At 31.9% G+C, this 535,029-nt stretch overlaps 6 protein-coding genes across 10 annotated transcripts; all 6 read right to left on the reverse strand.

The window, feature by feature from the left end:
- Positions 1-16,499: 16,499 nt before the first annotated feature.
- Art4 (arginine methyltransferase 4) lies at positions 16,500-89,831 on the reverse strand. The gene is made up of 12 exons (XM_075362259.1): positions 89,635-89,831; positions 87,103-87,234; positions 76,996-77,099; positions 73,028-73,243; positions 70,978-71,155; positions 68,747-68,837; positions 57,269-57,441; positions 49,752-49,974; positions 45,045-45,235; positions 39,888-39,974; positions 29,629-29,759; positions 16,500-17,259 (listed from the first exon to the last, which is right to left on the reverse strand). The coding sequence occupies exons 1-12, from the start codon at positions 89,765-89,767 to the stop codon at positions 17,140-17,142; spliced, it is 1,779 nt and encodes a 592-aa protein (XP_075218374.1). The 5' UTR covers positions 89,768-89,831; the 3' UTR covers positions 16,500-17,139.
- A 25,177-nt stretch (positions 89,832-115,008) lies between these two features.
- On the reverse strand, positions 115,009-277,990 carry LOC142323088 (uncharacterized). Of its 3 annotated transcripts, none has more exons than XM_075362262.1 (25): positions 277,767-277,990; positions 268,195-268,306; positions 266,169-266,367; positions 256,023-256,098; positions 253,002-253,099; positions 232,569-239,677; positions 220,480-220,605; positions 217,917-218,080; positions 212,778-213,378; positions 210,770-210,927; positions 205,661-205,784; positions 202,870-203,003; positions 197,972-198,124; positions 196,746-197,466; positions 194,358-194,674; positions 179,229-179,537; positions 170,418-170,578; positions 140,237-140,359; positions 138,637-138,788; positions 137,805-138,013; positions 132,009-132,334; positions 130,242-130,376; positions 128,905-129,106; positions 121,992-122,155; positions 115,009-116,896 (listed from the first exon to the last, which is right to left on the reverse strand). In XM_075362262.1, exons 2-25 carry the CDS (start codon positions 268,235-268,237, stop codon positions 115,855-115,857), a joined length of 12,846 nt encoding a protein of 4,281 aa, XP_075218377.1. In that variant the 5' UTR covers positions 268,238-268,306; positions 277,767-277,990; the 3' UTR covers positions 115,009-115,854. The 3 variants fall into 3 exon arrangements, with proteins under 3 accessions (XP_075218377.1, XP_075218376.1, XP_075218375.1); XM_075362261.1 differs by having other exon boundaries at positions 277,763-277,990; XM_075362260.1 differs by having other exon boundaries at positions 277,378-277,990.
- A 31,026-nt stretch (positions 277,991-309,016) lies between these two features.
- LOC142323089 (ER degradation-enhancing alpha-mannosidase-like protein 1) lies at positions 309,017-361,754 on the reverse strand. Of its 2 annotated transcripts, XM_075362263.1 has the most exons (10): positions 361,260-361,754; positions 358,798-358,974; positions 357,842-358,013; positions 357,270-357,465; positions 344,503-344,677; positions 341,040-341,160; positions 334,977-335,147; positions 321,427-321,597; positions 311,174-311,338; positions 309,017-310,717 (listed from the first exon to the last, which is right to left on the reverse strand). In XM_075362263.1, the coding sequence occupies exons 1-10, from the start codon at positions 361,658-361,660 to the stop codon at positions 310,622-310,624; spliced, it is 1,845 nt and encodes a 614-aa protein (XP_075218378.1). In that variant the 5' UTR covers positions 361,661-361,754; the 3' UTR covers positions 309,017-310,621. The 2 variants fall into 2 exon arrangements, with proteins under 2 accessions (XP_075218378.1, XP_075218379.1); XM_075362264.1 differs by lacking the exon at positions 311,174-311,338.
- Positions 361,755-373,422: 11,668 nt separating this feature from the next.
- Positions 373,423-415,747, reverse strand: Sqor (Sulfide quinone oxidoreductase). The gene is made up of 7 exons (XM_075362265.1): positions 415,036-415,747; positions 408,181-408,511; positions 385,559-385,759; positions 384,525-384,734; positions 383,213-383,399; positions 376,296-376,542; positions 373,423-373,689 (listed from the first exon to the last, which is right to left on the reverse strand). Exons 1-7 carry the CDS (start codon positions 415,143-415,145, stop codon positions 373,629-373,631), a joined length of 1,347 nt encoding a protein of 448 aa, XP_075218380.1. The 5' UTR covers positions 415,146-415,747; the 3' UTR covers positions 373,423-373,628.
- A 9,111-nt stretch (positions 415,748-424,858) lies between these two features.
- Positions 424,859-448,742, reverse strand: LOC142323091 (DNA excision repair protein ERCC-8-like). Of its 2 annotated transcripts, XM_075362267.1 has the most exons (4): positions 448,457-448,579; positions 443,740-443,818; positions 433,726-434,036; positions 424,859-425,955 (listed from the first exon to the last, which is right to left on the reverse strand). In XM_075362267.1, the coding sequence occupies exons 3-4, from the start codon at positions 433,952-433,954 to the stop codon at positions 425,255-425,257; spliced, it is 930 nt and encodes a 309-aa protein (XP_075218382.1). In that variant the 5' UTR covers positions 433,955-434,036; positions 443,740-443,818; positions 448,457-448,579; the 3' UTR covers positions 424,859-425,254. The 2 variants fall into 2 exon arrangements, with proteins under 2 accessions (XP_075218382.1, XP_075218381.1); XM_075362266.1 differs by lacking the exon at positions 443,740-443,818 and having other exon boundaries at positions 448,457-448,742.
- Positions 448,743-460,871: 12,129 nt separating this feature from the next.
- On the reverse strand, positions 460,872-499,881 carry Rnf11 (Ring finger protein 11). The gene is made up of 3 exons (XM_075362268.1): positions 499,370-499,881; positions 481,358-481,506; positions 460,872-464,250 (listed from the first exon to the last, which is right to left on the reverse strand). Exons 1-3 carry the CDS (start codon positions 499,556-499,558, stop codon positions 464,079-464,081), a joined length of 510 nt encoding a protein of 169 aa, XP_075218383.1. The 5' UTR covers positions 499,559-499,881; the 3' UTR covers positions 460,872-464,078.
- Between the last annotated feature and the right edge of the window lie 35,148 nt (positions 499,882-535,029).

The raw sequence follows: 535,029 nt of genomic DNA on the forward strand, positions 1-535,029 counted from the left end.
GTTTAGACTGTCTGTGATATTTGTATTTCATAAAAAAAAAAAATATATATATATATATGTAAGTAATATTCTATAATTAAAATAATTTTAAACATTACAATTAGACAAACTATAAACTAAAATATTTTTAATAATTATTTCACAATCTGCCAGAAATGCTTACACACTTTTTTTTCCATTATCACCTCTTTTTATTAATTTTGATTATCTCTTTAATGAGTTACTTTATTCTATCGCTCAGTATAATTCTTTACTTTCTAGACTGGCAGTCCAAAGAATTACTTTACATTAATTATCAAATATTGTCAGTTTTGTCATTCTCAAAAAAGAATTTCACAATGAGTCGTATTTATTTTTTTTATTAAAACCTAATAATAAGAGAAGAGTATGTTTTAATTTACTGGTTAAGATCAGAGAAATTCCACATTATATGATAATAATATAATATAAAATAATATAATAATAATAATAATAACAACATAAATGTATGAGCAATATAATTTTTGCTAACGTACAGTAGCATTTAATAATGAAAATATATATTAATAATTCCAATATAAGAAGGCAAACAGTAGATACCAATTAAACTACCAGCATTTAACAGATATTATTTCATCCAATATAAATTATCTATGACGGAGTGTAAAAGGGCATGCTTACAACAATGATTATCATCATCGAAAGACAGTTCTTTACTTGCATTTAATACTTGTACTTTATGGTCGAATAGAACTTGAATGACCATACAATAGAGTAGTAATAAACTATGATGTCAAAGATGAAAAAATGAAGTGAATGAAACAAGTTATGAATCAAATCATTTTGCAACAAACTTCTAAGTAAAGGATTTGGAAGTGGTGGTAGCTTGCTACAAAGGATGTAAATGATACAGATTTGACTGCTTCTAAGTCACTATGGGAGACAGGAAAATAAATCGGCGAAATAAACTTCAGGGATAAAAATTTAATCAATATTAAGTACTTTAGTTTACATGTAATTCACATTTTATTCTGAATTTTTTTAAAAATATTTTACTCACATACATTCTCCTTCTTAATAACAAACATATATATAAAAAGTAATAATTTAGTGAAATGTTAATTAAAAACAAAATCTTATTAATAATAAACCTAGTTTTTTACTTTAATTTATTCATGTGATTGTAATCTCCACTTTACTTCTGCATATACAATACTCTCAAGGTCCAAAGGACTTTGATGATCAGGACTCTATTGCACTTAAGTGCTGCACTCATGTAAGTATTATTGATTTTTTCAAGATATTTTAACAAATGAATTCAACTAATACTCAGTACTAATTTAAAAAATTTTTAAATATGAATAACAGGGAATACTATTTCAGTTTTCAGTTAAAATGTTTAAGCATTTCAAATTTTTTTTTTGTATAAATACAAACATATAATTTAACATGTTTTTTTACAAAGTTAAAACATTTTTCACAATCAGTACTAAAGTGTGTAAAATTAAAATGGATAAAATAAAATATAATAATTAAAAACTACTTTTTTTATTACAACCTATAATCGACATAAAATGTTTAACCATATTAAAACAAGAATTTTATTTATTTTTTGAGAATAAATTATCAATTGCATTATTATTATTATTATTATTATTATTATTATTACAACAAATGAAAATTCATGCTTAAATCACCCTGATTGTAAAATTAAGGATGGAATTAACCACTAAAAAAACAATGTAATAATACATTATAAAATAATATCATAAAACATTATATACAAGATTTAAACTAAACAAACTAAAGAAAGTAAAATAAAAAAACATACAACACGTGACAAAAAAGAATAAAAAAAATTTATGAATAAAAAATTTAATGTTCAGTTTTAATAAAAATCTGATCTACAGATTTTCTTTAGAAAGTAACATCATGAAACAATTTCCATTACCATTTCCTTTACAGTATCAATAATTAATAGATTATTTGGGACTTATGAACCAAACTTTACCCAATGAAGTTGAGCGGCTGTTTTTTTTCTGCTGCATATGAAGGCTCATTCCTTATTAACAATCATACAATAATATTTGATAGTAAAAATTGTATATATTTCAGTTGCTGCTAATAAGTTACAATGACACTCAAACAGACCACAAAGTGTGTTCTAATAAGTTCATTTTTTTATTAAGTATAAAACCCTTTCACTTTTTCACTATCCAATTGAACTTTTAACGTTTAGTCAAAACACTCACTAGAAATTATAGTTAAAATAAAAAGTCAACATTATTCCTTTGCTATTTTGTGTGGTTTTTGAATAAGAAACTGTCAATAAAAAATCTTTCACAAATGCCCCCACTTCTTATACAAGACCCCTGTACTGTAATAAATAATCCTTTAATCATAACAAGTATAAATAAGTGGTTGCCTAACATCACACATTCACATAAACAATTATGCATATGATTCTTTTAAACTAATTGATGTTGGATTAACTAAAATTGTATGCATGTATATATATATGTGTGTGTGTGTGTGTGTGAACATGTAAAATAATTTGTTTCAATGTGTATATAAAAGAAACACATCATGTAACTTTTAATATCTACATCATAATTAATTTAAAAAAAAAAAATCAAACTGTAGACTAATTTTCAAATAAATGAATTATGAAATAAAATGATAAAAATTTAAAGAAACATTAAAAAACACTTGATTTTAATTACCTCATGACTGAAAAACAAGGGCAATGAATAAAAACAATGTTAGCTGCAATATACTGAATTAAATACAAACATCATGACCAATGGGTTAGCATGTATCTAAGGGCTATGCACTCGATTCATAAATTTTGTAGTACATTTTAAATTGGTTAAACCTTATCATCATTGATTCTATGAAACTATACAACATTGCATTTGACACTGAACATCAGAGCTCCACAGCCGACACATAAGTTTGTACTAATTTAGCTCTTCTGACGCTAGTTAATAATAATTTTATTCATCAAACTAACAGATAACAATGTTAATAAAATAAATAGTAAATTGTTACAATATAATTTAAAATCAGTTATGTCTATGTTCAGCACAAATCACTCAAAAGTATGAATAGTAGCAGTAAACCCATCATAAACTTTCCCACCTCTTCTTTAATAAGCAATTTCTGCTAAAATTTTCTTTTTGTAAAGTGCTAATTTGTATCATATTTAGAAACCTGATAGCATTTGAATACATTTGAACCATATGTATTTAAAAATAAAAAAGTAATTATAAAAAAGCCTACTACTCATGAGATCAATATCTACTTTATTTCCTTACATGTTAATTTTGTAAAATACTGTTTTATTTTTATTTTTCTTATAATGATACAACTTGTTGACACTTACTACACACAGTGTGAAATTGCACACAAACAAAACTACGCATTTAAAAAAGGTTATTGTATTTAATATAACTAAAATTTTGATTTTGGAAAACTGATACTCAAGCGATTTTTTGAAAAAATTCAATCTAATGATTAAAAATAAATTAAAATTGGGTTGTTACAGTTAAAGGCAAATTAAAAAAAACTGATTGATTTCTACAGTATTTTTTTCTTTCATCAGATACTTTAATTGTTATGTATCAGCTAACAATTAAAATTAGTGTTATAAATTATATGTAAAAATATAAATTATAATTCTCACAAATAACTAAATTCAAGTAAAAAAAATCCAACTGTTAAAATTATAATACAATTCATTATAACTAAAAAACATTTTATAAGTAAATCAGAAATGAAACTCGAACATTTATTTTTTTAAATAGTTCATCATCGAGCTAATGTAACATACTTGCAGTAAGCAAGCTTTGAAAAGAAGCAACAATCTGTTAATCTGAAAGACTCCATTAAGCCATTTCAATTATTTTGTAAGCTCAATACCTGAGTGTACTGGTGTTTCAGTTCCATAATCTGGAAGTTGAAAACACAATATAAAAAGCAAAATGTTTTTACGAAATTGAGTTTTAATCTAGGAATGCATTTACAAAAGCTTAAGGAGAGCATTATTTAATGCCACAAACGATCAGGCTGAGCAGTATTGACATTCAAATCAGACAGACTCATAGAATATCAATTGTCCTAAAATGAGATGGTCTTCCACATCAATACTCAATGAAACATTGAGAAAGTGTGTGATATTATTCAGAAAAACTATTTCCTAATTATCTATACACATTATTAAAAGATTAAATCATAGAATTTAGACTAAAAATGCACCATACGCTGCAAAATTTAATGATAAATATGTCAAACTCAATCAAGAGCTATCTGACAGAATACTGATAATGAAAAAATTCAGAAAATTTGATCATGTTTGATGAAACTTGGATCTAGAAGTATGATGACAAAACAATAGATACCATTATAATTAGGTGGGGGGAAAAAATCACGAAAAAAAAGTCGAGTCAATGTAAACAGAAAGTAACTTTTTTTTTTTAATTTGTATCTAACAAGGTCAGATTCAATTATAACTTTTACAAAGAGGTCCTGAAATATTTAAAAGAAAAAAGGTTATATGAATGAAGGTTATATAAACAGAAAAAAGCAAGTGAATGTTACAATATGACAACACTTTAACACATCAGGGCTAATTCTAACTCCATGAGTTTTTGAAGTAAGAGATGACTATCTTCCCTATATTATTGTCTTCGATTGGAGAACCGGGAGCTTCTTGTATAATGAAATTTAAAATTCTTCCCAACAAAATACTAATTGCAGAAAATTAGACTGATACAATTCATTATAGGTAACAAAATTGGTTCTATGACTAGGAAAAAAAATCAGCAGCATCAGAAAAATAACAAATCAAGTTGTATATACATGAATAAATAAAAAATAAAATCACTTTTCTTTTGAAAGACATACACTCTACGAGATTGGATCTGATAGATTAGAGTAGATTTATTCCACACTCCTTGACAACCAAATCTGAAAAACTCACTAACCTTTCATCTACTAAAAAAAATTATTATTAAAAATATAAATTAAACTTTGTTGAGCAATCAAGATCTAACAACCATTCCTACATTTTTCACAGAATTTATGTACAAAATTTAATTTTAACTATTTGAATAAATATATTGTAAATTGCACATTTACTTAAATATTTTTCTGAAACTGGTTAAAATAGACTGCAAAATTCTCAAGACTCATTCAAAACTTTAATAACAACACTTTCACTTCACATACATTTTTCCCTAGCAGGTAAGTCATTCGCACTGAATTAAACATAATTATTGCTAATCCTAAATTAACAACATATTTCAGCTGAAATATACTCTACATAAAATAAGTATGTACTTCGGAAGCTCAGAACTTAATTTATAACTAACAACAGAACAATTTCTGAACCTCCTCCAGTTTTATTTTTGATTTCTAAATAATGGTTGATTAGAGAGGATGGCACTGGACTTTTATTAAAGCGAAACAGCAAGGATAGAGATATAAAGGTGAGATTCATAATTAACCTTTTAACTACCAAAATTGAGTTAATTTAGCACACTGTTTTGTAGAAGTACTTGTTTTCCTTCTCTCTGCTGTCAATCGATTACTTTCTTTTTGTGGTATATTTATATTCTAACCAAATCTTGTAGTTATTTATTTGTTCCTTGTTTCAGTTATACTTTTACATAAATTATATAGTCATTACACATTCATTTATTAAACATAACTGGCATTCAATAGACACTCTTTGAATGTTAAATAGTATTGTGTTTTTTGACTTAAAAAAGCTGTCAGTGTTTTTCTTTTGAGTTTTGTAATTACGGTGAAAAAAATATTTTTGATATTGTGGTAATCTATTTATTTTTATACATTAATTTACTTTTGTAAGAAGTTTCATCCATCAAACCTAGCCGTTTAAGTAGCCATTTAGTTTCAAAATGACCATTCAAAATTATAAGATTTAGTAAATTGAAATTCTAGTTATAATTACCGCAACAATGAAATAATGCATCTGGTTTTGAAAGTAAGCTACAAAAACAACAGGATGAAAAACACAAACTAATGTTAAAAGTCGAAAGAAAACAAATACAAAGATACATAGATCGTGGACTTCCAAACCCTCACTTCTACAAAATATTTTAAATTTAATACTGTGTACATATAAATATTAACACAAAATTTCAACAAAGGACTGGTCAATAAAAAAAATACCAGATTAGCTGTTGGTTATGGCATTCATTGAAAAAAATTAAAAAAGTAAATCACTCTAATATTTGGAATGAGATCATCTCCAGATATGAAACACTTATGACTACTTTAAATAGTGGTAAAGATTATTATTACATTACTGATCTGAAAACAGATAGCTACTATTGTAATGTAAACTTTCCAATAATAAAACATCTTTCTGAAAAAGTGCCTGCTAAGTCCTCCTACAACCTTTAGAAATTTCTAACTGGTTTAGATTATATTCAAATACACTTTTTATCAAGTAAAGATCATATAAAATACAAACTGTGGTGTTTTTTTAATTTGAATGAAATTAAAATTATTAAAAAAAAAAACAAAACATTTCCTTTAAACAGTTTAAACACACACAAGATAACATTAGTAATGTATGTAACACAGGAAACAAATGACATTATTGAAGAATATATATAAATATATATGATAAAATAATAAATTAATTAGCGTTTCTGAATAAAATCAATTATAATTTTTATCGTATACAATATGTAAACAGATTAAATGTATAAGAAAATTCACTTTTAAACTAAATTGAATATTTTAACTTAAAAAAATTTCAAAACATCACCCTGATGAGCAAAGACAGATATTTATACAAAAACTCATTTATTGCTATATTTACATACATATATATCTTATTCAGTATATAACATATACACACATAAAAAAGAACACAACTAGAACAATTTAACATTTCACAAGGGTAATGCAGTATTGTTTAATAATCACATCCACAAACATCACTACACATTAATATCATATTTATGGAAAAAGCAATAATTACTTTCCTTATTCTCATTCATACAAATAAATAGTATAATGTACATATTCTAATTATAAAGAAGTGCATACGCACGAGTGCACACACAAGATATTCTTGTTTAGAGATAATGAAAACCTGATTTGTAATTCATATTTATACATTAATATTTATGAAACCTGACTGAGAAATTAATGAAAACTATTGCTGAGATAATTACTTCTAAATTCTCATTTCTGAAAAATATTTTAAATTTAATATTGTGTACATATAAACATTAACACAAAATTTCAACAAAGGATAGATCAATAAAAAAAACCAGATGAGTTGTTGGTTGTGGCATTCACTGAAAATATTATCTACCAAATTCTAATACACAGTAAAAATACAATTTAAAATGCATGTTTATAAAAACGAAAGAAAATGAATACACTTGTGGAAGTAAAGTGTCATTAAAAAATAAATTTTTACTTAACTCATTTTATTTTAACCTTAATGATGACTAAAGTAAACCTCAGGGATGCCATAAAAACTGACATTTTACTGGTTTATTTTGTAAATAAATGAAAGAATACTCACAATACATTACAAGAATAAAAAGTAATTAACATGAAAGAAGTCTGCCAAAGTAGATGGACTGCAATTCTGAACAATGAAAATATCTTACAGTCTACAGTTTCTAACTCCAGTATACCAAAAATTAGATGAAGATGAAGTTATTGGATTTTGAAGGTTGTGCAGATTTTTTAGATGATGAACAAAGGAGAGACAGAGACTTACAAACTCTAAAACGGAAATGATATAATTCTGATGCTTTTTTTAATATATCATGTTTATATATATATATATATTACTCTCAATAAATTTTAAAAGGATTTGGGTACGCACAGAACTTACACAAAACTCAACAGGAGTAAAACAAATTTTAAAACTCAATAACTAACAAAAACCTGAAGGTATTATCAATTTATCTTATTTTATCAGAATTTGTTTCACCCATTCCAATGGCTGATAACAATGGTCAATAATGATTTTGTTACATGGTCAATATTTGCTGAAACTAATGTATTTTTGATCACTGATTCTGAACAAAGTCAGAATTTCCCTATGAGCTTCAGATTTTTTATAATTGCTCGTCCAATTTTCCAGCAGTACGTGTATATGAACAATGCAAGTACAATATAATATTTATTATAGTTAAATTGCTAAATAAACTATATTTATTTGAGTCGATAACTGGCCATGAAAAATAAGTATTATTATTATTTACGCAGCAATTAAAACAATTCAAATGATACACATATGATTCATGTCATATTTTTTTTTCTAAATGTAATTATATCACCCATTAGTCACACATTGTGTAGAATATAAGAATTTTGTTTTGGTGACTTAATGCTGGATATAATTCTGTGAACAATAAACAAAGTATCATCCTGGCTAAGAAAAATCTCAACTGTATCAGTCAAGTGCGAGCTCTTGTTTGTGCAACATTTAGTGGTGCAGTTACGTTCCTACAAATTTCTGATTTTATTTTTCCCTGTAAAGTCAGTGTTTGTACTACATTAATGCGTGTATAAAGTGTTTAAATGTTTTTTAATATGTGTTTGTGAGTATACTGCAGTAAACTTTTTATTTTTAATAAGAATGCCATGCAGTTTGCATTAACTATTCAGACAGTTTCTGCTACATTTGTGATGAGGTAACAGTAAAGCCTCAGAGAAGAAATATATGAACTATATCTTGAATGTATAGTTGATGATAAGGACAGGTATTGGGCTCATCATATGCTGCAATTTGTGTAATGCTGTTGATCGGTTGGTTGAACAGATCTCCACACATGACAACTACAATTCAATGGTTTGGAAAGAACTAAAGGATCACTTCATCGAGTGCTACTTTAAGTAACAAAAATACCTCACAGCCTACAGTTCCTAATTCCAGAATACCAAAAACAAGGGAATTAAATGAAGATGAAATTGCTGATTTTGAAGGTTGTGTAGATTTATCAAATGATGAACAAAGGAGAGACCTAGATTTTTTACAAAATACAAATATAGAATCACACTTAATTAATTAGTCGCAATTAATAATCTCATTTGTGATCTAAATTTATTCAAGAATCAAGCAGAAATTCTTGCAGAAGTTTCGCAAGCAGAAACATCACAAGATGTTAAATCTTTACGAAGTTTTGGAATATGCACCATCCCGATGAATGGAGTTCTTTAGACTTCTCAAAGCAGTCTACAGTTTGAAAGTAGTCCTTCTTCATGTTGGAAATAATATCCCATCAATCACTTTAGTTCATGCAGCTCGCATGAAGGAATCATATGAAACTTGTATTGTGTATTTGATATGATTCAGTATGAGAAATATTTCTGGAGACCTGCAAAGTGATAGCACTGTTACTCAATTTACAACTTGGATATGCAATATTTTCTTGCTTCTTGTGAGTGGGACAGCAGACATAGGAAGAATCATTATGTTGCAAAAGAGTGGTGAAAGAAACATTCGACTGTAGGAGAGAAGAATGTTTTGAGTACAGTAACAGTAAAACCTGAAAAAGTTTACTTTCCACCACTACACATTAAGCTAGATTTAATGATTTAATAAAAAATTCTGTTAAAAGCAATGGATCGTGATGGGACTGGATTTCACCATCTAAAAAACAAGTTCCCTAATATAAGTGATGCTAAGATAGAGAAAGGTGTATTTGTTGGACCACAAATAAGAACAATAATGAATGATATTGAATTTGAAGACAGTCTGCACGACTGTGAGGTTACTGTGTGGAAATCTTTTAAAGTGGTTGTAAACAACTTCCTTGAACATCATAAGGCAAATAACTACAAAAAATACTTATAACTGAGCTTCTTCACTAAAGATCAACTTCTCAGATTATTATCTGGATTTTATTCCTACCTGTCTTGGAGCTGTGAGTGATGAACATGGAGAACACTTTCACTAGGAAATGTCCATCATGGAAACAAACTAGCAGAAAAAACAGAACCCAAGAATGCTGGATGACTACTGCTGGAATCTCAAGATTGATGTACCTACAGTAAATTACATCAGAAAATCCAAAAGAAGCTAGATTTTAGGCACGTAGAAATTGCATGTATAATATTGCTATATTACTGTCACAATGTTTTTTTCTTACAATAAATAATGGTAATTACAAAAAAATTACACCTGATAGAAAGAAACCAATTAGATATCTGAAATTGTTGTAAAAAAACTACTATAAACTACAGCTATTAACATTCTTGTAACAAATACCAAATTTTGTTGTCCAGTGTAATGAATAGTCAGTATTATAACATTTAAAAGTACTACAGGACAGATTAGAAAGCTGAACTTTTCCCAACACGCACTTCAACCGCTTAATTTATTCTGTAACCACTTGATAGGTACACACCTGTGTACCTATCAAGTGTATCAAGTAGGGACAGCTGCCTGCTGTCCCTACACCATATCAAAAATTCACCAGCTCTAGATGTACGTATTCTCTTCGGTATGGACTGAGCAGAACCCGAGTTATACCCACAGAATACAAAATTAGAAAGAGTGGAAAGGAGCAGGGGAGGTGAGCAAGAAATAATAGTATACACAAGGTGGAACCTCAGTTTCCCAATACTAAACTTTATAAATTACTGAACCCTCCCTTTCAGTAGCAGACATTTTTTCTGCTCACAAAGCTTTAAAAAAGCAGCAGATTACTGATCAATGATTCTGCATTGATCTGCATTAAAAGCATTTTGCTTTTCTTACATAAAGAGCTAGTTAAGGTTTTCTAAAGGTACAGACAAAATCAGTTGGCATATAGAAGCATCCCGACTTAATTACAAACTTTTCAGCTAGACTTCCAAAGGAGGAAATAAACTGTGTAATTTTGCTACATAAGCTTCTTCTATACATCAAACTTATTCAACCTAATCTGACAGTGTACTTTAGGAGAAAAAGAATCTATCCCCCTCATCTCTTAGTTTTCAATGTTTTATACCACTTCCTAAGCTTTCTGTAATAGCTGTCAGGGTGATGGTGAAGATCTGAAAGTAGTTTTAAATTAAATTCTTATATAAAGCTATTATGGTAAAATGCAGTTAGAAACATAGAAATATGAATAGTAAACCGAACTTTTAATTGGCTCTTAATATAAGCTAAACATTATTTTTATGATTCTATTTTTATTTAGGGTATAACTTTTTTTTCTAAATTCATTAATTCAATAATTTATATGCAGTATATCAGTTTTACAATTTCTTCTCTTGAACATCACCTTTTACCACTTTACTTTTGTTCCTCTATTATTTTTTTGTGTTTGTAAATAGATACTATTTGTTTCTTCTAACATCACTGCTTTAAAATGAATTCAAACATCACTGATTTAAACATAACTACCACTAAATCACTCTATAACTTCTAAATGATTACTTTTGATGTGAAGAGCCGATTTTATAATTAAAGATTTTAGTGAGCTAACATTAAAAAACATAAAAAATAATGATGCAAAATCCTTTTTATCATCTCATTTTAACTAGAACAATAAAAATACTCTTACTTCAAATCACAATACTGCATGTGGATTCAGGATCAAAAAATATAAAAGTACCATAGCAATAGTTTCTGAGTTTTTTATAATAAATACATTCATAATGTTAAATTTGCTCATAAATTATATCTTTCATTAGTGAAGTTATCACTCATTTTTTTATAAAATAATTATCACAAAAAACTGACTTTGTAAAATCAGTCATCACCATCATCTTTTAGTGTTGACTTACATATAAATAGCTATGGACCACTACTGCTTTAAGAGAGGATCACTACTGTCTTCAGTCCATCATTAACTTTTAACATGTCTCCATTAAACATTCAATTAATCAATATATTGTCCAGAGTATTAGAATGAACCATATGGCATTTTTAACTATTAAAAATGTAATATTACAGTTTGCATTAATAAAAATGAGTACTCTTCAAAAGCAAATAGAATAAATAACTAATTAAAAAAAAAAAAGCTTCAATATGCCACATAAAACCAAAGAAATTTACTAATACCAAAGTTAGAGACTTATGCAGGAAGACTGAAATATGATAACCGACAAGAATAAACAATGCATTTAGAAAACTCTTCCTAATTTCATTTTGGAAGAATTCTGTTATGTTCATTTACATTTACTGATGAAAATTATCATCCAAAAATATTCTTCTATCATTCAAAATAAGCATAAAACGGATAACTCTGCAGGGTAGTAAACTACATCTATTAAAAAATAATGGATCAGCAGCACCTGGATTGTCTGAAGAAGTATTGATCTGGAAATCGAAAGGAAAAATATAAAGTACGGCAAAATACCAAGAGCCAGGTATAAAAAATCAATTGCTGAAATCATTACATTGTAGTGAAGTATTATTGTAGCAAAACGATGAATTTTTATCTTGCTATTATGAGCAATAATATATTTATTTTTACAAAAACCTGTTTTAAGGCATTAACTGCTAACATATTAGAACAAAAAAAAATTCACCAGTACCAAGTTACTCCGCCCACATACATAATGCAGCCAGCATTACTTAACTTCAGTAATCTTTAAAAACCAATTAAATAAACATGACATAGACCTGCTGGCACTTATTCTTACATCACAGCTTTATTTTCATGATGCTGCTTCCAGGGTAATTCCAGGTTTTTGAAATCTCATACAATATAGTTTACTGATTAAACAATACAGTATACTTTTGCAAAACTCCAAAGGCTGGTTTTAATAACAACTATTTCTATCTTAACTACAGATATTGTAATCTATAATGTAAAACACACATACACTATATTCTTTCTTTTAATATAAAGAAAGGTCACATTAACCTGAAACTAAATAAAACTATTATAACTCACTCGCAGTACTATTTACATACAAAAACAGAATATTCAAAACTTTATTGATTGCCAAATTTATTACCTCCTTTAATATTAGATAGCCTTAAGTCCTACCACACACTAGAATCCTTTAACTTCCATAGTTTATATTCACATTTACATTAATGATAACCATCAACAACAATGTGCTAGCGAATTACTGCTCATATGCAAATATAATTATGTTTCAGTTCTACAGTATATCAATGCCACCATAATTTTACAATACCATAAATCTTAGGAATTTAATCAGACGATTTTAACAAATATAGCAATATATAACTTTTACGCCAATTACTTGCATTTTTGTTAGAAAAATTCCCTTTTTTTGTTTATATGAATGGGGTTTAGATTGGAATCACTTTGTCGTGTCTTTTAATGTAATGGAATCTTGTCATTAAAGAAATTATTAACCTTAGAAATAAGCTATTATTTTAATAGGGAATTTAAACCAAACTATTAAGTACTGACAATGATGACATGTTTCTTTGAGTAGTCATTAGTTAGGAAAGTTGGTCGATTACCCGGATGAGAGACAGTTCCTATGTGGGTTTTCACCTTCATCTACTTTCTTCTTCTGTATGTTTTCTTTCTCTAATAATTTTATGAAAATTGTGTCAGTTGTAATCTGACATCTTTCAGTAATCCAACAGATAACTGTTTCTTTATTAGGATTTTGAGGGGCAGGGAGTCTTCAGGAGTGATACAAAAGGCCAGACAAGTGGCTGAGATGCTTATCAGAATGAAGCTGTGCTGCCTAATTTTCATAAAATGTAAGAGCTATTATATTCATTTTAATATAAAACACTGAACAATGTTAACATCCCTTGAAAAATATATTTGCTTTTATTAAATATTATTAATATTGTTAATGGTAAGTTGTTATAAAACTTTAAGTAACTTTAAGTAAGGTAAGTTATTACAAACATTTATTTTGTGATATTACAAAATAAGATTACATTAGAATAAATCACAATATTCTGTATACATAAATTTAAAAAATGGCATAATATTTTTGCAAGGTGATTTGAATTTCTGTAGGGGTAGTTTACTTCCATGACGGATCTAATGGGCATGTCAGCAAAAGTATTAATTTCATTTCAGATAATTCATCATTAGGTATCTTCCCATCAATTTCATTTAAATAAAAAAATTGCTTCTAAATAAAACAATGTTATAACCTACCATTACCCTTGAGATTTAGACATTATTTATTAACGCCCTAAAACAAATTTTCCTAAGAAATATATATTTATATGATTCTTTGATAATAAAGTACACTTAAAAAAATAAATAAAATGAAAAAATTAGACTGATATATAAGAAAGTTTTCTCTATAGAAAATCCCTAAAATTGTTAAACTTCTAGCTAACTTGAAAATCCGCTTGATTAGGACTATTATTATTAATATTATTCTGATAATCTTAAAAACAATAAGCACTGATCTTATCAACAGTATGATGCTACCACTGATCTCAATACCTATGAACAAATAGCGAGCCAATTTATAAAATTTTATTAAAACTACAAGCTTTATACTTACCTATAGTACTATATATATATATATATATATATACATTGTGCGTTGTTTGGAATACACAGAAATGAAATCAAGTGCTTACTGACAGTAAGTAATAGTCACACAGTAATAAGTAAACTTAGTTTAGGTTCCAGTTGTTTTTTAAGTTATAATTTTAATTATTACATTTGAATCTGTTCTATCTAAACCATTTTACAATTTTTTCCATCTTAACTAATTTGACTTTGTAGTACTAATTATAAAATAAATTCCAATAATTACTAATATTGAATTATTTTAATACAGTTTACTGTATGGTAAGCGGTTTACAATTCCAACTGAAAGATCTTATTACTATTTAATGTTAAAAATACGTAAAGAGAAAAGGCCTCTTTCTACTTGGATTTCATCTACAGTTTTTATCCTTAATTAAAAATTTAGTTTTCATGTTTTTAAAAGCGACTTCACAAATATAACTACCCTACTTATCTCAGAATAACTGATTATTTTATAGTAACACTTATTACAAATGGAACCTAAATAACCCTGCTTTGATAACCAAACCTTAGAACATATACAAATGAGATTCTAATATTTGCCCAAGAGAAAATGTAGATTATTATTAATTATTTAATCAAGTCAATTAACCACTGATATTAACTGTACTTTATATATAGACAGAAGAGAATTAACTGTACTTTATATATAGACAGAAGAGAATTAACTGTACTTTATGTACTGATGAGAGCAAGTATTATCAATCTAAAAGCAAGCTGTCACAAACCATTGTGCTAAGTAAAAATGTATTAATTTTGATAATGTCAAAATATTCCTTTCTATGTAAGCAAGAAACAGGGATGAAATACTATTATAACAAAATTTCATATATAAATGAAATTATTTTATCAACTGAGAAGTGCTATGAATAAAAAATATGCAAAGTCATGCTGATATATATAATCAACCATTTTCAACTGTTCAAAATGTTATCAACATATAATTTGTAAGGTATACAGTCATACCTAATAATTGGAGATTAATTTTTCATAAAAGAAATCAGCTTCGCTGTTTATAATAATCAACAGTGCTGAGTCACCAAAACATAGAAACCTTAGAAAATTCATAGAGAATAAACGAATAGTGATGTAGTTATGCACTATACTGACAGTATTCCTAGGTTTAATTTGCAACAAGTAGCAACAAAAATTATGCTTTAATATTAAATGTTTTAAACACACAAATTAGTAATAAAATAACTGAAACATTACACGTACTAATCGCTTTTAATTATATCTGAAACATGAAATGCTCTTCAACTTTGTAATTATACTGAAGTTTTTACTAAAAGTATTGTTTATTATGTTTAACGTATGCTAATGTTGTATGTTATGTATTGTATGCTAATGTTTCATCATTTGTTGTTTTACATAAGCAATCTTCTGCAAAACACATTGCCTATGTTTGGAGGTATAACTGTATCTACAAGTTCACAAGTGCTTCCAAATGTATATGAATGTATACGTAATCAATCTTACTCTATACTAAGTTGATCCTAAAAAATTAATCATACATTTACACATTATTTCAAAAACATAACATAAATTTTAAAAACAAAAAGAAATGTTTAAAATCTGACAAATATTCTTTTTTCTTTTTAACAGTAATAATTATTGAAAGCACTAAGAATACATAGTCAAACTTGGAGAGTTGAATTTAAAAGTACATTACATTGATGATAAAGTACACGACTTACATTATTGGGCAAAATTAATTATATTACATAAACTCCACTAAAACAAATTACAAAACTGGATTAGCATAGCTTTATGCATAAACATCTTGTAATGTATTTCCGATCCTGCAATAAAGTATTATACACAATACTCAGAAAAAAACACAAATGAATAAAAACTAAGGAAAAATCAATAAAAAATAAGACATTAATTAATGCACATACATTAAAAATGTATAAAAATGTCTAGTCAATGGATAAATTTATCAATTCACTTGAGACAGTAAATAGTTTAATCACAAGATAAATTGAATTACACAATGATAATTAAAAATAACAACAATAACAACAACAATAATAATAATAATAATAATATATTTCCATGCTTTTTCATATTTTATTTCAATTTCACGGTTATCAATTTATTTTTTCTTATTTATGCTTTATCATATTACTACTACTTATATGAATAATAGTAATAATAACAATTAGATTTTATGCATGTATGCTAAATGTTTCTTAATCACAAATGAAATAAAATTACTGATAATAGTGACTAATTTTTACAAGCACTTATTAAGATACTGTTGACCGATTAAAAAACAGAATGTATATACATGTACACACATTAATTGTATTCAAAAACTTATAAGAAAATTTATGAATTATATAACATACACACTTACTTAATTAAAAATACATTCTCAGAAGCAAGAATCCCTCAGTTAAATTAAGATGTCTATATTAGTTTTTTTTTATTGCATATAAAATTATACATCTAAAACAATCTTAAACTGAATCAAATAAATAATTCTCTGCTGTAATGATCTGATCTCATAATTATGAGTTACATCTGTCAGAGGTTGATTAAACCTAGACAGTATTAAGACTAGATTTGAAATCATCAAGGATAATTTAAATATTTTCATGCTATAATGTCTGATGATTATAAATATAAGGGACTGGAAGTATCAATATTATATTATACATCGACCAGTTTATTGTCGATAAGCCTGGACACTAAGCATACCACTATTTGGTGTAACATAATCACCAATCATTAAACTGTTATTGACTGGAAAGTGGGCCGTGTTGCCAAGAACCAACTGATGTGTTTGCTGAAACCAAATCAATGAATTAATATATATGAAAATCAATTATAAATGAAGAAATATTAAAAAAAGGTGATTTTGAAACCACTGGATTAGTATGAAAAGGACAACACAGGAAGAAAAATAAGTAATTTATGTGAAAAAGATGTATGCAATTAATGTACATATATTTAATATTTTATGAAATATAAACTACCAAAACACAGTAATTAGATAAGTTAAACTTACCATGTTAATTTCCAAGAATCAATTTTCATGACATCCCACATCTTCAGTTGGTATTGAATTTTATAATTACATTATAATTATTTTAAAAAGCTTGTTATTTTAATTTTACTTTAGATTGTTCTTTGTTTTGAAATTTTGAAGTATTATGTATGCAATGTAAATTTTGCTGTCCAGTACTGGAATGATGTAATCTTAAAAATTAGTATTTTCCTTTGGTTTATTCGTCATTATTGCCAACTATTAGATTGGAATATTATTATGTTTTTAATTAAATCATTATCTTCAAATGTGATCTGATGTTTTGTGATCTAAGTTTTCTATTCAAGTTAACCAAAACACAAAAATTGTAAGTTATGATACCACTAACATGGACCCTAATCTACCAATTAACAAAACAATAGAAAAAAAAAAAAAAAAAAATTAAATCCCAGAATACACCTACGCATTGATATAAGAAATATTTGTCTTCAAAATTATTTTGAATATGAGAATAACTGTTAATTACAAACAGAAGGCTTACCAAAGGGATGCAGTAGTACGACATCATATTGCATTTTACATTTATAACTCATTATAAATTTTTAGTTCTAACTTTAGGGGGTACGGCGACTTTCCAGCCATCCTGTACATTTAAATTCTAACCAGCTATTCTATTCTAACCACCATCACAAAAGATTAATACATATAAAAACATGATATTTAGAGCTATTCATTATATAAAAACTAATAAAAATAAACTCAAAAAAGAGATATATGAAATAAAACAAATGGAAATAATTAAATGTTTTGAAGATGAAATTGTAGAAAAATTTTTATATAAAGCAGAATAAAAGATACCAAGATAATTTTATTAACATACAATTTATATAAATAAAAATGTAAATGTTTATGTGTTCAAAATCTTAAATCTCAGAAAGTTCTTCACTGATTGCTTTGAAATTTTGGCACAACGTTGCATTCGAATACGCGTATGTTTTATATACCTACTATTTATATACCTAAGATGTCATACCTGTGACAGGTAAAAACATCTGTTGGACATAAAAGCAACACACGCTATACTAAATATTTTATGATTCCATTTCAATGTTTCTGATATGTGTGTCCACTATAGACTAAAAAAGTAATGGACCAATTTATGTGCAGGGAAAAAGGTAAAAGGGAAAAAGGGGGGAAAAGAAAAAAGGGGGAAAAATGGGAAAATGAAGTGGAAAGGGGAAAGGAGAAAAAATAATGAGGAAGGAGAAAGAGGATTATTCCATATCCATCCCAAAAACCCAGATGCCATAACTTTGATAAAGGACAAAGTCGTTTTTGCATTTTTTGGAGCAGATTAACCTTTTCAATCCATTGTTTTGACTGCAGCTTTTCTTGAAGTGTAGAACTCAGGTCATATCAACTGTCACAATCAATGTAAAAATTCGTCTGGACAGTGCCGAAAGAACTTGAAAAAATCGCTTGAAAATGTTTTTTCAGCAGTGTTTTTTTTGGTTGGGCATAAGGAAATGCGGCACCCATCTAGTACAAAGCTTGTTCATGCTCAAACATTCAAGCAAACTATTGCACAAGCATTCTGTTGACATGCCAACAGACTCTGCTAATTCGTTCACTGTCACTTGTCGATCTGCCAAAACAATTTTATGCACTTTTTCTGTCATTTCTGGCATAGTCACTACAAAAGGGCGTCCACTACATGGTTCATCACTAGTGCATGTTCAACCCATTTTAAACTCTGCAACCCTGAGTTTAACTGTTGTACTTGTTAGAGAAAATCTCCTAATGTCATATCAAGAACTTCCTTAATTTCCTTTGCATTCAAGCCCTTCCAAAAACTGTATTTAATTGCTGGATGAATTTCCAATTTTTCAATTTTCCAAAAAACACCATCATTCTCCACTTTGGTGGACTGTAAATACTACACTAAGTGAAACAGTGGCTTGAAACTCTTGCAGTAAACTAATGAAGAATGAAATCATGCTATGCTGTCTAAAATCATACTAATCCCATCTCTGTGTGAAGCCTAGAACTTTTCATCCCACTCTCACAACTAATGTAGCTGACGATTTATTAGAATACAAACATAGTATTACTGATTACATGAATAATTTAGGGATTTTAGAAGTAAGTTATCATGATAAAAAAGTGAATATACTCAAAAAATATTACACTTATACACAAAAATATAAAATGATGAACCAACAATCACATTCAAAGGTGATGATTTAATTAAAAACATAATAAAATTACAATCTAATAGTTGGCAATAATGGCAATAGAACAAAGGAAAATACTACATTTTAAAAATTACATCATTCCATTATTGGACAGAAAAATTTGCACATGCATTCATATTTCAAAACAAAAAAAAAAAATCTAAAATAAAATTAAAATAACAAATTTTTAAAAGTTTTATATTATAATGTAATTACACAATTCAATATTATACATGAAATTTATAAATCTAACAATTGACAGATTTAAAATTCACAAATTATAAAACAATTTATTTTAAGGTAATTATAGAATTAAATACCAGTTGAAGAAGCCACCAGATCCCATGAAAAAAAACAATTCTTCAAATTAATGTGGTAAGTTAAACTATCTATTTGCTGTGTGTTTTGGTGGTTTAAATTTCATGTAATATTAAATTTTATTAGCACAGTGGTCAATATGTTAATGAATTATTTGAATTTAAAAAAAAAAATATATATATACACACAAAATTCTTTACTTTAGGACACAAAAAAAAGCAAGAACAAATGTTTCAGGAGCAACACAGGATTTTGGGGTGGATTAACGCAGAATTGCAGAATAACATTCAGACATAACAGCACTATCAAACATAAAATTACATAAAGAAACAGGTATGGAAATGAGTCAAACCAGAATAAGAATACACAAAAGCAAAACTAACAAACTTATTATTTCACTAAAACTATAATCAAATATTAAAATAAATTACAAGAAAAATATTTCAACAAAACATAAAAGAAGGTACGTTATATAAAAAACAAATGCTAAAATCATATATAGCAGAACCTTTTAACTAGCTAGGTACCTGTATCATGAGATTATGTTGATGATCCGGAAAGCATAGAGTTGTTGTTTTGTGCTCCTGATTTTTTGGTGTTTTTTAGTGGTTTTTTCTAGTTTTTCAGTAGTTTTATTGTTCTAGTGGTGTGCAATAGCTTGAACTATAATTGTGTGAGTGGTTTCTGAGTGTACTTTCGGTGTATGCGATCTTTTTTGTATTTTTCATGTGCCTTGTAATGATCAGGTGGTATCAAGTAGATTAGTGAACTTTCAAGGTAATACTGTTATATATACTTATACTTAGTGATATTAATTAATTGTGTTCTAAACTAAATTCTGTACTATAGAGTATTTAGTTAGTTATACATTATATAATTTAAGTTATTATAGTTTTATTTATTGTAGGTTAACCTATAAACTAGGTTAAGTATGTGAAAAAACTGTTTTCACACTAGTTTTAGTTTTCCAAACTACTTTTGGTGATCCAAACCAATTTTGGCTTCCCAAAACATTTTGGCTAATACAGGCGGCAACCATCTTGGTTACAGTTTTGTTTTCTTAGTCTTAGACTTTTTTTTTGTGCACCTTCAACATTATTTCTTTGGCAATATGCAACAGGACAAGACACAGGTCTTAAGGTCAAGAAAGAGTCTCCCGAGATCACCTGTTTAAGGCGAAGGAACTGGCAATTCAGGTGAACAACAGAGGAAGGGTGATTAAGATATGTTTGGGTCGTCGCTGCTTGAGCTGGGTGAGCAAATCAAGCAGATCAATAGGCTCAATGTCTCCACCAAAACAGAGATAAAAGAATGTGCCAGGAAGCTGGGTGACCTAATGAGGGTTGATGACCTTCATTGCTCCCAGTGTATTTCTCCAGAGGCCAGTGGCTCAAGATAGATGGTAGCCTGCCACCCAGACTCCCTCCATTAACTCGTCAAGAGATACAGACGGCGCTCAAGGAGGGGACTGACGAGGAGAGTTTAGCTAAACTTGTACACAAGTGCTGTCTCAGAGAGTTTTATTAGATATACTGAGCTGGTCGCTGAACCTGTTCTAGATGATGAAGTGGAAACAGTGATGGTTATTGATCTGGCCACAAAGATGGACCAAGACCTGTAGAAGAATACAGCAGCAGGAGTTCCTTGGATTAAGAGTTTAATACAAAAGAAAAAACTAATAGCGGGTCCGGTCCTGGCCAAAAAACCGAGTGCTGGGGTCCTAACTGGAAAGGAAATTGATTGCAACAGTAAGACAAATTACATGGTAATAGTCAACACGGGCAAGAGGAAAGATAAGGCCAGCAGTGACCTTTCTAGAACAGTAAACATGGTTCTCGAGAAAGACAAGGTCAGCTTCAGCAGGGTTGCCGACAAAATAGGGCAAACCATGAGAAGAGTCATGGAATATCATGGCTAGAGGTCTAAAATGAAATTCATGGTATACCTCGAGAGAATCCAGGACCAGAGAAACAAGCTCAGGGCTAAGAAAGACAAAAGACAACCAGAGTCCCAATCACAATGGTTGTAGTGAAAGCAGAAGGAAGATCTTATGCAGACCTGAGACAAGTGAAATCCTGTGTGGCGGAGGATGCAGAAAGGATCCTCTCAACAAGAAAGGGCCCCAAAGAAGACCTTTAGATAAGAATTAACTCCAAGGGTGATGCTACAGAAAGACTCAAAAAGGCCATTTCTATCAAAATGGAGGGAGTGGACGTGTCAATGGATGGCAGGCAAGTCAGGTTTGTCCACCTACTCATCAGATATAAATGAGGATCACTACCAGTGAAATCAAAGAAGGTATGCGGGTGGCTCTACGAACTAGTGGACCTACTAAGGTCATTTCGACCAAGCCAGCCTTTGGTTCTACCAAAGTTGCTGCCGTGATTGTGCCTGCTGGTAATGTGGCATCCTATTAAAGCCCATCAGGGCTAGAAATAGGAGGGGTGGTGTGGCGACTGGAAGCGTCACAAGACGGGTGTCTTCTCGTACGGGGTTGGGATGGTAATGTAGCAGTCATTCTTACAAAAGGATGAGTCCGCATTGGTTGGGTCTCCTGCAGAGTACCTCTCCAGTCCACGGAAGAGATTCTTCAAGTGTTGGTCAGCAGGACGTAGGACAACCAACTGCAAGGGGCCAGACTGTCCAAATTTTGCTTCAATTGCGGCGCAGAAGGACACTGCAAGGGTCAGTGCACAGCAGGGACGAAGTGCATCGACTATGGAATGGAGGGACACAACTTTGGTAGCAAGAAGTGTGACAAAACCCAGAAATGAAGATTCTCCAAATAGAAGTAGGAGTGCTCATGACTTGTTGTGGGCAGCTACCAAGAAAAGAAAGGGTGTCCTGATTGTTTTCGGCGAACCTAATCTTGCTGTCATTGAAAATTGGAAATGGGACAAGGATAATTTCCGTGATGCCACCATTCTCCACATGGGGCAGAGTGTAGCAATCTCAAACACTGGCTAGGGTCATGGGTTTACATGAGTCGATGCTACCAAGTTAAGGATATTCAGCTGCTACTATTCACCAAATCTAGTTATCGATGAATTTGAACAAAGAGTGGAAGAGCTCATTGAAGTTGTCCTCGGCAGCGAGTATCCATGCATAGTGGCTGGTAACTTCAATGTCCAATGCCAAGAATGGGGTTGCAGTACCACTAACCATTCAGGAGCCATCCTATCAAAAGCCATGGCTCTGGCTGTCTAACATGTACCAACAAAATAGGGGTGGCCACTTTCAGTAAAGGGGATATGTTGAGTATCCTTGATTATACCTTTGTCCACAAGAGGGTGTACAACAGACTTCGAGGGGGGAAAGTACTGGATGAGGAAACTCTGAGTGACCACCTTTACATTGAGTTCAAGATAATACAGGCCAAGTGTGGAATGGAGGCGTCCCCCAGGGCTTAGAGGCTGAAACACAAGGACATAGTACCATACAAGGAAATATTGAAAGAGAAGCTTTCCAAGGGTTCTGTGGATGCAGACGGACTCGCAGAGGTCCTAAAAGAGGTGCTTGAAGATGTTCGTGCACAGAGTGGACACTCCACCAAGCATGAAACTTATTGGTGGAATGCAGAAATGGCCAGTCTCCAGAAGGAATGTAAAAAGGCCAGGAGGACCCTCCAAAGGAAGAAAAGGGCTGACATCAACAGTACTCAGGCTAGATGCTGGCTCTCCGAATGCAGAGCAGATATGAGATTGGTGATTGAACAGTTCAAAAAGAAGTGAGTGGAACTATGCGAGGAGGTCAAAGAGGATCTCTGGAGAAACAGGTATAAAATCGTTATGGGACGATTTGGCAGGAAGTTGCCCATTTTGCCCAGGGAGTTACTGCAAGAGATAATTAGGACGCTGTTCCCCAAGGGTGAAGTACAGCTTTGGAATGAAACAGTGGCAATGCATATCCTTATATTCAGAATTATAGAGCTACATGAAGCTAGTCACAAGTGACAAGCCGGTAAAAGCCCTGTACCAGATGGGATTCTGGAAGAAGTAGTGACGGGCCTATTGGAATTTGACCCAATGACAGTGTTGCAAGCAGTCAACCAAGTCATCAGAAGCGGGTTTATCCCAGCTGAGTGGAAGTATGCCAGGCTAGTTTTGCTGAAGAAACCTGGTAGAATTGATGTGGACCCAGCAGGTTGTAGACTGCTGCATCTATTGAACACATTGGGGAAACTTTTCAAGGCGCTCCTATTGAATAGACTTAAGAAGGAAGTTGAGGCGGCTGGTGGTCTCTCAGATCAACCGTTTGGCTTTTGGGAGGGGACATCAGCAATCGATGCACTTAAATGAGTCAACTCTATTGTTGACACAGCTGCACACGGTTCCAGGCATACCAGGAAGATATCACTATTAGTTTTCCTTGATGTCTGGAACACATTCAACAACATTAAATGGAAAGCCAAACAAAAGAACTAGATAGAAGAAACACCTTCCCTTACTTGAAGAGGCTGATACATGACTATCTGTCGGAAAGAAAGATCCTTAGTTCTTCCTCCGAAAGTAGAATGGAATTTCATATGGAGTGTCAGGTGCCTCAGGGGTCATTGTTGGGACTGCTGCTATGGAACCTTGTATACAACGGCATACTTGACTTGATTGGCAAGATGGAGTAGAGGCGGTGGCTTTCGCTGACATTGTCCTAGTCGCTGTTGATAAGGAGCCAGAGAGACTAGTTTATAAAGTGAATGCGACCAGAGGGTAAGGGGTTGGCACTTGTGGACAAGAAGACAGATGTGTTAGTTAGTCCCAGTGGAAGGAGGAAACTCCCGCCAATACAGGTCACTGTAGATAATGCACTGGTGGAGCCGACCCATCAGGTGAAATATCTGGATTTCTGGTTGGACCACATGCGCAAGTTCACCAGACACATAGACGAAGTGGTCACCTAGGCATATAGGGTGATCAGTGGCTGATGAGGCTGATGGCCAATGTAGGGGTCCTAGATCATGAAAGAGAAAACTGCTGGCCATGACAGTCTCGTCAATTGTTTTATGTGCAACTCTGATATGGCAATGTGCTCTGAAGTTTGAGAAGTGCAAACTAGCACTCAATATAGTCACGAGGAAAATGACCCTCCGGATTACATCAGCCTACAGGACAGTGTCAGCAGACGCTGCATTCATCACATAGCAGGTTCGCTGCCTGCAGAAATCAGGGTAGAGGAACTGACGTAGAGAAGCAATGGAGTCTTGAAGCATGATGCTCACATCAATTTAATAACAAAGTGACAGGAAAGGTGGGAAAGGTTAAGGCTAGGCAGGTGGACCTTCCATATCATTCCAAACATCAGAAGGTGGACTTGTTGGGAGTTGGGGAGACAAACAGTTAGCTTAACCAGCTCCTGACAGACCATGGTGCGTTCAACATTTACCTACACCAATGGAAGAGAAGGGACGCACCTAAATGTGCCTATTGTGACGACGAAGACACAGTTGAGCAAGCAATCTTCATATGTTGAAGGTGGGTGGAAGAAAGGCAGCTTTGTCATGAGGCTGTAGACCAGTTAAGCTTGGCCAACCTAATGGAACGTTGTTGTCCACCAAAGCTGCCTGGAAAGCAATAGTCATTTTGTTGGAGTATCCTACGAAAGAAAACAGAGGAAGAAAGGACGTGAGTATCATAGCCAACATGGGTGGATGATGAGGAGACAACCTGGGCAAGGAGGAAGTTGGGGGGCTCCTCGGGGTCATCTACTGCCATGAGATACCCAGGACTCCCCAACCCATCAAATGCAGACCCACAGGTAGAACAGCAGTCTGAGAATTAGGGCCGCAAGGCAGGTATCCGGGCTGCTGTATAAGGGGGAGATTTTTTAATGTGTCACTGCATTATACAGGAAACCCCACACACCCAGTAGGGCAGGTGCTGGGCATCTGGCTGCAGATTTTCCCTCCAACCGAAAAAAAAAGAAGGTATCTGTACCATCCACCTAAAGTGATCACTTTTTTCAGTCACTGCCTCAAAAGTAAGGAATTTCAAAAACCCATTTTTCATAGATTGTAAAGCCATATAATAAGAACACATTGGCAAAGCACATCAAACAATGGGAATATTTTTTAAATCTGTAATGTGACTGGTTACTTATGAACTTAATTTATATTATAGCTCACTTGTAAAAGGTGTTCCTAATGCCAAATACAGGACACCATATTTCACTTCCTTATTTATATGTGGTTAATGAACAACATTTTTTTGAGTAATTGTACTAAGCTCAGCCATGCACATTAAGCGCTGTATAATTTTCTGGTCGTATTTTAAGGAATTACAAACAATTTGTTTATTATTCTTTACAACCCCTCTCACAAAAACAAATAATCCATTGCTTTTATGATTGAATTTACTGAATTAAATTTATTGTTTTTTATCCAATATCTGAGGACCCTCCACACTATTTTACACAGACAAGATCTAATATAATCTTTATCTAAAGAAAGTGTCAATAATATATAACTGATAATAATTAAAGTATTTTATAGCCCTGTACAAGCTTTCTTTTTCAATAGTTATTAAAATATTCATTCTATTTGTTAAAAATATACAAAACAGTAAAAGTACGCATGATTTTATTAATAAAAAAAAAACTCTGTCACCTTATTCTCGTAACTATAGGTTTTTTGTAGTTTCTTTCAAAACATAATATAATTGTAAATTAAATAAATGAATACAATTCATTTAATTTCATCAAACATGGCACCTTGGGATATTATGAATACTTTTTATCATATAAATAAAAATTAGAAAAATACATTATACTGGATGAACAACTTAGAAACCAAACTGGCTTGAACTGCATTATTTAAGTGTCACTTTAATGTTGCTATCACCACTTTTGGTCTTGTGTATTACTACTCCAATCTATTTTGTTTGTCAGTTATAAAAACTACTTGTGTTTCAGGGTAGTATATCATTCCTTGCAATTGTGTTTTTCTAAAAGTGGAAGCTTATATATGTTCTGGATCCTTCCAAGAAACATGGAAAAATTTCTGAATCAAAGTATCCCGCAAAGAATAGCATACGCCAGTGTTTCCCAACCTTTAGTTTGTGATGATGGGATGGATGGTCCAGAGGCATACTTAAATTAAATTGAAAATTATCCAAACAAAGCAAATAATAATTAAATAAGTAAGTAAAACGTGAAATAAAATAAATACATTGTATGGAAAGAATTAAATTCTCTACAAATTTTGTTGCAAAATCGATTTGATTACTGGCAATTTAGCAAAGTTATTTATGTAAGCCCTAAAAAATTGAGATTTGCAACAATTTTTTTTGTTTTACAATTATTAAAAAAAAAAAAAAAACATTACTACTCATACTGTTATGGAAATTATTTTATTCAAATTTTCAGGTCAAAAACCATAGGAAACTGTCAAATTTACCCCTTAATTTAGATTCAAAGAATTTAGTATGGCTTCATTTTATCCTTAGAGCAGAACTCAGGGTGAAATTTTCTGCAAGGTATAATTTGAAACCGAAGCATTTTCTGACTGATGATTATATAATGTTTTCTTTATTTTCATTTGTAGAACATGACCTGTTATTCTTTCAATTTATTTCCAAAACACCTACATATAAAGGGTAATATAAATATTAATCATGTATAAATAACAGGAAAATATATAAATAATAAATTACAAGTATTTATAAATAATAAATATGAAAATAAAGTATGTTTAATAAATTATAATTTACATTGAAAACAAAAAAATCATACAACAGATATGTTCTATACAAAAATAGTAAAAAACAAAGAAACTGAAGCAGATGTGTACAGGAAATAAATAAATAACATTAATATACATAAGATTCTAAGTCAGTGAGTATCCAAAAAATAATATTTATTACAATAAAATAAACAGAGGTTATAAATACTAGTGATGATAAAATAATATTAAAAAAAAAATTATATAAATATAAGGTGGATGTACTATAAAATGCATAAATAAAATAAGCAATAACTTAATTTGCATCTGAAAAACTACTTAAAAAAATAATCAAACACAATAAAAAAGAATGTATTACAATTATCTAATGATACAATAAATACAGCATTGCTTGAAATTAAAAATAAATTTAAAAATTGTTAAAAATTAAAAAAAAAGAATTTATTTTATGTATATAAATATATATATATCAAACGACACAATTCTAATATGATATACATGTATTATATAGCATCATTAAAAAAAGAAAAGATTTTTAGAACATTACAGGACTGAGAAATGTTCAAACACAACTTAAAATACTATTAGTGAAAATTCCAAAATAACAAGTATAAAGTTGTTACACGGAGATTATAGAAATATAAATAATTAATAGAGAAATTTATTGATTAGAAAAGTACTACATACATAAATTTAAAGATAAATGTGGAAACCAATAAATTCCTGAACAGAAATCAATTGATGTATAATTAGCAAAAGTATAAGTTAGGTAAAAAACAAAGAGAACATTTGAAAATCATTCAATTTATGAATTTATTCCTGATAACCAAACCAAACTGCACTATTATTATAAAACTAATAATGTTTTTTTAAACACAGAATCACTGATTAATTGCTATGAAAAAGCAAAAATGTTCTGTTTTACATAGAAGAATAGTAGAATAACATGCACACTATTACTGTTTTGGTGATCAACCCAAAAATAAAGTTCATCTAAAAAAAAACCTGTTGAAAATAATATATAAAATATTATCTCTTACGAATTAATAACATTTTTATTTAATAATTTCCATTAAACAAGTTTATGACATAATTACTTTTCTGTATACTGTAGCTTCTAAAAAAAATTAATTTTCATCATTTACATACATTTTTATGTTAAGATCTTAAAGATACCTTATCTGTAATTGTAAAATGAAAATTAAAAGAGACTAAGAGGTTAAGACAGAAAGCTACTAGACTATAGTTCCACTAGTTTTACATAACGGATAGACTGTTGTACATATATATACCTATATGTCTTATGTCTTACTTATATCTTTGCATTTTATAAATTTGAAAAACCTCTATCAAAATATCTGTTAAAAAATATTTTACTAATAATTTAAAAAAGGAAAATAGACGTGGTACAAAATTATAAGCAAATACAAGTTTCCTACTAAAATGAGCTTTAAACTGTACATATGAGAACAAAACCCAAGACAAATCAACAATAGAAAGAAAGCATACTCTGTACGATCTAAACAGAATGATTTTGAAAGGACCTTAATTTACACAGTGATATTAACAATTAACATGCTCAATGAAAAAACAGATGAAATTAATGAGAATGACTTACCCAAAATACATAAATAGATTAACAAAGATGTTATTTCTAACAATCCACAATTAAGCAGTTCATTTAACAAAGTGTTTGCTTCGATAACCAATTCAAAAGTTTATAGATAAAAATAAATAAGCTAATAAAAGAAAACCACCTTATATTTTACAAAAAGCCACAGTTTAAAAGCTTTTTAATAGTACACAATTAAGTGTACAAAACTCATGAAATTAGAAATTTTTTTTATTACATTACATTAAATATGAAATTAAAACAGATGTGCAAGAATGCATAACAGTTTTCAGTAAACATAAAAAGAAACATAATATGTAATACAAGCTTACCGGTGATGTAAAAAGTGTGGGTGAAATTCCACCACCGGTGGAAGTTGCTGCACCAGGAGCCAAACCTGGCATGCTACCACGCTGACGACCTGTACTGCTTATTGACCCAGGATGGATGTTTGGTTGTGACACTACTCATAAAAATAAAATATTATTCTAGAAAACACATTAACTAGATTTACATAACAATTTTAGCATTTAGACACCTTTAAAAGCATTAGGAGGAAAATAAAAAAAGATTAAAAAACCATTAACAAGTAGCTTGCACCCATGATTTTTATTTACATATTGTCTTATCTATTGGAACGCCACGGTATGTACTTTGTTCGGTGACAAACTTGATAAGATTAAAACACAAACTTGAGAAAAAAGAGGTTTGAAGCAGAATCTGATAGAAAGAACTGGATTTCATATAAGTGGAATGATGAATAAATTAGCTTATGCAGGTAAATATCCCCATGACTGACATTTTTTGACATTTCTAATGAATAAGTTTGATATATAACATTCAAATAATACTATCATTTCTAGATAAATAAGATAGTTTCACCTTTCTGAAGAAAAACTTCTGTAATTTTCAATTTTTAAGACTAAATTAGTGGACATACGAGGTCTGTTCAGAAAATAACCAAACTTTATTTTTTTAATCTTTATTAATTTTACAGATTATTGGTCCTTGTCCCCCTTCAACGTACTCTCCTCCCATATTCACACACTTTTCCCCCAACGGTGTTTCTGCTTGCGAAGCAGTCCTGGATAGCTTCAAGTGAAATGGCCTTTAAGGTCTCTGATGAATTTGATTTAATGTCATCAGTAGTCTCAAAACGGCGTTCTGTCATCACAGATTTTAATTTTGGAAATAAGAAAAAAATCACAAGGAGCCAGGTCTGGCAAGTAGGGACACTGAGGGAGAACAATCATCTGATGTTTGACACAAAACTGACAAACTGACAAAGCCGAGTGTGTAGGCGCATTGTCGTGGTAAAGGACCCATGAGTTATCTTACCACAAGTCTGGTCTCTTTTTGCAAATTTTTTCACCTAACCATTGTAAAAAGCCTTGGTAGTTCTCATGGTTCACTGTTTCACCTTGAAGCAAGAATTCAAAATGCACAATTTCATTAAAATCGAAAAAAATAGAGAGGATCAATTTGACATTAGATCAAGACTGACATGCTTTCTTGGGGCAAGGAGATCATTTGCCAATCCATTGTGATGACTGAAATTTTGTTACACTAACCTCTGCTGCAAGTTCTCTGAGAGTAAATCAACAATTTGCACGCATCAGATTTTTTATTTTCTGAACATGTGTGTCATCAGTTTAAGTCGAAGGCCTTCCTGGTCGAGGGTCATCTTCAGTTGACTGTGACCACTTTTAAACCATGAAAACCATTTGTAACATTGTGTACAGCCCAGAGCATCATCTCCATAAGCTTGTTTCAAAAGTTGAAACATTTCTGTGAAAGTTTTCCCCAGTTTCACACAAAATTTTACACTGTATCATTGCTCCCGAACATCACACATTATAAAAATCGCTGCTAACATTTAAACACAATGCACTCAAACAACAATAACACAAAAACTAAATGAGATTGGTTTGCTTGTTGTTTCTCCCGCCACCACTCCATTTGGTCGCCCTAAAGCATAAGACCGAATGTCTGTGCCACAAACGGCTACTGAGCCTCGAAACAGTTTAGCAACCAGTGTCCTAAATAGCTCCTAGAGCTTACCTAACAGCGTGAGTGGACTAAGCGCAGTGCCATACACCACCAGCTTACATGTCCCAACCGCTCACTTGTCATATATTTACTAAAATGGGTAGGCGCACCCCGTTAACCACTAAAAATATATATAACACTATAAATATACCCACTAAAAATATATATGACATCCATAAATTAAAATTTACTTTGTAAAGACAGCAATTCGCTGCCACGCCTAGGTCACTGAATGCCAGCAAGTACCTGTCACCATACTAAAGCGCTTGAGCCGTAACTGGCTGGTGGTCAGCCATATATCTCAAGGTTAGCTTCCCGCAGCAGTGCATTAGCAGTCTTTCCCTTAAGTAAACTACTGATGTCAGTTAAACATAACAACCGCATCAAGGAACTCCCACATGGTCTGACAATGCAGCTCTCACCACATTGACTCATCACTTGTGAATGGCCAATTTTCCCCATGACCTCTAAGTTCCAGGGTGGCCCGGTCTCTGGGCCCCACAAGAGCAGGGCAGTCAAACATCAGGTGTTCATTCGACTGGACCTCTCCGCAGACACACAGCTCATCTGCTGCCAGGCAGAACCAAAACAGATATTGGTTCAAATTAATATGGTTAGTGAGCACCTGGGCACCTGTTCCCCTTAAAAACAAACTCGAGGCATACCATCCCCCCCAGATCCCGTATAAACTTGTACAGGGGTCTTCCCTTAGTCATATTATCCCATTCCAGCTGCCATGCATCCATTGCAAGGCTCTGCAGCCTTTTCCACAGGCGGAAGATGGGCAACTGAATGAAATTTTGTTCCAGTGCATTGTGATCATCGTTCCGTTCTGGTGCTGGCCCGGCCCAAAACCACATCCTAAATAACTCGGCCTCCCGGCCTCTTCGCAATCTCCACATGGCTGCCCGTACATTCACCACTAAATCGATTGGGATAGCCTTTCCCATTACAGTGGTAGCCTCTTAGGAGGTTGTTTTAAAAACACCAGTGCATACAGTTAAGGCTCTGCACTGGGCACTCCCACGTGCTCTATTCATATCCAACTTATGCGCCCAAACAGGCAACACGTAAGAAATCATGCTTTCGAAGACACCTCTGCACACCATGTAGATTTGACGGCCAAACAACCCACAGTCCTTCCAAGCAATCCTCCTAAGTTTGTGCATCACTGAGACGGCGTCCACTGCTACTTGCCTAATGTGGTTGCTAAACAGCAACTTCTCATCAAACAAACACCTAGATACTTATGAATTCTCACTCAGCTGATTACAAAGCCTTTAAACTTAATGTGGGGGTTTCGACTGCATGATAATTTGTCTGCACCCTTGAGAAGTATAAACTTCGTCTTGGGCACAGAAGTCTTTAAATTTTGAATGTCCATCCAACACTCTGCGGTCGACAAGGCCAGTTGCGCTTGATCTTCAGCTGCAGTCGTGAATTACCACGAACTAAAAGAAGACAGTCATTAGCAAAAGCTTGGGCCATGACCTCTTCTGGAAATGTCAATCCCAGAAACCCGTCAAATACCAGGTTCCACAGCAGGGAACCAAGAACGAAACCCTGCGGGCTTCCCCTGGTGACGGATTTTTTCCACAGCTAGGTGTGCATTTTTAAACAGCCGTAAAATTAGACAAATAGGGCTACGGCGTTCCAACTCATGGAGGACAGAGCTTCAACACAAGGAAGGAAATGCTGCCTCTATGTCTAAAAATTGCCAAAATATATTTACAGTCGGCGCTTTCCACCTCGGCAAGAGCATGTAAGATGCAATCTACAGTGCCAACCCCTTTCGTGGAGCCATACTTGCCTGGATTTAGAAAACAGTTCACCTCAATGCTTTCCCACAGCTGTTCCACAACCAGCCATTCAAACAACTTGCTGATTATTGGCAAAAGGCTGATGGGCCGATAACTGCCGACCTCACTAGGATCCTTTCCTGGTTTTAAGAGCACCCTCACCAAAGCCACTTTTCAACAAATCGGGAAGCAGCCTGCCACCTCATGACAGGTTGTTCACCTCATTAACAGCCTGCCAAGCGACTCTCTTACGACAGGCAGCAGATGGTAGAATATATCCTGATCAAGTTGGTCAATCCTCGGTGCTTTTTACAGTGCCAATCGAGAAACCACTCAAGTCTATATCTAAGGGATCCACAGCCCTGTAGCCACCACCCTAATGCTGACCTCTGCTTCACCCTCCAGAACATCTGGAAACAGAGTATCCAGGAACGCCTGGTAAGTCGCCACAGTTGTTAAAGCGTGGTCACAACCACCAAACCTGCATCAAACACTGGACAGCACGTGCAATGGCTTTGGCCAGTAACATGATTTTGCAAGCTGCCAGAGACTACGCTGCAACTCGCTTATCGAGTCTTGCGATAACTTGAATCTGGTTTCCTTGAGTGCATGAACATACTCATTACAGGCGTAATGAGATCCGCAGATGCTCAGCGTGCATGTCATCAATGATAATGCCTGTTAGGGGGCGACGCTGGTATCTTCTCCTAGCAGACCTAACTCTTGTGCGCAGGATGGCGCTAGGCATTCCCCGATCAGTGAACTGGCCACTACCTAAGGGTCTGTCCATTGGCTGAGGCTGCTGTAAGACCCTATCACAGCCAGTCTTGATAACCCAGTCGAATTGTTCAGCCATCAATTCCACCTCCTCTCTGTGCTCCATGCGCCATTCCAACCCCCTGCAAGGCAGCCGCGCGCGAACTTGTGCCGCAGCCTGTGCTGATTCAGGCCTTTTCGGTTATAGCATCCTGAATCTGGAACTCTTAGAACGCCTCCGTAAATGATCTCATAGGTTATAAGCCTATGATCGCTCACACTGGCCTCAGGTGTGACAGTCCAACTACTTGTACTTCGCAGCAAGTTACCCATCACCAAAGTGACGTCAATGTAACTTTTCCCCAGTTTGGAAGAGAAATTTGACAGTTGTTCTGCATCATTAATCAAATAGAGGTTCGTGACTTCCACGAACTGTTCGAGACCAGTGCCTCTGGGGTCAGTGAGTGGTGAACCCCAGGCTTGGTATTAGCATCCAGAGCAACCAGCACTCTGGTGCCTGGGAGACCATCAAGAATCCTACCCAACTTCACCAGCAATTCATCAATACTCCATCCAAACTGGAAGTATCCTGACACTAGTATGACATTGAGTGTACTCCTCGTGACTCATACGACAGTGAATTGCTCATTTGACCATTGGGGAATCCAAAAGACACCCCAATGAATCTGAGCCAACCACGACCACAAAGATCGGCCGCCCCCCACAAGAATGAATAACATCCACCCCGTGAACCACTCTACCCCCGACCGCATATGGCTCCTGGACCAAGAGGACCTCAAGGTTGTACTCCTCAAGGAGCCTCATGGCTGCCCGGGCATGATGCAGATTCAACTGCCCCAGGCACAAACATTGGAGTCCAAACATGGTGGAGTCTGTCCTCAAAGGCTTCCCCCAATTCATGTATTGCCATAAGCTGTTTTTTACAGCTCTTGCCCTTGTAATATCATACACCCTGCACTGCCTACCCACGACCCGCTGTCCAGCATCATTGCCTTTCACCAAGGTACAGGCAGCGCACTTGGCAGACGCAGACTTGCCAGGCAATTGGTTGCCCTGTGCCCTGGAAGAGCATGACCACACGATCTTCAACTGCACCCTGCAGTGGAGAGAGGTGTGACCAAAGCCCTGACACCTGTAGCACCAGGCAACCTCTATATGGTTGACGACCCTACATGAGGTCCACCCGAAAAACGAACATCCACCAGCCATTCACGTGCCAGATCTTTGGCGAGGTCTCCAACATCCAGTAACTCTTTGGGGCTTCTTTCCTCCCAAGCTGTCTGACCACCTTGGTTTCCCAAAGGAAATCCTCGACAGACATATCCAATGTAGGATTTTGCCTACGCATGGCCCTGAGGATTTTGGGCTCCTCCACCCTTGGCATATTGTATACCAATATCTGCGGCCTCCACTCAGCCAGCAACTGAGCCTTCCGCCCACTAATCGGACTAATCCGCTTAGGCACTGGCGCAGGCAGTCACTGTGGCAAAGGAGACAGGCTTTTTAACCTTCTCCTCCACCCGTTTCATAGACTTGTGAAGTTCACCCAGAGCTTCAACCGTTACCGACTTGAAGCCCCTGACTCCCTCCACAACCTGGTCCACCTTGTCGGACAGTCGTGAGACAACAGAATCCAAGGCAAGGTTGGCACCTTGGAGTCCCTCACATTTTAATGTCAGACCCGAAACCAACAACGCATACTGACTCAAATAGGAGTCAACAAGCTGCCAAACATCCAAGGACACTCTCGACTCCTTTTTTGAGGAGATTTGGCTCCACTCTGACCGCATCTCCTCAGTCCACCCTAAACCTTCAGAACTGGAGGTCACCTGCTTCTCAAAACCTGCTCGAAACTTCAAAAGCTAAAAGCTCCTAAGTCAGACCACCGGCAAGGTCAGAGCAAAATCCCTTCCCGAACCTGCCAGAGGATCCAGAAAGTTTATTGGCCTCACGAACTACAAATTGGGGGCACCAACACACAAATAAAATGTCCTTATTAAGCTGACAGTGGCCCTCCTGCAACACACTACGCCGCTGTTCTGTGAAAAATTTCGCAGCAACACAGGTTGACTAACTGCCACCAATCATTGTACAGCCCCAATGGCGTGTACATAGAACACTGTCCTTGCAGAAAATCACTAACAATAATACAAATTGCAAGTTTACAGTACGAGGCCAGAGGCCGAGAAGTGATAAATAGAAAACTAAATGAGATATCAACAATCCAAGAACATGTAGTTACAGAGGAGGTTATATGGAACACAACACTGCCAACTGCATGTCACTAAATATCTCCTCTGGCACACAAATAAAAATGTTCAGTTATTTTCTGTACAGACCTCATTCACTATAATCGGAAATATGAAAAGTGCTGTGAACTGTCAATTTTTTTAAGGATATCATTAAAGTATTATTTCCCACTGTCAGTAATTAAATGGAACTGTATGTAGTATTGCATATTATGCCAGAGCACAACATTAAGCATAGGAACTTGAGTTCAGCTCAAACACAGTTCCTGGATGCCTGCATTCAGGCATCCACGGTTAATTTGATATTAAACGAGAATAGCATAGTACAGTAGAAAATGCAATAAAATCATATAGACTAGACTAGTAACAATATAATTCACGTTAAAAAAAATCTATACCTTAAATATTGCACTGTTAGAGAATACTATTTTTCATAAAAATAAGATATAATCCTTTTGGCATTGAATGTACAATCTATCCTAGCCTAATCTCAGCAGGCAGGATCATGGCTAAACTACAAAATTGTGCATTAAAATTAATTTAAAAAAGAAATATTGAGATCTGACATAATAAAATTTTTATGTCTCATTTTTTCCAGGTACTCACCAAAGGTTACCCAGATACTGCTGAACAAAACATTGTGTGAATATTTAACCAACAAACTTACGTTAAAAGATATATAGGATATGTTCAGAACTGTAATCCTTGAGAAGATTTGAAGGATGAGTTTGAGTTCTTTTGGACTAATTTTTGTGAAAACTTAAATATTGGTTTTGTTAATCCGTTCAGTGACAGATACTTAACATAAAAAATGATTGAATGTCAAATAAGTAATCAGGATAAAAAAATAAATGTTAAAAGTACAGTTGAAAGTACAAAACGTTCTTAGCACACATTTAAGGAAGGAATCACAACCTGTTGCCTACTTCCTGAAGTAGATTACCAAATAACCTTTCATGAAATAATTGAAAAAAAAAATTTAATGAACTGATTTGAATTATGACCGCCAGAACTCCCAAAAGTACTGACTCAACTGGTTATTATAAAAGTCATCTCTACAACTTTAAATTTATGAAGCTGTATCAATATCTTTCCAAAACATGATGAACAGATTAGCATATCTCTGAAGTTAAAATTAAATTCTACCAAAAGATCAAAACAAATATCCTATGCTATTTATCACAAGCCCATTAGGTGAGTGTTGGATATGATCACCACAGTCAAACTGTTCCCTGACAGCTGTGGCAGTCAAAATAAAAACAAAACTACACTGAGATGTTATTAAGATGGTATTACTGGAAGTTTAAAGAACATAAGCTTTTGTCCAATTGCTGGTCATTCATGTACTCCTCCTGAAAGGGTATTTGGAAATCTGAAATGAAAGTTTAAAGCAAAGTTTATGATGAACAACCTTGATGAATATATCTAGGTAATAGAGTAACATTTCATAGTATCACATATCAAACAAGATTGCCCCATTCAAGATTGGAAATTGTAGATGATGTACTGCAATGACCAGATCATGGCATTTTCAGTCTCTACAAGTGAAAAATATACTTTTCTCAAGGTTAAAAAGAAGAAAAGAAGGTTCTTGTTAACAGAGAACTAATTTATGTGTTTGTGGGTGCCGACCAAAAATCACTGATCAAGAAAGTAAATCACCAACAAATCCAAGAATAACATCTGATAGTAGAGGTGTAGTAATCAAAAGATGCAAAATGAATGATACACACTCTTACAAACCCTTCACTATGGAAATCAGTGGCATGGGTGAAGCAAAACTTGACTTTTATAGTAAAATTGAAGATGAAAGCTTAGAAGTTAACTCTGAAGATGAATCTGAATTAGTATAGAATATTTCTAATCATGTTTTTTTTCTGACACATTTATCATAATAGTTATTTTCTTATTAAGCTGCTATCTATGTTTTTTAGTTTATTCATTCTGTCACAACAATCACAGATATTGTAATTTTGCTATGAAGTCTTGTGTTGACTAACACTATAACTTTTATGTTTTACATTTATTCACAATTTTTCAAATGGCTATTTAATATTTTTTATTTATTTTTTTGGAGTTTGATTCTTTAGATAAGGAAGGAAGACATTATCTTTTTTCAGTATTATTAAATAGATTACTATTTTATTAAGCATAATACTTTTCTCACAAGTGAAACCATAGATTTTAATTTTTTTGAAACAAAAATCATACCAAAGCTTCAATGTGAACAAGCTCATATGTTTTGCTTAAACAAAAAAGTGTACAAACACCTTCAAATGAATTTAACACCATTTTCATATCAGCTACTCAAATCTTATTGTTATTTTTTTTTTTTTTTTACAAAAATTTCTTACAATATTTACAGTACTTCAACAAAACCTAAATGTTAAAAAAGAGTACCATGTGAGGCAAATATGCAATAAAGCTAAGGTAGAAGCTAAATAACCAGTAAAATATGCTAAAAACCCTCTAATCTGTGAAAAATATATACTTCAAGCTCAAAAATACAAAGAAAATATTATAATACACAAAGTAAATAACTGGGAAAACATGATGTTCCCAGTTAACATGAAATAAATATTTTCAAGTTAAAAAATATGTACAACACAAAATGGATAAGATCGTCAAATCAGTAAAAAAAAACATATATAAACACAAGAAGTATAAAGCTCAAAAGGAAGCTTTTATACTCTGCATATTACAGATAACATGGCTCTTTACAAAGAAACAAAAGATGTCAGATGGGGACTGCAAAAGGTGTCAAGATACATAAGTAGAATATAAACACACACTATTACAATTCAGTATAGTGTATGTATTATCAAATTTGATAGAGCAACTACTCTTAAGACAGAATTTTCTCAGCACTGAGTGATTCTAACAGTTTTTCTGGCAGGACTGTCCTCTTTGTAAAAATATTAACAGTATGTTTTCAATTTTCAGTCATGGTGTTCTTGTTCAGTCAAGAACAAGTCTCCATAACTAAACTTCAGCTAGACACCAACTGAAATATAATTATGAGGTATCCTCATAATATAAACATAATATTAACAAAATATCACAAAGCACACAAAAAATTATATATATTTCTTCAATCACAATAAGCATTTTTATATAAAAATAAACAGATTTACCCATCCATTGCCACAGAAACACAACAAAAAATAATCCAACATGCCATGAATGTGTTACATGTATTACCACAAGAGGACCAATTAACATGACAATTTGTTTGTCAAATAACAAGTTGTTTAGACTAAAACACAGAAATTTATTTACCCTGATTTCAACATGTACTATGAACAGCACTGATTTCATTTCATCTAAACCACTAAACAAAGTAAATGAATAATTAACCTTACTGTGCATTTTAATAGATGTGTTCTTAGTTATAGTAATTGTCTTGTTTTTCAAATAATTCATGAAAAATGCAAACTGCAAATCTAAATGAAAATTGAAGTGGAAAAAATTAAATCTTTAAATATTTCTGCTCACTTACCAAGATTACAAAGAACAAAGTTTACTGTAGTTAACAAATTGATATATTTTAAAATTCTTCTATGATTAAATTTGTAGTGAAATGAGTCACGGACTCTAATAATAATTATTACATAAAAATAATTTCTTTTTTAATTCTCAGCTGGAATGAAATAAAAATGTGTTACTGTTCATTGGCAGTAAATAAGTAAATCACTGTCAGGAAAGTAAATTACTTACCAAGACTTATGATATTTGCATTTTGTGGCGCATCCATTGACACTTCACCAAGGCCATTTACAGAAATTCCATTCACCATATTAACAGCTGAAATAAATTTAAATAAAGAATTAACTGTAATATTCCTTAATCTGATATCACTTAAGATTAATCCTACAGCACTGATCTATTCAACAAAACATGTCATTTACTTTCCTGCAGGTTTTCAGAATAGATTAAATAGTATCAGATAAGTGCGGGAAAAATATGTCTTTCCTGCAAACAGTATAGAACCTGAGGTACTACATGATATAACAGGGGTGACCTGCAGGGAGACCCTGGCAGAACGGTGTGCGAAAAAGGGACAGAGACCAGTGTACTGGTGATCCCCAGAAATTGAAGCAATTAGGAAGAACTGTATTAAATACCAGCAGCAGGCCACAAGAGGAAGGAGAGGAGGAGACCCAGCAACCTATGAGAATGATGCAGAACTATGAAAACAAGCCCAGAACTAACTCAAACAGAAGATAATCAGAGCTAAGCAGAAAAGATGAAAAGAAATATGTAACAGGCTAGACGATAACCCTGTCAGAGATGCAAATCGCAAAAGCGATACCGAGGTTGCCGACTGCACAACTGGTTGAGGTCGTGCACAAACTCTTTCCTAAGGATTTGGAAAAGGAGAAATTATGGCTGGAGAGATTCCTTGGTTCACAACACAACTGAAGAATTAAGATTTGCAGCCGCAAACTAAAACCCTGAAAGGGACTGGATGGGGTGTCAGCAGAGATTATGAAGGTGCTCCTTGAGGCATTACCATTGACGTTCTTAGAGATGTTTGATAGAGTTATCCGCCAAGAGAAGATACACAGGAGTTGGAAACTGGCCAGGCTGGTCCTGGTAACCCATCGGGTTGGTCTAGTGGTGAACGCGTCTTCCCAAATCAGCTGATTTGGAAGCCAAGAGTTCCAGCATTCAAGTCCTTGTAAAGCCAGTTATTTCTACACGGATTTGAATACTAGATCATGGATACCGGTGTTCTTTGGTGGTTGGGTTTCAATTAACCACACATCTCAGGAATGGTCGAACTGAGAATGTACAAGACTACACTTCATTTACACTCATACATATCATCCTCATTCATCCTCTGACGTATTATCTAAACGGTAGTTACCGGAGGGTAAACAGAAAAAAAAGAGAAAGGCTGGTCCTGGTATCAAAGGAAAAGAAAAGGTTTAGACCCATAAAATTAATCAATACATTAGGGAAAATCTTTGAAGCCCTATTGACTCGTAGTTTGGAGATTAATCTAGAAAGACACTAGAAAGTCTAGAAAGACAAAGGGTGGCCTCTCAGACAACTAATTTGGATTTAGAAAAGAAAGGTCAACCATCAGGACTATCAGTAGAGTAATGCAGTCGGTGAATGTGGCAGCAACAGGTAACAGATATAGGAGGAAACCATTAATAATACTGGTAGATACCAAGAACACATTTATTAGTGTCTACTGGGATGCAATCCTGAAACTCCTGATGGAGAGGAGGGTAGCTCCCTACCTGGTCAGGATGGTCCAAGACTATCTGCCAGGTAGGGAAATGGTGGCTGTTTCAAGGAGAGGGGAGGAAGTAGTCATGGCCATGGAACAAGGGGTACCCTAAGGGTCAATAGTGAGCCCTCTGCTCTGGAAGGTGAGGCTATTAGCCAAAAAAACTAGAATGGGTAGTGGGATGGATGGCTGAAAGGGGCTTAACAGTTTCAGCCAATAAATCAGAGATGGTTCTCATGACAGTGAGGAGGCAGGTGCCAACCTTGTTAGACTGGAAGGAGCTGAGATGATCCCCTCTATGAGAGCCAGGTACCTCAGTGTCTGGCTCAACAACTTGAGGGGGTTCACAACACACATGGCAGAGGTACCTAAGAAGGCTGAAAGGGTCACCTCTGCATTAACCAGATTGATGGCAAACATCGGGAGCCCTAGAACCTCTAAGAGAAAAGTTATAGCAACTATGGTGACCTCTGTTATGATGTATGCAGCATCGGTAGGGTGCAAAACTCAACACAAGAGGCAAAAAGTGCACAGTGTCTACCAAAGACTGGTACTGAGAGTGGCGCAGGCGTACAGGTCGGTTTCCATCAAGGTGGTCCTTGGGATTATGGAAATGCCACCTGTGGGCCTCTTAGCAAAAAAGCATTCAGACAAGACACACAGGCAGGGATCCCACGGACACCAGAAGGACTTATTAGATAAATGACAAGAGAGGTGGGACAATGCAAAGACTGGACGATGGATGCATCATCTAACACCATTCATAAGCACCTGTATCACCAAAGGGTATGGGGAGATGGATTTCTGGATGGTCCAGTGCCTCTCGAGAAATGGATCGTTTGGGATCTACCTCCATGCAAGAAGACACAGATCAATGATATGCCAGTATTGTGAGGGTATGGACAATGTTGAGCATACCTTTCTGGGATGTCCAAGATGGGAGGCAGAAAGGGCACTTGACAAGGACATCTCACCTGAGGAGGTGATGGCAACTTTGATGGGTTCAAAGAATGATTGGAACAGATGTTCGAATTGGTTTTACAGAGTACTCTCGACAAAGTTTGAGAAAGAAACCTGAACGTAGGGTAATTCTGGTCTCAAAATGGGGGCAAAAGGCAAGCTTCCGAGGGTGGGCAGCGGAAGTCCAACAGGATCATGTCGCCGGGTGTCCCTGGGGGACACTGGATGCCTTCACAGAAGAGCAGCATGGGAAGTGCCCATTGACACTCATGGTGACAATGTCATACATTAGGGTGGTTCTGTAACCAAACCTTGGGAGGGGGAGGGTTTTTAGTAGGTCCCTGCTGCGGCAGGAAACCCCACACACCAAGCAGCGCCTTGATGTTTGGTTGCAAATTTTCCCAACTCCTACATAAAAAAAAAAGATTGGAGACACTGTTAAAGCAGCACAAGGAAGTATTTTAAAGTACTCCCTTGCAACAAACTAGTTCAGCAGTACATGAGATCTGACATCGGAAAGGAAACCAGCCATTTCGCATACAGAAGTACTGGTACAGTAAAGAAAAGAAAAGGATTATAAGAGAACAAGTGGAAAATATGCTGAGGCAGGAGGTGATAGAGCCATTGACATCGCCCTACAAAACTCACCAGTAGTCATTGTTAAGAAGGACTCTTCACCACGATTTTGTGTAGACTTCCGGTGCCTGAACAACATCACAGAAGATGTGGACTACAACTGATTTATGAGACTATTAAAGACCTGGGAAGCACCTGTGTGTTCTCTACAATCGACCTTAAAAAAGGCTAGTGGCAGATACCCGTTGAGGAATCAGCCAAACATTTTACACCCTTTTCAGTTCAGTTTACACCCAGTAGATAGCCGATATTAGTTCCAAGTCAAGCCATTCTGCTTAAAGAATGCACCTAGCACATTCCAGCACCTAATGCACAACGTTCTCACTGGCCTTCTACGCCAGTGCTGCCTCATCTTCCTGGACGATATCATTGTTTACAGTAGCTGGGAAGAAACTTACACCACCTAGACTTGGTTCTGGAATGCCTACAACTTCACCACCTGACGTGCACTTTGGAGAAATGCCAATTTGGCCAAGATGAGGTGTCATTTTTGGGTCATGAAATCACACCCACGGGCAATATTCCACAGGAGGAACACTTAGGTGCCATCATCGAACACATGACTACCAGATCAAGAAAAGAGCTGCAGAAATTTCTCGGCATCTGTCACTGGCTGCAAGAATATATCCCTAGATTTCAGAGCTTTCCGCAATGCTGACTGTCCTGTTGCAGTGAAAACACTGGAAATAACAGACACCACAAAGCAAGTCTTCAAATCTGTTCGGCAGGCCTTCAACAGACCGTTGAAGTTATCTCGGCCAGATCCAGAGCATCCTACAGTTTTGCAAACTGACACCAGCCAGTGAGGACTGGGAGCCATGCTTTACCAGCAAGCCAAAAACCCAGAGTGAAGAGTCATCTCATACACCAGCACGAAGCTTTCAGAGGCAGAGAAGAAATATCACTCCAATGTGCTCAAATGCCTCGCCCTGGTGTGGATGATCAAAGGACATTCAACACTACATCTGGGAGTACCGCACATGCACCTGCTACAAGCAAGGGCCAAACCCTCCACCAAACAATCAGCAACCTCAAAGGCTTACAGTTTGTTGGAAGCATGTGGCAATTAAGTTACTGAATCCATATCCAGAAACGAAACAAGGAAACAGGTTCCTAGTGGTGGCAATTGACCAGTCTTCCCGTTGGGTAGAGGCTAGGCACACGGGCACAAACACAATTTTCCACTATTTGGAGAAGGTAGTATTTTGCCACTGGGGAATCCTGTGGCCATCCTGGCAGATAACAGGACTGCACTCACAAGCCGGAAGTGAAAAAAGTTATGCCACCAACAACACATTGCACACTGGACTAGAGCCATATACCACCCACGGGTAAATCCCACACAGCGTCATAATGAAGAGGTGAAGAAGACACTGAGAACAGTCCTCGAGCAAGATGTCCAACATCTAACCTAGGATAAGAATTTTTTTTCATTCTATATATGTATATATCCCTCTATCTCTCTATATCTGTCCGCCCGTCCATCCATCTGCGTGCGTGCGTGCGTGCATGGGTTAATGTGTGTGCGCCCCCGTCTGAAAATGCACTAATTAACAACAAAAAAAAAGACTCAAAATAAGAATAACTTCCTCATATTTTTCTGTTGTTTGTAGACTGAGTGATATCCATACTATTAAATAATACAGCAAAAAGTTCATTATAGGTATGTTGAACAAAACTGTATGTTACTTCATTTTATTTACACTACTTTATAATATTATGTATTAAAAATCCAAGAATAAAAATCATCTAACAACAAATTGGGAGTAGGTTGATAATTCTTACCTCATGCATATAAAATTATTTATATAAATAAGGTATTTTTTGACTTGCCTATATTTTCATTTTATTCTGTAACACTCTTTTTATATATTTCTGTAGAATTATTAATTGACATATATTACTTCTACAAAATATTTATTACTGATATTTTTACAAAATATTTCATAACTGAAGATGCAGATACCTTCAAAATGGTTAATAAAAGAAATGAACCTACAATAGAATATTTTATTTTTAAATATTACACACAATACCTTGTCTTGCTCCTTGTGCATCTAACTGACTCCAGTATGCTTCACTAGGTGACGTGTTATTGACACCAGGTGGTGGAGCTACCGGCTGCCCTGTGTATCGGAAGTATGGATTTTTCAAATCCAATACATTTGTTGACCTAGTGTTTTCTGCACCCTCAATACATAAATCCATTGTAACATCATAACTCTGCCTAATAACAACAAATAAAGTTAAATAATTGTAAATTTTTATATAATTAAAATACTATGGAATCATTGGAAAGCAGTAAACACTAGTTACTAATAAAATTATTAAATAAATAAATAATAGCAGTTATAAATAAAGAAGGTAAATAAGGTTTAAAAAACGGTTTGTTTTATAAATTTACGAGGGATATCTCTAAAGTAAAGACCGCTGGGAAATTTCTCTCCTTAAGGTCGGCGAACCTGTTTTGTTTATGGCCACACTAGTAACGTACACACTCAATTGTTGTCTGTAAGTTGTCGCGTTGTAGTATCTTTGATTACGTGTGAGTTATTACATTATAAAATGAATAGGAAAATCAAAGTTGAAGCCGCTGACTGTGAAATATGTTGTAATACGTTTTTTAAACCATCAAAATATTACGCCAGATGAAATTCATTGCAATTGGTTGCTGTGTACAGTGATAATGTAATGAATGAAAAAAACATCCGAAAATGGTGAAAGATTTAGAAATAACAGAATTAATGTGCATGATGAAGAATGTTCAGGTAGGCATAAACACCAAGGACATCTTGAAACGCATCGATGATGAAATCAGAAGAGATCAACGTTCAACAATTTCCAACCTAGCCCTTATTTTTCCTGATGTTTCAAGAGTTGTTATTGGTCGCATAGTTCATGACCATTTAGGCTTCAGGAAAGACTGTGACGGTGGGTGCCACATGTCTTAACAGAACATCACAAAAAGATTCGAAAGGGATCTGCTTTGTAATTTTTGATGCAGTACACAGAAGAAGTGATGAGTTCCTTATTTTAATTGTTGCCGGCGATGAAACATGGATTTCCTATTACACACCAGAGAGAAAATGGCAGTCAAGTGAATACTGTCATCCTCAATCCCCAACCAGACCAACAAAGGTCAAGCCACAGCTATTTGGATGCAAACTGATGGCCAGTCTTTTGCAATCGGTTTGGCATACTGCTGATTTGATTTCATGTCACATGGAATGACTATAAATGTAGAAGCCTACTCCAAAACTTTATGTAAGTTATGGCTCGCCATTCAAAATCAGCAACATGGGCGGCTGACTGACAGCGTCGTTCTGCTGCACAATAATGCACGTCCACATGCTGCAGGTCCGACACGTGATTTACTGAGAACATTTGGATGGGAAATTTACGATCATCCACCATACGAGTATAGTCCAGACTTAGCACCTTCTGATTAATGTTTCTTTAAGTGTGATACGATTTCTTGAATTGTTTTGTTGTGTACATTACACATCTGTAAATACAATTTTTCTACCTTCCTTAGTTTTAAATAGATTGCGCTTCAAAAAAATGTAAGGGAAAATATAGTTAAAATTTATAATTTTGCATGGGCATACCTGTGTTAGAATGACTTTGCTGATGCGTTTCTTTTATAAGTAGCCCAAGGTATATCCCGAATTAATATCCAACAGTAATCGGCTAGCATGTTAGTATTACATTTCTCTTTATAGTGGCTTTCCATCATTAAAATGTCTTGGTGGAAACATTCACCATGTTCATCACTTACGTTTCCAAAGGTGACCGGGAAAAAACTCAGATGTGAGTGGAGGAAATGTATTTTGAAAGCTATGTGACATCCCACAGCTCTGTATGAAGTAAGAAGTTGATTAACAATATCGTGGTAATTATTGGATTTTTGTTTGCCGAGAAAAGTTTTGCAAGTGTCTGTAAATGAAGCCCAAGCTGCACTTCCTACATTATTTAACATCGAGTTAAATACATCATCTCTGACCAACTCTCTTATTTGAGGACCAACAAATTTCCTTCTTTAATTTTTCCTTCACTTACATTCAGAAATTTCTGCCTGATGTACAAAAATCCAGGACTATCCTTCTTCATTGCTTTTGAAGAATTTTTCATTAGTCCTAGCTTGATATGGAGGAGGTAAAAATATTTTTTGGGTTCAACTAAGGGCTCATGAATAATATTTTTCCCACTTGGAGTTAAGTTGTCTCGTTTCTTCCAATCTTTGGTAACATAATGTTTATCCCTAGCTCGGCTGTGCCATTTGCAAAGAAAACACATGTACTTAGTATAGCCTAGCTGCATGCCTAACAAAATAGCTATAACTTTCAAATCATCACATATGTTCCAGCTATGTTTTTTATAATTTATTTTTTCAAGAACGTCTTTCATCACATCGTATGTCTCTTTCAAATTAATACCATAAACTACTGGTATCAAAGGACATTTGTTACCGTTGAGCAGTAGAACAACTTTTAAATTGTACTTGGACGAATCTATGAAAAGGCACCAATCCTCAGGTTTATGAACTTCTACGTGCAACATAAGCTCATCAATATTTGTGCAATAAAACAAATTATTTTCATCAATAAAGTATTGAGCAAGTTCTTTTTGTCGGCTTCGAAAGCCCAAAATTTTTGTATTTTTTTGAAGTAAATTCCAACCTTGCAGTCTTGATCCTAACAGTTCAGCTTGATTTTTTGATAAATTTAAATCCCTAACCAAGTAATATAAGGTTTGTAGTTTAAGAGAAATAAAAAATATTTATAAAGTTTTCAGAATAAATTTTTTTACAATGAAACGGTCTTTACTTTAGAGATAACCTCTCATATTTCACCAATTTAATTGCTATGGAATTTATTAAATTTTTCTTGCTTGAATGTGATACTAAGATATGATCCTACCATTTCTCCTTGTAAAAGAAGATACAGCATCACATAACTTTTCTTTTTCTATGTCCAGAAAGTTTACAGGTATGAAGCTACAAGTAATTAATGCGACATAACGAAGACTACTAGACTACCTTTTACCATATGACTTTGAACCCAAGAGTAAAACTACTCCTTCAGAAAATATAAGCCTAGAGCGTTTTAATTCTTTTGATGACATGTTTAAAACAAATTACAACTTTTGTTGGAGTAGACATTTTTAAGAAAAATTATAATTGTTCACTTACCTTTGATGATCTACTCTTACTCTGCTGACTGTTGTTTTTTTTTATATTTTTATATACTATTAAGCAACCTTTAAATAATTTTTCAAATAAATAAAACTAACAAATTATTTTTCGAATCATACAATCCTGCACAGTTTGCTCAATAAAACAAACTTTTCCATTTGCAAAATTACTACAGTTACAACTACTTTGATCTGAATTAACTATATATGCCAACTAAAAATAAAATAATTTAACTAACACTTCAAACTATATACACAGTTCATAAATTCTTCTAAATATGTGTTAGTAGCAGCTGCACAAAAAGAGCGGTATGTCTCAAAACAAGGTACCACACAAGGCCTAAATTACATTTTTTTTATACATATATCTGTACTTTTTGTATTTTTTTTTCTAGTTGTGTTTGTGACCATACACAATGCAAACTCTAATAGTAATTTTCTTCTTCAGTGTTGACAGTACATCTGAAGGAAAATGCTGTTTCTAAGACACAGTAACAGCATCATGTGTTAAGGTAGCCCACCTTTAGATTTGATTTTACAATATTAAATCTAGCTGTAATCTAATTAATTTATCAAAATCTCAGATCATATTCCAGGATTTATAATGCATATTTAGATAAAAAAATAAAAAATAAATGAATAACTGAAAGTATACATGCTTTTCATATGATCCTTTATTAAGGTTACAACTAATTTTTAATATGTGATCAGTCATTATTCCACAGGTAGTGGATTATGATGTTCCAATACATTTTTAAAAGCAAAAACTCTGGATGTGAACAACAAAATCACAATCAATGTTCTGAGAACTTGGAAATAACAGAAAAGAAAAGAATACTCCGCTAAACATTTAAATCAGCTAGAGGCAATTCTTTCCTTCACAAAATAAAAACATGTAAATAGTCTCACGTTCAACATACTTCCTATAACTTGTGTTCTGTTTATTAATTGCATTTCACCATTTTAGTTATCAATAAAATAATCTGTATTTTAGATTTAACCAATAATAAAACCAGGAACCAAAATCAGGTCTGTGCCAAAAATATAATAAAATGTAAGAGAATAACAATACAAGAAAGATGCTGCTATTTAATAAAAACAATAAAGAGCAATAAAATCAACTACTCATAAAGAACTCTAAAAGATATTTTGGGTTACAAGAAAGATAGAGAACTATTATTTAGTAAATGGTTTGTTGACACCTCAGTTATCAATGAAGTAGTACTGGGACAGATAAACGACAGATTGGGACAGATAAAAAGTATATAAGGACAGATAAACTATCCACTTACAGATACAAATACAAACAATGTCTGTCTGTTGCAGATGTTAGTGTTAGTTAGACATTAGTTAATATTGTTAAAACACTAACAATTTTTATTTTTACGGCACGTTTAATAGATTGGTTCTCAAATGACACCAAAGTTTATCAATTGGTGCATTTTCACCACAGACTAGCAACTGCAAACAGATAGCAGCATACACTGGCTATAAAAAAAATATATATATAAAATGAAAAAAATAAATAAATATACATGAATAAAACAAACCTTTGGTTAGCTTGCAAAACAACATGTCCAGTTAAAAGCTGTCCGGCCTTAGCAAATATTGGCCTTTCCAGGAGACAACGAACTTGATACCAGTGAGTTAGTGGCTCAGTTGGTGAAGTAGACAACCAAACTGTTTGGCAACTGCCAGAAAAGGCCACATCAAACCAAAACGCTAAACCGTGAACTAACCCAGACTCCAGTACATAGAATTCAAGAGGGATTTCTGTAATAACAAAAAAAAATAGCATAAAGATTTTAACTTATATTTCGTTAATACTATGAGAAGTAGACATTTTACTACATGCAATGTAAATTAAAAATTTAGTATGAAGTGAAAACATTTTAACAGAAAATCATTAAATGAAACTATAATTATAATAAGAAACAACAGTTAAATATAAGTGAATTGTAGATATTACACTGTGGTAATAGAAGAGTTCTGAAACAATCATCTAAAACAAGTTCTCTCTGTAATCATTAATCACAGAAAAAATAACTCTCTAGACAACAAGAAACTTTAAATTCTTAATATAAAAGTTTTGATACAATAACAGAAGTGGACAAAGATTTTTCAGGAGGAATGGTGGGATGAAAGTAAAATAACAAGTGAAGGAAAATGATCTGAAATCTGACCTGACCACAAATCAGAAAAAGCGAAATGATATGTTGGTTATAAACATTGTACTAACCCACTTAACGTAACTCTATCAGACATCAATATATGGGCTGGCCTCTTACAGTTGAACAATTCAGTACTCTTCAGGGTGATACAGTATTTAGTAGTCTTCTGTTCATTTTTTAATCGTTATTTAATTAGTGTTCAATCTATGAATAATTGCAATCTAAATTTTAAACTACACAGCTTTAAATATGCAGCTTTTTTCAGCCTTTTCATTAAGATAAATAAATTAACTAGTATAAATGTTGGGTTAGGTGAATTGGAGAAGATATTGATGCGTTTCTGCACACAATACATGAAACATGAACATTTCATGTTTAATTTGATTCTGATTTTCTCATACCAAAACTTTTATAATACAGCACATCAAGTTTCTTCTTGTTTTCTAAAGATTTCTTCTTTCTGTTATGTTTTAGTCTATTCTTTCAGTACTCTTCTATTACCACAGAGTAAAGATTACAACTTCATTTAATGTTTTCTATTACACATTATAATAAACATATTAACTGACATAGATCACTTTTCAGTGTTCACTAACTTTGCATGCTGAATAATTAATCTGTCTCCAGTTACTGAGGTAAACCTAGATGTAGGTGTACTTGGGCCTATGATTACTGTTCATTTTCCACTTTCAATATTCCAACTGTATTCCTAAAAGTAGAATTTCCTAAACTTCTAAAAGAAACCAACTAATCCTCTTGTCTATAAGTGGTAATTCATTCATGTTGAAGAGTTATGAGCTCTTTTGCTTTGGATAATAAACTATGATGTAACTACGAACTGTGGACATTTGATTGTGCACGTCAGCTTATAAGATGGTTCACTTGTTTTATTCAGTCAGTACAACTAGCTGCTCCCCATGGATTAATGGGATAGTCATACCATTAATCAGGTAATTTATCTTATTCTCAAACAGTCGAAGTTCCTGCAACTCTCATTTATTTCTATAACGTAAATCTATGATATGTTTTCGATATAATGCAAAAACCCAAGTACAACGTGTTGATCAGCTACCATCTTCCAGAATTATTCCTTCCCGACCATTTTCTACTTGCGCAGTTGACTACAGCGGTCCAATTATGATTCGTCTTGACATAGTACCCATTTTCTTTATACAAGGGATGATCAGGACAAAATAATCTTCAGCTGCAAAACCCAATATAAATTAACATTTAGTATAGTTCAACGGTATCACCAATTTCACTCCCAATTAATCTAACTGGTTTCAGGAAAATGGTCATTCTACTATAAAAAAAGGATTAATATGTTGTTATACACTGGTAATATATTAATTATTTTTCATGTTTCATTAGATGTGGTACTCATTTCAATTAAAACAACCTTTCTTTTTTTCTAATAAATGAAAGCTATGATGGCTTAAAAGAAAATATGAGTCTTTACATAAAAAGTATATACCATCGCCGTTTTAGAAAGTTTACGAAAAATTAGAAATATCACAGGAATTTTAATTCATCTATTCAACAAATAACCAGAGATACAATTTAGAGTCATTTGAAAAAGCAGAAAAATTAAAGGAGATATGAACAAAGTGATATGAATATATAATTAAAAGCAATATTTATAAGTGTGTTCACAGACATTTTATAAAGATACAATCAAATGAAATTAAAGAAAACAAGTGTATGAAATATTTAAACCGATCAAAAATATTACAAAAATAAAGAATACATATTATTTGTATTAATCATCTGTGCTTGGTAATAGGCATAATTTATGAATAGGTCTTCTTAATGGAATGTTTGCTGTTTGCAAATCAACAACTCTTACAAGATTGTCAGAGCCCATATAAACCTGGGTGACAATTCCATGTTTCCAATGCACGAGTGGAGAATTTCCATTAGTAACTAATAATAAGTCTCCAACACAAAGATTACATGATGGAAAACACTTACGCAATAAATGGTGTTGCTGTAAATGAACGACTGTGAATTCAGATCAAAAACTAACTCTAAATGAATAACTTTAGTGGTGGTGTGACATATTAAAAGTGCTATATAAGATTTGCTTAATGTTTTAAACCTCTGCTTGCCAAGACCAATCATAATTGGACTGCCTTAGTCAACTGTGCAAGTAGAAAATGGTCGGGAAGGAATAATTTTGGAAGATGTTAGCTGACCAAGCAGTAGTACTTGGGTTTTTACAATATATTGAAAGCATATCATACATTTACAAATGATGGAGGAAATAACTTTCTTGCCATTTATTATCCTATATTTCTGTCGTAACAAATGATGAATAAGTTGAACACCAGCAAGCAACAGTTGCAAGTGTTCAACATTAATGATTACTATTGTAATGTTAGCATTACGATGTAAAACAATAGGATGTTTCGTTTAGTAATGTAACAGAGAGTGTTGCAGTCTGCCACCTACATGTAGTAAGCCTAAATTATCCAGAATGGATCAAGTGAAAAAATTTGCTTTGTTTAGAAATAGTTAGACTGTTTTTAAGGTTATTTAATTCATCATTACAATGCATGCGTTGTGATCATTGAATAAAAATGGTAAGAGGGTGGTTTAGTTCCTGAGTAGCTTAAGGACCAGAAATTCACTCTGATAGTCTTGATTTGGCAGTAGATACAAATGATGTTATAATATGCATTTTTCTATTAAACATCCAGTGCTTATATTACAGTTATTAAAGGTAATATTAATATCTTTCGGCCAATGGGCAGCAGTTTGTAAAAGCCAATGATGGCCATGCCGCCAAAGTGACATGTCAATTTACTTGGTGAACAACCTCTAGATAACATGTCTGCTGGATTATCAGAGGATTTGACATAATGCCAATTAGCATCTGTGGTAATTTTTTGAATCTCAGAAATTGGAAAGTATGCTGACATACTTTCCAATCAGGTGGTTGTCCATGAATCCAATGTAGTACTATTGTAGAATCTGTGGGTAAATGTATTTGGTCAAACTGTTTAATTGAGGTACTAATTAATTACCTTTAATAATAAACAACTAAGTAGTAAACCACCACAAATTTCAAGTCTTGGAACTGTAATTTGTTTTAAGGGTGCCAATTTTGTCTTGGAACAAAGTATATTAGGGGAAATTGTATTATTAGCGTATACAATTCTTATGTAAATACAACAGCTATAGCCTTTTACGGAGGCATCGGAGAATCCATGTATTTGAATACAATTAATATTACTATCAATGTTGGGTTTAATGGAACGATCTATTTTAATGGATTCAATCAAATGCAACTGGTTGTATAAATTGAGCCATTGTGTTAGTAACGTATAGGTTGTAAATTGGAATCACTAGATTTAACTAATATTTGACGATAGATTTTAGCTATATCAGAAGTACTGATGTAATTATGAATTCTGAATCCAAGTAATATGGAAATTAGATCTTGTTGAACTACAGGTCCAACTAAAAGAGTATCATTGAGGGATAAACAGTTAGTAGTTTTCACTGAACATCAAAGGCAACTCAAATTTTAGTAGTTAAACTTCATAGTTTAAATTCTGGATGGTGAGGTAAATAACACACATTTGATTTGTTAATTAACAAATCATCGGAGTTGAGTATTGACATATGACCTAAATATAAATAAATATTCCTGACCTAAATATTCCTGTATGAAAGCGGAATAGTCTTTTTAAGGTTGGAATTATTGTTTAGCTTTCTTTCCAAAAATAAAAATCTATTTTTAGCATTGACAAAAGTATCACCTAGTTGAATGTTATTAGCCTTGTGTGGTAACGGCACAACAAATTTGCCCAGATTATTTCAAGTAATATTGGTTTGAAAATGTGTTCCACATGTTGAGGTTTCATTGCCTGAAGCATCAGTATTAATTTCTAAGTTTCCAGAAATTCTTGAGTATAGTAAATAGATTTTTATGAGTGTTACATACAAGAAAAGATGTGACATTATTGTAGCCCTCAATGTTATTAGGAAGGTGACCGCTATTTATATATCCTAATTTAGTTTCCTGTATAACAGGAAATCTGAAATTACAAATGAATATTCCAGGAAGGATAAGACACAAGTAGAACTGAGCTCCAATTAGTACGTCAATATTATTTGGTATATTGAAACTGGGACCAGCCAGAAATATATTATGAGGTAATTTGAAATGAGAAATGTCAAATGCGGAAGAAAGGAGGCTGTTAGTAATATTTGGTAAAACATTTTACCTTGAACGAATAGTTTTTATAACATTGAGTGCAATATAACTGTAATACTGGATTGAACTAATGAGTTATTTATGCCACAAATGGGTAAATTATTTTAATTAAGTTTAAGACCTAATTTGCAAGCAAAACTAAAAGTACAAAAATTTGTTTGTGGACCAGAATCTAATAGTAATCTACATGAATATGTATTACCATGTAAACAGTATTACATGAATATGAGTATGGTAATACATGAATATGTATTACCATGTATCACTAGTATTACATACAGCTGTTGACAGAATTATACTTTCATTCGACTAATTCTTAAATGAACAATAGGTTATACTTTCAGGCTTATTGCCTTCTACCTTAGAATGATTAATTTTGTCCATATGAATGAGTGTATTGTTTTTTACCACAAATCTTACAGACTTTTTGAATAACAATGATTAGTAGAATAGCCCTTACATAAGTAATTAAAACAATTATTATTTGCCAAAAAGGTTTTACAACTATCTATAGACAAATTTAAAAATTCCTTACACTGATATAAGTAATGATTTGAATTACAAAATGAACATCGATAAAAATTGGATTTTGTATAACTAACATTGTCTTTTATATTGTTTATTAGGATTTAAATTAAAACGTTTGGTTAAAAATCTGGTTGTATTTTTATGATGTTGTTCCTTGGTTTCGTTATCAGTATTCACTTGTGTGTTTCAGGTGGATGTATTAATATTTTCTAAACGTTATCATCTAGAATTAAGCAATTCAATGATAAGATGGGAAACCACTCATTTGACAACCTTTCCTTCCATAATCTTGAGGTGTTATAATCCAATTTAGATGTTAGAAATTGAACTAGGATAAATTCATATGTATTAAAAGGAAGTTGCATTGCTTTGCGCAAATTCACATATGAGGAAATTTCATTAATAAAATTTGGACAAGTATCGACAGATTTTTTTTTTATAGAATTTTATTTTAAAATACATTCAACATCGTGAAAAGCAATTATATATTTACTGTCAAACCGCACCTTTAGTAATTCTACAGCAATAATAAAATTTTAATTTGTTATTGGGAGATCTAACTGAAGCTCTAACTAAGCTTTATTCTTTAAAGAAGAATGTAGATACAAGTAATTTTTGAATTTTAGTTAAATCATCTCTATTATCTATTAAATCAATAAATATATTAAAATAATGCTACCATTCTAAGACATTACCTTTAAATATGGGTATATTTACAGGTTGTAATTGAGTTTTTTTTAAATGATGTATGTACTAACTTCTTGATTAGATGATTTTCAATTAGTACTATTTATTAAATGTTGCAATTTGCATTCTATATTACACAAGTTTTCCTCGAATTGTTCACGATTCAATGATAAAACATCATCGTCAAAATCTAATTCAAGTTTTGATTGAATGATGTCATATTTAAATCAAGATTCCTTAACTTAATTTGCAAGGTCACCTTGAGAAGGATCAAATTTGTCAGTAAATGTGGCACTTCTAGTTACAGAGGCCTTTATTGACCCTCTTTGTTTAATTAATTGTTCCTTTTCCATAACAGTAATTTAAATTAATGTAAATTATTGATAACATAAATTAAATGTTATTATAATAATAATGATATAACGTAAGGTAAATTAAGAAAGATGTTATGTAAATGATGTTGTAGAATTAGACACTGTGAGTCCCTTTATGCAGTAGATTATAAAATATGAAGATTATTGAATAATATTTCTTCAAATTGTAGATTAATATATATCCACGGTCGGAGGATCGATAAAAACTTTATGTCGAAATTGGTGCTGATTCTTTAAATAAATTAAGTCTTTATGTACTTGCAATTATAATTATTTTTATTATGAACTGTAAATATCATTCATATATATAACATTATTAACTTATGAAACTTTATGTAACTTTATTGTATTAATATATGTAATATCATGTAATGAGTGGAAAAAGGCTTGTTGAGTCCTTGGAGAGTTGTAGTAGACTAGTAGAAGACTGGAAGAGGACTGATTGAGTGAAGTGAGAAGCTTGCTTATATACTGTGTATGGAGCCGCTGAATCATCAGGAGCCAAGTGCATTAGAAAGGAGCCGAGTACATCCATGAGCTGTGTGAACTGTATGGAGCCAAAGATCTTTCAATTTTAACAGTCCTAATTTAAATGAAAATTGATGTCTCTCATCAATAGTGAATTTTAAATAACATGAATGAAACCTAAGTCTATACATGAATATATCATTTCTGAAGCGGATCAGAAAGTAAAAAACAAAATGTTCATAGGAATTAAAATATTAAAGTGAAATGAGAAAAGTAATGGATCTGGATTAAAATGGGTCAATTTCTACAAATCATTAGATTTTTTGCTATAAGAGACAGATTTAATATAATTCTACTTGGAAATAATGTAAATATTATTTTTGGTTCCTTCAATAATGTAAACCCCAACCGTAACATTAATATCTAAAACATTCAAATTTCATTAACAAAACATAAGAATTATTTATTATATATGATAACAATAACATAATTAAGAACATTAGCAAAGATTAAAAAAGAAAACTGTAAAACTTAATAACTCATCTTCACTAAAAAAATTATAATCTTACTAACGATCATCAACACACTATGTACAGTTTAGAAAAAATTTCACATACCTATTCTATGGAGATCTGATTCTTGAGCCTGACTGAAGTCAACACTGTGACGGACTGACTTAGCTATACATATTCTCATATCAAATGTATCAACTATGGGTTGTCGGAAATACTCTTTCATTGCTGCCTGCCTCATACTGCTCAGATCTACACCATGAAAGCAGGTTTGAATCCTGAACACAGAAAAAAATCTCTCAAAAAAAATTAAATATAAAACTAAAAGAATAGGCTAGAAAACAACAATCGAAAGAAAAGTTCCTAAATTACTGTAAGCATAGAAAAAAACTATTACTTTCACAAAATAACTTTTGTGGTTGGGTCATTTTTTGAACGATATAATTAAGTACAAAATTATTTTGTAAAGATTTAATTTAATGACATGCACAAATCCTTAGCATATAATATTTTCTTCACAATTAGATGGAAAAACCCCACAATCTATTTGTTATATGTACTTCAAAAACAAGGATGTGTAATTCAGAACTAAAAGATGGATATTTATTTTAAATAATTTTAGTAGTCATCTGAACAATAAATGATTTATAAAAAACAAATTGACACATGCTGACCCAAACTGTGGTCAGAGATGCCTTGTCCCTCTAAGAATGCACAGATTATATTTTACTTTCCCACTCTTGTTGCTTTTTTGCCTTTCCTTCATTTAGTACATTCTCCTTTTTCCTTACTTTCATTATGCCATTAGATAGTATAGCTAACGCACAGTACTATGTTTGACTGACTTTTAAATATATTGACTTATATCCCTATACATCATGGCTCTTAGATCTAATAGGTTGCTCTGATTCGACTGGTACAGAATAAAGTAATTGCAACAAAGTAGCCTTCAATACATCTAAAGACAATCTGGTTAATACATTTTTTTCTCAGTTTTTTTTAATTTAGAATGTACAGTATAACTTAAATTACATAATTTAACTTTAAATTACTTTAAATTAATAGCATTTATATTTCACCTGTGTGAAGCAGATTGCAAACCACCAGATATGTTTGTAAATTCCTGACTTTTGTAAAATTATACCATTTCAGTATTCTATTTCACCTCTGTTTCACTTGAATTTTTTGCTGTAATGTAGGCTGAAGCAATGACAATGATCAGATTAGTTTTTTATGCAGTGAATAGACACATTTGTAACTGTTTATTTTATCTAGGCTTAACTTAAACAATGTGGATTATTGGCACTTCATAATTTACTTTGTTTAACATCTTTAATTGCATTTTTTGGAAGCTTTGTTGATAGTTCACTGCAAATCTTATTTTAGTTAAAATAAGTAACAATTACTCAGACGAATTGTTGTACTTCAAAGTATTTCATAATGAACAGAATGTCCTACCTAAATCTTTTTTAATGCACGCCTCAAGTTTTTTTTTTTTTTTACTTATTAAAAGTTTAAAAGAAGGATCTTAAAATTATATCTGTTTAACAGTTTTATTATTTTTTCTTATAGCCACTACATTTTAGTATCACATAAGTTTCTTTATATAAAGAGATTCACTAAAGAATGTCATGTATATTAACAAAAAGAGAAAAAGAAAAACTGCAGACATTTAAAATGTGAGCTTGAATGAGACCGGAAAAGATTAAATGGACAAAAAGAAAAATTAAGAAGTATGGAGTGGAGTGATCGAGAATATAACATTAATCAGAATAGGAAAGCTAAATAGCTGGGAGTACCATGAAAGAAGGATTGTTAAGACAATGCAAAAAAGATCAGTAGAAAGTGTAAAAAAAGAGTAAGGATTATACATGATCTAAAAAATGAAATCAAAGCTATCAAGATCTTAAAAGTTTAGTTGGAAACAGGGGAGGAAAATGGTGATGAGCTTGATATAACAGACCTACCTCATGGAAAGTGTGTGATGTGGTGTGGCAGTGTGTGTGTGTGTGTGTGTGTGTGTTTTGTATATTATATATATATATTTTTTTTTTAACATTAAATGAAATATAAACCTTCAAAACAGAGTAAATAGTTAAGTAGACTTTCCATATTAATTCCAAAAATCAATTTTTGCACGACACTACATCTTCAGTAGTTGTTAAATTCTATAATTATATTAAAACATATTTATTTATGATTTGTTAAATTGTCAAAATTGTTTTTTGAAAATTTGCATTTTGTCCATAATAAATTTCAAATTTTTCAAAAAACAATTTTGAGAAATTAACAAATTATAAATAAATGTGTTTAATGTAATTATAGAATTTAATAAAGAGTGAAGATGTGGGATCCTGCAAAAATCGATTCTTGGAATTAATATGGTAAGTTTAACTTATATATTTATGATGTTTTGATGGTTTATATTTCATTTAATATTAAATTTTATTAGCACAATGGTCAATACATTAATAAATTATTTGAATTCTCAGTAAAAAAAAATATATATATACACACAAATAAAAAAAGTATTTAGAGAACACACTAAAGTAGCAAACTTAATTCAGAACTTACCAACTTATATTTTAAGTTACTTGAAACTACGGATGCATCATCAGTTATAAAATACTATAGTCTCAGGTAATCCATTATTGTTACATGTAAAATTTGACAATTTTCGTGACCAACTGAATTTAAAAGTGGAAACAGTAACGCAAGCTAATAAAACAAGAGTTCCAAAAGTTTGGTTCAAACCAATTTGGGTTTAGGAGTTCACTAAAATATTCTTTCCATCTACAAAGTATTTCTTCCTACCTTACTATCACATGTCCTAGATTTTTTTAAAAACTTTACATCTCTCCCTTTTTCTTTTACTTATAATGACATCAAACATTTCCTTAATCCCTTATGAGTCCCTTCCCAGCTCTTCTGTGAACTCTTTCCAAGATTTGTTCTTCTCTCTGATTACAACTTTCTTACATTTTCTTTTTGCTTCCCTATATTTATCCCTGTCTTCATTCTTATGGCTTTGTCTCCATATCTTCCATGCTACCTTCTTCTTTTCAACTTCCGTCCTTACATAATCATTCCACCACTTTGTTTCCTTTCCTTTTCTTTTCTCACTAACTCTACTACATACCCACTCTGCTATACCCAACATGACCTTCTTGAGCACTCCCATTCTTCCTCCCTCTTTTATTTCTCTTTTAGGTAAACATTTCTATATCCCTTCTTCAAACTCTACCCTTAGTTTGTTTTCTTTCAACTGCCATACTTCAATTATTCTTTCCCTCATAACCTACACACTGGGAATTTTCCAAAATACAAACTAAGTCATTACCAACCTATAATCTCCTCTAACCACTATTTCTTCACTCACTACCTTACATCCATCGGTTCCCTCCTTATCTCTCTCTCCACTTACACGTAGTCAATTACCAATTTTGTTCTTCTATCTTCCCATCCATACATCATAACCTTCTTTCTATTCTTCCTACCAAACCACAAGTTACCTGATATGAAGTTATTCCATTCAAAAACTATATCTTATTTAACCTTCTCCCCCATTTCTTCCTTCATATCCATGTGGTCCCAGTAACTCCTTTATTTCATTTCTCTCTTTTCCCACCTGCACATTCATGTCTCCTATCATTACCGTCTCCTTATCCTCTATGCAGCTTTCCAGTCCTATATTTTCTTCCAACTGTCCTATATTTTCTTCAACACATCCCACCTGTGGTACATACACTCGTATGATATCCCAAGTCTTATCTCCAATCCTTAGCCTTAATCTTATGACTCTTATACTCCTTTATCTCCTTACCCACAATAAAGCCAACTCCATTTTTTGCCTTTTGCCACCACTACAACACAGAACATTCCTTCCCTAAGATCCTTTCTACCTTTTCCCTTCTATTTAGTTTCACTTAAACCGAAAACCCTCATTCTTTTTTCTTTCATACAATCTACCAGTTAGTCCTTACACCCAGTAAGACATAATATTCCTGTCCCTATCCATACATCATTTTTCCCTCTTTTCTTACCCAGTAGCCCACTTTTCACACTCTTCCCATACATCCAAGATCATGCATTGCTTGTGGGGAATGCCCTAGCTTTTCCTATCTACTTTACCAACCTTCATATTAGGTTCATATACAATGAGGTCACCACACTTAATGCATTTCAAACCTACTGCCAGGTCCTTTAACACACTCCTCCTGATTTACTATCCTTTTCATTGCACTTGAGGGTGAGTTGACTTATTTACTGGCAACTGACATCATGTCGCAAAACCCTTTTTTGCTTGGTGATATTTTTTAGGTGCATTGTCCCTCCCTCTTGGTGGTACTCCACCACACCTCAGGTCCTGCTGCTGCCTGTCCATGACAGTTTTTTTTTTTTGTCAGAGGAAGAGAAACATATTATATAGGCACCATGCATTCTTATATCCCATAATAGTTTGCAACTCTCCCTTGCAGGCCTACCCACTAAAACCCCTCCCCCTCTATAACATGGGACGCTGGACCCACCTTAAAATATTATCACAGCACCCCATGTGACTTGATTCGATTCGTGCCTCCATTGCTGGCCACAAGCCTCAAACTTATTGGCATCCTTCATTTTTTTTTTTTTTTTAACTATGCTGGTAGGATTGCCTGAGATGGTCCTGTACCCTCAGCATACCAAAAGGGAGACAGCCCTGTGCACCCTGCTAAGAATTGTACTGGCTCTCCCCCTCTGCAGCAAGATGAACCGGACTAGGACTCAATGTAGTACTTTCAAGAGCACCATCTGAGACAAGACCCTCTGTTTTGATGTTTGGGGACCCCTGATGTTGGTCATTATCTGACCAATTGGGGCAGCTGTTTTTTTACCTTTGACCAACACTTCTACTACATGCTTCGGGAACATGACGTTGTCTGCCCACCCCTAGGTATTTCACTGCAGGGGTAGGGTGGACTACCATGGTACCACCCTAAATTAAATCAAGTTCAGCTTACTCCTACCCAAGACTGTGACCACTTGAGTCTTTTCTGGCAAAAGCTGGAGCCCGATCTCCAGTAGACACAAAACAATATTTACTGCCTCATTCCCAGCGTCCATAATTGCCCATTTCGACTTTGCCATCACGAGTGCCAAGTTATCAGTGAACCTGTCCTGTCCATTCACGAACAGAACTTCATCACACGTGATATTCCATAGTGTTGGCCCCAACACTGAACCCTGTGGAACACCACAACTCATCCTGATCCATACTTCTCCCTCGGCAGAAATACCCGTTCCCAATCTTTTGGAGAGGTAACACTGAATTATCCTCCTTAGGTATGGGCTGACATCACGACTCTTCAGTGTCCAAAATATTGTGCCCCACAGTACACTGTTGAACGCGTTTTTTATATAAAAAGGATCACCGCCAGAATCAAACGCGTATGCCTTGAGCCCGATCTGGACTCCCAGACGTTGGTCATGACTCTAGATATGGCAACTGTAGTTCATCTGCCTTTACAGAAGCCAAGTTGGAGGTTGCTAAGACCACCAGTTGCCTTCAGCTCTTGGTTGCGAGTGTTAACCAGCACACTTTCAAAAAGCTTACTCACATAATTGAGCAAGCAGATAGACCTAAAGGATGATTTGCTGCCTTGCCATCCTTTCTCCCTGAGAAGCACAAGCGGGCCAGACTTCCAGGAGTCTGGGAACCATTGCCCAGGTAACAGCATAGTTGAATGCATCAACCATACACTATGGAAATAGTTTTACAACAAGCTCAACTGCCTCCCCAGGGCATGCCATGCCAGCCAGGGCTCTTACCATGCCTGAAATTACAACTGACTACCACAGCTCTTATGTGGTGACAAATGGGATGTCAACAGCAACTATTTCCTCGTGGTTCATCTCACCACATCTAGGAAAGAGAGCCTCTACGCAACTTAATAAAGTAGCCCTGTCGAGTGTAGGAAGATGCCTAACAAATTTTTTGGTAACAATTTTGTAACAACCATCTTCCCAGATATCCTTGTTGAGGGTATCGCAGAGTTCCGTAAAAATTCTGCCATTAGATTCTGGAGATCTCATACCTAATATCTTGCTTAGTCCTTTTGAGCTTGTCCCACCATTAAATATGGAGTTCGATATCATCACTCCTATTACAGTCATTACATTACTCCTCCACAGTCATCGCCTGGTGTTCATGCAAGATCGTCTTAGCCTATCAACCTCAACATCATGGCCTGCCTGGCTGCTCAGTTGAGTCTACTTGAAGGTATCAGCTACGATAGCATCCAACAAACTATCAGGGTCCGTGAGTTCAATATCACCGAAACAAGCCAGAAATTTGTCATGGAAGGAAACCAAAACTTCCTGACTGACTACAGGACAAGGGGCCTTCTGCTACCCCCTATCGAAAGGACTAATGGCACACAAAATCGCGTTGTGATATGACAGCATCTCATCCTCCAGGACTTCCCACTTGTGGTTAACACTTGGTCCCCTGGGTCTAAAGAATGTTACATCAATGTAAGAGATGAACTCACCTCTTTTGAAAGTAAGGGTGTCACCTTGATTAAGGCAGTGAAACCCACACTGAGCATCACTTCATAGAGAGCACAACCACCACACACTGATTCACCATTACACCCCAGAGCAGGTTTCTAATTTTGAAATCAGCTCTTACCAAGATGATTTTTGCTGACTGTCTACCTACCACCACATTGAACCATCCAGGTAACATTCAAAAGCAATGAATGAACAGTTTGGCGAGCTACAGCCACTAAACAGGGCCGTTGAATTCTATCCAGACACCCTGGACCACTGCCGGAGCAAATTACCAGCAAGACACCAGTGATGCTGATAATGGCAGTGCTGCTGTCAGCACCCGAGACCCACTGACTCTCAGCGAACAATGCAATATTTGGCTTGTTGCATAGCATGAAGCCAATTTTTCCCATCTTGTAACCTTTGAGATAAAGTTGTAGACCCTCCAGCTCCTGTTTGTATTGATTTGAAGGACTTTCATTTCCTATTTTTATGAAACTCTTTACTACCAATCCTGTAACAGGTAGCTTTGCAGGCTGCACATCTTTGTGCTTCTCTGCACTCAAACCTTTTGTGGCTGGCCTTGCCACAGTTGAAACAAACTTTGTCATTCCTGCCCTTTATCATTCCTACCCTTTTCTGGACAGGATATCTTTTACCTATTTATAGGAGATCTCCAGCTTAACTGACCTCAGGAGGTCAGCAAAGGACTTCCCACTAGACTTGACAAAAACAGTCTTAGAAGCATCTTGCACGATGGGCACTACGGATTTGTTGAGTCTGTCTGTACCCAGCCTGACAAAAAACCACAACTTTCCTGTCCAAACGTCTTGCCAGGTATTCTATGAGGTGATGAACAAAGCCCGATCTTGTCGGATGGGACTCTGACACAAAGCCTGGTCGTATCCAACATCTCCATGATTTTGGAGAGCTGCATCTGCACCTCCCTAACAACCAGTTCCTCGCCCCCCCTTGGATTCTATAAAGAACACAAAAGCCTGACAGTGTAACCTCCACTACACAGCCTGCAAGGAACCTGGTGGCAAGCCTGTCTACAAAAATCTGACCCAGTTTGACCAGACAACCCTCAACGAGTGGCCAAAGCCAGGGGATCCTGGTGAAGATCTTCTGCACATAGATATCCTTTGTAATGGTCACCAGGTCAGTGACAACAAATAACTGTGTCTGCTTCATGATAGTTACAAACAGATTACTTCACAAGCTCAGACTTCTTGAAGCAATCTGTCGGCCAGCTCCTACAGTCAAGGTTCACAACCTCAATATCTGGCACCCCCTGCAAAATAAGGGAATGAAGCTCATGGCTCCCTTGCTTCCTTGTTGTCTGGGTGGCAGCTTCTGTAATTTTTTTTGTCGACATATTCTGATTCCTTGTGTGTGGTTCCTTGTGAGTGGGAGGAGCTTGTCAGCCGCTTTGAGCAGGTGGGTGCTACTTTTCTTAATCTCCTGCTTGATTTGGTATTCACCTGCATCAAGTCATGAAGGGCCTTGATCTTCAATACCAAGCTAGAGATAACAGTATCGAGTCCTAATCAGAGTATTGCCCTGGTCTGGTCTCATCTGGAGGCCATTTTATTTATATGATTAATATATGTTAATTACACTAAATAGCTTATTTAGTTAGTTATTTTTATTAGATTATTTTATTTTATTAAATTATTTAATTTAAATAGCTTAGTAACTGAAATAATTTTTAATAAATTTAGTTATTTTTATATAGTTTTAATTACTGTGTTTATTTTATTTGTTACATTTAGAAAAGGTTATTATTTAGTAAACAAGATTAGGCAGTGAGAGGAGATAAGAATGTGGGAGAAAGGGGAAAAATAGCAGTAACAGTAATCACATAATATTATGTATATAACTAAAAACGTTTGACAGTTCCCCACTTATATATGCTGGAGGGATTTGAAGTAGGCTTAACCTAATGAACTCCCACTGCAGTGTATTACTGATAAAAACAAAAAATCATTGCCAGAAACGTAAGATAGCTGAACGTTAGGGCTTTTTTGCTGGACTATGCCACTGGCTAACACACTGAGACCAAAACAGCAAATCCTGAATCACAACACATTATAATTATTATTCTACTAACAAGGTTAGCAAACGACACCAGAAAGCATCCTCTAAACTATATCACCAAGAAACGAGCCAACCGACCATTGCAACTAACGTAAAAACTACATGCGTAACCTTAAAGAGAGGTTATGAAAGAAATAAGAAGTAATTAGAGAAAAAGAGTAGAAATAAAAATATTTGTAAAAAGAGGACTACAAAGAAAAAACAGAACAGGAGAAGAAACAAAATAGTTAAATAGTAAGAGTAGATGATGGAAAGCAGGGATACTGTTAGAGAGCAGTCCAACAAAGAGAGCAGATAGTGATGGGTAGCCTAACCTATAACCACCACATGGCAGATTAATAGGTTAGACTGCCTGAAGAGAAAGAAACCACTGAAAAGTATTAAACGGGTGTGAAAAAAAGGAAAAAATAGGAAAGCAAAATTAAAAGAATATAGGTAGGAATAAATAATATGTATACGTAAAAAGAGGTTATAGGAAAATAAGAACGACAGAAAATCATGTCACATAACCCACAGGACTACGCACAAAAATAGCACTAAAAACTTAGAAAAAACATTCACAAGCGGTACTAAAAGTACACAAGAAGAACAAGCACACACTGCTACACATACAAACATAGAAATTGTAAGAAAACACGAAAAAACCAACAAAAACTGTAAAAATTCCGGGAGCTTCAAAAAAATACTTCTGCCTATATCGGTATCAACATAACCTCTTTACGACTACTTATTTGGGACACCCCTTATTTGCAGCTACCCATCTGCAACCCAGGAGACACGCAGCAGCGGCTGCATGTCTCCGGCTGCGTGGCTGGGACACGGGAGCCTAGCAGCAGGCCTGTTGCCTGCTGCTAGGCTCCCAATCCTTAGGGCAGGGCAAACAAATATATACTAGTAAAACTAATCTATCATTTACACAAAACATTTTACAACATTTAAGAATATACCAAAAATAAAATAAAGGGTTTATCAAATGTTTGCTATCACTAACAACACGGATATAGAAATAAAAACAACACGCAATAAAAAATGTTAATAACAATAATAAACTTGAACATTTAGAAATATACACAATGGTATAGAGAAACAGGAAATTTTGTGAACTCTTTTAGCAGCCCCAAGGAAATGGCAGGTTTTGAGACAACAAATATGAACTTGTTTAAATATTGTGTCATTTAGTAGTCATGGAGAAGCAAATTGGGGCTGAATATGTCTTTGCTGTAAATATTTTTATAAGAGAGGTGAAGATTTGATAGCCACACAAAGAGAATTTCACCATCAGTAGCAGTTAAAACACAGCAGTTGTGCCCCATTACTTCATCATGCAATTAAAACATGGGTTTGTAAGTTTGAAGAAGCTTTAGCTACGAAGAAGAAGCCAGGTGATATACAAAATACTTATACACCAGAATCTCAAGACAGTTCAACAACCTATCATCACAAACCCTCGCCGTTCAGTCTGTCAATGAAAGCATGCATTGTTACTATAGTAAAATCCTACAAGTTTATAAAGAATACTGAACGAGTTGAACTTCCATTCCTCCCAGTTACAGATAGTTCAACTTAAACCCAGACACCACTTGCTCCATAGACAATGATGTTTTAGCATCACTTGCAACATCACTGCATTTCTTCAACAACATATGGATGTCAGATGAAGTCTATTTCCATCACAAGAAATACATGAAAATAGAAAACTTCCATTAACTTATTGGTTACAGAAAAATACTAGTTAGCAACACCATCATCAAAATTGCAGTATGGTGTGATGTCATTGGATGATGCCATAGATCCTTAATTTTGTTGAAAATGAAGAAAGTATTGCAACCACTGTAACACCTGATCGATATGTTAACATAGTGAAAAAGTTTTTAGCATGTGACCTCAAAATTTCTCACAGAATGAAATTGAAAACAACTGATTTCAACAGAATGGAACTACATCACATACAGCTTGACAATCAATGCCAGTTTTAAGATTTCTTGGAAATCGAATAATTTCAAAACATGATGACGTTGGCCTCTAACATCCTCTGAACTGACAGTTTGCAATTTTTTGAAGGTACATAGAGCCTTATGTACTGCACTCATCCTGCAAGATTAATTTCAAACAGGAAATCATTAACATCCTTGTTGATGTGTTATGCCTTGTGAAGTAGAATTTCCAAGAGACTGGTGGAACGTGTAATGGGAAATGGCATAAATCCTAACGTCATTATTAACAAATAATCAGTAGTTCATTAATGGCATATAATGCATAATATTTTTCATTAAACATTTTTTCAACTTTTAAACATTTTAAAACTATTTAATTTGTAAACTTTTTTTACAAATTTCCCATATATTTATGAATATAAAAATTTGACATAACTGTTTTAAAAGCTTAACTACAACCACTAATTATTTAGTATAATTAATGATAATAAACCATTACCTGATACAGTATTTTATAAATATGATTGAATCATGGATTCAAAAAAGTGATTGTATAAATTGATAAATTTTGTATTAATCTTGCTAATTTGGTGTATTCATAGATGGTTTTTATAATTATTTACAGCACAACAGAGAACATACTCAAGAGCAAAAAGGGGAAAAACACACCTACGCGCGCGTGTGCATAATTAAACTAATGAAATGAGCATATAGTTACAGAATTTTAATTTTCTGGAAATGATTTTACAAGTCACATGCTAACAGCACCATGTTATGACACTGATGTATGTTGTTATGACACTGATGTGGAACTACTGATAAGAGATTAGCACTTCCAGAGCAAAATGTAAACATTACATCTCATAAACACTTTCAATTAACATTTTTGGCAGCAGCAGATTTAAAATGCAGAACAATTGCAACTAAAACTGATGACAGAACTTCATGAAGTACCTCCTAAAAATTTCTGTTTAATATAATTTTTAATGGATTAAGGCAAGAAATAAATAAAACTTACCAAAAGTTTGCTTTATTAGTTTGCTCCATATATAATGAGTCATCTGTAAAAGGTGCAATGTGAAGGTCACCTCTGTTCGGAAACATAATCCCTGAAAAAGAAAAAAATATATTTATATAAACAGAATAGCTAATGGTATGAAAATGAAATTTATACATATAAAAAGAAATACTCGTCATATCATCCAAAAAATTACCAATTTACTAATAAAATTATAATATTAAGAAACATTAGAATATTTGTTGAGGAAATAATTTTCTTACTCATATAAAAGAAAAACATTATATAAAATCAAATATGTACTCAAATTACAGTAATACAGAGTTAAAATTAACAAATTACAGTAACACAAAGAGAAAATTTCTACAATGGGAATCTGGCTGAACAGTTTAATACATCTATATGTCACACAACTCTGGGAATGAATAAGAACTTTCCTTAAGGAAACTAGAGCCTATTCTCAAGCAGTTCTTTATTATCTAGAAGAGAAACTTTAGTTAGTAAACCAAAACTTATTGAACCAATAACTCAGTTACACATTCTTCTTAATCTGGGTAGAGATCTAACCCAAAGAGGAACTGTGCACAGAAAAATACTCCACCTGCTTAGAAGAATTTGAAGAGCTCTTTCAGGTAGGGTGTTTGGCTGTTTCATAATCCTTCTGTGGTTAGATTATCCCTTATGCACCATCTATCTCCTTTACTTATGCTGATTTCTTGGTAGTGTCCTGTCAGTTGTAATCAGATACTCAATGTATCCCAATTAAGTTTTAAAAAATGCATTGTATTAAACTATCCTTAATATTTATTCAGCAACTTCAAGAAGTGCATCTGCCCATAGAATTATCTAAGGTACTACCTTCCTCACTCCTTTTGCTTCCTATCCTAGACAATACAAAAAGCCCAAACTAAAACTAAAGAACTTAATGAGTAGAAATGGACCTCCTTTCTTTCTTTTTCCTGTTTAGCCTCCGGTAATTACCTTTCAGATAATACTTCAGAGGATGAATGAAGATGATATGTATGAGTGTAAATGAAATACAGTCTTGTACAGCCCCAGTTCAACCATTCCTGAGATGTGTGGTTAATTGAAACCCAACCACCAAAGAACACCAGTATCCACGATCTAGTATTCAAATCCATGTAAAAATAACTAACTTTACTAGGACTTGAATGCTGGAACGCTCGACTTCTAAATCATCTGATTTGAGAAGACACGTTCACCACTAGTCTAGACTAACAAATATGGACCTCCTACTCCTCCTAATACATCACCTCTATTATTTATCAACCGCTGCTTAATTCTTCTAAATATTACGTTTAATTTTCAAAATAATAAGATATAACAAATCCTGATTCACCTTGATATGTATCTTACAATCAATAAAGATCAAAACAAATATTCGAGAAAACAATAAAATATGGTTTTGATACTGCAGATAGCAAGGATGTACATAGTCACCATACAGGTGTTAGTCTACCCACCATACTCAGTGATGTACTTGATCTTGTTGCAATAAATACTTAGGTTATGCTTAGATATACAATAAATAACCACATCTCATGAAGGGATTCCAAGTGAAACTTGACTTATGAACTTAACGAACCACTTGGTTTCCAAGTCACAAAGTAATTAAACAAGCAAGTTCTACAAAATGAGAAAAAACCAAATTGAATAAACTACAGGGGGTAAACACAGAAATTGAATATATGTTAATGGCAAAATGTGAAAACTGTAATTACATTTATACTTGGAAATGATGATTAGATAAAATTAGAAAAATTCCAGGCGTATAAAGAAAAGGACAAGGAATACGTAAGTAGCAGATATCACCCCAATGACAAATCAGGTTGTAAAAAGTGCACAATGAAAATATTCAAACATGTTATGCAATCTGATTTTTACCTTAAATCTGAGAAGGAGAGCAGCAGCAGCGCTCATGCTGTAAGGTAGATAGAAAAATTAATATTACCTACCCAGCCAGTCAGGGATAGCTCACTAGCTTCTAGCCTACATGCAGGTAAATAAATAAACCACTGTCATTCTAATTTAATACTCCTTAGAATTCCTACTTTTAATGACCTGATTAGCACCCAAAGAAAACTGGAATGCGTTCATTTTATTTATGTTACTTTTTATTTTAAGACTGTTAATACAAGTAAACAAATGTAACTTTTTTAATTTGTCTATCAGCCATAGTTTAGAAATTACAAAAACATATATTAACTTGCCTCCAGGTTTCAGCCATTTTTTTGCATGAAGATATGTTTCTAACATTCTTTCATTATACAACATATAACCCATAGGTTCTGAAATAATTATGTCTACCATTTCTGGTAAGTCTATCTCCTCAATTTTTCCAGCAATAACGTGAATCTTATCTCTCAAATTATTAGCATTCACCAAAGTCTGTAAACAAAAGATACAAATTAAATCTGCATATAGATTTTACAGTTATTACTTACACAGCCATACAAATATATATGCATAAACACACACAGTTATTGTTATGCATAAACAAAGATATATAATATTCAATCTTTAATTACACAATTCAAAACCCAACTAATTATCAATAGTACAATTAAATTAAAATAAATTTAATCATAATCATTACACTGCAATTGTCAATTAATTGCCAATTTAATTAATTAATTATAATATAAACACTTAAATTATACCAAATTTTAAAGAAAAATTTTTTATATTAATATCAGACATTTGAATAGCAACTATATAAAAGTTAAAAGAAGAAAAAAAACAGTTATTATATAAAAAATACACTTTTAACTATAACATAAAAACTGAATAAACTATGACTACTATAATGGATTAGTTTAAATAATTCACAGTAACTGCAAATTACAATGAACTCATGTCTGATTTTGATGAAGAGATCATCCTCACCATTTTTTTTCCTCTTTTTAAGCTCCTTAATCAATGTATTGAATGAAATGTGATTGTTGAGTTTTTGTATCTCTTTTTATAAGGTAACCTTGAGCTAAGCTCTTCTTATTGTGAAAAATCAAGTTTACATCCTCAACTGAACTAAATAATAATTTTAAAGGACAGGTTTTGCCTTGAATAAAACTTTTACCTAATCTGAAAATGCTTATGACATATATATTAAAAGGAAGAGCAAGGTTGGAAATATTGAAGAAAATTACAACTTTAGCTAGATATTTTTTGCAGCATACTTCGAATCCTCAAAGTTTAATACAACAAAAATCTTTTCATAATTCAATCTATCCATAACTTCATTTATTACAGATTCATTGTTTCAATTAAAGCTTTCTTTGATAACACTTACATGCTCTTCAACAGTATCAAATGGACAGTAGGTCAATTTTTTCATCCAATTTCAAACAAATGAGATTCCATAAGGTCTCTGAGCTTGGGTCCAATTTGCTAAAGCACAGTTTGCAGCTTTCATATTGTTTAAGTCATTTTTATTTTTGCCCGATCGGTTCTATTCTGTTTTGCAGATACATCAGCTTCAGCATGGCATGGTTATGAGGCACCTTGTTTATTTAAAGAAACCCTTTCAGCACATGAATTATGACAAAATGCCTAACACATTCATTGCACTGCATTACATATTTAAACATAAGAAAACCATACAGCATATGAAACATTTTTATTTATTACAATTTATTTAAACCTGCACAGTTGATTTAAGGCTAGAAAAACAAATTGTATAAAAATTATGTTAATACACACTAACACAAAAAAATAATTACTTAGAAATAAACTGCATGTATTAATAAAATACAACAATGCACACAGTATTTAACAAAGTTGATTTCAAATATCTTTATACTTAATAAAGCCAATAAACAAAAACAAAGGCACAATCAATCAAGCAGAAGCTGTCTATATATTTTTTTTTAATTACTGTTTTTCCTGTTCATTTTATTTTTATAGAATAAAGCAGTTCCCAGTCAACAAAATGCACTCAATTCCTAAATACTTATTTCTTTCACAGTTAACGATACATTTTGATTTTTACAAATTATTGTTATGTACGATGAGCAAAAACCTAAAAGTCGCACATACCGACTGAAAAAGATTGAAACGGTTGTAATTTTGAATGAGGGTTTTAATTTCATACACCTAAAAAAAGAACAAAATTAATAATAATAGGATCAGAAAAAAGTGTTATTAAAATTCTTTACATACCAATTCAAAAAACATGATAAATGACACTGATTTTTCAACAATTGAAGGCTCACTTAATAAAGTTTATTATAGCTATCAGAAAATAATCAACACTGTACTCACTTCAGCATGTAATGCCATAGAACTCGCTTCAACAGCATATACTCTCTTAGCTCCAGCTTGTACAGAGAAAAAGGATAGGATGCCCGAGCCAGCTCCAACATCTAATACTACTTTATCTCTAAAATCTTCTGAGTTAGTTAAAACAGCTCTTTGATATGTGCTTGTTCTTACGTAATCTTGTAACATATTTTGTTGTTGCGATAAATAACCATAAAACTGTAACACAAAGAAACAACTATTAAAAAAAATGAAAATTAATTATTGTTAAAAATATTCTAACAAAGAAAATAAATATTGAAAGGACCAACTAAATTACTTCTTTTGCCTGACTGTCTTTTTCAGAATAACAGTCAAAATCAGGTGTAAACTACATCTGCTACATTAATTGTTAAGGAAGTACTAACACTAGTTTTGGGAAAAAGATGTCTATGATTAAAAAATACATAAATAATAACATGAATTATAAATTATTTAATTAAAAAGAGATAAGAGAATACTTGCCAAGAGAGGTAAGAGAATGCATAGTTCCTGTTTCAAAAATATTTTCACAGTATGAGTAATCATAAATACAGACTCAAATTAACAACATTTGTAAGAAGCATTAAATTTTATTGAGTGTTCTTACCTCTTTTTACCTGCCCTCACGTTTAAATATTTATTAAAACACACATTCTTACACTGAGTACAGCAGTATATACTGTTAATGAAATATTTACATATTTTGATGCTTACAAAGTTTAGTACTGTATATATTAACTCGCACCATCTGTTGTGAAGCAGACAGTCTCAAAAACACATAAAAAAAATATTTGTATCATCATTGTTGATTATTTTAAATTATACACAGATTAACCAAATTGGCTGTGTCAATGTTTATAACTTCCAAACCATTGCAGACATGTAATACAGATAACTTATACTGCCACAGTTTACAATGATTATTCTAAATTTCTCAATTGCATGTGACCCAGAAAACTAACCACTGAGAACTTTTCATTGGACTAGAATGGAAAAGTGATGAATTAATGAATGAAATCGTATAGATTAAATAAGAACCAATTTCTAGCTTCTTCTGTATCCTTCAAGTACTGAAAAGCCAAGAAGGAATCCTGCTGCAAAACCAAGTCTAAAAGATTACTGATCACCCGCGTCTTCTAACAGGTGCACCAATGAAAACAGAGATTTACAATTTCCAACAATCTGAGACCTTATCTGTGAGCAGAATTTGAGTTACTAAGCTGAAAAAAAATTTATACAGATAAGCCATCAAAATATACAATTTGAAGACGGCAGTGAGCATAGAATATAATGTATGATAATGACAACACTAAAAGAAAATAATTGTTTCTGTAAATACACCTCAGATGGAATGAGAATATATAACAGTGTGCAAAAATTAAAATATGAAACAGTTTATTTTATTATCAATTTGGCTACTGAAATGTGACAAATATGAATTTTCTGGCACTAATACTTAATGTTGTAACTAGCTGGTTAGCAGTTTTCTTATCCATAGACTTTTCCTGCTTTAGCTTCATTACTACTGAATTCCTGCTTAATAACTGCTAGTAATTATTTAAAATTCTTTTAAATCACTTTCTTCGAAAACAAATTAAATGCTATGATAAATTAACTGACTATATCTATGTACTTAAATTAATTCAGTCTACATTATTATATCTACAGATAAAATTAGACAAAACAAATTTAAAAATAAATGAATAGCTAAACACTGTTTTGTTATGTAAATAAACATAGAACACATTACAAAACACAAAAATACTGTATTCAATATAAGAACGATTATTTGTCCAAAAAACATAATAAAAAATGAAAAAAAAAATTAAAATAAACCTCAGTAAACCCAGTATGTTTTTATTAATCTGAAATTTCTTTGATAAAAAATTATGATCAAATGTAAAAATAATAAAATCACAGACTACGAAAACTTGTAGACTAGGTTTGTTTTTATCAATAAAACAGTATTTAGAAAAATATTTGTACAAAAACAAAACAAGCTGAAAGAAAAAAATATAACTACTTAAAAATACACAAAAACAATTAAGTTTAAAATTGATAACAAAAGACCCAGTTACAAGCTCAACGCTCACTACACAGACACTAAACAAAAGAGATAAGTTTGTAATGCTCCTTGTACTGCTCCTGGAAAAGAAATATTGATGATTCATGTTTCATCAAATAAAATGAGCACAGTACTTTCTAGTCAGAAATTGTTAAGAAAGTAAGATAGGATAGGAAATCATTAAATTAACAAAGCACATTTCCAAAAATGGACATAAGACAAGTTTCTACCAACCAAAATAAAAACACTCAGAAAATTTCAAAATAAAGACACAAAAAAAATGGAGAACATAGAATCCAGACCTAACAATTTCTATAGTAGCTACTTAACCATAATTATTCATAGTAAAAGATGAGTGAAGAGCTTTATAAAGCATCATACACCCATAAAAATAGAATCCTTCTGGAAGAACTATGAACTCATCTACATATAGAATAGAAAACAGTGTAATCAATGTGGTTTGATTAAGTTTATTTTGTATAAAGGTGACTGCATAAAGAAAACTTTATTACTGCAATTACAAAGCATTTTTTAAATTTCATTTCACAATTACTTTTTAAAGATTCAAATTACACACACTAATCTGAAAATAGACATTTTGTAGCAGTACGCGCAGAAAAATACTCTTGATTATCAATAAGTGATTTCCCATACTACACCTTAACTATAATCCCTTTCAGAATATTGATGGAAGAAAAAAAATTTTATTCATAATAAAATATGATAAATTGTTTTATTACTTATACTTTATCAAGTTTCTCATTTGAATATAGTTTATCACAGTTTTTGAGCTCTAATTTTGTATGTTTGTAATTTCATATTTACATTCAGTTAGTGCAATTCTGAGTTAAATTACCAGCAACAAATAACAAACAAAAGTGTGCTGTTACATCTCTTTCTGAGAATTTTATACTTCATTAACATTATGCAATATATATAAAATATTGTAATTAGTTAATAATTTGCGATATGATGAAATGTATAAAAGCATAGTAAGACTGATTAATGTTACTGTTAATAATTTATGAACTCAAGATTTCCCTTTTATTAGTTATTAGCTTCTTCCTTTAATTAAATCCTGCACAAGGCATAGAACTCCACCCCTCACAGCTTGATGGTTTCACAACCCCTGGAATGTCTCAGTGATTACCATCCTGAAAATAAGAGAATGTGAAATAAAGATAAATGCTAACCACTAAGGCAATCTTTATTAAACCAGTTCCTAGAGACCAGTTTAGTTTTAACAATGTGTAACAAAGATGCATGAAGTTGATATGTAGCAGATGCTCATGATATTGGCCAATGATACTTAAAATAAATAAAAAATAATGTTAATGCATCTTTCATTGTATGTATATAACTTTTCACAAAAAAATGTCCTTTTTAATTCACATAAATGTTTTCTAAACTTCAGTTTATCTATAATCTCCTTCCCTACAATTATCACTAAAAATCAAGAGTTGACTGTAATCATATAGTAATAAATTGATCAAGGGCAGAATTCCGGCAAGAAGAATTAACCATACCTTACTGGTAAAGAAACTTTGAAATACAATTTCATAAATTATAAATTTAATTTACTGTTATGTAAAATGTAGATAGTCTGTAAAAATAAACTCAGAACCTAAGAACATACATTAAACGCCACTCATACTCATAGTTATCAGTCAAGCAGTTCTTTTGATAGCAATGCTATGTACAAACTGACTTAAAATCTACAAAAATAAACATATATTGCAGCATTAACAAAAAATTACATGACCTCTAATCTATAGAAAAACAAGACAACTTACAATTATGATCATCCTCAAGAAGCAGAAATATCTTTGCCTTTAAATATTCAAAAGGACAAAATTATATATCAGCAAAGAAGTAAAATACTCACCTGAAAATACTGGACGGCAGAGGAATCATCTGTCCTTTCTGAAAATACAGACATACCTTTACCAACTTTAACCTCATTCATAAGTAAGTGGAATCTTTTCATCTCTGTAACATAAGATTACATGAAACAAGATATGTTGCTTCCAGAATACAATCATATTAGCTAAAAACAGAATTAAAACAAGTAAATAAATAGAAAGATAGGTTTCTAACATGTAAATAGAAGAAATGATTTGCAGTGCCTTCAAATGAATACATATGCACATATATAATAGTTAACATGTTGACTCATGCTTATGTAACATCAAACAATCTGATTGGCTGAAGTGGCTGACAACTTAAAATCATTGACTAAAATTGAATAAAAGACTACTAGTGAATCTTAGCTTTATGTTGCAGCAATATTATTTCATTTTAGTCGTTCTAGATACCCTGCTTTTTATGCCTGTATTGTGTACTCTATTCATTCCTAGTTTATCTCTAACAGAATACTCAGCGCCTCTCATTCACGTTATTGTGTTGTTTTTTTTTTTATGTTATTAAGTCAAAAATTATTTTTTTTAAATAATTATTTAAAATATTCTACATTCAAAAATGACTAAACATTTTTGAAATCATAAAATAATAATAAAATTAATTTTTGATGTCAAAATTCACACAAGAAAACAGTATACAAAAATCCAGGTGGCACGCATAGGTACCAGACAGTCCCAAGTTTGTAAAAGTAAAGGTGTTAGGAAGGACACATACATTATTATCCTTTGCGTATTCATCAACCTCCTATATTTTTTTTTTATTAACTGATAATTATGCGTATTATAGAATTATATTATAAATTATTATTTATTATTTGTTTTATCACATTTTTATTTTATTACAGTTTTTTTTGTTTAGTAAAAAATATACTTATTACTTCATTCCAATTTTTTTTACACTTCAGAACATTTTCGGTTTTAGAATTAAAATTTTAGTCATATCTTTTATTTTATAGAACCAACAAACAAATACGCATTTTCAATGCAAGACCAACATTCTCAATGTTAAAGACAATCTAAAAGTTAATGTGGTGTTCTGTAACAACTGGTTGAGAAGTCAACCCATGTTTCTTTCTAGTACTAACTGTAAACAGCAACCTTGATAGGTTGAAAAATGTTGCCTACCATCAACTACTACATTTATTATCTCACATCATCTTCCAGTAAGATGGCATCCTGTCACACAGGGCTATATCCAGTTATGAATTTCTGAAAAAAATGTCTTACTGTTGGATTGGTTGTGATGGTCCAACAGCCTGGTCACAGTGGTTGCCTTGGTAAAACTGTTTACAATTTCTTTATATCAGGTTTTGTCAAGGATTGTGTCTAACTCTTGGGTTGCTGATATACAAGAATTGAAGTCACGAATTATCACCACACTTACTAACTTGATGTTGACATGCAGCATCAAACTTGGCAAGAGTTGGATAACCAAGACACTGTATTGTTACCACAAAGCATATGTTGATAGATTGCTTGTGAATTTCATACAAAGAAAAAAATTTTAAGTTTAAGCTTTCTTTCTGTGAAAGAATCAAAATTGTATGTAATATAATAATTTTTTTTATAATCATTCAAACTTGATAAAATCTTTTACAGAGACCATGTATGTATATCATTTGAGAAAGCTCAAAGATACACTATCTTTCTCAAATAAATAAATTAACTAAAAAAAAAAAAAGCATATAAAACTGTAGGATTCGTAATTATTTTCATGAAAAATCAATAAAATAACAGTTATTAATCATCCTTAGTTTATTAATTATGGCTGGTGTACAAAGGGAAGCAACAGTTTTTTGGAAATGTTAAATTTTTACATAGACCAAACAACAATAATGAATTTTGATAAAAATTAAAAGTTTTATCTAATTGCTTATGAAAGCACCCTTTATAACCTGGCAGAAGATGGAAAGAGCAGCTGATAGTGAAGGTACACTTCACTTTCTTGTCCTGGTAAATTAATTTAAAAGCATAATAAAAAGTAACATCTTTCTTACAAATTTTAGATCAACATGTGGATTAAGGTTTGTGTGCATTGTCACGATATTAATTTGTGACGTTAATAATTTATTTTTATTTTAAAAAAATGGCATTCTTTTCCTCACCTATTCAAAATGAATAAAAAATTCATATATTTTTCTTAACTTTTACCTGAATATGCCCTTATCTTATCTGACTAAATTATTGTTTACATAAATATAACTTACAAATTAATAATAACTGAATTATTCAGTACAAGTTAAAATTTATCATTATCTTAAATACAGATGGTTTCAACATTTTAAGGCAAATTTAATTAAATTCCTTTTCCTATGATCCTTATCATATCTGTGTTATTAGCTTCTTTATTAATCCTAAACCCTCAACTGTTTTCTAGGTGCTCAATAAATAACCTGTGATTTTTACTCCTCTTGAAAAATAACATACATCCTTTTTATGTAATGTAAAAAATTAAAACTGAGTGACTGATAAGTTGAAATATTTCTTTCATTTACTTATCAATGTCACTATTAATTACTTATCAAATATTACTAATCAATATAACTATTAAAGACCATTGTCCTTGGTTAGCAATAACTGAAAAAACTGAAAAAAAAAAAACAAATTTGTCATTATAGTGTCTCACTTCACAGGAGCAATAAAAAGAATATTTATAGAAAATGCTCTATTATTCACTTTTACAAAGAGAATTAACTTAAACTGGTAGCTTCCTAAAAGGAATAGCTGTATATTTAATAAAACTTTAATGAAAACAAAGAAGTTATTCAGTCAGAGACAATTTCTACTCCCAAGCATCAATTCCTGGTTTCAAATCTTAACTGACACCCAGTGCCTCTGTAAAAAAATAACCTCTCTGGTTAAAAATTATGTAGAAATGAAAAACAATCTCACAAAAACTGACTTTATATATAAGTAGAAAATATAAAACCGTTAAATTTTGGGGAAAATATCTTACGTTCTAGAAAATGGTTTCATCTTTTAATTAAAGTTTTTAGGTTTAGATCTTTTACTGTTGAGCAGATATCTTGCACCATAAAAATTCTAAGGTATAGTAAATGAATAAATGTAAATGGGTTAAGCCAGCTTAACAATGAGTTTAGCGAGGGTTTAACAATAATGTTAATAAACATATTGAGCAGGGTACTTTTTACTAGTTTTATAAAAATTAAGGTAGTGCAGTGCCTGATTCAAAAATTATAAGGATTCTTGGGAAAACTGCAAGCTTATCTCAATTAGACTGACAGAGTCAAAGGTTTTTTAATTTTTAACCTACGATCAGATTCTCTTATTTTGAGGATAATAGATTTTTTGCAAGTATATTAACAGACTGGGTTTTGTATGATGTTGCTGTAACATCATTGATTAGATATAATTAAAAATAATGAAGCGATATTAATATGTTTTAGATTTTTTAACATTTCTAAGGGTTTTGATGTCATTGCACATGATGTATTAATAAATAAATCACAGTACTACATGCCTGATAGTGCTGTCCTTAAACTTATCAAACCCCATCTTGAAAATAGCTTACAGTTTGTACATTTCCAGGGGCAATCTTGAAATAGTAGAACTGTTACAAATGGAGTTACACAAAGATTCTCACTGGGATTACTGCTTTTTAGCATTTATATTAAGACCTGCCTTAGTCTCTGAAATGAAAGTTTGCATAGTTGTTTGTTAAGTAGATGATCTTGGATTAAAAATTGATAATTCCACTAGTCAGTTGATTGATTCACATAATACTGTCCTAATTTGTTCAACAATGGTGCGTAACCAGTTGTTTAACAATGGTGTGTAGCCAATAAACTAGGCTTACACACTGAAAAAGTACAAGTTTTAGAAATAAGTTTTACTAATAAACTGTTCTTACACAAACAAATTAAGCCAACAAAATTTTTGGGTAAGATCTTAGATCCAAAGCTTGACTGGAAGGATCATATCAATCAAGTAGCAAATAAATCAGTAAAAGGTTTGTATATAAATAAATGAGACACAACACAAAAGATGTCTTAAGACAGCACCTGTTGTGCTCATACCATTAGCTTTTCGAGCTATATTATGCTGCAATGGGGTCAAAACACCTGTGAAGTGTGATTCAAATATCAGAAAAGATCTATCAGATTAATGTACAGCATGCTTAAGAGAGCTCATTGTAGGCCCCTATTTGGTAGATTAAAAATGTTCACACTCCCTCTATTTATATACTCAAAATTTTTATATGAAGAAAATATTTATCTCATCAAAACAATTAAAACATGATGATTTTAGAACAAACAGGATTAACCTTAAAACACATTATTATAAATATGCTAAAAGTCAAACAAGTTATCCATATATGGCAGCTGCCTGTAACAGTATAAAATTTCCCAGTTAAATAGTTTAAGAACAGGTAAAACAATACTTTAATGTGGACTGTCCATATGTAGTAGTAACATTTTTTTCAACATTTATTATAAAAAGGTATATAAAATATAGTATTATATATTCCAAATTAATCATGATTATTTTCAGCTTGGTCTATACTTAGATGCATAATATATATATATATATATATATATATATATATGTGTGTGTGTGTGTGTGTGTGTGTATATACATATATATATATATGTGTGTGTGTATATGTGTGTGCGTGTGTTAATTGTTATATATTCTTGTCATGTATTATCATGACATGATATTCTACTCTATGACTGAATTCTACTCTATTCTTCATTAAGTGTTTTTTTAAATGGTCCAAAGCATTTTTTTTATAATTTATATTTATTTCAGGTAATATTGTATATTTTATAGAATGAGAAGTACTGTTTTAATTTATAACATTTACTTGATTATAGGATTTTAAAAATAAACTAAAATGTTGAAAGTATATAATGGAATAACAAGGAACAATTACATTTAAAAAGACAACTGATTCACTACTGATATACATTCTCTAGTAGAATGTACTATTGGGCAATGTCAATTACATATAATCCAAAATGTAATACAACAATAAAGAACTCCCCGACTCCCCAGCTACTTAAGGATGTTTTAAGGAGTCAAGAGTGCCTCAGACTCCTTAAACATTTGATAATCTTTTAATGAAGTTAAAATAAAAATGATTATTCATTTCTTCTACTATAGTAGAAATAAGAAAAAGGAGGCAGATAATGTACAGAGCTAATATTACTCATTTATCTTTTAATGATTATGAAATTATTTTACATTAACCACTAAAAAATAACTAGACAATAATAACAGAAATAAACAATAACTAAAGAACACACTAAACAATAACAGAAAAAATACTAACTGCTACAAATTTTTTCAAACATCATTAATACCTTAAATTGGCTATTATATAAAACAGACAACCAGATTAAAAATAAAAGCACATTTTCAACAAAATCAGATTAAAAACATATAAATTTTAGATTTACTAAGCTAAATGTTATTCTTTACTGCATAAATATCTAAAACTCATTGAATAAATAACTATAAATTCTGAGTCTGAAGGAAAAAATTACCAAATACTATAAACCAATTTTACTTACTTATTGTATTTTTCTGTAGACATATTTTTTCAAGTCATTTAATTGAAAACTAACCTTAATAGCTGATTTGTTTATAACATATAATGAACATCTGACATAATTGTACATGAATTCAACGAAATCAATAAATATTTTTAGTCATTATGAATTACTAATTTTTATTGACAGTACATTAAATAATTAATAATAATCTTTATTCCACAAAATAAACAGATTACAAATGAAAATAAAATTATTTAGTTATAAATTCTTAATACATAAACATACAACCAAACAATATAAAATAATAAAAGTAAACAATTATTACATAATCTTGTGGAACTAGGTACCCCCTATAGTAATAACTGTACTGGAGGTTACCATCCATTATTTTTCAATGAACAAAATAATAAACTAACCATTTATTGAATAATGGTGAAGTGCGGATTTCCAAGTGGATATGAAAAATAATTTAACGATAAGTCTTGCAGTGCTAAAATTTCAGCTAGTTACAAGATTATATACACATACACACAGATAATAAATCAGAATCATAAATACAATACAAGAATACAGTGATGAAATTGAAAATGAAATTAATCCTAGATAAAAAACTGAAAGAAAAATAATGATAAAGATAAAAATTAATAAAAACATGAAAATGTTAGTCATCGATTTCACCCACAATCACAGGGCAATCAATTAAAAAAACTCTCTACATCTTCAATTGATAACAACCAATCATAAATTGATAGTGAAAACTTTTTATAGTCTTCTATGGATTTAAATATTTTTGGACCTAAGTATGAATAAAAATGATTAAATAATTCAATTCTTGGCCTGGGAGGAACTACTCTATCCACTTGCCGCAAAGGCCTCATAACCAAAGTACCAAGGATCCTATCCTGTTTTACAGCCTTCATAATACGTCGTTAGTAATCTATAGAAATACATATGACACAGTGGCAAGATCTTAAGGCCTCTGAATAATGGGAAGGATTCATGTCGTCTACTTTTACCCTATATTATACGTACTACATGCTTCTGAGCAATATAAGCAAATCTAAAAACACTGTAGTAAGCTCCACCCCAACATATCACCCTATACTTTAACCTTGACTCTACAAAAGCATAATAAAGCGATTCCAGAACTCTAACAGGGCAATATTTTTTTTTTTAAATAAGAGAATTTATTTATACAAACAAGTAACTGATTTTTGAGATTAGTAATACGAACATTCCAGGATAGTCTACTGTCCTACTTAACTAACTACACCACTGGATATGCCATAAACACCAACGTGTAATCTCTGAGACTAGTTTCTATTTTTATGCTAACATCTATATTTTAATTCAAAACTTATAGAAACTTGTTGCTAAATAAAATTAATTATACATTTTTACATTGAAATCAATCATATTTAGAAAATTAATTAAATAGGCCTACTTAATTTCAATTAGCATAAAATTTATTTCAATTAAATATTTTATTCAAGATAAATTATAATTAAGAATGTGAATTTTTATTTTTTTTTTAAAGATTAGTAATATAATATACAATAAATTTAAAATAATAAAAAACTTACAAAGAATATTTTGGTTTATTCTTTCAATTCAATCATTTCTTTTGTTATTAATATAGCACAGGCTTCACAAGCATTCACATTTTATTCAAGATAACAAATTCAGAAAAGTCTATTTTGTCAGCCGATTCAAACAAATAAAATATATAACAAACTTTATAAACAAAATTTTTCAGTTCATTTATTCTGCTCTATCAGCACAGTTTTTACACACTTTCGTACTACATTCAATACATATAGAGTTACCATTCATAACATCCATATGAAGTCATGTGGTATTCATTAGATGGACAATTTCTGCACATTTTTCGCTTAGATAATTTTTCATTATGTTTTTCACCAGTTTTCACTTCTTTTATTTGTAGGATTCTTCGGATACCCATTTTTATTTCCCTTGAAAAAAAACTTGCTGTATAAATGCCTTTTCATTTCTTCCATAATCAAAGATCTTGCTAAAACTTTCAGAAAATGTCCTCTGTCACTGATTACTTTGTTATTTTTTTAAAAATTACAGATGAATTTACTTCACTTATGTCTAAGAGGTGAAAAATCATCACCATAGGCCACCTTCTTGTTCTACATGAACAAAAATGAGCACATTTTTGGTCCAACAAATTGACACCACTTTTTGTGGAGTTCTAACTCAATCATTTCTGGTTTTTCATTTTCTTTTGCCTCATTATTATGCACTGACAACACTAAACGCATACATTTATTCTTTTTTAGGACAAATGACAAAAGAGTTATGTTTTTAGTAACACCATATATAGAAGATCCTGTTGGTCGTTTTATTTGGAAGAAATGATTTAAGTACTTCTTGCTTGTTTTGCTTCAAAGTGCCGACATACGTTAGAAATTTTTTTAAAAAATTCAGTACCTGTAATTGACAAAAACCAATTATCAGTGGTAATATTACAGTTTGAATGAACTATTGGTTTTGATAATCTAATCAGAACTTGTGTCGGTACATCAAATTTCTGTTCTTCGGCGGGCAGAGAGGCACACCATTTGATCCTTTACCATCATAAAAATAGCTAGTTTTTGAATTGCATAAATACATGAATTTTATCCCATATTTAGCTGGCTTTAGTGGCACGTACATTTTGAACTGACACCTACCCCGGAAACTGACCAACATACATTTCATCTATGGTGACCACTCACCAATTGTGTACATCATTTGACAATTTTTGATAAATTTTTTAAATAAATCTTCAACTGTAGCTAAAGAAGTTTTCTTTCTCTCTTCCCGATCATAAGGGTTATAAAAACGCAAACATGCTAACAAAATTACAAACCTGTTTTTACTAGAGATGCAATAAAAATGTCTCTGTCTATTCCATCCGTAGCAAAAATTGATGTAATATTTTCGTAGTTAGAGTGGAACACAGCCATAAAAAAAAGCCCTAAAATCGCAGTGATTTCAATTTTATCACAAGGATGCAAATCAAAACTTATGTTTTTATATACAGTTTTACTTTCTTCTAATTTTACATTTGTCCATTTTGTAACTATCATTTCATTAGTAAATAGTCTTTTCCAGATTGTCAATGGATCATCTAAATCCCAAATATTAACACTCTTTTTTACCCACGATAGGTGAAAAAGAATGTAATGTTTGGAAGTTCTTGTTGACTTAGCATAAAATGAATTTTTATACCGCTTATAATTGTTACAGTTATGAAAATCTAAACCAGTACCTGAATTTAAATTTCACATATTTCCCCATCTTGGTCACATGAAAAATCAGAAGCTGTATCACGTTCACTCTCCTCAAATTCATTTTCATCAGAGTCCTCTTCAGACACAGATTCATTTTCTTGATGCCAGTCCTCATGCATATCATCAAAATTATTTTGATCATCATCTTGGGATGTACCAGGAAGACAATCCATTTTAAAACCGGTTTTATTATAAAAAAAAGAAAAAGGTTTGAAAATGTAATATAAAGGTTATATACTGTAAAAAAAAGAACTTTTATAAAAATATGAGTGCATCTACAATTTAGAAATATAATTACACTAACACCAACCACTTGTCACTAAGATGAAAGACCAACGGCTTACTGTTATTATAGTAGACAAGTAAAACTACCTCTTGCAGACATACACTATCTATTGTCATTCGAAAAACCAAGCTTCATGAAATTATTCAACAGTGCACAGGCATCTTGAAAAACAATGTTTGTCTCACAGACGAGTGGTCAGCAGTTAAGGGTTACACCTAAAAAAAAACTTGTTGGCTTTGAAATTAAACAGTATGCCAATATTTAGAGGTTGTACAGATTGGACAAATGCTAGATTATACAATACAGTTACTCGCTACAACATTAAATTTGCAACGCATAAACTTAGTTCAAAATTTACCAAACAAACTTGTTTGAACAAATCTTTAGTTGAATGGACAGTAGTTACAGCAAAAAAAGAAAAAGATACCAACATATTTAAATGTTGGCATTTACTCAAAATCACAAGCCATAAATTTTCACACTAACACTTTATTTGAACCTGATGAAACCATATTACCTTAAAATAAAACTAAGGATACTGAATGCATCTACATAAACTGGGACAGAGAAAATCAACAAATCTATATAATGACATAAAAATTATATCTACAGGGAAAAATTTTAATTTTCAAAAAAAAGAAAATAAAACCACATTTATCATCATCCTCTAAATTAGCAGTTGAAATTTTTTTCCATTTCTATTTCAATAAACTGAATATTTCAAAAAATAAATAATCTTACGACTTCATTCAAAAAGGAGATATGTGTCATTACAATATCTTACCCCACCAAACAATAAATTCCTGCAATAAATAGGTAAAATTATGGTGATCTGCCATAACATCTGTAACTCTATAATAAGAAATAGATTATTTTTACCAACCCACAAAAAGCACATAAATTTAAAGAAACATTATAATCATAAATAAATTTCAACCACCACAGAAACATATACATCAACTGTACCTGATTCACTAGGAAATTTGAGGCAAAGGCTTTCCCCATCAATTGTAAATATGTAGGAAACTGAACCAACTCTGGCACATTCTGAAAACCTGTGGACAGGGAACTCACACAGTTCATCAGATCTGTTTTCATCTGAAAATAGAATTATAGAACAACGCTTTAATAAATAAACTCTCTTATTTTTACAGATAGTAATGAAACATGCAATAAATAAATAAATATATATATACATATTACATAACAAAAATGTGATTACTTCCATAGTACATGTTGTCTTAACAATGAATACTGTATGAACATGTTAATAGATTAAAAATCTATTTTAGAATAATCATTAACTTTTTATTAATAACTGAACGAAATTAATGATTACTAATTTTTGTTTTTTAAAACATGGGAACAATCAGGCTTCGACGCAGGTAAATATGTGATGCCTAAAATGCTTACCACTAGGATCTCATAATAAATGGATACGAATGGAACAGTTTTCTTATTTACTCTCAGTCAAACTCAAAACATTTAACTGTCAACAGGTTCTACCGCCCCCACTCCCAGCAAAGCCATGCAACTCAGGATAGTTGGGTATCCAATCTATCCTGGAAACTGAGTCACTGAACAGATCTATGTTGAAGACATATCAACTCTAACAACTTAATAATCTTATCACTTCAGATGATTCACGAAAAGAAGGCAACTCCTTCATCTAATTGGATTTACCATAATGCTGATAACCCACATAAATTAATTACTCAAAGTATTAAACAATAAACCATAATTGTTTTATAAATAAAACAAAATAGTTTTTTTGGAACAATGAAAACAATACTCAAAAAATCTAATACTTTAATTAAATATAACCCATACAAATTCTATATATTTTTTTTCTAAATAATTGAGGATTATGTTAACCTCAATTATTTACTGGGTCTAAAAAATTCAATCAGAAAAAATGCTTATTAATGTGGATATAACATTAGATTTTGACTGTCAATCATTACACATGATTGGACTAATTTTTATTGATATACAAGTATATACACTGTAAAAGTTGACAATGTAAACTGAATACAGTGAAGAGGTAGGTTTCAACTTTTCCATGCTATATTAATCATCATCTGTACTATTCAGTTTAATGAAAAGTAAATAAATTTATTTTATAACCATCTACACTAATATCATTCAAGTTTTAGTACTATTCCCCAATATACTTTGCTTTACGATTCATCTTAATATACAAATTTAAATAAGAATTTTCAGTTACACACTTAATAAAATTTTAAATGGCTAAATTTGTAAAAGGTGCTTTTGCATTATTATCAATTATAAAACATACATCTCATATACTTGTTCCTTTTTTGTGCATGATACTAAACAAAAGATTTCCTTAATCTATTTTTTGTTTAATTTTTTAAGCTGTTTACAGTTCAAAATAGTTTTGAAGTACATTTTCAAATTATTTAAACCAAAATGCATTTTAAATTAAATCAATATCTATTAAGATAATCACAAAAAAATCAAAATTTGTAAGCATTATAAAAGGTTTTGTGAACAAACATATGGGAACCATTTCTAAGTAATTGATAAAAATAATAATCCAAATAACTAGAACACTTTATAAATTATTTTTCAACAAAAAAATCAGCTTTCCACACAAGAAATAGGATACCCTTAGAAACAACAGAAAGGATGGCTTAACAACTAGTAGACAATATTCTATAAAATAAAAACATTCAAATAAACATAAGTTTTTTTTTGTCTTCATCACAGTATTTTATAAAATACAAGCAGCATAGGCACACTCTCCAACAAATGCATTAACAAGTACTATTCTCAAAACTAAACTTTAACATTAATATAAATACTAAATGAAGTGAAACAAATTCACTCAATTATTTATACTGTATACTAAGAAAACTGATCACTGAAAATGCTTAAATCACTTTCCAAACACAATCTTAAATTAAATGCGACTTTAAACACAATAAATCATTAAAATGCAATAAAACATAAAAATAGTTTGAAAAACCTTGCACTACACTAATGAACATAATAAACTTGAGAAATTAATACGAATTTAATAACTGAATTTTATATCAGCAATCCCTCGATTTTTCACGTAAAACTTCCTTTCCGTACCTATTTAACTGCCTAAAGTTAATTTTACAGCTAAGTGACAGTTTATAAAATTTACAAAAAATTCTCGATCTAAACTGTTGAGATTATAAAACGTTAACTAAAACTGAAGCAAATCAGCTGAATACTAATCGGTTATCACAAAAATAAGTTAATAAAAATCATTAAATAGAAATGTTGGCCTACCCTAACCTGCAATATAAAGTAAACCACTACTTAATTCACAAAACACACAAAAACCCACTAATACTTTATAACATCACAACAAATATGTTGACAAAAAAAAGAAAATGCTGACACTGACTTCAAAAATTTACAATAACAACACTATTTAATGTAGCAGCAAGCTTAGATAGCTCTTTAGTACATACATTAAATGAGAAATTATGTTAATTTTACCTCTTCTAATTTTAATGCTGAGTCCTTGGGGATCATATTCTACAAACACAACAACAGTAAAGTCAAATTTTGGTATTAAATCTCCGGAATTAGAAACACGTGAAACGTACACAGAACGGAATAATTTCGCCATTTTTCTACACCCTTACCCAGAGTATTATTTTTCATTTCATTCTATTGTGGATATGTAATTTCGGTTTACAACTGAAGAGGTCGCGTCGATCATTACCAAAGAATTAAAAATAAGGTAATAATATAAAAATATCGAATGTTATGTAGAAAAAAAATATCCTAAATTGTTATCATTTAAAAAAAAGCAAGATACTGATAATCCTCAAAATACTAGCTCACCCGTCTTCTTTCCATAACAGTGTATGTAATTGTAAACAAAATTCTTGATGCTAGATTAAGTTCAAAATTTTCAGTAAGCGTTCATTACTATTTTGCTGTTGAATAAAAAATATTCCAGAAAAGTCATAAAGGAACAATATTGTTTTTTTTCACACCATGACTTGTTTTTCCACTATAATAAATTGACGATACATCAATAAGAAAAGATCCTTACTAACTATTCTTTAGATTACACAATAAACTCAGAAATCCCCTCGCAGTAGTTCGGCTAAAAATTAAAATGGATAGATTCACTGACGGAAATTTTATTTCGTGATGTGTACAAATTTTTTTTAACTTGAATCACGAATGGTAACGCTGTTAAGCCGCGTGCAGGAGAATTTACTCGACTGCGGATGTTCTCATATTTGTAATGAAAATATTTGAGTTATAAAGTGTAATGCAGCAATTCTTGGAAACCAGTTCAAAATTTTCGAGGACAAAACTAATCGATCATATGAACGCTAATAAAAACTTCACATAAAAAATTAAGGCCTTAGCTGTACTAGTTGTAATTTAAGAAAAGGTTTTTATTATTTTAGTTTCAGCATCTTTTTTGGTGAATTAAAAAAAGGACTAAAACAAACAGGAAATCATTTATAACAATACAGAAGGTCTATCCCGTTAGAAACTGCTGAAAACGGTTTAGAAAATTCAAAATGAAGCCTGTTATTAATTATCCTATTACATGAATGACCTATCCTTAGCAATTATTCTAACAATACCCAAAGATGATTCTACAACCATTTTTAAAGAAAAAAAATTACAATTCCCTTTAATGGACTATACCCCTTAATTCCCTTTAAATATTAGAGCACTCAAAATTGTTTAATGCATAATATTACAGTGCTAATCTAAAATACTCTAGGAAAAAAAAAATTTTCTTTCAAAATGCACATTAATTACTCTAATATTACTGATGTACTTTAGAAATACATTAAGTCTGTATGTCTGAACACAATTTGTTAGACTAAGTTCAATAGACATATATAACAAAATCGCATTAAACTGTTTTAAAAAATTACATTTTCCTTAACCCTTTCACTACTGACGGGACATATATGTCCCGAAGATGTTTAATACTGTACTAGTGGGGTATAGCATTACATTAATCATATCTAAACATGTCCCATTGTTATTTTATACACTATAACACCTGTGAAGTTCATTTTAGTTGACTAGTTGAGTACCAAATTACAGCACCAGCTGAAAACTTATAGCAGTGAACTATATGTCCCAATATTTTCCTCCAATTCTGTAGTGTATTGCAGATATTCATGGTGTTCAGAGGTTAAAAAGTCTTCAGAAGCATTTTCACTAGCAAACTGTAGCTACTACATAATTTGGTAAGTGCAATTTATTCTATTTATTTGTTTTTTATTATAGTTGGGAAATATATGTCTCACTGGTATTTTTCAGTGGGATTATATGTCCCAGTGATACTGAAATATAATCACTAGTACATATTGTAACATGAATTCCATAATCTTTTCTGCAAAATATAATTGCAGTTTGTTTTATATAACATGAAATAAGCAATAAGAAATTCAAATCGATAATGAAATAATAATTTTTACTAAAATTATATTATTTTGTTTCAAATTTATATAAATTCATATTTTGTTTTCACAAGTGAAATGTATATCAACAATACAAATATATAATAATAAAACCTATAACACACTCATTTTATATTTATATACTTATTTAGCATAAGTAAGCCTATTGTATTATTTTTTACCAATAAATTTTTATGTTGTTGCAGGTAAAATTTGAATAGAAAGTTCATTACAATTGAACAAATTTGTAAACAATTAGAAAGTGAAGACGACTCTGATATAGATGGATTACTATCTGAAACAGAATCAGAACAAGATAATAAACCACAATCATCAGTAACTGTAATGAACCAGAAATTAGTAAAGTAAGCTGAAAACAAAAGGATCCTCAAAGAATTGATGTTGACTGTTCAGAAGCAATTGCCTTCTACAGTAAAAAAAAAAAAATGGGAGGAGTAGATCTATTGGACCTAAACATTTCATTGTATGATCTCAATAGAAAATCCAGAAAATGGTGGAAGAAAGTTTTTTTACAAACTATTAATGCTAAGGGTTGTAAATTTCTAGATTTTATATAATGAACTGAAACATAAAAAAAATCCCATTTGGTAGACTGGAAGGCGGAGGTAGATTTCACCAGTGCTAAATAGGGAATAAAAAAGATTTTCACCTTAAAGTTAAGAAAAACTTCAAATTTACCCAATACAACAATGGTTGCATGTGAAAAAAGTTTCTCATGCTTAGCATACGACGAGCCCCATCTTCTTGCAATTCCAGCAACATTTTGGTCATCCCTTTCTGTAAGAGTTGGTCATATCAAAAATTGTTTCAGACAAAGTTTTAGGTAATGTTTAAAAGACTAACAGCCACTTCAAACCGATTCGATACTGTGCCTATTAAGGGAGGTATGATTTTTTTCTCTTTGAAATCCCATTTTTTCCACCCTCTTGGCCAATGGTTGGTGATATAAAAAAACTTTATTTAGATAAGTTTTAGGCCCTTATCCAAAGAATAGTAGAAACTTTAAACAAATTCGATATTTTACTTAATAAGAAACTTATAGCGATATTTTGTTTTTTTGAAAAAATCCCCCCCATTTCCACCCCAATGATCTGATTTTGCCTATTAACAAACTTGACCAAGATTTTGGGTTGTTATATTTATATATCAATTTAAAAGTGACTGGCACAAAATTACAGCAGTTATCGTGTCCACAAGAAGTATATATATATATTTAAATGTATGTATAAACTTTTGAACTGATGGTGGTTTTGGGGTTTGGGAGATGTGAAGCATGAAGATATGTTGAAATTTTCCGGAAGTCAAATCATGGTACCCATTACAATAGGTAGCTTTCTTATGAAATCTATCTAAGAGATACCATTATTGAAGTTTCTGATTTCTTTAGCTGAGCAACTAATGACCATAGGAAAACAACATTCTAAAGTAAAGCGTAAGCTTGGAACTGGTTGTCCTTCAAAAGTAGTTAAGTTACTGGCTAATGTGGGTGATCACCTACCATATTAGTGACATACAAGAAGATGAAGATGTGCTAGGTGCTTGATAAGAAAGATTGAAACTCGCACAAAAAGTATATGTGTCACATGCCAAATTCCATTACGCAAGAATTGTTTTACACCTTACTATACCTAAATTTTGTTTTTATACATTCAAATAATTATTTAGTACATATGATTTCATGTTAAATTAGTTCATTTGTTTATTTTATTATAATTACTTTTTAGGAATTGCAATTCTATTATAAAGAGTGCTTTGAATTATTATGATAATGGTAAAAAATTTAATTTTCTTGTTTATTTTTTAATTTTTGTGTTCTAACAATTTGTTTTTTTAATATTATATATTATATGAAAAATAAAATTTTTCTGTTATAACAAAGAATATAAAGTAATATTTTCTTGTATTAGCAGTTTTTATTGTTGTAGTAGGTTTAGAGTTCTATTAGAGGTATTAGTTGAGAGATTGCTATATTAGATTAGAGTAATTTCTATACAAATGTTCTTTATTTTGTAATTTTTTATGTAAGTTAGTTTTCTGCAGTGTATATTGCATTATGCAATAAAATAATTGTGTAAAAAGCATAGTGTTGCAATATTACTAAAATGTTTTCTTCCCGTTCAGTACCATTGGGACATATATGTCCCAGCCCCCTTTGTAGTGTCCCACGAACATTAACAAAAAAATTATGACTACATCCTAGTAGGAGTTGTTTACTTCATAAATAACCCAAAAATGGGATTTTAGTGAAAAAAAGAAAAACTGGTAGTGAAAGGTTTAAAAGACACATGGTGGGTTCTTTTCAATTAAATTCTTTAGGAGAAGTATTTATATAGCTTAAAGGGTATTTCAAATACAAAACAAAAGAGAGAGTAATGTCACATACTTTATCTACAGCTTCTTGGTAGCCCACAATAAAATATATAACAATTTTACTACGGCAAGCAATTTTTCCCTTTAGTTATTAACCTGCAATGAATCCTTGCCTACTGAAAAGAAAGCTGTGATTAAGGTTAAAGAGTAGTACTGCCCAAGAACAGCTGTTAATTACTCAACAAAAGAGACAGTAACTACTACGTAATATTATTGTTTTATTGACAGTGATCTGAGTTATATTCAATGTTTTGAGCAGGTGCTACTCCCCTTCTATTAACCTACTGGATGATATGGTCTTATGTTAGTTGTAGCTTTAAGTGAAACTCTCCAATGGGGATCTGACTGAATATTTATTACTCAGTTAGTTGTTTTCACATTTGGCTTTTTATTACTATTTGGAAAAAAAGCAATTATCAGCAGTTCATAATTGAATTGGTCACAACAAAATCAATGATCAATAATGTATTACTCCCATTTTGAGTAAAGATTCTTCAATCTCCTGCAGAAATGAGGATGTAATATAAGTCCAATATTTGTAGACAGACTTTCATTCATTCATTCACAGTGTTCTGACATTTGGGCAGGTCTTATCACGGCTACTCCTCTCCACCCTGTTAAAATCTCTTCCTTTCCTTCCATCACATCCACTAATAAACACCTTCTTCTCATTCAAGTCCTAGCCAGTTCCTTTCCTCATTTTCAATTACATTTTTCATTTTTCTGTTCTCTCTGATTCTCCTTAACACTTCATTTGTTACATGGTTTGCCATCTGACATTTATTATTCTGCGCCACACCCACATCTCAAAAGCCTCATTTGTTTTCTGTATGCCTTTCTCATCATCCATGTTTCAGCTCTGTAGATCATCATCATACTACAAACAGAACATATCATTAATCTCCTCCTTAATGCTAGTTTAACTTTTTACACAGCAGTCTTTCCTTCTTATTAAATGTATGCTTACTTCTTGATATTCTTGTTTTAATTTCTACTGTGCAAGTCAGGTCATCAGTTATAAAGCTCCCTAAGTACTAAAATTTCTTCCCAAGCTCTGAACTTCATTTCCTTTTTTAATCTCAATCCTCTCCTCTTTTTCACCTAATACTATACATTTAGTCTTCCTTTTTTTTATCCTCACATCCTGACTTTTGCAACCTTCAAGTCATCAAGCATTTCATTTAGTTTACTTGGACTCTCTGCCAGTACTGCCATGTCATCAGCAAAACGTATACATTCTATTCTTCTTCCCTAATCTTTATTCCTCTTTTCCCATTCAGTCAGCATTTAATTATTTCTTCCAGATATATACTAAACAATGTTGGTAACATGCAGCATCCCTGCCTCACTCCCCCTGCAATCACTATTTTTCCTGTCATTTCAACTCCTATTCTCATTTTTATTCACTGGTTATAATACAGCTCTTTTATGAGGTGCCTCTCTTTCCAGTCAACTCCCTTCTTTTCCAAAATTAGCAGTAATTTATCCCATCCAACTCTGTCAAATGCCTTTTCTAGGTCAACAAATCCAACATATACTCTCCTGACTGCAGAGAGAGTCAGGAGACTCGTAAGAGTGATTAAAGACTGACTTTAAGCACTCTTTTTGATGGGGTTGCTTGTCTTGTTTCACAGGCCCTCTGTGAAACCTGGAATCCTTGATCTCTTCAACCTGGAAGTACTTTGCAGTTTTTACCTAGATGCCAAAGAAATAAGTGCAACAATTGCAGAAAGCTAACTTTGTGTTTCAGTCATGTGATGGGGGATCGTCTATGGATTTATCCAAGGACTTTTGTTTCCTATCTAGTAGCTGTACTTAATACTACTTAGTATGAAGTACTTATCAGGCAGTTCCAGATCTCTTCATCAATCATAATACTAATATGCGCATACATGCACACGCACACGCACACACAATGAGTAAAGAAGAATATGAATTTACACAGGAATGAAAATGTAATGCATAATTACAACACTAATAGCTGTTTGAATAATTTTTTTCAGTCTCGAGTTAAAAGAGGACATAGATGTCATATTTAACATCACAACAGCAAGTTTCGCAAAGAGCAACCTTTTTAGCATCTAGCAATAATTAAGCATCTAATTTCTAATAAGATGAATAATTTACCAATTATAAAAACATTTTTACTATTCCACTTTTCATTCTTTGAATACTACTCTTATTGTCAGATATATATTTCTTTTTTATTGAACCACATAAAATCCTGTTATTTGAAAAAAAAAATGACAAAAAGTGTCTATAAATTTTTTAATTCAATTTTGTAAGTTTCCTGATTTCTTTTTAATTCTACAATGAAAAAATCAGGTATGTGATTCCCTGTAAGATTCTGCCTTTTCATCATAAAAGTTGTAAAATTATGCTACACAATATGACAAAAATGTACAAAAAAAGATGTAGTTGTCAAAAAGTCCTTATAAAAGAGAAAGCAAATCTATATTTATATCCACACCTCAAAAATATATTCATTAACATTAAGCATATTCATTCATTATATAATGCACATAAAATTTCTTCCTTGTTGCAGTATAATAAAGATGTGTTCTATTAGAAAGCATGTGATAGTATGAGTTAAAAAACCTAGTGAAGCTATAGTGAACTGCATCATTATTTCTTCAAGATTTCTATAATTCCAAATTTAGAGAAAAAATTTTTTGTTACAATTTTGGTTCTTGGTTTTTATATACTTTTGTGTTCAATCTATTTTTTTCAAGTATTTTCAATCGCTTATCCACACCTATTTTTAAGACAGGTAAATTGACCAGAAAAAACAAAAGAAATTTAAGTCTCCATAAAATTATAAAATAAGTTCACCTTACTTTCTTATGAATATTATATAATTATGCATACAAAGATCCCTTACTCTCTGCTTTTCAGTCATAGCTTAATCAATTAAATAGAAAAAAGTATCATTCTTACATTTTTCACAATTATCTCATTTTCAAATCAAACCCCAGGGAAAAAATTCTGACTAACTTTTAGTCAACAAAGATTTGAACAAAAAAGGAGTTTGTAAGTAAAATTTTGCCTGTATTCTTTCTTTATATTTTTTGAGAGTAACTTAAGAATTAATTACACTGGTTTAAAAAAAAAAATGTTTGTTACATACATTCAATGAGGTGCGTCCTATAGTATATTTTGAGCTGATTTCAAATCACAAACCAAAAATGAATGGAGGGAGGGCAGGGTATTTTACTTACACAGATTTAAAGTAAGTTTGATTTTTTAAGGAATTATATAGCCTTTTCTTTTTCTGTTTAGACTCCAAAACCACCATAAGGTATTACTTCAGAGGATGAATAAGGATGATATTTATGAATGTAAATGAATGGTAGTCTTGTACAGTCTCAGGTCGACCACTCCTGGGATTGTTGTTAATTGAAACCCAACCACCAAAGAACACTGGTATCCATGATCTAGTATTCAAATTCGTATAAAGTAACTGCCTTTACTAGGATTTGAACCTTAGAACTCTCAACTTCAAAATCAGCTGATTTGCAATGATGAGTTCACCACTAGACCAACCCGGTAGGTTAATTATATAACCTGTAGTAGATATCTTATTTTCTTTAATTTTCTCCTGTATTAGCCTCAGGAATGTCCCTTTCAGTTTTGAGCAGTAATTGGGCAAGCACATTCTGGCTCCATTTTCCCTGGTAGTATATTTCCATTATTGATATATCCTAATGAAAGCATTCACTGTGCTCATCAATTGCATCACTAAGATTAGGTGAAGATAATTTTAAATGTGAATACAACATCTGTATTTTTAGACAATGAAATCTATAGACTTGAAATTTTGTACAAATAACTTTTAAATCCCACCCAGTCTTTTGAAATTAGTTAATCCTCTTCTTTTTTAGTTTTATCTAAGCGGGAAAGGACAATGGTTTAGAAACTAACAAATTTTCAAAATATGCGTATATTATTCTGAGTGTACACATTACAAGTAATATATTGTTTCTTGGCAAAAGGGAACATAAGTTTGTTGGTTTAACAATCTGTCCTAGTCTTTAGTAAGGGAGTGATACATGTAAATCACCTGAATTACAACAGACTCCTGCCTGAGTTGACTTCTGTGATGTTTGGAGTTCAATAATGTTTACTTTTAATCCAGATCCTGTAGTTGACAGTACGAAGGTGACAATTGTAGGTTTGAACATCAACCGTATTTTAGTAGGCATGCCAATATGTAAATGTATATTTGGTGCAGTGAAGAAGGCAATAGAAAACACTTCATCCCCACTTTTCTTCATAATTCCAATGCGGGTCACTTACTATCTTTGGAATGGGTATGCCAATTTTTGGAGTGATTTGTATTTCCTTCAGGTCACCCACTACTATTCTGGTTACGAGTGACCTGATATATATAACACACGTTCAATGAAGAATCTAATTCTTAAAATACAAAGTGATTACAAGTGAAATATACACTTTTGATAGCTTATAAAAAATTAAACTGGTGTATGTGAATCAGTAAATGATATGATTTTAAAAGTAATTTTTTGGAAGTTTATGTTGGTATATCTGCTCTGCTGCTTACGTCACTGACTGATGTGTCATGTTATCAGTCTGGCAAGATGGCTGCTATTGCAGTAGAGAAATTTTTTTGTATGTTCGAATTAGCCAAAACAAACTTGGTTACTGTCATGCAACATTTCAGAACAAAATATGGTAAATCACAAGATCAATTTATGACCGGAATAAACAGTTTCAAAATACAGAGTGTCTGTGTAAAAAGAAAATGGCTGGAAGACCACCTGCTTCAGAAGAACAAATTGATCGAGTTCGTGAGTTGTATCAATGTAGATCAGCAAGTTTAGAACTGCAAATTCCTCAACCAGCTGTGTGAAAATGCGTTATAAATTACAGTTAGTACAAAGTTTAAATGTCGACAACAAAGTCTTACATAAACATTTTTGTATGGAGTTGCAGGAATGTGTTGAAAATGACAATGAATTTTTTCATCGCCTAATTTTCTGTGGTAAATGTACCTTTCAAATTAGTGGGCAAGTTAATAGACATAATGTAAGAATATGAGATATTGAAAACCCAAGAGAAATTTTACAACATATACGTGATTCCCCTAAAGTGAACGTGTTTCGCGTTGTATCTCGTGAAAGGGTGTATTGGCCGCGCAAGTGAGGAAAACAGGTGTTTAATTATTGACCACCATGTAGTCCAGACTTAATGCCTTGCGACTACTTTTTACAGGGTTATATAAAAGACAAAGCTTTTGTACTGCCCCTTTCTGTTCATATCGACAACTTAAACCAACACATCACAAATTCTGTTACTACCATTGACTGGCATATACTTGCACATGTATGAATTTGACTACCATCTTGATATCTGTCGTGTTACAAACGAAACACACATTCAACATTTATAAATAAAAACTTAAAGAATTGTCAATATAATCATGGAAGTAATCATCTCAACTCTTAAAACAAATTTTAATAAGCTATCAAAAATGTATATTTTATTTGCAATCACTCTGTATTTTTTAACTATTGATTATAATAGACACTGGATATTTTTGTAAAATTTCACTGCAATATTAAAAGAATGTAGTACTAAATCTTTTTTAAATAATTTTGGATGTAGCATAAAATTGTAAAATATTTTATAATTTCAGTAAACCAAAACAGGATATTTTGAAAATGTTTATTGCAGTGAAATAATGTGTCTTAAAAAATGTTTTAATCCATTTTAAAAACATACGAATGCAGATTTTTTCCTATTGTGCTTTTACTTTTACAAGATGCAGAAAAAAGAATAGTAAATAAGTGATGGCGTAATAATATTGCACCATATTGGATATATTTGACAAATATTAAAAATAATCTATCCCCAACTTTCACTTCAACAAAAATTTGTTCATCCAAAATATCATCTAGAACTTTTAATACTGCTACTTTGTCAAAGGAATACTGGTGACACTGTTGTTAACAATGGCCATCTTAAAGTGAAATAAATAAATACTAAGTTATATGGTAGATAATACACGAGAATGATTTTCTTGATTAAGAAACCAAAGTACCTTGCATACTGGATAAACCTTTTTAATGTAAAGACTACTTTATGCAAGCCACATTAACAATCAGCATAGAACTTCACATGAAGAAGCAGCATAATTACCTCCAAAATGATGTTTTGAAAGAACTATTTCCATATATTCTGGAAACGAGTTAATATTTTTAAGTGTTATATTTCAGCATGCTATTCAATGAAAAAAATTATCATCAACATTAATGTCATCCTCACACTACAGTATCACAAGAACTGAACTAATCACTGACTACAAGAGAATTTAAAAATGTTTTGAGTTAAGAAAAAACTATCAAATTTTCAGTTTGATTTAATCAAATATAAAGAAAAATGTTTTGATTTTTACTATTTCTTGGTTAAACAATAGAAACAGTACTCTTTCCCAGAGAATTTTTTTTCATAAAACAGGATAACTGAGCCACAATAGTCCTATCACACAATGACATTTCCAGAAAAAAAATAGTTTCAAATATTATTACCAAGCAAAAAAAAGATCTGATAACTTTTCAATACAAAACTTTTATTCAGTTATTTTCCTTTAATATACAACTAAATACATTCATTTGTACTACTGATTTGGTGTAAAACTTACAAAACAAACATTGCTTTAAATTAAAATAAAAAAATAAACAATATTCAGTGACCTCATTTTTATAAAATAATTTACAATACAATCAAATCATAACTAATTAATTATTTGATGTTATGCAACTAAGTTTTTTCATGATTATGTTTGGTTTTTTTTTACATATTACAAATCTTCATAAAACTTTTGAACAAGCTCAGTTGCAACATAAAGAAAGCTACAGTACTTTCTGAAGAAAAAAAATGAATTGGCTTTACTACAAATTCATATACAAATACCATGAACAAATTCAGAGAAAATAAAAGCCCATTTTCATACTGGTTAATACAGATTATGATGAAGCACATGATTGAAGCTGTTATGAAATTGTTTACAAATTTATTAGTGCATTTTTAATAATGCATAGTTTTATTGTTGGTATTAAAATAATATCTTACAATTGTATTTCATTTTCATTTAGTAACATAAACAATAATTTTAAAATTTAAATAACAGTATAAAAGAACAGTTGTGCCATATTATTATCTCATCAGTTTAAAGAAAAAATTAATTTGTCAATTAAACAGCGATTTTTAAAACACAAAATCTACAACAAAAAAATTTGCTATGAAATCAGAAGGTAAGAAATCAATTTCAAAAAAAATTAATTCATTATAAATTTTATAATCATAAGAATTTCTAAAACTCAAAAATAAATCTCATTAGATAATAATTTTAGTCTTTGTGAGATAGTACAACACAAGTTAATGGTTTTTCATACACACATACATAAAATGATAAGTAGGGAAGAACATCTCTCAAGATAATATATGCAGGAAATTATAAAAATCTCTGGAGTTGTTTCTACACATAAGCATGTAAACAAACAAACTTCCTTTACCAAGAAGTGTCCAGTACTTTAGAGGAGGTTGATTGAGGAGATTTTGTAAGAAGTGACCAGAAAAGAACTCTGTAACAACTTGTTGCTAGGAATAAGTGGCCAAATTAAGGACTGTATATTAAGATCTGAAGAGTTGGTTAATTTTTACTAAAATATAAGTAACAAGGTAAAAACTATTATTACAGACAAAAAAAATGGAATACATAAAAAATTTCTTTTAAATAATTAATGTTTTATTTAAAAATTAACTTTTAAATAAAATAAATTAACTGCTTATTATGAGTTTTGAAGTAGAAAAGGATAGAACTATTAAGTTCTAGTTCTATGAGATATAAGATAAATATAGCCTTATTTAAAAAAAAAAATTATTTAACTTCTGCAAATACTGATTATCAGCTTTAAGCTATTTTCAGGCTTGACAAACAGCATATACACAAAAGTTGCCTCCTTACCTCATTTTATTCTCAAAAAAAGAAAACAAATACCCAAAATAAGTTAAAAGAATTAGGGTGCATATCATATACAACTGAAAATGTATTTTAGGGGCAGATTAGACTGAATTTTAAAAATAATCCTGGGAAAATCACACTGCAAGAGATAACTACTGACACTTTTCTATAATTCAGGGATAAGATTTTTTTACCACAGATAACCAATATCAATTAATTTTTCACAAAATTATAATTCATCAAGAATAAATTAATCTCCAAGAAGCTGATGGTGAAAAAAGCCTTTGCATTGAAGAGTTAATCAATAAAATATAGAAATCGACTACTATTTACATAAATTTCATTAAGGTTAATGACTTGAGATCAGTATTTGAAAAATCAGATAAACAATAATGCAACACTTAAATCTACTACTTTCCTGCCAGTTTAATAGTTTTTATTGGCACTGAAATTATCTTCTTATTAAGAGAAAAAATACCATTTAAAAACTTGAAATATTTTACTTCAGATTTCTGATGTACTACCTATCCAGACAGAAATCTGAAATGGATAGTCCTTTTTAATACAATATATACAAGTGAAATTGTAAAACATCTATATATTAAAAAGAATTTGGAAAACAAACAAAAAAAATTTGTTTTTCTGCAATTATAGCATAACTAATTTAGTTATAGACTTTGTTGGAGTCTTAAAACATGCCACACATAACCTGCATGCATCGAATATGCTTACTCAATTATGAAAGGAGTTTCTGCTAACCAATGATTACTGGTAATGTAGATCAATTCCAAATGAAAAAAGATTTTGTCAATTTTGTGAAATAACTTGTAAGTACTAAAAATATGTTAAAAATTTAATTTATATTTATATTTTGTTTTAAATTCTATTAAATAAACCATCTAGTACAGAATATTGAGAATATATATATTATTTTCAATCATGAGAGGTTGCAGTATCCCACAAAAGTACTTCCATGAAAAATTAAGGTAAGATATGTCTTATCTCAATATTCTGTACTAGGTGGTTTATTTAATAGAATTTAAATGTAATTTACAGTACAGAATAAAAATATGAATCTTAAAGATTAATTTCAGTAAAATAAATAAATATATATACATATATTTTATAAATACTAGAGGACCTGTGCTGCACTGTAGGATCAGTAAATAAAATAATTAAGTAATAATTTTAATATATAGATTCGTAACTTACTGTGTGGTTCATAAGACTTCCAGAAAACATTAGCTGTGCATTGACCCTTTGGTTTAATTTCCACTTCCACATTTTAAAATGATTTTGAGGCTGATAAGGCAATGTAAAATTTTCCATGGCTAAAAACTGGTTCACGTAAGTAGATTCCTACTTGATCCAGTTTGTCCTTGCAAAATATAAAGGAAATTGTCTTTGTTTAAAAGAAAGACAAGTATTGTTAAATGGCATCAAATCAATTCGAAGCAGAAGTACCTGTTGTCCGACATTCATATCTGTTATAATTTCCACATACAAATTGTTTTCATACATTTTTCAGACTAACAGTCTCGTTCCATTCAACAATCCCTTCACTGGATTTAAATTTTGCAGCAATATTACAAATCCTTCTTTTAATGTCAACATGTGAAGCAGCAAACCACTAATTTTGTGTATTTAAAAATCTGATAGGAAACTGCCACATTTCAATCTCTTCCTCTATTATCAATATATTCACACTCATATAAGTTCTCGATTCTCCTGGCATAAGATCTGATACCTTTCTGTTAATTTTGTCACAATGTTGATTTTTAGGTGCTAGAATTGCAATATTTGAATTATCTAGAACGGAGTTAATACTTCTACTGTATATTTCACTAACATGTTTGAAATCACGGAGGTAGGCAAGTCAAACAGGTTTTAATTGTTGGACAGGACATTCATAATTTCTGATTGTAATAAAAAATTTGCAAATTCACATTCAACTGCCTTGGCTCTCATATATTTATTAAGTTTGAATATTATTAAAAGTGGCCACAAAGATGAAAATTTAATCAATTTCTGCACTGTAGCAGTTCTTGATGTACGAGGCACAAGTAACACTTCTTGAAAATCTCTTCCTAAATGATAATCTTCCCACCAAACAGCACTTATATCTTTCAATAAGCAATTTATGCACATCAAAGAATGCTTATTTGCTTGATCCCAGATGATCAACTTAGCAGAACAAATAACATCAGCTTCTTTACTGTTTTACGTTTAAACTTGTCGGAGAATTTTCATGTAGATTTAATGATATTTTGAAGTCGCTATGAATTGTACAACCATGAGAAAGCAACATTGCAGCAATTCCAGTCCATGCTACAGAAATAACTTATTGTCCTAACTGACTGCAACTGTGGATTAAACTGATAAATAAATGTTTTACCTGTACCACCAGAACCATCTAAGAAATACACATTGCTAACACTTGTATCATTTTTGTGACTAAAGTTGAGAATATTATCAATTATGGCACATTATTCTGAATTTGCATTCGATCCATAATTTGAATTTTTTTTATATCTGTAATTTGTGGTAATGATCCATCTATGGTAGGCAAATCAAAAGATGAAAAAGAAACCATGAAGTTTCAGCGTTTCTGAAATACCTTGAAGTTAATTGATAGATTTTTCAATGGTATGAGTTCGGTAAAAGTCTTCAGATATTGAATCTTTATGTAAATTCCATAAATTCAGACCATCAAATGGCGACTGAAATATAAATGCGCATAGCTGTTGAAGTTGAGATGGCCTCTTTCAAATAATGTTGCCATTCAACATCATTAATACAAACTCTCTTGCCATTGCTGCTTTGAAGATAGGATATGTAACATTTTTGTAAGTCCTCAAAACTAGTTGCACCTACTACATCAAGTAAATGATACCACTCTTGATCAGGTGACATTGTACATTCGACCTATGGTTTTTGAATAATACTTCCATATATGCTACTGATCTCCACTCCGTATAATGAACAGGCTCTTCTGGATAAGTATGACTCTATGCAGTCGATTTGATGTTCAACTTCAACCATACAACTAATTGTGTATTATGTAAATCAGCTTTCATTATTGCCTCAGGTGAATCACTCTTGAAGTACACATTTTGATATTCTGGCAAGCAAACTACATTACGTGAATGTGTTTGTTAATGTATAGAGTATGCAATTGTGCTCCATACAGCTTCAGTTGACCATTCAGGAAAAAATTTATTTCATCATACTGTAATATCCACAGTGCAGCAGTCATGACCTTGTACACATATTCATGAATGTACTTGATAGAACATACACTTGAACAGATTTCCACATTTATATGAGCACAAAAGTAAATTAGAAGGAAAAGTGAATTTATTGCTTATTTCAACGCACTCTCCCTGAATACATTTAGTTATAGTTCTTCCATTGATATAGTGGATATTCATTAACATTTTAAGTTCCTCAGTGAATGGTTCTGGGAAATCTTATTTATATTGGCCATTTTCCATACAAATGCAAGAAGGATTCTGTTGACTGCATGGTCCATGTTCCTGTGAGCTTCAACCAGTTCATAAAGTATTTCATTAGAAGGATCAGGGATTTCAGTTGATAAAACTTTAAAAATAATTTTAGCGCCAAATTATTTAAAAATGTGAAAGTGGAGATTAAACCAAACGGTCAAAGCACAGCTAATGTTGTCTAAAAGGAAGTTTTACGAACTACACAGTAATTATCTATATATTAAAATTATAACTTAGTTTAATTTATTTACTGATGTGGCAGAGCAGCACAGGTACTCTAGTATATAGAAAAAAAAACATATATATATATAAAATAAATTACATTTTTAACATATTTTTTAATACTTACAACTTATTTCACAAAATTATGGACAATAAATGATTTTTTCAATTGGAATTGATTTACATTATCAGTTAGCAGAACTTTACTCTGATCAAAATTTTTCTAAAGCAATTGCTACAAAAGTGGCAATATTGTGGATGTCACAATTTTTTTTTATAAATAATTTTCAATATAGTTCCATTTTTTTTAATTGCAGAGTTATAAAGCTCTTCTCTTATCCATACATAACAGCTATGCCTAAAAAGTAATTCAGAAGTTAGAAGTCAATAGTATAACATTACTAACTTTGTTGAACATTTTCACAAAATAGGGCTCCACTTATGGGATTACTAAATAACATTTAATGTAAATAATTGTTTTATTTAAATTTTGTAACATTTTTTTAGCAGTTTACGACTGTTACGGTCATTAGCCAGTTATAAATACCAATAGCATTCACCGTTGTAAAACTTCAACAATCTATGGGAACTAGTTTAGCTCTAGTCATTTACTTCACATCCAACTATTTCTAGGATTCTAATACCCTGAGATGTTGTAGGTGTTGTGTAGCTATCAGAACAGTTTACCATCTTATCCAGGATGTATTATTACTAGGGTCATGATAATATGTGGGGTCCTAATAACTGATTCATAGTTAAAAATTGAGAGTAAATTATAAATCTTTCTACAGCAACATAAAACTATGACAAAATATTAAACAAATAAAACTTCGTTACAATTTCATTAAAGTTCTTTGAATATAAAATTCTGAAGTAGTTGAATATTTACACAATCAACACAATGATCAGCAATAGCTGAGCAAGATGAAAATTAATAGGTAACATAAAGGATATTTATCCTATCATTGATTATATATATCATAGCTAAATTTATCAAAAAAATCTTGTATTTACTTTAAAAATGCTGTAAAACTATTTAAATGATCACTAATATATAGTAACTTGTCATATGACAGTTCAGTTACTGGCATGTATTATATAACTTGGATAATTTATATTTTTTTTGTAATTGCAATAATTTATAAAATACTTCAAGGTAATTTGTCATCTTTTACCTTCTGACAAATATTTATGATAGTGTCTTCAATTTAGAGAAAAAATTGTAATTAATGTATGTTCTTTTAAAAGCATTTATGAGAATGATTTATATATAAAAGCCTAACTAACGATGGACTGTAACATCCTCTGTATGATACAATTGAAGGCTGCCAGTTCCAATACTCATCCTGATGTGCTCTTTTGAAATGTTTTTTAACATTATCTTCCCATATACTTCTTGTTATACAAAGGAGTTTTGCAACAATGTTTTCACCCTTCTTTTAAAGTGGGTCAAATTGAGGAATCCATATCTATACAGAAAAAAAAATACTCTATATCTATCTTGGAAGACCCAAGCTTTACTGTCGCCAGTTTATAAGACAAATTTTGTACTCTCTTCTTTCCATTTTGTGTTTTTAATTGTAATCTATCCTAGACCAACATCTTAAGTCTATTATACAGTCCTTCCATTCAACTACTGGTTTTGCCCTACTTCATCTTTTCTTAGTGTTTCTTCTATAACCACTCTTAGCTTTCTTTTTACAATCATGGCAAAAACTAGTTAATTATGATTCATAACAAAAAATCTTTAATTGTACTTTTAATGCTAATTTATAACACTTTTTATGTGATTATTGATTTTTTTTTTTTTGGACAGACTCATATAATAACAAAAATCTTGGTAATATAAAATCAGTTAAATATGTTTTTTTTAATTTCTATTTTTTATTGTATGGAAATTTAATTTTTTCTTATTTTTAACAGATTTTATCTTAAGAAATGGTACATAAACAATAAAAAAAAAAAAAAAATGCTACCAAATCTAATGTGTCGTTGTGAGTCTAATTCTTTACTATTAACTGGCTGTTGTTAAAATAAAATTTGTCCTAAAGTGCAAAGGGGATTTGACAGACATCCACCAGTGCTTGCATCAAAGCTAAGTTTGAAGCAGATGGATCTGTTCACAATGTCCAAAAGCAACATTCTGGAAGTCGTACAAGAGAACAACTGTTGGAAACCCTCCTCCTAGGCCCAGAGAACTTTTTACAATTGGCTCATGAGATAAGAATCCCAAAGTAAAAAAGGGATTCCCTTCAAAAGCCATTGAATTCTGAGGCGAGTCCATTGGGAAAGTGACATCCCAACACTAACTCACAGTCTCATGAAGATGATCTTGACAAGATTTGAATTTTCAAACAAAATTATCTAGAAAAATAAGACCACCTTTAAACTAACTGGCATAATTAATTGACACAATTATACCTTCTGGGTTCCTCAAAATCCCCATGTTACTGTGGGAACACCATTTGAACTTACCTGAGATTGCACTATGATGTGGGATATCAGCACTGGATATTCTAAGACCATTTCTTTTTTTGACTGGCTGACACTGTTGAGAAAGAGATTTACTTCTGGAAAGATAGAGCACTTCCCTACTACCACTGTGATGTAATTCATCTGAACACAGGAAATGGGAAAGCGATAGCACTGTGTTTCCCCAACCTCATGCTGGTAGACATTTTTTATGGAAATACCTAAAAGGATAATGCCACAAAACCAACAGCTGATGAGCTAAAAGGGAGTATCTCGCAATTCCAAATGAAATGATTCATAATGTTTGTGAACCCACTGTTCCAGGTTATGTTCTGGAAAATGATGGTAGTCAGTTTGAACATATATGAATATTCATGGGGAACTAGACTTATTCTCCAAAATTAAAAACAACTGAACTTGAATATATGTTAATAATCATAGCATGTTACAATCAAGTAAAGTGTGAATATTTTAGAATACCTGTGTAATTATAGATTATATAATTTTTTTTTTTCACCACATAAATCAGTCTTAAAATTCTGCTACTAATAGTTTAACATCTGTTTTGAGAATAATTATAAAATAAGCTGGCTGAACTTACATGTAGAAAACTACCAAAAAATTATGTGTGCTAGCGTCGATTGAACATTCACAATCTCCCTCATTTCACATTTGTATCATCCCATTTAATGAAATCAACACCCTGCATGAACTAAAAAGGTTGTACGTACAACTAGCCTCGCAATTTAAAAATGTAATTTTTAATGAAATATCAAAAATACGACAAGATTTATGCAATTATAACAATTTTCTCACAAAACAAAATAAATTATTATGGATTTTGTTGATTTTTAAGAAAAAAATTGTCATGATCAGAGTGCAGTATTACACTTTGGAACTATTACAATGAGAAATAAAAGAAAACTTACAAATAGTACTACTTAAGGAAAAAAAGGTTTTTTTTTTTTTTCTTTTATTATGTCCAAACATAAATATGTAGTAGCAGGACTTGTTCCTTATTCCAACTGAATCAATCTGTAGACCAGTTATAAAAAAAAAGTTACATCATGTAATTGTGTACATAAACTTCAATTAGATGCAATTGATTTAACTCTTTAATTTCAACGGTATTTATTTACACCCATTACTGTGTATATCTGTTACCTACAGCACTATTTCCACAATAGATAACACGGGAACAAAATTATAATGATAAAAGAAAGTAGTGGAACAGTAAATTATAAGATAAAAGTAATCATTATTAACTTACATTTGTTCAGAATAAAAATCTTTGTTAGCCATCTAATGTGATAAAAACACCAAATGACCGTCATCTATCATTCTTGCATATGAAGATATTACCTGTGTACAGCATTTAATGCCACTTGCACAGACCAAGGGATTGTTTTTAGGACAATCTACTACACACAGATTCAATCTGCAAGATTAAATTACAATGATAAAACATACAGGATCTAAATAACACAGAACAACTTCTTTTTTAATGTTAACACCAATATTTCCTATTTCCTAGTTTTTAGGGTTTTGACAGGTGTAACATTTTATTCTAAATTATTTAATTTCATTTCACTGAAACTGTTTGTAGTTGTTTAACAAGCTGTACCTTTTAATTAAATTCAAGGTATATTGCAAATCTACAGAAATGCAAAAAAATTTAATAATGTTTTTTATCTTTATGACAGTCAGTGAATATACTATTCTCAAACAAAATAAATCCTTTAACCTGAAAATTACTACACGCTAATTTCTTTCGGCTAAAATTGCTTCTCTGAATGATATCACAAGATTATTAAGAAGTTTGTAATAAAATATATGTTAATAGCAAATTTTTTTCCTTCTTTAATTACAATAAATTTGTCTTCTTATTTTTTAAAATGATTTTGTTAATGTATTCTAGGTTATTATAATATTGTATATAATCATCTTCATATTTCTTGATTATTGTAATACCTTTTTGTTTGAGTTATTATCAAATGAGACAAAGAAGTATAATTCACAATAACAAAAAATCGCTGAGGACATACATCATTATGGATGATGTATGTCCTCAGCGACATACTTTTTGTTATTTACACACTTTTGAAAATATGATTCAAAGGGAATGGTTTAGTAACATAACCGAGTATGAGCAAGGTATAAATATATTAAAAAAAAACTAAAAAAACTAAAAATTTCAATTATAAAAAATATATGTATACAGCTTAGAACAGAAAATTTATACATATATAAACAAAGATCTAGTACAAATTAACTGAAAAAAAAAAACTGTTATCTTTAAACTAATACACTCCTGTTCTCATGAAAATTATGAAAAAAATAATTGATACTTATATCAAATACATTGTCAAAATTTATCATTTAATTTACCTTAAAAACACCCTCACACACACACACACACACACACAAATCTTATCTTATTTTATACATAAATCTTATCATAAATGAAGCAAATAATATTTAATAATGATAATGAATACAAAAGTGAATGAGGTACTTAATAATTTTACAAAAAAACTAATTTAACAATGATTATAAAACATAACAATATCTACAAAAAAATGGTAATTTTAATGGTATGCTGACTACAAAATACCACTAAAATAATATAATAATCACTTACTAATAATAGATATCACAAGAGTAATTGTTACAAAAACATAAATAAGTATTTAATTACAATTATTTACAGAAAAAGTAACCAATAGATTTAAAGTGCTATTGACTGATAAATAAGATGATATTTTAAACATTAAGAATTATTTATATAAACTTCAATAACCTTATTGTTTAATGTAGGTTTAGAATACTCACAATTTTTCAAATTACTTTTAACCTTGTACAAAACCTTTTTCATTGAGTTGATATCTTTCTTTATAATTTTAAGTTATCAAAAATATGCAAGGAACTCTCTAATAAAAAAAAAAAAAAACTGTTATAAAACATTCTATGTACAGAAAAATCTGAATCATTAATCCAATTTATTCCATTTAACCAAAGAGTACAACTACAATAGCTATCTCTACACAGAATAATACTATAAAAAATGCCAACTGTGAGAAATATTATATGGAATGGAATAAAAAATTTTACACGTCAAATAATGTTTGGAACAATGAACATTGAATCTTGTTTGTGGCACCTAAAATAAAATTATTTTACATCATAAAAATTAATTTTTTCATTTTTATAATCTTGATGTCCTCTTTGCTAAAAGGTACAAGATTATCAAAAACAATAAACCAAAAATGCTTTTTGTTTTAAAATTAAAAAATTAAACAAAATAAGCAACGTCACATTACCTTTTAAAAATTAATAACTATTTAATTCATTGACATTTAACAGATAAACATCTAAAGATATCAGAGAAAGTAAAATTAATGGATATAATAGTATTTTTTAAGAACACATTCTATGCATAAACAAAATACTGTTACTTATCATAAGTACATTTAATTAAATATATAATTACACATTTTTAAGGTGAAATAAAAAATAAACTAACCAAAACACCATAAAACAATGTCAAATAATAGTATAAAGCAACTGTCTAATTTGTATAAAAAAATTAACCCTTTTAAGAGTATTACTTCATAAGATGTTCTGCATGTGTTCTAAGGAATTGGAAAATATTCTTTTGATCAAAATTTTATCTTTATAATATATAAATTAGAAATGTGTTTAAATTTAGCTAACGTTAACAAAACTTTTTCAAGTATATTTATTAAAAATAAATACCAAAACCAAAATAAAAACAGAACTTCTGTTAACAACAAAAGGATGTATATGTAAACTTTCCAAGCAAAAATTTGCACTAATTCTGAGCAACATAAAATGTAAAAATGTCATATTATCTGATGCTGACACAATTTCAAAGCAAGATCACACAATGGTTTTCTACAAAAGATAACAGATTATTTTTTACAGGATTGATTATTTTATTAGTAAACTATTATGCATGAATTTACAAATAAATTCAAGCAACAAATTCTCTACAAAAGTAAATATACATTGAAGTTATCAGAGAAGGTAAAATTAATATAAATAAAAGTAAACTGATAAAAACAATTAAGAGAATTCAGCAAGGAAAGTCTCATGCTTAACAGACAGAAAACTGTTTACATATATAATGGTCACAAATAATTAATAATTATTTAGTCCAATGTCATTAATATTTTAGATAAAAGAAAATCGATCCAAACATCACATCAATAAAAAGTAGCAATTTTAGGTATACAACATTTTGTTAACAAAAATAATTAATTTTGTTAATAATTATTAACAAAATAAATCCTTTATCAAAATTACATAGAATATATGGATAAAATTAAAATTAATTACAGAAGCAGTTAAACAAAAAAACTGTACATCACAAAGGCTATTGAAATTTATAATTTGTTATCACAAGACATTTTAATGCAATATTTTTTTTTAAAATTCATCAACTTATTGAAACATAAAAAAACATATAAAAAAAAATTAAAAATACGCAAAATCAAACTCAAATATATTATAAATTAATAATGAAAATATCAGAAAATTAATAAAGATGACAACATAATAAGAAAGGTTCACAGGAAACATTTAATGCTGCATTGGTTTATTCATAATTTAGAGAACAAAATACATATAAACAATATGAACATAATGATGAAAAATTTGATTAACATATTTATATACACATCATGCACTCTTTCTCACTATAATAATATACTGATCATTCGTTGTATCTTCATAATAATAAACTGATAGTTGTTAACAGTATATTACACTTGCATAAAGTTCTATTTAACAAAATATACATAACATGACAAATTTATACATACTTACGAACAATTTTATTATAAAAAATTATTATACCTTTAGTCATGTACACTACAATCTGTGTTGCTCATTTTAGGCTTTTTAATACAGTTTAAAATATGGAATAACCTCACTATAAATTCAGTTGTTTCTTAAAAAACTGAACATTTAAGTTGCACTGACTGAATATCTGTTTTGATTAATGTCATTTCCAATTAATTTTAAGAAATAAATCAACATTTTTAAAGACATAACTGGATAGACTACTAATGTAACAAAATCATTCTTCTTGAATATATACAAATCGTATTACAATGCGATCACTGCAATAATTTAAAGAATACAAATTAAAACAAACTTACACAAAAACCAAATAATTATTTGGAATCAGTCAAGTTACCTTTTTTAATTCAAATAAAAAAAAAAACTACTTTGGATTGAGAACAGAGGTTAATAAACAGGCATTAGATGTACAATTATTAATCATTGGATAATACTTACTATCTCTTTGATTCTTATGACTACAATCCGAATGCGAGTGGTGACTTTTAAATAAAGGTGTCAAGACTTTAAGAAAATCATACAAGGAATATTTTTCTTCATGAATTTTATGTAATCCTTAATGCATTTTTAACCACTAAAGAGTCAATATCAATTAGAACTTTATTCACTGCAGATAACCATTAATAAAAATTATAAATATGGCACAGAAATTACACTATAAAACTTTTTTTTATCAAGTTACTTATACGGATGGAATACTAATCTGGCCTGGACATTAGCACTACAGTAAAATCTCTCTATAGCAGATATACTTGCTACACCTTTCACATTACTACATAAATGCCAATTTTAATCGTTCTATTATGGCAGACAATTCCAAGTATTTATTAACTTTTTTAATAATAGTGTATTTAAACTCTGTAATCCTACATAAACTGATATTTACAGTAATATCTAGTTAAACCCTTTGCTCCCATCACACTGTTTTAAGATTTATATGCTGAAAAAAGTTTGTTAGTTTTTTATCCTTCAAGAAACGAGCATCAACTTAATAACACTTTCTTGACATGATACTTGTCACATCAAGAAACTGAGATGTTATAAAAAGTTATTAGGGAAACAAAGCAGTTTGGTTAAACTTTGAACTTTTTGATGAACCTCACTTACAGAATAAAAATTTAATACAGACAGATTAAATATCTTATCTTATCATAAGCAGAAAATTGTATGGTGCAGATTGATGTTACTGGATGAAAGGACATTAAAATATTTATGCTATCAAATATAGGGAAAATCTTTCAGCAGAAAAACCAAAATGTAATGAAACGACTGAAGAAAAATAAATTTATACATATTGTTAAAAAAATTAATGAAAAAATGCAATGTGTACACTGCAAAAGTGGAGAAAAATGATAAATTTGCAATAAACAAAAAGCCCATTTTTACACCTTGAATGAATGAAACTTAATGTGATTTAGACAATGATTACCCATTCAATGATCGGAACAAATTAACATTTTGTCATCGCTCAAGAAAATAAACTTTTACTTTTTTTTTGTAGGTGTCAAAGAAGACGTAGCGCAACTACAGTGAATTTAAATGATGATGTGGTCTTGGAAAGCATCACTTGACTCAGATTAATAGAAAACAGAAATGAAACTGGACAATACTTAGTACCACACATACATAAGCAATCATTAAATTAACCATCTCTACCTGTTTTCCTTTACTCTGTAAAGGAAAACTTGTCTGTTAAATTTTTAGATTGCACATAAATTTCAATATAAAATTGACAAGTACCGAATTTGAAAAAATAAACAATGAGGAATTTAAAAATATCATTGTAAAGAATATAATTTTTTTCCTAAAGTAAATAATAAGTTAACTATTTACTTAAATTTTTGAAGTGACCATGTCGGCTATACTGCTTTATTTTATAATTTTGACTCAATGTTTTATAATAAAATGATGTGATTGTGTATATATATATATATATATATATATATATATATATATATACAGAGTGACTTATGGGAAATGGATGTTTTTTGAACAGCCAGTGCATTTTTGTTACAGGTGGTAGGGAGATTGAGGTTAGGTAATTCACTTGAGTACAGCCTACCATTTTAGTCACAATGGAGCAGTGGACGATACAGCATCGTGTTTTCGCATGTGATAATTTTATTTGAAATAATGCATCTATTGTCATAACACAGCGGATCTTTTGTCACCACTTCAACATTGGTCGGAATGGCACAGTTCCAAGCCAAAACACGTTAAGATGGGTTGAGGTGTTTAGAACAACGGGAACAATAATAAAGAAAAAGCCACCAGGCCCTACAAGAACCGTAAGGATGCCCGGAAACATGGCCAGAGTGAAAGTGGCATTAATCGGGAGTCCAATTCAATCTGCACGAGAACTAAACATGAGTTATGATTATGCGAGGAAGATTTTACAACTTGATTTGAAATTCCATCCGTGTAAAATGCAGGTGGTCCAGCAACTCAAAATGGGGGACTATGAACAAAGAAAAGACTTTGCAGTGTGTATTCAAGTGTTTACCACCACATGAGTGACATAATTTTCAAAAAATGACTATTTTTAATTAAATAGTATGTTTTGACCTTTATTTGTGTAACAATAAAATAATATTATTTTGAAAATTAACTGTACTGCTCAGCTGAAAACCATCCGTTTCCCATAAGTCACCCCTATATAAATATGAAACATCCTGTTACAGTAGGGGAAAAATTTTGGCCACTTCAAAGCTGTTACAGAGAGATTTCACTATAATTTATAATGCATTCAACAATAATCATGGTCAAAAAGCAGTTGTTCATACATATATAAATTTTGTGAATCTATCTTAGGTCATGAATTAAAACCCTTATATTTTAAATCTGTAATTAGAAGCTTGGGATTGATATCAAATATTTTTGAAAACTGTGTCACAGTGAGATTCATGTTTTGATTTCCGAGTACTAAGCTGGTTTTTAAAGAAGCATAATTTTCAACTGTTCGAGGTTTACCATAATAACTGAACTCCTGGGCGGTTAAAGAATCTGTATCGAGATAATTCTGTAACTTTAAATTTCTCTTCCATGTGTCAGGTAAATGTGTGGTAGATTTCCTTGCAGTCTGTCGTTTTACAATGTTTCTTGGTCCCATTGCGGTTGATTTTCGAGCTGTATAGATCACCTTAACCGGAGGTGAACACTCTGTAATCAAATCACTTGACATAATAGGTTTTAAATGTCCAGAAGCAGTCACTTTATGCACATCTTTTAAATGTACCCTGCCGGTGGCAGGGCTACTAAAAACTGTATCGCAAAGTATACATTTATACAACAAATGGATCTTTAAATGGGAAATAGCTTCAGTTTGTTCATCACAGGCAAAATCACAGGTCGGGCAGTGATAGAGTCTATTTTTCTGAACTTGAGGCATTGAATCTTCTGGTGAAAGATCATCAGCGATCTGAGGTTTCATCACAACTTTCATTTTGTAATGTACTCTTTTATTAACATGTTGCAATTTAAAATGTTCTCGAAGGGAAATAAGAGACTGTGTCACAAAATCACAAGATACTTCACCACACTCAAACCTCCTTCCTTCTTTAAATCGAACTTGAACCTGCTTATTATGTGGATGAGCATTGTAGTTATGGACATACAGTTCTTTCATGGTACCCATTAAACCGCATAATCTACATTCAAAAATATCGCTACTTTCATCTTCACTACTATCATTAATCCCTCCACAAGCGGTCATCGCTCCAGGACTCACTGGTTGCAAAGTTTTAGAATCTACAAGTCTATGCATTAAAGGTAAGAAGGTGCTGTGCTTTTTTGCAAGGTGGGCTTTCATACTTCTTTCTTGAACAGTTGTTACAGTGCAATAACCACAAATCCACCTGCAACATAATACTGGCAGTTAAATTAAAGATAACAGAATAAATTATAAAGTATCAGGACATTTGTTATTTACAATAAATTTCTCATATATATATTATATATATATACGTATATATAATATTGTCCTACAAATTTTAAAATTTACACAAAAAACTATGTAGAATTATAAATTCAATAAATTTCAATAGAATGTTTAAAATTAATACTGAAATAAGTAAAAATAAATATAAAAGTGTTTCAATATAATAATATTGTATGTAAAACTAAATTATGTGCAGAAAATTTCAGAGTAAAACAGGAGATAAGATATGCTTACTATAGGAGAAACTGTACAAATATTGAATTATACAATATGCATTTAAATTTATTAAAAGTTTTGGGTAACACTATATTTAATTGTATCTATAATTTTATAAAAATTAACATTAATATTAAAAGAAAAATAATAAAAACAAAATACAAAAAAATAAATGGTTTGATAAATAAAAAACAGTGGTAATAATATAATAAATAAGAATGATAACATTTATAATAAAAATTATCAAACAATAAATAAAGAAAGTATAACTTAACCAGATATTGATAATACACAGGAAAAATCAGATAAAATGAAAATTTAGTACATTTAACTTGCCAATTAATAATATAGATAAAATTATTAGAAGTGCAATAATAGATTCAGAATATAATATCAGTAATAAAATTAAAAATGTAAGCAATAACAAAAACTTAATTCATAATGAAAACTCAATAATAAATAAAAATAAAATACATAAACTAAAAAATAAATTAAAAAGAAATAATTGTATAACAGTAAAATCTGATAAAACAACTCCTGTCATTTCAACTGATGAAAATAATGAAAACGGTTTTAAAAAAATTAATGACCCAACCAAAAATTTTTTTAAAATTCTAAAAGACTTCATAGTAGACTATACCTATAAGCCTTGTGCCGCAAAACTCACTGGTCTGCCAAAGTTGCATAAGAAAGGTATCCCTATGAGACCATTACTTAATTTCAAAACCTCTCCCAGTTATATAATTACCAAAATTATTGATAAAATAATCAGAACAAAAATTAATTTAGAATATAAGTACCATGTAAAAAATAGGTATGAATTGATTGGTAAATTAAATATTAGTAATAAAACCAAAATAAGTTTCGACATAACTAATATGTACCCCAGCATTCCCATTGATTATACAATTTAAATAACAAAAAACAAGTTAAAAAATATATAAGACCCAAAATTTATAAATAATATTATAATAATAATTAGAAATATATGTAAACAAAATTATTTTTTTTTTAATGGAACCTGTATACACAGGAAGAGACTTTACCTATGGGTTTTCCCTTATCTGCTATAATGGCAGAAATTTATCTGCAATATTTTGAAAGTAAAGTAGTTCATGATTTAAATCAAGTACATAAGATTTTATTATGGGTGAGATATGTGGATGATCTTTTAGTTATATATGAACCGATTATAAATAATGAATATGAAATAATTTTAAATAAATTAAATTAAAATTTACATATGAAACAGAACATAATAGAAAAATAATTTTTTTGGTTGTAAATATTTAAATAAATAAAAACGATCAGATAATATCTACAGTATATAAAAAAACCTACCTCAAATGAAATAATTATAAACAAAAATTCTATCAACTATCCTTGATCTCAAAAAATTACTATTTTTAAAAATATGATAAATAGAGCAATAAAATACACAAATGATAACAAGGAACTGCATAACAAAATAAACAGTATAAAGAATATTGCTATAAAAAATGGGTATGATACCTCATTGATAGATAATATATATAAAAAATATAATTCAAAATACTTAATACAAACATCACTACATTAAAACCCATAAATGAAAACAAATGTAAGAAAAATATTTGTATAAATTACTCCTATGCTAAAAAAAATATAGAAAAATTAATTAATGCATATAATGATAAAAAATAAATATGATTTTTCTGGTATTTATAAAATAAAATGCAATAATTGTGAAAAAATATATATTTGAAAAATAGGATTTTAAAGATAGATTTAATGAACATTTTAGATTGTTTAAAAATAAAAAAATAGGGTTTTCAAATGTAGCTGATCATTTAATAACAAATAAACATAATATAACTAGTTTGGAAAATAATTTATAAATAATTGAAAAAGTAAATATTGAACACGAAAATAATAATAAAAAATTTTATATATACAAATACAAATGTGAATTTAGCCTCATGTATCTGCAGACAGAATTTGTTGGGGCATTCTTAACAAATTGTTTAAGTTGGTAATACGTTTGACAAGATTTTAATAAAATTAAATAATTGATTACAGTACTATATTAAAATTAAATAAAAAACCAAAAGAAATTTTAAATAATTTTGGTAAATTTTAGTAAAAAAATTTTTAACTTTAATTGTAGTTTTAGTAATGTTTTTAAATTTTAAAACTTTTTTGACTGAACAAATGTATGTCCTGTAAATGTTTAAAATTTCTTATAATTGCTCAATACCAAAGTAACCAAGTGTAAAGATGTTGAATAGTAGTTATATGTGTAAATGTAAATGAAGATAAATCAGAAAACATTACTAAGGATGGGCTTATGCCTGAAAGCGCTCTACTGTAAAGGAAATAAAGGTAAGATGGTTTTTTTAATTCTATAATTGGCGGATTGGCTGAAATACAATATATATCGTTAAAAAAAAAATATATATATTTTTAAAGTCAGTTTTAAGACTCATATTCCTCTGTACTATTATACAAATATAAATAAATAACTTGATCCACCAAGTACAGCCAAAATTAATTTAGGTAGGATGACACTTACCTTATATCATTATATACAACACACAAGAGTACTTTCACGGTTTTCTTGCATCTTCAGTTGATCCAATATTTTAATTGTTCATGTAAAATTACATATAAATACACAACATTAACAAAATAAAATCTTAATAAATACAATAAAACAAAATAGAATTAAAATTAAAAAGTTTTCTCCTTTTAAATTTAAGATTTAAAATCAAAATTAAAAGTTAAAATTAAAAATTCCATACATAAAAATATGTCGTCAAATAATAAAAATATTAATTGACAGTTAAGATGATAAATATGTTAAAAAAGAATAAATATGTGTGTGTGGTTTCTATTGAAATATGTGTTCAGACATTAGACAGTAATATATTGGCTAGCCAAACTACACACACATATTTATTCTTTTTTAACAAATTTATCATTTTAACTTTTAATTAATATTTTTATTATTTGATAACAGACTTTTACGTGTGGAATTTTTAACTTTTAATTTTTATTTTAAATCTTAAATTTAAAAGGAAAAAACATTTTAATTTTAATTCCATTTTGATATGAATTGAATTTAAAGTTTATATCCAAAGTTTTAACAAATTTTGTTTTATTGTATTTATCAAGATTTTATTTTGTTAATGTTGTGTATTTATAATATATAATTTTATGTGAACAATTCAAAAATTGGATTAACTGAAGATGCGAGAAAATTGTGAAAGTACTCTTGTGTGTATATAATGACTGATATAAGGTAAGAACATATATAGTTCAGCATCTTGTCCTCTTAAGAGTAGGCCTCTTCTAATGTAACACCAATCTCAGCGATGTTTGTACTGTTGGAAGCATTTTTCAGTCATCTTAAAATAATCAATGGATGAAGCTGTTACTTGATGAAAATTCATAATAACAAAAGAAAATAAACAAATACATTATCCGAGTTATCTTTGTGCATTTTACCTCTTTTGGTTTTTGTATTTACCTTTTTCGTTGTATGTACTTTTAACTTTAGTATTCTGTTTATAACACCTGAGGAAAGTAACATGTACCAAAAAAACTGTTGTGTTTTTTAAAAATAGTTTTGTGTAAATCAAATAACGTATTTGTTTATTTTCTTTTGTTAAAGTCAATTTTTGTGAGCACCGTAAGTCCTCTTGTCACATTTCTTTTGGTCTCTTCCCTGTCTTCAAAAACTCTTTCCTTTAAGCGGAATTTTATGCTTAGGAAAGAGCCATAAAATCAGGATCAGTATTAGCACATTCAGGCATGTCTTGTGCAATTTGCAGTAAGTTTTCCTTTTTTTCATGAGCGAGAGGTTTTGGGACAAATATTGCTGCTACACAACACAACCTGAGATCTTTTGTTAAAGTCGATTCCACTCAAATGAAATTCTTACTTCACTTTCAAGCTCTTTATTATTATCTGTTGATCATTCACCACCATCTGTCAAACTTGCTTGATTTTTTTTCAGGATTTTTGCTGGTAGAAGTTCCACCAGGATGTCACAAATATTATGGTAGTGTGTACCAACAGAGAAATCTTGAATGCATGAATGATTGCAGGACTAGACAATTAAGTCAGATAATTTGTTTTTATCTTATATTTCTTGTTAGATTTTTGTGGTGTGGTAAAGTATTACGCTGTTAACTCTTACAGACTATTTAACATATAATTAATAAAATATTTCTTTTATTAAATATCATTATTCTCATAATTTTACAGCTGGAATACAGCTATCGCATACTACAGTTTAAAAATTTTTTAATCTCGTAACAGAATCAAATTTAGTTGCCAAAACTGTAGCTTTAATTAAAATAAGTAATTATGGTGCTATTGGCAAGATGGTCATTTGTGTTCTCTACCTGATGAATTGTGATGGTTCCAAAACATATGATTATCTCATGGCTAAAAATAATTTTAACAAGTTAGAAAAATAAGTGTATGATATAAAAAACATTATTGTCAGTTAAACTGATGGCATATGCAGAGTACTCTTATTGTGTAGAATGTTTTGTAACAAATGATAAAAAGATATATCCATAACAGTGAATGGTTCCCTCAAGTCACAGTTAAATAAATAACACTGGGTGAAGATTCAATCTGGCTATTACCATTAAAAAAGTATGTAATTAAGCAATTTATGACTAAAAAATTAAATACACGAAAATGCATTGTTATATAAATGTAACAGATTGGAAATGAATTGTTGCAAGCTTTGATTTTTATGATACAAGCTATACACAAGAGAAAAAATTGATAAATGCATGTACCTTTTAGCTAACATCTGTTTCTTTGCTTTTGGCTGCTTCAGGGAACCAGAATCTTCATCAGTAGATTCAGTATTAAGTTTATCTGTTTCCACTCTTCTAAATACCTGTTTATTATTAGGTGGCCCAGAGGGCAGGAATTTTGCTGGAGAACTTGGAATACTCATCTATTTAAAAAAAATAAACAAATAATAAAAATTAATAAATATAAATTTGTGATTATCATTTAACAATAATATAAAATTCTTATGTGACTTCACTTTATTTAGACAATGAAAAATGTTATTTTTGAATACATTTCTTCAAACTTACCCTAACATCATAAAATTGGTTAATTATATTGTAATTAAAACTTTAACTAAAAATAAGTATTTAAAATTTATCCTTTTTATTATTTTAGGGATATTTTTTATCCTTTTTTTATTTTTTATTTTTTAGGGATACAGAGTAGCTGGACCGAAGGTGCAACCATATCGGAGAGGTATCTGTTGAGAGCCAGACTAAGGAATGATTCCTGAAAGAGGGCAGCAGCTCTTTCAGTAGTTGTTAGGGGCGTAAGTCACAGTGACTTTAACGGCCATATCAACATCACTCAGTCCTCTGAGTACTGCGCAGCTGAAAGCAATGGAAAACTACAGCTGTTTTTTTTTCCAAGAAAATGTGGCTCTGCATTTTCAAAAGCAATAATGGAGGCGCCTTCCTTGGTAAAATATTCCGGAGGTAAAATAGTCCCCCGTTCGGATCTCCGGGTGGGGACTACTAAGGAAGGGGTCACCAGAAAAGTAAAAAATAACATTCTACGAGTCGGAGCGTGGAATGTTAGAAGCTTAAAAAAGGTTGGTAGGCTAGAAAATTTAAAAAGGGAAATGGATAGGGTAAACGTGGATATAGTAGGAATTAGTGAGGTTCGATGGGAAGAGGAAGGCGACTTTTGGTCGGGTGACTTTAGAGTAATTAACTCAGCGTCAAATAATGAATTGATGAAGCAATTAAACACGTAAAAGGAAATGAAAATTTAATAATAGTTGAGATTGGAATGCAAGCATTGGAAAAGGCAAGGAAGGAAATATAGTGGGTGAATACGGGCTGGGCAAAAGGAATGAAAGAGGGGACCGACTTATAGAGTTTTGCACGAAGTATAATTTAGTAATTGCCAACACCCAATTTAAAAATCATAATAGAAGAATATACATTTGGAAAAAGCCAGGCGATACTGCAAGGTATCAGATAGATTATATCATGGTTAAGCAAAGATTTAGAAATAAACTCGTGGACAGCAAAACTTACCCTGGAGCAGACATTGATAGCGACCATTCAGGTTTAAAAACCTGAAGAAAAGGTGTCAGATGAATCGGTGGAATTTAGAGAAGCTTGAGGAAGAGGAGGTAAAGAAGATTTTTGAGGAGGACATCGCAAGAGGTCTGAGTAAAACAGATAAGATAGAAAATGTAGAAGAAGAATGGGAGAATGTTAAAAAGGAAATTCTTAAATCAGCAGAAGCAAACTTAGGCGGAATAAAGAGAACTGGTAGAAAACCTTGGGTTTCAGACGATATATTGCAGCTGATGGATGAACGTAGAAAATATAAGAATGCTAGTGATGAAGAAAGTAAAAGGAACTATCGGCAATTAAGAAATGCTATAAACAGGAAGTGCAAACTGGCGAAAGAAGAGTGGATTAAAGAAAAGTGTTCAGAAGTGGAAAGAGAAATGAACATTGGTAAAATAGACGGAGCATACAGGAAAGTTAAGGAAAATTTTGGGGAACATAAATTAAAATCTAATAATGTGTTAAACAAAGATGGTACACCTATATATAATACGAAAGGTAAAGTCGATAGATGGGTGGAATATATTGAAGAGTTATACGGAGGAAATGAATTAGAAATTGGTTTTATAGAGGAAGAAGAGGAAGTTGAGGAGGATGAAATGGGAGAAACAATACTGAGATCTGAATTTAAGAGAGCATTAAAAGATTTAAATGGCAGAAAGGCTCCTGGAATAGACGGAATACCTGTAGAATTACTGCGCAGTGCAGGGGAGGAGGCGATTGATAGATTATACAAACTGGTGTGTAATATTTATGAAAAAGGGGAATTTCCGTCAGACTTCAAAAAAAGTGTTATAGTAATGATACCAAAGAAATCAGGGGCAGATAAATGTGAAGAATACAGAACAATTAGTTTAACTAGTCATGCATCAAAAATCTTAACTAGAATTCTATACAGAAGAATTGAGAGGAGAGTGGAGGAAGTGTTAGGAGAAGACCAATTTGGTTTCAGGAAAAGTATAGGGACAAGGGAAGCAATTTTAGGCCTCAGATTAATAGTAGAAGGAAGATTAAAGAAAAACAAACCAACATACTTGGCGTTTATAGACCTAGAAAAGGCATTCGATAACGTAGACTGGAATAAAATGTTCAGCATTTTAAAAAAATTAGGGTTCAAATACAGAGATAGAAGAACAATTGCTAACATGTACAGGAACCAAACAGCAACAGTAGCAATTGAAGAACATAAGAAAGAAGCCATAATAAGAAAGGGAGTCCGACAAGGATGTTCCCTATCTCCGTTACTTTTTAATCTTTACATGGAACTAGCAGTTAATGATGTTAAAGAACAATTTAGATTCGGAGTAACAGTACAAGGTGAAAAGATAAAGATGCTACGATTTGCTGATGATATAGTAATTCTAGCCGAGAATAAAAAGGATTTAGAAGAAACAATGAACGGCATAGATGAAGTCCTACGCAAGAACTATCGCATGAAAATAAACAAGAACAAAACAAAAGTAATGAAATGTAGTAGAAATAACAAAGATGGACCACTGAATGTGAAAATAGGAGGAGAAAAGATTATGGAAGTAGAAGAATTTTGTTATTTGGGAAGTAGAATTACTAAAGAGGGACGAAGCAGGAGCGATATAAAATGCCGAATAGCACAAGCTAAACGAGCCTTCAGTAAGAAATATAAGTTGTTTACATCAAAAATTAATTTAAATGTCAGGAAAAGATTTTTGAAAGTGTATGTTTGGAGTGTCGCTTTATATGGAAGTGAAACTTGGACAATCGGAGTATCTGAGAAGAAAAGGTTAGAAGCTTTTGAAATGTGGTGCTATAGGAGAATGTTAAAAATCAGATGGGTGGATAAAGTGACAAATGAGGAGGTATTGCGGCAAATAGATGAAGAAAGAAGCATTTGGAAAAATATAGTTAAAAGAAGAGACAGACTTATAGGCCACATACTAAGGCATCCTGGAATAGTCGCTTTAATTTTGGAAGGACAGGTAGAAGGGAAAAATTGTGTAGGCAGGCCACGTTTGGAATATGTAAAACAAATTGTTAGGGATGTAGGATGTAGAGGGTATACTGAAATGAAACGACTAGCACTAGATAGGGAATCTTGGAGAGCTGCATCAAACCAGTCAAATGACTGAAGACAAAAAAAAAAAGAAATCCTTTTTATTACATAGTTGTTTTACAATCTTTTGGAAGGTGTTTAAACTTCAACATCTTATGTAAAGGCTTAAATTCCATTTTGTGTCTTGAGGTACTTAATAAGAAAGGAAAAAGATAATAAAAAAATGTTTTGTAAGGAACAAAACAAATATTCTGATAACCAGATAATTATGAGAAGCACTGATCATATCTTAAACAATATTATAATCAAATAATATAATAAAAAGTTGGAATATGGTTGTGAAACTATCCAGCTGTATTTAACCCCTCCTCCATCTTGTCTGATTTTCATAAAATTTAATGCCCACATATAAAAGTAACCATACTAAGTTTCATGATTATTTATATATTTAATTATTTAGGATATATTAAGCAAAATAGACGCCAACATGCAACACAAATATCTTTCCACATTGAAGTTCAAAATTATTTTTTTTCTGTAGTTTTGGGCTAGAGACCGCATAATTTTGAGCAGTAAAAAGAAAGGCCTAAACTGTGACCCTTATACTGTTTTCCTTATGAAAAGAAAGGCCTAAACTGTGACCCTTATACTGTTTTCCTTACTGTAATAGATGGGAAAGCAACATTTCCATCTGAACAAAAGTATCAGGTCCCCATATAAAATAAAAATTTATTCAAATGTAAAAACTGAATGGGAATTATTTTTATCCACAGTTCATTTCTTTGTATTATTATTGAATAAATGGTCAAAATACATCTGCTCTTCAGAGGTGGGAACAAATGATGTTAATGTTTTAAGTTAAGATGTATTAAAAAAACTGCTAAGAAATTAATCAAGCTTAAGAGATGTTCCCTTTCCAATTTTCATAAAAATTTAACAGCATCATCAATGCTCCTGTTTAGTAGTCACTATGATGATCTGATAAGCCAAATTATAAACCTTCACCTGTTCTGGAGATAAAAAGCAAAACAGACACAAAAAAACAGATATATATATATATATATATATATATATATATATATATATATATATAAATTAATTTATATTTAATAGATCAACCCTAAGTACAGAACAATTCAAATAGGATGACTTACCTTGTTTCATTACATAACAGAAGTTCTTTTGTGTGAATTTGATTCACATCATCAGCTGCATAATTATATAAATATATATTACAAAACCATCAAACACTTGCAATCCATAACAAAACTGCCCAATCACTTATAATTTTATGTTAAAAATATTTTTAAACTAATGAAATTTAACTTATCACTTAAATCTTAACTTAACTATATCATTTTTTAAATAAGTTAAATTTAATTAGTTTAAAAATATTTTTAACATAAAATTGAATGGGTGGTATTTTGTCATGGATTGCAAGTTTTTGATTGTTTTGTAATATATACACACACACACACATATATATAGTCACCGAATGGCTTTGACAGCATGTGGCAATTAATAACCTTGTAGTAGCCCTGAGGAGGGCTGTTGTCATTGTCGATCGGCTTTGACGGCTCATTGTAACTAATAACCTTGTGGTAGCCCTGAAAAGAGCCATTTTTGTCATTAGCTCTGAGAAGAGCTGTTGGGTTCGAAAGCTGGTCTCTAGCGAAGTCGGGGAGTTGCGGCTTGTCCATTAAAATCAGACTGGGCTTCCCCTCAGTGGCAGTTGGGTTCCCACTACAGTGTGGCAGTGGTGGCCTCCAGAGCTGGAGCAGGAAGGTAGTTTCCATGTTTAGCAGATCCCTCAGTGGGCTGGCCAACCCTGCTGCTCTGGTGGGGATGTTGGCATCCACTGGGAGGTCCCACGATGAGGTGGTCAGAGAACTTCTTCTGTCTTCTTCCATCTTCTTCTTGGTCTTCTACAGGTGGTGGTCAACAATGAATTAATTATTCACTCTCATGCATGCTCTTTTATTGGAGTCTGAGAGTGGTGGGGTTGCAGCACCAATTTAGTGGGAGAACTGCGTGGCGCGAGTGACGCTTGTACCAGTGCGTACGTATACTGTGCTCCTGCTCACATCTGAGCTGATACTGATGTTGTCCGCCGATATTAAATTAGACATATATGTGGTAACAATATACATAATGTACGCAGCTGATGATGCGAATCAAATTTGCAAAAGTGCTTCTGTTATGTAATGAAATAAGGTAAGTCATCCTATTTCAATTGTTCTGTACTTAGGGTTGATATATTAAATATAAATTAATTTGTATTGGTATAGAGTATGGTTATTAAAAGAATTACTTTTAAATATATATATATATATATATATATATATATATATATATATATATATATATATTACCTTACTGAAATTAATCTTTTTAGATGATTCACATTATTCCTCTGTACTGTTAAATTAGAGATTAGTACAGAATATTGAAATAAGACATATCTTACCTTAATTTCAATCATGACTGAGAAGCAGGATCCCATGAGAGTACTTTCATGAAAAAGTAAGATACGTCTTATCTCAATATTATATACTAGGTGGTTTATTAATTGAATTTATTTATACACACACACACACACACACACACACAATCTGCTCAATTTAATCAAACTTTTTGAATTGAACAGCTGCAGGGAATTGAATCAATGTATGGTTGGTACAACTAGTAAAACAAAACCTAACATATCACATACTATTATGAACTTTTTTAAGTTTTTGAGTTTATATGTTGTGATTGTTTAAGTAAATCATTGTATAATTTTGCCATTTTTACAATGAGCAATTTTTGTGAACTATGTATTAAAATGAGATTTTTGCAAATCTCAGAACATTTATGAAAACATGAAAATTTTAATGAAGCTTACAGTGATGATTGCATAAGACACACTCAGTGCTACGAGGTATTCAAAGTTATGGCTGCTTTACCAAGACTGTGTACCTCACATTTAACGTTGCTAGTCTGCGAGTTTAGTTAAAAAATGGAAAAACTGTTCTTACATATATTCTCCTGACCTGGCCCAAGCAGATTTATTTTTGTTTCCACAACACAAATCAATGTTAAAAGGCCCAATGAAGGTGAAGAAAAAGTAAGACACAATAATCAATCGATTAAGTTTATAAATTAAGAAAGGAACTACTTTCAGGGTGACAAGGACTAATAAGCTGTTGAATAAATTTACATAGCAAAAGTCTGGTTATTTTATTAACAGATCTAAAACTATATACAGAAATGGATGCTATGCTTATTCTGCCAAAAAAAAAAAAAAAATTGCGACCCACTACAATACTGCCTATAGTACTCTATATATTATAGTAAGAAGCCAAATAAAATGAAGTTTTATTGTAAGTTCGAGAAATATTGTTCATTACAGATGCATACCAAATTAAAAAAAAAAACAACTGATGAACAGGCAATCAATCAAAAAGCTGACCAACAGATGCAATCAATATATTTAGTTCAGGTAGAGTAGTAATAATGTATGTGAGTTGAGATTACAGATTTAAAGTTATTTTACAAAGATATTTAAGAAATACTCACAGTATGTTCCTCTTTTATCCCAAAAAATTCTTCTGCATTTTCCCTAGAAATATCTTCTACCTTAATATCTTCTTCTACAGTAGATGACCTCCTAGAACGGCCACCAGCATTCACATTAACAGATGCTCTTGGTCGGACAACACTGTCATCAAATGATACATCTTTTAACTTCATCAAAAAATGCTGTCTTTTTAAAACTGTGCTTACCTGGGGGAAAAAAGACAATATTAAAAGTAAATGATTTTATTTTAAAATAAAATAGCTATCTATTGAGTCTGAGAAATAAATTTTTTTAAATTGTATCAACTGGTATGATTAATTTCTAGTAATAAAAGTAAACAGTGAGTAGTTTAACTAAACTGAACTTTTTTTAAGTGCAAAGATCTATGGAAATTGGTTTATCAAATGCAGTTTCAGCCTTTATCTTACCTCACAACTTTCAATTCCCAGGATGCAAGTCCTAATGAAATGAGCTATGTGTTGCAGAACCATAACGGTATAAAGAAATCCAATAGACTGCTGCGTAAAATGTTACTATGAACCAGTGCTCAGAAATACTGTGCTAGTTTTTTAATCTGAACTTCAAGTTATAACTCAGCTCATAAATGTTGAAATCACTCACCAAGAGGACGAGTTTATCAGTAAGTAATGAGTGTTAGTCTTATAAGCTGTCCAGGTAGACAGGTGTGATGCTAACTACACCTTGTATTTATCAATAGTAAAAATTATCGATATAGATTAGTTTTATAAAGCTTTTATTTTTTATTATTATTCTCCAAGCATGAGTTTAATGAACACAGGGAGTCCATACTAGACTTAACATCCTACCTAACCATCCCCTGACCGTGACAGGGATGCCAGTATATAAAATCTTTTTTTTGTATATATATATATATATATATATATATATATATATACACACACACACACACCAAATTTACAGTCTCTAAATGAATAAACCTGCCCACATACTGTCATTAAATAGAACATTTTTATAGCATACAATGCCAATATGAAAAACGTTTAATGTTACAAGTTGGTTATCTTCAATATATATATATATATATATATATATATATATATATAATTCACATTCATTAAAACTTTTAGTTTGTTTATATTGACAAAAAAAAAACAATTTTTTTTGCTGGTGTGTCTAATGCCAAGATATTTTTTACGTATGTTTGTATGTATGTCATACATGTTGAACGCGTAGTTATTAACATGGAACTGAAGAGGAAAGCCAATAGGATAACAAACACAGCACAGTAAAGCACTAATTAAAAAGAATAAAAAACAAAATAAAATGATATTTTAGGTATTTAATAAAAGAGAACCTTACCCAAGTCTCTACTTCATCATTGGGAGTTAAAACTGTAACCGATTCTGGTTTTCCTTCATGCATTTTTGCAAGATGTCTGTTGATACAATATCTAGTGATATCACTCTTTCTGCAGTAACCGCAGACCCACCTATAAAAATTTATAGTTATCACAATTACTGAAATAAATCATTTTTATGGAAATGACATTTAAACAGAAATCTAAAGAGCAAAATGAATAAGAAAATTTTAATGAAAAAGACAAAAATCCTTCTCAATTTTCTGTTACAGGATAGTACTCTGCCAAACATGCATTGATTCTTACCATATTATTCACTATCAGTTGTATATTACAATCATTACTTTAAATATCTTTCATCATTCTGAGGCCATCTAATATTTGATATCTATCATTAGATATCTAATATAATAAACATAGTAGATATCTATCATTAGATATTTAATACACAAATATAGTATATTAACGTGCATTTCATAATGATAGATGAAGAGTGTACTATAATAAGGACAACAGTAAAAGCAGAAGGAAAAGAATAAGAGGCCTCTGACATGTGATGTTGAAAATTAGGTGGCTAAGTAAAATTCAAAATGAAGAGGTCTGAAGCTAAACAGGAGTGAACAGAAATTTACAGCAGAATCTTTCTAAGACATCAACTATAAATTAAGACTTCCATTTCTAGAAATTTGGTATAAAGATATGGGCAAAACTGTAATGAAAGACAAAGACTGAAATATAAAAACAAAGCACATAACTAAGGAAATCGGATGTAATAAAAAATGTTGAGGTTATAAAATAACACCAAACAAAAAAAAAAAGTTGATTTCCACTGAAAACTATTTTTCACCTTATTAATCTTTTTTAATAAAAAGATTTTTTATTCTTTTATAAATCATAGAATAACATTTAAAACATTTTCTTTAGCACTTCTATAATAACCTATGGGACTTAACAGTACTGCTTACAGAAAGAGCTCTAACATTTCCTACTTCACATCATTTATTTATATACATTTTATTGCTTTGAGAGAAAAAAATCCAACAAATATAAACATGAAAGCTGCTCCACTCTTCTTCAAATTCATTGCTAATATTTTAAATAATAACAAATTTCATGTACTTTATATTCATAATTAAAAACACATTATTTTACTAATTTGTTGAAATTTTCTCTTAAAAATTCAATTACTGAAGAAATTTATTTCTGCAATTTAGTAAAATTTGGAATTATATGAAAATAATAAAAAAAGAAGTGTTTACAAATATTTGTTTAAAGAAATCATTAACAGGCAGAGACACTTGGCAAAATTTTTAAATGATAAATTCAGCAAGGAGAAACTAAAATACACAAAAGTACAAAAATGACATTTTATTAAATACTAAATCAGATGATGGATGTATAAGTAATGATTATTATGAGAGTTCATTGGAAAGCAATATCACAGAGACAGCAATATTTTTTTCTCTTAGAATGAATTCTAGCAGAACTTTACAGAAACAAAAAAAAGGCTTTCATTAAATTTCTAGTTATGACTAGAATTATAATCTCTTTTTTTAAGAGATGTGTATCATTTCTTTTTCTGACATTATAACTGATCTGATCACACAAAAAGCTGCTTTTCATTGGAATAGTTATCTGGCATGAAAGAGAAGGTGCTGGCTGGGGGTGCATAGCATATAGCTCAGCTCCTGACAAAGTCAGACAAAACAATAAGTTATTAAATGAACTTAAAACAATACGAAAGCTGTAAAATACACTACTTACAACTTATACTCCAATTCTCTATAAAGATGGTTCTGCATATCAGCCTTATTCTTTGTTTTGTATTTATTACATCTTGGACAAACATAATAACCTCCAGCAGCTGGATAACCAAAAGGTCCAAACTTCCCTTCCTCTTCCAACATTTCATTACCCAGAAAGTCTTTATTTTGCCTTGGTTTCCATGCTTGATCATCCAATAATATACCTCGAATGTGTCTCACTCTTTTCTTATCTTTACGCCACAATGGAGCAGCATTTCCTTTAATGTTTGGACTACCACCAATATTTGTTTCAACATTATCATAATTTACAGGAGTTGAATCTTCCTACAAACAAAGAACATCCTTAAAATTTGTTAAGGATAATGGTTTTAATAAATTGGTGTTTTTAAAATAAATAGTAGTCACTGACAAAAAATTTTAACAAGAAATTCTTTTTTATTCTTTATTCTGTAAAGGATTTTGATCCCTTTTATGGGAAAAATGAGGTTAAAGTATATAAAAAAAATTAAATACAAAAATTACCTTAAATATCTGCTTTATTTTAACAGATCAATATGATTTTATTTTATTAACTCTTGATAAAAAACTGCTTCACTAACCTCTAGTTCCATTAAAAATAAAAATAAAGATCTATTGCAGACCGAGCTCTTGAATTGTATATACCCCAAGGCCTCTAATACCCTTGGGTTATATAGACCCTACGTAATAAAACTGAGATTTATGTCGCTGACTTGTCCCAACTGCACCAAGATGTGAAAACTCAGAACAAATGAGAATTTTTTATCTGTACTTTTTTTAACATAAGGTCACATTATAAAATTATATTAAACTGCATAAATGTAAAAAATATTTATTTACGCAGCCTAATAACAATAGTTAACTTTAAAACAATGTTCTAAATATAAATCAGGTTTATCTGGACAATAAGAGCAGGTCATTGCACCTATAATGAGACAAGAATATAGTGTAATCTATTCCCATTGTTTTTTAGTTTGGAAAATAAAAAGCTTCTTAGCCTGTATAACAAATATGGGTCTAAAAAAACCATATAAGTATACCTGGACATTCTAGTATGACACACAATCCCACGGTTCAGGAAAGTGTTTTCTTTCATCATTTTAGTTTGATTATGAAATTTTTTCATTTAGTAAATAGTGTAACATTTTCACTGCCTGTACATCTGGATTATATGTAGATCAGATGATTAACCTTTTGTCTGTTAGAAATCATGGCAACAACATTTTTCAGCAGCACTGTATACTCAATGAAAAGATTAGTATTGATGTAACCTGGGTAGAAGGAAATGGAAAACTTAATTGCTCACTATATACCAAATTAGCACCCACTTAATGGGGCACCAAGTTTTGAATGCTGTGTGACTCTTGTTACTAATTATATTTGGGACCTTTTGTTTGTACAAGCGGTCAGAAATCAAGAAATACAGTATTATGAATCATGGACTGAGATACCATATAGTAGCAAAACTATTACTTAAATAAAGGATACTTTAGATAGAAATTTACTGTACCGAAAAATTCTATTATAGGCCTGAGTCTGTGCCTGCAGGTGTGTACCGCGAAAAGAAATGATAAAAAGGTCCAGGGTTAATTCTGTAAAATAACTGAGAATACTGAAGTGACCTTCAACGTGGGTATGGGGACTGTAACAAAACCTTATTTTTATCCATCAATACAACAAACTCATGGGTGGTATCTTACATTGGATGTGTTTCGACATGCCTATTTCATCAATGAAAGAACACTGCATTACTGGAAGAAAGTTGGATGAAAGGAAGAACAGTATTTAATTTCTATATTTCACACAAGGAACACAATCAAGAGCCAAAAAACATAAAATCCAGATACTACTACAGTGCTTATATTATTGAGGAATCATTTATGAATTGGCTGCAGACAAAAATATATTCCTACTAATCCTAGAGAAGGTACAGGCATGTGCAAACTTTCTGTAAAGAAATAATCTACATTTTCTTATGAAGGTAATAAAAAGAAGATAAAGGTCTACCGCAGGTGTAACAAGGGCCTTCGTGAAGAGCACTTTTCTAAGCACAAATAATGACCAAATTTAACAAAAACTTTAATATCTCAGTAAATAATAACAATTTTTTAGTTAATATTTATTTCATATATAAAAAAATAAATTAGAATTTTTAAAAACTTATTTTAAAAATCCAATAAAATTTAAGTGATTTCTTTGGAAACTCCAACATTTCCATGGTAAGTAAATAAAGAAAAAATGTATAAGTAATTTTTTATCAGTTTTAAAAAGGTTTGTGTTTTAATGAATGTCCATCTGAGGCATTTAGCAAACCCCAGTCAAAAGTAAAATGCTCAAAGATTAAGAAATTCAGGTTTAGTCATTTGGTAAAATTAGTCTTAAGAATGTTTAGGAGATAAAAATCATAAAAGATAATTTAAATCATATCAAGAACATCCTCCTCTATGAATCATGAGACCTTGCCTTTGGTGAGGGGGTTTGAGTGCTCAAGTAGCTCAGTAGCTGGACCGAAGGTGCAACCATATCGGAGAGGTATCTGTTGAGAGCCAGACTAAGGAATGATTCCTGAAAGAGGGCAGCAGCTCTTTCAGTAGTTGTTAGGGGCGTGAGTCACAATGACTTAAACGGCCATATCAACATCACTCAGTCCTCTGAGTACTGCGCAGCTGAAAGCAATGGAAAACTACAGCTGTTTTTTTTTTCCAAGAAAATGTGGCTCTCTGCATTTTCAAAAGCAATAATGGAGGCGCCTTCCTTGGTAAAATATTCCGGAGGTAAAATAGTCCCCCGTTCGGATCTCCGGGTGGGGACTACTAAGGAAGGGGTCACCAGAAAAGTAAAAAATAACATTCTACGAGTCGGAGCGTGGAATGTTAGAAACTTAAAAAAGGTTGGTAGGCTAGAGAATTTAAAAAGGGAAATGGATAGAGTAAACGTGGATATAGTAGGAATTAGTGAGGTTCGGTGGGAAGAGGAAGGCGACTTTTGGTCGGGTGACTTTAGAGTAATTAACTCAGCGTCAAATAATGGGCAGGCAGGAGTAGGTTTCGTGATGAACAAGAAAATAGGGAGGAGAGTGGAGTATTTCAAGACGCATAGCGATAGAGTCATTGTAATAAGGATAAATTCAAAACCTAAACCGACAACGATTGTTAACGTCTATATGCCTACAAGCGCCCATGATGATGATGAGATAGAATGTGTATACGAAGAGATTGATGAAGCAATTAAACACGTAAAAGGAGATGAAAATTTAATAATAGTTGGAGATTGGAATGCAAGCATTGGAAAAGGCAAGGAAGGAAATATAGTGGGTGAATACGGGCTGGGCAAAAGGAATGAAAGAGGGGACCGACTTATAGAGTTTTGCACGAAGTATAATTTAGTAATTGCCAACACCCAATTTAAAAATCATAATAGAAGAATATACACTTGGAAAAAGCCAGGCGATACTGCAAGGTATCAGATAGATTATGTCATGGTTAAGCAAAGATTTAGAAATCAACTCGTGGACTGCAAAACTTACCCTGGAGCAGACATTGATAGCGACCATAATTTGGTGATAATGAAATGCAGATTGGGGTTTAAAAACCTGAAGAAAAGGTGTCAGATGAATCGGTGGAATTTAGAGAAGCTTGAGGAAGAGGAGGTAAAGAAGATTTTTGAGGAGGACATCGCAAGAGGTCTGAGTAAAAAAGATAAGGTAGAAAATGTAGAAGAAGAATGGGAGAATGTTAAAAAGGAAATTCTTAAATCAGCAGAAGCAAACTTAGGCGGAATAAAGAGAACTGGTAGAAAACCTTGGGTTTCAGACGATATATTGCAGCTGATGGATGAACGTAGAAAATATAAGAATGCTAGTGATGAAGAAAGTAAAAGGAACTATCGGCAATTAAGAAATGCTATAAACAGGAAGTGCAAACTGGCGAAAGAAGAGTGGATTAAAGAAAAGTGTTCAGAAGTGGAAAGAGAAATGAACATTGGTAAAATAGACGGAGCATACAGGAAAGTTAAGGAAAATTTTGGGGTACATAAATTAAAATCTAATAATGTGTTAAACAAAGATGGTACACCTATATATAATACGAAAGGTAAAGTCGATAGATGGGTGGAATATATTGAAGAGTTATACGGAGGAAATGAATTAGAAAATGGTTTTATAGAGGAAGAAGAGGAAGTTGAGGAGGATGAAATGGGAGAAACAATACTGAGATCTGAATTTAAGAGAGCATTAAAAGGTTTAAATGGCAGAAAGGCTCCTGGAATAGACGGAATACCTGTAGAATTACTGCGCAGTGCAGGGGAGGAGGCGATTGATAGATTATACAAACTGGTGTGTAATATTTATGAAAAAGGGGAATTTCCGTCAGACTTCAAAAAAAGTGTTATAGTAATGATACCAAAGAAATCAGGGGCAGATAAATGTGAAGAATACAGAACAATTAGTTTAACTAGTCATGCATCAAAAATCTTAACTAGAATTCTATACAGAAGAATTGAGAGGAGAGTGGAGGAAGTGTTAGGAGAAGACCAATTTGGTTTCAGGAAAAGTATAGGGACAAGGGAAGCAATTTTAGGCCTCAGATTAATAGTAGAAGGAAGATTAAAGAAAAACAAACCAACATACTTGGCGTTTATAGACCTAGAAAAGGCATTCGATAACGTAGACTGGAATAAAATGTTCAGCATTTTAAAAAAATTAGGGTTCAAATACAGAGATAGAAGAACAATTGCTAACATGTACAGGAACCAAACAGCAACAGTAGCAATTGAAGAACATAAGAAAGAAGCCATAATAAGAAAGGGAGTCCGACAAGGATGTTCCCTATCTCCGTTACTTTTTAATCTTTACATGGAACTAGCAGTTAATGATGTTAAAGAACAATTTAGATTCGGAGTAACAGTACAAGGTGAAAAGATAAAGATGCTACGATTTGCTGATGATATAGTAATTCTAGCCGAGAATAAAAAGGATTTAGAAGAAACAATGAACGGCATAGATGAAGTCCTACGCAAGAACTATCGCATGAAAATAAACAAGAACAAAACAAAAGTAATGAAATGTAGTAGAAATAACAAAGATGGACCACTGAATGTGAAAATAGGAGGAGAAAAGATTATGGAAGTAGAAGAATTTTGTTATTTGGGAAGTAGAATTACTAAAGAGGGACGAAGCAGGAGCGATATAAAATGCCGAATAGCACAAGCTAAACGAGCCTTCAGTAAGAAATATAAGTTGTTTACATCAAAAATTAATTTAAATGTCAGGAAAAGATTTTTGAAAGTGTATGTTTGGAGTGTCGCTTTATATGGAAGTGAAACTTGGACAATCGGAGTATCTGAGAAGAAAAGGTTAGAAGCTTTTGAAATGTGGTGCTATAGGAGAATGTTAAAAATCAGATGGGTGGATAAAGTGACAAATGAGGAGGTATTGCGGCAAATAGATGAAGAAAGAAGCATTTGGAAAAATATAGTTAAAAGAAGAGACAGACTTATAGGCCACATACTAAGGCATCCTGGAATAGTCGCTTTAATTTTGGAAGGACAGGTAGAAGGGAAAAATTGTGTAGGCAGGCCACGTTTGGAATATGTAAAACAAATTGTTAGGGATGTAGGATGTAGAGGGTATACTGAAATGAAACGACTAGCACTAGATAGGGAATCTTGGAGAGCTGCATCAAACCAGTCAAATGACTGAAGACAAAAAAAAAAAACCAAGAACATAAAATCATAATATCTTAACTTTACTAAATGTAAAAGGTTTAGACTGATTTACTTTAGCATATAATGAAACAAATTTCATCGGTAGTGATGGATGAACTCCAGTAAAATGATCAGATATATCAGAGGCAGCATCTGCTTTGTAATCGCACAAACCACACTTGAACTGGCAGTAAACACCATGAACTGATCCAGAATGTTCTTTAATCTGCTCTTCAGTAACTGTTCGCACTTTACAAAGATTACACTGCCATGGCTTAGAACCTGCAAAACCCAAAAAATACTTAAATTATTTATCGATGATTCAATTACTAGAAAAAAACTGTCATGATCTCAAGCAAAAAACAAATGAATCCATAAAATTTAATAATCAAGATGTGAACTAATATAATACATAAACTGGTAAGAATGTTCAGTAACTATATTAGTTAATTAATCCTATAATATACATAGATGTCTTCCATTACAAATAGTTGTGAACCCAATTTAGTTATACATTTTGAGAAGAGAACCACTGAATACAATAACTAAATGGAAGTTACAAACTGAGTCTTTTGTTCCTTAGACCTCCCTAGACTACTCATCTTTAGTCTTCATTTTTAAAATTTTAACATATATATATGTTAGTAAAGAATGTAAACTTTTTACTGAATTGAGATTAATGTTCAGTATACCTGACATAACAGTTGGATTTTTTCTTAATATTCTACAGACATAAATAAACTGTTCTTCCATTAACTATTTGGTGGTTTCTCATTCTTTTTTAGATTTGAATTTAAATTTATAAAGATATTTCTCAAATGTTCTACTTTAGTTCAAATTTATTATCATTATTGTTAGTAATTTCAAGACTTTCATTAATGTGATACAGGTAGAAAAATAATTACCAGAAGATCCAGGTAAGTCTTGTGAGCTTGAATTACGAGATGTTTCTCTTTCATCTCCACTTCTAATATCATCGCTTTCTGGTTCACGTACAACTTGAACAAATGGTCTCTTTTCAGGATGTTTTTCACTGACATGTCTTTCTACGAGATACCTAATGAAAACAGAGTCATAATAAATATACCTTAATTGACTCATTAACTACAGACTGACAATACAGTAAAAATATATGACTAATAACTAGTACAATTAGCACTTATCAAACAGAATTTGAGTTATGTTCAGAAATTTGGTGTCAACATGAGGTCGACAATAACAGAACATAATTCCAGCTTAAGAAAAATGTTTTTTTTTCTAATTAATCCTGCATTCATATCACTTTATTTATAGATTGGAAATAGGATTCCTACTCTGAAATAAGATGCTTACTGAATTTTTTTATTTAGATTTTACTTAACTATCTTTATAAAGAAATTGTATTCCACATAATTACATACATTTATTATTTTTAATAATAAAAAATCAATTATATTAATAATGAAAATTTAATAATCAGTGTATTTACTGACTGATGCATGAACAGAAGCATCATGGGAAATAAAAAGTTGTGAAAGGTAAAATGCAAACAGTTCAAATAATGTTTATTAAATTTTAATATGGTCAAATTAACAAAGGTGTTCCAATATCATCCATATCAGCATGTTGCAATTTATTTATTTATTTTCAAAGAGTATCTTTGAAGTTACAAAAGAACAGAATGCATTTTTCACTTCCTTGTATAAAGTAAAAGAAGTATTGTGATGGCAAAAAATTTCAGTTTTCAGATTTCAACGCAAACATCCATTTTGACTAGCTTCAGCATGACGTCTGTACGTACGAATGTATCTTGCATAACTCAAAAATGATTAGCCGTAGGATGCAGAAATTTGGATTTAGAACTGTTATAACATCTAATTGTGCACCTCCCCTTCTGATTGCGATCGGCAGAACCAAAAATGTCAAAAAAGCCCAAAATCAAAAATTTGGATTTTGGACTTTTTCTTAACTGCAGTAATAAGCCTTCATTAAGAGCTTTTCAATGATATAACATAAATGGTACTTATTTACATTGGTTCCAGAGTTGTAGCCAAATAAAATTTTAATTAATGAAATATTTGGATCTTACAAGGGGAAGGGACATTGGTTTGAATCAGACTCATCTCCTTTTTTTTTAAATTTAATTATATTGATTTGTTAATAATTATTAACCATCGATTGTAAAATTTTTTTTAGAATAAATAATTCAATAACAATAAAAAAAAAAAAAAAAACATGAACAAATATCAGAAGTTATTAATGAAATACAATTTTATGTAATTTTGATTTTAAAAAAATGTGCACATGTAATTTAATAGGTGTACCAGGAAGTCATGTGGTGTCCACAACAAATTTTTTATAATAGTGTTTTTGTAACTGTCAACTACCAACTTTACTTATAATGTATACATATGTCTGTTAATGTGTTTACAATACAGAATACATTGTAATATACAAGAAAAATTATAAAAGTATATCATATACATTATACAGCTATAAAATAATACAATAAAACTAATATCTTACCTCTGATTATGGTGATATATGCAGTAAGCACACTTATATAATCTGATATCATGGAGTTTTAAATGACTTCCCAATTTCTCGATTGGAATCTCAGAGATTATATTGTTCATACAATGAGGGCATCTAGGAAAAGTATAAGAGATTATACATACAAATAATATTAACATCCACTCTTTAAAAAAGAATAGTATTTTTAATCAATTTAAATTTCAGATAATTGTTTACAATAATGAAACATTAACATTATCCATCCAACTTTCATTCAATTTTGATTACTAGAAACAAATTGTAAGCTTTTTAATACATTAATATTTTATATATATTCACAATTTATTTAATGGAGCTAAGCAGGGTGTTGGTTTTTAATCTAAATTTAAGCACTTTATGTTGAACAGAGTTTAGAGTCTTCAGTTTAATTACAGATTCGTGTTTTATTTTCTGACAAAATGTGTTTTGTATTTCACAGAACATTATGAATAAATACTAAACCTATTAGCATACTGGTTTCAAAATAAAATCATTAATTTTTATCTGATATAATTCTCTCTTATTTTGTAAAAAATAAATATACAACTATGTAATCTGTACATCATCTTGTACATCATTCTTTTTTAAGTACAGACTTTGCTTTATTACCAAAAGTATGCTGCATTAATCTGATTTTTCAAATACATAAAAAATAACAAGATTTGATTTCAGTTTGCCAACATCATATATATATATATATATTCAGGGTGTCCCATATAAAACGCAACCCAACCTTATATTGGGAGGTATTGAAATAATAAAAAGGCATGTGTAAATGTAAATGTAATTTTTATTATTACCATCCATTACCTTACATTTAGAATAAATGTTGGAAGTGGTCGCCATCTTCTTGAATACAAGCTTCAATTCTTTTTTCAGCGTTTCTTGCAACTTTTTTCAAAGTTTGTGGCTGGATATTTAATACAGCTTGTTCAATATTGACTTTCAATTGTTCAAGAGTTTGTGGTTTGTTGCTGTAGGCTTTTTCTTTGAGGTAACCCCATAGAAAAAAATCCGCCGCAGTCAAATCTGGAGATCATGGTGGCCACAAGCCTCGACCGATAACACGATTACCAAAGAATTCGTCAACGAAATCAGAAGTTGAACCTGCGTAGTGCGATGTCGCGCCGTCATGTTGTAGCCAGCAGTGTCTGTCTTCCTCTTCCAAGAGTGCAATGAACTGAAATAAAATAGGACCGATTATTTACTTCCTCGATATTGCGCACCACACGCCCAACTTCTGCGGGTGTAATTGTTTTTCGTGATAAACGTGGAGATTTTCAGCACTCCAAATTCTACCGTTTTGGCTGTTTACGTAGCCATCCAAATGAAACCATGGTTCATATGTGAAAATAACGAATCCATAACATTAATTCCCTCACGCAGAAATCGACGGAACCGTTGACAATATTATAGCCAGTTTTCTTTGTCGGGCTCAAGAAGTTGATGAACCGTTTGAATGCGATAAGATCGTAATTGTTTGGTCGCCCGATGAACAGTTGATTTAGACACATTAATTTCAGCAGACAAAAGTCTGATCGATTTATTTGGCGAGGTGAGTAATCTGTCTTTGATTTCAGTGACTGTATCTGTATTTAACACTGACGCAGATCTTTTGTGTTCCTTGTTATTAACAGAACCAGTCTCTCTAAATTTTGCGACTAACCTTAATACTGATGTTTTGTTAGGAGCTGGTTTATCTGGGTACTTATGGCGAAACAAATCTTGCACTGCAACCACTGATTTTGTACTGAAGTACGACTCAACAATGAAAACACGTTCATCTAGCGAAAACACCATCTTGTCTCTAGCAATACACTGAATGTTATGATTGCATTGTTACTATCGGTAGTGTTCTACTGCGTCGCCGCGATGTTGGACGAGTCCATTTCAGTAACGAGTAAAGGTAGTAAGCTTGACTTTTGAAATCTCATGGATGAGTGATTGATGGGTTACGATCTATATGGAACACCCTGGATATTGCATATTAAAGTCAATTAAAAAGTTAATATTTAAAAATAGTAAAACTGTACACGAATATCATTTTGTATGCACCATCACCAGATGAAATTAAATCTCATATATAATTTCTAAAAATATAAATAATATCAGTAGTTTTACAGAACAGAAGTAAGTACTAAGATATCCTGTAATCTCACTCTAAGTACATGAATAGTAGCTTCATATTGGAAATGATAAGTTACTTAATGCAGCTTATTTCTTGTTTAATATTCATTTCTATGAACAGAATGTAAATTTTATTTCAATAATTATTGATCAATTAGTATTTTATCAATAATTTCAGAAAGTACACTTAAGTAATGATAACAAAGGGAAGCACGCACGGTAAATAACAGTTGAAATTTTTAATGGAAATTATTTTATCTAATTTTATTTTTTTTATTTTGAAATAAAACTGATTATAAATAATGATTTTTTGTATAAATGCTTAAATAATTTTTTAAATGGGGGGAGTGAGATGAATTTAGAAGAAAAAAAATTTTAAAGAAAAAGAATTTTAAAAAACTTAAGAATTTAAAATGTAGAAGAAAAGCAATCATTAAGAGAATTTAAAGGATTTTAAAAGAAAAACAAAGGTAATATGTTACAGTAATATAATTATTGTTTTCTCATAAATTTTGTAGTTACTCTGATTTATCACATAATTTAAAATAAGCACAAGAATTAAAATAAAACTAGGATTTTATAAAGGTTTTTTACTACAAAGAAGCAATTTGCTGAAAAAGTCAAGCCAATTTGGAAAGTTTCAGTTTATAAAACTATGCAGCAGCTTACTGTTAGCATTTTATTCCTGATTTACATCAATAAAATGCAAGATAACTTAAAACAGAGGTAACACTATCACACAAGGTCTGTTCAGAAAATAACCCATTTTATTTTTTTAATCTCTATTAATAATTTTACAGATTATTGGTCCTTGTCCCCTTTAACAAACATCCCTCCCCTATTCACACACATTTCCCAGCAGCGTTTCCACTTCACAAAGCAGTCCTGGATGGCTTCATTTAAAATCGCCTTTAAGGTCCGTCATGAATTTGGTTTAATGTCATCAGTAGTCTCAAAATAGTGTTCTTTCATCAATGTTTTTAATTTTGGAAGTAAGAAAAATTGCAAGGAGTCAGGTTTAGTGAGTAGGGAGATTGAGGGAGGACAGTCATCTGATTTTTGGCACAAAACTGATGAACTGACAAAGCTGACTGTGCGAGCGCATTGTCGTGGTGAAGGAACCAAAAGCTGCCTTGCCACAACCCTGATCTCTTTTTGTAAATTTTTTCACACAATTGTTGTAAAACAGATTGATAGTACACACCATGAGGCTAGAATTCAAAATGCACAATTCCATTAAAATCGAGAAAAAAAACAGAGAGCATCACTTTGACAGTGGATAAAGACCGATAAGCTTTCTTGGGATGTGGAGATCCTTTGCATTAACATTTCATTGTCATCGGCTTGTTCAAGAAGTTGCTGACAAATGCCCACTTGATGTTCTTTCTGCTGTTCTGTCATTAAATGAGCAACAAACTTTGCTGCAACTCTAAAGTTCCAGCAAAGTTTGCAAAATTGAATGTGCATAGGCATGTTCAATTTTTCATTCAAAATGTCATGGCACCAATCGAGATGCTAACCTTTCAACAAGTTCTCTGACAGCCAATCAGCGATTTACACACACCAGATTGTTGATTTTCTAAACATGGGTGTCATCAGTTCAAGTCAAAGGCCTTCCTGGTCAAGTGTCATCTTCAACTGACTGACGACCACTTTTAAATCGTGAAAAAAATTTGTAACATTGTGTACGACCCAGAGCATCTCTTTGTAAGCTTGTTTCAAAAATTGAAACATTTCTGTGAAAGTTTTCCCCAGTGTCCTGTACTGTTGCTCCTGAAAACCACTCCTAACACGTAAACATGAAAACTAAAAGAGATATCAACTATCCAAGAACATGTGGCCACAGAGGATGTTATAGGAACACAATGCTGCCAACTGCACGTCAATAGATACACTCCAATGGCGTGTAATTAAAAACACAACTCTTATCAGAGTTGTGGTCTGTTCAATTATTTTCTGAACCTTGTATAGTTAGATAATATACCAATTAATGGTTCAGATTAAAATTTTGATTCATTTTCAATGAAGTGTCAGGGAAATTTAAACTTGATTTATAAATTCTGTACAAATAGGGATTGGAACAAGAAAGATTTTATGGAATTTTGATAAAAAAACATTAACATGAAAAGCACAATTATCAACAACAGAATAGCTACACTAATCTATTACAAGGAGTAAGCAATTTCTAGTATCCTCAAAATTAAAGGATGAAAAATATGGATAAAATTCCAACGTCCAAACGACTACATCAAACACGAAAATAAATTATCATAAAAATATGTAAATAATCTAAGAATAAAAAAACCACTACAGAATTTTTGATTGAGAATCCACTATACATTCAGTTAATGAATTCTTTACAAATCTAATAAGACATAATCTGAAATTGCCTGTTAATTTTAATTATTTTTGTTTTTTATTGTTTCTATACTTCTATTGGATCATTCATGCATATTAATAAAATATTTCTGAAGTTATAGCTTAACTTAACTTTTCTATTTGAGAAAGTTTGTGAACACATATAGAGCGTTGCATTGCTAATAAAGTATATATAACTTTTATATATGAGAGTAAGCATATATGATATGCTGAAAGGATATATTAAATCCTTTTATGTAAGTGTATGTGTGTGTGTATACATAATTTTTTTTTTTAATATTTAGATCAATAACATTTTGTCCAAGGTGCTAATAAAATTTAATATTATATGAAATATTAACCATCAAATTTTTATAAGAGAAATATACAAAATAAAACAAATAGCAATATTTAATTGCTTTGATGGTGAAATTATAGAAAAAATGTATAAAAATCAGAATAAAAGAATACCAAGGTAATTTATACAAAAAAAAACACAAAATTAAATAATAGTTTATACCAAAAATAAAATTGCACAAATAAAATAATAGAACAAATTATTAATGTATATGATAAAAATAAATATAGAAAGCTATATAAACCAATAATTACATTATAAAATAACAGTAATAAAAACAATAGAGAAGAACTACGAGGAATATATAAAATTTTTAAATGCAATAAATGTAGAAATAGATATATAGGTAAAACCAAAGATTATTTAAAAAAAAATATCTGTAGAACATTACACAGGATACAGAAATAAAAAACAGGCATATCTAATGTATCTGACCATCTGTTAAAATGCAACCATAGTAATACAGACTGCAAAAATAATTTAGAGATTTTGAAGATTTATAATAACGATAAAAAATGAATATACACAAGAAATATTACATTTATAAATATAAACATACAAAATGATGAACTACCAGATCATGTTTGAGAATGATGATTTAATAAACATATAATAAAAATACAATTTAACAATAGAACAAAGGAAAATATGCTTTAAAGATTAAATTATTCCAGTACTGGGAAGCACAAGAATGTGTATATATATCATTTAAAATTTGACAACAGAAACTATTATTTCTGGAAAAAAATTAGATTAATTTTAATGAATAAAAATAAAATTCAACACCAACCAAAGATGCAGGATACCACAAAAACTGATTATTGGAAATTAATAAAGTAAGTTTAACTTATCTAATTACTGTGTTTCCGTAGTTTGTATTTCATATAATATTATTATATACAAGTTATTCAATTTAAAAGAGGCTCCATTCACTTGGTTTAGTCTATAAATAATAGTCTATTGGAAAACACTTACATAATAATTTACAGAAGGTGTTGAAAATGAAGTCCATCCACTTCTATGCACTTGTCAACCATTTGACCATGTTCCTGGTTACTCTTGTTAGCTACCGTGACTTTTCCTGGATGGCATCAGTAATGTTTGTTTTCGATTCCTGCAGGGTGTATGGATTGCTGCTATAAACAATTTCTTTTAAGTAACCCCAAAGAAAGAAGTCTAGACTAGACAGATCAGAGGATCTTGTTCTCTGCAATCCTTTAGAAATGATTCATCCACCAAAAAAAATCCTGTAGCATCTCCATAGTAGAATGAGCTGTATGATAAGGGGTGCTGTCCTGTTGCAACCAGCAAGTAGTACAGAAACCTGAGGTTTAAATGTCATGTTGACCTTTGACCCCTGATAAAAATTTGATGGTTGAATCTCAGGTTATGTTTTCCAGGATGAACATGTGTTTCCAGTTAAATTTTCATGTTGAAAGAGTGGATTTACTACAAAATATATAGTAAAACACGAGTTTGAGATGCCTCTAAAATTACAACAAATAACCAACAATGAAAATGAAGTTTGAACCTCAGGGTCTCTTTTCACAGGTTTATTCAAACACATTAAAGGACGGCTACTTTTAATGATAAATGTGTGTTCACGTTAAATTTACATATTGAAACAGTTGATTTACTGAAAAATTCATAGTAAAGCATATGCTTGAAATACTCCATAAAGTTCTACCTTATTCACCTTGGTTTGTTATTAATGTATTTTATTATAAACATTTACTATAGACTGCTGATGACGTCATAGGGAATTCCATCTCTTATAACATGATGTCAGTTGTCAAACATTCTTTATATCGTTGACCCTTGATTTCTATACGTAAATATATATAGTAAATGTAACAGCAATACCGTATTAATTTATAAAAATAAACATTATTAATCAGAGCAGAAAAACATGAAATTCGAACAATTTAAGTTATCAAACGATTCTAACCCGTTTGACCCTAATACAATATTCTGTTAAAAAATTTATCTAACAAATATGATCTAATTACATTTTTAGATAACGCACAAAATGATATTGAATGTTTATATAAGTACTCTCCCAATGAAATTAATAATAAACTGTGAATATATAAAAAAAATTATTTTAATTTCTACCCCAATAAGAATTTTAACACATTTTAAGTTGGAAAAAATACAACTTATTGTTGAAAATATATCGTCTATTGATATCACTTTTAATGATTTAATTGAACAGAATTTTGAATTGAAACACAAATTAAAAAAAGACATTTCTGTTTCTGATTTGTTGTTGTATTGAAATTCCAAATGAAAAACAAGCATTAGGTGGTTCTTTATTAAAATAATCGTGGAATGTTAGCGATAAAAATCATATAGATATTTATGAATTTTTAATGTCTATGAAAGCGAAGGTATTTAGTGCTATAAAATGCCAAGCAGAAAAATACAAAGGAAACAATATTAATATTATATTGTTTTTGGTGAGGTGAAGAAATGTGTAGATAATCATTACAATTTCTGTGAAGTCAATGTAAATAGTAGCACTCACTATGTGCTTAACATTTGCAAAAATCAAACCAATAAATGAACAGTATGTAGAAGCTTACGATAAAATTAACAAATCTTTCAAAAGGTTTATTCAAATGAGAAGCAGTTGGGTAATGAATAAAATATTGAGATTGGATTTTTTTACATCAGAATTTGACCCACTTTGTGATGGAAATAGTACATATTTACCATTACCAAAAGCCTTGAGAAAGAAACGTGCTGTAATAAATCTAAAAAATGACGATGAAAAATGTTTCTCGTGGTGTATTCTACACCATCTATTTTCCTCAAAGTAGAAACAATTATTGAGCTTCGTTCTACAAAAAATTTGAAAATGAAAATATAAAAATTAAATATGAAAGGAATAAATTATCCAGTTTGCGTAAAAGATATTGATAAATTTGAAGCTCAAAACACAGATATTGGTGTAAATGTGTTGTTACGATATCGAATGCGATGAAGAATCATTTAATTCTAATAATGTATATGTACAACGTGCGAGTAATAATAATAACAATCAAAAAATTGTGATTTGGTAGTATTATTAAATGATGTTGAACTAAATTGAAGTCATTACACACTAATAAATATGGGAAATAAATATAACGGTTTATCAAGACTGTTGGGTGGTTTGGAATAAAAGTCATAAAAAATGTGAATATTGCCCCTATTGCTTACATTGTTTTAAATCTTGGACTAATGAAGTGGAAGCGAAAAAAAGACTCGAAATACATATTGACGATTGTAAGGAAGGAAAGGTTCAGAGAATTATAATGCTGAAAGAATGGATAGGTGAGGGAGAGAAACGTAGACATGGTCAACCTTACGCATGCTTTTTGTTGTATATGCAAATTTCAAATCATTTATAATTCCAAATCATATCGTGAATTCTGAACCCACCACTAGTTATACAACAAAAACAAACACTCATAAACCATCTGGATATTGTTACGTTATAAAATAAATGAAAATGGTTGTGTTGCTGAAACAACATTGTATAGAGCCCAAGCAATTAATGATAATGTGATTGAAAGATTTCTCAATGATATATGTGAAAAATATGAGTATTGTGCAAAGAAATTATTAGATGGAATATCCTTAACTATGATCGCAGAAGATGATGAAAAATTTCAAAAAGCCACTAAATGTGTTATATGTGGTGATGAGAATTGTGCAAAACATCATTCTCATACTAGTGGTAAATTTATTGGTGCTGCACATGAAAATTGCAATTTATAAATTGTAAACTAATAACATTTATTCCAGTAGTATTTCATAATTTACGCGGTTACAATTCAATCACATTGTATTGGCAATGGATGCATTGAAAGATAAATTTGAAATTTCTTGTTTAACAAACAATAGTGAAAAAGCTTATATCTATAACACTCAAGAATAAAATATCGTATTGATTTATAAATTCATATCAATCTCTATCTTATATCCTTGATGAACTATTGCAAAGTTTATTTCATAGTTGTTGTAAATTGTCAGACTGTCACATAAAATAATTAAAATAATTTATTCACATTTTTTAAGCGATATAAAAAAAACTTATCGCAATAAAATAAAAAAATAAAATAGATATGTTGAAATTGTGAATTAAATGTAAAGGTATTTATCCATGTACATATATTAAATCGGCATTTGCTTTCGATAAAACAACTGCTGCCCATCGAAGTGTTTTATGATTTAAAGTGACAACACATCTCAGAATCAGATTATATGCACGCGCAAGAGGTTTGGAATTGATTTAAAATTAAAACTCTAGGCGAATATCATGATTTCTATATGAAATTGGATGTCATGTTGGCTGATGTATTTGAAAATTTTCGTAAAAAATGATTGAAGTAAACAATTTAGATCCGGGTCATTATATATCTGCCCCACATTTATTGTAGTTCAGCACCCTGAAGGCTATGAAAGTGCAATTAGAACTAGTTACAGACCCGGATATGTATTTGTTTTTGAAAAAGGCATTTGGGGGAGCGTGTCAATCATTATGCTATAACAAACAATCCCAATTATGAGGAAAGTTTCGATAAAAATAAACCAATAAAATTCATTAAATAATACAATGTTCATTCTCTTTATGGGAAATGTATGATGGAACCATTACCTGCAGACGGATTTAGATGGTGTGATAAAACAAAATTGAATATTTGTTCAAAAGCATCCAAATGATGTGAAAGATGATGCGGAAATAGGTTATATTTTAGAAGTCAATTTAGCATATCTTAAACACTTACATGAATTGCATAAAGATTATTCACTCGCACCAGAGAAAAAAATCCATTCCCAATAGTATTTCTCTGTTTGTCACTGATGAAAAATAAGTAGCGTGTAAAAACTTGTGTACTTTGGAAGATAAGCACAAATACGTTCTACATTACACAACATTAACATTAAAATTGTATCTTCAACATGATATGGTGTTGAAAATACATAGAGCCGTTCGTTTTAATCAATTTCCATGGTTAAAGGTTATGTTGAGAAAACTTTTGAAGCATGGTGCGATACAAGATAAGATTGAAAAAAAAAGTCTATAAGCTATTAATCAACAGTGTATATGGAAAAACTATTGAAAATGTAAGAAAGCAAATCTATATGCCTTTGATCAATGACAAATCCAAGTTTAAAAAATGAAATGCTGGTCCAAGAGTTAAGCATTATTATATTTATGGAAAGGATGTAGTTGGAATATCAGTGTTGAAAAAAAATATATACTTATATAAACTCATTATGAGGGTTTAACAGCAACAGATTTAGCAAAATTAATCATGTATGATTATCATTACTATCATTTTTTACCGAGGTATGGTCATGAAAACAAAAAGTTACTAATAAGAGATACAGATTCGTTATTATACCAGTAAAAGATGAACATTTTGATCATTATTGGGGATGATATGAAAGTTTTGATTGAAAATAATCAAAATGTTTATGCATGGAGTAAATACGATACAGGTCATTTAAAAGATAAAATGAATGACCAATCTATGAATTTGTTAGCTAAAATGTATTCTTTACTTTGGGGAGCCAGCGAATATTGTTTAGGACAAAAAAAGACAGCCAAAGGGATTAAAAAGGGTTCTCGTATATTTGATAAAGATTATAATTTGAATGTTTTAAATCACAAAATGTAAAAAGATTGTTTGTTCAATAGAAATGTTTCATATCCCACATCAAAATCATTATGTAGTTTTAATAATCAAATTTACTCGATTGATCAATGTAAAAAAGCTCTCTTTCTGTACGATGATAAAAGATTCATGTTAGAAAACCTCATTGATACACTTGCATATGGTCATAAAGAAATTGGTGATATGGTAAAAAAAAAAAAATAATTAGTCTTCATCCATTCTATTAACGTGATTGATTTCTTTAATTAGACTAGGTTTTTAAAATATCTTAAGTTTAGTTTCTTTACAAATACTACAACTACATTGTATTTTTTTTTTCAACTACGACGCAATTACACGCTGGAGTTCTAAATCTGCATTTAATACAAAATGACAAATACATTACATCTCTAAAGTGTATACAATTTAATATGTAACATCAATACCTGTTCAATATCATGATAACTATGTTCATCAGACAGTTGTTTCAAACCCGTATAAATTATATATAGATCTGTTGATTGATTAATTTCATTCAAATCTGATTCAATAAGAACATTAAATTTTTGCGGTAAAAATATTTTTTTGAAACCTTCAATTGATGCAATAATTGAATCACCATTTTTTGTGTTTGTAAACTCCACTTATTGATTCTATATCGCGTATTGAGGATAATTTCACTAACATTATTGTTATAATTTAAACTATTCAATTTATCAAAGATATTACACATTTTTATGATTCTATATATAAAAGTAACAATATTTAAAATCAACAATTTATTGTTGATAAAAATTATCGTTTTATTATAGATTTATAAATGAGTTTAATAGATGTGTGTAATGAACAGATTAAAGAACTATTTGTATGGTATCTTTGTGATTTTAAGGTGATTATAGATATGAATACAGGTTTTTTTAATGCAAAGAAATTATGTAAAGATGGTGGGAAACAATTTTTTCATAGACATGAAAATGAACAATCTAAAGAATTAATCCATTATTATTCAGAAACTTTGGCTATTTGAAATTCCAATGAGCCAAACACTATATATGTAATTAGTCCAAAAGGTAATAAAAATCAATTAGATTTACTAATTTCTGGTACATATTTAATAGAAGAGTTAATTTTGAATTTAGCACGTTGGATATCAAAAGATTTTTACAATAAATGTTATACAATTATAAGAGTATTTCATCAAAGATTTTAAGTCATATCAAAATGATAATATTCAGCTGCATTCAAAGTTGCGATATATAGAACATAAGCAAAAAGAATTGCTAAAAGAAATTAATGAATTAGATGAAAATTTAAAACGTAAGTTGCAAATTAACGAATTAAATGGTAATGTAAAAAAAAATTAAAACCATGGCCACACCATATTTATCTACACTTTTTCCACTCGTGATAACTGCATTATAATTTTGGATAAAAATAAAAATAATGAGGAGTATAAATATTATGCTATTCATGTTCAACATAGAAACTTAGATGATACATTAAATAAACTAAAAAAGATATCCCAATTTTATAATTGTTTATCAAAAATTAAAAGATCCAAATAGTGTACAATTTTTTAATTTTGCTTTTTAAGATCTTAAATTTAAAAGAAAACGTAATCATTTTAATATAGATATGGAATTTGATGAATTTATACAAAAGTTAGATATGTTAATATGAAAAAACTTTTAATAAGTTGCAAATCGCAGCGACAGCAAAAGAAGAACGTGAAGGAGACTCGGATTAATGTAATACACATTATTTATTACTGTTATTATTTGTTTTTTTTTTCTTCTATTAGAACGGGGATGTCCAAAGTCAATTTAGCGAAATAATTACACAAGCTGGCTAGACATAATTATCCTACTAGAATGACCGAATCAAAGGGTGTAAGTGACCTTGTCCAAGCATACATAGTCGAAATACCTTATTCTCGAACCAGTAAAGGTTATAAATATTGTTGACTGTTACTGATTGTTTTACTAAATTCGCATATGCTATACTGTTAAAGAATAAGACGGGTAAAGAGGTCGCGTCCGTTTTGCAACCAATATTTGAAAAGCATAAGATGAAACATTTTCAAACAGATCAGGGAAAGGAATTTTATAATCCACAAGTGAAAGGCCTATTGAAACAATACAACAATCATTATTCCACATATTTAGATAAAAAAGCTGCCATAGTTGAATGCTTCAATAGAACCCTAAAAACGAAAATGTGGACTACATTTACAGAACAGGGAAGCTACAAGTGGATTGATATGCTGCAAGCCCTAGTTGAGTACAATGATACCGTGCATTCAGTTACAAAATTTAAACCAAAAGTTGTAAATACGATGAATGAATCACAAGTGCTTGCAAATATAAACAAAACTATGATAAAAAAAAAGCAAACATAAAAAAGTATTTGAAAAGGGTTATTTACCGAATTCTATGAATGAAATATTCAAAATACATATGATGCATGCTGAATCTCGACCGGTTACATATGAATTGATCGATAGTAGAAATGAATTCATAAAAGGACATTTTTATCAACATGAACTACAAAAACTAAACACAAAGATGTATATGAAATTGAGAAAATACTCGAAACAGTAACAAGTCGTATGTAAAATGGCTAGGATTCGATAAAAGTTACAATTCATGGATAAATTTGAGTGATGTTATAACACTAATTTTTTAATAAGTTTATTTAATAAGTAAGTAATGGTTAAAATCATTGTGAAAACAAATTAAGACAAATATATTATTGATAATACATCTTTTCTGTATATATCTAGATGATAATAATATGGAGCTTTTTGGTAGTAGTATAGAATCTGAATTTATACCTCAAAGAAATATGAATATTAAATATTCATTTTACTCATCTAACAAACCAATAAAACGGAAAATTAAATATTGTATTGAAAACTTTGCAAATGATATTGCAAAATATTTTCAATAAGATACATTGCATATAAAAATAATTATTCATTGTGATGGTTTTTGCGATTTTGTTGTAATAGATGAATTTTATATTGCACCTGATGAACTTTATGCTTTTGTCAAAACATTTTATTATTTACTTCCAATTAGTAAAGTTAATGTATCATATCAATGTCGGGAAAAGATCAATAGTTTATTGATTTAAATTTTTAATCATTTATAAAATAGATAACAATAGGTCCACAACAGTTGAATCTAAAAACCCTCAAACATAGATTTAATATTAATTATTCCTTTAAGGTAAGGAATAAACCAATAAAATATCAAATTACTGAATTTAGTGAGTTTTTTGTTCACTATAAATGGGTTGAATTATACACAAAAATAACTCTTCATAGTGATGATACTCTTGATTACATAGCATTAGATGAATATTATGATTACGGAAATGATTTTGATGAGGAATTTGAAAATGATTTGGCAAAATGTCCTTATCATTTACTTTCAATTACCTCAATTACAGTAAACATATAAGCCACATTAGATCAATAGTTTATTGATAATCACTTCATTTATCTCTATATTGATTCACATATAATGTTTCAATTCTTGTTTCAGTTGTATTAATATGTTATTTCATACTAATTTGTATTACACCTGTAGAATAGATACAGCAATAGTTTAGTCGCATGTGTTTTTTTTTTCTATATACATTTGTTACTGATTTTTGATATCCAAAATTTCATAAAAGATCCATGATGAAGGAAGTACAACAGAAAACAAAGTTCCTCAACATGAATGCAATGATGTTACGGATTCAAAAAATGAAGCAGGCATGGCTCTTTATTACCAAACACTATTAGATATATTGATGCGGCCCATCAAACTGCAGTAAAACAAACACCGCCTTAACATTTTAGTTCGACCAAATGGAGTATGTTTTCAGAACTTGTAACTTTTTTCAAAATCCCTTCACCATCCTCTATACAGAATGTTATCAAACTTAATGATGTTAAATCCAGAACTGGGTTAATATGGATATTCTGAAAACAATCATGTTCAACAACTGGAAGCGATTGAACCCCATTCAATAATGATTTTCGATGATCTAATCAAAGAAAAACAAGGCAATATCAGTGCTTATTTTGTGAGAGGTCATCACAATAAAATTGATTGTTTTTATTTAGCGTAAACATTTTCTAAAATACCAAAACAACTGCAATTTTCTATTCAGACAAGACGGTTTAAATTTACAACACATTTACGATGAACATGTAAAACATTGACATGTTGTTTGATGATTTTAAATCATTATGCACTTATGTTTGGAAGGCGAATCATTATGCTTTTCTAGTTATCAATAAAGAGAGTGATAAATATAAAGGTAGCTATAGAAATGGTTTCGATAAATTTATAATTGTCGATTGAACACTGAACAAACGCAGCGTTGAACATTTTCGCGAATAGACTATTAGTTTCAATTTTATTTTTTTTCATTCTAGAACAATGTATAAGGAGAAACAAATGGTTGAAATTGATAAATTGAATAAAGATTTTAAACGTAAACATGCAGCTTTCATGATGGGTTTAGCCAAAGATGCTTTGTTTCAAAAACGCTTCCAACCGATAATAGATTCCATAAAAGAAATTAAAGAAAAAATAGATAAACAAAAACCACCTTTTCCCCCTCCAACTGATGGAGAAATTGATATAGATGGAGTAGGACGTGAATTGGGTGATGGATTGACAGGTCATTTACAAAAACATCAAGATACGTGAGAACAACAGAGTTTGTTGGAGCAAAATTTAGAACTTTCAGATGATGATGATGAAGTAGGTGTAGGGCATTCAACCATGTTATCTGAACAAACAACTACACCATTAGAACAAATTCAAACCACATATACAATGCCGAACACTCCATTTACACAACTTTCTGAAACGCAAGATACAATTACAAGTGAAGATATAAAACCATACTTATAAAAGTTAAAAAGAGGTCAAAAATCTGATTTGGATCGTGTGCATGGTGTAAAATATGATAAAAATACAAACAAGACCACTAAAATTAAATTTGTAATGATAAAATTTATTTGGGGGATTTCATTTACTCAGCCACACCAGACGTTTTAGAAAAACCAGATCTAAAAAATGTTCACACACCAGATATGCAAACTTAAGGTGAAATGTTGAAACATACTGGTGCACATTTGAATGATGACAGTACAGTAAAAACAAATAAGTCCTTCAACTGTAATGAAGTAATCAGAAAGCTTTTTCTCCAAAGCGAACAGATAGATCTGTTTCACCATATAAAACACCATCAACATCTTTCTCAGGTAGCAGACTACTGCATGCACAATTTAATTACAATCCAGTCTATTTACATTGAGATGATGCAAACAAATTGGTAGCTAGATTGTACACTCTTGTGGGTGAATATGATGCTAGAAACAAGAGCGTTTCCAATGAAATCATATTTATATTAAAACACTGAAAGATGTTGAATTTGAATAGATTCGTTTTTAATTATTTTTTTATATATAAAAAGTCACAAATATGAATAAGATTAGGTTGTAAAAGGCTAGGAGGAAAGGGTGGAAAAGGTATTTCAGGTTCCTCAGGAATTGGTTTTTCCCAAACAAAAGATGGACAATAAGATATGCAAAATCATAAATTGTGTAATGTATCTGATCCGATTGATGGTGCGGATGTGTTTAATTTTAAACAAGCTCAAGATATGTTTAAAATCACAATGGAAAGTGTAGACTGGACGATAAAAGACTAAGATGTAAAGATTAAAAAGTATACAGAGGATGAAGAAAAAAGGCTTGCAGACGCAAGTGTAAAGTTTATGACAGATGCGCTCAAGCCACTTAAAAGAAAAATTGATGAATATATAGATGCTGAATTAAATGGTCGCATTACAGAAGATCTTGTGACCACTAACATAAAGACACATTTAGAAAATGAGATTAAATCTGTATTCACTCAAATGAAAAAATAAAATTAAAAGTTCTTCATAAACCATCGGCTGATGAAAAATAATCCATTTCATTGATAATGCCATCGGTCTGAATTGAGACTGATAAAATGAATGGATACATTAAAGAATCATCTAGATTTTTATATCAATAATGTATCTGAATGAAAAATAGATGCTCATATATATAGACATGAAGGTAAAGAAAAATACGAAGAAAGGAGGCAGTATTATTATTTCTGTAGTCAATAAAGCTGTAGATTTATTACAATTTGAGATGCATTTGCAGAGTTACAATTATTGTAGATCGGAAATGAAATTAGATAAGCAATTGAAACGTGGTGATAAAGGCATTCATAAATTGGATGATACATGTAAACTGCATGATATAGCTATTTTGAAATATTCAGATAACAAAACCAGACCCCAAGCCGATAAACCGCTTGCTGAACGAGTTTCGGAATGTGTAATCGCACCAGATAGCAGTTTAACTGAAAGAGCAGCTGCCTACGCAGTAGCCAACGTGATGAAACTTAAATATAAATTTGGCGGTAGACTGAACTGAAAAAGAGCGGTAAGTTAAAATTAAAGAAAGGTGGCAGCAGTACTGCTAAGAAAAAAAAAAATTGATTCAATACCAAAACGTGCTTTATATAATAACGAATTGATAGAGTACATGAAACAGTTGAAAATTCCACATTTTAGAGGTGTTTTTATGTTGGACTCTTTACCAAAAAAAATTAGGAAAAATGAATGTGCTATATTTAATTTAGACACTTCAAACAGTCGTGGTACGCATTGGGTTTGCTTTCGGAAAATCGATAAAAATATGGATTATTTTGATAGCACAAGTGATGCACATCCTCCTCCACAATTGATGAATTATTTCGGTATATCTAATGTAATGTACAATTATACTAGATATCAAGCTGGGAAGTAGGTGGAAGCCTGTCAGATAGGTTAGTGTACGCAGTGACTCGTCGGTACTTTCTCTTAAAAAAGTGGTTCTTTTCTGCGAACATTGTGTTTGTGTGTGTGTATTTATTCTTTTAGATGTGCTTAACAATCGTGTAAGTTTGGAGGATGTACATATTTGTGTGCGATTAGTTATTAAGTGATATATAATATTAGCATAAGACCATGTGCTGGTGGTATAATCCGTAAGTGTTATTAGCTTTATTTACTAATATTTAATGCTGCACATTGTTTATTTTGTATATTTAGACCGTAGATAGACTTATTTGTTAGTTTTTATTGGTGATATATAGTTTTATTAAGATGTTACGAGCACATTGTTAACCAAACTTTCGCCACATGCTCATATAGTGTAACCCGCCATTGTTGCAGGTCTGCCAATTTTGGTGAAGTGAGTGAGTGCAAAGAATATATATCTTCTCTTTGTACTATTAAATTCAGTTAATGGTTCCTATTGAACTAGCAAATTGTGGGAACTTGTCGAAATTTTTTCTAAGTCCCACAGTAGAGTTTATAAAGGGAAACTAAATTTTCCCTATATCTCGGTACCTGGGCCCCTAGCCCCAAAACCTTCTTGTATCTAGGCCAGACTCTCCTAACCCCTAACCAAGTTTTGTCCCCAGCATTTTTTCATCTCTCCCCCGAATTTTTTCAAAACTTTATACCTCTCCCCTGCCATTTTCTTCCTTTTTCTCTCCTGTTTCTGAAACTAACCTACTTTTTTATTTTGACCCTCGTGTGACCCTATATGGTGTTGAGACAAACCGCGTACTTACCTGCTCTTACTTATAGTATACTCAGTGTGCGTCCAAAGGACCTGTATTTGATAATCAATATGGTGAAGACCTGAAAACAGAAGGTGGGAGGTACTTCCAATGTGGATGTGGACCCTCCTCTGGTACCAGTACAAGACGAAAAAATGCAAAGCGAAGAAGTTGATGGAATGGCAAAGGAAAAAGCAAGAGAAAGGAGGCAACCTTCCAGTAGCAGTTCAATGGACAATGAGGAGGAGGATATCGCCACGATATTAGATCTCAAGGAACTTGACGACTTCCTGAGTTCCATCAAGGGAGGCCATTTTGGTCTTAAATTCTTGATGACTTAAATACCAAAATGTCCAGAGTAAGAGGCTGGATTGAGGAAATGGTGCCGGTTCTGAGAGACAATCGGCAGAAAGCAGTTTCGACAGAACAGGGCGCTCAAACAGAATCGACAGGACAGTCTGTGATCAAAGACATGTTGCAATCTGGCATGATGGTTTATCTGCAATCAATGATAAACTGACGATGGACAAATCAGACTTACGAAAAGACTTCCCTCCTCATGGAACTTCCAAAGGATGAGGAGGACAAAGGAAATGTCTTTGTATACAGCAGGAATGGGACTCCCAACAAAGTGTACGAAGATAAGGTTAAGATGGCAGCACCTGCAGCCTTTTCACGACTGGAAACGTTTTAGTCCTTTTCAGGACTAGGGGCTCCTGGACACATCTCTCAAGAAATGGGGGCGGTTACGCTGCTAGGGGACAAGGAGGATGTCCACCAGATGGGAGATAATTACGTCCTGCTAGTGGAGGGTGAAGATATTGAGACGGTGGATAATCTGCTGTTAGGGCTTGAAATGGTCCTGAAGCATGAGGATGACCCTTTCATACTGATTACCCCACAGGACGGCTTGGGGAGCTGATGAGAATGACGGCGGAGTTCTGGGCCCGGTGGAATAGCCAAACTGTCCCAATGCATTTCTATGGAGAAGAACATCAGGCAAGACAACAACCACATGAAAAGAGCCAGCAAGGTGTATCCTACGCTAGTCTACTAAAAATGGTGAAAAAAAATGGTTCGGTCGGCCTCAAACTGGCAGCAGACATCCTGTTAGTGAGACAAGGCCGAGGTGACAATGTGAAGGCAAGAGTACGTCAGGGGTCAGTGGTGATTCAGGCTATCAAGCAGAAAGTAGCAGCAGCGGCCTTACGATACTGGTTGCAGAAAGAGACGGAATGAACAAGATGACGATCGTCCACGTATATGATCTTGACAGTGAGGTCACAAAGGATGAAGTCTCACGGGCTATCATGGGAATAGTGGGGGAACACACCTAAGCTCAAGTGACCTCCATGCATTCGCCCTATGGGGCACTCACAAAATGCGATGGTGATCTTACTGTTGAGGGAGGCACTGAAACTGACATTGACAGGAAGGCTGTTGGTTGGGTGACAGTCCTGTTGGATTGCGATCCACCAACCAGACACCACCTGCGACAGGAGCTGGGGCAGTGGCCACATTGCCATGGCATGCACTGGCCAGGGCAGACACAAATGCTGTTACAATAGCGGCAAAGCCAGACACTGGAGGGCGGCTTGTTTGGCTCAATCACGGTGTGTAGAATGTAAACAGGTTGGCTATCGGACTGGGGCCTGGGTTTGTACAGCCAGGAAATTAAATGCCTCCATTTGAATGTGAACAGAAGTGTGAACGCCCATGATCTATTGTGGGCGGTTGCACAGGACAATGATGTTGACTATGTTCTCGTCACTGAGCCAAACCACCAGGTACTGGATGCAGGCAGCTGGTATATGGAAAGAGGGTACCATAGCGATTAGGGATGTCGCTGGACGACATGCCGTATTACACACTGAATATGTACTGATCATGGCGTACATATCCCCAAACTGTGAGCAGCCTCATTTTCTGGAACACCTGGAAAAACTTGATAGGCGTATGTCCACCATATACAAACCGATCATCCTGGCTGGCAATATGAACTCTGAACGTGTTGAATTAGGAGGGTTCAGATCAACACAAAGGGGATGTGTAATGGCAAACATGGTAGAGTCAAAAGGCTTGGTGACGATAAATGAACCACGGGTGTCAACATATGTAGGGAGAGGGAATGGGTCCGTTATAGATATTGTAGCAATAATGCACCACGCTGCCTCAAGAATGTTGAACTGGAGGGTCCTTGAGGAAAAGCAAGGGAGCGACCATCAGGCCATTGCCTTCAAAATGGAATCTGGAAGGGCAGTAGATATCCATCCGCCCATGAGGTGGAAGCCAAATGAGAGGCAGGTGGTTAGGACAGTGAACGACATTGCCACAGAGATAGTGCTCCAGGATATCACTGATCCTGAAGAGCTGGAAAGGCTACCGGCTTCCGTGTGGGAGGGACGGGCATGTCCACCAGAAGAAAGAAATCCACATATTGGTGAAACAACAACATAGTGGATAAGAAACGAGAAGCTTGCCGGGTGCAGAGGACCCTCCTGAGACTCAAAGGGAAGCAAGGGGATGGTTTGGCAGACGCGGACAAAGATTATCGCTGGACCAAGAGAAACCTCAGGGAGGAAATCAGGAAGGCGAAGCGGGAGGCCTGGGATTGCTTGATAGAGAATCTCAACAACAATCCGTGGGGGAGGGGTTATCAAATCATCATGAAATGGTTTGGTAAGCAACTCCTCTTCAAGGATCAGACAGCAAGAACGGTATTGACTCTCTTCCCAGTCATGTATCTGGACTGGGTGGAGGTCGAGAGCACGATTCTCAGGCCTTTAACTGAAGAGGAGCTTTGGGATGCAGCCCTGGGGATCACAGGACGGAAGAGCCCGGGACCAGACAAAGATCCTGGCATTATTGTTAAAAACCTAGTTTGCCACCACTCCTGGGTAGTGTTGGAGGCCATGAATGAGGTGTTGATGAATCGGACATTTCCTCAGAATTGGAAGGAGGCTATACTGGTTTTGCTGCTGAAACTGGCTGTTGAAGAACCAGCAGGAAAAGAAATATGGGCCGGTCTGCTTCCTTAATGAACTAGCGAAGCTGTATGAGAGACTGATTGTCCACTGAATATAGGAGGAAATTGGGGAGAGGGAGAATACTCCCCGACCCAATTTGGATTCGTCAAAGGGAAGTCGATCGTTGACACCATTCGTTATGTCGTGGACTGGGCCAAGAATTGTGCGGGTACCTGGCAAAGGAGACATATCCCCCTTGTGGTACTTCTCGATGTAAAAAATACATTTAACAGTGTCCCCTAAAGGGGGATTGTGGAGGCGATCAGGTATAGGGATCTGAGTGACTACCTGGTGGCGATAATTAACAACTACCTCCATGATCCATGATTGGAGTATCATCGCCTATACGGAAGAGGTGATTCATTTTGATGTGATGTGTGGGGGTGCCACAAGGGTTGGTGCTGGGTCCACTCCTGTTGAACTTGGTGTACGATGACCTCCTGAAAATGGAGTTTCCAGACGGGCAGAGGTGTTCGCATATGCTGACGACCTGGCACTACTAGTTGCTGGCCGCACAGACGGGGAGGTGGAAAACACAGCCAATATTGCAGTAGCAAGAATCAGTGGCTGGCTACAGAGAAAAGAGGGATGCAGCTTGCTCCAAGGAAGACAGCAGTGGTAGCTGTTGTGGGACAGCATTGACTTCGAACCATTACAATCGAGGTTGATGGGGTTAGGGTGATGGAGCAATGAAGTGCACGGTACCTAGGTGTCTGATTAGATAGGTCAGGGCTCTCCACCACCCATCTCCAGGAGGTGATGACTAAATGAGAAACAGTTATGGTCCACATTGGGTCGACTGAAGGCAGCGCAGGCAGGTCCAAAAGCCAGCAAAAAAAGGTTTATTATGACAGCTGCGCTGTCATCACTGATGTATGCGATTCCAGTCTGGGTGGCTGCACTGGATTGGAAACGGAATGTGGACAGGCTGGCCTCACTGCAGCGAAGAGCAGTAATAAAGGTAATGGCTGCATATTGGATGATATCGGGGGATGGGGTGAAAGTGATTGCGGGCATCCCTTCGATCTCGATCTGGGCCAGAGCTGATAAGAATGCAGCAGGGTACATCGAAAACAGCAGCTACTACTGTAGGAATGGCAAGGCCTTTGGGATGCTTCACGAAAAGGCACTTGGACTCGACAGTTGAACCCCCAACTGGCCCCCTGGACTCTGAGGAAGCATGGGGAGGTTTCCCATATGCTGACTCAGTTTCTTTCGGGGCACGGGGATTATGGGACTTATCTTTTCAAGTTCAATCAACGAAACTCTCCATTCTGTGTTTATTGTGCGCAGCTGGACACCCCAGAGCACACGATCTACAGATGTGAACGGTGGTTGAGTTGTCGCCGGCTACAAGGGCTAGACTAGTTGATGCCAGAGAATACGGTTGGCCATATGCTTCGGGGACAACAACAGTGGGAAGAAGTGTCCAGGTTGATCACAGGCATCCTAAAGACCAAGCTGGACGAGATGATAGAATAAGGCCCTGGCTGAAAGGGCTAGCAGACAATATTGGTGGTGAGGCTCACAGGTTCAAAGTGATGCAAATAAGGGCTGTTGCAGCTATTGTTATTGTTACTATCATTCCTCGACATTAATGTTTTATTTTGTTAGGTTAGTTTTAAAATGTAATCGTTCTATATTTGCTATGTATGTTTTTGTAAGATACGTCAAGGACGTCACTTGGCCGTGAATTTTTTATGATTATTTCGGTGAAGTGAGTTTCTGATGTTTTCTCTTTTTGACCTGGATCTACTAAAGGCCAGGCTTTCTGCGAGCAATGTCTTCTTTTGGGCTCACATTTACGTAGTGTTAGTCTTTTGTGTTTTCTTGTACATAAAAAAAAAGAAAATTTTGTATATGTGTCTTTTATTTGCCTCCATATTAAGCATGGACTTCTGCTATGTTGTTTATAAGGGACTTGTGAAGTCTTGTCATTTAATTATATCTAGTTATAAGATTTTATCCCCTTTGCCATTTTTTTTTAATTTTCTGTTGCTATCCTCCTGTAGGATTTTAGGTCCATCATGACTGGTGACATCAAAAAATATGACGCCTAGAAATGCTAGGAGTATGCCCGCGGGCTGGGGGGGGGGGGAGTACTACCTGGGAAACACATGTTTGTATAAATGAATGTATTATATGGAAAAAAGAAAACAAGGTCGCCAGGGGTTGAATTGTGGACATGTGTAGGGACAAGGGAGGTAGCCAAAATGCTGAGGACAATTTTAGTCCATCCATATCCAAGAGTAGTTGGATTGTAGCATTCCGATGAAGCATTGAGGACCCTCAGAGCATTGAGGCACCTCTCATTGAGGTGGGCATGTGATTCAGGAAGGGGTATGCATGGGGTGCATACCTAGATTCTGATTAGGGTAGTGATGAGAAGGGTAGCCTTTCTGGGGAGGGGTGTCATGACAACCAGAAATGGTGGTCATGATGTCTCAATGAACCAAGAGGGACCCCGATGGGTAGGACAGCAATGTTAGCTGCATGCACAAGGTGGATTAATCTGCAGCCACGTCACTCAGGACCGATTGAGGCAGCATCTTCTAGGCAACTACTGGTTGCCCCTGAGTGGTTAAAAGGGTCCAAAAAAAAAGAAGAAGGTATCAAGCTCTGACGACAATGTAATTTGCTGTCGACTATGTTTAGAGTGTTTATGCAAATAAATTATATGTTTCTGATTTTTACTTTTTTCCTAAATAGATATGTCGTGTCTATTATCGATTGACAGTAGCAGTTCAACTATTAGTAAATTGTTTTCTCTGCCAATCAACCTTTCAAAAGGTCAATACAAATTGGGATTAAAATGGCTGGTGACCACCAATACTATTCCGAATGTGGAAGAGAATAAAAATAGATTACTATGCGTTAAAAAATATGAAAATAATAAATATGTATTTACAAAGAGAAATTATATAACAATATTGATGGGTAGTTATGAAATTGACAATTTTGGTGAATATATACAGAATGAAATGAAAAAAATTAATAAAAAGACCATTTCACTGCGAGCAAACGTCAATACGTTATAATGTGAAATTAAAAGCACTGTATGGATAGATTTTTCAGATACAAATTGCAGCATTGGCAGTCTGTTGGGTTATGGTCTGAGAATTTTCAAACCGAATGTAACACATTTTTCACATCAAATAATAAATATCGCTCCTGTAAACATAACACATGTAGAATGTAATATTGTTTTGGGTAGTTTTAGAAACAAAGAACAAGATAGTATTTTATATGAGTTTCCGTTGAGTGCAGACCCCGGTGAGGTGAATGAAGAATATCCATTTTATATTGAATTTCTACTGGTATCCAAGAGAGAAATTTACAATTTAGTTATATCGTTGACTGACGAAAATGATAATTTATTAAATCAGTGCGGCGAACAAGGAAACATGTTGTTGGCATTGAAAGAATCTAAATAAACTATTGTAATTGAATTTTTATTTTTTAGATATGGCACTCGAATTCGAAAATGAAGAAGAAATTGAAATGTTTCAACATAAAAAAAAAGTTTCAGATTGACAAAAGAAAGCATAGAGAAATTAAAATCTCTAGGATTTGAAATCATTGGTGGGAAACTTAAAAGCACCAATGTGTTATTGAAATGAAAAATTTAATTTTCATAATATAGAATGTATAAGATGAGTTATTTCAGTAAATAAAGTAGCGCATTCAGATGAATTCCTATCATATAATCAATTCCACAATCATTATTCATTGGCGAATAAAATCCCTATAAATCAAATCAGATATGTATACTGTTCTGGGTGAAAGTTATCTGCTTGTTTTTGGAAAACTCGTCGGAGCAAACAGAAAATATCTACTACTTTGGAATTAGTTAATTTTATCATCAGCTTTTTATTCCAGGATATATGATATCTTATCAACACGCAAGAAGTAGAGTCGGTAAGGAATGTAGGCATAATGACGGTTATCAAAAACACTCTTTCAATGACAAACTCTCTACTGCCATCGGCTGAAATAGCTGGATGGATCAGTGGAAAAAATAAAGTCGATTTAGATGAAAATGGTACTTTTAATTTATGCATTCCATTATCAATGTTTCTGGGTTTCGCCGAAGATTATAAAAAAATAATCATAAACAATAGACAGGAATTAGAGTTGAGACGTTTTGATAGCGATGTAAACACGATACAGTTCCCAACCATAAATCTAAGATAGAATTAACAGACATCATGTGAGTTGTTCCATATTTAAAGCTCATGCCTGAACATGAATTGGAATTAGCTAAGATGAGAGATCAAAATAAAGATGTATGTATGGCATTCAGAGCATGGGATCTTCATGAAAATACAGCGGTTCTTATAACGAATTTTTTTATATGGAACGTGACAACTTTGTCACAAATAGATACACCACACTATATTATTGCAGGTTTTCAAACCGATAGGAAAGATAACACTATGAAGGACATGTCAGAATTTGATTCTTGTAATGTGAAAAATATTAATGTAATGTTAAATTCAAATAAATACCCATATGAAGATTTACAAGTGAATAAAACATTAATTTATAGGATGTTTATTAATTTTCAAAAATCATACTACAAAAATATAGATTTACCACATACATTTTCGCATTATAAAATCAAACATCCTTTATATGTAATTGATTGTTCGTGAAAAAATGAATCTGTAAAGATGGGTGTAATTGATTTAAAAATTAAAGTTGAAGCAGAACAAATTTAAGCCTAATACAGTCGCGTATTGTTTATTAATTTACGATAATATATATATATTATTTAAAACAATATATTAAATACTCTCCCTTGATGGGCACTGTGATAAAGCAACAGTAATAGGTTAAAAGTTGCAGATTATTTAATTAACAATAATAATTTCATTTTTTTTAAATTTTGAATGACAAAGTTAATGATTGACATTAAACAGAATATCAGAGATCAATGCTATTGTAGTATTTAACTAAACCAATATATATAAAAAACAAATAATTATTATTTCATTTAAAGAATGATTGAGAGCTGACATCATGTTATAAGAGATGTCATTCCCCATGACATCATCAGCAATATGGTATGAATGTAGCACCTCAAGCACATGTTTTACTATGAATTTTTCAGTAAATCAACTGTTTCAACAAGTAAATTTAACGTGAACACACATTCATCAATGAGAGTAGCCATTCTTTAATTTATTTGAATAAACAAGTGAAAAGAGACCCTGAGGTTCAAACGTCACTTTCATTGTTTATTTGTTGTAATTTTAAAGCATCTCAAACCTGTGTTTTATTTTATATTTTGTAGTAAATCCACTCTTTCAACGGGAAAATTTAACTGGAAACACATGTTCATCCTGGAAAACATGACCTGAGGATAAACCGTCAAATTTTTATCAGGGGTCAAAGGTCAACATGATGTTTAAACCTCAGATTTCTGTAGTACTCCAGCAGTTACACTCATCTTCTTGCAGTGACTATGAACTGTTTGATAATTTCTTGTAGATGGCAGCATCCACAGTTTTTTCAAAAAACAAGGGTTCTGTTATTTGTCACCTTGAAACTGCATATCATACACCAATTTTTTATAGGTGTAGGAAATGTTCAAAGAAAATGTGTGGGTTTTCAGTACACCAGGTCCGGTAGTTCTGACTATTAACATTTTCACCAAGGTGAAACCATGTTTCATCTGTGAAAAACACTTGATCTAAAATGTCAATGTTGCCTCTAATGAAGTTCAAAGAACCACTGACAGTAGTGAACACTTTTAGTATAATCAGCATTAGTTAGCTCATGGAAAACCTGTATTTCATACGGATAACATGTTTGCATTCTCCTCATTGCAGTCCGAGCTGAACCTTGTGAAATATTCTTTTCCTGGCTTAGTCTCTGCAAAGATTTACAAGAGATTTTGTAACAGTCACTTTAATGTCCTGTATGACCTGTGTTGGGCATGTTTCTGGTCTAATACCTTTAACTAACTTCTGAATTACACTTTTTACTGGTGCTTCCTTTTCAAATTTGTTCCCAAACATTTGCTGACATACATGGGATTTAAATCCTTTGTTTCTAAATAAGTTTGGATTATGAATACACGATCTTCAACAGTTAACTCCATTTTAACAAACAATTACCCAACCTTGTTCAAAAGTCAATGCTTGACACAGACTGGCAATACTCAAATGTGCAGGCAACAGTCGTCTCCACTCCAGCTTCAGATGTACCAACATTTTCCACATCATTTTATCCATCTCGCACAAATATATGAATTTTAACAAAAATATGTATTTAGTATAAACTACTGAGTGATGGGGCCTCTTTTAAGTTGAACACCCAGTTCATGTGAAAATATATATATATATCAGAGAGGTATCTGTTGAAAGCCAGACTAAGGAATGATTCAGAAGGAAAGAGGGCAGCAGCTCTTTCAGTAGTTGTTAAGGGCGTAGGTCAGGACGGCTTAAATGGCCATATCAACATCACTCACTCCTCTGAGTACTGCGCAGCTGAAAGCAATAGAAAACTACAGCTGCTTTTTTTTTCAAGAAAATGTAGCTCTCTGCATTTTCATATAGCAATGATGGAGGCGCATTCCTTGGTAAAATATTTCGGAGGTAAAATAGTTCCCCGTTTGGATCTCCGGGTGGGGACTAGTAAGGAAGGGGTCACCAGAAAATTAAAATATAACATTCTACGAATCGGAGCGTAGAATATTAAAAGTCTATAAAAGGTTGGTAGTTTGAAAATTTAAAGAGGGAAATGGATAGGATAAATGTAGATGTAGTAGGAATTAGCGAGGTTCGGTGGGAAGAAGAAAACGACTTTTGGTCAGCTGATTTTGGAATAATTAACTCAGCTTCAAATAATGGGCAGGCGGGAGTAGGTTTTGTAATGAACAAGAAGAAAGGGAACAGAGTAGAGTATTTCAAAATGCATAGCGATAGAATCATTGTAATAAGGATAAAATAAAAACCTAAACCGGCAACGATTGTTAACGTCTACATGCCTACAAGCGCACATGATGATGATGATGAGATAGTGTTATACGAAGATATTAAACACATAAAAGGAGATGAAAATTTAATAATGGTCGGAGATTGGAATGCAAGGATTGGAAAAGGCAAGGAAGGAAATAGAAATATAGTGGGTGAATACGGGCTGGGCAAAAGGAATGAAAGAATGGGCCAACTTACAGAGTTTTGCACGAAGTATAATTTAGTAATTGCCAACACCCAGTTTAAAAATCATAATAGAAGAATATACACATGGAAAAAGCCAGGCGATACTGCAAGGTACCAGATAAATTATATCATGGTTAAGCAAAGATTTAAAATCAACTCAGACTGCAAAACTTTCCCTGGAGCAGATATTGATAGCGACCGTAATTTAGTGATAATGAAAAGTAGATTGGGGTTTAAAAACCTGAAGAAAAGGTGTCAGATGAATTGGTGGAATTTAGAGAAGCTTGATGAAGAGGAGGTAAAGAAGATTTTTGAGGAGGATTTTGCAAGCGGTCTGAGTAAATAAGATGAAGTAGAAAATGTAAAAGAAGAATGGAAGAATATTAAAAAGGAAATTCTTAAATCAGCAGAAACGAAATTAGGCGGAACAAAGAGAACTGGTAGAAAACCTTGGATTACAGATGATATATTGCAGCTGATGGATGAATAAAGAAAATATAAGAATGCTAATGATGAACAAAAGTAAAAGGAACTATAGACAATTAAGAAATACTATAAACAGGAAGTGCAAATTAGCGAAAGAAGAGTGAATTAAAGAAAAGTGTTCAGAAGTGGAAAGACAAATGAACATTGGTAAAATAGACAGAGCATACAGGAAAGTAAAGGAAACTTTAGGAAACTTTGTGGTAAATAAATTAAAATTTAATAACGTGTTAAACAAAGATGGTACACCGATTTATAATAAGAAAGAAAGGTCAATAAGAACAATTTCTAACATTTACAGAAACCAAACAGCAACAGTAATAATTGAAGAACATAAGAAGTCATAATAAGAAAGGGAGTCTGACAAGGATGTTCCCTATCCCCGTTACTTTTTAATCTTTACATAGAACTAGCAGTTAATGATGTTAAACAACAATTTAGATCTGGAACAACAGTGCAAGGTGAAAAGATAAAGATGCTACGATTTGCTGATGATATATTAATTCTAGTCGAGAGTAAAAAGGATTTAAAAGAAACAATGAACGGCGTGGATGAAGTCCTACGCAAGAATTACCGCATGAAAATAAACAAGAACAAAACAAAAGTAATGAAATGTAGTAGAAATAACGAAGATGGACCACTGAATGTAAATAGGATGAGAAAAGATTATGGAGGTAGAAAACTTTTGTTATTTGGGAAGTAGAATTACTAAAGATGGACAAAGCTGGAGCGATATAAAATGCCGAATAGCACAGGCGAAACGAGCCTTCAGTCAGAAATATAACTTGTTTACATAAAAAATTAATTTAAATGTCAAGAAAAGATTTTTGAAAGTATATGTTTGGAGTGTCGCTTTATATGGAAGTGAAACTTGGACGATCGGAATATTTGAAAAGAAAAGATTAGAAGCTTTTGAAATGTGGTACTATAGGAGAATGTTAAAAATTAGATGGGTGGATAAAGTGACAAATGAAGAGGTGTTGCAGCAAATAGATGAAGAAAGAAGCATTTGGAAAAATATAGTTAAAAGAAGAGACAGACTTATAGGCCACATATTAAGGCATCCTGGAATAGTCGCTTTAGTATTAGAGGGTCAGGTAGAAGGAAAAAACTGTGCAGGCAGGCAACATTTGGAATATGTAAAACAGATTGTTAGGGATGTAGGATGTAGGGGGTATACCGAAATGAAACGACTAGCACTAGATAGGGAATCTTGGACAGCTGCATCAAACCAGTCAATGACTGAAGAAAAAAAAAAAAAAATATATATATATATATATATATACGTGTGTTAGCTGGATATTTATAAATATATAAATGCGAGAAATCATACCTGTAATAAATTTCATCACTGTGTAGAGCTTTAATATGGTGTCGTAACATAACATCGTCCACTGTCACATAAGTACATCCGTTTGCATGACATACGTAACGCTCACTATCAGGTACATACCTTGGAATATCTTTCTGGTCATTTAAATCTCCAACTTTAGACTACAAAAAAAAAATTCATGATCCATAAGAACATTTATTTGCTAAAAATAAAAAATTCATTTTGGTAAAAAAGTATACTATTAACAAATTAATTACAATGAAAATTATTTTCCAAACACAACAGAAAGCAAACCATGAAAAATAAGCATAATTTAAAATCACTAGGTGACTTCAATGATCATATTAATATTAATCACTATTATTTGTAGTTTTCATGCAATTTGAAGAACAATTACAATAACACATTTACATGTACATTAATATCATCAAGCTAGGAAATGAATGTTTTATTAATACACAGGATCATATTTACTGAAAAAAAAAGAAGCATACTCTAACATACATCTTTAACGATATTCTTTGCTTTGTTAGTAATAAATCATTTAAAAAAAAAATTCATGCAATGCATACAGGTGAACCCACTTCAACTGACACAAAAAATTCTTTCAGGTTGCCTGACTTCTTGTATTGCTTCCAAAAAGCATTAAATTTCAGTTAACTATACTACTACAAAAAAAAATGTTTTCTTGTAGAAGTGCATATAAACATACATTCAATGTGCGCTGCAAGATCAAAATATTGACTACAAATATATAAGCAGGTGATGGGTAAGTTTCCCTTTGGTGGAAGATTTCTTTTTAGTTATATCTATACAACAAAATACTAGTACAAAAGGGATTAAGCTAAACAACATAATTATTTTAAGACATTTATCATAAAGAAAATATAAGATTCAATTACATGTAACTTATACACTTGTGTGTGTATGTATGTATATATACAGAAAGATTCAAAGAAACGGGAAATTTTGAAAGTTGTGTTAGTAGCCGTGGGCGATTGGTACCACTTGATAAGTGGCACCAGCCTCTCTAACCTAACCTGCCATTTAGTTGTCATGGATCCTTGGAGTGGTGCGCAATGTGCATTTGCTATCAAAGCGTTTTACAAAAACAATGACAGTGTAGAGGGAGCGCGTAGATAATTTCACAGTCATTTTAATCTGGGACGACCGTATTCCATCAGCACATGCAATTAAAACATGGATATCTAATTTTGAGATAACTGGTTCGGCAATGAAAAAGAAACCTCCACGCCGTGAGCGAACCGTCCGTACACCATAGAATGTTCAAGCTTTACAAGCTGCTGTCACACGAAGTCCACATCGGTCAATCCATCGTCTCTCAGCATCTTTACAATTGCATAGTTCAAGTGTTCGAAGAATGTTAGTGAAGGACTTGCAATACCATCCATACAAGTTGCAGATCGTCCAGGAACTGAAACCGAACGATACAGTTGTGCGAGCACAATTCTGTAATATAATGCTTCAGAAGATAAATGATAACGAAGAGTTTGTTCACGAACTGTGGATATCAGACGAAGCGCATTTCCACCTCAGTGGATTTGTTAACAAGCAAAATTTCAGATACTGGGCACAAGAAAATCCTACGCAGCTATACCAGCGTCCGTTGCACAGCCCGTAAGTGACCGTGTGGTGTGCTATGTCATCTTACGGTGTTATAGGCCCTTATTTTTTTGAGGATGACAACGGTCTTGCGATTACAGTGACATCGGCTCGTTACGTAGCCATGCTTGAAACCTTTGTTGTGGAACAACAAAAGAGATTTCCACCGATTCTTAACACAGCCTGGTTTCAACAAGACGGAGCAACGTCACATACTGCACGAATATCGATGGCAGCTATACGCCGATTGTTTGGACAACGTGTCATTTCACGAAATGGTGACATTAGATGGCCTCCCAGATCGCCTGATCTCTCAGCTTGCTTTGCTTTTAAGGTGACCCTACCTTAAAAGCAAAGTGTTCCACAGTAGATCTGCTACAACGGAAGAACTGAAGGCAAAGATCCGAGAAGCAATTGCGGAAATTCCAGTTGAGATGTTATGTGAAACCATGAACAATTTAACGAAGAGACTTTGTGAGTGTTTACGTAGAAGAGATCACCTGCAAGATGTCATCTTTAAAAAATAAACTAAAATGTATGTATCCTAAAATGGCAACATTTGTACAATTACATGAAATAAAATTCATTTTCTAAAAAAAATTTTTCATTAACGTTATTTAATTTTAAAAATTTCCCGTTTCTTTGAATCACCTGTATATACTGATTTTACTAAATGCATAAGGCATAGAGGTATTAGGAGAATGATTAATTTATTATTATGCTAATTTCTGTAAGATGAACATTACAACAGCCAAAGAAATTTTTATGGATAAAAAATTGTTCTACCTCATCACAATTTCATATTAATTTTAAAATAACTAAGAAAACAAAAAGCAACCATAATTATTTAAAAAAAAAAAATACTGTTTCTAGCTGAAAAATTATCTCAATGCAATCCTGAAATTACATTATTACAAAAATATAATAATTTCTGCTGAATGGTCAGAAAATATACACACGAATACAATTTAATTATGTTTTCGTTAAACAGTTAGTTGTATTTACTATTATAATTTAGTATACATTTGAGAGAGGGCCTTACAACACTTTATTACTTGGTCTTACATTTACTTTCATAAATAATTAATTGTTCTTTTATCCACAAGAGTTTCAGTTCCTCAGGGGCTATCACTAATGTACATTTTGAGTAAACAAATTTTAATAATTTTTAGGATTCTGATCATGAATCTAAAGAAAAAAGGTAACATCATAAAAATCGCATGTAATATTGGTTACAATGTTCTATGACCTTCAAAGCTTATCATTTCCCTGCACACTTTAACCTTATCCAACCACCTTACATATCAGCCCCCAATTCTTCAAATCAACCAAGAAATAGGCTTAAAAATCATGTTTGTCATGGATGTAGTGTCAAAAAAAAATTATAATTTAGGTAAAAAATTTGGTAAAATAAAAAAGGAAGTTAAACAAGTTCAAATGTAATTATAAAATATCAGTAAATAATAAAATATCATTTAAAAAGTTTTTAGTTTTCATAAAAGCTCATTTTAATTTCTCCATTCAAATTAAAAAATTATTTGCTAAAAGCCACATTTTAATCTATTTCAAACATAAAAAAGAGTGACTTGCTGTGCTATAAAAAAAGATAATTCTATGTGTTTTACCAGAATTGGTTATGTGAGAAATAAAATAAACAAAAAAATTCTTTTAATTTTTATTTTTATAACAAAAAATTAATTTTTTATTTTATTTTTAATAAAAACTTTTAATTTCTTATTAAAAAAAAATTATAGACAGAATATGGAAATATTGATGACTTCTGTGTTAAGATTTATTTTTCCTCCAATTTCAGTATATGTTATACTGAAATAATAATATTTCTACCTACTACCTTAATAAACTCCTCTCCCTCATCATTCTTTCTGGAAAAATTTCCTTTAAAAAAGAAGATTTTCTTTAAAAATTCCTCTCTAATCATCCCTTTTTTTATTATTGTAGATTAAACTCATCTTTCTAACAAAGATATTTTTAAACATAAATGCAAGGATTAGTCAATAAGTAAAGAAACAAATGTATAAATTTAAAAAAAAATTGTTTATTAATGTATTGCCTATTCAAAAAAAAAAAAGAAAAAAAGCATTCATATTGCTGCTTTTTTTTGCAGCAACAAAAATCATAAATCTGAACAAGTTAACATTTTTTTCAATCATTAGTTTTCAAACCTGATCGTATGAAATGACTCCTTGAGATAATTAAACAAAAAAGAAGTTTGGATAATAACACAATTGTGCGACAGAATCTCCAATTGAGATAAACTTTCTCAGGTTTCAACACTTTATAGTCATGTAGTAGCGGAGAGAACACCGTTGCAAAGAATGGCTCTTTTCTCACTAAACTACACATTTTTTCGGTATTGAAAGCTTCAATTTATTTTCAAAAATATCACTACTGTTCAGTCTTTCAAAAAAATTAGCAGTTTGCCCTTGCCAATCTGTGACCAATACAATGAGATTTAAAAATGATTACTGATGTAGTACTTACAGAATTCTGCCAATAAGTTTTATCTTTAAAACAGTTTCATTTTAAATTTAAAAAACCTGTTTAAGCTTCATCAACTTTATTTCACAGATCTCAAAGCTTAAACTCTTTTCCTCTCCATGTTTCATACTACATATATCTTGCTGTCATAGAACTCTACATATTTCTAGCAAAAATTTCTCAATCCCAACTCTATATTTGATGTGGACTACCCTGCTTTTGATATATTTGTTACTTTCTTGATTTATAACTCAACTAAACAAGATCCAACTTTTATTTTGCTACATCCTCTTCATCTTAAAATTAACTCATGATTATTTCCTTTCTGTCAGATCTCATTATTAAGTTTTATACATATTACTACTTATTTTCAACACAAATTTCTCTCATGGAAACAGGTTCGCAATGCTGCACACCGTTTTTCAACTTAGTCTCATGTATATATTATTTTATAATTTTGAAAGAAGTTTATTGCCTATTGGCAATTTATTTTTACAAGATATTTTCCAAGTCATTCCTCTTTTGTTTCTTTGATCTATACTTAACTTTTAAAGTGCACTCTCGTTCCGTTCATTCCCTAAATAATATTTAAATAATTTAGCAATGACTTACATATTATTAAGTGATAATTTAAGGTAAAATTTAATTTACAAAAACCAAACTGAGAAAAGCATGCAATAAAATTACTTTTTTTTAACATTTTCATTTTAGTTACATAATTTTAACTGTATAAACTTTATAATTTTCCCTTAATTTTCATTTTTATTATACAATTACAAGGTGTGGCTATTAAATAACAAGATTTATGTTGTAAAAAATTTTATTTTAAATTTATACATATTTAGTTATTATCCTCTTCAATGTACACCCCTCCTCTATCCCTACAACTTTCCATGTGAATTTTCCATTGTTCTAAACAGTGCTGGAAGTCTTCCGTGAGCTCTTTCACAACGTGTGCCACTTTTCTTTCATAGCTTCAACTTTCTGAAATGTTGTTCCTTTTAATGCAGATTTGACTTTGGAGAACAGATAAAAGTCACATGGTGCCAGGTCAGGTAAATAAGGTGGATTGTCTAAGACTGGGATGTTGCACAAGGCTAGAACGTCTTGACAGACAATGCAGTGTGAGCTGGAGCGTTGTCTTGATGAAGAAACCCATGACTTGTTCTTCAAAAATTTGGGTCTATTCTTCACGGAGTTGAGCAAGGACCTCAAGGTAGTAATGTTGATTAATAGTTTAATCTTCAGGAACCCAGTGAAGGTACACAATCCCATGAATATTGAAAAAAAACAAGATCCAGGCAAACATCATCTTTAACACCTTCTTGGCCATCTTGGAAATGCTTAAACCACTCAAAAACCTGTACATGTGATAAACATTCATTACCATATACTTTTTTTAATAAAAGTTTCAGTAGCGGTTTTTCCAAGTTTCATACAAAATTTCACGACAATTCTTTGCTCTAATAAAACAATTATCATTTTTTCAGCAAAACAAAAAAACAATGTTATCCAAATGAAGGCCATGGCCAGACTAATATGTCTACAGAAAATGAAGTGGCAACAATCAAAAGAGAAGGTTTCACGCTACATAACTGTCAGTCACACAAATTTGGTGCATGTGCAGATCTTCTGTAGCAGCATTAGTTTCGTTATTTAACAACCACACCTCGTATTACATACATCACTAATGATAATAGTACTTGTGTTTTTAACTAAAAAAAAAACAAAAAAAAACGCTTGTAATCATTTCTGCCTATTGGATATTCAGTTACTTTTTTAATTTCTTTTCACAGAAGAGATAAACATTCTCAACTTGTAGATTTATTAATCCACATTTTTTCTGCAATTTCTTTTTAATTTTATTAAAATATTAGAGAAGTTTTTTAAGCATATAATGTTTAACATCAAAGAAAATAATTTTTGCCTATAATCAACAGAAAGTATAACTTTTTTGTTAATTTTTATCAATGTCATCCTAAATCATTTAAGATTAAATTTTTAGTATTCTAATAAAAAATTATGCATTTTAAGTGTCGTATAAATAACTGTAAAAAAAAATTGTTATAAAAACTTTCTATTTCTGAGAGGTCAAACTTGCTGTGTTGCTGAAACAGCTTTGAAACAATATATGTGCTTATAAATCAGGGTCAATCAAATATTAACTGGAATTTGTTTACATAGTGTTATTGATAACATATGATATGAACTGCTGTATGCAGTTTGCAGTTGTTCGTTGTCATAGAGAAGGAGGATGTTGCAAATTGGTTGCCAGCAGGTGTTGTTGTGATAAGCAGCCGTAATGTTATCTAACTGGTAATAGTATACTGCATTTATCGCCTTTCATTCATGCAGGAAATCAATCAGCAGCACATCTTTTGGGTCCCATAACACAGTTTCCAAAACTTTTACAGCTGATAACCGTTTCTTGGCCTTGATTGGTACCCCCTCCTCACTTTTCCACAGCTCCATATTTGTTCTCTCACTTTCTGGGATGTAATGATGGACCCATGTTTCATTGCAGGTCACATTACAATCCAAAAATGCTTCCCCTTCTTCCTCAAATTGATTCAGAAGCCGTTGACAGATGTCTTTCTGGACATTTCTCTTTGCCTCAGTGAGAAGATGTGGAACCCACCTGGCCAACACTACTGTATCCAAGAGTGTCAGACAACTGAATGCACAATCCTCACACTTATGCCAACCACTGATGCAATTTCAACGACAATTATTCGGTGCTCATGATGGGCCTGAATGTTATCATCATTGGCGCTTGTCTGTGGACAATGTGTTCGTAACTTTTGTCCTCCACTGCCTCACATCACAGCCACTTCAACATTTTTTGGCCTGATCAAACACTTGAATTTTTGACAGGGTAGCATCTCCAAACTGTGCCTGAGGTCGAGTCAAAATTTTCAGAGGATTTTACATCTTCGTTGGTAAGAAATTGGATTATAATTTTTTGCATAACTGTTACCTCCTGCTCAGACATTTTGCTACTGATGTAGAAAATGTGACCTGCAAGTGTGGCTGGCTGGTTGCTCCCATCCACACATATCCAACTAAGTACCCACAGCACCCTACCAAATTCTTGCTCTTCTTCAGTTCGTGTGGCAAAATTCCAGTTTATATTTGAATGATCCTTGTATTCTCAATAAATTATATTTGTTAGCAGTTAATCTACATGCTATATCAGATATATTGCATGATCTTCCTTAATATTCCTTTAAAAACTATTGAGTTAAGTTAATTTAATTGTAGAATAATTATTTAAATTATTCAGTACCAGCAAAAAAAGTAACAACAAATAAAATTAACTTTAATTAAATTCAAGTAAATAAAATTGCACACTTACTTATAAGAACAGCAGATTCTTAAAAAAATATTGGATTATATTAAAAAGGTAATTTTTCAATGTTGTAGTTTAAATACCTTGTACAGGTGACCTGTACAAATTGATTTTATTTATATTCTTAAAAAACAATCAATAAATAATAGATGACTGCATCTTAATTGAAAAAGAAATAGCAGATAAAATAATACATAATACTTGGCCTATAGATTATCAGTTTTTGTATTTAATTTATCAGTAGCAGACATAAAATTATTTGAAAAATCAGGGTAACTAAATTTTTAATTAACTTTTGAGAAATGTAATATGGAACTACAGTAGTTGAACTGGTAATTCAACAGACTAAATTTAAGTATTAGACTGAAGTAAAGTTAAATTTATTTCTATAACATAATTAAAATAATGTTTGTTCTAAGGATTCAAATGATGGCACTATAAGCATGAAATATCATTACAATGTGAAAAGAATGTAAACATATATCCTCAAAAAACATAACTTTAAACATAAACAACAGGTAAAAAAAAAAAAAAAAAAAAAAAAAAAAGGACAAAATGAGTTTCCCTTTCTATGCTAATTATAATTAAAATATGGATGGTAATGAAAGTTACGTTAGCTGTTTTAAGCAGAAATAATTACAAATTCCAATATATCTTTTTTTTAAAGAAAGATAAAATGTAGTCTCAAACACCAGCACAATCCTTGTGGTGAACAATATTGTATTTATAAATGTCAGATTTACAGCAAAAAATTGAAATCTGCTAATCACAATAAGTTTTTCAAAACTAATGGATCCATAATTAGCAACATTAACTTTTTTAAATATTTTTTGTAAAATGTATTCTTTTCAGTCACTACTCAGTTATAATCAATTCTGTGAATACAGTAACATTAAATATAACACAGAATGCACGCAGTGTACATAAAAACTGCATGTATTGACAGTCATGAAAGACAAAAGCATAACTCATTAATGATAATGATATTATAACCCAACAGATGACAGATCCATAAGCATAAAAACCTTATTATGACACACAAATTAGAATTTTTGTGCCATTGGTTTTGTATTACAATTAATGGAAAAACAAGGAAGAACTTTCTATATATATCTATAATTACTTTTTTCTATCATTCAAAACCATGGGCTCATATTTTGAATTAAATTACAGCTACAGTTCTGAGAAGTATTTTTAAGATATTTTACAAATACAATAGCTAGATATGATATCATACATAGCTGTCTAACTAAATGTGTATTATCCAATAGATCTTCGAAAACACTACTTACCGACTATTTAAGAATTAACAATATAAAAAAAGGAATATCAAATCAAACCTTAGTTGTTGTTTTCATGTGTGTACTGCCAGCCAAATTGATCATTTTGTCAAACATCATTTCTTTTTTCTCCAAGCATGGCATAGGATTAACTTGTTCTGCTGATGGAGCTGACTGCCCTTTTTCATGACATTTAAGATGCTGAGTCATATTTTTTCTAACTTTTGTAGAATATGAACAATGATTACAGTGAATTTGTCTAGTAAAAATTTCTTTTCTTGGTAGTTGATCAATTTCATTTATACAATATGATAATTTCTTAGTTCGTCCTTTCATATCTAGCAAACTGATCTTTGTCCCTTTATTATCCTAGATGCGAGTAAAAAAGAAAAGCTTATTAATTTGTAATGATGTAGGATTTTAAATAATAACTAACATATTTGTAAATGTAACTTTTAAACAAAATAATCTGATTTATTAGATATTCTTATATTCATAAATAATGCCTTAAGGAACACAATAATTGCAATCTATTCATATTAGTCTTCATGTTCTAATTTTAATCAAATGATAAATTATTAAAGGCATAAATAGTAAATTCTGAAATTAATACAATATACTAACAGTGTTATGTTGCATACAGTATAGAAGACTCTGTTATATATAACAGTGACGAAAAACAATGATGAAAAAAGTAGTCACTTTTTTATTATAAGATGAAACTTAGCTTTAACGTTACATAGATCTATAAAAGTCGCTGGAATAACTACACTAAAACATGAACATGTATGAACAGTTGTTCATACATGTTCTGTAAATGCTATTAAGGAAATTTTAAAGCTGAATTTTTCAAATAGTTTATAGATTTTGATAAAATTCCAATATGCTTACTGAAATGTAGAATATTAATGGATGAGCCAGGAAAGTAATTATAATCACAGATTTTTTCTGGCAATATAGATTCTTCTTTCTGTAGCATTCAGTTACAATGGAGTGACAGACAGAAAACAACGCATATTAATTAATAAAGTATACAAATAAAGCATTCTACAAAAATGGTGACAGTTTTACAGCTGTAAAACAGCTGTTTCAATGGCAATCTGAATAATCCTGTTAGCTCATGCAATTAAAGTCTGAAACCACAATGTTGAAGAAACCGGTCCAGAATTGAATAATAAACATCCTAGTAAATAACCGTATGTAGACATCTGAAAACAGAAGCTATAAGAGTTGTAATCCTATAAAGCCTCAAATGGTCTGCCTGTTGTCATTCAGTTCAATTGTATAGCTTCCAACTTTCAATTCTTATAAACATTAACAAAGATGCTATTCAAGATATGCTAATGAGTGATGATATTTCCTCTTATGTGGATATGCTGCAAGTAGACAAAAGTATAGGTATTGGGCAACAAACAACCCAAATGAAATGCACCAACAACCACTGCAGAGTACATAAGTCATGGTATTGTGTGTAATATCATCCGCTGGAATAATCGGTTCATATTTCTTAGAGGACAATGATGGAAATCCTGTTCCCTTTATGTCAAAAATATAGGTATGAATGTCTGGAAGAATTTTTACCTCCTCAAAAAGCAGAGAAATCTGAAATCAATCCAGACACAAGGTTTAAACAGGATGGTGCAACCAAACATACCGCCAGACAATCCATTAATCCAGTTAAACGACTGTTTCCAAATCATGTTATCTCCAGACAAAATTATTTTGCTTACAAGATCCACAACATATGTTTTTTTTTCTTGTGGGGCTATTTGAAGAGAAAAGTATCAAGTGATCTACCCTGACAAAACATTGAAGAACTAAAAAAAAATGCCATGAAGTTACTGGAACTCCTATGGATAGGTTACATCATTTGATGGCAGACAAAATCTAAGAATATGTATATCCAAACAGTGCACATTCAGGATGTAAGTTTTCAGACTTTAAAATATTTTAAGGTGCAATTAAGTAAAAATATATATATATATATATAAACTTTTTAAATTGTCTATTTTAAATTCCAAAATTAAACTTCTAAAAAAAAAACAGTTCATATGATTTTGAGAAATTTTGATATTTTCATAGTTGTTTGGAATAATAAACTTTTACATGTATTTTCATCACCTACAGGAAATTCTCCAAAATTATGTAAAATAAAAGTTGAAGCATTTCTTATTATTGGCTTCAATTTGCATCACCTGAAACTACTTTTTTTTTTAATTAACCACTTTTAGGGAAGTTCCAGTTTTGATGTTATCTGCCATGGGCAAAATATAATTGTGAAAATGTAATATTTTATTTACAATTTGATTACAAGTGACATTTCTTTGTCACAGAAGAAAATATATTGTGTTTAAAGATGTGAAAAACTAAATTAGGTAGCAGTGATAAAAAAGTAACTTGATTTAGAAAAGTGGATAATGTATTTACATAACATAACTGTAATAAATTAATATATTAAATGTGCACTTTTCAGGATTTTTAACTAAAGAAGAAAATGATAGTTAGAACAGCAACACAAGATGTAGTTATTGACATCATAAAAAATTATTTGGTAATTTAAGAAACAACCCACAGCAGAAGAGAAGCAAGTCATCCACTGACCAAATATAAACAACAAATACAAATAAACTACTACAAGTCTCATTCTCTCAACTGAAATGAAAAAAAAAATTGAAAGGATTGACCAGTTGATAGCAACTACAACACAACAGGAAAAACAAATAATGGAGGAACAAAATCTTCAATGGCAATAATTGACCCAGCTAAAAAAAAAACTAGGTCTTCATTAGAATATTAACAATTTAAAAGCCAAACAAGATAAGATAAATAATGTACAAGTAATAATAACATTGAAGGAAAATTTATCCACATTTTTCCTAACGGAGTTGTTAATATAGCAGGCAAATTACTCAAATTGAGAAATATATTAAAAGTAAAAGAAACTAAATAAAGCATAAATCTTGTAAATGCTACCATTCAGAGGCTACTGAATGTTAGACACTACTGAAAATGATGAATAAGTCAATAGATGCAATTTGTGTTCCCACTAATATTTTGAACACTAAATATCTCTTATGACAGCCATGTTGGTAAAACACAAACTTTATTTCTATATATTGTAGTACTTGATTAAGTTCTGATGTCTAATATTTGTGACTAACAAAAATTATATTAAATTAAAGTAAACTACTGAAGGAGTCCACAGAAAATATCAAGAAAAACCCAAACAAATACCCAATCACCTAAAAATACATAATTTTTCAAGGCAAGCATCTAAATCTAAACATAATAATAAACCTACATATAAACAAACAATTGAGGAGAAAAAACGAAGTTACAACAAACTATACTGTGTCACACACACTTCAGCTGTATTCTACCATAATACATATTTCATATTTCTCAAAATATCACATGACACTAATCGGAAATAACCTTCTACTATTCATGCAATCATTAAAATTTATCTTAAAGTTACCTATGTTCATCTCCACAATTTTAATTTCAACACTGTAAATTCTACAGTTAGGTCACCGCCATTCATTCAAAGATAACCTAATTGTTTTTCACATAATTCTACTTAACTCTTTAAAAACCCCAACAATGTAGTAGTTTATTTTGAAAAAAAAGATTGAGATTAGTTCTTATTTTATACTTTTAACAAAAAAAAATAAATTACCATAAAACATCAATTATCAAAATATGCTGCTGTACAATGAAACCAAAACCTACTTTTGTTAAATGGTAGATGAAGAAATTTATTCTTTACTTCTTAAACTGTACAACTTTATTTAAAAAATAAAAGATGAACTGACAATAAAAAAATGATTGTTCCTGGAATCTTTTTAAGTCTACCTTCAAACATAATTACTTAATGTTTCACATTTTTATGTATACACTATTCTGGGCTGTAAAACAGGAATCCTATGTTTATAATCCTCAGATAGGAAAGAGATTTCAGATAAAGCAGCTGCAGGTGAAGCCCCAATATTGTAGCTGATATTGTCACAGTACACATTTAAGGAATGATGATAATAGATAAGGAATGGGTAAAGTACGCAGGGAATAATAAATGCATTCACAGGGATTGCTACCTCAGATCAGATCACATATAATATTTTAACACATATTTAAAAATATATAAACTTTTATTATCAAATTATCTTTTCTTTCTTTTATATACGAATAAATTTCATAACTTTTCACTAACTTGAAATAAAATTTTAATTTATAATGTATAAATAATAATTGGATAAAAAAAAAGTTAATTTTTTTTTCTTTTTTTTACTCTGGAAGACGCACGATACATATATGACAATCACAACGAAACAACTTTTCCCCAAGCCTGAAATGGAGATTCCACAAACTATAAATCACTACTGTCTGAAGTAAACAATCTTACAGGACATTTTTTTAAGTACTACACTTTAATATTTATTTAAAAAATGATATGTATACACATTCACAGGCATGCACACAAATTAGCATTAAACAAAATAAAAAAGTCGAAATGCTTAAAAAAAGTATAAGTAATTTTCAACAAATAAGGTAATCCTTTACTTTCATTTAATGCTAATCCTGTATTCAATATCTTTTTATCCTTGGGTCACTACAACATTAATACACTGCAAGTGTGTAAGTGTTCATTGTGAACACCAGTAAGTTATAAATTTAAGTTTTGGCATGTACAGTATATATAAAACACTTAACAGTTGGTTTTTTCTATCCGAAAACCCACCTTAAAATATATGTTTTATGGTGTTTTGTATGAACTATTTACAATCATTAGTATTTTTTATTGTTATTCTTTATATATATTTCTTAGTTTCTACTGATGATTGCTTGACAATTGAAATCACCATTTGCAGGTTCAAGTTTTAAAATTTTTTTTTGTAAATAGTTTCCGGAGTTAAAATCTTGTTTTCAAATTTATTTCAATAACAATTTAATACATGTCTTTATCTGTATTACTCATATCACTTATAATTAATTTATATAAAAGTATACAACAAAATTTAGGAATTTCAATGTATTATCTTGTGATGTAGTGAAATCTTCAGGAAGAATGGCTAAATTGCACCTTAAAAGAAAATTTACATGAGGACTCAAAGGCAGAGATTTGAATGAGATAAAATATATATTTTTCCAAAAGTACAAAGAAATAATATACAAATAAAATAAAATGAATACTTCAATTTTCTCTTTGGTCATTATCAGGGGATATTAATCTGTAACTACAAATCACAAGAAATCACCACCTAAACGGAGAAAGTTCGAGCATCTCAGTAGCTTCAATTGATAGAGGCACATGGAAACACTATTTCTGTAATGATTACAATAGTTAATTTTCTTAGTAAAGCACGACACATAGTTGAAAGAATATTTATTTAAAAGATGAACAACCTGTGTTCATATGCATTTTTCACATAGTAAAATACATATCTGACCGGTTTATGTAAAATAAATGTAATACAAATTTTGAATGCGTACATAAATATTTAGCTAGAATCAATAGAACTAGATATTAGAAGGCGCTAGTGTGACACTACAGATAAGCTAGCTAACACAGTTCCCATAGTACTAACTCAAGGAAAACGTTATAAATGATAAAGAAAAAGGTAAAGATAAGAAAAATGACTCGCAATGCGTTGATCATCAGAGTATAATCTTGATAATTTTAGCCTTTCTTGCTCTGAATATTTTATAAAATATTTTTAAAAAATATACATAAATATAATTCATAAAATAAAACAATAGTAATTTATTTCTGTAAGAAAACGATTTAATAAATAAAACTGTTATGTAAGCTGATAGACAATTAATTTGTCTGTGTAATTATGGCAGAGTTAAAATTAAAAATACTTTAAAAAATGATAAAATTTTTTATCATTGCATTTAACAATACTTTCCCTGACGATATAGACATAAAATCTAAACCAAGGGTTTAGTAATTAAGTACAAATGAAAGTAAAGGAATGCCTGCAAATATAAAACCGATGTTAAGTTTACTTACTTGTGAACTTCTGCAGATGAACACTGAAAAAATTATCTTGATAAGAATATAAATTCCATCATCCACTTGCAACTTTGTTGTAAATGTATCGTGCAGTACAACTGAAGGACAAATTATAAGCTTGGCTTCACACCGAGAGAATAAATACAAAAAATTGTAGAAAGTTGTTCAGTCAATGATTTGGTCACATACGTAAGATGGGGAAGGTCTCATTTATTAGAGAAAAACTGTAGGACTAAATATTAAAGGTGTATATCTTACTTAAAAAAAAAAGAATTAAGTTTTAACCTCTTCTAATAGCGCAACTAAAATTTAACAAACTTGTGATGATTAATTTTTAATAACAATAGTAAACAATAATGCTGTTCATTATTAACATTTACAAAAATCAATAACTGAACCGCATAATATTACCATACTTATAGGACAATGATGACATTATAGATTTCTGATGAATGTTATATATAATATTAATAAAAGCATTAAAATTACTATTATATTAAAAAGTTGAGGGATATTAACTGGACACAGATATTTTTTTATAAATTATAATAATCAAATAAATTAACCCGCTTCTTGCAATGCAGAAAAATTATCATTAATTTTAGAAAAATCACTAAAGAATTTACTTCATTTACAATCGGTTATAAAAATACAATTAGTATTCAAGTTACTGTGAACAGAAACGCAGAATTTAATAACAGACTATCATATTAGTATAATGTGAGATTTCTGTGGGCAGGGGAAAAATAGGATATTCCATAGCTATATGCTAGTAAACGACACAGCAGAATCAGATGGACAGTAAAGACGAATATTGAAAAGAATTGAACACAATAGGAGCATACTAAAAAGAGCAAAAGTAACTCGTAAAGATGGTTGGATGAAACAATGAACGATATGGAGAAAAAAAAGAAGAATATAGCTATGGCCAGTTTCTGTTTTGCCAATATAGTTACAATGACTAAAGGAAAAATCACAATTAAATGCAAACACACTATTTTAAAACTACAAATATGCTAAAAATGTTCGATAGATTCCTTTTCTCTTTAAGGAGATTAACTCAATCCTACAATTGTTTATTACATCTGAATGAATTAACCAGTACTACCCGATTAAACTTGAAAAATCCAGTGAAGTTTTTTCTTTTTAATAGAATAAGTGAGTACCTTGCGGTACTACAATGTAGTAGCTGCCGCATACATGTTTAAAGCACAACTACACGTTTTTAGCAAAACCAAATTAAATAGAATTAAAAACTAACATAATTCTTACACTCAGCTGCAAGAATTACATTTCTTTTCAAAAGAAAGCAAAAAAAAATTCTATTATTTACTTTGTGTATAGTCTTGCAAATAAGGTTTATGTTTGTAAAGTAATCTGCCAAAACTGCAAAATAGAATATCTTGATGTAGAGAATAGACTGCATTACAACACAAACTGTAATAAGAAGCTATCTATTTGCCACCTTTACTAAAAGACTAGTATTCTAATTTCAATTTTCAAATCTCTTCTCTCACAATTTTTCAAAAAAATTTTTTTTTCATTAAATCAAAGCGTGCCAAAAAAGGACCACAGCAATAATAGATTATACATCGCTACTGAAAATGGAGCTTAAAATTAACTGAATAATTCGATCAAAATCTCATCTTAATAAAGACCATTAATAAACGAGAAAAAAAATTATTTATTATAAATATTACATGTATTATAAAAATAATAATCCTACAACTAAATCAGCAACTGATAAGAAGATTGAACCAATGAAAGTAAAAGTGAAGGAGGTAAAATTCCCCCCCCGAGGGATCTGCAAAACCAGAAGTGATGATTCTGGAAAAGAAGAGGACTTTAAGAAACCAATAGTGGAACCTCCGAAAGTACAGATACCATTAGAAGAGAGGGTGAGACAATCGACCACCTCACAAACTCTAGCTGTAAGTGCATCCAGCATGGACTGCAATGTTCTTTTGTCTGTGCCAGCAGAGCCGATGTCATCCGATGCCGGCGGAATGAGATCCTCAGAGACTTACGGTGAGGGAACTGAAGACTCCCTCTCAGAGGACTCAAGACACAATGGATGTCAATATCGAGGCCCTTTGGAGGATGGAGAAAAAGAGTAAAAAAGGATGGCCGAAAGGAAAACCAAGGCAATAAAATTAAAGAGAAATTGATGTTATGTTCCTATGAAAATTTCTTTCAATATAATTTGTGTTTTGTATAATATTACAAGTTTTAAGAAGTGTCTATTTGATGTTCTCTGAACATCTATTTTAAGTGATGTGTGAGTTTTAGTGGCAAGGGCCCTTATCACCCTTGTCATTGTATGTTTGACACAAAATTGTATATTGGTGTTCTCCCATATTTCGTAATGATGATTTTAATGGTGTTTAAACTGGATGTTAAATTTTGATTGATTGACGTTTCGAAAGAAATGGTTTCTTGTTTTTAAGTGGTAAGGACCCTACACACCCTTGCCATTTTTGTGTTTTCTTTTGGGGTTTAATTCTATGACAGTCCGACTATCAGATTATCTTTATTGACAAGACAAGTCTATTGACTACGTTGGTAGCGAGTTATTACAGGGAGGGAATAACATATTTTCCTTTTGTTGTGGATGGGACTAATGACCATAGTAGTCAATGCCCCTAAAAGCTCAAAAAAAAAAAAACAAAAAAAAAATAATGTTAGGGTTAATGAAAGAAATTATAATAAATATATAGCAACTTATTAAATTTAAATTAAAATGCACTAAATAACTAGAACATACCAATGTCAGTGATGCGTTGTAATACTGAGCTTACATATTTATTAAGTTTAAATATTGGTTAAAGTGAAGATAATAACAAGCAAAACAGCAGTTAATTGATAATACAGATATAAACTTATTTTATAAAATTCAATTTATCTACAAATAAAAAGATAGTTAAGGGAAATTACTGTAGATTTGATTAAGCATATAATTGATTATACATTATATAAGTGTATTATTAATTAGATTACGTGATATTATTTTACCTTTGTGCTAACGTAAGCCAAAATTTCATTTTCATTTGTAATAAAAATATGACTATACTATGAGGGTAAATCAAATATCAACAGGATTTTTGTTTCTGAGCGTTTTTGTCTATGGTTGGTAGGACTGGGCCCACACTTCTAGTATGCTTGGATGGAGTCATTACGAGTGGGGAGAGCTGGCCATTCCACACTCCCAACCAATTCATCAGTAACATTCACGATGTTGGAGTAACAGGAACACTCCTTCACTGTGCACCACATAATTATAAAATTTCTTGCTCATGAAGGAGTTCAAGCAATGAAGTTTTCCGGAGATTGACTACACAGTACAGGGACCAAACATTGTCAAGGGCTCATGTGTTTGCCTGGCATAAAGAGTTCAAGGAAGGACAACAAGAAAGAACAATTGGAAAATCAGGAACATGATTGCTGTCTTCAGACCAGCATTACTACAGATGAAAACATTCATGCGGTTTGAGACTTTCTTGAAGATGATAAGACAGGTGAGAGTATTCGAAATTGGAGAATAAGTCGGAATAAGTTGTGGGAGCTGTCAAGCGATTATCACAAACAACCTACAGTTCCGTAAAGTGAGTGCCAGATGGATCCCTCACTTTTTGACTGTAGATCAGAAGTTCACACGTTTGGAGGTCTGTCAGAGGCTTACAGCAAGGTTTGTGAAAGAAGGTGATGCATTTTTGAGTCGGATTGTCACCTGTGATGAAATGTGGGTTCACCATTACACTCCCCAGTCGAAACAAACCAGTATGGAGTGGTGATGGAAAGGGGAGGTGGCAGCCCCAGTGAAAGCCAAAACTCGACTGTCAGCTGGCAAGGTTCTTCCAACCGTTTTATTCGACTGCGAGGCATTTTGCTCATTGATTTTTAGCATGAGCGATGCACAATCAATGCTGCTTACTAGAGTGAGCTGTTGAACAAGGTGATGGCTGTACATCGCCACAAAAGACAAGACAAACTGATTTGAGAGGCCATCCACCATGACAACGCCAGGCCCCATACTGCAGCTCTAATGGTCTTAAAACTAGAAGAAATGCACTGGACTCAACTTGATCATCCTCCCTACAGCCTGGACCTATTGCCCTGCGATTTTCATTTGTTTGGGCCGCTTAAAAAAGATCTAGGAGGGCAACGATTTGAAGATGACGAGGGCATGGAGGGATTCGTGCACAATTGGCTCCTGTTGCAACCAGCTTCATTCTACAATGCTGCAATAAAAAACTTTCCTTCTCGCTAGGAAAAAAATATTCTAAAGCAGGAAACTATGTAAAAAAATTAATTATATTTTCCTTTTATTTTTCAATACATAAATTAAAAAAAAAAATAAAATCCTGTTTATATTTGAGTTACCCTTGTATGTTAAACTACTGGTTTTTCACCATACAGCAAAAAACTGAAATACACCTTTATTTAAGAAATAATTATTTGGAAACACTTTAAAACTGATATGGACAGAATTGACGATACTTCTATATGGCTTCTGTATGGTTAAAGTTGTTTTTATTAAAATTAAATTGCGACATCTGTTATTTTTATTCGTTATACATTTTATTTATTACTTGTAACAAACATATACAACAATCAAAAAAAAGTACAATGCTTTTGGGCTTTCATTGGACTCTTTGACAGGACTGCTCAAGAGCAATTGAACAAAAAGCTAGCCAGCTATCAATATGTTATAATAGATATTTAATTATATATATTGTGTACATAAATAAATCCTTTTATGTAATTAATAATAATTATTTAATTCTCGTCGATTTGATTTTTGTTGCTCATTATCATAATAAAATATTATTAAATTATACAATTTCCTTTCATAAGCTTTATAAGGTAATTACTTTTAAAAAGGAAATTTTAAGTTTTACAGAATTAATTTTGAAAGAAATATACATATTTGCATTTCTATTAAGTTTGACGAAGTACAGGTTTTTATATAGATAATTTATATACACTTAAATTCTATGATATTTAAGAAATAACAGTTAGTTGACAGAAAAACCGACTGATATACTGAAAGCCCAAGCATGATTCCTTCCTTTGGAAAGGGCTTTCCATTAGTCACTTACATCAAAACAAAAGCTACAAAGGAATTATAAATTGAAAAAAATGTATGTATTTGAGTGTTTAAAAACAAATTATTGCATAGCACTTGACAAGTAATTAAATCATTAGTCAGCTCTTCCTTTTAGCGCATGAATAGCCTTAATTTAATAAATTTTATATAATAATTCTTTAAATTTACTATGCTAAATCTCCCTCTATGAATCATGAGACCTTGCCGATGGTGAGGGGGCTTGAGTGCTCAGTGATTCAGAGTAGCTGGACCGAAGGTGCAACCATATCGTAGAGGTAGTATCTACTGCAAGCCAAACTAAGGAATGATTTCTGAAAGAGGGTAGCAGCTCTTTCAGTAGTCGTTAAGAGTGTAGGTCAGGAAGACTTAAAACGGCCATATCAACATCACTCAATCTTCAAAGTACTGAGTAGCTGAAAGCAATGGAAAACTACAGCTGTTTTCTTTTCCAAGAAAATGTATTCTCTGCATTTTCATGTAACAAATATGGAGATTGTACACCGATTTATAATACGAAAGAAAAGTTCGATAGGTAGGTGGAATATATTGAAGAGTTACACGGAGGAAATGAATTAAAAACTGGTGTTATAGAGGAAGAAGAAGTCGAAGAGGATGAAAAGGGAGATACATCTACTCTTAGATGTAGATGGACCACTGAATACAAAAATAGAAAGAGACAAGATTACTGAGGTAGAGGAATTTTGTTATTTGCCAAGTAGAATAACTAAAGATGGATGAAGCAGGAGCAATATAAAATGCTGCAGAGCACAGGCAAAATGAGCTTTCAGTCAAAAATATAATTTGCTTATATAAAAAATCAATGCAAAAATCAGGAAAATATTTTTCTAAGTACATGTTTGGAGTGTAGCTTTATATGGAAGTAAAACTTGGACAATTGGAGTAACTGAGAAGAAAAGATTAGAATCTTTTGAAATGCGGTACTGTAGGAGAATGTTAAAAATCAGATGGGTGGATAAAGTGACAAATGAAGAGGTGTTACAGCAAATCGATGAAGAAAGAAGCATTTAGAAAAATATAGTTAAAAGAAGAGACAGACTTATAGGCCACATATTACGATATCCTGGAATAGTCGCTTTAATATCAGAGGGACATGTAGATAGGGAAAATTGTGCAGGTAGGCAATGTTTGGAATATGTAAAACAAATTGTTAGGGATGTAAGATGTAGGGGATATACCGAAATGAAATGACTGGCACTAGGTAGGGAATCTTAGAGAGCTCCATCAAACCAGTCAAGTGACTGAAGAAAAAAAAAGCTAAATCACAAACGGCAGAAGAATGCTGCATGAATGAAAATTAAAAAAAGTATAACAGCAAAGTAAATTACTATAATAACAATAATACTATTTTTCAAATTTATATAGACATGACATGAATTATTTTTTGTTAGAAATTTCAATTTCAGCCATAATAGTAAGTTAATGTACATTAATACATGCTATTTTTAATATAGGAGCAGTTGAGTTCCAGTAACTTTCTGTTTGATTGCATCTTACCTTCATGAGTTACAAAGATATTTATTTCTATTAAAAAATGAATACCAAGAGGTCACAAAGTAATAACACACATGCGTGCAAACTGTTAATAAAAACAACAAACTGTGCATGCACTATACAAGAATATTAAATAAAACCACGTATAAATGTTAGACAGTTTATTGTAAAATTTTATATAAATATATAAAAAGTTCCATAATCAGTATTATAAATGGTTTTCACTCACCTCAAAACATCTTGTACACAATTGCTAACACATATTATACAAGAGGAAGAGGATAGTAAACCTTTTGAAAGGATATACCTTACAAACATTAAACAGAATTTTTGAGGAAAAAACCATGCAATGTTAGTCACAAATAAAAAAAAAAAATTGTTTTTATAAAAACAAGTTATTATGTGCCAAAATTAACTGAATTTATTCACATGACTGTCAGATGTAAATTATTTACTTAAAATATTACTATTATTATACGATACATTATTACATTATTGATAAAATATTGTCATGTTCAAAAAATAAATCAGAAAATTAATGTTTAATTATAAATAATTAAATTTTTTTTTATTTCAAGTACACTTAAATAGAAGATCAATCATCCAAACTTAAGATAACAGTATGAAATAACAATCAGTTAAACAGACGGTTAGAGAATAAGGAAGATTTGCAAATACCTGAAAACTTAATATATCAAATCTACAATAGACTAAATTCACCTGACTAGGTATATTTAAAGCTGACATGGTAATTGTAACAAAAAAAAAAAAAAAAAAAAAAAAAAAAAAAAAAAAAAAAAAAATAGCCAAATAGGCAAATTCAAAATTATAAGACTTGACATTTTTAAACTTATTGCAGATAATTTTCAGAATAAAAGCACCTAGATTGCAATAAAAATGTGGTTTAACTTTTCAAACTGTATTACAAAACAACATCACATAAATATAAATACCTAATTTTTAAGGAATATAAAGAAAATAAATACAACAGGATTTATGCTAGCACAGATATCACCTTAATGGTCAACACCAGAATTCACTGGAATTAACATACAATGGACATACTAGTCAAACACACATAATAAATACAACCGATCACAAACTGAGATTTAATTGATCAAATGAATTAACCTGAAATCAACTTGCATTACAATAATTCATCAGATGAAAATTACCAATCTGTACACATCCAACATTAATTTACCATATAGAGAATAGCACATGCAAGATAAAATTGATATGCATCTATTATTACCAAAATAGTTCATTAAAAGTAATAACATGCCTTAAGTAAATATGTTAATTCACAAAAATACTGATCTTCATTGAGAAATATAAAATTATAATTAATAATTATTTTATAATCATATAAAATTCATATAATACTTCATCAAACATGTACTAAATTCATGGCTGGCTGATATGTACTTTCAAATTTATCAATAAGGCAATAATGATGATAAAATTACAATATTCATTAAAAAAAAGTTCGCAAGAGTTTCTATTACCAATAAGTAAAAGTCTTCATAAGTTAATAAATTATTTTTAATTTTTTTTTTTTAATAATAAAATATCAGTTTGCATTCATTATTTCAATGTACATATCAAATACTAATAATGTGGAACAAACTTCAGTCATAGTTTACTTAAGTGATACTGATATTGAAATCTATTAACTCCTTTAATTCCATGTACATATGTACTTATTTCCACTGAAAACATTAAATAAGAATAAAAAATAAATAAAACAAATAGAAAACCCATTAAAAAAAGTGTACAAACTGAGGATTTATATCCAAAACTAATGTGTATTCTGTAAAAAGCAAAAACAGATGTGCATTATTGGAACAAAATATTATTGAAATGAAAGATAAAATAATTTATTATTATTATTAAAATTAATTATTCAGACACTATATGGAAAGCAAATACATGTTTTGACATAAAAAAAAAACGGGGTGTAATGATCTTGGAACTGTGACCAGTACTGCAAACAAACTCGTTAATGGATCAATGAGGATCCAGTGAAGATGTTTTAGACTAACCAAAAGATAGAAATGTTTGATGATAATCATGTGTTAAACCACAAAATTGTAACTGAATTTGACTTGTCCTAACACTTCCATAATAAATTAACAATATAACAATGTCCATAAAAATTTAATTCTGATCGGATGACCCATTCAGGAATTAGCATGTAAATCAAATGGGCATATTTAGAGATTTTATAATACTCACTTTTTGAAAAAATAAATAATAAATGCATATGCACAGTAATTCAAATCTTTATCATTAATAATACATAAATTAATAACATTTCAATATTGAATCGTACAATAGAAATAACTGCAAAAGTTAAATAAGTTTGTAGAACTTTTTTACATTAAAATATCAAGGTACAGAGCACACATCAAAAACTACAGAGCATTTAATAGTAATAATTTGAAAGAGAACTGCTTTGTCTAACTCATATTTAAAAACTATTGTTGAAGGATTTAAGAAATAAGAAATCATCATTCACATTCATGTCAAGTTATTGATCAAGTTGGCTTACCACTGGATAGATCACAAATTTGTGGATATCCTTATTCGATAGCAGCGGTTCAACAGGTAATGTCATCATAGTAGAAACATTATGTAAATCCCTCATGTGGGTAACAGCTCTTTTTTCTGTTGTATCTTTGTGAGGACACATGGAGCATGAAAAGCGTTTGACACCGTGAGAATGCAGATGATCCAGCAAACCTGTCACTCGTTTAAATGTTCTATTACAGTGAATGCACCTGACGGATTTGGTAGCATCACGTTGATAATCACACACCCTAAAATGCTCCTTAAGACCATCAGAATCAGGACTTACAAAATCACAACCTGTAAAACAACATAAGTTACTTTAGAAAACCTTCTATTATGATTTCACAACCTTTTTGAAAAATTATTACCAACGGAACATTTTAATTTTAAAAGTTGCTTTCATTCAGGATTTTCATACTGAAATGTTAACTGTACTTCTTTCACAATCATGAGAAAACCAATTAATTAAACAAAAATATCCTTAATCCTTTCATTAGATAACAATTCAAATCATTACCAATGAAGAGGAGGAATTCTAAGGCCTGTATTTCTGATGCACTTTAAATTTACCAAGGATCTTTAAATAAATTAACTTGCTTTAAGATTTGCTGAAGGCAGAAATTAGTGTTATCATGAACAGAAATATTTTGTTTTCAGAACAGAAGATTTTTGGTTTTTTACATACTCTGACTAACATTACTTTCAACTTTGTTGTCAGAAAACTGAAATGGCTGTAAAGGGGTTCAAGAAGGAGAGTATAAAACACAAATTATTTAAGCTTATGTCAAATAATTTGTCCAGGTAGTGTTCTTAAAAATCATTTGTTTTGCCATTCACTTACTACGCTGACTGCCTGCTTTCATAGCACATATGGATTCTCTTGTGTTTTCTTGAGAGCCAGCTCCATAGCACAGAGTAGTACTATTCTGTTTACTTAACCAGCAGTATAAAACATTTATTTTATTAATAAGGCATGCAGGTGAAATTTCTATTTCATTATTTTACTTTAGTCTGAGAGAAAAGGGTTTTTTCTACAACATTAGTTTGTTTGGACTGACTTTACTGAAACAATTTACCATTAATAAAGGAAAGGTATAAATTTATAAATAACATATGCATTTAATTGATCTTTAAAGAATAACAATTAAATGAATGTCCTTTACTGATTTGACAATCACTTATAAATTTAAAAAAATTATATACAGTTAGAATAATCGAATAATTTTCAACACAGAATACAGTTTTACAATCTCAATATACACACTACAGTGGTGTACACTGTGATCTAACACTTAAAGTTGTGTTCTCTACAATCTCCCCACAAAAGATTATCAATTTCCTGCACTTATAAGAACAAAATTAATATAATTTAAAAAATAGAAGTATTTAAAACACAATAAAAAAATTAAGTTATACCACAGGTGTCACATTGTTAGAAAGAGAGAGAAGGAGAGGGTGGGAGTGTGAGTGAGTGAGTGTGTGTGTGTGTGTGTGTGTAGTGTTAAGTCACTGCATTTACATTACAACCTTTAGTTCTAAGTTTACATCCTATGTTTGCATACCTGTGGACATGTAATTAGCTGTTATAAGTGTTTAGTAAATGGTTTTATGTGTCTAAATATCACCATTACTTTGTTTGATATAGATGATAACACAATTATGAAAACTGGTTTTATACTCTTTGAATATCAGTATAATCTTGTTTCTTAAGTAGAAAAAAATTGTTTCTTCGGTGTGTCTTGAGTGGTGGAGGGGAACAATCTCAAAAGCCATAATTTTTATTAACAATTTGAAAATACTTGAATTCAGTGCAACTAGTACCATTATTTTGAGGCAAAAAGTTTCATTTATTTTTTATACAGTATGTTAAAAGCAATTGCTGTAGTCATTACTTTGTGTAATTTATTTGATGTACAAGGATATAAAAATAAAAAGCGAGTACTAATTTGGGAAATTCTTCCTACAACAAACCATATTATCCTTAAATGAGGACTAAGATTTTCTGGTATATAGATATTTCTAGATGAATCACTGCTCTATCTGTAATCTCTAGACAGGAAGCTAAAGCCTAAGCAGTTAAAAGGAAAAGTAATAGAAGAAATTTTTTGAACATAAAGAACCCACATATATACTAGTATTCCTTACAGAAATGCAATAATGATTCACTGTTTATGGTTGTAGGATTTGCCATAAATAATTAAAGAAAGAAAGACAATTAGTTCCAGAAAAAGAAAAAAGCAGGTGGATAATTGTGTTTATTAACACAATGAAATTAGGGCCATCAGGTCCTCCTAAGAAGCTGAGAGAGAAAAATAGAGGTCAAAGGACTAGGAACTGGTAGAATAAGAGCAAAGTGTAGAAAGTTTACCTCTATATCCGCAGCCAAAAAGGTTTTCAACCACTGGAATATGATTTTTCACTCTTGTAGCAGAATTCTCAATAAGTGGCAGTCTCAATTCAAGATTATCTGGACCAAGATCAGCTGCTTTAAAGGAGTTTTCATTTTCATGGGTAATAATCTTGGGAGATGAGTTAGAACTATTTAGAGATATATTCTCAGCAGAAAGATAAAGAGGATCCTGTGGCTGGTCCATCGCATTAGTATTCAATGCCATTTTCTTATTAGGTGGTTCAACAGCTTCCGACATATCATTAGGTCGTTTCATCTGATTAATTCCTGCTACTCTGATTATTTGTACTTCATCATCTAATGGATCTTGCAATTCAGGTGTAACATAAACCTCATCATTTTTAGGACAAGGATTATCATTTTTCAAGTATGCAACTGGAATGTTACTTGGCAGGCTTTTATCACTGGGATTAACTGGTAAACCTGCATTCTGTTCGATTGGTGTCGCAGCTTTTTCGATTTCACTGTTCAATGGTTTGAAAATACCAGTAGCCTCATCAAGAGTACCTTCACTTTCAGATCTTTCCCCTGGAGTACTCATAACTATTTCTTCAACTTCATCAAAATCAGCAGCATCAGTCACAATACAGCTTTCTAGTAATTTTTGATCATCAAAATTACACTCCTTTAAATCTTCCAGTTTTGTGGAAAATGAACTTTCTTCGACATCAAAACCCTCCTGAAAGGAACAAACATATAATTAAATTTTCCAGTTTCTTTTTTTCAATATCAAGAAGTCTTCCATATTTATACTATTATTTTAATAATATAATTATTGGATACTAACAGTACAAAATAGGTATTACCTTACCTTTAAAAAAGGGAGAAAAGTCTCATTGGTAGAAATTCTGTAGCCTGGCACAAACACAAACAATAAATACCTCATTTTTCCTTTGTATAGATGATCCTACTCTTAATCAATACTCTTACTAGGGAACTATTACATTAAATAGTAATCATAAACCTACCTAGTAAATGTGAACATTTTGTATAATGTTCATCTTTTTACATATCAACTTTTTTTTAAATTAAAGTGTAAAACATTTAATCTGCTTTGTTTCAACTATTTTAACTGAAGAAACATTCATAAGTTTTGTTATATAAGCACAAATGGACTACACCATGCCATAAATAAGATATATATATTTAAATAAAATACATTTAAAAAATGCATACATATATACCTGTAAATGCAGATTTTTGTCAACACGCATTATACCTTTTGGTACATTATCAGGATGCTGGGTACACAAATGAACTCTCATATCTTCTTCGGTATCAGTCCCATAAATGCAATACACACACTGGTAAAGATTCAGTGAATGTATCTTGTAGTGCTAAAATAAAGAATAAAAAAAATGTATATGAATTAATTTTTATACCTAGTAAACAGAAACATCTTGCAGTTACATAATTAATTATTAATACAATATAAATAAATTATAAAAAACAAAACGTACATACTGAATCCTGGTATAAAAATTAGAGGTGCCACACAAATCAAATTATGAACTGTATAGCAAAGCTTTGATAAAGTGATAAGTTAATAAAGACTGGTAAATAATTCATGAACCCTGAACTAATATACAGCTGTAAATTACATAACACAAATAACTGAGCGCAAATACATTAAAAAAAAATTAAACTTGTAAAAAAAATCAAAAAATCTACACTTCAAGGCAAATAATTTTTTAAGTATGAAATAACAAAAACTAGTCTGTTAACTACTTGATGGCTTTTTCTGATAACCCCAAGAACACAAAAATAATGGAATAATTTACAGACTACAAACTAGAAGAAAAATTGTTATTGTTTGAAAGACCAAAAATAATGTTTTTAATATATATGTTTGTTTATGTAATCTAAGCAATTAAGTGAAAGTGAAATAACAGTACAGCAGCAAAATAAATTCAATATCTTCAGTGAAAATTAGAAGAAAATGAAAGAAAAGCTTATTACAACAAAGATAGAGAAAGAAGTTGACAACAAAATATAAAGGCAGTTTTCCCAAATAAATAATTCTATAGTATGGAAAAGAGAAGTTGTGACCCAAACAAAAATGAAGATATACAAATTAAATCCACCATACTAACATATGCATTAACAATGATGTGACACTCCAGTAGATTAAGAAGTACAGAAATGAAATTTCTCTGGAAAGTAATTGGGAAAACTAGGAGTATAAGAGTGAGATAGAAAGAGATAAATAGAGTGAGAAATGCTACAAGGAAAACAGGATCAAGGATTTTTTTAAGATCTCCAAAAGAGGTAGTTGAAGTGATATGGAACAAGGTTTACATGAATGACAAATGATTGCCAAGGTGGAAAAAAAAGGTACATAAGGACAATTATATATGCGATGGGAGAGATGACTAGAAGAAACAGATACAGAAAGGGATAGAACTAATCGAGATGAAAAGAGTGGCAGATGATAGGAAGAGATTGAACATTTGAATGGACACCCTGATGCTGCACTGCACACAGGGGAAAAAATAAAGAAAAAAGTATGACACGTAGAAGATAACAAGATAGAAATTTGAATGTGTCATACTTAATATAATCAATGTATTCAAAAGAAAGAGGAATAACAGTAGACACCAAGAAAAAAACTGATATCTCCAATAAAACTTCCTTAAGGCACTGAAAGGAAACATTACTATTATAAACAGAAGTCTGCATTTCTTCAGAGAAAAAAAATCACAATTTCACCACTTCCTCAACTTGTAGAAAACAGTAAATTGTGATTTTTTGTAAATGGCAAAAATGTGACAATGGTATAACATTAATTCTTTACCATGAACAAGTGTAAAGCTATACTTGATTTACAAGATTGAAAATTTTCTCATTTTTTCTTTGTAATTTTCCACTAAATATTTTGCTGCTGAAGCTTTCAGCAGTCTTAATTAACAATCAATTAAGGAAATACGAGAGTTATTTTTTTCAAGGTCTGATTGGTCGCAAAATAAAAACCTGCGCAAAAATCAGATGGATCTTTGTGCATATATGTTGCTCAGTGTCTCTAGTATGGCCTGCAATCACGCCGTGTCACTTCGTTTAGTTCTGAAAATGCAGCTAGCACGTAAACATGTCTACAACAATAGCATCTCCAGCCGAAATTCATTGACGAATAAGTAATGTGTACGGTGAAACTTCAATGAGCGACAGCAAAGTGCAACAATGGTGCAGGAACTTTAAAGTAGGACGTGCAGATGTTCATTATGCAGGCGGTCAGGGAAGGAAGTGAGTGTCAACCGATGAGCTCGTTGAGCGAGTGGATGAGGCAATTCGAGAAATCGTCGGTTCACAATTTCTGTATTGAGTGATTCGTTTCCTGAAATTTCAAGGTCAGCTCTCACACCATTGTGAGTGAGAGATTTCAGTACCGCAAACTGTGGGCGAGATGGGTTCCCAAGATGCTGTCCGACCATCACAAAACAATCAGAATGGACGCCTCCCTAGCATTTCTCCAGCGCTACCACAATTAAGGAGAAGATTTTTTGAACAAAATTGTCACAGGGGACGAGACATGGGCCCATTTCAAAACTGAAGAAACAAAAGAACAATCCAAACAGTGGATGAATTCTCATTCTCCCAGTAAACCAAAGAAGTTCAAGCGAACCTTCTCCAACAGAAAGTGTAAGGCTACTGTGTTCTGGGACCGGAATGGAGTTCTCTTGGTGGAATTCATGGAACGTGGCACGACCATCACTGCAGCCTCATACTGCATGACTCTTCAACGTCTACGAAGGGCAATTAAGAATAAGTGGAGAGGAATGTTGTCATCAGGCATTGTCTTTCTCCATGACAATGCTCGGCCACACACTGCAGCTGTAACAAAAGAAGCTCCTGCACCGTTTTCGTTGGGAAGTGTTTGATCACCCACCATACAGCCTGGATTTGGCTCCATCCGATTTTCATCTCTTTGTTCACATGAAACGCTGGCTAGGAGGACAACATTTTGGCTCAGACATCGAGCTGCAGACCAGTGTAGAAACATGGCTGAAAACAAAGGTGGCTCCGTTCTACGACGAGGGTATTTGAAAGTTGGTACCACGCTACGACAAATGTCTAAATCAGAGTGGCGACTATGTAGAGAAATAGCGTAACTATGTAAGTACTTGTTACAAATAAAAAATTTTTTATTTTCACTGTGGTTTTAATTTCGTGACCGATTGGACCTTGAAAAAAAATAACCCTCATACATTACGTAGTATTCATACTGTAAGTTGTTAATCTTATAATTACAGTTAATAATTGTTTAATTTATATAGTTTACAACACTATTCAAGTTTTTTTTCTAGTTCATAACACTGAAAAATCATTAAACTTTTAAATTAAATCATTGAAAAATCGTTTTCACCAGTTGACAAAATTGTTTTTTCTTTGATTTTTAATAAATATTTCTTACTCAGCTTTGTGAACTGCAACATCCTAAAAATATACTGAATAGATGATTATTTTAATGTCAGACTTAACATTAGAAGGGGAGACAATTTTATTACCTATTAATATGTTAGTAGTCATTTGACTACTTATTTTACCTATTTTGTGATACTAACTCCAACATTATGCACAGAAAACATAATATCTAACATATACTAATACCCTGATGCAAATTAAATAATTCAATATTTATAAATTGCATACGCCCTAAGTAGTAAATAATTTTATAATTAGTATATGGTAAAATATGTAGACAGGTTTATTTTAAATAAATTCCTTTTCCACTTGAGCAACAGTATAAAACAAATAAATAAAAATGCACCGACAGCGAAATAAAATATAAATAAACTGAGAGTTACAAATATTATTATACAGAATAAATATTATTGTTTAGCTTGTGTTAATAAAAAGGATATTCATAGGGTTCATCAGCTGTCAAATTTTCAGATGGCTTGTAGCAAATTATTCAATTTTTAGTAACTTTACTGTAGGCCCTGCTAGTCTGTTGAAAAATGTTCTGAACATTCAAATACACCTGAAAAGCTTTATTTCTATTTTGATGTCTTTCACATTGTTACATCTCTTCTGTAGCAGGTTTCTTGTTACTAGTTTTCAAGCTACTGAGTTGGGTTTTCTGGGAGCCTACTAAATGTTTCTGGTAATTAACTATTACTTTCAGTTTTACTTGATTGTTAGATTCATTGGTTTCACAAATGAAATGCCAGCTACAAAGAAAATTGTGATCCTGCCAATTTAATAAACAAGAAAACAACTCAGGGATAAACAGAATAATCAAGAATTATGCTCTAATGTCACTAGGTTACAAAATAATATTTGAAGAAATACTATGCTATTTCTGCTTTTGTTTGGAAAGTACCCTCATATTACCTACACAATCTACAAATATCACCATACCAGATAAATAAAAGCTACAGAAGCTATGAAAGAAAAATTTTCATACTTTCAAAATGATCGAGAATAAGTTAAACATTTTACAACATAATTTTTTTTATTTCAGGAATCACTACACTATTTTTATATCGGAAAATAATTAAAAGGTCATGATATCTCAGATTTTAAGAATGTTGGTAAGGAATGGAGCCATATTAAATTATTAAAAAACCATCAAAATGAGACCTCTGGCATTTCTACTGTTAATTTATAATACTTCAAAAATTATACATTAAGTTTTTATTCATAGCAGATTCTTAAGGCTTTTTAAAATCATTTTCAGGTTAATTTTCTTGTACTACACTATCCTACAAACTTTATACTAATTTTTTTTATTACCTTCTTACTTTCACATTATGGTATGCATAATCTTTTGCTATTTTCACAGTAAGATTATGTCAGTATGATTACTACTCCTTTGTGAATTTAAATAAGCTTAAGCTTTAAAATGGGAATAAGTATTTTGCTTGTACTGTAAAATTTTACTTAAATTTCAGTAATTTATACAAAGAGAATGAACACATATAAATGTTTATATATTATAATTTATATATAAATTATTTTAAATATTACATATGCATTTAGATATGTACATGCACACATAGCATAGTATAGTTATGTGATTATATAAAATCACATAACTATAGTTACCAGTTATTGGAGAAAAAAACAATATATTTATACTAACCTCTAGAACATTTTCTGCTTTGAAGATTTTAACGCAGCAGTAAGCACATATTTGACACATTCTTAAAAGAGCATGTTGTTCTTGCAGGTGTTTTTCAAATGCACTAGGTATGTAAGATTTTAACTTGCAAAATGCTAAAAGAGAAAAGAAAACAAAATTGAATAAAATTATGTAATAAATATTAAATTATAAAATATAATAAAACTATTTCAAAGCTTTACAAATGAATTAAAATATTCTAGAATTATAACATAGCTAACATTAATACATTTGCTGTTATGTCCACATATAGCGGGCAACATTAGTCCTTTTAACTCTTTATCCTCACAAAAATGAAGTCTTGGATGTTTTTCAATTGGAATGATACAGCAAATAAAGAAGGCTTTTTTTGTATGTGTTTTTATTTCGGTGCAGTTTGTTTGTGGTTATTTTTTAGGAATTTTTTCAACAGATTTTTTAAGTGACAAAAGTTGACATTTCTCAATCAGATGAGTATTTTTACTTGTTACTTTTAATTACTCAGAATTTAATTTTTTTAACTTTAATGAGATAGCTGTTTATTAATTCATACTGAATTCATTTTCTTCAATTTTATTTTTTGGTCAAAATCTTATAAATATTGCAAACACTTTAATTTCTTGATAATTAATGTGTTATAACTTGATGCACTCATTTAAAATTAGACCTGATACGAGTAAAAATGAGGGCACTTTAGTATACTTGTATTCATAACAAGTAAATACCTGCATATAATTATTTTAAAAAGCAGGGACATATTTTTCTATCACATACCTTCTCATTTTTACTCATTATCTTTTTTCTTATACTTTGTTTTCTCATTACAGAGTTTTGGGTGGGCTGGGAAGATATAAAAGCTTGATTTTTCTTCATCCACTGATTATTTATTTATCTGACCGAAGTTGAATTATTATTTATAAGGAACATAAAAAGTTCTTTATTTACAATATAGTTTTTCACCCTATTTCAGTTTTTTTTAATGATTGTGAAGCATGTAAATTACCTAATATATAAGAGGCACCAGTCAGAGTTGCTCTCTCTGAGTAATAATGTTTGCTAAACAAGTAGTCTACGATGAATAGAGTGATGATGACACTTGTATGGCTCAATACTACTGTATTTCAGCAAGCTTAGCATGCTGATATGAAACCACTATAGAGCTTTTGATACAGTTAATTATACGATTCTCCTATCCAAACTGCACAATATGGAATAAGAAGTGTATGTCTTTTCTTTTTCCTGTTTACCCTCCGGTAATTACCATTCAGATAATACTTCAGAGGATGATTGAGGATGATATGTATGAATGTAAATGAAGTGTAGTCTTGTACAGTCTCAGTTTGGCCATTCCTGAGATGTGTGGTTAATTGAAACCCAACCACCAACGAACATTGGTATCCACGATCTAGTATTTAAATCCGTATAAAATAATTGTCTTTACTAGGATTTGAATCCTGAAACTCTCGACTTCCAAATCAGCTGATTTGGGAAGATGTGTTCACCACTAGACCAACCTGGTGAGTTAAGAGGTCTATGCCTATCTCTTAGTAAAAGTTACTTGCAAGATAGAACTCAAGTTGTTAAGGTTAATGGTACCAAAAGTCAGCCAGTTAAGACAAATGTTGGACTGTCGCAAAGCTCAATTTTAGGGCCGTTGTATTCATTCTCTATATAAATGACTTGTTAATTCTAAGGATCTAATTACATATGCTGATGACATAGCCATACCAATGAATGGACATACATGGACTGAACTGGCACATTCAAGATCTGCTAAGCTAGATTCTATTTTCTCATGGTTATATCAAAACAACCTTATACTTAATAGAAACAATACAGTGTTCACTACTTTTGACAATTACAGATTCTATACCAGATAACATACATATCATGATCAATGGTCAGCACCTCAAGGGAGTCTAAAATAGTCTAATAGTCTAATCTAGGAGTGACATATGACTGTAATGTAAAGTGGGATTTGCATGTAAGTGGGATGTAAGATGGTATCATCGGATGGGGTGGTGTTTATAGTTCTTTGTTTGATCCTTTAAACAGGCTACAAAAAAGTATTTTTTTAAATAATTGGAATGGGTGAACAGGATCCAGACAGACTGTTGGATATCAGGTATGTTTTTGTTGTGAATTCTATTGCGTACCTATGTAATGAACTAAAAAATGAGTTTATTCAGAATCCAATTAACACTCGTTTTAAAAGTATTAAGTTACGAAAACACCTGTTAACAATTGGACAAAGAAACTATGTCTAGTACTCTAAAAAATATTTTAATGAATTGCCAAATAAATTTAAGGATCTCGATGTTGGTAAAAAGATGTTAAAACGAAGATTGAAAGAGCAAATCAAAGGGATTGATATTGTATTGAGGACTTATGATTATATTCTAGCAATGGATTCTATAGTTTTTTGTCTGTTAAGATCTTTTCTTTTATGATCTTTTTATATACCAAAACATTAATTTTTTTAATTTTTAGTATAGGTTATTTATGTACTGTTTTAATTGAGTGAGGGATACTTCACAATTTGCTTAAAATATATAATTTTTTTTAATTATAGGACCAACCTATGTATGGGTATTTATGCCCCCTATAGATCCTGGGAAAAAATTTAACAATAGTCTTACAGATTTCGGCTATATTTTTAATTACTTTTTTTATTTAATACTATTACACCCATTTAAATTAGGCTCACTGCCAGTGTCAATGGTAGTTCAACCCACTTCAAAAAAAAAATTCTTCTGAATTAAAAAAAACTTACGTATAGCACACTCAAAAGGACGTATGACATCAGCTCGTTTAGGCACAAGTTTTTCTACATCTTCTGTTTGAGCACTTGGTTGGCACTTCAAAATCTGAATGTTCTGAGCTATGTGATTGATGTTCTAAATCAAAAATACATATAATTACTCATTTTTTCTCGTAAGTTAAAAATATACATGCATCTAATTATATTACAAAATATGATCAAGCTCAAAATTCATGAGCAAATTTTTCTGTATTAATTTCCTATATATATATATATATACAATGGTGAAAAAATGAATCTGAACACAGTATTTTTAACAGAAAATTTCATTTTTAAAAGAAAAAATGTTTAATATTCAAACTTACTCAAATTTAATAGTTTATGTGTCCTCCTTTGTTTCTGATTATCTCATTAATCCTCTTTGGCATTGATTCTACTAAGGTAGAACAATGATTTTTGATTTCTTCACCTCGAAACCGAACCTGTATCACTGAACTAATAAGGTCAGTTTATGTGCTACAATTCATTTTCCCAAGTCTTCTTTTTAGTGTGACCCATAAATTTTTAATGGGATTCAGGTCGGGGAAATTCCCTGACCACGACTCAAACGTTTTGGTTTTTGAAGAACTCTTTTGCTTTCTTTGTCATGTGACATTGTGCAAGGTCCTGTTGGAAAATGAGTTCTGGGTTCTTCTGCATAAGTGGGACCATTTTTCTTTGACATATGTAATGTATTGGTCTGATTTCATCATCCCATCAATAGGCAAACGTGCTCCTGGCCCTCATATGTAAAACATCCCCAAACCATCTTTTTCGCTGGGTGTTTGGGAGCTTGCTGCAGATGTGCTGGTGTAGAAGTCTTCTCATCTGCTGACTTACGAATATAGCCCACTCTCTCCCCTTGGACAAAGAAATGATCTCGTCTGAAAAAATAACTTTTTCCCCTATCTCAATCTTTATTATATTCCTTTGCCCATTGAAGTCCTTTTGTCTTCATAACCTGTGTCAGTAACTGCTTTTTTTAGGTTTCCGAGCAATCCTTCCCAATGCCAAAAATGTTCTACAAACTGTCATTTAGAAACATTAGTCCCACTGGCTTTCAAGTCCCTATTAAGGTCAACAGCTGACAATTATGAATTAATTTTGTTTTTTCTTATTAGTAATTGATCCTGTATAGACATGGTTTTCTTTTTCTGTCCACATTTTCCTTTTCTGTTTGGAGAGACAGAGCCTGTTTCCCTAAACCCTTTCACGATTTTATTTACAGTACCTAATCCCACACTACACTCACTGGCAATCTGTCTTTGAGTCATTTGTGTGTGTTGGGACAGAGTAACAATTTTTTACTGCTTTCGTGGGTTTATATCCACTGTTTAACTACATGAGGTTATCTCTAAAGTAAAGAACTGTAAAAAAAATTTTATTTCTCTTAAACTACATACCTTATACTACTTCTCTATATGATCGCCACACGAATTAAGACATTTATCATAGCAATACATAAGGTTAAATATACCCTCGTTATATTCTTCTGGCGCCAGTCCATTTAGCCAGTGATTAACAGCATTTTTAAAATCTTCGTCACCTGCAAATTGCTCACCACTCAAAAATTCTTTTAATTTCCCAAACAAATGGTAATCAGGAGCTAAGTCCGAACTATATGGTGAGTGATCATAAATTTCCCTTCCAAATGTTCTCAGTAAATCACATGTCGGACCCGCAACATATGGACATGTATTATTGTGAAGCAGGACGACGCCATTGGTCAGCTGCCACCGCTAATTTTGAATGGCGTGCCACAACTTATAGAGTTTCATAGTAAGCTTCTGCATTTGTAGTCATTCCACGTGGCATGAAATCAATCAGCAGTATGCCAAACCGATCCCAAAAGACTGTGGCCATCAGTTTGGCATGACCTTTGTTGGTCTGGCTGGTGATTGAGAATGACACCATTCACTTGACTGCCATTTTCTTTCTGGCGTCTTAATACGAAATCATCGACAGTAAAAATTGAATTAAAGAACACATTACCTTTTTCAGTGTAACGCATCAAAATCCCAAAGCAGATTCCATTCAGTTTTTTTGTGTTGTTTCATTAAAAGAAATGTAGCACCCAATGTGCACAAACCTTTCTGAAGCCTAAATGGTCATGAACAATGCGATCAGTAACAGCTGTTGAAACAACAGGAAAAAGAAGGGCTAGGTCGGAAAAAGCTGAGTGACAATCTTTTCTGATTTCATCATCAACACGTTTTAACAAGTCCTCGGTGATTAATGAGGGCCTCCTCGAACATTCTTCATCATGCACTTTAATTCTGTTATTTTTAAACCTTTCAGATTATTTTCAGACGTTTCTTTAATTCATTACATTATCACCGTACACAGCAACCAACTGCCTATGAATTTCAGCCAGCTTAACATTTTGATGGTTTAAAAACTTATGACTCCATGTATTTCAAAGTCGGCAGCAAATATCGATTATCCTATTAATTTTATAACATAATAAACTCACCCGTAATCAAAGATTCTACAATGGGAAAACTTGCAGACAACAATGCAGTGAGTACATCACTAGCATGGCCATGAATGACACAGGTTTGCCAACCTTAGGGTGAAATTTCCCAGCGGTCTTTACTTTAGAGATATCCCTCACAGAAACAAATAACAAACAGAAACTCACAAGGTCACTAAAAACTAATTAACAATGAATTATAAAAGCACAAAAACCATTAATTCTGATAACCCGTGAGTATTTAATTCATTAAAATTATTTACTGTTACGTAGTTTCCTTGAGCTTTTTAAGAGTTATGAAATTGTCAATCATCCACTAACAATAAAATTTCAATCATGTTTTAGATTAGATTTCTATAATAATAAACAAATTATAGATTCAATTTAGTTTTCATCACCTAATTGTGAGAAATCCATAGTGCTGTCAGTATTAAGAGATACCATTTATCCAATTCCCAATAATTTGGTTCAACAGTATCCATTATATGTTTAATACAGTTTTTTTGATTCCTGCTGGCCCGTTTTATTGATGGCTTTTAAGCATACATTTTTAACATCAGATATTTTACAATTATATTTTCTGACGCTACGGAACTTTTGATTTGTTCCCAAATGATAGGGAAGTAATCCAAGCACAGTTTTACCACTGGATCTTGCTAATTCATCAATTTTAACATATTAAAATTACTTTAATACGCTAAACCCTATGCAATAATTGGACTTTAAGTTGATCCTCTTCAAAGATTAAACCAAACCTAATGCTGAAGAGCCTCATTTTGATATCATTCTTTTTCCATAAGATGGCTGGAATTTTTTCCTTTTTACATGAATGAAAACGGACACTGCCCAAGACAAGAACTGAATTATCTTATGGAAGAGGTAACACAACTAAACCATTTCTCAAAAGATGTTTATCATATTGTTAGTCTCCTGTAGATTTATATTAAAATACTCGAGACCACCACTGAAAAGCCCAGTATAACTGCCGATATGCATAAATATGAGATGCCTACTTTTACCCCATGCAGCCTTATTACCAGTTGATAAGCCACACAGAAAGACTTCTTTTGATGAAGTCAAAGCTTTATCTTTCCAAATGAAACTTTTCATGGCCTTGGTTGACCTTTCATCTATGTAATATATTCTAGATCTTGTTTCATTTTTTTTATTTTATTAAAGTAATATCTTCACCGTATAATAATAACATCCTTGTTAGTTAAACCACTTTCCCAGACCTGTTTTTTATATTTAAAATTCTTACTTTTTAACAATTTATAAAAAGCTGTTCTTCAGAAATCTGATAGATCATTATCATCATTTACAACTCATAACACTGTCTATTGTAGGCAGTTCATTTTGAAAATAAAATTTGTGTACTTTTTTGCATATCGTGTTTTTTTGTTTTTATCAAAATCATCACCTTTTTCTTCAATTGACCTGTGGAGTTTGTTTTCTTAAGTGACTGTAACTTATTAGTATTTTCTTACTTGCAAATCACATTGTACACTGAAGCAGCACAACTTCTAGTTATGTAAGCAGTTTTATTAACGACATCTGAAATCAACACCTTTGGATTACTCTGTAATTTGCTTTTGTAAACATTTAAAATTATGTTTTTCTGCATGACTTGAGAGTTTTCGCGGCTTTTTTTTCTGGAGGGGAATCAATAATTGTACATTATTATCACCTGAAATGGTATCAGACATGATGTCAAAATAATGGTATAACTCAGTCGTACAGACAAAAATCTAAAAATACACTACACTAATGTCCCAGCAAAATTGAAAAAAAGTGCATTATATTAACTTTAAATAACAATAGAAAATAGCAGAAACACAAAAATTGAAGATGAGAATTAAAAGACTGATCATATGAAAAGGTTAAGGATTTTGGTGAGAAGACACAATATAAATGTTTGATTACATGTAAGACTAATTATACAGTGACTAATGATTATAGTGTTATATCTAGAAATGGCTGTGTTGTGAATTGGCACTGATGCACGGGATGTGAATTAGCAGAATCATGATGAACTCATTCACACAAATGCAATGTTTATTTATTCTTCACTGTACAAGCTAACTGAATACAGTATAAGTAGAGTTTATGCTCAATCCAATCACTTCATATCAAGATGGCATACGTACTACAAGCAACCATTTAATCATATCCAGTCATTTCAAGCTCAAAAACTTTTTCTGTTAGAAAAATTAAATGAAATTTTTGTAGTTTGCTTGTACAAACTAAAAAAAATTACCACACATAATTTTATATTTCTTGCAAATCCCACAACTTTTATACATTAGATTACAACTGCTTGAAAAACACGATATACAGAAAACTTAATGGCACAAAATTGACAAATTTGATGATGTTTTTATGCATTTTAGTTTTCATTCATTGCTTTTAAATGTTATAATCTTGTTTCATTTAAGATAGACATTTTAAATAGATATGTCATAGTTTTTACTCTTAGCTATCCTAAGATATAAAATGTTAGCAGCAGAAAAAAACATATTAAAGATGTTCTAAATTCATGATATAAACAAAATTTTCCCGCAATTAATGATGACTAAATAAGTCTAAGATCAGAAATAAATAAAATTTACCTGATGCAGGATAACATTTGAAGTGCAGTAAGCACGATAGAAACAATATGCACACTGAAATAAAGACTGTGAGTGCTCTTCTGTTATATGTTGACACAGATCATGTGGGGTGTTAAAAGTGTCAGTACAATACACACACATCCTCCAGTCTCCCAATACTAGAACAAAACCACACTCAAATTTTCATCATTAAAAAATCCACAAATCAAAATGAGCTTTTAATTTAAAAAAATAACACAAAATTGCCTTTAAGGAATTTTATTTCTGTTGTGTTTCACCATTCACCGTGACCTCTACTCTCGATGACCATGATCTTCTATTTGATTTTATGAACTCTATTACTACAAAAGAAGTTTTGCTTTTTAGTGATTTCAATTTTGCAGATATCAAGTGGGACAATTATGTAGTAAAAAGCAGATTCTCTGCGAATTATTTTTTTATCTAACTGTGGATCTTGGTTTTTTTATAACTTGTAACACAGTGAATCTGTAAACAAGGCAATGAACGAGTCAACTTGCTTGATCTTGTATTAACAAATAATACAGACCTCATTAACATGATTGAACATTTACACTTTGTTGTCATCATGGCGCATATGCAGACTATCTAGCTATTGTTATCTGCATTGGCTGATTGTGGTTTAACTTTAAAAGAGGAAATTATATTGCCATAAATAAAATGTTCAAAGAGACCGAATGTAATTACTAACATGATGGATAATGAGCTGGCCTGGTCTAAATTCTATGAAATTTTGTCCATATTCTCTAGATAAAAATAGAATACAATTTAAACAACTGTGGATAAATGCTCAGAAAAAGAAAATAAGACTGGCCTAAATACCATAGAAGTGGTGATCGTGTCAATTACGCAGTGTTCAGATCATTGTCTAATGAGTTAATTCAGAGGGCACATGAGTCAAGTGCTACATATACTGATGGTGTTCTAATCAGTAAGGGAGGCAATTCATTTTTCAAATTTATAAATATAAAACTATCATAAGGAAGGGGTGCCATTTTTTTAAGAATTCCAATTGTCTGGTTGTTGACAGTTCAACACTGGCTGATTATTTCAGCACGATTAATTTGTGATGCATATAAACAGTGTTTCTGAAAATGACGCAAGTTTCTAATGACTTTAGCTCCTACAATATTTCACAATATCCCAGTTAGGCTGTAAATCACATTTTAAAAAAATGTCTTATGGTATTTAAACAAGTGCTAGAAAGTTTGTAAACAAACAAATTACATAACGTATTCAAAAATATTTTTTTACATAACTTGATTACAAACTTAAAGATCAGTATATTAATTACAGGACTGAAAAAATGAATTTGCATCAAGGTATGTTAGATTTAACCTTAAGCAATTTTGCTGACCTTTAGCTTTACACTGTAACAATGTATTCCTTAAAAAACTAATTATAAGACTGTGAAAAGAGAGAGTAAGAATAATGAATCAAAACGTAAAATAACAAGTATGCTATTCACAATTTGTATAATTCCAACTATAAACCTTGATGATAATGCAAATTCATATTCCATCATCTTTAGAAAAATATAAAGTGAATGAAGACATGAAAAAACAGATTATAAATATAGTAATAAATTATAGGATTTCACAAACACAATGAGATTAAAATATAAGTAATGTAAAATAAAGATACATCAAACCTGTCAAACATTAGAGAAACCCCTAAAATATCCAAGGCCCATTAAAATTTTTAACAGAAAAACAATTTATTCTGAACACATAGTATCATGAACATATTTTTTAATCATTTACAGAAAAAAGAATACTTAAAAAATCCATCACAGATAGTCTTTAATTTTCTCTAACTGAAATTAAAAAAAATGTTTTGGACAATGAATTAAATACTGAAAAATTTACCGAAAGACTTACATTTTCAGAGTGAAGGTCTTGAATCTTTATAGGTATGGTACCATACCAATAAGTTATATAATGTTAACATTAAAAAAATATGCTATACATACTAAAGAAAAAAGTATTACCTTTATTTGTATTTTTCCTAGTCGCTGCATTCATATGACCTAACAAATGTACTTCAAACTTTTTAAATGTATCACAAGTAAAGCTGCAAACTGCATCCATGCACTTAAAAAGATGACGAAGTTTTCTAGGAGCCAACATAAGGTTATATATATCATTAGGTTTCACAGCCCGAAATATCTGTGGGCCATACTTTTTAACTTTACGAATAACACTGGCAGGAATTTTGCTGATAACTCTCACACCACTGCCATCAAATTTTGCAAGAGAAGATGTTTCATCAGGTTGTGTGCTCTTTGGAGCAGAAGTTGGTGCAACCAAAGAGGATTGTCCCTTTTTTGGTGACAAAACACTGATTAAAGTTTGACTGCGAAATGAAGGCATTTGCAAGCAGGTTTGATTAGTGTTTTGATCAGACTGCATTTGTTTATTTGACGACGCAACTTTAATGACTTTTTTTGACATTGGCAAATAATTTCCAACTGATGGTACAAACATATATGATGATGAATTCTGTGGGCGTACCATAGATAACTGTTCACCGGTTGTAAAGCTCTTAAATGTAGCAATGGTTTGCAAAGTACTTCCTGAAGTGTCTGTATCCTGCAAGAAAAAAAAAATCAAATTTGAACATTTATGAAAAGTTAACACAGGAAGATAAAAGTGAATATATTTATTCCCTTTCTCAGCCAAAAAGTGCATCAGCAACAGAACTTTATGAATATATTTCAACCACTTTTTTACACTGCTGCCTAGATGAAATACATACTTCTGGGCATTAATTCTTGACAAAACTAATTATAAGTGATATAATTTTTAAGATATATATATATAATTACTTTCAACCAAGGCTTTACATTACTACAATAATTTCCTTTTATATAATATCAAATTTTTGGACTGTAATATATATATATTTTTTTTAATATCTCCAATTAATATTAAACATAATGTTTATAGATATTATATATATATATATATATATATATATCTTTACTTATATTTAAGAATATTAGTAGTATATTTAATATTATTAATCCTTAAAGCCTCGAGGTACCGATCTTTCAAGATCCTGTAACGAAGTCAGAAAGCTCAAGGTCCCGATATATCAGAACTCTCTTTAGAGGTCAACGTAGTCCATTTTTTAACCGCTAGATGGGATGATTATACATCAATGCAAAGCTTAGAACTCCAAGAAGACATTGGTAGTGTTTGTATATATCTATCGATATACTGTCCAAAAAAAATCAATACTTTTACACTTACATATCGAATTGTGAAGCTTACATGCTGAATACCAGTTGTAAATGTTTCTATGAAGGATGTGTTTTATTTCTTTGTTTTAACATTATTTTATGGTAAATTCATTCTTTGAAATGTTTTTCAAGATTAATTTAAGTATAATATTTTAATATTTCATTTGTTTTTTTTTTATATTTGTAATTATTTTTATTGCAAAAGTATGACTGGATCTAGTCTTCGTGTTCGCGATATAGAAGACATTTTTGATCTTAAATGAAAGTGAATATGAATTATCAAGTGACAGCGGATCAGATGAAGAAAAAAGTGACAATATTTCCACAAGTGATAATGATTACGAATCCGAGGATAAAAGAAGAAATATAATTGAGCCCCAAGATGACATAGCCTTGGCACATCAATTTTTGGAGCTTCCTGGCTCAAAATGTATGCTAGTAATTGCTTCTGATCCAATTAATTATTTTTATTTGTTATTTACAACTAGTTTATTACAACTTTTTGTGAAAGAAACAAATAGGTCTGCTGAACAATATTTGAATAAAAATAAAGAAAGGTCATCTGGACTGTACAAAAAGTGGATAAATGCGACTGAATCTGAAATAAAAGGATTCATTGCTTGCATATTGAATACATGTATAAACAGAAAGCCAACCCTAATATGTTACTCAAATACAGTCTCATCTCAGGCTACACCTTGGTTTGGGAAAATGTTTTCCACACTTAGATTCAGACTCATTTAAAAATTTTATCCATTTACTCAATAGTGAAACTTGTCCACCTACCGGCCACAAAGATTATGATCCCTGTATTATCAACCTATAGTTGAATTTTTAGAAATTTAGATTTTGTGAACTAATTTTAGTGAATAAACTCTTTCAGTATTTTACTGGGATAATAGTGTATTGGAAGCATGTTTATTGTTATCATCATGATTTTTTGATTGAGAAATTTTTCATTATTTTTGCACGCTTACTATTTTTTTTTTTTGTCAATTTTAGTAAAGGTTTGCATTTTTCTGAAAAATGGGTTGAGGTTTTTGACCAATACTGGCTGAAATCACCTGAGGTTTTAAGGGTTAAGTGCTATAATTAACATTTTGATTGTGTGAGTTAACTATTTTTAAACATTTCGTTTCATTAAAAAATCACCAAACTATCATTTTTAATACATTATAAATATTTGAATGATTCCTACACAAAATCTCATAATTTTGTTTAGCGGGAAAACAGATGTATATACAAGAGATTTCCAGATATTTACTGAATAATGGAATATCATATGGATAATGGTGGATTCATGGAGAGAAGCCAAATGTACATTAATACATACTTCAAGTAGGATTCTAAAATGATAATAAGAAAATTAAGCAACTGATGTCAAAACACCGGTATGTGCAAAAAACTTGTTCACAAGTTACCGATTCTCTTTTAGATTTTAGGGTTAGCGTAACTGTATTGTAACAGTAAATGTAATTAGTATAATGTTAGATTTTTTTTTTGCTGTAACAAATGCACAATACTATACCTAACTTTTTTCCTGTTTAGCCTCAGGGAATCACCACCAGGTATTACTTCAGAGGATGAATGAAGATGATATGTATGAGGGTAAGTGAAGTGTAGTCTTGTACAGTCTCAGGTTGACCGTTACTGAGATGTGTTGTTAATTTGAAACCCAACCGCCAAAGAACACCAGTATCCATGATCTAGTATTCAAATTCATATAAAAATAACTGCCTTTACTAGGACTTGAATGCTGGAACTCTTAACTTCAAAATTAGCTGATTTGTGAAGACGCTGGCACTCATCGCTAGACCGACTCGGTGGGTTTTTAGTCCGAACTTATATCTACTTAACCTAACATTGATTTATTTACTTTAAAATATGTAATATTTGAAAAAATTTTAATGTATACAACACACAACTTTTTTTTATTCGTGTGTTTGAAAAAAGCAATCAAAGCACATCATCCTGCCTGACAAACATTGCACTTGGTTTGCACCTTTTTTGCTTTAAGAGACATCTGTTTAAGGTCATTGTATTTTGAAAAGTTCTTGTAACAATTTTTACATCGTCCTCGTGTTGCTTTTTTTTAAAGAAATGAGATAATGTAGACAAAGACTGTGGCGGTATGTCTACTTCAACTCTGGCTTGGTCCAACCTACTCTCAATAATAATCTCTCAAAAATCTGCTATACTTTTAAACACAGACCATACAGTCACAACTGCTACATTTAGGATCAAGTCAAGAGCCACCTTTCAGTACCATTTGATGCTATGTCTTAGGCAACCAGTGATTTGCCCCCATTTGATCTGAGATTGATAAATGATTTCCCATTATTATATAGTTTACTACTGCTTGAGGTTTGACTTTTTCTAGTTTACATTTTACCATGTAACTTTTTTATTTTTTACAATATTTACCATGTTATCTGCATGCTTTGTTGTAGGTATTAGCACATCCCTCTGATCCTTCAATTTGAGGACAACAATATTATTTTCATTTTTTTGTGCAATTATCCTACCTTTTTCTAATTTAGCCTCTGGCGCTGCTGGGAATTATAATTTCTTTTTTTATTTAAAATACCAACAAGGCGGGTATCATTTTGGAGCAGTGTTTCTGTAAGCAAAATACTTGTGTACCAACTGTCCACAAATAAAGTTAACTCTTTATTTACGTATGGCTCCAACGACTTCTAACGACTTTTAGATATTTTTTTTTATGACTTCTATCTTTTCTAGCATATACCTTAAAGGCAACTGTATAACAGTCTCAGATACAAAGTTTGAAAACTTTTACGCCATATCGATGAGATTTATTTTGATATATCGCATAAAAACTATTCTGCCTCTGAATGTTACTATACTTTCATCGATACACATAAATTCTGAAGGTGTTACAACCATTCAAAAATTGTCTCAGGATATCGACACAACTATCAGGCTCATAGACTGGATCAACATCACTATTGTAGTAGTAACCTAACACTTCCTCATCATCTGTATTTTCATTCAGAATTTCTATTAATTCCTTCAAAATTACTCTTTAGGCATTACTTTTCATGTGATAAATAACTAAATAAAAAAAGAACACAAAGTTTGATAAATAGACAACTAATATAAATAAATAATCGCACTAAACAACACACTACTCGTTTCACCAAGAACACAGACCGATGAGGTTATGAGAGAAATAAATAGGTTAATCAGAGCCACTGCCTTAGTGACTTTCTGGTTCGTAGCTTATATTAATTAATCTTGTAATAAAATCAGGACTGTTCTAACATAAACTATAAAAAATTCATAATTTCAGCGCTAAAATACAAAGAATTCTTACAAATTTGTACGTATTCGAAGTCATATTAGGAAAAAAAAACTGATATCTATCGTCTAAGCATATTACGTTGTGCTCTAAGGCTGTGGCTATCGATACCTGCCTTAAAAAGTATTGTAAAACGATCCAATACGGTACCAGTAGCCTAGAATAAGACAATGTTTTCAAACTGTAATGACCCATTTTTGGGTCATGTACCACCCAATGTGTTAAACAAAAAATTAAAATAAAAACTTTAAAAAAATTCAGATTCCATAAATAGATTTACATTATCTAACCTCTTAAGTAGCTCCAAATTATCGCTTATAACAGAATAATAATGAATACCAATGACCTTCAAAATTTTATTTTCATCTAAACTGAAAATATTTCTCTTTTAGCTGGTTATTTACAAAAAAAATTATTCTGGTATCGTGACTTTCTTGTGAATAAATTCCAGGAGCTTGGAACAAAAACTATTTGTGTGATAAATACGATGAGTATGTGTCTATATAAACCACATTTATGAAGCGACTAAACTAATACGAAAAATGTTATTGTAAAATACTTACATCTAAGTTAACTGATGCAGATGGATTCAGGCTTATCACACTTTCTATTCTCAAATTTTGAAATGAATTATCTTCATGAATTACTCCAAATGATTCCATTCCAACTACAGATGTAACTGAACTACTTGCAGATGGTATAGAAGAAAAATTTGAAGAATCTCCCCCTGTTTTAAAGCAAAACATTTAATATTTCATTATTTTTAAACATTATAAGGTAATGTTTACGGTGAGAAAATTAATTAACTACCGTTTACTAATACTAAGGATTAAATGAACTACTCTTCTATTAGCAAGTAAATATTTTCAGTCATAAAACAATTTGTCATTCACAAAAAATTGAACTGCTGAATGCAATCTAAAAGAAAAAACTATTAAGATTGCCACATCTGAGTTTCCAACAAATTTAAGATTCGTTTTTCCTGATCAATTTAGTAAAAATTCCCTGACTCTCATAATGTTGCCATTTAATCTGCACAATATGTTGATACTTCATTTTTTTGTAGTCTCCAGCATCCTCATAGTAGCCCAACTCACACCTTCTTATTATTATTTATTATTACCTTCATTTTTAATACTCATTTATTAATGATTTTTTTTTACAACATACTTTTAAAATTAGGTTATATTTTTTGTGAAAAATTGTTTCAGTAAATTACATTGCAAAGTACAAAAAAAAAACAATAATTAAATTTTTTGCTTAAAAATGAACATCACAGTAACTAAAAGTAACACAAATAAGAAATAAAAACTAACTAAAGGAATTTTTTTAAATAACTGGCTCACACCTAAGATTGCTAAAACTTTTTCACAAAAACTAGCCAACGTTATTTTGTAAGTAAACAAAAAAACAATATTTAATAACTTGGTTTACATAAAAATGCTAAGAAACACAGATTTTTATTTAACAAAGAATATATATATGATCACAACTTAAAAGAAAACTAAAATCACTGTAACAAAAAGAAATACAGATAAGAAAAGTACAACAGAACACCTTATTCTGTACAGAAAACAAACGTTATTAACATTTACTTGAAAAATATTTTGTCATTATTATTCTAATGTATTTGCAGAATGCCATCAAAGTATGGTGCAGGGCCATGATTAATGACTTAAGAGCATTCAGTAGCTCCAAGATGTAATTTTGATGCTATACAACTATCAGGAAACATAATTTTAAAAGTTGCACCAATATATTCACATGAACTTAAAGATAACTTATTTTGTACAATATTCAGAACCTACACAATCTCTACCTTAGAAACATCGTCTTTATAATAAAATAAAGTAACTGTGTTGTCATTTTGCGTAAGTGACGTCGAGGATTCAAATGTATCATTTGCTGCTGAAATGCTAAGACTCTGACCAGAAGATCCAGACAAAGAACACACTACCACCGTTTACAACCATCGTTTTCACAACTGTTGATCCTAAGTAAGTAAGTTTTAGTCTGCTGAGTTGAAGTACCACTAGGAGATAAAAACTTTTTCAATCAAGGATGAGAATTCCTTATCTTAATTATTTCATTATGTTACTTTCCTTTACTGTGCGAAGTCACTACCTTTCAGCCCATATTGCCCAGTCCAAAATACTTTTTACATACATCACAAAAAGCACAATACACATCTCTACCTCTTCTCAACAAACTGAATTCTGGGAGTAAGTTTATATCTAACCAGTGGTCCTTGAACAGTCTTTTTAGATGACATTTAAAAGCAATTAATTATTTAAAATACAAAAAAACACTTAACAACCTTTAAATGTTTTAACAGTAACGTTTTGTTAAAATTTCACCACTGAAAATATTAACTGCAATTTGGAATATTCCTCCTTTAATATAAAAGAATAATTAGGGAATGTAAGAATAGAACATATTAATGGCTGCTTGATACACATAGTTGCAATGTGCTTGGTGAAGGGGTCGCCATTTCCTGATGCTGGGAAAGTATATAAAATTTATATTGCCATTACTAAAAAAAAAATACTTTATTAATATAATAATCTTAATTTGGTAACAAAAAAGTGATTTTCTAAAATTTTTTGCAATCTTTCCTGATTAAATTTATATTTCCTAGCATTTCCTGCCTGTGGGAACCATGCACATTAATACCCTAAGAATTAGTATTATCATCAATAAACACTCTTCACACACAGACCTTAAAATATAGTTTGAGATGTTGATCATCAATTCTTTTTAATGAAAATGTCAAAATGCTTATTTAAATTATTTTAGAAAAATATAAACAAATCAGAGGTAGTCTTTTATAATTTTCTACACTTTTTAACAGGGCAGAAGAACCAGATACATATATCTATAATTTGAAAGATAGATATTTAATTAAAAATGAACTAGTTACCATATAATCTCTCACATACAGGAGAAAATCTACAATTTTACATTTTTTATATTTCATTAGTTACGACATTTGTACAAAACTGTTTTAAACCCTTTGTTCATTCAACATGCATTAACCCTAATTAAATTTTTATAAATAAATTATAGTAACGATATAATGAAGTAAAAAAGATATCCTACAAGTAAGTTTAATAACAAAATACTCACCTGAGACTGGAACTGATGATAATTTGTCACCACTAAGTCGTCGGACTCGAAGTAAAGGTTGCTGAGGAAAGGTAGGTTTATCATTCTTTGTGGGTTCAGCAGACCCAGTTGAGACAATATTGAGTTCTGTAATGTTACACACATAATTTTAAACAAGATTTTAATCTGTACATGATGATTAATAAATAAAGCAAAATAAGGAATAAGATAACATCAAATTCCCAAATATTTAACTAATTGGGAAACGACTGTTCACTGGTTATAAAGTGACTAAATATAAAAAAACTTAATATGTATAATACTTTAAATAAGTAATAAATAAATATTTCTCACCTTTAGTTGCTAACTTGATTATACTAGGCCCAGCCAATCAACGAGCTTGTGACGTCACGTGTTGACATCTCATTATATTATTGTTTTTCCAAACATTTTTGCGCGTAATAATTTTTCGACTTACAAACAATACATTCATTTATGTTGTTGTGTGTTCAATTCTTTCCACTTGAGTTGATTACATGTATAAAAATGCTTATGACTTAATCTTGTAAAAAATAACAATTCCTTAACCAATGATTAATGCGCTTAGTGAATGCTCCGATTGGTATTATGTACAGGCCTATAAAAATTTACACATGACATTAGAAATGATGTCTTTCATCACAATTATATTTAGATCCGTCATTCGTAGTACACAATGTGTGTATAAAGAAATAAACTTTAGTCCAGCTTATATCGTGTTCAGTGAAGGTATTCGGATGGCATTTTTGTACAGTCATATTATTTTATAATTATTCATTGTTTTTCACAAATTTTTTGTAATATATTTTTTTTATTTAGTTTTGTTCATGTGTTGTTTGTTGTGGTAGAATTTAAAAATGTAGTTAAGAAAAAAAATTTAGGAGTCAAGCACGTGAAATTATCAATAATGTTTATGATTTTATAAAAAATAAGCTCTAAAAGTAGGTAAATTAACTGACGACAAACATATAATTGGCATTCAAAATTGCGAAGAAAGAACTCCTGCTGCTTGTGGGATATCAAGAACACGGGTTCAAAAACTCAGAAGAGAAAGAAAAGACAAGATTCTTCACTCAACATCCCAATCGTGTTCTTTCAGCACACTGAAAAAGTATAAAAGAAATTCGAAACCTGTCAGTGGACTGGACAGTTTTGAATTAACTATACCAGAATAGTTAATGAATTTCATTTAAAGAAGAATGAATTGCCTACTTTAAAATAAATAAGTCAAGAACTTCAGTCATCTATTGATTTTAAAGGCAGCAAATAGAGTTTAGCTGTTATTTTGAGTTAGTTCAAATGGCATAAAATTGAAAATAACAGAAAACTTTTAATTGAGAAATCCAATAGGTGGAAGATAATTGAATATTTGCAGGCGATGGCTAGGCTAAGTACAGACAAAGCAATGCTATAATTGTTTATTTGGATGAAACATACATTTTAAGTTCGCATTGTTCGACATAGTTGTGGTTTGATGGTATTGTTGAGGGACTTCATGTCCTGATAAATAAAGGTGAACGTTTAATAGTAATTCATGCTGAAGGAGAGATTGGTTTTATTCCGAACGCATTACTAACTTGGAAAGCCAGTTTGAATAGCGGCGACTACCATTACAACATGAATACAATTTCATGAAATGGGCGTGTAAAAAATTGATTCTAAATCCAGAAGAAAAGATATGACCGATTGGTTGGAAAAAACCATATTCCGTATAATTAAAAAATTCTGAAACCACAGTTATACGAATTAGTAAAGTTACATAAAACTAAAGAACAAAAATATCATTTGGATGAACTTTTGGAAAAACATGGGCAATGTGTTCTTAGATTCCCACCGTACCATCCTGATTTGAATCCAATCGAGATGGTATGGTCAGCCGTAAAAAGACATGGTGAGTCATCACACAACATATTCTTTCACAAATGTTGAAAAATTAACTACAAAGAAAATTAATTCCATGAATGAAGGTGACTGGAAATCCTATTGTGAAAAAGTAAACACTGAAAAAGTGCATGAAAAACTGAACCATTGATAGATGAAATGACAGAACATTATATTATACGTGCAGACTCTGATAGTGAAAGTGAAAATGAAAGCGACAGTGATAGCGATTGATTCATTTAGCGAGGATGGTGAACTTGCTAAAAGTTTGAATTAGATGCATGAAGAAAATTCAAGTAAACTATTGTATATTATTAAAAATTAATAATTTAACACAAATATAGGTTATAAAAGAATTAATTACATATTGTTTATAATTAGTAAATGTAAATATGATTGTTATTACCACGTACAATATGATAATAAGTAATACTCCGATCTGATACGCAAAATAAATGTTTTCAGGACAAATAGTAATACGCAGTCTGCTCGTGATGTTACAAGCTCATATATTGGCTGGACCTAGTATAGATATTTTTCAATAGCTTAGCTCCTGCAGAACATTATCATAAAGGTATAAGAAACTTCTTTAATATTCTGCTAAAAGAAAGTGGCTTGAATTTCAAGTACTTAAATGGTAAATGTTAAAATCTATTAACCACAAAACATGAGAAACATTTATTATTTATTTACAATATGAAAAACACAAATCAAAGGACATATTAAAGATTTACTCTTTTCATGTTTTTATACTTCAGAAACCTTTTTATGGGTTTTTTTTAGAGTACAAATCTGTAAAATATATATGGCGAAGTTTAAAAATAAGTTTTTATAAATGTTCCTATCGTCAAAAATACTGACTTCAACTATTTAAAATTGTAGTTTTATATATAAAACTAAAAAAGAATACTTTGCATTTATGAATACAGTTTTAACTATGAACAGTTCAATATTCCAAAGTGTTAAGTGTACCTATACCAGTATTCAAGTTCTTGTAATACCAGTATTCAAACCTGAATACCAGTATTCAGGTTGCTTATATTTACTACACATCGTCTCATACCCTATAACCTACGATTATTCACTATACAATGTCATGAGATTAATAAAACTTACTGGACTTTTAAACCGAGTTAAATTTGAAGCAGGAACTGCTTCTAATTTCAAGCAAATGCTTCACATTTGCATTCTCCTTCATCATCGCACATGCTCATTTCCTGCTCTTATCAGTACAAAGTACATTAATGAAAAGATCATTATATCATATAACTAACAGATTCTAGCCTACTGAGTTAAATCATGAAAAAATGTAGGAATGGTGCAATAGAAACTGAGTTTTTATAATTTATGTTTTATGAAGTAGAGCTTACACGAGTTAAACTGCCCTGACAAGAAAAAAATTACACTTCAAGCATTCAACCTATCAGCACAGGATGACATGTTCTACCAGTTACAGTTACTTTGTGAACATTGTAGGATGATGGATAGAACACATCATATGCTTGCTTACTTGATTTCATTTTTTTCATTTATTCATCTCTGTATTGTAGTTGTTAATGACAGAGGAAGGAATACTTATTGTTTTTATAAGTATGGGTGGGGTTTTTAAAGATCTCCCACATTTTGAAGTATAAAAAATGAAAAAATCTATATAGAAAAAAACTGAATATATTTCTGAAAAGTACATAAAAAAGTTTTATTTAATGAGTTTTAAAAATGATATCAGACAGATGGCAGCCATCATTGTGAACACATTGTTGAAGATGTTTTCGGAGGTTCTACATCACTCACTGAGTTAGCTCAGGTGGAATGGCGTCGACTTCCTGTCGGATTCATTTCTTCAAATCTTCAAGAGATAGAGGATGATGTTTGAAAACACTTTCCTTTAAGTATCCGCAAAGGAAAAAAATCACATGGCTATGGAGATCATGCCAGCCATCCCACGTTTCCCCTTAAAGAGATCAAACGCCCAGGGAACATTTCCCTCAACATTCTAAGTGAACATCATGTGTGTAACCTGTGGCCCCATCCTGTTGAAACCACACAGTTCTGTATCCACATTGTCTAGTTTGGGACGCAGAAAGGTCTCCAACATTTCAATGTACTGGTCAGCAGTCACAGTTACTGTTGCACCACCTTCCTCAAAAAAGTATGGGCTAATCACACCAGTCAGCAACTGCACACCAAACAAATGCATGAGGAGAGTGGAGCAGTCGTTCTTGGAGTTCACCTGGGTTATGTTCAGCCCAGTAGCGAAAATTCTGCTTGTTTACACCTCCACTCAGATGGAAGTGAGTCTCATTCCTACTCAAAATAGCACCTGCAGTATAAACCTGTTCAAGAATATCTGCACTTATGGCTTTACGGTTAGCATGATCTCTCTCACTTAATTCTTGAGCCAACATAATCTTGTAAGGATGCAGTTTTAAATTGGCATGCAGAATCCTCCTCAAACTCCAACTTGATATCCCCCAGTGCCATGACATGCTTATAAGTGGAATGCTTAGGTGATTGCTGAATACATGCTCTTACTGTTTCCACATTTTCTGGCGTTCTAACGGTCCTAGGTCTGCCAGGTTTTTTCTTTTCAGTGTGGATCCGGTTGCCTGAAGGTTAAAAATCCATAGAATAATCATTTTTCAATCTAGTACAGATGCATTTCAACCAAGCGCAAAGTGTGTACAGAACACTCTCTGCATCACTATCACAGACCAGTTGTTCTCATAAAACAGTTCAACAACAAAGCCCTCTTGTTCACCGGTCCAACTCACGATGGGTACTAACTGCATGAGACCTATCCCATCGATCTACTCCCACTACAGCCCACACAGTGACCGACCCCTTCAAATGTGGGAGGTCTTTATGCCACACCCAGTATAATACACATTTTAATAAGTATTTAATTCATGTTTTACAATCGCAGATTGGCCTGAGAAACCAATTTTTTTATTTATTTTTTTAAAAGTAGTTGCGGTAATAATCCAACAAAAAATTATATATAACTTCTTAAATGTGTTCTATGAAGATTACCAAGTAAATATTACATTATCCAAAAAAGTATTCATACTTCAGTAACACTAACATTTTGGTTAATTATTCGTAATAATTACAGTTATTTTTTAATTACAATTTTTCTGAAGTAGCAAAGCATAAAAAAATAAAGACAGAAACTATAGTTTCTGTCTTGTATAATTAATTGCTTTAATTGAATTATTGTTCCCATTCAGTTCTGCACACAACTGGTATTCATTAATAGCTAATGAACATAAAAATCCACATCATTTCACGACTTTAATTAGAAAAAAACCATTCTATATTCCACACCTCTTTCTTTCTTTCTTTTTCCTGTTTAGCCTCCGGTAACTACCATTCAGATAATACTTCAGAGGATGAGGGAGGATGATATGTATGAATGTAAATGAAGTGTAGTCTTGTACATTCTCAGTTCGACCATTCCTGAGATGTGTGGTTAATTGAAACCCAACCACCAAAGAACACCGGTATCCACGATCTAGTATTCAAATCCGTGTAAAAATAACTGGCTTTACTAGGACTTCAACGCTGGAACTCTCGACTTCCAAATCAGCTGATTTGGGAAGACGCGTTCACCACTAGACCAACCTGGTGGGTTCTATATTTCACACCTGGTCTGAATGTAGAGCATGGTCCTCTACATTCACTCTTAAGTAATCCAGGTTTCTGTATGTATGTAAGTTATATTAAAATTAAGTATGTATGTATGTATGTATGTATGTGTGTATATATATAAATTTACATTTAATAGATCAACCCAAGTAAAGAATAACTAAAATAGGATGACTTACCTTATTTCATTACATAAGCAGAACACCTAATAAATAATAAACGTAACATTACTTCTGATGTATAGAATTTTAGTGGTATTTATAAAACTGAATCTAATGATTGTGACCATATTTATATTAGTAAGACCGTTAGATCTTTTAAAATGAGATTCATGGAATATTTTAGAAGTTATAAAAAAGGTAAACTGGATTTTTGAATGTATCAGATCATTTGATTAAAAATAAGAACACAATGTCAGATATTCAAACAAACTTAAAAATATTAGAAATTAAAAAATGTAATACGGAAAGAAATAATAAGGATTTTGACATTTTAGAAAGGTATTATAGATATAAACATAAGAATAAATTTAATATGATCAACCTTCAGACAGAGTATGAAGATGACAGTATTATAAAGACTGCGGTAGATAGCATCAATCACTACCTGTTTTGATAATGATGAGTAACTGATCTTCCAACCTGGTTAGTAAAGTAAATTCAGTGAAACAGCTAGCATATAATGTTACTTTACTTAAGTCTTTGATTTTACTTTAAAAGGTTTTAATTTTTATCTTTATTTTAATTTTAATTTATTTGTTTATATTTACGTCATATTGTTCACATATGTAAAAACTTTTACATTTTAATTTTTTAACTTAATTTTAATATCAATTTTAATTAATTATCTTTACAATTTTTAAACAATTTTATATTTTACATTTCGTTTTGATTATAATTTAAATAAAAGTTTTTAATAAAATTTAATTAATTTAAAAAAATGATAACATAAAATATAAATGAATGTGATATGATATTATGTATTGCGAGTTTATGATGATTTTTTAAATATATATATATATATAATGCAGCTGATGATGCGAATTAATTTTGCGAAGGCGCTTCTGCTTATGTAATGAAATAAGGTAAGTCATCCTTTTTTTTCTTTAACCTCTGAAACCACTGTTAGGTACTGATACAGAGGATGAGATGAATGATTTGTAGCGTCTGTGAAAATGCCATGCCTGACCAGGATTTAAATCTGGGACCCCCGGATGAAAAGCCGAGATGCTACACTTGTGCCACGGAAGCTGGGTAAGGTAAGTCATCCTATTTCAATTATTCTGTACTTGAGTTGACCTAATACATATAAATTAATCTGTACTGGTACAGAGGAGTATGGTTATTAAAAGAATCTATTTTTTTTAAAAATATATATATATGAAAATGAAAGGAAAAATAATGCCTAAAGTTAACAATATTTTAAAGAACTTTTATAAATTACCTGTATGACAATAAAAGCAAAAAAATCTCTTTTATAAAATAACATAACTCCCAAATCAGCAATTGTGATTTTATACAAGGAGAGCTTAACACTATTTTAGTGGATCTTTGGCTGGATATACAAAATATAAAATCAACAGTGTGGGGAGTGCCTATCATTACATAAAATATCTCTCTGAAGTTGCCATTAAACAAACTGAAATAATAAATCTACCTATTACTATAGTATATAATATTATTGTAAAAAGGATTTAGAAGAAACAATGAACGGCATAGATGAAGTCCTATGCAAGAACTATCGCATGAAAATAAACAAGAACAAAACAAAAGTAATGAAATGTAATAGAAATAACCAAGATGGACCACTGATTGTGAAAATAGGAGGAGAAAAGGTTATGGAGGTAGAAGAATTTTGTTATTTGGGAAGTAGAATTACTAAAGATGGACGAAGCAGGAGGGATATAAAATGCCGAATAGCACAAGCAAAACTAGCCTTCAGTAAGAAATATAATTTGTTTACATCAAAAATTAATTTAAATGTCAGGAAAAGATTTTTGAAAGTATATGTTTGGAGTGTCGCTTTATATGGAAGTGAAACTTGGACAATCGGAGTACCTGAGAAGAAAAGGTTAGAATCTTTTGAAATGCGGTGCTATAGGAGAATGTTAAAAATCAGATGGGTGGATAAAGTGACAAATGAAGAGGTATTGCGGCAAATAGATGAAGAAAGGAGCATTTGGAAAAATATAATTAAAAGAAGAGACAGACTTATAGGCCACATATTAAGGCATCCTGGAATAGTCGCTTTAATATTGGAAGGACAGGTAGAAGGAAAAAATTGTGTAGGCAGGCCACGTTTGGAATATGTAAAACAAATTGTTAGGGATGTAGGATGTAGAGGGTATACTGAAATGAAACGACTAGCACTAGATAGGGAATCTTGGAGAGCTGCATCAAACCAGTCAAATGACCGAAGACAAAAAAAAAAAAAAATAATAATATTATTGATCTTATGATGGGTAAAATAGCTAAAATATAAACATTTTAGTTAGTATAATGGATGTCATTTCATGTCAAACCAGACTTATCACTGAGTCAACTAATGAATAATTCAACTAATGAGTTAATTCAACATGATGAAATCATGGTGAATGAGTTCAGCTCTTGGTATGCTGTGTTCTTTAGTTGTGTTAGTGGTTTTATCATACACATATTATAAAGAATGTTTCATAAGTGATGCCATAAATTTAGTGAAAGATTTTTATGACAGAACTTTTGGTATTATTTTATTGAACATCAAGATTTGTTAAGTTGTGTGTGTGTTTCACGCCATGTTTTATTGCACTCCATGGTAAAGCAATTTTATAAAGTATTTTAAGTAATTATGTTTTTATAAATTATTTTTATAATTAAGCAAGTATTTCTGTAATATTTCAGTTTACTTTAATTCATTAAAACATTCTGAATTTTACAATGAATAAAAATCAGGCATGTAAAAATTCTCAAAAGACTTTTTGTTATGTTTGCGAAGAATTCACCATAAAAAGTCAATGAAAACCAATATCAAATCTGCTAAAAACTACTTACAAAATATTTTTTGATGTTCCTTGGGAGACCAAGATAAATCCTGGGCTCCACATGTAACATGCATCAAGTGCTACGTTAACCCTTCAGCACCAGAGAATTTAAATACCCTGACCACAGTCCACGGATAGAGGAAATTTAAATAATTTCAGTACCAAATGCACATGTTTGTTAAACCTTCTATAATACAGCCAAAAAAACTGGGGTTTTTATGAAATTTTCACCATTATGCACAGAAAAGTACATAAATTGTTAATATCATCATTAAATAGCTAATATTATGTTTTTACTGTTTTTTTCTTATTCTATGAAAACTATTCAAAATCGCCACATAAATGACTAATTTTACTCCTAATACTAATTATAATTATATAATGCAAGAACAATTCTACATATGATCTATTCTATTCAATTCTACAATACAAAAAAATTATTATTGCAGCCTTACGCTATCATTAGTGCCATGTAGTAAAGAAAATACAGTACGTGCTTTTCACTGTTGTAAATAGACACACACATCTAATTGAAGATCAAAACCTTCAAATGAATTTATTTCAGGCAAGCTTTGTTAGTGTCATGCAGATTTTAAAAGAAAATATGTGCATCCTGTAAAATGCCTGACTCTTGCATTAATAAATTGTTCGGCATATCTGTTTGTTTCTACAACAAGAGTATTTACTAATTCTTCCATAAAAAACAAAAGGAATACAGACCCAATTGAATTTATATTTACAGAATTTCACTGTCAGTGTCATTATCAGATAATAAACTTTCATCAAAATCATTTAAAATCACCTCAAGATCAGCTTCAGCCAAAGATTTACTTGAGGAAGCCATGGTGTCAATTGGAAGACAATGTGTAGACCTAAACCAGATTCAGAAACAAGTTTTATATGGCTCTACAGCAGAACAAAAGAATATCTGTATGCACTATAAAGTACCGTGTAATTTATGAACATGCTGCAATGTTTGTTGATCATAAATTTTCTACAATTATTTGAAACTAGAAGACTAACAAGGATAGAATAAAATATAATGATAAATGGTATCTTGGATTTTACGTCTTAGATTATGCTAACAACAATGATATAAATGAAAATTATGTTAATTGGGTCACTGACTTACAAAACCGAAGTTCATAATTTCGACCTTGAGGACACATGGGCAGTGCGAAGTATGTCATGCACTGGTCTGTATTTCTTACGGAGGTCTGCGGCATAACACGAAAGTTGATTCCGTACGAAATACAGAGATCGGCGTCAACAAGTTAAACTAACCCGGTGGTTAAAAGGGAAAAAAGCATTTGCCTTTTGGCATACCTATGATTTCGCAAGAGCCTACTAACTACTTTGATGACTGCTATTTTTGCTTAACAAATGTTACTGGTTTCAGTTCAAGCAACAAAGCAGTAGTATCGCATAACCAAATGTTCATTCAGCTATGAGACCAGTACTTCATGATGTTGAATTACACATTCTGATTGCTCCAACTTCTTGGAAAGAAACTTCTAATTTCCCAGATGGCTCAACCAATGAATTCTCAACTTCAATATATATTAATTACATTTCAGAAGAATCAAATACTGAACCTCACTGATCACACATGCAGAACTGAGTGATCTGATTTGTGACTAATATTTGTCAAAATAACATGCAGGACTCCTAGGTTTACATCTTAAAGAATGGAATTTATTAAACAAGGATACTAATAAAATTTCAGTATATGGAAATCAAAATGAAAATTTACTGAAATACTTTAGAAGAGATGGTTTAATTTGGTTCGCCATGATGTTAGGAGGCTAATAGTTTACCCCCTCCTGAAATAATGCTTTATTAGTGGTTTCCCAGGAGGTTGGGACGCCAGGGGTGGAGGTTTAGTCGGTAGTGCGCAGGAATACATATGCATTTTCGGTAACAGCTTGCAGAACCTGTTAGCAAGCTAACACTGCTTTGGCGCCTGTAAATGGGGTTCCTCCACCTCAAAAAAAAAAAAAAAAAAAAAAAAAAAGGGGCTAATGTCTGAATCGGACATTGGATATGTTATTATGATCGGAATTTATTTATACTCATCAAAAAGAAGCTTTAAGGCAGTCATAACTCGAATAAGTTGGCTTCTATACTGGTAGCACATGCTGTGGGAATGAAAAAACATATGAAAATATGTCAAAAATTTTAAAAGCTATTAAGAATGATGAACACTCATGGAAAATCACTGCTGGCCAGAAAGTGTTAGGGCTTCTTGGTCTCCAGGTGACTTTACAAAATATATGTTTCTTGTGTTTGTGGGATAGTCAGGCTACAGAAAAACACTAGCTAGCTAGACTGGCCAAAAAGAAATCAGTTTACCCCAGGAAAGAAAAATGTTTTCAATATTCCCTTGTCGAAACAGACCATATTATTTTAACACCTCTACACATAAAACTAGACCCGATGAAGAATTTTGCAAAAGCATTAGATAAAGATGGAGATGGCTTTAAATATTTAGCAGAGGTTTTTTCATAATTAAGTGAAGCCAAATTAAAAGAGGGAATATTCATCAGGCCATAAATAAGAAAATGAATTTGTGAAAATATATTTGACAGCAAACTGAATCCTAAAGAACGACCAGCATGGAAGTCATTCCAAAGATGTTGTTACTGGTTTTCTTGGAAACAAAAAAGCTGAAAACCGTGATCAGCTTATAAATGAACTCTTAGTGAACTACTAAAATTTAGGATGCAGAATGTTATAGAAAATTAACTTTTTACATTCTCATTTAGACTTTTCCCCTTTAAATTCGGGTGACAACAGCAATGAACAAGGAGAAAGGCTCCACTAAGATATACTGCAGATGGAACAATGTTACAAAGACAGATGGGATGAATTTATGATGAGCGATTACTACCGGATGATAAAAAGAGAAAAATTCACTGAACACAAAAGGAAAATAAGAAGAAAAAAATTTAAATAAATGTAAACATCTGCAAAATAAAGATAGGAATTTTAATTGTAATTATTATTTTTGTATGCTGTTATTTAAGAAGTTTCTCAATATTTTAAAGGGTCATAACTAAAAATTTGAGGGTGATAAAAAAAACTCATTTCATTTTAAGATTCAGCATAAAAAATACATTCTAATTCACCTACTTTTATTTCGGTTCCAAATTTGTTTTTTGTTGACCTGTGTAATGTTTTTATCCATTAATCAAACTATTTTATATAACAGTAGTGTGTATACTGCAAATTCAAATAAATGTTAGTCACAAATTATTTTTTACATAGACAATAACAGTATATATAATTATAAACATGATATTATAATAACAAAAATCACAATACACAGTCGACCAGAAAAACTAAATTTCTTTTTTTTAAATTTAATATTAGTATTGACTTTTATAATGAATCTTAATTGTTTATCGAGTTAAATTTAAAAAATGAAATAAATTTAGGTTTAACTTGTTAATTACTTAATAATGTAAGTCTCTGAATAGTTAACTAGTAATGACTTCTATATAAGTTGTTTTAAAAAATTGCTTACCTGAATCAGATGAGTTTGGAATCGTAGATGGCAGTGTAGTATTTGAGTTGTTTTCAGTCAGCAGCATAAGATGGCTATTTAGCAGATGTATAAAAGAAGATACCATATGGCTTTCATTACTCTTATCACATCTGATAAAGCATGCCGAGCACATCGCTTGAAATTTTACATTTTCATGACATTTCTCAACATGTTGCAAAAATGAATCTGCATTAGCAGTTGGATTAAAATCACAATTTTCAATATTACAAGAGAAAAGAACAGTACAATTTACTAAACTTGCAGAAAGATGTCCAACTTTTATATGTGTTGTTTTAGTATCCTGAAATTTGTATTTTTTTACAGGATGCTGGCCGACAGGAGACTTCAATCGATTCAGTAATATTGATGACTCAGATTTGGAAGGTGAATCTGCTGAACCTGAAACATCATCTGTGGATGGTGAAGTAAGTTCATCAGTAAACAGCGTCTCAGAAAGTCGTCCAACAATCGAGAGTAATCCGACTGTGTTTTTACTTTTTGCCTTATTTTCAGAACTGTTATTTGCAGAACTACTTGACTCATAATCTTTTGATCTGGAACCTTTACTAGACAACTCCTTTAACTGTTCAACAGAATTACTTAAGTCAACAGAAAAAAAGTTATTCTCAGTAGTATTTTCTTTAGGGTCTTCACCCAATAAATTATTTGAAACCGTAGTAATAGGCAAAGCTAATTCACTACTGGCCATATATTTATTTTCTTCTGTATCTGCATCAATCAACTTCTTTGAACTGTTACCAGGAATGATACTAGTTATATTACATTTAGACACTAAACTGGCATCAGTAAACACAATTTCATTCGAAATTTGATCACCTAATTTCTCTATGCCTTCAAGAACAGGTTTACTAAAACATAATACATCAGTTTTCTGTGCAATTTCTTGAGAAATATTACTTTCTATTGATTGATTGTTGGGAAAACATGTTTCTTTTTTCACAGCTTCTTTATTCCTTTCTGAAGTAGGAATTTTTATTTTATCTGACACCATTTTAATGAAATTAATTTTTGCACCTTTTATTGAACAATTTGAATCATCATCACTTGCGTCTTCTTGTGAGTCAGAGCTTATCAGAAGTTTACTGGTGAGCATGTCTAAATTTTCAGTTTGTTTTACTACCTGCTTACCTGCCAATTTTAACTTATCAGCCAACTCTTTCATGATACACACTCTCTCTTCTACATTTTCAATATCAGATTCTTGCTCAACTTCAGAAGTAATAAATGCTGTTATATTTACACTTCGGTCTACCATATCAGAATTATCCATTGGCAAACACTTTTCTAAATCTGTACCTGACAGAGGTTGAGATGAATTGCTTACTGTAACTGGTGTATTATCCTCAGTATCCCTATTTTCTTCAACAGGTTTATTACTTGGTGTTACTTCAGAGAATTTCACTGAATTATCAACTTCATCTTTCATGCTAGAATCATTAACAAAACTACTCTGCTCAGAGGAAAAGTTTATTTTTCGTATGAACATTTCCATACGGCCATCACAGTTATGCCTTTTCTTGACATGTTCCTGTACATTTTCTAAACGAAGCTGAACAAAATTACATTCTGAACATATAAATCCAAATACATCATATTTAAGATTTGAAATTGAATCTGTATAGAGAAGTTTATTATAATCATTCTTTTTTGTCTGCCCAAACCAATGTGCTTTTTGAAAATGGGTTTTAATTGCATCTCTATTAGATGCTTCATACAAGCAACTTAAACATCGGTAGCGATATTCACCAGTGTGGGAAGATACATGATCATAAAAACTAAAAATGTTGGTACAGACTCGTGAACACATGCGGCAACTGTAAACAGATTTATTATTCTTCTTTGAAATCTCATTACCAAAACTGCAACTAACAGACTGATCTATAGCTTCATCTGCAACAGGCTGAGAAAACCTTGATACCAACACTTCTACTTCTGGATGATCAGTTCTATAGTGTCTAACAAGTAAAACTGGCTTACCAGAATAATCACAAATTTTACAAGAGATCACTTTACTGTTTACATCTTGGAAATGCTCTTTATCACTGTAATTAATAGTGACATCTGCTAAAGCTGTAATATTTCCATTCTTCTGTGCAGAGTTTTCCTGCTCATCTCTTGCACCGAGAAAGAGCTGTTTGACTTCACTCTTGTCTTCTACTTTTTCTATACCGCTTATATCAGACATTACCTCTTTTTCTTTAACTGTTTTCCCATCCTTAATCTCGCTTTCAGTTATATCTTTCACATCATTCATCAAAGTTACATCGTTATCATCACTAGCAGCACATTCATTCATGTTTGAGTGCATTTGACTATCTGAGCTTGACTTTTCAGCAACTTTTACTTTTTTCCTTATATAACCCAGACTCCATTTTTTTCGCTTGCCTTTTCGTTTTCTGGATTCTGATTCACACATCTGTTCATTTTCTGATCGAACTGTGTTGCATTCATATGATTTACCTTCAATAACAGAACTCTCCTGACAGTTCATATCATTAGAATCTTCAAGTTTAACTGGATCGATAGTTTTTCCACAACTTATATCAGTTAACTTACTAATCAAAATTTCACACTTCTTAGTACAATCAGTCTTACTACTATTCATCAAAGATTGGGAACTTTCTTGATCTTTGGTAACAGACAATTCTCCTTTTTCAGTGCTCTCTATATCTGTTGACTGTGAATCAGCCTGTGCAACTGATTTCAAATCATTATCATTTTCATACACAGGATCAGTTTTCTTTATGGTCTCAGAGTTAGACAGATTAGGTTTAATATTCAAAATACTCTCTCCAGAAGGGTCTTCACAACTAAAATTTCTCGAAGTTAAATCTTCACAGTCTCCTGTAATCACTTCTAATTGTCCCTTTTTATCAGTATGCAGTATTTCTGATGAACTCTTTAGAGTTTCACATGAACTTAAAATACTTACTTCACAACTGTTCTTTGCATTTTCTATACTATTGTTGGAGGTAATATCATCATTATTTTTTACATAAGTAACTGTAGCTTCTTCAATTTTTGTTGATAAACATTTCTTTTTAAACACAGTTAAAAATTCATCATCAGAATTTTCACATTCAACACCCATACCTTTAAGAACTTTACCAGGTTTAACTGACACTTCAGGCTGTTTTGGTGTGCTCTCCACATTTTTAAGGGTTGAAGCATCTTTATCTTCAATTGCAGTCAATACAGATTCATCATCATTATTTAGATCACACTTTTTCCTTTTATTGGTCTTTTTCTGAAAAGTATTGTCTTTGTTTGTTTCATTTTCACTTTCTTCTTGCTCATTCAAACATTGTTTTACTGACTTTTTCTTTTTCTCTACATTTTGTGGTTTCTTTTTCAATTTTCCTACATCTTCAATATAGTTCTCTTCATCACTAACTTCATCAATAAGTTCAGCTGCACGTTTTAAAATTTCAGCATTTTTATGGCTTTTTTTATTTAAACCGACAAAAGCTCTAGAATTATGATCATCCATAACTTCTTCTGAATCACTTTCATCTTCGTCTTCATATCGAGCAGAATTTTTTACCTTCCTTGCTTTAGTCTGAAACTTCTTTCTACTTTTTAATCCTATAACACCAGCAGGAAGGGGTTCAATTTCAGTTTTCCTTAAAGCATTATCAACATAATTATCAGGTTTCAGGCGACAAGTTCTCATACCGGTTGCATTCACAACACTTGCTGAAATAAACATATCTCTTATATCCTCATGAAGTTTTTCAAGTTCATTTTTAATTTTTCTTTTTGGTTTATTGGAACCAGTTTCAGTTTCAACTGCTTCCACGTCTAAATTATCAACATAAGCATTCTTAGTAACCTTTGAAGACTTTGTCTTTGAAGGAGTAACTTTCTTTTTTGAATTTTTCTTTTTAACTGTTTGTTTCTTCTTTGAACCTTTCTTTACACAGCTTTTCTGTCCCTTGGATTGCAGAATTTCCTCTTCTGATTCAGTAGTATTACCTGCAGTATCATTCATCAAACCAGTACCACCATCACAACTATCTTCCTCAATTTGTTCTTTCACCAATTGATTTGAAGCAGTCATTTTTTCATCAGCAGATTCTTTTTTATCAGAACATTCAATGTCTTCATTTTTTGAAGGAATATCTGTAGAATTATCTTCATCTTCTGAAGAACTTGATACTATAATTCTTTCAATCTTTTTTAACTTTTCACCTTTCAGTGGTGCTCCTCCTAATTTTTCCAGTAATTTTTTACATAAACCTGAGGTTAATGATTTTCGCAAGTATGTTTCTATTAACTCCTGAGTAAACTCCTCCTTAATTTTTTCTGCAGTAGTGCTACCAGAAAGAGGTACTGAATGAGATGTCTCTTTTACAATAGTCTTATCAAGTGTCTGCAGGCTTTCAATTTCAGTTTCTTTCTCTTCTTTAGTCAATTCTTTTACTTCAATTTTAATATCATTACTGCTACTACTTACTTCTTGCTCAGAAGTTTTAGTATGTTTAATTATATCTTTTTTACAATTACCATCAGCTACAACAGATTTTCTGGTTAGTTTATACATATCCTTATATTCATTTTGAATATTTCCATCTGTAGTATCAGCATCTGTAATAGCTGTTTGATTACTATCTTCAGTATCAGATTCTTTCTCTACAACATCAATAATTTTATTACCTTTTATAACAATACCTTCTGATAATTCATTATCACATGTTCTATCATACTCAATTGACTCAGTACTATCACAGTTTGATGAATCAATTTGTTCTTGATCAGTGGTGGTGCTGGTTTCATTCTCTCTTAGAATATCATCAGCCTTACTCTTTAATTTAACTGCATCTTCCTTAACCTTCTTTTTTGGTATTCTAAAGCTCTGGAAACCATATCCCCTTCCTGTTTTAGGTCCTGATACACCAGCATACAAACTCTCCAGTGGAGAGGAAAATGACTCCTCTTTTTTATCTTGCATAACATTTCTGTGTTGTTGCAAAGCATCATTTGATCTTTTATATCTGTCTGAATCATATGAATGTCTGTCTCTAGCTAGTAATCTATCCAAACTAGAGTTCCTATTTCTTCTATCTACAGCAGAATTAGAATCAACAGATTTCCTTTCTCCTCCAACACATCTTGGATCTCTGCTCCTACTTAAGCTTCTTTTTTCACCATCATTTTGTAAATCAATCGGCTGCCTTGAATCACTGAAGGGCTTTGGCATATCTCTGTAAGATGCACTGTGTCTCTGTTGTCGAGGATCATTTCTTTTTAAAATATCTACACCGTAGTTGCTTTCCTCTTTCATAGTTGATCTTCTATCATCTTCAAATGATTTTTCTGAATTTCGATGTCGAGGATCCCTAATAATATGATCATCAAATGGTTTCTCTAAACTTCTTCGTCGAGGATCTCTTTCTGATACACTCTTTCCCAATGATTTTGTACAGTCAAAAGAGATACTATTTGGATTTTGACCTACTGAAAGGCCCATGTAATTTTTATTAGGAGGAATATAATGCCTGTTTTGAGCTAAATTATGGGGTGCAAATGTTTCACCTTGATTATAATCAACTGAAGGCTGAGGATTATGGAAATAACCTTGATCTTGAGAGGGCATGCTATTATCAGGAAGGTTAGGCATTAAAGGCATATAAAGAGGTCGTGGGCCTTTCTGAGATAATAATGGTGGGATAGTATCATTTCTCTGGGGATATGGCGATGGACAATAATTCACACCACTATTAGGCATTCTTCCTACTCCGCTATTAGGACTGAAGCCTCCAAAATGAGGTTGCTGGCCCTGAAACTGACTACTCATATTAGTTTCATGAACGATAGGCACATCTCGAAAGTAATTCATATTGACATTTACATTCATCCGAGATGGGAAATTATCACTCAAATTTGTAGGACTCATGCAATTAGGTACTTGTACAGTATTTGATGTATGTTGTGGTGAAGATAAAGGATTGCCCAATGTAGAATGAAATAGTGACCTCTGATTAAACACTGGATTTTCTACTCCTGGATGTGAAGAACTGGATACTTGTTTGGCTTTAGCTTTTGCAGAAACAGTTTCCAAAATTTTCAGCATAGTTTCTGGAGGAGGAGATGGCAGAGTTCCTAAATTTTCTGCAACCAGTTTTTCAAGTTGTTCTGGTGATAAATGAGATAAAACATTAGAAGACTTTTCACCCGAAGTCCCTTTAACCTGAGAACAAATCCCTTTTGTACTCTCTAGTACAGATTTCCTCACCTCTTTTGAGTCAAACTTCCCTTGGAGAGAAACATCCCCTCCTCCTTTGGGACTATGGTTACTAGTCACAGGCTTATCATTAAATAAATCTATTACTGTTCCAGGTTTCAAACTCAAAATTCTGTTCTGCTTAATATTTTCAGCTTTGTTGACCAAAACTCTTAATGCACCTCCTGAACTAGTTCCCACTTTGTGAACAGCAATTATCTCTTCAGCAAGTTTAGCTCTTATGCTTTGTGAAGGAACATTTGGTTTTTTCTGCCATCCATCTGACTGAAACGTTGACTGCTTACGATTAAATTCATGTTGATAAGGAGAATCACAACCACTGTTATCAGAGCTGAGATGTTGTATGACTTGTGAATCGCATACATCATGTAACTTTTTCCCAATTTCGGGAACCTGCACATTTCTTCCTCCCCAATTAGGTGATTTATTAAAATCATCAGTCTTTAAAGGGTGATTAAGAGTTTCAGGAATATCAGTATTGCTATCACCAGATGAACTACATGAGGGACTATCAACAATATTCCAATTAATATTTTTTTTGTTAGTCCCTGTTTCTAATATATCTTTCTTCCTTTTCCACAAATAAATATTTTTGGAAGTGTCTGTAACATTTTTTTCACCTGTCTCTGATCTACTGAACTTTTCTATAGTTCCACTTAATTGTTTTTGTTGTGAATAAGATAAAAGTGATTTTTTCTCACAAGAATTATTTAAAAAAGGGAGTTTTCTGTCCTTAAAATTTGAATTACAAGCCACTTGAGAATTAGTTTTATCAGAATCTAGAACAGTTGAATGCACATCTTCATTAGCACAAGGTGTCCTCCTAAAACAGAACATTTAAAAAAATACCTTGTAAACAGAGACCAAATTGAATACTATGTAATGCCAACAACAGACTTTTAAAAACAAAATTATTCAAGGTTAAGTAATATGATTTAGGATTCAGTTTCTTAGTAGTCTTATGTAATTTTATTTAACTAGTCCCCTCATTCAATAAATAATACAACAGACACACATTTTATCAACTAACAAGTAAAAAAATTCAACTTAATAATAAAATAATTATCTTTTTTACTTCTAGTCTCTATGCTACGTGTTACAGAAACACTTTATTATTTATATTAAATTATTAATAAATGAAAAGCAGCAACTATGAATGGGACGTGCATTAATTTCTTTTATATTAATACTCTGTACAAACATAGATGTCTGTTTTTAATAAATGCAATCTAAGAAATTCTATAAAAAATCATAATTAACTACTATTTATTAATCTATTTTCTTATAAAAAAATTCTTATTTTCACCCTAGTTATCCATATTTACAAGAAACGGTACTTAAAAAACTTTCATAACAAATAAGCAGTTCTAAAATGTTGAATACAAACTAATGACAGATCTATATTAATTACAAATTACCTTTTAAATTCCTAAAATGAATCATTAATTAACAGAAGTTTAGAAGGTATATTATGAAACAATTTAAACATTTTGTATTTTATAATGTATTTTTATAAAAATCTTATATTAGTAAAATATTTAAAAAAAAGAGAAAAAAACAAAAACTGTCACCATAAACATGGAATCTTATATTAATTAGTTAATTTAAATGTCAAATAGCAAAAGCATCACTTATTAATGAAAACAGCCAATGAAATTATTCTTTTAAAATGGTGATCGATAAAGGTTCAGTTAGAAATGTGAGAGACTTACTGTTACAAAAAAGTTGGGGAATTAATAAGAAAATTAACTTTAATGAAAATTTTAATAATTTTCTTATGTTTTTCAGAAGGCCTTCTTTCTAGTAAAGAAATTAACAGTTTAAGCATAAAAATAAAGTGGGGGTGAAGCTGATTGGTCCATGTCCTCCCCTGGATAGCTGCATATCAATGCAGTGAACTGAACATCAGCAGTTGCTTTCTTAAGAAACTTCCTCTTTAAGTGTCCAAAAATCTGTCACTTTTAGAAACAATATCAAATAGTTCTTGTCAGAACTTAAGACAAGTTTCACGAAAGAAATGCTCATATCCAGACAGACTAAAATTAAATATTTGGAATACTAAAGACGGTAGCAAACACCATAAGAAAATTTTATAATACAGATAAAAATATAATCATGAGGAAAAGTAATATTGAAAAGAATCAATGTTTGATGTAATTCACGATTTAAAGCTAAAGATTTACTTAATGACCTCAAAGGGAAAGCAAACACAAAAAAGAGGGCAGATAAAAGCCATATTTCATTATGCACAAATTATCGGGACAGAAGAAACAAAAAACTGAAGTTGCCCAAACAGAATAATGGAGGTGAAATGTCGCTATTGCTTATGCACTGGAATGCAAGAAGTGTGATGAATAAAATGGTAGAACTGAGGCATGAGGTTATGACGTACAACAGTAAATTAGTTTGCATACAGGAGGCTTCCCTGCCAATAGACCCAGAGAGAATACCCAAAATCAGGGCCTATGATTGTCACTATATATAGAAAGAAAAGAAAAGAGGAGGAGTTGCCACCTTTATACACAAAACCTTACTCATTACCGGCATGGTATATATCATAACCGGCATGAAGGAAAACTTAGAACACCTATCAATAGATGTCACTATGTCAAATAGAATTACCTTAACCATAGTAAATAAATACATTCCTTCTCAAAAAACCTCAAAAAATAACAAGAGAAGATCCAGACTGTATTCTACCTAAGAAAAAGCTATTTATGATAGTTGGAGACTTTAATAACAGACACAGCTCGTGGAATAAAAGTTTGGAAAACCACAATGGACAAATAGTTTCTGAATGGATACAAATTTTTTTTTTAATAACCTCCGGAACCACCATTAGGTATTGCTTCAGAGGATGAGACAAATGACAATTTTTTTAGCATGTGAAAATGCCATGTCTGACCAGGATCTCTGAATGAAAGGCTGAGATGCACCACTCATGCCATGGAGGCCGGCTATGATAATGACCTGGTGCTCTTGAACTCACCGTGGGAGCCTACTTACCTATCCCCTTCTTCTGGAACTACAAGCACATTGGATCTTTCACTCATTTCACCAGCTTTCTGGATTACTTAGAGAGTTGGTACATGGGAGACAATTTGTCAAGCGATCATTTACCTCTGTATTGCAACCTTGGTTTCTCTACTATAAACAACCCTAACACAAAACAAAATCTACAGAATAGATACAGAATAAAAGAAGCTGATTGGAAATTTTTTAAAGGGGAAACGGCTTTGACTAATACAGACAAGTGCAATACTTTGGAGAGCTTGGAACAGGTGATCCATTAACGCAAATAAGAGCATGGGGAAAGTGAAACTCGGTATTGGGAATAAACTTAACGTCTGATGGACACAAGATATTTAAAAATTGGTTAGAGATAGGAAGAAAGTCAGGAAAATCTGGAAGAGCAACCTATGTCAGAAAACCACACAAAATATAACCTAGCAGCTGTCAAAAGCAAGATAGCTATTAAGATAGCTAAAAGCATGCCCTAGAAAACATTTGTGAACTCAATGAACTGTAACACACCAGCTACTACAGTATGGAAAAAATTCAAATTTCTGCAAGAAAAAAGTGATAACACAATATTCAAATTAGTAAGCTCAGACAACACTGTTATAACAGAGAAGTCTGAGATTGCTGAGGTGCTGAACATGTACTACTTAAGGGCTGGTAGCCCAGTTCCTTGGCTGTTTAGCCTAATACCAGAGGAACAATATCTGACCTGTAATATGGAGCATATTTTTAGACAAAAGGATGCTATGGATCAGCCTTTTACGGAGAATGAGCTAAAAATGGCACTTGCAGATTTGCATGACTCAGCACCTGGAGAGGATGGAATATACAATGCTATGCTTTAGAACATATCAAAATTCATACCAAACTGCATTACTGAAATATTTTAAACATGTCTACAGGAAAACTTCCAGAAAAGTGGAAACTTGCAAAAATTATACGTATCTGCAAACCTGGGAAAGACTCAACTTCATTGATATCACTCAATATCTCCAACATTACGTTTATGCAAATTAATGGGAAGAATGATCAACAAAAGATTACAATGGAAACTGGAGTCTGAAGATCTACTGACCGACAGGCAGTTTGGTTTCAGACCAGGGAGTACTGCTTTACTGTACTTAACGGATAAAATAAATACTGCCTTCAACAAGAAATAGTATACAGTTGCCATAATGATAGATTCTGAAGCGGCATTTGACAGAGTGCCGAGCAAGTCCATTGTTCTCCAGTGCATGAAACTGGGCATTAGAGGACAGAATGTTAAAATTTCTCTACAATTTTTTGATCAAAAGGAAAATTAAAACTATTGCAGATGATGTTGAGTCACTTGGTGCTCAAGTGAACACAACAAAATGGAATTTAAAGATAGCTGAAGAGAAAACAGAGTCTACAGTTTTTACTGCAAGATACTCGGTCAAGAATTTTAAACCAATGATATATATTAATAGTCACATCCTGTGTTACAATCCAAATCCAAAGATCCTAGGTATCATTTTGGATTCTAAAATGCTGTGAGGTCCACATATTGCCTATGTATAAAGCCAATACATAGGAAGAATGAATGCTATGAAAGCAGTAGTAAGTAGGGTTTGGAGTGCAGATACTGTTACTCTTAGACAGTTTTATCTGACATTCATTAGATCAAAAATTATGTATGGGTCTGAGGTTTGCCGGTCTGCTATTGCATGTCATCTCCAGAAGTTAGAAGCAATTCAGAACAGCTCTATGAGCATATGTTTGGGATGTCCTAGAACAACCACCGTCCAGTCAATGGAGGTTGAAATGGCAACTGAACCATTAAAATTGTACATTGGGAGGATGTTCATGATAAAACATATCAAAGTCCAGGCTCTCCCGCAAAACCATCTACTCCAATGTCTAGAAAAGAACAATTTGGTTTTCCAACTCTTTCAATAGTATCATATCAAACATGGAACACCAATCTACACAAAGTGCACCAGAGATCTTTCCGATGGTAAGCTCAACCCCTCCATGGTTGATGAATATTGAACAAAACATCCCTGGAATTGTAAAAAAAGATGAAATTCTAGAATTCCTCTTGCAGACAACCTTGGAGTATATCGACACGCAATATTATGGATTCCACTGGATTTTCACAGATGAGTCAGTCGAAGGTAATAAGGAGAATGCTGGAGCTGTCTTCTATGACCAAACAACTGACACAAAATTTCTGCTACCATCAGGATCTACCTGTAGTACTGATGCTGAAGTGCTTGCAATTAATGGTGTGCTTACTTACATTCACACCATCCCAGTGAGTGAAATCTGCATTTTTACTGACTCTAGATCAGCCCTACAAAAATAATACCAAAACAAAAGCCAACAAGATTCCATTTCTGCAACGAGGAAATTCATAGAATGCTAGGGAGATTATCTAAAAAAAATATCACCTTCCAGTGGATATTTCACTGGAAGGTGATATTTTTTACACCACAGTGACTAGGTAGTCACTGTGGTGTTCCTGACAATGTAAGGGCTCTGATCACCTGGCCAACCATGCAGCAAAACGTCAACCTGCCCCCCCCCTCAGAGACAATCATCTCTTGGTGAGTGTCTGTGGGAAGTTAGAAGGAAATTTGTAGATACCTGGATAGAGAAGTGGAGGGTCGGTGTATCAGGATGTTCCTTTTTTAAGATTCAGAGAAAACCTTCCAAAACATCACCGTACCAAAATGTTGCACGTTCAACTGAAACGTTTGTTGCTCGCATGAGAACTGGTTACATTGTCACCCAGGCCTATCTGAATAGGTTTCACTTAATGGAATCTCCTCGCTGTGTGGCTTATGACAAAGAAAATTAATCCATTGAACACATCCTCTTTTATTGTAAATCAAGTAACTCCGCAAGAGATAGGCTGAAGACTGCAACTCACTCTGGGTTTCAACAGATTTTGACAGACAAAAGATTTTGTAAGTTGGCAGAGGAAGTTTATAGGAGACATCAACTAGTCGAAGAGTGCTCTGGAAGCTCGTATTAAGAAAAAAAGAACATAGAAAGGAAAATTTATATTTTATCAAAAAATAATTCTTTTAGAATTATTGTGAAATCTAACTACACCAAGGAATCTCCATGTAATATTGAAATATTATATATCTGATAAATTGCAAAATTATGATAAAAATTACAAACTATGCTAAAATTATTCTTAAAGCTAAAAGATTATATTTTAATAGTTTAATATCCAAATCAAATAAATAAATACTATGTGGAGAGTTATAAAAGTGAAAGCAGATTTAGGAATAAAACATGTCAGATAACTTCATCAAAAGAATAAATATGGTGACAAATGTGTTTTTCTTTATGAAGTTACATATAAAGTAATATATATGGTGGACATAAGACAGAAAGCAATAGAAAGGTATCGATTCTAGTTTTGTCAATGCAGCGGTTCAGTGTTGCCAAATATCAATAATTTACTTATTTTTGGTAATTTGTAAGGTTTGCAAGTAAGATCGTAATTAAGTATATATTGTTATTGTATGAAAGGAGGGGTGTGATGAAAATTATGACTGAAAATTGGGTCGCAAATACTGAAAAGGTTGAGAAATACTGATAAATAAACAAAAACATTCAATATTTTGTGATTCCAGTAAACCAATTGATTTAGTTTCACACTTCTCATTGAAGAAAAACAGTAGCTATTTTTATCATAGAAACTGCTTAAATTTGATGTCCTACAAACTGTAATCAGGCAGCTGAAATTTCATCTTCTGAATAAGAATGTATATTAGGGCGTGTCAAAAAACATGAGAGTTGGAATTTTAACTGAACATACGCAAAAATCATTGTACTTGAGCTAAAATCAATATAAAGTTTTTATTAAAAAAAAATTGTCTAGGGCCTCCTGTTTTGATCAAAATCAGGGAAAAAAGTTTTTATGTGTGAAGTCATCTAGCTGATCAAAGTATTATAAATATTTTTAATTTTGAAGCCTAAAAAACCATTATAAAAATATTTCTTAACCTTCTCCCAATGTTTCACTCTTTTTTTATGCATAAGGCTTTATCTTTACATTGATGTAAGTTTTAGTTAAAAGTTCTAATCACATCATAATACCTAATAGACATGTTTTGTATCCTTTCAGATTGTATGTCCTAATCCCTGATTGACTCCTACAAAAAAAAGAGAACAGAAATAGATCTAATAGAAATAGATAAGAGAACAGAGTCTGATCTTCTAAGAAAAGAAATGTAAGAGCTGGTGATTGTGGTGTTTGGTTTCCTCAGCAACTTGATGTCAATTTTTTTATTTGTGCAAACAAATTTGATAAATAAGACTGGATTAGACCTTTCATTTGCTGTTGGAATTAAAATTGCTAAGTGAAAAAGTTTTGAGATTTGGTATAAAGTACCTTCTATCGAATTTTCGAGTTCATCAATTCAAAGACTGATAAAGTACCATAAGGAAGACAATAATGTAGGAAAAACTTTCAACATAAAAGTGTGTATGGAGCTTTGTAAAGAAATAACTGTTTTCTTGCAAAAGCTAAAAAAAAACTGTTTGATGTTTGTGCCTCAAATGTCTTGATTACACAAAATGTGTGTGCACAAATAAAGTGCTGAAAAGTGAGGAATTTTCTAAGAGATCAATGTCAAGATGCATTAAAATGGGTGGAGTGAACTGCAGAAAAGGCTCATAAGGAAAGATAAAAATGAGATTAAGATGTGCTGCAGCAGTGACTAGTATGGCTTATTCTAACATTATAATTATAATATCAAATCATAATAGAAGAATATATACTTGTAAAAAGCCAGGCGATACTGCAAGATATCAGATAGATTATACCATGGTTAAGTAAAGATTTAAAAATCAACTCGTTGACTGCAAAACTTACCCTGGAGCAGACAATGATAGCGACCATAATTTGGTTATAATGAAATGTAGATTGGAGTTTAAAAACCTGAAGAAAAGGTGTCAGATGAATCGGTGGAATTTAGAGAAGTTTGAGGAAGAGGAGGTAAAGAAGATTTTTGAGGAGGACATCACAAGAGGTCTGAGTAAAAAAGATAAGGTAGAAAATGTAGAAGAAGAATGGGAGAATGTTAAAAAGGAAATTCTTAAATCAGCAGAAGCGAACTGCGGCAGAACAAAGAGAACTGGTAGAAAACCTTGGGTTTCAGACGATATATTGCAGCTGATGGATGAACGTAGAAAATATAAGAATGCTAGTGATGAAGAAAGTAAAAGGAACTATCGACAATTAAGAAATACTATAAACAGGAAGTGCAAACTAGCGAAAGAAGAGTGGATTAAAGAAAAGTGTTCAGAAGTGGAAAGAGAAATTACATTGAGGATGAAATGGGAGAAACAATACTGAGATCTGAATTTAAGAGAGCATTAAAAGATTTGAATGGCAGAAAGGCTCCTGGATAGACAGAATACCTGTAGAATTACTGCGCAGTGCAGGTGAGGAAACGATTGATAGACTATACAAACTGGTGTTTAATATTTATGAAAAAGGGGAAGTTCTGTCAGACTTCAAAAAGATACTCATGATATCAAAGAACGCAGGGGCAGATAAATGTGAAGAATACAGAACAATTAGTTTAACTAGTCATGCATCAAAAATCTTAACTAGAATTCTATACAGAAGAATTGAGAGGAGAGTGGAAGTGTTAGGAGAAGACCAATTTGGTTTCAGGAAAAGTATAGGGACAAGGGAAGCAATTTTAAGCCTCAGATTAATAGTAGAAAGAAGATTAAAAAAAAAACAAACCAACATACTTGGCATTTATAGACCTGGTAAAGCCATTCGATAACGTAGACTGGAATAAAATGTTCAGCATTTTAAAAAAATTAGGGTTCAAATACAGAGATAGAAGAACAATTGCTAACATGTACAGGAACCAAACAGCGACAGTAATAATTGAACATAAGAAAGAAGCCGTAATAAGAAAGGGAGTCCGACAAGGATGTTCCCTATCTCCGTTACTTTTTAATCTTTGCATGGAACTAGCAGTTAATGATGTTAAAGAACAATTTAGATTCGGAGTAACAGTACAAGGTGAAAAGATAAAGATGCTACGATTTGCAGATGATATAGTAATTCTAGCCGAGAGTAAAAAGGATTTAGAAGAAACAATGAATGGCATAGATGAAGTCCTACACAAGAACTATCGCATGAAAATAAACAAGAACAAAACAAAAGTAATGAAATGTAGTAGAAATAACAAAGATGGACCACTGAATTTGAAAATGGAGAAAAAATTATGGAGGTAGAACAATTTTGTTATTTGGGAAGTAGAATTACTAAAGATGGACGAAGCAGGAGCGATATAAAATGCCGAATAGCACAGGCGAAACGAGCCTTCAGTCAGAAATATAATTTGTTTACATCAAAAATTAATTTAAATGTCAGGAAAGTTTTTTTGAAAGTATATGTTTGGAGCGTAGCTTTATATAGAAGTGAAACTTGGACAATCGGAGTATCTGAGAAGAAAATATTAGAAAAGATATATATGCTGAAATCAACATGCCAAATGAAGCTCCTGTTGCCTACAGTTGCTGAAGTGACTAACTGCTGAAAGATATCAGATAGAACAGCTGCAATGATTGCGAGTTCTATGCTGGTGGATGGGCGATTGTCATAGAGGAGAATATACATTTAATAATAGATAAAAGTAAGATAAGAAGAAGAGAAAAATATAAAACACTAGTAAAAAAACACAGGAAGTAGAGTGCAACCTACTGAAAGCTTTATTTTTTGATGGGCATAAAGACAAAGCAATGGTAGTTATTAATAAGGAACAAGGATAAAACAATATCATAAGTGTGGATAAAAGAATACACAGTTCTTATTTAAGAATCAGGAAGTATGGACATAGGGCCTAACTCCTCTCAATATGGAACTGCTATTGTCATTCATGACAAGATACAGACATTTTTGGATATAAATGGCATAGATATGGCTACACTTCAACCTATAGGCTGTGATGGAACAACTATCAATACAGGCCAGATCAGCAGGGTTGTCTGTCTTCTTGAACTGTCTCTTTGGCATTTATTGCAATGACTTATTATTTATTACACATGACAAATTACCTTTCCGCCATTTATTCATGGAATTAATAGCACTACAAATGGCCCAAACTGTTTTTCTAGTCCAACTGGAAAACAGCTTGGAAACTGTAAAATTGTTCCCATTGTTAATTTCAAACCTAATTCAAGCAGTCTTGCATCAACATGTCTACTTCTGATCAAGATATCTACTTCAGTTGTGTTTGCAACCAACAGGGGAGAATTCATGAATAAATTTATTGATGATGTATCATCAACCACAGAGAACCACAGAGAATTGAATCAGTTCAATTTATGCAGATGATGAACTAAAAGATATTTTTGAGTGTGATGGCAGTGACAATGATTTTGATGGGGATGATGATTCTGATTATTGTTGGGGGAGGGGGGATAATAACGATGAAATGGAAGATGTGACAGATGAATATTATCAATAAAAAACTAGGTTTTCATATCATTGAGATGTTACTACATTCTTTCAAACTTTATTGCAAGTACAAAAATACCAAAACTCCTTTTCATGATTTTAGATTGGCTCTAATAGTGGAATTGTTATCTGAAGGTTCATCACAGGAGGAAAGTGCCTGGTCCAATTGTTCAAGGAAATCATTTCATTAGCAAATGTGAAGATAGTGAAAAACAAGGTCTCAACACTTCAGAAAAAATGCCATAAATGTTCTAAATATGATAAGCAGAAAGGTACAATATTTTATTCTATTCTAACATGTCCTGGATCTTCCTGGTTTCTGTTTTGAATGTTATGAACCATACCATGTAGAAGTGTTAGGCCTAAACTCAGTTCTTAATAGTTTTAGATATGAAAATTAAAAAAAAAAAAACATTTTCTACATTCTGTGCATCAGTTTTTAAATGTAAAGTATTATGTATAATGGCATATTTCATTCATGTCATTTTAATTTTTTAAATGTTTAATTTGTGTAATTTCTTATTTTAGCTTTAGTTAAGATTTGTTGATATATGTATAATTAGTTCACACTATCTTAATTTTTTCAATGTTACTGCTAATAATTCAATTATATTACTGATTATTATTACTAATTTTCATGCTATTGTATCTGCTTACATAATCATTAGATTTATCTATAATAAACAAAACTGAAAAACATTTGTTTCTTATGTCTTAATTTTAGGCCTGTTTTCCTTGTAAAATAAATAAAAAACATTACTATATATTTACAAAATTTGTATCAATACAGATAAACCCACACTAAAAAATAAAACACATGTAAATATTTTATTACCTCGAGGCCGGAGCCATAGAGGCGTCCACTGGTCCTATAACTAATGTGAAAACATTAGTTATAGGACATGGCATTCATTGAACCAAAGAAGTCAGAGGCGATTTTGAAAAACTATCACTAAAAATGTAAAATATGTTATCTTTTATTCGTAAATGTAGTTTACATTCATAATTAAATCAAAATAAAAAAATGGGCGAGTTAGGTATTTTGAAGAGTCTGATAATTTCCCTGTGGCAATGAATGTGTTCAGTGCCATTTTCAAACATAAAGATATTATTGTTTCATATTCAACATACGTTCATGTATAAATTCAGTTTTGGATTTCACCAGTGGCCTAGATTCCCTTTTGAGAACAACATTTAGAAAATAAGTTCACTTTTAAGGGGGGAAGGGAAGCTATAAATATTAATAATATTTTTTTGACAAAAATTATTTTATATTCATTTACCCAAAATGACAATGATTTTTGCATGCACTTTATAAAAATTCCAACTTTAATAATTTTTTATCCATCCTAATACATATGTAAAATGTAGGTCATTCTTACTTCAAGATATAGAAGCGGAGTGCCATAGGAAACTGCTTTCAGTCCCTTGGCTTTCTTACAGTTTAATAATCTGCCTCAAAATTCTGAATCATTCACTGCTATACTCTTCACAGACAACACAATTTCTACCTATATTTGAAGATAATTATTTATTTAAATAACTTAAAAAATCAACATTACAGTTCAAAAGACTATTCAACGGATGGAATTTTAACCGTAACTTCTTTTTTTTTTAAGAGATGTACTACACCTACACTGATCCTTACACATTATATATTATTATGTACAGATCAGAATAAAAGATATATTTATTTATTATATAACAAAAACATGCTACTGTACGCACTGGGGCATAAATTAAAAAATTACTGCTGTTCAAATTATGGTAGTCAGTATGCAGACTCTTTTGAAAGTTATAGCTGAAAAATACAGTTATGGTGTATGTAATTATAAAAGAATGCATTAAAAGTATTTAATTACATATAATCAAAAACAGTTTGAAAATGTTTACATCTGTACTGGTCTTTGTAAGTAAAGTTATCACTGCTTCCTTAAAAGGAAGAGATATCTTAAAATCAACAATTCAGACTAATTTTACATAACATGTAAAAAAAATTAAGAATAAACAGCCAACTTGGAATATTTATGTAATAAAGTAGGTTCTGATTACAACTTACAAGTCTTAACAAAGTCCCTGTACTAAATACTACATGTAATATGTAATGATATATGAAAGTTAGTTATCAGTAATTATTATTAAGTGGCAAGAAATTTACATTTGTATTTTTCACCTCTTCCTGCAGCATAGTGTATAACCCCTAACTTTTTTAAATTTAATACTTCTTTACCAAATAGTTATTAATCAAGATTAGTTTTAATCATGCAGATATACAAGGGTCATTCAAATATAAACCAGAATTTGTTTACATAGCTTTATTGATATTAAATAAAATTACAAATAAATGACGTATTTTTCTACATAGTTTCTTCAACATAAATACATTTTCTCCACCAGATAGGTAGCTTCCTGATCCTCATAAAAAAAACAAGGTGGCTGCCCCAACAACTGTGCACATAATGCTCAACTGCATCATCTTTGAATCTTTCCCTTCCTAAAGCTTCTATCAGTAAACTAAACATGTAGAATTCACAAGGTAACAAGTCTGAATTATACGGTGGATGTGCAAGAGGTATGCAATGAATTTAGTAAGTTTTTCGCTAGTCTGAGCTGCTGTATGCAGTCATGTATTGTCATGGAGGAGGATGTTGCAAATCAGTTGCCGGTATTATTTCTTGTGATAAGCAGCCCTGATATCATCTAACAACAGGCACTGGTAGTATGCCACATTTACCATCCTTTGTTCGAGCAAGAAATAAATCAGTAGCACACCTTCCCAAAACTATTCCAGCTGACAAGCATTTCTTGGCCTTGATGGGTGCCCCATTCCAACTTTTTCAACCACTCCATAATTATTCTCTTGCTTTCCAGGGTATAGTGGTAGACCCATATTTTGTCACAGGTCACAACACAGTCCAAAAGTGCCTCTCCTACTTCCTTAGAGTGATTCAGAAGCTGATGACAGATATATCTTTTTGGACATTTCTCTGTGCTTCAGTGAGAAGATGAAGAACCCACCACACCGACAATTTGCTGTACACAAGTGTCTGACAACACTGTACGTACACTTCCAACACTTATGCCCCCCTCTGATACAATTTCAGCTGATGTTTATGTGACGATCACCTTCCATGAGGTCATAAACGACCTGGATGTTTTGTCATCATCGAGACTGGTCCACAGACGACATTCATTCTCCACTGCATTGCGGCTACTTTGAAATTTTTTGTCCCAACCAAACACTTGAGTTTTTAACAGGGTAATATCTGAACTGTGCTTGGATCAAGTCAAAATTTCAGAGGATTTGACATCTTCGTTGGCAAGAAATCTAATTACAATTCATTACACAACGGATGATAGTATTTTCTGCTCAGACACTCTGCTACTGACGAGGGAACATGACCTGCAGATGTGGCTGGCAATTGTCCCCTCCACACATAACCTAACCTACTAACTACCCGCAGCCCCCCACCACATTCACTGCTCTTCCTCAGTCTGTACAGCAAAATTCCCATCTACATTTGAATGACCCTCGTACCCATATAATCTTAAGATATTTCCAATATAAAATGCTGTGCTCAGAGGTCATAGTAAAGAACAAAAACTCTAATTTTAATTATTTATATGAACAGAATGATCAGATCATATGTTAACTCACTCTTTATTTGCAGACAAAGCTTCTGATTTATTAGACTTATCAGTTGGTTTTTTATTTAAATCACCAGTCTGAATATTACACTTTTCTGGGAAAAATACCTGAAAAATAAAAAGTACACGATATAATACGTACAATAGACTTTCTAAAGTTATTAAAGCTAGAGTCAATAGATTTAACTGATCTTTACTAATTTTGACAAGTTGAAAAATTGCTAATGGTGTAATACTCTGGTATCTAGTAACAAGAGATGAAAAAAAATCCTCTTGTTACTTAAACAAGAAACAAGAGGAATTGCAAACTTTGAAAAATTTTATTTTAAACTTCACATTTAGAGTATACCAAGCTAAAAATCGTACTATTTTCTACATCTATAAAATCTGCATTTAAGAGTTGGAAGAAGGGTCTCTGGACCACAAAGGAAGCAGTAGCTGACTGCAATAGCATTACCAGTATCCAGACCGATTCTACTAGTCTCATTTTAACATAAATGGGACACATTTTTATTCAAATTTTTACAAATAAATGAATACTATTAACATCAAGAAATAAACTGGTTGTTCCTTGATGCAAATTTACACTATTTGTAAATGGTCAGGGTCCTACTGGAGAATTATAATTTTTAGGAAGTTGCATGTACATGGGTAGTACATTCTGTTTCCCCAAAATTTTCATCATATAGATTGCCATTTTCAAGAAGCAGCTGATAGAAGTTTCACTATATTTTACTTGGAACATAGCATAAATATAATTTTAAAAGAATATTTGGCCCATTTACACTGTATACTGTTTACAGGATAAATGCTGAAAATAAATTTTCACTATATTTAATAAGATTCTTTTAATTAAAATATTTTTTTTTTAATAATACTTATAGACATTAATATAACAATAATTAACAATGTTCTATTTACTGAATCCTCACAATAAAATATATATTTTTTTAAGTTAAATAAAATAGTATCTAACACCACTAATACAGTAGACTCCTACTGTAATTGGTGCTGACAGAGAGCACCAATTAGGACCCATAAATTGAGCCCTTCGTACTGTAGTCATGTTGTTGCAGAAGATCAGCTGGCCTTAAGGATATTCCTAGCTTTTTTTTTACATTTTATCAATCTAATCTTTCTTGTAAAAAAGAAAATTAAACTGTGTCCAAGTTCTTAAAAAAACCACAGGAAAATCCACTGAACTTTAGATGAAATGAAATTGAAGGTATTTAAACCAAATAATCAAATTTTGTAGTGTAATATACAACATCAAATCAAAGTAATGTGGTTTTAATAGTGTTGTAATTAGGCATAATTTTTTTTCTTTTTTTGCTATTAATATTTACGCTGGTATACATTTCTAATCAAGGCCCATTTCATCAACACTGAATATCAAACAAGCTCATAACTTGCCTTCACTCACAGCTTTATTTGATATTTTAATGTTGTATAATCTGATTCCATCATAAACTACTACTTCTGACAAAAAAGTGTTATTTTAATTTCGCAATCCTGATGCTATAATAACACCTCAATTACTGACACAATCTTTGCAGAAATAATTGACTGGGTGCAAAATATACAAACTAAATGAATCTTGTAATGTATCTGTGGTGATAAAGTTTTCTTTTACTTCTGATATGAGAATTCAAAGAGTTGCTAATTACTTCAGCTACACTGGTGTACGATTTATTACTTCTTTTATTTACAGTTGAATTTAATAATTTACATTTTGTATCTATTTCATTTACTTTTAATTTTTAAAATTTGTGCTATCTTCTTAAAGAACCACCTTTCATGCATTTTTTTAATGTTATTGATTTACTCTTTCTGCGATTATATTACTAATAACTTATATGCCAATGGAAACATCCTAATTACAAGGTAACTTATTTGACAAAAGTAATTATAATCAAGACAAAAATAGAGTAATGTAAAATAATTTCACATGAATAACACACCAAATCACAAATACTGAGATAAAACTAACTAAGCAAGTCAAGCAATTTAAGAAAATAATTAGTTATAAAATCTAAAATCTCCTTAGTCATGTTAAAAATAATGTATCTAGATACAAAATACAGAGAAGGTGAAGGATTGGTTGGTTAATACAGTCGGAAAGAAGAGACAAATTTTAAAACAAGAAAATTAATAACCTACACCAGGGGATCAGCAACGCAGCACCCCCAGGTGTCATGGCGCCCTTGATTAGATTTTTATATGCCCTCACTATATTACACACCAACTAAGCCCAATAACCGTATCAGCATCGCACGTATATAAGACAATATAATTGCGCAAGCTCAATGTAAGCAAATAGCAATCAAGGTCATAGACTGACACACTTGCTACTTAGCGCGTAAGAATATTCTCGCTTCTGATAAATTTGTTAGTATGTTATCATATTCTAAGTATAATTATTTGCATATTATTAAAAACCATATCATGCAAGAAGTCGCGCGTTTCACTATCAAATACGTACCGTACTGGTTAAATGGATTTTATAAATAACCCATCATGAATAATTACAAAAGAAAAAGAATTTATTGTTTTAATGTTGACTGGGAAGAACAATTTAGTTTTATTGACTTTAAACGCAAATGTATCTGCTTATTGTGTAATAATAGTGTGGCACTCCCAATAACTTTTCATGTGCCACCAATAACTTTTAAATTTATTTTGCACCCTTACTGACAAAAAGGTAGCCAACCTCTGACCTACACTATTCATTATAGTGCTATTAAAAAGGAACATCCTAACAGATACCAATAAATAACTCATTTCCTTTTTGAAACCCACTAATCAGTTATTCTAGTCATTTTAAGTTGGTCATTATAAGTTGTAAATTGGGTGTCTGCAGACTGGACCACTATCATAATAAATGTACTTAACACCGCTTGTTCTTGGTCATTGTCACCACATGGAAACTAATGAAAACTACAAATCTGCAGAAACAAATAAATCTGTCACACATTAGATACAACTCACTTCTAAAACACTATTACAAGCAGAAAATAGAATGGTCATTTACCTTATCCCCTTTTTCAACTTTTTCGTACAATTTCTTTAATACAAGTTCACATTTTTCTAGCGAGTCTACTTTCAATCTGGAAAATAAGAAAATAAATAAATATGTACACAATATAATAAAAAAAGAGGCTCAATATATAGTAAAATTAAGCAGACAAATTATTCAGTAACTAATCAGCTATTACTACGTATTTAAATATTTCATGAATATGATAATGTAACAAGTGTTAATAAAACACATTATTCAAGCAGCATAACTATAAAATAAACAGAAACGAAAAAAGACAACATTTTACTACACTGGTTAAACTGTTTCCCAAATAAATCCTTCATAAAGAACTGAAAATTGAAACAGTAACTTTTCATTTTATATAATGAATGATGTAATTTTAAAAAAAAATGACAGTACAAATAAAAAACTGATTGCATTTTAGATTTTAGTTCTTAATTTTTTTCTTTAGGTTTCCAGAATAAAGTTAAAGGATAGAAACTAAAAGTTTGTTAAAAAAACTTCATTCAGAACTTAGCCGGCATTTTATAGTCAACCAAAAGAATGCTACCGGGTAAGACAATAAATTAACCTGATCTACTGAGCTCCCCCCCCCCACCCAAACCAATAGGTTGATTCATTCAATCTTCTAATATCCCTTGCTCACTGGATAGATACCTTGGGAAATGGATCAGTCCTCATAATGGCTTAGTTTGAGAAGACAAAATCTGTGAAGTAGCAGTTTCCTGGTCGCATTTGATGAGGATGATGTGCATACAAGCTTTCTACTAGGACTTTGTTTCCTATCTAGGGATTGCACAAACAAACTGACACAATTACCTGAGATAACTCGTGAAAAAAGTGGGTTTCCTATTACCCACAGAATAAAATACTGTAATAGAGTTTTCTGCTATCTAGAGAACATAATCTTAAGAATTACACGAACAGAACCAAAAAGAATAGTACTTAAAAAATGTTAGAAGACAACCCGTTATCTGTTTTAAGAAAAACAAACAGTATGAATAAGTTGATGATAAATTATGTATCTCTTTAACAAAATGGACAAATATTCTGAGAGCTAAATAGAAACTGTTTTTCAAATTAGTGTTATTCTAATCAAAACAAAATTTAGAATGTCTGAGAAAAGCAAAATAGTAATTTAATTTTAATTTACAAAATAAGTAAAACCACTGATTCAGAGTAGCAGTACTGGTAAAGAACATGATTTATAATCTATGAAAGGTCCAAACTATGAAGCATATTACTAACCTTATTTTGAAAAGCTAAAATACTAGATTATGATAATTAACCCTTTACTGGCTACTCTACGCAACAGTCTATAAATTATTTTTTTGAAAAAGCATTATTTTTCAAACCTTAATTTAACGATCTTGTTACCCTGAAACAATTTAGATAATTTACCAGTTCAATGAAAATTTCAGGAATAAAAAAAAAGTAAAATTGAATGTTTGTCAGATGTATTTAAAAGTGATCTTAATTCTTAAGTAATTAGGCTTTTTTGATTTTTAATTTTTGGATACAACAAATTCAAGTTTTCATAAAAAATATCTTTAAAATACTAAGAATGGTCCTTATTAGTCACAGAACTAAACAAAACTTAGCTTTTAAAAGTATTTTTTAATAAGCTTTTTACAAATGTATATTTTATAATTATTTTTACCAAATGAATATCCTTAATTTTAAAATTAAGTTATTACTCATTACACAATAAATAATTTTGTTAAACAAAACATCTGAATTATGAAATACTTTTTTATGTAAAATAAAATCTCTACTTCTGCACATTTCAAATATTTGAAAATTAATTATTTCAAAGGATATGTAATTCTATTTGCTGGCAATAATAACAACACAAATGAACAACCAACATCAGCTATTAAGTATATTTAAACAACAACTGGCTTTACAAAATCATATGTTAATATGGTGAGCTCAGGTATCTGTTAAAGAGTAAATTTATTCTGATTTGTGCGGAAGAAATTTTCAGCATATTAAATCCTCCTCATTACACATACCAAAAGAAAGTTCTGGCAGCTCCCTGCATTCTCAGAATGAACCTAGCAGAGTTTAAAAAACACCAACAGAATCCAAGAATAGGGAAGAGATGAAAAGTAAGGAGGGGGGTGGATACTGCCCACAGCATGAAACAACCAAACCATAACCCTCTGGAGATTGCGACAATTTTTATTTTTCTAGAACGAAAACAGCACAATACTTATCAATTTTGTGTTTAATCAGATGTATACATGACTCAAACATATTCTGCAACAAACACTGCTTCTCCAGAAATTAAAGAGTAAATATATACCCTGAGCCTGAAGTTCTAATCTTTTTTGAGTATAAGTTTCCTAAAGCCCCTGGAACTGTTATGCATAGAAGAACCCATCTACACTATAAACTACTTGGACAAATCTCCATTGAATTATTTTAAGTTTAAAAATTGGATAAGAAGTGTATAAAAACACTTTTAAGGTTAGATATCCTATGTTACAATACAGAAAAGGGCCTGCAATCAGCTTTACAATATTTAAACAAGACAAATTAAAAGAATAATTACACAAAAAATAATTTATTTAAAAAATATATTCATGGCTATTTTTGTAACTGTTCAAAGTAATATCTCTCTCAGTAATCCTATTTGAATTTACCAAAATATTCATCTAGTCTATTTATCCAAACTATTTGGTCCAGAAGTACTTGGTGAGACAGCCACTTCTTAGTGGGAATCAATGAGATCCTGATTGAGTGCTAGACCATAAAAAAGAGCTCATTTATAAAATACTAGCCATTTTTGTCAATATTTGAAATTTTGTCAAATTAAATCTAAAAAAGATATATAATTGGTAGTCACATGACTGGAATCCTTACAACTTATAGTTTTTAAATGGTATATATAGTACACAGTTGTAATATCATGAATAAAAAGATACATATTTTCCAAAGCATTTTTTTTAGTACAAAAAAAAATAATGTTTAAGCATGCAGCTCGACTCACTTTCTTTACACTTTCATTGTCACTAACACTAATATATATTTATTTATTTTAAAACTACACTATCACTAAAATATACTAACTTAATTTGGAAAACAAAAATACAATTAATTTTTTTTTAATAAAACAGTTTGAAACGAGGCTCTTTGCATAACGCCACTTTACATTTCCAGCAATGATATGATGTGTCTTATCTGATTGCCTTCCCACACCCTTTTGTCCCCTTTTCAGAGCAGACCTTGCACATTCTGACATCTTTTTTTTCCTGGAGTACAGGAATTTTTTCTAAAAAGCGTTTTCCTGTTGCAAGTCTACTCAGCTGAATTCCAGATGTGCTTGGCCAACTTGGTTCTTCTTCGGAAACACCAAGTTCCAAGCACAAATTCTTCATGAACTTGCTTGTGGTAAGTTTTTTCTTAGTTACATGGTTATGTAAAATAAAAGAATTGGCTGAAGACATTAGAATCATATGGAAGGCCAGTTTCTGCCACCACTTGACGGAACTATGTTCATAAGCCCCATATGACATCCTCTGGTCTGATAAATCAATCCCAAACTTATTTTTATTATTGCTACTTGCAAAAGCATGTTTGGTTACCTCTCTTCCAAACCTGTCTTTGTATGTAAGCATATCAGCCTTATGTCTCGTAGAAATCATCAACACATCACGCTTATCTTTCCAATGTAATGAAAGAATATTGTCTTTCCTACAAAACACTTATTGTCCACGTTGCAGCCTAGTGTTTTGCTTTACAGCAAGTGGTATGCCTTTTCGATTTTTTGTTGCTGTGCCCACTAAACCAGTTTTTAGCTTTTCTAGCTCTGAAGCTAATGCTGGGCTAGAGTAAAATCTATCTGTGTATAAAGTACGTCCATTATTTACCAAAGAGCCAAGCAGATTTTTAGTCAAATTAACTATATTACTTTGTCCACTGTACACTTTAAAATTTCAAATATGACCACTAGTAGATTCTGATAACATAAACAGTTTGATGCCATATTTGCTGGGCATGTACTGTTTAAAGTACAGCCTACCGCAAAACTTACACATCCCTTCATCTATGATAAAATTTTTCTCTGGGAAGGTAAGCTTTTTAAATTTTTTCTGTAAGCCATCAAGTAATGGATGCATTTCATGTAAAAGATCATGGCCCACCCACCTTTAGACACAAAAGTACTACTATCATTTATGTAAAAATTACCCATAATCAATAAAAATCTGTCCTTACTCAAAAAACTAGGGCAATAATTGCATGATACCACAGGATTTCTTGACCAGTAGTCAGATATCAGTGACTTTCTATCGAAGGACATGTGCAATATTATAGATAAAAATTTATTTATTTCAGCTATATTGACTGTCTTCCATCTATTCATCCTACAGCCAGGCGATAATTTTTCTGCAGCTTTTAACTGCCTTAGTTTCTGCTGCGCATAGAGGTCAGTTTGTTGCTTCAAAAGATGAAGCAAATCATTATCAATATAATAATGAAAATATTCCAAAATAGAACTCTCACTGTCCAACTCAGGAACATCAGTCATTCCATAATCACCAGAAAAAATATCAATATCAGGTTATCTTATCTACAGTAGTCCAACCATCATCACTTCCAACTTGTTCTGTTCTGATTAACTTCACTTTCTTCAGAATCTGTGAAAAAAATAAAAAATAAACATAAATAAGGTAATAATACTTTATGAATGAGGACTATAGTATTTTTCTGGCAATAGTGTGCAAAAATAAGACAATAATATTTTTATGAATGAAAATAAAACAATTCAAATGAATGGGTAATAATTTGTTAATTACAAGTTGCCTTACTAAAAACAAACTTGAAAAAATTTAAGTAAATAGATATAGGAAAGTGCAAAAAAATGCAGGCTATTCATTTATAAATGTAGGTTATCTACTATTATATACTCAGTTTGGCATGTTACTGAACAGAAAAGTAACAAAAACAAGTAGAAAAACAAATAAAACATATGTCGATTTTTTTCTTTTATATATACATACATAGTTCTGCTTTTTTTTTTACAAGAGGGCCTAAGCTTTTACATGTTATTTACAAAAAATGCAATTGAAACATAATAATTCAATTTAAAAGGAAATAATATGTAAAAGAAAAATTTACTTGCAACAAAATGAAAAACAGAATTAATTTAAGTTATTTACAAATATTTTCTTACCTGTACTATTACTGCCGTTTTCATTTACAAAATCCACATCATCAACAACGAATATCTTCATCATCACTTTGAAGAACATATAAATATAAATTGTATTATCATAAGCAGTATTAGCCATTGTAACTTTTATATCAAAACGTAAACAAACACGGTAACGCACTAATTCACACAATTTAAACAAACACTATAACAACATCAATATCAGTTATTACTCAAAATGAAAGTATAAAAAGAAAATCAATATTACAAAAATTCAATCAAACAGCAAATTTAGGTAATAAAAACTACCAGTACGTATTAGAACTGAATGGATTCTGTATTTTGACGTGACGAAAAATACAAAGTCTGTAAAATGACGTGATCCACATTTCTCGGTAGTTGACTTGTCCCATCAAATGACGAAATCAGTGCTCTAATTGTTAAAGAAACAGGGGTTTCAACTCTGTTTCAATCTGGAAGTAAACCAGTGACAAATGACTATTGGGTAAATAAGGTCCCATATTCCTCTTAAAATCCACTATATATTATCATTATATACATTTTTTAAATCATCAAGAAGGCACCCAAATGAATTAAGATGTAGTCATTAGTTAAAAAGGATTCACTAAACATGTATCTCAAATCCTTGCCACACTAATTAAGAAGACACTACTTAGATATGTGGAAAGCAGTAATGAAGATGACACAGCAAGGTACAGCAATCTAACTAATCCAAGTTAATATTGATTGTGTGCTCCTTGGAATTAAGTTAGAAAAGCTTCTCGGGCTATTGAAAATGTAAAAAAATAAAATTAGGTTACCAATATATGAAAGGTGGGCTTAATTTTTTTAAAAATGATATTTTTAATATATCAGACAATAGTAGGCTAAACTAAGATTCATAAATAAAACTATTAACATAAAAGTACTTAGCTTTTCAAAAATAATAGACTGTATTAGTTTATTTTTGAGACTGTTATTTTCTTTGCTGCATGATAACTCCATTTTTTAAGAAATAACATGTAACTTGGCATCACTTGGCTGTTCTAATATAATTCCACTGTACTGTGTAATGCATTTTCTAAAAAAAACCAGAGTCCATCCAAATGCATTACTTTTTATCGTTAGTCACCTTTCATTTTTCTCCCCATTATCTGACACTTTTGCCTGGTGATCCACAATTTTTTTGGTGTCATCTTTAACTTCTCTGTCATCAGAATTTAGTCGTTTCTAAATTTCTTCTTCAGTAGAGTTTTCATGACATGGTATTTTTTGTATTAAAGAGATTTTGTTTTAAGAGAGAGAAGTCATCTGTAGAACTTTCAGGGAAACATATCTGTTTCTTCAAAAGAAGTAATGTTTTCCATAGGTTTTTTTAGGGTTTCTATTTTAATTTCACACCAACCATCCACTGTCCAATAAATGGCACCTTATATATTCATTTTTTCAAAATCTGTTTAATTTGTTTGCATTTTACTCTCTTCTTTCAGCATATATGTAAGGATCATCTGTTTGTAGATCTTCATAAGTGCTGCAATGATCTGTTGGTCCACAAGTTAAATTAACACTAGTGACATTTGGTGGCAGAAATATCACTTTAATGTCACCACCGCACAGTACCCCCTAATCTGGGTGCAATTATCAATTAAAAATGTCTTCTGAGATAGTTTTCTTTCATTTAGAGACTTTTTTGATTTCTACCACAAATTCATCAAAAAACCAGGTCTTAAAAATATTTTGATCCATCCAGGCACTTTTATGACTGGATGAGAAGCTGGCAGCAGTCTTCATAGAGCAATGTTTTTGAATCTCCTACGCGTTTAAAATTTCCCAATATAAGAAGCCATAATCTACGATTCCCAGATAGACTTGAGGAAGTTAAAACAATAATTTGTTCTTTATATTTTTTTTAAATCTTGGCACTCTAAGTTTCTTTTGTATGAGCTAAGCTCTAATTTGGAAGCATTCTGAAGCTCAAAATTATAGTATTGTGCAAATTAATCCAAACACAATATTATTTAATAAAAAGTAGTTTTATTTAGAATAAAACCATGTGTTCAATTTGTGAATATCTAGTAATTAATATGTCCTTTATTCTTATCAATTCATGTACACGATTTGGCATCGGTTCAAAAAGAGTACTACACATTTTTTTTATTTCTTCATTATGAGACAAAGCCGATATTACTGTTTTAATGAGATCAACTTTTGTGGTAGAGTTCATTTTTGAGAGTTTTTTTTTATTACTGCTTGAAGATTTTTAATTAGGTTTAAGTTTGGGAAGTTGGCTGGCCACAGGAGCACTTAATGTTTCATTCTTCAAAAACTTTTTCCATTTTTTTGGCAGTACAGCATGACACCAAATCTTGGTACACTAGGTTGCCTTATGGGAATTTGTGTCACAATTCTTTCCTTCAGAATCTTGATATATTCATCACTTTCAACATACCATCTTCTGGAACTAATGAACTTCAAATGTGAATCAATCCCAAAACATTTTTTTCTGGGGATGTTTAACTGATTGTTGGATATGAGCCAGTGGTATATTTTCATCTGTTGCTTTTCTAACATATGGAATCCTTCTGTCCCTGAACATAAAAATGTGACTCATCAGAAAACACAGCATTTTTTCCAGTCTTGTTTGGTCAAGTTATTATGTGCTTTGGCCAACAAGAGCCTTTTTTTGTGTGCATTGCTGGTGTTAAAATCTACTTTTTAGCTGGCTGACGAGCTTTCTGTTCAGCTGCAAGAAGTTTGCATCTAATAGTTGTCACATGTAAATCTTTCCATTGGCTGCTAATTTTCGATTATGCCTACAGCAGATAATTTTGGATCAATTTATTTTTCCAACTAATAACTGATCCTGAGTTGGAGTAGTTTTTCTTTTACAGCCACATTTGCCTTTCCTTTTGGTTGAAAAGGAATCAGTTTCTTTAGATTGTTTTAAAATAGCATTCATTATCCCTAGTCCAACAGCAAACTCAAAAAGCTATTTGTCGTTGTGTTATAATGGTATAATCAAAAAGAGAAACAATTTTCAAATGCTTTCTTAGAGTTATATTCATTAATATATATCAAAACATACAGAAGCAAAAATATGAAAACATGATTCTGTAAATATAAAAAATCAAATGAACTTTCAAAAAAACACTATTTATAACAAAATCGAGTTAAATAACCAAAGAACAATAACCTCCATGTTATACAGACAACTTAAAGAACGGATGTGGTTGGGCAGTATAGCCACAACATAAAAATAAACAAAAAATTCCCTGAGTTCGAATTAATTTGCATACTAATGTATCTAGTCTCAATTGTAAATTTGGTCTAATGGATACCCTTCTTTGTTGACCAATTTTTTTTTTTTTTATTTTGTCACAAATGAATCTGCACTTTTACTGAAAGAAGAATGTTTTTTCACCACTAATAAGCAACTGCCTGATGCCGTATTTTTTTTCACCTTCTAACCAATATATTTGTCTGTCAAACATATTGGACATAAAAATTCTGGACCAATATAATATTGGTCTAGAAATTGGCAATGTTTTTTCAACAGAAAAAAGTTCTAAATATAACATCTTATTTGTTTTTTCACACTCACTTACCCTCATATGCGACCTGGATGCAACAGCACTTCTGAAAATTGCTTCTTTGAACTGGATGATTTTAATTTTCTTTGATTATACCACCAGTTCTGTACAATTACATGGGTTATTCTGAGATTGTGGGCAACAGCTTTAAGTTTTTCACCTCAATCTATGCATTTGAGTTATCTAATTTTACTCTTAGTGTCAACAAAACATGTTTACTCTTTTAGCTCACTTTACATTAAATTGCAATGTGGAAAAAAACATCTAATTTATTATATTCACTAATACAGTAACTAGAAAACACACAAAAGGCAAATGTAAGACTAAACATTAATTAAATTTTGTTCACAAAACGCCGTTATGGTAAAAAATAATTGAGCATCATTACTCATGTCACCGACTGCATGCCATAGTACAAATTTTTTTTTATATTCCACTGGGTCAGTGTATTCAAAACCGTTAGTTAACTAATTTCCTGTAATGTACGAACAGTCACTGAAATAATCACCATTTTACAACATGATATTCTGTCAGTCTTGAGATAAAATTCTATTTTACGTAGGTTACAAAGCAAAAAGACTAGGAATCAAAATTCAGTCCTACAATACAGCTATTAAATATACTTAACAATATTGAAAAGATGATTTGTTAACAGTATTTATTTGTAATTTCTAAAAGTTCAGTTTGGTTATTAAAAACTTGGATTATCACGACTATACTGTAATTGTGGCAATGGATGAATCTTACTAAAAACATATGATACTAGCAACCAACTAACAAATAGGTTAACTAACAAGATGTGTGCAGCAGTTTAACCTCCAAATAATTTTCAACAGTAAGGAGGAAATAAATATATATATATATATATACACACACACAGTAGTAATATGTATATAAGTTCAAATCTTAATGTATTTGAATTAATCCAATAATTATTGGATTTGGATTATGTTATAAAAAAATTAACTGGATTTAAAAAATCACTGGTCCAATTTAAGTTTGGTAGGCTATGTATCTTCACATGACCTCTACCACCTTGACAAAAAAAACTTGCTCGCTATTATCATAAAGGGTATACCACATCAGATACAAAGTTAGTACATGTAACATTAGCAACTTGTGAATTTACAGTTAAGTGATATTATTATTAACTTTATTCAGCAGCTACATTCAGTACTTAATAATCAGAAGAATTGTTTCCATAGAAATTGGTAAATTCAGTCTATAAGCAATCTTTAAATAAAGAAAAGCCTTAATTTAATTCTACAAATTCCTGGATATACTTTTCAGTAATTCTATATAGTTATTAATTACTCCAGTAATACTGTCAGGTAGAACTGCTACTTTTATACTATGCTATCATTAGAAGATAACATTAAATACACTTACTTTTGTTTCTTATTACTAAGTATATCATACAAGCTCTTTAATTTGACTAGTTGTCCTTCTCGTGTTTTGTCTTTGGCTTTTTCAATCCGCGCTATCATTACTTCTAAAAATGGAATGTACTTTTGCATTTCATGTAGCTTTTTTGTATAATTCTCAGTTTCATATTTATCAGATAATGAAGATGATGGCTGTTTTTTTTCTATAACAAACAAAACCATAAAAGCACTAGAATAAATCCAACATATAACTTCAAGTGTTGCAAAAAAAAAACCGACTTCATTCTGGAAAAATCAGGTATCAGAAAAGCAACTTTTGAAATGATTTTTAACAATATATCCACAAATATACAAATTCATATGAATGTTTGAAACCTAATCTATTAAAAAACACAGTACATCAAACATATAACATAATTTCTTTTTTGGGTAATCTCTTGTCCATTTTGCTCATTATTTAATCTCCTCAATTTCATAAGAAACTTTAATAAGAGAATTAACAAATTTCTAAACCAATTACTCAAAAGAAAAAAAACACCAGAAAACAGCTTTTTTAACCATGTTTAATACACTGAAGGAGAATACGAGGTGGCTTTTTAAGAGAATAATATTATGAAGGCAACTAACTTTAGCTAAACATCTTGAGAGGTAAAGTACAATTACAGTATATCCAGAGTAGATTGTTAAATTTATAGATTCAGAACACAAAAGCACGAACCCAAAAGAAGAACATCCCAGCCACACTTAAAGTAACATCTGATGAAATAATTCATAAGTTTCAACATCCATGAACTGTTCTACATAAATTTAATTTTACTTCATGCACAGAGATCGCCTTCTCTCACTCTCTCTCTCTCTCTCAACCCCTACTCCCATCAGTAATACTACTTCCACTGCTAGCTGATGAGATGGCAAACAGTTGCAGATATGTGTAAGGGTATTTATATTGACTAATGCAATCAGGATAGTGGATCTGAAGGTATTCATACAATATTAGATTTTTACAATCTTATAATCTTTACAATACATACACATGAAGTGTGTCATTAAAGTAAAGTCTGTTTTGAATTTGCTGCCTATATATGCAATGTAAACAGATGGTGTTTGTGGAGTTCAGTTATTTCAACTATAATCATCTGTAAGCAACAATAGTTTTATTTTGTTGTTAGCCGGTTATATTTATCAATTTATGAATGCTACAATTTTTTATCCTGCCAAGTGTGAAATATGAGGAGTAATCCATTTTTGATAGCAAAAAATGAATGAGCAGCTGAAATTTACAGGCAAACTTATAATGTTTACAGGCCGAATATTATGAGTGACGCTAATGTAAGACAAAGGTGTCATTCATTTCGAAAAGGGCAAACGAATATTCATGATGAACGTAGCAGCCAGCCATCCTGATACCAAAGGATCTAACTGAAAAATTTGACAAAGAAATGTTAGAATACTGGCACTTCATCTTGTCACAATTATCTCTGATGTTTCATGATCTTTGATTTTTGAAGTTCAGACTGAAAAATTGTGTGCCAGATGGGTGCCAAGGATGTTAATCAACACACACAAGACATCCTGTTGCACACAAGCATTTTTGTGGCATTATAAAAATAAATGTGATGAATTGTTTGATCATACTGTTATAGAGATAAAACCTGCATTTCTTATTTAAACATCGAGATAAAGCAGCAGTCAATGTAATGGCAGCATTCAACATCTCCTGGACCAAAGAAGTTCAAACAAGAATGTTTATAAAGAAGCTAATGGATACTGTTTTCAGGGTCATAAAGGATGTGGAACAAAAACTACTGTGAATGTTAATATGTATTGCAAAACATTAAAAAATCTTAGAAGATCTATAAAAAACAAACTTCATAGGATGCTATCCTGCAGGATTTTGTTTTTGCATGACAAATGCTCGGCCACACACAGCAATGAGGAGAGCACAGAAACAAACTACCCCTTCCATCCAAGTGAAGTAAACATGAACTTACAATAATAAAAAGTGATATTTTAATAATAACCCTATTTACCTTCACCATCATCTTCTGCATTTTCAGACTTTGATGACACCATGTTATAAAGAATTTTCTTAAGACACCAATTACCGATTAAAATCAATAGTAGACCAAATTATTTCATAATCTGAAAAAAAATTATTTAAAAAAAATAAAAAACCAAATAATATTTATCACATTAACGATGATAAATAAAATAAAAATATTAATATAAAGCTATAATCCTAAGAAAAATAATAGTTAACCCTCTACACTCGCAGAACTATTCTCAAGTAAGTCAATGTTGTATTAAATAGTCAATTTATTGTGCGTTTCAATTTCATAATTTATTATTTACGAATAACTACAAATTTTGAATCCAACTTTTTTTTTTTTGCTTTCTATTAAATCTCTGGATTCTAAACAACTGATGGAAAACCTACAGTGGTGTCATGGAAAAAAGTAGCTCTTTGCAGTTACACTTAAAAGATCCCCTCATTGGGAAAAAAGAGTATTTCATTCTGTTTTAATACTTGATCTTATCTATGATATTACTCAAGTGAGTTTTAATTTATTCAACCAACACATGTACAAATTAAATAACCATTAAGGACAGAATGGTGAAAGGGTAGTTAAGAACATAATGTTCATTAAAACTGTTAAACTTATCAACTCACAAAAAGTCTGAGTAACCTGTCTGAACAGGAAACAGTAAGCACATTCATCTTGGGCGCTGAGAATTTAATATTGTTCTCATAATCTTATTCTAACTCAAAACTAACAATTTTGAAAATCAGGGATTATGGTGTGAAGAATTATTTGCCCCAAACAATGGCAGTCAGGAATCCTAAAGGAGGCAACCCTCCACCTCATTACCTCCCACTGGGTAATTCTCCCAACTAGTTGTTTTAGGATTCAGAGACAAAAATTTTATCATATAAAAGACCAGATCTTTCAAAGCAAGTAAAGTAGTTTTCACTGAAATATATTTCAGAGAAACTTGTGAATATAACAAAATTTTATAAAATTGGTTACACTTTGGTAATTTTTAATTTCTTGATATTGTAAAATTATAAAATCTGGGTTCTTGTAAAAGATATTAGGAAAGCAATGATACAACACAATTAAAAATGTAAGTGAAATCATTTTTTCACATTTGGCAGCATCGCTACATCAGACACAGCCTGCTTGTGTAGTTTTTGGATCTGTTACAGCTACACTGTGCTAGGACTGTGTTTTTAGAATGACAGCCCCAAACACAAAGTGTGTCAAGTGCATTGTCATTACATATACACAAACAGCAAAAAATTTAAAATGCCAACAACTTTAAAAATTATAATGGCTTTCATCTGTAACAGAAAGGAGCTGCTTTTCATCAACTGCCTTTTTGAAGAAACATAGTAATGTTGGCTGTGATAAGACCCTGAAAAACGTTTCAGGCAATACTAAAAATCAATAAAAATTTGTTTTACACTATCCAGATGTAAATGCATTAAAAAACAGCATTAAACTTATTGCTGCCAAGCTTACTGAAGGGAAAGTGAGGAATGAAATAATTTCCCACTACATTCTTCACAGAGCTGAATAGATTTTAAAGGAACTTTAGGTGAAATTCAGTTCTATAAGTAACACCTCAGGAACTGGCTGTATATTGAATATAATTACTCTCAGAAAAAGCAACAATAACTGGTGCATCTGTACCTCACATGTTTACAATCATCATAGCAACAAGGACTGGGACTGCATCATAACAATAAGAATGACCAGGACTCCTAATTTAAAGCAACAGATCAATGCATTCCTTTCTGTTATAAAAAATTACAGCATATAAACTGCTGTCACTAAGCAGGGGAATATTAACCATGGTCTTTGTTTACTCCAATGTCAATGTGAAATAATTTTATACGAATTTAAATGACCACAAAAACTAACATTCTTGCCATGTGCTACAAAAAGCCACACAATGACTTCACACAACAAATAATTTCAATAATTCTAATTAAAATTGACTACTATTGAAATATTATGAATTAATATACCAGAATTAATTCTTTTCAATTTCTTTTTCAAATGGGAGCCATTTTAATAATCATATTTTACAAAAAACTTAATTATTTTAAATAATAAATAAAACAAACACTGACCCATTTTTAAAAATCCAAAAAAAAAATCAAAACGCTGCCCAAAAATTACTAGCATTAAAAAAAAATTTAATTCTGGATTCTTTTTCACTATAAATAACTAAAGCTTCAAATTGGACATACGCAAATTTAAAAAATCAAGCAGTATTTCTGGAAAAAAATGGTATGAAAGACTTTTTCTCTCAAGTCTGTGGTAATTAAATGAAGAATAATAAATTAATGGTAAATATATAAAGAGAATGAATAAGATATACTGAAATTTTAGCATAACAAAGTACAGAGTTCTGATTTAGACAAAAATTTGATCAGTGAATTCTCAAAATCATAATTTAATAAGATTAACAATCATTTTAATACAAGATAAACCAAACATGTTTTGGTTTCTGGTTGTTTGTATGATTAAAAAAAATTTTCATGTATCAACAAAATAACTCAGAATGTACACCACCAGTACTGTATATACTTATTATATTAAAGTTCAGAAGCACAAGTAAAAACTACAAATGAAAATTTCACTTCATAATAATAGTCAGTTATTGAAAGTTATATAGACATTTTATTAAATGATACATACACACATATTTTCTTACAATTCAAATTATATTCTTCAGTCATAACTATAAAAAATGTGAATACTAGTTTTCTCTAGAATACCTTAGGTTTCTTTTGCGCTGGTCATTACAAAGTAAAAACTATTCTAATTTTGGTAACATGTCAGAAACATATCTGGTAGAAAATGTCATTTAGTGCGTCATTTTCCTTCAATTCAAGAAATATTTCATCCAGACCTTTTTAAACTTATAAACGTTAATCAAATATAAATGAGATACCTGTTCTTCCCTTCCTTTCATTGTACAGCATGGATGTTGTGATTCATTCAAACATCTTCAATCGTACAAGTCATACTGACCTGAGCATTTTACCATTTCAACAGCCTTCTACTGTTATGATGCTACAGTAAGAAATACTGATAGATAGTGAGCAACAACTCATAAAATTTTTTTTTATTTAAAAAGTAAGCCATCTGAAATTCTTACAGCAATCAAGCACAATGGAATTGAATGTTTTGAAATATGAAGCACTATGAGATTAGGTAAATTCAATTAATGAAGGAAGAGAGCTTGAGATAAAGGAGCCTTACTCTTTGTGACCAAGAACACCTGTTTTTGTTTAAATAAAAGTATTGACAACTAATGAGATTCTTTAGGTCAATCGGTGAATAGCAGTTAAAGATAAAGATTATAAACATTTACAATAAAGAATCATTCTCCGGCACCTAAAAAAGTAAGAACAGTTTTTTCCCCATGTAAGATATAGTATTCCAGGATTCAACAGTGTTATTATTACAACTTCTTTTACACTTAAGTATAAATTCCTAGTACCAGTCAGTTTTTTTATACGAAAACTTGAAACCAGCAAGCCATTCCAGATAAGAACAAGCAAGTTTCAGGTTCACATATTTAAGACAAAGCTCACCTCAAAATGTTCTGCCTCATCCATCATACAACCTTGATTTGGAAAATCACTTTTTTAACCATTGAGGCAATAATGAGAATGCCATTGGAAGAATGTAGAGTTGCAATTGAAATACTTTTTAGCCTGAAGTTTAGAAACTTCCAAAATGAAGGAACAAGAGGAATCTCTTAAAAGGTGTAATTTTTTTTTGAAATGTTTTATTTGAACCATCACATTAAAAATGAAACGTCTGATACCTTCTTTTACAAGTCTACTCAAAAGGCTCTTTAAAGTATAATCCTTGTTTACTACATATACATTGTCTAGCATTTTTTTTCCATTCCCCAAAGGAATTACGAAAAAATTTTCTTAATGAATTACCACTGTCTTGTTTTGGAAAGGCATTCAACTACGTTTTTAAAAATCTCCTCTTGTATACCAAATAGTGATCTTTAAGTAGCGTTTAAAATCTGAGAATAATCAAAATTCACAAGAAACCATACCTACAGGAAGATGCTTGACAAACCTGAGAAAATGTATGTTTAGTTAGTTTTGGATTAAGTGCAATGCATGAACTGCTACTGTCATGAGGGGGTTTCCAGAAGCACAATTTCCACAGGTATGAATCTTGAGTGGTGAACAGCATCACACAAATGATTGTGTACTTCGTTAGGTTTATTTAATGTTTAACCTGCTGAAGGAAGCATATTAATAATTTACAGCTCCACCGTAATGAAAAAGTTGGCTTGCTAATGATTTGCAAGAAAGCATTCCAAAGAAGCAGGCCATTTCTTTTAATGATTATAACATAAACATTCATTTATTTGTTTATTCCAAGAGGATTGTCAGTAAATGCTAGCTGAATCTTGGATATAATTTCAGCTTACATATCATACAATTGTTTGTAAAATTTAATGTAACTGTACTTTTCAGCACATTCTGTAATCAAACAAAATAATATGATGGAAGTATAATACTACATATAAAAAAAGCATAACAAATTTATAGACTACAGGACAGAAACTAACTTTACTGACATAGCTTCCGCAGATGTAAAATAATGTTAACTTGCCAACCATGACCTATCACCTTCTGATTCCACCTACTTCTCAAGAAAAATAATAAGTTTGAATACTTTGTGAAGCAGATATCATGCAGTGGTAACAGAGACCAGTATGGATTTTTAAAAAAAATTGTTTTCAACATTCAGAAAACTTCTGAATTGCTTTCAGTTATGACTTAAGACATACACAAGAACTAATGTAACAAATACAATCTAACACCAAAGACAACAAATAAAATATTCAAGTTAATCAAGGTTTGGTTTAAGTTAGGTTAATCCTAACAAGCGCATTTACAATGTGGCTCAGTATCTGAAAACTCGTAGAAGATGGCAAGCATTAGCACAGCCTGGAAGGGAATGAGGTGTCAAGAGTGACGGGTTGGACAAGTCTGCGGAGTGCCCTCTTGAACATGAAGGGGGTCGCTTTGGTGCGGTGAGGCTGTGGACACTCCACTCCCAGTACCTGAGGGCATTGCTCATGTTTTTAATGATTATGGCCGATGGTTGTGTGGGTAAGTGATAAGTAGTTGAGTTGTGTGTGTGTTAGTTGGTGGGTGTAGGTTTTGTGTACTCTGGGTGAGTTGTGGAAATTTAATTAATTTTTGAGTGTACTTAGGTGGATAAGTTATGTCTTGGGGCAATGTCTTCTTGATTGTGGTGCACTTGTCTTGTGCTGGCTTGATTATATGAATTTATAAATGTGTCGATATGTCTTAGTACCTTTCGGGTGTTCTATTTTTTCTGAATGTTTTTCTCTTTAGGTATTTGTGGTGTGCGTGTAGTGGTCTGGTATGGATAATGTTTGCTAGTGGAGACCGAATGTGTGTGGGCGCTTATCCCCCATCTTGAAGTAATGCTTTATTAGCAGTTTCCCAGGAAGTGGGGTCGCCAGGGGTGGAGGTTTAGTCGTTAGTGTGCAGGAATACATACGCATTTTCTGTAACAGCTTGCGGAACCTGTTAGCGAGGGCGACACTGCTTCGGTGCCTGTAAATGGGGTTCCTCTACCTCAAAAAAAAAGTATCCGAAGACTGAAAATTCGAGGCCTGGCCAAACTAGTTACATTTTAATATTTTCAGTTCCTCGATACTGAATACCAACCATTTACACTGCCATTTGTTACTATTGGATTTAATCTGACAAGCTGGTTTGAAGACCATAAAAAAGATAAACTTCATACTTTTTTAATGACAACACAAATACATAAATTTGTGCGACAAGAAACACAGATGCCTACAGGTCCAAATTAATTAAACAATATCAGATATCCTGAAGACATCTGGAACACCATACAAATCATTCATCAACTCAGTTTATAATTCATTCATATGGCAGTTTCGCTAAGTTAAAATTAATTTCATCCGTTTATTATGAATCACATTTTATATATCTTTTTTGTAATGAGGATGATAAATAGTCTGGTTGAACCAATTTCAATAAATACAATTTGTAGTCATAATATAATTTCACAGCTACCATTAGTTTCTGTTTAACTGCACAACCTGGGCTGAAAACCACATCAATGTTGCATGTACGTATACCCTGTTGCTACATGACCATCGGACGTAGCTTTAGACTGGTCCCAAATGAATTAAGTTGAATCAGGTACCCCGACAACTTAGATAATATAAAAGAAGTAAATTTTCATTGTTTCACTTTTTATCAGTACTTTAAATAAGCATTAAGAATTAGTACGTATGCATCTGAGCTAACATACTACATACACAACTCAACTGCAATATGGTCATGAAAATTCACTGCCAACTACTTGAAAACCATTGATCAAATCTTATAAGTATTAAACTCAAAAAAGGTGCATGTACACATATGGCTGTAATATAGATGGCACCTTCTGATCGACACATATCTTCTAAACTTTCCAGCTGTGCAATACATAACTCAAAGAACAAGAAGTCAGTTTTCAGTATAAAAAAAAACTTACTCTCAAAGACTCGTTCTTTTACTTATCTCATGTGAAACCATTTTTCACAGCACAAACCATACTGCTGAAAGTACTACCCTTCAGCCAAAGTACTCTTTGGCTTCAGTCAGTGGGACTTGCTTTTTAATGCAAGGCTTGTCCTAAGGCCACTACTTCCAAGAATGTCACTTTTATCAAATGAACTTAAAAGTTTAAAAAAGTGCACTTTAATAGAGATCTTCAACAAGCTGATTAATGTAATATAAAAGTTGCAGACAGTTTCATCCTACATACCAGAGTGATAAGATATCCATCTGGCATTCTTTTTAATAACTTGTTTTCTTTTTCCAAAGTTCACCTGCGGTAGGTTTTTCTTCCTACATTCATTCTCTACACAGATAAATCGTGTGTATATTCAACTCAAGGTTCTTTGCTTTAATAACCATTAGTAAGTTTCTCATAAACACCCATACTGAAGAAATAACAACTTGACTAAATGCAACACAAAGAGTAAATGTTGAATATTAATTACTTCATGTACCTTTACAATCCAAATGTTATTAAGACGCTCAAAAGAATTCATACTAAAGATCCTCTTAAAGGATCACTATAACATGATATGCCATCACTGCTCACACAATGTATATTCTATATATACTCTGATATATTTGTCAAGAACATATAATACTATTGAATAACCCTTGTAGCAACAATTTTAATTTGTCATTAAATCAGTCTCTTCCTTCAAATGTTTTCTACTTTTGTTCAATATTCATAACAGCCATTCAGATTCTTAGTTCAAGAGTAAAACAATTTCAATATTAGAATAAATATTTAAATTGTATTACAAAATAAACAAATCTATTAACAAGAAATTACCACTACAAAGTCACTGGACTGTTCAGATAAACAAGCTCTTTTTTGCTGATCACACTGAAACAAATGTTATTTTGGACAATTCACAATGTAGCTCTCTGCATATCAGAATGAAGGACTTCGTTCTGTCTACTGAAAATCCACTTTAAACACACTAACAGAAAGAAGTACCTACTGGTATTTTAATGTAGGTCATGTAAATAAAACTTTTTGCATATCATCTTCAATCAATAATATCTGCATTACTATAATTTCTCTCACTTATATTTGGAATTACATTCTTCCATGTGCTACTTATTTCTTCCATGAGCTTCCGTTTTGTTAAGTAATCTCAGGCTGATATAGTAAACAACAATCTTATACTACTACCAGATCTTCCTTTAAATTATCTCTTATTGATAGAACAATTGACAACCAGCAACAAAATTACAAATAAAGTATCAAAATGTCATCTTTATTCGTTTATTTCTTGTACAAGTGCTATCTTCAGCACTAAGTTTCCCAACTTCATATATATTATTTCTAGCTGGAATAATGTCCATCAACTTTGAAAGTAAAATAAAAACGCACCAAATAGTAGATAACTTACAAACAGAAAACCTAAATCTCATAAACAACCAAAATTATCCAGAAGACTTACTCATAATTATTCATGTCACACCTACTTTCTGTATTTGTCTAGAATGGTAAACTCATACATTGTTGAAAAAATCACAGCAGACAGCACTTTGTCATCATTTTTCATTTCTTCCCTACAAACTGTTAAAAAAATTTTTTTTTTATTTTCCAATTCAGAAACATAGAAAATCTGAACAAACATGAAATCATATCTGAAATATAAACATAACTTTAATGAAATAAGGATCTCTAGGCCCACAATAAGTTTCAAACATATATCTTCATCTGATTTTCCAAATGGATCACACTATTTTGTTATACTGACTAGCTACTCATTTTTGCTAGTTAATTTCAAGTAGTGGCTAATAAAAACAAATGTAATATCTAGGCATAACGATAGCTTTTTAACAAACTACATTCACCACACTTTCTACTCCAAAGGAAATAAAACTGCTAAAAGAAGAGGCAAAATAGCTGGGATATAAAATTAAGTAATCTTCTTTTTTTTTATCAGACAAAATATTCACTATGAATCATTAATTCTTAGTTCTCATAAAAACTCAAATTTAAGTTTAATTAATTTGTACAAACTATTATCAAGCTGTTTCAAGAGTGTTTAGTAATGAAAAGATTGCATCAAATTAACACATATTCCAATCCCAAAACAAAGATTAAACAGAGAAATAAATACCAGACGTTAGATTATTACATCATTCAAATTATCTTATCAGAACTTTAATAATTCCTTTTAACTTCAAGACTTTTAATCAATTACAGCTGACAGCAGGAGTGAATAATACAAATACCTAGTTACTGAAAAATTCCATTAATGTGAAGTAGTATGTTAATTACTGGCTAACAGAATTATAAATTATGATGGGCCAATTAAGTTACTGGTAAATTCCTGTAAAGAGGAAGAAGTGAACAACTGGGTTAGACAAAATATTAAATTTGGATAAAGGTTATCCAACCATAAAGTCCCAGTACATTCCAATCTGAAAAACCCTAATTCAAAAGCTAATTCCAGTCCATCACGCTGCAGGCACTTTCTTAAAGTACAGCTTTAATTTAGAAATTCATCATTAAAATATACAAACTACTACCACCCAAATGTCTCAACAATTTACGAACACCTTAATTACTCACACACGACAAAATGATTAATTTCCCACTTTAGTATGACGCAACCTTTCTCAGTTTAATTCATATTTCCACTTCACAGTTACAGAAAAGAACTTCTCATCATTTGATAACCCAATTAATCACTGACGAACAATGGGTCTAACTTTCGTATTTGTCCTTCGCAAAGAATTGTATCCATTAAAACAAACAGGAATCTGCATCCACTTTTGCAAACGTTGTTCAACGAAAAAATGTTACTTCGTGACCTTGGAACAAAGCCTTGAGTTTCCCACTAGCGTACCCGTAAAAATAGCCTTCTCGAAGAGGAATATCATCTACAAAATGCTTCATTTATCGCTAATGTATAAATACGAAAGATATGTAATTGTAATTCGTAAAATCGTTTTACCTACTCCTACAAATTTTGTCAACTGCCATTCTCGACGACGTAACAAAGATGGTTAATTTCTTGAATAATTACCAGTTCTATTTCATGGAAATCTGTTCATTGTAAAATTCACGTTAATCACAAATAGTATTTTATACCATAACGTAAAAAACAATGATGTAAAGACTTCTAACATTTAAAACACAATTGATAACACAAAACACTTAAATCAACGACTTCTTGTCCCAAACATTCTTTCTCCTAAACCTAAGCGGATGTAAGAATATACACCCCACTACTTCATTACCAACATGACAAAATATTGTTTCTATTATTGTAATTTTTACTGTTATTGTTTGCAGTATTATTTACTTCTATCAAATAAAACTTTCTTATATTTTACTGACTGTTAGGAGGTAAATTATTTTTAAATAGTAGAAATATATAATACATTCTTAAATATATTATTTTATCAGAACTGGCTGGTCGAGTACGTACAGTATTTTAAACGTGATATTAAATGAACTTCTCTTACAGTGGATTAAATGAATACCTCTTTTGAAATCAAATATAATTTTTAATGAATGTATTCCAATTATGAAAACTGAAACCTGATGATCATTACCGTGACAGAATTGATAACTTGTAACCAGTTTTAATGTGAAGGGTTATGTTAAGTTTGTCTAGCAAACTTATTTGCTCACCATTAAAAATCTCTTTTGAAGTACGATTTTAAAATTATGTTCGTATTTTGGAAATGAACGTGGGTACTAAAATATTTTGTGATTGATTATTGGGTAAAATTTGAACGCCTTTTGTAATACTTAACATTCCTCTAGAATCTCATGGAATTTTTCGTTTTATTGTTAGAGCGAGTGGGAATTTTTCGTGCTCGTAACAGCGATTTTGCTGTTTAATTTGTAAACTCTACGGAATATTTGTTTTTAACTGTACCTGTGTTTTTCGTTTAGTTTTTAGTTTTATTCGTATTCTACTGCAGCGGGTTGTGAGGAGGCCAAAGCTTGCTGTGTGCACTATTCCCAACAAAAGGAACAGTTTTCGTTGCTAAGAATCAGTTTCTAATCACTTGCCAGCTTCCAACTTCATATAATTCTTTGTCATTTGTTACATCGCCTGAAATTATTTACATATACTTTTAACTGATATAATGTAAATTACACTGTTAGTCCAGTTATTTTTATATATTCACCTGTTAATTTCAATTGGCATTTTAATTTCTCTTAAGTACTGCTAAATTTTATCATTTTTATGTGAACATTGGAACAGGTTTCAATGTTCTGGCTGGTGACATTTGTCACCAGCTACTGTACTTGGTTGTGAAACCCCACGTCTTTAATACATCTACTTTTAAGTTTGTAAACTGTTTGCTATGTAAGACTTATCAACATTTTATTATTCATAATGTCATGATTCTCCTTAAAAATGTTTTGTGAAAATATTGTTCTGAGATGACCTTTCACAAACCATTTAATCAATTATATTAATTCTAGATGAAGTTAGGTAATTGATAAGTGTTTTATTAATTGCAAGAAGTGTTTCTGCAAATTATCATCTGTACCACAATCTATGTAAAAGTGTTTAATTAAATTCATATTTTTTATCTTGACGATAAAAAAGTAAGAGTTAATCAGATTGAATCTTATCAAAATAGAAATCAGATATTTCATTTATTTTAAAATGCTGTTATTTCCATATTACCTTATTTACATTTAACAGAATGTCCAAATTGTATTATATGCAAACATTAGAATTCCCTTTTTTTATAGTTTATAAATCTTTCTGTGAAGTTTTTTTTAAATGATCTGACGGTTTTACTATTATAATTTTGTTCACTATTATAGTAAACTATTTTATAAATGCCTTTGGTTGGAAAATAATCAAAATAATGCATGAAATGTTTCCTGTATAATTTATAAATGGCTTCTAGCCTAGTTGTACAGTTTTATTATTCTTATCAAAGTGACACTTATGTTTGATTCATTATCTCAAATTGATGAATTAACATAATGAAGTAATCTGGCTAATTGCAATTCTGAACTATTATCTACCGCAAGAAAATGATTCAACATTTAGATTGTTATGCCTTTTTTTAGTATATCTTTGTACTCAATCCCAAACCAAATTTTTAGGAATCTTTTTTTTTTGTTTAATTTATAAGACTATCGTGTTCAAATTCAGTATAAATTTAAATAAAACAAAAAGTACTAATTTTCTAAATTACAAATCATTAAAAAAGATTGCTTTTTTATCAGAGTTAACAGTGCTTTGCCACACTTAAATAAATTCAATATAAATTTTCCAGAAAAAAAAAATAATAAAATTTATTACTTTTTATGTTAAGATTTTGTGGTGTGTTAGGGCTGTGTGTTTAAATATATATATGTGTCATATTAAAACACTAAATTGTATTAATGAAAACTTATTACAATATAGAAGTACTGGTTACTCATCGACAAGCCCAATACAGTTAAATATGTAGCACAGAAAAAATGGCAAGTCACCCACACTTGCGGATGACGTCCAATGTAAAACTACAATACAAAATAAAAAGCTCTACTTGTGACAGAAAATACATAATACCTACTTGCAATAACGAACAGTCTTGCAAATTTCCATCCTTACCAGAAAACAAGTTTACTGTGTTGCTTCAAAACTATAAGCAAAATATACAAGTTCACACAATTATCTATAAAAACACAGTAATCCAGGAGTATACAAATTTAACTACTGTAATTGCAGTAAAAACTACATCAGACAGGTTAAACTCACATTCACCCACTGACACAAAGGACACAAACAGCAGAAAGGACTTTTGCAAATCACCTCAAGAAACGGAATGCACAAACATTAATCAAGATATGCAAATTGTGTCATAGAACATAAAACCAAGATCTCATTACTGCATGAAAATAATAGAAATAATACACACCAAATTTGATAAATAAAACTTATAAAATTAACAAATAAAACATACATATATTATTCAACTGCATGTCAAAGGCATTTATAATTAATTACCCTTTCATAATCAATTTATAAGTATCCCAGGTTTATTATTACAAAAGTTCCAGCTGTACCCTGTACCCGAGTGATATTAAGTTCTAATACAGTTAATAAATTTTGTTCCCTTGAAAATATTATTACAAAACACTTTTATTATATATAACAACTTTCTTATATTAACAGGGAGCCAAAACAATATTAACAAAAACATTTTTCTTGACAGACTACAATCAGAATTTCAAAAATTTTGGATGATGTATGGCATACATCACCCATTGAGTTACTTATATTTCTTAAAATAAATTGGTAGTTTTTTAAATCCATCCTAAATGACGATTAAAATAAACAAAATTGTTCATCATCACAAGAGAAAATATGTTTTAATCTTGTGTATACAAATTAATATAAAACAAGGTAACTGTTTAGAAATGTGCATTCAGGGAGCATCCCAACCCCATAGGGGAAGACACCCGCCTTGTGACGCTTCCGGTCACCACATCCATTCTTAGCCCTGATGGGCTTTAACAGGAGTTGTATTTGCCCTCTGATTTTTTACCTCTCATAGTAATTCAGAAAGAACAGTAAATGTTCTCAGTTATCACCTCTTAGAAACTACACGTGTAAGATATTAATTATAACGTGCTGATTTTGCATAATATATAACAGCCACAAAAACTGCTTATTAAAACCCAAAACGAATCAAATATACTATTTGATCACATGCTAACATTTTTCTTAACACTAGTACCATCTGAAACTCCCCTGGGTATTGCAATTATTTTAAAAATGTGTTCAGGGAGTCAGTTTTTAAATAATCAGAATACGTAATTTTATATTTAATTTAAAAATAGTAGTAAATAAATATCAAGAGAGGAGTAGCACCCTCATTTAAAAATCTTAAAAAAATTTATTGAGCAAAGACTGTTGAATATGTTATTTATTGTAACATTTATAAATTTTTTTCTAAAAAACTATATTTTGTAATGCTATTCTTTGAGTTTAAATCTTTTACTTGTAACATTTTTTTATTATAATGCATTGCAAACAATGTCAAACAACTAGTTTTTATCAAGAGAGGATTAAACATGGATATTTCTATCACAACCACTGTCTATAGTTGATAGTAGGGTCTACTCTTTAAATACTGGATCACCAGAAAGTTACCTTTTTTTAGAAAAAAGTTTTAAAAAAAATAATTGTGCTCAAAATGTTAAATTACATATAAGAAAAACAGACGTGAAAAATTTTAGTCAATATCTAGGTAAGAGAAGTATCTTATTTGAATTACCAAAAAGGAGCCTTCCTGGAGAAAGATCATTTAAGAAAAAAATAAAATGAAATGTAGTGTAGGGTGGTTCAGATTACTGGAACTGGAATGTAAAGTATTGGTTTAGTAGAAATAGGAAATTCTATGTTTAATCTACTTATATGTTAATGTAGGTGATTTGTATTCATTCTTGCAGCGTTCTTTTCAACTGATTTTGATCATTTTTTGGTTAAGAGATTATTGTAGTAAAACCAACAATTTAATATTAAGTTCAAACTAGTATTTCTAAAACAGCAGCAGATATTGTGAATTGCTTGAAACTGAAAAAGGTATAAGAAATAGACTAATATTTTTGTGCATTATGAGTACATATTATTTTATAATTTGAAGACTTGCAACCCCACAGTTTGGAAAACCTATGAATAAAGGTTTTTTCTCTTGTCATTCAATTTGATGCTTTCTCCACTCTGATCTGTGCATCTCCTGACATAAAAATATATATATGTTTTCTGTCAATATTATGCATTTCATATTGTACTAGCCAGTCAATAATCCTGTCTGGCCAGGGGGCTCTGCCCCCCTGTGTTCATTACACTAATGCTTGTGAGAATAATAATGATAAATAAAAATTTAAGCCTGTTTTTTCAATTTAAAAAACTATTAGTATAAGTATATTGCAATTTCTTCAGAGCAGCAATTTGGTCAGTACAGGACCTGAAACTTTGACTGATCTGAAGAATGTGAGTTTCAAAGTAGTCACCCTCCGCCTTAAAAACAGCAGTCACAGCTGGTACCCATCCTTCATACCAGTAAAAATGCATTTTGTAAAATGTATGTGTTTTGGCTGGTTCTTAGCCAAAAGGCTCAGAACCTGGTTCTTAGGTGACCATATTTCATTTCTCATTTTTTATTTTTTTTTATGTTTTTTAGTCAAGTAACCAGAGGCATGTGCAACCAGTCATGTCACACATACAGTAACAGTGACAGTGGTTGTGTTGGTTACACTGTTGTCACACCACAAAAAAATCAAAATTCAGAAAGATCTGAAAATGGTTTTTATATATTTATCTGTAGAGTATTTGCAAACCCAAATCAACTGAATATCTCATTTAGTATAGTCGGTAATGGGGGAAATTTACATCATTGTTTAACATTTTTTTACCTTTCTTCACCCATTTAAAAAAAATAGAAATTGGTTTTTAGATAGTCACATGAAGATTACAAACACTAAAAATCAAGTTGATATCTTCGTTTTTTACCAAGAAATTCAAAAATAGTAAAATTTGATGTTACTCCATTTAAACTAAACTCTGAATTTAAAAAAATTCTTTCTTAACATGCACTTTCACAGTGAGAGGAACATGTATACAAATTTTCATCAGTTTTTCTTCAGTCGTTTTTGACAAATGTTGATTATGAGTCATTCAGGACATATTTTATAAGTACAGATAATTTTTTTCTTTATAATTTTCGCTCTGTGCACTTCCTTTAATACCAAATTAATAAAGTTTGATGCTTTAAAACAAGACCAACTAATCTTCTTTTTACCTGACTATAACACACTTCTGTATTTCCTAATTCTTTACAGAACTTTGCTACACCAACAGTTATATTTTGTATACATGGTTAAGTAGTATATTACAAGAGTGTTGCTAGAAACTAGAAGTGATTGTTCTAGTAGTTCTAGCTATAACAATGGCATATGACACTAATTTAGCGTAGAATTGGTGATTTAGTTTATACTATATCCTGCCTTTAGGTGTTTATAAATTTTATAGTACATAATACAGCCTAGTCCTTTATGAATTTTATTGCACATTTTTTTCTAGCTTATTAGAAGGAACTGCTGAAGTAGGTATTTTCTTTTACCCCTTAAATGTACCCGATAGTTGCAATATACACATTCCAATACCTGGAAAAAATTAAGAAAAACTCATCACTAATATCCTTCCCAGAAGTCTGTGACAGCTTTTAAAAGTTGGGTCATTGTAGTCTTCCACAGATTGTCTGGTTTTAAAAATACTATTTATATAATTTGTCAACAAAGAGGTAAAAATTCCCTCTACATGTTGTATTCACTCAGGAATTAATTAAATGCTATCACTTTGATAATTAGTATTCTTCTTAAAATTATTAATGGTTGCCCAACAAAATTAAAACATATTGGAGGTTTAAAAATCCACTAAGCCCTCTGCCTAAGTTGTTGGCTGGCAAGTGTGTCAGTCAGCAATAACACTTGAAAATTCAATACAATAAAATTTCTCATAATGGTGGCTATCCAACCCCATTATAAACAAGATGCCATATAAAATACAAAACAAAATAAGGCTAAAATAATTACAGTCTCTTGAAAAACAAAAGTATGGGTACCGTGATACCCCCTTGACTGATAGGGTAGAAATTGGATCAAAGCTGGAATATGTATAGCCAAATTTCATTTTTTTTTAAGGTCAATCAGTTTTTAATATGAAACAAAAAACTGTTTCGAAATAATTTTGAATATCCCTGTACCTAAAATCTGATTGATCAAACCTTTGGAATTTTAAATAACTTAGGTACTTTCTTCATACTAAAACTCAATTTTTTTATGACAATTATACAAAAAGTAAAAAATTAAACATTTTGAAAATTACCTGTCCCCCTTTTTAATTCTGTCAAAAATTTAATGTTACTCGTGTCCCATACATAGAAATTTTTTGAACCATTTTCAAAGAATTTACGTTGAGCCAGTCCAGAGATACTAATCAAAATTCAGGAAGATGTATATGTACATATACATCTTCCAGATATTTCTTCTTTTTTTTGTCTTTTGGACTAAGGGGATCTTGAAACATTAACATTTGTAAAATGTTATTACCCTGATACCCAAAATTTGTCAGTCGCTATGCTTTCCCATTATAGCAACAATAGAGCTATAGTTTGAAAAATAAAAAAAAAAAACATTAGTGAGTGGCAGATAATGTGTTAATCAAAATCAACATTTTCAGAAAGAAGGTTGCTTCTTATACAATTACAGAGTGCATAATATTACATAGCAAACTTAAAAATACATACTGACTACCACAACAACTCAGGATTATACAAACATAACTACTGTCATTGCACTAAATATTACATCAGACAAAATGGACACATATTCACCCACAGACACAAAGTACATACAGGCACTACACAGTAGAATCAACTTTTGCAAAATTATCTCATAGAAACAGGATGCGTATACAAAGACTCTGACAAAAGTGTGCACATACAGCACATAAAATCATGATTTCAATACATGAATGGAATACACATTGAATGTAGAATTTACAAACACATTAAATTTGGCAAAAAAGACTATTAATCCAAAAAAAAATTATATAGCATATATTGGTTATATATCTAAGGGGTTTTCTAACTTTTAAAATGTGTATCATTCATAGATGTTGTATGGAAAACTCCACTGAAGAAGGTGGAGATAATAATCTCTTAAAGGCATTTAGAAGAACAAATTCCATTAATTTTTAAATAAGTTTTTAAAAATGTTTAAATGTTATCACATTTGTTTAACACACATGCAAAATAATTATAGGACATAAACTAACCATGGGGTGAAAATACAATCCATTAGCCTTAATGCTTTCTTTGAGAAAAACTGAATAAATTATAAAAAAAGGAAACTCTACAAATTACCTTAGTGATCACTGCACCATATGATGCTAAGTGCAAATATCTAAGCTGTTGTTGAGTGAATATGCAATCTTATACAATTATGTCATTACAATTTTATTTAAATCCATTGAACAATTAACCCCCAATTATCTACAGTCAATCCAGTGGCTTGGGTTTTTCATTAAAACGAAAAACAGAAATGAATACAACAAAGATTTTACTATTTTGGTGAGTGTTTCAAAAACAATCCTTTTCAGATAAATGAGTGAGGCAATTGCTGTTCTAATTTTGAAATGCTACATGACAAATGCATTCAGTAAATATAAAAATTTGAGATGTTCTGTAAACATGTACATAACATCTGCCCAAAAATGTAAATAAAGAAATCACGCTTACATACCCTATAAATGTTTCTGTATATGTAACGGTAATTTGTTTTGTAAATTACAACAGTAAAAATATTAAAAACAAAAATTATGTTCTGCTGATCCAAGTTAAAATTCAAATGTGTTTTAAGTTTGATTTCAGAATAGGGAGAGGGAAATTTCAGTGTCATACATGGCAATACGTGATGAAGTTAAAAAATGACCTAAACGTATTCAAATTTCTGGAATAGTGGTCATTCCGTCATTCCATCAGTTATATTTAGTGAAAACACACTTATGTAATGGTCTTAAAGGACCAACAAGCTTGAATAGTTGTTAAGGTACAAACTAGCTGTTTAACAAAGGTTAAACGAATCTAACTAAATCACAGGTATTTCAACAGAAAGGAAATATTTTCACCATCCCTCATTTCTTTTATTGAAATATGATGTATTGTCTTTGATAAATATTTTGGTAGAAAACAGTCTGTCAATCAAATCTGTGGGAGGATTACTGAAGAGGTTACAGAAAGTACTGAAAGAATATGTCTGAACATGATATAAGTTTAAGTAAGAACGATGGATTAAGATATATATAAAACAAATAGATTAAATTTAGATTTAGTAAGAATTAATAATTCAAGATAATGGTGAATCATCATTACATCAGGTAATTTTAGTATATTTAAAAGATCTGAAAATGGAAACAAAGAAAATGCAAGCTGTTATAATGCGTACATTCACTTTTTCAGTAGAAGATAAACAGAATAAGAAAGCATAGATGAAGGAACATACAACAAAGTATGAAGAATTGATCATATTTAATAATAACAAAGAGGAATTGTTATTTATTTTACATATATATATATATATATATATATGTGTGTATGAAATGAAGGTAAGCTTCAAGATGCTAAACAACTGTAAACTAGCTATTGTAACATAGTTTATAAAAATCATAATTTAAGGCTAATGGATTTGTAAGAAAATGTAGAAGCTTCTAGATATCTTGCACATCTTTGTTGATTTGTTAAATAAAAGCATGTAAGCAGTTGCATCTCTTCTTCATATATTAAGTGTATTCATAGCTTGTACAGTTGGATCATCAGGTCAGAATATGTTATTAATGAACCTAACAACAATTGGTGGCTGGAAGGGAGCCCAACAGCATTAAATATAACCAGTCCAACTTGGCCTATTGAACAGGAAGGTAAATGCCAATCTTCTGCACCACTCGGCAACCATAAAACAAATATATACAAATGAATGAAGCTAGAAAGTACAGACTAGTAAAGAAACATTATAGTCATCGGGTAAAAATTCAGAAATCAAATATTGGACTCGCAATTTAAAATGGGCAAGAATACTGATCATGATTTGGTAATGATAAAATTTAAGTTAAAGTTTAAGAAAGTGAAGAAATAATAAAGATAGAGAGATAAACTGGAGACAAAATATTAAAGATGACAATGGCAAAAAATATTACATATTAAATTTTATTAAAAATAAACCACCTTTTATAGAAATTTGAGATACCTGTCTTATCTTAATTTTACCATGAAAGGATAATTAATTTTTTATCAAATTGAAATTTTATAAAAAAATTATCAAATCATTTGAGGGAGAGAATTAATTATAGGATTATAATAAATTACAATACAATTTTGAATATGCAGTTTAATTAAACATTTCAATCATGACAGAATGCACGATCCCATGAAAGTACTTCCATGATAAAATTAAGGTAAGATATCTTATTTCAATATTCTCTACTATGTGGTTTATTTTAATAGAATTTAACTCTACAGAGGAATAATATGACTTAAAAAGATTAATTTCAGTAAAATAATTATATATATATAGATTCCCCAGCAGTTTTATAGTGGTATTAATAAATAAAATACTAATGAATATGTCGGGTCTTTCTTAATAACGAACGCGGACAATGAATTTACCAACAAAAAGTGTTCAATAATTTCTGAAAAACTGACAGCAGGAATAAAAATTATTTTTCTTGCTGTATTTTATACGCAGTGTGATTGTAAATCTGTTGTGAACTGCATTATTTCTCGCCTACACGCTAATGTTATGATTTTAATCAACTCATCATCCAGCCTGATTCATCAGTTGCTGTGCAACAGTATACTGTACATTGAACACATGTAATATTTTTGTTACCTTAAAGTACTTTTTATTGTAGTGCATTTCTATACATACGTTTACTGTACGTTCAATTTTGTGTACTTCATAAAAATCGTTACCGCAACTTAAAACGTCTCAAAAAAGTAAACACTTGACAAAAGAAAAAATAGCAGCCATAAATGTCTACGAAAAATAAAATCTCAGTGTGCATGATATGGCAAAACGTTCTGATATCGGGAAAACTTAGAAAAGCTATATCTTAAAAAGCAAATTTGATATCCTAAAGTCATGGACTGAAAATGATAATCAGTTTAGCAAACGTGCATTTCCTAAAACGCCAGGCCTAGCAGTTACCCATCGGGTTGGTCTAGTGGTGAACTCGTAACTGCACATCAGCTGATTTCGAAGTCGAGAGTTCTAAGGTTCAAATCCTAATAAAGGTGAATGACTTTTATACTGATCTGAATACTGGATCGTGGATACCGGTGTTCTTTGGTGGTTGGGTTTTGAGTAACAACAATCTCAGGAATGGTCGACCTGAGACTGTACAAGACTACGCTTTATTTACAGTCATACATACCATCCTCTGAACCTTACGGTGGTTTTGGAGACTAAACAGAAAAAAAGGCTTAGCGGTTTATAATATGACTTATTTTGCAGGGATCATGCTAATGACATTCCGGCCTGTGGAACTTTGGTACGTGAGAGAGCCCTAAAAATTGCTAAAGAACTTGGTTACGATGAGTTTAAAGCATCGGGAGGCTGGTTAGATAAATTCCGAATTAGACATAACGTTTCATTTAAAAATGACGACTGGGGCTACAGATGGAGAATTTGCTATGACTAGAAGGAAATGTTAAATGAAATATGCGTGAGTTATAATGAAAGAAACATTTTCAATTGTGATGGGACTGATCTTTTTTCCGGGCTTTGCCCAGTAAAACAATATGTTTGGAAGAGAAAAATGTAACAGGTAAAATATCAAAAGAAAGACTAAAAAGTTATGTTGGCTGTGAATGTGTCAAATGAATTTGGAAAACCATTAATAATTAACAAAGTTACGATGCTTTAAGGGAGTCAACATAAATTCACTAGAAATTGAATGGTATTCATATAAAAATCTTGGATGCCTAGATACATAGTGATGGACTGGTTGTTAAGTTTTGATGGTTGAATAGGAAGGCAAAATAAGAAAGTCACATTATTCTTGGACAATGAAAAATCCCACCCTAACGTAAGCTTAGAAAATGTAAAATTGATATTTCTTTCGCCAAATACTACTGCAGTATGTTAACTGCTTGATCAGGGGATCATTCAGAATTTAAAAATTCAGTACAGGAAAAAGAAGTCGCGGTACTTATTGTCAACAATAAATGAAGTTACGGATGCTGATGAGCTTTCTAAAGCATTCGTATTGGACGCAGTTTTACGGATTCGTGTAGCTAAAAAGCAGGTTACTACTACGACAGTGAGAAATTGTTTCGTTAAAGCCGGTATTGTATTATATCTCCACATACTAACTTCTGTTCCGACATTAAAAATCTTACTGAAGCATATGAAATTTCTCCGGAACAGAATTTATTACAATAACTTACTGAATCATTTTGAAACTGCAGAATACCCAACATAGACTACTTCCAAAACAGACGACGATGCCGGCCTCCGTGGCGCGAATGGTAGCGTCTCGGCCTTTCATCCGGAGGTCCTACGTTCGAATCCCGGTCAGGCATGGCATTTTTCACACACGCTACAAAACATTCATCTCATCCTCTGCGGAATAATTGCTTGACTGCGGACCCGGAGGTAAACCCTCCCCCCCAAAAAAAAAAACGGACGACGATGAACCCGGATTATCACCACCAGTAAGAAAGCAGCAGAAGAGGTTAGAAAATTGAAGCAATATTTCTTACAAAAAGGATTACCAAGAAGGGTTATTTTAATATTAATATCACAAGTACAGTCGCTTATTGAAAAATATATTTACCAGGACTTATTTCAAACTAAAATAGACAGCTATTTTAAACGAACTACGTATACGAATTTGATTTTTACATTATTTTCTGTACAAGTGTTTTGATTAAAATTCTTGTATATTACAGCTTCTTTGATTAATATTTTTATAGTTTATATTGTTTTTTATTCCATTTTAGTATATTGCAGTAATTTTATTCTCTTATTCTGTTGTTCAATTACAGTATAATTATTTTTATTCAAATATGAACACATAGGGCGGTATTTTATTTTCAGAAAAACAATTTAAAAAATGGATTTTTGCAGTCATTTTAATTAGCAACTGATTTTTTTTTAATTTACATCAAATAATATGCAATACTGTCGTTCATTCAAAAAAATTTTTTTTTCAATACAATAATTGAACATTATACGTTTTTAATAAACCAACATAATTTGTTTTTCTGAATACTGGATGCCTCTAAATAACGAACAGATTATTGTTCCCAAGTCATGTCCAATATTGGGTAGTTTTGCTGTACATGAAATGTAAATCTGTAAATAAACCTGGTTGATGAAAAAATACAGTGAACAGAAGAAAAGTAGATGAAGCAGCAAATTGAAAATATGAAAACACTAGAAAAATGAAGTCTAAATATATCTGTACCACAAGTTTGGATGTAAGACTATTGTTAGAATAAGAAAGTAGCTAATATGTAATAAGAATATCCAGGTGGAAAAAATCTATATATTTTTCTCTTAATATACTCAAATGAAGAAAGAGAAAAAAATTATGGTGAAAGGAGATTCACAGTAAGATCTGACCATGAATCACAACCAATTTTTTTTTTTTTTTTTAATGATATAACACTAATGTAGACAGTTTATAAGATATGCTGAAGAATTCAGAACTGATTCTAGAACATTTTCCGCATTAAATATATAAAATATGAAGATAATGGTAATTTTTAAGGTCATTGTAAAAATAACATAAAGTTTCACTTTGTACATTATTATCTTATGTTTAATTTAATTTTTTTTACATATTGTCCTTTGAGCCAATATTAACACCCATTAGCACAAAAACTAATGGTTATCATAAAGCCATGTTTTAAGCAATCATATATTACTGTAAACATAATTATTTATGTTAAAAATAAATTCATATGCAACTGTAAAATAATTTCTTCACTTAATTATACTTTTACTTTTTTTTTCATGATGATACTTTAATCTTGAAATCAAAGCATTTATAACAGTGGTCAACATAAAATTTGGAACTGAAAAGGGAGTAGGTGTTCTATATAGTATTTTATATGCTGAATCTGAATATGTGTTCCGAAACAAACCCATCATGAAACTTTCTTAAGTTACAACCCCTTAAATTTATTTGTTCCATCATTCATGGAACAAACAGTAAAAATAAGTTAGTACACGTGTATTGTATGTTTGCTTATTCATATCTGATTTATATTGTGATGCATGCTGTAGACCTATATTTGACACATTAACAGTCAAATGATGTCATTTCACGACATGTCAGCGAGTCAAGTAATGAGTAATTCAACGTGATGAAATTTTCGTCAATATGAGTTCAGCTCTTGGTATGACTTGCTGTGTTCTTTAGTTGTGGTTTTACCATACGCATATTATAAAGATAGTTTCAAAGTGATACCATAAATTTAGTGAAAGATATTTATGACAGAACAACTTTTGGTATTATCTTATTAAACATCAAGGTTTGTTAAGTTGTACGTGTGTATTTTATTGCACTCCATGTGAAACAATTTTATGAAGTATTTATAAATTAAAAGTACTCCTACTGATTGATAAAAAGAGAATACTTCACTGAACACAAAAGGAAAAAATAAATAAGATAAATGTAAATGTCTGCGAAATAAAGGTAGGAATTTTAATTGTAATTATTATTTTTGTATTCTATTATTTAAGAAGTTTCTCAATATTTTAAAGGGTTATAACTAAAAACTTGAGTGTGATGAAGAAAAACTGATTTCATTTTAAGATTCAACATAAAAAATACAATCTAATTACTTTTACAGTAATTCACACTTACTTTTATCTCAGTTCCAAATTATTATTTTTTTGCTGATCTGTGTAATTAATGATTGTGCAAAACTACTGTTGCAGAAATGGGCTTCCCAAGGGGGTTTAGTTCCACAATGTCAAAAGGTTAGTAGCGGCTTAGGTATGTTGTAAGTTATATTACATTAAAAAAGCAATCTTAGTTATCCAGATTTCCAGGTCTAACAAGTTAAGTGCTAATAACTTGCCAATTTTTATATTATTAGCTGTTGCTTTTTTTAATTTATTTGAACATAAGATTTTGGGTTTTATAGGAGTCCTCATCTTGAATTCTGCCAAAGGACTGATGACACACTGACATATCTATGGTATTTTATAATGCTGTTATTCAAGATCAGGCAGCTGGCTTGGGTTAGTTTATGTTGTGCTGTCATTCAGAAAGGTGTATTCAATAAGTATGATATCTCACCCTGACAATTTTTAACTTTTTTTTTTTAAGTGCTCATTTCATTCTCACGGTTTCTGTATTTCATGTGATTATTTAAAGTTTATCGTTGTTTCTTTTATATAAAACATTATTTCAACTGTGCTGTTCATATGATGACCTAAAAAAAATTACCAAATGGAAAGTGATCACACAGGATTCCCACAGAGATTTCATTTTCAGTTTCTCTGAGCCTCGATATATCAAACAACTCATGACTCTTTCTTGCAGTACATTTTATTGCATCACAGAAAGGAAAATTAACAAATTTTTATTATTTAATATGGCCTCCAACATCCCAATAGCTGTCTATATGCCTACCTTTTATTAATACAAAATTAATTATGTACAAAACTAAGAAATCAGAGTTAAATAAAAAAATGTATAGAAGTAATATTTGCACGCTATAAAACGAAGGACGTAACTTCTGACTAAATGCACTTAATATGTGAGGAACTAAATTATTACCTTCAAATGAAATAATTGCAATGAGGAACTAAAAAATAAAATAAATCTACATTGAATAAAAGGTACTTACAAGTAATAACATAAATTAAATTCAGGTGAACTTCACATAGAAACTAAAACTTTACACATGAACTAAAGAACCTAATACATTGACTAGGTCAATGTACAACTCACTCAGTACATGTATTTTAAAATAAATATTATATGTAAAAAGGTAACCAATAAACTTTAAACAGTAACTTAAGGACAAACAAAATTAACTTTAGCTGACTTTGCAGAGGAACTAAACGATGATATAAACTAATAGTTTGACACCGACTAAAAAAAAGGAATAACTAAAACTCTCTTTTTGATAACATCACTTAGGAAGAAAACACAGATTATTTGAACTTAGGATAAGGCAAAAACCAGAAATATTTCTTTTGATACTGCAGTACACCTAGAGTTCAATTTAAAGAATCCTCTAACTTTTGAATTTTTAAGTTAATTGCCTCTTCTTTAATCTGCAGTTCATTTATCAGGAACATCACCCTCTTCTTTGATCTTGTTTCTTTACCATTTTCCAAGTAAAGGTCATATTGCTTCTCGCCACTTTGACAGTGGTTAACATTTTCAATCTATTTTAACTTTCTTTGAACCTCCATAAAATTTCAGAGCATCATAAACAATCCTTTGGTTTACAATACTTCTTTTTGGTTTTCAGAAAGTAGAGATTTGTTTCCTGAATCTGAATTTGTTAGAGAATTGAATCCTGATTCCACACTAGCATTACAGTGTGAAAAAATTAGTGCTAGTTTCACAACTTCCCACAACTCAGAATATTTCTTGTTCTTACACAGCAAGACAGTAGATAAAAATCATCTAGTCTTATTTCTTCTTTGTCTGCATGAAGAGCATCTAAAACAGTATAAAAATTTTCTTTAAGACCACTTTTTGCCTCGTTACAGAAGTAATCATACAGAGTTTTAGTTTTTTCAACAATGTCTTCTGAGATTGTATTTTTTTAACAGAGGACTTCAAGAAGATTGTATATTTGTTTCTTTCCAAGATCAAGTTGAGAAATAATCACTTCAGGGTTTAGAAAAGTCAGCCCAGCAACAGCTTTGAACTTCAACAGGCTTCTCTGTTGAAGTTTCTGGATAGTTTTTACTAGAAAAATCTTGAACTGGTTTCTAAAGTTTAATACGCCCAACTCAGACACATGCTTCACATTTTTTAGATGTTTTATGATTTGGAAACCAATACCAAAATTTTTTGAAATTTTTCCTGACATTTCATTTTTTGAAATTTTCCCTGACTTTTGGCCCATTTTCAAAAATTTCCCTAACTTTTCAGGTTTGTGGGAACCCTGTCACACTAATACAGTATATTCTGAAGATTATATTAAGATAGTTCTAGTATAAATAATTTATTTTTTTAATTTTGACAAATTTATTATTTTCTTAATAAAATTTTGTTTCAAAGTAATGTAAAAAAACTACTAATAAATTATGATATGATACAGATGTAAACTCTGAAAAAAATGACAGGTGACGCATTAACAAGTCAGCTCAGGCTTGGAGAATACATTTGTTTTCCTGTGCCACGCTGAATGTCTATGAAAGCAATTTTCCGTAATATCTAATAGTAGGAGGATACATAATGTAACAACAAAGAAGCAAATCAGTCCAATTAAATGAAAGCCAATTATATATATTTTTTACATAAAAATAATCAGTTTGAATATTTTTTATTTAATATCACAAAATCTGTCAACTAAATTTTTAAAGAACTTGTAGATGTAGAGGAAATTTTTGAAATAAATTCAATAATTCATAATACAAACTTTTATAAATTAGTATCAATTTATGTTTTACATAGATTTTATTGAAAACCTGTGTGAATATATATAACATTAATATTTGAACATAAAACACCAATAAACAGTGATTCAGGAGGAAAGAGAAATAATTTAAGAACTAATTCCAGAGCTTGAAATATAGAAAAAAGTTCATACAACATATAAAAAATGCTTTGTAAACAAGTTACACCTAGTGAAAAATTTCACCTGGATTTTAGTTTCGGTGAAATGAGATCATAGGAAAGGTGTTATGTAATGAGTAAAATTGATGGTTTCTTATTTTCTGAAGCAAAAAAAAATGAATAAAGTCCCAGAACTGTGTATCCTGTAGTTTTCATGATATCAAACATAACAGAAAAATTTATCAACAAAAACATATTTTTTTAGGTTTGAAGCTCAATAACTTTGTTAAATGACTAGCAAATGTATAAATTTTATTATAAAAACTTGTAGGGAAATTAACTTGGAGGAAAGTTATGTAATAAATTCTATGAAAAACAAAATAAAATCAATTTTTATTAAAAACAAAACTTAAAAGAAATATGTTATGAATCTGTAAACATTAAAAAGTTGTTTTTAGAACAATTTGATCTTTCAAAAACTAAAATACTTTTAATTTATTTTAAAATAAAATACTCACTGTGGTTTATACTGTATTAATTTATAACAGATATTTGAAAATTCTAGCATTGACATTGATGCATTTTTCAACTCGTTTCCTTACACTTTCTGTTGCCAACGTAATGATATCTTTCCATGCCTTGATGGGGGCAGCAGCATTGAGAATGCAAGTAATCACTACATCATGTGTAATTACTTTCTGCTTGTTTACCTCACATTTCATCTATCCCTATAAACAGAAAGTAAGGGAGTAAAGCTCGGTGATCTAGGTGGCCTATTTACTGGCCCCCTATGTCCAATCCATTTACCAGTAAATTTTTCATCTAAGAATAGTCTTACTTCATTCATGAAATGTGTTGGTGCTCCTTCATAAAAGTTTTGAAGGGGGAGAACTAAAGTCCGGATTAAATTTTTTGCTAGTAGTTACTCATTCACAAAATGTTTTTGGACATTTATTTGTATGAATATTTTTCTTATTTCAAGATCTAGAATCAATTCCCAAATTATTTCCTTTTCCTGCTGAATCACCTGTATAGAGGATAATTAATAGTGATAATAATACAGGTATCGGACTCACAGCTTTGTTGCATAATTTCAATCTATCATCCAATTCTTTATCTAAGCTCTATTTAGTGTAACTCAAACAAATGTGTTTAACTATATTTAATCCTCTGTTAATGACATGAAGTTTAATTATATATTGACTGTCTGTCAAACCAACTAGTACATCTAAATACACATTTCAAGGTTTTAAAAAATTAAGGCAAAATTAACAATTTCAATATTTTTTTTTCTTGAATTTTTTACGGGCATCGACTACTAAGGTCATTAGCCCTCGTCACGTTCTTAGAAAGAAATTAGTATCACCATCAGGATCGTCTTATGTAAGGGTGTAAAGGGCCCTTACATTTTATTTAAAAGCACAAACTACACAGAACATTAAAACACAAATAACAAAGACAAGAACAACACTTACACGGTGTAAAGGGCCCCGATATTAAAATTTGAGATAAGGTTCACAAAAAACCATGAAATTAAAAATACAAGTTATCAATACCATTATCTTCTTCTACCTGTCTCGATTATTTGTTAATTTTAGCACCATCAGGGCGACCAGAACCGCCGTTAAGCAGAATATCAGTCGCGCCAGGATGCCGTGGCAGTTGACTCTCCATATAAACTGGCTACAGGCATGCATTGCGCCCACCCATAGCCTCGCGCCCTCAGCCCACTCTTGAGGGTCCCCCATGCCATCATTGGACACACCCTGACTCACTGCTCTTGAATGCAGACAAGCCAGGGTGGCCTAGGCAAGAGGGCTACCTCCCGTCACTATACATGCCACGCTTCGAGACTCCCATATATGGATGAAACTACCCCTTAGAGATGGGATATATTTTTCTTGCAACATCAGTTACAATTTGCACCGCGAAATGATCGCCTCCATGCAAATCGTCTAAAACATGGAAGCTGCACCTCGGTGCTATCGATCCGCTTATGAGTGCAAGATCTATACAGGACGTCGATCCATCTCTGGCATTGAAAAAGGTTCCTGACCCATCGTTTAAAAGCATAAGTTCAGAATTCATCAGGAACCTTTCCAATTCTCTTCCGCGGGGATCTACTCAATCCGATCCCCAAAGAGAATTATGAGCATTAAATTCACCCACCAGTAAGACAGGTGGGGGAAGCTCAGAAATTAATCGCGCTATGTCATCCTCCTTCCAATCAAAATCCGGTAGGTATATGCTGCAAACTGTGACCTGAAGCGGACGCTTCATTCTAATGGCGACCGCTTGTAGATTTGTATTTAGAACAACGCTTCGTTGGTAGCTCTAGTCGATGTTAATATGGCTACTCCACCTCTAACTCTTACATTTGGCGGTTGATGTTGCCGAAATATTAGTATCCTTTTAATTTAAAATTTTCATTTCGGCTGAAATACGTTTCTTGCAGACATATACAAATCGGGTCTACATCATGTACCAAGCGTTGGAGCTCATGGATGTTTGAAAAACATCCATTGATGTTCCATTGTACAATCGACTCGCTAATTTTAAATTAAATTATTGTCTGGGTTTGCCTTTCGGCCAGCCTTTTTTTCTCCATATTGCGAACAGCTTCGTGTTCACGGAGAATTTCGTCGCCCGTGTAGCTTCCGGTCTCCGAATCGGAGACCATCGAAGCCGCCGACGACGACGATTGAGAGGCGGCAACCTGGCCGACCCCCGACACGGGAGCAGCACCGGTCACCGCCTGTGGATGGGGGGACACTCGCCCCCCCCCCCCGCCACCGTGTGGTATTTGTGGCCACTTCAGTTGCAGGAGGCTTGGGAGCCTCCATAACAGACTGCGAAGCAATCACTTTCTTCTGGTCATATAATATCTCACTAAGTCGAACTTGGACTTCTGGTTTAACGTCCGTTTTCTTTTGGACAGGAGCAACTTTCTGTTTCGAAGATGTATCTTCAGGAGACTGTACAATTATTCTTGGCTTAACAGCTTCTTTACTGCTGAAAGGCTTCATTTTATTTTCAATGATCTTTTCAATTAAGCCAGCCAAAGTAGGCGCAAGTTTGTTAATAATTGCATTCACATCAACAGCAACTGGAGCAGGAGCAGGAACAGCAGCCGCAGCCTGAGCATAGGTTGTTGTTGCTCTAGGTCTGCGGGCATTTACAATCTTCTTTGCTTCGAAGTAGCTGACCTTTTACAGGGTTTGTACTTCCTGCACAGCTACTTCGTCTTTGTACACAGGACAGTTCCTGGATCTACAAGAATGCTGTCCTTTGCAATTAATACAAGTAGGAGGCTCCTTACATGGCTCTCCTTCATGTACTTCGTCACCGCACACGCATATCTGTGGTCTCACACCTAACAGCGGTGTGGCCAAATCGTTGACACTTAAAAACTTCGCATTGGTTGCGGGACAAATACTCGCACGTCTAATCGATGTATGCCCGCTCTTATCTTCTCCGGCAAAGTTGGCCGGTTAAAAGTAAGTACACGAGAGGCTGAAGGTAGGACTTCGCCATTCCTTCTCATGTTCAACCTCCGACACTCTAGTACTCCTTGCGGTGCTAATTCTTCCACAATTTCCTGCTCCGTGCAGTTAAGATCCCGACAGACCACAACACCCCTTGAAGTGTTGAGCGTGCCGTGGGGATCGACGCGTACAGCAAAATCTCCTATCTTTTGTAGCCCTAGGATCTTCTGAGACTGTGCATCATTCACAGCCTCCACATGAAATCCAGTAAACGTTTTATTATTTCTTTTACAGGGCCTCCAACGCATTTAGTTATCTCCCGAGCAATGAGAAAAGGACTCAATAATTTCTCTCGAGAAATTACCGTCCTCCTTTCTAATGACCAGATACTTACTTTGGAACATTAGATACATTAGATAGAACAGACAGATACTTGTTTTGGAACATTACTATTCTTAAAAAAAGCATTTTGTAAGCTTTTTCTAGCCTCACCTTCAATTTTCTTGAACTCCACACTCTTTCTCCGTTTTGCCTCGGGCAAAACGGCTGGTTCTAGACGAGGGTGTTTACGTGAACCCTCTGCCACGTTTGTTTTTTGATCAGTTTGCATGATCGTTGATCCCTTCTGTAGTAAGGCTAGCCGCCGGGGTACACCCCCACTCCAGGGCTACCAACCCTGGAGGTCCATTCCGGTACTCCGGTGGAACCGGCATATGTCTTGGCAGAGAGCAGATGCGCAGTCTCTGCACTGACTCCAGGCCCCTACACACCGAGGTTTTTAGGGCTCCCATGCCCCGAAAAACATGGGCACCTTAACTACATGCTTGCCATCGCGGGGGGCATGTGGACAACGAAAGGCCTCCGTTATAGCTGCAAATAACTTCGACCGTGGCCGCCACATCGCCAGCTCTAAAGGTGGTATCAATCGATGTCTATAATCGTTAAAAAGTTTCGTACCTGCAGGTGGCCGCGAAATCCAGTCCTAAAATTCGGCCGAAAAATAAGCATATCCGAGAACAACACTCGGAACCCCGTTAGCCAGCTATTTGTAATGTACGTAAGTACAGCTGTTGCCGCCCTGGACGTGGATGTTGTGTTCCGGACGTGGGGATTACCTACCTCAGGGCAATTATATATTTTATTTTAAATTAGAATATTCATTTCAAATAGTAAATTTATGAATCAAATAAGTTAAGTGTTACATCATGAATTTTCAAAAAAAATAAAATAAATTAAAAATAATTACAAAATTTAAAATTATCTTTACAAAGAATCTTTCTAAAATTTAAAAAGTTCAGATGTAAGTATAAAATTAAAAAGGAAACAAGAAATTTGGCTCACTTACAAATAATGAGGGTTAATATTGCCTCAAATTTTGGTTGTATTGTAGACAGCATATACAAGTTATAAACCAGCAAATCTTTCTATCAAAAGCACTGAAAATAGGGCTTTTTCATTCAGTAAAATTCATTCACGTAAAATTTATTTTATTAGCAACAATGTTTTAAAAATGATTTTTTAAATATGAGACTGATTTTAAGAAATTTTGACAAATATTTAAAAATTTATCAACCACTTACAAGATATTCAGTCTTAAAATTGAGCCTACTTATTTTCATTGACATTAGAATTCAGTATGAGGCTGAAGAGCGTGAAATGAAAGTCATAAATGTTCAGGTTAGTATGTTAGCAAATATTATATGTAAAATCTAAAGGCAGGTCCTCCCTACAAGCTGCCTCTACTTGCCTCCTCTATACCAAAACTATAATCCAGCACATGGAACACATGCTACTGGTTGCCACAAAAGGAAGACCTCCAAATGATACAGACTTGTATTTATTATTTTTTTATTATTGTTTATTCTACCATATTCATTTAATTTTTCTATTTTTATTTATTCAAATTTGTCGTTCAATGTTATTTCATGTTATCTATTTATTCTACTGTAATAATTATTTGAGCTACTATACAGAGTGTTTCTAAAATGGTGGGCTGGCTATACTTTTTCGGATTCTACTTGTAAAACTAAACATAAAATATCCTTCGGAAAAATGGAATTTCTCCTTCATTCTCCCCTTATCCACCATTTTATTATTTTTATATAAAAATTTATATCTCAAGTTCAGATAGAGAAATCAAATTAATATTTGGTAAACGTCTTAGTAATACAGCTTTAAAATTAGCAAAAAAGCAGGACTTAAATACCTTCACAAATTGCAAAATGGTAGCCATGTTTATTTTTCAATCCATTACATCTCCACAAATGTTAGTTTTATCAAAATGTATGTTTTTGCTAAAATATTAAGCCTTTTATTTTGAACAAAATGACATTCTCTTTTTTAAAATCAGTTAACAAATAGCAGAGTTATGACAGAAAATTGATGTAATTTTGTGTGTTTTTCACATACAAAGTGGCAAATTATTAGCCACTTTAGACCCTTTACCCATTGGCAGTTGGAAACCACTCTTACATTCACAATCTTGCCAGATGAATTTTTTGGCATGGTTTTGGTAGACCCATGTCTCGTCAAGGTAAATAATCAGTCGTAAGACGGGTCTTTTTCTCAGGGAATGTATTTTTCATAGATATTTATTACATGATAGAACAATATCTGCACAATCCATTAATAACTGCCTACTATCGTTACATTTCTTGTATTTATATCCCAATTTCTTCATAACTTTCCATGTAGATTTTATGCTTCCGATAAATCCAATCTTCTCTTGTAAAATTGCACGCACTTTCTCACAAGTTGGATACTCATCACATTCGAAAAAGACTATTATTGTATGGCTAATACATTTCAGATCAAAACCATCTACATCGATGACCCAATTTTTATGAGGAGTCTTCTTATTAGATGATCTAAATGAAACTGACAGTTGTTGGACATTGACATGATAAATTTCATTGATTACAGAAGCAGCAGATAAGCTTTTGTGGGCTTCGGCACATATTCTTTGCACACTGTGATGGCTGCATGAGCAAGCAGTTGCCATTGCTTCCTTGGTAGATGTAAATGTTTCATGAATAATTGCTTCAGCTTTATTTTGCAGAAAATTTTCAGATAACTAAACACACTGAAAATATCTTTTGACTATCTTCAGATTATTTTACCACTCATTGCTGACAGGTAATGTCACAGATTCTATAGCATGTGAACGAAAACTCTAACAAAACTGTACAAGTACATTTGAAGAAGTTGTATATATTTTGGCCTGATGATTGTTATATAATCACAGCAATTGACTCATTACAACAGATGACTAGTGTGTATGTGCTATTTAAAAATAGTTTTTGTAAATAACTATGCCACGTCAAAGAAAATCATAACATTATAGCTTATAATAAACAAACAACTCATTTCGTATACTTTTGTATTATGGTACGTCATTATTACAGTTTATTTATAGCAAAATTTTAGTTAAACATACTTGAAAAAGCTTATCTTCAATAAATAAATTACTTCATACACATCTTGAACAAAGTATTAGGCATAATTAAGTATATAAAAGCATAATTAATTAAGTATAAATAATTTTATATCTAATAGCAAAATACCATAACATATTTCGTTATACTATAATAGAGATGTCATAATTGGATACGGTAGAAGTCATTGCAAATTAATTACTGTGACTTTTGGAATACACTACTTTGGTTGCTGGTGTGAGAAGTTGCTGAGTGATATTAAGAGCTGTGGAGGGGATGCCATAGCCTACTACAAACCCGCCTCCAGATATTACATACACTTAGTTTAATATGTTTGACTACTGAAGAGAAAGGTATTCTTTAACTGAAGTTACAGCTCTCTCATTCCAGCAAAATATATTTAAAAAAGACCTTTGTTATTTTCTTTGGTGTGTGAAACAGTACCAGAAACAAAGGGTTATTATCTTGTCACTTAATTTTATCACATCAGTTATGCTTTTATTTAAGATGAGTAAGGAGTTACTCATCTTAAATAAAAATAATTTCATATTTTCTTATTAGATTATAAAGTATCAATGATTTAAATATGACAATTCAATTAATAACACTAAAAATAATAATAAAGTAAAGATCATAATATAATACACACACACACACACACACACATGCGCTCGTGAAAAGCACATTCCAAAACATTTTAAGTCAATTATCAACAATTTTCCAAGAGAACAGTTTTTAATATAGGATTTGGCATAAACCAAAAACTACTCTGTATTATTTTGTGTAATCCGCATAAAAATTATTTGATTAGATAATGATTAAGTTAAAGGTATGTAAGATCTAAACTAGTAAATTTATTGAATTAAATTTAGTTGCCCTCAACATTTCAATATTAAAAAGTAAAAAAAAATAGCTATTATTTTCTTTATGCAAAATTCAGAAAAATCTCAAAAATCACTAACAACACATTATTGACAATTTTTATGGAACAAAAAGACTGGTAAAATACATAAACCTTGGTTTCAGTATCGGGAAATTTACTGATTCATTATTCACTTTTTGATAAATAGAAAATTAAAGAAAGGTGAGCCTACAAAAACTTAAAAAAGGAGAGTAATTAATAGATTAGTCTAAAGTAGTAAGTCTTCGTAATACATTTTTTATTGTAGTAATAACTGTAGTAAACATTGTAAATCTTTACACTCAGTCTTGAAATGGGTAATAATTCATCATAAAGTCTTTTAGGTTCACAATTTGATATCAGCAATCTTGTTACTTTTTTTTTGTACAAATTATACAACTTTGATAATGACCATGATATGCCTTCCTTGTATTCACTGTCTGAGTATGAGCTGTTATTATTTTGATTTCTCAAAGAGGTTTTATTGGCTTTTTAATAATTTATATCAAATTGAGTAAAATGCCTTGACTCACATTACAAACAATGAACGGTTTAGGTTCAATCCTAGAATTTCAAATAACTTCCACCCAATCATCAGCTACTTCAGTTCTTAGCTTCTGATTAATTAGGCCAAAGTCTTTGTCACACTCCATGTAAATGTGTCTTCTTTCATGGAACTGAACCAGAATTTTATCAAATCATTTGAGCGCATGTACGGCAAAAGCGAATAAATCTTACAAAAGTACAATTTTTATTTTGCCCAGGACAAGAATCTAAAAATATTTCAAGCTGGTTAACTGAAGTAGGCAAAAAATGAGCTATGAAATGAAGCAAGAGTAATAAAACTTCTGATCCTTTTTTGTAGATTGTTTATGGATAACAGTAAAAATATAATTTATGATTAGACCAAACATGAAAATCATAATTATAACAAGAGAGTTGACACTTAAAATATATGTCATTTGTGATTATATTAGGTACGGGTAAGTTTTTACAGAAATCCATCGTGATTGCTGCAACATTTTTTGGATTACTTGGAATGTTTTTTGGTAGACCTTTTCTTAGAGTACCATGCCTCGCCTTTCAGTTTATTTAATTTATCCTGAGTTTTCAAACTTTGCAATTTACTGGTCGCTGTTTTTACTTCCCTACTACTGGGTTTTAAGTAAAAATTCTAATTCTTTAGTAGCTGTATCAATTTGCACTTTAAATGAGTCATATTTTGAACACATGTCACTCCTTGGGTAGCCGAATGAAATGTTGAAATTATTAACAAATATTTTTTGGTAAGATTCCAATGAAATCTTAACATAAGGATGCTTAACTTCAAACATTTTACACTTAACATACACAGGAGGTATTTTGAACACTTAACTCTTCAGGTAAATAAATACAAAATGATTTTTTAAAGCTATAATGTTAACTACGGCCACAGAAAGACTAAATTTGTTCTTTAACAGTTATAATGTATTCAGAAAGCTTGTTAGGTTTGTTATCTTGTTGACCATTGCTTGTCATTCTGAATACAGCCAAAATCACTTAAATGTTATTTTAAAGTCATGGTGCTGAGATTGGTTATGCCACATAAAGATTATGACATTATTAAATCCTCAATTACACCTTCTTCATTTGTAACTGTTGTTTTAAAAGCATACAAATTCCCTCTAAGGTTAGCTTCAGCCTTATTTTTCTGAGGCCTTCTTTGCTTGATAGCCTGGATTGAAATTAAGCCACCAAGATAATATTTTCTCTTGCAGTCGCATGGATCACCAGTACTGTAACTATGTTAATTAAATTTTTTTTTTTTTTTAATATTTTGAATTCTGTAAGATTTTCTTTTTCTGCTTTGTTTCTTAAGATTCAGATTATTAAAACTGCATCACTTTCACTACCCATTTTATAAAGAATAGAGAAAATTAAGTAAAACAAACCTACCAGTTGTATATCAAATATAACCTTATTGGAAAAATATTAATCCAGCTGATTCTATCGTCGCAGCCAACTTGACTTTGATCAATGGTGTACTGTTACAAACTGACTATGATCATTCTAGCAGGGAACAACATATATACTTTATCTGATTTCAATGACATAAGATCGTTATTGCAACTTTTAAAAAACATATAAAGATATTACTGCTATTTACCTACAGAATGCGCTGAAAACCCAGATATCAGAAAACACTGACTGTGATCATTTTTGGAGTGTGCTTTTCATATATATAATATAAACATAACAAAAAATTTTGAATAATGAAAAATACACAATATAATTTCTTAGCATTTCCTACAAAATCATTACTATCCTTGAAATCGCTAAGATTGTATGTTTATTCTTCTGAGTAAAACAGAATTTATACAGAAATTAAAACTGGAGTCAAGTTGTAAAAGAACACGCTTTTCTGACCGTAACTTCAGTAAGCAGTAGATACTGAAAAAAATAAACTACAAAGGGAAAAATAACTGCCATCACAGTGAAACATAATAAATGATTTGTAGATGTACAAAAATACTTTTTTTAAAATTTTCATCAATTGAGCAATATGTAATTGTACATTAAATTTGGTAAAAAATGGAGCAAATAAATACTTAATAAATACATTTTCAACCGGTGGCACATCATAAATTTTCTGATTAATGTTACCACTACAAATATATCCCGGGTGTTTTAAGACCATCAGAGATTGTTAAATGTAGTCAGTTTGTGGAAAAGAGAGGACTAAATTACTTTATTAAAATAATTCTAAGAGTAGATCAATACCTCTCGAAACTAATTTTAAAAAATCTGTACTAAATTGAACAGGTGATATTAGTTTTAAAAAATTAAGAAAACTCAAATATATATCTAAAATTCTAGTAATCAAGGAGAAAAAATCCATTACTTTTTTATAAAACTTCTGTTATCTTTTATTAAAACGGTGTGTACAAACATCAGGATAACAGTAGCCCCTTGATTTTTACTTAGTTACAAAATTTAAGCAAAAATAATTAAATATGCTGATGGACTTGGTTGTACACAGTCAAATTTACTGTCAATTATACTACATACAAATATCCGTCTTATGGAAAAAGTTAGGTGAGAAAATGCAGCAATTAAGTCATTAAATAAATAAATAAATATATTTTTTTATTTATTTACATAAGACAAAATATAAATGTTAATGCAGTACTAAATTAATATATTTTTGACTATACATTATAGTGCAATTGGAGCAAACAAAATTTAAATATGCAGAAGTAATAGGTTAGAATTATTGCTTCACAGATAACTTCCACGTGAACATTTACCAGTACTGTGCAAATTGTGTAATCAACATTAAATGTTTGTGACTGTAGTCATAAAAATTAAAAAAATGTTGGATACAATTTTCATTTTGATTGTTAATGACATAATGTTAACTTTTTACAAGTACCTTTCCTATTAAATAAAATGTTTAAAATACTTTAAACATTACCTGGAAAACTAAACTGATATCAAATTGGTGCAAAAAATAAAATTAGGTACACAATTTGTTTAAATGTATGATTATATATGAAGTATGATAATATATATTACGTAGATTAAAATTTTGTGAGCTATAAATTATTTTGTAAAAAAATGTTAAAATAATAGTAGTCATAAAAATACAAAATAACTTGATACAATCTGTTGTTTTATACTGAAGTAACAAGGGAGCACAAAGTATATTTTTCTTTATGTTTATGTAATATTTACACACACACACATATATATATATATAATGGTATTAGAACCTACCCCAAATTCATAAAATATATGGTCTCAGTTTACTAAGTGTTTTCCCATTGTTATTAGTATTAGAGTGAGGAAATGAGTAATATAAGTATATATTTTGTGTATCCGTTAAGTATAAATTTTTACAGCTTACCTGTGCACACTATTACTCATATAAACCACAAATTAATGATCTATCACTTAAGTGTAGGAACATAAATCATTTACATATACAATTTTTGGAAACTGAACTTTTCTTAATCTTTATAAACTTAACATTTTTACATTAAATTATAGATTAAAGTAGCAAATTATATTAAACATTACAATAGTATAAAAATAACTGTAGTTAACAACATTAAATAAAAAAATGAACAAACATTACATTTATAAAATAGGCTGTGGAAAGTGAATTTTTACGAATGAAAATAATTCAATGAAAATATCAAAATTATATATCAACATAAACTGAATATAGAAAAATATTAACCTGAAACAAGTGTTTTAACATCAATATATACATAATATACAGCATTAAAAAATTCACTAGATAACAGAATATCACAACCACACATCAATAACCTTCAGGATCAATGTGTTCAACTGAATATCAAACCACAATAAGATCTTTCAATCTATTGAAATGTTATTCATTATCATTTTTAATAGAAACAAACAACCAAAAACTGCACTCCTATCCATATTTAAAATAATTTTTGTTTATGTTTACAAGTTTACAAGAAAAGTTAAATAAATCTACTTGACTGAAAATAATTGCATAATAAAAATACGAAGAACTCCAAATTAAATAATTAAAATTTTAAAATTAGTCTATTACAACCACTGAACAATAAACTAAAATATAAGAATTTAAAATTACTGAAATCATTTTTTGGTTGTAAACCATTTAGAAACCAAAATATACATCTATCAGAACATATATATATATATATACACACATTATATTATTATTATTATTATTATTATTATTATATATATATATATATATATATATATATATATATATACACATTATATTAATCTGATCAACCTAAGTACAGAATTAATAAATTAAATAAAATAGGATGACACCTACCTTATTCCATAATTCATGCAAGAGTGCTTTCGTGAGTTACTCGCATCATCAGTTGCTCCACATAACTTTCTCAAATCATTTGTATCAAATTACATATTAAAAATGAAATTAAAAATCATTTTATATTATATTTAAGATTAAAATTGTTAAAAGATCCTTTTCCAAATTAAAATCAAAACGAAAATAAATTCAATTTTTTTCTTAATTTAAAATTAAAAATTGAATGTTTTATTATGACATAAATAAACAAAGATATAACGTAACATATTTATGTCATAAATATTATGACAATGTTTTAATAAAACATTTAAAAAATAATACACGTACTGCTTCATATGGTTTACATAATTTGTGTAGTATTTATAAAATAAAGTGCAATTATTGTGACCATATTCATATAGGTTAAAACTACTACATCTTTTAAAATTAGATTTGATACACTTTAGATATTATAAAAGTAGAAAATTGGGTTTCTTTAATGTTTCTGATCATCTTATTAATAATACACATTCAATATCCGATATTCATACAAATTTAGAAATACTGGAAATTAAAAAATACAATATTAATACAAATAATAGGGTTTTTGACATTTTAGAAAGATTTTATATATATAAATATAAAAGTAAATTTAATTTGATCAACCTACATACAGAGTATGAGGATGACACAATCATAAAAGCTGCTGCAGATAGCAGCACTTCTTAAGATATTGATAATTCATAATACTTCAACTCTGTTCAAGTACATAACTTTGGCTAGCTAGTCCACATGAATTTCTATTTTGTTTAAATTGTTTATTTTATTTTGTTCTTATTACCGATTATAGTTTTAATTTTTAATTAAATTACTTCATTTTATATATATGCAATTTTTAATTTTAAATTAAAAAAAAATTGAATTTATTTTCGTTTTGATTTTAATTTGGAAAAGGATCTTTTAAAAATTTTAATCTTAAATATAATATAAAATGATTTTTAATTTCATTTTTAATATGTAATTTGATACAAATGATTTGATAAAGTTATGTGGAGCAACTGATGATGCGAGTAACTCACGAAAGCACTCTTGCATGAATTATGGAATAAGGTAGGTGTCATCCTATTTTATTTTATTTATTAATTCTGTACTTAGGTTTATCAGATTAATATAACTTGTATAGTGCAGAAGAATATGATTCTTGAACGGATCGACTTTAGGAGAAAAAATAAAAAAAATATATATATAAATATACACTTATAAATTAATAAAAACAATAATATACATCAAATGTATTTTTTAAAACATTGATTTTATATTTTATTATTATCAACCACTCAATAATTCACATTCGCATCACACAATAAGTTAGCTCACATCAGAATTTAAACAATAATAAACCCCTGAGATCAATTTCACAGTAATTTTCATTAAATCCTATTCAAATATTTTTATAATTAACACTTAAAATTATTATATATTAATGGTAACATTAATTAATAAACAATTTATACTTTAGAAACATATTATGAATAAATATAGTTCTACACCATTCTGAAAATAGTAATAACATTCCCACATCTGAATGATCATAATAATAATGAAATATTTCTTAACTGATAAGTTGTTGCAACATAATATATACAGAAATAGCTTTAATAAAAGATATTCATTTCACTATATACTCATAGAATGAAAGTGAAGTGTATTAAATTAAACCATTATTACCTGCACACAAAACATTAAACAAAAAATATTCACTTATTTTAATAATTATTTAACAGGTGATATTTATTACCCAAATATCATCAGTGAATTATAATGCAATTTTTATCAATTATTCAGAAAGTATCTTAAGATTTATCTAGCTATAAAATAATTGACAATATAAAGAAAATTATATGAATTTTTTAAAGAAAATAAACAAGAAACAGAGACTTGGAATATTACAAAATAATATAATGTAAATGTTGCAGTGCAAAATCTAACAATAGTCTTTTCTCTCCTCTAGAAAAGCACTCCTATATGAATTTATCATTATTAGAAGCTGATTATATACCCAGTAGTGCCACAACACAAATTCAAAAACTTAACAATATCACAAATCCATATATTAGACACTAACTGAAAAAAATTCATGACAAGCTAAACATCAAATGAACTGTGAGAGTGTTTCTGATCAGTACTAAAGTTAATACGAGTCTGAACGAGACAGAGCATGTGCATGAGTGTGTATTCTATGAATTTTAGGGATGGTTGTAGGCTCTTCTGATAAATTATAAGAACTGGGTGTGTTTTGTCTGACTAGAGGAGAGTGATCTGGTGTGCTTGTGAAATGATTGTAAAATTTTGTAATTAAAGCTCTTATGAAATATGTCTTTGCCTTGTTTAATCTTTCATAATATAAACAGATAATCCAATAAGCCAGATCTTCACGTATAAGTGTTATTTTTCATGGGTTTTATAATATTTATAAATGAAATTATCAAAAAATATTATGTCACAAAAATATTTTTTTTTAATCAACTACCTACCACATTCAATATTCAGAAGGTGCATTTCATAAAGCAGCTTGTCATTAATATATTTTGATTCTGATAATGGAAAAATGGTAGTGATCAATTCAATTTTGGTTATATATAAAAAATAAAAGGAATCACTTTCTACCACTTCTATCACAAAATCATATTGCCCTATAATCAAAGTAAATAAAATGATTCTATTAGTATTTTATATTAAAAAAATTAAATTTTAGGTATAAATACAAAATTCAAGTATTACCTCAAGTAATTACTACAATATAATTAAATCACTTAAACATGTTTCTCCATATATATATATATATATATATATCTGTTTATATATATATATATATATCCAAGTCATAATTTATTATGTTTATACAATCTCTATACCCAGTGTTTTACTAATTTGTGTCAAATATCTGCTCTTTAATGGAAGGAAATATTTTCTTTCAGCATTAACAGTTGTACACTAGAACAAAAAATGAGCAATAATAAATATAAATAAGTAAAACAACTACAATTAGAAAGATACTAAGAACTAAAAAAAAATAATTACCGCTTAAAACAACAATTCAAGAAATTACTTTGTTACCAATATCTTGATAGTTGGGTACACATGTTAATAAAATGAAATATAATTTATTGATGGGAATTGTCATGAAATTCACGCCTATTAGTAATCAGAACATGATAATAATTTTTAATATTATACTTAAATTCCACTTACATTTTCTTACTTTCTATAACAATTTTCATAAAATGAACAATCTAATTTAACTTATAAAAGTTATGATGATTAAATAATTTTAATTTTAACTACATACAAACAAAAAGACAAAAAATAAGGGGGGAAAAAAGACAAATTTAACTCATTTTATGAGGGGTTCATAATACAGAAAAGAATATGTTTAATAAGCATACTTACTGATGGTTCTGTAACATTATAGTAAATTAATGATGGACTAATAAACTCATTTCCAAAAGGCCACAGTTTCTTACGGAATCTCCTTTGCAATGAAAATATATGGCCTTCAGTACTAAAGACAAATTTTTCAAAATTACGATTTAAATAATTGTCGGTATCAAATAGCTGGAAAAAAAATAACCAAAGTTCAATCATATAATTTGATACTGCTCAATTTAAAAATCATTATTTTTACCGAATCAAAAAATTTATGCATACTGATTTTGGACTATTTACAAAGATATCTAATAAAATGTCATTTTATGAACCAAACAGATGATAAAGTAAATGAAATAACAGGCTGATCAGAGGCTAAACATATTTCAAGTGATCCAACCTAGATTTTTGAAAAACCCATGACTTTGAAATATATCAAATCACACTTTTAACATTCTTCTCTAACACGCATTGCAAAATTATTTTATATTCTATTCCTTTCCATTTATTTATCAGTATTCATCTAACATGCAATAATATAACACTCCATACTAATATTTAAAAGGGCTTCTTTCAGATTCCTAATCCTATGTTTAATGCTATACTTTCTACAATAAAAGAAAAAAAATGAATTTGAGGTGCTATCATTTTCATAATTTAGAGGTTTTATAATTTTTGATCAATTTTTTTTTTTTATTCAATATGATGTTTAGGCAAAATTTTGTGGATACATCAAAACTATCAGATCTCTGGGTTAGATTCTATTTAAGAAGAGTCACCAGAAAATAAAAGAATCATGCCAGACTTCTTCAAGTAAAAGCATAGAATATTAAGACTTGGATTAGAAATGGTAGGATACATAATTAGATTGAGAAGTGGATACAATGCGGTTAGAAGTTTATGGAATTAACAATGAAGAAGCTTAAAAAAAGTAGAATTTTGGTCAAGATGTTTAAAACAATAAAATGAGATCGGATAATGGAAATGCGGTGTATGAATGATGAGGAGTAAGAACACAGGATAACATGTGCACTAAAAAACCACATTAAAAAATACATTTTAATCACAACACATTTCAAGCCCAAATTGATAGCACTACATCAGATTTATTCACAAACTTCTTTAACAGAAACTGTGAGTCAGCTAGCACAGAGAATTTATTTATCTTTTATTATTGAAGCACAGATTAACTTCTACATACTCTAATGAGAAAGATGAGGAGAATAAACAAGACTGGTGGGCCATATATATTATAGCAACCTGATAAATGAACTCTGCTGTAGAAGGAAAGAGGGTAAAAACAAAAATTAGAAGAATATATGATAAATAAAATGCAAGATGATATGTTGAGATTGTAACAAATAGAAAAAAATTGGGGAAGTACTTCAAATGAATGATGACAAAAATAAACTAAATTAAACCTTCTTTTTAACAAGTTCTAATCAAGAATTTATTTAACTTAATCAGACGTGAATCTTTCTACAAAATAGTAGGCCTTGTTTTTTTTATATTTTTTTTTTATAAGTATGCATGCCTATGTACAGTTAACATTTCATTGAGTTAAAATACAGCAAACTCTCTATTAAATATATCTGCTTCTTTAAAAAATGTTTCTAGAATAGATACGGGCAACTGTTTTACAAATAATATTAAATTTTCTCAAGTAGGCAAAATTAAATCCCAGTCCACTTACACAACAAAAAAATTATTTCAATGAACTTTATTTTTTTCAAATTTAGTTAGTTATATTATCAACAAAGACAAAACCTCAATCACCCTGCCAAACTGTTGAACACTGTAAAAAAAGCATTTATACAGTTGAAATCAATGTCAACAGAGGGAAGAATATTATTTGAGAATGACTTTTAACTTACAGCAGCAATTTTAAACAAGGTACACTTTCAAACTTATGTGGATGAGTGTAACTCCTTTCTGTTTCTGACTTGAAACTTTCAGGATGGATTTGACTGCCAAAGTTAGAAAAGTTTCAGGGTCTATCTAAATGGGTGGGCAAGAAACATATCATTTATATTAAGTAAGAAAAATACTATTTTTAGATACTCTTCTTTTGATGTAAGAAATGTTCAAACACTGTCTACATTCAATAAAACAGTTTCAAAGAATATATATTTACCATATGCTAAATTATGGTAAGTATATATAAAAATACAAATAAAATAGTTAACAGTAGTGAAAATAATAATATATCTTTTAAACCAATAAATTATTTAGCAAAATATCTAAATGATAATAAAATTACATCATAAGATAGATTTAATAGTAACAGGAGTTTATAAAATTAATCGTAATGTCTGTAAAAAGCTATACATTAATAAAATTAATAGGACCTTTAGACAGAGATTTTTAGAACACTTAAGAGCATACAAAAATTTAAGAAAGAATTTTTCTAATGTTGCTGATCATCCATTACAGATTACTAATAAATATGGAAATTAATTTAGAAATATAAACATAAATACACATTTATGAACAAACAATAAATTTTGAAAGTGATGAATCATTTAAATTGACACAACATTTTAATAGCTAACTTAACTGTAATCAGTATTCACTTGTTCATAACAAATATCAGTTTTAATATATAGAAAAGGTAATGGATTGCCTGATATAATATTTTAATGATAATTAATATAAGGCTTCAAAAAGTGCTTCTTTTTTTGTAAACTGTTAAGTTTATATCGAGCTTGATATTAATTTGGTTTGTACATGGGTGGTTTTTGGAAGTTATTAATTACAAAACACTGGACAAAATGTTTACAAATATGTATGTATTAATAAACTATACACACATCAATTAAATTTTTATTAGATCATGTTTGAAAAAATAATTAATATTTCATAAAGATAATTTTACAGGTGTGCAGGAAGTCCCTTTATGCTAGTTATGAAATTATTAGGATAAGTGCAGCTTACCTTCTATGGATCGAAAACATCTGTGTGGATTCCACAATGTTTAAAGTACAGCTGTATGTGCCTCCATGTCCAGTTGTTCATCCGCAACAGCATATCAGGGGTGATCATTTCACATGCTGGTCGAACAGCATCTTAGAGCTGCTCATAGCTGTATTTGCACTTTCGGATCTCTTCTTTTACAAAACAGCACAGTCCATTCTCAGGTGCATCAAGGTCAGGGCTTCTTGCTGGCTAAGGCAATGGAGCCAGTAATTCTTTTGACCCACATCCGATCCAGTGACTCAGAAAAATTTTATTGAGGCATCTGTGGACATTCAAAGCAAAATGTGCTGGAGCACTGTCTTGCTGAAACATAATGTTGTCAGTGACCTCTTTTGCTGTTAATTCTGGAAGCAACCACTCGTTGATCATTCTTAGATAACCGTGTCGATTGCGAACTGCATCATCAAAGACATTCAACTGTCATTCCAGTCCAAATCATAACATGAGGAGGATGGTGTTTGATTTTCTCAAAAAAGTGAGGATTGTCTTTTACTAAGAAAAAACTTTTTGGTTATGAGCTTCGATAAATTGCACACTCGTCTGATAACATGACGTTCTTTTTATTACTTGCTCTGAGACAGCATACAAACAATAATCGATACGCATAAACACATCAATCAAGGTCGTCACTCAAATCATTAACTGTGGTTGGATGAAAACATTTAACTTTCAAGTCCTTCTACATATGATCTTGCACTGTTAATCTTGGAATGCCTAACTGCAAAATGTTTGCAGGTTGATTTCATCAGTGATCATTAAATCAATGCCTCCACAGATACACACATCTCAACTTGAATGCTTGGCCTCCCACTGTGAGGCACATCAAGAACACTTTCAGTTACAAAACCCTTCTTCTCCCATGACAGTAACATTTGCCGTGATGGTGATGATTTCCCAGAATGCACAAAGTTATACATAATGTTCTCCAATGTTTTACCAATGTGGGCATTCGTGGACCCACAAACAAGTTAACAAATGCTCTTCGACAGTGAATGCACTCGTATCCTCCTTCATTCCACACTCGCTACAACCCACCACGAGTGAACACATCAGACAATCCCCACCATGGCTAATCCTCTGCACCTTTCCCAGCCACAATGAGTGACATCAGTGGTGAGAACTGGTAGCAGTAGAGCCCAATAAAGCTGAGATTATTAGTGTAAAGGGACTTCCTACCACCCCATACATTGAGGACAAAGGAAACATGTTTCCAGGCTATAAAATTTAACATTATTAGAAGTTCCAATCTGTAGGGTAAAGGGAAAAGTATTTGACAAGAAAAAAAAGATTTATTAATTGGAAACAGCATTGAAAGTATTAAAAATAAACCAGATGTTCAAATCACTTGGCTCATTATAACTAAAGTATTAGCTAATAACTATAGTCCAAGTGGTATCTGTTTTAAAATGGGTATGTTTGGACTTTTTCTATATGATTGCTAATTTTTGCTTCAATGTTTCCGGAATATTATCAGAAATAATTATTTTGTTATGTGCCAGTTGAAAAATTGCAAAAATATAATTTTTTTTCTCCTATTTTCCTAGATAACCTGATCAACTTTATTGTAGAGAAAAGAACAAAAGTGAAAAAAGTTTTGTTATTAAATTTAACACACATCGGTTGCAAATCGAAAAATACATTATTATTGATGCAAAAATAGCAATAATTGCAAAAAAATGAAAAAAAAACAAGATTTTTTGAGTACTTATATTATAGGTAGGAAATTCAGATTTTGTCTCAGAACTTTTTGATATGATAAAGCAACACACCAAATTTCAACAAAATCAGTCTAACAATTTTTGCACAATAATTTTGCATTACAGATTTTAAAAAAATGCAATTTTTCCAAATTGTGTAGCCTGAAATAAAGTCTCTAGATAACTGAAAATTTAATCACATATAAAAGAACACTCAAACTTTCAAACGCATTTTGAAAAATTTAAATCAGTTAATTAGAAAAGCCTTTTTTTCTCTCTCTTTTTTTTTAGAGGTAGAGGAACCCTATTTACGGGCACCTAAGCAGTGTCGGACTCGCTAACAGGTTCCACCAGTTATAATCAAGGGGCACATGTATACCTGTGCACTACTGACTAAACCTCCACCCCTGGCTTCCTCCTTCTTGGGATTGCTTATAAAAACATTTCATCAGAAGAAGGAGGCCTGCACACACAGTCATAACAAACCAACAAAGGTCACACACCACACAAACAACACCGCTGGAAGCAACACATACAGGACATCAAATACAAACACCGACAACTTCAAACAAGAACCCTGCAGAAAACAGGACAAAGCTTCTAACATCCACAACACCCACACACCAGTCAAGACAGAAAACTCAAATAGTCATACCACTGACCAGTGACCACCATCAGATGCACAAGCAGTGTCCCAGGCCTCATCGCACCCAGGCAACCCCCTACACAGGAGGGGGGGGGAGTCCCTAGGCACTCAGCCAAGAACCTGTCTGTCCCTGCACCCTCCGGCGCCATTCTCCTCTGCAGGACTTCTCATATAATTGTAGCTTCCTCATGACCATCCTGATGAATCTTTCCACAGTCTTCCATTGTGCCTCACCTTATAATAGGATTCATAGGGTATCTTCAGGGCGAAACATGTGCTCACGTCTCGCGTTGCCAAACATCTCTCTACGCTCTATGATGAATTGTGGGCACAGAAAGAATACGTGTTGGGGGGTCTCTCCCACCTCCCACTCTGGACAATCTCCAGATAGGTCAAGCTTGAATCTATGCAAATAAGACCTGAATCCCCATGACCCAACAGGAATTGTATTAACTCAAAATTCAACATGCCATGGGCCCTCCGGCACCAACCCCTGATGTCCCCAATAAGGTGGTGGGTCCACCTACCCTTGGTAGCCCAGTCCCACCACTCCTGCCAATCTCTGTAGATCTGTTCACGATCTTTTCTAGTTCTTTAGCAGAACACTTCGTTTCCTCTAATGGGAGTGTTCTCAGTTCCTTAAATCTGCTATGCCGCATTATCAACAAGTCTACAGGCAGGAATCCAGCAATCACCTCTACCGCCTCCCTGGACACCATCCTATGGTCCTATAGGTGGCTGCTACTCTGATGTCAGTCCTCCTATGGATGGATTCCAATTTATCCCTGTACTTGGCAAATCTAACAATGCCTGCCCACAACTTGGCGCCATATAGCAGGACTGAATAGACCACACTAGTAAGTAGTTTCCTCTGATATTGGGTGGGTCCTCTTATATTTGGGTGTAGACTAACAATAAGCCTCCTCATTTTCTCTGCCTTCTCACAAGCCAGGAGTATGTGAGTATTAAATCTGTCTGGAGTCAACCCAAATTCCCAAGTATTTTGTAGTCATCTGAGACACAATTTCTCTGCTATCAAGGATCAGATGTAAAGTTGGCCTCCTCCTGACAGCAGCAGAGATCACCACCATCTCCCTCTTTTCAGGAGCCAACTTCAGTCCTATCCCAGCCATCTATTCACTAATCCTTACGTACGACTCAGTTATCTTGCCTACAGCCTCATACCTTGTTTACACCTCTACTAGCAAACTATACCATCAGCATAGCCAAATAATTTAACCAATTGTGGGAGAACAACCCGAAACACTCCATTATAAGCCATGTTCCAGAGGGTCGGTCCAAGGACTGACTCCTGTGGCACCCCTCTATCGAGGTTCTTCTCAACATACCCATCATGTAGTCTAAAGATCATCTGACGTCCGATGAGGTAATTTCGCACCATCCATTGCAGGTAAGAAGGGACACTAAGGTCCTCCATTGCTCCCATAGTTGTTGAGTGGCAGATGCAATTAAATTATGCAAATTAAAAGTTTTGTATGTCCAGTGTGACTAGGACGCAGATCTCATCATCACCTCTCCTCAAGGCTCTTCCCGACAAGTCGCAGACAGCAGCCACAGCATCAAGGCAGACTTACCCCTACGAAATACATACTGATTCGCAGAGAGCCCGCCCTGCTCTTCCAGTACACCAACTATCCTTTGCTGAAGCATATGTTCCAGCACCTTCGCTAGCGCATCGATCACAGCAAGCAGCCGGTACAAGGGAAGTGCCAAATCCCTCCCTGGTTTAGGAACTAGCACCAGCCACTGATGCTTCTATTTGCCAAGAAAAACTGTCTCTTTAAGACAGGCATTGTATGTCTCTAAAAATGCCTCTGGCTCAGCCCGAGCCACTACCTTGATAACAATATAAGGCAGAAGATCCGGGCCAGGCACCCTGGCCGACGATATTTGTGTGATCGCCGCCCCCAGTTCTGCATTGGTAAACAGCGGTGTAGTTCCAGCCGCGCCTCTAACCTCTGGGAGTATTTCGTCCTCCGAGAGGAAGGGCCCATCAACTATGTTCAGCACTTCTTCTGAACACATCATAACTGTAGCCTGGGTCTTAGTGCTTTCTTCACTAGAACCGCATAGGGCCTTCTCCACGGGTCCGTCTCCACCTCCTCAATTAGTTTAGGCCCAACATTTTCTCTTGACTGTATTTTGATTCGTTAATTATCTCCAGAGATAAAACCGATCAGAGTTGACCGCCATTTACAATGAAAATAAAAGTGTGGTAGGGCTGTTTTTTGACAAATACTTTATCTTTCCGAGTACTTTCCAGGTGCAGATTTTCCATTCTTGTGCTCATGTGCAACTTAGACAAAATGTTGATTGAAAATACTCAGGCTACAAGAAAAATGCATGGGTGGTGGTGATGAGGGTAGTTAAAACGCTTGGCCGCTCTGGCCAGTTCAAGATTGAATTCACATATTCAAAATAGCGATGTGCTCTCAAAATGTAATTATCTCTGCATCTAGTGAATGAATTTACAGTTTTTTTTCTAAAAGATGTGCCTTTCAGAGTACTTTTAAGCTGTACTTTTTAAAATTAATAAAGATAAAAATTTGTGAAGCTATTCAATTTCTTTAAAGTGAAAAAATTCTCAATAAATTTTTTTGGCAGTTATTGCTATTTTTGCATCAATAATAACATATTTTTCAATCTGCAACCGATGATATTGTGTGTAAAATTTAATAACAAAACTTTTTTCTTTCTTGATATTTTCTCTAAAATGAAGAGTTATCGAGGGAATAGGAGAAAAATTGATATTTTGAAATTTTTTTTACATTTTGTTTAATAAAAATGTAAGCACACCTTTTACAACTGGAGCATAACAAAATAATAATTTCTGATAATATTCCAGATGCATTAAAGAAAAAATTAGCGATCATATAGAAAAATTCCAACCCAAAACAGATACTGTCTGGACTACTATAACTTATACAAAAGAGATATGAAGTTATACAAACTTTTCAGAGAAGACTGAAAATTTACTCATAGATATTATTATACCTAATGAGAATATTTTAACTATAAATCTGGTTGGTTCTGTGATACCTGGAACATCGATCTCTGATGTGAAGGAAGGATATTAAGTAGAATTAGCAAAAGGCATGTTCAACTGAAAACCATTAGTAATTGATTCCCAAAGATTGCTAATGTTTAACAATTGAGTTTATATTCAACACTGTTGGCATTTTTTTTTTTTTTGGTAATATATTTGAAAAAAGGACGTTGCACAACTTATAAGGGAAATTACTGACACAACATGAAGTTTTCAAATATCATCAAATTATGATTTACATTTTCAAGAATTTTTTCGGCGATATATTCTAATAATAAAATAATTTTTGATAGAGGGATGATAATTATTGAGATATGCTGGGAACTATACATGTTTTATGGAGAATGTACGTAAATGACATAATTTAGATTATTAGAAGCAATTTTTGACAGAAGTAGCTTTTTGGAAAAATTAATTCATTCTGAGAATTCTTATGGATACAGAAGGAACCAACAATCACATTAAAAAAGAAAAATAAAATCCATGAGAGTGGGCTCTCATGACATGTAAAACCTAAAAAAAAATCTTAAATTACTCCATAAAATAACACTTGTATGAAAAATAATGTAATATCTACTAAGAGCTCACAACTCAAATCACCATTTAGGGCAACTCAGAAATGGTATGTCACACTATTTATTCAACAAAGGCTTGGCAAAAGTTTCCGGCACTGACATAATAAACTCTGTGCAGAAAGAGCGTCAGAAGGGCGGATTTCCAGTTTCAGTTAAGAAAGAAAGGATGGATGTTGCACTGCTGTAATGTGCAACATAATTTCTGAAAATAATATTGCTTTTGGTGTTTTTTTTTTAATTTCATGTTATGTTACTATCATGTGTTTTTTTATAATACCGTGTAGTGTTCCAATAAATACAATATACTTGTATATTTGTTTTTTTCTTCCTACTTTTCACATAGTTGTTGAGTTGTGACTGCATCAATTGCTTAACTCTGCTATTTGCCAACAACTCACTTTGATACTGTTACCCATAATTTGTGTGGTTTTGGAGCTGTGCTTACAAAAAAGAAAAAGTTCAAATTGTCCCAAAATGATTAAAACTTCAAAACAATTTTTGGACAAACTCTTTTCCATCATACTAGATCAGTTTGAATTATTGAGAAACTAAAGTACAACAGTGAAACTACCTTGCTCTTGGCAGTGCTAACAAAAATTTAATTTTGGCTTTCAAACATGTCACCCTTCAAGTTACAACACGAAAACCTTGAAAACACACCCAAAAACCCACTTTTTTGTCTCAACTCTGGACCATGTGAACCACTTCACTTGAAAATTAATAGGATTCTATTTCTACTAGTTTTTCATCATTCTATCAATATTCATCAAAATCTGTAAAAAATTGCACCCATTAGAATCAAAAAAGCTGAAAAATAACCAAAAACCTTGTTTTTTTTCCTCTAACTCTGGTTGCTGTGAACCGATTTGCTTGAAAATTGATAGGGCTCTATTCCCAATAGGTTTAAATCACCCCACCAAGCTTCATTAAAATTAAGATTTCCATTCAGAAGAATGGACAAAAAAATCTTATATCTACATACACCAGATCTGTTCTAGCAGGGTGCTTTTTCCTCTACTTACAGCCGTACATCATCTCCCCTTCGCAAGTACCTTGCTATAACTGCTCGGCTATACATATGAATAAAAACATTGCAGACTGTGTTCAAGAGACTCCAAAACGTTGGTTCCAATTGGTCCCCTCTCTCCCCTTAGAAAATCTGACAGGGTGCAGTAGCGATTTCTACAAATTCTTCAGAAATCCGCTAACAAAATAAATTAAATCCCATTTTACCTTAAAATCAATAGAGAATTCATCAATGTGATACTTAAAAGTTATAGGATAATACATTGATGTAAGAATAAAATGATAATTACCAAATACAGATATTTTGTAGTTTCACTAAGAAAGAAACTTTCCATTCTATCTTCTAAACTCATATCATTTACACTATGTACAGTAGCAAATCCACAATGTGTACGAGTAAACCGGTTTAGGCTCTGAAGAATTTCATATCCAACATGAAGATAAAATGGACTTTTTGTAGCCTTCATGAAAATAGAGAAAAAACTAATTATTCAAAAAAAAATAAAAATAAAAAATAAAAAAAAATAAAAAATCAAGAAATATTTTCTAAACAGTTTTGTAACATGTTCTATGTATAAACCGTTTTCTCTATAGTAATCAATGTACATAATGTAGTATTGACTTTCAATTGAAGGGGTACATTAATTTGTTGCTTTATGCTGCCTGTGAAGGAAGTAAAGCATCCAAGGTACAAGACATACTAGTCAGAATTGTTTCCTTAACAAATGATATTCATTAAACAGTCAGCACTGTGGTACATAGAATGAAGATGTCACTTACAGAGCTAAAGATCTCCTGCATTCTAGCAAGATCTATATACCATTACAGAACAGAATGTTTGGCTCAGCGAACCAGACAGGAAACCACTTAACTCATTTTACACTTAAGCCTGGCATGGGATGCTTTTCACCTTAGGAATGCCTAAGTGGAAGTGAATTGTATCTTAAATAAGGTTGCCTACAATCTTTAAGGTTATAGTAGCTAACACAGCACAACATAAATTATCATATATATTTTGTAATTGCCGTAGAGTTCCATAATTTGATATATTAAAATATTATATTGAAATTTTAGATCAAATTACGTCGATTTAATCGGTTATAGAGATAAGCAAGTATTAGCATTTTATTGTACTAGTAATTACTAGAACATGCTTCATTGAAGTAAGTCTACATTTTCATTAAAAAAAAAAAAAATGTTGTGTGTAATTATTAATTAAAAAAATGATAGTAAAGTAAACGAATAAATTACATGCAGTACATAATTAGATAATAAAAGGCTCCTCTTGAACAAATAATGTTTATATCAAACAAAAAACAAAAGTGAAATTTAATACAGCTTTGTGGGAAAAATCACTTATAATTTTTTATTGCAGATTAATGATTTCTGTTATGTCTTTTGAACCTGAATTAATAAAATATTCTGGGTGTTGGAATTTTGTTTTCTGTCATCTACCTATTACAACTATTAAAATTAAACTGATTATTACATAAAACATTATGTTTTACTTCCAAATGTGAAATAATGTCCTCTTCAACAGTTTCAGTACTTTCTTATGCTTCTTTACATATATTGTTGTAATTTCAATGTATGATTCAATTTGAAAACTATTTTCTGCTCCAACATTGATCCATTTCTCACATTTGCTTTAATTCAACTTTACAATAAACATTTTTCATTATTTCTATTACATGATATATTTCTGTTTAAATTTGTTGATCGGCATGACAAAGCAAAACACTTTTTAAAATACTTAAATAATTTTCATGATTAGTTTTAAAAATGAATGGAAATTGTACTTCCAGAAGATCTTTTCAAATCTAATTATACCATTAATTAAGCCATTTACATGTTTCCCAAATGTTGTAGCCATTTATAAAGATTATAGTAATGAAAATGGCTAATTCTCAAAAATCATTTAACTTGAATCTTTTTCTTCATGGATTTTCTTTTCTTTTCGTTTCCTTCTAATCTACCTTTAGCAATCCTAACTCCATATTGTCTCTCCATATAATCTCTCATCTCATTTAATTTCTCATCTGATTTGCATGCATGAATTCCTACTGAGCTTCTTCATTTTCAAATGTTTTAAGTCACATTGTTAAGTCATGCAAGTCAGCTAGATTTCACTTTTTCATCTTGCAATGAATGTACACCAACAATTTCTATAAAATTTTCTTTACTTACCTTTGTACTGAAATTCCATAGAAAATTTACCATATCATACTTAGGTATAATACTACTTACTTTTCTCTTACCCTTAAAACAAAACCTTTTTTCTTCACCACTTTCTTCAGTTGGAGCATGTGCACAAATGAGGGTGATGCTTCCCAAATGTCTTTTCACCCTTACTTCACATTCTACCTGTGGCTGGTGAAAACATCAGTAGCTCTCTCTATTTCTGTTGATCACAATCCATCTGAATATAATTCATATCTTAATTCTCTCTATTACATACAAAGGATAATTTTATTTTTAATAAAATATTTTTTCTGTGCTATCCTACTTCCTTTTGACCAACTATGTTACATTTTTACTTCCAACAACTTGTTCATTATTTATTGCTTCATAAAATGCTATTTCATTACTTAGATATTACAAGTAGCTATTCTAAATTCATCTCCTTTTTATTGCATAATATAGCTTCCTTTTGGAGATCTGAGCAAGGAATACTTTTAACTCTGGATGCATTTTCTAAATTAGGATTCATTATAATTTATTCTTCGGCAAATCTTAATGAGCACATAGCAAAAATCCGCAGTGTATTATTCCAAAATTACACACATTATGTTTTTTTCTTTTCATCTGAAATAATAATCTGACAGAGAAGTTTCTATTCACTAGCTATCTTGAGGTTTCAAAGGTACTAAATTCGGAATAAGCCTCCTCTAAAGAAAGGAATTAACTGGGCAAGGGAATATTTAATGTTTGTGTTTATGATGAGAAATGTGACATATTAATGTATTTAGTGTTATTGTTGTATGGAGCGTGTTCATAATAAAAAAAATGATGGAGCCAGCTAAGCACTCTACGGTTTGCTACTCCTCATATCCACAAAAATGATTTCCTAAGGATGGTTGATTGATAAAAAGTGAATAATTTATACTTCAGTAAATTGAAGTGGAAATAATTTAGTACAGTTACTTGTTTTTGATTTGCATCCTAATTCATATTATAGCTAAAAGTTAATCTCACACACACACTCACACACACTGGTTATTACCCCAGCTTCACACATATTGATAAATGTTTGGTTAATCAGTGATTATTTCTGTATAATGTTCACCACTGCTATCCCTTTACCCTTGTACTTGTTTAGGTGAATAGTTGTATTCAGCCTAAAACACATCAAAGTGTTCCACTTTGAAAGTATTAATTTGCCTACTCCAGATGGAAAAAATTCACATTTGACTACAAATACCGAATAATAAACACCGAATAATAATACCGAATAAATACGCAAGTGTGGGAAAAATACTTAAATTTAAAACACATCTAAATGAAAACATAACTTAAGTACAGTTAGTTTAAGTTTTGTAAGTGTAATTGGTTGATGTGCAGTAGTTGATTTTGCTTGCCTCAGGGTATGTGATGGCATTGGTGAGCCGGTGCAGTAAGAGTACATAGGATGGGAAGAATGAGACAGGCTTCTGCTGCCTGCAGAAACATACAGATTCACACAAACTCATGCAAGTGCATGCATGTGATTCACCCTACTCTGGTGCTGTAACAGTACACAGTTCCCTCACCTGCATCTAAAATACCCATTTCATCCTGCATGAAAACTACAGTTACAAAATTTATACTTATTGTACAATATTATTACTGTCATACTTAAAACTAAATAAAATCAGAGGAAATCAACTAATTAAGAGCAACATCAAAATCTGAAACACCAGAAACTAAAACGCCACTGATAAACAACAATTCCTGATGCTGTATTAAAATTAGAATGGAAGAGTCTAACTTGAGCATAAAAATTGGATGCAACTTATCACAAAAATAATTCATATCTGGTTTTGAAGAATAGTGAGTAGGCAATATAAAAATTATAGGCAGCAATCTGCTACACTGCACTTTGATGAATAATACTATTTAATATTTTATACAATACAAAACAATAGTTTTTATATCTATTTTATTAGTAAATAAATAAAATAATGCTTACTTTATTATTTCAGTTTTTTGTTAAACACATTTCAATTTATAAATAAACAAAATTTAACAGTAAATTCTGATGAAAAAATGTTCAAATAAAGTTTTAAAATTTTATTTTATATTTAATAATAAGTCAGTATTTTAATTTCATAAGTAAATAAGTATTCAACTGAATAGAACTTTTAAAAAGTAATTTATAACTAAAACTAAGAATAATAATGCATTATTTTTGAATTGTCAGTCATGACAGAGATTAATTGATAAGACTTTTTTCTTATATAACAAAAAAAATGAATCATAAATATGTTATAGACATTCATTATAAATTCATCCATAATTATAATGACCAGTAATGAACTTTTAAGCATAGACAGTATGAAAATTTTTGTTTCAGACAGGAGATAACAAGATGTCAGCAGATACACAATTGGTCACAAACACATTAATCATTAATTCACTATTCAGTAAAAAATTCACTATTTCACTATTTAATCAGTAAAAAATTACCATAAAGTATTATAAAAAAAGCAGTAAAATTAACTGTTTTTTCCCCATTAAATTTTTAGAAAACATCTAAGATCTTCTAGTTATCTGTCTATGTAGAGTATAGGTTTTTATATCGGTTATTAGTATTTTAGGGCCTTTTTTTTTAACTTCCGGGACCACCATTAGGTATTGCTTCAAAGGATGAGATGAATGACAATTGTTTGTATCATGTGATAATGCCATGCCTGACTAGGATTTGAACCCGGGACCTCTGGATTAAAGGCCGAGATGCTACCACTCATGCCACAGAGGCTGGCATTTTAGGAGGCCTTTTTTTTTTTTTCCTCTCAGCTCCCCTGGATTGGACCGACTTGTTGGTATTACGCCGCCCAGGGGAGTGTCTTTAAACTCAAATAGGCCTCCCCACCTACCGGCTATATACCGGCAAGGCAGGTCGGCCTACCGGTTAACTCTTTTTGAGAGTTCTTTATCAATATTGCCCCTCTGGGGGCCCAAAAGGGCAATACTAATACACCACATTATTACACCACGCCAGACCCAGTTTGCCACGACGCGGTGCCGGGTCCCTTCAGTATTCAGTGTGCTGTTGCCTGACTGTTACCCGTGGAGTCCTTGGTGGCTCATCAGTGCCAACACACCGCAGCATGCTGGACCTCACCAGCAAGGCTGTCCACCCAGTCCTATTCTAGCCAACACCTTGTCTTCTCTCATCGGAGTATTTCTGTAGAACAACTTGTTTAACAAAACTAGCAAAATATTTCCAGTTTGACTCGCTTCTTAGCATGTAGTCTATTGTTGTCTCTGGAGTTATACCTGTGAGTGCCCTACTATGTCTAAGTGTGTCCCACCTATTGCACTCAAAAAAGGTGTGCTCAGCATCATCTATCTCGTTGCAAATTGGCTCTTCTCTCTTGCCTAATTTGTGCAGGTAGTTATTGAAGGAACCATGTCCTGTAAAAAACTGCGATAGGTAATGATCAACCTCACCAAATCTTCTCGACAACCATGGATTGATGTTGGGGATGAGGGTTCTCGTCCATCGACCCACAGCTTCCTGCGACCATCTTTCCTGCCAGATATTATAAACAGCATCCCTGACCTCTTGTTCTGGCTTGCCTTGTGCCCTCTCCACCCTCTTTTTTGAGATTAGGTCAATAGGAGGTGTACCCGATAACACGCACAGGGCGGCATAGGACACTGTCCTGTATGCGGACACAACACCTAGGAGCACACACCTGTGCGTCCTAGTCTCTCTTTGTTGCGCCTGATGGCGATAGAGTGCCACCAGGCCAGAACGGCATACATAAGCGAAGACACGACGGTGGTCGCCAGTAAACGGCGCTTTGAGGCCCGAGGGGCATTCTGCGATGACATAATGATGTTTAGACTTTTTATCACCCTTTCTGCCTTGTTGCATACATTGAATATGTGCTCGGTGTACCTACCGTTTTTCTGGAGGATAATTCCTAAGTACTTGATGTTATTCGCTTCTTCTATAGCATGACCGTTGATGGAAATATTGAACGGTTCTAGCACTCTTCTACCCGTAAAGGCAATACACCGGGATTTTTCCGTAGACAGTTGCAGACCCCTGGACCTCAACCACTCCTGTATAGTGTCGATGGCCGCATACACCCTCTCCCGCACCTCCAAGACCGTCCTTCCCTCTACGAGGACAGCAAGGTCATCTGCATAAGCCAAGACCTGGATGCCGACAGGAAACTCCTTCTGAAGGAGTTCATCTCTATAATCACCAGCCACAACAACGGCCCCAGAACAGAGCCCTGCGGAACTCCACCGTGCATTTGAAAATGTACTGTTTCTTCCTGTGCTTGCACCAGACATCCTCTGTTGGACAAGTAACATTCAATTTGCCTACGCAGGTACGGGCTGAGGCCCCTAGCCGTAATGGCATCATTAATATGACCCCAACCAATAGCCCCGAACGCGTTTTTTATGTCTAGTGATAGCATCAGTGGAATTACCTTGGTTCGCCAAGTGCCTCTCTTCACCTCGTCGGCCCATCCCGAAATTCGGCAGTTAGCCTGCAAGGTGGATCGCCCCCGCATAAACCCGTACTGGTTAGGACTGATTCTGGCTCCCTCTTCTAGTTCTTTGATGATGCGGCGAGCCAGCATCTTTTCTACTAGCTTCCCCATCATGTTAAGGAGGCTCAGGGGTCTATAGGTTATATCTTCCTCCGAAGAGGTGCCTTTAGGTAGGAATACCACTCTGGCTTCCTTCCAGCAGTCGGGGAAGTCTCCGTTCTCCATGCCATGGCTGGCAATCTCGAGCATCTCCCAGGGAGCCTTCTGAACCAGCCCCTTGATCACTGCCGCGGGAATCTTGTCCGGGCCAGGGCTCTTTTTGGTTGCCAAACTCCTCGCCGCAAGTTGTAGCTCTTCCATGGTGAATCTTCTATTGTCGCAAGGTGTAGATCTCACGATATCAGGCACTGTATGCGGGAACAACCTGGCTACCTCCCTTGCAACACTGGTCTTATTGAGGATAGGCATACGTCTCCTGAACTTTTTGGTCACAATACGATATGCCTGGCTCCAGGGATTGCTGTCAAGCTCTTCGCAGAGCCTGATCCAGCAATCCTTTTTACGTCTCTTAATAGCCTTATTGAGTGTTCTTCTTGCCTCGAGGTATCTATTGGCTATTTCCTGGTACCCTTCTCTGTTATTTCTAAGAATACGTTGTTTCCTTCTCCTAAGGGACTGGAGCGCCTCCTTGTATTGTTAGCTGCTATTCTGTCCATTTCCTGCTTTATTATATTAGATAAAGCCTCAGGTGATTGTTGATGTCTATCAGACAGTCTACTTGCAGTCCTGTTGACGATTTGCTCTATTTGTTCCTACTGGTTCCTCCTCCACCTACAGTCCAGGATGGTGAGGTCAAGCACCGACCGATGACCTCTCGCTACGTACGTGGGCGTATCGTCATTAATGCAGATGCAGCCGGCAGTTTCCAGGAGATCGGCAAGGATCTGTCCCCTCCTGTTGGTGTGTCGACTGCCAGCCGCCACCATTTTGCTGTTAAAATCACCCAACATTACGATCCTCTTGGTTGAATTGGTAATCACACCTTGTAAAGTGTCGATGAAGTTAGTAAAGTCCGCGATCGCAATGTTGGGCGAAATGTACACACCCATGAATAGAGTTGTTTCGGTCTCAACAGACACCACGCCACTACCTCTAAACTTGAAATTCCATTGTATACTATGACTTACATCCATAATGGCAACATCTCCCGACATATCAACAGTCCATCCAAGTTTGGCAGCTTCATATTTATTGGGTTCGGTGACCACAAGGAGGTCTACGTTCTTGTCTGCAACAGCACGACTAATTAAGTCGTGAGCGAGAATACTCCTATTGGCATTCGCTAACATAGTCCTAATCATGCAATTTTTTCTTACATTGCCATGCTCCAGTCCTATGTTCACCGCTCTTACAATCGAGGCATTGCTTAGGTTCAAGACAATCCGCTATCTTGTGACCTCTGCTACCGCAGTTGAAGCACAAATCGAGCCTATCTGGGCCCTTACATTCGTGCCTTCTATGGCCCGTGCCCCAACAACGGTAGCACCTGTCTTCATCTTCCCGGATGTACGCCCGGCAACTAATCCATCCGATTCTTATTCTTTCCTCGACCAGTTTGCATGCCGCTCTATAAGAGGTCATGACCGTAATATTTTGTGTCTCGCCAAAACCTTTCCTCATGGATGTTATCTTGACTTCCTCGCTAGAACCCACGCGTTTTATAATGGCAGCCATAACCTCTTGCTCTGTTGTGTCATGCTCGACATCTCGGATGTGCACAACAGTTCTCCTTCCAGCTCTGCTTTTTATATCAACGTGAAGGTCGGCAGCCTTGTCCCTCAGGATAGATGTAAATTGTTCCGCTTTCTCTGCACCCTGTATCCTATCGTGAAGCTCCTCGTTACGGCCCTTTCGCAATGAGATGACGTTATTTGCCTCCTCGCTGGTGACAGCATCCTTCATGGACCGGAGGAGCTCCGCGTACGTTTTTCCTTCCGCCTTAACAATCACTGTTCGGCTTTGCTCCGCCGGTGGAGTAGCCTTCTTTATCGGGATTTGATTATTACCGATGTGCCTGGTCCCACCATCCCCTTGGAGAGTTAACACATATACAGGTGTTTCCCTTGCTCTGAAGATATAGGATATGATCTTCTTGGCAAAATTTCCCATACTGCCCGAAGGCAGTATGTACGCTGAATTTGGTGACTGTATAGCTATCTTTTTGAACGCCTTCAATAAACAAGAAAGGGTTTCCTTTTCCGGGGCTCCCGAGTCATAATGTATCTTAAATTTCTTCTTCTTTTCTTCAACGGTTTGGTCTCCTATTAGAGTTATTTCGTCTTTTATGGTGTCACCAGCTGCGAGTTTGTTACCCATATCCTGCTCACCTACTCTCCTTAAATCTCTAAGAGTACAAGTGTCTTTGACTTCAGGTGGAAGGTCAGTAACCAACTTTAGCTTGCCCCTAAGTGAGTTAGGCCACCTTTTAGGGAGGAGCTCAATGAGTTCTTCATCACTCAAATCGCTGGTCAAAATATACTCCATGTAATCGTCACCCGCAATAGGGTCCGTTTGGGTAGCTTGGGAAGTCTTTGTGTCTGGAGAGGACAGCTCGGAAAGCGCATTCAGTCCCTCGTATACTCGCCTTAGATCCTGTTCATGGGTCGCAATGTACTTATTCAAACCTGGGCCTAAATGCTGTTTCAACGATATCAGTATCAGACCCAATTGGTATGCTAGACTGCTCACTGTATCGGGTGCCTCTTCTTCCTCCTCGGAAGATCCTTGACGGAGCCTCTTCTTCCCTTTTAGATCGGTTTTCTTGACCGTCGCCGATTTTGTCATGTTGCTGCTACTTTGGGCGGATGTCCCATCCATAGGGAGTGAACCACGTCTTCGCATGATATAGTACTGTACTCAGGGGGCCGTCCCAAGTTCTACGAGTACCCACTCGGGGAAGGGGCCCCAAAAAAAAAATTTGGTGGTTGAGGGGGTAAGAAAAATGTATGACCGAAAATGGGGTCAAAAAATTTGAGGGGGTCATGGGGGTAGGGGGTTAGGGAAGGTTTTGGGACGAATTTATGTCCAGGTAGGAAGGAAATCGAGTGGGTAGTTCTCGAGATATTAGTAGAAATGTAATTCCCTATTAAAACAGCTCTGAGGACTTAGAAAAAATCTCTACTAGTACGACAGTAATACGAGAGAATAATTACAAGTCCTTGTTTACTACAATAAACACGCCTGTATGAGCCTGTGTATTAACTTAGAAAAATTTCGCTAAGAAATATTATAATATTATACTATTATAACCTCTATGAATCATGAGACCTTGCCGTTGGTGAGGGGGCTTGAGTGCTCAGGGATACAGAGTAGCTGAACCGAAGGTGCAACCATATCGGAGAGGTATCTGTTGAGAGCCAGACTAAGGAATGATTCCTGAAAGAGGGCAGCAGCTCTTTCAGTAGTTGTTAGGGGCGTGAGTCAGGACGACTTAAACGGCCGTATCAACATCACTCAGTCCTCTGAGTACTGCGCAGCTGAAAGCAATGGAAAACTACAGCTGGAAGGAAATATAGTGGGTGAATACGGGCTGGGCAAAAGGAATGAAAGAGGGGACCGACTTATAGAGTTTTGCACGAAGTATAATTTAGTAATTGCCAACACCCAATTTAAAAATCATAATAGAAGAATATACACTTGGAAAAAGCCAGGCGATACTGCAAGGTATCAGATAGATTATATCATGGTTAAGCAAAGATTTAGAAATCAACTCGTTGACTGCAAAACTTACCCTGGAGCAGACATTGATAGCGACCATAATTTGGTGATAATGAAATGTAGATTGGGGTTTAAAAACCTGAAGAAAAGGTGTCAGGTGAATCGGTGGAATTTAGAGAAGCTTGAGGAAGAGGAGGTAAAGAAGATTTTTGAGGAGGATATCGCAAGAGGTCTGAGTAAAAAAGATAAGGTAGAAAATGTAGAAGAAGAATGGGAGAATGTTAAAAAGGAAATTCTTAAATCAGCAGAAGCAAACTTAGGCGGAATAAAGAGAACTGGTAGAAAACCTTGGGTTTCAGACGATATATTGCAGCTGATGGATGAACGTAGAAAATATAAGAATGCTAGTGATGAAGAAAGTAAAAGGAACTATCGGCAATTAAGAAATGCTATAAACAGGAAGTGCAAACTGGTGAAAGAAGAGTGGATTAAAGAAAAGTGTTCAGAAGTGGAAAGAGAAATGAACATTGGTAAGATAGACGGAGCATACAGGAAAGTTAAGGAAAATTTTGGGGTACATAAATTAAAATGTAATAATGTGTTAAACAAAGATGGTACACCAATATATAATACGAAAGGTAAAGTCGATAGATGGGTGGAATATATTGAAGAGTTATACGGAGGAAATGAATTAGAAAATGGTGTTATAGAGGAAGAAGAGGAAGTTGAGGAGGATGAAATGGGAGAAACAATACTGAGATCTGAATTTAAGAGAGCATTAAAAGATTTAAATGGCAGAAAGGCTCCTGGAATAGACGGAATACCTGTAGAATTACTGCGCAGTGCAGGTGAGGAAGCGATTGATAGATTATACAAACTGGTGTGTAATATTTATGAAAATGGGGAATTTCCATCAGACTTCAAAAAAAGTGTTATAGTTATGATACCAAAGAAAGCAGGGGCAGATAAATGTGAAGAATACAGAACAATTAGTTTAACTAGTCATGCATCAAAAATCTTAACTAGAATTTTATACAGAAGAATTGAAAGGAGAGTGGAAGAAGTGTTAGGAGAAGACCAATTTGGTTTCAGGAAAAGTATAGGGACAAGGGAAGCAATTTTAGGCCTCAGATTATTAGTAGAAGGAAGATTAAAGAAAAACAAACCCACATACTTGGCGTTTATAGACCTAGAAAAGGCTTTCGATAACGTAGACTGGAATAAAATGTTCAGCATTTTAAAAAAATTAGGGTTCAAATACAGAGATAGAAGAACAATTGCTAACATGTACAGGAACCAAACAGCAACAATAACAATTGAAGAACATAAGAAAGAAGCCCTAATAAGAAAGGGAGTCCGACAAGGATGTTCCCTATCGCCGTTACTTTTTAATCTTTACATGGAACTAGCAGTTAATGATGTTAAAGAACAATTTAGATTCGGAGTAACAGTACAAGGTGAAAAGATAAAGATGCTACGATTTGCTGATGATATAGTAATTCTAGCCGAGAGTAAAAAGGATTTAGAAGAAACAATGAACGGCATAGATGAAGTCCTACGCAAAAACTATCGCATGAAAATAAACAAGAACAAAACAAAAGTAATGAAATGTAGTAGAAATAACAAAGATGGACCACTGAATGTGAAAATAGGAGGAGAAAAGATTATGGAGGTAGAAGAATTTTGTTATTTGGGAAGTAAAATTACTAAAGATGGACGAAGCAGGAGCGATATAAAATGCCGAATAGCACAAGCTAAACGAGCCTTCAGTAAGAAATATAATTTGTTTACATCAAAAATGAATTTAAATGTCAGGAAAAGATTTTTGAAAGTGTATGTTTGGAGTGTCGCTTTATATGGAAGTGAAACTTGGACAATCGGAGTATCTGAGAAGAAAAGATTAGAAGCTTTTGAAATGCGGTGCTATAGGAGAATGTTAAAAATCAGATGGGTGGATAAAGTGACAAATGAAGATGTATTGCGGCAAATAGATGAAGAAAGTAGCATTTGGAAAAATATAGTTAAAAGAAGAGACAGACTTATAGGCCACATACTAAGGCATCCTGGAATAGTCGCTTTAATATTGGAAGGACAGGTAGAAGGGAAAAATTGTGTAGGCAGGCCACGTTTGGAGTATGTAAAACAAATTGTTGGGGATGTAGGATGTAGAGGGTATACTGAAATGAAACGACTAGCACTAGATAGGGAATCTTGGAGAGCTGCATCAAACCAGTCAAATGACTGAACACAAAAAAAAAAAAATAACCTCAATAGTATATAATGAAACACTCTAAAAAAGTATCTTCTACTCACTCTTCTGAATTGTATGTAAACTCAGTTTATACTTCTTCACTATTGATAACTTAAATCACTTAACACCTTATAAAAAGTAAATTATAGCTATTTTAATTCACTAAATATTCACTGAATAGTTTGAAAACTAAAAAAACACTAATAAAAAGGTAATTCCGTGTCCAAAACTCTTGAAATTTTCAGATCTAGTCCATTAACCATAACACTTTAACATCCAATTAACAAATCAATGAAAATACCGAAAAAACATTTTCGGTATTTTATTAAGCAATATTTTCACATTTATTACGCAATCTCTTAACAGAAAATGGAGTCACCAGATCAATACATAGATGATGCCCACTAGCATACCAAGGATGTAACCACATGTTACAGCAACCTCAGTATGATTGCAGTAGGTTCAGGCCTACACTCACAGAACAAAAAATAGGAAAGGAAGGATCAATATATTGGTTAGATAATGACTGAAACTTTAATTTTTCTAAATTCTTTCCATTTTTTAAATCTTTAAGCAGTTTTATATAAGTAAATCTCACACCAGCATATAAAATTGATTAATCCCCAATTCTGACATCTAATTTATGGGTATAATAATCAAAATGTGTCTATAGCTTTATGTCCAATTCAATTAAAATGGCATGCTGAACACAATATCTAATTTAGTATAACATATTTCTTTTACTATATATATATATATATATAACAATGTCATGGTCTTTTTTACATTTAAATCATATGTAGTGGTTATACTACAGTGGCTAACATACTAGCTTCTGACTTAAAATTTTGAGTTTAATACTTAGCATAAAGGTTGGCATTTTTTACATAATTTTTTCCTTATTACTCATACATCAGCAACAACTAATGTCAGCATCATCCAGAATAAAATAAAAAGAATAATGGAGAAATTATTTTAAAATAATAAGAAAATATTAAGCTTCAATGATTTGCAGTGTCAGGTTGTGTCCATACATCAAGACTGAGATCCAATTATAGAAAGATTCTATGAATTCATGAATTTAATCACTATTGCTGACTCACAAACAAATCTAATAAATTACAACCGATAATTAAAATACTGATGACAAAATAACTACCTGATATAAAAGATATGTAGATTCAATCAGTTCTGGTCGAAGAGGATAAAATGTAACATCAGGAGTTAAATATTTCCAATTCCAGCGTTCAGGTAAGACACCATGTCGTTTCCAGATAAAATAATAAAGGGCATGTGTACAGATAGCTTCTTCTACATCACCATGCAACACCTAAAAATAGTTTTAATATGATCCAATAGTTTGAAAAAGATTTACTGAAAATAACAATTTTCACAACATAAAAGTTTAGTTCATTAACCATATAATTATATATCAAGTCAGCAAACAAACCTAATATGCTGCGATTTCAGAATATGGGACAAACACAAGCATTTTGGTACAATGATTAACAAATTTCTGGCTTATGAACCATGAAAAAATATGTTTAGCTTTAAATCACATCCTAATCTTTACTTTAAAAATAACCCTTTAAGTTTTTCCCTTAAAAAATGCTATCCTGTAATGTTATGGCATCTCAGCCACAACTACCAAATAACCAGACTAAGAATTCAAAAGTTAATCCTTCATATCACAACTTCACATCAAAATTATTAATATTTTTTTTTGTTTAAAATGTAATTCTCACAATCAATAGCGTGTTTACTTATCTCTTTTGGATATTTTTAAATTTTAAATAAAAATTTCTCACATAAGTAATTATAATTCTGACAAGATATAATTCTGTGAGGAAGTGAATAATCATGGTTTATTTAAAATTTTGTAATATGAATTCATGCCTCTAGTGGACTGTAATTTGATGAATCATCCGTCAGGAGGATATATAAAGTTTTATAATGTTGGGTTGAAAGCATTATATTTTAAACGTAACGGAATACATACACAATCGTTGCAACACATGTGAACGCTTGTCGTTAGAGAGGAGAGAGAAGAGACCAAACGGCCATAATAAGAACTAAATAGTTCCTATGTCATAACAGTGTAGAAATACACCAAAATACTCCCCACCTAAATATCTCCAATAGATATTTATTAAAATGATTACACATAATTAGTTAAAAAATACAACTACATTAAGAAATTATAGTGTCCAGATTACTGGAATTCTGAAACAGGTAAAACACAAATTTTATTTATATTTCTTTTGAGTTCACCAGTTGCTGTTTTTACAGACACTACTCTCACCAAATTGTCATTTGCTTTATTGATGTGAATGATTCTTCCCAACTTCCACATTAGGGGTTGAAGATCATCTCCCTTGACAAGAACCATCATACCAGGCACAATGTTGGAGTGTGTGTTCACCCATTTGGTTCGATCCTGGAGGTGACTAAGATATTCCTTGGACCATCTTTGCCAGAAGTGCTGCAGCAATCGTTGCCACCGAGATAATGAATTTATCCTTGCTTCTGTAATATCAGGCTCAGGTATTGCAGTAAGAGAGTCACCTAACAGGAAGTGAGAAGGAGAGAGGTAGTATAAGTCGTTTGGGTCATCACTTCATGGCAAAAAAGGAGGGGAATTGAGACACACCTCAATCTGCGTGATCACAGTTGTCATTTCCTCATAAGTTAAATTAGCCAAACCAAAAATATGTTTAAAATGAAATTTGAAAGATTTTACTGCTACCTCCCATAAGCCACCTCATATGAGGGGATTGCAGAGGTATAAATGACCAGGTAATACTGTCCTTTAACAAGAAATCATTAACCTTGTCGCAATATTCCCTTGATCATTGCGACAGGTCATTCAATTCCTTTAATTCACGCCTTGCGCCTGCAAAATTGCTAGCATTGTCTGAATATATCTGTTGACACCTTCCACGACAAGCAATAAATCTCTTCAAGGCGCCAATAAATGCTTTGATTGTCAAGTCACTGACAAGCTCTAAGTGAATTGCCCTTGTGGCAAAGCATACAAAAACACACACATACGATTTTAACAAGGCTCGTTTGCGACCCTGGCTGATGTATAATGGTCCACAATAGTCCATTCTGACAATCAAAAATGTTATAGAGGGCTGAATTCTTTCCCTTGGTAGATTTCCCATTTGTTGATTTGAATTTGTTGGATTCATCTTAAAGCAAACAGTACACTTATGAACTACACTCCTCACTAAGCTTCGTCCATGAAGAGGCCAAAATCTTTGCCTAATGGCAGCCAGTAGTAATCCTTGTCCAACATGAAGATTCCTTATATGTTCATTAATAGCAAAAAAGTTTGGCAAGTTTGTTCTTATTAGGTAAGACAATTGGAAATTTTGTATTAAATGGCATATTAAAATTTTTTAATCGCCCACCTACTCAATTAATTCCGTCAGAATCTTTAAAGAGGTTTAAATATTTAAGTTTACTTCTTGAATTTACTTCATTTTTTGAGATTAAAGACTGGTATTCTTTATTAAAGTGCAAACGTTGAACATGGTTTATAACTATACATGTGAACATGGTTTATAACTATACTTAGTGCATTGCTGAGTTCTGAAGCTGATAATGGACCACTGATCTTGATTTTATTACAAGTTTTTACAAATATACAAACGTATGCCATAACTCACAATAATTTGGTTATTAAATGAATTTAAATAAATTTGGTATATTAAAGAAAATTTATTTACAATGTTCCATTCATTTTCTTGCATTAAAAGTAAGGTCACAATTAAGCGTCATTCAGGAAAATCCTTTGACAAATCTGCTGAATATTCTTGACTGAGAGGAAGAGGGTCGACATAAATAAATGGGTGGGCCATTCCACCAGTCTGTTGTCCTTAAGTTGAGTAGGAAGTACACCACACGTTACGGCTTGTCGTTCGAGAGGAGAGCAAGCGGCCATAGTAAGAACTAAATAGTTCCTATGTCATAACAGTGTAGAAATCCACAAATGAAATTTAGAAGAAAATATCAAATTTTATTTTGGTTAAGATTTATCAAAATTGAGATTTTAGTTTCCTACAGGAAAACTTATTCTGTTTATATATGGTGTTAAAAATCAGTCTACCATCAATGATTCTGTTCTGTTTCACCAAATGAAAAAGTATTAAAACAAAGATTAAAGACAGTAAACTGCTTTACAAAAAGGGGTTTCATCAAGCTATGATAAATAGTTGGAGGTAACAAAAAATTGGTATCAGTCAAAAAAATGGTGTAAATTTTTTAGAAAATTAATTTTTAAAGCAATTTCCAAAAGTATCAGCATTATAATGGTACCCAGTATATACTTTATAATGGCATACAATAACACTAAGTAACAATTTTAGAAAATTATTGTAACATAATATACAACCACTACGTAGTATTATATAATTACAAATTTTGGTTAAATTTTACACAGAAGAGATTTAATACGAAAGATGAAGATTTGGTAATAATCATGTTATTTAGTTTATAATAAAAAAAAGTCCCTTTTGGCACGCCAGAAGACCGAGGTAGATTTCACTGATGCTAAGTAGGGGATAAAAAATATTTCCACCTTAAAGTTAAGAAAAACTTAAAATTTACTCAATACAATAATGGTTGCATGTGAAAAAAGTTTCACATATTTAGCAAACGACAAGCCCCATCTTCTTATGACTCCAGCAACATTTTGGTCATCCCTTGCCATAAGGGTTGGTCATATCAAAAATTGTTTCAGACAATAGTTTTTGATAATGTTAAACCGATTCGAAACTGCGCCAATTAAGGGAGGTATTCTTTTTTGTCTTCGAAACCCCATTTTTTCAACCCCCTAGGCTAATGGTTGGTGATATAAAAAAAATTTACTTAGATAAGTTTTAGGCCCTTATCCAAAGAATAGTAGGAACTTTAAACAAATTCAATATTTTACTTAAGAAAGTTATAGCGATATTTTGTTTTTTCGAAAAAGCCACCCATTTCCACCCCGACGGTCTGGTCTGATTTTGGCCATTAACAAACTGGACCAAGATTTTGGGACAAGTTATTTTTAAGGAACAATTTGAAAGTGATTGGCGCAAAATTACGGCAGTTATCGTGTCCACAAGAAAGTAAAATATATATATATATATAAACTTTTGAGCTGACAGTGGTTTTGGGGTCTGGGGATGTTAAACATGAAGATATGTCAAAATTTTCTGGAAATCTAATCATGGTACCCATTACAATAGGTAGCTTTCTTATGAAATCTACCTAAAATTGAAGAACATAGCAGGCCCGGCCAAGTCATCACAGTAAATCAAGTGGAATGGTGTGTTAAAAAATGTGATAAAAATTTGTCATGTTTATCAACATTTATTAGCAAAAATGCTTTGAGTTCTTATGTATTAATCTTATCCTATATCAGTAGTTGACTAATATTAATTTTAACATTTAATATTATCAGCTAAATAATATAAGTACTTTTTTTTAAATCGCTACACATAAGTGTGTGTGAACGTGTGTGCTCACTTCTTGCTCATCTGTTTTTACTTTACTTTTTTTTTTATAAATTGAATTACTTGAATGTTTTTATTAGGATTTCATTACAAAGTTTTTAAAAATAGCTACCATTGGCATTCATGAAGGAACAAGCCCATTTACAAAGTTTTTGAAATATGAGGTATGGTTTAAAAGTAAGGGTCAATCAGTAACAAAATGAGAACAGTTGGAAAAAATGAAAATGTATTAATGGTTTCAAATATTTATCATACTTACTTTATTTTTCTACATAATCACCATTTCGTTCCAAACACTTTTGATATTGTGAATCATGCTCCTTAAAGCCCACTGTATAAAATTCCATCACTTGGGATTGTAGCCACTTTTGCACTGAGATTTTTCAACTCTTCACTTTCCTTGAAAAATTGAGATGAAGCCAGTTTTTGAGATATAGGAAGAGATGGTAGTCACTGGGTACGAGATCAGGACTGTAAGGGGATGATAAAAAATCTTCCATCTGAATTTTTAAATTGTTTCTGTTGTGCAGGCAGCCATGTATGGATGTGCATTATCAAGAACAATTATTCTCCATCATCGGTTCTGAATGATGCAGTTTAGAAAGTGTTTCACAGTAAACTTGTGATGTTGAAATCAATCAAAACCACAATCTTTTGGTCCCAAAATATAGTTGATCTTTGTGAGCAACTGTCACCATTTTTGACACCCACTGTGTCCACAGTTTACAATACCCTTGAGTGTTGGTCTCAACAATTTTTTCTTTGAAACTTCAGGAAATTCTAGAGAAAGACTACTAACCATAAAGCGATAACTTTCTCTCACTCTTGCATTCACACATTCAACAAGATCGTTAGTCCATACACTAGGCCTGCCACTTCTCTGTTCATTGTAAACATTTGAACGGCCTTCCTTAAACTCACAACACCATTGTCTCAAGTTTTCTTCACTCAGTATAGTAGGCCCATATGTTTTCATACAACTGATGGTGAATTTCAGCAGCATTATATCCTCTTATTTAGAAATCTAATCATTGATCAAACCTTACAACTGGCAGATCTGTTATTCCTGTATTAATTTTAACACACTGTCTCGCAAATGAAAACAATGAACTGATTGATGGCGATGTGGTGGTTACATGCCCAAAAAGCCATTTAAAGCTACTGCATATGTGCGAACCAATCAGCGTTGCCAATCACTATTTATAACTTATCAGCCCTTACTTTTGAACCGCGACTTGTATATGTTTTAATATATGAACTCAGTTTTATTTTATGCTTTTTTAATGCAATTTTTAAAGTTTGAGTGGCATTCTTTTGAAATACCCATTATTTGTTATTAAAATATTAAAGAATAGCATTTTTTTTAAATTAATTAAAGCACAAATGACATAATAAAAGTTCAAAGAAATATTTGTTAATTTGTAAATACATAAGTGAAAAAAATTTCTTTCTTGGGATATAATAGTCTCAGTTAATGCATAAAAATAATGGGTAATTATACTTTATCACAATGCTATGAAGCCAAAAGGGAAATAAATTACAGGATAACTTTTTAAAATACTATTAACAAAAATCTAACTATGTTAGTTCAGTGATAAAAAAAAATTAAAAAGCCTAAAAATAATTTTTTCAGTTATGAAAATTAAACAGTTACATTTAAAAATACTTTACACATCAGTTATATAACATACAATTAGTTTATAATCTATTACATTTACCTGAACTCCTGCAAATGCAGCTTGTAAGGAGTCAATCCAAGTAGTATGAAGTGAACCAGTATGCATGTCAACATTTACAAACAATGGATGATCACCTTCTCCATGGTTACAATGTGCTCGACTTCAAGAAAAAAAGAATGAACATTTCAGAAAAATCTAGCATTTTTAAGTTTTAATTCTGTGAATGCACTGTTTAAACATTAATTCAAAACTTTTAATTCGGTGTCATAATAGTAGAATTTGCCAAATGGCATCGACTATGTACGGCAGTTTTAGTTTCAAGGGCAGCCGGATAATGCTGAGATTCACAATCTTTGTGCTTATCTTCACAACTCACAACTACATCTACTGAAATACATTGACAAGAATTAGTCAATAATAACTACACAACCCAATATATTTGGTTCACTTCTAACATCCATATAAACTTCTTCCTAGGGTGCAAAGAAGCGAGTCATAAAAAGAAGGGAAGAAAATAAACTAAAAGGGATGAAAATAAAATTCATTGAACATAAACACAAGAAAAGTTTAAAAAGGTATTGGATGTCTACAACCAGAGATATGAAGAGAAAATATAATGGAGGAAACTAGCAAGAGCAGATCACACCGGTTTAGTAAAATCAGAATAATAGTAGAAAAATAATTACATAGAAAATGTTACGACTACAGGATTAAGAAAATAAGTAAAGATGCAGATAGAGGACAGTGAATGCATAAGATGTTGGAAAATAGAGGAAAGAGATGTAAGAAAGTTTGAAAATAAAAAAAGGTAAAAAAGGAAAACCTTATTTTCTTTATTATAAAAAAAATCTTCCCACACTGAAAATCTAATGTGATCTTTTGCTTAAGAAGATGCAATAAACACAAAATTCATTCGTTTCAAACCACAAACATTAAGAACAAACCATAACAGATATGAAAAACCATTGGATGTCAAGAATATAAGAAAAAAACTGAATATAGTCTTTTTTACTCATAAGAGGTGAGAGATGCCTATCTTCTGACAAAATGTATTTCTTTTTAAAGGAATATTAGGGCATCATAAACAACTTAAATTCCATTAATTACAGGATTTATTTTCTAAGAAAGTAGATTTAAATCTTTATTTTGATTATCACATATGATAAAATTTTTAATTTTTCATCAGCAACCACAAAAATTTCAATTTAAGCTGTTCTGCAGATTACTATAAGGAGTACGGTATAACAGATAAGTGCCAGGGCAGTAGCTAACATAATTCCCACGATAACTATTTAAGGAACAAGATATGAAGAATAATGAAAGGAGACTGTACAGGAAGGAAACAAACTACTTACACAGGCTGCCTCTTGACTGGAAGAGGTAATTCCATGGATTGAACTCTCTTTTTAGACTGCAGGTTCAGAAATTCCCTTTTCTAGTTTATTAAAATGAGAAACAGACAATTATATTTATCTATAGCACTATGTACTTACCTTCTAATGAATAGGACTTATGGAAAATTTTCATAGAGATATTTACTTCAAAATGTCTCATCAGTACTGTTTGATAATTTAAGCAATTTGCTTTGATAATTGTTAAGAATACATATATCATCAGTATTAAAAAATTAAATCAACCACAAAACTATTAATAAATAAATATATATATATATATATATGTGTGTGTGTGTGTGTGATAGCTGTGAATAACCCCAATAATAATTATGCTATAAATCCTAAGTGACATAAAAGGTAAGTAGTCAGTTCAGTTCCTGAAACAGTCAATAAGCCTATTTATACAAGCAATGTAAATCTAAGCCATCAGTCAGAGTAAGTTGAGTTTGTAACTTGAGTTAAGTACAAAGTAGAAAACGCACTTGATGAAAGGATGTTTAAATTGTTTACAGCAGTGTTGTAAGAGGGCGCTATTAAAAGGTGATTCAGCTATTACCAAGTGACAATTATGAATGCATAGTGTGGTACTTCACAAAAGTACATCTTTGTAAAAAAAATTTAGGGAAAAAATAAAATCACGATGTAATCTACAATTATTCCTACAAAAAGTATTAAAAGAAATTACTTTTATTATTGTTATTTTAATTGTTACTGGTGTAGAAAGCAAAATGTTAAATTTAAACAGCTACAAAACCCCAACTAGATATAAACACTTGAAATTTGTTTATTAAAACAACAATTTTATGATCTGGAAAATTTTTAACTCAAATGAATTTTTACCCATCCAGCTGCTTTAAATTCTTAAAACAATATAAAAATTTGTTATTGAATTTATTTTTCCTACTGCAGTTTGACTACTGCAATTGTACAAGAAAACTGATCATACAGAACTATTTTACTAGTACTGTATGTTTACTCAGTAAAGCATATAATATTAAACATATCAAATCAAAACAGCCATCAATTCAATAATTTATATTAGAATATTTTTTAAGGGTATTAATAAACATATACTTTTCTATGCTGATTGCAAAACAAAACCTAATTACCTCTTGCACTCATATATATAACTTTTTAGTATGTGTACGTGCTCACGCACACACACACACACTAAATAACTGTAATAATTATATAAAAATTAAATGAAACTACAGAAAAAATATGAAATAGCGATCATTAAAAATTTTAATTCAACCCATTTTTGTTTGACAGATGTTTAAAGTTGACTTCTTAATAAGTGTAAAAAAAACCTCTAAAATTTTTCTTTCCACATCAGCAGTAATTTAAATGAGGATGATCTGAAATAAAAAAAAAGCGTACACGACTGAAAAAGAAAGGGTTGGTTTGCTTGCTAAATAATTTGAATCTGTATTTCAGATATGATAAATCTGTAACAGAAATAAAAGGAAACCAAATGCAGCTGAGGAAAAGTTTAATGTTTTAAATTCACTTTGCTTATAAATTGAATTAATTCATCTACAGGAAAAGTATGAATATGTGTGTGGTAACCGAGGATCAGATGAACAGAAATGTGGGCCATATTTTTAATCAACTGAAAGAAAATATCTAAAGATGAAATTTATGAAGGACAATACACTACAAACTGAAAAATACATGAAAACCAAAAAAATATATTAACACAAAATGTACAATTTATACTTAAATTGTACATACTTGATAAATTTATTGGTAATATTTAATCATAAATTCATTTAAAATAAACTTATGCATGTAAAAAATGTAGATTAAGGCAGTTGCAGAATAATCAACTATCACTAGAATTAAAATCATTAATTTTCATACAATAGCTAATGGTTTAAACACCTCATTGTTCAATAAAACTGTAAAGTGTGGAATGGCTCATTTTTTAAAATCTTCAAATAAAAAAAAACCTAAAATGCATTTCCTGTTCATTAAATCACTTAAGCAATTACCAATTGAATTTTATATGCAAATATTAACATATTACACTGACAAAAGAATACCAGAAAAGCATGCAGTTACAGCAATATCATTCTCAAATTTGTGAAAATTATACCCATACTAACCCTCTTCTCATGTACAGGTTTATACTGCGGTAAACTTCATGAAACATAGCATAGTCTTCAGGTTTACCAAACATTATATATGACTTCAAAAGGTACTCATAATATGAATCCAGACCAGCACCCAAACCACTTAATCGGCCAATCCATTCCCCAGAATTAGCATCTATCACATTACCTGTAAAATTATTTATACAAATAAATAAAACCAGTGTACTTCATAATAAAAACTTTTAAAAAATATGAAGTTGAAAATCACAATGTTTTATTAAGAGAAAATACAAAGTTTCATAACAGACGCAAATAAAATGTCAAGACAGCCAAGATAGATGAAAGAAAAGTTTCCTTCACAACACATATAAGTAACAGTAAAAATTAAAAAAAAATGACAACTACATATGGGTTTAGTAAATTTAATGACAACAGTGCAGATTAATTATATATCATATTAATATATATATATTGTCACCAAATGGCTTCGACAGCTCATTGCACTTGCTACCCTTATGGTGGCCCTGAAAAGGGCTATTTTGTCATCAACTGGCTTCGGAAGCTTGTTGTAATTGCTAACCTTATAGTAGCCCTGAGAAGGCTGATGTCGTCGAATGGCTTCAACGGTTCGTATTTCATAACCTTGTGCTGGCCCTGAAAAGAGCAGTTTTTTTACGTTAGCTCTGAGAAGAACTGTTGGGTCCGGAAGCTGGTCTCCAGCGAAGTTGGAGAGTTCCAGCTCGTCCATTGAAGTCAGACCAGTCTTTCCCTCAGCGGCAGTTGGGTCCCCACTACAGCATGGTAGTGGTGACACCACCTAGCGTGTATAGTTTTTGCAAAAATGTTTCTTTTATGTGACTAATATGTATTCTGAATATGAACCAAATCGGTCTATAAATACAACTTTTCTAGGTACTCAACCCCAGTGCCACGTAGCGGGTCCATTTTTTGCAAAAATATTTCTTTTCATGTAACTAATATATATTCTGAATATGAACCAAATCAGATCATAAATACAATTTTTCAAAATATCTTAACCCCAGCACCAGCCATCTAGCAGATCCAAACTAATTCAGAAACCTTCATGGGCATGCACACAATTCACCAGATGAATGATATAGGATCACATATGGGACAAACAAACATTCATTTTTACCTTGTGTGTATATATATATATATATATATATATCAGAACTTCAATACATAAATGATATAGGTTCGGTAGTTTCAAAAAAGGAAACTGGTTATGTTTATATGGATTATGTGGGAATGAACTATTATATAAACTATTTTATTACTTCACTATGTGGGAATCACTTTAAAATGTTTTTTGCTATTGCTATGCCTGTAGATCTGAGGACAGGATAACTACTGCTCCAAGCTATATCCTCAATTCTGCAATCTTGTGTATTTCAGTCTCCATACATTCTGATTGGGGCTGGCAAATTTTGAATGTTTTGTTGATAATACGAGGGTTATTTTTTTCAAGGTCCGATCGGTCGCGAAATAAAAACCCGCATAAAAAAATCAGATGAACCTTTGTGCATATATGTTGCGCAGCGTCTCTAGTATGGCCTTCAATCACGCCACGTCACTTCGTTTAGTTCTGAACACGCAGCTAGCACATAAACATGTCTACAACAATAGCATCTCCTGCCAAGTGTGAAGTGAGTGCAGTAATTCGATTTCTTCAGGTTGAGGGGTGTAATTCAGCTGAAATTCATCGACAAATAAGTAATGTGTATGGTGAAACTTCAATGAGTGACAGCAAAGTGCGACAATGGTGCAGGAACTTTAAAGCAGGACGTACAGATGTTCATGATGCAGGCGGTCAGGGAAGGAAGCGAGTGTCAACCGATGATCTCACTGAGCGAGTGGATGAGGCAATTCTGAGAAAATCGTCGGTTCACAATTTCTGTATTGAGTGATTCATTTCCTGAAATTTCAAGGTCAGCTCTCTACACCATTGTGAGTGAGAGACTTCAGTACTGCAAACTGTATGCGAGAGGGGTTCCCAAGATGCTGTCCGACCGTCATAAAACAATGAGAATGGATGCCTCTCTAACGTTTTTCCGTCCGACCGTCATAAAACAATGAGAATGGATGCCTCTCTAACGTTTTTCCAGCGCTACTACAATGAAGGAGAAGATTTTTTGAACAAAATTGTCAAGGGGACGAGACATGGGGCCATTTCAAAACTGAAGAAACAAAAGAACAATCTAAACAGTGGATGCATTCTCATTCTCCCAGTAAACCAAAGAAATTCAAGCGAACCTTCTTCAACAGAAAGTGTATGGCTACTGTGTTCTGGGACTGGAATGGAGTTCTCTTGGTGGAATTCATGGAACGTGGCATGACCATCACTGCAGCCTCATACTGCGTGACTCTTCAACGTCTACGAAGGGCAATTCAGAATAAGCAGAGAGAAATGTTGTTATCAGGCATTGTCTTTCTCCATGACAATGCTCGGCTGCACACTGCAGCTGTAACAAAAAAGCTCCTGCAGCGTTTTTGTTGGGAAGTGTTTGATCACCAACCATACAGCCTGGACTTGGCTCCATCTGATTTTCACCTCTTTGCTCACATGAAACGCTGGCTAGGAGGACAACATTTTGGCACAGACATCAAGCTGCAGACCAGCGTAGAAACATGGCTGAAAACACAGGCGGCTCGGTTCTATGACGAAGGTATTGGAAAGTTGGTACCAAGCAATGACAAATATCTAAATTGGAGTAGCAACTATGTAAGTACTTGTTACAAATAAAAAATTTTTTATTTTCACTGTGGTTTTTATGTCCTGACCGATCAGACCTTGAAAAAAAATAACCCTCGTATATAATTTATATACAACTGATAATGCAGGAACCAGCAAAAGTTCTATTGGAATAAAGAAAAGAGAAAATAAGGCGTCATTTCATTTACTTCCTAATTCTGTACTTGGGTTGTTCAAGTTGGTTTTTGATTATAAAAAATACAAAAAAAAATAAATACGCATGTGTGTGTGTGTATTGTTAAATTTGTAAATAAAATTTATGTAAAAAACATAAATCTTATTTATAAATTTATACAGTAAATCTCATTCGCACTTCCTGTATTCACGACTTTGTTATTCACAGTGCAATATTTTGTGATCTCTTTTCTATATTCATGACTAAAATTTTCCGTATTTGCATAGATTACATTATGTAGTGACATTAAAAAATTAAAATATTAAAGGATTTAATGGCGCAAGTAGAGTATGAACGTGAAGAGGTAGAAGATACGATCCCTGGAAAACAGTGAAATGTAAAAACACTTACCGAAGGCATTAAACTACCGCGTAATCTTATTCAGTTTTTTTTGGATGCTGATCCATCTTTGAATAGAAGCTTAATCTTTAAACACAAAATTGAAGATGCCATGCAAGAATACACAGAACTGCACACAGATTTAAAAACAAGGGCAAGGACAAATTACAAAATTTTTGTAAATGCAATCCAAAATACTATAGTTTAGTTTTGTAAATTTCCTTTACAGAAATTTTAGTTTTAGTGTACATAATACTGTTTTCTAATACAGTACATACTGTATGTACTGTAGTGAGTTTTTAAATCTAACATTTCGTTAAGTGCTTACAAGTAAATCAGGAAACATGCTGTACTTTGTTAAATATTTTTTGTGTAATGTACCTATGCACTGTAGTAAACAAGTGCTTATAATTAATGTTGCCGTCTGCATTTCATCAATAACACTGCCTTAAGTAGTACACATGATTTTTTTTCATTTTACATAGAACCTAACCATTCTTCTTTAAACAGGTATTAGTTCTGTTCTATATTCGCGGCACTTTTACAGTCTCTAACCCCCGTGAATAAAGAGATTTTACTATATTGACTATAGTGATTATAATTTATAAATACTTATAATGATTATATATAGTGACTAGTAGACCTGGCAATGCTTCACTATTGTTAGATTTGAATATATATATTGATTAAATGAACAAAATTGAAGGTTTGATAAAACATTAACAAATGAACATTACAAAACTTCACAAAATTTAACCTTTCCCTTTTCCTCCTTTCCCCATTTTACTCTTCAAATTTTCATTTTTACCACATTCCCTTTCCCCTATTTCCCCTTTTCATTTCCTTATCCCCTTCATCTTCCCCCTTTCAATTTAATTTTCCCCATTTGTCACTCCAGATGACAGTAGGACACATCACTTATTCTGTATGGCATTCCAAAGCTTCATTAAGGTCTCGCAGTACATAGCTGAGATTATTGTCCCTTTGGGCATAAAATTGACTAATAGGGCACCACCATGTCTGCCCCAAAACACAATAATCTTGCATGTTGACATTGTCTGTTTGGTTTTCACTTTGACTGAAGATGTGTGTCGCCATTCTATCGACTGCCGTTTTGATACTGGACTGATTGAGAAACCCAAGTCTTGTCCTCTATGACAATGTGGTCCAGAAGTTTGTCTCCTTCCTCACTATATCGGATCAGAAATGTTAAAGCACTAGCCATTCTCCTTTTTTGGTGTTTTTCAAAGAGAAGCCTGGGAAACCACTGCGAGCACAGTTTTTTAACTGTAAAATTTCAAAAACGATTTTGTATATTACTGACCTTGAAACTTATAAGATTATCAGTGAAAAAGTAGAAATTGTGAATCGCCGGTCTTCACAAACTTTTCGTCAACTTCACGCACCAAATCGTCTGTGATTACAGAAGGTCGGCCTGATCATGGTTCATCATGCACATTGTCCCTCCCATCCTTAACAGTCTCACCCATTTACGCACTTTGCTGTCACTCATTGAATTAGGCCTGTAAACTTTATATATCTGGGATGAATGTCTGCTGCTGACACATTCCTTGCGGTCAAAAATTGAATTACTGACCATATTTCACAATTGGCATGCCCCTCAATTATTTAAAACATTTCAACTTCACAATATAAACCATAAACAGTGATGCTATGACTGCAAATGGCACCTGCATTTGTGCAAGGAATGCTGGGAGTCCCAGGAGCCAGGTGTACGCACATTTTGACATTTGACATGTGTGTGTATATATATATAAACAGTGGGCCTCTCTTAACCAAGGTAATTGGGGATGTTGCCGGTTCGGTTAACATAGTTTCATTCTTGAATTCGGGCAACAAACCACATTAATATCGAATTAGTAGCAGAATGAATAGCCATGAATTAAAATTGATTACAAGGATATTATTACATATTATTTTATTTTACTGCATTTATTATAATAAAATCAATAGTCACTAATTACTCTCGCATCGACTCACATGAACTTAGTTTAACTTTTTAACGAAAAAGTATTTTACCTTCTTTTGTATTAACTGAGTAATATGGTCCACAGCAGTGTGATCATGCCAGTTTCATACTACCGTTAAGTCAAGGAAAGGAACATCATTTCATTGTTCTAAATATTGAAGTGCTTTTGTGAGAAATACAGTCCCTTCATTATGGCTAATTTCTTCATTTTCATCAATCAGTTCATCTTTGTCACTGGAGATTTCATTAACCTCTTCTATTACAACTTTCACAATCTCAACATCATCTTCATAATAAATTTTAAATGTTGGTTTCCTTGAATCCAATTCAAACCAGTCTTGCACTTAATTTTCTTTTACATTTTCACATCCCAGTATTTTTCTAATAAAGCACAAAACTCTTCATTTGATGGCATAGTACACAAAAATTTCTGATTGTTAACCTGTCAAATTTCTGGCCATATTTTTGTAATGATTTATTGATTGTTGTTTGACTGATCAAATGAGTATCACTTTGGTAGAAAAACTTCGTCTTAATGTTTCCCGAAATTAGAACATCTTCAGTTGGATGGCAGGGCACATTGTCCAAGATAATTTTTCATAAGCGGGATGAAACTGTGATTAAATTGATTCTCAAAAATGTCTGCACTCATCCACGCCAATTTTTGGTTCGCATACTTAACAGACAATGAATCCAATTTTAAATCTTTTAATGCTCCAAGATTAGCAGCTTTGCTGATCACAAGAAGAGGTACTTTGTCGCCACTACTAATGTTACTGCAAAAAAGAACAGTAATTCACTGTTTACTAATTTTAAAGCCAGGAGCAGAAGCTCCTTCCCTTGATGCTAGTATTTTCAATGGAAGCATTTTAAAATTTAATCCTGTCCCATCTGTTTTATATTTTTTTCTGGCTGCAGATTTTCTGACTGAACATGAGCAGAAAAGTTTTTGATAAAATTAGTAGCATTGTCGGTATTGGCAGATAATTTTTCCCCTGATTGATTGTTTTATGCTGTGATGATTTCTAAATTTCTCTAGCCAACCTTTACTGGCAGAAAATGTACCTGGACCATTCAATTTTTTGTTAAGTTGAATAGTCTTTTCTTGCAATATAGGGTCAGATACTGGTACACCAAAGGTTCTCTGTTGCCTGAACCACAAGGAAATGATATCATCTAAAGCATCCAGGACAGACTTCTTCAGCCTAGATCGTTTATTTAAAAAATTTTTGGGCACTTTTTCTTCAATTTCTTTTTTGTTCAGTTTCCAATCGTCGATGGTTGTTTCTCCAACAACAAACTCGTAATTTTTTTAATCAATCCTTCAGCATTTAATCTTTTAATTGCTTCTAATTTTTGGTGGTAGTGTCAATTGACACTACCACCTGTTTACATTTTCTATTAGTAATATCTTTGCTACAATTAGCCATTACATCAATAACCACAATACAGTAGACACAAGTAAACAACACAACACACTACAGCTACTACATTGTATTACAGTACAGCAGATACACACTCACAAAATACTGACTGATCTTTACGCATATAGTAAGATAACAGAAACTAAAGAGAATTTATTTTTCTGCTTTACTGCCATGTGACGTAAATATGCAACACTAGTTACTACCCAATAGAAATTATGTACAATGAGTAATCTTCAGTAATAAGCTATAATAAAATTTCTACATGGAGTAAACAGCATCTCAGTTAATTTTTTTTTATTCTCACTGTACTTCGGACTTTTTGTACCTGAAGCTAATTATGGATTTAATAAATGATTTGGGGCACAGTGAAAAAATGCCATACTTGAGCAGGATTTGAACCCGCAACCACTGGATGAAAGGCTGAGAGACTATTCGACCACAGCAGCTGGTCATCTCAGTTAAGAGAGAGACCTTGATTATGGGAAGCCCTACTGTATATATATTTAAATGCTGTTAAAATAAACCACCTAGCACAGAATATTGAGATAAGATATATCTTACCTTAATTTTTCATGAAAGTACTTTTGTGAGATTCTGCATCCTCAGTAGTAATTGAAATAATTAATTTATTGCATAGTAAAAATTTGAAAACAAAAACTATTTTTTATTTATGTCAACAAAACTATTTTGAATTTAAAAACAAATATTAAACACAAAAAAAATACCTTACCTATGGGATTTCCACTATCAGCATTTATGTCAGAAATATATTTACAAGATGATTTTGAGAGTAAATTAGTATATGGATGGCATCACTCATACACATAATGTTATAATATGGGCATGGTATGTTGATACTTTCATTATACATAATCTGGTAATAAACAATAAACATCTAATAATATTAAACAAATTAAATTCTTATAATGAAAATTTTAAATGCACATTTAAAATAGATAAGAATAAAATGTTAAATTATTTAGATGTCAATATCGAAATACACAAAGACAACCAAATTGAAACATCAGTATGTAGAAAATCTACATCTAATAACAACAATTTATAAAAAATCAAATCACCCATGGTCACATAAAATTAACACTTATGTAAATATTATTAGTAATAAATATATATTATTGTTAATAATAATAATAACGTTAGAGCAATCAAATGCACAAGTAATAGCACAGAAAAGTTAAATAATGAAATGAACATTATAAAACATATAGCACTTGAAAATGGATGTGATACTACTTTATTTAATAATATTTATAAAAAAACAACTAACTATCAAAACATAATAACAAACTACCTTACAACCAATACATAATAAGACATAAGAATGAAAAAATATGCATAAGGTATTTATATACTAATATCATTGAAAAGACTATTAAAACTTGCAATAAAAAATATTTAAACCAGCATACAAATCTAATAACCACGTAATAAAATATTTAAAAAACAAAAATAATAAAATAAATAATCTGTGTGATATTTATAAAATTAAATGTAATGATTGTGAAAAACAAATATATCCTTTAAAATTAAATTCCTTGAACATTTTAGAAATTACAAAAATAATAAATTAAGCTTATTTAATATGACAGACCATCTAAAAACAATAAACATTATATTTCTGATATTAACACAAATTTATAAAAAATTACATAAAATTAAATATATTAGAAAAATATTACATATAAATAAAAACAAAATTAGGCGTAATGTTTAGGATCAGACTTTATAACGTTTCTTCAAAATAACAACTTTAACAAAAGTTGTTTTGAGCCTCCACGAGGTGCGCCTGGATATATCAAGAACAAATAAGAGAAATTTGTCCAACGAACTGAATCTAAATAAACTTCACAGCTTCATTTATCATCAAATCACACCTCACTACATCACATCTAGAGTTTTAAATCTGAACTAGTCCCACCACAGATGACCCCTTGACAGTCAATCATGAAAGGTCTTTTAAGGAATACTCCACCAGCTGAACCAAGCAACACCAGAATATAGAGAAGGCAGCATTAGGATATGGTGGGCTACCAGTTAGAAGATAACATGTGATCGAAAGCATTGGAATGCCCCAACACTACTCACATGAACGAGAAAAATACAAAGTCCAAAATCAAACCAAAGCAAATCACCTACATTTCCACACACAATATAAACTCGCTCATGCAGACTGGTAAACTAAAAATAATAACTGGCCTAATGGACCAACATAAAATTCTCATTATGGATCTGTAGGAAATTAGAAACACCGACCAGGAACTATGGAATCTCAAGGATCTAGGCTCTACAAAGGTACACTATGGAAGAGAGTGATGAAAAACGTCCACCAGTTCGGAACATGCTTTTTAGTCAGCCTCAAAATAATAAACTCCATACAAGAGTCCAAGGCACAATCCCCAAGAATCTTAACACTCACCTTAAAAGCATTTAATAAAATCTTTACCATAATAAACATCCATGCCCCCACTAATAATAAAAGCAAATCTCCAAAAGACCATAAAGAAACAGAAAAGCTCTAGGACCTACTCGAACAAACCAAAAATAACATCCCAAAAAATCATGTTAAACAATTAATTAGTCTTCAATACTCAACTAGGTAGAGAAAGAAAACACTGCAACAACATCAGAAAATGAGCTGCTCAAAAGAGAACAAATGAAAACGGATAGAGACTCATCGATCTCTCAGACACTACAGAATAATCTAATAATCTCAAAGACCACATATTTCACGAGAAAACCTCAAAACCTAGCTACATTAATGGAGAGGAGCAAGTAGATCATGTCTTCAAGAACAAACACCACCACAAAGAGATCTACAATGTAAAAGTCCTCTGAGGGATAGACACAGACTCAGATCACAACGCAATCAAGATTAATTACATTCACTTTTCCAAAGGGAGCAACAAAGTCAAGCTCCTAAAACTAAAAGAAAAATTAATCCTACCCAACTAATCAAGAATGAAAATGATCAAAAAGCAAATGAAAAAATAACAATCATGGATAAACTCAAAGATCTATTCAAACCTTAAACAAATCACAGAACAATTAGTCCCAATAAAATCCCATAAAAAAACAGCAAATGTGACATAACAGTGGAGAAAAGACGTCAAGCATAGCTATTTCACCAATCCCAATCAGAAACATCCTTCTAAAATCTAGTAAAACAAAGAAAATAAACCATACGAGCCCTAAGGAGAACAAAACGTAAACACCATAAAGACACACTGAAGTCAATAAAATAAGAATTCAATAAAACACAGTCAAGAGACTACAAAACCTTAAAAAATACTCCAAAAATACAAACCCCAATTTTAATAATAAAGAATGTAAACTGGGCCATAACAATAATGACACTGCAGAAATCCCAGCTAAATATTTCAACAAACTCCTAAATTGCGAAGAACTGACAGAACTACTAAAATTCAACACCATCAGAAAATATCAATTCTCCCACAATAAAAGATGTCTACCAAGCAGTAGATGAGATAAAGAATTACAAAATAGTGGGAGATCACTTTGTAGAAATCTGGAAACATGCAGGAAGACCAGCAAAAATTGCCCTTCATAAACAGCTTGTCAATATCTGGATCAAAGTAGAACTACCAGAACACTGGACAACAACTCTAATCAATCTGCTAAACAAAAAAAGGGGACAAAACAGACCCCAACAATTACAGGGGTATCTCACTCCTAGACACAAAGTTCTTTCAAAAATCATCCTCAACAGGAACAGTTCACAACTCAAGAAAGGAATAGGAGGATACCAGGGAGGTTTCAGACCCTGAAAGAGCTGTCCAGACCAGATCATGAGTCTCAAGGTAATAATGGATTACAATTGGAAAGAAACAGAGACATGGTGATAAAATTTGTAGATTTCAAGAAAGCTTATGAGTGCATCCACAGAGAATCCCTACTAAAAATTATAAGACATCTCAGACTACACACCAAATTAATAAACATAATAAAACTGGTTCTCACAAACACTAAGTCGAAGGTAAAATGCAGAGGCAAACTCTCAGAACCATTTGAGATCATAACAGGGCTGCAAACAATCAGACAGACTCCAAAAAATCGAAAGAATTGGATGAACCTGAATCAATAAAAAGTACCAGAAAGACAGGCAGCGGTGGATTGTGCACAACAAAGTGATGTACAAAGAATTAGAACCCATCACTGATACCAGGTATAAGAGGAGACTAGGATTCTTCGGACATATCATGAGGATGCAAAATTTGAGACTTCTGAAACAACTAGTACAGTACAATCTCAACTCGAAAAAACATAGACAGGATGCAGATGGATCAGAAAAATAAGAGAGGATCTGAAGGAAATTGGCCTTAAACCAGAAGACACCATAGATAAAATAAAATTAAACAAGAAAATCAAGAAAAAACATTCACTTCACACTCAAAAGAAAAAGCTCACAACACGAACATTTTCAATATTAGTTAGGGCAAAAAGATTGGAACATATGAAAAAATACTGGGAGGACTGCAAGATGCAAACAGGCCCATCGAATAGACTTGGAGATGGACTGACTAAAGTGATCCTATGCAATCATAAAAGATAATAATAACAATAAACACACAATTTCAATTTCGTAAACCTTCATAGTGTTTAAGGGAGATGGTCTTATAAAAACGCAACAGATACCAGCACTCATGAAAATTAAGAAGCAATTTTCATTATTTTAGTATTTTTCATTTTTATTTGCAATAATAAAACTATTTCAATGACTGAGAATGCAGGATTCCACAAAAGTACTTTCATGAAAAATTAAGGTAAGATATCTCTTACTCAATATTCATTACTAGGTGGTTTATTTAACAGAATTTAAATATAATTTAACAGCACACAGGAATAATATTAAAAAAAAATTAATTTGATTAATTTATAAATATGGAAAATAATAAAGCACTGAAATTTTAATTTTGACCAAAATAATCAAGCATATATACGTAGTACAAATAATATAGCATATTATATATGCTACTTTTAAAACAATAACAAAAGAGCACATAAATCAGTTTTTGATTTCTGCTCAGTGATGATAGAAAAATAAAATTTTATGAAAAATTCATTATTTGTAATTCTTTATCAACATGAATTATTTCAATGCCAGACCAATTTTGCAACACAACTTCAGTTACAATAAACTATGTTTATATTTTCCCAACAAACCCCCTCCCATTATCAACTCAAAATACATATTATAAAACAAGTCTTGAAAGGTACATCACTTATAGTAGTAGACAATTTGAACATAATACAGAGGTTTTCTGATAAATATTAAACTCTGTACATGATAAACCCAAATTATTGACAATTAAATTATAAATTAACATAAAATTTCAGTTTCTAAAACTTATAAAGGTTTTTTTTTTATATTATCTTTATGGATTAGATTGGGGTATGTATACAGACCATCTGCGAAACATACATAAAAAATTAACTCAAGAGAATTCTGTAAACTTTAATTACAATAGTTAACTGTAAAAGGGACTCCTGCTAAATCATGTAAAAGTTTACGTAGCTAATCCCAGCAGGATACAGGATTAGTGAAGACAATTTCTGAAAACTAGAGAATTAATCCTCACAATCTGAAGATCTTGTGTATTTGTATGCAGGTCAGCTCCATACAGGGATCTATCAAGGGAACTGTTACCTATCCTGCCAACTACCTAAATATATTCATATACAAATATATACACAAGTAGCTCAATTTGCATTCTTTGCTTCTGTCTGGTAAATGTTTTAGGCTACTGAATTTAAATACATAAATGTAAGATCACATTCTACTATTTACAGGTAAAATAATTACTTTTAAAAACTAGTCATTTGCATATCTCTTAAAAGTTTCATTAAAATGGTTAAAAAAAATCAGATAATCAATATAAAATTAGCAAAATTAGTGTAGTCATACCAATGGGGGTAAAACTCCATGGAAAATATATCTTCACGAAGGAATATATAAAACTACAAATATTCTGGGAAAATGTATTATCAATCAAAATTCATCATTACAAATTTTTGATAAAATAGAACTATACAGACCTAAAAGGCCAGTAGATTTAGCTCTGCAATTCCACAGAGCTTTTGTGGCTCGACGTGCATAACCCTCATAGACCGGATCTTCTAACAAATAGCTTAGCAATCCTAGCTCTAACAGAAGTGACCCTGCACCGGCTGGACATGTTTCAGTGCTGGCCATAACTCCACTGCCTCTAAATAAACCATACTTTAAATTAACCTGAAACAAAAAAAGAATATTACAATAGAAATTAATAAACCATAATTAGTAATTAGTAACGCATTAATAATTTTTTTTTAATGCAAAAAAGATTTGTAGGAATTGCTGATTTTATTCTTCATATAAGATTGGCTGAACCAAAATGAATTTTTTTAATCACACCAAATTAGTTAGCTAATATACCTGAACATGAACACTGCCAAATGGCTGAAAATATTGAGTTAAAATTCAACTTCATAACTCATAATAATAACACTTATCTTACTAATACTTTCCTTTCATGCATTTTAATAATTAGTAATTTACTGTCTAAACTGAAAACAGTGCTTTAATTTCTCTGTGTTTTTTTACATAAGTATTTAGTTAAATAATTTACCCTGGGAAACGGTATGTGAGTAGAACTATTTTCAAAAGCTGGAAGAAGCCTTGTTGCAAGATCATGAGCCAAGTGTAATAGTTCACCTTTATACCAGCTTGGCATTAATTTTCCAAATGGTTCATTTGTATCCATTATAAGAAGATGAGCCGAGAGTAATGCTCCAAGTACTCTAAAACAACAAAACTCAGTGTTAAAGAATCATTTGACTAGAGTAATAAAAATCAATTGTTCCCAACATATATATAAAAAAAAAATTTATTACAGGTTATCAAATAAGGCAAGATATGTTAACGATCTCAAAATGTGCTTATTGTTTTTCAAGATAATGACAATGTGAATTATTTTTTCTTTTGCTTTTTTAGTGGCATTAACTATTACTCATTAATAAAATCACTAAAAAATGCCAATAGCATGAAGTTAAACTGCACCTAATGTTTAATTCCAGTGATCTACATCTGATTTATTAAGAATAGCTCTGGCCACTGCTAAACCTAATACCTTGCTTCACAACTTTCAATTTCCAGTATGCTACTCTCCGAGATATACCAGATTTACTGGTAGTAAGGAATGGAGAAATAGCAATATCCACTGAAAGTTAGCAGTCAGTTAAGAAACAAAATATGTAGATTACATAAATACAAGTTAGAATCTGATGCAGAAAAGTTTATTTTTTTCATTCATAAATATGCCAAAATGTGATTTTTGAAGCAATCTAGAAAACTTACTTCTAAAGACACTGAAATATACTACCAGATCTGTTTATATAAAATATGTAATGGAGTATGTATTTGATGATGCAGGCAAATGGCAACTGCAACATCACTGATGAAGTAGATGTAGAACAATTACATATTACAGAATCTTGAACCACACTTTCATGTATTTAGGATAGTTCAGATAAAATCTGAACTAAAACAAAAATTCTAATTCTTATTTACAACTTAACAATTTACCTTATATTAACTTCAAACACTTGAACAAAGTTGTCCTTATCAAAATTAACACGTTCAATTACTAAACGAACAGCATGCTGAAATTCTGTTGCATTTCCCAACACTGCTAATGTATCCAACGCATCTATTAGAGTAAGGCAGTAGTCCCCTAAAATATCATTTATGTTTATATTTGACCTAAAACAAATAAATGCAGTACTGATTAAGCAAATTATAATTACTATACAACATAAAATATAATTCAACTAAATAGCTAAATCGTAATTAAAAAAACTTAATCATTTTTTTTTTTGTTTTTTACAACAGTATGGTGCAAAGTGATAACACTTTAAAGTGATCAAGTGTTAAACATGTTTTCAAATTAGCAGAATGTTTCCTTACAATGAAAAACTACTTTCTTCATTAATTTGAAACAGTTTTTATAATTTTAATAATTTTACAAAATTTTTCCTCTAGGAACAACCAAAGATTGCAAGTAGAGGGGATATGAGTTTTGAGGACCATATTGGCTATTTCTGAATTCCTCATAAGGTCACTCACTACACTTCTACACTGAACAAACTACCTGAATATGCAAACATCTGAAGGTCAGATTAAATAATGATGGTAAAAAGGATGCAGCAGTACTTTATATATTGGTTGAGTACTAAATGATAACTATAATACCTACCCATATAAATAACCCAGTAGTAATACCTACCTATATAAATAACCCAATAAAATGATAAATTTGCTTTTTTGTCCTCAGGAAATTCTGTAAAACCACCACATCATTTTTACAGGAGTTTTTTTTTGGTTACTGTTTTTTCTTTTCTAATATTTAAGATCAACTATCCTCTTTCTTCCTCTCCCCCTGTTTTGAAGACTATTCAATTACTATTTGTAAAACTCCCTTATGTACCTGAGGATGCTAATTATATAAGCTAAATATATATATATATTAGTTTTATTTGTTATTTTTCTTAACTTATAGAAGAGTAGATAAGACACTTCACACAAATAATTTATGATTTAAATGTTCATGATTTTTTTTTTCATTCACTTTATGGTTTGTTTAGTTTTTTATGCTTTGTATATATATATATATATATATATATAACACCAATCAATAATGATAAATTTTGTTTTGTGTTAAGTGTCAAACCTACTCTTCAATATGACAAGAAAAATAACCAAAAAAAAAACTAATTTATTCTCATACAGCTGGACTGCTACAAAATTAAAGTTACTATTTTTGTAAATAATAACGATGAAATGTGAACTTTCAGGTAACATGTGCCTAACTGGGTTCAGGCTTCAAAATCAAAATATACTTATTTTTCTATTTAAAAACAGAAACTCTTTAAACATAACTCAATGTTTACTGCTATTTGCAGTTACTGTCCATTTGAGTAGCTCATCAGCAAAGGCCTTAAGCCATTAATAAAATGTAAGATGGCATCTTATATAAACTTTAATAACTAAACTAAAATTACAATCAATGTGGATCAGTGGTTTTGGTTAATTGACCTAAGTCGAAGCAAATTTCTCTATACTCACATCAAACCTAGATCACTTCATATTAATTTACAAAATAAAATGAAATACGGGAAGAAATACCCCTTCTTTGAGACAGATGAAGCTACACTTGTCATGCTGTTCATGATAGCTAATATGAAAAAAATTCAAAGCCTGTACCTACAAATTTGATGTCGCCCTTCTACACCTTACAACTGTTCAACTTTAGCAGTAAGTTTCTCTTAGGTACATTAATGACTGGATACAGCAACCACAGTGATGAACTGCAGAGTCCAAAAGTACAGTTCATACCACAAAATCTTCCTAAAATCAAAAACAAGTTTTACTCCTGTCCTGCAGACCAAATGAGTGCGGCCCTCCTACAACAGGGCAGTCAAACCTCAAAAACCAATATAATTGGGTTTAATTTTAATTTTTTTTTATAACAGAACAATACAATAAACACATAACTGTTGTAAAATAGTAAGTTGAAATTAAATTCTACAGAATAATACAATAATCATTAAAAAATTACAAATCCTAATAATCTGCCTCCATATTTAAATCTTAAGTTCTACAAAAAAAATTTATTTCCTGCAAGAGTGAAACATGATTATAAATCCATGAAAACACAACTTAATAAGCGACATAAATAAATTCACACCTGCTAAACTCACAAGCTAGGCGAGTTTGATCGAAGCTGTTGCTTTCAACGTTGCAATGGAAAACGGGTAGCAGTCAGTGGATCGTATTTTAATTTAAGGGTGCAATCTGTTTAATTTCATCAGTATAAACGCATTCAGTAATAGTAAAGGTTAACAGTAACTCTACCATGATTTGATTAACAGTATAAGCTACTTTAAACTAAAGTTTAACACACTACAGAATACCGTGCGATTAACATAGTTATCAACTGCTGCAGCAGTCTGCTCATTCAATACAAAACCACATTTATCAAGACTTACGGATTATTATAGTCAGGACCTCTTCCAGAGCATAATATCGGATTTAATTCATCCATCGGAAAAGCGTGCTTCATATAATTATTGTAACCAAAATAAAACATTTCTTTTGCATCATCCACAAGTTTCAATCTTAATTTCTCTGGAAAAGTACCGTATTTAGTTTCAAGTTCATCAAGAGGTTCGTTAGGTCTGAAAATATTAAAAACGCTCTGTTCTTTTAAAATAGCAGGTCTAAGCAGTTGTTCAGGTCTACTTAGACAAACATTAATGCTAACTGCAAGGACAGCATGAATGTAAATACTTGCTACCACAACGTCTAGGGCAGACATAATGTATTTGTATGCGAAACATATATACAGAAATATCGTGCGACAGAAGTGACTGTAAATGTCATCCAACATAAGACGTCAGCGAAGAAACACGAGCTAACTTCAAAAACACTAGACGTTGCATTAACCTACAACCGCAAGACGTTAGCACAACAACCTGACAGCTAACCAAGTGAGAGATTGTCATTGGGTAATTTAATTTTTGTCTATATCTAACTGGCACTGGTAGTTCAGCTCTTAAATATTACCAACTAAAACCATTTGGCAAAGTTATTACGGTAATTCTGATTTTTATGTTATTAGTGTACCAAGAACAACAGCAAGTACTATACTTTAAAATATTTATAGTATTATAAAATTTATAATACTATACTTAATTGGTGCTACCTATCAGATTTAATAAAATTAAATTACAAAATCTTTTAAGTAGTTGTATTGCAGCAATGTAATATTCTATTCTTAATCAATTTTTCAAAGAACGGATTAGTAGCAAACATTGAGAGGCCCTTACAGAATTAAAAATAAATAAATTTACGATCTGTCTGGTAAACATTCATCATTCAAGCACGAAAATAAGTTATCTTCAAAACTATTGTGTCTATGAAATGACGCAGCTTAGTATGTTGGTATTCGAAGAACCCAACAATTTTCAAAATAAACCATCCAACGTTGGTATTCTCTAGTTACTAGAGAATACCAACAAAGTGTTGAAATTATATTTCTTATATGTAAGAAATATAATTTGTTTACATCAAAAATTAATTTAAATGTCAGGAAAAGATTTTTGAAAGTGTATGTTTGGAGTGTCGCTTTATATGGAAGTGAAACTTGGACAATCGGAGTATCTGAGAAGAAAAGATTAGCTTTTGAAATGCGGTGCTATAGGAAAATGTTAAAAATCAGATGGGTGGATAAAGTGACAAATGAATTGGTATTGGGGCAAATAGATGAAGAAAGAAGCATTTGGAAAAATATAGTTAAAAGAAGAGACAGACTTATAGGCCACATACTAAGGCATCCTGGAATAGTCGCTTTAATATTGGAAGGACAGGTAGAAGGAAAAAATTGTATAGGCAGACCACGTTTGGAATATGTAAAAATTGTTAGGGATGTAGGATGTAGAGGGTATACTGAAATGAAACGACTAGCACTAGATAGGGAATCTTGGAGAGCTGCATCAAACCAGTCAAATGACTGAAGACAACAAAAAAAAGTTACTTTCAGATTCCAATTTGACAATCTGTTATTGTTTTTATTTATTATTTTTTTTTAGGCCTTTGAGGTTGTGATTCTTTTGCTTCCTATTGCCACTATCACCTGAAACAAAATAGTCTTAAAAAGAAGCAATATGGATCACCAAGCTGTTACAGAAAGTTAATTCACAGACAAATCTGCACCGAGTCAGTAGTTGAGGTTGTTTCTAGTACCAAAACACAATAATACTTGCTCAAGAAATTATGGTTTTTAAATATGACACAATGTCAATTGCTCTCAACTTTTTTAAACGTTTTCTAAAGATTATGAAGAGTTAAAAAAATGACAAATATAAACATTAAACTACCTTGTCCAACAAAATCTAAATCTTTTATGATTAATAAAGGTGACTAAATTCTTTACTGCAGAACATTTTTTGATGGAACAAATCCTAGAAGATTTGTAGGAAACACAAAATGATTAAAAACGTTTTTATAATAGTTACCAGAATGCACCTGCCTTGGATGATACAGTGACAAAGTTATCAAAAAATGCATAAACTTAAATAAAAAGTACAGATCTGATAACAGGATGAAAACAGATTATTCCATAACTCAATGTTAGTATCATTAATCTGACATAACAAAGCTAAACATTAACATTCCAGTATCAGAAACCACTTATAAACTCTATAAAATTTATATTCTTCATAAATCAGTAACCAATTATAAACCAACTTTATAGTTAAAAACCAATTCAAAACAACAAGGTACCAGAAGAGCATATTTCAGAATTAAAATAAACATTCAAAACATTGTTACAAAGCAATTTCTTTGCATTCCAGAACAAATATTACAAACAACCTGTCAGTCTTCCTATGAAGAAATAGTTCCAAAAACCTGATCTTACCTGCATGCTATAAGAAATCTTTCTGCAGCACATAAAACAAACATGCAAATACAGCCGCAACAAAATTCCTCATAGAATTATATACTAGTGATTGTAAAGAGATATACATCTTGCACCAAAGCAACTCAAGACAGAATGAAAAACTATTAACATACACAAACAAAATATACCACAAATTAAACTTTACAGCTGAGTACACAATAAACAAATAATTTTTTTAAGTTCACCACCATAAAAAATAAACAGAAATAAGGTTTTAAAATATATAGGAAAACAACAATGATACTCATTTACAACACAAAGTACCTGACCTCTAATCTGATTTTAGAAATATGATTTACAGTTTATTCAGTATATCCATCTCACTTGAAGACTACATTGAAGAACTCATCACAAACAGATTCAGAAGAAATAGCTGGCAAAATTTTAAAAGGTTTGGCATACAGTGTTACCTTCAGAATATTAAAAAACCCATAATATCAATAAAGAAATAAGCACACAGAACACAATGTCTCTGGATCATATAAACAGAAGTGATCAAACTGCACAATGTAACTCCTTCATTAATTGAAGTGAAAAAAATTACATACAAGAATTATCAACATTTATTTAAAAAAAAACTGTACTGAAAACAATTTCTTAACAAAATTTTAATCTCTTATTTCCTATGGCAAATTTTTTTTACTTGATTTACAGTGAAGATTTATTTAAAATTAAAAACCAAGCCATAACAATTTTATCTATTTTTTGATTTTGTAATTCCTTTCAAAATAGTTTCATCCACTTCAACAAATTGGCATCAGTTATGTTTAAATTACATTTTTTAGGAATTTGAAAGGTCTAAAATTGTAGTATCAAAAAGATTTAATGAAAATATGAATTATTTAAAGGAAATGATTTATTTATCAGTTTACAAAGGTGATTTGGGTCTAATAACTCATATCTTTTTGAGAAAATTGGATAAAAAATGTAATCAGTGACAAAAGGAGTGGTAGATTGAATAACAGAATTTTTTCATTACTAATTTGTCAGTTAGTGACATCAAATTGCATGAAACTAATAATACTAAAAATTATTATAAGAATATACACTTAACTAGTAATAAACTAGAAGGTGGGAATTTTAATAAATGGAACTGTTACCAGGCGTAATAATTTCTGTAGTGCGTACCTTAGAAAAGGACAAACATTTGGAAGCAATCCACATGATTTATTTCTGGCATTCAGTTTTTGTATAAGCAATAGGCTAATGGGGTGGAGCTGCAATTTTTTTTTAAACTCTTCAATTATAAATAACAAGTTAAAATGGACCACAAATTTTAGCGCAGAAGGGACTTGTAAATTTACAACTTTCACTTTAAATTTAAATAGACAATTCCTGTAACTGGTCTTTACAGACCACTAATGCTTGGAACTTTTTCTACAATTTATAGAAATATTAGATAAAGTAGAAACACTTCTCTAAATTATTATAATAGATGGTTTTAATATTGATTTGTAGACAAATTCTGGTAGTTCAGATTTTATTGCACCTAACAAATGTCAGGAGTAATAGTTAAACACAAATAAATCTGATTATGATGCATTTTTTGTCACTTTAGAAGCAAAAATAGTACACAACTTTAAATACATAAAATAATTGTTTAATAAATCAGCCATTAAATTAAAAAAAGTATTGATTGGCATGAGTAACTTTATCAGAGGTCTATGAAGCATCTGGTGAAAGAAATACATACTTGCATTTTCCTAATTATTTTAATTATGCTTTCCTAAAAGTCCTTTAGACCACCCTAAAGTTTAATAATTGGTTTACCATAGAGAGTTGCAGACTTGGAGTGACTTAATGAGATGCTAATATTCTAAATATAAATACAAAAAGGATCTATTTTAATGAGAGGTGTTAATCTATCTTCATTAAAACCTTACAAAAGGAAAAAATTAAACTGCCTTAAAGGAACTAAACAGCTAGTCAAGTAAGTGAAAAGCACAATTGGTATTTAGAAAGTTATGAAACCAGAACTAAGTATAGCCTATAGAACTATGGGTAATAAAGATATAAAAATAAGCAATGAAAAAGGGGAACAAATTTCTGATCCTTGTAAAGTAGTGGAATGTTTCAGTAACTTTTTTTGTAAATGTAAAAACTATTTTTAATGTAAGTTGTTCAAATGTTAAAGCTACATCTGAATTAAATGTTAGCAACGTCCTAACAATAACACATTGGTAGGAGATGAGGATCCTAATCTGTTTTCCTTCACCACACAACTATAAATCAAATGCATCCTTTAGTCATGACAAAATTCCTTCATCTGTTATACAGGAGTGAGCATAGTTGTTCAACCGATTCACATAATTAGATCAGTTACTAAAGTTTATTAACACCTGAATTTTTAAAGATAGTTAAGGTACATTTATTTAAAGAAAGTAATTACTGCAAGACAAATAATATGGCCTTATTTCACACTTTTTAAAAAACCATTGAAAGAGTTGTACTTAATCAAGTGATCACATTTTTTAAGATAATTATAAATTACTAATTTCTCAGTATGGTTTTAAGCTCAAGAGATCCACTAAATTCATACGGCATATTTAATGAAATAATAATGGATATTTTAAATATGAGTAACAGTCATTGCATCTTTCTAGATTTAAGTAAAGCTTTTGACTAAGTGGATAAACAAATCTTGCAGAAAAACTTAACAAAATTGATGTTACGTTGAATGATAAAAAAATATATGTTCTTTTGAAAGCCATCACACTACAGGTAAACTTAACGACATTTATAATTTGTTAATAAAAACAGGAGTACCAAAGAGATCTAGATCTTTTACAACTATTTAGACTCTTTGGCAAATAAACTTAACTCTGGTTGATACCTGATTTAAAAAAACATCTATCCTGAGTTAAAATAAGAGAATGAATATGATTTTTAAAAAATCTGTAAGCATTAAAAATTTTAAACAAAACACAGGTTTTCAAGAAAGTATTTTCTGAAGTGATTAATTTTTATAGTATGTTTTTTCCATTAGAGATCAAGATTGCTCGGTCTAAGGGAAATCAAATCGAGGGGCTCTTTAATATAGAATAATTATTCAGAGTCTTTTAATGTAGGACAATAGCTATTCAGAACCCCTGACTGCATTTAAATATTTTTGTTGGAAAAAAGTTTCTTATTGATGTAAGACCTGGTGAGAATTTAATCATGAAACAACCTTACATGCCTGCTATTTCTACAACATGAAAAATATATTTAAACACATTAAAATTGTCTGAAAGTTAATTGGTCACCCATTATTTTATTTAATTAAATACTGCATAACGATGTTTAGTCCTTTATTTCCATACCTTGAATTTTTTTTTTAGTTCGATTTATTGTAGTTTTTTTAGTTCAATTTTTATTTTATTTTATTTTTTTGGCAGTAGTGTTTTTTAATTTTTAAATTAATTGTTTTTATTATTTAATATTTTTTAGTGATCATCGAGAAAAATTCACAATTCGAAAACTTATGGATATAACATATGTAACGTACTGAGCCAAACGAGGAAACTAAACATTTCAATTTATTTATTTAATTTCAGTATACCAATCTAAACTTACAGATTACTGAAGTGATTGACTTCCTCGAGAGACTTTTTATCATGCAGATCATACAGCAATTTTCTGGGATCCAGACAATTAACTAATGGCTAAACTCTCCATTTGTCTAGGGTAGTCCCTTGTGGTTTATGTACCGTCAGAACCCAGCACAAAGTGGAACAGCATACGCTGTTCCACTTTGCCTTATCGCTATAAAGCATCAAATTCAACAATAGTGGGCTTGATCCTCAATCCGATGCCGACAGCATTACCTCTAATAATACTATCATCAAACTCCACAAAGACTGTTTGTAGTAGCTCGCTGGTCTCGACATAGCACAGGCCACTCAAATTTTCTAACGACATCTATTGATTCATTGACCAGGCCATGATTTATGTTTACGTTCTTCTGTAATATCACTCTCAATCCCAGACCAATGTTTAAAACTATGGGAGTTTCTCCAGTTTTGTTCGGATCCATAGGTATGAAGACTTGCTTAGGTTTCGTCCATAATTCTTTGCTTCCACAGACACAATATCGTAGCCTTTGGATGATTTAGCCAACTCAGCAGTCATTGTCGAATTATAAATGTCTACCTGCTTTGTGGTTGGGAAAATATGCACACATTTTCCATTCGCGAACTGATCTACCAAGGGAACTCTGCGACGATCTAAAATTTCTAACTGATGCATTGTGAGTTGGCCACTCGCAAATTATTCAATATATCTACAAAAGTGGTGTTGTTTGCCTGCTGCATATTTTACGGTAACTCACAGAATTTAAATACTGCCCAAAGGTTTACTTCAGCTGATCAGAGCTGTGGCTGCTTGAAGCAGTAGGCACCACCAACAACTTTGGATGCATATGGCAGCTACATCAGAACACCAAACAAAATAATGCTGACGCCTCCAAAGTATGCATCACTTATTTTGAGCTGCTGTAACCTTAAGTGGGTATTCCTAAGCTTTATGAAGGGTACCACTGAAATCTCATCAATGATGAGCCAATTGGTGTACTTCCACTTTAGACGTTCCCTTTGAAGACACTTGCCAGTAAGTAGATGAAGAGCTGTCGTCTTGTCCTTTTCAATAGGAAGGTCAAAAGTAGAGTGCAAGGCGCTACCTCCAATCAGTCTTGTGGCGACTCCTGTCAGTGCAGTCACCAAAACAGCTCTGGTGCATGAGTGAGGCGATGTATCTGTTCTACAATAAGTTTTAGAGTGAAAGTTTTTCTAGTGCCGGCTCCTCCTGTCACAAATACACACAATGGCTCAATATTGTTGTCATTACAAAGTAGTCTATCAGAAATGGTCTTAAAAAGTTCTTGTTGCTGAAAATTTGTAGAATTGACAATTGTAGCATACTGCTGGTCTGTCATTTCCTGGATGTCAGGTTCACCAATTGTATTAGAATCGCCAGCGACAATACCCTCGTTGTCATCTTCCTCGAGTTAATTTTTTGCCTAATAATTTCACCTACATTCATTTTGTCTACACCAGCATTCAAATTAATGCCATTAGCCAGGTTTTCAACGAAGATACAAGCTATCCTGATTGTCCTCTGAGAATTCATTGCGAGTAACAGGCTCATACCAAACAGTGAACTCATGCAAACTCAATTCGTCAAAAGTATACGGCCTGGCCATGTATCTGCCGAAAATATTTTGGTACGATTTGCTCGCCTCATCATCAACTCTTAAGTATTTGATTTGGTATTTTAACGCAGGACAGCAGGAATTAACAAAGACCACTTTTCATGAAGTTTTGCATTTTAATGTGGCACAAGCACACTGCAACCTCACAAACTGATATCTCTCTGTGTGGGTTAAAATGACATTTTGAATTGCGAACACTTGGTTTTGCCATACTGCCTCCCTTTTCTTGGGCTTTTCAAATACTGCTAAAAACTTCAGCTGGCTCCGATTTGGAAATATAATGTGCAATTCCCAAGGCAGTGCTGAATGTCCATGTTAGCCTTCCACATCCATAATATCCGCGCGTTGTGTTGTTCCTCTTCTTCCCTCTATAACACATAGAAGCGTCCACCTTTCCTTGTCTTGTCATCTCATTGTCGTCGGTTCCTTTCTGATTCCAGCCTTGGGAAACCAGACCTATAGTAATTTTTATAACATGTCTGTCTGTGTATGCAAGCAAGAAACTAGTTTCCCCAATTTAGGTTTAATATCATAGTAAGGAAGTCTACAACTAACAAGATGGTGTAAGAGGTCTATCCTCTCTTTGTGGTCAAATGACATATCTACGCACCACACCACTTTGTGTACATGAGAACTTCCCCTCAGCTGGAATTCCATGTGCCACCAAAAGCTGACTACAGGTTTGCCCAGTAGAGGATCATTTTATCACTTATGATATGTGAAAAACATATTCAGTAGTAACATGAACTGTTCACATAGTGTCACAAGATAAGACTCGATGAGATGCAATTTTTCTGGGAAAGAGCTCCAATACTGGAAAATCTGGTCAACCATCAAGCTACTAAAAGTGCTCGTAGGATGTTTGGTCCGTGCAGATCATTACACAAAAGTGTAATCTAGAAGTGTGGAGCCCGTTCTGCTTCATGAACAATAGAAACAGGGCTATTTACAGTCACCAACAAAGCAGACACTGAACTGATGGAAAATTACAGATCTCTTGCATTCCGCACTTGTAAGACAATCAACAGGTGCCTGCATAGCAACAAGTTTGTTGTGAAACGCACCAGCATTGATGTTCCTTTTTCACCTGCTACAAATCCTTTTGGCCCCCACAAATGGGAGTCAAACATATAAAACTGAGCTTTATCCTTAAATATAGAAACTGAGTACTGGTTTTGACAGGTCATGATCCTGTGCTCATAGCTCTAGAAGAAATACTTGATGCCCAATTCTGTATTGCTAAAGTAACCCTCTGGTAATTCTTCAGATGCAGTGGGCTTGATAACTCCATCCACTATATACGGTTGAATTTGCATGTTCACTGACATTCACATGCGGCAACAATTCTTCGATATTCAGGTAGTTTGGCCTATCTACCAAGTGCACCATGCATTGCAAGTAACTGTCACCAGCCAGCAAAACTGTGTCCAATTCTGATGACAACCATTCATGCAATGGTGGTTGCAGCATTTGTCATACACTGGCGACTGCATGAATCTGCTCCAAATCAATCGCTACCTTGGTTAAAATTCTCATGTATTATAAACTTCTCGTTGCCTATATCTTGGAAATGACATTGTTTGTTTCGTTTAACATATTGATTTTTCTGCATTGTGACTGACTGCAAGATTGCTTTGTTTATTTCATCACTGTTCATTTCAAAATCAATTTGCAAATTATCATACAAGTAACAGTTATGCAAAAGCCATACAAGCCCCTTTTTTATTTTATTACCATCGATGCAATACCTTCAGCTGCTCGAGATGTTTTGCAGAGATTCTGCAACAATGGTGAGTCCCACGTTGATGGCGGGTATGGCAGATACCTCCTCTACCTGTTGTGCAGACAAAAATAAGCCTGTCCTATGAAGCCTTGTTGGCCAAACCTTCCACCTAAACGGATCACTTTAATAAAAAACCTTATACAAGAAATTAGTCTAATCTTCATTTCATTTAGACAGTGTAGCTCGAGAGGGATAGGAGCCACTCTCATGTTGTTCCAGAACACCGTAGTTGGAATTTTGTTCTTAAAGATTTTATACACAATTACATCGGGATGAACTTGTGGCAATACAGTTATATTGTTAAGGACAGTAACCCGACACGCAAACTATTTTGGCCACTTGTACCCTGAAATTTCCATCTTCGCTGAATAGCTGCCTTCTGCATATCAACAAGTCTTGTTTGATGTGAAATGGGGACTTGCTTTGATGCATCATTGTAGCATGCTCGCACATAACAGCAAGTCTTGCTTCATGTGACTGATTCAACACACCGTTGTAGCATACTCGTGCATATCAGCGAATCTCGTTTCACGTGAAATGGGTGACTCGTTTCAATGTACCATCATAACATGTTCTCTCATTTTTCTGAGCCTTACAGAACGAGCAGATGAAGTTTGTTCAGAACGATACTGAGTTATATGTTTTCTAACAGTTTTTAATCGCTCATTTCACGAGCAAATAAATTTTCTCTATCTGGTGAAATTTTATTTTGATTTCCTCAATAAAGCCATTATTTCACAAAATAATTTATTAATTTTCTAAATTCTGAATACAGTATTTTCATCAATCATACTTTATAAAACAAACTCCCCGTCAAAAAAAATCACGATTTTTTCTTAAATGTTTATAAACAATAAATAACAACAGTAATCTAATTGTAAAATAAATTAATAAAATGTATTACCGTAATTCATTTATTCAATATCGTAGATCTTAAAACAATTATTTTTGATACAAATAAATTGATACTGAAAATACTATCAATTTAGAATGGTATACATGATTTTTTGTGGCCTTTTAGTTACAAGAAAGAACATACATATATAGCCTAACACTCCTGGTAATGCAAAGATTCCAACGTGGGCTCATACATCTAAATCGGTTCAACTGTTGAGATGATAAGTTGGAACAAACATACATACACCTGAAAAACATTACATTCCTTTTTGGGCAGTCATGTAAAAAAAGAAAACCACACCTAAAATTTGGTTTTTTTAAATATTCAGTAAGTCAAGAATTTTAAGGAAAAATGTAAGAATATTTTACTGTCATCCTATATTATATAGTATGTGATACTACTCTTCAATATATAACAACATCTAATCTTACCTTTCATTTATTATTAATTAGTTTTTTATGTTAATGAAATTTGGAATGAACATTTTTTCATTTATTTTAGTTGCTTTTATGTTAAATTAATTTTTTTTTCTGTTATATGGTAAATAATAACAGTTTACCTACATATATATATATATATATATATATATATATATATATATATACTATATTTGTAGTCAAATATAGTCTGTTAAGAGTACATTACTCCCCCAGCTCTATCAGTAAAAAAATAAAAATTTAATCAACTGGCAGGAAAGAAAAATCAGTCATAGCATCCACTACACCCAACATAATGGTGATATCAGCAGACATCAAGTACTGTTTGGATATGTGAAAAAACGAGGCGCATATCAAAACCTGCTAGACTCGGAAAAATATTTTACTTTTTTAAGTTTTCAGAGTATATATTTTTATACTGTTATTTTACATAATCAAATGTAAAGATAAATATGAAACCCCAGAAATACTTATGTACACACATTAAAATTTTAACTGTGCTTCTTATATAAAAAAAAAAAAGAAATTGAAAGAAAACAATAATTAAGTCTGGTTTACAAGATTAAGTAACTGCTCAACTGCTTTAATGAGACATAGGTCACATTAAAATCAAATAAAATCAGTATAAATGTAAAAAAAAATTGGAAACAAGTAACTGAACTTCCCTTGCTTCTGCTTAGTGGTTAAAATTCATTCTTTCTCAAAGTAAAAATTATTATTAATCCCTTTGAGCCTAATTATTATATTATTTATTTATTATTAATTTTCTTAGCCAATCAAAAATAATTATTAAGTAGTTTGTAGAAATATTTGTTTTGTGGAGAAGTGAGTGAAGTTTTTCAAAATTTGTTTTTCTATTACTAATAGCAGAACTTTTCACCAAATTGCATGTGGGTTGAGATAGTAGTTTAGTTATGGATACCAAACATGTACCACCCAACCTTTTGTCATCTTTCAGAACAATATTTTTTGTTTGTTTTGGGGTATGAGAGAATTTTTTAAATAATTACATTGCTACTACCAGCCTGAAAAATTACCCGTGAGAAATTTTCATCAAATACACTTTTCTTGATCATAGTCATGAGTTAAAAGAGAACTACACTGTCCCCTAGCATGATTTTAATAAGAATTATATACCACTAATAAATCTGTAAACATGAGCAACAATACCAAATAAAGATAATAAGAAATTTGATACCAATACACACAGAATTGCCTTAGTTTTTTATTTTTAAATTCAGGGAACTCAAAACATTAATTAAAAAATAAAACCACAAAAAACCAGGAACAAAAAATTTCTTACCGATAACAATATATTCCCTTATTATACAACATTATATTATAACTAGGAAAGTAAGAGGCATCTGGGTGTAAATAATATTTACTGATTTTTTAATTTAAAATATGTACTTTGTACACAGTATATTTAATACAGAAATATATTTTTCAAACAAAACAAAAACAAGATAATACAAATAACAAATATAAATTCTTTCTGAATACTGATTCGTAGATTTTTCAGCGCTTAGTTTAATGTTGAGTAAATTTTCAGTAATAATAGTTGTTATAATAATCAGCCACATTTTTCTTTATTTACCAAACCCAAGATGAAATATTTTCCTAAATACTTGAGGTCCGTTCCATCTTCCTCTGCAAAAAAAAAATAATTCTTTCTGATTAAATCGAGTTGTATTTTTAATTTTGGTTCTTTTCATTATATTTTTTTCTTGATTTTTTGAAAGCGACTTTATTAACTCAAGCTATAGCATTTATTTATATTAGTCCTTTGATTGCTATTAAATATGTAGTTTTCATTTTACAGGTTATGTAATTAGGAAAAATCAGACTTAATTAATATTGAATGTTTTGATTTCATGTGGTTTAGTAGACCTTTAACACATTACAAATTTATAGATTACCTTGTAATCAAATTTCTATACTCAAAGTTTTTTAATTTCAATAGAGTTAAGAAGGGCAGTAATGATAACATTAACTGAATTATTAAACTTAAAATATGCAAATATTAATAGCAGCTGCTAATTTTTATAAACATAGTCAGGCAGACACCAAGATGGTTATAAATAAAGGATTCATTTATGCAGTTGGAATTTTTAAAATCTGATGTGTTATAAAAACTGTTAATGAATTTTATTAAGTTTTCAACAGCTTTTTCTGCTTCATTTTAATATAGTTTGAAGATAAATGCTGAAATAATATTACAAACTAAACTTAAAGACATGCAATTCAAAAACAGATCAACCTCTATGACTGAATGAAAGTAATTTATGTCAAAACCTTATTTTAAAAATACCACAGAATAACAACAGTAGATCTAGTTTTACCTAATAGGGATCTCATACATTGTCGGTTTATTTTTGAACCCAGATAAGCCCACTGAGCTGAAAGTAGCAGCTGCTTGATCTGCCTAAGCCTAATGGAAGTATCCGAGGTGATGGCTAGCCCAATTTCCATGATTCGTAACTCAGGAAGAACAAATGAAGGATAAGGAAAGGAAAAGAGAGAAGGGATGGGATAATCATCCTACAATGGGATTGTTAATAATTCCTTTGATTAGTTTACTGTCCATGTCGGAACCTAACTACTGATAAAAATGTTTGCTGTATTATTTATTAATTTTAAGTATCATTTAAGTTTTCCAAAATATAATCAGAATGAAATGGATCAGGAAATGTACTATTTAACAATTTATTAGTATGTTATTGTTATATGATAGTAGCCATGAGCTAAAAGGATTTAGCGACTTGACATGAAATATTAGTCACTCCTTTAATTGGCAGTAATTCTCAAGTTAACATTACATGCTAGGTACTACAGTGTCAGGTTATCATGTACCTCAGATGTTTTACATGTATAACAGCCTTGTAAAAGACAGAAGGTAAAGCAACAAATTAATTTACATTAATATTGAATTCAAAAAATAATATACATTACACACACTGTCTAGACAAAATAGGAATTATTAATATCATCAGCATTATATATTACTTTTCATTATATATACACATCATGACCATGTTAAAAACTTTTGCACTGAGGGTTTTTTACTTGATACCAGTACAAAAATTAAACAAATATTTTTTTAATCTTCACTTCCCTCTTTCTTTACATGTAAATATATATTAAATTAAGTGTTTTGCCTTAAAAGAAAAAAGTGATCTAAAATTCTTTCAATTATCAAAGCAAGTTAACATGTTGGTTGTATTTTTTCTAATGCATGTAATTTTTGTGTATTAAATTTCCATTGTCCAGTGGTGTATTACAGAACAGATATATCCTGTAAGCTTTCACCTCTTCTAATGCTATCTATCAGTCACTGATAGAGCTCTTTATAAATTTTATATTCAAATGATGTAATACCGATCACCCAGGTCCAATACGAACTTAATGCTTCTAATGTCAAAATTTAATCTATAGAATTACTCAGTATGACAAAAAATATAAATGAGGAGAGACTAAAAATACACCTGCCACACAGAAGGGAAATCGAGAGAAGAATAGGATGCCTCACTGTAAATACTCATACAGGACATATGTAACCGGTACCACAGCCATGTTAATTTCTCACAAAATATCTTAATTTTTCATATTTCCTTTTCTAAAATAAAAATCATTGTAAAAGCATAATTAGTTATATTACCAATTAGTATTGTATAGAAATACTGTATAATAATACAATAAATATTTTCTAGCCTATTTTACAACAATTTTTGTATTAAAAAAAAAAAAAAACAAAACAGAAAAACCTACTTTGTATACATTATTTAAAATTTTCATATTTTTCAGGCATATTATGATTTGAAGCATGGAGAGATGCAAAGTGTCACATTACAGTCTAACAGTAATGTCTGAAATATTTTTAAAATTAATGCAGTAAAATGAATATTCAGTAACTAAGTGAAGTTATATAATACAGATTGTAACAGAGCATCAGATAATTCAATACATACACACACAGTTGGATGTGTTTCCTTTGCTCACTGAATTACTGTTCAGTTTGTTAATCAGTTACATACACCAGGAGTAAGTGTACGTATGATAGTAATCATGTTATGTCAACAATAACTGTTCATAAAAAACAGAGTTAATATCACTTTCATATTTTGTCAAGAAAAAATATCTAATATATACCTATTCCATCAAAAGTATCTGTGAGGTCCACTGGATAGAATAGGTACTGCTTTCAGGTATGTTTACTAAGTCGTATAACAAACAACACAAAATAATCTATCACTTACTTTAACATTCCAAACCAATATAGAGAAGGCATAAAATCCTTTTTTAAGTAATACATTAAAGCAGATTCTTTACTTTGGTCAATAGGAAATGTCTCTAATGGTTTAAGCCCATAATCAAATTCGGCAAGAATGCAAGAACCATAGCCAGTAACAAGAGGGCAAGACGTGTAACCATTATACTCTGCTCTTGGCTTCTCTCCTCTCATCACAGATAGAAGATTGTTACAAACTACTTTTCCTTGTGCAGCTGAAATAAAACAATAAATATAGTAAATATAACATTAAATAAAAAATTTAATTAGAATTGACTGCTAAGGTCATAATCAGCCATTAAAGATATTGTGGTTAAGTCTGTTATCATGGATGTAGTTTGCACTCTAGTCCAGGTATTACAATGAATATTAATATGAGAACAGAGCATTTGCTGGAGAAAAGGAGCAATTTTATTTGAGTTCCAACTTTATTATAGTTCTAAGAAAACTATGATAATTCATACTGATAGGCAGAAAATCTCTTATGTTGTAGGGTGGGATGTTAGAAAATAGATATAATAATCATGGAAATATTTTTGTTAAGTCAACTGACACCGCTTTGAATTTCATGTTTATAGTTTAGTTTCAATGTATTTGCTAGAACTTCAATTACTTCTTTTATATATTTAACCATAATCCTACCTTGAAGATTCTTCCTAAATTAAGATCAACCAATCACCTTTTCTCATGAGAATTTATTACAAGTTTATTTTCAGTTTTTATTTCTAACCTTTTTGAACTATATCAATCTTCATATACTTCAACATACTTTTTATCATCACGTTTCAAAACATCTAAATTAAATTTGACTGACGTATAAGTTTAAAAAGCACTAGCAAATAAACTTATTTGCATTTCTGTATTTTTATAACTATTGTAGTGAAACTGCCATTAATTTCAATATTCAGATCAGTTTAAATAATGCTTATATTAAGTTACTTTTCAAATTAAGCTAAGAAAAAGATCACAAAACAATAGATAAAAAAAATATATATATATAGTTTACAATAATCTGATAGGTTTTTAAAAAACAAAATGGGTAATTTTTTATAATTTGGATCTTGAGAATAGAATACAAAGTGTACTAAAAATAGACTACGAAGAATACAAATCTATTAAAAAAAGGAGATGTTTTATAAATATTCTTTTTTGTTCCTATATATATATATATATATATATATATATATATATATATATATATTATTTTTTTAAAAGCAATTTTCCTCTGTACCAGTACAAATTAATTTATATTTAACAAACCAACCCTAAGTACAAAAAAATTAAAATAGGATGACTTACCTTATTTCATTACATAACAAAAGCACTGACAGTGTCTCAAATTTCATCCTGTGTTAGGAAGTGTTTATTAAATAAATAAGTTTTACTTAATAATATTTTATTTGTAAATTTTAAAATCAGTTAAATTTTTATATTATTTTCAAGTAATTTCATATAAAACAATGGAAGAACAATGTTCCATAGGAATTTATGTGAATGAAGAGTGTCATAAAACAGTGTATGGTACAGTGCCAAAAGAACTCATTAGAACTTGTGAATTTAGTGGTGAAAATTAACAACTTTTTTTTTACGTGTTAATTCAGATGTCACTAGTGTTTGTAAATATCATGAAAAAAGTTTTTGTCAAAATTCAATCACCTGTTTGACCCTTTGAGAACTCATAAAAAAAACAGTTACGAAAAACTTAAGACAAATAACATTAGAGCAAACTCTTAAAGAACACATTTTTCCAAATTTAAATTTAGTTTCTGGAAAGTCTCTTTGTGTTAATTGTTTCAAAAGTATTTTTTCTCAGCAGAACAAAGAACTATATGAATGCGAAGACCAAGAGCAATACATTGCCCCACATTACAATATTGAGCAATTGGATGCTGCTTGTAGCATTTTGGGTGGATCACCTCCATCAAAATTTAAAAAAAATTAAGCATGGATCAAAGGTAATCAGCATTAAAATTTAAAATAAATAAGGTATCTGAAAAATTAAAAAAGAATCTTGAATTGTGTTTTGACTCAAAAGTTTCTGAAAATGAAAATCCAGCTCAATCTTCTTCACATGAATATGATGATCTTATTTTAAAACTACAAGAAAAATGTGTTTTTGCTTCTAAAGAAGATAAAATTAAAATTATCAGTTTACTGCCTCAATCTTGGACCAGATCTAAAATAATATCAGAGTTCAATGTGTCTGAGCGTTTGGTTAGACTTACTAGAGAATTAGTTAATGAGCAAGGCATTCTACTAGAGTTAGGGAAAAGACATAAAACAGGAATTAGTAATGACACAATTAAAAAAGTTGTGTTATTTTATGAAGATGACAATAATAACAGGCTGTGTCCTGGTAAAAAGGATTGTGTTAGCACATGTGTTGATGGTGTCAAGTGCATAAGCAAAAGCACTGTATTCTGATACACTTAAATGAATTGTATGTTTCCTTTAAAAGTGAAAATCCTGGTAAAAGTTGGAAGATCAAAGTTCTACGAATTCCATCCAAAATGGTGTATCTTGGCTGGTGCATCCGAGACTCATACAGTTTGTGTCTGCCCCTACCACCAGAACATCAAACTCATAACTGATGGTCCCAAATTTAATGCTGATTATAAGGACTTAGTAGACATCTTTGTCTTGACAATTATAACTACAGCTGTATGATGAATGTGTGTATCAAATGTCCAGGTAAGCAGGCAGTGTTTGACATGCTCAACTTTTCCGAATAATATGATGTGTTGACAGATATAATAATGAACTAACAGTGGGTGACAGCTGATAGGGCAGAGATGATTACTGTTCTTCGGACCAAAGATAAGTTTTTCAAATCATTAGTGGAAAAATTAAAAAAGCTGAAAACTCACAATTTCATTTCAAAATCTCACGCTCAGTTTTTCAAGAAGAAAAGATCAGAATTAGGTGAAGAAGAATGTTTGGTGTTTACAGACTTTGCAGAATACTTTTCATTTCTTGTTCAAGATGAGATACAAAGCTTCCATTGGGTCAACAGCGAAGCTACAGTTCATCCTTTTATGTTCTATTTCAAGAAAAACGATGTCTTACAACACAAAAGTGTCTGTATTGTAAGTGATCTCGAAGCACAATACAGCAACATTTTATTGCTTTCAAAGACTTTTAACAGATCATATCAAGAAAGTACATCAGAACATTAAAAAACTCATCTAATTGATGGTGCTTCAAGTCAGTTTGTGCAGTCACAAAAAAGACTTTGACCTTGAAGCTGAATGGCACTTCTTTGGATCAACCCATGGGAAAAATGCCTGTGATGGTGTGGAAGGAACAACAAAACAAGAGGTGGCAAAGGCAAGCCTGCAAAGGCCATTAAACAGTCAGATACTAAATGCTGATGAATGTATTCATTTGTAATTACATGCTAAAAAAATCAAGTATTTTTTTATTAAATCAGATAAGATAGCTAAGATTTCAGAAACTCTAAAAAACCGTTTTGACTGCTGTGAAAGAGTTATTGGTACTACAAGCTACAAGTATGTTCCTGTGTCAGAAGGCACTGAAAGATGTTACTTTACTTCAGACTCCAAGAACTACGAAGATCATCGTGTGTCAAATATTGTACCACTTTCACTTAAGGAAAAATAATCTATTGCTTGTGTGTATGACGATCAGTAGTGAATAGAAGTAGTAGATATTAGCCTCGAAGATGAAGATGTGCAGGTTCATTTTTTCCACCCAGCTGGACCACATACATCATTTCAAAAGTCTCAACAAGACAAAGTGTGGGTACCAATCTGCAAAGTCCTGAGAAAGTTGCCACCACTTCAACTAACTACAGAGACAGATTGTTCTCACATAATTTCAAGAGTATTATCAGAAGAGATATCACAGCTGTTGATTAACCACACTAAACAATAAACTTTCACTACTACGAAAACAAGCTATTTCATTGATGAATAATTAAAATTTTGCTACAATTTATTTTTTCTTCGAGTGTTTACAAAAATAAACCAATATAAAAAAAATTAATTCTTGAAAAACGATTTAAGTTACTCATTGAAATGCCAGTTTGGATAAGTTTTACAAGCATTTTTGAATCAAAATTGTATTAGGTTACTGGTTTTGGTTAAGTTATTAAATTACTACCTATCATTAATAATTTAAAAAAAAAATAGTTTATAAATATTGAAAATATCAACTTCAACAACATTAGGGCTAAATATAGAGTGCAAAGAGGACAAGAAATCCCCTTGCAGCACTTAATTTAGCGAGTCAAAATGGTTCGCTTTTAACAGGTTTTTCATGATTTTTTTGAGGTTAAAATATCTTTATTAGTACAATACTCAAGAAACTTTTTTATTTGCCATAAACATTACAAAGCACTGCAAGCTGTGCAAATTTGAGATTTTTATATCTAGCCCCATCAGAGTTATATGAAGCCAAAATTTGAATTTAAAAAAAAAATTGGTTTTCAAAAATTCATAAAAATTTAGGGGTAAGTATATCACTGTTAATATTATTTATGGTAAAACCACTAACATATACCTACATATAAAAAAATAATTCAAACTGTGTATGCTATATCCCTGCCTCTTGAAAAAAATTACTGAAAATGAAATTTCACAATTTTTCATGTTCAACTTTATTGGTAATTTTCTTATAGAACGAAGAAAGATAGACCAATCTTTTACCTTGAGAAAATATGATTAAACAGCTTTTTATTTCATCCTTACCAATAGTTTTTTAGTTATGATTTATCCGTAAACTCTTGTAATCACAAAAATAGGTGCGCATACCATAACAAAAATGGCCACCACAGGTAAACTGCTTAAATAAGAAATTAAAAAAAAAACTTTTTTAAGGTCCTGAGACATGTAGGAAACAAGTGGGTAAGTTTCAATTTTTTTTGAATTGGTCAAGCAACCAACCAGCTTCTGTTTTTTTGGGACACTTCGAATGGATTGACCCCAAACTTAAGTAAACTATCAGAACTAACTGGTGTACCGAAAAGTACAATGGATTGTATTGTGCTCCAAGAAGATAAAATACGCCAAGAATGGGCTTTAAAAGGTCATGTAACATCTCAGAAAAGCAAGCATGATGGAAAGGACCCACTTGTTGAGGAAGTTCTGAATGAATGGTTTGCCACTGTAACTTCGCAAAGTGGTCAGTGGCCAATGTTTAAACACAAGACAGACGATTTTGCTAAAAAGCTGAATCATAACGAATTTAAAGCAATAATTGGTTGGTTATCTCATTGGATGATGAGAAATCAGATAAAATACAAGGCTCATGGTGAAAAACAGACACTGAGTGCTAATACAGAAAATCTGCTTCATGGAAATCTATCAAACTCCCTGAAATTCTCCAAAATTTTTCTGCTGACAAAATGGGACTGTATTATCATGCTTCACCAGATAGGTCCTCGTGCTACAAACATGATCTGTTGTCTGGATTCAAAAAATCTATGGACCATGTTACTGTACTTTATTGTGCTAATATGTCAGGAAGTGACAAATTAAAACTTGTCATAACTGGAAAGTCTACCAAGCCTCGTTGTTTTAAGTGGCTTAAGTTTGCCGGTACATTAAGTTTCTAATAAAAATGGTTGGATGACGAGTACAATCTTTTCAGAATGGCTTAGAAATTGGGATGTTGCATTGCAGGAAAAATTAAGAAAAATCATACTACTGCTTGACAATTAAGCTGCTCATCTGCAACCAAATTTAAAATACAATACTATTGAATGTTTACCACCCAATATAACAAGTTTCATCCAACCATTGGACATAGGAATTATAAAAAAATATGAAGTCTATTTATTGATGTAAGTAGGTGAATCCATACTTCTAAAAATAAAAGAAAATTTACTGAATTCGAGCTCTACAGCTAGAGAAGTAAGTGCAAGAGTCAACTTATTGCAAGCAATCTAGTACATAACTGACAGCTGGGGAGAAGTAAGTAAAACGACAATAAAAAATTGTTTTGCCCATTGTGGTTTTTGTAACCCAGAAGAAGAGCCAGAAAATATGCAGGAGCATAATGGTAACATGTCACCACAGCAAGTTGAAAATTATCAAGAATTTATGCAGACGGACGAAAATATTGATGTATAAAAAATGAAGAATTTGACATCGCTATTGCAGAAAAACTCCAGCCCACATGCAGCACAATGGATGAAGCCAGTGACGATAAAGATGAACCAGAAATGCAAAAAGTCACAATTCAAGATGCAAAAAATCTATTGTCCGACTTCAACAGTTTTTTTTGCAGGAAGTGAAGACAGTCCTCAATTGGAGTTGAAAATCTGTGCAAATTTTGTTGACCGTACATCATTAAAACGAAAACAGCAGTGCAGGTTGGAAAAATTTTTTCAAAGAAAATAATCAAGTGACTTTTATGTTGTGTATGCATGGCTATCAACATTTAACACAAAAAATGTTTATTTTATTTTGAGATCTGAAGGTACTATAAAATAATGATTGGTCATTTCCTTTCAGTTTCACTATTACATGCAGCCTACTTAAACAGTACAGTACGTATTTTTAACAGTAGGCTACATGAACAGGTCCTTTAAACTATAATAACTCATTTAGAATTTGGTTTCACATAAAATTTTGCAACTGCGAGTATACCTTACCTTGTGTGTATATCGGTAGAACTTGCATGTAGAATGTGTGTTATATTTAATGAAATACAGTATTGTATATGCTACAATTTACAAATTTGTTTATTATGGCCAGCCATTTAATTGGACCATAATGCTCTGGTCCTGTTGTGTCCCAATACACCAGAATCAACTGTGTATATATATATATATATATATATATATATATATATATATATATATATATATATATATAAACTGTATAACTATGTATTAACTGTATATATATATAAGCTACTTACCAACAGCAGCAGCTGTTTTTGATGTTGGTAAGTTAGTACAGTCTCCAATACCAAAAATATTTGAATAAATCTGGTGCTGTAAAGTATTTTTATTGACATTTAGATATCCTGTAGAATCTACAATAGAAGTAGCATTTTGCAATTCTGATGGAGAACTCATAGGTGGTGTAACATGCAGCATTGAATACTGTAACATATAAGATTTTCAAATATTTCTGTTTGAAAAACATAAAAACAAGCAAAACATTTCTGTTTTAAAAACCATGACACTGCAATGATATACAAAATATGTATCCATCTTCTGGCCATACCTACAATCAAGCAGGATAAGGTTAACGCAGAAACAGACAACTGCTTTTCGAACTGATTTCTGATCATGCTTTAGCCAGTAACAAACAATGTAATTTGTTTTTGATGCTACCATCAGCTCATATATAAAGCCTACCCAGTACTTGAAAAGTATAGCACACACCACTACACTTCACAAGTACATACGAATGATTGATGCATTAGCCAAAATATAATACAAATGATATGATCGATGCATATATTATAAATGAAAATTTATAATGTAGAACTAATAAAATTACATCATGTAACAATCACTAATCAGTTGGGTTTGTAAATAAGTAAATATGAAATTAGATAAAGTAATTCTATATATTCTTAGAAGCTATAAAACAGAACACAGTACTTAATGAAATGTGACTCAAGTACTGAAATGAATTGTACCACATTACATATAATCTATGTATAAAAATACATTTCATAAAGAATAGAAATGTTGATGTGATACTAAAAAAATAAACTAATAATATTTATTACATTACATTCTAGAATTTGATAAATTACATTTAAGCGGTTAATAAAAATGGGCAAAGAGAAACATTTAAAAATGATCAAAGTAAGTTGTTTTAACTGGCTTCATAAAAAAATTAATAACAATATCTAATTTTATAAATAGTACATAAATCAAAATGTTAATTTACACATGAACATGCACACACATTTAAGTATGCAATTAGTGACTGAAATTGTCAACAATGATTTGACATAAATGAATTCATGGAAACCTTGAAATAATCTTTACATAACCTTCTCTTAAAATATAGCAAACACTAAAAAAAAAATTATCATCATGACACAGTGGCACACAAACTAAATAAGCACAATGACAAAACAAATATTAGCAATAGGAAAAAATGTTAAAAAATCCATAAACTTTATTAAATTATGACCTATTTTATATGACATATTTATAAGTTAATTATTATTGTTAATATTTTAAGATATATGTAGTACCATTACTTACAGGAACCTCTATGACTTTTTCTGGTTCATCAAGCAATTTAAAAATTGCCTCTTTTTTATCTTTATTGATTTTAACCAGTTCTTGCCTGTAGCTTACATCAATGTCCCTTCTTTTGCACAGTTTAACAAGCTCTTCTGCATAATGTTTCACAGAAAAAATTACAGGTAATGATGTTTTATACATTATATTAGCTTTATTCCTTTTTCCATTCTAAAAAAAAAAAATAAATAAATAAAAGACATTTCTCAGAAAATCATTCATATTTTTACTTAAAAAATTAGTCAGGAATTTAAACAGACTCTGATCTTTCTAATTAATCAATGTAATTTCCAAATATTTCAACAATCAAAAAATAGGTTACTTCAAGTACGAATAACAGGTTAACTAATTAATGTCTCCAGAAGCATGTTGCTATAATTTAACACTACATCTTGTCATCAGATAATATTACAAATCTCAGAATAATTATCAAATTACTTTATAGAGCAGACCTTCTTATAACGATGCTATTTTACACAAAATTTCCCATCAGAAAAGACAGCACTACTATATTTGCTTCCTAGTTGGTTTTATTCACATAGAAGCTTACTTTATCGTAGAACTAAATTTCTCATAATTATTTTGTCACAATAATTTGGAATTTATGGCCACTCTGATGAACTATACATCACTTTTGATTACTCTCTCTCTACATTACTCTGCTAATTCTTACACAGTATAAATGCCCAAGTTTGTATAATTCTATTTAATTCACTTGTTGGGAGATCTATAACTGACAGAAAAGAAAGATGTTGCAAGAACTGAATTCTAATTATGTTTTAATTAATTTAATTACATATACTAGCAATCATCAGAAGATTTTAAATTACCTCAATGCTCCCAATGGTCGTAAGTGAACTGGTAAATTCTCCAAATCTATGCTGATCAAAGGTAGTTTGTGGGGGTCGATTGTACCATTCTTCTTTTTTTTAAAGTGGAACAATCAGTGAAACAGGAAGAAAAGAAGTTATAAAAAATAAAATATTAAACCTTACTCTGCATAGATAATCCTCTGATAAATAACAAGCTTTCTGTGGAGCTCCAGCACATTTTACAGGTGTATTCGGAAATGTAAAAACAGCATTTCCTTCTTTAAATTTCTGCAGCACACTAAATGTTTTTTCTGCATACAGCGGTGAATAATTTGAACAAACTCCACTCTCTGGATCAGTTAATGCTTCTTCTAATCCAGGAATCTGACAAACATTAAAATAGTTATAATATAATTATTTAATTAATAATTATAATTAAATTAGATACCACATCAAAACTAAAAAAATTGGTCCACTTAAGGCTTGTTCTCATTGTAACACAGTGTCAGCGCTCAGGCTTTTAAAATTTAATTTTGGTTACAAAATTCTACATTTTAAGGAAACTAGTTAAATAAATTTTTTTTTCATAGTGTTAATTAGTTATGGTGAAATTATAACTGAAACTCATGCAGTTATACATAATGAAAAAAAAAAAGATTTAAGTAAACTAACCGAAAAATATTGATAATCATTATACTCTCAACAGAGATTGATATGTTGAAAAATGATAATGAAAAACAGAAAAATGATACAATACTAAATAAGGAAATAAGTATACCACACTCCAATAACTTTAAGTAATGACTGAAAATTGTAATTTGCTACTTTTCCAGCAGTTTTACTTAATTAGATGGTTTTTATTTTAAAATGGTTGATTTTGCAACTAGCTACTTCTGCTAGTTGCAAATAATAAAACAAATTTGTAGGTGTATTAAAAAATAACATCATTCAATAATAAAAACATTAAAAGTTTGATAGCTAATAAATAGTGAATGGTTCATAGATCATAAATCAGTAGAAACATCATGCGAATCCACCAGCACAGACCCCTAGTGAGTTTTGGAGAAGATCACTAATTATTCCATACATAGATTCATTAATAATGTCTCTGGAACAGCGTTTTTCTCAGGAGAACTTGTCCGTGTTCTCATCGCTTACGTTGCATCCTTATGTAATGCTTGATATGACGTACGAGGATTTAAAAAAAATACTACAAGTTTTTGTAGTTACTACAATTTGAATTATTTCCTCGGTAAAGCTGAAATTTGGTACAACCAATGGAAAGGAAAAAATGTGCCAAATGCCGAACTGAAGAAGACAGAACTAGCTGCACTAGTTAAAGAACCCAACTGTTCTCTAACCATCCATAAAATGGGTGCTACTTGGCTCACTTACCCAGACCTGCACAACGTGCACTATCAAAAAAATCCTTCAGCACCTTACGCAGGGAAAAAAACTTGGTTACAGTCAACAATGACAGAAAATCGGCTTTTTGGTCTTTGTATGATGAGTGTGTATAAAAAGATGGTTCTAGAAGCTAAAAATAAATATGAAAAAGAAATTTTGTCAAAATTTAGCCAGAACTCTTGTAGGCTAGTGTTGAAATAAGATTTAGATAGTTTCGAATAGCATTGCAACTAATTACTTTTAGTGTTTTCAAGTGGCCAAATAAAACCATTTTTTAACAAAAAAACATTATTTTTGCTCCCTGGTGAAAATCCTGGCTACACCTATGCTGATCGGTAAATAATAAATACAAATAAAAATTATAAGATATATGTGATTAAAGTTCAAACCGATTATTTAAATGCAAGCACATGAAATAATGTTAAGGTAGATACATTAAACATAAAAAATTATAACTAAATAATTCACAATTCGGATGGCGCTATTGACAATTTTTTTGAGCACATATCTGTGTACACATTGAAGTGACCCAGAAACAGGATTTTTTAATTATATTTAAAATAGATTGGTGAGAAAATTTTCGAATGGTTCGGTAATTTATTAAAAACTGCAATGGAAGCGTAATAAAGCCGTTTCTCATAAGCTGAAGTATAGTGTTGACTTATGCAAAAATAGTTCTGTTGTCTGGTTTGATAGGGTTATTGTTTTAGAAATTAATCTAATTTCCTCTGAAGGACTTTTTATTAACATTTATAAACTATCACAACCTATATATACAAAATGTTGTAACAACATATCATTTTACAAAAATGTAAGAAATATTTTAGATATAACTACACAGAAAATTACAAAAAAATTGAGATTGAATACAACTAGTACATATACAATTGAATTTAATAGACATGTTTTCATAATATAATTTTGTTGTTACATTTAGTTGGAGAAGATCACTAATTAAATTAAGCAGAATGGAATAAATTAATTCAAAACAGGAGGTACACACAATCACAGCATAAATTTACATTATACACATACACTTTTATTGAATATCAGTATCATTATTTAATAAAATATCTGCACACACACACACAGGAATTTAGACTAACTGTTTTTTTCACATTAATTTATATTAGAAAGATTTTGTCCTTTTTTTATAATATAATGTAATTATCTTTGAATGGATTATGGTTTTTTAACATTAATCATGATAAAAAAAAGTTCATTTAACTATGGAGCTGTCATTGTAATAATAAAATTTATTTATAGTTATATTATTTAAAGCATTGCAGAAAAATTCCAATTTTTTATCAAAATAATAAATAATCAACATTTAAACGAATACATTATAATATGAAATAAATAAGCTTCAAACTAGCATGTTACTTACTTTAAGAAAAAAATAAATTTAATACTATAAAACTAGAACTCTAAAATCAGGGAAAGCAATTTAAACAATTATTATATAAAATGATTCTATACAATCCATGGATATATATGATGTATCTTGAAGTAAGGCTATGAACTGTTAGATAATTTCTTGGTAGATGGCAGCAGCATTCAGTTTAAAAAAAAAACAAGGGTCCTATTATTCTTTGCCTTATTTTTTGTTGGTGTAGGGGAGATTCAAAGAAAATGTGTAGATTTTCAGTATACCAGATCCAGTAGTTCTCAGTATTGAAATACCCTCCAAGGTGAAACCATGCTTCATCTATGAAAAACATTTGATCTAAAATGCTAATGTTGACTCTAATTAAATTTTTGAACCATTGACAGTAGTGAACCCTTTTAACATAATCAGCATTAGTTAACTCATGGAAAATCTGCATTCAATAGGGATAACATGTTAGCAATATGCTGACTGCAGTGTGGGCTAAACTTAATAAAATGTTCTTTTCTTGGCTTCATCTCCATAAAGATTTATGAAGTGATCTTGTAACTGCCACTTTAATGTCCTGTATGACTAGCATCGTTCTGGTCTAACACCAAACCTGTTTCACAAAATTTTTTAACTAACTTCTGAATAACACTTTTCACTGGTGCTTCCTTTTCAAATTTCTCCCTGAACTTTCGCTGACACTACATGGGATTTCCATCACTTGTGTCTAAATAAGTTTCCATCACAAATACAAGTTCTTCAACAGTTAACTGCATTTTAACAAACAAAACAAACAATTACACAACCTTGTTCAAAAGCCAATGCTCAACACAGCCAGGCAATACTCAAATAGCCAGTCAAACAACATTAAAAAATTATTCCAGTTGTGAATTCTGGTCTAGAATTTTATTTTTTAACACATAAGCTGCTACTTTTACTTCTACTGAGATTTACTAAGAATAGTATGAAATTAATGGGCCTAAAATGATGAGTGAAAAAATGGGTAACATGATGGTGTTGTAAGTTTAATAAAAGCTATACACTTGTTCATGATAAAGAGAGGAGTGGAACCGCTAGTGGGTTTTTTAGTTTCCAGATATTTAACAGTAAACAGAATTATTATGGAAAAAGTAGACTTTAATAACTGTGTGTAATTTTACGCAATTACTGTGTAATTGCAATTCATATAATTGGATGGATATTATAAATGCTGACTAATAAACATAGACTGAAGAATGCCATCTGCAAATACAATTTTGGACTGGAGAGAAAGATTGAGAGTAAGAGAATGAGAAACTTTTCTCTATATCGTAACTGCAAATAAAACATGGATTTCTAATGTCAAGATAGCAATAAAAAAACAGACCATGAAGAGGAGAAAAGGAAGTTGAACGTCAGTAGTGCTGTACCGGTTAAAATCTGACACTGGATTTCAATCAAAAGTGTTTGATCATAATACAAAAGAACTTAGAACTTAACAGAACTTGATTCAACAGAACTTAGAAATCAAGCGACTAAAAATTGAAATAGTAATATCATGCATTAATAGTAGTAGCATGCACTGGTATGTATTAAAATGGTAATAAATATTTTTATCAAAGTTGCTTTCATATGACTAACCGTTACTTCTTATATGACTGATATAATGTATATGATTCATTCACAATGTATAACATTTAAAATTGTATATAGTTTCCTGAAAAATAAAATTTCATTATTTTATTAATGAATTAATAAAACTACATTAGTCATAAAATTCAACACAAGAAAATATTTATTCTTTACAAAAGATCCTAATCAATCGACTTAACTTTTTATTTTAATAATGCTATTAAAATACTTTACAATAGTAACAATAAAAATAATTTTATATCTGTCATACCTACATTAAACATAATAGTAACTAATAAATTAGAGCAGCAACAAAAAATTATACTAGAAAAGATGTACAATCTTATATTCTTATTTGATTTTGCATTATTATTAACATAATTTTTATAATCGATTAATTCACTGCATAATTTCAAGCATGAGAATTCAATAGAGAAACTTTTATAGCACATGAAGAAAATAGCACCTGACCAAGATTTGAATTCTGGGAACTTTCCAAATTAAAGGAGTTACTTCCATTCTGTCTAAAGATTGAAAGTGATTTAATATTAATTATTTTAATTACCCTAAAATATTTGATTATAATCGTAACACAACTTTAAAAAACATTCTATATACTAGTTCCTTATCATCTAATCTATTAATTAAATATTATGAACTCAGTTTAAGGTGTAAGCATCAAGAGCTTTTTTACTTTTTTGCTTTACTATTCTTTTTGTTGAAGAATATGTTTTTGGATTTTTACTCCACTGTTTGTTCTTTTTCATCATCTCGATGTTGATTTTTTTCTTCTTTTGATTACCAACATTAAAAGTTATCAAATATATAGTGGAAAAAACTTTTCATTGTAGTTATAATTATGTTGGTAGACCAATAACTATTATCTTATTGATTTTTTATAATTTGCTAGTAAAATCAACTAATCCTTTCTCCAGTAGTTTATGTATAGTAGTGATCTTTCTGGTAATCTATTTATTAATCATAAAGTTGTATTTGTTTTTTTTTTGTATGAAGTTGAGAATATTTTCAAGATGATCTATCTTATACAATCTTTTTCTAGTACTTCTATATTATTTTCTATAACGGTTATTTATGTTAATATTTTCTAAAATATTTAATTAGATCGGAAGATTTTGTATTTTTGTATGATCTTCTGCATATCTTAATTTACATGATCAAATAATTTTTTCTATATAAAATTACAATGATCGCACTTTATTTTGTTTACACCATCCCTAATACATTTATCAGTGTATTTACTGTTCGTTTTTAATTATTTTATTATGTGGTTATTAGATCTATATACAACAGTATATTATTTTCTACAAAATATTTTTAATAAGTTTTTGTTATTTTTTTGTTTTTATGTATTTGCTATCTTCTTATTCAGGGTTTTAATATTGTTTATTAAATTCTATGAATTGATTGTTGTGACTATTCTGATAGCTACACAATTTAACTGATTTTATGTTTTTCTTTTTGTCCTTAATGATGTGTGAACTAATGGCAGTATTCTACTAAGTATCAATTTTTGTGATTGTGAATGCTGTGAAACTTTATAAACATTTGTACCATTACTTGTATGTTTTCTATGTAAGCCGATTGGTTGTGATTTTTTTATTTCATTGATATTTAAATCTAGGAAACTAATTGATATATTAATGCTTTCTTCATATGTAAATTTTACTTATTTATTTTATTAATCCATTTAATATTATTAAATGTTCATTACCTACTACATGATTATAAACTACTAGTATAATTCTCATACCGATAACATAAGATATTAGAATTAAGAATTCTTTTTTAGTGGATGTAATTGATGTAAATAATGTTCAATTTTTGGCTTTGATATCAACAATTTACTCACCTACTGCCAGCATGTTTCAACTATTATACATAAACCTACAAAAAGCCTACAGTTTACTATTAAATTTAAATTAAATAAATTAACAAAAAATTTTCCAAAGTATGTTTGAAGAATAAAATTTAGTACCATTTCCATGTGTTATCTGTTTTCAGTATTTCTATTCCTCAAGAAAAACACATAAATATTTTTCATACTACTGCGCCATAGCAAACATTTAAGAATAAAGACTATACTTTAAATTATCGTACTCACAGAATTTTAGATTCTGAAAATTTACTGTTGTAAGCTGGGAAATGATTTTATAATCATGTTCCTAACTTGAAATCTGAACCAGTTTACAAAATATTTAAAAAGAATTGTCAAAAACATATGATGGTCAATTCTATTCAGTTTTGGAATTATTTGCCAAGGAAACCTCATAATTTGAATTTACAACTTGATTTATGTTTATTTGATAACAAATAAACCATATACATTTAAAAGGGTCAATTTCACATGAAAGCAAAAACAATTAAAACTTTCGGTCCATTTAGCTTAAAAATATATAAATTTATGGGTTAAAACATTGTCTCACGAAACCGTGTAGCAGATATAGATATAAGTAGAACGGAAATAGGCGTCAAAATCCAAGACGGCGAACTGTTCGCCATCTTGGAATGACATCACATATTCAAGATGGCGGTGGTTGGCCATCATGGATTGTGACGACACTGACGCCGTAGCCTGTCAGTGGTACCAACTTTTTTTGTCAGTGTCGTCAACCTGGTTATTTATAAGTACAGAGTGATTCAAAGAAACGGGAAATTTTAAAAATAAAATAACGTTAACGAAAAATTTTGTTTAGAAAATGAATTTTATTTCATGTAATTGTACAAATGTTGCCATTTTAGGATACATACATTTTAGTTTATTTTTTAAAGATGACATCTTGCAGGTTACCTCCTTTTCTACGTCAACACTCACGAAGTCTCTTCGTTAAATTGTTCATGGTTTGACGTAACATCTCAACTGAAATTTCCGCAATTGCTTCTCGGAAATTTGCCTTCAGTTCTTCCGTTGTAGCAGGTCTTCTGTGGAACACTTTGCTTTTAAGGTGACCCCACAAAATGTAATCGCAAGCTGAGAGATCAGGCGATTTGGGAGGCCATCTAATGTCACCATTTCGTGAAATGAAACGTTGTCCAAACAAACGGCGTACAACTGCCATCGATATTCGTGCAGTATGTGACGTTGCTCCGTCTTGTTGAAACCAGGCTGTGTTAAGAATCGGTGGAAATCTCTTTTGTTGTTCCACAACAAAGGTTTCAAGCACGGCTACGTAACGAGCCGACGTCACTGTAATCGCAAGACCGTTGTCATCCTCAAAAAAATAAGGGTCTATAACACCGTAAGATGACATAGCACACCACACTGTCACTTTCTGGCTGTGCAACGGACGCTGGTGTAGCTGCGTAGGATCTTCTTGTGCCCAGTATCTGAAATTTTCCTTGTTAAAAAATCCACTGAGGTAGAAATGCGCTTCGTCTGACATCCACAGTTTGTGAACAAACTCTTCGTTATCATTTATCTTCTGAAGCATTACATTACAGAATTGTGCTCGCCCAACTGCGTCGTTCGGTTTCAGTTCCTGGACGATCTGCAACTTGCATGGATGGAATTGCAAGTCCTTCACTAACAATCTTCGAACACTTGAACTATGCAATTGTAAAGATGCTGAGAGACGACGGATTGACCGATGTAGACTTCGTGTGACACCATCTTGTAAAGCTTGAACATTCTGTGGTGTTCGGACGGTTCGCTCACGGCCTGGAGGTTTCTTTTTCATTGCCGAATGAGGTTCCTGAAAATGAGATATGCATGTTTTAATTGCATGTGCTGATGGAACACGGTCGTGCCGTCCGAGATTAAAATGACGGCAAAATTTTCTACGCGCTCCCTCCACACTGTCATTGTTTTTGTAAAACGCTTTGATAGCAAATGCACGTTGCGCACCACTCCAAGGATCCATGACAACTAAATAGCAGGTTAGGTTAGAGAGGCTGGCGCCACTTATACAGTGGTACCAATCTCCCACGGCTACTAACACAACTTTCAAAATTTCCCGTTTCTTTGAATCACCTTTATTAAATTATTGAAATAATATTTCTAAGGTTGGTAGCAAGTAGTAGGGAAACGAGGATACTAGCGTCAAAATCCAAGAGGGCGGCATCTTGGAATCAAATATGGCGATGCCCGCCATCTTGGAATTGTCCTTTTTCCTGTGAGAATTTCCATTTTCCCTTCCCATGGGAATTTCTCCTTTCCCGTTTTTTTCTGTATTCAGTGAAAAGTGATGTATATAAGTTGTGAAAAATGAAATATATTATCTGTGTGTATGTGTGAATAAAAGGTTAGACGTACCTCGAGGATGATCCTGATCCTGATCGTCGTGGCCGTTAAACCGGGAGTCGTCACCCACTACTCCAGCACCAAGAGGCGACGGCGGCTGCGTGAGTATTCGCGTGTGTGCGTTGACGTAGCGGCTCGGGTTGTTGACAGTGCGAGGTGTGGCGTGCGACTGATGAACAGCTATCGTGTAATTCCAAGCAACGACTACTATCGTTTAATTCTAAGAAACGACCACGCATTCTCAGCACGTTTAATAGCGTAAGTAACCTGAAATGGCATATCATGTTACAAAGTGTAATTTTAAGAAACGACTTCTATCGTGTAATTCTAAGAAACGACCACGCATTCTCAGCACTTAATAGCGTAAGTAACCAAAAACGGGCTATTGTTTTATATTGTCTTCCCCGAAACAAAAAAAAACAAACTGATTTATAAACTCTTTCCTCACCATTTGTCACATAACCTGATAGTAGATAAATCTATTACCAGATCATGTAACGGTCCTTGGAACCACTACATATAGCAAATGTAAAAATTATCATTTTAAATAAAACAATAGTTCGTACACATTGCTGTATGGGGGTGTAAAGTGTTTTTTGTTTTGTGTATTATAAATTGAATGTGTGTATCGTCTTCTTTTGAATTAAATACCTATTCAAAACGACACTGTAGGTATTTCCTACAATCCCCTTGAATATTAATTTTGTCTTGTTTGCCACCAGCTGATCAATCTCATCGTTGTCTAGACGATTGGCGAACCGCTTTGTTAGAAAAACTCTACGTTGTTCATCATCACCCTCACGCTAAAGGGTGCACATAATACAAGCACCGTATTTAGTAGTCCATCGATTCATCGATACAATGTCGTATTTCTTCTCGATAATTAATTCACCAACACTTGTGACCTGAGTTAGGTGACTTGGTGAGGTCTTTGCTAAATTAATCTTCTGAATAAATGTTTGCGACATATTGGCGTAGATGGTGATGACAACAATAACGATGACAATGATGTGTAGTATGCATTCAAGTCAAGCGACAGTAACGGAATGAAGAAAGAAACTAAGACGTACACCCTCCATTCATACAAGGCCTTCGTAACCCACCTACAACGCCTATGCATCCAATTGATCTTGAACATGTTTGAACAGGAAAAGTACCACACACAAACAACGTCTATCTATAGTTTGACCTTGACGTCACGATTAATAGGAACACAACCGTCTAAAGTGCCATACCCAAACCGTCGTTGAAGCCACGTGCCTGGTGTCAGTTACGAGTAACCTTGAACAGTGTTTATCGTGTAATTCTAAGAAACGACCATGCATTCTCTCACCAGTTTAATAGCGTAAGTAACCTGAAACGGCATATCATGTTACACAAAGTGTTTATCGTGTAATTCTAAGAAACGACCACGCATTCTCAGCACTTTTAATAGCGTAACCGGAAACAGTATATCATGTTACAAAGTGTTTATCATGTAATTCTTAGAAGCGACCATGCATTCTCAGCAGTTTAATAGCGTGAGTAACCTGAAACGCATATCATGTTACAAAGTGAATCAAATAACACAATGTCTTATAAACTTAATTTTAAATCTTCAGTGACACCACCATTACCACCGTTGTCGGCTTGGTCATTTGGTTACACCGTAATAGGTTAGCTTCATCGAATGACGTCGTACAACGGTCATTTCGACTTCGGTAAATTTGTTTGTATAGCTCCTTGGTAATAATAGCTGAAAACAATACGATTCGTTGTCAGAATAAGAATCGGTGTCGTATAAGATGACACAAATGCGAAACTCACCGTATGATGTATATATCTTTCTCATATCCAATAATACAGTCAATACCGATATGAATATCGGTCAACCTCTTCAATGGTAACCGTTTGAGGAAAGTTTTAATCGTTAATAAACGATAAGGCATCCATCATCACACTGGCAGAGCTCACGCACGAATGATCGACTGCAGTGTATATACTTGTCATCTACCTTTCCTTACCACCACCACTCGTTTCGGTAAATGTTTTAGAAAATAACGGGTACAGTTCGTTTTCATCGATAACTCGGCAAGCTAATGACGACGATGTTGGGTTTTCCCATAGTAATTCAAATTTGATTTTTGTAACAGCGCTTTAACTTTCATCATGTGTCCAATAACCAATTCGCAGGAGCACAGGTATTCGGGTAACCTTCGACCGCAATAGTCGAATTTATAACACTCGTTTGCAAGACCGACATACTTGTCATCATCAGAGTTCGACAAGCATCATAAAAATATGTTTACATATGTATCGTGTAACCGATTTCAATTCGTTAACCAATACGGTAAACATCTTCCCGATAATCATTACTATAAATCCGATAACCTTTTGCACAGAATCAATACGTCTTTGTAACCGTCCAATTTGGGATTCGTCTTTGCGATTCTATCGTCTACCTTGTTTAACCTTTTATCCAAAAACTTACGGACATCACACTCGTTCACAACAATCTAATCGATGGTGCCCGATACCTCGCATTCAATATCCTCCACATTAGTCCTGTATGGTAAACCTAATAGTAATGTATTTGGTAAAGTATCGGTCACCGTGACTGTTGATGTCAGGAACAGTACGTCAATATTCTTTGAGTTAGGTCCGCCTGGTAGGAAAGACACCAACCACGTGGACACTTCCGTCATCTCGCCTTGAATGAAGGTCTGTTGCATAACCTATTCCCACTACCACCACAACCAATACGACGTCTATACATACCATCAATAGTATCTATCTTCAAACTATCGAGATATTCTTGCAACCGACTGTGAATTTCATCATAGGTCGCGTTATACATGAACACCACTCTATAGTGGTGACGATCTAAATCTAAATCAATAGTCGTACTCAAAGCGTGTGGGAACGCCGCATTTACAATTTTAATCAGATGTCGCAACGTCCTTACACGACGATAGGAGAAATAACGAACTAACCGCACCGATGCGGCTATATCAACATCGATCTTGAAACTGTACCTATTTACCAGTTGCATTTCCACACTACCCTGGAGGTAGCAACCGCGGCGAGTAAAGAATTTTTTTTACATGAGTGAAATCTCTCCCCTATAGGCTTACTATAAAACACTCAAACTGGTTTTTACATGGGTTTTTCTATTTTATACTTTTTTGTTTTACCTTTTTTCTTGCGAATGATTTTGTGATCCACAAGGCAAGCATAAATAATATTCCCGGCAACAATTGGAAGGCTACAATTATAATATAGACCTCCAACCAAAGATGCAGATTCGTCAGCAGACAGCTCTACAGCGGTAGCCCTCTTCGAGGTACGATAGACTAATGACAGCGGGATGTTTTCATTGATGCAATTCCTACATTGTGGTAAATTGTGCATGTTAATCGGTTCGTTGCACCAACAACATCTTATTCACAAATCCTTGAAGGAATTGTAAAAACCGTTTTTGGCCAATTCTTTGTTGTTTACGTTTGTATTTTCAAACGATCCGCTTCTCTGACCAGATCCAACGGCTTTTTACACAATTTCAACCACGCCATGTAGAAACATCCGGTTGTAAAGCACATTTTCCGCTTGGATGTAGTTTATAGTACGGACAGGTTACGATGTAATTCGAATTCAGCTTTGGTGCGTCCTCTTGTATCATTCGAACATCGTTATGATATCGACGCAAAAATTCAGATTTCTCCAACCCCTTTGTGTATATTGTAGAAAACTGTGAACAAAGTTTCTTCATATCATCGCTGTATACAATGTCACCGTACTCCCAATCTATAAAGCATAAATAATATTCCCGGCAACAATTGGAAGGCTACAATTATAATATAGACCTCCAACCAAAGATGCAGATTCGTCAGCAGACAGCTCTACAGCGGTAGCCCTCTTCGAGGTACGATAGACTAATGACAGCGGGATGTTTTCATTGATGCAATTCCTACATTGTGGTAAATTGTGCATGTTAATCGGTTCGTTGCACCAACAACATCTTATTCACAAATCCTTGAAGGAATTGTAAAAACCGTTTTTGGCCAATTCTTTGTTGTTTACGTTTGTATTTTCAAACGATCCGCTTCTCTGACCAGATCCAACGGCTTTTTACACAATTTCAACCACGCCATGTAGAAACATCCGGTTGTAAAGCACATTTTCCGCTTGGATGTAGTTTATAGTACGGACAGGTTACGATGTAATTCGAATTCAGCTTTGGTGCGTCCTCTTGTATCATTCGAACATCGTTATGATATCGACGCAAAAATTCAGATTTCTCCAACCCCTTTGTGTATATTGTAGAAAACTGTGAACAAAGTTTCTTCATATCATCGCTGTATACAATGTCACCGTACTCCCAATCTATAAAGCATAAATAATATTCCCGGCAACAATTGGAAGGCTACAATTATAATATAGACCTCCAACCAAAGATGCAGATTCGTCAGCAGACAGCTCTACAGCGGTAGCCCTCTTCGAGGTACGATAGACTAATGACAGCGGGATGTTTTCATTGATGCAATTCCTACATTGTGGTAAATTGTGCATGTTAATCGGTTCGTTGCACCAACAACATCTTATTCACAAATCCTTGAAGGAATTGTAAAAACCGTTTTTGGCCAATTCTTTGTTGTTTACGTTTGTATTTTCAAACGATCCGCTTCTCTGACCAGATCCAACGGCTTTTTACACAATTTCAACCACGCCATGTAGAAACATCCGGTTGTAAAGCACATTTTCCGCTTGGATGTAGTTTATAGTACGGACAGGTTACGATGTAATTCGAATTCAGCTTTGGTGCGTCCTCTTGTATCATTCGAACATCGTTATGATATCGACGCAAAAATTCAGATTTCTCCAACCCCTTTGTGTATATTGTAGAAAACTGTGAACAAAGTTTCTTCATATCATCGCTGTATACAATGTCACCGTACTCCCAATCTATTTTGTGATAGTTTCTTTTTAACCAAGCGGCCATCCGCCTGTATTTCGATTTCAATTTAGCACGCGAATACGGTGAATGAAAATGTATTATCATGTAGCATCCGCTGACACTGACAACAGCGAGTTCTTTAACTATAAACTCACCTCGGCTGCTGAGGAAGCCGCGATACTCGATAACTCCTTCTATGACCGTTGCTCAACTGCGAAAGCGAGGTCAAAGATAACTTTCTTAGTCCCCTTTATTATATCATCGTAGACGTGGTGGGGTAACCCCCTCCACCTTTTCTTCTACAAATCCATCATCATCATAATTATGTACATGTAACGTTATGTTAGGTAATGAGATATTGGTATTAGTAGCGTTTACTATTTGTAACACTGCTACCGTCGCTGAAGGTAATGATGATGATGTAACATTGACTACTGTTTTGTCAATATTATCTTTTAACGTTAGGTTAGGTAATGATAAACTCGTATTAGCGACGTTAACCATTGCTTTTTCTGAAGGTAACGATGCTGTGATGTTGCTAACATTGTCAGCAACTTATTTTTTGATAATGATGCTGTCGATAACTCCTTCCATGATGGTTGCTCAACTGCGCATGCGAGGTCAAAGATAACTTCCTTAGTCCCCTTACTTATATCACCGTAGACGTGGTGGGGGTAACCCCTCCCTTTTCTTCTACAAATCCATCATAGTCATCGTCATCATTATGTACATGTAACGTTATGTTAACATAGTAACATCAGTCATCATGTAAATTTAACGTTATGTTATAGTTACATGTAACGTTATGTAAACATAGTAACATTCACTTGTGATTGACGTTGATTGGTCGGTGTCAGTCTGTATACACAGACAGTTGGTACTGCGTCACTAGTTCTACTGGTAGCCGCTAGGAGCGCTAGTGTCGCCAGCCCAACCTTAGGCGATGTTCGCCGCTGTCAACGCACGCAGGAGAACACATGCAGCAGCCGCCATCGCCTCCTGGTGCATGAACGTCAGGGTGCTGGATTAGCGGGTGACGCCTCCCGGTGCAATGGCCACGACGACCAGGATCATCCTCAAGGGACGTCCATACTTACTTAATGGTGGTTGCAGCAGTAACGGTCTACGTAATGCGCATGCGCGGCCCCTTTAAACTCGGCCTGGATAGTATTTATTCCTCTAATTATTTTTCCGATCCGTAAAATTAAAAAAAAAAATTTTTTTAGTGCTACCATTTATTTATTGCAAATAAATTTGTAAGATAATTCTATTATATATAAATGTGCTTTTCATACAATCATTTAAACAAACTCGAGGTTTTCATTTCTTATTCGATTAAGTAAAATTAAAAAAAGAGTATAAACTATAAATCTTTCTTCTGTTACAATGATACATGTTATATATATGTGACGTTTATATTAGATGTGGAGGCGTTAAGAAACTTTTTTTGCTTAACAGATATCAATTGTTGCAAACTTTGTGTTGCATCATTTATATTTCATTCCTGGGTGTAAATTTACTGCTTTATTTGTAATACTACAAAGTAACAGTATAGTGTGTGTGTGTTTTGCGTGACGCCACTGTCGATCGTAGGAATCTTTTAACACACACAGACCTAGATATTTTATTTTTTTTTTTATATACAGGCATCCTATAAACAATGTCTTAATGCTGAATGAATGTTTACGCGATATATTAGTGGAAGTTTACGAACACGAACACACACACACACACACACAGAGAGAGAGAGAGAGAGAGAGAGAGAGAGAGAGAGAGAGAGATAGAAAGAGAGTTTTTCATTACGATAATTTAGCACATTCCTATGTTTGTGATTAGTGTTATGTTTTAATTTACATGTAGGCTTGTGTCTGCAGCGGTGGTGGTAGCAGCAGTAGGTCTACGTGTTGCGCATGCGCTGCCGCTTTGAATCCGGCTCTATGATAGGTCGGTAGGGTGTGACGCTTTCGCGCCTACCACTGTAACGTACGTTTAAAATAGAACGTTCAACCTTAGGCCTTGTTCGTCAGCTGTTCATCAGTCGCACGCCACACCTCGCACTGTCAACAACCCGCGCCGTTACGTCAACGCACACCCGCAGCCGCTGTCGCCTCCTGGTGCACTAGCCACGTCCGGGTGCTGCAGTAGTGAGTGACGCCTCTCAGTGCAACAGCCACGACGACCAGGATCATCCTCGAGGTACGTCTTAATTTTTATTCACACATATACACACACAGATAATATATTTCATTTATCACAACTTATATAAAACACTTTTCATTAAATACAGAAAAATAACGGGTAAAGGGAAATTCCAACGGGGAAAAGGGAAATTCTCATAGGAAAAGGGAAATTCCAAGATGGAGGGCGTCGCCATATTGGATTTTGACGCTAGTATCCCCATTTCTCTACTACTTTCTACCAACCTTAGAAATATTATTTCAATAATTTAATACATATAAATAACCAGGTTGACAACACTGACAGAAAAGAAGTTGGTACCACTGACAGGCTACGGGGTCACTGACACACTCCAAAATGGCCGACCACCGCTTGAATTCGTGACGTCATTACAAAATGGCGGACTGCCCCCCATCTTGGATTTTGACGCCGTATGCCCATTTCCGTACCAATAATATGAATTCGGCATGTATGGTAATATCGCAGTAGTTGAGGTCGATTCATTCTGTCACTCTCATCTGCAAGTCCCATTATTGGTTTATGCGTATATTAATTTACTGTAAGCTATCAATTGTCTCACATTGGAATGCCAATTATAAGTAATTAAAGATTTTGTTGAGTCTGTTATTGACGCTAACAATAACATCATTTGTAATGTTTCACACTATTATTCGGTTCTGTGAAAGAAAGTATTTAAGTCTGTGTTATAATGTTACTCCATACAGTACGATACAGTTTTATAGTTAATTTTTATAAGTTTTATTTAGTGTAATGTTCATTCTTTTTAATTTACACTATGTTTTTGTGCCAAGCAGATTTTAACAATGAGTGATTCTGTCATGAAAGATAAACTGGAAAAACCCTTAAGTAGCTCCAAAAACAAAAACTTAATCAGCAACATACATATTACGTTAAAAAAAAAGTATCCCTGAAACCGCATCAGAGACATTCCTCAGAAAGCAAACAGTGCAACAACTATTAGCGAAATAACAATTTTTAATATAATACGGAAACATAAAATCGATGGTAAACATGTTAGCCCTCATGAGACTGGAACGCATGTGAAAATGATTGAAAAGTTGGACAGTTTTACTAAATATGCTATCAAAAAAAAAGAAGAAGTTCATTCATTTTAATTCAATAACAAGTTTACTAACGTGAATAAAATATTAAATGCTGTGAATACTGATTCTGAACTGTTGAATTTTTCTAGAAGTACTTCATGTTTTAAAATAAATGAATTTTCGTTTCACGTCCAGAAAAAATAATTCCTTATTGACTGGTGCAAAAATATTATTTCACGGCGTAGGGAATATTTAAGAGAAATTACTTATAATAAAAGGATTAATTACCTTCTTCGTGAAATAAGTGAGAGGTTCCTCAACCGGGGTGAAAACCCTGGCCGGTTAAGGTAAATTATTAATAGTAACACATGTAGAAAGTGAAAATTGGTTTTTGAATGGTGCTTCAAAAACCAACTGGGTATTTGAAATCCAGATCTTCCCAAGAGTATCACAAGGAAATGAATGGTGACAGTTTTATGCAGCGGTTTAAAATAAATTATCTAAATTGTTGCTGAAGGATTTGTCATAGTAATGGATAATGCGCCTTACCATTGCCTGAAAACTGAAAAAATTTCAAACAATTCAACTTGAAAATCAGAAATTTCCAAATGGTTACAATCAAAGAAAATCGCATATCATTTACACCGAAGACATGTTAAAAGTAGAACTATAAGATTAGTAAAATCAGTTATACAGAAATATATTCATTATGAAGTAGATGAAATAGCAAAATTAAAAAATTGTTCGTGTTGTGTGTTCGTCTATACCAGTGATTCTTAACCGGGGGTGCCCGCACCCCTGGGGGTGCGGGAGAAGCCTCTAACAATATACATATATTATTTTTGCGATATTTGAATTTTCGATGACATCAACCAATTGTTTTTTGTTTAAAAACGTTTAGGTAGATTTGGCTGCGTCCGCTTCCACTCCCTTACTCACTAGCCGAGTCTATTATTGTTTCTGCGTCATCGCCAGTTTGTTGAAAAACCTCTTGAGACGGACACGTGTACGCATTTAAACATCCGATTATTTAAATTACTTACCTATTTAATACATTCGTATTGATCAGTGATTTAAGCCCAAATAGGATACATCGATAATACAAATGCAAGTATTTTTCTCACTAATTTAAAATAATACACCCGAGCCTCGTATAACACGGTTATATGGTTCCACCAAAATGTCGTGTAATACAAATCCGTATTATACAAGGTTATAATAAAAACATTACACCCGCGTTAACAGAATAATATTTTATATAACTATTTAAATACAGATAAGAAAATATTTCTAGTGCCAAGACATCTGGACAAGCTGTCCTGGATTTTTATTAAATGTTTTTATTTTCGATTCTTGGTAAATGACGTTTAAACCCTGTTTTGGTAAATCCAAAAAAAATCTGCAAAACAATTTTTTTTTGCCAAAGGATTAAATAAATAAAGTTAGTTTCGTAATTTCTTTCAGTAAACGGATAAAATTACACATATGACATTATTGTATATGTAAATAACTATGTGTTTTTCGTTTTAGTGAAATTTGCAAAAAAATCAGCGTTTTTAACCGTTTATCGTAGCAAATTACATCCTCTATAAAGGTTGTAATTAACATTATTATAAAAATCTGTGCCGTTACGAAGTTATAAAGGAAATTCAAAAAAATTGAACTTTAACCCTTAATAAAAAGTAACGCACTTGCTAAATTGATAAGTCTTGAAATGCTCAGTGAGATTGGTCATGACACATTCCATGGACGAACAAATCAAACATATTGATTATATTATTAAATTTTTTTTTTTTGAAACTGTGTTATATAAAGCGTGTTGTACAAAACATATGCCACAATTTATTCATCCGTGTTATATAAAACCGTGTTATACGAGGTTTGGGTGTATTTTTGTTATTTTTTATACGTTATTTCTAAATAATTTAATTGATTATAGTGAACCCTGCTATGTCAAAAAAAAAAACGCCAATGGAACGACAAGTATGTCGCTTATGGATTCACTTGTACAACAGAAAAAGATGGTACGCAACGACCTCAATGCATCTTATGTTCCAAGATATTTTCAAACAGCAATCTCAAACCGTCAAAGTTATTAGAGCATTTCAACAATCTGCACGGTGGTGAAGGTGCAGGTCATAGCATGAACAGCTTGAAGTCAAAAAAGGCTCGATTTGATACCGGTGGTACTATCTTAAAATTATGCCAGCCAGCAATTCAAAAGCCCCTGATAGTTGCGTCATATCAAGCGGCATATTTGTGTGCAAAGAAAAAAAACCCCACACGATCGCTGAGGAATTAATAAAACCTTGTGCATTAATAATAGCTGAAACTGTATTGGATTCTGAAGCGTATAAAAAAATTCAGCAGATTCCGTTATCGAACGATATAATTCGATCACGAATTCAAGATCTCAGTAAAGATATTTTACTAGAAATAATAGGGACATAAGTAAGCGTACAACTGGATGAGTCGACCGATGTTGATAATTGCAGCCGGCTCTTGGTATTTGTGCGATACATAAAAGAAAGAGAAATGATAGAAGATTTTCTATTCTGTGAGCCACTGGAGTTGACTTCGAGAGGAATTGATGTTTTCAATCACATCAAAGATTTTTTTTTCAAAATATCAACTACCGATGAATGCGATTGGTTCAATATGCACTGATGGGGCCCCAGCAATGTTAGACAAAAATTCTGGATTTTTTTAACACGTTAAAATTGAATTACCGCATGTTACAATAACGCATTGCATGTTGCATCGTCAGCTTTACCAGAAAGTTTAAAAAAACACCTTAATACTGCAATAAATGTAGTAAAATATATCCGTGGACGAGCGCTTAAACATTGCATTTTTCGTGCCTTTTGTGAAAAAATCGGTGCTGCGCATACCGTGCTTTTATATCACACTGAAATTCGATGGCTCTCTAAGGGCCGCATGCTAAACAGGGTTTTTGAATTGCATGAAGAAATTATTTAGTTGCTGACTAGTCAAAACTGTGATTTAGTAAAATCATTTTGAGAGTAAGGATGCAATTCTGAAACTAGCCTACTTAGCAGATATATTTAGCCGTTTGAATGATTTGAACATATCGATCCAAGGATTTGATAAAAATATAATAAAAGCTAGTGAAAATTTACGTTCATTTATTGGAAAATTAAAAATTTGGATACGTCGAGTTGAAAATGGAAATTTTGCAAACTTTCCTCTGCTTGATTCAATTGTTGTAGAAAATGAGAAACATACAATTATACCGACATTGCAATACATTTGAAACAATTGAGCGACATTCAATGGATATTTTTCTACTTGAAATATTACCAAAACTCAAAGATGGATACTGGATCCATTTTTATATAACCTAAATTTGATGGATGATAGCGATTTAAAAAAAGACGATCTAATTGAAATGCGAGAAAATAGCCACATACATGTAATTCGAAAAATTTGAATCGCAACAATTTTGATGCATACAATTACAAATTTACCCACGGTTGGTGAAAGAAGCATTACAGTTACTACTAGCATTTGCCACCACCTACCTGTGTGAAACGGGATTTTCATCACTTCTTCACATCAAATCTAAAGCGAGAAATCGCTTAAATGCAAGTGATGACTTAAGTGTGGCTCTTTCAAAAAAAGAGCCTCGTTTTAGAAGCATTATTTCGGATAAACAACAACAGTTTAGTCATTAAGAAAAATAATATTGTTATAAAAAATTTACATTTAAAAAAAAAATAAACAATAAATTTCACAAAAAAACGTGTTTTTCTAAACCTGAAAATAGAAATGTATTTTTCAATGGGGTGCGGAGACCTTTTTTCAGATTCAAAGGGGTGTATTAGCTCACTTAAAAGGTTAAGAAACACTGCTCTAGACCATTGCAATTTTAACCTGACAGAATTGATATGGGCACAAGTCAAAGGTTACATTGGGAATAATAACACAACATTTAAGCGATGTAAAAAATTTAGTGACAGAAAGTGTTAATTGAATAGATGCAATGCTTGGAAAAGTTGTATTCAACATGTAATTACAGAAAAAAAAGGCACGGGAAGCGGACAGTTTGTGTGAAGATATTATGATAAATTATATTGTGATAAATTTGGGAAACGATGACAACAGTTAAACAAACAGCAGCTTATAGGGTATTGAAGGAATACAGTGAGGTAACAAATACTTTTTTTTTGTTTTACTGATGAAATTTTAATATAGTGGTAACATAGTTTCTTAAAATTTTTGATACTTATGCTTATTTAAAGCGTAAGTACCATAAATTAGCTAGTATTAAGGTATTTAGCTTTATTTAAAAACAAAGTAGTCAATTGGATTTCGGTGGAAAATGGGCAGATATAAAGTTTAACATAGATTCAAAACAGTCTCTTTATTAATTTTAATAAAGGGTTATTTATTTATTTTATAAATATATAACCAAACAACCTACGCTCGCTAACCTTGACTAATTAACAGGAGTGTTTTGATTATTTAAATAATAAATGATTGCCATAATTACTGAATTTATTAAATAAATAATCAAAAAATTACGGTGTTAATTAGTCAAGGTTAGTGAGCGAAACGAGCGTAGTTTAAGTTTGGTTAAATTATATTTATAAAATAAATAAATATAAATAACGATTAAAATTAAAGAGACTGTTTTGAATCTATGTTAAACTCTATATCAGCCCATTTTCCACCGAAATCCGATTGACTACTTTGTTTTTAAATAAAGCTGTAGCTGCGGTGGCGTTAATACGTACCAAATTTTTATTTTTAAGGTAAATTATCATTTTATTACAATTTTTTAGTTTTAAATTAAAAATAATCTTTACTTCATTAAAAGTAAAAATTATAAAAAGTAAAAATTATGTTTATATTAAGTTTTATTTTACTTATTTTTATAAGTAGAGAAGTGTTTTTTTCTCGGATGGATTGTGCTAAATTAAATTAAAATCATTATATTGTTATGTTTTGGTTTGCCGTATGATTTCATAAGACAAGGTTTACAAATATTTATGTATATAAACAAGAAAACATTTTTTGTTCAATACATAAGCCAAAGAGGTATATTAACATTGAAAAAAGAAAAGCCATTATAAAAGTGTAATACAAAGTATTATTGGGTAAACTAAGCAATGAATAAAACAAAAATGACTACTTTTGATAAAATTTCACTTTTTCATCAATGACCAGCATTGTCATGATAAAAAAAAATAAGTTCAAACATTCCTTATAAATGTTTTATATATAATATATATGCACACGAATATATTTTTGTATATAAAACTGTTAAACAGTTAATTTTTTCTTAAATTATAAGTTTTAATATTTATTACAGTAGGGAATTCGATAAAACAAGAGCTTAATACATTAAAATTTTCAAACATTGATCACAACAATTTTCTTTCATTACAACAAATAGTATAGAAGAAAGTACAAAAATGAAAATAAAAGGTTGTTCAAAAGAGTGGGGAAGTAGTAAAGTATACTAATTTTTCAATCGTAAATAAAATCAGTTATTTATGTTTTGAAACATTTCAACAGTGAGGGATGGTGCTCCTTTCTTTCCTTTTCCTTTCTTTTTCCTGTTTAGCCTCCGGTAACTACCGTTTAGATAATACTTCAGAGGATGAATGAGGATAATATGTATGAGTGTAGTCTTGTACATTCTCAATTCAACCGTTCCTGAGATGTGTGGTTAATTGAAACCAAACCACCAAAGAACACCGGTATCCACGATCTAGCATTCAAATCCACGTAAAAATAACTGGCTTTACTAGGACTTGAACGCTGGAACTCTCGGTTTCCAAATCAGCTGATTTGGGAAGATGCGTTCACCACTAGACCAACCCGGTGGGTCGAGGGATGGTGCTCCATGTTTATAAGTATCCTCACTGCAGTCCAAGTCCAGTGTTTAGTTAATAAAAATGACAGATTACCAAAAGGTTCAAGTGAAAAATAAAACAAAAAAAATTAACTTACCAAATCAAATCTTAACTGAAGACCCAAAGCCACAAGTAAATAATTATAACTAATTGATGCGCCAAGTTTGGTATGTATTGTGTTATTTTCTGGTTCAAACTCATATACAGAATCTTTAACCCAACGAGCACCAGAAGGGAGAACTTTACTCATTGGTCGAGCACAATCTTTTACTTTTTTAACACCTGCTCCTACCATAGTTAGCATGGGCTGATAATAATGTACATCACTTGGATCTAATATAATAACTGCATTTTTATCTAGTTTTGGAACAAATTTTGCTGCAATACTACAACCACCAGCTCCACCTCCCAAAACAAGTAGTTCGCAACTGAAAATGAAAAACAATTTATACATAAAGTGGATATTTACATTAACAAATTTACACAAACACACGCAAAATGGCTCAATCGGCCACTGTATTGCTATTACAAACTAATAATCCCTAATCAGCAAGAAAGCTGTGCCAGACAATAGTTTTTAAATAGTTCTTTGATACAATGGCACTATCGGAAACTAAAAGAATCATTAGGTAACTTTCAGTAAAGCACTTTAGGCATGAAAACTTGGAATATACTAAATATACTAACACGTGAAACCGGATGAAAAAATTATCAAATAATTAAGAAATTAAAATTCAGAAAAATAGAGAATAGAAGTTAATTAAAAATTAAATTGCAGCTGCAGACAAAAACTGAATTATTCTATATAAATAACTTAATAATTCTATATATAAATTCTAGCACTAACAGTAGTGAGATTTTTGAAAACATATACAATACATCTAGAAAAGATGGCTGTATAGAAGGAGAGGAGAACTACAAAAGCTAAAAAAATATTATCTTATCTAAAAACTGGTAGTGAATGACTATGGGATACCGATTATGAAATTGAAAAAATTACTTGAATTCCTACAGTAATCATCACCTAAATTTAAATCATAAGATATCACATTGTTATAAATATTAAAATCACCCGGTACATAAACCTAGGCATTCATAGTATCAGAATATTGAAGTATTTTATCATACGTGATTACAAATTGTTGAGAGTGAGAAGGAAAATAATCAGATTAAATTAAAATGTTTGATGAAATGAATCGACAAGTTTTTTTTTAGAAATATTAAAAATTACATTAAGTTTTTGTTTTACTGTCTTTCTACAAAACACAAATAGATTGTTTTGTTCAGTGTATTTAACATGCTTACATTTTGTATAATTGTGGAAAATGTAGGATCCAGAATTATTCTCTTATAAATAACAGATTCCATAATTAAATAAAGATATAATCACAAATATTAAAATTTTGTGTACTGGGTGATTTTAATATTAATAACAATGTGATATCATATGATTTAAATTTAGGTGATGATTATTGTAAGAATTCAAATAACTTTTTACAATTCTGTAATCCTCAATACATTACATGCATTAAGAAACACCAGAGTAGAATATTAGATTTGGTCTTTTCTAGTTATTTCTGATTTATCGGTCAGTAAAGTTAACAATACAATTGTAGACGTTGACCTTTTTCATTCTTTCTATTAGCAATTTATCATTTTTTTAATTAAGGATTCATTTAAAAACAAATTATTTCCTAATGAAACCCTTAAGAAAAATGACTTTTAATCATTGTATGTGGGACTTGCTTTTTTGGACTGCATTTGTTGTTTTGGAAAATAATTGCTGGATCTCACACTTTCCAAAACTATCACACAGAATGTAACCATGTTAAATACAAGGAACTGAACAATTTATTTATGTTTTGCGGAAAGACAGTAAAGCAAAAACTTATGTAATTTTTAATATTTCTAAAAAAATTGTTGGGCAAGCAGTTACAGCAAAAAATCCAAGTATGTTTTGGGAACAGATTAAAGTATAGAACCAAATATCTACACTAGATACAAAAAGTCATGTAAAGAATACCTAAAAAATGGTGAAGATATAGACAAAGTGTTTTATACCTTTTTTAATCAGTTTAGAGAGTAAGTGTTAAAATTGATTGTCAATTAAATTCAGAACCCTTACTTGAAGTGTTTATAATTATATTTTGAATATTACTGAAATTGAAGCAATCTTCAAGAATCTGAAAACAAAGTGGTGTGCTGGTCCTAATCTAATACTGTTGTATAATTAAAGAACGGAGATCCATTAGTTTATTCTTTTTAAATAATATTTATTAGTTCCTTAAACAGTACATACAAATCAAGAAACGTGGGAAGTAACTGGGTTTATACCTCTTTTTAAAAAAGATAATGATAAAAAGCTGCTACATGTAATTATGGAACCGCTGAAATTTTGTTTTGTATCAGAAAAATTTTCAAAACCATACTGCATAATACAAATTTACCTTTATTAGATCTTCCGTTTAATATACGGTAACCATAATCTTCCATAATCGCAACAAGATTTCTCCCCCTAATACTTACCTTTTGATCTACAGATTTCCTTCCCAACAGTAATTCATCACCTACTTGATTTAAATTGCCTATTATTGCATATCAGTCACCACCAATTATTGTTTTATTTCTACAAGTATAATTTGTTATTTCTAAGAACATATCTTCTAAATCATAATCTAGTTACAAATACAATTATATATGCCAATTATAACTGAACCCTCCTCCAATCCAATATTTAATATTAATCACAGATTTTAGAGCTAATTAATGTTATTTCTCTTTTGAATCTTATTTTAACAAATATTAATATACCACCACTCACCCTTCCTCTTCGATTATTTTTTTTTATGGCTAATGTTTGAAAATGTTATTAATCTGAAAACCATCTTGGAATATTAAATAATTTAAAAGAAAGAAAGGTTTCAGAAAAACAAATTATTTCATGTATATTATTTGTTGTCTCACAACAAATGAAAAATATTTCAAGATATACAAACAAAATAATCTTAATTCTTTGTCATTAAAACAGCAATACACTAAAAATAAAAACTATATAACTTGTATTACATATGGTAAGAAATGTTATTATAGCCAATTTTTAGAAAAACTAGCTAATATAAATAACAGTAAACAAAATTCTGGGGAGCTATGAGAACGGTAACATATACTAAAAAAAATTATGACTATCTCACCAGCAAAAGTTGCTGATGCTTATAATAAAATGTAACGTTAAGTGATATATAATGGTTGCCGCGGGGGGCAAGGCAATCTACACAGGAGCTGTACAGGAATTTTATTTTAAAGAAACTCTGAAGTGTGCTTTTTAAAAGCAAATAAGGTAAGGCTCTAATACCTATGAGGTATGTAAAATTCTGCCAGTGAATTGGGGAATATGTATAAATAATAAAAAACAATGTCCTAAATTTTAAATACTGTATTTGGCTGCGAGAATTTTTTCAGATGAGTGTTCCAGATAAATAAGCATTTTACATATAAAAGGCGGAATAAAGCCTGATCTTATGAACTGCAGATGGGGTGCTCTAATAAAAACGATTACCAAACAAGTAAACTGATGCAGCAGGAGGAAAATAGGACAATTTCGCCAAAGCAGCAGAGCAGTTTTAGGTTTGGAAGGGGGTGAATGGTATTTTTTGTACTTAGCTTGTTGATTAATATTAACCTTAGACAGAAGACAGAAATGTTAATAGCTATATTTTTTATTTTAAATGAGCATTTGATATCATAAATCATAGTAAATTATTTCAAAAATTATCCAGCATTGATCAATGTAAGTTTCAAAATGGTTAATAATTTTAATAAATGTTTATTCTAAATAAAATATAACTGTAAACAGTTGCGAGACTGAACTAACAAAAGGCATTTTGTAGGGCAACCCAACTTCACCCCAGTATTCTCATTACTTCAGATTTAGTAAAATTTTTTAAACAGAATGGTGATAGAGGAACTAGTATAAATCACGACAATGAGGTTAATATTTTATTATATGCAGATGATTCTGTCATCCTTTTTAACTCATATAGGTGTTCTGCATAAGTTATGGCTGTAAGCGCAGTAATATAATATTAACGGTATAGAAGTGAATACTGAGAAGACTAAGACAATTGTTTTTCAGGGGAAACTAAACACACAAAGCCTTTAATGTATAAAAAAAAATAGAGAAAAAAATGCTTGATAAATAAAATTACTTGGGAATTCTTTTCGTGTCTTCAGAATATTGATTGTGTGATTAAAAAAGTCATGCTTTTAGCGGCAACTGTTAAGAGGTATACTGTTTAAAGCTAAATCATCTTCTTGGTTAATGAAGAAAACAATTTTTAGTTCAATAGTAGAGACGGTTTTTTTTATGTGTATCTGTAATTTGGGCATCTTTATATTGCCAAAAACAGACTTTTTTAAATTTGTATTTCAGTGGCCTAGATTTACTCCAAATCATTATAACAGAATTGGAAGTACAGTAGATAGAAAATGCAATATTTAAAAAAATGTTATTGTGGTTAATTAAAACCAACAGCCTACCAATTCGTAGATTACCAAAAATATGTTATGGCAGATTGGTGATGCTGATGATGTGGTACTGCGCTCGACATTGTCATATATGTGGTCATACAGTTGGTACACGCAACTAAAAGAGAACTTAATGAGAATGGAATGGAACAGTGAACAGATATTAGCCTCACAACAGAAAAAAGTTTTAGAGACTTTTAGCAATCATAAATTACTGGACTGTGACACAATTTTTAATTTGCAGTACAACTGACATTAAAGAAAAATCTGCACAAATGACCAGGGTGAACCATATTTATGTTTGTAAATGACATTATAAAACACTGGTTAATAAGCTAGATTAGGATATAAAGAAGGAAATTTTTTAGATTACTTTGGAATAATAATTTATCTACATTTTAAACTGATGACAATTATATGTGTAACTTACAGCCCCCTGAAAATATATTCTGTTTTCTGTTAGAATGTCATCATACCAGTCAAATGGAAATAAATACTTATTACATTAGATAGATGATAATAAAGGTAAATGCCATAATATAGAGCACAAATTACCGACAAAGGATATAGATCATGTGAATAACTTGTATTATTCTACTATAGGGGTTTTAAAAAGCAGATCATTTATTTTAAATGAGCAATCAGTAGAATAAGATTTGAGAATAATATACAAATATATATATTAGTGCATTTTAGTTTTTGATTTCATTTTTATTAATTGGACATTAAAAAACTATAAACTGTGTTGTTAAATATATATTATTAAATAGATGTTATGTTAATAAAAATGTATCACATTTAAGAAATATATCACAAGTGGACAATATGGATTCATGTCAAAATGCTCATTGTATACAATTTTAAATTTCATTGTATCTTTGTTTAAAATTACATCCAATTTGAACAATGTAGAATTCTGTCCAATTAAAACATTTTAATTTTTACATTCCAGAAAAACTTTTTGGTGACTGCTCTGTGTATAATGATTTGTTTTGATTATTGTTCTGAAGGCAATATTGTATCCAGATTTTTTAATTCTGTAAGCAATTCTCTCAAAGTTTTTGGTTATATGTTATTTGATGTAGTTTTTCTGTATTTAATTTTAAAACTATCAAACAAACAAAATGCTCCTAGAATATATAAATTAAACAGTTCCAATTGCATAATTGCATAGTGTTCTACACTAAACAAATGGGTTGGTGTTTTAAAAATGATACAATAAATGCTTAACAGCTGTAGAGTTTTTGTGTGAGACTCCTGTCTCATAAACTTTGTATGCTTTTGTACAGTTCACATTTGTCAAACATCTAACAGTAAAGTTGGCACTTGGAAGTAGTTTTTCATAACTAACAGGCTTAAATCACAATTTCACCAATACTGACAATAACCTTGATATTTTACACATACACAAAAAAAGATCACATCTAAATACACATGAATATTATGAAATATATAAGAATACAAAATCCCAAATAATATACTGAATGAACATATACAAAACATATTTTTTTACCACATTCTTAACAATAATATCACCTAGTATTGTCAGCTGATCCAAGTGTACAACAGCAGTGCTATTCACTGAGAATGGTTGCAGACAAACAAAAAAAATCTGAAGCAAGTCTTTTAGAAATATTTTGTTATACAACTTTGGTTAGGTTTATTGCTGAAAATGTTAAAATTTTAAATTAATATCATAAACTTTCATGGGGAAGAACATAATTAAATTTTCTACTTACTTTTATATTTTTTAAATAAAACAATATTACTTTGGTCAAACCAGCTCTTAAGATGTTGGCTAAGTAATTGAACTGTTTGAAAAACCTTGTAAGTAATAATTTTTAATTACTTTATACCAAAAACACATTTTTAATAATTTCATATGAAATAATCATTAAAATATTCATCTTCCTTCATATACTTTACTAAAGATAATTTAATTAATGTTACTTGTTGGCGATTTACAATTAAGAACAGGCTTTAATTTAAAAATATCAAAGTTTATTCTTTATTTTTGGTAATAACATATAAAAATAATATTGCATATGAAACCAAACAAGGTGGCTTTTGGCTTTCTCAAAATAGATTTATTGGTTATCGATTACAGAAAATAAAGGTTTTAATAGGTCTACTACTTTTTCATCACAGAGGATATATTCGGCATAAGACAATCTCCAGTCATTTCATGTCGACAAAATACTACAAATACTCTAAATGCTGTGCAAACATGTTATTAATAAAAAACTTTGCCTAATTAAATACATTTTTTTTTTGTTCAGGCTCCGAGTTTAGTTTAACCTATAATGTAGTCACATGTATAAACTTAAGCACTGGTGCCAAATCATTTGCAGAACAATTTCAACGATGCAAATAAAGTTTACAACAATTTTATATTCATTATAAAGAATGCGACACAATTACATCTTACCTCTTCCTGGAAACATTATTCGAAGAATAATTACGAGAATGAAATCCCAGAATCTGGTCAACACTCTGATAACGGCTTTTTGAAAAACAAACTCTTCCGTGCTTCAACATTGTGTATTTACGATTGAGGAAAACAAGTTAACCGCACACCTAATGAAACGTAAGTGGTGCTTGATTTATGATAAAAATTATTTGTCACAAATCATAATTGCTACTACTTAATACAGAAATGTTTAAAAGATAACACGTAATATGAAAAACAAAATAAAATAAACATTAACAATGCTACATCAGCTCGAGTATTTACTAGTAATAATTCGCAATATCTCACCGACCTTCAACAAACGTCATGGAAAACATGTCGATACTGAATTTAACATCGATAAAATTTTAACTGCATTAACACACATAGCATCCAACCCGTAATATAATTTATTGGGCAGTACGATTTTCAGGAATGAACTTTTCACACCAACAAAGTTATTCCTACTATCAACCTTCTTGATAATATCAATTTACTGATTATAGATTACGACATCGTTTAAATCACAAGGTTTCAGTTTTATTTGTATAAATCCTTTAATAATTACTGTTGTGTCAAAAAACAAGTCATTTAAAATGAACATACTTATCCCAATGAATTACAAAAAAATTAATATAATCAGCAAGTAATAAGTTTATTAACTGAAACAACAAAGTAAATAATTAAGTAATTTGGTTTCGGTAAACTGAATGACTACCCCATGATGAAAGTAACGCATTGCGCACAGTATTCGGCGCGCATGCGTATACGCTCGTCCCAAAATCTCATTTTCTACCGGGTTATTTGAACATATAAGTAAGGGATTTTGGGACAAAAGTTTTGTTGTAAAAAAATTTTACAAAATTTTAAATAAATGATAATGATTAAACGAGGTAACAATCGAATATTTATTAAATATAATAAAAAATGTTTTTTTAATACTTAATATGAATCCTCCTCCTCTATGAATCATGAGACCTTGCCGTTGGTGAGGGGGCTTGAGTGCTCAGGGATAAAGAGTAGCTGGACCGAAGGTGCAACCATATCGGAGAGGTATCTGTTGAGAGCCAGCCTAAGGAATGATTCCTGAAAGAGGGCAGCAGCTCTTTCAGTAGTTGTTAGGGGCGTGTCAGAATGACTTAAACGGCAATATCAACATCACTCAGGCCTCTGAGTACTGCGCAGCTGAAAGCAATGGAAAACTACAGCTGTTTTTTTCCCAAGAAAATGTGGCTCTCTGCATTTTCATATAGCAATGATGGAGGCGCCTTCCTTGGTAAAATATTCCGGAGGTAAACTAGTCCCCCGTTCGGATCTCCGGGTGGGGACTACTAAGGAAGGGATCACCAGAAAATTAAAAAATAACATTCTACGAGTCGGAGCGTGGAATGTTAGAAGTTTAAAAAAGGTTGGTAGGCTAGAAAATTTAAAAAGGGAAATGGATAGGATAAATGTGGATGTAGTAGGAATTAGTGAGGTTCGGTGGGAAAAGGAAGGCGACTTTTGGTCAGGTGATTTTAGAATTATTAACTCAGCTGCAAATAATGGGCAGGCAGGAGTAGGTTTCATAATGAACAAGAAGATAGGGAAGAGAGTAGAGCATTTCAAAACGCATAGCGATAGAATCATTGTAACAAGGATAAAATCAAACTTAAACCGACAACGATTGTTAACGTCTATATGCCTACAAGCGCCCATGATGATGATGATGAGGTAGAGATTGATGAGTATACAAAGAGATTGATGAAGCAATTAAACACGTAAAAGGAGATTAAAATTTAATAATAGTTGGAGATTGGAATGCAAGCATTGGAGAAGGCAAGGAAGGAAATATAGTGGGTGAATACGGGCTGGGCAAAAGGAATGAAAGAGGGGACCGACTTATAGAGTTTTGCACGAAGAATAATTTAGTAATTGCCAACACCCAATTTAAAAATCATAATAGAAGAATATACACTTGGAAAAAGCCAGGCGATACTGCAAGTTATCAGATAGATTATATCATGGTTAAGCAAAGATTTAGAAATCAACTCGTTGACTGCAAAACTTACCCTGGAGCACACATTGATAGCGACCATAATTTGGTGATAATGAAATGTAGATTGAGGTTTAAAAACCTGAAGAAAAGGTGTCAGATGAATCGGTGGAATTTAGAGAAGCTTGAGGAAGAGGAGGTAAAGAAGATTTTTGAGGAGGACATCACAAGAGGTCTGAGTAAAAAAGATAAGGTAGAAAATGTAGAAGAAGAATGGGAGAATGTTAAAAAGGAAATTCTTAAATCAGCAGAAGCAAACTTAGGCGGAATAAAGAGAACTGGTAGAAAACCTTGGTTTCAAACGATATATTGCAGCTGATGGATGAACGTAGAAAATATAAGAATGCTAGTGATGAAGAAAGTAAAAGGAACTATCGGCAATTAAGAAATGGTATAAACAGGAAGTGCAAACTGGCAAAAGAAGAGTGGATTAAAGAAAAGTGTTCAGAAGTGGAAAGAGAAATGAACATTGGTAAGATAGACGGAGCATACAGGAAAGTTAAGGAAAATTTTGGGGTACATAAATTAAAATCTAATAATGTGTTAAACAAAGATGGTACACCAATATATAATACGAAAGGTAAAGTCGATAGATGGGTGGAATATATTGAAGAGTTATACGGAGGAAATGAATTAGAAAATGGTGTTATAGAGGAAGTTGAGGAGGATGAAATGGGAGAAACAATACTGAGATCTGAATTTAAGAGAGCATTAAAAGATTTAAATGGCAGAAAGGCTCCTGGAATACACGAAATACCTGTAGAATTACTACGCAGTGCAGGTGAGGAAGCGATTGATAGATTATACAAACTGGTGTGTAATATTTATGAAAAAGGGGAATTTCCGTCAGACTTCAAAAAAAGTGTTATAGTCATGATACCAAAGAAATCAGGGGCAGATAAATGTGAAGAATACAGAACAATTAGTTTAACTAGTCATGCATCAAAAATATTAACTAGAATTCTATACAGAAGAATTGAGAGGAGAGTGGAGGAAGTGTTAGGAGAAGACCAATTTGGTTTCAGGAAAAGTATAGGGACAAGGGAGGCCTCAGATTAATAGTAGAAGGAAGATTAAAGAAAAACAAACCAACATACTTGGCGTTTATAGACCTAGAAAAGGCATTCGATAACGTAGACTGGAATAAAATGTTCAGCATTTTAAAAAAATTAGGGTTCAAATACAGAGATAGAAGAACAATTGATAACATGTACAGGAACCAAACAGCAACAGTAATAATTGAAGAACATAAGAAAGAAGCTGTAATAAGAAAGGGAGTCCGACAAGGATGTTCCCTATCTCGTTACTTTTTAATCTTTACATGGAAATAGCAGTTAATGATGTTAAAGAACAATTTAGATTCGGAGTAACAGTACAAGGTGAAAAGATAAAGATGCTACGATTTGCTGATGATATAGTAATTCTAGCCGAGAGTAAAAAGGATTTAGAAGAAACAATGAACGGCATAGATAAAGTCCTACGCAAGAACTATCGCATGAAAATAAACAAGAGCAAAACAAAAGTAATGAAATGTAGTAGAAATAACAAAGATGGACCACTGAATGTGAAAATAGGAGGAGAAAAGATTTTCGAAAGTGTATGTTTGGAGTGTCGCTTTACATGGAAGTGAAACTTGGACGATCGGAGTATCTGAGAAGAAAAGGTTAGAAGCTTTTGAAATGTGGTGCTATAGGAGAATGTTAAAAATCAGATGGGTGGATAAAGTGACAAATGAAGAGGTATTGCGGCAAATAGATGAAAAAAGAAGCATTTGGGAAAATATAGTTAAAAGAAGAGACAGACTTATAGGCCACATAATAAGGCATCCTGGAATAGTCGCTTTAATATTGGAAGGACAAGTAGAGGGAAAAAATTGTGTAGGCAGGCCACATTTGGAATATGTAAAACAAATTGTTAGGGATGTAGGATGACGAGGGTATACTGAAATGAAACGACTAGCACTAGATAGGGAATCTTGGAGAGCTGCATCAAACCAGTCAAATGACTAAAGACAAAAAAAAAATCCTTAATAAAGATAAATATTTTATACAAGTCTATTGATTCTTAAGAGTATTGAAATTGATTGTTAATTAAGATAAAATTCAAAATAATTTATGAAAACCTAAACAAACAAACAGGGGACACATCCTATGAAGTGCAACTTCAAAATTTTATAACTAAAGATCTGATATTATTTATTTTGGTCAATCTTTCGGAATTGATGATTTTTTAGTTTAATTGAAAATATTATCACAAAACAATTTTTGAAAGAAACTGCTTTTAATAATCTAATTTACACGGGAAAATGAGATATTACTTATTTTTTTACGGATACCAAAATGAATATTACTTTATAATACTGAAATAAAAATAAAATGTTGTTTAGTGAAAAATAATTTTATATTCAATAAACATATTTTTCTAACGAGTCAAATGAAATGCAAGGGATTTTCTAGGTAAACCATTTTAAACCGCGTGCAATAAAGAGAACAACTGTTCTGCATTCAGGTTTGATATCTTAATTCGTTTTGTTTTACAACTCTGACTCATTTTTTTACCTGGACAAAGCAGAAAAGAATTTTCTCTCTGAAGACACAATTCTGTTTTAGCTTTTACACGTATAGTTTGTCTCTGAATTTTCTCGATTTTATAACTTATCGCTTTTAAAGTGTCTTTTTATTTTATACAAATTTATTCTGATACAAATGTAAATATGCCGTCGTGTTTGAGCAGAACTGATTCGCCAGCGAAAAAGAACGTGAAATATTTTCTGTTCCCAGAGAATGAAGCATTACAAAGTGTGTGGCTACAAAAATGCGGAAAATCACGTGCTAATATAAAAATTGAACATGGTAAGTTCAAAAGTGTGTTTTTTATTTGAATTTAAATTTTGATGAAATAAATATGATTAAATTTTGAATTCAAATGCCTGTATGGGAAAAATGAAAAGAATATATTGCTGGCTAATCGATCAATGGAATGAAATTTTCTTGAACTTATTGACTTCATCTTCAATTGTTATTAAATTTTAAGTTCTAAAATTAATTAATCTAAAAAATTATATGATTTATACAAACTAAATGTTCCCCTTCCCCCTTAATAATTCTGCCTTTAATCACATTGATGTCTTGCTACAGGTTTTGGTAATTTTTACCAACCCTGTAAAAAAATTCATCCTTACATAAAAGAATCCAAAACATGTCATATGAAATAAAAACATAGTTTATTCTTTAATATAGACAATTTATTTTTATCAAATATTTTTAACTAATTTATCTCTTGGTTTTTTTGTTAAAAGATCTAATCTTTAATTATTACTAAAATTACAATTTCTGCTATAAAACTGTTATAGTTAAGAACTAAGGATAGCATTCTCAACATTTCTATTTTTGTTGTATTGACTTACAGGTCTATCTGTTACTATAGTTAAATGAATGTTCTCAATAGCAGACAAGGTCTTGTACCTTTTGAAGCCAAAATAACCCATGGTTTATTAAATAAATTTGTAAAATAATATTATTCTTTTAACTTAAATGAAGTAATTGAAATACCTAGATATATGCATCCAAATTGTTTATTTTTTAAATAATTGTGATTCAGGTTAGGGTAAGACAATTGTGGTGGTTAAATGTGTACAGAGAATTCCAAATAAATAATCGCAGATACATAGACCTATTATTTGAGACATAAGATAAAACTATAAAATACTGTAAAGCAGATGAGAATATTGTGTTGCAGGTGAGTATCAGCTACTTGTAAGTAAGGCAATATGTACCTTGTACATAAGCTTGAATACCTTTGAGAAGATGACCATCTAGAAGTCCTCCATTAAGGGTAGATATTTGCGAAGAATAATGTTTGGAACAGGCTAGCATCTTTCTGTTAGTGGTTGAGGGTAACAATTACAATGCCGTATAACAATTAGATTGTAATGCCGTAATAGGAGAAAAACAAGAAGTGAAAATAGAGAGTATGGAGCAATATATAATACTATAAATTATTTTAATAAAATTAATCTTTTTAAGATTCATGTTATTTTTCTGTACAGTTAAATTATATTTAAATTCTATTAAATAAACCACCTAGCACAGATATAGAGATATGACATATCTTACCTTAATTTTTCATGAAAGTACTTTCATGGATTTATGCATCCTCAATCATGATTGAAATAATTCTGTTATTCCATAATAAAAATTTAAAAATAAAAATTGCCTATTAATTTACATGAATACTGCTATCTGTTTTAGTTTTTCTAAGACTGTCTCCTTCAAACACTGATGGTTTATCAAATAGAAATTTTGTTTGTATTTATATATGTAATTTATTTAACTTTGCCATCTTTATTAATTTATAATATTTCTAAATTTGAGTTAATATAAAAAATAGAATGTTACTGTTCAATAGATGGTCTGACATATTAGATAAACCTAATTTATAGTTTTTTTTAAATTTCTATTATGTTCAAGAAGATTAATTTTAAAGGATCTATTTGTTTTTCCTATATAAATACTCCTACAATCATTACATTTAACTTTATAAATTCCACAGATTATTTTTTTATTTAAAAAAAAAAAATATTATGCTGTTATTCGGGTTTGTATACTGGTTTAAATATTCCTTTATTGCAAATTTTAGTAATGTTTTCAATGATATTAGTGTATAAAATTAAGATAAGATATGTCTTATCTCAGTATTCTGTACTAGGTGAATTATTAAATAGAAGTTAAATTTTATACATATATATATATATATATACATATACATATATATACTTTTTTTTTCTGAAAATTCAAATAATTTATCAACTTATTGACCACTGTGCCAAGTAACCACAAATAACAAAAAAAAAAACTACCAAGCACAGCAACAGGAGCTAGAAAACTTTATTAGTTTTCTAGGTTCTGTAACTGTGGTGATTATTTTTTTTTTTGTATATATATATATATATATATATATATATATACCACGTGATATTTAAATATAGAAACAGCTTTATACTGGATATCTGAGAGGTATTTGCAGAAAGAAAGAAAGATAAAAATAAGGCAGAAAGAAATCGAGTTCTACAAAATGAAAAAAAATCTACATTATGGTGGGTTTTTAATTTTAGTCTGCCATCTTGCATCAAACTTAATTTTTTTAAATAGGAAGGTCAGTCAACATGTGACATATGATTTCAATTTAAAATTTTACTTAAAATTTTTATTAAATATTAAATCTTCAGGTAACAATGTCTTCTTTAAGTGAAACTGGAAGAATAACTTTGTTGATAATGTAAGGGTATGGTGACAGAGTTTGGCCTTTACAAGAGGTATGTGATTATTTAATAATATATTTCCAAACAAAAAACCAATAAGTAAATCAACTGTGATCAAGACAGTACATTGATTTGAAGAAATCGGTATGTGAAGAATTGTCCTCACACCAGTAGATCAAGAACTGTCACAACTGATACAGTCATTAGATGTACTGCAGAACTTTGCTGAAGACCCTCATTCATTGATTCAGAAAGCTGTTGTCCAATATAACATCAGTTATTTTTCAGTTCAAAAAATTCTTAAAACAAATAAATTTCACCATTATAAGCTGCACCTGGTGCAAGAACTTTCGGAAGATGATTTTGACCACCAAGTTAAGTATTGTGATATTATAATCCAAAAATTAGACATTGACACAGATTTTTCTAACTCAATAATATTTACTGATGAAGCAACTTTTATGCTAAGTGGCCATGTGAATAAGCAAAACTGTCGATATTGGAGCAATAATAATCCCAGATGGATATTGGAAGCTCATACACAGCACCCTCAGAAAGTGAACGTTTGGATGGGAATCGTTGGTCATTGTATTGTAGGGCCTCTTACAGGAGATGCTTACCGCAACTTCTTAGCCAACAGGACTTTTCCAAATATACGGGAAAATGTTGGACAAGAATTAAATAACGTTATAGTTTTAGCTAGATGGGGCACCATGTTATTATCTACGGGCAAGGCAAATTTTAAATGGTTAATTTCCAAATCACAGGATAGGTCGTAGAAGAGCCATAGAATGGCCTGCTAGGTTACCAGATCTGTCTCTTCTAGATTACGTTTTTTGGGGATACCTGAAACATTGTTTATAAAACAAAACCTGCAGAAATTGAAGAATTGAGAAGAAAAATTGACGAATCTGCTCATGTACTACCAGACATGATACAAGTTATAAACGGATACTACTTGTAGTTATCATACTGCCAAGCAGTAGAGGGGAAGCATTTAGAACATTTACTGTAGAATGGTATGCTTTCAAAATTTATTTCATTAGTAATTTATGATCAAAAACATTTATTTAAAATAATATTTTAATATTTAAAATAAATAATATCAGTTGATATAGCCGTTTAATTTGTTGTGTTGTTAATTACTAGTTATTGTTTATTATTATCAATATTATAGCACTGTTTAAAGTTCATTACTGTATGCATTAGGAATGTAAAATGCAATAAAACTGTTCATACAGTGTGTTTTACCTAGTTTTATTGTTAATACGAGTTTTCTATCTATGCAAATTTGAATGCTTATAACTCTATAACGAAGGCATTAATAGAAAAACAGGTTTCACCATTGTTTTTCTTGTAACATTTTAAATCAAAATCATGTGTCAAATGTTGACCTTCCTATTTAAAAAAAAATAGGTTTGATTCAATTTAATATAAATACACACACACACAAACACAAGTATATATTATACTTTTTTTATTAAATTATACCTAAAATCTGTGATAGAGTCAGGACATTAATGTACTAACCCCAATCATCTTAAAAAAAAATTGTCACTGCCATTATACCATGAAATATTTATGATATCATGCTGAAAACATAAATATTTTGAATGAAAGGAAGAAAAGAGAAATGGAAGTGGAAGTTAGAGAAACAGATGAGGTTGGAATGATGACTTATAGTTAAATTTTAGTTATCCTAACATTTTTCAGCAATAACACCTAGATTGTATATAACAGACCATTACTCTATAATGCTTTCAAAATCAACACAATCAAAATACTAAATAAATTTCCTATTTAATACTCTTTTTGACCACATGTTTGATATATATTTATACAACTGAAAAAAAAAACCCTGTATTATCACTTACGTTTTTCATATCAATGGACTTAAGTTTGTTTAAAAAATAAACTACTGGTTAAAAAAGTTAATTCTTGTGCAAATTAAATTTTGATAAATATATTCAAACTTCAGGGTATTTTAAATGATCCTACCAACTTGATATCAAGTTAACACCCTTAATTTATAAAAAAAAAAAAGAAACTGGGTTGTTAATTGTTTAAACATTTTCATGATTCAATCAACTTGATACACGTACATAAATAACTTGTACAATTAAAATTTTTCCCTAACCAAAGGATTCCAATTTAAATAATGAAAAAATCCGTAAGCCACCAACAATCCAGCCAAGAATCTATCATAACAGAGCTCATCATACATTTATATATGTATCCAGATGAGAATAATGATTCTAATTGTAATACTTTCTTGGAATAAGCAGAATTTATTCATTTTTATTCCTCAGATCAAGAACTCTTGATCTGGGGTTGAAAATGCTATAACGATTTATGCTTTATAGTGATACTTAAATCTTTAATGTAACAAATCAGTCCATCTATGAGTTTCAATAATGATGCTGTAAGAAAACAATGACTGGCTGACCCCAAATCCAATTACAATAAATATATTAAAATTCTGATATATTTAAAAAAATAAACAACAATGAAAATACATAATTACTTTTATTTCACAATTTAGATATGAGTATAAATATTAACTCAGTAACAATATTAATTATATTGATAATGATATGTAGAAATCATAACTGAAAATTTTTAAAAGTAATTAATTTAGTTTCTTTCAGGCCTTCATGCTATAGAGATACAATTTAACATAACTTGTATGAAAGTGTAACAAAAAAGTAAAAAGATCACAGAACAGAACGATTAAATAACATTTTTCATTTCTATAAATATAGTTCAACAAAAACGTATATACATATAACATACACAAACACATATGCGCACCCACCCAAATGCGCGCGTGCGCACACACACACCACAACATATGCACATACATTCAACAAGATAACGGAGAAAATGAAGGTGGAATTATAAAACTAGGAATAACTATCTTCATCAGAGGTTGACCATTCATTTTCAATTATATTTTCATTTTTCTTACATTCTTCATAATCACTTTCAACAGTTTCATCTGACCAACAAAGTATGATACGATCATTTCCCCCACTATACAGCTGTATATTAAATGGATGAAAATAACAACAATTGACAGTACTGTAATGTCCAGGTAATGCCTTAATTTTTTTACCTGTGTACAAAGAGTAAATTAATATGTTACCTTCAGACGGTATGTAAACTAAATCTTTATTTGTGCAGGCTGATACATCTATCTGAGCCGATTTTCTTGTATCATTAGGAATTGAACCATAATTAATCATTTCATTTTCACCTGTTGAGACATTCCATAATCTTAAACGACTGTCAGTGCCAAACGATAATAAATTTAAACCATTTCTAGTAAAACATAGGCCATTAACAGAGCCATCATGAGCAGTGCATGTACGTTCACAGCTTGATCTACCCTTTCCATTATTCTGATCTAATACTTTCAGGCAGTTTTTAGTTGCTCTTACATCCCACAACATTATTTTATTGTCTGCACTACCGGTGGCAAGCATATACAATGTGCTAGGTGACCATTTACAAGAGAGAACAGAGCTTGTGTGACCTCTCAATTCATACACGTTAGAGCCAGACTTTATATCCACTAACAATGCCTTATTGACAGTAGTTGCAGCTGAAATCAATAGAACAAAATTAATTACATCTGATACAATACAAATTTTTCAAGTAAATAATCATATAAACACAACAGAATTAATATAGCTCTGTCTCCTAGCCATGATAGATAAGTGCTAGATTTGTTGAGGGGAGGAAAGTGTAAAACATGTTTGAATGTTGAATGAATGCAAATTATTAATAATTCAGCATCTAGTTTTTAAGTTCAGTTAAATTTACTAGATAACCAGTCAATTTAAATTTTATTCAAACCAGCATTTTTTAAGCTAACAGATGACTCCTCAGTCTTACACAGCATAATGTATTCATCTACATCAACGAAGAAAGATGAAAAATGGTCAAGCGGGGTTATGAAAACATTGCCCCCCCACCTCATAGTGTATCATTGACAGTCAAATGAGATAGTTCTATCAGCTACTTCTATTCTATACTTATGAAATACAGAAGAGTTTTCACTTCAGCAAATTATCTCTCATATACAAAATCAGCATGAACAGTAACATATACTTTTACTGGATGAATGCATAAATGATTATAAATCTACTGAATGTAAAAATTTCAGTGATGAATAATCTGTAAAATACAAATTATTACGGTTTTTCTTCTCTACAAATCTAGTGACTGTATATTAAATAAATGATACAATATATATACTCTAGCAGCAGTTATTAAAAATACTATTCCTTTAACTTAGCAAAATTTTTACTTCTCTTCTTTCTAAAAGATACAACTGTCATCAAGAAACATTTCTTTTACACTTTTTCCACTTAATATAACTGATGAGAACAGAAACATTAAGGAGGTCAAAAAGAAAAGAAATTAAAAGCCTTCATAGGAAAATGGCCATAGCAGTTGAAGCCACTGAAAATTATGAAAAAAATAAAGCCTACATCAAATGGCAAAAAAATGACTAAAAAATTAAAAATATGAAGTTAAAATTCACAGGATGATGGAACATTAAACTTTAAATAAAACTGTTTCTTTATTTTTTTAATAAATTTATTCTGGTAACTTTTTGAATGAGGTTTTAATCTAATCTCATACACCATCAGTTACAACAATGTATACTTATTATTAATAAAAAATAACTGACCAAGATTGTATAAATAATAATATTTGTTATTATACATAAACCAATGTCAAAACAGAATAGATGGTTCAGGTGTATAGTTAAACTAACTATCCAGAACCCTTTCCCTCAATCTACTGTTTCCAACAAATTTTTGTTATTTTATATAAGTTAAAAGTGTAAGTCCAATCGGGTAAGAAATGTCTCTGATGACTTTTACAGGTTATCATTTAGAATGAGTTTATTCTGTCACTATAACTGCAGCTATCAGAGCACCAACAACTAAAGATGGGGGATAAAAAATATGATGTATGATAAAAAATGAGAATTTTTTAATATTGCAAGCTATGTCTTTTCAACCGAGTCTATCATTTTCCCATGCAATAATAGCAATGTTATAACATATAATGATATTTTTAGCTGTAGTAGATATGTAGTTTAAATTACTACACAAAGTACTACAGTAAAAAGTACTCTAAAAGTATTAGAGAATCTAAGAAATGTCGATTAGGTCTTTGACCTTATCTAGAGAGGAAGCAAAATATAATGTACACGATTGTATATATTAAAGTTGGTTGGCATATACAAGGGGCTAACGAATGAAGAGATAAGGAGCTATGCCCCTACAAGCTATGCTCCCAAAATGAAACTTCTATACAAAGTCAACAACATTAGGATACAGAAGGGAACGGAATACCAGAGTACTTAGTCCTAGTCAGGCACCATGGTGATGTCTTCTTTTGTTAAATATTCTGGAGGTAAAATGACTTCTGGTTCAGATCTATGGGGAAGCAGCAGAAGTGTCATAGAAAAGACAAAGCAGTGAGAATAAGTGCATGGAGTGTGAGAACATTATTGCCATCAAGTAAGTTGGGAAACTTGAAGAGAGAGATAAAAATAAATAAAATGGATATAGTAGAGATAAGAGAGCTTGGATGGGAGGGAGAGGAAAGTTGAGAAGTAGTGAAGTTACCTAATATTACTCAGGAATTGAAAGAGGAAAAAAACGGAGTAGGAATGGCTGTAAAACATACTGAAGCAAGAATAGTACAAAAAGTAATTTATATAGATGATAAAATAATAGCTTTAAGGATTGGAATGTTGCAAAAGATCTATAATTTGTTTCACGAAAGCAAGCAGCAAACCAAAACATAACAGTATGATGATAATCATTTAATTTAATACAGTGCAAACAATCCAAGAAAAAAAAAAACACTTTTCTTTGCTTTCATAAAAATGAAGTAAAAACAACTTGTAATACGAAAATTAGAAAGTTGTTATAAAATTATATATTTATCTTTAAAATAAAATTTAAAAAAAGTATGTTTCTACTATGTCAAAATTTTACGAAGTAAAAGAGTAAAAAATATTTGTAACCTTAATGTATTTCTTCAGTACCCATTACGCTGCTATAAGTTAAACTATTTTCATTGTTTTTCATATTTATCACAATATCTTTAATAATATCTTCACACAAACTGTCTGCTTCCCATGCTTTTTTTTCTTCAATTACATGTAGAATATAATTTTTCCAAGTATTTGCATTTATTCTATTAACACCTTCTCTCAATACATTTTTTACATCACTTAACTTAAATATTGTGTTATTACTCTAAATGTAGTCATTTTTTTGTGCCCAAATCAATTCTATCAGGTTAAAATTGCAATGCTATGGAGGAAGACACAAGATAAACAATTTTTTATTTTGCTATTTCTTTTACTTCATAATGAATATATTTTTGTTTAACTGATTTTACTAATCTTATAGTTTTACTTTTAACATGTCTTCAGTGTAAGTGATTTGTGATTTTCTTCGATTGTAACCATTTGGAAATGTCTGATTTTCGAATTGAATTATTTGGAATTTTTTCAGATTTTAGGCAATCATAAGGTGCATTATCCATTACTGACAGATTCGTCAGTAACAAATTTGGATAATTCTGTTAAACCACTGCATAAAACTGTCACCATTCATTTCCTCATGATACTCTTGGGAGATCTGGATTTCAAACCCATAAACCATTGTTCAAAAACCAATTTTTACTTCCATCACACATTACTATTAATTGTTTAACTTCACCAGCCGGGGTTTCACCCCAATTGAGAAACCTTTCATCAAAGTGTTTTTTGTGCTCTTTATTATTCACCCATACATTTTCTTTTACATGTCCAGCATCTGATCTAGATAATAAACTGTGCTCCCTCTTCATAAAATCACTTAATATCTCTTAAATATTTGTGAAACCATGAAATAATATCTTCATGTATAATCAATAAAGAATTATTTTTTATGGACATGAAACAAAAATTCATTTGTTTTAAAACTTGAACTAATGTACTTCTAGGAAAATTTGGCAGTTCAGAATCGGTATTCACAGCATTTAATATTTTATTCAAGTTAGGAAACTTGTTTTTGAATTAAAATGAATTAACTTTTTTTTGATAGTGGATTTAGTAAAACTGTCCAACTTTTCAATCATTTTCACATGCTTTCAAGCCTTTTTAGGGCTAACATGTTTACCATCGATTTTATGTTTCTTTATTATATTAAAAATTGTTCTTTTTCTAATGCCTGTTGCACTGTTTGCTTTGTGAGGAATGTCTCTGATGCAGTCTTAGGGTTACTTGTTTTAAGGTAATATATATTTTGCTGATTAATTTTTTTTGGAGCTACTTAAGGGTTTTTCCAGTTTATGTTTCATGGAAGAATCACTCATTGTTAAACCTGCTTGGCACAAAAACACAGGGTAAATTGAAATAACACTGAATAAAACTTACAAAAATTAACTATAAAACTGTATCATACTGTGTGAAGTAACATGATAAAACAGACTGAAATACTTTCTTTCACTCAACTGAATAATGGTGTGAAACATTATAAATGATGTTATCATTATTTAAACATCAATAACAAAGACTGAACAAAATTTTTAATTGCTTAACATTGGCATGCCAAGGCACCAGACAATTGATAGCTTACAGTACATTATTATACGCATAAAACAATAATTGCACTTGCAGCACACGGGAGTGACAGAATGATTCAGCCTAAATTACTGAGATATAACTCGTACATGCTGATTTTATATTTGTATCTGCTGCACCATTTCGTGACATGGTGTATAGTAATTAAGGTGTACATTGCCAACATCGGAGTATAAGGTTGAAAATACTGAAAAGATGTAAAATAACATTGAGGAGATATTAGAAAATAAACAGGATTACTGTAAAATAATTATGGGGGACTGGAATGCAGAGGTGGGAAAAGTCAAAGATGAAAAGACAGTCAGCAAATTCTGATTGGGAAGACAAAATGAAAGAGGAGGCGGTTGGTTGAATTTTGCCAAGAGAAGGATTTATTCATTACAATTAGGTTTTTAAGAATAATAAACAAAGAAGATATACTTGAACAAGACAAAAAGATGGACTCGCTTACAGATAATTAATTTTTTGGTTGAAAATAGATACAGGAATGTTGTTAACAAGGAAAATGAGCTTTCAGGAACTGACATATGAAGTGATTATATTCTGTCAATGATGGAAATGAAAATAAGATTATAAAAAATTCAAACTGCAATGAAGGTGAAGGAATGGAATATAGAGGGGCTAGAGGGCGTAAGGAGAGTAAAAGTGGGTGAAATGATGACAAAGGCAATTACTCAAGGTAAAAGGAAAAATGAACCAGCAGAGGAAATGTGGTCAAGGATAAAATTATCTTAGGGAAGCTGCAGAGAAAGGATTTGGTTTGTATAAAGGCAATTGGACTAAGAAACTTTAAAGAGCACAAGAAATGATATAAAAAATGGAAAAAAGAAAATATAAAAGTAAAGAAGGAGAATACAACAGAGCAATCTATCAAAGATTGAATAACAAATTAAAGAGAGAAACACATAAAGCTAGGGAAAGGTGGCTAAAAGAAGAATGTAAAGGCATAGAAAATTTAGAAAAGAAAAGGAAGTATGACTGATATGTTGTGTAAGAAGGTAAAAAATGCCACATGGGATAGAAGAAATCCTACTTATAAAACAAGAGAAACTGATAAGAAATATGGTAAAAATGTTTATAAAAAAAACAATGGGAAGAGTATACAGAGGACCTGTATGAATGAAGAACGTGAAAGATAAGAAGCTGTAGTGGAAGAAGAAATTATGGAAGAGAAAAAGGCCCACCAATTTTGAGATCTGAAATTATACAAGCTGTTAAAGATATGAAGAACAGGAAAGCATCAGGAATATATGAAATTTCAACAGAACTCTTTAAATGTTTAGAGAATGAAGGAGTAGATGAAATACTTTCAATGTGCAATATAATTTATGTTACTGGAGTACGGCCAGAAGATTCTGTTAAAACAATAATAATACCAATACCAAAAATGTGAGGAACATAGCAGCTAATATCATATGCTGCAAAAATAATGCTGAGAGTTATGAATAGAAGGTTGATTACAAAAATGGAGGAAAATGCTGAGAAAAAGTTTTGATTCAAAAAAGGAAAAGGAACAAGAGGAACTGTAGGATTAACCAGAATGATTAGAGAGTTTTGAAAGAAGTGGATTGAGCTTGTGTCTTACAGATATGGAAAAGGCATTCGACAGAGTACAGCGGGAAAATTTATTTGACATCTGAAAGAAAAGAGAGTTGACTGAAAGCATAGAGGACTGATTAGAGTACTGTATATGAATCAAAAAGCAGCTGTAAAAATAAATGAGAATCTCACAAATTGGCAGAGAAGCAAGGTAAAGGTGCTGTTTATCATCAACAATGTTCACCCTTTATGTCGAGGAAATGTTGAAAGAAATATTGGATAGCCAAAAAGAAGTAAACATAGGTGGAAGAAGTATAAATTTTATCAGATTTGCTGATTGCAGCTAAAGACACTCACATATTACAAGGAATGATAAAAGCATTGGAAGTAGGAATGAAAGAATAAGTGAATGTTGTAACAGCAGAAGGAAAAATTGAATGAGTAAAAAGATATTAGTATCTCAGGACAGTACTAACTGAAGACTGGAGAAGTAACGAAAAGATTAAGACGAAAATTGCAATGGCAAAGGAAGCCTTTTTTAAAAAGAAAAACCTACTCTGCAGCAACATGGATCTGAACCTGAAGACGAGATTGGTAAAATGCTATGTTTGGAGTATACTTTTGTATGGCAGTGAAACATGGGCACTGGGGAAAAGGAAAAAGATAAGATCAAGGCTTCCAAGATGTGGGTCTGAAGGAGGATGTTGAAAATATAATGGGTAGACAGAGTAAATGACGTATTAAGAAGAATAATATTGGTCACTATCAGAAGGAGGGAAGGAAAATGGATTGGGCATACAATTACGGGAAAATAAATAATAGATACAGTTCTTGAAGGTGAAAAAAGAGGCTAAAGTTAATAAATAACATAAAGGGTAGTGAAGGTTATCATGAAACGAAAAGAAAAGCATGACCAGAAACAGATGTTGGCAGCAGTAGGGCTAGGGACCTGCCAACAGGCAGAACACCATATGACGATGAGTTCAAATTTGGCAATTGAGTAATTACGAAGTACTTTATTGCGACAGGTGATCTGTTTTGTTTGAAAATGATAGAACAAAGAATCTATATTAAATTTATTAAAAATGGAATAAAGTTTATCGAAGTGGTGAAGATTGTTTTAACAAGGAAGTTATGTTGACATTAAAGTTTATGAGTGGTATGTATAGTTTCAAAACAAAAGTCCAGAGGAAAACAAAATTGTTGGACATCATAACACACCTACAACTGATGAAAATAACGACAAAATAGACACTGATGGTAAATAATCATTGAATCACTATTAGAAAAGTTACTGAAGAGCTTTGGAATCTCCTAAGGCTTGTATGAAATAATTTTGACTGAAATTTTGGGCGTGAAATGAATAGCAGCAGCATTTGTTTCAAAACTGCTGAATTTTCATCAAAAGCAACATCAAAAAAATATTACAGAACAATTGTTAGCTAACATCACTGATGACTCAGAATTACTCAAATGTGTCAAACAGATGATGAAATGCAGGTGTGCAGTTATGATATTATAACAAAGGTTCAATCATCCAATGGATGCTTCCTGAAGAACCAAGACCAAAAAACACAAGTTTGATCGAATATTAAGTTTCTCCTCACTGTCTTTTTTATTACAAAGTGTTGTCTGTTATGAATTCTTACCACAAAGTTGTACAGTAATACTGTCAACAAACAGCATTACTTAGCAGTTTTATTCTGTTTATGTGAGGCAATATGAAGAAAATTACTACAAATAGGGATAAACAATTTGTTTGATTTTGCCCCACAATCCACCTTATACATACTGAACTATTACTTCATGATTATTTAGCCAAAAAGTAACACCATATGGACATTACAGTCTCCATATTCAGCAGATGTGGTATCCTGCAACTTTTTCTTGTCTCAATGATTAAGAGGATAATAAAAGGATAATGATTTGCAACAGCAGGTGAAATACAGAAAAGATCCACTAAGTGAACTTAAGGCCATACAAAAAAAAAATGCTTTGAGGAATGGAAGAAACACTATTGTGAGTGAGTCGCGTCTCTGGGAGGCTACTTTGAAGGGGGCAGTATCAGTATAAAAAAATAAGTAAATTCATTTTGAAAAAATTTTAAATTCTCATTATTTTGTTATTACACCTTGTATATATCTATACCAAAGTAAATGAAGCATATAAATTTACCTGCAATAAGGCAGCTTGCCGGAGAAGGTACAGGACATAAATGGTGCTGAAAAATTCTTCCTTTAAATTTTAAATTTTCTGCAGGTTCCATTACTTTTGTATCCCATATTTTTAATACTTTATCCATACCGCTTGTTATGAAAATTCCTGTATCAAATGGATACCATTGAACTGTTTCAACACTGTAGTTATGTGAAAAACTGCTACTCTTATCAATTTTATAAATCATTTTACAGGTATAATGTGGTGATCCTGTGTAATTACAGAGATTATGCACATATATGCTTCCATCAACACAACCTGAAAGCAGACTTAAAAAACAAAAATATCAATGTTACATAAAAAATAAAAATATTTATCTGAATCCTTGTTTTTCCTTGAATCCTAGTAAACAAGTACTAGTATTTGAATAATACTTATTCAAATCTTAGTCCATTAACCCATTAATTGACAGAATTAAATAAACACTACTTTTTTTTTATTAATTACTTTATTTCATCTATTTGGAAGTATATAAAGCTAGAAATATTTTCATATCAACAAAAAATTCAGTAATGGCTTAGTAATAAAATGGTTCGTTTACGCACCTTTGGCTAAAAGCATAATATAAAATGTAACTTTGTAAAAACATAAAAAGAAACCAAACTATTTATAAAACTAGAAAAAAACAACTATGAATAAATTACATTAAATTGTTTTTAGTTTATTGTGGATTTATTTTCTTTGCGGTGAATGAAATTCTTTGAAACATCTTGAGTGCAGGTGGACTTTACATTTTATACACAAAAATATTGTGTGGTTTTTGCACAGCTTACATCGTTTTCTAGCTTTGTTTGCATGTTTGGAAATAACATGCCCTACTTTGTCCAAATGAATATTTTCCGGCAAACTATTTTTTGAAGGCTGACCTTTGGTTGCCAATGATGGAGAAGGAACATTATCTCCCCGAATTTCAGCGATGCACTGTGGTATTTTTACTTCCTCACTTTTGATCAACAATAATACACGGTACGACCTAGTCAATTTGACTGATTTTATCATGGTTTACAAGCCGATATAGTTTCCACGAATTTACTATAACAGAATCGATAGCATTAGTAAACAATGGCCACCACCACTTTTTTCCACACACTTTTATTCTATAGTTTCCAATGTCATTGTCATAAGAATCCACGCCACCCATGAATTTTGTGTATTGTGCTACCATTAATGGCTGACTAATAGTTATATCTTTTCTTTCTTTTCTGCTATATCTTTTTGTATTTGTTAATGGGTAAATTCCATTGTGATTACTGGCAACTGTCACCACTGCATTATCATTCCATCTAGCTACTGCAAAACTAGTTTTTTTATCAAATGCAAAATCGAATGTACCTCTATCCATCTTCTGCAATACTTTTGAACTCTTTAGTGGGCAATTAGGAAGCCTCCTTTCTCTGACAGTGCCGGTAGCGAAATATCCTTTTTCATTGAGTAATTTAAATAGATCATATGTCGAAAAAAATTGTCAAAATAAATTCTATGCTTGTTCGGATGGGATACAACATTTAACAGATCGAGTACCACTTGTGTCCCCAGACCATATTCAGGTTTTTCTTTTTTAGCACCTCCATATGGTATAATTGGTACAAATACCCATCAGAACTACATAAACACCAAAGCTTGAATCCAAATCTGATTGGTTTTCCCTTTATAAACATTTTTTCTGAATACCTACCAAAATATGGCACCATTTCTTCAGCAATAGATAAATTGTGAGAAAAAACGCCAAACTATAAATTACGTTTGTTTATTTCATCCAAAAATGGCTGAATTTTGCAAATTTATCGTTCTTGTCAAGCAATTTGTTATTGGAAAGGTGCAGGTTCCTTTTTATTGCTCTAAAGGTGTTACGGCTCATTGAATTTCTGACTACTTCAACAACCTTATCTTCCTTACTCCAATACATTTCTGTTTGAGGTAACGTATGATAACCAGTCAGTATCGAAATTGCAATAAATCTTTTTAATAACGCACTAATTAAAGAAAACTCATGCCGATTGTTGTCATGTGCATATTTTATACTGAACTCTAAAATCATATTCAGCAAATCATTATCAAAATAAAGGAAAAATATTTCAATGGGTGATTTTCCTGCCAGTTTATTTTCTAAAATTTCTATTTGTCTATGTTCTACTGAATTTGGCAATTCTTAATAAATTGGTTCAATTTTTTACCATTTTGGAATGTTTGTTTTGGGTTTAGTTTTAGATTTGTTTGGTTTATCCTTGCAATTTGATATTTCAGCATCAATGTCTTTTTCTGAATGTACATGAATCTCAAACGTACCTGCTATATTTTCCATTGCTGAAAGCAATGGAAAACTACAACTGTTTTTTTGTTGGCTCTGCATTTTCAAAATGTGGCTCTGCATTTTCACATAACAATAATGGAGGCGCCTTCCTTGGTAAAATAGTCCCCCGTACGGATCTCCGGGTGGGGACTACTAAGGAAGGGGTCACCAGAAAAGTAAAAAATAACATTCTACGAGTCGGAGCGTGGAATGTTAGAAGCTTAAAAAAGGTTGGTAGGCTAGAAAATTTAAAAAGGGAAATGGATAGGGTAAATGTGGATAAGTAGGAATTAGTGAGGTTCGGTGGGAAGAGGAAGGCGACTTTTGGTCAGGTGATTTTACAGTAATTAATTCAGTGTCAAATAATGGGCAGGCAGGAATAGGTTTTGTGATGAACAAGAAGATAGGAAGGAGAGTGGAGTATTTCAGGACGCATAGCGATAGGATCATTGTAATAAGGATAAAATCAAAACCTAAACCGACAACAATTGTTAACGTCTATATGCCTACAAGCGCCCATTATGATGATGAGGTAGAGTGTGTATACGAAGAGATTGATGAAGCAATTAAACACGTAAAAGGAGATGAAAATTTAATAATAGTTGGAGATTGGAATGCAAGCATTGGAAAAGGCAAGGAAGGAAATATAGTGGGTGAATACGGGCTGGGCAAAAGGAATGAAAGAGGGGACCGACTTATAGAGTTTTGCACGAAGAATAATTTAGTAATTGCCAACACCCAATTTAAAAATCATAATAGAAGAATATACACTTGGAAAAAGCCAGGCGATACTGCAAGGTATCAGATAGATTATATCATGGTTAAGCAAAGATTTAGAAATCAACTCGTTGACTGAAAAACTTACCCTGGAGCAGACATTGATAGCGACCATAATTTGGTGATAATGAAATGTAGATTGGGGTTTAAAAACCTAAAGAAAAGGTGTCAGATGAATTGGTGGAATTTAGAGAAGCTTGAGGAAGAGGAGGTAAAGAAGATTTTTGAGGAGGACATCACAAGAGGTCTGAGTAAAAAAGATAAGGTAGAAAATGTAGAAGAAGAATGGGAGAATGTTAAAAAGGAAATTCATAAATCAGCAGAAGGAAACTTAGGTGGAATAAAGAGAACTGGTAGAAAACCTTGGGTTTCAGACGATATATTGCAGCTGATGGATGAACGTAGAAAATATAAGAATGCTAGTGATGAAGAAAGTAAAAGGAACTATCGGCAATTAAGAAATGCTATAAACAGGAAGTGCAAACTGGCGAAAGAAGAGTGGATTAAAGAAATGTGTTCACAAGTGAAAAGAGAAATGAACATTGGTAAAATAGACAGAGCATACAGGAAAGTTAAGGAAAATTTTGGGGTACATAAATTAAAATCTAATAATGTGTTAAACAAAGATGGTACACCAATATATAATACGAAAGGTAAAGTCGATAGATGGGTGGAATATATTGAAGAGTTATACGGAGGAAATGAATTAGAAAATGGTATTATAGAGGAAGAAGAGGAGGATGAAATGGGAGAAACAATACTGAGATCTGAATTTAAGAGAGCATTAAAAGATTTAAATGGCAGAAAGGCTCCTGGAATAGACGGAATACCTGTAGAATTACATCGCAGTGCAGGTGAGGAAGCGATTGATAGATTATACAAACTGGTGTGTAATATTTATGAAAAAGGGGAATTTCCGTCAGACTTCAAAAAAAGTGTTATAGTCATGATACCAAAGAAAGCAGGGGCAGATAAATGTGAAGAATACAGAACAATTAGTTTAACTAGTCATGCATCAAAAATATTATCTAGAATTCTATACAGAAGAATTGAGAGGAGAGTGGAGGAAGTGTTAGGAGAAGACCAATTTGGTTTCAGGAAAAGTATAGGGACAAGGGAAGCAATTTTAGGCCTCAGATTAATAGTAGAAGGAAGATTAAAGAAAAACAAACCAACATACTTGGCGTTTATAAACCTAGAAAAGGCATTCGATAACGTAGACTGGAATAAAATGTTCAGCATTTAAAAAAAATTAGGGTTCAAATACAGAGATAGAAGAACAATTGCTAACATGTACAGGAACCAAACAGCAACAGTAACAATTGAAGAACATAAGAAAGAAGCCGTAATAAGAAAGGGAGTCCGACAAGGATTTTCCCTATCTCGTTACTTTTTAATCTTTACATGGAACTAGCAGTTAATGATGTTTAAGAACAATTTAGATTCGGAGTAACAGTACAAGGTGAAAAGATAAAGATGCTACGATTTGCTGATGATATAGTAATTCTAGCCGAGAGTATAAAGGATTTAGAAGAAACAATGAACGGCATAGATGAAGTCCTACGCAAGAACTATCGCATGAAAATAAACAAGAACAAAACAAAAGTAATGAAATGTAGTAGAAATAACAAAGATGGACCACTGAATGTGAAAATAGGAGGAGAAAAGATTATGGAGGTAGAAGAATTTTGTTATTTGGGAAGTAGAATTACTAAAGATGGACGAAGCAGGAGCGATATAAAATGCCGAATAGCACAAGCTAAACGGGCCTTCAGTAAGAAATATAGATTGTTTACATCAAAAATTAATTTAAATGTCAGGAAAAGATTTTCGAAAGTGTATGTTTGGAGTGTCGCTTTATATGGAAGTGAAACTTGGACGATCGGAGTATCTGAGAAGAAAAGGTTAGAAGCTTTTGAAATGTGGTGTTATAGGAGAATGTTAAAAATCAGATGGGTGAATAAAGTGACAAATGAAGAGGTATTGCGGCAAATAGATGAAGAAAGAAGCATTTGGAAAAATATAGTTAAAAGAAGAGACAGACTTATAGGCCACATACTAAGGCATCCTGGAATAGTCGCTTTAATATTGGAAGGACAGGTATAAGGGAAAAATTGTGTAGGCAGGCCACGTTTGGAATATGTAAAACAAATTGTTAGGGATGTAGGATGACGAGGATATACTGAAATGAAACGACTAGCACTAGATAGGGAATCTTGGAGAGCTGCATCAAACCGGTCAAATGACTGAAGACAAAAAAAAACCTGCTATATTAGTTGTTGCTGTAAAAGGGGTCTCGATTAGCAAATTGTCATCAAAATCTTCTTCATCTGTAAGTTCATCAACTTTAGGTGGAATATAAGTCGCGTCAATAGCAGTTGCTTGCGATATGTTATCTTCATCTTCATCTAAAAAGGACTGCAATTCGTCAAGTGTCAGCGGTTTTTCAAAATTCTACATTTTACAAAATACTTAAATTATAATGAAATCAACTCGACTCTTGTAAAACTAATGCATGTACGTAGTAAATAAACACTATACTAAAACACGATGTAATATTGTTTGAGATACTTCTTGAGTAAATTTCTATGAATTATAAAATTAATACCGAAACGTAATAAAAATTTAATAACAAAAGGAAACGCTGTATCAATTCAATAAAATGTTAAACCAAACAAAACTACAACGATGTATAAGCAAAACAATGCAACACAAGACTTTGAGAATATTCCAACGTAACCTATTACGATGCATGCTTAGCTCATGAGTGATCACTCATTATGCCAAAGGTGTGTCATCACACCATTATCTTTAACGACTGCTATTTATAATGATTTTTAAAAACAAGTTATTTTTATCAATTGACAATAAAAAACAAAACCTAGAGATATAATTAAAATAATAATATTATTTATAACAACTCTGCTATCCAAATATATTATAAAATGAAGCAGTTACACGGAATGTTAAATTACAGTAAGTTTGAATGTAGTTAAACTAAAAAATAAAAACGTAATCAATTATAACTTATGTTAGGGTGATCAAAGAACTTGTAAAAAGTGAAGAAAATTATTTAGAAATTTATAAAAAAATTATTTTAGAAAAAGGTGCGTTTACGCACCACTGGCAAAAAATCGGTTAATAAAAATTTAAGTAAATTAATCACATTAATTTGGTTTAGAGGATTTGCAAAAAAAAAGAAACTCGCCAATTTGTTTTCATGTATGGTGTAATTTTATGCTGTTGTCTACATATCTATATCACACAAAATACAGTGTTGATGTATATTAGAGAATGAATTTATAAAGGTGTTAGAAATGGCGATGGGTTAAGACTAGACAATTTTTTGAGCAGTATCTTCCTAACTGTTTGTTTTTAATAATTCAACGAAGTGAATAAAAAAAAAAAAATACTTTCATTGGTCCATTTTTCAGTAAATACTCAGTAACATGAGAATAGAAAATTGAATTTTTTTTTTTTGCATTGTTCAGTAGTATTTACTCTACTACACAGAATTTACTGTAATTTTATTTCATACTAAAAGAAATTTAAATGTTATGTTAGTTTTAAAAATTTCACATACTATTAATATTGACATTGGCAACAAAAACTGATAAAGTTCAAATAAAAATGCAAAATATTTTAGTATTTAAAATGCCAAATTTCCATGGATTTGATAAAACCTGTAGTAGACAAGTACAAATGACTTACTGGTTCATCCCCCAACAACTAATTAAAGGTACTTATGTCTGTTTAGATGCAGAAAATACAATTTGATCTTGAAGGAGAACATATCACATATGCTATGATCTCTGTCAATGCTTTCTACTGGATATTGAATGCTGCTTTCCCATAAAACTTAACTAGAGCAGGAATCGGTTGTAAAGATGTGGTCTTCTGGTTTGATAAAAGATAAGCATGCACTATGTATGTACTAACTTTGGTATCAATATGCTAAATGATTGAAAGAATACTCTGTTCTGGAACATACAATAGATCATATCAAATTATGTGTACTATTTTACTGGATTTCAATTTGGTAATGACATCTACTTATTATCTGAATGCTGGTGACCAGTGGTGGCTCATAGTTGTAATTAGTGGGGGTGCTACTCCAAAAATTTTTTTCTGGGCCTTTTCAAGGCCATGGTTAAAGTTTTCTGGAAAATAAAAGAACAGAAAAAATGGATCAAATAGAATAGTTGGAAGCAGGATAAAAATCTAATTATACATTTTATCACATTCAAGAATATGATTTTTTTTTTTTTGTCTCTACTCCCCTGGGCCGGTCCGACTTGTTGGTATTGCGCCGCCCAGGGGAGTGTCTATAGACTCTAATAAGCCTCCCCGCCTACATGCTATATACCGACATGGCAGGTCGGCTTACTGGTTCAGATCTTTTGAGACAATCAAGTTGCCCTTTTTCTGACACCACACCATACCTTGAACGTCGCGGTATGCTGCCAGGTCTTTTTGTATCACCTACTTCTATCCAACCCTTTGGAGTCCCCAACGGTTCATCGAGACCGGCACACCTTGGCATGCCGACTCTCCCCATTGAGGCTGTCCACCCTTCCCTAACACTAAAAACCCAGACGCTCCTCCTCGTTCTTTTGTTATAACCTTCCTTATAAAACTGGAGATATCCCTCCATTAATTTTCATTTTCCAACATATTTCTTACTATGTTGAGGGGACTCATTCCCTGGATATTTGCTGTTGCTCTATGGGTGGCCCATTTATTGCAAGCAAAGAAGGTGTGTCTGACGTCATCAAGTCCCTCACAGTACATACATGTCGAATCTACGCGTCTTCCTACTTTGTACAGGTAATGGTTAAAATTACCGTGTCCTGTGAGGAACTGTGTAACAAAAAAGTCCACCTCACCGTGTTTTCTCTCAATCCAGGTCTTAATGTCCGGGATGAGTCCCCTTGTCCACCGCGCTACTCACGCCTCTATCCACCTGTTCTGCCAGTTATTCATGACTTCATTTCTGATCTCTTGCTCGTCCTTTCCGTTCGCTTTATCTACGTGTTTCTTCGCGGTTAGATCTATTGGAAGTACCCCTGCCACCACGCACAGCACATCATACGAGACCATACAATACGCTGAGATCACCCCCAAAAGTACCTTTCTGTGTATCTTTATCAACTTGTTCTTTTTATGTTTATCGCAGGCCACCAAACTGGTGCCGCGTACATCAAAGAGGATGCCACGAAGGTGGCTAGCAGCTTGCGTTTAGATGTTCTGGGTGCTCTTTGCATAGACATGATTAGATTGAGGCCTTTAAATGTACCTTCTGCTCTTTTACATACTCTATCTATATGCTCTGTAAATTTGCAATTTTTTTGTAGAATTACACCTAGGTACTTCAAAGATGATACTTCTTCTATAGCGCTTCCGTTTATTCTGATTTTTAACAGGTCCAGGCGTCTTTTGCCTGTAAATGTTATACATTTACATTTGTCTAATGACAATGCTAATGCCCTGGAGACCAGCCATTGTCCTACTATAGTCATGGTCTCGTCCACCTTATTTTGTACTTCCAACGTAGATCTACCCTGTATGAGAACCGCGAGATCGTCCGCGTACGCCACTAGTTCAACACCAGCTGGGTATTCCTTCTGTAGTAGGCTATCAAAGGCCATGATCCACAATAACGGCCCTAACACCGATCCCTGCGGTACACCTCCTCGCATATAGACCTCTATGTTGTCTTCTTGCGCCTCCACTGTGCATCTTCTTTCTGAAAGGTATTCCTCTATTTGATTTCTTAAATATCTACTGATCCTTTTAGATATCAATGCTTCTTTTATGTGATCCCATTGTATTGATCCGAAGGCGTTTTTTATATCGAGAGAGATCATCAGAGGGATACCTCTCGTTCTTCATGTACCAGCCTTGACTTCATTGGCCCAATTGTTGCCTTCCATTATGCCCTGCACAGTGGAGCGATTTCGCCAAAAGCCAAATTGGCTGGGGCTAATTCCAGCCCCTTCTAGCTCCTGGGAGATGCATTTGGCCAGCATTTTTTCGACTAGTTTGCCCATTGTATTAATGGGCATGCTGGGGGGGGGGGGGGGGTCAGGGGGTAGGAAGGGTTATGAAATGGATTTATATCTTGGAATTATTGTTCTAGGATTTATGGATCAGGCGATATTAAGGAAAAACTATACCCCTATTAATCGTCTCTCAGGACTTAGAAAAATTTCGTTAGAAAATTATTCATCTCTGTTGAAAATTATTTTAAGTGTTTGTTTACAACTAAGAAGTTGTTTACTACTTTAGAAGTTCTACTGGATCTGCCCTGTCTATTTGACTTAGGAAAATTTGCTATTATGAGCTATTATATAACCTCAAAACTATTAATTTTTTCTGTAAAAAACAGCTTGTACTCACAATAGGTGTTATATATTCACTTCCTCTTATGTCCTTGATGATTAATAACCACAATATTTCACTTAAGCACTATGTACCACTTAAGAAACTGACTAAAAAGGTTTTATATTCACTTATATACCCAATTCACAAAAAACCTTAATAAAAAAGTAAATCCTTAACCAAATCTCTTGAAAATTCACAAACTCCCGAATATCAAAATCAACAAATTATCCGAAAAACCAGTCCAAAATTAAACAAAACGCAGAGCTCAATAGACACATCCTCTCAGACAGAGTATCCACACTCGACTTCAAGAATATGATACACGGTTTTTAAGCACACTGTACTTAAAAACCGTATTCAGTTTAACCAAATAAATAAAATGTCAATACAAATAATATTTTTTAGTATTATTAGATAATAACTTAATAAAATGTCCGCTTAAAAACACTATAATCCAATGGTGCTTAATTTAAATTTCTATTTACACAGAAAAAAATACATAATTAGTTTTTATTAATTACCTTCTCTTTTGCCCTTCCGTGTTTTTAGACAGATTTGGCAATCAAAGAGCCCTTGCTTTCCGCCATCTTCTGATCACTACTGAAAAAACAACTAAACCACTTTTATATTCCTTCCGCTGACTAAACTAGAAAAGGGAATGAACAAGGAACGTTCCATACACACGGACTAAAATAAAAACTACCTTCCACCAGCATGTCAGGGTCGACACTGTGGGAGCAACAGTGCTCTCCCCCTTCATGTGCAGCTTCCTATGTGTGCATACACACAACAGCCACACATCACGCCACTGGAACTGTGAAGGGCACAGTTCCACACAAAGATTTTTATACCTTTTTCATAAACTGAGGGATGGGTACTGACTTAAGCTTAAGGATTATATACTGTACATGTATAAAAGAAGAATTAGAAAAAAGGACTCACAATAAGTGTTATCGATAACAACAAGTGGAAATAACAACAAGGGTACTGGAGTTTCATAGTACCTATATGTGAGCTGCCACTGCTGGTGACATTACTATAATTATGTAAAATCCAGATAATTGTCTCACATCCTTAAATGGTCTGAATGTTCAATTTTGTTTACCTATTATACTAAACTGAAAAGATATTAAATAAACTGTGAATTTTTGTACTTGAATTTAAAGTCGAAATCTCTGCAGCTATAAAATAATAGTTACAGCATAGCTCTGAATATTGTAAAGATAACAGACCAATCATTAAATTTAGATTTCTTCGTCAAATTTATTAAAATTATGGAAACAAATTGAGCTCTGTGTATAAGGTTTCTTGTTACAATGAAATATTTACCTGTAGATGAAAATAACACTCCCATCAGTACTCATTACAAAATTCCAATGATGTCTTCCCCCATTTCAAATCCTGAATTTTTTCTTGTTGGGAGATTTATGAAAGCCAACTTTAGTTCTGTTAGTGTTCAAGATAAAAAAATTCAGTTCACAATATTTCATAAAAATATCAAACTTGCTCCAGACAACACATGGATCAGCTAAATAAAAATATCATCTGCAAATCTTCAAATAACTTTTACTAACTGGGCCAATCAAATCCTCCAACCCCTTTTACCTTAAAAAATTCTGTTAAATCAGTCATAAATAGTGCAAGGGAGACAAAATTTTACACTACAGTACGCCTTTGTTATTTTAATATATCTTCAGTTAAATCTCCATTTACATTTAATTGCATAATAGTGTTTTCATGAAAAGTTTAGCAATTTTTCTGCCAAACCCATTTAAAATAATTTATTCCATAGCTTAAACCACTTAACTGAATTAAAGCTCCCCTTGAAATCCACAAGGATTCTGTATACATTATCAATACTATTTGATGAGATTATTGCATTTAATTGAATATATTATCCAGACACCATCTATGAGAATGAAACTCAGCCTTTTATTTAGGTAACAAACCTGCTTCCTCAACCCACATCACTAATCTACATGCATCTTTAGCAGTGGAATCTATACATTTATTACCTGGAATTCCCATTTGGCTAGGATCCAGCAGAAACTCAATTGTGTGTTGCGATGGTTCAATTCAATAAATGCATGATAGATTTTGGTGATGATAGGATGTCTAAATACAAATCTTATAAAGCTTGGAGTGCACTACACAAGTTGCTACAAATAAGAATTTTTCTAATGAACCTTTTTATATCACTACGTTACTTGATAAACCATGGCTTATCTCTTACTATCAAAGAACTATTTTTATTGTTAAAAAAAAACCATCAAGTTCTGCAACCTGCATTACAGAATCTTTGAAATTATTATATAGAGCAGTAATATCAGGGTCTTCAATGTAAATTCTACTTGACTAATTAAATGAAATAATAATATCTTTATCATTATCATCTTACACTATTATATTACTTGCTAAACAACATTCCTTTGTAATATTATAGCCAGTTATAGAAAGTGAGCAGACTAAATGAACAGATAAGGGTGATAAATGTCAATCAAGAAATTCTAAAAGCTTCATTGTTGAGCTACAATAAGTTTTTTGTACTGCCACCTTTATTGGAAAGATATGTTAAACAATCTTGAGGATCAGCTGGTGAACTTCCGTGGTAAACAACCCCCACTCTTCCATTAACAGTACTAGTTGGGACCCCTCTAATACTTATAATTAAATATTTATTAAATTAAAAAGGATTTGGCCTTTAAAAGCACACCAACATCTTGATTCAGATTACCTAATTGGTAATTAAAATCACCAGCCATTATGTTGGGTCTAAGGTGTTAAATTAAAAAAAAATCTTGTAAAGCATATATACATTCATAATTATGTAAGTTGGGACTCAAGTAAACAGAACTAAAGAAATAAAATAATCTCTCTGACCTACATCAATAACCAAATTCAGATTTATTATACAATAAAGATGATTTAGAAAACAGAGTTTTTTCACCAATGTAAATAAACCTTTTCTTGCTTTGCCAAAGCTTTTTGTTTTTTACTGCTGAGACAAAAAAAAAGGTTAAATAAATAAGGCATTGAACTAACATCTACAAAAATCCATATTTCACTAAAGATATACTGAATTATAGTGTACTGATTCAAGCAAATGCTAATGCAGAGAGATTGAACAATGAGTCTTAAAGAATACAAAATTGAATTAATAAATCCTGATAACTTATAGATGTACACACCTTTATCAAACAAAAGCCTACCAGATAAATCTCTGCAAGATTCATCACTAAACCTTCTGTTGCATTGACATATTGGAAACTGAACTCTTCCTTTCTGGATTGACTTGGTACTAAATGTCTTCAAAGATGACTAGGATAGTTTACTGTGGTTTACCTACCTCTTTTTGGTGTTACTAGAATTACTTGCCTCTTAGTAATCAGAATCTATTTGCCTTGTGATAATTTCTCTTCCTGCATATTAAACGCAAGAGTTAGTGCAATAAAACCTCTCTAATAAGTAGTTTAAATCATCAGTATTGCATCTTGAGATGCAATACTGTAAACTTTAACCTTATTCTCTTCCCTCATTAAAATTTTTTTATGACTGGACCAAACACACATAAATTTTCCACACTTCTATTCACTTTTTAGCATTTTGAGTATTTTCCAATAATGTGACAGCTCATTTATTAAAAAATGACTTATGAGGGGAAACTGAAAATGGTTCAGAAGAGAGCTTATCCAGGGAAACTTCTTTTAATCTTAACATCTGAAGTTTATTACTTCAGATGTATAAATTTTAAATAAATGAAGATGTGACTGATTTACTATTTAAACTATAACAAAATTTAAATTTCTCTTCATTACAAGGGAAATCTGTAGCTTCACAAACAACTCTGTGACAATCATAATATTTCCCCAGGGCATATTAGAAACTTTGCCCCCATCACACAGTAAAATCTGATTATTAGCTCAATCTGGCCTTTAGAGAATCTAAATTGTTAGTCATCTTAGACATATAGATTTTGGAATCTTCAATTTTCTCACAAACATCAAACCCTCAGTAAAATTACAAACAGCTCTTTAATGCTAATTTTTTATTCTGCAATAGCATGTAAAATATTATTCTGTGACAATTATTTTATTTGCATCAGAATGCAAAGCTAAAAAAGCTCATAGATGATGAAGTCCAAATGATCAAGCAATCCATCTCTCCACCACTGCCAGTTGCTTAGCTTCTCTCCTTACAAGAAGAATATGCATTCAAAAGTATATGGAAAAGTGTGTATAATTACTTGTAATAACCGTATATCACACAAAAAACAAAAGATTACTGATTAAGTAAGATTATTTTTCTAGATTCTTAAGAATAAAATCTTATAAAGTAACTAGTATCAATTTTAATGCCAAATGGTTACGTTATTCTACTAATTAAACAGAGCACATAAATTAACAACCACTGTGCATGAACACTCAATACCAATAAAGATATAGTTATTAGGAAGTATTTTAATGTACTTTTGAATGAGTTATCTGCCTCCATAAAATAAAGTTGATGGTAATTAATTTAAAATGTTATTATTTTGTATTGACGTACCTTATTTATGCTTCAGCAAAATACACGTTAGTTTTCTTGAGGTATCAAGATTTTTAATGGTTTGTCAGGCAGAACTACTGCACTAGAAAAAATAAATTTAGATCTATGGTTAGAAATTAATTAAGAAGAAAACTTTCTATTCTTTTGATGAAAATTTTATGGGCTCATTTAATTTCTAAAGTCAATGCAGGCAGATCAAGTTTGTTGCTATGTGTAAATTATTCTTTTGAACAATACATCCAGTTTCTGGTCTATGATACGGGATTTATGGTGTAGTATCTATATAAAAATTTCAATAATAATAATAATATACAAAACAATCCACTTGGACATGGTAATAAATATAATAATGACTGTTATCGATGAAAACATTGCAGTGCATGGCCAAACTTTATTGTGGTACGACAGGGAGTGAATGTATTTACTGCTTAAAGTATAAATTATTAGGTCTCTTTTTAATAAATTCTTACTTTAAAAATAAAAGTTAGGAATTTTTTAATTACTATCCGAGAAAAATAAGAATTAAACTGGATTTTCAAAATCTTAAAATTTCAATAAGGTTAAATCCTTTAGATTTGTCAGCTTTCTTTTTCAATTGTAATCGGTCAGGAATATACAAAGAAATTTGGCTGGATAATGTTAATGGATTCCAAACTGTAAAATAAATTAATCAAAATAAATGTGAATACTTACTACGAGCCATTATCGTTGTCAGCGTCTAATGTGTTTATTCCCGAGGAATGTGTAGATTCTATATCTATCAACTTACTCAACTGCAGGTTACATGATCGTTTTGTACATTCAGCAAGTTTGAAAGATAAAGGCTCTAAAATTCCAGACCTTACATTATCTATGCAACGGTACATTTTTTTTACAACACGTACAAAAGGACGATAATCAAACTAAATTTTGAGAAACACAAATATAACCTGACAAATGTAAGCATTACAGGTAAACAGCAATACACGATTTACAAGTAATCGATAGTCACTATCGAATGTCAAACACTTCACGATAGTCTCTAGTCGTACGTAGGAAAAGAGCACTGATCACTATATAACTGGATAGAGGAATTTGGCGTAAAATACAGTGTTCAATATTAACTTTAGCGCCACAGAATGATATGTTGGGAACTAAATAAAACCATTGAACGCTTGCGCTACTATAATCGTAATGTTTATTTTTCTCAAGTCAGATAACCGTATTGGACAATAGTTTTACGACTACTGTATATATTTAATCAATATTTTTTATTATTTATGAAAAAACAACTTATCATAAATTCACAATAATTACGCAATCTTTGAAATTCTTACATTGTTATAACCACAAATCTTACGTTGTACTTACTTAAAGAAAGATACATTGTTCAATTTCGCATCTTTTATTTTACGAAACACACACTTTCGCATGATTTTTACTCACAAATTTCTTTTCTATATACAAGTATTTACAATCAGTTGTTTTTTAATGCTATAAAAATAGATCCCTTTATTCAAAATCAGGGCACTTTTACTGCATCGTTTAAATTTAAAACATGATTTTATCCCTACTCTTACCTCTACGCATGCGCTGTTTCATTTTATTTAGTTCTACCACTTATTGAATGGCGCTAGTTTAATTTTACCAATTTCAGTACTTTTCTTTCTTTCTTTTTCCTGACAAAAAAAAAAAAAAGAAGATAATTCTTCAGAGGATGATATGTATGAGTGTAAATGAAGTGTAGTCTTGTACATTCTCAGTTCAACCATTCCTGAGATGTGCGGTTAATTGAAACCCAACCACCAAAGAACACCAGTATCCACAATCTAGTATTCAAATCCGTGTAAAAATAACTGGCTTTACTAGGACTTGAGCGCTGGAACTCTCGACTTCCAAATCAGCTGATTTGGGAAGACGCGTTCACCACTAGACCAACCCGGTGGGTGCCCCAATTTCAGTACTAGGTCCCTGAAACCCACCGGGCTGGTCTAATGGTGAATGCGTCTTCCCAAATCAGTTGATTTGGAAGTCGAGAGTTCCAGCCTTCAATTCCTAGTAATGTCTGTTATTTTTACATGGATTTGAATACTAGATCGTGGATACCGGTGTTCTTTAGTGATTGGGTTTCAATTAATCACACATCTCAGGAATGGTCGAACTGAAACTGTACAAGACTACACTTCATTTACATTCATACATATCATCCTCTCAAGTATTATCTGAAAGGGTAATTACCGGAGGCTAAACAGGAAAAAGAAAAGTACTGGGTTCCCTATCCAGTTATATACACAGTGGAAAAGACAAATGGTATTTTAACAGACGGTCGTCTGATTTCGGTGTGGGGACGAAGTAATATAAAACATCGCTAAGGTGGGTAAAATCGGGCCTATGTTACAATTAAAATTAATCTTATTTTTAACTAAATGCAAAAACTTATTATTTTAATATATAATTAATGTGTTAATAAACTGTATATTAATAGTAAAAATTTTCATTGTGAACAAAATTATAATTGATATAATGCGCAATTTTATTTTGTTAAAATTACCAATAATTGATTAATAATATTCCTAAATATCAATAGAAATAGTTTATTTTACAAGGTTAATTGAAGTTTAAAATTTCCTTTAATAATTAATCTTGCATCAGTATTATTTTTCATTTTATTCTGAGTTAGAAAATGTAAGTGGTTATTTATTTGTAATCCATGGTTTGTCTTGAATGTTGAATATGCAGTTTTTTTTTTAAGTAATGTTTTAGGTGCAACATCTAAAAATGGCCTTTAAGAAAAAATGGTCCCCATTATTTAACGGTTAGAATATGAAAAAACTTTAAGGAGGTTGCAAAGTTATTGGGCATTAGCAATTCAACAATTTGGTGATATGAAATGTTAACTTAATTGTTTAGACCATTACTTGATAAATTTGGCCCCAGGTAACTAATATCCTTTTAGAGGGTCAATATTAACACACAAAGTGTAATATTAAAAAAAAATTCTTGCATAGTTCTGTGAAAAAATACCAAATTTTCATTATTTGAAAATACATAACATGAAGTTACATATTTTTTAACTTGCCACTAGCTCAAATTTTTTGGACCTTAAATTGAGTGTCAATAACGACTCGACCAATCTTCATCAAATTTTCACATGCACTACTACAACATATCTAAATTTCAATGAAACTGATCTGGTAGTTTTGGAAATTTTTGAGCGACAAAATTTTATACATAGGCTGATAAATAAATAAGGAAACCACAGTTTAAGTGAATGGTATTTTCATATTCTTCATATCTCAAAACGTAAAGACCCCCTACTCGCACCACGCGACTGAAAGTAATACTGTACTTTTCATTGAAATGCCAGTAAAAAATAAACTGGAAAACCATATCTTAAAACTTAAGCATGGATGCAACAGTTTTATCACAATCATGTGGTGTTAATTTCTAAAGTGAAAACAGAATAAATATGTTACATTAAAAAATCTAAAATTTAATACTAAGTGTATTAAAATATTAAAAAATACAGCTTTGTAATAATACTCAATATGTCATGTAATAAAAATTTGGGTGAGACAGTGCAATTCAAAATGATATTTCACTGAAAACAGAAGGAAAAATTAGTTCAATATTACAAATTATTTGCTGGCGTTATTAGTCATTTGGTGCTATTTTCCATTCCTTCCTGTTCTGTCTGTGATCTTCTAACTTCAGAATATTTACAACTAGCTTCCTAAAGTTATTTTTTCCATAAATGACAATCTTTATTTTCCTCTACAATTTTTATCCTCAATTGCCAAGTATATGGCCTGCCAACCTAGTTTTGTCTCTAAAACTACTAAAAGTATCTTAAGATTCTTTAACAAACCATCTACTGCTTTCATCCTCAGCTAAACACATTTCACAGGATTTTATTCTTTTCCTTTTGTTCATGTTTCACTACCATAATGTGCTACATTACACAGCACCATGTTTATGAATTTATTTTTAATTTTTTGATACCAACAAACTTCATTTCTACATGAAATCACTCCTTTTGCTTGTACTAGTCTGTTTTTTATATCTTCATTACTTTCCCTATAATTTGTTATATAATTGTGACAAAAAAATGGAACAAGTAGGTTTGTAGAGGTTGACAGATCCAACAATTTTATTTGAATGTAAGGGATCATTCTAAGGCCAAAGTTCATAGAAGATCCTCTAAAACCTTTGTTATTTTTTAACACAGAAAGTCACAGTTTACTATTAGGTTACTGAAATAAATTTGTAAATAAAAAAGTATGAAGTAGGTGTAGGGTTCTTTCTTTTTCCTGTTTAGCCTCGGTAACTACCGTTTAGATAATACTTCAGAGGATGAATGAGGATGATATGTATGAGTGTGAATGAAGTGTAGTCTTGTACATTCTCAGCTCGATCATACCTGAGATGTGTGGTTAATTGAAACCCAACCACCAAAGAACACCGGTATCCACGATCTAGTATTCAAGTCCGTGTAAAAATTACTGGCTTTACTAGGACTTGAACGCTGGAACTCTCGACTTCCAAATCAGCTGATTTGGGAAGACGCGTTCACCACTAGACCAACCCGGTGGGTTAGGTGTAGGGTTAGTTTTATGTTTCTTAACTGCTAACTCATATTTTACCCAGTACTGAGTTTCCAGATGATATTAAAAATATAACAGCATTGATTCAGATGTAACAAATAGTTGAGAAGAACAAAATATCAATTTTATATTTATTTAAAAAAATAAATATTATGTTATTGTAAAATATTACAACGCCAAAGTAGTAGTAAAATCTTCTAGCAGTTTTAAGCTTTACATATACTCTATATTTTAATTAACAATTTTTAACACATATTTGTGTCTTATAAAATAAACATTTTTTTGAAGATATATATCTACACTTACTATACAGTTGTAATCATTATTATTACTTTAATGATAGCTGTTGATTGAAGGACTGAAGAAAAACTTGCAGCGAAGAGAATAGATGCTGGAAAATCAAAACTGAATGAAATAAGATTATAAGTTTGAAGAAACCATAAGAATAGTCCTAGAAATGATCACAAAGGCAGATATAATAAAAAGTAAGTGATTAACTTTAAAAAAAGAAAATTAATAAGATAGGAAACAAGATAAACCAATGATAATAAAAGCAATATAAATATCAAAATACAAAAGATAGGTTAAAGAAGATGCAATAAGGTAGAGAAGAATGTAGTTAATGGAAAGGTAATAGATGAAATGTATATAAAAATAAGAGAAAATTGGGGAATATGAAGCTAAAATACATTAATATTAGAGGTGCAGGAATTAAATCAAAGATAGAAGAAAAAGCTCATAGCTAGCAGAAATATATTCAAATAGTTGAGGGGGAGAAAATTCTGATGTTTGAGGACGCAAAAAATTGATGGAGACGATACTATTTTAAAATCAGAATGTAGATTTAAACAAGAATTAGGTAGGAGACATACCATCAGAATTATTATCTTGTAAAAAAACAGTAATAAATGGACTACATAGATTAGTATGTAGAATTTATGAGACTGGAGAAGTGCCATCATAGGTGAAAAAACCGACTGACTGATAATGTAGTACAGGAAGTAAAAGTAGATGAATATGAAAATTACTGTAGTAAAATCTTGTAACAATTAATGTATTGGAAATAATTGCTGTGATAGTTTGCAAATGAATGGAAGGTGGAAGATCAGTGGTTTAAGAAGGAACAAAGGTACAGAGAAGCCATTTTTGTGATTATACTGATTTCAGAAAGCTGACCGAGGAATAAAGTTACCTACAGCATTACTGATATCTTGAAAAGTCATTTCATAATAAGGAATGGAATAAAATGTTCATATTTTTAATAGAAATCGGATTGCAATAAAAAAAGAAGAGCTGATCTGTAGTTATAACATAACAAAAGGCAGACTGTTAATAATCATCCAGAAAGAAGTGGGACAAAAATATAGTGTATCCCATTTAGTTTAAATTTTTATGCAATGGTACAAAAGAAATGAAGGAAAAATGTAGGTATGGAGTAACAATCTATGGAACAAAATAACATTTTAAGATTATTTAAAATTATTAACATTTTAAACAATAAACTGAACCAAACATGTTTAGAAAACTTTAAAGCTCAAAAAATACTTTTATATACTGGTGTTATTTGAGCACCAGTCAGCTGCAAGAATGACTGAAGACATTATGGTTGTAAATTTTAGAATAATGTTATATTTATTCTGATTCATTGTTTATAAAGCTTAAGATAATTTTTGTACTGTTTGCCATGAACAATAACATAAAACTGTTAAAATTCACTAACAACATTGTTCAATTGGCAGAAACAACAAAAGAGGATAGTCTACCATTGTGAAAAATTAAATTGGGATCTGCTCTGTATTTAATGAAGTTACACTTGAGATTAAAATAGGATTTTCTTCCTACTGTTAATGAACAATATAGTTGTACACGGTAAACAGTTTGGGAGGAAATGCTCCACATGTTTGGTTATGGGGAAAGAGTTCCACAATAAGGGGGAGATAAGAACATCTGAAGGAACCACAGAATGATCACTTATATCACATGTAGGTAAAATATGAAAGGTTATTGGAAAAAATCAGATATTATGTTGAAAATTAAATGGAGGAAAAAGAATATGGATTTAGAAAGGATAGATATGCACAGAGCTGATATTGGTGATGATGCAAAGGTTGGAAAGATAGGAAGAATTTAACTGAAAAGACTATGATAGCATCTTAAGATCAGTAGTAAAAATAGTATATAAAAGTATTTCACAAAAAAAAAAAAAAACAAGAGAGGGCGATGAGAAAGTATAGTGTTATGGAAGGAATATGAACAAGAATTGATTATCTGAATAGTTTGATCACAGGACAGACTTTAAGTAAGGGAGTAAGTTGTCCTCTTCTTTTTCTTAAAGGTATGGATGAAGTTTTTAAGAGAAAGAAATGCTGAAAATCAAAAATAAGGGAAAACAAAGATGTTACTAAAAAAAGAATGAGATGTATGTAATACAGAGACTGAGAATGGAATGAGAGTGAACAGGAAAAATAGCAAGATAGTGATTCTGATTCAAAACGTAAGAAGAGATAGAAGCATTATAAAGTTAGGGCAAGATGATTTGGATGTAGTTAAAAGCTCTTGTGTATTTTTGGAGAGAATGATAAATAATATTTCGTTTTTTTGACAAAGTTAAGAGCACAATGGCCCATTCTTGTACTTAAGAATACATTTAAAGTAAAAAAAAATTACATTGGCAAATTGATAAGATGCAGTAGTCTTTTTCAGCATCTATGGTTTAGAAGTTCATATGAATGAAAAAAAAAACTGAATATACATCTACATTAAGAAATATTATTTCATCCATATGAACCTTTAGTCGTACATGGGAAAATATACAATTCATAAAACAAAATAAAATGAGTTTGAATTCAGAAGTTTGGAGTATCTGGAAAAATCCACCAGTGCGTTGGATTCTCGAAACACACTGATGGATTTTTTCAGATTGTGAAGAGACTTGCAGTATAAGTACATTGGTAACTACAGATGAAGGAAAAATTCAGGTTGTAAGATTGGAATGTTGTAGACAAATGATTGGTAATACAAAGAAAGATAGAAAAATGAGACAAGAGGATGTTATGACTAGCAGCTAGAATAAAAAATCTGAATAAGATAGATTTTGGTCAGAAATATTAATGAGAATGGAAGAGTAGCTAAGGATTAGTTAAAATGGGATAGGGAAGACTCCAAAGAAAAAGATGATTTGAGCAAGTGAAAAGGAACATAGGGAAGAGAATGAGGAATATTCCAGTAAATTATGGATGGATAGCAACAAGTAAAGGATGTTTCTGATGAGGCCCTATTCAACAAATATAAGTGACAGAAGATTATGAGGTAATAAATCTTAAATTCATCAGCAAGGAAATAATTAGACTAGTAAACATTTTATGACATTGTCATTTCCGATATACTTTTGTGACTTTATTTGATGTTAATGTATGGAAAATTATTAACCTACTCATGAAAAATTCCAAAATTCATCTGGCTTTGCCTAGGTGTTTTTTCTGTTTAGTAATGAAAATTGTTCAACTGTCTTCAATGAGGAAGGTATAGTTTCCCAGCAAGAGGATAATGCATCTTGAAACAAATTTTTAAAATGCCCTTTACTAGCTATGTGGTGGTACCCATACTTAATAATAAAATACATGCAATCATATTTTTTTTGCTGCGTATTTCTTCTGGTGACCACAACACAGCTAGAAGTTTTAATGAAATGGCAAATGAAAGAATGTATCTGCACTTAAGAATGTAATAATTTCTCAATAAACTGTTGTAAAATAACTGCAAAACATAACCAAAGCTTGTTCCTTTTTACATTAGTTTATTAAGAATTATTTTCAATCGACAATAAATATGGCGTTTAAATTTTCAAGGGAAATCTGGAAACATGATTTTTATGACTTTTTTTTTATTAGAATGTATTATATGTAATATATGATTACAAAATTTTTTTGTAGTGTGCTTTATATATAATGAAATATGGACTCATCCCTATACCCTCATCAAATCTCACATCGCCTAGTCCAATACTCTGGCAGTGGTGGACATTTCTAAAAACACAACTATCATATCCTGTTGCAGAATCAAAATGATTTTTTCAAATTAATAAAGTTTTATATCAAAAATTAAATAATAAGGCTATTCTTAAAGGAAGAATCATATTTCTGTTGAAGAATAAAAATGTGTAGATTCCAAGATTTGATCATATGCTGTAGAGCAGGGGTTGGCAATGTGGTACCGCAGGTGCCATGGCACCCTCAATGAGATTTTTATACACCCTCACTACATTACCCACCTATTAAGCCCAATAACCGTATCGGCATCGCACGTATATAAGACAATATAATTGCACAAGCTCAGTGTCAGCAAGTAGCAATCAAGGTAATACACCAACACACTTGCTACTTAACACGGAATATTGTCGGTTCTGATAAATTTAGTAATATGTTACCGTATTCTAAATGTTATTATTATCGACTATATTTTATTATTTACGTATTATTAGTAACCATATCACACAAGATGTGCTTTTCACTATCAAATACATATCATACTGGTTAAACGGATTTTATAAATAACCCATGATGAATAATTGTAGAAGAAAAAGAATTTATTGATTAAATGTTGACTGGGAAGAACAATTTGTTTTATTGACTTTAAAGGCAAATGTATGTGCTTATTGTGTAGTAATAGTTTGGCGCCCCAATAACGTTTGACTTTATTTTGCACCCTTACTGACAAAAAAAGTTGCTGACCTGTGCTGTAGAGAATCAAGTACCCTCTGTGTACGCACAAACTGCAGTCTACTAGTGTGAAAATCCAACATCAACAACCTCATAGTAATTGATAACAAAATTGTTACTTATTGAACAACATATTCAATATACTTTTCAACACATTAACACTGTACCACAATAAAGTAATTTTACAATTATTGACATTACATTATTTTAAACTTGTACATTTATATTAATCTTAATTAAGTGCGTTTGATAAATTCTTCATCATAAGTTAATGCATTAAGCACTTCAATGTTGTACATATCATTTAATAATTATTTCATACTTGTTTCAATTTTTGTATTACTCTCATAAACTGTTAAAACTGAAACTGCATTTACACTTCCATTCACAACACAAGAAAAACTGCAATCATACTGTAAAATTTGTTTTTCTCCTAACCAAAAAGAAAAACACTATAAGATAGCAAGATGTACTGCAGTTACATTTTAATTTATTATGCAGACATTTGAACTTGGATTTGTTGAAAATGATGACATACATTTATATTATTGCTCATTACTGTGACTATTCACATTTTTTTATATTATAACATGCAATGTTTTGTATTTTGTTGTTGCTGCGATGTAGTTGATTTAAATAGCATGTACATATAAGTTAAATATATAATGCACTTTTCTTACTATAATTAACCTTTTTCTTAGATAAATGTAATTTATCTGACTAGTCATTTAAATAAAACAGCAGTTGTTACCATTATACTGTTTGAAATGTTGGCCAAAATAAAACAAACCTTTTTATTGGTAATGAATGTCTTTTCATATAACTTTAAATTAAATAGTTAACCTTGAGACAAAAACAATTTAAAATTATTTATTTTATAAAATATGAATTATTTATTAAAAAGAAATTAATACTGTTTCCTTTCATACTGATGCAATTCTAAAAAAGTTAATGTACATTTACAAGCAGTTACACATCTGTAATAAAGTAGCAAGTAGTATTTATCATCAGTACTTTCAGTGCAGGGAATTCATGCTCTTACAGAGAACAGGCTATTGAAAGAAAGGTTCTCAAGTAAATTTAGTTTTAATTAAGTTTACTCTTTCTTTTATACATTTAGTCAAAATTTATGAAATGTTACATTTTTAAATTTCTGTTATAAAAATATTTAATGTGAAAAAAATAGTTTTTACACTGTAAAAGGATATGGATAGAAATTTTTTTAAAAGTTTGCCATCACCAAAATGATCTGAAACTTGATGAGGGCTAAGACAGGGGGTCCTTTCAACAAACGTAAATTGCATATTCCATCAAATGTTTTTATCAAAATTGTAGATGGAAATCATATATACAAAAATTGTTTTTCCTGAATTTTCCAACAGAATGTAAATGTTGCTTATTTACAACAATATTTAATTAATTAATTGTATTATAACTAGTTTCATTAGTTTTTGCTGCTTTCATAGTACTTCTGTTCCAGCAGGAAGTATGTTGAAGCATAATAAAGCTAATATTATGACAAAAAAGTTAATTTCATAAAAGCTAAAAATACCCATTAATTATTAATAAAATCAAGGAAGCATTAGAGTGAAAAATTACTGATTGGCCTCATTCAAGGGTCAACAACCACACCAGTTAAAACTTCAATTAACATTTACAAACTTGTAACTATAGAATTATGATATAGTTACTTTTTTAAATTTAGAAGAGTTAGCAATGATAGTGTTAAAAAGTATACAAATTAATGTAGTTGTAATTTACAAGATTCTGACATAAGCTTCTCTCTTTTTCTATTTATCTTAAAATTAACTTCTTGAATTTTTTTAAATTTCTCCAACTGTTTTTAATGCTAACAGACTTTTATTTACATCGACTTGACTTTACATTTGTATAGAAATTTCATACTGCATCTCTCTTGTACAAGAAATATGATCACAAAAAACTATTCTACTTGATAATATATTGTAAATGCCGCTTTCACATTCAATCTGATGAACTGTTGCTGCAAGTTTGTATGCAGTTTAAAGAAAAACAAACAAACAAACAAAAACAGACAACACAAGAAGAATTTTCTAGCAGAAAAGTCTGTTAGCATTAAAAATAATTTGAGAAATTAAGAAAAATTCAAAAAGTTAATTTTACAATAAATAGAAAAAGAGAAAAGCTTATGTCAGAATCTTGTAATAAAACTAAATTAATGGTTATATGTAAAGCGTTCAGGTTCGGTTAATCTGGACTATGTAGATTGTAAAAGCAAAGGGAAACTTAAAATATATGATTCAGACAAAAAAGAAGTAGGATCAAAAAATATTTCACTATTAGCAGAGGACAGAAAGGAATGAAAAATAGCATTAAACAAGTTAAATGAATTGTGACAGATATTGATGACATTATAGTACAAGGGTCATTCAAATATAACCTTAATTTGTTTACATAGCTTTGATAATAGATAAAATTATATTATTTTTCTACATAGTTTCCTTCAACAGAAATACATTTTCTCCACTGGATAGACAGCTTCCTGATTCCCTCATAAAAAAAAAACAAAATAGCTGCCCAACAACCACACATAATGCTTGAATGCGGCATTGTCTTCAAATCTTTCTCCTCCTGAAGCTTCTTTCACAGCAAACCAAATGTGTGGAAATCGCACGGTGACAAGTCAGGCATTCAAGAGGTGTTCAATGAATTTTAATGAGTTTATCATGAGTCTAAGCTGTTGTATGTGACCGTGCAATGTTGTGGAGGAGGATGTTGCGAATCAATTGCTGGAGTCATTTGATACGATATCCTGATGTCATCCAACAACTGGCAGTAGTATGCTGCATTTAGTATCCTTTGTTTGAGCAGAAAATCAATCAGCAGCAGACCTCTCAAGTCCCAAAACATTTCCAGCTGACAAGAATTTTTAGGTCTTGATCGGTGCCACTCCCCACTTTTCCACTGGTCTTCTCTTGCTTTCCAGGGTGTAGTAGTGGACTCCAGTTTCGTTGCAGGTCACGTACAGTCCAAAAATGCCTCTTCTTCTTCCTTAAAGTAATTCAGAAGTTGCTAGAGATTTTCTTTCAGACATTTCTCTGTGCCTCGGTGAGAAGATGTGGAACCCACCTTGCCGAGACTTTGCTGTATCCAAGTTTCTGACAACATTGTATGCACGTTCCCAACACATGCAAACCTCTGATGCAATTTTAGCGACAGTTATGCAGCAATTGCTTTCCACAAGTTCATGAATGGCCTGACTGTTGTCATCATCGAGCTGGTCTGTGGACGATGTTCATGACTTTCGTTCTCCACTGCATCATGGCCACTTCAAAATTTTTTTGTCCAATCAAAAACTTGAATTTTGGATGGGTAGCATCATCGAACTGTGTCTGAAGTTGACTCAAAATTTCAGAAGAATTGACACCTTCATTTGCAAGAATCGGATTATAATTAGTTGCGCAAAAGACAATAGTACCTTTTGCTCAGACATTGTTTCTGATGCTAGTATGTGACCTATGGGTGCAGGTGGCCAGCAGTTGCTCCTTCCACACATATCTGACTAACTACCTGCAGCACCCCACCACTTTCACTGCTCTTCCTCAGTCTGCATGGCAAAATTCTAGTTCATACCTAAACAAATTTATGTCTGCTACAGAATGCAAATTAAATGTGAAAGACTTCTGTAATATTACCTACAAAATCTTTAAAAAATAATTAATAGGTACGTATATAAAAGAATATTAAAGCACTAGAATAAATATCATTTAATCAAGTAAGAAAAATGAATGTCTACAGGACTACAGTTAATAAAAATTCAATAAACTATTTATTCAATTACAAATATATTTATTTCTTTAATCTTTTGTTATAATAAGGATACAGCAGATTACTACAAAGTAGCTAGCTATTTGTACATTATATCACTTGCTATGCTCACAATTATACTAAACTACTGTATAAAAAAATACACACACACATATATATATTCATATCAACTTTCCACAACTATTTAAGCGAATATTACTATAATATAAATCAAAAACAGTAATGAAACATAATTTACGTTCTAAAAACCCCGTTCATTCCATTATTAAAAAATATTCTTTATTTCTTTCTATCGCTTTCACTACCATATATATATTTTTACATATAACTGGAAATAATATTTACATGAAATAATGCAGTTTTAATCTGTTAAAAATAATAAGAAAGCAAAAAAAAAACTAACTTTTCTTAAATATTGTAAGAAAGATTGAAAATAATCAATTCATAACCATTCAAGTACCAATAAATCTTTTTCGTAAGACTTCATATACACAAGTTTGAATAAGTAAGGATTTAACAACCTGCTGCCGATATACTGTACACTATTATTTATTTTTAAATAACAAAGTATAAAAATTATCTACTTAAATTACAATCTATTTAATATTCTTGCACCTCTATCACAATGTCCAGCCACTGTTCCCAAGAAATTTGTTCTAAGCGGCTGTTGTAAAGTGAGAATTACATTATTTTATTTTATAAATGACAGTACATAAGGTAACAAAACCAACCTTATGTGTAAGTAGCCTACATATAAATATATACAAGATATAACATAAAAATAATTAATTGTTCTCATTTTCTAACAGATTGAAATATACTCATATGCAGCAATTTCCATTATTCTTTTAATACAAGAAAAAAATGTTAACAAAGCGACGCAAATGTCTCATTTTCCAGATTGTTTATAATATATATATACACACACACACATACATACATACGCATCTATCAACAACCTAAAAAGTAGTTTCAACTACTGCTATTTCCAGTTTCTAAACAAAGCCTAGATGACACTAGAGAGGTGTCCTCCACACAACTATGGGGGTAGTAGGTTAGTAGTTATCTCCCTCTCCATCAGAAGCGTACATTGAAAAACTAATTATTCATTAGCAATAACTTATGTTTCTAAATCTAACATAAGTATGCGTAATGAAATCTTACTTCCTTGAATGACTCCTCAGTATTAGTAGTTATGGTATATTTTCAAACATGCCACAAAAATATTACTAATACATCAAATTCACCTTTGTCTAGTTAATGTTGTTTACATCAAACAGGAAAATTAATTGGTAATTTAGCTTATAAAGTAGAATAGAGATCTTAAGTTGGGTCTTACTAGAACCAGATTAGGAGCTAGTGTAGCCCCCTTTAATCCAGTTCTACTAGTCTTTAAGTAGTGCTTCTAGGCTTCGTACGGCAACTAAAAATAGTTAGTGAAGGTCAAAAACAGTCTTTAGCTGACTTATACATTTGAGACTGTAAGACACAAATTTACCAGCAGATAAAAGAAAATTAATATATGTTATGAAATAAAGACAAAATTTTACTTCTATAATTGAAGCAAATGTTATAATATGGACAGGAAGAACACCTTATGGCTTTTTAAAGCTAGTTATGTGATTACACATGTTAAGGAATTCATTCGTTATTTTAAAAAATACACCATCAACAGTAGCTTCTGGTAACTGACAAATATAATTTCTTTCAACAGAAGTAAACAATTAAATAGTTATTTATATTGTTGATTAGCCTTTGTTTAAAATAAAGTTTAAAAATTGGACATTAGATCGCACAGTGAAATCTGACATTTGTAAAAATTACAATTGATAAACCTAATTCGAGCTAAACACTCACTTCATTGAACAAATGAACTGCATGAACAAACGATAATCACAGAAGATACTATCCAAACTAGGGTAAAATCTTTTGTAATTTAATTTAACACTAGAAAGGAATCAAAATGTGAGCTAATGATTGGATACAACATCACAAAAGTATAGCTTTCCTTTAACCTTTCAACAAATTGAACTGGAGGCCACAAACAAAACAGTAATTATAATTACTGTTATAAACTGTGTTGAGTTATTATTCAACACTGTGTTCAGTAAACTGTTATAATTGAGTTATTACTGTGTTGGAGTGCAGAACAGTAATTATAATTACTGGTCATGAGGGTTAAATTAGATGAACAAAATAAAGGAAGTTCTGCATGGTAATGATCAAAAGAAAAACAACTGCTGATAAAATGTATAATATAATAAACTTTGATCGGAAAAGTTTGATCCTAATGTTGTTGAAGATAACAAAAAAATAATTATTTGCTTAACAGTTTGATTATCTTACAAAGGCAAACAAACCCAAATTAAAAGAAAAATAATACTTTGAAATGATTTTTCTAATAAGTTTTACCTGTTTCAGTTTTAGATATCAGTGTCTTACAGAAAAAAAAATTGTAATAAATGTATTTTACCTTAAAATATTTAATATTCTGATCAGAATCAAACAAATGCAAAACCAATTTTATTACACCTATCTACTTGAGTACCATAATTGAATAAATACATTTTATTATTAACTAACTATTTTTTTATGTTAAGAACCAATTTACCTAAAGGCTATAAAACATTGAAGTACTATCAATATTAAACAAACCAAAAGCAAAATCAATGTCATTACCAGCAAAAACTGTATCGGCATATCTTAAATAATAAAAACAGTTTTGTTATTACATGATATTCAACATATAAAAAATGAATAGCTGAAACAAGGTTATGTATCATTATCTCCAGAAATATACTGAGGATAGGAAAACACAAGATAAAAAAGAGAAATAACAACTTCATGTTTAAAAAGACTCATGAATTAATTAATTCTAAAGGGTCTTTTTTTAACAAAAAATACTAAATTATTCAAAATATAATTAATTACAACAAACATGGATGAATGTTCCAACAACTAGCATAAATTTAATTATCTGAAATATAAAAATCGGGCATTCATTTTTTTTTAACATTATACAAAAAAGATATTTAAATGACAGAAACAATAACAATTTTATAACAAACCATGTTTTTTGTTAAGACTTGCAATAATGTTATAATCCATTTGCATGTACCCTGGTTCAGACTTTAAATTACTGTACAATAATATTTAATATAATATCTTATCTATAAATCACAGTCGGTCAATCGGTGACTAGCAGTGCTAGTTGGTTTCGTAGCTAGTGAGCAGGGCTGCATCGACTGGCTCCATACAAGAAGGACATGTGAAGCTACGCATTAGCCAATCATCTATACACTTCACATGGTATGTATGCATGCACGGTAGATAACGGATGCAATCTCCCAGCAAAAACTCCACCATACATATCACACACCTGCAACAAAAAAAAATGTTACACATTTTTATGATGAGAACTTCAAGAGAGCAATCATCGTATTTAAGTAAAATTATGATTGGTGCTGTCTTTGTTCAGACCTCAGACTGGGTCTGAAGAAAAACAGAGCCAAAATATATATATATAGATAACATTTGCCAAAATGCTATCTCTGTTTTATCTTAAACCAACAATTAACAGAAAATCAATACACATTTTCTCATGAATACAGACAAACAATTTAACAGAAAAATACTTTATCTAGATTAACAGCCAACCAACTTCCAATATCTTAAAACAATTAAAAAAATATATCAATTTTTACCTTGTCTTTTTACCTGCCTTTACCAAGTAAATGGCAGCACTATTAATAGCATTCTTTGCCAGTTGTTTTCATTCACTGTTGAAGTGGTTAAATCCTAAATATCAGTTTAGTACGTTAAATTGTGTTTGATAGTTCTTTAAAGAAGGCTTCAGAATGGAGAAAAATGAAATTCATGGAGTCATAAAATTCTTTTTTTTTTAAAGGAATTGGCTACTCAAATAAAAAGCAAGTTAGATACAGTTCTTGGTGCATCTGTAGTTATTTAAAACTGTTCAGATGGTTTACCGAGTTTAAACATGGTTGAACAAACTGTGATAACACACATCACAATGGACACCAAATGGCCAAGAAAAATCTTTTTGAAAAGCATTAAGGTATATCACAGGTGTAACACAACCACACACACACACACACACACACACTCAGACTGAATTTAAAATGTTTTACTTTTAAGTGATGCATAAGAATAAAGCAGATAAATAATTAATATTATTTCTTCTAATGCAGCAGGTTGTGATGGTATAACTATAAAAATTATCAAACTATTGAAATCTACTTTTAATGGTATTAACAAATATTTACAATCATTTGTTACAGGACATTTATGCAAGTCTTTGCTTGTCTTGCTGATACACAAGAAATATAAGCCAGAAATGCTGAAAGAGTACCGATGTACTTATATCTAGTTTGGGTTGCTAGAAAAATGTTTAGTTAATTAGTTTAATTTTTAAACATATTATTTTATTTATGTAAGTCAATAAAAATCCAGATACAGGAAGTATTACATGCACAAAAGCCTTAATTGATGTCTTGGAGAAAACTTAATGTTTTAACAAGATGTACAATGAATTATAAAAAAATATTAATATACTGGTATTAACTGATTTCTCAGATAAACGTTAATTAACACTTGAAATTTTATATAAAGTACATCCTTCTCAAGGTTTAGGAAACTGGTTTAAATTGTATTCACATGGTACAACTTTACATTTGCCATCTTTTTGGCTAAATATAAGGTTGCCAAGAAAGTAATTTCGGTTTACATAAATACATAGCTTTATGTTTATTATGAAGAACTTCTGTCAATGTTATGATTTTTCTTTTGGCATTGATAGCTGTCACTTTTAATGTACTTTACAAGGTAATTGCACATAATTTTGTTTAAACCTTGTTAGTTTATGGTCAATCTTAACATGGAGTGCTAAAATGAACATTTTTGATGTATTTTACCTTTTTATTTCCATAAAGGCAAGATAGCTGCTGAGGTTCACAAAGAAATATCTTAGTTTATGGAGTTGATTGCCAGAATTGGTTTAAAAAATTCCATTCTGGAGTTTTTCTCAAAGATGACCAATGGATGACCTACTGAAGTTGATGAAGACCAAATCAAAGCCATAATTGCCTCGGATCATCATATAACTGTGCAAGATATTGCAGAGAAGTTAAATATATCCCACACAGCAATTCAAAATCAAATGAAACGTCTTGGACTTGTTAAGAAGCTCAATATTTAGGTTCTGAATGAACTGAAAAAGATTTACTCAACACAATGAATCAATATTTGCGATATGCATCTCAAATGCAATCAAATTGACTCTTTTTTAAACTGAAACGAATCACTGGTGATGAAATATGGATCGTCTACAATAACATAAATAAAAAGCTATTACGGTAAAAGTGTGATGAACCAGCACAAGCCACATTGAAAGGTGAATTGCATCAAAAAAAGATCATGCTGTCAATCTGGTGGGATTACAAAGGTGTTGTTTATTTTGAGCTGCTTCCAAGGAATCAAATGGTCAATTCAGATATTTACTGGCAGCAACTAATGAAACTGGAGGAAGCAATCAAAGGAAAAGTCAGAATTGGCAAATCGTAAAGGAATCATGTTTCATCAAGACAATGCAAGGCCTTGCACATCTTAGATAACTTGTGGAAAATTATTGAAGCTTGGTTGGGAAGTGATGTCTCATCCCCCATATGATCTTGCCCCATCATTTATTCTAAAGATCTATACTAATATATTCTGATTTCTTACCATTTATTTTGAAGTTTGCAAAACTGAATGGTAAAACGTTCACTTATGATAATGACCATCATCATTCATCACGTGGAACTGCACTTGGTTTAGTTTTTTGCTGATAAGAACCAGAAGTTCTATGAGCATGGAATCATAAAGTTGCCAGAAAGATGGCAATAGGTAATTGGACAAAATGGAAGATATATAATTAATTAAAAGTTTATTCTTTATAAAAAAAAACCTAATTTTATTTCACACTATAAAACTGAAATTACTTTCTTGGCAGCCCAACAATAGCAGAGGAGTACCACATGCTCATTTCTCTTAGTGATACTCTTCTCTCTCTTTGTCAGTTCATTGGAGTCAATAAAGGAAATTCAAGATATACACAGTATGTTATACATAGATGATCTATAGATTTATATTAGCAGTAAATTGGATAATTAAATAAAATATATCTCATGATAATGATTTGAAAAGAATAGATCAGTACAATAATCACTTGCTAGCTGCAAACAGCAATAAATGTAAATATACAATGTCAGTTCAAAAAATAACCAAATGTTTAATTATGTGCCAACAGAGATATTTAGTGATATGTGGTTGGCAGCATTGTGTTCCATATAACCTCCACTGTAACCACATGTTCTTGGATTGTTGATATCTCGTTTAGTTTTTGTGTTGTTTGAGTACATGTTTAAGGGCTTTTTTTTTACATTGGAAGAGGGAAAATCTACATCCAGACGCCCAGCAGCCCATACTGTTGGGTGTGTGGGGTTTCCCGCCTTCTGCGGGAAACCCCACACTAAAAACCCTCCCCCATCCATGACATGACGATGGAAACCACCTAGTCAGGTATTCGTCATCATCACTCGTGTTATAGGGTACAACTATGTAGCCTTTGAGCCAAAACTTCAGGTGTCCCCCGAGGACACCCAGCAGCGATAATCAGATTGGACCCCTGCTACCCACCTACGAGGGCTGGCCTTCCATTCCACTCTCTTGCAGAACACTACCCTATCAGTTCTCTCCCTCAATAATTTTCTGTGAAAGACTTCTTGAAACCACCCACAACACTGGTTCCAGCCTTCCCTGGAAAGAGCATACTTCTCATTACGTCTTCTGGAGTGATGTCTTCCCCAAATGGCCTCATAGCCTCCCAACATGGGCAACCTAGAAATATGTGCTCCACATCATCTAGAAGATCACAATATTAATATCTCAGGATTGATCTCCCTCTAGTCCAGAGGTATTTGTTGAACAGCCCATGATCCGCAAGCCATTGGACCATTCAGAAATCTGTCTCTCCATACTTCCTATCAATCCATGTCCTGATGTCTGGAATTAATTTATGAGCAACTGGTGGATGCCCCATCCATCTCTCTTGCCAGCAATGCAACAAATTTGTTGCATTGCTGGCATTGTCCCCCGACATTCGCTATAACTCTGCAAACCGCCGAGGTAACCCTATGTGCCTTCTTCACAGTTTCCATCACATGTGTGGTAAAACCCCTCACCCTGCTCAGCCAAATACCCAGATATTTAGCCTGTCTCGAGAGAAACACTCCGTACCTTCCAATTCAACAGAAAAGCGCGGGATCTGCTTCTGGCCCGTGAAATGTACCATAATTGTCTTTTGGGTTGAGACTGTCAAGGCTCTTAATATCTAGCCGTGCAAGTCCGACACTCCCCCACTTGTGGGGGTACATGTATGGTATTTCTCTGACTCATCAAGAGAAAGAAAACAGGCTGAGACTCTCAGGCCCCTAGCCTTCATCCACCATACTATACAATTCAGCACTTCATTGGCATGGATTCTCACCTCGTGAACATTTCTCTGTCACCACAACGGCGAGGTCGTCCGCGTAAGCTACTAGGCCAATTCCGAAAGGAACCTTAATCTCTAAGAAGTCGTCGTAGGCTATGTTCCACAACAGGGGGCCCAGTGTTGATCCCTAGGGCACCCATCTCTCCATGGCCATGACAAACTCTTCTCATAATCCTCATCTCCCTACCTGTCAAGTATTCCTGAATCATTCTGATCAGGTAGGGAGGCACTTCCTGGTCAATCAGACTGTCCAAAATCGTATCCCACGTTATAGAATTAAACGCATTCCGGACGTCGACCAAAATCACGACCAGTATCCGTCTAGTGTATCTTGTTCCCTCTACTGCAGTATTGACTATCTCCAGAACTTTTCCAATTGTGTCCACAGTGGACTGACCCCTTCCTGAATCCATACTGTCTCCAGGATACCTCTCCGCTCCAGTTTTGCCTCCAGGATCCTGGCCAGGAGGGCCTCAAACAACTTCCCGAATGAACTGATTAGAGAAATCAGCCGAAAACCTCCTCCCACTTTCCTGACCATGATCAGTCTGGTCTCCTTCCACATCCTAGGAGTCTCATGATATATGGCCTGATTGAACGGTTCCAACAACAGGGGGAACGCATTTGCTACAACTCATATGATCTCGGCCGTGACCCCATCAGGTCCCAGGCTTTTGTATGGCCTGAGTTTACACACGGCATATTCCAGATCCTCCACCATAAATCGAGGGATTTCCTCTGCGATCATCTCACGTCGCCTCCAATTCCCATCCTTTGGAAACAGATCTCTTAGAACTTCCATCAGTTGAGCCACGGGCAGTCTGGGCAAAGCCCTCTCTAACCTACCCATGACTATCTTATATGCATCTCCAAAGGGGTTTTTGTTTAGCTTACCACATAAATCTAACCACTTTTCTCTTTTACACCTATCGGTGGCCTTCCTGAGAGATTTTCTAGCTTGTCTCAACTAGATGCCACCCTGTCACTCTCCACTAATACACCCCATCTCCTGGTGCGTATTAATCTCCTTCTGCATCCTATACATACTTTCCTCAGCTTCTCTATTTCAGTGTTATACCAGTACACCCTCTTACTTCTTGTTCTGCTTTCTAAGACCTCCGAACAGGCCTCTATTAGAGCCCCATGTATCAAATTCAGGTCCATCTTATTCTGATCCGAGACCCTTGTCAGAAATGCCTCTCTGAACCTCGATGTTTGGACCTTACTCAGCAGCCACCACCTCCTTGGTCTTCATGTATTCTTCCACATCGTTGTGCCTCTGTATGTCTCCTTCGAGAGCACCCAACAACCACTTCTATACAGTTGTGATCTCTGAGCATCTCATTCTCTAAAAGGTGCCACTGGATCGCACCAGCATAGAACTCACTAGCAAATGTCTAAGTCCAATATGGACCCCATGACCCTCCTGCAGAACGTATACACGCCAACTCATTGACGCAACCTTCCCTGCTCACTGCCCATCCCGCACCCAACTTGTGGCTCTTAGCATTAAAGTCCTCGCCGATTATAATTGGACCTCTCTTGTTTCTTGCTTCTAATACCAGCCCTTCCAGGATTTCTGAAAACTCCATTAGTGTTATATTAGGGGAAATATAGCAGCTAAAAAGATACCATCCCGCCACCTCTGCCCAGAGATATCCCCTACCACCTCCCCAACTGGTGACAAGAGTGCCTTCCATTGACCAGTGCAATCGCACAATCCCTACCAGGATCTGTCAGCTATTATTATTTCCAACTACTCGTTGATTGGGCTCTGCATCATGATTTTGTTTATCTGCATCAGTTTCCTTGGCGATCGCCCATAACAGGTTATGGGACTGCCTAGACCTGTTCGTGTTTAGTTGAAACATTCTTAATGTCTGCATTGTGGACTTCCATATCGATAGCCCTCCATACCACACTTACGGCAAGTTGCAGGCTCCCTACAGCTTGTCCCAAAATGCCCCTCTTTTCCACAATTGAAGCAGCTTTTAGTTTTGTCGGAACCCTGACACTTCGAGGCCTTGTGACCAAGGTCCCAGCATCAGAAACATCTTTCGAATTCCATATCAAGTGCAACTCTACATGATAGTACTCCAACACACAGGTATCCCTTCTGAACCAACTTCTCCGCCTCTTCCCTAATAATTTGCAGCAAGGTCATCTGCATATCAGTGTGCAGATCTCACCTAAGAGTCTGCTCCACCTCCTCCACATCCACATTTCCATTTATGGCCTTGAGTACCTCTTCTTTTGTCATGAGGGTATTGATATCTCTAATAAAGATTCTCTGTTTCTTCACGTTACACCTCAGGGTGACTCTTGACTCCTTGCACTGTCTCCTGTAACTTTTTCATGATTTTCTCAGGACCCTCGTCTTTGTCTCCAAGAGACAAGGACCCTTGTCCTTGTCTCTAATCCATAAATATTCTCCTGGCCCCTTCCTGACCAAGAGAATCTCCAGGGATCTCCCTTTCGCACACCTCCCCTACCCTCCTTGAGTAGCTCCGCAAAGGTTTTCTTTACTTGTTCCGTTGCTCTGACCACAAAGGTTTTGGCCCTCTCTGCAGAAGCCTCACCGGTGGATCTATCCTGTTAGGCTTTTTTTGTCACCACTTTCTCCGCATAAATACCCATAGTTCAGTTGGTCCGCCCCTGCCAGCATATTCCAAGATCTACCTGATTACTCTTGCCACTAATCCTTCCTCCACACCAAAGACAATATCCATTTTGGCCTGGAGAAAGATTTTGGCTACGTTCTTTCTTAACTGAGTAATGTTCCCTTTTCCAATCGTGGAAAAGGATTCATATTGGAATTCACCAATATGAATATTCTTCTTTCATAGTCCTCCAGGTCTTCTCCCCGGAGAACAGTTGCAGTCTCTCTGCACATTAACAGCTGGCCTGTCCTCAACTGGCCTGGATCCATCAGATGTTTAACCTACGCAACCATTCTAAAAACCAATTCCGAGTACTTGCTACTAGTCTTGCTCAGATCCAAAATGAAGGCAACATCCTTCTCACACTCTCCAAAGATCAAGTCCCTCAATTCAACTGTCGAGATAAACCATTCTTTCTTCCATTTGCCTGCCAAAAGAGTATCAATATCTTCGTTCTTGACCCTCTTCCAGCTGGTACAGTAGTTCATTTCCACTGAAATCAGTCATGGTTTGGCATGCCACTTCTTTGCGATCTGCTCTATTTTCAAATGGGTTCGTCTCAACAACTGCTCGAAAGGCAGTCACAACTTTAGCCATATCATCCACTAACTCCTTCAGTTCTCTCATATGGTTTTTTTCAGCATGCTTAGACAGGGTACCACTTATGCTGATTAGTTTTCTAACATAAGTTATCAGTTCCCCTTGCAGGGTACCTTCTAGTATGTCTTCTGTCCTCAGCCCGATTCTGCCAAAACTGATTTAGCAGATTGCTCCTCTTCCAATGTTCTTTTCTCATCTCACTAGATGACCCACCATCCACCGACTCGCTTGCGTTCAATTTCTGAGAGTTGTGTGCGAACTGTAGCACCTGCTGCTGCTGGGTATGGCTTCTTTTGCTCATTGTGCTAGCCAATCACCTCTAATAAATATTCAAACAAAAGATTGAGCATCTCCGCCCAAACCCCTGTTTTATTTGACACCCCACACGGTATATTTTTTGGGGATCAGTAAAATAAATTATGGATCCAAATCCGTGGTCGGATTTGATTGGATGGGGGTCAAAGGCTGGGGAAGGTTCGGATTGATATAGATCTGGAAGGAAACAGTCAGGAACAAAAGGGTTTAGGAGATATATGGAAAAGGAAAATCCCCCTTATAATAGTCCTCAGGACTTAAAATTCCGCTTACCAAACAGCAATGAAAAAAATTCCAAGTTCTTGCTTACAATATTAGACAATGATGTCACCTTCATGTTCAAACCAGCCTATGAACTTAGAATTACCTATATTATATAGTTTAAATTGGTCCAACTCCCTATTAATACTATATTAAAAAACTAAAAATCTTAATAACTCAGTAATCCATTGCCCAAAACTCATCAAATTTGATACATGTATCCATAATAATCCAACTAACAAAACCAGTCCAACAAATCAAATTAACAATATCAAAAACCAATTCAAAACTTCAAAAATCGCAGAGTAGTACACAATATGTGCTAACACTATGAAACCATCAACTCGGCTATGTTTAAGTGTTAGCAGCAATTTTTTGATTGAACTTTTTTGTCTCTGTGTCATAGCTGTAAACCTAGTTTTCGTCTCCTGTTACGATCCTTTGCATGAATGTTTCATTGTCATTGGCTTGTTCAAGGAGTTGCCGGCAATTGTCCCGTAGGTGTTCTTTTTGTTGTTTGGTCATCAAATGAGAAACAAACTTTGTTGCAACTTGATGCATGTTCAATTTTTCAGTCAAAATGTTATGGCATGATCCAATTGAGATACTAACCCTCCCTTGCAGTAAGTTCTCTAACAGTCAATTGGTGATTTGCATGCACCAGATCATTGATTTTCTGAATGCGTGTGTCATCAGTTGAAGTCGAAGGCCTTCTTGGTCAAGGGTCATCTTCAATTGACTAACGACCACTTTTAAATCGTGAAAACCATTTGGAGCACTGTGTACGACCCAGAGCATCATCTATGTAAGCTTGTTTCAAAACTTGAAAAGTTTCTGTGTAAATTTTTCCCACTTTCACGCAAAATTTTACATTGTATTGTTGCTCCCGAAAAACACATATTACAAAAATCGCTACTAACACTTAAAACACACTGCACTCAAATAACGATAACACAAAAACTAAACAAGATATCAACAATCCAAGAACATGAGATTACAGAGCAGTTTTTGCAAAACACAATGCTGCCAATCGCACTTCACTAAATATCTCTGTTGGTGCGCAATTAAAAAGTTTGGTTACTTTTGAACAGACCTCATATATTTAAAAGGAGTTTAAGTTTATTAGAAAAAAAAATTCACTATGAATTATTAAACATATAAGTACATTTAATGGCGTTTTAGAGAACTATCTGTTAGAAAAGACCCAGGGGTGTTGATCTGAAAAGTGATTTAAATAGCATTGGTAATAAAGTGCCTGCCACAAATTAGAAGACAGTTCTCATCTTTCATATCAAATGAAGAAATTTGATGAATTCTTTATAATTTCCCCATCAAGACTATGCTGCTGCTTGGACTGATCTTACACTTACTGCTGAAACAATGCTACAAAGAGCATAAAATGCATGAACTAGCTATTTCTATTGATCAGTATATCACTTTGACTATGTAAATAGTTGGGATCAGTTGAAGGTAGAAGTGGAGAGAATACTTGATGGCAACACTATACTGACTAAAAATAAAGAACTTAAATACCTATTTGAGAAATATAATAAGTCAAAGGATATTAATGATCTCTTCACAAGAGCTTTGTTTTTAATCATGAAAATTCCTAGACACAGGACTGAATTTCATAATAAATCTTTTCATGTCACTTCTTCCATAATTATTAATCAGATTTGAAGAAATTTTTATAAAAATATTACTTTATCATCAGGTTATAAAACATTCATTGAAGTAAAAATGTGTCAAGATATAAGAACTCATTACTAATGTGATAATACAACTTGTGTTAAATTAGATGAATCTCGATTTTTTTTGTAGGCAGAAAAACATTCATGTTTATAGAATGAATATTTTTTTAAAATTAAGAACTTTAATTTTTTTTCACTAAAATTAATTTGAGAAATTTGTTATCTTTTATCTTTGTTTTTCATAATATATATTTTGTTTCACTGAATCAATTGTTCAATATTTTATTATTATTTTTAACTTTTATTATTTTGTTTAAATAATGACTGCATGTAAAAGAATTCTATTTAGTTTATATTAATTACAATATACAAATTGGTCATCATTTTTATAGAATTTTTTATGAGTGCAATTTGAACATTTAAAGTGCTGCCTTTATGGCTGGTAAAAATTACACAAACACAATCAAAGGCACAAAATGTGGCATATATTTAAATGATAATAAATACAGACTATACTTATGACTATTAAATTTAAATAACCTAGAGTAATTTTTATTTATGTTATTTTATAACTACTGTGGAAAATTTTTACTAATTTAAAATACCTTTATACATATACATTGTTGTACACGAGGTGTGTGAGAAAAGTAATGAGACTGACTTTTTACTTACCAAAGTTTTTATTTTTTTCAAACAACAATATTATCCCCTTCAAAGTAGTTCCCTTGGGCAGCTGTACACCGGCGGAGTCGTTATTTCCACTCCTGGTAGCAGCGCTGGTAGGGCTTTTAACTGGTCGGTCAGTCTTTTGAATGTTCTCCAGAGTTCCAGAATGACATCCTTTTAAGACATGCTTTAATTTTGGAAGAAAGAAAAAGTCACAAGGACTCAAATCAGGTGAATACGAGGGTTGAGGAACCGTAGGAATGCGTTTTGAAGTAAAAAATTCTGTGATGGAAATAGCCGTATGACACGGGTCATTGTCATGATGAAGCATCCACTTGTCTGCAATGTCTGGTCTCATGTAAATCACTCTTTTCCTGAGCCTTTCAAGGACACCTTTGTAAAACACTTGGTTGACAGTTTGTCCCGGAGGAACAAATTCTTTATGCACTATACCCCTACTGTCAAAAAAGCAAATCAGCATTGCTTTGATCTTTGATTTGCTCATTCAACATTTTTTCGGTCGAGGAGATGACAGAGTGTGCCACTCTTCGCTTTGCCGCTTTGTTTCAGGATCGTACTCAGATATCCAGGATTCATCACCTGTGATCACACAATTGAAGAATTCTTGGTCATTGCCAATCCTCTCAAGAAGATCCAACGCACATGTTTCTTCGATTGTCCTTCTGTTCCGTTGTGAGGTTTTTCGGCACCAATTTCACACAAACCTTTCGCATGTCCAAATTATCTCTCAAAATTTGATGTACAGTGAAAGTGTTTAAATTTTACTCTTCACTCATCATCCTTATAGTTAAACGACGGTCTGATCTCACAAAAACGCTCAACGTTTTTGTCAGATTTTGAAGTTGAATGTCTCCCTGAGCGAGGTTGATCTTCAATGGTTCTCAGCCTTCCAAAAATAATTTGTGCCAGTGGAAAACTTGTGGTCTTGATAAGCAATGTTTTGCATAGGCCTGCTTCAACTTAACTTTTCAAAGGTCACACTCGTGGATTCCCCAAATTTAACACAAAACTTGATTGCACAACGTTGCTCTAAATTCCGATGCTCCATTTTCATAACACACAACAAAAAACACAACTTCACTGATGGCGCTGTCAAAAATAATGTGTTGGCTGAACGGAGTTGAAACTTGTACTGAGTATGTGGAAGGGATGAACAAACCGGTCGACACAGCATTGCCAGATCGCTTGCAGTGTTACTAATCTCATTACTTTTCTCAGACACCTCGTATATATTTACCAACAACATTAATTACAGAATGATTAACCTTTTATAGTTTTTCTGATAATGGTGGTTATAACTGCTGCAATACAACAGTATTATCAATAAAGATTGAAGATGAAACCATGTTTATTAATTAAACTCTTTAAGATAAACACTTCCAATAAATAATAATATTATTATTAAATATATCATCTGACATTGTAACATTTAGCAATTTATGAGAATAACTATTAAAAGCCGCTAATTTATGTGCAAATGGATGTAGTAATGTACTATGAATGACAGCAGTGGGTGAGAGTTTGTGATGTATGCCAAAATCCAATTTATTGATTTTAATATTCAAATCTAAAAAGACAATAGAATTATTTTGTAAAAACTACACTTTTGAGTAATGTGTTAATAAAATTCACCAATTCCTAATTGTCTTAAGCTACCTGCAAAACCACAGATATCATCTAAATACCTATACCAAAATTTTAAATGCTTACAAAAAGGATGAGCAAAAATTTTGTTTTCTACATCATTCATAAAAATTTCAGCAGCTGTCAGACTAAGTAGATTACACATAATTAAACCCTCCTTTAGAGTATAATGTTATTGTTAACCTCAAAATAATTTTGATTAAAACAAACATTCAATGTCTCAACTATCTCAATTCTTGTAACTTCATTAGTTTTCTGGGTAATCAGTAAATTATTAACAATATTGATAACTTTTTGTGGTGGGATGCAATGAAACAAGTCTTTTACATCAAAACAAAGCGGAGTAGAATTATCTGGAATATAAAAATTCTTAATATTTTCAAAAGCACAATTGAATTTTAATACTAAATTTTGGTTGTAATTTACAATGAAATTGGATAATATTAACCATCCTTCTAGACAATTGAACAGCAGAGCAATAACATATGAAACTACTGGTCTAATTGGATGACTTTCTTTACATTATTTAACAAAAGAGTATAATTTGGGTAGCTGCAAATTAATAACTGTATACATATAACCATCACTCTCCCTAAAAATAGAACACTTCTTAATAACTCTCTTAATCTCTATTTTGGAATTTAGCTGTAGGTCCACCTTAATAATACCAAAATTGTTAGGATCTAAAAATTCAAGAGTTTTTGAGATATAATTAGTTTTGCCAGAACAATAACAGTTTTTCCTTTAGTAACATATGTAAAACTATACCATTCTCTAACACCTTATTTTTTGTAGACTTACTTAAAGCTAAGTCTCTAACATTGTACTTACCATTCTCACAATTTTTAATTGTAGCCAAACAATGTTTTTTCAGAATTTACCTCTTGAAACGAAATATCCTTACTAACCTTATTTTCAGAATTCAAAACAGGTTTACACTCTACACCTAAAATTTCTACATCCTTCTTATATTTGTATGACTTTAGGTTGTAACTAAAACCTTTTTCTAGAAGTTGAATTTCATGTTTGTTGAATTCTACAATGGCAATTGTAATAACTGCGTACTGAAAAAGCTGTTATGATATTTTAAATAATTTTGTGAAAATCAGATAAATTAAAATGCCTTTACTTAAGAAAGGATGATCAATAAAAATTACAAATATTTTTATACAATTTTTTTCAATATAAGAAATAAGAATAAATGATTATTTTAAAAGCTGTAATTAATTTTTTTTTTTGGCCCAATCAATTAAATCCACACATAAGCCTGAGGCTTGTTCTTGGGAATGTGGAAACAAAATTTTGTAGGGTATGAAAAATGCCATGTCTGATCAGGATTTGAACCCGGACCTCCAGGTGAAAAGTTGATATGCTACTGTTCTGCCACGGAGATCGGCAAATTAAATTAAGAACTCTTTTTTCCATTAAAACCTAACCAGAAAGTAATTTAACATATGTTACTAATATTGTATGAAAAACATAACATATACAGTCAATAGTACATGCACTGTTGAACAATATGTTCCATTGAGTAATTAATCCTTAAGAATCTAAACAGCTGCAATTTAGATTTATGAAAACTAGGTTCAACTACATAAAATAAATTTTATATATTCAATGGTAATATATTAAAAATTCTAGTGCTAAAATGGTATTCCTTTTAGTTCCAATTTTTAAACCTATTTCTTCCTTCTCAGGATAATAATCAAATCGACAGTTATGATGGCAGATTTTCTATACATATTTTAAAATGTAGAGACTTTTTTTTGTAGTTGTTATCTCAAGAATACCAAACTGGTGAAAGGGAGGCTGATAAGGACATGTGTATGACTTCCTTGGGTTAGTTTTCTGTATTTTAATTACAAGTGGCTTTAAGGTCCCCACTTGACCCTCTCTAATTTTGATGAAATTTTTACAGGATGTACTTACAGGTCTTACATGAAGCCTTGCCAAATTACAGCTCTATAAGTAGTATGGTTGGGCCACAAGCTATATTTTTGGAAAGGCTATTTTTTGACATCAAGAATTGAATGACTAAATCGTCAAGTTTGTTTTATCATTGCTAATGATCTAAGGGACCTCTCATACTGAAACTTAGTGACCCTGTTCAACGTTTTGGGTATAACAGCTTAATTGCAGAACAATAGCTCAATTTATGGAAGATTTATCATAATGTGCTATCAAAGTGGGTCAAAAATCTTGTAACAAATTTGGACTAAAATTTATCAGCCTGTATCTACTGAAAGAATAACTTTCTGAAGCTGATTCTTCAGATATTTGCAGCCTGTCAGCATGTCATCAAGCTATGCAAGTGGCATCTTGATTGCTCAAATAATAACAAAGTTGTCTCAAAGTCTATTCAAAAACTTTATTAGTCAATTTTGGCTCATTTTCAAAAGGCCATATCTCAAAAGGGATCATTTGAATTTGGTTTTTCTTGGCACCATTGAAAAGAGCTCACTTTGTTTGATCAGGAAATATTGTTTTTATTTTTGAGGTAAACAAGTTTAAAGATAACAATGAAGTTTAAAAACATGCTTTGACCATGATTCTGAAGCGCACGTTTGTTTGAAGAATGTACAGGATTTTTCGAATGTGTAGATTTTTAAAATGATGTAAAGCCTGTTGTCATTACTAGTTGTTAAATGTGTTTCTGTAAATAAAAATATTTTAAGCCGTCTGACCTTTTAGAAATGTTTATCTGGTTGTTTAAGTTTCTTCTGTCCTGTACCAAAATTCCTGACAACAGTTTTCACCATCTGTGATTGTTCAATTGTTTCAGGTGGAAATATTCAGTACTTTTATATATCACATAGTGAAAGCAAAGGCAATTGGAAGTTAAAATTGAATTTTAGTTTCATGGATATCGAAGGTAATGTTTCAATACCATCTAGCATTAGTTTTGCAGATAATTCTGCATGTCATCTGAAAACATATACACCTCAACAAGGTTTCAAACAAATCAAAAACTTTCACTTGAACAATGAGAATTACTTAACCAAAGAAGTGAATTATGTCTTTCTTAAAATGCCCAAATATGCTTTCATCACAAAGCAATATTTTTGAAAAGTATCTTTCTACAGAAATCCTGTTGTAATCCTTTTGTGTAAAGAACCATTCTGTGAAAAAGGGCTTATGGGTTGTTAATGTGGAAACAGCAGATCAATTGAAAGCTGTGACAAAAAGCAATGTCAAACCTGGTCTGAAGATTTGTCCAACACATTAAAAACAGTTTCCAGCGAAGAAAGCAGTACAGCCTCAGTCAACTTCATCCAGTCGGAAGATGAACCTAAGTTAGCATATCGAGCAGAATCACTCAATACAAGTCTAACTGCTATTTGGGTCTCCCCTATAAAATTTCAGAGTATCAACAAGGGATGCCAAAGGTTATACAAAATAAAAATTAAGTGAAACTCAAGAGGCAATTGTGCAAAACATTGCTGCTGCTAGAGGCTTTGACCCAAATGATTTTCAAACACCTAGTACAAGCAAGGCATGTCCTGAATGTTTAGACTATAAGCCGCTGATTAAAGAATTGAAAGAAGTTGCAGCTGTCAAGGCAGTCTGAAAGATTGCAGATTTTGACATTAATACCTCAAAGCTGGACTGTAAAAGAGGTAATGCATGAATTTGGTGTTTCAGAAAGGATGGTAAAAGCAGCTAGAAACTTAAAGGCAGAAAATGTACTGGCACTGCCAAAAAAAAAAAAAAAAAAATGTGGCAAGAAGATTCCAGATGCTGTAAAGAAAGAGTAGTAGATTTTTTCAAAATGAAGAATTTAACCGAAAAAAGAAGAAATTGAAGCACTAAAAACTGAGCAAGAAAATAGATTCAAAAATGGCTGCACAATATCAGGAACAGAAGAAAATCATCACTTTGTGCCACTGAATGAAAGGCAAGTATGCATTAGAAGAGTATCCAATGACATAAATTGTTTTGTGGCAAATGTTGACCTAGGTAAAAGAACAGCTGTTTCTCATGTAAATATTAAATTTAGGTCACTTGACATGGAATGACCCAATATTAAGGGTTATTTATTATTATAATGCTACAATTTAATAACTGATGCAGATTTCAGGTTTCTTAAAAAGGTTTATCCAAGTTTTACTTGGATAAAAATGTAACTGTAAAAGATCTAATTTTTCCATTAATATTCAAATTAAAAAAATATTAAATAACACTCGACTTAATACTGTACAATAGTACAGCAGACTGTGTATTAATATGACTACCTATTTTTACTTGTCAATTTTTAAAGTAACCAATAAGCCATTTATTTACCATCAAATGTATACCACAGTCATAAATCATTTTCAAAAGCAATCACTGACAATGGTACCAAACACTTTTGATACATGTAGAAAAATTATTGGCGATTTATAAAGTATATTATATACAAATTGTTGTTGAAATCAATAAATGCACCCTCTGTGCCTTTGCTGTTGAAAACTACTGATAAAAGATAATAAATGGAACTTTTTTCTAGATATTCAACTAGGTATTTAATTTTGTACTTTTCAATAAGTTTACTGTCTAAAATTAGAGAAATTGGTTGATAGTTATCGTTACAAAATTCTTTTCTGTGTATTTGTGTAAAATCTTAATTTTTGATCATATATCTGTGAAAACAATGGTACAGTCTAATGCATTTAAAGTATGACATAAATTTACATGCGATTTTACTACTTTTTATACTTTGAAGTGTACAATAGTGCAATGTCTTTGAATAGTGCAATGTTCATAAAAGAATAAACTAAAACTGGATTAAACAAGGGTTTCTTCCATAAGGATCAGTGTAAAACGTTAGATGCTACAACTTAATTTTTTTTTCATTATTATTAATTATTGTATATCTAAACAAAATTATAACAGAAAGATGAAAAATAGATAAGATTATGAACTTATCAACAAGCAGGAGTTTCAGAGTATATATGCTATGCCACCTCCAAAAATGGAGCATGTAGCACATGCAGTTAAGCTCTCCCACTAAAGCTGAGATTTAGGTCAAGTCATATACACTAGCTGGACAGTAACAGGGAATTTCAAATAGACTAGCAGGTAATATTGTAAACATACTCTCGATTTTTTTTACATCCATCATAAGTTCCAGTTGGAAGGTGCTGTATCAGTCCAAGCCGTTTTGCAATTTTAACCTGTTCTTCTTCGGTCAATTGTGTAACTGGTCGGCTGATGTTTGGAGATGGATAATAAACTGGAAGTGATTCCTGAAATTAAGAAAAAAATTATTCTTAGAATCTGTTAATATAAATTTTTAATGCAATTACAAACCTTGCCTCTTCAAGGCTGTAACGCAATTACAACCTATGATCAACACTACAGCACAATCTTTGATATAATTTACTCAAAAATAAACTTTTATAAATACTAATAAATTTACAAAAAATCAAAATTACTTGGAATCACTGTTCAAAAATCAGAAAAGCCTAAAAAGAAGGGTTCATGATTTGTTTTATTTTCATTGAATACAGCATCCAAAACAAATAAATAATAAAAAATTAAATATCTAATAATATGGAAATGCTAACAGCTTAAACCGCAATCAAGATAGAGATCTAAAATGTACCTCCACTGCTATTAAAAGTTAACAGTGTAATTATACTTTTGTATATTAAAGAATAAAATATAATTAAAAATATCATCACGAAATACAAACACACTAAACGTAAGATATTTCCTTAAGTGTCTATTCCAGAAACCCTATAGTAAAAAAAACTCAAGATTCCTATATCCCCTGTAGTGAATTATCCAAATGCTCTAACCCACAAACTTGTTCATTATATAGACAAGAGTATCAGGAATTACTTAAACATAAAGTCTAATATATATGCAAATAACACCACCTCAAAAACAAGATAAAAAAAATATCAACATACTCTATATATATATATATATATCACAGCATTAGCATAAATTTTTAAACAAGACGTAAAACAAATACACAAACTAATAAACAAGTACGTTCATCACAATTATTTATCAAGTCTAATAGTAAACAGACATTATCACATATAAACAAATTATAATATATCAAATCTTACAGGGAAACATAAACAACATATGAGTAAATACATTTTTTGATTTTGTCAACACAAAAAGAAACTAATAATAAAAAAGCACTCTTTCAAAATATACAAAAAAGTCAAAAATGATACTTCTTCGCATCTCAAAACAACCAACCTCCCATAAACTCTCAGGTTTTGCAAGTTCCACAGGCTATTCAATGCACCCATCTCACTTAAGATCATGTAGAATTTACCGATATGAAATATGAAGCACAAATAAATGAATATGACAATACTCATTTATTCATTCATGCATAAAATAAATAAAACTAACCAAATAAAAATACACCAACATACATAACTAAAAACAGTGAAAATATCCCAAAAGATTTAAAAAAGCAGATCAATAAAATCTTCACAACAAAAAATAAAACCATTACACATAAAACACAATCACCAAACAAACTCAATATTCCTACATATAAAAACAAAACTACTATGGTGGCACAAAGGCTATATTGGACAAACAGCTACAAAGATAAAATGAACAAATAAAATCAATACATGTCATAGTGTAACAGTTTTCCAACCCACTCATAGAAGCAAATCATAAATCCACCAACTGAATTTTACATCCTAGAAAATTAACACATCTTAACACATTTGAACATTATGAAATATAGTAAGATACAGTTTACTAAATCAACACATATAATTCAAATACTTTTTTCTTACTATATCCAAAATATGTGTCTTTTTGTAACTAATAAAACAGCCAATATTACAATCAGCTGACAACACTGAAAAAAGCAGTTCCAGTTGCTGAAGATGGCCAAAAAAGCAAAGCATTATATATGACATGAGTCTTAAAAATGAATTAAAATAAATATGTTTTGGTTTTTCATTAAAAATTAAAGGTTCTACAAAATTTTCAACAGATAAAACAGACTAATCCTATAATTCTGATAAGCTATTTTTTATAAGCCTTCTTTAAACTTTTCTAAAGTGTAGCTTTCTTCCCATAGTTATTTTTTAAAGGATGTATTTTTCACAATAATTTATTTTAAAAAGTGTAACAAAATGTTCAATACTGAAATGTAATAATTTAATGAAATGTGTACTAGCACACTAAATGAAATGAAGATTAATAGTGAAACAAAACCTACAAAACAAGAAGTTTTTTTTACCGTTACAGTTTACAGGGGAAAAATTATGCTACATAGGCACTAGAGAACAGATATATTGTCACAGATTACATCAGTAATCTGATGGAAAATTGAAGCTTGAAGAAAAATATCTTGAATGAATAAGTTCCCTTTGGTGTATTTCTAATCTTTAGTCATCAATTTGATTTAAATAAGTTAGCATAAAAAATATTTCAAAATATACAAACAAAAACATTTACTGATAAAAATGCAATAACTTGTAATTAAAATTTAAAGATTAACATGAGAAAAACAGAACAAAGAAAATATTTAATACTTATACCACATAATTCAAGTTGGGTAACAAAAATACTTAACTAAAATACAAGGTACATAAGGTTCATTAGGTAACTAATGAAGATTTCATCTAGTTTATTCAAAAAGAAATTTATCAACAGGAACTTAAAATCTACATTCAGTTGACATTGATAGAAGGCAATATTACAACACCAGTAAATATAAAATTTTGTACCCACATCAGAAATTCTCATAGCTTAGAAAAAACGGCATGAAATTAAAATACAAATGACATTGAGAATCATAACATTTTTTTAAAAAGTTTTGTAAAATCCCACTAACTTATGTTTTTTTTCAAATAAATTTTTATTTTTAAAAATTGAAGGAAAGAAAAATGATCTATTTTGAACAAAATGGTCATGCAATAATGAAGTTTTGCCAATGTAAAATACACTTTTTATAGACTCAAGACTCAATAGTTAAGTGCTGTGAGAAGTTTTTCTATGTCAAAATATCCATTATAGTACGAAGGGAACTAGGAAAGTTTTGCAATATGATGGAACGGATCACAAGCAGTTACAAGTTAGCATGTGTTTAGACAAGTCCCAACTAGCATTGTAGCTGTTCTAGTCACAGTTTCAGTGTCATTTACTTTTTAGCTGTGTTAATGAAAAGAGGCAATGATGTTGTGGTCAAAACGTGAATACTGAACAATTTTGCACATGGGTTAAGTATTGATCAATGTTTATGGGAAAAGACTGTCCTCATTGTAAAACAATATTTAGATAGCATCAAGAGTTTGAAAGAGGAAATTTTGGACATGAGGACACTCCCAGGTCAGGTTGACTGTATTTGTCATAACTGAGAAAACATTGTTGCAACATAAAACTAGAGGTTCCTTCCTACCACCAAATAGAGGTTCCTTGGCCATTAATGCACCAGCAGTTGGTGCTATTCTCCAAGATCACCTTCTAGTTAAAAAGCTTTGTTCCCTTTAGGGGCTGTATAACTTGACAGATGATAAGATGTCACATCTTGTTTCATGGTGCCATGAAATGCTGAAAAAGTTTGGAAATGGGGAATCCCCCTATATGAACAGTATTGTGACAGCTGATGAAACCTGGCTGTTCTATTATCACATATCGAACAAAGTGTTCAAAGATGAGGAGAGTCCTGTGGCTATTCAAAAATCTGGATCAGTAAAGAAGAAAATGGTGGTTTTATTTTTTAGTGTGAGAGGAGTTTTAGATTGAGTTGTGTCAGAAACTCTGAAGACAGTAACAGAGAAGCGGTAATGCCTGTCTAAAGTTGTTGAAGCTCTCAAGAAGCTATGCCCAAACTCAAGGATGGACGTACGGCTTCTTCACCATAACAACGCTCCAGTGCACCCCTGCAGTCCTGACCTTACTCCATGTGACTTCACGCTGTTCCCCCAGGTGAAAAACAGACTAAAAGGGAGGAATTTTATGAGTAATGATGACCTCCTAAGGGCTTCAGATGATAAGTGTGCCCAGATCTCTGACAAAACATGGCAGGGTTTCTTTGAAGACTGCTTTCAAAGGATGGAGAAGTGAATGTGTAATTGAAATTATTTTGAAAGATTATAAAATAAAATAATTAAAACTGTTCAATAAAATTTTCTCTAGAACAAACACCCCAATAGGACGGTATTTAATGATTTCAACTTTTAATAAATAACTGTTATTAAGATAATTTAAGAAAGTGTTCTATTTGAACAATATTGAGAAAAATACTTTTGGAAGAGCATTTTTATAATATGAATACATAACTTATAAATATAACAAATAGAAAGTAAACTGATTTCCTTCTAAACAAAGTACTTTATAAAAGTGTAACATATTATTTGATCCTGTACTGAAAAATAACAATCACTGACTGGCGACTCAAACATCAAGTAAAAGTATAGGAGAAAAAAAGGTAATGGTCGCTGCCACCTCTAATACTTTAGAAAGACACATTCAAGCGTGGCAGAAAAGTGATAAATTTATACAAGTGAAAGGAGTAGCACTTAATTATTGAAAACTCTATAGTAGAAAAAATACCAACAAAAAGTACATACAAGGCAGAATGAATATATGAAATAGGGGATTCCTTACAGGGCAAAATTCAAATTGAATTTTGAAATCTAGGATTAGTTTATAGTTTGAACTTTGGGAGGGAATAAGATACCTACTGATCTACTAGGAATAAAATATATATGGTAATATATATGTTTATAAATATAAAAGGCAATTCTGCAGAATTGAAAATGGCCTCATCTATTTTAACAGATAAATAATCACAAGTAGTTATTTCTATATTATGGATTATTTTTTTTGAAAAGGCCACAAAAGTGAACCAACGCATCATATGGAGCCTCATCTCTTAGGTACTTCTTCTTTTTCCTGTTTAGCCTCCGGTAACTACCGTTTAGATAATTCTTCAGAGGATGAATGAGGATAATATGTATGAGTGTAAATGAAGTGTTAGTCTTGTACATTCTCAGTTCGACCATTCCTGAGATGTGTGGTTAATTGAAACCCAACCACCAAAGAACACCGGTATCCACGATCTAGTATTCAAATCCATGTAAAAATATCTGGCTTTACTAGGACTTGAACGCTGTAACTTTCGACTTCCAAATCAGCTGATTTGGGAAGACGCGTTAACCACTAGACCAACCCGGTGGGTTCATCTCTTAGGTACTGTAAAAATAAATCTGACTCTTAACTTAGAGGGAGAAGGATCATTCAGAGTCAAATCAAGCAGGTGGATAGTCATTCACAACCTGACTGACTGGGATTTTCATGAAATTTGGTATGAATTAACTGTTGATAGAGTTATGAGAAAATACTGAATTTTAGATATCTATTATAAACCATTTCATTTTTAGAGCCCTTCAATTTGCTGGAAAATGGCAAATTTTGACTTGCGACAGTAGTGTTAGGTCAACATAACCTTGTTATTTATTAAGGAAGAATAATAAACTTGGTCTCATTTTAAAGCTTATTTGATGCTCTTTCATATGATATAAACAAATCTATGTTTACATAAGTATATTTCAAGGTGCCTTGAAATATGAAAAAGGCTGCCTTTGACTTTTGACCTTGACTTTCAGAAAAAAGGTCTTCAATTTTTTTATGAAAAATATATTTTATTCATCATTGTATTATAAAATAGCTGTGCAAATTTGAAACTGGGACTGCATTGTGATCTAGAGAAAAAAACAATGTGTATCAATATTTAAAAAAAAACAAATCTTTTTTTTTGCATTTTGAGATGGTTAATACTTAAATTTTTGTTGGCTGAACCTGCAAAACAAAACTAAAAATAATGAGGTAATATGTTGCTCATTTTTTTTGTCTAGTAATAAGAAATAGTATGTTTCAACTCAGTGTAATTAATACAAATTGAAAGACGAAATGTATTGAAGCTTACTATTCAGTTTAGTAATAGTCTGCATTCACTGTTTTTGTGTAAACAATATTAAATATGACCTAAAATATTTTAATTATTTAAATAATTTATTTGTGGAATAACATGATGTAAGAAAGCATGATCACTGAATAAATATGCCTGGCCTGAAGTCAATGTATGCAGTGTTTGTTTATTTATTGGTAAATGGTATAGTTACTTACAGTTTTTTTTTTTAAAGCTAGGTATCTTTTGAAGTACGGCAACTTTTATAATAATAAATGTAGTAATCCATTTCAAGAAGTAGGTCATAATAATGTTACTAAAAATTTAAGAAGAATCTTACCATGGATGACAAAAAAAATCCAAGTTTAGAAAGTGATTGGAAGATCTGTATTAAGTGTTGGAAAAAACTTGCCTCAATTAGTAATAAAGCTTCAGAAGAAGAAGCAGATGAGGGTGAAGAACCCCTTTATGATAAAACGAATTATGCGTTAAACAGGCTCAATGAGAGTCTAGTGAGTATTGGGGAATCGCCCATAAAATCTAAAAGATTGCAAGAGAAAACATATCCTGTCAAAAAGACTGTAAAAATTGGGTCAACAGTGAAGGAAAAATATTCAATGTAGCTAGTAAAAACTCTGAGACTTCATCTCAAGTTGAACCTGGTAGAGATGAAAGAAAAATTGGTTCAGTTGAAAGAAAAATTTAATTGTACAATGGATAGTCTTAAAATATATAAATTCTTACTCTTCTATCATGAAGTTGAAGCATCAAAAGTGCAAGATGAATTCCCAGGAACTACCAATTACATGATACGACAGGTAAAACAACTAGTTAAAGAACAAGGGATTATGTCATCATCGAACCTTAAACCTGGAAAGTGCCTGGATCAAAACATAGTTGGATATACTTGGGTGTTTCATAAATCAGATGATGCAAGTCGTGTAATGCCAGACAAAAAAGACTGTCACAATCAAATCACCTTGTGGAAATAATATTAAAATTTAAAAAAAACTAGAACTGGCTTATCTGAAAGAGATACATCAACAGTTTAAAGAAACTCATACAGATATTAAAATGAGGTTTTCTACCTTTGCTGCTTTACATCCTAAAAATTATGTTTTTGCAGGTGGCAGTGGAACTCATAGTGTATGTGTGTGTGTTAACCATCAGAACATGAAATTAATGTTTGAAGGATGTAAATTAAATTATTTAACAAAAGCGTGCAGCAATCATTTCACTTCTTATACACACTGAGCAGCATAACTTATTTGTAATTCACCTCAAGAAATTTATCTTGGTGAGTGTATGAATTGTCCAGACTCTGACAATTTTAAAACATTTTAGTTTCAATATTTGTTGAAAATTCTGTGAACAAAATAATTTCTAAGCAATGGATATCAACTGATCGTTAAAGTTTAGAAACAGTAGAGAACAGAGATTTTATTGAAAAATTATCATTTCTTGTTCACCATTCATTTGTTGCTTCTCAGCAGTCAAACTTCTTAAAAAATTTAAAAACTGGAACCCTGAATCTTTATCACATTATGTGACTTTGCTGAAAACTATTCATTTGTGTTACAAGATGAAGAAGTCCAAGGGTTTCACTGGAACAATAAACAGACTACAATTCATCCTTTCACTATTTATCTTAAAAGCCAAGAATATGCAGAGACTTTAAATGATGATTTAGTTGTTATGTCTGACTGCTTTAAGCATGACACAATATCAGTTCACCTTTTTTAGAAAACACTAATCCAGCTTTTAAAAGAAAAGTATAATGTTGTGAATAAACTAATTTACTTCTCAGATGGCTCAGCAGCACAATATAAAAATTGTAAAAATTTCATGAATTTAACGTTAAAATTTTATCATAAGGATGACTTCAGTGCCGAAGTGGAATGGCACTTCTTTGCCATATCACATGGGATAGGTGTATGTGATGGTCTTGGCGGTACTCTTAAAAGATTAACATCAAAAGCAAGTTTACAACACCCATACCAAGATCAAATAACAACAGTCACTTAGCTTTATGATTGGCCCAATCATATGATATTCGTTTCAAATGAATATCAGAAAGAAGAAAAGTATTTATTTAGCACCTCATTTAGCAAAAGCAGTGGCGATCCCAGGTACTCAAAAGTTGCATGCTTTTTTACCAGTCAGGAAAGGATATCTTAAAACAAAAATTATTTATGAAAATGAAAAATATAAACAAAGTTTGCACTACTACTACTACTGGAATGAAACAGTTGATTTAAGAATGTATAAACCTTTAATTTGAAGATTTATTGATTTGCCTTATTTTTTCTATATTGTGTAAGATTTTAAGACTATAAAAATGTCCAAATCATAAACACCATAACTGTAATTATTTAAACGTGCATTATTATATTTTAATTATTCGTTGTACAATTATTATTTATATTATTGTAGCTTCTTGTATTAGAAGTAACTCTTGAGAATTATATTTTACAGTTGAGTCTTTTAGATTATTTAAAAATGTATGAGATTATGGTTTCACTTAAAATTATTAACTTAATTTCACTTTTAAACATAAAATGTAATGATTTTCAACCTCATTTTGACTTAATATTCATTGCAGTCTTGTTATAAAACTATTTAGAAATTTTTAAAACGGCAAACTTTGCTGACATATTGATACACATTTTATTTTTTATCTCCTTATCCCACAGCAGTCCCAGTTCAAGTTTTCTCAACTGCTTCATAATATAATGACAAATAACACATATTTTTAATTAAAAATTTAAGACCTATTTTTTCAGAAATTCAAGGTCAAAAGTGGTGACCTTGAAATCAAACTTTATGTATACATGGGCTTGTTGTACATCATATGAAAGACCATTAATTAAAATAAGCTTTAAAATGAGACCAAATTTATCATTCTTCCTTAATAAATAACAAAGTTATGTTGACCTAACACTACTGCAGCAAGTCAAAATTTGCCATTTTCCAGGAAATTTGAAGGGCTCTAAATATGAAATGGTTTATGATGGAGATCTGAAATTCAGTATTTTCTCATAACTCTATCAACAGTTAATTCATACCAAATTTCAAGAAAATCCCAGTTGGCTAGGTTGTAGACCTTGATTTAACACAGAATGACCCAGACATTTTCTAGTATTTATGGTAAAAATACTTAATCTTTATCTTTATTAACAGGTAATTTTTCAGAGCATTATTCACTTATTTTGATAAGAGATTTTGTAATTAGCCTCTTTAACATAAATATTTACAATAAAATTACTGATCTAAGTAAATAAAAATATATATCACAGACATAAATAACATGAATTAACCTAAAAGAAATACCAAATATTCTTAATATTAATTTTTTTTTGTCTTCAGTCATTTGACTGGTTTGATGCAGCTCTCCAAGATTCCCTATCTAGTGCTAGTCGTTTCATTTCGGTATTCCCCCTACATCCTACATCCCTAACAATTTGTTTTACATATTCCAAACGTTGCCTGCCTACACAATTTTTTCCTTCTACCTGTACCTCCAATATTAAAGCAACTATTCCAGGATGCCTTAATATGTGGCCTATAAGTCTGTTTCTTCTTTTAGCTATATTTTTCCAAACGCTTCTTTCTTCATCTATTTGCCGCAACACCTCTTCATTTGTCACTTTATCCACCAATCTGTTTTTTAACATTCTTCTATAGCACCACATTTCAAAAGCTTCTAATTTTTTCTTCTCAGGTACTCCGATCGTCCAAGTTTCACATTCATATAAAGCGACGCTCCAAACATATACTTTCAAAAATCTTTTCCTGACATTTAAATTAATTTTTGATTAATTTCTTTCTCGATTTCAGTCTCGGAGGGGATGGTCGCTCCATCTGGTACATTGTATGTCGTGTATCGAAAGATTGTCTGAACCGTTCAATGTATTCGACTTCAGCTCGACGTATTCCAGGTTCCTCCATGCCCGTCGCTCAGTGCAACTTTTCAATAGGAGTGGGTTTCATACATCCTATTATTAAACAACAGATGTCGTTCAGCACTATATCAACCTTTTTGGTGTGTGTTGATCTGTTTCACACAGGACATGCATATTTGCCTGTTGAATAGCACAAAGCTCTAGCTGTCATCGACAGGACGGTTGGCTTAGCACCACATTTACTGCTTCGGAGTTTCCTCAGGAGATTGTTCCTCGTATTTACTTTCAACATTGTGTTTTGACAGTGAGCCCTATACGTAAGTGATTTGTCTAATATAACTCCAAGGTACTTTGGTGCTTCTGAGTGTTCCAGCTGCTGATCGTTCCATGTAACATTCAATCATCTTTTTGCTTTCCTGGTTTTCAGATGGTAGGCGCATACAATTATTTTCGCTGGATTTGGTTTTAAGGAGTTTGTTTTATAATACTCAGTTAAACCAATTAGGGCTGCGGTAAGTCTCTTCTCAACTTCTGGATAAGTTCGGTCTTGAACAGCCAAGGCAAGGTCGTCCACATACAGAAAATGCTCAGCCTCGGGGAAGATAGGTTGATCGTTGGTATACAGGTTGAAAAGTAAGGGTGATAGCACACCGTCCTGGGGCAGTCCATTCCTCTGGTTTCTCTAGCGACTTTTGTTTCCTTCAAAGCTAACATAAAAACGCCTGTTCTGTAGTAATGATTCCACTATTTTAGCTACTTGGTGATACCCTGTTGATATAAGTATTTTTTGTAGAAGCAGTCTGTGGTTTACTGTATCGTAAGCCGCCGATAAGTTGATGTGTGCAACGCTTGTGATGAGTTTCTCCTGAAAGCCCTGTTCAATGTGCTCTGTCAGCTTTAAAACTTGACCTGTACCGTTTTTGCCCGGTCAAAACCCAGCTTGTTGAGGAATAAGTATTTGTTCAATAACCAGTTGAATGCGTTCTAGAATCATTCTCTCGTAAAGCTTGTACATGTGACTGAGAAGTGATATAGGTCTGTAACTGCTGGATTCTTTAGGAGCTTTGCCTGGCTTGAGAAGTGCGACCACCTTGGATTTCCTCCATAGTTTCGGAATAGTGTATTTAATAGCACAGTTGTTAAAGAGTTTAAGGACCCAGCTCCTGGTTATGTCTCCGAAATGTTTTATTTGCTCTGTACATATATCATCCTCTCCTGCGGCCTTCCCAACCTTCAATCCACTCACACATTTCTCCAGTTCTTGCATTCTGAAAGGAGTGTTGAACATGCTACTAGTTGCTGGTATTATGGTACTATTTTACCGCTTAAAATTTGCATGTTGGGTCTTCCCATTCAGAAGTTGATGTGCTATTTGGCTGGAGGTTATCTGGCTAGACTGAGTTAAAACTTTCCTATCCCCACTGAGCTTCTTCATCAAGTTCCAAGCCACTTTACTACTATGTGTCATATCCATCCTTTCCAGGGTGTCTATCCACTTTCTTTGTCTCTCTTTACCTATCGACTGGATCAGGGTTTCTCCACATGCGATTGTTTCCTCGCTGAAAGGGTCCTGATCAAAAAGCTGCTTGTATCTGGTCAGTACATGCTGGCTGTCCTTTGATAAATCAGGTATGTAGTGCTTTCTACGTCCTCTTGGAATATGCTTACGGGAAATTTCCCTTAAGATGTTAACAAAGGTTTCATAATTTTGAGGTGTCGGCTCAAGATCAGTAACAGCTATATCCAATTCAGAGGAATATTGCTCCCAGTCCACTTTTTTAAAGTTAAATCTCCTTTTGAATGGAATTTCAGTAGTTTTAATGGCTGAGTAGACGCTTATTCCAACAGGTCTGTGCTGCGATCTCGGGATATGGTCATATACCTCCTTGGCACAGCTCCCCCAAACACATGCGCTAGCAAAACACAGATCAGGGTTATACCCTCTTCGCCATATTTTACTATAAAAAGAATTTGGGAGTTTCGGATCGTGGACCAGACTTAGCTGGTTCTCCTCTGCCTACTCCTCAACTGATTGTCCATTCAGGTCTGTTTCTGTATATCCCCATGATAAACTATGGCTGTTAAAATCCCCTAATATCAGCTGAATTCTCTGTGAAAAAAATTCTTAGGTGGGAGGAAACTGAAAGGCTTTCCTGGTGGCTTGTAAACGGATGTTACAGTGCAGTTTGTTAGTTAAATTGTGAGTATTTCAATACCGTTATCGTTGGTAAAAGAGGTTGACTTTGGAGTCAAGTCTTCTCTGGTAAAAATAGCACTGTCGTACTTCGAACTTGGTACTTCAACTGCCAGTGTCATTCCATGGATTTGTGGTCTATTTCTCATCAGGTCCCTGTACGTTTCTTGTACGCATAATATGTCACAATTAGTATTTTTACATAAAAGAGCAAGAAGCTCTTCCTTGTCTTTTGTAATTCCCTCAATATTAACCGAGATGGTCGTCAAAAATGGCACTGAAAAGTGCCTTTTTATTGGACTGGGTTGCATTTTCTCTATACTCGGTGATGAAAGGATCCGCCATCAAGAGTTAACACTTGATGTTGCCCAGGGTTCGCCCGACTGCTATTTGTTTGCGTGTATAATTGCAATCTACGTGGAGGCTCCTTTCAGGTACCATCTCACTTGACCTGTAGCAATTCTACACAAAACATATTCCTCAACGTTTTTGTTGAACACTGATAGTAATGTTTTAAAACTACTTAATACTAAAACTGCTTTTGATGGTCTTTCAAGAGCTTAACTTTAATATCTAGTAACACTACTATTAATGAGACCAGTCTTACAATTTCTAAAAGTACAAAACTGCAGTGTTTCTACATATTTTAAAACTATTTATTTTGGATATGGTAAGATCAAAGAAGTTTAGTGATTTGTAGAGATCAATCAGCATTAACATATAAATTGAGGATTAATTTATAGAAGGATGTGAGACATCACTTTTGTTCCTTTGTATTAAGTTTCCTTGTAGCAAAGAATTGTTGATGACATCATACTTCTACATAAAAGAAACAAAAGACAGTCACACATTCCTCACATTCATAAAAAAAATTATCACTCAATTTACATTTTACTGCAGACTAAGAACAACATAAATCACTTAATTTCCTTGATTTCTCTTTAATCAAGATAGACAATAACATTTTTAAATATATAGAAAACTGGCTACAACTGACACATTTATCCACAACACACCTAACCAGCCTAAGTAACACAAACATGTACTTTTCTTGTACGTTATATTATGAAACACACACACTTTTGTATGCTGATAACTACACAGAAGAACTTAAGACAATAAACTAATGGCAGTAGACAATGGCTATCTACCCACGTTTTAGACAACATGATAAACAAAATCAAAAATCCATTAAGTGACAGAAAATACATAATACTAACACATATTAACCAAAACTCACATAAAAATGTCTAATTTTCAAGAAAGTTTATTGTATTGTTATTAAAACAACAGACTACCTAAGATCAACAGCAAATCAATAGAACAGAATACAACTTACACAGAAACCCACTGTAGTATAGAAATTAAATGGCAATGACTGAACTAAATACTTTGTAAGACACACATTCACCTAAGATATAAGTAACACATATGAACGCTACAAAGAACAGAACAATTTTGCAAATTTTGCAGAACAATTTTGCAAAAGAACATTTTGCAAATCACCTCACAGAAACAGGATATGTGCACATACATGAAAAATTTTAAAAATAGCAGACAGAAGAAACAAACCAAGTTCTCAATGTAACTGAATAATATAAAATTAATTCAAATTTAATATTATTTAAAATAATATTAAATTTGATAACAGTAACTTATTAAATGAACGAATATAACATAGATTGAATATATTATTCAATTACATACTGCTCAAGTATGACTCTAAAGGCAGTTCCAACTAACAAAAAAGCTACCAGATACTCCATTGAAGGAGAAGCTGATTATAAAAAGTTGGATTATTTTGAAAGCAAGACATTTAGTAGTCTTAAAATTCTTTCTATTTGAAAAGCCAATTCACACAATTGCTGAACCTTTCATAACCTATAATAAAGAACTTATTTTGTACAATTTAAATCTATATTATCTATGTACCTGTAAAATAAATATTAATGGAATAATGTCAGTGTAAACAGATGAGGTATATTTGATTACTTTTCGTACTGAAAATTAACTATCTCAAAATTATCTTAATGGTGGTAAAAAAAATATCAAAATTTCTAATAATAAACTTCAGTGGTTAATTTGTTTTTATTTATCAAAGGGCTGATATTATCATTACCGGCAAAATCAACATTTTTTCATGTGAAACTATGACTTGACCATTTAACTGTTAATTTATTACATAACATTAGTGATAACTTTTATAAATTAACATGAAAAATTTCAGAGGTTTTTTAAATTTTTAAGATATAAAAAATTCACTAAGTATATTTTCAAAAAAGGTTAATAAACAATAAAATTTAAACTTTTATAAAAGTAATTATTACAATAATTGTTTCAAATCAGGATACTACTTTTAAATATACATAGATTTCAACAAATAACATTCACACCGATAGGCTTGATAGGATTAAACATTAGCTAATATAAATAATTTGCTTAGGTATGAGCAATACTTGTTTAACAAGTTTATGTTTAACATTTTATGTTATAAACTTGTTATGTTTAACAATGACTTTCATATCCAACCTACAATTATTCAAGCAGCATCATGCCACCCAAAGCTCATGTCTGAAAATATTGCTCTCATCTTGACACTTACCTTCCCTACCTCAGAGCTTAGTAAGGCTGCATTGTCTGAGTGAAAGTATGTTATTGGATAGTTGTAGTACAGAAATAGTGTTTTCTTCAAAATGAGGAGTGTTTCAAATGATTTAAGTGAATGTGAACTATTATTATCAGATCTCGAGTTATTTTTAAAAAAAAGAAACTAAAGTGTGCCTTAAAATTAACACAGGATTTAAATTGCATGTCATTTTTTCCTGTTGAGTTTGCAACACTCTCTGAACCACATGTGTTAGTAATTACATTCTGGTTAGTAATGAGGCAGTTGTGAGGGAGAAATACATGATGCAGGAGGGCTAACTATTGCGAAAATATATTAAAAAATGGAGAGTGTTGTGCTGAAACTGTCAATGGTATATTTCATCACAAGATAATAACAGCATTTTTGTAATCTTGGAGGCCATGGACTTTGACGAGATTTTCTTCCAACAGGATGGTTCCACATGTCATACAGCATGCAAAACCATTGCGTTGTTACAGCAGAAATTTCAAGGGCTGTTGATTTCGCACAACAGTGATCACAACTGGGCACAAAGATCATGTGATCCTGACCATTCCTGAACTTAAAGACAAAATTTGTGTTATTGCAACAACTGAGTCACAAATGTGGAAAAATATTGATTGCAAATTTAGTCAAAAGGTTGCATGAGTGAGTCATATGAAACGTGGAGGACATTTGCCACATATTATTTTCCATATTTAATCAGAAAGTTAACTCTTTCAAAGTATGTAAAGGTTCATTTTGCAAATTTAAATCCTGTGTTACTATGGGGACACCCTATATTTGACATCATAAAATCAAATTTATCATTAAATACCATCATATTTCTGGAAGAAACTATGATTCATTACAAATTCATAAAAACCAATTAGAAATGGTTTACAAGAAACCTTTTTTTTTGGTCACAAAATAAGTTCCTGTTGACTTGATCCTGGGTAAATCATAATTGTAATAAAAAGTATACGGTACTGAAAAAAGTACAGCAAAATTGGTGTACATTTCATACTAAACACTAAGGCAGCTTGAAAAGAAAATTTAACCATCGCAGATAATGTTTGTAAATCTTTGAATTTATCTCCAGCTTCTAAAACAGTTAAATTAAGTTAGACACAGCATCAATCAGCCTTAAAAAAACTGCATGGGAATAAAAATTAAATTATAATTATCATTTAATGTAAGTGTGAAACTAGATAAAACTGAGAAAATGAACCACTTCAGAAAGATAATAATCTCAGCTGAATATGAAATCCAACTTAAAATTTTTTCATGCGTCTGTTTTAAGTAATTTCAGTTTGAATAAAACTGACTGATTTACACAAATTACAATATTTAGGGGCTTTTAAACAAAAATAAGTGTATGAATCCCAAGTCTCAGGTTTTTGCAGAAAATCCTCTACGAAGCCTCTACAAAAAAAAACTTCATGCTCTACATAACATAATTGTGTTTCGATGTGGAATGTTGTTTATCAGTTAGAATGGGCAAACATTTACTGTAATTTTATAATCTAATACATAATTAAATACCTATCAAAAAACCATTTATTCTGTAGGTACAGCACACTAAAAATGCAAACTTTTACCTAGTAGAGTGGCATAATTTAGTAATTTTTGAATTTTTTCTAATTGTTTGGTTTGAAATTTGTTTTTATAATAAACACTTTTTATAACTTTTTAATAGTAAATGATATTGAAATTAACCAAGTTACAATAAAATAAAATATGTGTATATAATTATTAAGGTCAAGTACTTCCTGATCAGCGTTTGAAAGTGTATAAGAAATTTTCATCTATATGTAAACAGGGAAAAATCAATTTACACATTTTATGATGTTAATCACCTGAATAACAAATCCCATTATCTGCATTTGATTAAAAATGAAGGAAATATTACAAGTTATGTAATTACAATACTGCTAATATGAGTGCAGTAGGTCTAATGGAATGAACACAGACTATTATTTTATTATATAAATTTATTAAGTTTATTATTTAAACTAGTTGCCTGTTAATATGTAGCAGATAAATTTAATAGAACTTACACAAAAACTATATCTACTGACAAGGCAATACACATTTGCAGAAGAGGTCAACAAGAATATTAAAAATAGATTAATCACTAAACATGTTAGTCTGCATTTAAAAGAATATAATTTAAATGCTTTCTTTTCTTATATGAGTGAAGATAAACATTTTTATACTAAACAGAAAACAAATTAAAACTGTAACAAAAAAAAAAGTGCATAGAGTAAACATAAGACTAATATTTCACATTTTTCTGTAATCAAGTCTCTGCAGCTAAATTTATACAGGCCAAAGAAAAAGTTCATTATAAGTACAAGTCAATAACCTAATCAATAATATTTAAAATGTTCACATCAACAATAATGTTATTATTATGATTATACTACTAAAACAGTTCATTTATATAATTATCTTATTATTTAAAAAAAAGAGATAAATATTAAAGGAAAGAAATGACCTTCCACTATTGTTTTCAATATTAAACTTAATATAACTACTTAAATTATACACCTTTATCTAATAACATGTACAGTTAGCTTCATTACTCAATGGAGCAATTTAATTAGTAAAAAAAAGAAAACAATTTAGCTAAAATCATAAATCCACATTCTGGTAATAATAAAAAAATGCTAAATAGAAAAATGGAGTAAAACATACAGATACCTTGGATAAAATAGATAGGTACTAGAAACTACAAAAATAATTATCTTCATACTAGTAATTAATAAACATTTCACTTTAAAACAGCCATTCAAATATGAGACCTCTGAACACTAGAAAACAGTATATACTACTGGAATGAAAAGCTCTACAGCCAAACCAAACGAATGATGAAAAAAAATAAAATAAAAAACTAGCATGAGTTTTAATTACTGTAATTCAATAAAAAAACTTCTGTTATTTCCATGCACCTTTATCAGCTTAGCTGTTTTAGCAATCTTCCCTTTTTTCGTAAGTTTTGAAAGAAAACAAATCATATTAATGTAATACCAGACAAAACTTTAATATAGTATAGTATTGAATTTTCTTCTTCAGAGACAAGAACAAAACTCTTAGACAGTAATTCAGTGAATAAAACAGATGATAATTAACTAAACAAATTCAAGTGACTTGTATGAAGTTCATATCACAGGATCAACAGAAACCACAACTGCACAAAATCTAGGTCAAGTTGGACACAGAATATCTGCTAAAACCAGGAATTTGACATTTTATAAATTTCTACACTACTAAGAGCTTACTTTTGGATTCCTAAAGGATTAATACTATCAACTCGCAATAATTTTATTACTGCGATGAAGAACAGAAATAATCATAAACTGCCCTTATAAATCAATAACGATTTAATTTCGAATGTTAGGTTATGATTATTTCTATAAAACTATTTAAAGAAAACAGCACCACGAAAGTTGGTAATTAGCTAGCACAATAAAATGACAACTAATATGTAGTCACTTACCACTCGATATGGAGGAGGAGGGCCCAACTGATCGGACGAAGAGTCTGCGGTACTTTCGCTTCCTCTTAAAAGGGATATGTCATCAGAGGAAGAACCTTTAAGACAGTTACCCATTTTTTCTTTTTTAATCGGAAATTCTAAGTAAAATAAGTGAATATATATCAGCCCATTAGAGAGATAAAAGAACATTAAACTTATAACGTATAATAGTAATATGGTTCAATCGCGATAAGAACACACAACGTAACACTCCGATTTATTCATTCTAAAGTCAAAATTTACGACGTTTACCTAGGTCTATTGCCCTTGAACACTTGAATCCCACAGAGCTATTCATGTGTCGTAATTTACGAAAACAAAGGGTGAGAGATTTAATTAAAAAAATCGTCCGCTTTCTCATTAGTCTTGCATACAAAAAATCCTATTTCGGTTGACAGCTAACTCACAACTTTCCATTGCTAAACAACAGTAACCGATGCAAGCCTTCACTATTATAATAACGGATATGCGTCATAGATAACAGGCAGTTATTAAATAAAGAAAATTGCTGTTTAGAAACATAAAAAATAATCTTAAGAAATATATACGTTAATATGTGTGAAAAGTTAAACATCTTTCATGGAGGAAAAGTTTCGTAATATAATGTACTGACTAAGGAATAAGGTATGCAAACAAAAGTAGAATTATATACATATATTAAAAAAAATTATATTCACGAAAATATATTATTAATTTTTTGTATTTCGAATTTTTTTAAATTACTCATAGGAAAAGAAATTTGCCTGGCAAACCTGCCAGTTATGAACTACATGTAAACGTGTTGTAATCGTTTATAGAAAATGGCCAGGGCACGGAATTCAAATCTTCGGAAGATCTGATTTAATTAATTAACCTTAGGTTGTTCCCCCAATCAAAGAAGAGCCGAAAACAAAGACTTCTCAAATACCGCAAAATCCATTTAATGCTATACGTATTTTTAAAAATTGACAACTCGCTATTGAAAATAACTTCAAATCATTCATCAGTGCAGTTAGTGGTGATACTGTTATTAGCAATTCTCAAAAAACCCTCTGAATGCGTTCTTTGTTTTGTTCATTTAACAGTTTTCGTGCATTTCCACCTACCCTTCGATTTTGTGATTCAACATTACTCTTATAATCCGCTACTATTCTCTCTCAATTATTTGTTCTCTGTTACTGTTTTTAAGCTCTGTGCCTCCTTCTAGAACAAAATAAACTAGCCTAAGGATGCTTCAATGGATAAGACTGGTACTAGTCCATCATTTTACAGGATTCTAGCATAAACTCCTCTCTTCTCCAATATATTCTTCTTAAAACATATCTGTTTCTATTAATCTAATTCTCCTGTAACAACCATCAAAAGTCTTAAATCTTTGTATTTTGAATTCTCCAAGTTTTTTGCCATAAAAACCTTCCATACAAATATTTTTTAAGAATGTCTTTATCCTTTTTTTTCTAGTAACTGCCCTAAATCTGCAGATTTATTTCCTGCTTAAAAGGTTGTGTAAGTCTGTTCTTGATATCTATTTTCTTTGTTTCATCCAGCCTTTATAATTTTTCTACTACCTGAATAACAAAATTCTTTGACTTTTGATAGATTATGCACTCGTATCTTAATATTTAAATTTGTATTATCTTGCTGTTACATTTTATCACCCTTGTTTAATTTCAAACTAAAGCTTTTCTCCCAGCAATGAATCCATATCATTCATTATAACATAAATAAATACTTTATTCTGCTTGGCACATAATAATACATTTTGTAGATCATGTCAGGAATGGGTAGATATGGGTTCAAAGGGGAAATAAATTGAACTGCCTGGATGAATCAAGAGAAATTGTGGTAGAAGCTTGATCGCAGCAGGATCACAGAATATACAATTAAATATAAGATAAAAATGAGAAGGTATGATATATGATGTAATGAGATATCCTAAATATTGAATTAATGCCCATATTTTTTAAAGTATAAATACATGAAATAATGTTATATTAACACATTTTTTTTTGTCTTCGATCGTTTGACTGGTTTGATGCAGGTCTCCAAAATTTCCTATCTAGTGCCAGTTGTTTCATTTCGGTATACCCCTTACATCCCTAACAGTTTGTTTTACATATTCCAAACGTTGCCTGCCTACACAATATTTCCCATCTCCCTGTCACTCCAACATCAAAGCAACTATTCCAGGATGCCTTAAGATGTGGTGAATAAGTCTATCTCTTCTTTTATCTATATTTTTCCAAATGTTTCTTTCTTCATCAATTTGCCACAACACCTCTTCATTTGCCACTTTAACCACCCACCTGATTTTTAACATTCTCCTGTAGCACCACATTTCAAAACCTTCTAATCTTTTCTTCTCAGGTACTCAGATCATCCAAGTTTCACTTCCATATAAAGCTACGCTCCAAACATATACTTTCAAAAATGTTTTCCTGATGTTTAGATTAATTTTTGATGCAAGCAAATTATATTTCTGACTGAAAGGTCGTTTCACCTGTGTTATTCGGCATTTTATATCACTCCTGCTTCATCCATCTTTAGGAAATCTACTACCCAAATATCAAAATTTTTCTACTTCCATAGTCTTTTCTCATCCTATTTTTATATTCAGTGGTCCATCTACTTTATTTCTACTACATTTCATTACTTTTGTTTTGTTCTTGTTTATTTTCATGCAGTAGTTCTTGCATAGGACTTCATTCATGCCGTTCACTGTTTCTTCTAAATTTTTTTTACTCTCAGCTAGAATTACTATATCAGAAAATCATAGCATCTTTATCTTTTCACCTTTACTCTTACTTTGGATGTAAATTGTTCTTTAATATTATTAACTGCCAGTTTTATATAAAGATTAATAAGTAATTGGGATAGGGAACATGATTGTTGGACCCCTTTTTTTATTACGGCTTCTTTCTTATGTTTTTCAATTATTACTGTTGCTGTTTGGTTCCTGTAAATGTTAGCAATTGTTCTTCTATCTCTATACTTGAACCCTAATTTCTTTTAAAATGCTGAACATTTTATTCCAGTCTACGTTATTGAATGCCTTTTCTAGGTCTATAAATGCCAAGTATGTTGGTTTGTTTTTCTTTAATCTTTCTTCTGCTATTAATCTGAGCACTAAAATGGCTTCCCCTGTCCTTATACTTTTTTCTGAAACCAAATTGGTCTTCTCCTAACACTTCTTCCACTCTCTTCTCAATTCTTCTGTATAGAATTCTAGTTAAGATTTTTTATGCATGACTAATTAAGCTAATTGTTCTGTATTCTTCACATTTATCTGCTGCTGATTTCTTTGGTATCATGACTATAACATTCTTTTTAAAGTCTGATAGAACTTCCCCTTTTTCATAAATATTAAACACCAGTTTGTGTAATCTATCTATCGCTTCCTGATCTGTACTGTGTAGTAATTCTGCAGGTATTCCATCTATTCCAGGAGCCTTTCTGCCACTCAAATCTTTTAGTGTTCTCTTAAATTCAGATCTCAATATTGTTTCTCCCCCTTCATCCTCTTAGACTTCTTCTTCTTCCTCTTTAACACCATTTTCTAATTCACTTCCTCTGTATAACTCTTCAATATATTCCACCTCCCTATCGACCTTTCCTTTCATATTATAAATCAGTGTACCATCTTTACTTAACACATCATTAGATTTTAATTTATTACCACAAAATTTTCCTTAACTTTCCTGTACGCCCATTTTACCAATGATCATTTCTCTTTCCACTTCTGAACACTTTTCTTTAATCCACTCTTCTTTCACTAGTTTGCACTTCCTGCTTATAGTATTTTTTAATTGCCGATATTTCCTTTTACTTTCTTCATCACTATTATTCTTATATTTTCTACGTTCATCCATCAGCTGCAATATATCCTCTGATATCCAAGTTTTTCTTGATATCCAAAGTTCTTTACTTAAGTTTGCTTCTGCTGATTTAAGAATTTCCTTTTTAACATTCTCCCATTCTTCTTCTACATTTTCTACCTTATCTTATTTACTCAGACCTCTTGTGATGTCCTCCTCAAAAATCTTCTTTACCTCCTCTTCCTCAAGCTTTTCTAAATTCCACCAATACATCTGACACCTTTTCTTCAGGTTTTTAAACCCCAATCTACATTTCATTATCACTAAATTATGGTCGCTATCAATGGCTGCTCCAGGGTAAGCTTTGCAGTCGACAAGTTGATTTCTAAATCTTTGCTTAACCATGACATAATCTATCTGATACCTTGCAGTATCACCTGGCTTTTTCCATGTGTATATTCTTCTTTATCATTTTTAAACTGGGTGTTGGAAATTAATAAATTATACTTTGTACAAAACTATAAGTTGGTCCCCTCTTCCATTCCTTTTGCCCAGCCCATATTCACCCACTATATTTCCTTCCTTGCCTTTTCCAGTGCTTGCATTCCAATCTCCAACTATTACTAAATTTTCATCCCCTTTTATGTGCTTAATTATTTCATCAATTTCTTTGTTACACACTCCACCTCATCATCATCATGGGCACTTGCAAGCATATAGATGTTAACAATCGTTGTCGGCATTGATTTTGATTTTATCCTTATTACAATGATTCTATTGCTATGCATTTTGAAATACTCTACTCTCTTCCCTATCTTCTTGTTCATTATGAAACCTACTGCCTGCCCTTTATTTGAAGCTGAGTTAATTATTCTAAAAACACCCGACCAAAGTCGTTTTCTTCTTACCACCAAACATCGTTAATTCCTACTACGTCTACATTTAATTTATTCACTTTTCTCTTTAAATTTTCTAATCTACCAACCTTTTTTAGACTTGTAACATTCCACATTCTGACTCGTAGAACGTTATTTTTTAATTTTCTGGTGACCCCTTTCTTACTAGTCCCCACCTGGAGATCTGAACATGGGACTCCAGAATATTTTACCAAGGAAGCCACTTCCATCTTTGTTACATGAAAATGCAGAGAGTTACATTTTCTTGGAAAAAAAACAGCTGTAGTTTTCCATTGCTTTCAGCTCTGCAGTACTAAGAAGATTGAGTGATGTTGATATGGCTGTTTAAGTTCTCCTGACCTACGCCCTTAACAACTTCTGTAAGAGCTGCTGTCCTCTTTCAGGAATCATTCCTTAGTCTGGCTCTCAACAGATACATCTCTGATGTGGTTGCACTTTTGGTCCAGCTACTCTGTATCACTGAGCACTCAAGCCCCCTCATCATCGGCAAGGTCTCATGATTCATAGAGGGAGATCATAACAATAACACTCCTTTTGAAGTCTGACAAATTAACACATGAAGATACTAGATATAAAAAATAATTCGTAATTCAAAAAGCATGATTGAAAATTTTTTGAATGCATATACAAAAATATAATTTTTGAATAATTCAAGAATAGAATATATAATAATAATATAATATAAATAATATAATAATAATAATAATAATATAATAATTCAAGAATAATTTTCACTTCTTGAACAAGATGCAGAAAATTCAAGCTTTTTTAATTAGTTTTATTTAAAGATTTATTAATAGAGTAAAATTATTTCTGCGAAAGAAAACCTTTTAATTGTATTTTAAATAGATTAGTGGGAAGACTCTTTAAATAGTTTGGTTTAGTTTTTAAGTCATTTCTAGTTCATCCAAAATATCATTAGGTACTTTTTAAATTTTAATTTTTTTATATTTGGACTATTGCTTCCATATATAAAGTAAAAACTAAAAAGGGCAGGCTACAAACTTTCATGAGACAATTTGTCAGTCACGAGGTCTGTCTGTACTGCAGCTTTTCTTTCCTCACTACCCACCCTGATTCTTATAATTATAAATAACTTCTTTCTTAATATTTTAATTCTGTTTGTCTTAAAATCTTTAACACTCTATTCTGTTCTAGTAAATGTGACTGTTCAGTTTTCAAAAGCATCTGACAAATTTTATTTACCAGAAAGGCTGTTTTCGTATAATTTTTTTTTTTGTTTATTTTCAGTCAGATAATATTTTTAATCTATGAAAATATTAAAAATGACTACTGATATAATCATAGTACAGTACCCCCTATTCAATTCTGGTTATATAGTAACTAATTTATTATATATGCAATGATTTTTACATTTTAGTGTTTGAAAGTTACGACTAATTCATTTAATGTTTTACTTTTAGTCTCTTTATAACTTGCATTTTGTTGTTATATTAACAATACACATGAGAAACATGTCCAAAATATACTTACTTAACATAATCTTTTCATATGAATTAGGTGAGCCTACTTGTTTTTAAAAATTACACTGTACTAAGATATACTCTTCTAGTAGTTTCTTTACTTCTGGCTAAACTTTTGTAATGTCTAAGGTTTCTGTAAGACAAAGGATTATTGTAAACAAGTTTTTCTGTTGAATTCTGAAATGTTAATCATTCAGAAGCAACATCAGCTAATATTTTCATACCCTTTTCTTCCAAAGCTGTTGGTATTTAAGACTAAATGCATACCACTTATTTACAGTTTTAAATAAAGTACAATTAGAAGCGATATATTTTCAAAAACCTAATGATAATGAAGAAAAAATGGAAATAAAATCTGTTATCAGTGGGAAAATATATTTATTATTCATAAACTTTAGAATCAAAATTAATAAAAATAAACTTAACTGTAGAATAGATCCAAATTTTGGAAACACCAATTCAAAGGTTTTGACTTAGATCAAAAAATGAAATGACAAATACTCATGTGCAGAGTAACAATCCATAGTAGAAAAACAGAACAAAAACTCACTGTCTGTAACAGACTGTTTTGGATTCCATTATGACCCCCAAAAAGTATGGAAGAAGGTACTGGTTGATACAACTCAGCTCTCACCAAAACTTTTTATAATTTTTTTGGGGTATTTTGTGGAAATACCTTAAAATACTACAAATACCTTAAAAACTAAAAAAATTAAACAAAGACTTACAACTAATATCACAGCTAAAAATAAAAAAAAAATACTTAAAACCAATATCATAGTCATAAAACTAAAATTTAAAATAAGCGTAAATCTAAAAACATAAAATTTAACAAAAATAAAAAGAATATAATAAGGTCCAAGAAGGGTGTAAACGGCTCCAACTCGGATAATGGGAAAACAAAGAAATTAACATAAACTAAGCCTAGGTTAAAAACTAAAAGATTAAAAAGCTAAAACTTAAAACTATTAACACAAAATATCACTAAAAAACTTAAAACTTATATCACTAAAAAATTAAATATAACACAACTATCACAGATAAAAAATAAAAAAAATAATAAAATCTATATATAATATATATATAAAACAAAAATAAAATAAATTTAACAAACTCCAAGAGTAGTATAAAGGGTTCCTTCTTAAATAACAGAAGAAAATAAAAGTTTAAAGCTGGTTCATCTAAACTGGTTCACATAGCAACAAGAAATATAATACTGCAGATTTACACTCTGTGGTATGTCTACCAGAGAGTAGATCAAGGTGTGTTTTGAAAAATTTTAACTTCACTTCATTCTTTTTTAATATGTCTATATTCTGAACTTTTCTTCAGTTTTTTTACAATACTATAATCTAAATTTCATCATGTTGAAATTCTGATCAGAATTACATCAGTATTAACATGTCTGCTCCTGGGTATATTTTACAATCCAAAATCTCTACTTAACGATTATGTAGTCCATCTGATAAATTCCCATATCTACTTGTTTCATCCATATGTACTTTTTAAAAATGCTATGTTGTATGTGGTCATACAATGTATTTAATCTGTGTCAAGTTTATTTATTTAATATATTGTTTTGTATCAGATTTATTGTGTGTGTAAACTTCATATTCTTCTGTTGAGATAGTGTTATGTATTGAGATAGTGTTATGTATTGAGATATGTTATGTATAAAAATTGGTTTTTATTATTTATATCTGGGTATGTGTCTTGTTTCTATGTGTGTCTTATGTATAGATAGATACCTTTATGTTCCCCAGTTATAAAGATGTCATACTGGTGTTATAGAAAACATTTTCAGTGAGAATTTTTATCACCTGGGAATCAGAGTTTTTCACAATTTTTATTACACTGATTTTTATTATATTAAGTGTAATTATTGTATTCGTCTTTATTATTATGCTAAGTGAGAAACAACAGTTAATAATTATTTACAAGATGTGAGAAAATAAAAAAAATTATGTAATTAATAGCTGTGGCAGGAAATTGGCTGTTAAGATTAAAAAAGGTTGAAGATATCAGTTGGCATGACTAGTACGGTAAACATAAAAACTGTTTACTAATAAAAACTTAAAGAAGAATTTAATGAGAAGGATTCAATCAATTTTTTTACCCTTATTAATAACAATTTTATTTTTTTAATCTGTGTATTTATAAACACTCTGTGTCTGAAAAAGAACTCTAGGGTTTCAAGAACAAATATGGTTTTTATTTTTTTATATGGTTTTTTTTACCTCAATCTTTTCTATGCGTAATCTTGAAGTCACAACAGTTAAGCTTAGTTTATTTATTCTCTGTCAGATAGCAGCTGTAAGCTTTTGTGCCATAGTGTCACCACAAGAGAAAGCACAATTCATGTACCGGTTCTCACAAAAAAAGTGACTGTCATACATAGGAATTTTATGAGAGTATCATAGAAATTCTCTTGAGTGACAAAAGTATATGTTAAAGGTATGAACAATTTTCGGAAACCAGAAGAGTTTTGAAAGGACACTCACAAGGCCGTAAACACAGAAAGAATTCAACTTTCTTTCCAATGAAATCCAAAACATCTAATTCATAATGCTAGTCATCAACTAAACACTCCTAAAAGCACTGTCTATGATGTTCACAAGCGATTGAAACTTCGTGTTCATAAAATACAGCTATTCCATGAAATTAAACCTAATGATAAGCCACAAAGAGTTGAATTTGTAATGTCCATGTTAGACTTCATTTCTACTAATGAAAACTAGTATATTTTTTTTTTTTTTTGATGAAGCAACATTTCATGTTCATGGAGTTCTGAATCGGCATAGTTGAGTATGGGGCTCAGTAAAAAAAGGCCAGGGTTTTGGCTTCATGCAGCTAATCATTTGTGTAAGTACATCAAGGAATGTAAAACAGTGGCAAGTGGGAGATTATGTGAACAAAAAGAGGGGACGAGCAGGTAAGGTATCTTTAGCTCTAATGAGCATTCAAGGGTCTGCAAGACAGTAAAGTGATTACTAGAGGGGATTGAATTTCAGTTTTAGTATTAGAGAGGAGTGGAACATTTTCTATCTGCTGGGAATCCAGAACTGATTATGGATTTGGATCCTCTGATTCTTAGCAGGAGGTTTTCTCATTGTATCACACCTTTCCAAAATCAATCTGTTGGGAGTTGAACAGGTTCTATGACTGCCATTTAACAGAAATGAAGGTTATCCTGATGGAAATATGTCATTGCCCTTGATGTAACCAAGACCAGTATTAAAAAAATTATTCACATCCAGATTGTCAAAGAGTATCTCATTAATGTCTGATTTCTTGTTCACTTTTAAGAATACGCAATTCATGAAGTTTGGATTTTCTATAACTACCAGAATGTAACACAGCCTTTAAGTACATAAAAATCATATGCAGCATGGACTGATAATGATTATGACAAAACCAAGTACATTGAAATTGCAGAACTGTAAGTAAAATGTGTAACCGTAAAATAATATAACCATAAAATAAATATATGTTATTTGTCATTACTATAACAGTTGTAGCTGATCTGACATGAGAAATCAGTCCCTCCAGAATATGACACAGGCATTCTACGGATAGGATTTTCATAGAATTCCATTCACAGTAATTAAAAAATAACAAGATCCCACACCAGACTCATGAATGAAGTGGTTTCCTATAACATTTTTCACTGAGTCAAATACACTAACATAATGGGCCTACTGAAATGCAGGTTATGTATAATTTTACAAGTGATACCTTTATTCTAAGTTCACCACAGGGACAAGTTGTGCTATAAACTTCATACTTTCTTAGAAAGAAACTCTGACTAGTGCCACTTGTGCCTCAGATGCTTTAAAAGCATGTAAGAAAGGCTGGGACAGATAGTGTAAGCAACAAATTAATGTACCACTTACTGCAGCGTTTTTCAACCTTTCAGTATTTGGAACCTAATTTTCAATCATAATTTTCATCGCACCTCCTTCATACAATAACAATGTATACAATAATATTTTAGTATTTTGACGCTAAAGCTACAATATGACCTTAATTAAAAACCATACAAATTACCAAGAATAAGTATATTTGTTGATATTTGGCAATACCAATCTGCTGCACTGACAAAACCAGAATCGATGCCTCTCTATTGTTCTCTGTCTTACGTCTACCATATCGGACATTTTTGCTGCTTTGTGAGAAGTTCCGATTTGTCTTGAATATTCTTGAACGTCTGAGCAAACGTGTATAAATGCTACGCCTCATTCAATTCCAGTCAGTCTCAGTTGAGTTGATCCTTCTATCGCAATCGAATCTATCGTGAATGTGTATGTTGTAATTTGCATGTTAATTGCAATTCAAGGTATTAAATATTAATGGCAGTAGATTTATACAGAATCATGGATAAATTTTTAAGTGGATGTAAGCGAGCATTAGACGATAGAGAAGCATCAACAAGTGCACAGACGAGCATGGTTCCAAAAATAAAATCTGATAAATATTCACAAGAATACTTAAATTTTGGGTTTACCAGTACTGAAGTAAATGAAGAAGAAAGGCCCCTGTGTGTCATTTGCTCAAAATGTTTGGCGGCAGACAGCATGAAACCTTATAAACTTTTAAACAACATTTGCAAATGCTTCATAGTGAGTACATTAACAAACTCCGAGAATTCATAGAATTAAAATTAAAATCATATGAAAAGTAAACATCATTTAAAAAAAAACTTTGAATGTGAATGAGCTTTACTTGCCTCTTACAAATTTTTATATAAAATAGCCAGATTATAATTTTGCCAAACAATTGCAGCCCATACCTCTGTCAAATGATGCTGTTATCTGTCAAATCAGTATTTACTGATGCAAATGTCTGCTGAGGCATTTACATCAGTGGCATCCCAACTGAGGCCTAGCTAATGACTATGAGATGTAATCAGTTAGATGGTCTAAAGATGACATCTGGTAAAACCCCTTAGGGCTTGGAACGGAGGAGGTGGTGTGGCGATCGGTAATGTCACAAGGTCTTCCTCCTATGGGGTTGGGATGTCAAATTGATAATATAGCTGAAGATGTACAGCATCAGCTTACCGGGAAGTTACTTGACAAATTGTTTTCAATTCAGCTTGATGAGGCAACAGATAGCAATAAAGATGTTTATTTCATTGCCTATGTTTGATTTTGTGGTGGTATGTCAGCAGTAGAACTACTTTTCTGTAAACCAATAAAACTCAAAGCAACAGCACTCACATTATTTGCTATCTTAAATGATTTTAAAAATGAGGCAAACATATAGTGGAAAAATTGCATCGGAATATGCACCGATGGTGCTCGTTCAATGTTTCGAAGACTCCAATATACAGAAGCACTTGTGAAACAAGAAAAATCTCCACAGTGTGTCTGGACACATTTCATGATCCACAGAGAAGCTCTGACTTCCAAAGAAATGAGTCCTGGTCTGAATATTGTGTTAATGACGATTGTAACCATAGTAAATTATATAAAAATGTGACTCTTAAAATCAAGAATTTTTTCTGCACTTTGTGAAGACATGGGCGCAGTACATTCAGTGTTACTATTTTATTGTGAGGCAAGATGGTTATCATATGGGAAGTTTTTACAATGTGTTTATGAATTAAGAGATGAAATTGCTATTTTTCTAGAAGAGGAAAACCGATCAGAAGCCAAGAAGTTTCGACATGGTTTGTTTGTGATGGAATTGAGCTACTTGATCAATATATTTGAGAAATTAAATACCATGATTCTTCAACTCCAAGGAGCAAATACACATATGTTAGAGACAAGTGATAAAGTTAATGCTTTTTGTAGAAAATTGGAATTGTAGAGCAAAAATTTAAAGAAAAAAAACATAAAAATGTTTGCAAATGTGGATGAACATGTTAAATCTTACAAGGGTGAAGAACAACATGTAAAAGCTGTTTTGTAGCCATTGAAAATCATTTAAACATGCTGGTAAAGAATTTTAAGAAGTATTTTCTTGTTGACGACAACTTGGTAGCAAGTTATGAGTGGGTTAGGGATCCATTTCAAAATACACCCGAAGGGGTCTCAACTGCCGAAGAAGAAATCTTCATAGACTAGATAGCAAGTGGTGAAATCAAAAGACAATTTAGTAATAAATCAGTCTTTGAATTTTGGGCAGGGATAGATAATGAGTTTTCTGCACTGAAAATAAGAGCATTTCATATACTATTACCATTCTCAATATTCTACCTTTGCGATTTCTGTGGTAGCTGCTTTGAAGACAAAATATAGATCGCAGCTAAATATAGAAAAAGAACTCAGAGTGTCTATTTCTAATATTAAACCTTCGTTCGAAAATTTTTGCTCTGCAAGACCGGCCCAAGGGAGTCACTAATAATTATTAAACTTGTTTTTAATATAGTATTGATAATTTAATTATTAAATACATTGAGCAGTACTGATACAGTCCTATTTATAAGTGTATTATATCAGTGTAGATGTGTATTTTATTATTTATTATGTCAGAATGTATTTTGTTTTGCTTTCCTTTCAGTAAATTAATAAATTTTTTAACAATATTTCTTTTTTATATGCTCACGCCCCCATTTAGTATTATCACGCTCTCCTAAGGGGATGCGCCTCACAGGTTGTCACAGGTTGACATTTCATTATACTGTTTCCATTCAATAGGGAAACTATTAAATGGCTAATTAAAGAAATAGATAAAAGATGTTTTAAGTTTAGGTTTAATAAGGAAAATCAATACAGTCATTTTACTAACTAATTTTATTAGGTTTAGTTTTTACATATTTAAATTTTAATCAGGATAATGTTGCTTTTTAGATCAATTGATAAGTTATTTACAAAATTAATCAAGTCTTTCACATTACTGGTATATTATTAAAAAAAACAACAAATTTTAAAAATAAATTTTCATCTGTTATGCAGAATCAGATTTCTGTATCAGCTATAAATGTTTAGTTAAAAGTGAATGAATAGCAAACACTGTAAGCTGAAATAAAGAACAGAATTATTTTGAATGCAACTTATTTGGTGGTTATTGTATTTTCTCTTTTAATGACTATTTTAAATCATCTACATCTTCTGATGTCTCTGCTCTGCTAAAAGGTTCTGTTGTTTCAACTATTGGAACCAACAAACAATCTTTATTAAACAAAAATATTTCTGATCTAGTTATAGAGGAAACCTTTGACTTTAATTTCATACTACTGGAATTCTCCTTTAAATCTAATTCTCTTCTGATGTTTTCTAAGGAACATCATCTATTTCAGTTTTCATCTCATAAGATGGTTGAGGATCAATAATTGGTAATTAACCAATTTGAAAGGGTTTTACTGGAATATTATCCAGTGTCCTATTCTGTACCCCATTGATTCCAGATATTTTTTTTAAAGCTGATATTGCTGATGCAATAGCTGACGCCATCTGATTACATAAAACCTGATTTTGAGGTGAGTTCTCTGTTTGTACATTTTCACGTTTACTACTAGGCAATTTGTTATTCTGATGCAATAATTCAGATTTTTTATGAGTTGTTTCACGTTTATTTTCCTCATCATTTTTCTTACTCTTTGTAGTTTTGATGTACTTACAAGTTTGAGCCATAAAATCATAACCTTGAATACTATCCCAATCCACATCAGCATCAAATTCGAATTCAGTTTCTTCAAAGGACTGGGTTTCAGAGAATGAATTTTCTTTAAACTGACTATTACCAGATGAACCTTGCATCTGAATTAATTGGTTAGATTTTTGAATTGAGGTAAAGGTGTAGTGTTCATTTCTTTCTTACATTCATATAGCTTTTGCTGATGCTGCTGAGCAAAAGCTTGGGTAGGTGAAGGAGGAGGTTGACATTGTTGAATCATTCTCAGTTGTTGCAAGCTTTTGAGGAAATTATTTCCATTTGATATTTATTGTGGTGGAGGTAGTTCTAGCTTAAATACATTTTGGTTTAGATGTCCATCAGACACCACAGTACCACTGAGGAGTTGAGTGTAGGCGTGAGCATATTGAACTGTTTACAGTTGTCATTTGAAGTACAGTTGTTATTGTAGGGTATGACTGTTGAGATGAAGATATACTATTAATTGTGGGAGTAACAGATCCCTGAGCACTTGACTGTTGAGATTGAAAAGTCTGACTGTTGTCTAATAACATTTTAACCATGTTAGGATTTGACTTTTGTGAGGATATTTGATCATGTGAAAGCTGATTTTGCAATGGTTTCTCTGTTTGTACACTTTCAAGTATACTGCTAGCCAATACATCATTCCTAGGAGATAGTTCTAATTTTTTATTAGTTGTTTTAGGTTTATTTTTCTCATAATTTTTCTTACTCTTTGAATTGTTTGCTCAAGTGAATTGAGATAACCGTGTAGACTTCATTTTTTTCTTACATTTATAAGGCTTTTGTTGATGCTGCTGTGTCAAAGCTTTTGCATGTGTAAAAGGGGTTGACTTTGTTGAGTTGTTCTATGTTGTGAGTTGTTGAGGAAGTCATTTCCATTTGATTTTAGTTGTGGTGAAGATAAATCTATATACACTTTCTGGTTTAGCGATTCAACAGGCACTGCAGTACCAATAACGGGAGTTGAATGGAGGTATAAAGATATTAGGGTGTTTATAGTTGTTGTTTGATATACCCAAGGACTTGGCTGTAATGATGATGTTGTACTATTAATTATGGATGTAACAGATCCCTGAGAACCTGACTGATGAGACTGAAATGCCTGATTGTTGTCCTTTAATATTTCAACCATGTTATGATTTGATTTTTATGAAGATGCTTCATTTTGTGATGGTTTTTTTGGTTTGTACACTTTCATTTGTACTTCTAGCCAATCCATCATTCTCATGAGATAGTTTTAATTTCTTATTAATTGCTTCAGATTTATTTTCCTCGTCTTTTTTTTTACTCTTTGTAGTTTTGATGTATTTACAAGTTTTAGCCAAAAAATCATGAACTTCAATACTATCCTGATACACATTAGAATTAAATTCATCATCTACAAAGGGTTGGGTTTCAGGGAATGAATTTTCTTTAAATTGACCATTACCAGATGAACCTTGCGTGTGAGTTAATTGATTAGCTGTTTTGAACTGAGGTAAAGGTGTAGTGTTCACTTCTTTCAATTTTGCTGCTGCTGTACTAAAGCTTGGGTAGGTAGAGGAGGAGATTGACATTGTTGAGTCATTCTCCATTGTGAGTTGCTGAGAAAATCATTTCCATTTGATTTTTGTTGTGGTGGAGATAACTCTACCTTAAATACATTCTGGTTTAGATGTCCATCAGGCACCACAGTACCACTGATAGGAGTTGAATGGAGACGTGAACATATTGGGCTGCTTACAGTTGATCTTGATCAGTTGAGTCAAGATCTCAGGATTGAGATCAGCTGAATGTGAGGAATGAAGACAAAGACAGTACCGATAGTTGTTGGGGCTCTTGGAATGACCTATAAAGACAGAAACAAGATTTGAAGAAACTACCAGGGAACTGAAGATTAGAGGATCTTCAAGACATAGCACTTAATATTATGGCCCAATTTCTGAGGAGAGTGTTGGAATGAAAAATAAATTTCTCTTCTTTTTTTGTGTGTTTTATTGGGCTTGTGTAGTAGAGAGTGTAGGTGTGTTTATTGGCATGTATGTAAAGTGTGATTTAACCCCTCAGGAAAGAGTGATTGTCGACATCCTCCTAAGTGCAGTGGTGTGACTACCCTGTAAGTGAGGTGGAGAGTGACTATCCCCTACTGGACTTAGTAGCTTCACAAGTACGTAAAAAAAATAATAATGCCCCAGATAACACTCAATCCCTCTTCCGTGCAATAACACCTATGCACATATCAAGTGCAGGCAGCGACAGAGTACTTATATATTTTTACTTATATTGGCCAACGAGGCAATATTTCTGTTCAGGATATTCCCTGTGGACTACGGGATTGGCGTTCTTGAGCTGATTGCGGTTGTGGTTCTCAGTACAACCGGTATGAGATGTCGGTATAGGGAGTCAGGCAGTATTGACTCCCCGGCCCGGGTTAAATTTGTGGGAGGCGGCTGACTGGCGAACCCAGGCGGGATGAATTATCCGGGCCAAGCCCAACCGTCTCTCTGCTCGCACGTTCCAATATATTGTCTGACGACGATGTTTTTATGGACAATCAACTTCCACTCTTCTGTGACAGAATGTCCAAATAAAAACCCTTGTCTTGGAGAATCTTTGGCTTCAAATCTGAAGTGACGGAAGAGTATCGAATCTAGCGACAAAGTAAAGTCAGATCGAACTAAGTTTCGACCGAAGAGACACAGTGATTCCGAAGTATTTGTTTATTAGAAGAAGTGATAAACACTCTACGAAGTTCAGTCGTATTATGATACCGTGTGGAATCACGCAAGCTGGAGGAGGTGAAGGAAGTTAGAAAGACAGCTGTTGGTCTTCACGGCTATTTATAGCTAAGATGATCTGCGTTATGGATGTTGCAGTTTTACTGTATGGTACATTAAAAACCTGAAAAGGGGCGATCGTGTGTAGGGACTCATTAAACTGTACAGAAGAGGAAATAGTAAAGAAACATTTTGACAAGGAGTTGTAGCCAATCGACAATTAAACACAACGTAACGAAGACGTGCAACGCGAAGGGTTGCAGGACGTGCAACCCTTCGCGTTACACGTCCTCATCTTTAACAAACCCAGCTGCCTGGAAAACATAAAGGCTGTTTTTGCAGACTGGAAGTACGTACGTTTATCTTAACTCCATTACAGTGCTTCGGATGTCAAAGATTTGATAACACGGGAGTTCGCTGTACAGGTAATAGGTCTGCGCTTGTGAGGACCCACTGCATCCGGATGAACCGTGAAGAGATCCACCCGTCTGTATAAATTTTCATGGGGTATCTGGCAAAATCGCAAAATTGCCCAATATACAAAGAAGAATTATCCATCCAGGCGGTAAAGACCATACAAAAGGTTAGCTACTTCGAGGTGAAGAAAAATAGTACACAATAGATCACCTAAGTCAACTCTTTTGCCCAGGTTGCAGCGACTCCTACGACTTCCCTAAAACCAAATGTAAGAGTTAGAGGTGGAGTAGCCATATTAACATCGACCAGAGCTACCACCGAAGCGGTTGTTCTAAACACAAACCTACAAGCGGTCGCCGTTAGAATGAAGCGTCCGCTTCAGGTCACTGTCTGCAGCATATACTTGCCGAATTTTGATTGGAATAAGGATAATATAACAAGACTAATTTCTGAGCTTCCCCCACCTGTTTTACTGGTGGGTGACTTTAATGCTCATAATTCTCTATGGGGATCGGATCGAGTAGATCCCCGCAGAAGAGAACTGGAAAGGTTTCTGATGAATTCAGAACTTATTATTTTAAACGATGGATCAGGAACCTTTTTCAATGCCAGAGATGGATCGACGTCATGTATAGATCTTGCACTTATAAGCGGATAGCACCTCGATAGCACCGAGGTACAGCTTCCATGTCTTAGACGATTTGCATGGAAGCGATCATTTCCCGGTGCAAATTGTAACTGATGTTACAAGAAAAACATATCCCATCTCTAAAAGATGGTTGTTTGAAAAGGCAGATTGGACGAGCTTCACAGCTAGAACAATACTCCCTGAAACAACTGGAGTTATCAGGGACGATGTCGACGCTATAACAAATACGATACTTAAGTCGGCATCGAGATACATTCCCAAAACATCTGGAAAACTTACGAAACAACCCGTTCCATGGTGGAACGAAGAAATAAGTGAAGCTATTAAAAGAAAGAAAAGAGCGTATAACGCCTTCAAGAAACGTCCTACCCTACAAAATCTTATTGCCTTTAAAAAATACAGGGCGTATGCAAAACGTCTTATGATTGACTCGAAGAAACGATCCTGGCAGCAATACGTGTCATCCATCGACAGAACCACTACTGCGTCAGATGTTTGGAGGAAAGTGAAGGCGATTTGTGGGCGTAAAAGGTTTGCGCCTATAACTAGCCTTCAAGATGAAGATGGAATTAAGGACACTCCAAATGAAATCGCAGAGCTATTGTCCAATCACTTCGAGAAGGCCAGCAAAACGGCCAACTACGAGGATGGTTTTCGAACCAAAAAAGAACTCGAAGGTCTACTAAATTTTAGAACTGAGTATAATTACTCATATAATGTACCATTTAAAATGGATGAATTCATGAAAGCGTTGGAAAAAGCAGGTAACACAGCTGCTGGTCCGGATGAAATCCATTATAATATGATCAGGCAGCTGAATACCACTGCAAAACGCAGATTATTAGAACTTTATAATCAAATATGGCGGGATGGAACGTACTCACAGCAGTGGAAAAAGCTCATGTTGTTCCAGTACCAAAGAAAAATAAAAATTTAACAGATCCCAATAGCTACCGTCCTATTTCCTTGACGTGTGCTATGGGAAAAATACTGGAAAAAATGATTAATAATCGACTCGTCTGGGTTTTGGAAAAAGAAAACCTGATATCACCATATCAAGCAGGTTTTCGACAGTACCATTCCACCACTGATCAAATGATCAACTTAGAGAATATTATATATAACAGCTTTATTACAAGGAAACATTGTGTCGGAGTCTTCTTTGATCTTCAGAAGGCTTTCGATATGACCTGGCGTTATGGAGTAATGCTCCAGATATATGACTGCGTTGAGAGGTACCTTGTTTATGATTGCCATTAACAAATTGATATTAGCCATTCCAGTAGAAATCAGCAAAAGCATCTATGTTGATGATTTGGCAATTGTGTATGCCAGCAACAAGACTGCTATGGTGAGGTACAAATTGCAACGAGCGATCAATGCTCTAAATGAAGTTGCAAGGAATAACGGATTCCAATTCTCACCAGAAAAAACGTGCTGTGTACACTTTTGTAGGAAAAGAATTCCTCATCAAAGTCCTGCGTTGACAATTGATGATAATCCAATACAATATAAAGAGAACGTAAGATATTTAGGACTAGTATTGGATAAATCCCTTACATGGGGATTACATATACAGGACTTGAGTGATAGATGCAAAAGAGCCCTAAACATTATAACATTTTTATCGAACTTAAATTGGGACTCAGACAAAGAGATATTATTGAGATTGTATAAAGCATTGGTTCAATCTAAACTAGACTACGGATGTGTCGTATATTCATCCGCTAGAAAGTCGCACTTAAGAAAGTTAGACGTAGTTCATAATAGCGGAATAAGATATGCAACAGGCGCTTTCCGCACAAGTCCGGTGAATAGCCTAATGTCCGAAGCCGGAATAATGCCACTACATTATAGAAGAGAGATCCTTTTGTCAAGATATGCAGCAAATGTATGGGCTTTCCCTGCTCATATAAATAATAAATTGTTTACGAATCATCCTATGGCTGCAGTATATGAACATCGTGCTACCTATTCCAGACCAGCCGGAATTAGGTACCACGAATTAAGAAGGAAATACGAAATTGCTATACCAGAAACACTAGCAATTTCCACAAGAGAAATACCGCCATGGCTCTTGTCAGCGGTAAATACTAGGTTGGATCTCTCTCAGGGAGAAATAAAAAAGAAACCAGCAGTTATCATCCAACAGGAATTTTTGGCAACCGTCAGTAGTTACGAAGAACATATTATAATTTATACTGACGGTTCTAAAACCGAACATGATGTTGGATGCTCCATATATATAAATGGAGAAGCCCATTATTGGAAACTGCCAGATATGGCCAGTGTCTACACGGCAGAACTTACTGCCATTCAGCATGCTCTTCGATACATAAAACATTATTGCGAAGAGAGAGTGCTAATATGTTCCGATTCTCTTAGTGCACTATTGCAATTCGGAACAAGAACATTAAGGATGTCCTAATTGCAAATATCCTGTCCATTTTATGCGTTCTAAATCAACGAGGACAACGATGCGTATTTGTATGGACTCCAGGGCATGCTGGTATTACAGGTAATGAAAGCGCAGACGAAGCTGCCAGAAAGGCAACAGTCTGCGATAATTGGATGCATTTCCTGTAAGAGTGGCAGACGTTAAAAACCGTCTAACTAACATAGTAAGAAACAAATTGAGTACTGATTGGAGGAGATTAAATACCAAATTAAACTCGGTAAAAACTTCTCCATATAAATGGAAAAGCAACGTGAAATTGACTCGCCGTGAACAAGTAGCTGTGACCAGACTTAGAATCGGCCACAGCGATTAACAAATTCACATTTGTTAACCGGCGAAGAGAGACCAATGTGCGGTGTTTGTAATAAAACACTTACAATCAAGCATCTAATAGAAGAGTGTACAATATATAAGGACCTCAGAAAGAGGTTCCGTCTAAAAAATGACATTAGTGCTGATCTGGATAATGGAAATGAAGAAAAAATAGTTGCTTTTTGCACGCCAGTGGACTTCTTAGAAGTCTGTAAAAGTTTGAAAATTTTAAAGCTGTGAGAGAATCTCTAAGATGGAAATTTTATATGTATGGGAGTCTCGAAGCGTGGAACGTGTAGTAACGGGAGGTAGCCTCTTGTCTAGGCCATTTTGGCTCACCTGCATTCAAGAGCAGTGAGTCGGGGTGTGTCCGATGATAGCATTGGGGACCCTCAAGGGTGGATTGAGGGCGTGAGGCTATGGGTGTGCGCGGTGCATGCCTGTAGCCTGTTTATAAGAAGGATTCAACTGCCACGGCACCCTGGCGCGACTGATATACTGCTCAACGGCGTTTCTGGTCGCCCCGAGGGTGCTTAAATTATAAACGAGACAGGTGGAAGAAGAAGGAAATGGTATGGCATGACTTACAATTTTTAACTATATGTTCTTTGAGTTTTTAACTCAAATTTTAATTTTGGGGCCCTTTACACCCCTTATGCGTTGTGTATGTCTTTGTCGTTTTTGTGTCTTAGTGTTTTTTTTTTTTTTTTTATGAAGTTTGTGTTTTTAAATAAAATGTAAGGGCCTTTACACCCTTACATATGACGATGCTGATGGTGATACAAATTTCTTTTAAAGAATGTGACGAGGGCTAATGACCCTAGCAGTCGATGCCCATAAAAATTCAGGAAAAAAATAATTAGATTTTAAGATTTAAATAATATCTTATAATTTTTAGTGTTAAGATTTAATTCATAATAACTAAAAATTTACGGTGGTATCTTGCATCATCTTATTACAAAGGTAAGCGACCTTTCTATATTAAAAAATAGTTTAAATGTAAATATTCTTTAATAAAATTGTGTTTAGCATGCGAATAAAATATTGTCTACGATCGCATCACCGATCTTCAGACTGTTACCGTCGAAGTGGACACCATACATGCCGTCCAAGTTGTTTTCCGTGTCCCTGATGGCGTCGAGCATGTACTCTTGCGCCAATCCTTCCCGAAGACTGGTTCTGACAGATGCTCGCCCTCATCTTCCCGTCGGGCGTACGCAGCAGCTCTTCGATAGTTGGTTCTGTCTCGAACGTCTCTTCATGTTCGTCCTTTGTTGTCGGCGGCGGTTCGGTTTCTTCGACCGCTGCTGGCGTATCGATCCGGCGTCGAGCCATGTAGGAATTAAACCTCTTAGCTTTTTGCTTTCGTCTTACACCGCTCATCTCGTCGTCGGCCGTGTCAGGCGGTGGGAGCATTTCCAGTGGAAGCAAACCGGTACTATCCATTTTTTGATGTAACTCGCTAAACAACCGTTTTTCCCCATGTCGAACCTCACCGAAAGAACGCATGCTCGGCGAACCATCATCATCGTAGACACGTTTGCCATACTTCATTCTATCTTCTTCAGTCAACTGATCGAACATAGCACTCATGTCCAACTTTTTCTCAAATTCACGATAATCCTGCTCCTCTTTCTTTTTCAACTCTTCGGCGGACTCGCGCGGTGGCAGACGCACCTTCGGGTATATTTCTTTCTTCGGCTGCTTTATTTTAACCTTTTCAGAATCAGCGATTTGTTCAGCAAACTTAATCAAGGGTTCGGTAAGCGGTTTAAAATCTTCCCGTAATCTCAGGTCAGATTCAAACTTCCCTCTTGTCAAATCGGCATGTTTCCTTTTAATACTTTTGCGGATTTCTGCGGTAATCCGCTCATGTTCCGACAAGGTAGCCATTCAACCTTATACTGCACGTAAACATATGAGGATTTACTTTAAGTACGTTATAAAAAGCCTACACGATAGCGTACAGGCTTTTAAAAGCCTGCATGCCGGCCTATACGCTAGCATGCAAGCGATTTCATGCTTTTTTCAGCAGGCTTTTTAATGAAAGTATCGAAATTAAACCTGTATCTGCCTTTATCTATATCTCTTTCCTTATCTATTACCATGAATCCGTTTTGTATACGGTTTCATGCCTCGTTGCATATTTCCTTAAATTTTTCGAAAGTCATATCAGGTGTAACGTGATCGTGATATATATATGTCTTAGGTTTCTTTCGTCTTGGCGAAAAACCATAAGGAAATTAGCATTATCGCGAACCAATTGCTTAAGGATTTTACTATACGTCTGACTCATATAAATTACATCGATATTATTGTGGCCCATTGTGAAATATTTTGTTATATTATTTTGTTTTTCGCATTATTTTTGATATCGTTGTCGCTGTAAGGATAATAACCTATTCCGTCGACATCGGTCAACAAACTTTTTAAAAATAAATATTTTGGTTGATACAATGATTTAGAAAAAAACGTATATATTATTAAACTTTAATCCGCTAGGATCAAACAAAAGTTGAAAACCGCATTTGTTTTACCAGAATTCGAAGGACCTACAACCAAACATCTGATATTGTTCGAAAAAAAAGGCTATGTCTCTTTTTCGCATTGCAATCGATTATATCGCCTATTAAAGATCAAAGTTAATTACCGTTAACTTCCGATCTGGCTCTTCAGCGGCGGCCATCTCTACTTACTAACATACTTGGAACAAAGTAATTTATTTTATAAGGTTCTTCTTTTCTATCCACGAATCTTCTTTCTTATCGAACCCCAACCAACGAACAAATAGTTTATTACCTCTTTTTTTAATATCTTTTCCACCAAGTAATCGTTACCATATTTCGTTTTACTAAGTTCTTCCGTATAAAACCTTCCCTTTACTACTTCCCCCTTCCTATCTTTAAGAATGTACGTTGTAGGTTGTGTCATTGTTTTTACCTTACAGATTGTAAAAACTTCATTCGTCCAATTCGGAAGATATCCTTTTGCAAATGTCTTTTTATACTTACTTATCCTTACCTGATCGCCTACATCAAATTTACTTCTTGCAATCGCATGGCGACGGCAGTATTTTTTTCGTTTAGCTTGTAATATATTCAGCAGCACTTCGCGTTCGTTTTTATAAGAAACATCTTTCGGTTTAAAACCGGTACTTCTGTGTACCCATTGTTATAATTATTGAATAATTCATCTAATATACTTACCCAAAATAGTTTCCTTGTTCGGTAAATTTACGCCACATATTAGATTTGAGAGTTCTATTGAATCGTTCAACTATTGACGCCGTTTTATCCGAATAAGTCGAATAATGATTGATATTAAATCTTAGTAATAATGATTTCAATTTTGAATTGAACCATTCCCTACCATCATCGGTTTGAAAGTGTTTAATTTTATATTTTTGAAATATCGGTTCGAGAACTTTTACATCATCCGCTTTTTTACTCTTCAAAGGAAAAGCAAAGGCGTATTTGGAAAAACAATTTATTAATGTAAGAATATATTTTATATCCTCTGTTAACTCTAGAATAATCAATCATTTCAACTAAATCGGCTTGATACAAATCAAATATCCTTTAAGTTCAACATGTCTCGTTGGGAAATTTCTACGAGTTTGCTTATGAAGCTCTTTTGCAATACCTTGTTTAACACTCATAGTTTAGCGTTGAATTAACTTTCATTACATTGCGTCCATCACTTATATACTAAAAAAGAATATCACATATGGACAAATGACAGAAAAAACTTATTGTATAACAGCTACAATTTTTTATACAAAATATTTACAAATAATATACAAGATAGAAATTCCATTCTGACAATCTCTTTCGCAAAGTTTCATATTCGATGACATCTGAAAGATTTAGCTTTACTACATCAGTTTTGTTACCGAAGTATTTCCCTTTTTTATTATTTCAATTATCGATAACGGGATGTGCTTTTTTAGAATACATATCAAATGGTGTAATGATATTATATGACCTCCTGGAACAAAACCGATAATCCACGAATCGCTGGAGATGTCTGACTCGGATTTGGAGGGAGTCTCTTCTTCATCAGTAGCAGATTCGGCATTTTCCTCGCCGCTCGGTGATCCATTTTCCTTTGCAGAAAAATATTTCTCGCTCTCGGACGGCGATGAGGAGAACGAACTCATTGTTTCTTGTCGGCTACAGCTTGCTGCTCCTAGAACAAATAACATTAAACGTATTAGTGATGTGCTTATATATCAAACGAGACTTAGTTCGCGCATGAATATAACGAACATCGACTCACCTCTTCGCCCTTTGACGCGTTGACCAGTACGCAGTTTGGAGACGCACGTTTATGTTCCTCAAATGGATCATCATCATCCATCCACTCGAATAATTCAACGCCGCACTCTATACATGCCACAGTATCTAACACGCCAGTAAAATAGAACCCCGTCTCTAACATATCATCAATTTTAAGCGATTTTATCAGCCAGTGCCTGAATGTGTTACGTAATAGTATATCAAATACATCGCTCACTTTAAAGAATTTGTAACAATCATAAGCTTCTTTGGCGGTACTGCAATCAGGATTGAGTTCGTAGTGCCATAAACAACTGTGACGAAATATAGTTTTTGATTTGAACATAAAACCGCACTCAACATATAAATATTGTTCCGTGTTTTGATAAATACGACATTTCTTCAAATCAGATTTCGATATGGTTTGGTTTCTTCGACTCAGTTCTGCAAACGGGACAAACATTTCTCAATTTAATTCTTTTGATGCGATTATTAATTTCATCGACATTCTAATACGTTTTCCAGTTCCTCTAACTTTTTCTTAAACGATGCCAATCTCTCACAATATTCAATAACTAAATCATCCTTTTCAGTTTGCGACAACGATTACAACTGAAACAAAACAACCACGTTAGTAGATGAGCGGATATTATTTAAAATATAAAATCGCATAAAGTATATATATATATATATATATATGTTTACCTTTATTGACGGAGTCTGTTTGTTAAAACAACAGTCTCTAACCTTTCCCATTCTCCTGCTAACCGGTGGTCTTCTTCAGCATTAGCATCGTTAACAGGCTCTCAGTATTGTGGCGAGCGTGGTCAGTCATTTACCACACTCTATCGATAAAATATGTAATTATTTTATATATATATATATATATATATATATATATTAACATTTAGTATATTTTCGGAAATTTTACAATTATCACTAGAATTAGACAAAATATTATATTATATTATTAAAATGACGTTTAAATTGTTATTTTATATGCTACGAAAGATAAGATATGATTAAACATATTGTTTTAAATTAAAACTGTTATTATTATAATTAGAACAATTTTTTTCCTGCTATACAGGAAAACCGCAAAATAAACAAAGTATTCTTATTATTATTATGCGACGTCGTTGTCAAATGCAGTGTTGCCAAATCTTTTGCGGTGTTGTCATATTTCTTTAAAATTAAAACTATTATTATTTTTTTTGGTAAACAGGAAAATAAAATTAGATTAATTATTTTTTTCCTGCTATACAGGAAAACCGCGAAATAAACAACGTATTCTTATTATTATTATGCGACATTGTTGTCAAATGCAGTGTTGCCAAATCTATTGCGACGTTCTCAAAAGTTGTCATATCTCTTTAAAATTAAAACTATTATTATTTTTTCTTTGTAAACAGGAAAATAAAATTCGAACAATTATTTTTTTTCCTGCTATACAGGAAAACTGCGAAATAAACAACGTATTCTTCTTATTATTATTATACAACGACGCTGTCAGATGCGCAGTGTTGCCAATTGCGGTGTTTCCAGGTTTGGCAACCCTGTGGCGTGACCTTGTCCCAGAACCTAACGTGAACTTTTGACCTTGTCCAGAATCGGCGTGACCTTTGACATTGTCCCAGAAACGGCGTGACCTTTTGATCTTGACCCAGTATCGGCTATTATTTCCTACTAAAGAGGATTCACGGATAGAAAAGAAGGATCTTATAAAATAAATTACACTGTTAAAATATGTTCAGCTGCAGCGATGAATGCTGAAGAACAAGATCAGAAGTTAACGGTGATTGTTTTTGACTGTTTAATAGACGATGTAGTCGAATTCGATTCGAAAAAGAGATATAGTCCTCTTCTCCCGAACAATATCAGATATTTGGTTGTAGGTCCTTGAAATTCTGTGAGACAAGACCAATGCGGTTTTCAATTTTTTGTTTGATCCTAGCGGTTTGAGGTTCAGCAATATATACGTGTTTTTCAAATCCTTGTACAAGCCTCAATATTTATTTTTAAAATGTTTAATAGCCATGTCGAAGGAATAGATTTTTATCCTTACAGCGATAACGATGTTGCTGTAGCACTTGAAGAGAGAGCTGAATTCGATAATGATATTCGACAATGTAATATCCGAAAAGCAAAATAACAAAACAAAATATTTTACTATGGGACGACACAATAATATCTATGTATTTTACGTATAGTAAAATTCCTAAACAATTGGTTCGTGACAATGGGGATTTTGTTATGATCTTTCCACAGAATGAAAGAAACCTAAGGCATATAAATAACGATCATGTGATACCTGATATGTCATTTGAAATTTATAAAGAAATATGTAACGGAAAAATGGGTTTTTAATAATTGATAAAGAAAGAGAGATATCGATATAAATCGGCACATATTTAATTTCGTAGTCTTTCTCGGAAAGCCTGACAAAAGCTTAAAAAAGCCCGAAAAAACGTGAAAAAGTCTGAAAAAGTTTCCACACTATCATGCAGGCTGACTAACAGGTTTTCCAAAGCGTACTTAACCCGAGTCCAATAGCGACCGCGTTCAGTATAAGGTTGAATGGCTACCCTGGAGAACCCCGAGAGGATCACCCCGGGATCGCAGAGATTCGCAGGAGTATTAAAAGAAAGCATGCTGAATTGACAAGAGGAAGGATAGAATCCGATCTGAAGCTGCAATTTAATCCGCTTACCGAACCTTTGATTAAGCCGCCAAACAGATCGGTTCTGAAGAGAGCGAGACAAAGTGTCCGAAGAAGGAAATATATCCGAAGGCTGATCCACCGCCAAGGGAGTCCACCGAAAAGTTGAGGGCAAACGGAAGCGGGATTACCGCGAATTCGAAAAGAAACTCTACATGAGCTCTATGCTCAATCAGTTGACTAAAGAAGATAAAATGAAATATGGTAAACATTCTTTCTCAGACAACGGCTCGCAAAGCATGCGCTCGTTTGACGAGGTGGGACAAGGAGATAAACGACCGTTTAGCGAGTTACACCGGAAGATGGATACTTCTGACTTGCTTCCCCTACAATTTTTCTCGCCGCCTTACATGGCTGACGATAAGATGAGTAACGTAAGACGTCAGCATACCGCTAGGAGGTTTATTCTTTACTCAGCTTGTCATCAAGCAGAAAAAGTAGAATAGACTGAGCCGCAAATAAGAGACGAACAGGAAGAAATTTTCGAGTCCAAGCCAACTATCGAACAGCTGCTAAATATGCCTAACGAAAAGATGAGAGCGAGCATGACTGATAGCACTACTCTTCGGGAAGGGTTGGCGCAATAGTTCATGCTTCACATCACCAGGGACATAGAAAATAACATGGACAACGTATATGGCGTTCACTTTGATGGTAACGATCTAAAGATTAGCGATGCAATCGTAGACTTTGATCGAGACAGTAATGTTTTCATAAGAGAAGTGACGTACCTCACGAACCGTGGAGACCGAGACACAAGTACATGGAGATAATAAGCAAGATCTTTCCGCCCGGTGCTTCTAAAAAACGAGGAGAAGGTTTATTACCCACTACGATGACCTTGAACGACGACCGCAAAATCGAATACGTTTATTTTGACGATCCTAATGAAATCTGCGAGAGGTTAAAGTTTTTTATGGCATCGAAGAAAGCCGGCAATACAGTTCACGAATGTGAAATCATATCGATAATCGAAGAACTGAAGGAACATAGGGTGATAAAAGGAAAAAGCGCACTGTAGTCGATTCATTTGAGAACATGCCAATCAATAAGTTAGGTCAGACGAATTCAGTTCGAGGATCATGTTTGGGAACACGGATGAAGGCGATATCAAAGCTTACGAATGAAGAATCTGTAATCTGGCGTGTGCGGAAAATGACGATGATGCTGTCAACATGGACGATTGCATGTACTTCATCGAGCAGTACGCCGACGAATGCGGTTTTTTAGCGTGCGACGAACGAAACAAATATAAAGTCGTAGATTTTGAAGGTGCTTGCGCTAAAAACGCAGCTCATCTAGGCGACGAAAAAGATCTGATAACTTGAGATATCTGCGATTTCTCATCCAGCAGAAATTCAACGGTCATCGCCAGAGTTGAAAGTATGATCGGGGAAAACGAAGAATCTCCTTCAGCAACTAAAATGCAAACTATTTTTCCGTCCAACAGCGGTTAGACAAAACTGCCTTTCGATTTTAAACCGACAACGAAAAGGAATTGTATATAAAAACGGATGAATCATCCGTGCAATTTTAGTCGTTTAAAAAATGAAGAACGCGAATAAACGGTTTTTTAGTGAGAAAAAAGGACGCGGCTTGATAAGCTCGGTTATAAATCTTCCAGATAAAGTCCTTAGCATCGTAAGTGACTAAGCAGGAACCGTACTCAATCGGACGATAGATGTGTGTTTCCTTTCGAGGTTCATATACCAGGCTACTCGGTTTGCCGTCCTGAGACCAAATTAATAAAGGATTGCAAGTTGGCGATAAATCCGCTCGATAAAGCCTGTAAAGTGCACAATTAGTGTGCAGCGTTTATAGCGATTCTCAACAAACAGTGTAGGCTGATAAAGATTTAGCAGAAAGAGCCTGGTTTCCGCACCCGAATCTTGCTATATGGAGAAGGCCGCTCCGTGGTCCATAACAAAAGTCATGAAATTGAAAAGAAAATTTTGCCGAAAACTGAAGAAAAAAGGAATGCGGAGAAGAACCATAAAGAAAAAAGGGAACGGCCTTTATTGTCGCGTTTTATCGTTCAAAGACCGGATGCGGTTTAAAAAAACGCCGACCCGCAGACCGCAGACGACATTACCGCTGCCGCCGCCGTCGTCAAAGTGGAGGTAGGCGCTAGAATTACTGCGCAAACTCCCCAACCGTCCTATGTCAAATTTAGAGCTGATGGGGTTTGCGTCCAAAGAGAATGTACCGTACTTCAGAGGAGTTTTCATGCATGATACTTTACCGGTTAGAATAAACGAATCCGAATCGGGAATATTGAACCTAGATAGCGTCGCCAGTGAGGGAACATGTTGGGTTCGCTATAGAAAACTAGGCGCGAAGTTAGGTTATTTCGATATTTACGGAAATGTACACCTGCCTAAAGAGTTAACTTGTTATTTTAGACCGGCGGGAAGAATGTTGACATCAAGTATAATTTCGACCGTAGTCAAGATTTTGATTCAGTCGTCTGCCGACATCTGTGTTTGACGTATTAATATGTTCTGTCTTACCGAAAAACATCCGTGCTGATTGCAGATTTTTCCGCTGATAGAACTCGGCGACGCTGTGTGGGAAGTCGGTCTTGTCGATTTCATGTTTACAACAACATTTCGAACGTGGAAAAAGGGAAAAATCACATTATTACAGCGACGGCAATATGACAAAGCTAACCGCAGAGATGTATGAGATCGAGGTCCTGAGGGTAAAACTGATAAATGCTATGGGTGGTTGCGAGGAAGACGAATACATAGAGGACGCAGAACCAAACGCGACCGATGATAAAACACGGAAGCAGCGAATTCGCAGTAAAAATATTCCCCCGAAATGTTTATTAAAGATCATGGTCGATCCTACGACGATGCATTCGCGGTTTTTGCTCTGAAATTGTAGATTTTACAAAACCCTACTCTATTCGCACTTTTTGGGATTTGACGAAGTGACCCTTCCTGATGATGTCAATGAAAATCCTCTCTCGTAGTCCCACCGTCGGACAGTTCGTCTTTGGAGCTTAAACGGTTAACATAAGAGAACGTTCGTTTTCTGGAATATTTAGGTTTCATGGTTTACAACAATGAGTGGACAGATTGTAAAACTATACTCGGCGAACACGATGTTCGATGTTATTATTACGGGTAAAGAGTACCATTCTTATTATTCTTACCCGGCTACGACGTTTAACAACAGCGATGAGATACGAATTTCCGTTCAAGTACAAAACGTGTACACGTTTCCGTGCGACAGTTATCTGCATATCTTCGGGTCGTCTGGCGGCGCCAATGGAGCGGCAGATACGACGCTGAAATTGTGCAAAAATTTCGGGGCGTTACTTTTTCATGAATTTCGGTTCGAGATAGGAGGGCAAGGATAACAAACGTGGGCGTAACTTCTACTATGAAAAATGCTCTTCCGCTCAGGAATTCCGAAAAAGACGACATTTTCACGTGAGGCTGGTCATCATCCGGCATAAACGATATCCATCCGGTCGGCGGCGGTTATATCAGCGGGGATCCAAAACGTTTAGCGTCATACAACCGCTAAAGATGCTTTTAGGATTCTTAGAGGACTATAACAGAATATTGCTGAACGTAAAACAAGAACTCATCCTGCTTCGAGCTTCCACCGATAATAACGTGGTGGTGATTCTGGCCGGAAAAACACGAAAGTCGTATGGAAAATACTGTACGTGAATGTATCCGATGAAAGGCAGTTATCGCTTCTCAGACTCGTCGACAGAGACAAACCTTTTTCTATGGCTTTTCGGAGATGGTACCTGTACGAGTATCCGTCGCTTCCTAACTAAAAAGACACTGTATGAACGGTGAAAACAACGACGCAAGCGGAAAATCCACGATATATTATCGTAGGATTTCAAACCTCAAGAAAAGGAGAAGCGACTAAAAGGGCTTCCAATTTCGATTCCGTTTCAATAAAGAACATCCGCTTTTATCTGAATTCGATATACTATAATTCGATATACTGAAGACAAAATTAAATATTTTTTTCTTTTATTTACTATATGTATTTTAAACTTAACCCCAATCTGTGTGAATTCTGCATTTGTTTCTTTGCAAGAGCAAATATGTATGTAAACAGTATCGCCGTTCCTGTTGTATTTAGTGTTAGTTTTTGAAAGTCAATAAATTGTTTCGTAAAAAAGAAAATAGTTTTTATTTTCTAAATTTAAACTTCCCTTTCTTTTTTCCTTCCCTTCCCTCTAACAAACAAGATCCTGAGGTATTTTTTAAATCAAGCGTATGGGTTGAAATAATCAGTCTTCAAACGCAAACAGTAAAACGATGATCGTACTGATCATAACCTTTTACGCGGCGACTCCCGTCACCCCTGTAGGCGTATTCGAACCGAATCAATTTCTATTAGAATATGGGTTTCTGAAAGGAGTAACGCGAGTCTGACCAAAGAAAAAGCGATTAAAGACGCCGTGAGGTTTTTTCAAGAATTTTTTAAGCTTTCTATAAACGGAAAGTGGAACAACGAGACTGAGACCTTCATGCGTGCACCTAGGTGTGATGTGGTAGACCGGACATAGTATGCGACCTTCAGAATTGTATGGAAAAAAGAGATCTAAAATGCCACTACCAATTGGCAACGATTACAAAGATGGAAGTGGTGAGAATGACATTCGCGGAATGGGCAAAATACACACCAATCATTTTTACACAAGATTACTACGGATTCGACATTTTCATTTCGGACAATTACGGCATCCACACTTGTGTCAAAAGGGAAAAAACTCGGTGTTCGACCAAACTCGATGAATCGGGCGGTATCTTGGGTCATGCATTTTTTTTCAACACCTCCAACACACCCATAGAGATTTACATAGGCGATGAAGAGGGCTGGAGTTATGATCTCGAAGGTAAAGCGGAGAATGGCAAAACCAATCTACTCGCTACGTTGATGCATGAGAACCGACACGGCTTAGGTATTCGTTACTCTTACAATAAGAATACGCTCATGTACTCCTTCCTGACCGGACGCGCAAACCTAAGCAAAGACGACATACTAGCCGTGCGGTCCCTTTACGGCAACGGGGAAACAACCGCGAAAATCGCCAGACCTGTCCGGACAACACGATTTACGCCTCTCACTAGCCCTGCCTTAAACGATTTATGAGCGATAAAATAAGAGAATGGCGAGAAAGTCCACTATCTGCTAGTCAACGGAAAACTCTACGTCGCCTACAAGAAACAGTTGTGGATAATAGACATCACCGAAAACGACAAACATGAAACTAAAATTTACTACAGATCGCTGACGACCACCGATGGATTGAAATTTCTCTCCGACACATTCAAGGATGTGAACGCGATATACAGGCGACCGAATGGACATATAGTGGTAATTTCGGAGCAAAGGTTGTACGTGTTCAACCTCCATACACAACATTTGATCGGAGGATACCCGGAGAGTGTGCGTTCTTACTTTAACATCGATCAGCCCTGCAAGATTAACGGGATCGTGAATCGTATACAGGAAATACGTATCTCATCTACAACGAAGACTACGTGTCAGAAATAGATGAAAGTACTTTTACCACAGTTAGAACAGACCTCGTTTCTATTCTGTTTCCTGGAATACCAGCAGACATAGATGGACTGGTATGTTTCAACAGCGGGCTACATTACTTTTTCCAAATTCGGAAAAAAGACCACGAGTTTTTCGGACTATTGTATTACAACAACATCATACTAAAACAGTTCATCCAGTTTATCACCAAGTACCATGTATATCCTAAAAATAAAATTTTGTTTGAAAGTTGAAAAGTTAGTTTTTATTAATTAATTAATAATTTTATATTCTTATATTTTATATTATATATTATTATATGTGTAACTTTTTTAAAAGAAAAAAAAATTATTCAACTACCAGCGTGTTTATTCATTCGCCTTCATGTTTGTTACTTAAAGCGAATAACCGATTCATTGTTTATTTTTTATGAAAACTGCTGGAATAGAAAAAGAAAAAAGAAGAAGAAGTCGTTTTAACATAAATTGCATTTAATATTACAACATTTGTAATGTATATATTAATAATGTAATATATATATATATATATATATATATATATATATATATATATATATATATATAGTTTCAAATAATCTAATATATATGGCTTAAAATTTTATTTTAAAAATCCAATGAAATATATACATAGTTTAAAAAATCAAATACATAGCTTTAAATAATACAATATAAAAGTTTAATTTTTACATAATTTGCCGAAGTAAGCATAAGGGATAGGTATGCAACCCGTAAAACAGGAGCAGCTTGCAATTTTACTTATAAAATAATAGTTTCAAAAGAATATATAATTTTAAATATTATCATAACTGTTATAGCTTTAATTATTAAAAACTAAATATATTTTCATCTTACTGATACAACATAGTTTTTTCTAAAAGATATTTCTTTAGGCATAAAACAGTACCTGTATTGTTTTTTCTTAAAGTAAGATTTTCTGAAATCCAAAACCTGAATTTAAACGGCAGACGAGTCGCCTGAGCGTAAAACCATGCAATCTCATGATAACCGCTTGGAAAAGCAGGTTCAAACCGCATTATGTTCATTCCGAGCTCTCGAAACACCGTCCTCCATACAAACCTTTGTAGTAAAGGTACTGCTTTCTCTTCTGAATTCACAACTATTACAAAACTAAAATTAATACACTTATCTTTATTAAAGATACTATTAATTACAAAGTAGTAAATTACAAAATTCTACAAAATTAACATTCCATGTGAGAGTAGGTGACGAGTGGATGTGGTAACGTCGCATTCAAAATTATTTATGAACTATTTATTTATTTATATTATTTATAAATAATTAAATTGATTTAAATATTTATAAACCAGTATTCTTTATAAAATAAATTTTATGCGTATCACTTGTTAAATATTCAAACTACACGTTTGAATTAATACTAATGAAAAATATTTTAACCGAATTTACATGTCTTAGGCTAATTAAAATGGCTTTAATATTAGCAAATATCTCAGTCGAGGACAGTTTAAATAAAGTACTATTTTCCTCGTTGAATAGATAGTTTTTCACTGGGTCAACGCAGATATCTACTATGTTTTCAACGCTAAAACTATTAAAATTGAAAAATGCCTTAGAAAGTCAATAGAAACATACAGAAGGATCAAAATCCTTTCTAAAATCATACTTTGTATACGCGTTCACTCTGAAACGCAATTTGCTATGATCTTATATTGACAAAAGATGTTTTATTTCATCGTTTAACAGTAATTTTCCATTTAAATGTTCTTCTTTACTGCAAAACATGTATATGCTAGTAGTGATAAAGTTTTCTTGTAGCTGATAAGACGATAAATTGATTTAAAATAAAACATAATAAACTGAAATGGAAAAATAAACGATGATCAGATTTACGTTTAATAATTTTTATAGCACGGCACTTTCAAATAGATTGCTTAATTCAAAGTCGTATCTTTATATTCGTACGCGATCGTATTAATTTCATCGATTGCTATTATTTATCTCCATAATTATATATCGCCTACTTATTAACCGTAACGGTACGATGAATATGCTTTCTAGAACGAAACGTTTTCATCCTGCAATATAAAGTTGATGCGGGCTCTTCTAAACAGGCTTTACAATAGGCTAAATTAATTTTGTTTTTTACAAAATTCTTCTTAACGCCTTTTGCTTATTTCTATTTTTCCAGTTTCTGTCCTAAATGTGTAGAGTTCAACTTTTAAACCGATAAGTTATACACACACACTTTTACATTCATCGTTGAATTTACCAAGAACCTTTTTATTTGTGAGCGAATGACGAGGGTGATTTATCGGGTAATCTGATGTGCCCAAACATCGAATAAAATTTTCGTTTTGCATATCGCGATAAAAGTCAAAAGTTTCAATTTGATTAAAAAAAACTGTCTTTATCCAGATACAATAATTTTACGTGTGAGCCATATTTAGTGTTCATAACGTGATAGTAAAATAGATACTTTAGCGAAATATATTTTCACTTTAGAGCACTGTACACCACATAACGTTTCATCATAAAATTTTCTGTTTTCAAACGAAGGTTTTCATATAAGTTTGGAAATACAGCGGGGGCATGAAGCCAATTCTGAAATGGGTTGTTTTCTTACGTTTTCCATGCATTTTTCAAATACCGCACTATTCATTAATTTAACCGGCTTTAGATCGATTACGGTTTCAGCCATCTTGCTTGTG

This window comes from Lycorma delicatula, chromosome 4 (genome assembly GCF_047948215.1).
Source record: "Lycorma delicatula isolate Av1 chromosome 4, ASM4794821v1, whole genome shotgun sequence".
NCBI lineage: Eukaryota > Metazoa > Arthropoda > Insecta > Hemiptera > Fulgoridae > Lycorma > Lycorma delicatula.

What these genes read in the sequence shown, in the direction of transcription:
- LOC142323088 (XM_075362262.1), bottom strand. Translation starts at nt 268,237, where the DNA reads ATGGTGTCATCAAAGTCTGAAAATGCAGAAGATGATGGTGAAG. An exon ending in ATCATCAGTTCCAGTCTCAG is followed by an intron (nt 218,081 to 220,479) that starts GTGAGTATTTTG and finishes GCTTTAAAACAG; the next exon opens with GGGGAGATTCTTCAAATTTT. An exon ending in GAAGTAGAGACTTGGGTAAG is followed by an intron (nt 129,107 to 130,241) that starts GTTCTCTTTTAT and finishes CCCCCAGGTAAG; the next exon opens with CACAGTTTTAAAAAGACAGC.
- Sqor (XM_075362265.1), bottom strand. Translation starts at nt 415,145, where the DNA reads ATGTTGAAGCACGGAAGAGTTTGTTTTTCAAAAAGCCGTTATCAGAGT. An exon ending in TTCAGTTAAGATTTGATTTG is followed by an intron (nt 385,760 to 408,180) that starts GTAAGTTAATTT and finishes AATGTTTGTCAG; the next exon opens with ATTCCTGGATTAGAAGAAGC. An exon ending in CAGAGGATTATCTATGCAGA is followed by an intron (nt 384,735 to 385,558) that starts GTAAGGTTTAAT and finishes TTTTTTTTTTAG; the next exon opens with AATGGAAAAAGGAATAAAGC.
- LOC142323091 (XM_075362266.1), bottom strand. Translation starts at nt 448,629, where the DNA reads ATGTACCGTTGCATAGATAATGTAAGGTCTGGAATTTTAGAGCCTTTA. An exon ending in GACAACGATAATGGCTCGTA is followed by an intron (nt 434,037 to 448,456) that starts GTAAGTATTCAC and finishes TTGTTTTTTAAG; the next exon opens with TCTGCTTTCAGGTTGTGTTG. An exon ending in GGCAAGCTGCCTTATTGCAG is followed by an intron (nt 425,956 to 433,725) that starts GTAAATTTATAT and finishes TATTGATTTCAG; the next exon opens with CTGCAACTACTGTCAATAAG.
- LOC142323089 (XM_075362263.1), bottom strand. Translation starts at nt 361,660, where the DNA reads ATGTTGGATGACATTTACAGTCACTTCTGTCGCACGATATTTCTGTAT. An exon ending in GGTCCTGACTATAATAATCC is followed by an intron (nt 358,975 to 361,259) that starts GTAAGTCTTGAT and finishes TATTTGTTTTAG; the next exon opens with GTCAAATATAAACATAAATG. An exon ending in GTGTTTGAAGTTAATATAAG is followed by an intron (nt 358,014 to 358,797) that starts GTAAATTGTTAA and finishes TTGTTGTTTTAG; the next exon opens with AGTACTTGGAGCATTACTCT.
- Rnf11 (XM_075362268.1), bottom strand. Translation starts at nt 499,558, where the DNA reads ATGTTCTTTTATCTCTCTAATGGGCTGATATATATTCACTTATTTTAC. An exon ending in CTCCTCCTCCATATCGAGTG is followed by an intron (nt 481,507 to 499,369) that starts GTAAGTGACTAC and finishes TCTTAATTTCAG; the next exon opens with GAATCACTTCCAGTTTATTA. An exon ending in GGATGTAAAAAAAATCGAGA is followed by an intron (nt 464,251 to 481,357) that starts GTATGTTTACAA and finishes TTTTTGTTGCAG; the next exon opens with GTGTGTGATATGTATGGTGG.
- Art4 (XM_075362259.1), bottom strand. Translation starts at nt 89,767, where the DNA reads ATGGCGAAATTATTCCGTTCTGTGTACGTTTCACGTGTTTCTAATTCC. An exon ending in ACTAATAAAGCAAACTTTTG is followed by an intron (nt 57,442 to 68,746) that starts GTAAGTTTTATT and finishes TTCTGTGTTCAG; the next exon opens with GATTCAAACCTGCTTTCATG. An exon ending in TGCAAATATCATAAGTCTTG is followed by an intron (nt 29,760 to 39,887) that starts GTAAGTAATTTA and finishes TTTTATGAGTAG; the next exon opens with TGTCACAACCAAACATCCAT.